A 576,716-nucleotide genomic window follows, 5' to 3' on the forward strand; every position below is an offset into this window, starting at 1 on the left:
CAGGTGAATGCAATGCCACCTTTAACACTACTAGCAAAATAAATGTTTAAAAAGCAACCCACCTGAGAAGTCAGGAAAACACAATAGTGATCCTCTATGACATCCACATAAATAAGTAGAACAAATCCCTGGATCTAGCTGCAGGCTACTTCTTAGCTGAAGAACCTTTCCAAACAGAAAGGGATTCAGTTACCACTTGGGTTCTGCTCTGAAACACCCATCTGAATCTACAAATGGTCAGAGGCAGCAAACTTCAATCTCAGAAAACATCCTGACGTTTTGGTTGATGCCAGCACTTCAGCTAAACCAGCATGTAAATAGCAAGGATCTATGAAAGGAGAAAGGAAAATGTGTATCTACTGTAGGAATCAAACTGGCTGACATCCCAAAGCAGACCAGTGTTTCTGAGGAGTTGCACCTCGGCCCCAGACCTTGGAGGGCATTTGTTTAAGTTTATAACAGTTCCGAAGAAGGTTGTCAAAGGTTTTAAAACTGTTTATGGCAAAGCTTTATAACCCTCATTTCCCATTGGTTGCCTCTGTTCCCAGTTATGTCATCCCTTTTCTCCTCCCAATTCTGGAAAGTTCTTGTATCCTTGTACCCCCATTGGTTTATGTTCACGGCATTGTTCCACCCATCCCACCTTACTGGTTACTGCCCCATATTACTCCTCCCTTGCACCACTTTTCCCTTTACCCATTGGATTCTCACCCTGGACCCACCTCTCACCATCCCTTATAAATACCCTGGATTTTCCCTCAGCCTTGTCTTCTACCCTTAACTCTTACAGTATATGCAAGTGTTTTGGGCCTCGTCCCGCATTTTCTTTTATGGTTATTAAAGTATTTAGTTCCAGAGTTGTGGTGTGGACCCGTTCCTCATTTCGCCACCTTAGCCCTGATATCAGGGGACCTTTAGAGGTTGGTCGGGGAGACTGCCCTTGAGTCTTGCGCCTTGAGTATTAAAAACCCCGACAATCTACAATCAACATGTGAGCCTAGGGCCCGCAAGTCAGTCAGGACAGCACCTCCACTGAAGCCTACACACACTGAATGTTACACATGGACTACCATTGCTCTGTGGTAGAGGAATGGATTTAAGCACGTGCATTAAACATTTTGTTAAGCTTCAGCCTGACCTGCTGAGATGTATAAACATACAGCTTCCACTCTGTTTAATCCCTTTAAAATATGTCTGACACCTTCAATGCTGTTAACTCTGCTCTTCAGTTGCATCACTCAGGTCCAGTGGCTGAGCCAGCATTCAAGGCCCATATATATATAATTATATACACTTATATAGTTATCTCTGCTAAGAAGGAGTAAGCACAGGAAAGTCCTGCTGGCCTTGAGAGTGGAGCTGGGGGGAAGTCTGGGGCCCAGAAACCAACTTTTTCCTGTTGCTGTGTGCACAACTCCACCACTACCCATCTGATTACTACACAAAAAAAACCCCTTCTATAATGGGTTTACTTTATATCCTTCTCTTTTCCCGAGTATTCTTGTTAAAGAATCTCCATGCTCTTGTAAAACCAGAGCACAATCTGCTTTTTGTCACAGAAATCACAGTGCAGAGATGGATTTGTTTTCTATTTTGTCTGTGTTACCTCTTAGACTATGCTTGGTATTCCTTTAGATACTTTTATTTTGGCTTATAATTAGACTCTGCCTCTCTACCTTTGTGCACCTTTTGCCAGCTTCCTTTTCTAAGTGTGAGATCCTAACAATATTAACATTCTCCTCTGGAACCTCTGGAGATCTTAGCAGTAATTTCATGCACCAATAGTCTTTTACTGAAAATAAACAGACCTAAAACATTGGTAACCTGGGAATAATCAAGAAGTCACACATGTCCTGGTGTAGAGCCAGGCTGCCTGGTGACCTCTGTAATTACGTCACTCATTACCATATCCCCAGCCAGCCACTTTCCCTCTGGGTGATGGAGTGAATACCTGTCCAGCTAAGCAGACTGAAAAGGTGTGACTGACAAATCAATGAAACCTAATGGATAGAAGAACCTAGGTGCCACAAAGGTTTAGGCTCACAGGAGTGGTTTCGTTGTAGGAACAGATGATCAGATTCCAGCAGGAAATTGATTTTTACTCTGGCACAGCTCTAACACTGTATGTTTTGATGGATTCAAGGCATTTCTTGCATTCCTACTAATCACAGGACAACCTCCACAGTACCATTCTGGACACAGGCATGTGAGTTGCCACTACTGCCTAAATAAGGCAACTATTCCCCTTTAGAGCACTGATACTTCCATATCCAAATATCTGTCCACAGGCAGCAAAGAAACCTGGGTCATGTGCCAAGGAATGTGCAAATGTCAAAATAATATATTTAAGACACAACCAAAATGCAATACCATACATACAGATACAACAACACACCACACACCTGAATTTCAATACTCTGATCAATGAGACACATAAAGAATGACACAGTAAATTTCTTTGCAACAGCAAAACACTTCCAGGAATCCCTTACAGCATAGATGCCTGATGGTTCTTCCACAAATTACAAAACCTGGAACAAGTGCACATAAAAAGCACAAGTTATCTCCTTTGTTTCAAGACCATCTTCTTAATTGCAACTGGAACTTCAAGGGGCCAGAGACCATTGAAACAGAGAAATGAATTATTCTGTGGTATTTGGAATCTTGGCTGCTGGAAGGTTTTCAAGAAATTTTCAAACAGATGTGCAGCAAAAAAACAAAAACAAAAAACAAACAAACAAAAAACCCCACACAAATATATCCTCCTTCAGATAGGAGGAAAGTAGTAATTGGCCATTGAGATTCAACTCTGAACCATTTTCTTCTGTGATTCTATGCAATTTCCAGGGGGAAAAAAAAGAAAAGTTTAAAACCTGAACGTGCAGTAATTATTTTCCCATAAATTATTCCTTGTTTTCCTAAAACTCAGATACAAGACATTTCAAATATAAGCATTCATGTCCTGAGAATTAACTTTCTACTCTAAGGTGGTCTAATAGAGAAAAAAAAGCTACACCAAAGTTCAGTTCATTCATGGTTGTGTAAGACACAGTGGTTGAATCATCCTCTGGGACTGATCTCTCCTGTTCACTGGCTTACACCAAAATCCAACTGCAAGCAAAAAGGATCTCTGTTGGTCTAAGCCAACTGGAAACTGGAAAAGGTTTGTAATGCTAAAAGGCAGAGAACAATACAATATTCTACATATTCAAGCAAATTACCTTATTCATATACTATTTCAATTAAATTCTGTTTCTTTGGTCTTAAACACAACCAAATCCCTTGTCTCGATTTCAGTGAGCAGCTGTATTCCTGAATTTGCTATTAAACTAAAACAGAGAGAGTGAGTTTGTGGTTTTCAAAGGGTTTTTTTTTCTCCTTGTTTTTAATGGCTTGTTGAAATCCACGGAAGAACAATCATTTGCTCTCATTATGTTTCAGTCTTCAATTATAGCAAGACAGACAGAGGAGCAATCTTATTTCAAAATTACTTTTTTAATGGGAATGAGTCAATCTCATAATTTATTGAATTTTCAAACTTCAGCTACAATGGCAAACATTGCACATAAGTCAGATCAAGATAACAAAATACAGTAAGCAATCTAAAACCTCAGAAATGTAATTAGACAGTTCCAACAGTTTTTCTTGTCAGGGCAATGTAAGGCATGAGGATGAAACCTGAAATTTATACTGAATTTTGTTGAGTTCAGCATAAGAACCACCCCATGTGATAGAGTCAGAGATCTCTGATCCATGCCTTGGGGTCAAGCCGTGACAGACAACAAGCACTTCAGGAAAAACTGTTAAAATAGTTCTCACATCCAAGCCTTCATGGATTCATTCACATTGGCACAAAATTGATTTTATTATTCCTTCTCGACTTCTCAGTTCTATTAAATACCACCATCTTGGATATTAAAGGAAAACCTCCAGTGCATCATTTTGGCATTAAGAATTCCGCAAAGATGACAACTCAGCTTTGCCAGAGACTTTGCTATAACCCTGAGAAAACTGTTTTATCTTCTTTCTTCTCTCTCTATCACAGCAACTTAGCTTGCAGCTTCTTTAGGAAAGGATTCCATCTTAGCAGACAGAGTAAGAGACCCTCAACTTAATTTGATCCTCTAGGCACCACTGTAATTACAAAACAACAATAATCAGGGGAAATTATCAAATAATTAATGTGAAAAAAAACCCAGAGATGCATCATATAAACTATTCAAGTAGCTGCAGTTATTAATAACTTCCTAGATTATTGAAACTAAGCCAACAATAAAAATCGAATTTATTTTTGCTACTACTTCCTTCTGTTACCGTCACCCTGTAAGACTGAAAACTACAATGGCACATCTAACCTTAGTGAGGAAACCACCACTGCCAAGTGCTGCCTTTGGACAGAAAACAGTGCAGGGGAGCTTTTCCATTGCAATGATTTGCAAAGTCATAATAATATTTATACGTCCATAATAAATTTTACAGAAGCCATTTTTTTTTATTACCAAATGCAAATTTGGGGGCTCTATTACCTGACACGCTGTCTTAAAATAGTTCCAAGGTTATGCTGTCATCACATAACTCTAAAAATTTGTAACCCTAATTCAAGCATTAGGAATATAACACAGAATGTACAGCAAAAGAAACAATGTAGCACTGAGCACAATTTTCTACTGCAATAAGCTGGGGAGTGTCTGAGCAGAAAATTCATCTTTCATATTGTAAGCATCAGTGGCCCATAAGTGAAGATCACACTTCTATCAAATGCTCAAATGGTGATGGCTCTTGTGGAGCCACTTCTGAAGCGTTAGAAGACAACAGCAATAGATTTCTGAAGTCCTGAAGCTAATTGTCTGGCTATCTGGAAATGAATGTAACAGAAATTTGCTTCTGCTCCCTTTCATTTTATTCTTAGTGTACCCAATCTTGGCTCCAGGTACTCTACCCTCAGCTTTATTTGTGAGATTAAAGACAAAGCAGCACTCCTAGAAGGTGCAACTTACAACCCAGTACAGAATAGTAGGAGAAAGCAGCAACAAAGCTATAAAGTTCCTTAGGTGCCAGATATTAAGATAGCAGGGAACTTTTTTGTACTTTGCGTACCAAGGTCAGGGACTTTGCTAAAAGGTCAGGAACCCCACGGAAAATACTCCACAGACACATTGTCTGGCAAGCTGTTAGAGCTCAAGCTTTGCCAGAGCAGGACAGACTTTATACTAAGCATTTCACAGCCCCACAATTCAGGTTGCTGTATAACAGAGCAAGCACTCAAGACTTCTCTTGTAGAGCAGCCTACCCCACACAAGGTGAAAAGCACCATTCATGAAGCATCCTCACCATTGTGTCACACAGAAAAATAGCTTCCCTTAGTGGGGAGACAGCAGGACACAGCAGAGAGCCTGCTGGCAAGCACAAGGCTCAGCCAGTAGCTCATGAGCAGGATAGCAGTGGACTGCAAAGGTCTAAATAGACTCCTATAAAGCAATAGCTTAACTGAATACCCTCGCCTATGGATGCTCCACATTTTTCCACAGGGAAACAGCATGATCTGTGTCATGTTAAGAGCTCTGTCTGTGCACAAGTCTGAAAGGGATGGCCCATATGCACACATTTCTCCAAGATTGAAACAATTTTAAAATACTAAAAAGAAAACCGAGCAAAAATGTCTGATAACTCTCTGTTTTACAGAAATTACTGAGTCAAGATCATTGGCTGCTACACTGGGGATGGCTCTGCTCTTCTTAGCGGACTAGGTTTCACAACTGTACATAAAACATGCACGAAATGGACCTCAGAACAGCCTCTCTGCCTCCATCCCAAGGCAGTAAAACTGTTATTAAATCGTTTTTCATTATCGTGCAGGAACTCTAACTGCAGGAGTAGAAGGGCCAAACACTGACCACCCACAAAAATACAGAGAAATCTCAATAATCAGAACATAGGAAATGAAGCAAGGGAAAAAAACTCTGCTCAACGAGACAGCTGAGCAGAACCTAGTCATAATAGTAAGAGAACCTGCAGTCTTACAATCAGAAAGGCCACGCTTTCATGAGTTACTCATGAGGACAAGGCTCTGTACTAACACCACTGTTATCTACAGCATCAAACACCTAACAGAAGGTAGCTAACAATGAAAAAAAAACCCTGCAGTGAACTCTGGGCAGAGACTTGTTAGCAAGTCTAACATTAGATGTACTGAAAAATAGCAGCACAATTGTATTCCCCATGTTTTGCTTCAGTGTGTTGGCTGTGAACATCCACCCAAGAAATGGCACACATGGTGATATCACCCTTTTCCCTGAGCTGCTTTTCAGTACTATGAAGAAAATAAAACACACTAGCATCCATGTCATGGGTCTTTCATTTTTGTCCAGTTGGACCTTAGTGGCATGAAAAAGAGAGCATGAAGGCCATAACTTGGGACACTACATTTTTAATATTTATAATGTTTGGCAACCATAAAATTTTGCATGATCTTTAACAGTGTGAACCTCCTTTTCTGTACACTCAGGTTGAACCACCTTATCAAAGAGCAGCAAGTAATTCAAACCTTTGTATTGCCTAGAGACTGCTGTTTGACACCACAGAAGAGAACAAGAATTTGCACAATTAATATACATTTTTATTGATTTTAGCTTTTCTGTCTCTCTGACTGTGTCAGGTGCAGGGTGAAGATGATAACAGTGAGGTGCACTCACTGATAATTCACTTAACTCACTATTCAGCATTACTACAGGAAAGAACATTGGAAGCATATTTTGGAAAATAAAGACGCCTTGCTTTTAGAGCAAGATGCTCTAAAAAGTAGAGCATGAAGTAGAGAATGTACAAGGACTGATTTTGAGCATGAAGAACAGTCAACAGTAAGCTGCTACCAGTTCTGCAAGCACAGCTCAGGCTGAGAGAGGTATTCTATGGCAAAAAATCTACAGCTAGATCATTCAGCTAAAGCCCCACACACAGAAAATATACATAGAGAAAGATAAAAGAGCAACATTAACCCATACAGAAACAGAGAGGTTTATAATTAATTAGCATTTTATTTGCAAATTTATCCACTTTTCCCTTTTTTTCCCTCTTAAATAGGTCCCCAGTTTATTAAGCATATAGTTTACTCTCTAAGGGGAGACAAAAATCTCAGATATCCAAGGAGAAGCAACAGCTGTCAGGAAGATAAGTCCATAAGTGCAGGGACCTATCATAAACCCACAGGGATGGAAGGGACCTCTAGAAGTTTCAGGGCAAATTTCCACCTCAAGGCAAGTTCAGTTTTGCCTGTGTCATCCCTGATCAATGTCTCTGCCTGACTGGCAATTAAAGAACAGCCAGAGAGACTGCAGATCATAAGCAGAAAGTCTAATCCCCTGTCCTTTTCTGTTGGAATGCTCTTACTTAATCTTTTCTTCCAGAAATGTAAACAAATTCCCATGTTATCGACTACAAACCTGGGGTATAGTCGATGAGTTTCCTCCTTTCTTTAAAAGGAAAATTATTTCAACTATGCTGATATTCTGATAATCGTCACTACCCTTAAAGTGGAGTAATATACCTGGAAATTATAATACAGCTCCCTAGAATCTCAGTGTAAGATTAAGCAGGCAACAAAATAATATCTGGGGAATGTCTACCCTATTTAAAGCTACAATATATTCACTATTGTTAAAAAAAAACATTGTAAATCAGAGTTTTTCCTCTTATGATTAATGCCACTTATTTTCTAGTCAGCAGAATATTAGTTATGAAGTCTATTTCCATAAGACAAAGATATATTTATACTCAGAACAAAACAGAGACATTTATTTCATGTTACAAACATAATGAAGCCAGAAGTTTTTGCTCTGCTTTTTAGCAACAAATGTCCCAAAAAGACTAAACATCTTTAGCTATTTGAAGAGATCTTTAAATCTCAGAAGACAAATTTTCATCGGAAACGAGCAGGACTAGCCAGCTTTCTCATTTGAAGGAATAAAAAAGCAATAATGAAAAGACCTGAAAAGAAGCATATCATAAATAATCCCCCTGCTTTCTTTGCTTTTACTTCACATCTTCAGGGGTTTCAACCAAACCTCCAAGGTTCTCTGCAAATGCTGCTTGAGCCTTGGGGTCCCTACAATGTGTCCACCTGTCACAACAGAGGCCAAATTGTGCATTTCCTCCCTGCACTCTGCTGACCCTGTGGTGATCTTCCCCCTTCTCAACAGCCTGAAGCCTTCTAGCTTTCTCTTTCTTTCCAAGGAAGATGAGTGTCAACTCTTTTTAAGGGACTAATTCATGCATGCAAGAAAAGGTAAATTTCTGTATACATTTGTATAAGCAAGCTCTGGTTAAGGGGAACGAAGAGAGGGATTTTCTGGGAGGCTTACTGCAGATCTGAATAGAAATAGAGTTAAGCCAGTGATCTCCACATCACAAAACCCACCAGTGTTAATTGTAAAACATAGCACCAGCAAAGCCAAGAAAGCTTAGTGAAAGATTAAAGGAAACAATTTTTTAAGAAAAGCTATCCACGCTGTCAATTCTCCAAAGGATCTAATAAACCTTAAGGCAAACAAGCAGTCCAAAATCTATCCCTCTGGAAAAGTCAGAGCAGCAGATTCTGGGAATTTTGTCACATATGTTGTAAAAAGGCTAGCAGCATGTCTCAGACTTGACTTATGTCTACACAGAAATGGCAACAGGCCTTGTTAGGCAGAGCTTTTGCTCTTGAATCATCACCAAAACTCTCCAGGTCCAACTGAGTGGTCTAGAGCCAGGAGCATTCATTGCCTAGATGAGGTCTTTTCACTCAAAAGCATATGCCTGGCATATTTTGCTAGACCCCATTCCTCTGGGGGATGGAACAAAAGTATCCTTGTCCAAAAGCAAGAAAGACAGACAAGCATTTCCATCTTGAAGTAACTCTGCTCAGAAATGTATTTGCACACACACACAGCACATACATAATTATCCTCAATAAGCAAGAATTCAAGAAGCCTGCTTTTACAAAACCAACGTGGAATGGCACAATCCAGCATCAAGGACAGCTGTGGTACTGCTGGCCCACAGCCACAAGGGACAGACAGACACCCAGCTCTCCACTTTCACTGCCTCAATGGTCTAAGTCCAGGCACACACTGTATCCACTGCACCTACAGTAAACCTCACTGGGACAAGAGTGCTTATCACTGAGACAATACAGGCCTTTAACAGCTTTAGTAACAATATTTCAGCATTTCAAACAACAAAGCAACGTTCCAACAGTGCTCAACATGAAAACTGTGAGCTCTTGTAAAATTCTGCATTGGAAGCAATGCTGATATCAACAGGTCTCCAAAGAGTCGGACTCAGGCAGCCATTAGGGAAGGGAACATTCACACAAGAAAGTGCACTGCCTTCTGAATGGAAGTGCTTCAACAATTTACTGGCACAAGAAATGCAATACTTAAGGGTATTTATTTACAGCCTATTGGATTTAGACATCATAGGAAACACAAACTTCTATTTCTTTCCTAATATGACCCTTGACCAGTTTCCCGACTGCATTTTAGATTTGATAGAGCCCTTCTTTCAATCAGACACCAAAATGAGGCTGTGGTGGTTCAAGATTATTTTACATTAAGTGGAAATTCCAGATTAACTTTCATTCAAAAATACCGTGGGACTGTGGTTCACAGTTCTCCACTCAGCTTGCAAACATACTCTGGAAATTTAAGACCCTAAACAACAGATGATATGGCAAAGTTAGTGGATGCCACATGGCAAGATGCAAAGCCGTCAAGAAGATGTCTCATAAAAAAAAAAAAAATGTAGTACCAAAAACTGACTATATTTATTTCATACTCCATAGGATTTGGTTCCATTCCCAAATGTTGTTATACCAATAAAATCCTCCTTCCCTAGGAAGCTGCAGCAACACAAAGGATAGAGGAAATGACACATAAACAATCTGTGTGTTGACAAGAAGGCAGTTTTGTAATATGTTGTTATTTATGGCCAACTTTTAAGCAGATGGAAGATGCATCAAAATGAGGGATTCATTTAGAACATGAGGCCAGAGAGAAGTCTCTGCAGGAGATGTGCACCATGGGAAAGAATGAGGCACTTCACAGCTAGATCTGCATTACAGTGTGTGTGGTAACATGCTGCAGACCAGGCAAGGATGCAACAGAGAGTCTCTCAAATAGGTGGCAAAAGGAGAAGAAGGAAGTGAAACCTTGTTCAGAAGTGCACACACCCTGAGCAGCCCTCTTGCTTCCTGAAGGAAGTGGCATATCCCATGAGCTGTCCTGCTGGAAGTCTGCCCTTTTGCTATTCCTTCCCCCAGGGCTGGTGACATCCCTCATTTGTATGGGCTCAGGTGCTGAACCACAGTCACGGTGGCAAAAACAGATCCGCAACTTGGCCCTTGCTCTGTGTGCTGACCAGATTTGCATTTGTCACCCCATCATATTCATTACACTTCCCAGGGGCCTTCTGCCTCGGGCACTGCTGAGAGGACATGGTGATACAGTGCAGTGAAAGGAATGGACTAGCCAGTGAGAGATTTCCAGCCGTAACACACAGCACAGCATGCAGCTCCCAACAAACCCGCTTATTTTAGCTGCATCACTTTCCATCGCATTAGATCATGCACAAAAGGGGAAAATAAGTTAAAAGGGGAAAAATATGTATGCCGCCTCCTCCTCCTCTCTCTCCCCACTATTTCATTTCACTCTAAGTCAGTTTGGAAGCCCTGCTGGCATCAGGGCCCTGGAGCACTGACCGCTTCAGGGAGCTTTCACCATCTGAGAGTCCAACTCTCTGATTTCCTCTTGACTGGCAAGGCCCCTTAGTCATACACACGGGACACAAGACCTATCAAAGCAATTTTAGAATAGCAGTCTCTTCCTAATAACTTCCCAGTCAAAGCTGAAGTTTAGGAGTTTCCCACCCACTGAGCATCCCCATGCATGCTACGGTAATGACCCTCTCACCTCCCTCCCACACCCGCTGGCAATACAAATCCTCAAGTCACATGACTATGTTCTCCAAGGATTAAGTTTGTGGTTTGGCTTCCAAACCAGTTAAATGCTCTGTATGCGCTTTTTTGCCTCCCTCTGCTGCCTCTGAGCTCATTAGCCAATTTTCCTTGCCTTTGGTAGGGAGGAAGCGCCCTCAGAAACATTCATGGTTTTTGCAGGAATTAGCAGGAGAGCAAGTGAAAAAACTGTTTAAGACCCTGGCTCAGAGAAGACTGTACCATGAACACTCCCTCTGACCAAACCCCAGCAAACCTACGTGGAGTTGCTCCTCAAAATACAAACAACAGGAAAATATAGGGAAAAAAATAGGAAAATAGGCAAGTACAATAAGAAATTAGGGTTCGTTAGCTCTGCTTCTCTCTGACCTATTAAATTCTTGTTTTTTAGACTTCCTACAGATTCATCCAAACTCCATGAGGCTCACCACAAATCCTGCCTGCAACATTTCTCAATATTCTCTCTGCCTGGCAAAGCACTGTGGTATCCTGCCTTCCCAGCACCTTGTTCCTGAAGCATGTGGATATGAGCACAGTGTTCCTGAAAAGATGCACATAACAGGGAAAAGATCAGCACAAGGGTCACAGGGACAAAACAAGAGGCAACAGGTAGAGGTTGCACCAAGAGAGGTTCCATCTTGATGCAAGACATTTCTTACAGTGAAACCATCAGCCAGTCACCGGAACAACCTCCCCAGGGACACGGTAGTGTGTCCATCACTGGAGGTTTTCAAGGTGCAGTTGGACAGCATGCTAGATAGTCTCATCTAGGCTCCTCTTCCCACAAAGGGGTGGGCCAGACGACATCCCAAGGTCCTTTCCAAACTTTTGTCATTCTCTAATGCTAAAAGAAAGGGTCTGTCTATTGCATCAATACCTGACTCCTCACACACCCCCAAACACAACACATGCTGGGGCAGAAGCACCATAAAGAGGTTGGGGGAAAAGCCCAGACTAGGGAGGGATTTACTTTCTTTTGGTGATGCAGGTGGCTCAAATGCGTAGAAAATTTAAGTTCCAGAGGTTATTTCTGAAGGTCATACCTCAGCTCTGTTATGCTAATAGTTGCTAGACAACAGTCTTCATATGAATATAAAATCATCTTACTGAGAAAAAGTCTAAAATATTGTTATGGCTTATTTAGGAATATCCAAAAATTCAAATTAAATTTAGCTAACAGGTATATCCAGGTAAAAGTAGAAATGAAAGTGTTCAAACAAACCACTTTCAAAATTAAGCATTTAGATATTTCTTTCCAAAAGGAAAGGAGAGAGTTTCTCTCTCCTTTGAGAAGTATTTTCTTTTTGGCTTTGGTGAAGCGCCTAATTTTCCCTTTTCTTCCACTGACTGAAACAATATTTCACCTAATACTTTTTCCAGGTTTTGATAGGCAAAAAGGTTGCACTTACTTCTTTAAAAAAAATGCAAGAATAAAATTTTTTCCATTTAGATCAATGAATGGCTTAGGCTTTTCTTTAGCAGAAAAGAAATCTTCAATTCTGTGTGAGTTTCTGTTTCTTTCCACAGAGCTCTTCACAACTTTGCATAGTTAAACTGCAAATTAGGCTTGGAAAAGTTATGACTTCTGCTTTGTAAAAATGCAAGCAGGACATTTTTAGGTTTGAAGCCTCAGCAGGCTTAGCTTCACTTTAACTGGAGTTAAGTCACTGTCAGTATTGAGACTGCAAGGATACAGATGCAGCCAAATGTATGAGTTACAGTAATCAAGCCGAAATGAAAAACTTGCAATATTATGTTAACAGCTAGAGTGGAAAACACAGACATCACAGCTTGTTAAAAAGATTAGTTAAAAAGGTTAGTTAGAAAGCTTGCTAGAGTTGTTTTGGCAGTGAACACAGTGATAAGCACCCTCCAGGAGAATTACAGCAGTGTCAGAGGGACATTTTTGCAGAGAGCACTGGCTGATGGCTGAGCAGGGCACCTCACCTGGGCTGCTTGGAAGAGACAACAGTAAAATGTACCCAAGAGGTTAGCCTAGAATAGATGGAGCAAAACTGAGGTCGTTTTTTATTGTTATTTTTTTTTAGAAGCCCCCTTTTCCCTGGGGATGATTATTAAAAGCTTTATTTTGCTAATTATAAAGGTTAACCTATTTTTAAACCCATGGAAATTAATAGGGATTAAATTTTGTAAGCTACCTTGTCTTATTGTGCCCTTACACATTTTGATAGCGCTGACTGCTTTGGTTTATGCAAGGATCAGGAACCCAATCACCACCATGCCAGCACCCTGGTTTCAGCCAGCCCACACAACCCACTTTTTCCTTGGTTTTCCTGCAACAGCTCCAGAGGCACCTGCTTGGAGGAAAGAGGGCAAGCCCACATGGTACCTGTCCCTCTTTTGAGGAGGGGTGTCACCCTCAATCTGTGCCTCTGCAGGAACAGGGGCAGCTGGTGGCCCACTCAGCCAGGGTCCCCCAGGTAAGTGCACAGAGCACAGCATCCATGGGGGTCTCAGGAAGTTTTCCAAAGTGAAACGAGTCAGAAAGCCTCATTCCCACCCCCTCAAAACAAAATAAATCAATAACTAAATCCTTGCGTACCCTAAGAACAAATCTTTTCACACAACTACTCACCAACTCTCTACAACCACCTCTATTATTTTTCACAGCTGCACTTCCTACCCTGGGAAATCTTAAGCATTGAGATGTGGACGGGGAAAACCACAACCACCAAAAAAAAAAAGGCTCTAAACCATGGCTGAACCCAAACCAGTGGGTGAATTACTCACATTGAACCTCCAGGCACTACAGCATGTTTCATGTGTGTAAAGCAACACAAGGGGATACTCATCTACATGCTTAAAAGAAATAAAAATACTTCTTCCAGCCAAACAGCCTGAGAATCAGACAAACCAACCTATTTTAATGCAAACAGGAATTTAGCTGTTTTAGCTATTTTCACCTCAAGGATTTATAACATGCCCTGCCTCCCAAGTACATTTCCTTCTCCAATATAACTATATTAGTCAGAATACTATGAAAAGGTTTACCAAAGCTTTTCAGATGAAAAATCAGAGAGGGGAGGAGGTCATGCTCTGCCCATGCACCCAGCATCTCACATCAGGCAGCAAGCTGGGTTGCTTCCTCCCCATCCCCTCTCTTTCATTCATCATGCCTGCTGTCCCAATTTTTCACATTTAAAATGCACGAAGCAATTCTTTGGAGGCTGAAAGCAAGGGCCAGGATGAAGAAAAAGCAAGCTGGTGTAAATCCAGAGGTGTCATGGAGCCGTGGAGATTTACACGAGCTGCGCCGAAGGCTTGCTTTGTCTCCTCCAAAGCGCGGCACTGCTCGTGTGACCATAAAACAATAAATAACAATAATAAAAATGCTCTGCACGCATTCTAACTTGAGTAATTCCTTTCTGTCTCCTTCCATTCCCCTCAAAATGGCAGCAGGACACAGCTACTTCCATTACTTAGTTTGCTAAACCAAAGAAAACCAAGCTCTGAACTCATACATCCTGAGAAACATTAGGAACGTGTTTACACAACAAAGCAGAGGCACCTTGGCAGCAAATGCCAACATCTTTGTGCTGTCTTGAAAGATCCAACGGGGACACAATAACAGCAAAGTAACTTTTGGCTCACAGCAAGCATGAATTTCTGAGAGAAACCAGCTGGCTTTTCAGCACTTGCTCTAAATCTCCACCTCTTTCTCCTCCACTTCCAGTGCAGAACCAGTTTGTCTCAGACACCAGTAAGTGCCTTGCTGGCCTCCTTAGTCACCAAAACCTATCCAGCTCACTGGAAGCATTTGTACCTTGGCTGTGGGCATCTTGCTGGTGCATCTGCAGTGGCTGCCTTACCTAAGTCAATGCAGTGAACTATAAACTTATTGATCATACTCATTCTGTTACAAAGAGCCAAAACAAAATTGCCTAAAGTGTCCAGACAGAGAAATTGTTGTCAGCCCTGTCACACAACAAGTGCCTCATTACACAATGACAAATGGTGACAGAGGACCCTGCTGGTTCACTGACCTCCAGCTGTTGCTCAAGCCTATCCAGGACCAGGAGGACAGAATTGGTATCTACAGCTCTAGAGGTCTAAATTTGGCCTAGGACATTCACAGTTGCTCTAATCCTTTCCCTTCTTCTGACACAGCCTGTGCTTCCGGACCCAAACTCTCCTGTAAGTGCAGACATGAACACAAAGAAAGAAAGAAATCAGTAAAGAAACAGAAGAGGAAAGGCAGTCTAAGGGCCAGAAATTCATGGATGTAAACATTGCAGAGAAAAAGGAGATTGGTAAGAAATGGTGCAAGGAGGGAAAAAAAAAAACTTGAAATCCACACAGATTTTTACTGAAATGCAGCTAGGAGATGCAAGGTGGACTGTCAGAAGCTCTGTGCATTGGTCTGACCCTTCTGTTTATCTCTGGGATAGTGCTCTTACTAATATCAACCCTTAGGTGAGTGGTAAAGAGCTTAGGAGCATCTTGCAGGGAATGCTCTACACAGATTAAAATGAGAGTGCAGAACTGGAAGAAGAGGGGTTGGAGAGCAGATAAGAGGAAGAACAGAATCCTGCTGCTTCAACAGGCATGTGTCCCTGTGTGATTTTACCTGCTCAGTGGCATGCTGTTAGATTTCCTCTCTGTCTTCCAGAATGAGAAAGTCCATACCTATGCAACCATGACAACAGCACACAAATACAATTATCTGCACAGTAAAGCATTAAGAAACTGATGAAGGCATAAAATCCTCTACAAGGTTTGCAGAATGAATCTCTTCAGCCACTGGATGGATCACCAATATGAAATCAACCACCACTGTATGTCTGGAAAAATTTTAAAGGCTCATTCAAGATAGTTAGGAACAGCTGAACCTTTTTTTGGTTTGTCTAAAAGAAACAAACAGAAAAAAAAAAACATGCAGTAATACTAAGTTATCACTTCTCTCTAAACTTGGAAATATATTGACATTTTTGTTATTGTCATTATAGCTTCAGACTGGTATAAGTCTTAACATCTGGAATAACTGCATTTATCCATTCACCATCACCTGTTGCCAGAAAAAGTTACAAAAAAATATGGCACTTAGCTTGATTTGAATACTGCAGGAAAAATAAAAGCCACCTTCCCCAAGGTAGGAAACACCACAACTCAGAGAGTTCAGTTCTCCTTTGGCTACAGGAGGACATCTGGCAGTCATGGTATTAAGGACCTGATGTGATTTACTGATTGCTGAAGACTGCCAGAAACTGGTGTGAAAGTATAGCTCTGCATTAGGCAGAGGTATGTGGAGCCTGTCAAATGCACCTCAGAGACAACCCTTCTAGGACTCTTTGTGGGAATAACTTTGTTAGGCTCTCTGTAAATGAGTTATTCTTGCTAACCTTTATATTGCTTTAGCAATCTAGAAGCTCTGAGCAAGATCAGGGCCTCAGTAAATTTTTGCAGAATATTCTCAGGCAGAATCCCTGCAGCAAGCCTCTCCACATTTCAGTGGAGGCTAGATACAACTCTGACCCAAGCAGAGAGCAGAAAGCCACACAACACTGTAAGCCTCTAGAGGAGCTTGACATAGAACACAGGACTCCAGATTCTGCAGCCTGATGCACTGCCCAGCAGATCACCTTCCTTCACAAAACCCACACGGTGGGACAATAGAGGGACCCCTGTAATAGCAGCTTTGCAGAAGGGGAGCACCAGGCAATACAGCTAATTGTCATGAGCAGAGACGTGCCCATGAGAGCACAGAGACACCAAATACCCTCTGCCCCTGACAACTTTCACATCATAAGTGCTCCCATGCCAACACACACCTTTTGCATTATCTCACCACAGGGTGCTTTACATTCTAGTGTCTCTTTACAGTAAGAGTTACCATGGCTTCCAAGATCCTATATTGCTGTTTTTAAATATCACCATGTCAACTAAAACTCTAGAAGGGGTTGCTGTGTTCCTCAAGGGGATTTGGAGTCCATGCTTTATGGCACTAATTATGGTTTTTTTCCTGCCATTTGTACACAGTGAAATGCAAATCAGAAATGGCACCATGCGCAAAATTGCACTTTTGGGTTTTCAAGTCACAATCATTATTTTTCATGCCTCGTCATCATTCCAGGTAACCATATCACATCCTCCTCTGTAAAACTTACCTAGCACGTACTGGTAATTTTTTAGGAAAGGTTGTTATTCCTATGACAATAGAGTGAAAAAACGAAAGGGTGACTTTCAGATCCACGTAAAACCTTCTCATTCACCCCCCATATCACTTCACATTTAAGGCACAAGCTCACTAAGAAGGTGCACTTTTTTAAAGCCAGAAAGGGCTTGAAGGAATGCACGGGCTTTACTTGCAAGACCAGGAGCTTAAAGCTTGGGAACTCAAGGAGGGATTTTCAAAACAGCTCAGCTCAGCTTTGGAATTACCCTGATTTTAACACAGCAGTGATAAGATTCCCATTGTCTACAAAGTGGGAAGTGCCATTATTTCACTTGGAGAAAGAGGATCAGGGGCATGTGATTTAAAAATGCCCAGCAGTTTAGAAGTCCTTGGTACCAGGAAAACATGCTTTACCACTTCTTACACAGCCAGCAGGTTGGGAAATGCGGATTTGGGAGGGCTGCCTTGTTTTTAATACGAAAGCTCAGATCCTCACTGAAACACCTGCCTTAAGAAGAGATAGAATACTGAGCTGACCTTCAACTACTGAGACACCATAAAATCCAGAAAGTCAGAAACTATAACAGAGGATTGTGACAGTTCACAGCAACTTGTACTCTTCATTATTTTCTCAGACTTCTTTAAGCTAATTCCTATTGCTGTGCTCCAGGAATTAAAAAAAAAAAAACAAAAACAAAAACACAAAAAAACTTCTATATGAGAACTTTGTGATATTATATTTTGTCCTTTACCTTATCTTGGGTAGAGACAAACTAAATGGAAAGAGTGGAAACAAATGTCTTTAACCTCTGTGTCTTTATGGGTTAGTCTTTGCTCTACTTTTCTAGACCAACAATTTCTTGGGCTGAACAAACTCTATCCCTTGCTGAGTGCCAACAGGAAAGGAAAATAAAAACAAAAATCCCACCAAACTTTGCCAAAAAAAAAAAAAGAAAAAAAGAGAAAGAGCAGCGGAGCACTACTAGCAGCAAGTGATTTCATGATTTTATACTGTAGCCAACTGCAAGGGTGGGGAAAATCTTTTAATGGCAGTGTGGTGAAGAGAAGATCAAACAGAAACTGGTAGGAATAATCTTCTATTCCCAGCTCTGTGTCCTATTACACAAAGATAGCAAACCTTGATCAGCATAAAAAATTTAATAAATGGAGGAGCTTCTGCTCCTGGAAAAGCTTCAGGTTAGATGACTTGGGGAAAGGCAACAAAAGAAGCCTATTTGTTTTGATATGTTAATTAATCTATCCAGTTTCTGTCCAAAGACAAAATTCTGGTCAAGAAAGACTAGTGGACAAGAAGGTTTATCAAAGCACAGGAACTGTAAGACAGAAACAATTCTTTTAAACCACAAACTGGGGAAGTGTGGTGGAGGAGCAGATCAGAACACTAGACCAATTTGCATCTGGTGAAGGTGCACTTTTTGCTCACTACCACAAGCCACCCAACTGTACCTTCTGCATTTACTGATGACAAGCATGTGGGTAGAGGAAGCACAGGTAGAAGGCAAGGGATCTCAGAGGTCCCCCAAGGGGTGCACCAGATGCACGTGCTTCCATCTGAGCTCAGAAATGCCCGAGAGACTGAATCCACTGCTTCAGCCTCAGTGGTGGGAGATCAGTTCACAGTGACAATTAGGGATGTGCTGGCAAATGAGCTTTATTTATCCTTCCTTCTCCAGAATGGATGAACACAGGCACGCAGTGAAACCACATCTGCAAACAGCCCTAACAGATGCAACAGAGATTCTTTATGGGAAACCAAATCTACCCATACCAATCACCTTGAAAGAGCAGGGGCTGAGCAGACAGCTCTGGATACCCCGTTCTGCATTCTCAGAAACACAGAAGCCACCACAGAGCATGATCCATAACTCATACCAGATAATCTCCACATCCTGTTGTGACCACAGAAGTGACTTCAGGGTACCTCAAATTCCTGAATGAAACATTTGCTTTCTTCCCTGTGTTGTGTTCCCCTGCCATATCCTTACAGTTTTTATTTGTTTTTTTTTTTTTTTTTAAAGGAAATGAGCCTAAGGCTGTGTTTGGTTTCTGCATATTTTATTTGATCATGCTGTACTTCAAGTATTATATCCCTTCAGTGACATCAGGCCTCAGCAGCTCTGCTGGAGCTCTCTCAGGCAGAGAGGACAGATTCACTGCCTCTAGTATTTTCAAAGGAATTTTTCCTCTCCGTTCACTAAGAATTATGCAGGAAGCACAGCAGAACCTTTGTATATTCTGCAGAGACCTTTAATTATAAGTTTCTAGCAGGTTTCCAGCTAGTATATTGTATCACCCAATGACAAAGTAAGAACTTGGTGTCCCTTTGCCCTCCCACTTATACAAAATCACTTTGAGTACTTAAATTAACACTGTATGTCTGCCCTTAAAGGAGTGTTCCATCTTTAGCTTTGAGGTATGTGCATTCCCAGTCTCGTCTGTGCAAGCCTCTTATTCTCACCCCAGCTGCAGCCCTGCTTAGCTTTCCCCATTAATTAATTAAGCATTTTTCACATGTGATATGGGATTCTTTTAGCTTTTCCCCAATACCAAGAAAGAGACGCTTACTGTACCTCATGTTATATGGATTTAGAGACCAAATTCTTGCCTTCATCCATTACCATTGGAGATCAAGACCATTCCAGAACAAGGTCAGTGTGAATTCATTGCTAAGGTTAAATCTTGATCTTTCCTTCCCTCCCTGCTTTTTTTTTTTTTTTTCCTGTGAGACTAGGTTCTTCTAGATATTCCACACATAGCAGATGAAATATTTCATTTCAAATTTACTTGTCTGAATATAATTGGTGCCACATGGGATTTCTGATTTAGTGGAGTAACAGAAAATGTACTGAAAGTATAATATAAATGTATGTTACACTTAGTAAATTACAGCAATTGCAATACACAGTTCAGTCACAGTTCCAACATGATTCCCACTGCTGATCTCCGTAATATGCCTGCTGGCATTACAACAGGCATCCCTGATCACCAAGAAAGAGAAGGTGGGTTGAAGACACCTCAAATCCATTGCATTCCTCAAAATTATTTTTCTGGTTGTCTAGTTTTTTTACTGTAGGTTGGGCTGAACTAGAGATTCACTCCTCCCCCACCCCTGGAGGGAGAAAAATCTCTTTTAATGAGGTCAGGGAGAAATTCTGGATAAACAGACACACAATACCTGCAGCTTTCAAGCAAGCTGATAGGGAGGTCAAAATGCAGTGAAAAATAAGCAAGGACATGAAAAATAACTTTGGAGAAGACAGAGGTCTAGGGACAAAGGAAAACAAACACAAAACCTGTCTCTTATCTTTTCCAATTTCCAGCTACAGCAAGAAGTTGCCTGGAAGGCAGAAACAGTCACTTTAACAGCAAACGGCAAAGCAGCTAATACTAAGAACTCCAACTTAAAGCAAACTTCAGGAGCACTTCACAGGAGCATGTGGCTACAACTGCACTGTAGCAAGCACACATTAATTTGAGAACTTCAACTAATTTATGTAGGCCAAAGAGACCAAAGAACAAGAGTATAGTAGAGACCGAAAAATTTACACTGTAGGATGCAGAAGATATGTGAAAATCCAGAGTATTCCTATCAGCAATCAAAACTAGCAGCTAAGAGCACAGATACCCATCTTTTAAAGCAAGCTCAACTCATATGCTAGATTTAGATTTATTGAGCCAATTCAGATATATCCTCCTTTGCATCAAATAGAAATCTATACGTGCACTTTGCCTTACCTGGTGGTGCCAGACAAGAAACAAAGACTAGTCCAGGCCTCTGAAAGTCCACAGGAAACACAAAGCTGGTTCAGAAGCAGAGCTACATGTTGCAGAGACTGAAGAACTTTTGCTTTACAAGACCTCTGTTCTCAGCATCAGCACTGACCTCACACCCTATTATGCACTTGAGTGAGAGCTGTTCAGGGTTTTCTTCTGCCTTTGGGACCACCAGCTGATCACCATCAAGTTCAGGTGAAAGCAATGTGCAGGGGCAATGCCCTTGCTGAATCCTAACACTTGAGAGGTCTGGAAGGAACCTAGTTTAAAATGTTTATAATTCAGGCAGCCTGAGAAGAGGTAAAAAAGTCATAGGAAATAAGGTTTCATCAGTTTTGCTTCTCACAAGTTACACATCCACAAATAAGAATTTCACTGGAAGATCTGATGAGCCTTGTTATCTGGATAAGTGTAGGCAAAAGAGCTCTGCTAGAAGTAACCAGATCCTTAAGGGCTCCCCTTGTCTGTTTTTGAGTTGAAACGACCTGAAATTAATTTCCTTATGTTATTGAAAAACTTAATTTGGTATTCAAAGAGGAAATACTGCTGGCTTGGGGATATCTTCCAGGCATAACAACAGGATGAGCTGTAGCCTTTGGGAACTGAGTGCACCTGGAAAAGCAGCATTCCCAGCCTCCATGACCATCCCACCCCCTTTTGCTTACAACTCCATTTTCAGAGCTGGGGAACTTCATGGGAAAGTTTCAGACATGCTCAAAAATTCAGATAAGAGGTGGTTTACTCCCACCTTCCACTTTTAACAGATTAAGTTAATTTGGCTACTTTTGTTTCATGTTGCTTAGACATTTTATTCCTGCTACTCTTTATTGGGTGAATTTCTTCCTAAGGTTATGCATTAGCAGTGTTTCTTCAGGAAAAGGAAATTTGATCTGCAATCCACAGACTCTACTGCTCAAAACCAGGTAGCAGTACCTTTACTAACAAAAACACTGTTCAATTTAAAAATTGGCCATGCCATTAAGAAAAATTAAAATGTGATTTTAGTATAACTAGAACAGTGCTGTAGCTAAAAACCTTATCTGTATAAAGAATGGTAATATTATGGGATTATATTGTTGCCATCACAGAGTTGAATTTCACACTATGTTGGCTGCTGCATCCAGAGATTAACTATTTTCTCATTTCATGTATTTTGCAAGCTACACCTCTTAGGGGTTTTACAAGGAAGCAGAAAAAACTTTTATTTCCAGTTTATTAGGAAACATGACTAAGTCTAGTTTTAACAATAAATGCTACTAGAAATAATATCAGTTGCTGAGAGCAACTAAAATTGAACTAAAGTTCTTCATCAAGAACTAGAACTGAAATTCTTCTTGATGCCTGAGCTAGGCCTAAATTTCAGAATGTGAAAAGAGCAGGTAAAATCATATGGAAGACAGAAAAGTGAGAACGACCGTGAGATGAAAGGGAGGATAAAAATGGCATCTTAGCAGCAGATGACAATCACATACAATACATCACCCTCTTTTATCCTTCAAGCTGTCCCAATAATACACACGAAAATGACCACAACAGAAAATCAGGATTAGAAACATATCTACCATTGTCTTTGTCACTTTGAACACTGCAGTATGCAGAGAGCTCAGCATCAGTGTTTTCTCCTTCCCTCTTGTTACAGAGCCTCCACTGAAGTGTTTTCTGTGAGCTCGGCACATGGTGCTGCTGCATCAATCAGCGTGCCACCCTGTGGGTTAATGCACAGAAACTCCCAGGTTAAGCCCTCCCTGTCTCATTTCCTGATGTCAATATACAACAGAGCCATCTCATTGCATCTAAACTTGAGTTGCTGCACGGGTGGATAAACAGAATAAAGCCCTGTGCCAGATCCGAGCTCAGCCTCACACTTTTGAAATTCTTTGGGGGCTTCCAAAACTCTCTGATGGATTTAGATCTCCAGCTTTCCTGAATGGTTTCAATAATAGTCATCCAGAGACTGAAATCCAATTCTAAGTCAGCCTATGTTATGTAAGGGCAAATGTTTTGGGTAGATAGTAGATTTTAACACCAAAAATTTGCATCACACCTACATGCATTTGCCAGTTCTACTTAAATGTACATGGCTCAGAGACGATGTGTTAAAACATCATGGGGGGTGGTGTGTGAATAATTATTACTTATCTTTTAAGATTGATTAATTTAGACTTCAGGGAGAAAAATACAACCATAATAGAAAATCTTCCTCCAAATGCTGCACTGTGACTACAGTCTGTCAGATCAAGTTGGCCCGTCCCACAATAATTAACTTCCACTCTAATCATGAGGGAAAAGTAATTGATCTGTGGCACAAGATAAAGAGGGCTCTAGCATATATGCTATTCTGTATTGTGAGCACTTAGCAAACCTATATGGCAACTTTGTGCTTAGCAGTGTAACTATCTCTGTACACCCATGCAAAATAACACAATTATCTTCGGAGGTAAAGGTGAACTGTCAGCTAAGCCAAGGGAGTTGCTATTAATTTTTGTGATAAAAAAAGCACTTCATCGACATATTTGATTTTTCAATTCAAATTGGAAATTCCTCTTTGGAAACTGCTGCTGTCAGTAATCCTTTTAATTAATAGTCTCCAGAATAAAATAATTTCTATATTCTGTACCTTAAATCAACTGAATCCTTACATATTGCATTTCTTTCACAATATATTAACTTTCTGGTCAGGTGCTCCAAAAGAATTAAAAGATGAGGAGCACTACCCTAAGAAAAGCAAGAGAGAATGCTTTAAGGTCAATCTTCAAGCCACAGTGTGGAATGAATTTGGCATCTACTTGATGTCAATGGAGGTCTGTATTTTATCTGTATGCAGGAGATGGATGTGTGTTAGTTTAAAACTAGATCGCATTACTGATTTTATTAGGATAATTTTGCCATTTTTTAGAGGGGATGGCTCTTTTCCCAGTATTATTATTCAGTGCCTTCTGGTAGCTGATAGAGGGAGCTGTTATCACAAAATGTCAAATGCCAGTAATGCAGAGACAATGTCCATTATCTCTCTCACTTGCACTACAGGACAGAGGTGGATTCAACAAGTTTGGCGCTCAGTCAGATGGGGAAGTGCAGGAAATACTGAAGGTAGTTGCAGGGATGGCAGCAGTGAGACTGGCACGATGAGAGAGGTTTTGCAGTGAGAGTGGAACATGCTGAACTGATGCTTGGAAACCATGAGAAGTATCATGTTTAATTAGTATGGCTGTGCAAATGATGTAATGAGCTATTTGAGAATGAATTTGAATAGCAGTTGGATAAAAGATTAGTAATCAGGACGTCTGGCATCCATCAGAGGCCCAAGAGAGGGCTGCACAAGACACGTTCTCATATGCATCAGAAATGTCCAGAAATAGAAATACACATTGACACAGGATGCTGCAAAGAGATGGCGGAGTAGCCAGTGGTAAGGAAAATCTGGGCAGCTGCAAAGTGAAAATCTGAGGAAGGGGCAGGACCCCATAGCACCTAGAAATCCAGTAGTCCCTAATACAGCAGTAGTTACCACTTGTGATGGTAAAATTCAAGATTTCACAGTGTCTTATAGCAAATGCAGAGTTTAAGGAAGTGAGAGATAAAGAATGAGACTTGCAAAGAGGTAGCTCAATGAGGAAATTGCAAATTGCTGCTCTGTAGAAATTTCAAAGTGGTAAAAGTGTCATTATTCATACACCAGCCAAAAGCAATGGCCAAAAGCTGGCAGACAGAAGCATCCCATGGCTCTGCAAGGTCTGCAAGTCAAAACAGATAGTGAGTTATTTGGTGAGGGAGGGAATGTCTTTATTAATATTAAATAAACCACACCACACCTCTGTTAGAACTTGGCCTATGGGCAATGACCAGATCTAGCTACAGTGATTAAAAGACCTCATTCATATCTAATGATCACACAGAGTAATAATCTCATTGTAAAAGGCAATCAGACACTTGTTCACTCTTCTTATCTCTGCTCCACATTTGTAGCTACAAAGAAAGGATCTGCCTTTGATCATCTTTTCCTGTGCTGCTCCTTAAGCCATTTCATTAAAGGACCAGAGTTTCCTGGATTAATGGCCATTTGTCATTTCCCCAAATCAATCTTGTCTTGAGTCTGCTGAGACCTTACAAACATTTCCTCAAATGTTTTTTTTTTTAGAATTACAGTAGCTACTAATGCTGTGCTTGGATGAAAAGGTTATATTTTAAAAGACAACAAGAAACAAAAAACAAATCAACAAAAATAAAACAAAAAACATGACAGAGCAGCTTTTATTTTTTATTTAAGGCGTGGAAATCTTAACCAAATTTTTATTTTAGAAAACAAATAAACATATTGATTGACTCCAGTTTTGTCTGTATATCTAAAAAGTCTTAATTCTTTAAACTTTTCAATCTGATTATCTTTCTGAGTTGCCTCCAGAGCCTGGGCTCAGCCCATCTGTCACTGTTGAGCTCTTTAACTATTGCTATTTCATTTATATCTACCACATCTGCTTTTAAGGCTCAAGCCTGACCAGTAAACATTTTTAAAGAGCCAAATATTTTAATAAAACCAGTGCCATGCTAAAAGCTCTTTTTTTGGAGAGGGGAAGCCTACCACCTCCTCTGTCTCAGGGAAGAATAGCCACTCTGATTGTTCATAAAGAAAATTTAGGCCTTCATAGCAGTGGAGGGCTAAAGTTCAGTGGTAGAGCTTTTCTTCAGCATTCAGATTTACCTGGGAGCTGGTACTACTGCCATCCTACAGATGAGGGGGAATTTTAGTATTTATCAGGGATATGAATTTTGATTGTGGGGTTTGTGGCTTTTTCCTCTACAGACAGAAACAACTTTCCAGTTCTTCAGTGGCACAAGACCATGAAGTACCATTGGTGATCCCCATCCTATGCCAAGATTGCTTCCCATACAGTACTAGCATGCTTGCTAAGAGGCATAACAAATTTAATACAAACCAGACAGACATCTCTTACCCTTTTTAATCAATCCATGCATTCTTATCCAGAAGGTGTAATTTACTCCACTTTTGCAGTGGTGGTATAGAGATGACAAGACACTAAACATTCAGTAATTGTGACTCAGTTCTTGGATACTAACAGAAGACACATGTCACTAGATTTTTCACAGTGCTCTTTAGGCAGGTAATTGCATTGCATATGGATTTTCAGAGTTGCTAACGTGTTAGTCATTAGGGTGACACCAGAGACCTAACTGAGGCTCTCCAAATGTTAATTCCAGAGCTGCTAGGCTATGACTGGTATCAGCTAAGACTGTGAGCAGGCCTTCTTCCTAAGCAATGAGAACCAGGCAAAAACATGCTGGGCCATTCACCATGCAGTTGAAGCTCCTGCAAGCGATAGGTATTTCTCACCTCTCCAGATCTTGCTGTGCAGTTTGGACAGGGGGGTGACAAAGGTGTAGCCTTGGTTTGAGGCTTCAGGTCATTTCACATTATTCCTGTCCCTAACAGGGGTAAAAGCACACATGCTGCTGCTACCAAGCAGTAGTGGGACATCACAATTTGACTTGCTCCTGGTAGCCCTCTTTGGTGAGCTTGTTCCACAGAGGAACCCACACTCTCATCACATTCAGTGTCAATTGGTCCTGTTGAACAGTGGGCTGGTTGGAGTTTGCTCCTGCTCAGCCTCAGAACTGTGCAAGCCACAGCACTACATTCGGGTTGTCTAATTAGATACCTCCATCAAATACAGCTACAATTTGTAAATGCGATTGCATTGCTTGAATTTTTTACTGTTTTAGCAGTAATTCACCTAAGTGACTCCCATTCAATGTAGAGGTGTACACAGGTCACGCTTCATTCAGCTGGGGCTGTTCAGGTCGATCTGCATTCCATTCTTGCAATGGAAACTTCCACAGTTAGGCTGGCCAGAACCTGCAAGATGAAATTGTGATAACAAATGACATTCTTTTCGAAGGAGGCCTGAAATGCCTGACTGGCAAGATAGAAAGCACCAGAGAGCTGAGGAATCAAACCTCACAACATCCCTTGTTAAACCCACAGTGATGTAGCTACCATGCATCTTATTGAAACAATTAAAGCTGTTTTATATGGATCAAAAGAAAACAAAAAACAAGGGATTCAAGGAAATGTTTCTCACAGCTGAGTGGGTATTTCCCAGGACTTGTTGGTTTTATTACCTCATCTGTGTCCTTAGCTATGAACAAAGTAGTGCTGAAAGCTCCTCATTTAAAGCAGGCCATAACAAACAGAGATTTATCATCTCTCTAAAGTTTGTATAAGTTTACTGTGGGCACAAGCTCAACAAAAGCTTATAAAAGAGGTACCTGTGGCTTCCAAATTAAGCCCATTTTCTCTAATTAGCCTCCTTCTTCACAATTTTCCTTTTTCCTCTACTCTTAAAACGGAAAAAAAAAAAGCAATGGCAATACTGCGAAGGCCATAAAATCCACGTGCTTTTACTGAGCAGGGACTTGAGATGTTGGAATTTTGCTGGAAGAGAAGTACAAACTTCAGCTGCAAAATGGACAAGGGAAATTAGGCATTCTGGTAGATTTTGACATGGTTGTGAGAATTCTTATCTATTTGCCTAACATTAATTTCTGCCTGGTTATATTCTGAAGGAGTTTGTCCTCTCCTTGGGAGTTAATTCCCAGCATAACTGTTTATTGTTTACAAGCCAGTTTCTTTTAACTCTTCCTTCTGACAGAGCAAAACCCCATTTCATCCTTTAATCTGATGAAAATCTTACTGAAAGCAACCAGCACAGAAGAAGTTTATGGCAAATGCTGCCCTTGCTGTTAGGTTACCATTGCAAAGAGCAGGGACAGGTAATTTGTTTGTTAATGTTAAGCAGGTGCAAATAAAAGACCTGTTCTAGGACCATGCTGTAACAGAGGAGCTCTAAGATAATAATTTTAATAACTAGATTAAGAGAGGTGACTGGTTCTAGTAATTAGAAGTGGTTACAGAGCAAAGAACTTGGTTCACGTACCCTTTGCTGGGCTCAGAATTAAATCTTGACTCTCCCCAAGTCCAGTCCACCTAGCACTGTTTTAAACTCTTTCCACAGAATTGGGAGAGATTGTACAGAGAGTGCAAGATGAAAATCCTCAGTTACCTTTGGCTCCCTGTTTGGATTCTTTAGGACTAAGAGCATCTCATCTTACCCAGCTCTGTCACACAGGCAAAGAATACCTGCTGCCACTTCCCTAGGGAGCATGAAGCATAAATTGGGCAACCCACAGCCTGTGCCAAGCAGAAGGACTGTCCCATTCTTTATTTTCAGCAACTTAAAATTTCAACCAGTTTTCCTAGAAGACAGTTATATTCAGGGATCAGAGAGACAGTGGGGGGCCGGGGGGAGCAATTCCCTTCAAGACGTGGACATTCAAAGCCAAGGAGTTTGTAGTTTCTAAATCCAGATTAAAGGGTGTAATAAAAGGTGCCTCAGTTCTGAACAATGGCCCAAGCACTGCGCTAGGAATTATTCCTGTGTTTTATTTAGCTGAGCAAGAAGCATGCTTCTCTGGAGAAGCAGCCAATGCTTTAGACAGATCCTGCTCCTAGGTGAGGATCTCAGACAGAAAGTTTCTCTTCATCCATTTGCCTGGCATATTTGTGTATGCTTATATGAACAATTCCTTTGTGTTGGGAGTGCACTGTTGTTTTCCTCAAAAGAAGGGTGAGCATGGCCATGGCACCTGGACCTATTAGCACATCTGTTCTTGGCAGCAGTTCTGCTGTCTGGAGAAGTTAGAGCCCTTCCCCTACCCCCCTTCTCCCCACTGGGACAATACTGCAGCTAAGCACAGTGTGAGTAGCCACCTTTGCTGACCATATTGCTCTTGGCTGAAGCAGGGTGGAAGGTACAGTGATGTCCAGGTGGGAGAGGCATTAAACAGGGCAGACTGGCATCTCTGTGTGCAGCACCTGCAGTCCTAGGGGCTGACCCAAACACACTCTCAGTCAGCCAACAGGCATTTGTCTCCACAAAGCAGTGAAAAAGCATCGTGTTTTCAAACAGTCCTCTGTCCCAACTTAATGGTAGGAGGGGAAGAATAAGTTCTACCAGAAGGACAGGTAGCTGAATCACTCACAACTTACAGCCTGCAGGGATGAGCCTGAATAACCAGGAAGGCTCTTTCTGCTTCTAAGTACACATTGATCTATTCACTGCATGCTGAAAAACTTCAGGCTTTTATTCTGCACCAACAAACCAAACAAATGCTGTAATTTAGGTTGTAGCAGATATTTACCCCCTTCCAGCCTCTCCTCAGAGACATGAATAGTATTATGAACTCAAAGAAAATATCTGTGGAAAATAAAAGGTCTTGCAATCAGTGGATCCCAAGCTGAGCTAAACTTAAAAGAGCAGGCCTGGAAAAATCTTCAGTTCTCAATAAAGACATCAAAAAAGGTAGGATGCATATAACACAATACTTGTTGAACTGTTTGTTTGTTTTAGCAAAAAAAAAATATTATCAAATTACTTTGAAATGTTTACACTGCATGTGAAGTTTTTTCTCTATTTACTTGTTGTTTGCAAAATATTGTCATCTTTTATCTTCGCACAGAGATCTTGATTTTTACCTTTATCCAATGTTAACAATTAATTTAGTGAAGGTGCTTAACAGGACAATTGCAATAAATTCCTTCAAAATAGCTGGAGAAATTAAAGACTATTAAGACATGGAAATGATGGATCAGATAGGGTTTAAGTGATCCTCTAGGAGTTGCTTAGCCTAATTTAAATACAGGAAGAATATCACGTTTCATCAGCTTCCATCTCCAGATTTAAGAGCTTCTCAAGTCCTCATTTATACCTGAAGTGTCACTGGCACATACATTAAAGCTGACAAAATCCATTTACAGCAGCAAGCTGTTCAAGTTCATCTCCTTATTTTCTCCAATCATGTTAATTTTCCTTTAGTGTTCTTTGTTTATTAAAAAAGAAACAAACAAGCACTTTGTGTTTATTAGTCTGAAGTTCTTCCACAAACATTTACGTGCATTTAGGAGCTTCACTTGTGAGCATTGCTGGCATTCAGCCCAATTGCTCTTTAAAATTCCCAGCATTTCTGATCCTCTGGACACTGCTCCTCCCTATCTCACAAAGAACCCAAACAAACTACCAGCCTTATAAAACAATTTGTCCCCAATAAACACCTTTCCTTAAAGGATGCTCAAAGTCTTATGAAACCTGAAACCATCTGATGCATAAACAGAAAATTAAATGAGAGCTTTATCTGAGGCTCCTAGGCATTATTGTTCAAAGAAAGTCAAGCATCCTTTCTCACCCTCCCTCAGCCATGGGAAGAAACTCTGGAAAAGACAACCCACACATTTTCCAGCATCATCACTATAATTCTTATTTTTTTCCCTAAGAAAAGTGGAATTTTTCTGTCCCTGTCTGGGAAGCAGAGACAGCAGTAACTTTATGACTTGATTCTTTGGTACCTAGCAAAGCACATGCTCCAGAGAAAGCTCAGCACTGTTTTCCTGCCCCTGCTTGGGCCCCAGGTCCCATGGAACCAATACCCTAACACATCTGCCACCTCACTTACATGTGTGAATCCAAGCAATTTAGAGGTATGTTCTTGGGAAGGACAAGGAAAGAGGGAGTCAGACATAGAAAGAAATGTCATAGCAGCCTCATATCCTCAACATACAGAAGGAAAAAAAAAAAAGGAAAGAAAAAGGGGGCAGAAAAAGGGGGGGAGAAAAGGGGGGAAGGAGAAAAATAAAAACAGAAAAAGAGAAAAAGAAAAGAAAAAAAGTCTTTTTCAATGTCTTTCTCATTAGGCAAAGATTATTTTCCCCCAACATAAGCAGAGCCCTCCAAATCCATTTACTTTTCAGAAAATCACTCAGACCAGCCCATCCCAACAGACATATGAAGAAAAACAAGGAAACTATTTAAATGGTGTCAATTCATCACTGCATCTTAACCCCCTTGTTAAAAAATCACAGCATCTTACAACAGCCGAAATACTGGGCTGTGTCCCTCACTATTGTTAATTATCTGCCCTCTGTTGATTTATTCTGGCTGTCATCTGCTCCATCCAGCCATATTTTCAGTGCTGTTAAGAACATCCTCCTGGTAAAAAGCTTCAGAAATTCCCTGTGGTAACAGGGCCATTTCTCATGCAGGTATCCTGTCTGCAGGTATAAACCCCACTGTCTCTGAACCAGCACCTCACAGCCATCCCTGGCATCCCAGTATGCCCCCCCACCAGTCCCTTTGCAAGAGTCTGTTTTCTTTCTTTTGTTCCTTTGCCCCTGTAGTCTCTCCTTTGCCCAAACTCACCTGCCTCTTGAAGGGAGCCTGCTCATCTCTCCTCTGTCTTTCTTTGCCTCTTCTTCTTTGGGAAGTCAGCAGTCAGGTGACCTTGAAAATGGTCCATTGCTGGAATTTTTCACCCTCAAAGATCTGTAAAATATATTAAATATTTTCTTTTAATTTACCCCTGGTGGTTGTACTTCTTTGTGAATGAAAGCCTACAAGGGATCTGAACAATGGGCATCTCTACCAGCCATACCTCAAACCATGCTTTCAGCAGAGACCTAACTCCAAAGCCTCATACTGCATCCTATGTCATATTATTAGTGCCTGTGGCTATGGCTTAAAGCAGTGGTGCATTCCCACCTTCTCTATCATCTCTCTGCTGTGCAGCCTCCATAAAAATCTTGGCTCTCCAAAACATTCATTTCCATCTCAAGCCCGAGCTTGCCCCTTCCTCTCACACCACAAGACTTGCTGGGATCTCTCTCATTGTCAGACCACATGTGTGAGAACGTAGTGTGCTTGCAAAACCAGCGCTACTAGGGGATAGTTCATCTCACTCACAAGGGGAAAGAAAAATAAAACAAAATCTAAACAAAACCTACCAAACAAAGGGATCTTTTGCCCCTTAACTCTTTTTTTTTCCCCCAACACTTTCCTCTTTACTTTTTTTTTTTTTGTCTTTGTTGCCGTCTTCATTTATTCAGGGCTCTTCTCTTCCTGCTGTCTCCAAAACCTCTTATGCTCAGATCACATGTAGATCTATCTACATGTCTGAAGATAAGCACCAGTAGAAGTTCTCATAAAATCAGCACTCTGACGAGATGAGATCATTTCACACATGCTCTTTGTTTCCTGTTATACTGGGGAATTTGCAGTGGCTGCTGGCCACTATAAATACTGAACCATCAAGACAGCTTTTTCATATATTTCACTGCAATAGTCATTGCTGCATTTTTGTCCTAAGAGTAATTTGATTTGTTGTAATCGATTTGAGTGGGTTTTCATTCTTAATTAACTGCTGTTATGATGCAATGATGCAATCCTTGCTCAGAAACCAGAGGCCAGAAACAAAATTCAGAACAGGGTAATAGCAAGAGGATGTAGAAGAGCCTTACCTGAAGCAGTGGGCTGAGGAGCAAATTAGCCAGTGTTGATTGGTGTGCTCTCATTAGTGGTGTGAGGGGACAAGCTCAGTCTCATGCTCATGGCCAGCACCCTGCAAAATTCATTTTTTTTTAAGTCTTAGTAAAAAGGACATGTATCAATAAGGGTTCCCTAGTGCTGTTGTGGCAGACCCTCCCTTTTGCTGGTGGCTGGGCAAGCCTGCCCATCACTAGGTCATGTAGTGGAAAGCTGAGGCCATGGAACTTCACAAACATTTAGTGGAACATTCACTGCCACCTCTGCAAAATCCTCACTTGCAGTCAGAGCCCCCAACTGCTCATGGACACATGCAGGGCAGGAGCATCTCCCACCATCAGTCTGTCAGTCAGGCCAAGGCACTTACCTTTGTTACCTGCAATTTATGCTGTTATACCTCCACTTTATTTTGTTGTTGTTGTTTGCTTGCTTTCATAAGACTATTAAGACTGCTTAAAATTTATTCGCTGAAACCTTTTTCAGTTGCTAACCCTGATTTTGGGAGTGGACTGAAACCAGGAGTCATGGAAATTCTTCCAGAATACATTAATCGTGAGAGTTATTTCAGAGAAGTCTTTTGAAAGGATTGTTGTACAAGTCAGAAGGTTCTGTAAGCTCAGACTTGAGATGAAAAGACTTTATTGGCAGTACTCTAAAATTTTCCTCTGCTTTTGCAATGCTGCTGCAGCTGCTACTGTATTGATACCAGGCATGTTCTCTTAGTCTTTGCCTGCTATTTCTACTTCAATCAGATAACAGCAAATGCAAAATCACCTGTGTATACCACTTTAACTGAACTAGGTATTATTGATCACAAACAGCACCTAGTTATTTTTTTTTTTTATTTCCCCCATGGAGGAACCAGTCAGTGAAAACTAGGTGTTTTAATCAAACCAGAAAAAGTGTGCATTTGGCAATGATTTCTGCATGGTTTTTGACACCCTGTGGGTCAAATGCTGTGGGTTGTCATTCTTCTCTGCAGAAAAAGCTCCAAGGTAGTTTTTATTATGCACGATGGTCAGGATGTTCATAATGCCACTGACCTCCCTCCCTGCTCAGGAGTCAAGAGAGGCTACAGAGATCAATCCAGGTAATTGGTGTAGCTGATCTTTCCTGTTTAGCCCAGAATTGCAGTTTCCATAAAAGAGAAGTATTTATAAAGTAATTTCTTCGTGGATTTAAGCCACAATATTTCTGTTTCACACTAGAACATTCTAATACACCATTTTCCACAGGGGAAAAAATAATCTTGTTGAAAAAAACCCCACAATATTTTTATAATCAGTCCTAATTACTAGCTCTGGGAACAATCTTCCTTCACCTAGACTGAACAATAATATGGAAGTTCTTTTCCTGCTAGTTCAAACAGATAAGCTAAACTGAGCTGAGCTAAGATAATGGCAAGTTTTCCACAAATCACAGCCTCCAGGACATTAACCATTTTTTTATCTACCATGGGGTTGTCCAGGTGACAAGTAGACAGTTGTCCTCATCTGAAACACCAGTTGACTTACAAGGAAGAAGTAGCAACATTAACAAACTATTCAAACTATGTGTTGTAAGGTGCATAAATTATGCTTTCATCTTGGAAAAATATCTCTTCTGATCTTGGGTTTCAAAATGTGGCATTTTTGTGAAGGAGTCACAGAATAAATAAATAAATGCAGACACTCTTGCTCTGTTTCCGACCTGAAAAAATTCCAACCTGCTGCTAAATTAAGAGGAAACCCTTGATCTCCAATGAGAATCTGCTTCTTTCTTCTTATTTCCTTTTGCCCCTACAATTCCTTATAAATAGATGGCCACACAGGTGTTAATAATATTCCCAGCATGCCCAATGGCATTATTTAGGAGACCTATATGCAGCTACTTACATTAATTGGCAACATTGCCCCAGTGGACAAGCTATTATCTTCCTAAGCTTTAGTTGTCTCTGTCTGAATACTTATCTTTATCCAAGCAGTAAAGTCAAGGTCCCACTCTATTGTTTTCTCCAACAGAGGGTGATTTATTTGATAATGTGGTTTCAAACACAATCTCTTCCTAAATTATCCTATCCATTCCATTATTTCTCTTCTATTATCCTGAAAGTCCAAAAGACTAGGTAGAAAAATTAGGTGCCAGATTCACTGTAAGTTTAGGAACTCAGACTGACATCTCTAAATCCTTTTGATGAGATTTTGTGATGTCATTCTGTCTTTCCAATTAACTTGGAGTGGTGTACTGGTGATAAAAAAATTTGGTCAGTATTTGTCTTCCAGATATTGAGTAAATACAAGTCTCTCTACTTCATCTACACTTTGTTGCAGAGGCAATGAATATCTTTTATTTGATAAAGGTCATGGTTACGTTTTTCCATGCTACAAAGACACATTCTGTATGTGTGGAAGGTGTCGTAACTGAAGAAAAAATAAAATAGTCTGGAACAAGGACTAGTCAAAAATGCTCTTGGGGAAAGCAGTTACATTTATATTATCAGGACAGGCAAGTCTTTTAATGCTGTGATACTGTCATAGCAATTCAAAGCTAAGCCACTTTATAAATATTAAATTCCTAGGGAAATGGAAATTCATGGTGTACTAGTTTCAGAATGTTACTTCCACCTGTCACTTAGATCCTGAACGCACAGTCTCTGAACAGCAAAGGACTTTTCCAATATTAAGATGTAGGTGTCAGGTATTTCCTTGTAACAATGTTTAAGAAGATCATTTTTTGTTGCTCTGCTTTTCTCTTGAAGAATATGTAAACTGCTTTCCTCTCAGCATCATCCTCTGCTCACAAGAAGTGATCTGTGGCGCTGTTCTGCTTGTGTATCTCACTTAACATCTAACACCCAAGTATTAGCAGAAATGAGTAAAATTACCTCTCCTGGTTATTCAAGGAACACCTGTTTTTGACCAATATTCTTTGTTGACCAGTGCTCAAGGCCAAAAAGCAAACACATTTTGTCTGGCTAACAGAATAGTGAGCGGGCTGGAGTGTGGATCCTGAGACACTGCACCTTTGGCCCTGTTCACTACACTTTGCTCAAGACAAGCCATTACAGAACAGTCAGAAAGGCTGGCAAAATTGCAGCTGGAGACCTCTGCAAAAACAACTACAGCACCATCCCAGAAACAGAGTCGTATAGAAACGTCCTTTAGTTGTCATATGTGTAGAGTTACACATAAGGGTACAGACCTCGGACTTGCCTGACCAGCACATGAGCACCTGCCTGAAGAACAGCTCTTAAAAGCCTCATATAACTCCTGTCTTTCACTAGTGCAGCTCCCAGGTGCACTTGTTTGTCCCTTTCACATATTCACCCTCCAGGACTTACTCTATTTGTCTATGTAGCACTGAGTGAAACTTTGTTCCTGCCTTAAAAGCTGTGAAGTAATGCCTTACTGCTTCTTGTCTGGGGTGAGGACATTTCTCAACTTCCAGGCAACATCTTGCAGACAGCCAAGGAGAGGTCTGTGTGCTCAACATCTTGTAATAACTTGAAATCTTTGCCTTGAACCCACAGCTTTCTCAAGAGCAGGGTCACTGTACTGAAACAGAAGAGAGCAAAGCCCCAAGCTATCAAGCAGAGTACAAGCAGATTAGGAAGAAATGAAATTCATCAATACAATGCCCTCTTGGTCAAAAGTTCACTAAGAGAGAAGGGAGCTGTACAATGCACCCATCTCCTTTTAATTGGCTTGAAGCTGCTTCCTACCACGCTCAAGCAGATGTGGTGTCAATGGAAGCCATGCTAAAGCAGAAACTTTTAATTACTTTAAAATAGCCTGCTTCATCTTGAGGAGCTGTGGTTAGGACTTGACAGGGAGAGAGAGAAAACAAAACAAAAAAAAAAGTGAGAGCAGACTATTATTTTCTGGAGTAAATCTCTGAATTTACTTCCAAAACTCTTGTGTCCAGAGTTTATTAGTGCAAAGGTAAGTTGTTCAGCAGCACACAGAAGAAATAAAAAGGCTGTGAACATTTTTGAAACCACACATATTTGTGGCTGAATCATTGTGTGATTAAATGGGATTTATTTATGTCCTTAACTCAAAAAATTGTGCTTGTGAAGAGGAAAGAAAACAGGCAACATATCGCTTATAGCAAACCACAAAACTCTGTTTTGGCTGTGAATTGGATATTTGAACCATTAGTTTTAAGGCAGAAGTTAGAGTGAAATACTGTCACATATATATGACAACTATTATCCTTGAGCAGACATAATCTCTCCTGGATAACTGATAGAAAAACAGTTATGGAAAAACAAACAGTAGCTAAAGAAATTAAACCTGTTGCTCACCATGAGTGGGTCTGCAGTGGATAACATAGGTTAAAATAATTTTCATTGCCTTCAATCTTCCAAAATATTATGTGGGGGAGCAGAGAGGGACAGGCACTTTTGCTGAGGTGCATTGCCCTACCACAGGGAAAAGATGTATTGGCACTCTGAGTCCTGGCTGGTCAGGAAGAGTCCAGAAGACACTAAAGACACTATATATATATTTTTATATATATATATATATATGTTTGAAGACACAGAAAATAATTTTGTGGTTCTTTTTGCAACCAGGAGACAACAAAAAGCTGCTGGTCAGAAAGAAAACCCTCTGCAACAATATCCTATACAGGGCAGAAATGTTTTTTATAAATTTTGTTGAAAACTTCCTATTTCAAAGTGCAACAGTAGATGCACATCTAACAAAGCCTAATAGCTGAAAATAAAAGTCCCAGGATGTTCCTGGGATCCTTTCCTTTAAACCTACAGTTCTGGAAGATCCATCTTAGTGATGAGACCACTGTGGAATGGATCACAGGCCCATGATATGTTCATGTGACAAGTATGAAACTTTGTTATGGATAATGTAATGGTGCATATCTATAGGTCTATCTGTCATGTAATGGTGAATATCTGTAGGTCTTAGTGTGGACTATAATGTGTGACAAATGCAGAGTTAATAAGCATTGAAATGCAAAAACAACTTTCACTCTACTATGCTGTTAAAAGTCCTGCCACATGCTGATTTGGCATTTCTCTCAAATATTTTATTGACCCAACCTTCTTGGCACTGTGAAATTAAGCTACAACTCATACCCTCTGGTAAACATAGCTCCAAGTCCTATGTTGTTGTGGTACCTATAAGCAACAGACTGTAAAAAAAGTGTTTACTGTTGGCAAAACTTAACTCCCACTGGTGCTACAGGGCTTTATATCCCTGAGTTCATGAAGAGATTGAGACTAGCTCAGTGAACTTTTGACAGATCCCAACCTACCTTTGTTTTCAGCCTCATGAAGCAAGAGTGAGATCAGAGGAAATACTTATTGCTAATCAAATATTGATGTACTACCATAAAAAAAAAAATCTGGCCAATTATGACAGCCTGTTTGTCATGTTTTGCAGGGCTCCTCTTGGAACCTGTGCCCGCTGGGATTTAGTTTAGCACATCAAAGTGTCTGTCAGGATCAGCATTTCTTCATAGTGCTAACGGGATCAGTTGAACACTAACTCCCCTTCTGAGCACATGTGTGGAGCATACTAGTAAAAAAATTCTCATGAGATAAAAAAAAAATAAAAAAAGACAAATTTGTGCTGGAAGGGGAAATAAGAAGAAAGAATAGGAAAAATTCCTCATGGTTAGAGCCCAACTAACCAGACAGAATTAATAAGCACTTGCTACAAAGTCTCCATAGATTCTTTCACATGACAAATATCCTCTTTTTTAAGATCAAAAGTTACCTGTAACGTTCTGCTTTTTAGCAGCATTATGTAGCCCTGTACCCTCTCAGACAAGTCTCATATCTGCAAACACCCCCACAACAGACACCTTCAGGCAAGCCCTTCTGCACTCTGCAGACCATCCTGTCTATCCAGATGGAGGAGAAGGTGCTCTCCTCCCCACGGGCTCGCCATCCTGACACCACATGAAGTTGCCAGCTGTGCTGAGACACCCAGATGGGTTTTGGATGGTCTCAAGGTACATCCAGTGATGCTCAAGCCCAGACTCATAGCTCACACATCTGTTCCGAGCACAAACGTCCTTCCAAAGACAAACCTGGTGGCATGGGGGAGACGGGGCCAAGAGCAGCCCTTGCCTGAAGCGTCAAGTGCAGGACATCCTTAAGCACTTACAGAATTAGGGCACTGCTTGCCTCTAAACATGCTCATAACCATCCTGAAAGCTTAACTCTTCAATGCTATAAATACCTGGTTTCCTTTTCCCCCTGTGACAGTTATAGACTGTTATTTCTTTAAGCTTCTCGATTTAGAATAAGCACAGACAAAAACAGAGAGCTCAGAGATGCCAAACTGTGTATAAGGGAAAGGCATGTGCAAGAGTGCAAGCTATTCCTGAAAGTCTGACAGACTCATGCAATGCTTCCCTTAGTTTAATAATAAATAATCCTAACACTCAAAGCACGCACATTACATTAACAAGCACTGGATGACAAAAAAAAAAGATGTTCATTTTTTCTGGCTGCTGAGACTTAGTTACACAAACTACTTGCCAGAACTGACAGCTAGAAAGAAGATGGGATGCATCTTCCTGGATCTTGTGGGCCTTTCATCTAATTTCTAACTACTGCAGGTGCCTCTTCTTTCTCTGCTCTCTTCTTTTGACCCAATTAAGTTGATAGGGCTTCTGGAACTTTGTGATAAGGATCACGAGAGTAGATGGAGAGATTTCAGCTGACTGAGGACCAAGGTGCAGCTGAGGTCAGAAGTCAGAGCGATAAGGATGGCCTGAAGTTGTCCAGTGGTCAGGAATGGTCAGGAACCTTCAAAGATCATCAAGCAAGGAGCAAGGCAAAAACACACTCTTGGTAAAGGGAAACCATGGAGAATACAATATAACACAGAAAAAACAGGTATGAGGAAGAACAAGCCTTCAGCAGCAGAAAGCAAGAATAAAGACAGATCCGCAGAAATGCAGCTACAACCAAGTAGCAGATTGAACGGGCCAGAGAAACTGCTCTTACCAGGGGAAGTTTTGTCAGACTTTTAATGGACAAGAGAGGCAACATTTGAGGCTCTCATGTTCTTTGTTCTCTGCAGTTGTGGAGCTTTGTAGATCAGGACATCAGCAGACGGCTTCCTGGCCCCTTCAGACAGAACATCTGTTATCCATGACAGCAAAATTATTGACCCGTCTGTGACTAGGCTGTGTCACTAGTTGAATTTCAATCCACAGAATTGTGTTGCTGTTACTCTGATATTCACTGAAGGCAAACAAATCACAATGCACTCGCATTCTTGTCCCACATCTTCTCACATTCTTTATGGTCTCAGAGATCCTGGCAGCATCCAGTAGTTGCTGTTCCCAACTCACCTTCCTTTCCTTTTCCCTCTGGCTTTTCTTCCAGCTCTGGAAATCAGTGCCACCATTTTCTTTTGTTTCACATATATGGCTTTGCATTTTGTTAGGCAGAAAACCATGCTGGCATTAATGCTGAGTTTGTTATAGTCAGCTGTTTTCCACTCCCATATGTACAAAAGCTGTTTTTAATTCTCACCTCTTATTCTGATGCTTATATATACCTCTGCTTTCCTGAGTTATACTTGCTTTATGACCTTCTTCTCAGTCAGAAAGTTGGCAGATATTTGCAGCATTCCTATGAGGAATATTTCTCTTATCTTCAGCAAAACTGCCCTGGAGATTTTTATCTGGATTGCAGGAGATTTTTGTCTGGATTATACCTATGTACATGTTGTCCCTGTGAAAGAAATGTGAGAATTTTCACTAGTTCTGGACTGCCTTCTTCATCTGGATTTCTCAGCCAGTTTCAGAAGTTAATGAATAATGAAGGCTTGCCTCAAACAACAGAGACCATCAGGTGGGGAGGACAACACTTCAGAGAGGGAGTGAGGGAAGCAGGAATAGTTTTGCCTTCAGAAATGAATGCTGAGAGTAATATCATACTCTGACACTTCACTGGCCACAGCTAGAAAACATTCTGCTGCTTTTTAAATATGAAAGTCATTGTATAGTTATATTTCATAATCATGCACACCTTACATTTTTAACATTGCCGGGAAGATTGTTTAAATGTCTTAGTACAGAGGGAGTATTTGCCATAATAATTCTCCCAAAGAGACATAGCCCACAAAGCTCAGGATGGTCTTTGCTGCCAACTGTCCTTTTAGCAAATGAATTCCCATCTGTGTGGGGTGAGGGCTGTGCTGGAAGAATTTCATAGAAGTATCAGAACATATTTCTCCACCAGAATTACAGTTAAATAAAATTTGGAGTAAACTCAGTCTGTCTGACTTAAACACAGCTCCTCAGTTTTGCTAACTAGTTTGTCATAGTTATCATAGTTACACACACATGGTGCTTTGTAAATCTTTTAAAAACCTTTTAAATTACTGAGAACAAAAATAGCACATTGAAGCACTCTGAATTCGAAATCAGAGCCTCTAACAGTAATGCTTCCCTACTGATTTCATACCATTTATGCTCACTTGTACCTTCCATGCTTTTATATAAGAAAGCATGAGCACTATTGTACACTAGATTTAGATAATGCTTTGAATATAAACCTGACCAGACAGGAAGGTTGTACACATTCCATGGTAGGTCTGAAGGTCTTGAACCATAGTGTGGAGCATGACCAGACCCCACTGGGTAATTTTTTTGTAAAAATGGAATCCCATCGTTTTGGGTTCCCTCACCTTCATACTACACAAAATGTAAGTTTTTCCTGCATAGAGCCTTATGGCTACAGCATTCATCTAAGTCTTCTTTCTATTCTTTAGTCTGAATCAGGGCAATTTTTCTCTTTGGATGACTGCAATTCAGAGGGCAAGGGTCTGAACCTGCTTCTTTTTTTTCATCCAAAGTTGGTGTGCTAAACCCCATGAGTTTAAGAAAACAGAAATATGTGGAAACATCACCCAAATCAATATATAGCTCAAAAAAATTACGATGAAAGAATATGATTATCATGTTCTCACAGCAACTAACTCAATCAGAAACATTCCTACTGGTCCCTATATGGTTTGGCTGAGGGTGCTTCCTGTAAGCATAAAAGCTGGTTATTGAATTGCAAACCATGAAATCATTTCTTTGGTACAGCACAGGTGCCACTGCAGTAAATCAGGATACACAACTGGTAAAACTGCATGGAGGTATCTAACCCAAGGTGTCTCCCTGTTTCTGTTACTTCAGCCAGAGGGTGAAATGCAGATGTTTTGAGGACAGGGTGTATACTATATTGAGTAGCCCACTTAAGATGATTACTTGCATCCCTCCTTGGGTATTCACCCAGTGACAGATTTGTAGTTTCCATTCGGAGCTGACCCAACTCTGAGAAATTTCCCTGGCCATGACTCTCAGCTGGGTTCCCCATTTCAGTCAAAAGCAGCTACACTCTAAAAGCCATCCAAGTTTGTCAGGAAAAAGACTCCACATTTTGCCTTAAAATAAGTTACACAGATGGAAAAATACAGCCCAGGTCTTTCATCATTTGTTCACGTTGTACAGACAGGAGTCCTTAGCATGCTGGAGCAGAGCTTGGAGTACCACTGTTTTACAAAGTCAGAGTAAATTAGAAAGAAAATGGATAAAATCCCCTCATAGTTCACTGTTCAAGAATAATCATACAGCATCTGCCTTCATGTCTATAACTGCATTACAATGAAGGACACAATCAGTCTCTCAAACATACATTGCTAGCTTGGCTTATCATCTCCTACCTCTCAAGCTGATCCTTCTGCCTCTATTAAGTAGTTTTCCATTGACATTTTCTGTTCTTTTTCAATATGCCAGGAGCTTTTGATGACATTGGCTGTTACAGGACTTTCAAAACTCCATCTTTTTAATATGAGGACAATCTGACTTTCTGATATCTTTTCTTCTGCATTTATCCTTACATGGTGCAGGTTTTTTGAAAGGACTGGATCTCTCTTAATGGATTTCTCTGGAGTTCCAGTCTGCTTCTGTAAAGCCCAGAAAGCATAGGTTTGGGGGAAGAGGAAGGTATTGCTGAATAGGAGCCTTTTTTAAAATTTGCCTACTCCTAGGTTAGGGAAGTGAGGTGAGCTGATACTGCTGAAACATTTTTAAAACCTCAGGGATACAAGACTTTGCATTTAATGACATTTTTAAATGGGACCTTTTGCCATAACCTCTCCTAATTTAACCCTCATTTTACCTCATGTATTTATTTATTTTATCAAGTTGGTTTCTCTTTAACATCACCTATTATGAGGAAGGTTGTTAACCTGTTATTTATCAGTTGAGTCATTGTACCCACACTCACCTGCTCTTAATAATATTGCAACTCTGAAACTGGTAGTAAGTCATTCTAGACTTCTTTTCCCAGATATTTTCTTCTGTCATGATGCTGTTACAAAACTGCCTGGCTGCTTTCAAGCAGCCAGGATTTACATGTTGGATCACAAAAAAGGAAAGGCAGACTTTCCATAAAAATGCCACCCCATTCCTCTTCAGGTCTACAATAGCAGTAAAAGAAAAATACACAGGGATTTTCCAGTGCTGTAGCTCTTCATCCCCATGTGCTCTGCTCCCAGGAACAGCCCCTTACTCTCGTAAGCTGAGGTGCTGTTAGCAGCAAGGGTCAGCTGGCACTCGGGAAGGACGAGTGTGGCCTGCAGCTTGTGCACCGTGCTCCTCTGAAGGGCTGGGCCACTAAAACACCCAGCTCATGGCATTTGCTGCAACCTGAAACGCAGACCCCACATGATGCTTTAATGTCACAGTCAGCAGAGAACAAGAATCACAGCTCCTTTAGCCAGAGCAAGAATCACAGCTCCTTTAGCCAGTGATGATTCCCTCTCCATGCTGTGGCTAGCTCAGTAATAAGCCTCTGTCCTGGATTGTGATGAGTATCTGTGATGTAAGGCTGCTCTTTACTTCTTTGCTAATTGTCAGCACTTCGCATAGGCCTTGTGCTTGTGCAGCATTACCAACATCTCTTTGAATGGCATTATAGAATAAGGTACAGCATGGTCAGTAGCAGTTCAAAACCCTTTTTCTCTTAGCCATCACAAAAACACTGGTAGATGGAGAGCTGCCTGAACAGCAGTGAGCAGTGGCACAGGGTCCACTTGAAGGTCTATCACTAGTGGTGTCCCACAGAGGGCAATACTGGAACCAGTTTTGTTTAACTTGTTCACCCATGACTTGGATGAAGGGGCAGATTCCTCCTCAGCGAGTTCACAAATGACACAAAGCTGGGAGGAGTGGCTGGTTCCCCAGAGAGGTGTGCAGCCCTTCAGCAGGATCTCGACAGGATGGAGAGATGGGCAGAGAGGAACGGTCTGAAACTCTGCAAAGGTAAGTGCAGGGTCCTGTTCCTGGTAAAGAATAACCCCAGGCACCAGCTCAGGCTGGGGCTGACCTGCTGGATGGCAACTCTGGAGAAGGATCTGATGGACAACAAGTTGTCCATCTGCCCTGGTGGCCAAGAAGGCTGATGGTATCCTGGGGTGAATTGGGAAGGACACTGTCAGCAGGTCAAGGGAGGTGATCCTGCCCCTCTGCTCATCCCTGGTGAGGAGGATCTGCAGTGCTGTGTCCAGTTCTGGGCTCCTCAGGACAGGAGAGATATGGAGCTCCTGGAGTGAGTCCAGTGGAGGGTAACAAGGATGATGAGGGGACTGGGGAACCTCTCTTAGGAGAAAAGACTGATGGAGCTGAGCCAGTTTAACCTGGATCAGAGAAGATTGGGAGGGATCTTATCAATGTATGTGATTAACTGAAGGGACCACATGAAAAGGATGAAACCTGACTCTTCTCAGTGGTGCCAAGCAATAGGACAAGATGCAGTGAGCAGAAACTGATGCACAGGAAGTTTCACCTGAACAAGGGTGGGTTACAGAGCACTGAAGCAGGCTGCCCAGAGATCTTCTGGAGTCTCCCTCACTGGAGATGTTCAAGAGCAATCTGGACACAATTCAGAGCACAGTGCCCTAGGGAAATGTGTTTGAGCAGGGAGGTTGGACCAGATGATCTCCAGTGGCCCCTTTCAACCTTAAATCAATCTCAGAAATCAGTAAAGTATTGACAAGTAGGAATCAAAAGACTCTGATTCACAAATGTGGGACAACCAATAAGGACATGCCTAAATATAGGTATACATTTAAATACCCTCCTGAAGCTGAGCCCAAACATTTGCAGATAGTATCTGAGCTGATTAGTACCCATAACCACGTTAGATTTTCACTGAGCCCATAATAAGATGCTCCTTAATGCTGTGGCAAGGGACTAGCATACACTCACTTCTTATTCAAACACTTAGGAAATTATTTTGATTCCAGAACTAATTAACTGGACTATATCTTAATCATTCCTACTAGTATCATACAAACCTAAGCAAACTATCATGTGATTCCCTACCAGCCTGATATATTTTCAATTTCAACATAACTAAATAATTGCAGTACCAATTAGTTAAAATGTAAGTAGGAAAAAACATTGGATGGAGACATCTTAATTTAAATATAATCCATTAAGTAAAAACTGCTATTCTAATTAGTGATAATGTAGCACAATTAGGAAATAAAATTTGATTGGTACATTGGAATTTAAACTTAATTAGTAACTGCTATCCTAATTAGTAAATGCAATACGGTTTGAGCAGCGTTTTGTTGGGGGAGAAGCGCATGTACAGTAGAGATGGTGGAGAGGAAAGAGGCAACAGAAGAGCTGAGGTGGGGACTGTGGAGCACAGGAACTGAGCCAATGTCAAGCCTGAAGTCCTGTTTCTGAACCACCACTGACCTCAGAGCAGAGGAGTTCGATCTCACTCAAAGAATTTGATGTGAAGGATGGTTTGCTGTCACCTTTGGGCAATCTCTCCCTGCAGTTAATTACTTCCACTGCCCAGATGGAGTGTTTCACTTTGACATCTATAGTTTCCTTTTTCCAGATCTGGACTGGCAAATTTTGATAAACTAGGGGAAAAAATATGTGGTAGTTAACTAAATTGAAGAGCTCAGCATTTTGAGTTAGGAAAATGCAAAGTTGTCCTAGACATAAAGGCCCTACAATACCATGGGTCTGCACTCTTATAACAGGGAGGATACTGGAGGAAGGAGCTTGAGACACAGCAGGATCTACAGCATTCTTAGAAAGATATTATAACATTTCTTTCAATGGGAGAGGGGAGGTGGAAAAAAAAATGTTTTGGCTCTTATTTCCATTGAACCCACCATAATTTCAACTTCTTTTTCCTGGAAAATATTTCACCTAAGCCCCTTATTATATACACATACATAGCACCATTCTCCATTGTACTACTTTGCATTTATTGACACTAAAGTCTGTCTGCTGTTTTGTCAGCCAGTCACTTAATGTCTTCAACATTTCAATGGCAAGTTTAGATTTGTGTTTCTGGACTAGCATGAAAACACCAGGGAATTTTATTGCTTCCTCATCACTCCTTTTGCAATCACCTGTGACTATGCAGAGCATACCAGGTCCTAGAAGCATTGTGTAGACTGCCATTGACTCTTCACTTCATTACTTATCTTCCAAGAGAGAAAAAAAAATGCATTTGAAATAAATTAATTACAATTAATCCATAGGAACAAGGTATACATATTAACTAACCTTTTCTCTCATCCCTGATATCTTTAAAAGACTGGCTAGAGAATCTCTGTCAAGAGATTTTAAAAATCTGGTACTTTTTATTTATTGGATTCAGTTATTAATACATACATTCAACAGATTTGTATGGTAATGGTTTCTTTTTATAAAAACTGCATAGTTGTTTTTTTCCTTCCTGGATCAATTTATCCAACTGCCTACTCATTCCATTCTTAATTGCAGTTTACACCAGATGCTCCAAGAAGTTACTTCAAAAATATTTGTTCTATTTACCACTTTCCATCCCTGTGGTACCAAGAGCTAATTGAAGAGTACATGAAAAGAAAAGAGCTGGTAGGTCAACACTTTCATACTTGCATTTCTTGACACCTCTTGTATGAATATTAGTTAGCTTTTACAATTGGCTACTATTCTTCCTCCTAATTTACTTGGAAACCTTTTCTATCAGTAATTTGAGATAGATGGTCAGAAAACACTCCAGAAAGAGATGTTGCAATATGGGAAATCTTCCTCACTTTATTCAAAATTAATTTTTTAATGTCTTTTTATTACCTAGTCTGATCCCCTTTGGGTGCACCAACTGTGCCTCAATCATTTATTATCCCTACAGTACTGACAGCAACATCCCTTTTTCTGACGTATGTAGGAGGTGGAAAGTGCATTTAGCAGGCTCAGCTCCACACCCACTCCTCTCTCCCCCTTTTTTCCCCCCAAGGCTCTTCTTAGGGCTTAGCATTTAACTTTGCAGAATTTGGGCATGTCTATTTGTGTGCGTACATCCGTGTTGAAACACCATTTCTAGCATTCCTTGACAGCTTTTTTTACTGCAATGTTTGACTGTAATTCTTTTTTTTTTCCTCATGGGTAACACACAGTTACTCTGAGCTTCGACTTAAAGCATTTATGCTATAATCCAAGAATTTGACCCTTTTGACTGTTCCTTCTATGTATTTGTTCCTATCTGGTTTCCTAGATGGCTAAAGAGTAAGCTGTTTCATTCTCCCACATTCTCTTTTAATTCTCCCCTTTGAAGTTAAAAATGAAGCAGTACATTTTCTGTTCCTGAATGTGAAGGTGGAGAAGCAAAACACCAGCATGCACCTGCCAGGTACAGTGTGGATGTTTTCTCTGCTCAATGTCTTCATAAATGGGTTACACAAATATCAACCAGGAATTTTATCAGGATGACAGGATTGGCTTTGAAGTGAGGGTAAGGACTACTTAACCATGATTTTTTTCCCTGCAACACTGTTTTTCTGCAATTGTACAAAATATACGAGGGCAATAAACACCTGGGGAGAAAGAAAAGCTTCTCGTGGTAGGGTTAAGGCTGGTACAAGAACAAATACATTCACCTGAGTCACAAATAAATTAAGACTGTCAGTTTAGATGTTTCACATCTGTCAGTAACAGATTTCCACCCAGAAGAGTAAATTAGGAAAATGCTAACTAGTTTTAATATGGGGATCCCTAAGTCTTTGGGTAGGATCACAACACTCCCTTTCTGTGACAGCAAAGGCTTAATTTGCTAACTGGAAAAGATCTTTCCTTGGTGGTTCAGGACATATTTGTGCCCTTTTCTGTTAGAAGATCCTCCCCTTTGAAAACTTTAGTTCTTGGTCCCCAGCCTGAAAGACAATTCAAGATCGGATTCCATTTTTTTTTATTCCATCTTTTGTTTGTACCAAGTCTGCTACTCTATAATCTCATTTGATGTTTTGAACTTCTGAGCTGTGAGACCAAACAACTTCCCCCACTCCACCAAACTCCTACTTCTGTAATTTGCCCAAATTTTCCCATGTATCTTCCCCCCAGACATGCCCCCCCACCCACATTGGATTATTTAATCACCCCTCAGAGAAAGCTGTTGCATACTATTGACAATCCTTCTTGCCTTGCTTTGGAGGTTGCCCAGATCTGCTACCTCATTTTTGAGCTAGACAAACAAATTTCATGCAGCACTCTAGATGTAAAAACACCATGTACTTAAACAGCAGCCTGGGGGGATTTTCTATTCACTTTTCCTAATAATTTTTAACATAACTACTAACAAGGATAAAGCAGATGTTGAAGCACTAAAACCCCTTTTCTTACTGGCAGCAGTCACTTTAGAGCCCACAACTACACGTGTAAAATTTTGAAGGGTTTTTTACCCCATGCTGTTGTTTCCAATGTGTTTTTCACATCCTGCAGAAAATAAAGGCTCTGAGTCACCCCAACTGGCAAATTGTCATCTGCAGCATATCAGTCCCTCCCTAACACAGACCAGAAGCCATTCACAGACAAACAGCTGCACACACCCAGTGCTCCAGACAGCTTATCAAGCCAGATTTGGGATATTTTCCTGTTGCAGTACCCTCTCAGATTTCCATTCAAGAAAGTCACGCAAGCATCTGTTTAATACCACTCTAGTTAGCTAAATATTTAAGCACAAAGCTACCATTACAAACCTAACAAATCCTTTTCAGCAGGATTTCTGCATTTGTTTGAATTTTAGTATAAACTTTGGCATTCTGCTGAGGGGAGATGCCTTCTTGAACAAAGCTATTATAGAATTAATTAACCAAACAAACCAAGGATATTTCCTAAATCCTAGGCTTTCACCTGCTGGAAATGGGTTGAGTGTGTGCATAGCTTAAGAAATAAACAGACCTGGAAGTTGTCCATCAGAATTATTTTCTGAAAGCCAACACAAACACTTCCTTATTTGTCCTGTGTGTGAATTGAATTGCATTATTTGTGCCTCACCTGAGTCAAGCTTCACTGAGCAAGAGATGCAGACCAAGGGGAGGTCTGGAAGAGAAAGGCAGGAGCAGCAGCCCACCAGGCACAAACATTGCCATTACCAAATTTGAATGGAGTTAAAACATCAGCAGTTCTCTTGAGATGCCTCTCTGACCTTGGATTACTGCCACAGGAGTCTCTTGAGGTGCGTGCACATCCCATGAATTGCACTTAGGATTTTTTTAAAATGTAATTATTGAGCTTTAGATTTCCTCTGATAAGTCAGTAATAAAGCCTGAATACTGCCCTGCAGTTCTGCCTGCCCTTTGGTTGGGAGAAGCAAGAGCTATTTAATCTTCCAGTTTGTGTTTTAACAGGGAAGGGTTTCCTTTTGGATTTATTGTATTGCCCAGGACACAGAAAACTGCACTTTGCTTTGGGATCTACTGTAGTTTGGAGCAGGGAGAGAGGGTCTTCCTGCAGGATTTCTGAGTGCTGGCACCATAGTACAATGGCAGCAGGCACAGAAAACACAAAAATCTTAGCAAAGGGGGAGGTGTTGCTTCGACTGGCACCTGGAAGCCTGCACTGAGTTACATATATGTATATTTGAACAAGCGTCAATAGTTTTACCAGTTTAGCACAGTACTGTTATTTCCAAAAGCCTCTCCAAATTCCTTTTTTACTGTGCATTTCTATAGCCTCTAGTACAACAGGGTTTGAGCCCCTGACCTCAGCTCTTAGGTAAAAGATAAGTCCATTCAAAGGCTGAATGGGCAGCCAACAGGTCCCTGCCAAACTGGTAATGCTTTTCTGCAGACTGCCTGGGAGAGCAGGTAAGTGGGAGTAGGGGGCTCACTTAGAGTCACATCATGAACTAATGCTCGAGGAAAGAACATTACCTGCCTACTCTTGGCTGTACAAATTGCATTTCTGCTCCATCTGCATGAGCAGAAATTAGAGCTCGCCTGATACGATGGACCTGAAATAAGCAGAGTGCTCACAGGGAAGGGCTTTTCACATTAGTCCCTAGTGGATAAGTAGTATTTGTTCCTAGAAAATGATGGTCATGCCCTCTAAATGCCCTTTACTGTAATACATTTTGATTAAGCATTCTGATGCATCCCCCGGTGAAAAGTCAGCCTGCCCTCATGCCACACTAAACACTGCGGAACAGCTCAGCTAATTTCAGCTGTCAAAAAATTAACTACCTAGACACAGCAGTCACTGGGGTACGCTGTGCTCAGGAGAGATTCAGGGCTCAGGCAGGATACATTTCCCTCAGAGCTACCTGCCTCACCACAGGAGAGGGTGATTCATCCCATCCTAAAATAGGTATGTAAACCAGGGATTTGCATCACGCTCTGGTAATGCTCCTCTCTCCTCCTCAGCTCCTGATGACTCTCTTGGAAGCCCAGATATTCAGCACTGACCAGCCCTGGGGCCAGTTGGCTGAAATAATTTAAGTGCCAAGCAATAAGCTTTTTCCCATCCCAAGTAGGCAACTGTCTAAATTAACAAATAGATTTTCAGAAGAGAGGTTTGTGGCTGTCAGGTCTGCTCCTCTGTGCAAGACAAGTGCCATCCTTCCTTACAGGCCGGGTTTGCAAGCAATTGCATTTCAGACAAGACTTCCTATCCTCATCCCCACTGAGCCACAGGGGGATGTTCTCATTTCAACATACAATGGAGTGTGGCTTTGGCATGTTCTGTGCAGAGTGTATTTGACATTTTAATTGACGCCATTTGTTAATTAAGAAGGATAAATGATGACAGGGAGAGAGGAGGAGATCTTATAAAGAATGAATAATAACCTTGCTCAAAAGCAGATAATGAGACACTGGGTTAAAATTATGTAAGCACTTGCAAAAATGTCTAAATGTTTTTCAGAAATCAGGTGGCTGCCCATCTTTTCCTTATCACAGAAATGTCAGGGAGTGGAATTCATCAGCTACTTACAACATGTGCTCTTTACTGAAGGATTTTCTAGCAGAAAAAGCTGTGCATGCTAGAGTTAAGAAATAGCTGGTCTCCTGCCACAGCGTAGACCAGAGCTCACCATTCCCTTTGTCTCTGCTTGCCATTACCACAGCTACTGCCAAGGCAGAGGACAAGGACACACCACTGCCAGGCTCAGTCTGTCCAGACTGGGCTGCTGGGCCCCAGTTTTGCACAGAAAGATTCCAGGCAGCAGCAACTTCCCTCAGCAGTGAGGAAGAAAAAGTGGAGTTGGTAGCACGATGCTCAGCACTGATCCCCTTTTCAGATGTAGCAGCAGCTGTGCTTGGGTCTTGTTTTCCCTAAATGCTGTCTGTGTGTTATGCAAAGCCCTTTAATAGAGGAGAATAGAGTCTGTTAGCCAGGAGAGCGGTTCTGCAGAAAAGCAGATCCAAAAAAGCCTTGGGTCTAGCTCCTTTCTGTGCACATGAACAGTTAAGCAGAGACAAAACAAAAGGAAAGACCAAGCAGAGGCTGGAGACGCAGAAAAGCAATTTTCATCAGCTGATGCAGGGAGTAGAAAGAAAGGTTGTCACATCCAAATTTCCAGTGTCAATCCCTGGAAACTAAAAGCTCCCGAGCTTGGTGTTTTGGACTGAGAAGGGCTTTTTGACATCTAGCAAGAGACAGGTTTCATCTAGACTTTCCTGTCCAGTTTGAAGTGTCATTTCCATCTCCTGCTCCTCTGCCCACCCCATCAGAAGCACTGATACCAATGTCAACATCTGTGCAGAGTATACCATATATCTGACAGACACCAGGAAAGCTGTACAGTTATGGGAGCTATTTATGACAGTCTGCAAGAAGTACATTGTGCGTGACTCCTAGGATGAAAGGTGGGAGAGTTTTTGTCCAGCAGCTCAGCAGCCAAGCTGCAGTTTTGGAGGAGCTATCAGAGCACCCAAAAGAGGCTGAGCCCCTATTCTGACTCCCCTACAGAATGTGGGTTACACCCTGAGCATGTCTCCTGCCTTCTCCAGCTCTCAATCTGCTACGGAGAGGGGAGAGAAGGCAGCAGTGAGCATTACAGCAACCTTGTCTGGATCCTGACATGAGCACCAGCACTGGGGCAGTGGCAGGGATTTCCACACAAAGGTGTACTGCAAAACTGCTAGAAAAGTTAATTTTCAACTTCCATTATTAAAAAATCTTTGAAAAGCTTGGGGAGCTGATTAATACCAGCTCCAGACTGGTGAAGGCTGATTGTCTGTGGGTTTTTTCCTATTTGTTTTACGTTGTTTACTCAAAGTACTCATTTGTTTACCTTGTTGTTTTCCACTCCTTGCATCTGTTCATTTGTTTAAGTATGAGCCTCTGTGTTTTCCACTTCTGTTTCCTCTCATTACAGTGGAGCATCTGCTTAGCACTTAAAAATAAATCAAAAATAATCTTATACCATGGAGAAAAAAGTTTTTGTAAACTATGAGTGAAGAATAATTATTGTCTGCATAATCCCTTTTATTATGACTATTCATTTAGACTTCAGTCTGACAATACTCTGGATGACCTTGACAAATGGATTTTTGAGGCGGGGCAGGGGGGAAGGTAGGAATCACAACCTAAAAGAATAGCTGAGAAAATCAGCCCTCCCTGAAAATCAAGGAAACCAGACCATTGTCTTTCCCTCCCTCTGCCAGTCATTTTAAATCCAGTCTTAAGATGGGGATAGCCTGCAAAAGTTTATGTTGTTCCCTGCTAGCCAGAAATCCCAAGAGAAGATGAACCTGACTAGATGTGACCTGGCTTTAAAACCTCTGCAGAAAGCTCAGACGGGCACGTTTGTGCAGTGTATCACAAGAAATGTAGCATCGTTGTCACCTTCACCAGCCCCCCAAACCTGGCCAAAACTCTCCCCTCTTCCTTTGCCAGCAGCTGCTGAGGGCTCTGAGAGTGCTGTGTACTCTTCCCTCCCTACAGGAGGGGAGCTGGGGAAAGCATTCCCCTTTGCCTCCCTGCCTGTACAGGCAACCTAAGACCTCCCTGTCTCTTCATCATGAGGAATGGCATTTGACCAAGTGACATTTAGAGGAAATTGTCTTGCTGATTAAAGGAAACATGCAGTGTCTTTGGAAAAGTTATCAAGAGCACATAAGGGTGTGACGCGAGGCTGAGTGTCCTCTTGCTGACTAACAGCTGCAGGCAAGAGTTATTCATTAATGTAATCAAGTCACACAAAACTCCATGACAACATTGGGGAGTTTTGCACTAGTGATTAAAACATACAGCAGGTAGATGAGCCTCTGTCAGGTTTTCCAGCCACTGCCTGGATTGCCTCTGGGTTCAATTTTAGGTCTAAGAGGTGATCTTGTTACCAGCAATCTGTCACAAGTGACTGTGAGCTCCCTTTCCCCATCTCTCCCTGGTGTTACTGGCATCCAGTAAATCTTTTAAGAAGCAAGCAAACTAACTAAAAACAACCCCCCCCCCCAAAAAAAAAAAAAAAAACAAACCAAAAAAACCTTCCACACAGCAACACTATTTGGACATCATCACATTAGGAAAACCCAGTGTCTATTATGAAATATTCAGATAAAAAGCATCTGGGTTGAATTGAGGGTGGACCAAAACCTTGTGAATCAAAATAAATTCTCTGTGAGTTCCTGCCTGTTTACGCAAACATTTCTTTCTCCCTTCACCAGACACAAGAAAAAGAAGTTTCTACAAAACAAGATAATACTTACTGCATAAAAGTACTGTTCTTCTAATTAGTGAGGTATTCATGGCTGTGAGTAGAAGAAAGCTTTTTCCCTTGCCCTATTCTGCTGTAAAAATGTGCTATCATTTAGAACATCACTTAATTAAATACTAGAAACGAGGACACTTTGGAATTGAATAACTCTTTTCTCCAACAATTTTTTCTAGCGTTCAAATATTGGTCAGAAAAAAAGAAATCTAGCCTTGTCACAGTCATCTGGTACTTAATTGTTTTTTTTTATTTAGTTCAGTATTAAAGCATGAACTTTGAGGAAAAAATTAATTCATTGGTCTCTAGTGTGGACAGCTGCAATGAGTGTTTGTGTGGAAAGAAAGAAAACAACTCCAAGACTTTTTAAAGCCCAAGATCTGATCTTGGTATCACCTCTCATCTTTTACAAAACTCCAGCTGACACAGGAAGTACTTCTTTTCTCTGTTAGCATTAAAAAATAAACTAAAGGTAGGATTTTTTCAAAGGCACTTACTTCTTGCTGCTCTCTTGATTGCCATTGAAACCACTGGCAAAATTCCTCACTCCCTGCCCAGAGACCAGGGCATGCCAAGCACATCTGAGCACCCCACATACACAAAAATCAATAAATGCCTGTTTTATATCATCTAGATTGTGTCAGGTCAATGACGTGGAGACCTGAAGGTCATTTTGACCAGCCAGATCCACTGGGGGGGACTCCTCCCTTCGAGTTGCCTCTTTAGCCCCACAGCAGAGGTCTTCTCATGGTGCAGGTTTTTTGGGAAGCAGGAGAGATCCTGCTGGTGCTGCCTTTTCCTTCCAGCTTTGCTCCAGTTTAGACAGTTACGGGAGAAGATAGCCAGGACTTCCTGTGCAGGAGAAGGGAGTGGTGGGATTACTTTGGTCTGTCACAATGCACAGGGCAACACCAACCTCCATGCCAGGGCTGGGCAGAGCTGCTTGGGGCCAAACAGGGAATCAATTGCAGGAGTTGGCAGAGCCATTTGGGGGCTGGCCCGAGGGGCCATCACTGCACTTCTTTTAGACAGCAGGCACAAGCCAGATCAGTTGGAAAGTGATAACAAGACTTGTATTGACACCCGGAACAGAGAGCTTAATACAGTGGATAAAGGACAAATAGCATCTCAGGCATCCAGGGGAGCTCTATTTTATAGAGCAGCTGCTGTCCCCATCCTCCCCTTACAACTGTCTTACATAGATCTGTCACAGACATGCTGGTCCCCATCCCTGCTCCTGCATCACTGTCCTGCCAGGCATGGGTGACTGAAGGGAAGTCCCATGTGTGAGGCTATTAACTGGAAAAAACCCTGACAGCACATTCCTCTGCTAATGTGCTCTTAGGAGAAAGGCAGCTTGATAGGGATTTTGGCCCAGTGCTAAAACCAGGCTAGCAAAGACAAGGCAAGTCACAATTTCTGTACACCTGTGGATCACTGTGATCAATAAAAACTACAGACTACCTTGTTTTATTTGGCTGGTTATCATACAGTCATTAGCATGGACTGGAGACAGTACTCTTCCCTGTGAGAGGGAGTAAGGGAGAGAACAGGGATCAAAAAGATGCTGCAGAATCCATGGAGAGTTAACACACAAGGAGACTGCACTCTCTTCATTAGCACCAAATAAGAGCAGTTTTGAAACACTTTGCTGCACCATCTGTTTTGTCCAGCTAAATTCTCACATTAATCATCTTGATTCCTTGTGAGTAATTCCCTTATGGGAAATCTACTGAGCATGTTTAAATTTATTAAAACCATCACACTTTATTAAGAGTCCATACCCAGTGTCTTCTGCCTTACACACCTGATGAAGGGGAGAGAAGAGCAGCTGTAATCACAAAATGGTTTCTCTCACCTCTGTACCTCCCAGTGTTATTCATGGCAGTAGTGGGTATTGGTTGCAATGACATTTCTTGCATGCCCAATGCAATGCACCAAGCACCATGTTTCTCCAGAAACCATGTGCCAAAACTTTTAGAAGAGATGCAGATGTGGTTACATCTAGTTTAAAGAGGAAAGCTCTCACCTGCTCTCCTCTAAGCCAAAATACATAAGCCTGTTCCTAATTTTTAACACAGACAGATTTACCAGCCAGCCTAGGTAAGCATCAATCACTTAATCAACTCTCTCCCAAGACATCAAAAAAGACTTTTTGCCTTCATTACTCTGTGCAGGTAACCAAAGCAAGGAAAAGAACAAGGCTGGCATCATGAGGAACCAGGGAACATTTTATATCTGGCAGGACTTTTTATTCCAGAAGTCTTCAAGATGCTCATCTCTGATAGGACAAGGAAATACTGAAATGGTTTCCATTAAGTTTGTGTTGCAGCTGCATCAAAAGACAGGGATATTTTAACAACAGAAGAGTGACTCATTTTTCTGGTGTGAATCATCACGCTATCTCAGTTCCCTCATTTATATTAGGAATACCAAAACATTTTTTTTCTTACCAGTAACAGAAATTCTCTAATGTGTATAAAGGGCTGTTGAGACACAGCCCAAGACTGAGCAAGACTGCAAAACCCAAGCCCAGGGCCCCTCCTCTTAAGCCTGTCAAACCCCCAAGTGCTGTCAGAAGAGGAGCTGTGCTATCCCATCAGTCACACTGGCAGCACAAATCCACCTCACAGGGACAATAACTATTTCTCCACACCCTTGGCTGGAGCAAGGGAACTGCAGGGGTACGGCTCTTTCTGCCCACTTTGCACCAAGACCAGTATGTAAACTGCCATGTCCCAAGTCCCCAGCTTTTGTCCTCCCTAGACCACAGCCCAGAGCTGCTTTGCTTCATGCACACTTCAGTAAAGCTATCTCAGCTTGGTTTGCATGGCACAGAGAAATAAGAAACTTGAGCACAGCCAGTTTTATTCCAGCCAAAAGCAAACACAGAGGCAATTATCCCTGCAAAACTCCCTTTGCAAGTTCAACACACTCCATTCAGGCAAACTCTTTAATCTGTACTTGGCTAGGGACTCCCTGCTGAATAAGCTTACTTCCCCCTGAGGGGGTTGCCAGCCTAACTCAACTCATGTGCCTAAACTGGCAAAACCCACTGAAGTGTAAACAGTCTGTCCAGGGTGTTCAGAGACCCATTCCTGGGTAATTGGCTTCCATAATGATGGATACACACAAACACAAAACACAGGAAAACTTCCCTTCAGGTTTGTTCAGAGTGCATACAGCTATTCACCTGTGATGAATAATAAAGAGCTTGTCCTTTTATTCCCATGCCCGTGAATTAATCAGGTAAGGAAAAAAAGAGGGATCTGGATGAGTGCTATGGGGTAAAGAATAAAAATCCCATGCACACACACACACAGCAGGGACATGCAGAAGTGCCATATGGAGAGTAAGCAAGCTGTAGTGACCTTCTTGGGTTTTATCAAGTATTCGTGGGAAGCAGGCTCATGGAGGTACAAAACTAATAATAATGAACCCACCAGCATCCTGGCATGTTCTGGTTCCCCCTTCTGGCAGCCTTGCCTCCATGTTTGTGTGCCAGATGCCTGTCAGCCCAGCAGCCTGGTGGCCTTCAGGCCTTTGCTATTACTGGGAGCTAAAGCAAAGGAGGGCGCAGTCATGTAGAAGATTTCTTTGTATCCAAGCCTTTTTAAATAAAAAAGAGCAGACAATGTCAAATCTTCAGGGAGACCTGGTAATCCATGGACTCCACTAATTTAAAAGGTGAAGACTAGTACCTTACAACACTGGTGTCAAATTTTATACTCCTGTGCCTTCAACACAGATCCTGGGTTTTTTTTCCAGCCTCTGAGGAGCAGTAGTCATTAGTGTCTTTAGGTACTTTCTGGAGATCAGGGATGGCACATGTTAACCAAATTTGTGACCTCAGACATGAAAGGAGTCAACTTATTAGAAGCTGGCTGTTCAACCATAGCAAATTACATTTTTTGAAGGATTTCAGCTTTGAATTTTCATTTCACAGTATATTTCAAAGGAAAAATGGGACCTCCTAAACAGATAGCTGGAAAACTTAACTATGCAAGATAGGATGATTTTTCTAAAGGACAATGATCTACTTAAAAGCAACACAAATACACTGAATGGAAGCAGTCCAAATTATGTTGATGTGACTACTTAAGAAAGTTAAATGCAGGCAAGCCTTTGCATCATCAGTGCTTTCAGTTTCAATCTCTCAGAAGTAAAGAGAAAAAAATGGCAATGTTGTCATTTCTTCAAAGACAGTGGCAGTATCTTGATTTTGGTATTCTTTGCTTCTCTTTGAACTGTTTTTTTTTTTTTCTCTCCAAAATGCTCCAACTCTCAAAAAAGTTATTTTAAAATAACAGATGTAATTGCCCAGAGGTGAAAGAGAAAGGAGACAAAGAAGACCTGTATAAAGACTGAGGGCAAAAATGGCTGAACAGCCTCTATAAAAATGACCCGGTCACCGATAAAAACAGAATTGGAAGCTTTTGAGGGCTTATATGTTGCAGAAAGCAACTTAGGGCAATTGCAGTAACTACCTGAAGGTGAACATTACAGCCATTTCAAAGAATTTTGGTGTGCTCAGAAAATATTTACAGCTATGTAGAGGTAGAGCTAAAGCCTTCTGGAGCTGCCAACCCCCCAGCCTTGCCCCAATGGGCAGCAGGGTTTCTCCAGGATGAACAAACCACTCTGCCACAAAGCTGCTGCTGTGATTTCTCCCCTATACTCTCCAATGACTCTCATATCTCTCACTTTCTCAGGCTATAAAGTGTCCCTGTGATAACTTAAACAGTTTTGCACTGAGATCTATACCTCGTGCTTGGGTGGCTGGGGGTAAGGTGAATGTGTGTCATGGGATAAGCTGCATTTCTCCTGTACTTTTAACCACCACCCTCATGCTTAGCACATTAATCCAATATAGATGGGCAGAACTTTTTCTATTCCAGGCACCTGAACAGGTCCTGCTGCTAATTAAAAAAAAAAAAAAAAAAAAAAGGGATAAAAGCAGATTTTTTTTTCCTTTGCCTTCATGTGAAATTGCTTCAAGAAAACCACATTCATTTGTGTTTTACTGCTGAATAAATTGGTATTACTGCTCTGGGAAAGGCTGAGTGAAGAAGGCCAAAGAAGATGCAAAACAATACTCAGCCCTTCAACTATCTGGAGGGGGAAAGCTTGAGGAGAGAGGCAAGAGAAGATGGTAGGAATGGATGGAGATCTGTGAGGTTCCAGGGATGAATGGGAAGAGGAGGACAAAGAGGCAGCTGTAGAAAAGAGGCAAATGCAATAACACAGTATTGATTATGACACAAACTTAACCCTCAAGGTGTTTTTCGCTCACTCATCACACACAAGAATTTTTCCTCATGAGCAGGCACAGGCACACATCCTAACTCAAGACCAGCATCCACCACCTTACCAGCAGCAGTCTCTGCCTTTGACTGGCACACCAGCACTCATGTTATAACAACATCACACTACAATTCCTTATTTTGTCCAAACCAGAATCCCTTTCCCTGCACCAGTAGCTCCTAAGCACAGAGTTGTGTCCCATCTGACCCATGGGAACACGACACACATTGGTTTTAATTCAATCCAACATTTCTGCTTGCTTTGGTGTTCTTTGCTCAATGTCACAGCAAGAGCAGTTTCCTGATTGCTTTGCTACATGTTTATAATTAATTTCTCTCAGGAGGATTACAGCCAATATTATTACCAAATGCATTTCCTAAGTATTGAGGCAGGATTGGTTCCAAAAAATACATGTGATTTATTTTCTCCCTAGGGAGCAGACATTTGTAAGTAGCAGATTACTGACATGCCACAACCAGAAAGCAAAACATAACAGCAATTAATACAGCATTGTGAAGGAAAGCCTGCCTGCTGCAGAGACCTCTCAACTGTAGCAAACTGAAAGCACCCGTGTCACAAAATCTGTTGCAGGACTCAAAATACCAAGAAAGATTAGGAATAATAGTGTGGGATTCAAACTCCTTGCAGCAGAGACTATCCTTTTATTCTGTTTTTGAACAGCATGGGGCAGGCAGAGGTCCTGCCCTACAACGGGTGCTATGAGCATCAGCACTAGGGATGAGGGGTAACACACTCATATTAAAGCACCATGGGTGTTTCAGAGGAACCAAGGCCTTCTGATGAGATAGCTTTCAGAATAAATTTCCATTTTTTTCAGACAGAAAAATAAGAGGGCGTTTTGGTTTTCTTTCTTAATAATTCATTAAGTTCCTCCTCTTCCTCTGCTTTCCATACTCTTTTGCTTAAAATTCCCTCAAATGTGTGACACAGTAACTTTGGCTGAGATTATCCTTAGGCAAAAGTAGCTTTTCCTAGGAAAAATGGCTTCTGGAGAATATACCTTTGACTGGCCCTGAAGGAATAAAACAAGTGGCCATGACATGATTTTAAATCACTACTCTTAAATCATAGGAAAACGCGTCACAGTCCCACTCAGTTCAATGGCCATTTAGCCCTATGCTTCCCTGATGAGCCACTCCGGGAAAGGAATAGAGGGGTCTTGCTTAATCAAAAAAACACTGCCTTGCCGACCCAAGCCACAGGAGCTTGCCAGAGGCAGCTCTGCACAAACAGAGAGAACCACAGCACTACAGCAAAGCTTCAACTCACAGCCAGGTGTCCCCTTCAGCACAGCCCCAGGTCACATGCCAGGCTCTTCAGTGAGGGTCCTCCAGGAACCAGTTTGTGCACAGCTCATCTTGTCCCCCAGGGCTGCCCTTCTGCACAGGCACTGCAGGCTGAAAAGGGCACTGCAAGGTGCCTGTGGCTGCTGACCTGGTGAACCTGATCCCTCTAACTCTGGAGCCTCTCTCCCTCATTAGCTCCAAAGACAGCACACGGTGGATCGTGACAGAGCATGGGGGCCAGCCACCCTGAAACCCAGAGCTGTAAAAAGCCATCTTAACCAGGGCTGGCAAGCCCCTGCTTGTGTATGATTTCAAAATCAATTTCTAATTGCCCCTGCAGGTATGACCTTAATTGCTTCCTAGACAAAGATCTTGAGATCTTGTGCAAGAAAACTGCTTTCACTGAAAAATTACCGGTGGAGATTTTCAACTCTTCCCAGCAACAATTGTCCAGCAGGGTTGAAAAGAAATAAGGAGGATCTGCCATAGAATGGGAAAATCCCTCCATCCCTCTCTAATTTATTCATCCACCTGTCAAAACAGCACTTAAAACTTTACTATGTGAAGAGGGAAGTTTGCAAATGTTGGTAAAACATTCTGCAAGCCACAGAAAAGAGAGAGAATTAATTTTTTAAAAGTGTGATTTTTCCCTATTCCATTGTATCTTTTACAATTGCTCCTATGGGCAAGCATGGGGCTGATGATAATTAGAGCTGTGCTTGTAGAAATTCTGGACATTGTTGAGATCTTTTCACAGATATCCCAGTTACTGCAGCATGAAAACTTTCACTTAAAGAAAATGTTTCTGCCTGTGAAAATAACTTTCTGAATCTTCAAATAACCATGATAATAGATATAGAAACTTTCCATCTATGCTTTCCAGCATAATGACCTACAAGATTTTTAGAACCTAATTAATAATGTTAAAGTGTCAACAGCCTTAACCTTTTCAGTACCTGACACAGAATATCCCACCCGTGCTGGCAGCCTGTGGTTGCCACAGTTGCCTTTGATGAGCCATGAATTTGAAAAGATGGCATGCTACAATTAAATCTGTGGATCTGGAGTATGAAAAAAATGCTGGGATGGCAGGAAAAAGTGAACTCTTCCCCTCCCAATTATACTAGAGGGACTGATTATGGTAATGCCAATTTAAAAACACAATGGCAAGCTTGTTCTTCCCCTTTCCTGACTCAAAAGTCCACTTCGCTTCGCAGTGTCTTTATTTTGATAGCAATAAACTTGGAGCCTGGCTCTCAGCCAGATTGTGAGCTTTTCCTATTTTTCCTTTTTTTTTTAAAGCAAACTTCACTCAGTAATGAAGGTATATCCTTGATATACCCATGACAACAACCCAGCTTTTTTATAAAGCACTGACTACCATCAAATTATGGCTACTTAGCCTGAAGACCTGGCTTTAGGTCTTAACTCCTATAGTACTAGCTGAGAAGACCCCACTGTATTGCAGTCTCGTTCTTCATCTTCCCTATTTCCTTATAAATTGGGATAGTGGGTCAGGTGGACCTGTTGTCTCACCCTGTAGGACCATTCTTCCACTTTTCAAGACAGGACACAGGTTGCTGGACTTTTGATTTGAATTAAAACATTTTTCCAAATGCCTCAAAGTTTGCCTTATCTTTTCCTCAGTTTAAATAACTGATAAAATTTTCCAGTTTTTGATGTCTTGGGTTATGGCATGGGTGTGTATTCATTTTGTACTACACCTCAGTGGCTGCAGCCTATCAGAAGTATAAAAATGTAAATTCTTCCCTGTGTAATCTGTAAAGTACGGGCAACTTGAAATCCTTAAGGACAATTTAAAAAGAAACAGATTTGTTAATAACTCGACTACTTGCCAGAATGCCTTAGGAAGATGACTTTCTATGTTGCTTGTGAAGGCAGAGCAAGAGGGTTTTGCTTGCTTCCTCAGCACTGTAACCCTGAATGTCCCCCAGCAGCAACAGCACAGTTTTATATTGAAATTTGAATTCATGAATAGCTCATGTTTAAAACAGCGAGTTGGTCCTCCTGGAATCAGAAAAACAGGGCAAGGTTTCAAAAATAACACATTTTGGGTTGTCTGAATTATCAGTCTTTGACATCAACATTTGGAATCATATATTTGAGTTTCCTTCCTACAATGTAAAAGCAGCCCCCCCCCCTTGGCTAGCAGGACCCCTAAGCTTTGGGTCTTCCTACCTCCTGTCTACACATTTTTTAAAAGACTGCAGAAACATGTGGGAATCCTTTAGGAGGAGGTAGGTTTTTAAAGGTTGCCTCTAGTGGGTATGAGTGTAGTTCTCCACCCTCTGAGTGGTAAAGCTATTTTTGCACTGTGCTCCTCTGACTTAGGTTCATAATTCCTGTGGTTTGTTTTTGTTTGTGGGTTTTTTGGGTTTTCTTTCACCCTCTGGCAAATAGTTACAAGGCCAGGAGAGTGGTGCATGATCTGTGAGTATGTCTGAGAGACACCTGCATTCTCTCTGTCATAGGCTGACCTCATTAATGCTTGTAACACCCAGTTTATTCCCTCATTTATAACTGAAGGCCCACTTCCCTATGTATTCTCTAGAGATAAATATTTTATGAATTTCTAGTCAATTTTATGCACTGATACCTAAAAGTTTCTAAAACTATTCTAATTAGTCTCAGCTTTAATAAGGAAATGAATGAAAATTCAGCACGTTAAGACAAATGAACAGGTTCAGTTGCAATCTATACCAAGCATGTACATTACCCCACATAGACCCATGTCATAATCATAATTGGCTAATCTGATTGCTTGAGTCCAATTATTTTTAATACTTCTGGCAATCAATAGAGATTCATCCCTATAAACCTATTTGACCCCTTTCCTCAGCGAGGCATGATTACACACATCGGAGTCCTCTATTAACCTTTGACAGAGGCAGGAATTAGTGATCAAGTCTGACATACAAGTGGTGGAAAGTTGCCAAGCAGTCTCAACAGCATCCATCTTCAGAATGAACCCAACACTGTTGCCTTCTAAGAGAATAGAAATTCACCTCACAAGGTGTGTACTAAAAGATAAGAGAGGCTTCATTGATCTTTCGTTTCTCCCTACTGCACCATCATTAATTGCAAATGATAAGAGGAAGAGCATCCAACGTAAGCAAAGCTTTTCAATATTAACCTCAATAAGTGAATTAAGCAGCAATACTTCGCATAAAATTAGAGATCACTAATGGGTCAAGAAATGCAATTCATTCTTGCTCTGGGCAATCAGGACTCTCTGATGATAGACCTCTGCAATTTACTGTGAGCCTGGTAATTGCTGCCCATTACTGCAATAATCAGAGTCTGACCTCAGGGAAGAGCCATACCCAAATCTTGGGAGGAGCAACACCAAAATCCTACTGGATTTCAGTGGCATTAGGGCAGCAACCTTCACCAGCAGTCCCATCCTTTGAAACATCCCAGTCAAAAATTCATCATATGCTCTTGAATATTACTAAGTCATTTAAACTGCTTCCAGAAGAGCAAGGGGTTAAATCCATCCTGAGGCTATCCTGTTGAAATAATGATAAATCTGGAGCAGTGTTAATTAACAACTGTGAGAGATTCTTTTCCTATTAGCAGTAAAAAACCCATGACTATTCACAGGCAGCTGTATTTCAGCAGTAAAGGTGTAATTGATATTGAAAATTTCCAGTTAGCTTCTGAATCTCTTAGGCATTGTAAAGCTCAGGGGAAAGAGTAATTCTCATTCTACAGAGGAAGGTATCAAGAGCAGCGGTGCAGAGGTCAATCAAATAAAACTAGTGGAGAAAGAGATGCAAAGTCTAGAGTAGTAAATACAATCTTATTCCCTATCCCAGTGCAACTTGGTTTTGCACCACGGGGAATTTGTCATACCTGATTCAAAGGTCCAGTGATGCCAACAAAAAGCCTTAACAGAAGCCAATGTATCATGCTTTGAAAAAAGAAAACCAGAAACACCCAGAACCTGTGAATATACTAAAAAAAACACCCCTCACCACCCTCTAATTCCCAAGAAAAAAGAACATACCTGCAAAAATATATTACAACGTAGGAAAATTCCATCATAGTCTCTCCCACACTCACTGTGCTGAGCCCTGACTCAGCCAGGTTCTCTGAGGGCTGTTGCAAAGCCCAGGCCTGGGTGCAATGTGAAGAAACAGGTATGTGCCTGGCCTCAGCAGAAGGGAAGCTCTAATCAATGGGTATTGAAAACAACTGGTGCTGCCAAAGCATTCTTTTAACAGCTGAAGGCTTCTGCTGGTGCCTCTTCTCTTCACCGCCATGAGGGAGGCAAAAGAAGACAGAAAGTTTTTCTAATTAGATTGGTGGTGACACCTGTAGAAGGATGTCAGTGACATACATGGGGCAAGTCTGCACTGATTTTGTCCTTAGTTTGGCTCTCAGAGGTGAAAAGCAGCTGCAATGTACATTTTCATGAGTTTTACATTTTGATGGTATCTGCAAACTGGCATGTTATGGCACTGATCCAGTAAGGTCAGTTCTGTGAGGAGAAACCATAGGAGAAATATTAACCTCTAAGGAAAAAAAAAAAAAAAAAATTAACAGCATCTACCTCACATGTAGTCTGAACTCATATTTGAGTTCATACTTAATATTTGGGTTGAGCTGTGAACAGCAGATAAACAGTAACTTTATACAAATTATTTTCCTCATCTTGCACACAGATTAGATACTTACAGTTCTGTCCTAAAGCCAGCTTGATAGCTCATATACTTGTTGATGTGCAGTGAGCTTCCTCTGTCCTTTCCAGTGCCCTAACCAAGCCTGACAGCTTTTGATACTTATCCTCACATCACCCTGTAAAGGAAAGGAAAGCTATTACTCCTTCCTTGTGCAGCTGAGAAATTCGTGCAAAAAAAGACTAAACCCAAAAAAAGAGATCAAAGGGTAGGCCATCAAGTACTTTTAAATTGATGGGAGTTAGACACCTAAATAACTGGGTGAATTTGGACATTAAAGAGCCATCTACTGTCAGGCAGTAATTCCTATTAATTTACAGATTTGAAGGCCTACCTCCCCACTCGCTCTACTATTTTTTTTGTTTGTTTTTTATCCTGCAGTCCTGGATTTGGTTTGTGCCTTGTGTCCTAAGGGCCATACTATGGGTTCTTCAGCCCACAGCCAACACCCCCACTTCCCTCTGCTGCTTGCAGCAATGAACCTACAAAGAGTGCACTGCTGTGTTTCAATGATGTTGAACTCCTGGAGCAATTGTCTGGGACCATGGGAGTTCTGGGATACCCTGGAACAGTTCCTGCTGCCATTTCCAAGCCATCCAGGAAAAGGAACCATAATAAATCTCTGTAGACTAGGGAAATGCTAGACTTTTATTCTGTGCAAACACAGGGGATTTAGAGGTGCTCCATTCCACTTTTTAATTCTGCAAGATATTTTGCTTCCTTATTGCTGTTGTTTAAAACATGCAACTCTGTGCTTTAAGTATGCTTACTCTTATGCTTGCAGACACTTGTAATAAAACTGATGGTGCCCTCAAAAACATAATCCAAAAGTTTATTTCCAGCAGTACTTTAAAAAAGAAGACAGCAGGGTAACAATTCTAGAATTCTGCTGTGAAATAATTACACGTTTTATATATTTTATCTTCCTCTGAAACTGATCTTGTGGGCTTCAACATGGTGAGGTTCTCTACAGTTGTGTGGCATGAATATACAAGCATCATTTCTCTCCAGCTCCAGCTATCTATAACCCACAAGACATTGGCTACTTACATTTGAGGTGGTCACAGAGGTATACTCGCTGACGTTCAGAGAACGTGTTGTTCACTACAGCAAGCTCTGCAGGAAATCAAAGAGCTATTTTACATCTACCTGTCTAGTGCTGTTTTGTGTATATGACTAAACCCCCTATTAACTTCTTATCTCCAGTGTCCCAGTTTCATCTCTCCCTATTAAATTGTCTCCCTGCCAGTCAGTTATGATTTCAGAAAAGTCTTTCAAAATGGCATTTTTTTCTTTGGAAATCAATTCTCTCACAACAGATCAAGTGGGGAAAGCAGGCACAGGATGGTGGGAAGTCTCAAGGGAAAAAGAACTGAAAGAACATGTTAAAAAGAAGTTGCTTATGAAATTCATTCATTTCATACCTGACTGCTTCTCTTCCAATAAATAATTGCACTATGCCAGAGACAGGGAAAGTTCTCGTTAGATCTCTTGGCTCTTCAAAACATAAAACCTGCATAGCACAGACAGGATTCATAAAGGCTTTAAGACTACATAAACACCTTGGCACAATGGGATGCTCAACAACATGGTTGGAAGCACATGTAGAAATCATGACAAAAGCTTCCCAGAACTGTGTCCCCACCTCCAAAGCAGATAATAAATCCTTTCTGCAAGATCTGTGTTCCTCCCTCTCTGTTTGCACTCTCTTCCCCACTGACTCTCTTGGAAAGGATAGCAATTCACTGTGTGTGGCCAAGACCAATGGTGCCTCAGGAAACTGTTCTTTCACACATACTTGTGGCTTTTTATCTCTCCCAGTCCTGCATATTTGGTTGCATTTTGCAGCTTCCAAGAACTTCAGAGAGAAAGGCCCAGTACCTCATCCCTCTAAATAATGCAGGAACTTTTTTAAGGTATTTTGCTTTCAAACTGCTTTGCTTTTTCCTCGTGTTGTGTCCCTCATCTTATCACCAAACTGGTAAACTCTTTTCCAGCTCACGTGTGTAGTCAGGTTCAAGGACTGGCCAGCAACGTCCCTGGAAGTCCCAGGATGTACACTCATTATTCCATGTCTTTTGCAGCCTGGGGCACTGTGCAACTGCAAATAGGGTGACCCAAATTGTCTAGGGAATTTTACATACAATTAATCTCCCCCTCCATCTTTAAGGACTTTCCTCCTCCTCTTAGCCTTTATGTGTTTGCCTATACATGAGCAATGACTGATAGGGGTCATTTCTGATTTGCAGTGGTGTAAGGGAAAAGAAAATCAGGCTCAAAATCCAGCAGGTGCTTTGGGCTCTTCTGACAGGTACTAAGTGTACAGTAATTTTATTAGTGAGTCAGCCACACACCTCTAACCAGCTTTCCACTAAGTGGTTGTTTTAGAAGGTTTTGACCCATGAAAAAATGTCATATAATTAGGAAAATTATCAAGTGAAATGCAGGCACAGGTGTGCCTGCTTGTTATTTACCCACGCTGCATTATATTTAGATGGGAAACAGCAGATATGTGTGTGGTGCAGCCTGCAGCAGCCCCAGCATCAGCATGCAGGAAAATGCTCTTCTCAGAAACAACACACAGAGGTGGGCTGGTCCCACCCTCCACAGAGCCTTTTCTTCTTTCTTAGGGATCCAAAGCCCCAAGGAAAGCACCTTCACTTCTCTTCTTGTATTTTGTATTGGAGATAAATCAGACCAGACTAATCTTTCCTGCACATTAAAAAAACTGCGTCTTGGGTCCTTTCTAGCATGTGCTCATGACATTTCAGGGATTGCACCAGGGCAATAGGCATATGGCATGCCTACATAATCCTGCCCATGATGAAATCCATCCTGCAGTTACTCTGTGACTGCTGGCCTGGCCCATCTCGCTTGGGAATAACTGATCACTCTGCTCATGGGACTGGAGAAATGCTTCTGGAGTTCCTCCTGCACCCAGAAAGATGGGTTCTCAGAGCTGTGAGCAATCCTCTATGATTCCTCTAGTGCAACAAAAAAAACAAACTAATTTTAATCAAACGGTATTAACTACACTAGGGAGCTGCTTAGAGCATATGACTTCTGGCCCACACAGTCTTAGCAGTCCCTTCCTGCTTCCTTCTCAATTTCTTACACCACAAAATTAATTCCTTCGGAAAGAGGAGAGAATTGCCCTTTATATTGTCTTTTAAAGATGATCCTGCGATTAAAAAGCAGATCTTATTTATTTTCAGATCCCAGCAGGATAGAAAGCTATACAATTTCCTGTGCCTTGTCCCTGTTTAAGTACCCAAAGAGATTCTATGTAATCTTGTGAAAAAATGGCCTCGGACATAAGAATGTAAGGTGATGTCACTTTTCAAACCTGCTAAGAAGGGGAATGAAGGTACAAAAGCAAGATTCAGCAGCAACTCCAGGATGTCCCTGACATGGCCAGTCCAACTTCTCCCCGTTCAAGGATTCTCCGTTCACTTCAGGATGAGAGCAGCACTCCCAAGTAGCTCTTCTCTGAGGAGATGGCACTTAATTCAGAGCTGCTTTTGTCTCCTGCCTGCACAGAGTAGAGAGGCAGTGCTCTGTTAGAGGCCACTAAATACAAAGAGGAGGGATGGCTGCAGCTTGAACAAAAGACGAAAACCAGGAGGTGGCAGATGCACCAGCTTCCATTTCTGGACTGTGCTCTTCTAATTGTGGCACCTGTTGTCAGCGGGCATCATCAGAAACTGAGAGAAGTAACATGGAAGAGACTTCATTTCTACTCACTATCACATATTTGAAAGGAAAATTGGGTCTGTTTCTCTCATCTCCACTACCAGCAGGAACTCTGTTGAGTTGGCTATGAATTTCAGACTGCTTGTTTGACGTGCTCCTTGCCAGCATCTAAGAGTCCCTTGGTCTCTCCTTTAGCTTCATCTTCTACTTAGTTTTTTAAAAGAGAAAAAAAAAATTCAGATGCAGCAGTTCCTACTTTGGACCTATCCTACCTGGTTGATGTCCTGGGGCCATAAAGGGTTACAAAGTGATCAAACAACAAAGCTGAGGATCAGGTCTGAGATCCATCTTTAGCCACACAAATCACCTTTGATGTCCCACAAATGTTCTCCCCAGAGGCATCTTTTTTCTCCAGAGCACTTCCAAGATGCTTCACTAACTTCCTTAGAGCCTGCAGTGTTCAGCCCCTTTGGGGAATCACTCCCTGTCAATGACACTCCTCTTCCCTTATTCATATTCAGAAGCTTGTTAAAAGGGCAGAAAGACTGAGTTGGAGAACAGGGAGCTGGAAGATCTGGGTTCCTAATCTCTTTCCTCAAAACCTGCAGTGAATGGACATCAAAGGACAAGGGGAAGAAGGGCAGGCCAAGATTTGTTCTTGTCTAGTGGGCAGCAGCAGCTCCCATGTTCTCTCCCCCATTTCACAACACTCACCACCAGCCTTGATTTCTCCATGACTTCTTTCCAAATCTGTCTTCATATCAGTGTGTTACTCACTGAGCCACTTTAAAAGAGCAATTCAGCAGCTTATATCTGCAGAAATCTCTTAAGAAAACTTTGATCCAAATTTAAAGGTCACTTTATTTGTATAAATGCAGGAAAACTTTTAAAGTAGCACCTGGAATGGTCAGTAATGGTGTATAACATTTCTAGTGAGAGCTACATTGAATCCACACAGCTTACACTTCACTACAGTTCAAAACACGTCTGTGGAAAAGAAGACAATCTCAGAAACAAGCTGTTGAGTGGACTTCAGGGAGAACATTTGTTCAGGAAAGAATAGACCAAACCTGTAAAACCCGGACCCTGATGCTTCCTGTTGGAGTTGCAAATGTAATTGGAAGCTGTCAGCTCCCAGGTAACAGTGGCAAATTAGGGTGATGAACCAAGGTAAGAAAGTGAGGTTATAAATGGAGACACACTTTGCTGTCGGCAGGCTGACACAGTCATATGTGAAGGCTGCATTGCAGAGACCTATTTATAACAACACTCATTCGGAATAGTGCTTAACACTATGCCAGGTAGATTTAAGTTTAAGAAAAAAAGGAAAAGAAAATGGGAGAGGGTATATTTTTTGAGTTTCATTCAAGTGTCTTTTGCTCCCTTCTGCCCCCACTGTGCGATTTTCCCTGCATCTCTGCTGTGTCTTATTCCATGGGGTTGGACAGGTGCCTTCATACCCGATTTCACTCTTTGCCCTCCATCCCTTGTTTGTGCAGTGCATAACACAGGTCCCACATTTTTTCTTCCCAGTGGCAACAAGAATTGAAAATGGAATAATGGCTCATTTTCCTCCAAAAATCTGTTTTAAATACATATTCACACACTTTAGAGGCTTGTGGTTTAAGGTAGAGTATATCTTACCAAGATCCTGGTTTTCTGAAGGAGGATTGGGGGCTTACCATGAGGCAGAGATCTGTAGGAAAAAAATATAAATACCTTCTCATGCTGCTTCAAACATTTTTTTTCTCAGTACTTGGCCCAAAATGAGTCTGTCCATTGTATGATAACTGCTATGGATAGATGACCTGAGAATACAGTTAAAGATAAAGAATACGTCAGCAAACAAGGAAAGAGGGGCTTGAATGAGGCAATGACAGCAACACTGTGGGTAAGGCAGTTTTGGTGGTGTTACCACCCAAACAAAGCCATCTATGTCCAAGCCCAAATGGTGCCCCTGTGGATGCACACCATACCTCTGGCTGTACACCAATTGCTCTTAGAGGTGCCTTGAACTGTACATCAATCCTGTGGGGAGCCTAAAGGCCCATGGTGTAGAGTACTATTAGATGGCTGATATTAGGTTAGATGGATCCCACTGTTTTGGCCAGGTCCAAGGGCTCCTGAATTTAAATGAAGAATTTTCTCTGGCAGTTTGGGCTCACGCACCATGTGGTGCAGTCCTGCTAGTCTAGTACCAACTTGGCATGGCAGCAAGTGTTTATGTCCAGTAATGAAGCACTGGAGATGGGCTTTAATAGGGGAACTCATTGTGGGGAACAGAACACTCCTCCTTCTAAGGTGGGACCACTGTTGTGTTCAGCCTCCTTGTTTACGGCTGGAAAACATGGTAAGGCTATAATGTTTACAGAGAAAGGCTACTCAAAAATTTATTAACACAGTAAAGCACCAATTTCAGGGTGCATTTTATAAGCAGCAATAATTACTTATGAGTTAACTTTCTATTTCATGCTACAAGGCCTGCATTTACCATCCCCTGTCATCTGCTCCCTAAGGCTGGCATAGGTCAAAGATGCAACTCTCATTTTACATGATGGTGCACACTTCTCCCAATTTCCATTGATTATAACTAATTAAAAGTGTATATCATAGAAAGACCAGATAAAATACACTTAAAAGCCATTCTAAAGCTTATGCCAGCAGTAAAATATTTTAAATTAAAACTGAAGAGTATTTCCTGCAATCTATTACTATAATGGTTATGTTTTTGGTCTTCCCTGCTTTAAAGAAATTTATTAAGCTGGAAAATGTCCATTTTTGAGTCAGTTTTACCCCAGCTTAGTTATATGTAGATGATTATGTAGCCAGAAGGGCCTGCAGATGCACCTCCCCATGGAGTGACTAAATCTTTTTGCAGGGTGACACAGCAGTAGAAAACGGGAGAAAAATCTCAAAAAAGAAGAGGGAAGTTTTTGTCTTGCCGTGCAAGCATGTGCAACTTTTACACCCTGACTGGCCACAGTAAACTCGTCAACACTGGGATTTCACCTTAAGAGACCCAGTGTGTATTTCTGTGTCCTGCACACTTTACTTCATCACTCTCCTGCTCTGTGTTAATACCTCAGCCAAAGATTTAAATGAGCTGGAGCTGAGAATGTCCCACCAATCTCTGTGAAAGGAACAACAGCTGTGGTTTCAGGGGATTTAGCAGGCAGGTGCTTTGGGGAGCTCACTATGTGTGGCATTGAGTGTCAGCCCATGGAGAGGAGCATGTTGCACTGCTGCTTGGATTTTAGCACTGCTTTTACTGGTAGAGGTGATGGCCCTGGGGCTGTGACTTTGGCTCTGTGTGCACTTCTACATCTCAGCCTCAGGCTATCTTTCTCTTCAGGTGGGACCCAAGCTACTTAAATCCTTCAATGATTTCTAAGAACCAAAAGATGTACTCAACACCAAGGTCTCCACAAGCTCTGCTAGGTTGAGGATCAGACTATGGATGGGGTGTGGGAGTCTCCTGGAGCCTGAAATACTCCTCTTGTGCTTATATTTTTCTCTTACTTAAAGATAATGGCAGAGTAGATATCAGGTCCAGAGTGTTCTTCCTTGCCTCTTTTCTAATTTGGTGATTTCATGTCTTTCTCTCTGGGCTAAGCACATGACATGAATGTTTCAACAAGAAATTTTGCTAATATGCTGCATGTACACTGTCCCACAGGCTGAAGATATCTCGTCACAAACATCTTCACTTTACTGTTTGTTATCACTATATGCCAATTTCCTGTTTAATTTAAAATATCTCTTCCTTCTATATTGCATAAAAACTTCAATAACTTCTACCATTACAGTTTTGTTACATCAATTTCTGACAGCTTTCCTTGGTTTACTTATAGTATTTAAATAGTGTATATATTCTATAGGACCTGCTGTTACTGAGCTGAGTTTCAAGGTCTTCAGCCCCCCCACCCAAACACATTAACCTTCTTGAACACAGTGCTAGAGGAGAGCACAGCATACAGGATCTTGGGTTGTGGTGGCATTTTCCACCACAGCTCTCAGCAAGTTCATGATCCATCATACAGCCAAGGGTAAGCACCTTGGCTTACCTTGGTTAAAAAATAAGTCAACCTATCTCTGACCAGGGTAACTCAGAGTGGTTCCACTTTTTTTTGTTGGGCTGACACAAAGCAGGAGGATGTACTTACTCTTTTTATACTACTGCACTAGGTGTCCCAGGCAAAAAAGCAAAGTATGGGATCTTCCTATAGCTCTTACCCCATGAATGTTCTGCACTCAGGAGTTCTGTTGTGAAGGTTTTGTGAATGGCTATAACCTATGTTATTTTTCCTTTAGAATTTTTGTTTGTTTGTATTTCTGCTGAGGAGACTATTCTAAGCATCCTTCTCTTAGAAGCCTAAAAAATGTTCAGGCTATATATATTGGTGTACATATGTGGATAGACTGGGAATGCTGCCATAGTACTATCCAGAAAACACCTCATCATCATATTCTTTCCAGTTCCCCCAAATGTCCAGTCCATAACATCAGAAAATGCATCACCAGAAGCTTCCACAAAAGAGGCATTTTATGCCTTGCACTACCATTGTGAGACAGAAAACTATGGCCCTACAGTACAGTGCTGAAGGATATTTATCTAACAGACTCCATAAAATTACTAATTACAATTGCTAATTGTTATCATATGGAAGACACTCAGAAGCCATGGATGGCAGTATAATACCAAAAAAATTAAAATTAAAATTCAAACTCTAAATGGGGGGAGCAGCAGAGCTCAAACCTATCCATTTTCTGATGCATTGGCAAACAACTCATTCTCCTTCAGAAAGGATTCCTCCCCAGGAGACTCCTGCCACCAATACTACAGCGGAGGAGGACAGACTGGTAGGAGCAGCAACAGGCAGGCAGGAAAAGGTGCAAGAATCCATGCCTGTGTCTATTCACAAAGAAAAGGAAACAGATTTTTCTGAACATAATTACAACACGTGCTGGAGCCTGCGCATCCTGATGTGGGTGAATGTCCCTCTGCAAAAGCAGCTGAGAGCCTTGCCAGCTATCGGGCCTTTCTCACAGCAAAAAATTATTGCTCTGGCCCTCCTGTATCACCTCTTGGAGCATCCTGCTGGGAAATATCATTAATGCAGCAGCCCCACTGAGAGAAAAACCACTGTGGATTCACCACACAGGGCCCATGCCTCGGTGCCAGGCACTTCTATCGTTGACTGCAAACACCTCCTTCCAGTATGATTTTTCCCTGAAAGGAATCATTAGGGGATCTCACTGTGCATACCCTTGCCTGTCCACCCAAGGGTCACTTTTTAACCTCTGTGGCAATTTTTAGCCACACACAGCAGATGGATCTCACACATACACTTAGCTCCTACATGTGTGTGACAGAGTTGGATTGTAGGTAGGGGAAAATTCCTCTCTCCTCAGCCCCTGGGGAAATGTCTAATGAGGTTATTAAGCATCAGAATATCTGCACAGGAAAAAGGCAGTGGAAACTAGGCTTCATAACTTTCAGCATGTGCAAAGAAATCTGGCTTAACATATACCTATTTCAATGGTCTGTCTGGGCAGCCCAGTCCTGGAGGGACTGCAATGAGAGTGGATTAACTGTGCACTGGATTATAAAGATGCTCAGCCTCAGTGGTTGGAGATCCTTACTTCTGTACACCTCCTGTGGCTTTCTCAGCACACAGCTGTGAGGCTGGGGTTTGCAGTATGATCACAACTAAGATGTTTCTAAGAAATCCCTAAAGTAACACACAACTTGGGTTTATTTTGCCTGATCTAGCAAAGGGCTTTACCTGGATAAAAGGCTGATTGGTTCTGATTAACTGTCTGCACACATCTAAATAGAAGCAGGGGTCCAAGGCTGTTGTTTTGGACACAAGAAGTTTCTGTACACTTTAGAAACCTCATGTTGCTTGTGACTCTGGAAAAAAAAACAGCTAGTCATACACAATATATCCAAATACTGGTATATGAAGATGATTGGAATGTAAGACAGGGTTTATCAAAAGGCTATTGCAGACAGATGCCGTGCAGTTTTCAGCAAATACTTTGCATTTTGCTTCTTTTCAAATGCAGCTCTGTAAACAGTGAATAGTCCCACTGTTAATAATGGGCTTGCTGTATTTATAGAAAGCCAGATGTTATTTAGCCATGGTGGGATTTAACAAGCAGTCTAATAACTGGGGACTTTTTTTTTTTTTTCATTTCCAGCAACTAAATCAGTAAAGCTTTGTTGCACTAGCAACCTCAAATGAGAGGGCGTCTACTTAAGGTTCAGCAATACCAGCATGACACAAGACAGGGAGGTGGTGCTTTTTTCTAGAATAAGTTATGCAATTTGGAGAATGGAGACCCAAGTGTAAATAGAAACAAATCTTCTAATCCTGCAATGATTCACTGTAAGATAATTCATCCCCTCTCTGACATTTTCCTGCTTTCTCTGAATGGAGGCAGTGTTGCCACACCATACAGACGGGAGCATCAGGCACATTGGGGTTCTACTATTGATAATATCATTTGAAATTTCTAAAATACTGATAATAGAAATTTTTCTCTTTACACCAATCCCGCTGGGTGTGGTTGCTCCCCATTTATTTGCTGAGAAAAGGATTATAGGCCCCAGCATCTCTGGGCAGCCTATTTCTTACACTGTCTATTTCTTACACGCTTTTTCGAAGCAGAGAGTGCCAAGATTCACAACAGAGGCAAGGAACAGACAGGGGGGTAGGAAAGAGTAAACAGATGAACAGCAAAGAATAAGAGGTACTCCTGTTGAATTTAGCCCACACTGCAAGAGAAAAAGAGCAAACAAAAGCAAAGGTTTGCTGGCTCTGGTCCAGACTGGTCAGATACGACTTTGATAAATGTTGATGGTAGACTAATGAATATCAGCTTTTAATGCTCTAAATCTTAATCCTACAGGACCCTTCACCTTTGCCATCCTTAGGAGAGGTGGCAGCCCCTGTGCTGCAGGAGCTTAAGCTGCCCATGGCACCCAAGCAGCATTTTCCTTATGATATTCCTGTCTTCATAACACAGCACCATTGAACCAGCTCTCCTGAGGCCAGGGCTAACTCAGGCAGCTTTCTAAAACACCCCTTCAGCCTGCTACACTCTTCTGGGAGGCAGCATCACTTCCTTTGATAGTGGGAAGGACTCTACCTCTTGCCATCCTTCTCCCACCCACAGGCAGCAATAGGCTGGGGTCTCATCACTTTTACTTTTGAGAACGCACTGGGCATTCCTCTTCCCTCTTCCTCTACCCTCTTCAAGACCACAGTAAATTTGCCTTTTTGGGTGCACACCTCAGCCTTTTGTTCATCTCCATGAAGAGTCCTGATGGGTGGGGAAGGGGTTTTTATTTTCAAAGAGCTAAACTTTTTAAGGCAAAGTTCTATTGCCATTTACTGGCATTTGCAAGGCCCTTTATACCAGCTTGAGCTCTTTCATTTGGTGGGTTTTCTTTTGTCTCCTCTAGAAAGTCCTGCACAAATATATTCATAGTATTTTGTCCCTGCCCTGAGCATTACACACTGGAAATATTGCTGCTTTTTCTCAGTATGGGTATGTGCAGAAATGGAGCTCCCTCTTTCACAACCTGAAGCTGATTCCTTTCCTTCACACAAGAAATATCCCAGCAGATATTAACACAAGGCTGACAAGGCTGCCTTTCTTTCTGGGTTTCCTTTGAACAAAGCAGAAATCCATACCTCAAATCTGTGATATATATGGCTCACACCATCAGTGTGTGAGCCTGGATTTAAAGAAAATACTTGATCACAACTCTCAGGGGATCTTGAAGTGCAAGGTAGGAATGATAGGCCATCTGTCCCCAGATCAGCGAGAAACCTGATGACAGGAGCTGTATTTGCCCTGCTGCCTTCAATGTCTCATTTTGCACCCAGCCTTTCATTACACTCTTTTCCTGTGTTTCTTCAAAATCCAGCACTCAGGCTTTTTGTTCACTCCTGTGGCAGGTAGGGTACATTGGTGGCCTTTAGCACACTACCTCTACCCCATGGGAGAAAGCTGTCAAACAACAGCCAGTCTCTCTGGGTTCAGAAGGTTCTGTACTCCATTAAATATATTAAATAAATTATGTGCTCAGTCTGCAGGGCAAGACATTGAAAACCAGTTCAGAAACTAAAAGGAAGCCAAGCAAGGAAACGTAAATGTGGAGCTGAAGAGCCTGCTGCCCTGTTCCACAGAACAGTACTCTCCTTGTCAGGCAGCAAGTCATCTTCTGACAGTTTCATAACAGCAGCTATTAGCTGGATTGTGCTCCTCATTCTCAGCCTTCTACCCCTTTAAGCTCAGCTGATTTTGCTGCTCAGTGCAGAGGAGTCACAGGCAGATGAACCTGTTGTTGTTAAGAGCCTGGTTTCCAATCTTGAAACCTTCTGCTCATGCACCTACATCTGCACTTAGACCTAAAATTGGCACTTGACACCCACCGTAAGAGGTACGCGCTGACAGGCTTTCTGAATAATCAGTGTGCAGGTGTTTAATTGCTGAATTAAAAACCTGATTTTGAAAATTGAGCTCTAAGTATCTGTATTTCTGTAACTAACTCTACTATCAACTTCAGACATTCATCATGGGAAAATAGTCTAGTTATGAGAGCCAATTCCAACATTTTTTGAGTGCTCAGCCTCGTTTTTGTGCCTCTCCCATCCCATTTTCCTCAGGTAGCCTCCACTTTCTGCCTTCTCAGACCCAGGGTTGGAAATGGGAAAGGGAATAACCAAAAGCAACTTAAAACTATCATGAGTTGTGTTTTTGAAAGGCTTCTCATGGATTTCCATCCTATCCAGCCTATGTGAAAACTTGGGGGAAGCAGGTAGAACTGGGGTTCATACCTCAGTTACCACTTCAGTGTTGCTTTCCAGCTGCTCTGAACGGCCTCTTTTTGTTGAAAGACTGCAAATGCCATTTGAGCAACCAAATTAGTTTTCTCTTATTTCAAAGACAAAGCATTAAGAACGCTCACAGTTAAAAATCAAAGCTGGAGGAGGTAAACTAAGATTGAAGTACAAGATTTCTAATGGCAAGAACCAGTAAGCAGCAGACATGCCAGAAAACATGGTGACATTTCTCCTTTTGAATTCACATAATAAAGACTGTTGATCTTCATGGAAATTACGTTTTAGGTGAAGATGCTTTGCCAGGTTCACTGACAGGAATAGCAGAGTGTTTTCTGCCCTGTGTTCTCAAAGGGGGTCAGCAGATTATACTGGCTCATTTTAGCACTCCACTGTAAAGAAAAAACTGTTCTGGCCCAAAAAATATGTGAAAAGAAACAAAGCCCATTTCACCATTAAACAACACAAGATTTCTAACACTTCTCTGGAAGAAAACTTTATGATCTGCTGATAAATGTTGGCTTGTCCAAAGATAAACTGTCTGGAGACACCTATTATTAAGAGAAAATTTTGAGATTCATGCTACCCAAGAGCTAATATAAATAAAGAAGGGAAAAGGAAGGAAGATTTTAGAAAAGAAGATAGTGATGTAGGTAAGAGTGTGCTACAACAAAACCAAAGCCATCTGTACAGCTCTACATGATCTCAGTACAGAGAAAAAGCTTTTTGTTTCAATATCTTTTCCAATGAAAGGAACCAAAACAGTTTTTCTGGCATTGAGTAGGCACATTTGGGAAAAACTAAACTCCAAGTGCTAGAGATGTGAGTACATAAGTTCCTGTGCAGTTTTGCAGAACATTCCTACATCAGACTTATATTTTGGATGCTGATAGGTATGATAAGTCTGTTTTTGAAGTTGTGTAGTTGTGAGTGTTTTGCAATTTTTTTTAAACAAGTACTGGCATAATATTGGTCATTGCTGGCCCATAATGCCAATCAGCTGCTGAAAAGCAATATTCTGTTTCAGCATTTGCCCTTCTACCCACATACACGCACCTAATTCTAACAGCAACTATGTCAGCATATGCCAAGACTTCAAAGGCTGTAGAAAATAAACATTTTAGATTCATTACACACTGAAAATAAATGGCTTAATTTACACACCTAGCTTTATACATGCACTTAAACATACCTGAGTGAAGCAAGATCTTGCATTTCATATTCCAAGGCCCCTGCAGATGGCTTAAGTTCAGGGCAGTACTAGCCAGCTGCCAGGAATTATTTCCTCTTGTTGCCATATAAAACTGTCTCTCCTGTCCCATCCACCATAGAGAGCAGCTCATCTCCTGCCTCTTCACAACAGCCTTCATACCTGGCCACACAGCACATCTTAAAAACAAGGCTTGAGAACAAAACGTGGGTCCCAACTCTGACCTCAGTCACCTCCTTAAGCAGCATAACTATTATTTAACACAAGCACTACTTCCTACAGTGGAGAGTCTTCCTCTGTCAGACCATTATGTGAGAGGGACCACATTTGACACTGTATTTTATATTATTCTCTTCTGGCTTTCGTCTTTCTTTTCAAACAAGGAATTTTTTTTTTGTTTTTAAGAAATGTTCTTAAGAAGTGCCACTGTATCCTGTTTTACTATTTTACACAATTGCCTTTTAAGGAATGGTCAATAAAACCCACACTGCTGCTACAGATATTTCTTCCCATCCTGCATAGCTCCTACTCAAGGTCCCAAAGGATTTCCTCACCCCCATATCTTGACTTGTCCTTTTAGCAAACCACAGCTCCCTCCTTTACTCCTTTCTTCTCTTTTGAGCCTGAGCTTCATCTCAGAAATGTCTCTCCACAGTCTCCCAAATGGAAAAAAATTGAATTGACTCACCAGAAAGTGGCAGATGTGTTTAAAGGAGAAAGCAAAAAATGCATGCCACAGGTCCAAAGATTTGTACTGGTCTTCCTTTACTTTCTGAACAATCCTTGGAACAGAATCCTATTAGGCCCAAGATTTTGCACCTTCTCCTACAAAATAGACTAGATGTAATTATACAGACATCATGGCATCTGATACTACCTGTGCCTTCACAGAGGATGTGCAGAGAGTTGCCCCAGAAAGTGACAGCAAAGCCCTGCCTAACCTACTGGCCATCGTCACTGTTGGAATGCCAATGGCATGGGACCAAATCCAGCTCATTTAACTATGATTTAGACTGCTCACTGGGGTGTGAAGACACATGCAGCCTCCTAAAAATAAATAACTCTCATCTTTGGGGGTGAGGTACAGCTCTCCTACCTGGACAATGAAGTCAAGTCAGTCTTGTACACAAATCCTTTGATTTTGAGCCCTAAAGGTCAAATTCATGGGGTTTTTTTTCTCTTCCTTTGTAAACAAACTCTTACCCTCTTTCTCCCAAGTATCACCTTCATGTTTCCTCACTGCTGCATGCTCCTGGCAGTATCCTAGGTCTCTGAGACAGACCTAAAGTGTTAGTCCCTTAGCCCTGAGAAGGTAACTAATGATTGCAATAAGCAGTGACTGTACAGTGTGGTTTTTACAGTGCCTCATTGCTCTTCCCTCCATTTCTAGAGTTATTTTAATGCAAATAGCAAACATATTTCCTTTAGTAACAAAATGCATCCCATTTTGATGAAATATGTACTAAAATTATTCCAATTTATTCAAGATCTTCATTGCTGCTTATTTTCTAGTATTTTTTTCTTCAAGGAATAGAAGCCTGTTTTGTTTTATACAGCTCACTCTGTATAGTACTTCTTGTTTAAATTTAGCTTAGTCTTACCTTATAACCACTTCACTTTTCTGAAAGTTTCAGAGCAGAGATATCACTTATTCCCTTTGTTCCTCACACAGATACATGTCTCTAAGAGCAGCTCAATGAAGACTCAGACAGTGGCTAATTCAATCTTCTGGGTCCTCTGGAGCTTTGATGTGCTGTCAGAGCAATGGGAAAGCCATGGCTAATCTGAATTTGGTAAGGGATTTAATATCAAGCTTAGATGAAATAAATCAGATGGAAAAAATATGGCATCAAATGCACATGGTGGGGAGATCATGGGGGTTAACTGGCAACCTTTCCCTTTGATCATGATCCAAGCATCACTGTGTCTCAAAAAACAGATGTTTGGTTTGGTTTGCTACCTTAGGAAGAGGCATGGGGTATGTGTAGTCATAAAAAAAAAAAGTCATGTTTTTTTAAATACTAACTACAATGCAAAAACTTTTAAAGCTTTCTTTGTATGAGTCTTGTCAAAGACCTTTGAAATCAAGCAGGCCACAGATGAGGTGAATTTAATTGATGGTTTGGGTTGCGTGCAACTTTTCTACATCAAAGTTCTCTTTGGATAATAAAACATTGACTACTTCCATTCCCTTTGGTTCATATTTTTTTAATTTTAAAACTTTGCTATTCTTGTAAGTAAGAAACTTTTTCAGGCGCACATGTGGAATCACACACCTAATTATATTCTGAGGACAGAAATGCAGGAAGATATGCTGCCTTGTGGCCCACCAGCAGCTCTTCTATGCCACACTCCACACACTGTGGTGGGATTTCCTTTCAATAACTCTCATGCTGATCAGTTCTGTTTTCTATGCCTTCCTACAGCTGACAGTTCAGTCATTAACACAGTGACTTGCATTGCTCTATAGGACGACTAGACATTTATGGTTGTAGGATGGGACCAAAAACACTGCTGTACATATCAAAAATTGGTAGAATAGTTTGATTTGAAAGGGATCTTAAAGATAATCTAGTTTCAACATAGGAAAACTACTAGCAGCTTTTAGAGAAGCCACCCCTGTAGCCATTTTGCTACCAAAACCTTGTCATACAAACTTAATCCATCTTGTTACACAAACTTAATCAAGTGGATTTCTCTGATCCATCCAACAAAGGCAAGATCAGTAACGAGAGTTCCAAAAAATACATAGACTAATTCTGTCTCCAGAAACAGGGGAATCAAAATGCTGCCTTAGATGGCAAATTCTACCTATAGCCTCACTGTCAACCTCCTCTCCTTCATTTATGCCTGTCCCGGAGACCATGCTTATAAGAATTCATTCATTGTCTTAAAATTTCACAGGATGATACTAGTAGTCTATTGTAAGAAGACCCATGTGGTGTGACTCTAAAAGAGAAGAATTGTAAGACTTTATAATCTATTTACAAAACAGATCTCAATAAATACAAGAGAAATGCTCAGTCTCCATAAAAATGTCTCCTAGGGCATTTTGGAGGTCTGAACACATGACATACAGGGTGGAAGCCACAGCCTTTTTCTGGCATGCAGCAAAACACTGGTTATAAGATCCTCTCAGACAACTCCTAGACAATCTGATAACAATCTGAGCTTCTGGTGCTCATCTGAACTGAAGCACCCCAACCCTTTGATGTTTTCTCATCATTAATTAATTCAGCATCAATGTTAATTGCCTACACAACACACAGAATTGACAGTACATCGAGGACTCAGCCTGCCTGTTTTGTAGCTGGCTAACTGGGGATGCAAGTGCTTTGCTGCTCTCATTACTATTCTTGTCAGGCCAGACATGAAATAAAAGCAGTAACACTTCCCCCCCCCCCAACACAGTCTGTTGTGGGTGCAAGTCAGATCTGATAGCTACCAAAAAGAGAAAATGGACTCAACTAGCATCACAACAAAAATCCACAGACAGTATTTTTTCTCTTTTAATTAGCTTCAAAAGAGAAACACTGACATTAAGGCAGGCTTAGAAGATGCAGCACAAAACCTTTGTACAAACTCTCACTGTGGGGAGCAATTTGCAAAAATTAATACAAACTGGAGACAAAATAATAATATTCGACAGATGTAAAGCAAAACCATCCTAAAATAAAGAAGAAAGGACAAAAGGCTTCTTCCTACACTGCAAAGGAAGTGCATCATTAGCACCATGAATCACACCAAAGTTAGTCCAGGCTCACGCAGCTCCAGCAGCTCAGCAGCCAGCACAGTGACCCAGTGTGCCATACACCTGTAATTGCAGCCTCCACAGCTCCCACCCATTCCAGATGTGCAGCTTTCCGTGCTCTGCTCAGCGAGCTGATGGCATTCTAACTCACAAAGTGCATATCTCACGAGACACAGCCCCTCTGTGTCTTCTCCATGCTGAACATTTTGGAGTACATGACTGCACAGTAGCTGCCCATTCCAACTCCTCTTTGGCAGCTCAGGCTGAAGGGAGGCTCTGCTCCTGTCCAGACCTGACTGATGTTGGGTAACCCCACAGGCAGATTGGACTTGACCTCCTTTGCTTTTTCCAGCAGTCTCAAATCATCATCCCCCAAACCAGTTCAGGTCTGGGCCATCAGAGACTGACCAGGTAAACAGGTTTATCTTGATCTGTATGTTTTACTAAGCCTGACTGGGTGCAATTACACCGGGGTTTGTGGTTGCCTTGGTTGCATGAAAAGAATGAATGCCTGGCAGCAAGAGGTGAAGAGAGGGGAGGGAGCCCAGGATGGGGGAGTGAATGGCTTCATCCATAAAGCTGCAGCTGGAGCAGGATGTGTGAGCACAGCCTGGATCCTGTTTTGCAAGCCCTGTGCTCAGCCGTTTCTAACTCAGCATGGCAGATGAATAAAGAAAGCAATACTGAAGCTATTTCCTTCTGCAGAGATTGCAAAAGGTTGGCAGTCTGCTTCTCTTCAAATAACCAAGTCAATCTTTTGCACTGGGAAGCAAGGTTTCAATCTTTCTGGAATTTAGGAATCTAAAATCCCGCTAATGTTTGTGTGCCCAGTGGCAGGGCAATGCAAGCTTCAGAGGAGATTTTGACATCTTTTATATTCTTTTTAGACTCAAAGGAGAATGGCAGAGGTGCCACTGCTGTGTGAAGGGCATGGAGGGACAGGTCCAAGACGCCCAGAGACCATCAGAAAAACAGGTTTCAACAGCTAGACAAGCCAGCAAACTGTACTTCTGGACTCTGAGTGTGCTCTAAATGCCACAGCAGCTAGCATAGGAATCACTCAAAGGCCTCGTTCTCCTGCAGAAAGGCAGTGTTTCACACAATCACCTGGTGAGCCAGCAACATGCCAGAGAACTTGAAGACAGGTTTTCTGCCTTCACTCACAGAACAGAGCAGATCTACAGAACCACCTCTGTACCAGTCTTGTCCCTGTTTGACTTTGTGTTTTTCTAGTGCTTCATTACAGAATCTCCCTGATTCTGCCCTCATGTCTTCCTTAATGCACAGCAAAGAAGCGAACACCCACTCATTGCCACCCTACCTTCTTCCAACCCCACATTTGTGTGAGCCAGATGTGGGCCTGTGCAGAACCGTCCCTCTTACCATGCCGAATGCATGGGGAAGGATCTGAGAGGCCACAGGAATCTAACTAGGCATGGCTCAAACACCTTGACATGATTTTGTTACAGATTAAATCCCTGTAACACTGGGCTGACTGCTGTAAACTTTGGGTTTGTGACACTGCTCTCTACACCTTCCCTGCTGTTACTAAATCAAGTTTCCAGATCATTGTATCAGCTTCCGTTTAGATGCTTAGAAGGCCTTGAAGTTCTATATCTCTTAATCTATCCCAAAATTTGGGGAATTAATCCCATCTGCTGTGGCTCAGCAGCAACCTGGCAAAACCTTGTGGCCCTGGAGTTACTTTGATGTCCCACTTACAGTGTCTGTGGGTGTTCAGCAAGTAGCCAATAACTAACTGCATTCATTTCCCCCAGCCTAGGAGAAATCCCAGCTTCATCTTGTCAGTGACTATTAGCAGAGGTTTTAGGCATATGCTTTGTCTTGCTTTGGTTTCAGCCTTTTATCACCTCACTACCGCCACTTTGGTCAACTGGCCTGTACCTTGTGCCCTGCAAAGAAGGTGATAATTTGCAATGTTTGCACTTAATTCGTGACCTGTAATTGTTTGTCTCACCTGAAACCTGTGGCACAGAACAGTATCAGTTTCTCCCCTCTTGGCAAATATGAACCACATATATACTGGAAGAAATACCTGTGAGCATTTTATTTGGTGGCACAGTGTACTTTCCTAAGTGCACTCCAAACAGGAGATAGGTGGTCCTTAATCTTTTTTTGCAGTAGCTGCAAAGCCAAGATGTGCCAAAGCAGATGAGAGAACTCTGCCCCAAAAAAACACAACAGCCCAGACAAGTATTGAGTGTTGAGACAGAAACTTTGTATGAGTGCTATCTTCCTCTCTGTCCAGCAAATGAGCATCCAGTGAGGAGTCACTTCATCCTCCTAACTCTGTCGTCTCCCACTCCTACACATCTAAACCAGCCTTGGACAGATCAGCACTCCAGCTTCCTGTGCAAGGAATAAACAATTAGAGCTACAGTACTCGGCTGCAAGCCCTCAGATTTTCAGGTCTAGAAATGAAGTGGCATCCATAGGCAGGATGGACCACCTGCACATTTGGACATAGAGTCCCTGGCTTGAGGACCAGGGGACAGAAAGCCATTCTGGCAGGCAGACTGAAGGGACTCTGGAAACTTGCCTCCAGGCAGAGTGGGTACAAAAAGGGAGGACTTGAGTAAGGTCAGAGTAAAGTCACATATAAAATAATTTTTGAGTCTTAGCAAACAGACATCCTGTTCACCAACTTAACTCTGTTTAGGAGCAGGAAATCTGTATCAGCATCTGTTCTGGGAAAAAAGTGTGTGTTCAGACCTGTAGCTCCACAAAAGGAAAAGCTTACTTTACAACTCAGTCAAAAATGGTACTAAGCCCAAAGTCATTAACTGCCTACTTACTGGTCCATTCTCACAGAACCAAAACACCCTTCCCCCCAAAATGCCTACAAATGCACAGTGGGTAGCTTCAACCCAAGTGACTATTTGCTAGATCAGGTGCTGTCTGTCCTCCTAAAATGAACATCAACATAAGAGTGAGATCATGCTCCCCAGCTGATTTAAGGGAACTCTAACCTTATGTATGGCAAGGCGATCCTACAGCACAGGCTGTATATAAGCTTGGTAAAAATGAATGAAGTCACCACCATACTTACTTGCCAAGGCTTGCTGTAGTCACAGAAATGGATGATTTGGATTTCCATGAGGATGCACCTGCTTTCCTTTTGTGATTAAATACCCCATATATCACATACCTAAATTCTGTGTGTCATGATTATCCCTTTTTGGGTGGTACAGTCCCTGACAAATAGGTATCACCATTTGAAAAAAAGCTTGACAAGCAAGTGTTGTTAAGTGGCACAGAAAGGTAAAACACCCTCTCCAAGAGCATCCAAGAAACCCATAACTGTGCCAAGTTATTGCCTGTCTTCTCTTCTGCCTCATGCTGCCTTTCAGCATGAATTAGCCATCTGGCCTTCCCTCTCCTTGTGCTTTGCTATGCCAGCAGAGCTTGGCTCCACCATGTGCGCAGAGCTATATTTAGAGAGAAATTACTTCAGCCCTGTCCAGCCAAACAGGCAGGAACAGTGGTGTTTGATGCCTTGCTCCTACACAATGAGACAGGGACAGCGGAGCTGGCCCCAACGCTGGGCATGCTCTGCTTCTGTGATTTCCAGCCCTGCCAGTGCAGTCATGAGATGGAAAACAGTGTGCTACCTGATGTAAAAGTAAATTAAAAAGGGGGAGGAAATGGCAAGAAAGGGCACTGGCTGTCATGTACTTTTCCAGAGAGCTCCAGGGAAGAGGCATCTGGTCAGCCACTTGTTGCAGCCCTCAGTGTCCAACAAGCAGGTCATCCCACCCACTCTCTGCAGCTCCACACATTCAAAGTCTCTCTTAACAGTAGTTACCTGCTGGGACTGTCTCATGGTGTCACTACACATCCTCCTCTGCCCTGGGAGGGTTTTTCCTTTCCCCTAAATCCTGCTCTTGGGCCCTCTTCATTTCCTTCTTTTAATGGTTTGAAAGCAAAACCAGTGAGAGACTCCAAGTTGGAAATACAATTTAACAGACAAAAAGAGAAAAATAAAATACATGCAATAGTATAAAAAAAACCCAAACTGCTAACAGAGTCAGAATGCAACCTGACACCCCGGTTGCTAGGGTGGTGGTAGCAAGTTCAGAGGAAGTGCTCTTGTTGAAGTAGTGATCCTGTAGAGGGGTCTGGTAGCTCTTGCCATCTGGAAAGCAGTGGGTAAGGGCTACCTTGGTGTTCCAAATCTCAGTTTTTATCTAGGTAGGGAAGGCTTGGCTCCTCCCCCTGGCTGGAGCACCTCCCAATAGGATGATGTAATTTTATCAGTCATGCACTGGGACTCAATGGCCCATTAACAGAATATGTCTCCCTGGAGGAAGGATGGGTCCTGGAAAAGATAACACTGCCCCACCTGTTTTTTAACAGATGGTCCAGTAGCAGGGGATATCTTTCACAGAGATAAGAATTACTGCCCCACCTGGCTTCAGCAGATGGTGATAGGATACATACTTTTGGTCACATCTTCACATTGTTAACATATGCAATATGAGCATTTATGCCTGCAGCCTGTCTCAGCTTGTTTTCCTTCCCCTGTCCAAAGCTCTGCACCCCTTGCACTTCACTCTTAATGGGGTTTACAGCTTTGCTTTGGAACAGGAGGGATGGGGAAGGATAACAGAGCAGGTTCCTGCCAAAACAAGCACAATCTACACAAAAGAGAGCATAGAGGTGGCAGAGTGCATTTGCAAGCCTGAGAGACTTTCACAATAAAATGCCCTTTCTTCTTTCTTGTTTTGTCTTGTTACAGGGAAATAGCAACTGGAGAGGATTCTCCTGCAAGTTTAGTGTGCTGTGTTTGGTGACAGATGGATGATGTCTTGATTTTGAAACCCAAAGACTCAGACAGCATCTGAAAGGCCTTTTTGTCTCATTATATGCAGCAATCTCTTGACTTTGAAAAACACATGCAATCAGAGAGGCAGTTGTCAACAAGCACCAGCTCAGGTGCTGAATTACAGCCAGCATTTCCATGTCCTTGCAGGCACCTGCCCTTCCTGCTGGTGGAGGGAACATACAGGGCATGATCTTGGCATGCCCCTGGTACCCTGCCAGGGCCTTCCGTGTGTGTGCAGAGGGTGAATTGCTACTTTAAGGGTGCTAGACTTGCAGCAAGGGGAATTGCATGCCCATTTAAGGACCAGTGTGATACTAAAGGCATGGTGACAATTATCCCTGCTTGGGATGCACAAAACTCCCTCGTTTGTTTACGGGGCCAGTAGTGACTTACACTGGGACCCTGCTCCCCAGATGCTGCCTCTTCTTTCCTTTTCCTCCTGTCTCTGAAGTGGATTGTGAATGTTCTGGGGCTGGGTATTCCCTGCATCCTCTGCCCAGAGATGCTGATGGAGAGTAATTTAAATGCAAGATGTGCACCTCAGTGCAAGCAGCCCCTGGCCCCTTCCTGGCAGGAAGCAGGAAATGCCATGCTTCAACATAAGAAACAAGGAAATTTTAAAAATTATCCCTGGTCCTAACTTTTTGTGCATTCTGACCATCACACCATACTAATATAAAGTGTGTTAACTCTGAAATTCACAGCAGCCCAGGCTATGCAGATGGGTCTCACTACACTAATTCAGGCTCATCGTGTATCTGCCAAAGATTTGTCAAGTTCCCTTTCCGTTAATGCTTTGAAAACCTCCAAAATGAAGGAAGTAAAATGCAAAACCACAGCAAAGTAATGAGCACAAAGGAGGATTTATCCTTTTCCTAAGCATATGCACCATCCTTTTCTCTTTCCTTTTAATCTTTCAAGCTCATCTGACTGTAAAACTCAAAAGACTACATTAGCCAAACTTGTTCTCTTGTTTCCCTTCCTCTCCTCAATCAGCAGACATAACTTTCCTCTGGAGCAGTGAACCTTTACAAGCTTTTGAAAAGTAATTCCTAATAAGGATAAATGAGCAGGCTGCTTTCTCTCTCTCCTCAGGCAGCTCCCAGGCTATCTCCAGAGGAGCTTTTGTGGGTCTGAACTCAACACAACACCACACCCTCTGCAATAACCCCTCTCAGGAGCCTGACAAAGCCCAAGTGTGAGCAGACACCACTTGAAATCCCAAGGCCTCAGATCTCATCACTAACCCATGAGGAGCCACAGCCATCAGTCCCCCCAAACCTTGGTTCATTAGTTTATCTCCTATAAACAGGGCATTTGGCTCCTGGGGACTTCTCTCCCAAAATTCTTGCCTGAGAACAGACAATATCTTTTTTTTTTTTCCAAATCTCTTGGTCCAAAGCTGATGCTTTTGTTCTAAAAGCTCAGAGAACCTCCCTAATTAATTAAAGTATATCCACCAACATTCAGGACTTAAAAGACACCATGTAACTCATTTGGGTTTTTTTCCTTTGAGTGTGTCTGGCAACATAAAAATACATTTATCTTGAAAACCCTGGTGAAGATTTATTCAATGGGAATGCACCCCTGAAGGCACTAATGCCTTTGCCTACTAAACACTGGGCTGAGTCTAAAGCCTCTTCTCCACCATCCCTTGGAGTTTCTGCTAGGGGCTGATGCTCACACACCGTTCTTCAAGATGTGTTACTCGCTCTCAAATGAGAGTATGAGGATCATCACGTAACTAATATTAACCAGATGCTCAAAACATGATGCAGGTAACTTGGCTTACACCCCCTCTGCTTCCTCAGAGACCACCACAGCTCACTTGAGGAGATGGGCAGCAGATCCTGAGTAACCAACAGGCAAGGCAGCTGTCATGAAACACCATTTCTGAAGATGCCTGAGACTGAAAGGTGTTGGAGCATTAATTTACCTTTTTAATCTAAATGAAAGCAGTTTATAGGATTTTTCCCCCTACTCAATTATGCAAGCAAGGTAATTTTTTAAAAAGCATATTAGGTTACTAATGGGTTTTTGTTTTAAAAAAACGTATCTACCTGGTATCACAGAACATCATTGCAGAAAGCATATCTGCAGGGTCAAATGGCATTTGAAAACTAAATAACAAAAGCCCACTTTGACAGTTGTTTTCACTGAGCTGCAAATTGATTGACAAATTATTCATTGCACACTCAGACATGTCTATCTTTCAGAATAGAGGAGCAAGTGTAAAGTAGTCTCTGCTGAGTTTTATCCCCAAATCATTTTCCTCCCCAAAAGTGCATTGCATTCAAAGAACTCCACAAAAAGAAAAGTACTAAAATACCACTTCTGCTGACTTATATTAAAAAAACCTTTTTAAAAAGGTTCAAATTGTGATTATAGAACTGAAATATTGCTAGCCCACAAGCAGTTGGGAAAAATACATATAAATTGCAGTTCGGTATTTTACAACAATTATATTTTAGCTCTTAAATTGACTTGCAATCCCGACAGATTTACTGCACACTCAAATTAACATACCATAGCTGAATCTTACTATTGCCATAACTTTTATTCAAGCAGTCATATTTCTAATGGCAGCAACTATGCTTTTACTGTTGGATAATTTTTGCTAAGTAAAATAAATACCCTGTTAGACGCATGCTTTTCCCCATAACTCAGCAGGTAACAGTGCCACTCACCACCAAAAGCTAAATTACTCTTACAAAGAAGTTGTGGCATCATGTATTTTTGCTCTTTGGGGGCAGCAGGTAGTAGTAATTTTAGAGTGGAAAGAGGTCTGGGAGTTAAAACCAATGCACTGTTCTGGCCTGGGGGTCATTGTCTACTAACATAAAAATGACTGATGCTTCTGGATCACCTCAGTGGGATCCCACAGGTTTTTGAGAAGCTCAGCATAGTGCCATGAATTTTCCTTTTGTGGTCAAATTTTGGGTGTAGGCACAATGTTGAATGCACCTGGGTTACAGCAATACATCATGTTACCTTTGGTCAGATCAAACCGAATAACCAGCCAAGCCCACAGCTGCACTTAAGCCCAGTGGTAAAGGGAAAATGCAGGATATTTTGCCTGGGGAGGGGCAAAAGCGCAAGTGTGAAGAGTGACTTCTATCATAGACCATGCAGAGTTTATCACATTTAAACATGTGCTTAGTTTTCCTCTGAGCTTTTACATAGCTGATGTAAGCTCTGATCCCTGTTAATCTTTTGCTCTGTCCCTGCTCTGGACAAGCAAATTTGGCTTAAGGATTTGGCTGCTCTCGGTCTACAAACCAATACTTGTAGTTTGAGATAATTCCCACTCTTTAAAAGGTATTGAGATGCAGTTTCATGGTAATGCAAATTTATTTCTAAAACACAAAAAAAACCCCACAAAACTTTGAAAAGTATTTCATATCCATGGCAAGTAAAACCTTCTAAGGATCCAACTGCAGGGCTAAAAACTAATATTTACAGTTCACCTGGCCAGAGCTATAATACAGTGATACACATCACACAAAGATTAGTGGTTTGACATTTCACACTGAAGTCATAGCTCAGAAGGCAAAATCTGCTCTCCTCTCCATGAACCAGCTCAGCCACACCTTGTAGCACTTACACTTCAACAAAGAGAACTCAAGAACAGTATCTGAAAGGATATATAAACATCTCATTTGTCTCTACATAACACACAGACTTGAAGTAAGCAAATCTAAAATGCAGGTGACTTTCAAATCTTACTGTTTAGGCACTCAAGAACTAAAATACTCGGAATCATTGGTTGTTTAACATGATTGATATGTTCTAAATGAAAAGAGATAGCTTTGGTGTTTTAGGTCAGGTACAAATGCATCCAGTGTCTCTATAAAAATAAAATAGTACTACCATGATTTGACAGACACTATTTCCAGACCTGCAATCAAAATGGGCACTTCTCAGCTACAAAGTCTTCCTTTGTCTTCACTGCTAAGAAGCATCATTTTATTACCTTGGACCAATGCTGAGAAAGGGAAAATTATTATTAAATTCAAAAGATGACTTCATTATAACCTTGCTGGTGTGTTGATAGTTCATACATAAGCTACCATACACATATATCAGCCAATCTTTACCATTTATCAATTTGGATGTCCCATATATCAGTACAGATGGGAAAAAAAAAGTTATTATGTCCAATGTCCCTTGCTTACACAAAAGTTCATACTGAATGTGATGTTTCAAATCACACACTTGACAATTTTATTGTTGTCAGTGATAAAGGAAAAAGTTCAAATGAAACCAGTGTCCTTTGCTGTCAAACACAAGGGTATCTCATGTCTTAAATGCCATCACAGGCAGGAAATTGCCTGCCCAGGTTTCAAAGAGAGATTTCTGGAAGAAGAAGGGAATGACTTCTTGACAAACAGCACTCTTTTTGAAAATTGTCTGTCAATCAAGGAAACCAAATCTCTGATTAGATGTTAACTCTTTCAAATTGTCCTAATGTTGTCCACATAGCATATTTAGATGCTTTCTTTAGGACAATGATATTTGTCAGACAGTAGCTTAGACTCCAAAAACTTCGTTACCAAAGTTTTTCAGCCAATGCCTTCAATTTACCAAAACATTCCTTATCTGTCCTAGTCACCATTTATTTATCATCTCTTGTGCCAAATGTGTTCATTCCCTCAATGCTCAAATAATCCTCTGATTTGATTCAGAAGCCTGTGAAGAGACCACAACAGCAGTCACAGCTCACACCAGACTTACGGAAACATGGGGTGCAGGAGCCAACTAGCAAAGGCAAAACTCGATAGCTCAAGCCTGGACAACAGGATTCTCAGCAGGGAGGCTGTGCAATAGCATCTTGTGTTAAAAAAACCCTAACGCATACAAAGAAAGAGTATCCCAGCACAGAAAAAACAGATGATGCATTTTTGCTTTGTGATTGCAAGAGCATGCATCTCCCATAGGCAGCAGCCAGATAAGTTTTAGCAAAGTTAGTCTCTGAAAATCTGCCCCTTCTGTTTAGGAGCCCCACAGCTCTTGTTCCCAAAGACATGGCATTTATTATATGTATTTGTACAGTATACCTAAAGGAACAACATTAAGACTTTCACCAGGAACATCTCTGGGCATGACTTCAAAATAAATTTAAGCACTGAAGATAGAAATTGTGGAGCTACAGAAGAGAAAACAGCGAAGTTCACAGCAGCCCTTCCTTCACCTCTCTAGTATATCAACTAGGACTGATCAAACTGTGCGCCAGGGAAGGTAGAAGGGAGATTTTTTTCCAAGATCGCACAAGATATTATTGAGAAATTGTAAACTCGAAGGCAGTGCTAAAAGGAGCAGCATGTCATAGAGCAAAAAGAGCTAGGATGTTGCCTACAGTAAGATGCTAAAAAAGTCAAAACAAAATCAGGGATCAGACACTTGTGCTGCACTTCAAAGCTGCAACAACAAATACTAACAGGGTTATATAACCCTCTGCTTCAGGATTTAAAGTAATCTCAATGATAAAATTAATATAAAGGTCAGATTAACCAGTTTCTGCCCACTCCACTCTCTCCCAAGGCAACTGGGTAAACTGTTCAGAAGACTTTCAAACTGCTGGGAGGTAACTCACTAAATCTTTTCACAGCATACTCTGGGTCTGATTGGAAGCGGGATTTCAGCCCATGCATCATTTAGCAGCTTCTGCAATTTTTATCTGAGTTGCTCTCCACTCTGAGACCACATCTGGCAATATCTACAAACTCTCCCAACTCATGAAAATGTGATGAATACCAGGGTTTGCCAAGGAGATTCATATTAAATCTAACAGCTTTATAATAGTCAATAACCTACCTGTCAGGTCCAAGTATTTTATTAAAGACCATACTAATGGCTTTTCTCTAATATTACAGTGTTGAATTCTGTAGTTTGACTGCACCGTGAAAAAAGAGAATGACACCTTTTTTATTTTTGGAGCTAAATAAATATATGTATATGCAGGGGAAATCTGCATTAGTTCTCTTCACCCTTTTGAAACATCATGTCTCTCCTGACACACTCAGTGGCATTTATTCTCCCCCATGCACTTTGATTTCTGGGATGCCTCTCTATATTTCCCTCCCTGCTGAACCTGAAGTTGCTCTGTTTCATTCACTGTCAAACATATTTTCCCCCACCCTTTCCTTTCCAATAGGTTAGGATTACTCTTGACTAACACTAGCTGCTGACTGCATGCTCCTGTGAAGCATCCTGAAATGGTGATAGTCAGTGAGACAAGCATGGGATGGGCACAGCTGGAATGTGATTCAGTTGGACTACTTGTTATAGGGACAAAAAAGTCAAATGCCATAATTTAGGCAGCAACACCTCGCTCTACCTCCTAACCTAGTGATGGTTATCACATCACAGCACCTAATCTCACACCACTGCCCAACACAGTTAATTCCTCACATCTCTGACCCTTCCTGGTAAAAAACATCTTGTTCTCCCTTAAGATAGCATTTCAGACTTCAGCTTCCCCAAAGGGCTCAGATTTCTCCTCAATAAGCATCCCAGAGAAGTAGCAACCACTTGTAAATGATTCTTGCCTCACAAACACCACAATATATCACATCATGCTCATAAACGAAATAACTGCTCCCTATAAACCCAGGACAAAGAAGTTAATACCTCAATCTCTGCTTGTTTTGCAGGCAGCAGACCAAAGGCTGAGCCACTGAACTGTCAGTATTGACCTGCCTGCTCTCACACCACCAGAAACAAGAAGAAATGCAGCTGCTCTTAAACTCCCCTCACTGCAATTAAAGGCTCACTCCCCCTGCATAATTCCTGGAGGAGACAAGCATGTACTCTCACAGACTCATCCTGCTCTGTAAATTATTCCCCAGCACATGCTGCTTCCCAGCACCCTCAACCATGGCTAGGGCCAGGGCTTAAGTGGGTGATAGGGGTGGACACCACAGGTGGAGACCCAAGTGAAGCTGGAATAGGCAATTAGGGTTTATTAATGCCACGGTGCCATGATAATTTTCTACCCATGGTGTGCAAGCTTGGTACAGCTTGGATATTTTATTTTAAAGCCTAAATATGGTGGGAGATGCTGCAGAAGCCAAAGTTTCAGGCTGGAGCAGAAAAATAGTGGCCGAGGTCCAGGAGACCACCTTTGCTGTGGTGGTGGGTGGGTCCTGCCACTGTCCCAAAGCAAATTCCTTGCTACAGACTGACACCCAGGGCAATATGTTTGACTCCTCCTGTCAAAACCTTACTTTTTCCATATAATACAATCACTACATCTGGGTTTTTTTGCTGATGACTAGAGAGTTCTTGCCCATTTCCACCAGACACAAAGAACATGTAAGGATGAGCAACAGCAGCTAGAGAAATTAGTCATACATGGAATGTGAATAATAAAAAGAAAAACAATAAATGCCAAGGGCATTTTTGATGCTCTAAAGGTGAGTCCTACCAGCCCTTTCTTTGCTCCCTATGGAGTTGAATTCTTCCCCATGCTTTGCAGAAACAGTGTGTTTTGAGGGGAATAAGATGGATAAAAGAGATACCTTCCATTGCAAGTTGCAGCTGAGTCCTGCTAAATGCTGCAGGCGATGGTCCCAAATTGTCTCCCTGACTGACCCCAATGTGGACTGCTTGCCTGACATAGGGCTTATTTGGAAATGCAAGTGTTGAAACCAGGCAGAAACACTAAAGATTATGGCTTCCAGACCAACAACAGAAAGAGAAAGTGCCACCTCACACAGCCCCTTAGGATACTACCCAAAAACTGACAGAAGGAAGCCTCCATGTTTTTCTGTAGGCATGACACGTGTGTGCATGTAGGTGAGTGTATGGAAATATGTGAGTGTGTGCATGCATGATCCTCTTGTGCTACTGAGAAACACCGAGCCTTTGAGCCACCAGGCCCAAGGAAGGGAGCTGTTCACCCTGCGAGTGCTTAGGGAGGGACACAGGGGACAGATCCCCGTCCAACTCCTAAGGTGCCCTCTCCAGTCAACAGCAAAATGGAGACCCCTCCACAGGGAGGCTTCAAACAGAAGCAGAGAATACATGGACTAAATACAGGCAAATTCTCCTTTTCCACTCATCCCCCTAAATGCAGCAACATAAGGTTTAACTGAGGGCAAGCCTCCCCCTCCTGATGCAGTCCTGACCCCAGAAGCAGCTGTGTCTGGATGGAGGGCAGATGTTTGCTCCAGCCAGCTGGGGTCGGTGATTCAAAACAGCTGCCCACTGCCAGCAGAGCCCATGGGAGTGAGCAGAGAAAACCTCCACAGCAAGAAACTAGCAAAAATGTCCAATGAGGAGCCTTCCTAAGGCTCCCAGCAAGCCTTGTTGCTGTGCTGGGTCTGCCCTGCTTTTGATGGAGAAGCATACTGGGTCCAGCTTCCGTCTTTAAGAGGGGGAAGTGGTTGGAGTTGATTTTCTCATTTGTATTTGTACACTCAGAAGCAAAAAGCAGATCTGTTCTTCTGCATTCACATCAGGTATCCAGCCAAACCACTGTGGGCCCTTTAGATGGATTAATCTACCTGCTCCCAGCATTGCTCTCCAATTCCCTCTCTGCTTGAGCTACGTGGTATTCCTCATCATGTCACAGGAGTTGTGTTCCCACTTCTTCTCTTGTCTGAACACTCTCATTGGACTGCAGGACACAAGACAACAAAAGCAAAGAGCTGTGCTGGTGCTGGAGGCCTTTTTCCCGATGTAGCCAGCAAGATTTGTTGTCGGCATGCTCCCAGGCCCCCCAGCCCTGAGCGGGTCACAGCGTGCTCCTTCCTTCTCCGCTTCCAAAAGCTAATGCTAAATGAGCCATCAAAACTTACAGGTAAATTTTGAATTCACTTTGCAGCAACTAAATTTTTTCCTTGTTACAACACTACATAGAGAGAGAATAATTATTTCTGAAAGGCCTTTTCATACTCCATGGAGTATTAAATAGGCAACACTGTATTTCCCTTAGCTGAGATTGCTTCCTCTGTCAAAGTAAACCCTATGCTCAGCCCTCCTCCATCTCATCTTCATTTTGCTGGCTTTAGCAGACTGCTTCTCCTTAAATGACTGAACGTGACCACTGTAACTAAATCAATCATCCATCTAGAGATTGATACCTGCATTTATTTATCTGGATTGGGAATGCTGTAGATAATTGGTCATTAAAAATTACAATTTTCAAGGCACAGGTTTCGTGAGCCTGACTGGCAAAGAATGAGGTTTAGATAAGAAAGAAGGCTTAGGAGGGTCAATTAGGTTAAATTGGCTTGAATCATCATCCTCTGATACACAGGTTTTATTAAAGCCTGTAGTTGGAGACAATAGCTTATCTTCACTTCAGCACAATTATTTTTAAAATGTGGCTGCACAATTTGGGGATTGCCAGCACATGATATCCCCTACCAACAAATCTGAGATTATCAAATATTTGAACCCATCAGATTGCAAAGGTCATTTTCTAGAAAAGATAGGGAGGACAAAACCTCTGTTCTTCTGTCAAGCTACACTCAAGCCTCTGCAGAGCATGACAGGCTTGTGAAATAAAACACTGCAGGTATGAAATGAGCCAGTCAGCTGTGAGTTACCTGAGCCCTGCAGCTGAGCCCTTCCTCTTGGCACTCAGATGGAGTTTCCCTAGCCTGAAAATGTTTCGGTGGCTACAGCAATATCACAATGCAATCTCCTGTTATAAGCATTTGCTCTGGGGAAGAAGAGAGAAACCCTCTTAAGTCTTTCACAAACAGATTTTCTCATCTGTCTTTCTAGACATCTGTCTCTAAGTAAAAGAGAAAAATATGCTTGCAGTGAAACTGGCCATTGAGCCCCAAGCCAGTGAGCTGCTCATATGGTTCTCTGTCCCCCAGTGCAGTCCCACAGCCCTTTCTTTGACAAGACCTGCAGGAGAGGAGTTCCTCCTTGTTTTCCTACTGTCCATCATCTGGTTTTGCTGGAGGTTTTTGCCTCACTGCCCCTCCTCTTCCCTGGTGAGCCACGCATCCTTGCTCTAAGGGAGCTGGCAAGTGCATTGCTGATGATTTGCTGTACCTCTTTGTTTCCAGACACCTGAGGCCAATCCTTAGGTATTTCAGACCAGAGGAAAGCCAGATTGCTTGAAGGGAAGCATCCAGAATACCATCAGAATGAGTACACAGCACCTGGTGATCATCAGCAGCATTTTTCTTGTTGTGCTGTTGCTCTCACACCTCATCTTTGTGTGACAGGATTTGTAAGAAATGCGTGGGAACTGGGAGCTCTTGAATCCCGGCCTCATTTCTGCTCCCTGCTTGCCATTTGGCTTGGAGCAAGATATTCATAACCTTACACATCCGCTTCTGAAGGTATCCTGAGGACTCATCAGACATCTATGTTGATAAATAATGGCTTCTACACACAGTATTGTGTGGTTTGCAGTCAGCACAACAGTGAACTTGGAAAAGGCAACACAGCCCTTCTGATACATCCAAGAAATCCTGAGGACCACTGCAAAGATCCCTTCCAAATAAATCGTGTCCTTGGAAAGATACTCTAGGATGGATTTGGAGAGCTTCCTGTGTTTTTGTTTTATTCGTGACATTCCTTCCTCTGCCCCATTTCTTACGTGCTCTTTTAATACTGGGGAACAAAAAGACTGCAAAAAAAAATCTATCTTTTTTGTCACTAGAAAGTGCAAAAATTTGTTGAGGTCCTCTCCCTATTTAATTCATCCCAAATACATACACATGATATAAAGATCAGAGCATGAGAAAAAAAAATCCCTTCTTAATAGAGGAACCATGCATTCATAGAACAAATGCTCTGCAATAAATATCTGCCTTTTTATCATATATTTTACAATCTGTCAGATACATCTTACATGTATGTGCAATAGGCACATATTTTAAAAGAGAGAAAATGCACGCATTTTTTACCTAGATTTAGCCTGAAGTGGCTTCTGATGTGATTAAGAGCTGGAAAAAGGGAAGCCTCCAAGCAGGGATCACGGAAATATAACAGGAATTGGCACTCACAAGTTGCTGAGAAAGTCTTGGGCTTGTGGCCTCATTTTGACTCCTATCAATGCCAAGTGTAAAATAATAGTCTGATTCAGAGCTAAATACCATCTAGATTTCCCACTGAGTCCATTAATTCTCTTCTTTTATTGTGGCAGAAAGCATTAAATACCTCAGATTAGAATCAGGGTTTCATGCAGGATCTGTATTCCAATTACACAGCATCCTTTCCCAATTCAAGACATTGTATTGATTTGTTTGGGGGTAGGGGGGATTCTTTTATTTTCTGCCAACTTAAAAGAGCAACTTATTCTTTCTTTTTTAGATCAAATTGCAGATGTTTCTGTCAAGCTGCTTCCTATCAGAACTCATGCATGAGCAAGGAGAGTGGTTGCTCATGAAGGAATATGTGAGTAGTGGACCTGTTTTCTCCGATCAAATCGCCTCTCTGCAATCTTTGAGGATTATCATCACCAAAGAGTTCCAAAGTGACACCTACTAGGCATCGTCTAGCTAATTATTTGAAACTCTTCTGTTTCTGCTGAAGTTTTTGCAGCCAGACAGTAAAGTATGACTCTGAGCTGTATTTCTACACTATAACACTTCTAGGAATAAGACAAACTACTTTTCCTAGCCAGTGCAAGAGACTTTTGCCTCTCTATCACCACAAAAACAATATTAAGCAGCTTCTCAGCACTGCTTTCTGAAGGCATTTCTGTCACTGATCAGCAGAATTTAATAACATCCAGATTTAATCCCTCAGATTCGAGCTGGGCTCCCAGCAGAGGCACAGGGTGTATCAAGGGGGTATTTTGAAATTCAAGTTCTCCCACAGGCAAGTAAGCAGCTGGAGCTATTCTGGGTTGAAATATTTAGCCAGGGCAAGATAAACAGATTTGACAGGACAGTGTCAAATTCTGCTTTAGAGTTTACTTTTTTTCACTTGGTGCTTCACTCTTGTAAGAAGCCCAGAAAAGAGTTCCCTCATCAATCCTTTTACTTTCTCCTTTCCTTTGGCAAACCCAGAGTCTCATTTGAGAAATGCAAGGAAAAGGACTAGTTTGGCTGGAAGGATGAGGAGTCTAGACAGTGTTTAGAATGTCAAAAAAAAGCATCTTTGGGCTGCACATCACCAGTTTCTGTGAGGGTGCATCCTTCTCTAGCATCAATGAATTTCCAACAGATATGAAGTTTCTCTGAGTTGTGTAAAACAGCAGACTCACCCTTCCAGGCTCTGTGGTCCTTGCTAGGAGGGGAACAACTCTGAGGACGGTCAATGCACTCAGTGTTATCCCAGGCTCCTAAGATGGGTGCTTCCAGTGATGGTGAGAACCCTCCATGTCTCCTGTTCCACCTCATCCTTCTCTTTCCAGCTACAATATAAATGAATTTAAAATGTCATACTGACACCAAAGTAATTCAAAAAGACAAATGACCATTAGCTACTCTTCATAAAATTGTTTCTGACTTGTGATGGAGGATGCTCTCTAAGGCAGGTGGGAAGAAATATATGGTTATACTGAATTATTCATAGAGATTTGCATAAAGCCCAATATATACGTTATTAAAAGTTGATCCTATAGGACAGATGGTGTCCCTGCTCCTGCTTTAGTTTTTACCCTATCACTTTGACCCACAGCATCCCCTCTCCAGCCTTTATTTTGCAATCTGTGCTCTACTCACTGCTTCCACAGTTATGTTTGCTCTCTTCTCTGTTTCCTTCAGTCCTTCCAAACACTGACCACTCCTCAGCATTTTATGTCAGCTCCCAGCTGAACCTCTTCACCCAAATCTCTGTTTCTCCAGCCTTTCAGGTGACCCGTTTTGGGTCATAGTTTTGTTCTTACAGCCATCTTATTGCTCAGTACACCTCATCTACTCCCACCCAAACCAGGAGTGCTTGCCAGGTTGGACGGACTTCACCTCGCCTGCAGCACACTGTGAAGAGAACTCTGGAGAAACGTCCCTCTTCACCTCAGTGAATATATAAATAAATTCCAGAGTGGTGCTTTTTAAAAGTTTATTTGAACAGTGAAATAGTCTGCAAAACTGACACTCTCAGCCAAGCAATGGTTGTTCTTTTTCACTCCTTACCTTGTAATGAATGCCTTGCTGGAAGGAACCCTCAGTCTCAGGTACAATGCAGAGTTTTTTACCCTTTTCCCCCATGGCTGAAACTCCTTGGCAGAGCAGAATAGAGCCAGATGTCCTTTTTGGCTTGAAAACAGGCTGCCTGGGGGAGGTAGTCCAGTCCATGGGTTATTTTTATGGGAAGGAGATGTGTAACGAGAGAAGAATAAGACATAAACACCTCCAAGGTACCACCTGAGGCAGATGTATTTTTACCTGAAAAAAATTATCTGATTATTTTTTTAAACCAGTATTTTGGTATTTCTTCCTTATTTTTGGGAACCTTAAAGCCTTCCTTAGACATCTCTTCCCTTGATAGCAGTGTTTGGTAAAGTCATGTCAGAACCTTTACATTCTTTGGACTTAAACTAGAGATGCCAAGAACCTACCTCAGCTGTCCTTCACTAGCCATATTACTTAATAATTATTCTTAAAAGAGTGAAGTGTCTTCTCATCACTCAGAAATAGGCAAGGCTGTAGGTTGGGTTGGCAGAAGTAATTTATCCTTGTTTCCAAAACAAATAAGCAAATCTGCATACCCTTTTCTTAACAGTTCTGAGCCAGAAGTTCAGCTGATAGCAGCTGGTATAACTCCATGGTTTTCACTGGAGCTGAGACAATTCCCACTGGCTGAATAATGAATTGTCATGAGTGAATGAGGAGTGATCAAAGAAACATTTGGTTTCAGCAACCTAAGTTTACAAAGGACAGATCCTAGTTTGGGTTGTTTTTTTTTTTGTCCTTTCGGTCTCAGCCACATATGGGTAGAGAGATTTTATTCGGAGATTGCTGGGCTTTTACAACCATTTATTTTTTTCCCCTATGAGCCTGTGTTCCACCTGCAGATAATGGTCCCTTAAAATTCTCCCCCAAAGAAATAATAGATTCAGTATTCAAACTTATCTCAGCAGTAGATGGCACTGCGGGGACTGAAACCTGAAAGGGAAAAACCAAGACTCAAATTTTGCTCCCAGAAAGGACTGTCAGGATTATAATTGCTATAAAATATCCCATACATGCAGGCTACCCTAATAAGCACATATTGATTATAAATTGTTTCCATAATTGCAATTTTAATGCATGGAGTTTCTAAGGGCTTTGCACATACTCTGTTGTGGAAGAAAAAGTTTGCATGACTGTGAGCAAATGGGAAGCCTACTAGCAATTAAAATTTTGATTTGTGCATTATTTATCACAACACATACCTTATAGTTTAGCTTTTTTGGAGCCTTTATCTGGTTTAAAAGGTAATGAAAGACCTTTCTATTGTTGGAAGCATTTGATTTATAGCCTGAAAAATATTCTTGCTCTTATATAACAGGATTACACTGAGTTCTTTTCTAGGCCTAATCTCTATTAGGTATTGTTATAAAATGCTGTTATACTTTCTTAAGGCATGAACATGTGTAAAAGTCAGACGGACAGAAGCTGTTAATTGAATGTGCTGTATCTCTTTGAGAAAAGCTGAGAGAAGGATTGGTTCCCATGATTTAATCCCATAAAAAACAAGGTGGCTTCCCATTATAAAGATGGGCTTGTCCCCACCCCCACAGGAGACCTCAATTTGATTTCAGATTCAAGTGATTCACCATCACCCAGTCTTTAAAGCAAGCCTTTCTCTCAGCTCAGCTCCAAACTTGCAAGGTCCATTTCCATCAGGGTGGGTAATTTTGGGGTGATCCAAATCATAATGATGTGCTTGCTGGTGCACTATCAAACCAGCTTCTCTATCCCATGAGATCATTTCCTGCTTGGATACTTCAGCATTTCATCTAGAAACCAGGGGTCAGAATGTACATCAGGTAGGGGATGTGCTTGCTGCCAGCAAGCCTCTGAAGGGCAAGAGCCAGATTTGGAGCCTGGTGGTGGAGTTACTGCAGCTCCTCTGTCAGAAGCAAATCTCATCAACATCCCAGATCAGCATCTTTGTCTCCTGCATCTTCCGCCTCAGTACAGAAGACAAAGGCTTTTCAGGGGGAGATTTCAAACCAGAGTGACCAAACCTGTGAAGTCCCAGGGCTGAACTGACCGATGTTTACAGCTGAGAAAGCTTGGAACGTGCAGCTGCCATTAAGGAAATTGCTCTAGCATATCTCACTTCAAGGATGCTCTTCCATTCTTTTGATTTCCCTGTGATTTTAGGCTTTGTGGCAGGCAACCAACACCTCTATTTGGACCTAAAACCCTCAAGTCCAAAGAGGAGCATATGCCTCCTTTGCAAAACCACCCACAAAAGCAGAAGAAAGGATAAATGTACTCTGTGTCACAATTGTCTACATAAGTATCAGGCTGTGCTAGTTCTTAGTAAGTAGGCATTTGCTCAGAAGAGGTGGGGTAAAAGATTAAAAAGCTGGGGAAAAGTGCTTCCTCATATATAAAAATAATAAAAAAATGAGCAACACATTTCTTCTGTGGCACAACTCTGCCTGCATTTGCAGCTGCAACATGTGTGAAAACAAAAAGCACCGCTTAGGGCAAACTTTTCCAAAATAAGATAATCTTATAAAATATGCACTGAAACAAAAGGAAATTAAACCAGTGTGCTTGCTAATGATGTGTGTGCCAGCAGCTTGTTTTCTTAGGTGCTGCTTGCACCTAGAAAATACACAGAAGAATCACTTAAAATACACAGAAAGCATGTTTCAGGGATTAATCCTGCACTGATCAGGGGTTTATCTGGGCATCCCACATGCACTCACCAGCACCACTAGGCTGAACACAAATTTTGAGGTTGCTCAGCTGATGCCTGTACCAACATTATCCATCCCTTTGCTGCTCCTCCTCGTTTCTGAGGAATGAAGGGCTGCTAAAGAAGGTAGGACATTTTCTACCACCTAGGACATCCAAAGTGGACTTCTGAATTTTCTTCTATTTTTCTTTGCTTTTCAGTCTGTGAGCTCCTGAAATTGGAAAAGAGGCATTTTTGTATTACAAACATTGCTGTTATTTAACTAGGAAAAAAAAAAAAGGCAGAACAAATCGCCAAACATCATTCTCAGCACACACTGGTAACTTTTGTCACCATGCCAGCACACGATTAAAAAAGAAAAAACCTTACAGAAATTACCTTTGAAAATAACAAAATAACTTACCATTTCCTCTTCAATCTTTTCATCTCCTTTCACTTTGTTTTGGTTGAAAAGCAACAATAGAATGTCAGAGGTGGGAGGAAAGACGTTTTTGTGACAGAATTGTGGGATATGCAATGGCTTGGGAAAAAACACTTCTTGCCAGTCTCATTTCTATTCATTAACTCAGTAGGCTTTCCTATTTTTATGTACACCTATACATGTACAAATGTGCAGGTGGTGCCAAGATAATTTTATCTGCATTTACAGAGCATTTCCTACTTTGCCTTTGTCATCCTTGTTGTTTATAAATAATAATAATTATCCCAAATTTTTATCTGAGAAGCAGATCATGCCAGGAATGTAAAGATGATGGTAACTCATTTACCTGTGATCTTAAAATAAAAATTGAAATGTTCTGCCCTTGAATTGTGTTGTGTTTCAAGAGCAAAAGGAGTGTAGTGCTGTTGCCTTGCTTTGATTTTGGATTTCCCCTGCTTCCAAAGGAATAAAGAGGCTGAAGCATTAAAGGCAGCTGGGTAGCACGCATTACTGTTGTTCTCAGAGAACAAAGCCTTTCTTTTAAAAGATTTTAATGTGTTTTACCTGCTTCCATCCAACTCCCACTCTCTTGTTCCTCAGTCTGCCCTAAAATTTCACTGCAATATCTTAGGCAGAGTGAGCTTTCACTAAATGCCATTTCAGACTGGATAAACTCAGCCAAGATCTGGAGCAACACATGGGTTTTCCAGGTGTGGAGATTCAATCTTTTGCACCCATTTATCAGACCAAAACCAAGCCAGGGCACTCAACTGGCTGCCAAAACATGAACTTGGAAGTCTCCATATATATGTATATGATAGATATCTTTATCTATTTTATGTAATATATTACAATAGTTGTAATACATAGTATACATTTGATTTTAATTTTTAATACTGAACAGTTTTAAGGCTAGCAGCAATATGAACCCAAAAATTTTAATTTCATGGTGCCCTGGACAGAAGAAAATAAGTGTGAAACCTTTCCTTTTTTCATTTACAGAATTCTACCCTAGATAATTCTTCTTTTATTTTAGTGGGGTTAGGTTATTCCTGATTTACAGAATGAGAGGGAGGCAGCAGAATGTCCAGGGTGGGTGTCTTGGTGGGGTCTTCCTTACAGTCCTTGGCACATCCTCCCTATGGAACAATGGGGAGATGGAAGGGAACTATAGACTGGATGGGGGAACACATGTACTGAATGACTTTGAATTTGCTGGCAGATATTTTGGTGATGTCTTTCACTTCTGGTGATCTCCTTTACACAATTTTATCCTTGACTGTTCACATGCATCCACTTCTTCCTATTGGCAATTATGATTGAAAGTGACCTCACCACAAATCAAATCCACTTCCAGCAGCACTGTTTGGCCAGTTTAGCAGTGATGGGCCAGATGTTGGTGTAGGTACGACACTAACAGCTGTGGGACCCTGTAATCTACCAGAACACCTGGAAAAGTATTGCAATCTCAGCATGAGTGCTGGCAAACACAGACCAAGAGATATTCTCATAACCCACCACTACTCTGTCCCCATAACTCATCTTGTTACTCCTTTGATGGAAACTGTTCTAGAGGAACCAAGACAAATGAAGACGATCTAATTCCTCGAAACAAAACTAGAGTAACGTGCTAAGCAGTGCTTAAACACTTAAAAATACTTTTCCAGATCCATACATGCCCAGCTATGGAACAAGGGAGAGTTCAGCCCAGCCATAGGAGCAGTACTGAAAAAGCCCAAACTCTGGGACTGGCAGACTCAAAAGTAATTACATATGGCACCTGAGCCCACAGCTTCACACATGCTGGGCATCCCTGCACTGCCAAGTCCAGTTCTGGTGCAGACAGAGTGTAGTCCTCACACTCATAAGGAGCTAGATACCAGCTGAAACACTTCACCCCAGACCTGGAAACCTTTCTGAAGCATCCAGATCATTTTGCCTGAAAGGCAACATCTTTAATATATTTTATCCACATAAATATATTGATAATAATAATAATAAAGATGATAAATGTATCAGTTTAGGAATTAGCAGCAATTCCAGGTGAAGGCACAAGTAAAGCAGGTAGTAAGATTTTGCAGTGCTCAACTAATGGTCCTGTCCCACAGACTCACTCACAAGAGCAGATGAGACTCTTCTGCCTTAAATGAATTCAGCTTTTGCTGACAGCAAGTGAGGATTTTTTCACTGATAGCAAACAGGAATAGAGCTACATCAGTGTACATCAGCTTTTACTAATCTTGTTCATGCTGGACTCAAGTGCAAGTCCTCTCCATCTTAATTTCACAAGCATTGAAAGGTACTCAGTAGAGCCTGAAGGTCAGGGCTCTTTTAGCACTGACCAGCTATTACAGGACCTAGCCACCCTACTCACAGATGACTGCGGATCCAATTTTACATAAGATGAATAGCAAAATGCTGAGCCTTTGGCTTATCAATTTGCCTCATTTCCTCATGTCCCTGCATCTGTAACAAAGCAGGGGATAATACACCTTTCCTGCATCCATCACCTGCTGGCTCTCATGGCTCTTGCCCAACCTATGTAACAATCCTGGCACCCAGCCTCCCCTTCGCCACAGTGGCCTCTTTTGTCACTTGTCAACTAATTAGACCACACAGGCAAATTACCAGCGTGGGCAGACAACAGGGCCTAGAACAATTACAGTTTTTATTTTTTTAAAAAAAGCTACCAGATGTTTACTGAGTCTTATCCAAAGGGATTTAATGGCAGACTCAGCATGCTCCCAACAGAACAGCATCTGCAAGTCTCCAAACAGTGTGATTTCATTAATGCCTCAACAGGCTCAGGTTTCAACCTGGGGCCCAGATTTTTCTTGTTTTCCTCCAAACATTGTGACAGATATAAATAGAGGGGGATTGCCACTCATGCCACACTGCAGCACTCCTTAACACCTAAAACATATTGCAAAGATTTAACACGTCACTGCTCCCCAGCATCAGAACCCTAGTGATGGCTGCCATTGAATTTTGGGACTGGCAGGATATCAAGTTTTTTATGAGTGTTGAATTGTACCTGCAGGATGAGAGACTAATTAGAATTATCCATAAAAAGAAAAAAAAAAAAAAAAGCCTAGAAACTAATGTTAGAATCACTAAAGGATGTGGTGGTGAAGGAGGGAAAGGGCACAAGGCATATGGCAAGGTTGTGGTCCTTCAGACTGGTTCATTAGCAAGGCAGTTCTTCTACAGTAATGGTGCATTATTACTCATTAGTGTGGAGTAAGATTAATCAAGAAGTGATCAAAAAAGAAAGAAGAATAATGGCACCTGTCTGCAAAGTATTACTGCTGCACACCCAAAATATGCCAGAGCTGTGATCCTGCGTCTCCTGACCATTCCCAGTCCCCAGGAGTTTTACATCCTCCATGCTTGAGCTGTGACTTGGTCAGCTTGGACTGCCCAGTGTTGGCCACTGCAACACAGCACAGATGATTTATGAACTTAAACTGGCTCAGGAAGCCCCTGTTTGTCCACAACAATATTGACACCTCTGCTTCAGGCCAGGGGAGGCTGAGACCAGACTCCTCCCAGCAATATTGACGGCAGCAGAGCCCAGAGAGCTGGTACTGCTCATAAATCACTGCATCAAGGGAGAGGCCTTTATCAAGGCAACCCTTTTGTCTCTTCTCTATCTGATAGCCATGATTCTGCAATAAAGGCAGAAATACTGTTGACTTCCACAGTAATTTACTACAGGGAAAAATCAGGTAGTAGGTTCGATACAAACGTGACAGTTCTAACTAGCACTTAGCTGTGTGCTGAGGAAGCTTGACCTTCTTACCCCACAGGAAAGGAAGACAGGGCTGCTTATGGTGTTTTCCTCCCTCTTATTCCTCATCTGTCACTGCCCTCCTCATTGCCTCCCAAGTTCTCTTAGATTTTACATATATAGCTTTTGGCACTTCTCTCTTCTCCAGACTTTTGTCCAAGAGAAGGAAGGAAAAAAACCACCTCCCAAAGGAAGGATTGCCAGACAGCTTGCCAGAGACAGATCTGTGATTTCTGAGACTGGCACGAGACAGAAAAAGAGTGGTGGCATCCTTAATGTGAAATGTGCATGCAGAACAGGTATTCAGGGGGGCAAGAAGACACAGCTAAGTTCAGGCATACCTTCCCAGTGGAGGACTGCTGAATACTTTACTGAGATTTTTAATTAACTTATTACAAGTTCATGGTAATTAAAAAAAATACTATTCAGCAGCTGAAACTAAATTAAAGCTTACCTGCATACATCTTTTACCTGATGCAGTCTGATAACTGGTGGGATACCTAGAGTAGAGATAAATGCTTTCCTCTCCTTTGATAGTCCCCCATAATTTCCTTCATCTCAGCACCTTCTCTCTGCTTGCCTCTGCTCCCTTAGAGCTTTTTCCATGCAGAGCCTCTGGCAGCGCGGAAAAACTAGAAAAGCAATATCTATAGCCAGAATGCATTTAATACCCTGCTGGCTACTGCAAAGAGTATTTTTCCAACACATCTGTAAGACACAGTTAGCAGTATTAAAGAGAGGGAGGTCCTCTACAGTTCAGAACATTGTGAGGGAAATCACACGTTTTCATCCACAGGTGCTCTACAGACTTATGTGTCTCCATGCAGATTTTCTTGGAAAAAAAGACAGGCAGGCAAAAGCTAATACATGGGCCACTTTCAGGCAGTCTGTAGGCATGCTAAATAAATCACTTGTTTTACAAGATGATTCAGCCGTCAATATGAATGGACAACCTCCTTGGATGGGGGAGGGTCAGCAGAGTGACTGGATCTTGACAGGGTTGGATCGTGACATCTGATGCTTTGTATGCCAGAGCAGGAGACAGATGACCCTGTGGGCTCCTGGAGCGCTGTGCTACCCAATCTAAAACAGACCCACACTGTGAAAAAGACAAAACTGTGCCCACCCCAACCTTGGCACACCAGGAAAAGCCACGACCCAGCTGTGCTTGGCTTCCAGCACAGGACCCTGGACAGCCTTTGGCCTGGCAAAAGGCATTACAGGAGACTTGAGCAGTACCAGGTTTTTTCTCCTGTAAATGCTTAGCTGCTGTTTGGGGACCAGCTTCTGGTATCCCATTTCACTTAGAAGACACACTGAAACACTGCAGGCTAGAGCTCTCTTCTGAAGAGGCCGTGATGGGAGCAGTAGCTTTCAGTGTCTGAAAATGTCTAGGACAGGAAATACAAAGTCATACTTTTCCTCATTCTGTGGTTTGACATCTTTCCTATTCCTTTCTTTTCTTCAGAGGCTGAGCCCTGGGCTCACTTACCACACTTGAAAAGAAAGGATCTTCAGAAGATCATCACAACCCCTACAACTCTCTCCTCAGCTCCCAATGTGATTTCTTCAGCTGATGAATTCAAGGCACATTGCAAACAATATTGCAATGACTGGTAACTCTACACCTACCTCCTTGAAGATGTTGAGGTGCTTAAGGAACCCCTCTTCATCTCTTCCACTGCTAAAAAGAGCTTGTGTAACAGCTTGCAAGGAGAGCAGAGTGCAAGAAACCAGCAGGTTGGCACTAACAGTTCATCACAGAAGCTTTACAATGAGAAGTTAACTGGTGAGGAAGCAGAGAACTGAAAATACTCTTTGAGAGCTAAATCTCTCTCAGCTCAATGCTGGCAAATATATATCTCTGATTTATGACAAAGACCCATCTATCCCCCTCTTCCACATGCACACCAGAACAACAGAGGGGTGGAGGCATTTGAGATGACCTGGTTTCAGACATCTAAGGGCACAGGTGTCCAAGAATCTACAATCAGTGGGGACAAGGGGCACTTCTAAGGGAAATTGAGCCCAGATGGCTTTGGACCCATCTCAGGACAGCATTGTAACCCTCAGGAGGGACTGGACTCACCATTGCGTATCAGAGTTGGGACATGGTAGTCCCTTCTCATGCTCCCTACCTCAGTAGGAGCTGTGAGGTTCTGCAGCCCTTGTAAGGTCTTGACACTTCATTCACCTGCCAAAACAAACAGGCTGAAAACCTTGCTCTTCAGGGTAAATCAAGAAAAAATGAATGTAAAATTGACAGCAATAGCAATTTCAGTGGAATAGTGTATTACTAGCAGTGTTATTGCTTCCACTGCCTTTATTGGAGTGTATACACAGTGTGCAATAATGTAATTAGATTTCACAATGTGTAATAATGATTTTTATGCAATGCAACAACTGTGCATTAGAGAGGGGAATTGGTTCCCATTACAGAGCCAACACGAATCTTGGGCCAATACTTCATACCTGACAGTGCATCTGTTGGGTCTTAGGTCTGGGCTATAATCCAGTAAAAGCTGGAGAACAGCCTAGTGTGGGGATTTTTTCCACTGTGACTCCAGAAATGCTTCTGCGCTTCCTCCTACCCCATACCTCTCTGTATGGACAGCATCACCAGAATCCAAGAGAGCCCAGTGCACAGCTCCTTTCATGACTGGAATGCTCACAGGGGAAGACAATCCCTTTTTGTAAAGTAGGGAACATCTTAATCTACCTTGGAGAAAACTATTTAGGAGCTAAGGGGTACCCACAAGACATGAGCCTACCCAGGTGGGAAGAAAATTAGCAGCACAGCCTGAGATGAATGGGGGAAGATGAACAACCACAGGATGGGGGACTACATAGGGCCCATTACAGGGATAATAAGGAGACAAAAGGTAGAGGGATATTAAAAGTGCTCCTGATCCATGGATATTCATTACACCCAAGTGTGGCTGCTGACATGTGAGTGGGCTGACAGAGAGCCTGGCACAACTTACCCCTTAGCACAGATGCAGCCAAGTAATTTCCAGCATCATGTCTCCCACTTTAGCCCCTGATGACTGGGCTGGAACACTTGTGGCATGTGCTAGAAAGAGCACAGCAGTGGCCACCCAGCACGTCCTGCAATGCAGTGGAGAGTAGCACCAGAAATGCAGACCTCAGCTCCAGCACATCCAGAGCTCGGCTTAACCCTGCCTGGACAACAGCACCCCAAAGCATTGTGACCTGCTCTTGAAATCCAATTGTGACAACAAACATTTGATGCCTTCAGAATAAATAATTTTCACTTTCCCTCTGAGTGGACTTGTTTTAAATGCCACTTACTCTGTCTCTGCCATTAATGAGCACAAGTTGACCCACTTATTCGCTGCTGCATTTTCCACAGCAAGCCATGACTTTACTGCAAAGGTACAGAATATTAGAGACACAATTTCATTGGCAAGATTTTTTTCGCTTGTGAACACATTAGTATTTCCCTGAATAATTTTTTCTCCCTCATCTTGCTAGAATAGAGGACTGCTCTTTTGCAGGTCTAGTCTCACTGTTATTCCCTTGGCTTGAGTGAAATATATATGAGATGACTCAGAGTTTGAACTCTCAGTATATGTTTCTAATACAAAGTCTCTGTGTGTCTGGGGACTTAAGACAGATATTTAATTTTAGATAAGAAATACTGGTGACATCATGCCTTTGATTTCTTTGCTGGATATGTGTGCAGCCTGCATATGGTGAAGCTGTCCAGCCATAACAGCCTCCTTGCTCTAAGGAAGCTGCCTAATATTCAACAGAAGTGCAGAGCAGCACCAGCCACTGGTCCTCACAGGTGGGGCTTAGCAGGAGTGCACCATACAGTAATACATATATTAGGGTAAATAAAGGATATTGCAAAGAAAACTGGAGTCTCTAAGTCTCATTTTCGTGCAGCTGCTGCGTCCCCAGGACAACAAAACTCTAAGCAGGGTACATCAGCTTGAGGGTCAGCTACCCTTATCCCAAAGCCACCTTGCAGATGTTGGTTTATGCCCCCTCAACACACAGACTGGGGAGGTTTAATTTAGCCTTGCCATCAGTGACTTCAGCTTCCCACAGCAGCAGATGCTGGCAAGTGCATCCAAGCAGAAGAAAGCATGCACAAAACAGCTTCCCTTTTAGCTTTACAGATTGGGAAAAAAAAAAAAAAAAAAAAAAAAAGGAAAAGCATGTCTTCATTTTATTTTGAAACATGACTAAAAGCTCATATGCATGGAGGGGAGCTTGAGAAAAAAAAAATCAGACTCCTACAGCAATACCTTTTAGTTGAGACCATTTTGATGACATTACAGTGACAAATATTCAGCCCTTCCTACAATTTTATACCATCCTACACAGCAGGTGTTATCCAAGAAGATCTAGGAGAGCTATTAGCATGAATAAATAGGGCATAAGACAGGAAATAAAAGTTAATTGCTGAGACACAAGTCAAACTGCCATACTTGCACATCAACAGAAACACTTAGCATGTGGGGTGTCCTACCAAGGGGTCCAACAGAGCCATCATTCTTCAGCCACTCTTGAAACATTCTTCCTAAAGTTCATAAAATTGCCTCTAACCGTGTCAGCCTCATCACTTTGGCCTCCATGAAGGAAACCCTCCTCAGCACACCCCCTTGAGCTTGTTAAGGGGTCTCTAAGCAACATCCACAGGTGTTGCTGTTACTTTTCCAATTAGGGACCAGAGTTACATCCAGGTGGGCACAGAGCTGATTAATGCAGCTCCTAGCCTTCATACAACATACTTGTGTTTACTTTTTTCCCCCCCTAGCCTTTATCATGTGCTTCTCCTAATTGCTCTGAAAGAATAATGAACGAACCTGTAGATAGAGAGAATTTGGTTGGTTTGGCCTCTAAAAGGGAAAGCTTAGGAGTGATGCAATTGCAGCCTTCTTGTACCTGAGGGAGTCAAAAAGGAACATGGAGAGGGACTGTTTGCTGATGCCAGTTCTGCAGTGATGGGTTCAGTGGTTGTGAGGTACAGTTACCCTTCAGCATCACTCTTGTGACCCCATGCTCTTGAAGGTACAGCCCAGGGTGCTGACATGCAAAGTTTACTCCCCTTTTCATACTGCCAGCTGGCAATTAATTTTCCAGGCCAACCTAATACTATGGTAATTTTTTATGTTAATAAAATATGGTTGAGAAAAAAAAACAAACACAAGTGTGAAGTATGGCTGAAGACTCAGCAGGGGTGTTTCTGCAGTTCCTCAGGGAGCCAGCAATTCCTTCTGACCTTAAAATGAGATTGTAGGTGACAGGCTTTTCTTGGTTTTACTTTTTTTTTTTTAAATTGTAAAACAGCATAGTATCTTACTAAAGCTGATTGTACATCACCTTACTGGTGTATTGAGTCAGGGAGTCCGTGGGTTAATCCCGTGATGGGTAATGAAACATTACTTATAACTGTATTTAAGACTTCACCTCTTCATTGCCCCATATAGTGCCACTTGCTGTATTACCTATGGTGAACTGCAGCACTCAATTCACCTTCTCTGGACACTACTTATTATTTTATAGGTCTCTAACATGTCACCTCTTCTCTGCTTTTGCACTTAAAATATTTCTAAATGGCTCCTAACAGGAAAGTCTCTGCTTTCATTTAATAAATCCTTTATGTCTCCTTATTCCTTGGTCCCTGGGAGAAGCAGCGTGGTCCAAAGAAAACATGTGCCATCAACTGGGAACTTGGGATTAAGCCTCCTTGGAACGTTACACCCTTAGACACTCATTGTAGCCCAGGCACTTTCCCAGCTGCAATACACAGTGAGCAGATGTTTTCATTGCCCCCTTTGACCAGGCTTTCCTCAAGCTGTTGCAAGGGATATGGCCCATGTGATTGAGACACAGTTTACCTGAAACTGGGATTTTCTTGTAGGATAAGGCAGCAGAAATCACCACACATGTCCAGGAGCTCCTGCCTTTGCACTGGCAGGTAGCTCCTTGTTGCTTTGTTAAACCTCCAGCAATGTTTGTAAGCATTTGGGATATTTATGTTGACTTTGACACACTACCACTCAGATCTCCCCTATTAGGGTTGCATTGTTTTTTATGTGAAATATTGCAGCAGCTAATTGCAATTACCAGAAAGCATATACAAGAGAGCTTGTTGATTGCCAGTAGACAAAGACACTTTGGAAATCTTGGATCTTGCTATAGACGAAAGCCTATAAATTTTAAAATAGCAACCACGTTATCGTTTACAATTTCCGTTTGTGAACAAATTCCGCTAAACAAAATTGGCGACTGATTAAGTAAACATTTATACATAAATAAAACAGTGAAGATCTCTTCAGTTGTTGAGATGCAGCCAGTTCAGTTTCTCGTAAATAATACAGTGATGAACTCTGGTGTTACAGTGCATGATAAAGCTACCTAGCCTCAAAGTCTTAGGCAAACTAATCTATACGCATGAATCAATCAGTTCATTTTAGTCATACCAGCGTTATATAAATGTCACCAAAATCAATGCCTGAAAGATATAACAGATTAATAAGTCCTCATGCGGTACATCTAACTGGGATGCAAACCTACAGCAGATAACTTCACGCTGAACACAGCTATACAAGTAGTTTGAATAAGTCATTTTAATAGAAAACTCAAGGGCAGGCCTGTAATGAGCAGGCGTGGATGAGAAAAATCTGGTGCATTATTAATTTCAGACAATGCCGAGTTCTTTTTCATAATGTACATTTTATTAATGCTTTCTGTGATAGCTTTTCATACCGGTTCACCACCAGGAGTACAGTAATTACAATGTATTAAGATTCATTCCATGCCTGAGGAGTAAGGAAGTCCAGTTACGATATGAAACGCAAATGAAATGTCAATCAGTATTGACTCAGGGCTGGATTAAATCAAAACTCTGCTGGGTGGGTTTGATAACAGCACCTCCCATACACGATTTTCGGTGATTATCTGCTTCCCACTTCTCACTGCTCATCTCCACGTGTGACGTGTGCCATCAATATGGATGCAGTGAATGGGATTCATCGTTTTTATTAGGACTTGGGGTTGGTCTGGATCATCTTTACAACTGTCAGTTGTGGGGTGTCAGCCTCTTTAGGGTTGGAGAGAGAGAGAAACTTTGAAGGTTGTTGTAAACGGCTCCAAGAATAACTCTTCTAGACATAAAGGCAAGGGTTTAAGGTATGGGATGATGGGATTGTCTGGGGAGAAGAACTAATAGTGAGCGCTCCAATGAAAAAAAAATCCACCACCCAACCCAACCCAACCCAACCCAACCCAACCCAACCCAACCGAGTTCTGCTTTCCTGCAATCTAGTAAAACCAAGTAATATCTTCTTTCCCGTAATTGCTGCCCCTACATTTTCCCTATGCTGCACCTCTAACTTCCCCAGGGTCAGGAGGTATTGAGTTCAGGATTTAGCATTGCCCTTTGGGGCCCTAGAAACTGTAAGAATGGTTCCCTCATGTCTGTGAAATATTGTGAACTTTCAAACAGTTTGGAGTTATTTATTTTGGCTAATACTGGCTGATTTCCAGCACATTTCCAGCACACAGTTGCTCGTATCTTTCACTATTTTTCTCCCTGGATAAAACAGGCCAACAACCTTCACTGGGGAGGAAGCCACAGTCCCCCCAAGATGATGGTCACCTTGCCTGGGGACACTATACAAGGCTGGAGAAGTGAGCAAAGGAAGAGGTGTCCACATGTGGCAGATGAAAGCACAGTGCCTCCCGTGCACTGGTTTGATAAATAAATAAATGGCCTGATAAATAGATAAATCACTTGGCACTGGCAGTTGTTAGGTCTTAATGGTAACACACACAGCTGGATGACAAGAGGTATTCAAGTATTCAAGTGGAAAAGACTATCCCTGCAGCTCACCTTGGACCACTGCAAGCAAATTACCACTCTGGATGCCCACACCCCTTAGGAATTTGAGGCAGCTTCCAATTTCTGTTGATTGCCCATTGCCCATTCCTTGCAAAGGTAAAGGGGCTTTGGCCCCAGTGCTGTGCTAAATAGTGCAACAGTTGTTTCATGCTATCTGGCTTCTTCATGGGGAAGACACTTCAAGACACTTCACCTTGGCACTGCTTTCCTGCAAAATGCTAAGCTGAAGAGAGACTTCTATGTCCAGAGAAAGTTATTGGGTGAAATTTTCAAAAATATCTGTTTTCTTCTCATGTATGGGCTTTTTTCTGATTTCAGTTTCTAATTTCATTATCTTTTCCTAATTTCCCTGCACTGCATGAATCCAGACAGTTGGACTCAGAGTAAATAAGGCATAAGTAAGCGTTGGGTGGTGAATGATGAAAGGGAAACCCCAAAGCTCCTGTCCAACTTCCAGGAGGTACCATTCTGCCAGCACCCATGCTGAAACGCAGCCCTGCTCTGCTGGCAGTGTTTGCAGATGAGTACTGTTGTGCCACGGCAGGGAACAGTGGATGACAACTCAATGCAGAGCAGAGATGTATCAGCTCTCACTCAGCTAACACCATTCCCCTGCCTGCCAAGCCTCATTCCCTGGAGAGGTGTGGACACTACCCTGTGCTCATGCTACTAAAGCTGGACCTAGCAGCGTTACTTATGACTCCTAAAACATGTTTGGGCGTATAAAGGGCAGTACAACACACACATCCATTTTCTCTCGTCTCTCATGGACACAGCTACACAGACACAGGGACCTGCACGGGCTGGCAGCTCCCTGAACCAGACACAGCCTTGCACACACGTTCACACAGACACAGAACTGCACAGACAGGCGCTGGCTGACATGAACACAGAACATGTCTAGGCATGCCTCCATTTACCCAGCCCAAAACTTGGCCCAACACCATTAATAAGCCTTCAGGGTTTGTTTTTTTTCCCTCTTTTTTTTTTTTTTCTTTCTTATATATAATGCCTAAAGCCTTGGGATCACCACGCTGATGAGATTTACATCCCTCTGATGATTTCTGCCCATCCCACCTCCTCCCTCCCACAACTGCACCAAGCAGTCCAAGTCCTCTGTGGGCTGTAGCTGAGTATTTACACCAGTAGAGACCATGGGACCAGTGAGTTCACCCTGTTTACAGGGACTGGGGAGAAATGTCTGCCAAGTCCTCTGCTGGACAGGTCCATCCTCCTTCAGGTGCCTCCTGCACCCACGGCAATGGCACACCTTGGCTGTGACAGCCCGCGCCAGCCTCCAGCAGGCAGATCCTGTGGGATCCCATATATCCATCCCCAGCTGAGCTGATTGAGAAACGCTATCTTCAAGATACTAAGGCTCATTATTTTTTCTCAAAAAAATATTTCTATTTACACAAGACAATAAAATCTGAGCAGCTTTTCCTCGAGAAGCTTTGGCCAAGTGGAGCTGCTGCTGCACACACATGATGGTCCCTATTTACAAGCAACAGCTTCACTTGACAGTACTCTGCTGGCATGTTCAGCTTCTTCTGGTGTAAGGACTACTTCTCTGTCCCTCTGGTCCATCACTTTTTGGCTCTTTGCACTGACAGGTCTGTATTTACAACAGCAACCTGGATCCGGCAGGTTCCCCTTTATGCAGCCCAATTTGAGAGCGTGGAGAGAGGCTCAGGATGGTGGATTGAGCATACTCAGCCATATTTAAGTGTTATTAAGTTGCAAAGTCAATGTTTGGAGCAGGTGAAACTAATTTCTTATTACAGAAGACAATTTTCACCTGTTCTGCTCATCTTAAAAAAAAAAAAAAAAAAAAAAAAAAAAAAAAAAAGACACGAGCGACCAGAGGGCAAGGGCGCTTCCCAGGGTGCTGCCATGCACAGGGCAGTGGGAATCTCAGCCAGGCTGTTCTCTCCTTGGGGATACGAGGGTTTGCTGAGGGTTTGGTCGAGGCCAGCTCCTCTGGCCTCTCCTGCGGCGTGATCCCAAGTGAGGGACGGGTGAGCTGAGGCACAGAGGAGCTGAGGCAGTGCATTGGCATGGGGCAGGCTCTGTGGTCCCCAGGTAGACGACACTGCTAGATGACACTGTCCTCCATGGTGACTCGCCTGAACACCGGCTCCTGCTTGGGCGTCCTTCCGCCTTCTGTGAAAAACAAGGGGAAAGTGGGTAAATCCCTGGAGCAGGATCCTGCAACCAACAGCAGCTATTTTCAAGATCATTTCCATCCCCAAACAAATCAAGGGATTCCTGGACTTGCCTTGAAAAGGAAGGCTTGCTTAGGGAAGGTGAATGTATTTATGGGCGAGCATCCCATTGAAAATCTCCTCCCAGCCTTTCTGCTGAATTTGGTGCTACAGTTTTACCTGGCTTTGGTCCCCACACGAGCCAGTAGTTTGTTGTACAGCATTGGCCACTGCTGCTCACTGCTCTGCAGAAGAAGAGTGACACTGAGGTGCCTCTTTGCTCCTCTGTGTTTAGCACATCACTGAGCTGCAGCCACCAGTTTGTATCAACACAACAGGGCTTGTTTGAGCAAACTGTTTTCTGTTGTGTCTCCCCCAACCCCTTAATAATAAATATTCAGTATAAATTACTTCAGAGTAAACATATTTGTTTTGATATCAGACATTATCTGAAGGGCACTTTACATCCTGAGTGCTCTGCTTTACAGCCGCCTTTAATCACTGCAGCCCAAAGGAGGAAGTGCCTCCTTTCACAAGCTTGTGTTGGGAGGACACAACCACATGCACTTTGGGGTGACCACATACAGGATTTTTTATAAATAGTATTTCAGGGAGATCTTAAGATAGGCTAATCACATTCAAGAAGAATCAAGAGTTATTCTGGAGCCATTTTCTAAGCATAAATCATTTCACTCTGTTTCTCACCCTCCCAAAACTGTTCTCTGTGGCGTCAACGGGAAAGTAGTGGGGGCAGAACTGGCAACTTTTCAGGCATCTCCCAGCTTGGCCATTTTGGCTGTTCTTTTGGGGTTTTTCTGAGGAGGAGGAACTTTCATCCTTTCCTTGTTGCTCATCTCTCTTTTTTTCCTTTTTTTTTTTTTCCTAAGTAGTGGGATGCATTTTCTCCTTTCATTTCCACTGCTGTTAGCTCAGTGAGCTGCTTTGCATTGCAGCACAAACTGCCAGCAGTGGAAAATGCCTGGGTGCACAGTGTGGAAAGAATAAAGAAAATCAAAAATTTCACCAATTTAATATGTAGCACTCTTCCTGCCTGATATCAACAGCAGCTTAAGCAATGAGGCCTTTTATCTCTAAGTTTGAATAAGCAAGCAAGAAGTGGGTGAGGGGAAGGTGACCAAAGGGCAGAGCTGAGGTGCTTGCATTGAAAAAACCCTCCTATTTATCATCAAGGCACCCTCTCAGAAAAAAAAAACAACACCCAAACCAAAAGGCTGTTTTGTGGCAAACCATTAAAACTTATCTTTTTTGTTTGTTTGTTTTTTTCTTTTTTAGGTGAGGAAACCAGGGGCTGGCCAGAGCAGGCACCCAATAGTCACAGCAAAGCTTTAGCTTGCCTCCAATATGCCTCCTATCACACATGGCTCTAACCTCCCATGACCTTGCATTTCTCTCCAACTGCCCACAGAAAACACCTGAGAAACTCTTCTTGGATATTCCATATGCCAGAAATTAGGGGCTTTCTCTTTCATTTCCCCCCACCAGAAGTCCATTTTCCTACACCCCCTTAGCAGCTTTTGTGCAACCAAGTCCTCAGAGGTGCTTGGGACACAGTTGGGGATGCTGTCTGGGAATACCCAGACATCCTCCACCCAGTTTGCTGACCACTTGTTTTTCAACATTCATCCTCCAAAGCCATTTTTCAGTCAGTATTGCCACGGACTCTTGCCCACTGAAAGGCAAAGCCTTTGCTGCTGGTGGGACACAAAGGCTGCAGGGCTCATGTCTGGAGTGAGGTTTTCTGGCACAAGGACCCAAATTTACCTGACCCATCTCTACCTGAGATGCCTCAAAGAGAACTGGGAGAAGCCAGGCTGAAAACAGTGCTGTAATTTACCCACCAAGCACCCTTCTGCTGGAAATAACTTTTCCAAAGCTGTAACACAAGATGCAGTCCATTGTAAGAGGCAGTCTGAGATATTTGATAATCTGTAAAAATATTGCCATCACACCAGCTGAGGAGGTTGTGCAGCAGCTATGTTTGTGTCTTCAAAGTTGCTGTTTGGGGTTTCAAGCAGCACTGCTAAAATACCAAGCATTTGCTTCCAACACCTAATAATTGCTCTGTGTACCAATATTTTTAGCTTATTTATTGAGGTTTTCGCTTGGGTTTTTACATGTGTACAGTGTATTTAAGGAGTAGAAATATGAGAAAAGAAAATAAGTGGAGGGTAAAGAAATGAAAAGACAGAAAACACTTAGGATTATTTTTTTGTTGTTGTTCTTGGCATTTTCCTGAAGAAGACTATCACCATGTGTCTGGCGTACTGAATACAATAAACAGTAAGCACCTGTAAAAAGCTATTTTGATGTGAAAAAGGAAGATTTCCAAGCTATCCTGGCTAGTCTCAATATTAAATCTTTAAACGGGCTGCCTCTTTATGAACTGGGATGATAAATGATCTGGTGTACGATCCATGCATTCCCGGGGCTTGCCAAAGCCTTTGGAAGAGCAAAACCAGCCCTGAGCCAGCTACCTATGCTGAGCAAAATGCCCGTCGGGCCAGGAAGGGGAGTGCTGCTGCCTCCAGGGGTACTGCAGTGCCCTCGCCTGACTGCACTGCTAATGCCCCCACCCAGGACAGTCACTGAACCACCAGGGCTGCCTTTCCTGGGAGCACTAATCACAGATTTTATCTGGCTTCAGCTTTACACTGAAGGATGTCCTCCACGCTGTTACTAGAGAGCCTGCAACAACATGACATTTATACAATGTTCATGAGCCCAGACTATTTAAACCCTAAAATATTCATTAAATAAAATTTGCATAGAGGGTAGCTGAATGCAGCAGATCGCTAAAGTACTTTTCTTTCTAAAGCTAAGGAGGAGATCAGGGTGTGACAGATGACCAAGCCTGTGCTCTTAGGCTTTCCTCAGACAGGTTTTCAATAAGATAAGCTAGCTTTCTATCCCTGTTGACTAGGCAATTCTGCAGGGAATTACATACTTCATAACCTAGTGAGATCAAGGGCATATGGGGGTGTGACAGAGAAGCCAGCTGGTCAGGGAAGGGGGATGCAGGCAACAGGGACACACAGAGACACACAGAAGGACCTCCAGGACCTCAGTGCCTTCCCCCATCACCATTGTTCCCCCTGGCTGTCTGAGGTATCTCACTGTTTATTACCTGGGGCAAGGGAGGAAGGAAAAAAGATCAGTAAACAACTACAGAATGTAGTTGAAATTAAAAGCAATCAACAGGAGAAATTAACAGGACCATGGTAAGCAATTTTGCCTACACAGTGCCTCCAAAGCTGTCATGAATACCCCCCATGCCCAGCAACACTCCAGCCTACATGGTCTTTCTTGGCATGTCTTTTGCCTTGTATTTCTCCTTCACGTTTCAGGGAGACCTTACAGTCTCTTCTGGTTCTTGCAGAAAATAGGTGGGAATTGCCTGCTGTAGTCAGTGTCCTTAAGCAGCAAGATAATGCGTCAACTCTTTGTGGAGTGGTCTGCAATGGGTTACACAGGAAAAACAACCCAGTCCTGCACAAATTAGGAGTGAAAAAAGGTATTCGTAACTTTTAAAGCATCCTAAGATGATTTTCAGGAAAATGCAAAGCATGGAGCCTTGCGCTTCTCCATCTCCCTCTTCCCACCTGCAAGAAAGGCTTTCAGAAGGGGCAACTCAGTCAATGGATCAACATTAACAATCCTCACTCGAACATGCCTGGCAACTCATGCTTCCCAAAGGTGGCCCTGTGTTTCAGATAATGGTCTGTGTATCAACTGATGTTCTCATCAGATCACGCACTACCTGTTTGCCTCTATTTTGTCTGTTTTCAGCTGAAAGTGGGATGCTTGTTGCAGTTGAATGATGAAGCTTTGATCATCTCCCTATGTTTGGTTTTCTTTGTTTTGTTTTGTTAAATGGAGCTCTAGAAAAGATCCCTTGAGTACAGTGCTGATTATCCCCTTCAAAACAGCCTACACAGTTATGTGCCCCAAGCATGAGTATGGATTTAACACCATAATCACTACTGCATTTTCATCAAGTTTCGTTCTCACATTCCTGCCTTGGCTCAGCATTGAGAAATGCCTTAGAAGTTTTGAAGCTCCCCCTCATACCCCAGGAGCATTGTAGGCACCGGGGACTTAACAGTGAGTTGATTTTCACATGCTGTAGTCTGCACAGAAGACACTGTTTCCAGTCACATAAGAATTGTATATATACAATTGTTGTATACTTATCAACAAGCACCGACCTTCATCATGCCCATAATCAACTGACACAACAAAATCTGTTCTCAGGGGGAAGGAAATGCCAAAAATAATCTGCATCCTGCTCCCCTTCATAAAACACCCCCACTATATTACAGTCTTAAATAATTTTTGGCTTAATAAAATTATGAATTTATATTTTCCCTCTATTTTGTGATTCAGCTGTTTCCTAAGCCATAAGAAGCACCAACAGTGAATCCTGTGATGTCAGAACAGCCTGGGGACAGAAATAATTAGCTTGAAAATAAACAGCAAATTTTTGCAATCAAATTGCTAATAGGCATGGGTAGGCTGTCAAAGAGAAGGAATGGAGGGGGAAAACAGCTAGCACACTGATAAACCTGAAATACATAAAAGGGCTGGGGAAGAATGACCATTTGTAGTAAAAGAAGCTAAAGATTTTTCAGTAGGACGAAACCATCCCATAGCAAAATCCACCACTGGTTTGTTCTTGCAGATTTTCAGAAACATTGGTAAATGCCACGTTGATCACCTGCCTCCCACTTTACCATAATGGTATTTGCTAGGGTGTACGTCACCCTCTGCATGAACTCAATTCCACCATACCCCTAAAAAATTATTTGTTAGTCTAATACAATAAAAGAGCTTTTACATTCCCCAAAATAAGAGGTACCTGAGCTATTTAAAGCCTCAGCAGCCTCTCTTGGGCTGCTACATGGATTGCTGTGACCACACGGGCCACCTGGTGTACCTGCAAGACTGGATCCACCATGCAATACCCACTTCCAAAGCTGCTACTATGGAAAATAAAATGAAACGGAGGCAGCATCAAGAGCAAGAGCACAACCTGGCTGGTCAGGGGCTGCTCTGCTATGAAGTCAGGTGATTCCCCAATATTCCAATAGGAAATGCTCCCTTGCTGAAACCTAGACCCAGCAAGAGGCACTGCTGTGATCAGAGCTTGGTCTCACTTGGAGTTTCTTCCTCAAGGTGTTTTTTCCAGAGTGGCTGCAGGAAGGACTCAAATGACTTGAACCCAACTGTTTTGTAGGCCATGAATACCACCAAATATGACCACCCCTGGTTCTCTTGCCCAAGAAGACTCTGCTGAGAAGCACTGAGCAGCACTGCCCCAACTTGAGGACAACCCCGGGATGGAGTGGAACTGCTCCACTGATCTGCTGCTGCTGCATTTATCCTCCAGCACTGGGACTATCTTGTTTAACATGTGCCTTACCCACCTGCTCCAAGTCTTTTGGCTTTTACCCAGCATGACAGGACTTGGATAGGCATGGTTTAGATGGAGGCAGCACCAAGTCCCTAAGCCCAGGCAATGGGAGGGCTTTGCGAAAAATCAGCTTTTGCTGAAAATTCATTACCAGTCATATCCAGAGGTGGTTATTTTCCCTGTCAACCTTTCCAGTCTATTCTGTGGCTTTCTGCATTCCTGACTGCACTCAAGGGATTTGAAGGGGTAGCCTGGAGGAGAGCAGCAAAGTGCCAGTGGGCCATTGGCAGAGGTGGGAAGGACGATGTGGCCAAGGATGGTGAGGGCGCTTGGCATATGCCCGGAGCATGAAAATAAAGAGACAGCAAACAACGACCAAGAAGGCCTAACTGGGACTTGTTTTACTCTTTGACATGCTACCAGCAGTTTTTAATCTCAGAAAACCCAAATTAAAAAAAAAAAAAGAATAAAGAAAAGAAAAAAATTACAATGATTAAAAGATATGACACGTGAAACACTATACTCAAATAATCCACGCGTCATTGGCTACTTTATACAGTAGGCACAAAACAGACCTAGAACCACCTGCAACAAATGTCAACCAGTGTTGTTCTTGCCCCTAAACAAGTACCACCAGCCTGATATTTCTAGTCAGCCACAGCTGCATAACCTTTGTGCTTAAATTTCTCATTTTAGTCCTCCTTTCTTCAGCATTGCTTGCCCATGCTTTAAAGGAGTGGAGACTCATACTGAAGACATTAATGGAGAGAGGAACAACAACGACAAAAAAAGAGAGATTAATTGTACAGTACATACATACAGTATCTTCTAAATCGTGATCAGTTGTTTATTGGTTGGCAAACAAGCTTCACTTTTACAACAAATATTAGTAATGAGGTCATTCAACTGTTGAGACCGTACAAAATGGATCATAAATAAAAAAAAAAATGAAAAAAAAAAGAGAAAAAGAAGAATTCATACTCCGTGCTGCTAATTTACCTCCAGAAAGCCTATGTTACTTAAAAACCTGGTGAAATAAATAAATTTCCTGTTAGGAAAAATAATGAACAGAGGACTTTTTTTTTTTTTTAATTAAAAATCACCGCAAAGTACTTTTTAGCTCACTACGCGTCAATCTATGTTCTTCTTAACCACTGCAGTACAAGTGCCTAAACCGGGGACCAGACTGAGCCGAGAAGGCTCTTTGCTCCTCCAGGGAAATGGCCATCTCCTGTAGAATCCCCACTACAACTACAAAACCCCCTCCCGGTCCCTGGATGTGTCCTGAGGGCCTGGCTGAGGGGCTGTTCACCAGAGATGCTTCACAGGATTATCGTCACGACTGGCTGTGCACTGACAATGAGGAAGTTTGCCCTGCTCTAGTCTGCCAAAAGGTCTGCTGGCAACATGCCGGCTGAAAAAGGTTATACAGCGAGGAAATGAAAAGACTGCCTTGGCTGAAAAGAAATGGTGATGGTGTTACTAAAAATGGTCCTTAGGAAGTGATGTTTGGGGTTTTCTTTTTGCCCAGTGAGATTTTTTCTTTTACTGGGATGGGAAGGGCACAGAGGGGTGGAGCAGTGGAAGAAGGAAAACGAAATTATATTAAAAAAAAAAAGTTATGAAAAACCCTGCTCCTACTGGTAGACAAACTTACAAGACCAGCACAACAGAAAAAAGTTCTTATTTTTTTTTCCACTACATTAACAGGGACGCATGTTCTGGAGGAACAGAAAGCAGACTATATGTGCAATGCTAGTATCTGTACATTACATAGAAATTGTTCGCTTCTCTTTTTCTGCCATTAGTTTTTATCATCCGTTAATACAGCAAAATGTAAAATATGCCTTTAGCACAGGATTCTAGGATTCCCTTCCGTCTCATTAAATTTGTTTACATTTTGTTTGCTCCTGCAGCAAAGGATGCTGCAGTGAAACCAAGTTGTGAGTGACCATAACCCATGATGTGATCTGGATTGGTAAGAAAGAGTTTTGCTAGCTTGTTTTACGCAGCACTCCCACCTAGATGCGTCATTGCTACTAGTTTCAAATGCACATTTTTGGCCTTTTGTTATTTTTTTTCCCTCTTAAATCAGGTCCTCAGTATTAAGAGCAACACAGCATCAAGGATTGTTTAAACAAACACGGCATAACTTGAGAAGGCCACGAAGTGTGCCGTTATCTATCTCTTTCATTAACATAATGAAGTCTGTCTGGAGGGAAGAAGGATGGGAAGATAAGGGGGGCACAGCAGTTACTGTCCTCTCCGGGTCGGCCTAAAAATTCCAGTAAAAAAAGTCTGAGAATTTCCTTTTGAACAGCATGAAGATTTAGGAGTACACACAATATTACCACTGTTTGGATTAACTCAGAACAGTAAACCGAGCGTTACGGAGAGGCTTTTAGATGTCTCTTTGCTTAATTTTTGCTGAATCCTCTATAGACTAGTGACCAAGTGAGCGGGTCCTTTTGCATTGCCGTCCGGGGAGGTTCCCTCTTTGTTTGGCGGGACTATAAAACCGTCGCTGCTGCCTCGACCTAGCTGGTAGTAAGTGTGTAGCTGATGGACGTGGTTCCTGGAGCCAAGATTGGGCATGCTTTTGTAGTAAACATCGTCGGCATCGCCACCGCCGCTTTTCGCTGGTGGAGGATCGGTCTGGGTGCTGGCGGTGACGCTTTCCGTCATGGGCATGCCAGCCAGTGCGGGCATACTGGTGTAGAGAGAATCCCTGTTGGGCGACTGCAGGTCGTCCGTGTGCTCGTTGGTCAGCAAAGGGAAAAAGCTCTCGCTGTTGTCTTGCGGGATGCGACGCCGACTGTAGAGGTGGGGCTGGTGGTTGTCTGCTGAGTACACCCGGGGAGGCAGCAGTGGGGCGTCCGACTCCTCGTGGATGAGCTCCAGGCCCAGGCTCTCCTCATGGGTGAAGGAGGTGGCGTCATCCAGCACGATGGCATCGTCCTCGCTCCCGCCGCCCACGCTGTTGACGAGTTTGTTCATCAAGTTGCGGCTCTGCTCGCTGGAACGCTCGTGGTTGTTCAGGTAGGAAGGGATGTAGTTGGAGGTGAGTTCCTTCAGGATCTTTTTCTCAAGGGCGTTCTCCGTGTGGTTGTACCCGCGGTCAAGGATTTGCACGCAGTTGCTGAGGTACTCGCCGCTGGCGATGCTGTAGCTGTTGCCGTGATTACCATTCAGTGGTAGAGTATCCGTGACACTTGTATCCCTGGCATTGTTCAGAAGCCCCTCTGAAAAACATTACACAAGAGAGGGTGACTTGTACAAACAGGACACTCATGCAGGATGTGCACACTCAAACCCCTTTCCTAGGCTGCCACAGCTGCTGGGGCTGGGCAGCAAGGAGAGCGTTGCGGCCAAAATGGGAGGGCGCAGCTCCATCTGACCAGCTGGTGGTCAAGGGCTTCCCACAAAAAAAAAAATAAAAAAAAAATGGAAAGCACTGTCAAGTGTGTGACTTGATGTGACAACATCCAGCCAGGAAGGATAACCTCTCCTGGCCAGCATTTTCCTACAGCTCTTGCACTCTATGTATTCCTGGGGGAGCTGAAAAATTCATCACTGGGCTGATCCCAACTACCCCTGCTCTAGGAGCTTTGGAGGAAGGGGGCAATTCCTTTCAGCTGAGGGAGAAGTATTTGCAGCCCAGGATAATTGCTACCAAAATTTAGTTTGGGAGTGTATCCTTCCTGGAGGAAAGAAGTCTGCTCTCCCCTTTGGCTGGGCAGGCTGTCAGGATAAATAAAGACATAAGGACTGAATGGCAGGATACAGGGAGTAACAAAGGAGCACAAAGTGCTTCCTGGCCCAGAATTTTCTGGAACAAGGCTAAATGCCCTACCTCTTCTGGCTTAAGGGCACAATGAAAATTATTTACTTCACACTGGCCAGGTGGGGATTTTCTAATGCAATTGATGTTGGAGGTACCTGTTCTGGGGTCTTGTGAAGCCTCTAAAAAAAGCTCCTATTCTACCTGCAAAGTTAAAGCAGTGGGTTCAGCAGTGGTTACAGCAAGTACCATCACTGCCATGGTATGGTGGGGTCATGGGAACCTGAGAGAAGTAGCAGGGTCTTGGGGTGTCCCTGTTCTAACTGCCTATTGCATCTCCATAGGTGCCTCAATGCTGACAACATAAGGCTGGAGCTCAGCTCTTTCCCAAAGCACTACAGGAGATGGCAGGGAAGTGCTTTGAGAGCAATGCCAGTATGAGTGGTCAAGGGAGAAGAAAATCAGGCCCAGCCACTGTTAAGCCACCATGCTTTTAATTTTGGGATCACTGGTCTCCTTGGAAGGAGAGCAGGCGTGGGGATGCATGAAATAACTTATTGACCTCTCAGCTAAGGGCTTCTGGCATTGCCAAAAACTGGCAAGCAACTCCCAGCAAGGCACAGTGGATCAGAGAAGTTGTTAAACTGACAATTTCATATGAACAGTTGTTCACACCATGCTTAGTACATGGCATGTGTACCTTCTGAAAATACAGGATTCAGTCTATATCTGCGATGGAGTAGTTGCTGTATGTCAAGGGCTGGAAAGTGCTACTGAAGGCTTCTTCTTGCTTCTGAGTGAAATGCCCCAAATGTGTCAGTCACCTTTTAGGTTTCTGAACCTTAGAGGGGTGCTGCCGTATCCTGGGTTCCCCAGCAAATGAGGGAGCTATGCCAAAAAATCAACTAGCCATCACAGACATAGAGCAAAGCCATTGATTTTCATGGTGAAAGTTCTCCAACCGAGTCATGATGCTTGGGGAGAAATGAAAAGTGAGCGTTTTTGGGGGAGGGCCGTATGCAATGGGTGACAGGTACAACAGCATCTGTTTGATGGTTACGTTGAGTAACGCATGCATTGAGGCACCGAGCACTGTGCTCTGGCTGCCAATGCATAGATCTGGGGTTTGGTGCAGAAATAAAATGGGAGGCATTGCAGGTGAGAACAGAGTGGGGACTGCAATGAAACGCGCTGTATAAAAATGCCATGACCTCGCAAATAAAAACATGAAATCGAAAAAAAAAAAAAAAAGAAGCATACACAACTAAAAGAGAAACTATGTTGAGTAAACGATACCACAAAAATGAGAAATAAACAAATAAAGCATCATCTAATCTCATCTATATATATGTACACATACATATATATATACATACATACACACGCATACACATATATATACACATATGTCTATTCATAGTCTTTCGATTTCAAAACTGTGAGAATAATTTCCTTTATTAACTACATCATCTATATGTGATGCAATAAAAGTGAACTAAAAAAAATTACATTTGATATGCAATGTTTAGCTTTACTCCCATACTTGTCTCTCTGTAGGGCTCTAAACGACAGCATGAAGAAAAGGAAAGAAAAAACAACAAGTAAGCTTACAGCGACAGTAGGAGAAACATGAGTAAAAAGCAAATTGATGATATGCAGAAAAGAGAGTTAACGGAAATAATTTCCACTGCCCAGAATACATGAATTTGTTACAAGGTTTATTTCAGGTTAAAAATATTGACATTTTAGACAGAAAAAAAAATATTTTACGCGCAATATTCAATAGTCTACATTTTTATTTAAAAAATTATCACAATTAAACTGTTTTCCAATGCCATTATAAAATTTTCAGCGTGCAACACAAACGAAGAAATAATGCCAGGAAATTTAAGAAAAGTCTAAAGCTGGTAACGGTCATGCTTGAAAAGACAGGCACTGTCATTGTCACTTCCAAAATCTTAAAATGAATAGCTTTACTTACTGTTAGGTATAATAACCCCTGGCAGTTGAAATGGAAATCTGTTTCCTTGCTAAAAATGTTTTGCCATCCATCTTTTGCAACAATGCTTTGTAAGAGTATGACTTTGCTCATCATGGGGCTGCTGGCATTTTACAAACTTTGGTAAGTCTGATTTTTACTTAACCAAACATATGGCAAACTACATGGACTTGGCAAAAAAAGGAACAACAACAAAATAAGAGGAATTATAGTTTGAATAATGGCATTGCTAAATGAAACTATTAAGAAAGGCTTAAAACAAGAAAAGTGAGAGAATAAGATGAAGAGGCAGTGTTAACGCTCAGCTTCCCGTTCTTCATTGGTCTGTGGCATGTTGGATTTTAAGTAGAGCTTGTTAATGGTCATTTATGCTTGTTAATGTCAAAATTAGTTTGTTTGTCAAAATTAGTTCTGACAAAAGGTGCTGGGATGTTTTTCTTCTTTAGAGAGACTGAGCCTGTGTATGTTCCTCAGCTTCCAATGACAGTGAGCACTCGGCCCCTCACCTACCACCTCCTCCTTCCTCTACACTCTGTGTCCTATTGAGGAATCACTTATGCCACTGGAACATGGGATTGTGGCCTTTTAGGGTCAGATTCCCCACCTCTTTCCAAGGGCAATTTTTAAGACTTCCTGCCCCAGGTGACTGTCAACCACAGTTGTGGCAGCTTTGGATTAAGCAGAGATGGTATTTTAAAAGACATAACTGGGGAGGAGAAAAGAAAGAGGTGAACCAGATCAGTCCCTTGTTCCTTAAGGTGTCCTGCCCCATCCACAGCCAGAACCAGCAGTGGTACGTGAAGGAGCAAAAAAAATCACAGCCTTAGTGATGTGGAATGAGTTAGTTGGATGGTGTTAGTTAACAGTGCCTCACTGCATGCCAACCACAGCCAAGGAACACCCAGAGATGATGACAGCATCTACTTTTACAATGCACTCTCCTGGCTTTAGCATTCCTGCTGGTGCAGCATCCATAAACCCCAAAGGGCTACACAGACCACTAGGCCTGGTTGGTTATGCTGCCCTTCATTTCTGCCATCTCCTAATATTCACAGTTTGTAATTTCCCAGGGACCTAAGCAGTACGAAAACTAATAGCTATACCACTTCTGTGGTCATTAATTAACTCGCAGACTCTTGAAAAGAATGGGTTGGGTTCTGCTCCCTTTGAAGTCAATGGCAAAGCTCCAGGAGCTTAAATGGGACAAGGCTGATCCCGTTCTCTTTCTTCACCTCCCATGGATGAAGCCTGGATAGGTTTCTCTGTTACTTATATGTGTTGAACAGAATAGCACTTGCAAAAAAATATGCTATTTTTGTAGAATAATATTCTGTTAGCTCAGGTAACTGTATCGCATTCTAAAAATTTGAAGAACACAAAATCGTTAAAATACATGTAATGCACGTTTCTGCCCAAATTGCCTGGATTCAGTTGAAGCACCCAGCCCTGAACATCAGGACTTCTCTAAAGGCAAATGCTGCCCCAGCATTACCTGTTGCCATTTGATTTAAAAGACTTCCACACCTCAAGGTTATCGTGCAAGAAACTAGTCAGAACATCAAAGCTCATTTCAACATTTGCAGTACACTGAAATTCTTAAAATTCAGAACATTTCATGTTGAACAGTAGCCCCTTTTAAAAAAAGCATTATTAGAAGTAAATTTATCTCACAAAGTTAACATAGATTAGGAAATTAATAAACATCAAAAAGGTCAAACAGGTTTGCTTTCCTTGTGCTTTGAATGCAAATACCCTACTGATACAGTTCAACATCTATTTCTGTCTAAAGAACATGCTGCCATAGAGTACAAAGGGGGCTATCCTGTTTGCATTATAACCACCACTATTTTCCCTCTCTTGGATATCCTTTACTGGGAAGTGATGCCTTCATCGAGAGCGGAGAGCTGACAGAGTGCTGGCACACTTGCACTGGAATGCAGTGCTACTCTGCAGTGATTCAGCCACTTTACAAGTAAGACCAAAAAACCCACAAACCCATTGAAGGGGCAGAGGAGGATGGAGCCACCAGGAGACAGGAGCTGTCAGAGCTCCACACTCCCCATCTCCTTCTTAGGCCCTACTTAAACACATCTGCCTCTCCCTCATGGAAGCACCAGGACATCATCTTACAAACATTGTCCCTTCCCACAGAAGCCAGAGCAGAGACAAACATGTAGGTGATAAGAGAGATTTCCATAGCAGAAACATCTATTAGGTACAATTGACTCTGCCTCTTTCCTGTTGCCAAAAGGAGGATATAAAAGATTATCTAGATTCACTACACCTTTATTTCAATTATTTTTTTCCCGTAGTAGCACAGATAAAATGTGTAAATGCAAATGGCAAAACATTTCTTATCTCAGCTCTGCTCTTTGGAGTCAGCCTACAATTCTTGCTTCAACTGTCTTTTTCCTTAGACATCAAGGGCAATTTTGTTTTATTTTGCATTTTACTCCCTGTGCAAACCAGTGCACTGCTGACCACATTTCTCCAGGCCATTTCAAATGAGAGCAGCTTTGGTGGCCAAGGCCAGTTTAGCTTCACTTACCTTCAGCGGTGTTCCTGTTTTTGAAATGAATGGTTTAACAAGGAAATGCACTGACAACAGAGAGGAATGCATGTGTCTGACAAAACACACACACACACAAATCCAAAACAACACAAAAGCAAGGACACTAAATAAAAAAAAAATCAAAATCAAAACTCTGTGAATGCTTTGAGTAAAACTGACAAGAGTCTTTCAAAGTGAATTGGATCACTCATGGAAAAATAGCATCTGGAAGATGGAAAGATGCATTGAAATGAAAGGAAGGGGAGGGGATCTTCTTTTTGTGCCCAGTTTAAAAAAAAAAAAGTGTGTGTGTATGCGGGGAGAGAAAAAGAAATAGGAAGAAAAAAAGAAAGAAATGGGCCAAAATAAGCCACAGAAAATGGAATTCTCACTAGAAAAATTAGAGAGAAACTCCAGCACACCTTGTGCGTTGTACATGCTGACAGAAGGGTTGTTATAGACCGCCGATTCCCCGAGCAATGTATTATAAGGGTTGTTAGTGCCATGAGGACGAAGCAGAGCATTGGTTATAAGATGATTAGCCATGGCTCCTGGAGCAGCCCGATAGAAAGACAGAGAAAAAAAAAAACAACAAAAAAGGTCAATCAGGCAAATGTGGTATTAAAAAAAAGGGAAAAAGAACATTTAGAATGACAACAGTTGAAATAGTCCTGATTACAAGCAGCCAGCTAATTAGACTCGGAAAACTGTATGCCACTAAAGCAGAACAGATGTTACTGACGATGCACAAATCCAAACCAACGCAAAAAAAAAAGGATCAGAAAGCAGATAAGCTACATTTATGGTGGTTCCCCAGTTGCTCAGAGTGTAAGCAAGGCTGCGCCCACATGCTTGCTACAAAGAAAGAAAGAAAAGATGGCAGCCTACACAATGTGGGGGGGAAAACTCTCCAGAAAGTGCCAAATGAATAATAATAATTAAAAAAAAAATATATATATATAATGACTAACAGACAACAGCACATTCAACTCCCACTATGTGCTAGGATCTCTTTTACCAGTCCTTCACAACACATCTAAATAAAAAAAGCAGAATTAAAGAGAAAGGTTGGAGAATGCAGCCTCTCCAAATCCTCTCAGCATTTCTCAGACAGCAGCTGTTTCTCAGGTCTAAGAGGGCAAGTTTCACTTCTGCTACTTCTCTTGATACCACCGTCAACAACATCCACAAACCACCTGAATCCATCCTGGAAGGTGAGAGCACTACAGCTTCGTAAGGCATTTCTATCAGGAATGAGAGTGGCCACAAGGTGTCTGTATCAAGGCTCTCTGTGTGCCCCACAAACACCTTGTTTCCCCACTCCGGCACCTCTCTGCTGCTGTTTCCAAGCACTCAGCCAGCAGTTGTCCTTTGATCTTTGTTTTATCCCTTGGAGATTCAGCAGCCTCTGGACCTGTGCTTTTCGGGATCATCATGGCTTGGCAGGTGGCTGCCAAGACCTACCTGAATTCTTATTGCAGGCATCAACCCAGGAAGCAAAGTCTCCCCCTACCTTTTAGCTGACCTACAGGATGAAAACCCCTTAAGCCCTTGCTCTGAACCTCTTCTGATCTCCAGAGATGTGACCAGATAAAAAAATTTGCCCTTCAGGGCCATTCCTACTGAGTTCTAGAAAAGGAAGGATGACCATGGTTTTTGACCTCTAGGACTGAACTGTAAAGACAAAACCTTTCCACCAGAAGGTAAGTCATTGGCGAAGCAACTAGAGCTAGTAAGGACAGGGCTGTCAGAGGGCTCAGGTGGCCTGCTGTCACCAACATCTGATAGCCTCAACCCAAAGAAGCAAGTGAAAAGCCAACCCTCCAAACCAGTGACCCTTTCAGGAATGCTTTTACCAGTGTCTGAGGCATGGAGACCTCATTTGCCTCTTTTAGGTGTGAAGGTGGCCCCCTGCCGAGGTGAAGGCTGTCTTTGTAAGGTATGTAGGGCACTGCTATCATCTCAATGGATGCAGCTGCTGAGGATATATAAGCCTGAGGGCCTCTGGATAATACAAATCCCCTTAGCAGGCAGTTCTCTGAAAGCAAACACCTACTAATTATTTACAGAAAGGCAAAAGCTGGCCAAACCTCAGGCTAGGAGGAGGCTGCCTCCTGCCATGCTTGTGTGCATGGCATTTCCCCATGTCTCTGCAGGTAGAGGAGAGAGCAGGCTGTTTCTTGCCTCTCCCCCATCAGCCCCCAGCACTTCCCAGCCCCAGGCGTATGGCATTAGCGGATCACTTAATTGTCTTTTGAGCACAGGACAAAGTAGAAGGCAGCGTTGTATGGGGGCTGCATGCCAGGGAGGCTCCTCAACACATGCAGCTGGGAAAAAAAAGACTTGTTTTCTCTCACCTGATATTTTTGTCTATGCTGATGGAAAGCAAGATGAGCTGCTGTGTTTGAAAATAAGGAAACAAAGCTGTCTCCTGTAAGAAAACATTATATGAACGCTTAACTAAGTAACCTTGAATGTAACTAATAGGTAAACGAGTAAATTCTTTCTTTCCGGTAATGTGTTTTCTCTCAATCTCACACACATCTGGGATGAGGGACTGTAAGAACCATTTCTCTTTTTGCGCTACTTTTATACCAGTGAGCACTAAGGCCATTAAAACTGTTTCTGCTTTCATCCCACTTTTAATCAAGCCAGGCCATAAAAGATTCAAAAAGAGGCTCACTTTTATACAAGTAATGAGAATGTCCAGAGTTAATGCCAGCCACAAACTCAGAAGTGATATAATTCTCCCATTTGAGATTTAACCCAATCTCCAACTCAGTCCCTATGAGAAATGGTATGAAAAATACACCCATGGTGGGCTTTTGAGAACTTTAGCTTGAGGCATCTTTAAATGCTAGCTGCCAGAAAGAGCATCTCACTCAATAATATATCCACAGCCTTATCTTGTCTAGTGAGCCCCAGCAGGTAGGAACAAGCTGATCCCACCATGGCTGGGCAGGAGAACCTGTTTTGCATGAGGGATGCTCTCAGACTGTGACAAGAAAGAAGGGATCAACCTGTGCAAACACTTAAATGTAGGTTTTGCTTGCCTACCTTTGCCAGTGTGGTAGGCTCTGGAATGAGCTGAATTCACACAAATATGGCTCTTCCAGCCAACTTTTAACACAGATCCGCAATTCTGATGACAAATTCGGCAAAAAAAGTTGAAAATAGAGAGTAAGTAATTTTTGCTCCCAGGCATGTAAAAGACAGGGCTTGGTTCTACAACCACCCATTCCTGTATGAAGCAACTGAGTAAAAATATTCCATGTTCTGCTTTCCTCTCCCTTGATCTCATTAGGATTTATTAATGTACTGCTCAAAATGCCACTTTCAATGGCAGTGCTGACTAAGTCTCCTGGTGCAAATCCAAAACAAATTCTGTGCTAACATGTTCAGATATCTTTCAATACTTTCAGAGATCCAACTGGGCCCTATGAAGCAGTTTTCCATCATGGTGAACTGGCAAACTTCATACCCTCTGCACAACACAATAAATGTAACTTTAGCATATTAAATACAAAATGAAACATACCCTGTTTCTTACTAACTGCTCTTAAGTTGCAAAATTCCCAGCCTAAAAGGGTTCTGAGAGAGGATTACATGTTTTATCTTTTTTATAAGACTATTACACCAAAAAAAACCCCAAAACAAAAACACACAAACAAACAAAAAACCCCCAGCACCAAACCCCTCATTATTTGTATCTCTTTCTCAGAAGAAAGAAAGAAAGAAAGAAAGAAAGAAAGAAAGAAAGAAAGAAAGAAAAATATAATACCAGCCATACATTTAAGTACCATCCTGGCTTTTTTGTACCACTTTATCATTGCTATAGCAACCAACAGGACTATTAGGAAGCGTGGATTAGGTCTGCAGATGAGGCAGGAGGAGAAGGAGCAGGTAGACTATGGAGCTATGACCTTGTTTTCATGAAAATGGCCTTGGCAACAGAAAGCCAAGAAAACCCCAATAAAGTAAGCATGGGATCATAGCAGCATGCTCTCCCAAAACACCATGGGGGATGGCAAAGAGGGTTATTGTGCAGTCCTTTGGGTGTGCATCACTGGGGCTGCAATTACAAAGGTTAGTGCATGTCCAGGGGCCCAAAACCCAGAAAGATCAGGGCTCCATGTGCCTGTTGACCACCTGGAATCTCTTCGCTGCCAGAGCACTCTTGGGATGAGACCCTTGGCAGCTCTCTGGCCTGATGTTGGCTATGTGCCTAATATCCTCAGCAGGCAGCAGTTATCACCACTTACTTTTATTTATTCACTTACTGCTGAATCCTCAGCTCTCGGCATCTGTGGTACAACACAGATCTCACCCAGCAAACCCCCCAGCTCTGTGTCATTCTTGCCTTCCTACATTCCAGCAATAGCAGCCCCTATACAAATCCCTCCTCTGCCATCTGCTGAACCACCTAAGCCCATCACACAGCCATCATTCTTTATTTATTTAGGGGAAACTGCCTTCTATCCAGCTGTGCTGAATCACCTTCAGTTCTGCTAGTCAAAGGCACCCTACTGAAAGCAAATGCATTCTGTTTCCAAACCCCTATCATGCTGTGTACGTATGGGAGCATGAACTTGGGCTTGGAAAAAAGATGGGTTCAAAGCCACAGGTTCACCTTATACACCACGATGATATCACCACAACCATACACATTTAACAGCAGAACTCACACCACTACAAAAATGTCCCCTGCAGCCTCACTGGTACAACTACTGTCCCAAGTCTCATTGTTTCCACTGGTATTCAACCAAGGTTTAGAGCAAAACACAGCTTGCAGGTCAGCTCTATATATCCAAAAATACATTCAAATTCGGGTTTCTAGAAAAGCCAGTGCTCAGTTCAAGGCTTCCTGATGCTAGATTTCCTCAAGTGAAGGATTTGCAGGCTGTGATCACAAGGAGAAAGAAATTATGGTCTTTCAGGAGGCAAGTATTCGCTGGGTAACATGCTCCTGCCCCTCTCACAGCATCGGTGATCCTCATGATACAAGCACCACAGATCCAGCCACACTGGATTTAAAAGGCCAGGAGAAGTCATGGCCTGTGCTCAGGGTGCAGGGGGAGAGCTGGAGGGTCGCACTTTTGACTTGCAAACTGAGAAAAATTGTTAGGAAAACCAACTAGGTCAAAGAAGACAAAAATCCCACAATTTTTAACATCACTGTAACTAGACACAGAGGATTCAGATAGCTACAGTTAGCTGCTTTCTGTGGCTATGAAAGCAGGCATTATTTTAATGACACTATGCAACCAAATGGAACCTTTTTCTTTCCTTTCCAAGGTAGATATTGATGTTCTTGATGCAGGACAACACTGAATACAGTGATCATTTTTTGGAAGAGATTTGTGTAATGACTGCATGGGAAAACTGCACCTTGTTAAACACAAGTATGGTTTATTCACTCACTGAAAGCAAAGGATGAAAATTATGATGACAAGCACATGTTGCCAGACTCTAGACTGCAACACTCAGGAATAAAATTCAAAAGAATTTCTTGTGGGCAGCTGGCTGACAAAGCCACACAGGTTACTTTGAATCACCTGCATGGTTTGCCCAGCTGGAAGGGAAATGGATTCAACTGCTCCCCTAGATTTTCTGAATAATACTGTCCCTATAACCACGGCTCTGCCTGGCTGAAAGGGTCTGAGCAGCACTGCTTTAACTGGGATCATGTGTCTGCACAGGCAACACCACCACCACGTATCTTCTTTGACTTCTGGTCTTTTCAATTGCACACCAAAATATTTTTAGTATGTGTACTTTAGCAGGGGATTGGAGAGGTACCCCCACTGCCCAGCAGATGTGACAGAAGAACAGTTTTGCTGAGAAAGGATAATGGACCAGCTTACAAATTTAATTGGATGAACTATTCAGTGCTTAAAAAATGTCCGTACAAAATCAGTATTTTCCAAACTAAGTGTTTTTGCTTTTCGTTCCAGAAGAATGGCTGGTATGAAAGCTGACTTTGACTTTTTCATATTACTTCAACTTTTTGTTAGAGTAGAAGCAGAAGTAGTTTTAAAAAAGCACATCTTTAACAAAATGTTTCATTGGCCCTGACCCAGCAATTCCAAAATGTAGATTTTCTTGGGCTTTTTTTTTTTTTTTTTGTTTGTTGCAGAAGAAAATATATGTACTGCTGTGTTTTCAATCAGTCTCAATCCCGTTTCCTCCCCTATTTTGCCAGCAATGCAGCTCCCTCTCGACAAGGTAAGGGCAGAGTGTTGTACTCCTGCCTGCCCTGACTCCTGAAGCACCCAACCTATCTTGTGGCTCACATCCACCATGAGCCAGATCCCTCAGCTTCTTGCACGTCATGTCCTTGACTTCAGAGTACCCTGCAGAGACAAGTGGCAGCCAGGAAGAACATGGACCATTCCCTGAAGGTAGAACAGTTCCTGAGCTATCAGGGGACATGGTTTAGCTTGGACACAAATGATGTGGTAAGAGCTGAGTCTTCCTCTAAGTGTCCATTAAAACAACCCCATAACACACGCTGCCTTACCCTAAGTGTAGTACATAGCTCAGACTGGAATGTCACTGGAATAGCCTCTCTGCACTGATTTCAGTTTGTAAATTCTGGCTGGTTTTATACTTGGCTCAGTATTAACTTATTCCATTTTTCTCCCAGGGAAACAAAAGTAGGTTTGTAGGAGTCAAGTCAAAGCTCTAGTTTTCTTTGAGACTTTCCTTACCAGCATTCTGCAGTGTCCTTTTATACAGGTTAAAGCTTTCAAGTATTTAATGAATCCTAGTCTTCCATGTGTTCACAATTTGTTCTAACAATAAATGCAATTATGACAAGCAAAATCACACGTATTTGCTGGAGGACAACAGGTATTTTCAACGTTTTTCCAAGTTCCTTTCAATGAATGCTCTGACACTTAGATTTATCGAGCTCTGTTCTTGTAATAGCCAACAGGATTCAGTTAATAAACTTCAATAAACTTCCCTATTAAATTTCTCTCAAATAGGTTTGTTGTCACTTGCAGCATCTAATCTATTCATCGTGAAGCTATTAATACTGACTGCAGTGAAATGGAGTTTCAGCAAATGAGGTTGTTAAGCTCTGGGCCATCTTCTGCCACATGAAACATCCTGTGCTTTTATGCAGAGACAGGGGAGTGAAAGTATTTCTTTGCCCCATTTTTCCCTCCTTCCTTTCTTCAGCAATGATTTCAGATGACAAACCTCTGCTGGATTATAATCTGCAGGCCATGTTCAAAACTCACAGCTAGTCCACATTGATCTATAAGTATTTGCTCATCTCGCTAATTACTTTTTCACAACCTGGAGCAGAAACACTGTCCCAGGATGGGACATTTCTTTATACCACCACTACCCCTTACAAGGGTTTATACCACATTGTATCTCAACTATACAAACATACATTATCCCTAATTGTTCCTCTTTATGACTAAATCTGAGGCCTTACCCAAGATGGGCAGAGAGCCCCGCCTGTGGTGAAAATTGGACCATGCCTCTAGGAATCTATAAAAGCAGCTAAGCTTCCTTCCTTCCTTCCTCCTTCACAGTCATCATATTAAGACTGCTCTGCAGCAATACTCTGCCAGATCTAATACCCCCCAAAGCCTGCTCTGATTTCAGAAATTGCCTTGCCCTTACTTTTCCTCTTTAAAGCTGATCCACCTAATGACTGAACTTCCAATTATATGGCTGTCAATCCTAAAATCAAAGCCAGTTTATAATATCTCCCAAAGGAAGAATGTCATGTCACTCACTGAAATCACTGCAACAAATTTCAGCTAACTCAGTCCCAGGCAGCAGAGAGGTAAAATAAACCAGGAGAATATCAACAATGGGATTAATTTTACATAGGCAGAAATACGAGTTAAACTCCCTAAGTTTTGATCCGTGATGCAGAAAATCATAATTTTTCTAGCATAAAATCTTCAGCTGATTGAAAAAGAGGAGAGAAAAAAAAAAAGATAAAAAACACCAGAAGCAATTTGCTAGTCCAAAAGGCTGATGACTTTCCCTTACAAAGAGAAAATATTCCTCTGCTGTCACCTACCTGGAACTTCTCTTTTCTTCATATGTGATTATCAGGATGGGTCATTTTGAGGCCAGTTGCTGACATTTAGCCAGACCAACAGCTGCTTAACAGGGTTGCAGGGATTTTTTGGCTTACAAACAACAATCTCTTGTGACAGAACTGGTGCAATGTGGATTACTCCCTCCAAATACACCCTTCATCTGGGCAACGGGCCCCAGGAAGGGGTATCCATAGGGTTAGGGGAAGGTAAATGTGTCTGTAAGAGTTGCAAGAGGGAACAGAAGAAGAAGAAGAGCAGGGGGGATGAAACCAAAGAGCTTCATTAGGAAAATGCCAGTGGTGGTGAGATGGGGAGGTAAAGAACAGCCTCCTGCAGTGGGTAAAACTGAAGTTTTGAAGTCTTGATATAAATTGACTATGCTATTTCTTTTGCAGGCTGTCCCTGGAGTTGTGAGCACTAATACAAGCACCCAGAGTGCTGGGACAGTGAGCACCCTTGAACACCAATCTGCCCAGAGAAGAGCAGGAGCTGCATCATTTGTGCACCTGTGGCTGGATGAGATACTAGAAAACACCACAGGCTGCCTCTGGATTAGCAGTGAAGTGCTGTCAGGCATTCTGCCCTGCTTCTTACCCCTTGATGTCCACCAAACAACCAGGGGACACTTAAGCACCTCCCAAAACCTCCCTTCTCAAGTAGCAGCCTTGACTAAAAAATAATAGAAACTGAACATCTAATCATATTCCAGTGGGGGAAGAGACAGGCACTGCTGCCACTGTTAGTGGCTAAACCAGAGCCTCCAGGCTCCAGGACTGATGGACCTCTTGGAACACAGAATACATTTCCCAGGACTAAGGGCTTTGCAATGTAAAGGATGATGCTCAAGGGCTAGGACTGCTGCATCCCTCAGGTTCATGCAGCACCTTGCCCCTGCCAACTCAGCAATGCCAGCACAGACAACGTAGGCACTGCCACCCCTCAGCACTCTGCATAAAGGGACAGCTTTCAGGGGAGAGGGCAGTGTTTTAGATTTGAAGCAATGACAATGAACAAGTGAGATTTGCACGTTGACAGGTGATGGTTTCTGAATGGTCACCGAGGCTGCTGTCCCTGCTAAGGTCCATCCCAGGTTCAGCTTTGAAAATTCCTCTGCATTTACATCCATCAAACCCTGAGCATGAGTGAGAACAGAGCTCAAAGCTTTTAAAGCATCTCCAGGGGGTGCTCAGTTTTAAACAGACATGGCTCTTGCTTCACACCATATACCCAGCTGTGCAGTGATGGCACTCACAAGACCGAAGTGTCTGCAGAAGACTGACACTTTTCGTTAGTCCAATTGTCTTTGAGCTGTTAAGTGTTCAGAAACCAAGAATAATGTGTATTTTATATTCGTGACTATTTTGGTGACATCTATAGATGCATTCATGAACAAGGAGAGAAACTGCAGGCACCTTGGACATCCTGTGAGTCCTCTGCACTGAACCTACTTACCCCAGAACCACAACAGGAACAAGAAATAATGGGAAAAAAAGGTGACCATTAATAATGTTGCCAACATGCATGTTCATATAGCCACAATTCACTAATTTGAAATAAGTCCCCACACTCTAAAATGATCTCTCTGAATGACATGACATGAAAGCTGACTGACTTAACAGGATAAACTGGGGCACTGTTTGCTGCCAACTATAAAAATACAACAAGTGGAAAGAAAACAGAGGAAGTATTTGTTTTCTAAAATCTTCAAGCCACAAGAAAAGCCATAGGTATTACTCAGAGTAGGTAAGAAGTGTGTAGACAGACTGTGATGAATCATTTAGTGGTGTCCTCTGAGTATCCTATCAAGATAAGCACAGGCACTTCCACCTCTCCTAGAACTTGGCTGCTTGCTATTTGTTTTATATGCATCATAAATTTAGCAAAAATCTCTCTGTCAGGCAGGTCACATTAGTCCATCAAGGAGCAAACAAGCATCTTGAGAAAGGCTGATGAATGACAACAGTAGCATTTCCACTGTCCAAATTTCCACCTTCTCTCTGCTTTATCTAAGCAGTGAAGGGTCAGCATTGGCAAATGGGTTATAATGAGCAGCAACTGCACTTTGAAGTGTACCAGGGATGGGGTTTGAGATCCCCGGAGAATCCAAATCTGCTCCTTTATTTTTTTTTTTCTCTTTTCCCTCTTCCCCTGCTTGCCTGTGCTTTTTACCACACCAAATTCCACCCTGCTTTCACTGCTGTATCGGCCAGTTATGTCCACACCATGGCACCCACCACCCCTGCAGACAGCTAAACTGAAACTTCTTGATCTTGCAGCACTGAGACACATCCAGCAGCCCTCATCTCTCAGCATAAAGGGCAGATTTGGTGACCAGAACCTGACTCATTGCACTCTCTTAGTGCTAACCTATACCTCCTGTCTTCCAAAGTGACAGTCTCCTACCAAAGGAAGAATTTAACCTTCTACTGGTGTTTTCTAAATAACTGCTTCCAAAAAATGTCAGAATATATATCCACCTGAAAATAATTCTGCAACACACAGAGTTGTCCCTGCTGAATTCACAGTGCAGATACGATTTCAGCCTGGAAATCACAGCTTAATTATATTTTTGGGTGGGTGGAAGGAATTTGATGGGAGATTTCATTTAGGAAACAATCAGGTCTCGGTTGGGTTAGAAATCAGGATATTAATGTTCTTCATTTTAATTTTCCTCTCTGACTCAGATTCCCACTGTTTGAATTTGAGCTCAATTTGTTCTGTTCATTATGAAGAAATCCACATGAATTTGACATTAAACTGATTACCTCTGAAAACAGTAGCAATAATTTCCCTTTTTCCTGTGTGTGTTTCAGATTAAGTCTTTGTGGTTGATATAAAAACACAGAGGAGAAATAATAAAGCAAAGGGAGAACGAAAACCAAGTATTTATTCTGGAATGCTACCCAGAAGAGGAAACGTGCAATGGCACTTACACATTTGGGAAGAAAAAGCAAGGGGGAGGGACAAACAGTACCCTCATTTTCATTTCCCATTTGTATGGGAGCAAGCAGGGAACGAACACAACTTTCCTAGTCAGGGATACTATCTGTTGTGCCAATACTGGGGATCTGAGGGCTGAGATGACTCTGATGGGCTTTGCTGGCAAGGGCCTGCTTCCTCCTGAATGGACCCTTAGGGCCACATTGATGAATTTGTATTTAAGACTTACCATCCTTCAGTGAGAGCTGCCAGGGGTCCCAGGCTCCAATGTGCAACAGCTTTTGAGGTCCTTGTGACCCCCGCAAACCTCAGTGATCTCAAAAAAGACCCGTCAGGAAGCCACAGCCCTGCTTGGCTCTGGCCACCCAGTCCTTGCCTTGTGTCTGTCTCCTGCCTGGATTCTGGACCTGGACTCTAGCTCAGTTTCCAGCCCTGTCTCTGCCAGTATCTCCTGGTGGTCTAGGCTGGACCCTGGACCAGACTCATTCCCTCACCTTGTCCAGGGCTCTGCCTCCTGGCTTAATCCCCTGTGGCACAATGAACCATCATTGAGCGTTTGGATGCTGCTTGACTTCCCCTCAGCTCCCAGGTGTTCTCCCTCATGAAACAGCTCTGCTCTTACCTGCTGTTCCTTTTCTTTTAGACAAGTAGAGCAGCAATGCAGACCACCAAGAAGCCCCTCCAGGAGACCTCCATGGACGAGGGTGGTGGGGATGATGAGCAGTACTTTGGGGGTAGATGGACATAAAGTGTATGCATATATATATATATATAGCCAAAAGACAAGAGGTATACATACTCTGGTTTCTATAGCAGGATTGCTATTGGGATAAACTATTAAATTTGCTGTCTAGCTTGTAAGATAAGAGTCAGAACATTACAGCAGAAGAACAGCACTTGACCTAACACACAACACACTTCTGGAGCAGTTTCTATTCTCTATGAAATCTGGTGGCTTTCCCCCTAGCCCAGTTATTTCCCTGAAGGAGGAAAAACTACTATGTGCTAACTGGAATTGATATACACAACTCCATCTGAGCTTCTTCCTTTAACAAAGCACTGCCTTGTACCAGTCCTTTGTTTCTGCTGCTCTTGAGCCTCACCAAAACATTGAACAGTCCTTTCTTTAACAGATAATTTCCACTTTTCGTCTGAGAAAAACAGAAATCACACACATTATACCACCACCTCCCTTTCCCCAGCTTGAAAACCTGAAGAGTAACAAAGTACCACATAGTTCATGAGGATTTTTTTCTCTCCCAGTTTTCTCATATCCAGAGAGAGACAGTAATTACTGTATTGCTTCTCACCTAAGACATGGATAAAAATAGGCAGGCGTCAGTCACATTGCTGTTTCATGCTACGACTGCTTGTTTGCAAGGCTGGCTGAGCTATCCCAGAGCTTTTTGACATTGACTCTCCAAAGGTGCAAACAGACCCATCCCTCACAATCCTGAGGTGGCCAACTGGATGTACCCAAAGCTCAGGCAGGCTCTGTGGGTTTTCCTTCATACATTGAATTTTTCAGCCATCAGAATACTGAAGTCCAGCAAACAATCCATCCTACATGCATTCCTTTTGTACTGTTTTATCAGCACTGCATCCAAGTGCCTGCATTAAGATCACACACCAAACATGCTGCAGGCAAAAGGGAAATTTCTTTTCCTACTTATGAGGTAATCAGCTGGGTTCAGCTTTTACACCGCTGAAGTTTTCAGCACTAGGGACATAAATGAAGAGCACAGGCTGGATGTGAAATACATGGCAGAAGCATGCAGCCAGACCCAGGGTGTGAAAAACTGGACAGAGCTGCAGAGTGGGAATGCAAGGAGCAGGAATCCCCCTGGATCCTGAAACTGGGACCATGGTCATGGGGTGGATAGGCATGCTCTTCATTTGACAGTAAAAAAGGAAATCCACAGCCAGTTTCTCTTCCCTTCCTCCTGATTTCAGTGGTATAACAACCCCAAATCCACGTCACTACTAAGCCATAATGAGCAGCAAGGGGAAACAAAGCCAGACATACTTTTTATTAATCAATAATTACACACTACCTTCAGGAAATATCTGAAATAGTCTTGCATGCCTTATGACAGAATAAACTTTTCATTACAGAACACATTACATCAGGCAAGTTTGGGGTTATACCTGAAATTCCTGGCGTGATAAATGAGAATAAGAAAAGTAACATTATGGTCAACTACTCTGGCAGGGAGAGAGGGGAATAGAAGATAAAAGAGAATATGAAGCTGAAAAGAGCCATAAGCAGTGTATTGTTTGCTAAATCAGAAAAAGACATAGCTGTATGTCTAAAGGAGGGATGCACTAACACACATGTCATATTCCAGACTGATGCCCAGGAAGTTCATGAAGGAAGAAGAGATGAGATGTCATACAGAAATGGCTGTCATCATACAGGAAATATGGATAACTAGAGCAGTCTTGCCTGGGATGTTATCATGTGGCAGGAGGTGTGAATATGATGAATGGTTTCAGGGAAAAAACAGGTTTCAAGGAGATAGCACCCCAGTTAGAGGATGTCTTGCTGCTTTCTGCTCCCCCAGTAAAAACATGAAAGCTCAGTGCTGGCCCAGGACATGGAGAAATGGAGTTAAGCTCCAAGACCTGGAGGCTAGGGCAATTCTGGGAACAAAGGATCATTTTCTTCCTGTTTTAGACCACAGACTCTTCTCTGAAGGCTTTGGGGGAAATGCCAGCGCACATAGAAGGTGAGATAATGCAGATAATTTTGTGCAAAAGGTGTCTAGGCTGGGAGAGATGGAGTGGGAGTTTTGAACAGGAACAGGATCCTGTTGTATCAGCCTCAGGCAGGGAAAATTACTGACTATACAGTTCAAGGCTCACATTTGAATGCTCTGAGCCTTAGCAGCATGCTTGTAAATAAAACATTAAAGAAACAGATCCTTTAAAGATAAATGTATATGTAAATACTAAGAGTAAGACAAGAACTGTGAAAAATATATTTCCCCACTGCTCTGTTGAGGCTGCAGTTCTCTGGAGAGTTTTCTCTGTGGAAAGCCCTAAGACCACAAATGTTGCTTTTCAGCTGAAATAAACAGGATAAAGGTTGAAATATCTGGAATACCCATGCAGCTGTGATTACTGTTGATATCAGGTGTACTTTCATACAGAAATGACCACCTTCTGCTTTGCAGATGCCATCTCCCATAGAAATGTTTTCAACCTCCACTTTGCAAATACTTCTGTTTACCAGAAAAAAACCCCCGAAACCCAACAACAACAAATATTGTGCCTGCCTGTGTGAAAAAGAGGGAGGATGACTGTGGAATTGTAAAACTTACTCAAGTCACTTCAATGTTCCACCTAAAAGGCTTCCTTTCTAAGACACTTATCAGGCTACTTCTGTAGTCAGTGGAGAGATTCAGGCCCTTCATGTGATTCACCTCATCCAGTGTTACACAAGGAAAATAGCTGGATGAAACCTGCTTTGAAGATGCTTCCCCTGGCAGCTCATTTCCCAGCTGACCTTTAAATAACAGGCACATCTAGTAACAGGCTCTCACCACACTGGGATGAAGATTGTCCACTTGAAACCTCTTCACTTGTCCCAGCTGACAGTCATACTTCCCTATTTGCACAGAAAAAAATGCACAACCAAAAAAGGAGAGACCTTTCTTTTGCTAACAAGCCTAGAAGATCCTGCTTGCTAAAGCATCCCTTGGTAACCTCAGCTGCATCAGAGGGCAAGTTCAACTTGTGTGCTAACTAAAGGAGAAAACATTTCATGCATGACACATTTTGGTTTGCCACTGAGATAGAGCAGTGAGATGGCTGAGGGAAACAGTGGATCTTGCTGGAACCTTTGTGTGACAACCAATTCCCCCCTACATTAGACCCAGAGAAGCCTGGCTGCTGCTCTGCAGTCTTTAATGCAGAGACAGAGAGAGATGTGAGGGCAATGTATGTGGATAAATCAGGCATTTACAGTAATGGAATCTCAGAGTCAACTTTATTAATGAATCTTCAGTGCAAAGGGAAAATATCCTGGCACAAAAAAGACCAGTGAGTTGAAGAACAGTGCAGCTCTGTGTTACACTGCCTTCTCCCTTTGCACTGATTTGGGCAGTGTGTTTAATGTTCACAGAACAGACTCATATACCACTAGTTCCCCCAGCACTCAGCAGTCAATATTACTCAGCACAGTCAAAATCCTTCAAGCCTGCCCTCAGGCAAAACTCACCCTAAAATCAGTGGGAATTCTGTGAGAATAAAGACTGAACAGGAACCAAAGTCCCAACTCAACTCACAGTTGAGCTTTGCAGACCAGCCATCAGGACTGGAAATATGATCGATTTTCATCATAATAAGAGAACAGCTAGGCCCAGTAATCCCAATTCTACCCTCTCTCAGTTTCAGCATCAACAGGACAGATAACACAAAACAGAGTTTGGCATCTGCTTGCTCAAGGTTAATTCATAAAGTAGCTGTACTGGAAGAGAAAGGAAACAACCTCTAAGGCTCTTTTTCTGGTATTCTGTTACCGCCACTTTCCTACAACTCCCTGAAAAACACTTGGTTTAAAAAATCTGTTCTTATTTCCTCTTGTGCCAGACACCACATTTTGTTTGGCATATACATTTCTGATAGCCTTTCCTTCACAGATGTCTATAAAGTTCACATCAGTCAGTTCTTTAAACTAGGTATATTAACACCAACACACACAATTTTGTTCCAAGGACAGTTTTTCCTTACGTCTATGTTCTGCTGTTCACTTTTGCTCCTGTAAAGATGACAGTATTGCTACATATGCAGGACAATCAGGACTCCTGTGATGCCTAACACAGGCTGTACAGTGCTGTAATGGCTCATTTTCACTGTCAGACACGAGGCCTGACACATCAGCAGCTTCTGGCACTAGCAGCTTTCTGAGGGAAAGGGGAGATTTCAACTTAATTTCATTTCTCTCTTTCACTTTTCCTAACTTCCTTCCAGAAATGACAATTATTGAAAGTGCATGTGTAGAATTAAAGAAAGCAAAGAAAAAGAAGGCAACAACCACCATAAAACCTCCTCCAATTTATCACTGTAACATTTTTTGGGTGGTACAGCAGGGTCCAGTGACATCTGGGGTGAAGAGGAAAAGGCAGGGGGCAAAGAGGCAACACATTTCAGACTCTTTAAAGTCATCAGAGGAGTTAGAGATAGAAAAATAGTTTATAATTACCTCTGTTGAGTGAAGCTGAACTGTTTATATCTCCAGTAATAAAGGAAGACTCAGACTGCTTTCGAACTGTGTCATTCCACATCCTACGAATCCGGCTCTGAAGAGGGATTGAAGCACAGCAGGCAATGAATTTTTAGCAGCTGTAGAGAGGTTTCTTTCTGCCTCACTAAAGATGGCTATGGGCATGTCTAGCTCAGGATGAGACTTGCTTCTAGCCAGCTGTAAGCGAGCAGTTGCTGCTTTGTTGTAACCTGTCTCATGCATGCCAGACCCTGCCAGACTTACTTTGTAACACAAATGCCTAGCTCAAAGAAAATTATAATAAATATAATAAAAACATAATAGAATTGCTTACATCTTAATTTAAAAAAATCATGAATGATTGAAACCCAGACCCCATGCCAGCTACAGGTTTACCAATATAGTGCCAAATAATGGAAAAATAACCTACACACAGAAGCATATGTGCTTCTCATACTCAGACAACTTGTTTCTTATTTTTTGTGAAGTGTAACAGAAGACTTGATTTGTATCTTGGTGTCCCTGAATGAACAGAAGTTTTCTATAGCTATTTTCCATCCTGGGGATTTTAGGGGGTAAAAAATTCCCCACAAATGAATGACTTCTGTTCCCATAGTGAAAAATCTGTGATGGTTTTGCCATCTGTGGTATAGCTTCTGCTACTGGCAAAAGGGTCCTGAATATGTTGGCCTTCTGTTTTGCTCCTCAAATATGCTGTGAAGTATCTGCCTCTGTGGCATTTACATCACTGTCTCACTCCTCCCCAACTAGACCTTGCAAAATATCAAAAAATCAGATAAAATGTATCTCGTAAGCAGTTCAATCTCAATCCCTGCACGAAGATGACTGGAGAACCCAGGTGTCCCAGGGAAACTCTTCCTAACCTCACATCTGTGACTCTAACGGATATTTTCTCTGGCTTTGTGAAAGTGATGTTAGGTGGTCTGGGAGACTGGGAAACCTTTTTCCCCACTGTGACAGACCACGTTTTTCTTAAGTGCCAAAAATCCAGCGGTTTCCATAGTGAGATTTCAGCTATGAGAGATATATCGAAGCTTAATCATATTGTTCCAGGCTGAATAGTCCTAGATTACTCATCAACCATGGAATAACAGCATCTCCTAATCATGCATTAGCCCTCTATAAACGGAATTACCATGTGACATGAGCCCATGTCCTTTTACAGTAATTATTTTTCACCTGGACATTTAATTTATTGTATTTCTCTGACATGATCCATTGTAGATTAATTTTTCTGTTTTCTATGCGCTTCTCAGAGAATAAAGGTATATCAGAAGCTTTCCTCCTCATGGTCTTCTCTATTTAAAGTTAGGAGCCAGATCTTTTCAATGATTCAGACTGATCTCCACCTATTCTCCATCACCTGTATGAGGATTCTCCTGGCTACAGTGGGCCTTAGGAACTTCCACCCACCCAAGGACATGCTTCTGTAGGCAAAATAATTTCTCTTGGTGCCTCAAACCTCACCCACCACCAGGGGACTGCTGCCAGAAGACTTAGTTCATCCTCAAAAAGGCTTGTTCTCTTGTGCTGGGACTGGTGAAGAGGTGGGGACCATTAAAGTCCACTCTTCCTGGAGAGGAGGCCACCAGTGCAGCAGCTAAGTTATGTAACACCAGAGGCTTTCAAATCAGCCACCTAAATGCTGCTGGATATTGTGAGTTTTGGACATTACCAGGACTTGATGGCTTACTGGAGAGAGGTTCTATTGCTTTTGTTAGCTCTGCATGGCTACCAGACCTATGAAAACACCAAGGCAGAACTTTTGGATGACATCTTGGAAACCACTGCAAATAAATAATGATTTGCTTGCTCCAAGACATAAATTGCAAACTAGGTTTTCCTGGAAAGTTATAAGCTGTTACTCGCTGCATGTCTTTTATAATTTAATAGTGGAACTGTCATGTATAATTACTTCCATTACTAATACTGAATAAATTTGTGTTTGGTTTCTATTGATTAAGAAATAAGCTTCTTCATTTTATATGAACTCTTCATCCATAAATCTGCATCTCTACACACAAGTTAGCTTCAAAACTGCTAAGTGCGCAAACTACACAAACCCTGAATTTTCAGGTGTAGCTTAGTGAGATAGTCTGACCCCAATGGCTTGCCCTAAGAGGTCTATAGGCTAAGACAAATTGTATGAGGCATGGAACAGACCAAACCACTGAATGTCAGAAAGCCAGCTCTTTCACTGGCAAGTGCTTACAAGACACTTGCAGACTTTCATTTTTTTAAAAAGAAAAACACTTGGTGTTTATAGTATAATTCTTGTACATGTTAATAGTTAATAGTAATGACCTCCATCTCATGATTAAAGGATGTAGTAGAATGTAGCACAGCTGACAAAATGCTCCCACCTCCTTCTTCCCATGGAGAGCAGGCAGGACACCTCAGGTATACACCTCAGATAATGACCCACCTGCCTCTGGAAGGCAGGTTTGGATGTTTTATTCCCAACAGAACTATTTAGAAGGTTCTTGGAGAGGCATTTAATTGCCATCACACCTCAGGGGAAGCCACTGTGTTGAGTTCAGCTCTGGAAGTGAGGGAAATCTCTGCAAGTGTACTGTGGAGAAGCCTAAGGCAGGTCCTTCGGTGTCGAGAGGAGTTTTTCTTCCAGAATGGCTGAGAAGGGTCTTGGCATGCCATTGGGACACAAACAGAAAGCGTGGGGGGGTTACCTGTGAGCCTGTGGAGTATCTTCCAGGTGTCCTTGACCCCGAGGTTTTTCCTGAGCCAATAGAACTCTCTGTACTTTTCCCACTACAGCAATGTGTGCGCAGGCATTTTCCGTACTCTTTACGTACCTAGCCAAGGAAAGAGCAGTGGTGGTTAGCAGCAGCTCCTCCTCCAGCCCACTGCCTTCTGATTTTCAACACAGCCCCTGGTTTCTCCTCGGTGTTTCATTAAAACAAAATCTGCTGCAGCGTGTGGGAAAGCAGTCTAGTACCCCTTGCAGCTGAGCTCAAGGTTTAGGATGTCACAAGAGACTGCTCCCATGCAGCAAAGCTGCTCACTGGCACCAGTCAGTTACAGCATCCTCTGAGGCACATCAAAAAAGCATGGGAGAAAGTGCAGGTACACTGTTTATGACTGAAAATTAATATCCTTGTAGATTTAATATAAACTAGCATATTGGCTCATCAACGTCCTAAAAGTTATTGCTTCTGGCAGGAGACTAAGAAAAAAGAATTCCAAGAGAAACATATGAAAGCTATTGATTTTTTACAAAAAAAAAAAAAAAAAGTTGAAGTCAAATTGGAATTTGAGGAAACTGTAGAACCAGCGGCATTAGAGGTTATATTCCCAATGCTCAGGGATGGCTGGAACCTTTTCCACAGCACTGTGCAAGCCAGTTATGTTTTAAATGGGCATTGCAGTCTAACCCCTGCCACCTCCTTTGCTTCAGAGGAACTACACTGACTTGTGCCAGGACAGGATCTAACCTTCCACCAAGCTTCAGGTATGACTTTTTATGGGCAGCAACACCCAGAAACCAGACAGGACAGGGCTGAAGGTGAGCAGACTGTACTGAAGAGCCGAAAGAGGGCCATGTTACCCATTGACACAGAAAAGCCCCCAAACCATCATGCATGTCCAAAACACCAGTTGAAATTCCTTGAAGCACACAGTTAGCCATAAAACTTTGCCAGACTCTCCATAAGCATTTCACAACTCTGTGAAACAACTGTTTAAATAGCAAATTACAGCTTTTTCATTAGGCTCTTCCTTAAGCGCTTGAGACAAACACATACCACAAGTGCCCAATATGCTCGAGTGCCTAATCAATCCTTTGCTGAGAGAAAATAATTCAATTGCTTTAATTAGCCACCCACTGCTTGCCTCTCTGCAGCGTTTTGCCGATTTTCTAGGCCATGACAGATAGGAAAGGATTTTTTTTTTCTCCTTTTAAATAATACCTCCCTCAGCTCTTAGGTCAGAGAGATGCATCCACCCCACAGCAAGGTACCAGCTGCATTCTCCTTCCCCCTGTGCAGCCATAAATCAGGAACAATTCCACAGTCATCAGTGGTGGTTTAAGGGTGTAAATTGGCTTAAGACAAAAAAGAGAATGGTTCTGTCATGCTGACTGAGAACCCCAGGAGCCAGGGAGGCTGTGGAGTGATACAGGGATGCTGGGTTAGGGACTGACCCTTTGCAGGGTGTATTGGAGGTGGGAGGATGTACCAGTCATAATGGTGCAGAAATTCAAACTCCTCACAGAGAGGCACCTGCACATTTAATTTAGCAATGGTGATGCTTCCTACACTCTTACTATCATCTTGCCTGGAAACTCTCTTGCTGAAAGATTTGGGATCATCAGCAGGAAGTTGAATATAGATAAAGCTTTTAAGCTTCTTAAGACAGACAAATTTGAGATGCAACGACAAAACTCTTAACCCCAGAAGTATTCCTTTGGTTTCAAAAATGACATTTACACACAGCTCTGCAGAACCTTCCAGAGGCATCACTTGCAGAGCTCACTTTTTATGATGAATTTTGATTATGTTTTCATGGGTCAGATCTCCCCTGGCTGTAATAGCAAAATAAGAGTAACACAGGAACAAGCCTGTGGCTCTCAGATGGAGGATAGATCTCAACATGGACCTGGCTTTACTCAATAAGCCATTTCACCAAAAGATACTGGTGACCCTGGGAAACTGAGACCAGTGTATCCACATAAACTCCTATGTTTACACTGGTTCAGTAAACTGCCCTTTGAAACTAAGATGTACATAGCAAATTATCAGCAGACATGCACAGAACTTGAGAGCTCTGTACAACTGAATTTAAGTAGAGAACCAAAAGGTTCTTAAAAATACTTATTACTGATTGTCAGAGGCTGTAAATTTGATCTACATAAACACAGAATTTTTATTTGTTGGGGTCCCCCACCCCCTGAGTTTATCTAAGTTACTCCACTGTTATCTTGCAAATGTTAATTGGGGCATACTTCAGTTTCCAACAAGAAGCACTTGCCATCCTTGCTTTGAGGAAGGTTTTGAAAACACTGTATCAGACCTAAGCAATACAAAGGCTAATGAACTGCTGCAGAGCACAGGTTCTTCAGTTCTTAGAAAAGCAGGGGAAGCAGCCCCTATTACATCCCATCAACCCACGTATGCTGCCAGGGAAAGGGGCAGTTTCCTGCAGGGACTGCAAATGAGGATGTAAAGCTCCACTTTGCTGTGAGCACTCAGCCAGGAGCACTTTCTGGATGCTCGTGGATTCTCTCCCCTCTCACACTGACATACAAAGAAGGAGAATCTGGCTGACAGCAGGCAAAGCCCTGTTACAGGGCCCTGCAAACTGACAGCTGCCTTTTCCCTTGCCTCTGACACATCTGCCAGGGCTCTGGCTGCTGAAATGCCACACGTCCTTGTTAGAACCTCATTTCCCAGCATCCTGCTGGTTTCCAGTCTAAATACCACCCTTATTAGGTGCACAGAGATAGATCTGTGTGAGAGGAATTCAGGGCACACAGACGATGCTATGCTGTGGTTGTTAGGCAACAAAACACCTCGTTACCACCTCTCTTGCTGCTGGGAACGTTGTCTTACCTTTTTCTGGAGGACACAATGGAAAATGAATATAAACATTCCCTGCAGAGAATTGAATATGGTGAAGAGATACGCCATGATGACTGTGCTTTCATTAATATACATGAGTCCGAATGCCCAGGTCAGTCCTAATAGGCAGAGTAGGGCTATTGCACCTATAACCCAGGACCTGTTAGGAGAAAGAAAAAAAAAAAAAAAAAAAGAAAAAAAGAATGGGATTGGTTTTTCATCTACACAAAAGAAGGCATGTGTCTGCAGGCAGGAAGATTTTGTTCCTGGTTTTAGCAAAACGAAAATAGCACATCAAAATAAATCATAGGGAGCTTTTGTCTTCAAGCTGAATGCAGTTTACAAATCTTCAAGCTTGAGGAAATACAAGGAAATGGAAGTGTTATGAGCATAGGAATTTATCATAACCAAAGCACATTTGTAACCACAATGTCTCTATTTTTTTTTAAATATGTAAAAGCAGTGTGCATGTAAATGACATGTAGATGTTATTTCTGCAAATGGAGGAAAATAAAATAAACCAAATGAAATGACAACTCTGATTGTCACTTTTTAAAGTGTCCACTGGTTTCACAGGAGTGCCAGCTGGATAAGCTTCTTTATTTACATTTAACACCAAGACACATGTATTGCTGCATTTTAGCTAGACTCCCATATGCCTGTAAGCCAGATAAACAGCTACAGGCAGGTGGGCAAGCCTTCCCTGCTTGCCAGATCCACTCCACACAAGGATGTTCTTTGCAATGCTGCTCCACACTTCTTCCACCCTGTGATGAGGGGAAATGTGTACACTCGTACCCGGCACTCACACACTACATTCACTGACGTGGTAGCTGCTGCCACATTTCTGCCCAGAGAAAAGGAGGGGCAATCCCTCTTCACATGGGCTGCAAAACTAAGATTATCACTTGCTCCATCTCAGGAGGGCAGTAGGAGTAGAGGTGCAACCAATGCTTGGCCCCAAATGTTGTTCCAACAAAGAAGGGGAGCAGGAGTTTTTTGCCTGGACAACAGAGCTGGGGACATGGGATGACTGCTGCATGTTAGGCTTTTTGGGTGTTTTCAGGAAAGCTGGAAGCTCTGCTGGGATGGCAGGAGGAGTATTCCATATTACCTTACTAAATAACATTTAGTCATCTCCTAAATTACCTTCTCAAAGACTGATCTTCAAATACCAGGACAAGAGACAAAGCATGAGAAGAAGTATAGGAACTCTGTCCTGCTCCTAGCTTAGTTTTCACGTGATGTATTACCTACAACTTCAAAGGAATTGCTGCTGCACAGGGGAGGGAGTCAACTTCTAGCTGAGAAGCAAGCAGCACCTTTAATATCTGGTTGTCCTCTACCTGAAGGCTTCAGTTTTCTTCTGCCATCCTGTTATCATTAGGTGTAACATCACAAAAATGAACGCATTGATATCCAATCTTTGCACCCCTTTCTCACTGTTTAGCCCTTCTATATCCCAAATCAGACAAGACTGCAGTGAGCCAGCACCTCTGCTTTCTTGTCTGCCCCAAGGCCCCCTGAGGTGCTGCAGAAGGGCTCACAGGGACAAAGACCTGCCTATATTTCCAAGTCCCTTCACCTTTGTGGGAAAATGGCCTGGGTTTGGGTATGTTTGGGCTTCCATTTGGTAAACAGAGTATGGGGCAAGGGGGAGAAAGATGAAGCAGCAGCAACTTGGGGGGACAAAGCACTCCTGCAGAGGTCAGACAATCTCTGCTATAGAAATGCCATGGCAGCTACAGCCTTGAATCCTTTTCCTTTTACCAGGGCTTGTCACAAACAAAATCATATCAGTGTTGTATTCAAGTATTTTGTTGTTTTTTTTTTCTTTAGGTATTAGAATGAAAATTCAGCATTCAGTCTTCCACTGAAGTTTATAAAATATGTATTATTTAATCACATGACCAGACCAGAAGAGTTCTCTAAGGTAACTGCTTATTAAGACAGCTCTTTAAAAATCACTATTATGTACCTAGAAGACTGGAACAGCTCCTTTCAAGCATTTCCAGTCAATCCCACTAATAAATATTTAGCGTGATCCAAATTGAAAATACACTCTCACAGTCCTTCAGAAAGCTAGCCACTAGATAAAGTTTACAGCTTTAGTCGCTTGGGACATTTTTCTCCCCAAGATTCCAAAGATTCCACCATCAGTGACAGCCTGCTATTGTCCTAGTTGCATACCAATTAATGAGATACAAATAGTTTTCTTTTGCATGAAAAAAAAAAAAGAACAAATTAAGTGGAAACACACACCCCTCTTTTTTTTCCCCCCCTCTTTCCTCTCTTCTCATCCCCAGATAACACTTCCTGCACTTCCAGAGTCTTTCAAAAATTATTTCCTGGATATCAGAAAAGTATTCTGCTCTGAAGCACAGCCCATTCTTGAATCTGATTAAAAATCCTTTGGCTGCCAAGGTGTGCAGGAACGAAATGGTTATTTAGTGAAGATATGCTACCAGTGATGGAAAGGAATCTGTGGGTTAGAAGACCCCCAACAGTGCAAACTGCACACATTAACATTGTTATGCCTCAGAAAACAAGAAAACCTGGCAATAAAGAGGACGTGGAGATTACTATGAATAGCTCCATCCTGCATCCGCAGAAAAAAACAGAACCAAGCAATGAAAGAGAACATGGGAATGGCACTGAAAGAACAAACACAAAGGACTCTTCACCAGAAGAACAAACTGAAAGTCTATTGCAAAATTGATTTGCTTCTATTTTGTGCTACTGCACATTACTTTTTTTTGGTTGCAGGAGAAAGTGTGGATGGCCTAAGGTATGTAATTTCTAGGCATTTTTGGTTTTCTTCACAGGTTTGGGTTTTGTTTTGGTTTTTGGTACAGCTTGAGGTTTTTATCTTGCTCTTTGTACAGACTTGCTGCTGCTTTTCCATGGCTTTTCTTTTCTGTAGTGGAATTTTATTGCAATAAAGAAACAAAAATATTCAATTTTGGTGCATTTGAAAATCAGTGGATTTACAATTAGGGACAATTAGGAGGTACTCCAATGAGTAAGGCATCTTCAATTCACCCAAAGCAGGCAGATATGCTTGCATTACTCCCATTAACTAGAAAGGGAATGATGGGGAATAGCAGCCATGCACCTTTTTGAAAATTTGCTTCTGTATTTATATTACCATAAAGCAATCCCAGTGACAGAGCATAGTGGACCAGAGGCTGCAGTTGGCAAAACAAGTCTGTACTACACAGGATTAACTTGGGAACTTTCACCTTGAATTCAAGTAACATCCAATTAAAGAATATAAAGCAAATAAGGTGACAATTGGTTGGCAATACACATGCAGCACATGTACTCTGCAGCTTAGCTGTAAGCCTGACCACTTTCCTGCACAGTTTGCTCTTCTGCCTCAAAAGCGAATGACAGAAGCTTTAATGATTTTTCAATATTGATCTGACAGCTGGTTCATGAGACCACACTGATAAATGAAATTTATCAGCCATTCAGGTCATTCTTACTTGATGAAGGGTCTGTTATCCTCATAGCTAAAGAATGCATAGACATAAAGACAAGAACACCAACATTAGAAATATAATGACATAGAGAATAGAGTTCACTGCTAGTTCCCCTCCCTTCTCCCACCAGCCATCACAAACACCAAAGCTGGACTTGCATCAGGTGTGCCTGGAACACATGAGTCAGCCTGGCTTGCTGCCCCAGGGAATTGAAACATGGCTGGAATGCTGGCTTAATGCACAGAAGCAGGCATTGCTAGCTGTGTGCTGCAGCCACCCCTCCTGGCTGCAGCCACCCCTCCCACAGCTGTCAATAGACTTTGAAATAACTTTCAAATCTCATGGCTGTCCCTGGAGAAGACAAGTTTTGAAAACCCGGGACAGCCACCACAGGTGGCTTTCATGGGTTTGAGTGGCCAAACTTCACCACACCTCCAGCACTCTGTCTCTGGGGCTGGAGTGTGTTACAGGAGTATCTTTATTGCCATTTACTTTTCCAAAGTGGAACTTCCAAATCACCACATTATGAGCCAGACTGCATAATTCTTGAGGTAATGGCTTCAGGATCTCCTAAAGCCCTGGCTGACAAGGCATAGACCTACTTACTACCACTTCATGGGGAAGGGTAAAGAAAGGCAGGGGTGCAAAGCAGCTCACTGCAGTCATGAAGAAACCAAGCTGGATCACTCAGCTCCTGTTGCTGTGGGCACACAAGATTAGGCACAGCCATTTTCCCGGGGGAGTCTCCTGCCCTTCTGGGACAGGCTGTGTGCCTAACCCTGCCTGTGTGGCTGTGATGTGGAACAACTGCCAGAACTCCTCTCCCCACTGACACAGAGCTTTAGAGCCTGCCATTCCTTGCAGAATCCCCCATGGGTGCCAGAGATGGAGGATGGCTCAGTATGTTCATCTCATTACCCCTGTCAACACAGCCAGGGCCAGTCCACCCTGCTGAGACCTCCTTTGGTCAATACTGGCAACCTGCAGCTCCCCTACAATGTAATTAAATGAAATGAAGATATGAGACAATCTGGAGCTGTCAGCCCAGCAACATGGGCAGGAGCAGGGCCTGGATTTCTACTACTGTGTTCACAAGGATGCAGGTTTTATGGTAAAGACTTTCTATTGAAAAGCAACCAGCACTAGATTATAAACGTACAGAATTGGAAATTTTTTTAATGTTGCTGTTACTATCCAGACCCTCAGAAAATTTTTCAGCAACCCGTAATAGCGTTTCTTCAAGGCAGCTGAAGGTTCCATTTCAACTTTCTACAGACAAAATGCAGAACTGGTAAACTTGGATTCCCTTTGAGCTTGAGGCTAACACTTCAAAGCAGCTCAGGAGAAAACCACCAAAAAGACCTTAGCAGTTTTTACCCTATTTCCAACACGGATGTGTCTAGGACCCACTGCTCAAAGCAAACAGTTGCCTAAAGAAGTGAGATTTCCAAAGATGCCTAACTCCCAGTATACTTCTATATACACAGGGGCCATAGAATTTAGTCTCTTATATCTTTCATGAAATACAAACCTTTTCATTTTAGCAACTCAACTGTTGTAAGAAGCTTAACTCTTGTGTTAGCAACAATTTCTGACAAAAATTACTTCAGAATGCTTTGGGTTTTTTTTACCCCGGTGACGTGTGTGAAACCTATCAGTGCTGCACTAAAACTGTGTCATTATCTGCAATACATAAAACCCACCACTTAGACAAGAGAAAAGCCTTGGAAGGCCCTCAGTTCCCAGAAAAATGGAGGTCCTGACTGGAAAACTGAGATTATATTCACTACTAGTAAAAGCAAGTAATAATTTAAGCAGAAATTATTGGAAAAATCTAGCCTAGCAGAGCCTGAGATGTGGCATCTGAAGTGCTATCTCCAGATTTGGTTAAATTTAATTTAAATTAATAAATTGGAAGGATTGGTTAAATTCATCCAATACTTGGCAGTAAGGGATACAGTCCATTGCATTTAAATTATGTGACTCTACTCCCCCCACAGTTAATGTCAGACTGGCACCCCCAAAGAGGAATTTATCCCTTAAAAAAACAGGTATCTAAAGGTAGGTGGGGCTTCAACATTCCCTGAAGATATACATTTCTCTACTGACTGCAGAGGAAACCTGAATGATGGCTAAGGTGGAGGCTTCACTTTCAAATACCTGAAGGTAAAAAGCTGATCTTTAGTGGCTGCATTATTCATTGAACCTGTGAAATCTTACCTCACCTCCCTTGTGTTTCTTTGCAGCCCAGATGATGGATAGCGGATGGTCTACCAATCTGTATAAATACCTAATTCATTTTCTAATCTTAAAAAAGCCCTGACTTTACCTTGGGGCAAAGACTTCTTAAGGTTAATTACACATCATGTAAAACTCTTGCAAAATCTTATTTAAGTTAGATGTCTTTCAATTTCCCAGAGTACCTTCTCCTTCAGTGATGGGAAAGGATTGTTCACATTACTTTCTGTATTCCTGTGGTATTTCCAGACCAATACTTTTTAAAAAAAGGTGCTAAAATTCACTACTTATATCCTTGTTTAGATGCTTAAGGATTTTCAAAACAAATTCATCCTAAGCTCAGGAACCCCTTTCACACTGACAATCCTTTTAAAACCCAAGAAATACCTTTTTGTCACAAGGAGACTGAATTGCTGGGATACACATGGTCAGCCCAAAACTGTTACAGACAATCTGCAGCTTATACTACACGAAGTAAGTGACTTTCACGTACCTAGATTAGCAATATAGTGAAATGTTAAAGCTTTCACTTTTTTTGCACCAGGAAAAGTAAACCGAGAATTTACCTTCACATGAAGATTGATTTTAAAATGCTGCTGAACAGAGGAAGTCTGATATCAGAAAGCAGCTATTCAGCTCTCATTTAGAAAGAATAATGGCTGTTCTTCTTATACTTTGAAAAGAGCTACTTTTTAAAAAAAAATATAATTTAATAAAGTGTAGTTTTGAACCACATTTATAGCAAACCTAGGCCTTTAATAAAAACCTACATAACTAACTGACTTTACATATTATAATTTTATACAACTCTTTATGGTTTAACTTAACTTAGATTAATCGCTCTTTTGACAATTCCAAATATTTCCCCATCTCTATGATAGGAGGAAAAGGCTCAGTAAGCACATGGACAGATGCCTTGGGCCCCAAAATAACGGTTTGGCTAGCAAGGAAAAACGCCAAAGTGAATATACAGGACCTTTAGTAGCTGCTAGGGGTGATGAAACCCAAATAAAAACAGATGGATGATGTGCCCCCTCAAAAGCATTCAGAAAGACCCATGGAATTAATTTTTACATGGTGCAAATAAAGCAGAGAGGCAGATGTTTCCTGCAGGCAAGCAGGAGGGAAACACAAAATAAAGTGTGCTATTGTGTCTACCCACTGCCAGCTGATATGAAGTAGTAGGGATGTTTTGCTTTCTTTCTTTTTTTTTTTTTAATTTCAAGGATTGGAAAAGATTGATTTATTGAAGGAGCTAGAAAGTCCAGCACTCCCCTCATAAAGCAAACGGGTTCATCGTTAATTAGTGAAGGAGCATCTTCATGGCAAGAAAAATCAATAGCAAGCAATAAAAGAGTGCTTAAAGGATTTTGCCTTCGCATTTCGTGACAAAGTTACCACCTTGATGGCGTGAAGCCAAATGGCTTCCTAATCTCCTTCCTTAGGCTGCTGGTGTTCATCACACAGCCTTCCAAGTCATCATTTACCAGCCTCATCTTCTGGCTCCTGCACTGTCTGACAGTAGGTGGCCAGTCCCCTCAAGACATCTGTAACCATCTTGGGGGTCAGCGAGTGTGCCACAGCTTCATTTGCAGGAGAAACTCCTGCCTCTACATGCTCTGGAGATCTGTAAAGGCTGGGGATTTACCAGCTGGCATAAGGGTCATTATACATATGTTGAAAGTCACAGCCACTTTTGATTTCCACCAGTAGATCTACAAATATTACCCAGACAAATGAGGCCAAACCTTCCTTTGCCCTATGTGATGCCTAAGCCTATGATTTGGAGCAACCAGTGGCTGGGCTTTTCTGCCAAAGGCAAAGCATCATCCCTTTCTGCTCAACTCACCCAGGGAAGTCATGTCCTGCTTTCTCAGACTTGTCCTTAATTATTGCAATTGGAAAGAGCAATTCTGTTAAGTTCATCTCATTTTCCGTAAGTAATTAAATACCCTCAGAACTGCTTACCCTGTTTATTTCCTTCCTCCTCACTTTGCAAAGCCATGGCACAATTATTCAAGCCACACTGATGTGTAACCACATACCTAATTGTTTCCACACTATATGGATTCAGCAAAGCCTTTAGACACATTTGTATTATCCAAATAGCACCAGCAGGGCTTGCTGACAAAGTGCTTAAAATATATGGCCTTTTAAAACAATAATCATGATTTATGGGTTCACAGAAAGACTGTAGGTATTTAATATCTTCCAGGAGACTCTCTCAAATCAATAACCACTGATTGATTTTTTTTTTTTTTTAGATTCAGAAAGGATGACACCTGTCAGTGGGAAGATTAGTGCTTTACAATCACCATTCAACATTAAGACAACCATCACAAAAACATAGGTAAACAACCAAAACCCCAAATGAAAACAATCAGATATCAACCAAACCCTCCTGTGAAAAACTCAAACAGCAGCAGATTGCAACAAATGAAATCAGATGCTGCCATCAACATCTCTGTGGGGAAAAGGCATGCAGACAAAAGTGCACTCTCAGATGTTTTTCCAGCACTGGCAGGGCTTCTGCCTCTGAGGTGCTCATAAACTTGACCCTCGGGCAAAATATAAATGTGCCATACCTCTTCTTGGTAGGAAGCTTGTACATAATTCATTTTGTGCCAACTCCGAGTGCTTTTTCTGGGTTTTCTTTAGGCTGCCTGTTCAAGTTTGCTCATGCAGAGATGCAGATGAAGGAGTAGCACTGACCTAACCACGCGACTAAAAAGCATGGTGCTTTCTTACTCAGGATCCAGGAAGAACCAAGAGAACTCTTGACTTGTTCAGCATGATAAAGAGGAAGCTGAGGGAAGAACTCACAACTGCAGTTGCAGCTTCCTCGTGAGGGGAAGAGGAGAGACAGACACTGATCTCTTCTCTGGTGTGACCAGTGACAGGACCCAGGAGAATAGCCAGAAGTTGCATCAGGGGAGGTTTAGCTTGGATATCAGAAAAAAGGTGCTTTACCCAGAGAGGGGCTTGGCACTGGAACAGGCTACCCAAGGGAAGCTGTCACAGCACCAACCCTGACAGAGCTCGAGAAGCATTTGGAAAATACCTTTTGAGTGTTCTCCTGTGTAGAACCAGGAGCTGGACTTCAATGATATTCAAGATATTCTATAAATCTGTAAGTCTCTTCAGGCTGTGAAGACACGGTACTCTCTCTAAAGGCCATATGAAGCATACAGATCATGGCCTGAGTTCTTGGACAATGAAAATGAGGGAAGAAGTTTCTAATGCTAATATTAGAAGTTTCTAATATCTAAACTTTGTGCGGGGGAGGCTTTACAAAGCAGAGAAAACTACTCCTCATTTTCCAAAGTGCCCAGATAATTTGGTTATCCATTGCAAAACACACCTATTAAGAATTTTGGTGACAGAGAATGTGCTGTCTGCATGTCCCAAGCACTGTTTAAATACACTTACTTCTCATCCAAGTTTATACAGTCCCAAACACTGGGTCTCTTGGGTCCCTAGGATCAAATTATCTCTCCTGGAACAGGAATCCATGGATGATCCCTTTCCAGAAGTCATCCCTGGAGCTGCTGTGCTCTGAGCCTGCTGTCCCCAAAAGTTAGAAAAGTCCAAAAATGCATATGGCACAGCTGGGTGGGAAGAAGAGATTTTTCAATGCCCTCTTCCTGAGCAGCCCACTCAGTTCATCTTTCTATCTTTTTATTAGAGCTGTATGAAAATCTTTAAAGGGAGCTCACTCTATGCAGGCAGAGTTGTTTTATTTAAGGTACAGGTAATGTCCAGTCAGGACATGGGTGCATGAAAACTTCCTCTCTGCACCTGCTGCTCCTAATAGGGAGTGTTCATCTTGCCAGAGCCTCAGCCCTTATTCCACAGATCTGAGCACTCTGAAGATAAAGGAATAGACCTTTTTCATCTGGACACTGTGCTGGGCAAGCTCCCAAGAGCTGGACCTCCTCATTGTATCATGTCCTCCCTCTGCACTCCCAAACAACCACAAACCCAGAGGTAATGAAGGATTAAAGCGTTGCTGTTCTGCAAGTCCAGGCCCCCAGGTGAACCCAACGCAATATTCAGTTCCAGATCCCTTGTAATCACAAACTACTTCCAAGTTGTATCATTTTATGATTAAAGAAAGAAGATCTGGAAACCAATAGAGAATCTTACATCTCCACAGGAAAAGCTGGAATAATCCTTATTGTCTCCTTTTGTTTCTAAAATGGCTAGAACAAAGCACAAATTAATCTTCCATTAGTAAAAGCATACCTGCTACAAATTATTGCTCTCTGTTGGTAATGCAAGATCTTCATATCAAAGGAGAAAAAAATCTTGCATTTTCAGAAGTCTAACTCATTCCCCACTGCACCAAACGCAGGATGTTTACTCTTTTCTGCATTTCAATCAGCTGAGTAAATAAAACTAGACTGGTAAACCTCTGTTCCCGCCAGCACAATACCGCTGTGTTGAATCAAGGATTTAATTTAAACATTTCTGCAGATGATTTTTGGAAGTTCTATTTAACTTTTGATTTCAATTTTCTACCTAACTCAGGATTTTTTTTATGACTTAAGCAAACCCACAGGACTGAAACAACAAGCTAATCTGGGAGCTGGGATTAGTCATGTCTCTTTAAATAAAATACATATGCTGAAGCACAAAAATGAACAGATAATCACTAACACCCATACAACATATGGGGAGAGCGGGCTACAGCAACGGTTTCAAAAGAGGCATATCTTCAAAAGGGGCTTCTCAGTTTTGTGCCTGGTGCTCCCCATCCTTCACCTCCCACAATCTGGGCCAGGCTCCCTCAAAGGGCCCAGACTGGGCTTTGCAAGGTTTTATATAGTAATAATCAAGGTTAAATCTTTACATTTGGCTCCTACTTTTGGCTGTTAAGTTGTGCATTCTTAGATTAATTTCTTGCAAGCCTTTGAGCAAGAGACTTCTATGGAAAAAAAATATAAAATAGAGGAGTATGGTGTGAGTTTTGCTTTCACTCAGAAACTTGAGGGAACACATAGATTTTTGTTTAGTCATTACATCAGGGCTGTGTGCCCTTAACCGTGGACCCTTTGAAACCTCCATGGCAGCCAGCAAGCTGAGGAGGGCTCATTTTGGTCATCTGAGGATTGATTTCTGAAGGCTGTAATGCAAGACATGTCTGCTTCATCCCCGTTAATGGGATTTCAGCATGTGTCCTTGTGAATCCGGTCACAATGCCTAAAAACATTATCTCCTGTGTGCTCAGAGTAAATACATGTTTTTCTAGGGAATTTCATGTTTTTGATATAGTGCTCATTCTTCCATCGTGGAAGATGGGAAGGGAGCAGGTTTCTACAAGAGAAAGAAAACTGCAGCAGAACTACAGTGATAAATGCCAGGATTAAACTATCCCAAGGTCCCTAATTAACAGTGCCTCTTCAGCAACAAAAGGTGCTCCCAGCTAAGACCCCAGGCCTCCCAGTCTGAAGGAAAGAAAATTAAATTTCCAGGATGACTTTCAGGTGAGTTTCTACTGCACAAAATGAGTTTTTCCAACAAATCCAGGACAACAGCCTCACACTCTTTGAAGGGGTCTCCACATGTTGTGCTTTCTAAAGAGCATCCAGGTGGTCTGTGGCACAACCCAAGCTAAACCCTGACTAAAACAATACCACAGTAAAACTGGACAAAAAGTGAAACAAACTGGCAAAGCCCTTTGCCTCTTGCCTTCTTTCTCATGGGTCTGCAACTGTGCTTGGCAGCTACAGCTGACGTGTGGCTCTTCCAAAGTAAACAAAATAAAATCTTGTTGCCACATACTACAGCACAGAAGAATGTCAGGAAGTCTGGTCTGGCCTGGGGAGACACTAACAGACTCAACCACAACCAGGCAGCACCAGGGAGAGAAGGGATGGATGCCTATGGGAACTTCAAAGGAAAGGTTTTGTCTGTAAAGAAGAGAAAGTAATGGCTTCTGGTCTCTGCTGAGAGAGATCGCCTCCCCTCCAGCCATTTGGAAAAGTCCACTGTAACTTCAGGTGTAGCAGCTGCTCTCTTAATCTTCTTGTAGGACTAGCTGTTTGCTAGCTAAGTGACTGCTCTCCCCTCCCAATTTTCCAGCAGTTTTTCACGTTTTTAACTAATGAGCCCCACACAATTCAAATGAGAGTTTGCAGCAAAGACAAGAGCTCAGATTTCACTATCCTCAAGAGCACATCTGGATTACCATCAGTGTAGCTTCTCCTTTTTTCCCTTCACTATAACCCTGATGATTTGAATGTGCATTATTTAAATAACTTAAGAACAAGCAGAACTGCACTGTCACACAATGCAAAAGGCACTCGAGGAGGGGCTTCATCTGAAACCCTGTTTTGCACAGAGAATGGTGGTTAAGCATCTGGAAATGTGGATTGTTTGTTGTGCTGCAGCATCTGGCATGGGTTGGATGGAAACCTGGTGTGCAAGCTGCCACAGTACATGGCTGACCACCTGGAAAGGAGTTGATGGATGGATGGAACCCTGCTGGACTATTCACACATAATGTATTTTCCATTGTCACATAAGGCTTCCTACAGGAAATGTGAATATGAAAAAGATTCAGGGTAGTCTTGTCTGTGACAGTCTGAGGCATTTTGCACATCTAACATCTTCCTGGCACAATGGAAAAGAACGAAGGAGAGACTCTGAGCCGCTCAGCTCCAGAAATCACTCCACACAGCAGCAACCTCCGGTAAAACAGCCTCACAGCTGCTCTAAAGAATTCCAGCTGGTAACATATCCTCATGAGGAGCCATCTGCTATCAAGAGTGCATCAATACTGTGCTGATATGCCTACAGTCTCCACCTCATAAGGCTACAGGTGCAAGCAGCACAGCAGGCTTTTGCCATCCAAAAAGCTTACGTAGTCCCTGGCTTGGAAGACGTGCCTTCCCTGCAAGCCCGTAAGGGCTGGGGGAATCAATCTTCCAAAACAACACTTTTCTGGGTACATTTGTTGACAGTAAATTAGTTTGTGCTCAAAAGCCTTTTTGTGCACCCTTTGCATCCTACTTTTAGCCTCAGATGGGCCAGGAGTGAGATACGTGCGATGTGGACAGAGCTGCCGAGGACTAAACAATGCTCCTCTCTGTCCATCCCTGCTCACCTGTCTTTGCCAACAAGCCACACACACATGAAAGAGCAATGGCCACAACGGACTTCAAGCACCCAGAAAAAGCCATTGTAAAAGGCTGGGAAGGAAAAACCCTTCCAGCTTGCATTTGGGGAGGCATGGTGAGAAGTTACACATACCAGGCAGCTGTTCGGGTATTCTTGTCTGTGTCACTTTATATTAAAGAGATCTTTAAAGGGAAGAAGAGATCCCCACTCTGGATGAATCCTTAAAATTTCTGTGCAAATATACTGAAGGAAGACACCAAACAGAATTCTTTCATAAGGGCCTAGGTAAAAGCATGCTACTTTTGGGGATGGTACCTCTTATGAAATGGAAGCCAATGCCTTCTTGGCATTAGTGGCAGGCACAGAAACTTGCAGCTCTGAACAACATATCCCACATACACAGACTCACATCTTTTCCTGGCTACATGCCTCAAAAGCAGGACTACAGCATGAATTGTGCTGTCTCAGTGGGCACAACCCACTGAATCAGCTTCAGCACCAACCTGTCATCCAGGGAGGATGCCACTGGCACAGGGGGAAGGACCCACATATGTGGTTACCCTACTTCCCTCTTGAAAGTGCTGGGCTAAGCCAGAAAAGTTAACAAGGACAAAAATAAACCTGCTCTGTATTCATCAAATCTCTTGCTGGGCAACCCCTGGGTAACCAGTGCCCCACTGCAGGAATGTCAGAATCTCCCATGCTGGCACAATAATCCAGGGACTGTTCCTGAAGGTTAGGGAAGTTTATTTTTACAACTTTGCACAGTGCCTACAAATCTATCAGCCACACAACATCTGGTTCAGGCACTGCCCTTTGAATGGCTTTTCTGTTGGTGCAGTAATTAAAGGTATCCCAGGTGACACCTGATCCCTTATCAAGTTCATTAATTTAAGTGGAGTTATTTGGCTCTCTATTTTCTATACTTCATAATGTATTTCTAACCTTTAAAGTGACATAGGCAAGGACCAGATTGCAGGGGCGCTTATTAACAGCCTATTAAAATATTTTATGGCCTTTATTTTTACGTTGCCATAGGGAATCAAGTATTTTGCTGTTGTTAAACAGGCTCAGGATTTATGTTGCGAGAGCTTCAGCACAGAGTAATGCTAGGAAATGAGCTGGGAGAATAAACTCTCATTCAGCTCTCCATGTGCTGTAAAGCTGTCACATGCAGATGGCAGCAAGGGGCCCTCCAATGCAGGCCCTTGGTTAGGTTTGTTTCATTAAATTTAAACTGATACAACAAGACACAAGGCTCTGGGAACCTGGGTGCCTTTTTAACTAACCCTGTAGACCCAGGGAGGGCAGCTCAGAAAGGATCTTTGTGGTCCCCTGTGAAATAACATGTTCTGTGGCTTTTTATTCCAGAGCTGCTATAACATATCCACATTTTGCAACTGATTTAGAACCAATGACTATGCAGGAAGACCACAGTCTTACCTGCAACAAGACTATGATCGCATCTAGAAGACAACTATGACCTTAACAAAAAGTTTTCTAGAGATTGCAAGCCCCTTGCTTCCCTAGGAAACCTCCCTCCAAGGTGAATTCCCCTCACTGTTACAAATCTGCACTTCCTCCTAACTCAAGCACATCCAACACTGAGACAACACATGTCTTGGATTTACAGACGTAATGATGTCCTGCTTAGGTATTCAGAAATTACAATCAAGTCTGTTCTGAAATGCTTGGTTTGATAAACTTCCTAGAGTGAGCCTGGGGTCTTCCTGAGCTTATGTTATGTTGCTCTTATTTTCTCAAGCATAAAAAGTAATTTGTAATGAAGCAACACATTTGGAAGAGTATCAGCAACATACTTAAAAGTATTTTAATTGCCTGTGTTTTCAAAACGTTTTAATGAAGTCAAATCAGGAATAAACACTCATCTGCCAAAGAACCTATAAAATATTTTACAATGACATTGTAACTGATGCAACTGGTTGTATAAATTCCTGGCATTTTAAACAAAGATACTAGAGATTAGCTCAAGAAGATTATTCAGTAGGCATTTATTATTTCTGCTTTAACTATAAGGGTTTTGTTGTTTTCTTCTTCCCAGTTTTTAATTTAAATGCCATACTGTAAGATGATTTTGTGTGGGTAACCTTAGAGAGACTGTTCTTAGCAAGCAGTGTCATAGCACTAACACATGACAAGTAGCCATATTAATAAATGTTATTAAATGTACCACGACTTTAATGCCTCATCCAAGACCTAATGACAGAATACCTTTCTGGGATCAATCCTGGACATCTAGGAGGGATTGCTCTTCTAATTTCATTTCATAGCAGAGCAATGACAGGAGAAATTGAGGCTCCCTGCAAAGCAGACTCTCCACAACCTCGGTGAACGAGGGCTCTGAGGGTTTTTGATTTCACTGGGGTCTCCTGCATTGGTGCAGACTCCAGTTCCCTTTCCTCCCAACCCTCGAGGGAGAAGCTGCACATAAGAAACTAAAACTTCACCCAAAGGACCATGCCAGGTCATAGCACACCAATGGTGCTGCAAACCTTGCCTGCTGAGAAAGTTTTTGGGAGGGGCATGACCTGGTTTAAATGAAAGCTGTATGACACGAGCAGCTCAGCAGTAAGAACAACAGCCTTGCTGAGAGCTGCCTTGCAACTGTGCAATTCAGACATCCTCTAACGAGCTCCCCTTATGCCTCTTCTCCCTCTCCTACCATGAAAAAGAACAGAACCCACTTCTGGGCACATTGCACCACACTCTCCCTTCCTGGGTGAGCAGTAAAGCCCTGACTCCCAACAATTTCCTCCTCCTGAAGCTCATTAGATGGTTTTATTAATTAGCAGGCTCCAAGTCTTATAATGCACTGCACCTGAAATCTCGCTTGTGTTTTTGAAGAGAGTAATTAAAGCCAGAGGTAGTTGAATAAACAGGCACTGACAGAGACTAATACTCCATCAATATAATGAAGCAGCTTGCTAGACAGTAAGATGCCCAGGCTCAGATGTTAACCCAGTACAAGGACAAAACATGCTTTGGCTGGCAAGCACATCCACCCGCTGATGTGGGCACCTCCAGGCAAATCCTCCATAACTTTGCTGAAAGCAATCAGACTCTGGGGGAGAATTTGGGTCATGGAATCTGTCAGGGGCCAAAACAAACAGAAAACAAGTAAGGCAGCCGCCCTCAGAGCACACAGAAGTAGTAATAATCAACAGTTTCAACACCTTCCCTGTAGAGACTGCAATAATTAGCTGGTAATTATTGGGCACAATTTCCTTTACATAGACTAGAAGGTTACCTGCTTCAAGGACAGAAAATGTAGCTTTGCAAAAATTGAATGGAAAATGCCAACAATGGCAGCCAAATTCCAGTATAGTGCTTCATCATTAGCCACTTGGCATCTTTTAGAAATCACTCTGCAGTGCCACAGCCCAAGGTATTATCCCTGGTTTGCACTGCTGCTGGCAGAGTTGGCTCCCCTGTTTCGCTCCTCAGAGGAATGAGGGAATAAACAGCAAAAGACAGAAACAGGCAGAGAAAAACCACTTACTTGATATTGTCAAGACATCCAGATTCAGGTTTCAGTATGGCAGTATGATGAAACATTTTATAGAGAGCAATCCCAAGGAAGATGACATTAAGCTGCAATGGAGGGGGAAGAAAAAAAAAAAAAGGATTATGTGACACAGCACATGATGGGGAGAAAGTCAGCTCCTTCTCTGTAACAGATGGGTTACTGTAGGAAATTAGCTCACAGTACAGCTTAATAGTGACTGAATCAACAGAAAATTTCTAAGCATTTTATAAGGTGACCTGGCCTGTAGATTACAGGACTGGTGATGCCACAGCCTTACCAGAGCTGTGGCACTGCTGATACAAGGCTGGTGCTAGCCTCAACTGTAGTGCTTCAAACAGGATTATGGAAAATTAAAATACTTGCTGTAAGGGTGTTTTCCTGTGTTTGAGAGGTGCACAGTCATGAAAAGTCACTCCTAGCATCTTACTTAGCCACCCCTACTGTAATGAAGCATAAAAGCACCTTTTGCTGTGAATACACCTTTTAAACACATTGTAATGGGGCAGATGGCTGGGGAAATCACAACTGATGCTTAGCACAATGCAAAGCTGAAAAACAAAAAGGAAAATGGGTTTGATTTGTTCTGTAAAAGATAGTATGGTGTTTCAATGCCTCAGTGTTCACAAGGCGGTCAATTCCTGGAAAGGAGTTTCCCAAAATCCCAGCCTAGGATTTGAGACATAATTAAAAAGGGAAGATATCTTTTTATGAATTAATTGCTTAAGGGAAAAAAAACCCCAAGAGTTTTAGTTGGTGGCATGGCCCCTTTCCTGATGTGGAAGGCTGCTGAAATGGCTCCCAAGTTGCAGGAGAAGCAGAAGCAGAGACAATGTCTGCATTGAGGTGAGAGTGCCTGTTTTTCTGTGCTAGCCAAACTGTAGTCTAGTCAAAACAAAGGATGGTTTATTTAAGCCATATTGTAGCGATTAAAGTATAAGAAAACTCCAGCTGTCTCTAAAGTTGGGTTCTCTACCTTGTTGCTGTGTTAGCTGATATACTGGCAATGTGTTAAACATGAAGTCACACAAATTTCAACTTCTGCTGGTTAGGAAAAACCCTCAAACTTATTTTTCAGTTTGGACTTTTCTTCATTCTCCCCCCCTCCCCTGCTTCCAGATTTCCTTTCTTTTGTTTGTTTGTTTGTTTTTTGTTTTTGCAATACCATTGCAAAACTTCACTCTGGAATTCAAAAAGGGTGGAAGCAGTGAATAGCTTCAGAACAGTTTTGCACTTCTAAATGTCCAGTGGTAGAAACCAAACCCTGCAAGTACTCATTCTGAAGCTCCCTGGTCCATTTTGATCAAGTATTTTGCAATGCCAAGAGCCTCTCATAATGAGGGTCTAATTGCTATGCCAGGTGGGGTCAAAGAAGAACATGCCTTCCTCAAATTAATCTGTGTAAATTAAAGATACAGAGAAAAGGGACAGCAAAAGTTTTATTTCTTGACCTGAGAGATGGAGTAGTTAATTAGGAGTTCTTACCATAATTATCAAGGTCGCCGGTCCTATAAAGCTCCAAATGAAGTAGGTGTCAAGCCGGAGCCAACATCTGTAATGAAACACAGGGGAAAGAAGGCATTCAAGGACTGCACCCAGGACATACATCAAGAGTGAGCGAGTGACAGAGAAGAATGTGAGCTGCAAAACACGCCGGTGGGAGACAGGAAATATTACATTGCTTGTTCATTTAAATGCTGAATTATGTGCCCAATTTCTGACAGCGCTATTGATGGAGTAAGATAATTACCTCTAGAGGAAGCAGGAGGAAAATGGCACAAGGCCTATTTGCTAAGGCTTTCTGCATCTGTTGGAAAAAGTCCTTAAACCATGGGGTTTTTTAAGGAAGGGGTCTGATGAACATCCACAGAGCTTCTTCTTTGCTTTGTGCTCCTCTTTGCTCTCCAGCTCTGATGCAATGCAAGCTGTCTGTCAGCTGTCAAGCGAGATGACATTTCTCCAGCAAGTACATCAGAGAAACTTTGGTGCTAATAGGAAGTATGATTTGGATAACAGAAGGCTGGGGTTTAATTAGGTTCAGAAACCTCCCCTTTAAAATGTTTTATTTCCCTGAACCTCCTGAGTGTTTTGTTTCCACTAATGTTTCCAGGGTTGCATATGGTCTGTGCTATCACAAGAAGTTGATTCATGGCCTAAAACTAAATTATTAATCGCTTAATTTCAACCGCATTTAATACTCCCCACATTTTTTAAGGCCCCTGGGAAATTACATTTCCATTCCTAGTTCATTCCAGGCGACAGGAAGATAAAATGGAAGTGACTTGTTACAAGACAGACGAATGTAAATTCCAAGAAAGTTTCACGTGATGTTTAAAATAATAATATCTTGACATCTTTGCAATGCTGCAAATCACAGTTCGACTTATACACAAAGGACTGAGAAACCATAAAACCACTCTTATACTAAACATCCGATGAAATTTCATGATTAGGCAAGTGACAGGAACTGTATATATGAATTTATCATGGTGATGGAGACAGCAGTTCTCACAAATGACAGCTCTAGTGTAAGTGCCTAATGTTTTTTCCCTTCCAATGGACTTTGCAATGGGCAGAAAGGTCTGTGCCAGCAGCCCCACTGGAGATGATCACCAGGAGATGCCTGACAAGAGAATAAAACATGCCCTGAACCTCTGTGACTGGGAGAAGCCAAGATATGAATAAATACGCAGAGAAAACTTCTCACTTCCCTCCCTGACCATATAAATTTCAGGTCTCATCAGTGTTGGAGATGTATTGATATACATATATATATATACACACACTCATAATGCTGTTTGTCACAAATTAAAATACTGTCACTTCCGTGACTGTCATTCCTGAACTGCCTCTGCAGCTGCTCATCCAGAATCTTCATGTGATAGCATCAAAATCTTAATGTGAGAGGCAAACAGAGGCTTCCAGAGTGATTGCTGGGAAATCTTGTTTCCTCTGTGGCTGCTGAAGTTCAAGGTGATTTAGATGCAGCTGGTAATGGAACAACATGAGTGACTTGAAACTACTTGAGTCTGATTCCCTATAGGAAAAGGTTTATGTGATCATGACATCTGTGTATCACCCATAATAACATCTGAAATGTCGCCCAATTGCAACTAGATTTGACAAAGGAACAGAGGTTTCAAGGATAATGAAGTCCCTGTAAAAAGTGCCTCCCCCATTCCTAAACTAGGACGTCCGCATAGCAGCAACTCACATATTTACACGGCATTTCAGACTTTATACCTACCCCTTCCCCCTCAGGAAAAATGAGTAACTAGTGTTTATGCCTCAGCTGCTGCATATAAATCACAGAATACGCAGCCCTATCACTTTTTTCTACTGATAATGAGTGCTGGTGTGTGGGAGAGGACTCAGAGGGTTGTGGGAGTTTTACTTTTTTTTTTAATGAAAATATTTTGAACCTTTTTTTTTTTTGTGACAGTTTAACACTCAAAACAACCCCCAGCCCCTGCTGCTCAGGTGTTGGAAACCTTGTATTTTAGTCACCATCAACTTGGTTTTCCTTCAGCATAGAGAGTGACCAACCGGCTCTTGGAAAGTCTGGGGAAGAAGAAATGCATAAACCCTCTCTTTACTTCTTGAAGCATGGTGACCACCCTACAGTAACATCTGGTGCAGCTGGTTTTGAATGCATATAGATTGGGATGTGGGGAAAACCAGGGAAAGCTGAAATACAATGAATGAGCAAAAAGCTGTGCCAGGCTCAGCAAAGAAGAGCAAAGCAACTGGTTCCTTTTCCAGACAGCAAAAAGAATGAAATTTTCCACTCCACTCCCGTAAAATATCTGTCTCTTCAGCTGTAGAAAACAACTGAGTGACAAGAGATGGATGCTGTGGATGAGAAACAGCAGAGGAACCAGGTCCTGCCACCAGGGTAAGTGGAGGCTAGGCATGGAGCAAAAGGAGCCCTAGGAGAGATGGCTTCACCTAAGCTGGAGCACAGCTTGTGAAAAACACAGAAGGCTTTTTTTATGTCTCTCTGCACACTTCAAAGAATGCAATGTCATTTTTTATTTGTTTGAATAGAAAATTTGCCTTTCTATGAAACCGTGTATGATATTCAGTCTTGGGGGGGGGGGGGGGGGGTCTTAAAAAAATGCTGGGGTATTTGGTGGTCATCAGGAAGAGATGAAACTTTGAACCTGTTTAAGTCATACCTCATTAAAAATGCAAATTAAGACCAAAACATAAAAACACAGGCATCCCGCCAACTGCGTTGTGGAACTGTAAATTGCTAATCAGACAAGTACCACACTGAGTTTTTCTTGCCTTAGAAGACAAAAACCCACACGCACAATGAGCTGCATAAACGAGCTCCTCAAAACAAGGAAGCAATCAGGCAACTCACTTCCCAGAGCTGCTAATCTTGGGCTGCCGAGTTACTTGTGACCCTCCACGCGCAGCTGTGCTGTGAGCACGGACTTGCCACGTTACAAGTTTAGGCTGAGCTGCCATTAAGCAAACAAGCTCCTTCAGGGCTCAGTGAGAGCCAAAGGATTATCAGGAAATGTGTCTATGCAGGGAATACTGCTCAAAACCCCACTGTTTCTTCTAGGAGTCACCCCAATGCATTCAGTTCTTGTGACAAGCTCCATGGCGCTGCTCTCCTTTACTTTTTAATTTCCTCCTTTTCCACAGTGGCAACTCACAATATTCACCTAAAGCTTTGCCCAAGTAATAAAGACTACAAAGAGTTTACTCTATTTTCTGCATGAAGAGAAATCAAATACTAAACTATCCCTGGTGCGCATTAAATATAACCAATAAACAATCATTAGCTGCCATTAGACCATAAAATTTGAAGAGCCCTAAACATATCATGTTGTTCATGGGAGCTCAGCAGTCTGTTTCATGTGGCTGTACAGCCTCCCTGTCAGGGTGCAGTAATGGGATATGTATGCACCAGACATGCCTTTCAAGGGTGCAATATAGGTTCTGCTTAATGGAGTTCAGCATCCACACAGCTCACGCTTCCTCCTCCAAACACTGGCAGCAGCACTGCAAATAAAACAAGTTCAGTGGAGCCACCCAAGACAGACCACATTGTTAGAAGCTATTTTCTGAGCAGCATTTACATGCATGAAATGTCGGCGCCTGGCTGATGGACTCGGAGGCTGTGTACATACACAGGGCTTTCATTTTGCTTTCTGACAGCTGGATTGCTTACTGTGTATACCCTGCTTTATAGCATTCCAAAAGGGGGGAAGAAGGGGGGAGAAACAAAAGAGAGATCCCTGCCATGATGGATTTGATCACCAGTGGATGAATATACCTACAAGTGCGTTTTCTAAAATATATTGAACCACTTAAAGGGTAGCTGCTTTCCTCTGTAATTTGTAAGAGGCTTTGATATGAAACCCAGGAAAGTATGGAAATATGGAATAGCTTCTTGCTGCTGATTTGGGATGGCCTGCTTCTAGCATGAGTTCTCTCAAAGGCTGCTAAAGCCATAATTGAGCTTTTACTGAATTTTAGATGCAAATTATTTTCAAACACTAAATACAAATGGAAAATACTATTTTCTATACTATTTTCTTTGCGTTCTGCAGCATTGCCCACCATGACCCTTGACATCATATCCACTGAGGAGACAAATGGATTTGATCAACACACAGTATAAGGCAAATGATGTATCTTTAATTAATTTTTTTAAGTACAATCCCAGTATCTTCTTTCTTTGCAGCAAAACTTATGATGTGGCCATTTAAGACCCAGAAGTTGAAGATATGGCCTGTAAGAAATGGTCACTTGGAAGTTCATGAGAGCATTGCCAAAATCTCTTTGGCAATGTGGGGGAACCACAGTGGGGCTTCCTGCTTTTCATCTTTACTTTAGAGATTACAACCAGAATAAGGTGAGATGCAACGTTTCTGATTTATCTGGGGAAAAAGAGCAGATAAGGACCAGCTCAAACACAGTTGAGCTAGCCTGAATGGGATGGTCTTTTAAGGGAATCACTGTGCTGCTTAGTCATAAAAGCAAATTAATCTCCTAATAGAAGGGTTTTAAACTGCCCTAAAACAAACAAACAAAAAAAGGCAGTAAAAGGATCAATCCCTATCCCTAAAATAATTAAGTGTATAAGAGTATCTTAATGGAGCAGCTACTCTAAAATGCCAATATGAATACTAGGACACAGGACACTTCAGAAAATCACAAGCACCAAGTGATGAGTAAAGCAACAGAGGTTGGAACAACTGCCTGTTCCTGGCTATGTAATCTGGGTGTGTGTTACAGGAGGGTTGGATTTAGAAAGGAAAATGAAATCAAGAAAACCCTGCACTGAGTGCTTAAGCAAGTCATTCTGAGATGTATGAATGGTGGCACCAAATGCCAGGCAAAAAACAAATAACACTAACAGCTCCATGAGTCCTGCTTAAACAAATGCAGTAAATAATGGAGGGAGGCAAGTAATATATTCCAGAGAATGTTTTACAAAACCTGGCAAAACCAAGTAACTTCTTGCAATCAAATTATGTATGCCTGGCATATAGTTCACTACAAATTCTAATCAGTTCTACCCTTCTAATAATATTATACTGAAAAATACATCATCATCCATCAACCAGATGGAGCATGATAGTTATACAAAACATATTGTATGGTTTTTATTTTCCTCTATGAGAACGTGATAAAATTGTGCATTCTGGAATTAAAAGCTATAAATAAATATTTTAGATTTGCAAATATCTGTAAATATTTATTTGCAAAATATTATATATACATGTTTAATCATTAAAAATACCACTTTGTGCTGTGGGGAGGGAGACATATTTTACTGGCACACACACAGGACTGCTGCCTCTTCAATGCCAAGATAGCAAAGTGCTCGCCTTCAGTGAATTTCAGCCAAACATTCTGCCTGTACCTTCCATGCCATGGAAACATTTGCACACCCAAGAACTGTTTGCAAAAGCCAAAGGGTGAACAGTGTGGAAAGTAGCCACAAACACTACACTGCAAACTGGACAGGTTAGGACAGTGCTCCAGCAATGGCAGATATGCAGGAACTGACTTTCCAGACAGCTGGAATATGTTTGAATGCCCGATGCAGGCCACTGTGAGGAGCTTTGTCCGCCACAGAAACACCACAGTTAAGAATAAATTTGTCTAAAGGGACAAGGCAAACTGTTTCCATACCTGATTCAATAGGTGCTTACATAAAGCTTAAGAGGGGAGAGTGAGTAGAAGAGCTTGTTGGGGCAGAAAGCAGGTGGCAACTGATGGAAAATCTTCAAAAATGGAAATCGGCTGTTGTGTTGCTTATTCTTTGCCCTCTAGGCCAGTAAAAATCAGTCAAAACTATTTTGGAGAAATTAGTAGAGATCCTTAAAAACTTATACCCTCCTACCCTTATCTGTGTGGGCCCTTTCCCCTTTCCCCTTTCTCCTTTCCTTTCCTTTCCTTTCCTTTCCTTTCCTTTCCTTTCCTTTCCTTTCCTTTCCCTTCCTTTCCTTTCCTTTCCTTTCCTTTCCTTTCCTTTCCTTTCCTTTCCTTTCCTTTCCTTTCCTTTCCTTTCCTTTCCTTTCCTTTCCTTTCCTTTCCTTTCCTTTCCTTTCCTTTCCTTTCCTTTCCTTTCCTTTCCTTTCCTTTCCTTTCCTTTCCTTTCCTTTCCTTTCCTTTCCTTTCCTTTCCTTTCCTTTCCTTTCCCTGACATTTATACAAATTCAGATCACTGCTATCTTACTCATTGGAAGAACACAACACAAATATCCATCTGGGGATCCAAGCCTGCCTGCTGGCATGGTAATGGATCATGAGCAACTCCAATGCTCTACAGATCTGCTTTTTCAAGTAATAAAGGTTCATATATACTAAGGTTTCAGGCAAAAAAATCTGCAGTTAAACCTAACAGAAGATCAAATGCTGCCATGGATTGACCCAATCTATGCTAAAAAAGAGTTTCAGAACCACCACTGGCTCATTGCTACATATGCCTCATACTGAGCCCTTAACTCAGTTAAAGTGAGACTGGAAAGGCAGACTGACAAGGGAAGAAAAAAAAAAGGTCAATAAAAACACATTGTTAATCCTATTGTAGCAAAAATGGCAAAGAGAATCAAAGGCTCAATCTTCCCCTTGATTTCCATTAGAAGGTGCTGCATGAAAACCTAACTTGTGCTTTCATACCAGCTTCAGCAATGTTGAAAACACTCACGAATATTCATAATGATAAATGATATAGCTGTTCTGATTTGCAAAGAGCCTAATGCACTCCACAGTCACCACCTATCTTGCCTGTGGGCTCTGTTGATTTGACAGAACAGTTTAAAAAAAGAGGAAGAAAGCAGCATCTTCATCCAAATAAGAAATACTCTTCGGTTTGAGAAGGAGGACCTTGATGATAGAGTACCCAACTGAGACTCAGGACAGTCACCTCTGCTGATGTTATGCAAAGATGTGACAAATTTTCCCTCAAGTGACTTCCCTAGAAAATACCTTTGCAAATCATTTCATAGTGGGGAATTTGCCCTGCAAGAAACGCAGAGATAAGGCAAAGGCATGCCTTCTGCCTGAGCTCTGCCTGAACAAATCCTCCGGGCTCCTCACATCCATTTGTTGCCCCCGTTCCCATCTCTACTGAGCAGCTCCAAGCAATGCCAAGGTCACTCACACTTTGTCTGTGCCGTAGCTCCGGTAGTCCACCGCTGCTGACACAGCCACTATCAGTGCAGGCATGCCGTACCCCACCAAATAGAAATACTTCCTCCGCGAGTGCTCGCTCTCAAAAACCTCCACCAGCATGATGTAGAGCTGCACCCCCTCCAGGAACATCCAGGTGAAAGCTGCCAGGAAGAAGAAGTGCAGGAGGGCAGCAAAGACGGCACAGGCAATCTGTGTGAGGATTGAAAAGAGCAAGGGAAGGTGTTTGTACCATGATTAATTAATGCAACAGTCAGGAGTACTCTTACTTGGAGGCTTAATAAAAATGAGAGTGTTCCTCCCTCTCCAAAGGAAAACTTTTTTCCACTTGGAAAACATGTGTGAATGGTTTTAAAATAGACACATGTTTGCATATATAAATGATATTAAAATATACAAAGGTAGGCACATAAACAATCAGGCAAATAAACACATGAAGATGTACATAGTATAAGTTCCTTTTTACAACCTGCTTATTAAACATACACACACATTACTGACAAGCAACACGCGTACAGCCCCTGAAATCACAGCAGGCATCAGCATGTGGGTCACAGATATCAGCTGGGGGTCCAGCCCTGCAAGGACTCGTGCATGGAATGAAGATAGTGCTGGAATGTTTCTCACTGGTCAGACACGGCAGATGCACTGAGACAAGAGCCCGTGACAGAAGCAGAAAGGGATTTGCCTCCTACCGGCTGGTCAGTCCGGTTGATACCGATGAGGAAGAGGAGCTCTGCCACGAAGAGGCTGATGCACAAATTCTTGTGAATCGTGTTGCGGTCGCTCTGCAGCCCACGGAAGAAGCAGAAGGTGAAGATGCAGATCAGGAGGCAGACTAGTGAAAGCAGGATGCCAACCCATGTGATGAAGTCCAGGAGAAGGTCGTGGACTGCATCACTATGCTGAAGGTAAAACAAAAAAATCTCATCAGCTGCATGATGCATGACTTCAAATGCATCCCAGACAAAGAGTAAGGTTGTTTATGACACAAGGCATCAGTACCAAAAAGATTAAATGGACCTAAACTTGAACCCTGCAGCAAGAAAGCTGCAACCTGAAACACAGACTCCAAAGCATCTTGCAAGCTGCAGGGGGCCCTGAACAGACTCAAACCCCAAACCCTTGCAAAAACATAGTGCTGTTGATGAAAATACTGAGATATCAGGGCTGGTCTTGTGTGCAGCTCAATCTTGCACAAGCATGGCAGAGGAGTGCCTGGACACACTGTATAAAGAACCATTGAACAGAGTGATTCGAGTGTAAAAAAACATTTCATGCTAACAACATCATGTCCAACAACTACAAGCCTATTACAACCATTTGCCAACAGTGAAAAAAGACTCTCTTTAAATGTTCAGAGATGTATGAGCTTGGAGGCTTTAGAAAGAAAGAGGTTGCTTAATTTTTTTTTTCTTTTTCCACAAGGGAAGGAGAAAGGAAGTTTGATTTTTCTTTTTCAAACCCTGGAGTTATATTTTAGAACTCCTGGGAAGTCAGATTGATCCCAAGAACATTACCCAGAAAAAAAAAAAAAAAAAAAAAGCTTTTTAACACGAATTTGCTTTTAAACTGTAACAGAACAGTGATTTTAAGTCACTGATTCCCTGTGATGAACTTTCAACATGGATATACTTCAAAGCCATGCAAATAAAGCCAGTGCAAAGCTAGGCAACAAAGTTTTGTGAGAAGCAGGATAGGTGAGCCTTGGCTCTGCTGACAAAACACTGCTGCATTGCTCCTGAGCTTACACTGCATGTCCCTCACAGAAAGAGGAGGCATGTGATGAGACCCTCCTGGTGAGATTATCCCCACCACCTGCTTCCTTATTCAGGCTGTAAAATTTGCCTGTAACCACCGAGCTTCCACCAGATGTGGTGAAATTATAGATATCATTACTTAGTGAAATGCAAATAAAACATGAGAAATACATGGTGAATCACGAGATGACTGCTTGGGTGTAAGCGGTTAGAATCAATGAGCTGGGAAAAAGACTGACTGGAAATCTCTGAGGACATTTCACAAAGACCAGAGCAGCTCAAAGCCCAGCTTTGTGGTCCACCAGGTTGTGTTATAAATGGTTATCACATTCTCCACCATTTCTGGCATTTCAATGACTTGGGTGTTATGTAGGCTGGCAGATACAATAGTATCACACTTGAGAAAGCCAGGGCAAAGTGGAAACATTCTTCTCTCCATGGGATAAAAGCTTATGACAGATGGAGGGAAAAGGTGGTTAATTTATCCATTTTGTTTGTCTTGCTTGCCAGTGATAAAGCCGTATCAAATGTCAGGCCTTTCCCGATATACACTCTATGGTGGCACCCACAAGAAACATCTCAAACCTTCCAGCTCTTTGGCTTTACCAGCATGAGTGATGGGCATCAAATGATAATGAAAGATGGGGAGTGATTCCCTGCTCCATCCCTTCCATGCTGAAAGTTTTGTTTCCAGGAAGACTTGGAGGTGGAGAGATGGAGGGCTCCTTGTATCTCTTTCCGACTATTTCCAATACCTAAAGAACTAGAGGTCACAAGTCCAACAGGGAGACAAGAAATCATTTTGTGCTTTCTGTGGCTCATGACAGAAATGCCTATTCCAGCCAGCTCATCCAGCAGCGCCCAGAAACCTGACAAGATGAAGCACATAATTTCCCTGGCAGCTGCACATTGCTTTATCTCAGCGTCCTTCCAGCCCATCCATCCCTCTTAACTCTGCGGAAAAATGTTAATGCAAACCTTGCACCTTGCAAATCATTCTTTCTTTTGACTGAGGCTGCAGGGGAACGGCAGGAGAACATCTCCCTGAACAAACCTTCATCTGATTAGACTGGCCTGCCAGGCTGAATGGACTAAGAGCTCTTGGGCTGGGCAACAGGACGAGGCAGCTAATGAAGGTGGATGCAGGGAGAAAGAAACTAGGCAGACTTTGAACAGATGTATGCACCCTACCCAGATGTGGCCAGATTCATCCATCTGAAGACAAATTTACCATGGCGCAGGGAAAATTCTCCAAGGGTTTCTCCCCGTAGCTAAGGTAAGTCTCGCAGGTCCCAGCTGCTGCACCTCTTATCACAATAGCACGATTCTGCTGAATTTTAGACATGATGCAGGAATTACAGGTGGTTTTGCTCTTGTAGAGGGATCCTACCATCTAGGTTCTTTGTCTTCTTCAGGGAAGGCCTACCTGCCCAAGAAGCTCACCACGCTTAGCAATAAACATGCTTCATTGCTGTATTATTATTATTACTATTAGTATTATTATTATCATCACTCTTACTGCTTTTCTTTTTAATATTAATGGTAAAGATGATAATGATTTTATGTACATAACACTTATCCCTGGAGTGCTGGGAAACAACCATAAAAACAACTTCTCCATATAATTACAAACTCCCTCCTCAAACTCAACAAGCTTACAGAAGAACAAACAGAAAGGAATAATAACAATAAACTGGGAACAAGAGCAGTTTAAAAACACCCCGGGGGAAAAAATATGAATTTGTAGCTTTTCTAGTAAAGTCCACAAGAAGAAGTGAGCTGAATTTTAAAGGCTGGGTACACTCCAGCCTATTTGGGATGCCCAATTTCAGGTGCTACTGCAGAGCCAAAGGATCAGGGAAGATTTGATAAACACTGGCATCCTTCCCATGGCAGTACCAACTGCTCCCTCAGGGCAGGCACATCCAGAGCTTGTACACCAGCAAGTACAACAAAAGGCAACTTGCTTTTTGCTGGAGACTGAAACTGGTAAATTACTTACTCTGGTACAGCAATCAGAATAATATGGGGAAAGGAACAATAGTGGCAACCTCTCCCAATGCCAAGAGCTTGTCCTTGCCATCACCTGATCGCTGTGTGACAAACAAGGAGCAGCACAACCTGGCTTACACAGTTGGTACATGGAGTTCCAGGGTTAAATATGATACAGTGCACACCAGGATTTTGTATGTAGGTCTCAGCCTTCAAGCCTGGTCTCTTAACCACAGAAAACTGCAAGAAGAGAAAATCTTCTCTTTACACTGTCCAGCACTGTTCAAAACTCCTTGACTGAGGACAAAACAGCTTTGATGTGCCTGCCAACTGCTGAATCACAGCATGGTGAAGGTTGGAAAGGACCACCAGTGGAGTTGTCTGGTCTGATCTTCCTGCTCAGGTCCAACTGGACTCTGTGCCACTGATCATGACCCTCTGGGATCTGCCATTCCCAGAAGATCCCTGAGATACCTTTCCAGCACAATGAAAGCCCTAGAGTCTCTAAAGCATGCAACATACATCTGAGACCACCAGTGTACGGACTACAGTCACCTCTTGCTTCTCAATGATCTTCCCAAATACTTGGGCAACCAGAAGAGCCCATGAAAAATACCAGATGTAAGTCCAAGAGACAATTTCCCAACAGCATCAACCAAAAACTCCTTTCCCAATGCACCATGGCTCTCCAGACTGGTGCTACATGGCACAGCATGCAAGACACTGAGGTTTGTTACCACTAAGGTACACTCAGTTCACAGAATAAGCTGACACACAGATTATTTTCAGCACAGGAACAACTAATTGAGTAATAGAAAAAAAATGAAACAACACACTTCAGTGACAGGGCTTCTATACTAAGTATGTTTTACATTTATGATTTAGGTATGAACCCAACCTAAAGCCCAGCAAAAGGAGATGCCTATGGCTTTGGAATAAAGACTTAGTTTTGTTCCAGTGGGGCCAAGAGCAGTAAGAGGAGATTGCTGATAGGGATTTTGTGCAGGAGTTACAGGAGCACTGGTAGCAACCACAGCAGGGTGAGCAGTCCTGATATTATCCAGGCTGGGAAAATCAATGAGCAGCTCTGGCAGTGCCTGTACACCAGGGCTGAGCTAATAAAAACAAATCCCAGGGAACGTCAGTGTATGACAGAATGGCTCTCCCTGAGATGAACAGCCATTTCCTCCCTTATTAAAAACATCAGTAGAAGAAAACAGCAGCCAAACCAAGCTGCCAGCAGCAAAGGACACATTCTTTTGCCTAATCTGTCCCTCCAGGAATGGCAGAAGTAATATCTTTGGGGGTGGAAGAATAAGCAAGCAGTAAATAAAAGCAGAATGTCATCAACTAGCTCAAATATGACCACTCGGTGCCTGGTGGGAGCTGGCAGAGCGCTGGGCTGGGCAGAGACCCAAGTGGGACAGGTTTGAACTTCTGCGCATTGCTGATGCTGCTTGGATTTGTAGCTCGTTGGGGCCATGCAAGGTCTCTCTACCCTTTTTCCCCCATCTCTGGCAGTGAGAGAGGATTTACTGCTATGACCTGGCTGTAATGCTTTGTGACTATGTGCAAAGGGCTACTGAAGACGCAGATGGTTTTGTAGATGTGTCAAAAGCACCAGCAGGGGTACATGGACTGGGAGGAAACCCCAAGGATTCCTGAAGTGCATCCGAGCTGGCAAAAGGCATCACCTGCTGTGGCTATGAAAGCATGAGAGGTTTTAAGAGAGCTTTTCCCCTTCTGTGGCCAAGAGGAATATGAGCTGGGGGATCCCTTTGCTTTAGCACCCATCCTCTCAATCTTCCCTAAGGATGCACCAAGGGAGATAGGCAGCTGTGCTCCACTGTGAATACAGCACCTATGGGCCTGGAATGCATCTACTCTGGACTCTGCAAAGGTGATGTCATCACTGGCACCATCAGGTCCTAACCCAGGAATAATGAGAGCAAAATTCCCACCTGAAGCCCCTGTGCAACATTACTGTCTTCTAACTTTGGCCATTCACAATAAAACTGAGATCCCTGAGCATTCCTGCAAGGTGGTTTAGTCAACTTTTCTCTCTTGCTTTAGTCCACAAAGCTGCCTTCATATTCTGCATGGGTAATACAGATAAGCTTCCTCCTCTTCTGCCTTTCTCAGCAAGATAAAGGCCTCCCAGGAGAACTCTCTCCCACAAGCTTCTCCCCAGAAATGCAGTGGCCTTCCAGCAACTGCCAGAAGCAGCAGCCATTCTAAGTCCTAGAAGCACCCATGGCCAGAACAAAGCTGTATGGGGGCAGGTGTACACAGAGAAATGGGTACAGACCTCACCTCACCATGTGTCACAGACACTACTGCACATACAGTGTGTGGAAAGAGCCCACTATTGCCACTGTGCTCACCAACCCCATTGCAACTGAGAGGCAGCTGAGGTGACATCTGGTCGTGGAGAGGAGGTGAGTCTTAGGAATAATAATGGCATCCATCACCCTGCTGTCCCATGATGGCTGGATTTAGGCAGCTCTTATTGCTCACGTGGCATCTCCAACCCAAGAAACAAAGTACAGCAGTTGTGCAAAACTCAGTGTAGCCATCCACCCAGCCAAGCTGCCAGAAATGTGAGTTTCTGGATAAAGTTTTTTGCCGGTGTGAGCTATGTGACTTGCACATGAAACTTAAAACACACAAGATCAGCCTGCAATAACTCCAAGTTGCTCCTGTACTGCTTTAGGCAATGGACTGCTGCATTCTGCTTATACTTCATATATTTTATCCCTTTCTCTTCTTAGCTGGCCTTATGCTTCCACTCCCCAAATAATTAGCACAGTGTAACATGTTTTGTGGCAAAGAAAAACACCTGAAACTGTCCTATGAGTTTCAACAGTCAAAACACCTTTCCTTTTTTTCCTCCTTTCTATTTGTATTTAAAAAGGAAGACTAAGATCTGGCACTGACTACATACTGATAAGCAACATTTATCTACCCGGGGGGTATCTTTGCTTATTCTGGTTTGGGTGTTTTTTTTAATTGCATTTTCCCACCAGCTCTGAACTTGTTTTCTGGCTGCATAATTTTCCCATGATACATTTAAGATGCATCTGCTATAATTAGTATGATGCAAAGCACAAGCTTATAAAAAACAACTTGTAAATTCTGAATAATTCTACAGCAATTACATAGGTAGGATGGCTTATTTAACAATGGGCTTTGTTCCACAGCATGAGAACCACCACATTTTTATAGACAGTGGCTGGAGGGGGACCTACAGGTGAGGGTCCACTGCTCTTCCCAGTAGTTATGCATCCTGCTTGTGTGGATGGCCAGCTCTTGGTCTTGGACACTGTTATTTTAGCCCAGCAGGTGAGTAAGAAACTCTGAGCCCAACTTACTTTAACAGGCAGAAAGCATCTTCAAATTAAATTCTCCTCTTAATCAGGTACTGTCCTAGTCAGACCAGAATTGATCCCAGCAACTTCTACTCTTCAAGCACACAAATAAATCCCTGCTGGTCAGCTGGTGGCATTTTCTGTCCCTTTGGACAAAGACATATTGCTTTTTCATGCTGGAGAGCCAGATGGCCATCAATCACCTCTCCTCAGCGGTGCTACCTTCCAGCTCCACCTTGCTACACATACTCTGCTAATAATTAAACCTTAGCCTAGAACTTTTCACAGAGCAGCCACCGAGGTCCCCTCTGGAGAAAACGCCCTCATACCATGTTACCAGGCAGGGAGATCATTCATGAGCAGATGTGACACTTATCAAATTGGCGCTGGCTTTGATTAAGGAGCAGAACTATGATGTCTGCTTCCCATGATGCTCAGTGCTCAGTCTCATAAGGCAGGGTGCTGTGGATACGGATACTCCTTACACCAAAGGATGTTCCCTATGGATCCAAAAATTCAAACAACTGAAGTCAGGAAACTACAAATCTCAATCACGGGAGGAAATTGCTTCTGTTGCAAAACTCCCAGAATATTAAAGTACAACAGTCCTTTTTAGAGATCCTGGTCATTGCCAGAACACTGGTCTAAGAGGTCTTGCAGAAGCACACAGCATCATTTCCCCAAGGATCAATCCACCTCCAAGAACACTTGGAATAACCAAGGAATGCCTTTTTGAACCAGACACAAGAGAAAATAATGGCTCAAAAGCATATCTATGGGCAGTTAGCATAAATCAATGAATGACAACAACCCCCATTTGTTGTTAAACCTCCACTTTTTCAAACCAGCAGGTATTGTGCTGCCAAGATTTTAAAATCAACTGATTACAGTAGCATAAGGAATGTCATACAAGCCACCTTCTATGCCAAGAGCCACACGGTCAGGTCCACCATGGAGCGAGACAGTGTCACCAGGAAGAGCAAGGTGACAAACAGCTGGTGGCATGCATTGTGAATGTTTGCATATTTATATCTGAAATATGTGTCTGTATTATGTGGGAGGAAGCCCTGCCCTGCCTTTGCCCTCAGGCCAGGATGATCACTGAAGTGGACATGCCAGGAAGCTGTCTGGTTGTATCAGAGTCAACAAAGTGGAGCCAATTTGGCTCTTACAGCAATGGTACTTTGATTGCAGCCAAATGATAAAACATGACCTGAAAGTCTTGAGGGCACTTGTTAACACCCAGAAACAGCCACTAGCTAATAGCACACTGGCTTGGTACTCAGGAAGCTTCCAGATGCAGCTCTTTCCAGCCTGCTGGGTGAACATGGAGGAAGGGTCCTACATACTCTTCCTGCAAGATGAGGTAACAGCAGCTCTGCTTGTCTCACAAGGTTTGGATGGCAAGTGCAGACAAGGCTGACCTATTTGCAATTTGAGAAGAGGCTTGCTGAGCACTGGGCTGTATCTGCACCATGTGGTAGGGATCATCCCGTTCACACCAGTGGAGTGGATCACTACCTGTATTTCCCAGCTGCAGCCTCTGACTTCAGCAACTCAGGCATATCTGTTAATTCCAGGTGCGTGATAATGAGCCAAACACCCATCTCTTATGAAAATTCAAGCAGTTGTAGGAAACTGGCAAAACCAGACCTGGACTGCAGAATGCCATTAACCTGTAAATATGTGGTCTGAATAGGTTCTTTCTTCAGGCATCTCCCAGGACAAAGCCACATACATTTAATGACAAGTTTCCTGGACTAGAAATGACTTCTGCAGAATAAAGTCATTACCACAACTTGCAGGAGCAACAGGTATATCCTGCTCCACTCAGCTGGACGCAGCTGTTGTGGGAAATGTGCTCCTAGACTCCCATTTCTTTTTTTGCAGAGCTTTTGTCATGCATGATGCTTATTTAATATATATTTTATTGTAGCTCTTCACATTCCTCTTCAGATTAAATGGAACAAAGATACACAAAGCAGTGACACTGGAAGACTACTTGAGAAGAAACAGTTTAAAAACCATAATAGCTTTGGTGGTTACGCTGGCCATGGAAGTGATTCTGAAAAGTTCTGCCTGCATGGAAGATGCCAGTTCCAAATCTAGCTAAGAGCTCTGTATTTTGCTGCTGTACCAGACACATTAAATGGACATACCACAATGAAGAAAATGACTAGGCCAAAATCTTTTGGGCATCAAGACCTTCTCTTCTTTCTCCAGCAGTTTAGACTGTTCTCAACCAAAGACAGCCAAGGCAGTTCAGGAAATGGAGGACCATCTCAACCATTCTCCTGTTCTTGAGTAAAATCCCAAATGTGTGCTTCACTCCCAAAATCACTGCTACCATGAGGAACATCTACTTTCAGTATTAACTTCTTTTGTTCGAGTGGCGTTAGTCATGTGGAAAGCCAGATTTACACCATGGATATAAATGCAGCAAGGGAACCAGCTGGTCATGTACTGGCCTCAGTACAAGTGGATGCCCAGTCTACAGGATGGTATCAGAAGCTTCCCTCTCATGTGTCACACTCTGACAATATATTTTCCCCCTAGCTGGAAGGAGGAAAACACTGTTGACTCCACACACGCCCCTCACACCAACACATGTGGCAGTGTATCTGCAGCTGCTGCCAGCAGGGCACCCAACCTGCACCCCATGAGGCAGACTGCACACTTCTGTCCCCCCAGCTCACTACTCCCTAGTGGCACAGGGAGGACCTGATGAGAAAGAACCCAGCCAGGAGATGTCCTGCACCAGTCAGAAAAGGATATGGCAACAGCTAAACCTTACCAACCCCAGCTCAGAACTGCCCACGCTATGAGCCTAAGACAGCCTTTGTGTTGGTGTGACTACTTCCTGTTTCACCACAGAGCAGAAGGAAGACTGACACCAGATGGTTTCTACTTTCAGAATTACTGTCACACAGCAACGTCCCTACTCGGCTCCATTAGTGGTAACAAAATGGTGTCACACACTGACCACTTTTCCTGCCCAGTGCATTGGCAGCCTGAGAATCTGCAATGCCTACCTTAACTTCCACATGTGCCATCAGGACTGCAAAATTGGTGAGATGGTTGCAGGAGCACGTGGTGTGTGTCTTGTTAGTTGTCAGCAGGCGACAGCCCTGGGTGGACCAATACCCTGTCATTGTACGCTTCGTGTAGCTCCAGAATGAACAGTTTGGGTTAAAATTTTCTTCTGACTGCTGCAGGGAAGAAATTAATAAATGCAGTAACAACAATAGGCTCTCAGAGATTACTAAATGCTATTGAGGCTCTTTGTAACTCTCACCCTTTAATTTTAGATAAATAATCAGCAGTGGTTTATACATCAAGTATTACTTGCCAATACCAGAGAAAGTTAGATTGTTGCTGCACTCTTTGCTAATGCAAACTTAGTTCTTTGTTCTTGATTAATTTCAGACATTGACTAAATCCAGCTCTTCAAAACCAGACTGCTTCATTTGCATTGCAGAGCAGAGAAATTAATTGCTTTAAGCAATCAACTTTTGCAACAACTGAGCTTGGCTAATAGGAGGACTAGGTATCCTCCTTCACTGTAATTCCACTTTCCTCTAACATCCCCTGCCACCATGATAAAATAATATTATGGTTTATTCTAATTTATTGGTAGTTTTTAATTACAGAATGATGCGTGTCAGCAACCAAGCAATGGACATCAGCTCAAAGGAAACACTTTCTTTACTTCTATTAATGCAATGTAAAAGAGACCTTCTCCATAAATAACACAAAGTGCAAAGGAACAAAAGTATAATTCAAAATCTAATCAGGGATTGCTGGGGGCCTCACAGCAGCCAACTTTTGCATCATTTCATTTCAGAAACAAAAAAAAAAAAAAAAGAGAAGTGGTTTTTGAACTCACATACCTTGATGTGCTTGACAGTAAACACCACAGGATCAGCCAGGTAAACCTTATTGCTGAACTCTTTATTTATTGCTGCCGTGATGACAGGGGAGTTGACAATGACGGAGTGATTGGTTGACATCGCCTCTGTTCCCAACTTCATGCTGGCATTCTCCGTGGAGAGATAGGTGCCCAGGTTGTTGTACAGCACAAAAGCCACCCTGATCTCACCTACAAGAGAGGTAAGAGATTAGACAGGCAGGTCGAATCACTGGGGTGGCTTTTTATTGTTCAGATTGCAAATCTTTTCTCTTAACCAACTTCAAAACTGGTCTGAGAAAATGTGAAAGGACCAACATGTGGCATATGAAAACCCACCTCTTGCCAATTCCAATGAGCACCAAGAAGTGCAACAACCAGTCCTATGATAAGAAGGGCAGAGTTGCTTTTCCAAAAGAAACTTTTATAAGCAAACACATGAGCAGAAGACAGACAGGGAAGGTGGGCTTAGTTTTGGCATCAGTAAATGTAACTAGCTTCAGAAAGAAAGAGGCCAGGTGGTCCGTTTCCCACCTGACATCACTTTATTCTCCTGGATATACCTGGGAAACATGTTTCAAGCTGACATGTTGCACAGATGCAGTATAAAACTGTAATTTAGCCTGGTAACAAATTAAGACTATCTCAGAAAAGTGTAAGGACAAATCTGGGAAAAGAAATCAAAATCTTTTCAACACAAGTCCAATCACACATGAGAGGTAAAACAAAATTTCAGAAATTTTATTTAAAAATACATTTATTCTCTTCATTTGCCAATCAGATAATCAGAAAAACACCAATAGAGAGCCTGCAGAAAACCAAGTCTACCAGCAACTGCTTTTAACTGAAACCATCCAGCTTGCCTTCTGTTTTGCACATTATTTCACAGCCTATAAATAAGTATGGAATGTGATTAGTTCACCTTTATATGTATTAGCTGTGGAGAGGTATGTTATTGTTTCTATATGAATCACCACAGCATCTGAGGAAGGTGAGGCACTGATGACTCCAAAGGTTCCTCCCAACCTAAATCCTTCCATAATACTTTTATTTGTAGCTCTTTGATGACCTCTGGGCATGTGTCAAGCTGGTGCAAATTGATGGAGTTCTGCTTTGAAGAGAATTCCAGTGATACCATGTTTAGAAATACAAAACTTCCTTTTCATTGCTGCCAACAGATAGCAGAGTAAAGTCCTGCTCTGTTGGAGTTTTAAACTGTCTCTAAAATAAATACTTCTCCTCAAATTCTATCTGCAAGCAAGTCAAAAGCAAGACTTTCTTTCTGAACCACCAGACAAAACTTTGTCGAAAACTTTTGGAAATTTTAACACATCTGGTCTGGTTGTAATGTTGCCCTATGACTCCATGTTCTTTATTCTTTACACAGAGGAGGGTGAATGGCACAGATTGCCCAGAGAAGCTGGGGATGCCCTATCTCTGGAAGTGTTCAAGGTTGGATTGGGCTTGAGAAACTTAATTTAGTAGGGAGTGTCCCTGCTCATGGCAAGGGGCTTGGAACCAGATGATCTTAAAGGTATTTTCCAACCCAAGCCAGTAATTCTGTGTTTTGCCTGCAGTGACCAAAGCCTGTATATGAATGTTAGCCCCTGTACACAGATTAAATTTTAAAGGAACTCAGAAATAGGAGCATGTTGGGCCCACCAGTAGAAGCCTGAGTTTGAAGTTGGTTTACAGTGATGATGTAGAGATCAACAAATGTGTCTGCTCAAACTCCTGATCTGGAATTAAATGGCTTGGCAGGATGAAGACCATTCACATATAACATCATCTAAAATTTACGCTGTATCAGGAGGGTCATAAGTTACAGAAAGGCACTAAAGATTTAGACTTATAACAGTTAATCAACTTTTTCTGCCATGTTGGCTCATTAGTAATATTTGCTGCCATTGTTTCTTCCCTCTGCTTTTTCAGATATTTGTACAGTGCCCTGCTGTGAAGCAGTTTACTAAAATGAGCCTCTTATCCCATCTGAAGCCTCCTACTGCAAAACTCAGCAGTTAAAAGCACTTCTCTAGATTCAGCACTGTGCCCCAGAAGCCCCATAATTTAAGGATCCGATGCATTTTTACCATCATAAAATACTTTTGAAGGCTGCAAATCACTTAGCAATATAATACATTCCCAGTCAGCCAACATAGCTCGCAGTCAAGGGCATGAGCAAATGACGCTACCCATTAATTTAAATATTAACATAGCCATTAATACTTTACTTATAATGGTTAAACACCAAACAATGCCTAAGGCATGACCTGAAGTGCCAGACCTACCATTTCGACCATTTTGCTTCAAGGTATTTGCTGACAGCTGAATGGCACTCCCATGGCCCATGCTCTGGGGAAACTTCAGATCTTCCAGATTCCCATCTGTGCTTAGTCTCGCAACTTCCAGCTCTGTGTGCAAAAGAGACAGACACTAAGAAAAAAATCCCTGCTGAAATAATCACCAACATGGTATTTCCAAGCTACAAAATGGTGTTCCAGACCAGCTGAGAGGAGGGGAATCAACTTACAGTGCTGCATGCTAGAATGTGTTTGGGCTCCTGTTTCTTTTTAAATCTTTGCCCTGAAGAAGTTTTAAATTTAATTTTTAAAAAAGTGCAAATAAATTCTACTCTCTGTGGAAGACAAAAGACAACCAGTTCTTGTAAACAAGAACCTCAGGATATTAAGGACAATGGTTAAAATGAAAATCTGAGAATACTAGCTCTTTGCCACTGGCGATTGGTACTTTCTGTAAATGTTATCAGTGCTCAGGATCTGTATTCATAGAAATAGAAAGAAGAGTTGTTCTCATTTTACATATGCGCAGTGGGAGTGCTGGTGCTTTCCATCATGCTTGTTTTTTAATTAAAATCAACAATCAGCTGAATAAAGACACAAATTTGTATGAAATGAAACACAACTGCTTTACGATGAACAATTCCCCTGTGAAGCAGTGCTCTCATTGCTCTAGCCCAGATTATACCCTCAAAGCCGGGAGTAATAAAGGCAGGTCAGGTGCTCACTTTCCATGGGATTTCAAGGGCAGAGAGCTGCCTTATTCCTTTAGGCTCTTTTGGAAAGACTTTGAAGTCCTTCAGACAGAGGCCCAAGACCTATCTAACAAATTGGTCTCCAATTAATCTAGGGAGACCAGGACCAAAGCTGGGCTTTGCAGCCTTTACTCTTCCACTGGCTGCTCCCGCTATGCTGGGATTTGCCCCTTACGGATGTTGTCAGTGTTCTCCCGGACGATGTCTGTCTTCAGCAGGTTGTCAGCCAGCACGAAGGCACTGTCCTCCACCGTGTCCAGCAGCTTGGTGGCTGCACGCTGCTGCTCGCTGGCATTCAGGTCCCTCCAGGCGTTCAGAGCCTGAGGCTGCAGCAGGTTGTTCACTGTCTCCACCATGGCCTGCAAGGCAGAGGGATGGAGTGAGGAAAAGCTCCAACAAACCTAAAGCACCAGAGACCTCTGTCATATGATTAGTCCCCTCCTCCACACGCAACAGTTTACAGGGGGACGACAGCATCTCCTTCCTCCACCCATTGGGGCAGCCCACAATGGAGCAGGACAATTTTTATACCACCAGATGGGACAGGGAGGAGATACTGATTTTATTATAAATGCAACTGGGGAACGGCGCTTTTCTGCTTCCATAATCACCAGCTCTGGGCTTGGAAGAAGAAGGAATGAGGGCAGGTGGGGAAGGAGAGGTAGGAGGAAGATGACAGTTAAGGAAACATGCAGGGAAAACCCATCTGCAACACCAGAACTCAAAAGTAGGGCTGGGGCACTCAAGGAAGGTATTTAGTATCTGCAAAGGCTATGCTCCCTAAAACATTTCCCACCACATAACCTCTGGCAGGCAGCCATGAAGACGCAGAGATAGCTGAATTACACCATTTCATCCAGAGCAGCAGCAGGTGCCCATCGAGATTTAGATAAGACACTACATTTCAAATCACTGCATTCAGGACGGAGTTAGCCCTGCAGAAATTGCTTCAGCCCCCTCCTACAGTGCACCTTCTGCACTGGGCTGCCACACACAAAGAGCTCTCCCATGGATAACTTCCCACAGGTTAATCTGGATGCGCACATAGGATCACACAAAACTGTACTGGTCTCATGAACTGCAAAATTACTGCAGTAGAATTTACCCAAACTGAAGGCTTTTCCCAGCCTAAACCCTCCACTTCATTACTAGCCACAGCTGACTCAAACACTTTTCAGCTAACATTTTTAAATGAGACCAGCTGTACCAGTTGATAGAACTGACTGTGCTGAGGAATAGGATAAAAAATAAGCTACTTTGATCATGCTTTCTTCAACTAGTTAGGGTCTAGTCACCAGGCAGGTCTACCCCACAGAGACACACACCTCCACTGCCAGCTATATGCTGACTGCAGAAACCAACCTGCCCTTCAAGATGGAATTGCTGTTTGTAATAATTTTCTGTATGCTGAGCACATATTTACTCCTGAAACCATTGCTAAAGCCATGGGTGGAAAGAAGCTGTGGCATAGCCCACTCTCCAGCAGAGCCTTCAGGAGGAGTGTTCCAATGGCAAAGTGTGGCACAGAGCATCCTGACTCACTCACCAGTCATGGTCAGGTGCAAATGAGCAGTAAGAGATATGATCACATCAAACTAGAATTTATTGGTACATCCACATGACCTTAACAAGCATTTCAATTACAGCAAGGTTGGAGGAGAAGCAAAGACAGCTAGAACTGCCAGTGCTAGTGCTTTTAATCCCAGCGAAGACACCTTCCTTGAGTTTGGAAGGTTTCTCACACCACCAGGTTTCCTGTTGGGAGACTGCACCATAATTGGGCTGCTCTGACAGCACAAAGCTCCTACTCTCACAGTTACATTTATTCATGGTCAATTAACTCATTTGTTCCTACGCCAAACCTCCTATCCCATAAGCAGAATGACTCACTCATTTGGTTTTAAGTGGAACTTGATAACCATGAAGCAATTTTTTAAACTGATTCTTAAACTTATTTTCCTGAAGAGTCTAAAGCTTATCTTAACACATTTGATATGTACATACAACAAAATGGTTGAAATTAGTAGTTTAGAAGAAACTGGAAAATCCATAGCATTTAAATCTGGCATTTTTTCTGTGTTTTAGAATTTGGAGGCCTGATCTCTGCAGCTCTTAATAAAATTCTGTAGTATAATTCAGTAGCTTATCTCTTCATAGGCAAAAAAATAGGTGGTATTCTTTTCCAGTGACAAAAAAGATTGATTGTTTTGTGGTGCAGCTTCTACACAACATGGTCTTTTCTTGTAAAGACCTTTTATGTCTAGAAAGCAGAAAAATGAGGATTTTTCTCCCCTTTCAATGTTATCACACAATTTGCCTTACCTCCATTTAACTCAGCTCCTGGTGTCTTAAATTCTCTGCTAAACAACATCCTGCATACTTTTATCAATATCTGAATGGTGGAAAATGTCTTTGCAGCAGATCCAGCTCCTGGCTCTGGACAGAAAGGTAATGTCTATTCATCAGAACATGAAACAGATGCTGAAATATTTGTATTACACTGAAACATCTGCTACAAAGACTTTCCCCCAGAAAAAGTATTTTATCTAATGCATTCATTCTTTTGTGTGAAATATGCACAAATGTGTGTGTGCCAGTTTGAGAGAGAACACCAGTTATGCCTAATGCACTGCTTCCTGCACCATGTGCACTCCCCACCCAATGCTGAGCATCCATCCTCTTGAAGTGACTAACCTGAAACCAGCCACTTCACATCACTTTGGGTTTGGGGTCAAACACAAAAGCTCTGGGAAGATTTCCAAGGACTTTGGGTCACGTCCTTATCATGTATCTGAACAAAGCTGGTAGACTGTCTTTGTTGGCATTACATCCGAGATTAATTTAGTCCCCTGCTTTTCCCAGAGGGTCATTCCCCTCACCTGTCTCAGTGCATTAATCAAGTGTTCCCCACATTATATTTCTGAGTGCAGCACTTCATTATGGCCGAGTGCTGTGGGCTGAAGCCAAGGAGATGAGGTGCTAATGAAATGTTTGCATTTTGGACAGGAGCTGAGGTAGGTGTTTAAATGAAACAAAACAGCTGTTATAGCAACAGTGCCTAGTGAGACAGAGATGCCAACTGGGGAAAGTTGGGCAAGGGAATTGGGAGCTGTGGGAAAGCAGGCACACATAACAAGGATAGGCCTCTGTCTTTATATTTAAGCAGAGCCTTTGTGATTTACGGGGCTTTGGCACCTGGTCCAATGACTTTGTGGTCTGATGAAGCTCCAGCATAGAAGAAACAGCTGTGCCAAACCTCCAGGGAAGTCTCTCAGTGACCAGCTGGAGGAGGGTTAGCCCTGAGAGAGAACCTTCAAAATGCAGAAGGCATGGGACAGGTGTGCTTGGGAGCTGATGGACTGGTAGGCTTCACCTGAGATCCCGGGGATCCTGATAAGGGTCAGGACTTGCAAAGGGAAATAGGAAAGTTTTGATGTAGTTTCATCCCATCCCATTCCACTTCTACCTTTAACATGCAGCCAAGTAGGGAGCCCAGATACTCTCTAGTTTCTCTCCCCACTTAAAGTAGAAGAAACTACCCCAAGGATTATTCCCATTTTGCCCAAAATCACATGAGATTATCCATAGAGATATCACCTATCCATAAAGAACTGAACATCTATTAAATAATGACCTCGCTTGAAGACCCTGTCCTTGCTTCCCAAGCTAAATAACTACCTCTCCTGGGACTACCTTCCAAATGCAGCTCAGCTGAGCTTCTTGCAAAATAAAACTGCCGGGCTTGGAGCCCAAACATACCTCAAAACCATGCACAGCATGGCACCAAAACAATGCTGTGGTTGCTTAGACCTAACGACTGGACAGCACAAGCACACAGATGCACCAGGAGAAGGACAAAAGTAACTCAAATTAGATGAAGAGAAAGGTTTCATAAAGCACAGCTTGCTTGTTTGTAGGCTAAGATCAAATGAGGGAGGAAGAACGTGGCAGAAGGAAGGCAAGAAGGCAGACTGTGCTGAGATGCACAGCTTCATGCTCTCTGTGATGTCAGGGTATCTGTACTTGCAAAGCCAAACCCTCTAATTACCAGCCTGTAAACAGCAACCATCCTGGGTCACAGAATATTAGACACAGTGGACCTTTAATGTCCCCAGCAGTGACTACAATTGGACATTAAGAGAAGAGCAAGACCCTGCTGAGCACAAAAGACAAATCCTATGATGGTGGTGCCTTTCATTATGTAGTTATATGGAACCACAGACTGTATGTTCAATGCAAATAAATGTTAATAAACTGCAGAGGGAGATTTTACCCAAATAAGGGTATGTGCTCACGGCTTCTTAGTTCTATCCTGAGGTTACAAAAAAGAAACAAAATGCAAACCTTCCTTCTTAGACACTTACAAATTGGTATTAAAAGATGCACTGTAAAAAGGAAACTAATTAGAAGCCTTACAGTAATTATGCATTACTAAAAGGCCAGTTGTACATATCCCATTGATTTCCTTTGTGACAGCTGCTACATTTCATTAAGCTGAATTTTGTTTGTTCATTCTCCCCCTCTAGAAATGTCTGATGAGAATACCTGGCTATGTGGCACACAGTTTAAACCTAGGAGGTTTGAACTCTGTATATATCCAGCGATACCGTATCTATTTATTTTTCTCCCACTGTATCAACATCCAATACACCACTCTTTGATAAAAACAGATTTTGCAATGTAAAATCTCTCTTTAACTGGGACTTAACACTGAAAATCACTAGGAGATGTTAGAGGTACTCAGCTCATTGCCAAATCTGGCACCAGACTGCAATGTGCAACGGTGCTTGAGTACAGCAACCCTAACCTTAGAAAACCAGCAGCTCTCCTAGAGTTAGAACCTCTTTAAACCCTTATTGTTTGTTTTGGCCTCTTGCTGAGCAACTGATGGAAGATCAAAAATCTCAACAAACCTACAACTGGAGAAAATAATGCTTTATGGCAAGTGAATACCAGCTGGTCCTACAGGGAATATTGGTTGAATCCTTCTGTTGAGTTATCTTCAAATATGCAGTTTGTCCTTCCTTACAAAGGAAGATCTCCTTAGGAAGAAACTGAACACACAGTACACTTTATTTAGCATGAAACTTCTATCAAGGACCTACCTCATAATAGCAGCTTTGGGAGAATGAGGAGAGTGGCACAGGGCAATAAAGCACCACTTTTGCAATGGCATCTCTAATTAAAACATCAGAATTTTATAACTTCTAAAGCCCTGTCTCATACTGCTAACACTTCCTTGATCTCACAGGAAATCTCATGCAGTGCACTTTCAAAAATTAGTATATAAGGAGCTATAGCCATGAGGCTTTTCATAGCTAGGCCAAAATCATGGCTGGTGCATGAAGCAAGCAGTGCTTTGGTACCCCTGTGCCAGAGGTGTTTGCCAGCACAGACTCATCCTTAGAGATTTGCTCACCCTTCCTGAGAACAGCAGTGCTCAACCTGCAGAGTGCAACCATGCAGGCACAGCCTCAGGCTGTTCTTATGGCCTGAGCTTCTGGTCCTCCCTGAGGTCTGCCCACACTGCTCCCAAACAAATGCCTTGTCTTTATTGGAAAAATACAAACACGTAACTAGCCCACTTTTTATAACAGCTTGAGGTTTTATGGCAAATCAGAAGAGGAAAAAAAGCACAAAACCCTTTCAGCTCCACACTTCACAGTGCAAGTGGAAAACCCATCAGAGAGCAGATGCACTGAAATGTTGATACAGTACAATGACCACAATGTAATGCTCTTTTTTCCCTTTTTCCACCTGGAAAGCAGTGGTACTTGGAAAAAGCTTACATGTATCCTTGCTCAAGAATGGCTGGTTTTGGTCTGTGTTCATATTAAACACCTAGTGCTAAAACAAAACCCGTTCCTCAAGCTATCAATATTTGCAAGCCTCCAAACTAATTAAGTTAAAGGCACAATCAATGCCATTGATGACAAGTTGTGCTGGAAGTTGCTTGATTCTTGCCTCTGGCCAGAAAAAGCACCAGTGCAAGAGAAACTCCCATTAACTCTGAATGTACCTGTGACAGTAGGAGGAGAGGACCACTATGAACGTATGGAAGTAGGAACACAAATACTTCTGGAAAGGTTACTGCATTGAAAGAGACCAGCTCAGGAAATGATATGTCTTTTTAAAGTGGCAAATGAACAGCACCTCAATCCCACTACACAGGGGTCATCAATCAAATGATTACACTCATCTGCTGTGTGGGACTTCTGGAAAAAAGAGATGCATGTGTCATTCTTCAGCTTCCTAAACAAGGAAAATGTCATTTGACTACATGATGGCACTAAATTCTACTTCTTAGCTGAAAAGTGCCTTCAAATCTGTCTGACAAGGCACTTCACTCTTGGATGATTTTTTTTCCTTGCCATTTATTCTTTTAATTCAACATCAAAATCTGTCTCTGGCCAAAGCATCAGTAAGCACAATGGAGAGAATTTCTTACAGGGAAGCTCAGTCATTGTCGAATTTTTTTTTTTTAAAAAAGCAACATGGTCATCACAAGACTGTTGTAGCATTCAATGGAATGGACAAACATATTTAGACTGAAAGGAGCTCAGCCACAGTGAGTGCTTGAAAATAAGTAAATAGTTCAAATATCTACTGCTAATATTTGTCTCTGCCTTCACAAGTAAGCCAGAAGCACTATCTTACATCTGGTACCAGAATGGTGATTGGTAAGAGATGGTATCAGTTTTGGTGAACTGAGACAAAGCCTACTACTCATGGCAAAGGCAAGAAGAGTACTTCTCATGACCAAGCATAGGAATTCCTAAAATTGCTCCAAAGATTGAGAGGAAAGGCTCCCAAGAGAGAGTGTACAACCCTCTCTCTTCAACTATACAGCAGATGTTTATGCTGTGGCTACAGGAACTGTACTGACTCAGAAATGGCCTGAATTCCAGCAGTGCTGAGAACTCGCTGTAGTGAGAAGAAAGGCACTGACCTTTATTAAAATTAGCTATCTACAAAATGCTTAACTATGGAGTTAATGGTCTTTTACTAGGTATGCAAGGTTCGCAATCTTGGCCTTGATCTACCAATAATCTCCTAATGGGAGCATGCAAAAATTAATAGGCGATATGAGGAACAGAACAAGGTTACAAATTACAGGTTATGGTTTTGCTTTACTTACTATACGAGGAAGAATATTTTAAGGTCAGAAGACATCCGCAGGACTGAAATAAAAGGAATTGATTGGGAAGAAGGAAAGAACATACGATCTATTTCATCTAATGAGATCTTCCCCGCAGAATAAGCTGAGAGCTGCATTTATGAATCATCTGTATTTGCTGCCCTACTGTTTGGGATTTGAAACCATACAAGCAACTGCTACAGTAATTACACTGGGGAAGTGAGCAAGGCTGTAGCAAGACAGGAAAATGGGCCACACATCAGCAATGCCTCTCTGACAGAATATCCACAGCCTCCAAGGAAACTCCTGGGGAGTCTGTGAGACTCATCCTTTACTCCAGCAGCTCAAATCAAAGGGACATCTCCCGCTGTCCCCATGACAATTTATATTCAGACTTTTTACCAGTGACACCAGATACCAGGACTGACTCAGACTCAAGCAGAGAGTAAGCACAGAGCAACACAGAAACTACTAAATATTTTTTTCTCAGTTTTGCCACATGAGAACCTAATCATAGGCATAGCTGAGTTGTAGGTGGATGAACATGGGGTCACCTTCCTTTTTAACATTTATGCAATGGATTTTGGAGACTGGTCACAAACCTAAGGCTGCTGCTTTGATCCTCCTCTCCCCTAACAACAGGTTCACTGCAGCAGAAACATGCAGGGTAAGGATTTCTAGCTTCAATCTTGCTGACACAAATCAAGTGCAGGTTTCTCAAGCTGTGAAGTATATTAAGTTCATTGAGTTTTAACAAAGGACTACCAAACCACAGAACCTCACTGCAAGTCACACTTCTTTCAGATGTCCTTTTAATTATATTAAATGAAAGTTTTAGGCACTTTGATGCTGATGGGCAAACATCTTGATCTCTTGAAAAAGCAGCTAAAAGTACTCCCTGTAGCTATAGTTAATATACAACATTGTATGCTCACTGCTAGCCAGTTTATTCCAGCCACTTTAACAATGATACCTCTCCTGACAGGCTGTGCAGAATAGCATCAGGAGTCAAGCAATGCACAAATAATCAGAGAACTCTCAGAGTTGTTTGACATACATTGCAGAGCTCTTTGTCATACAGCCAATTAAGCCACCAAACAAGGAACTTGAAAACCTTCATTAATTTGCCTCTTTTTTTGTATAAATGGAGGTTAGAGTCTTTCTTGTCACAGGGACAACAAGGACACAAGCAAACACAGCATAATTCAATTTGTGCTCCCTCTCAGAGCCGCAAGTTTCTTCCGTTTAGTCTTTGTGGAAGTTGGGACCAATCATGCAAGCAAGAGAGAAGTAGGACAAACAGAATTAATCCACTTTAAATAGTACTGGCTAAGTCCCACATGCACCTTTTATCTGATGAGAACTACTAGGTTAGCAAAGGAAGAAAAAAAAAAATTCTGCTCAGGTCTAAACTTAATGCCTTGAATTCTCTAAGGAAAGCCTTTCGTTTTTTGCTTAGTGCAGCAATTCAAACAGCCCATGTTTCAAACAAGTGTTCAGAAAACTTCCAGGAGAATCAGAAGGACAACTCTGCAACCACTTGCCACTGTCTGCTACCAGGAGCCTGCCATCATTTATCTCAGCACTGGTTTCATGCATGGCTCTGATGACACCTGCACCCAGAAGCTCTTGTAATTACCAAGGAGCAGGTGGCACCTCCATAATCTTTGTCATTTGCTATCCAGACCAGTGCAGAATTACAAAACCGGGCAAACTGACTTACAGGGCAGCTCAGAGGATGCAGGAACCAAGAGCAGCAAACTCCATTAGATGAGTAAGATGCTGCAAAAGCAACCCTCTGCTGCCTCCTTCCACCCTTTCCCCAAAGCTGCCATTCACACTATCTGTTGGATACACCAGTCTCTGGCTTTAAAACCACTCATATTCACTTTATAAAATAAACTAAAAGAATGGGAAATGGGAACCCTGTTAAGTTTTTGTCTTCCAAGATCCTCATCCCAACACAGCCTGCAATTTCACATGGGAAGAGGCTTCTGGTTTGGCACTGCAGGAAAATTCATTGGCCTCCTGATGCCCCAGAGCTGCAGTCCACAAATCCAAGTGAAGCAAGCAGGTGAGCTCAGACTTTGCAATCAGATGCATGTACATCATAAAAAGACTGCAGGCATGGGTGTGGTATGAACCTTTAATAAAACCTGTGTTTCCAGCTACTAAATCAGCAAAATTCTCTAATTTTTTTCCCATGTTTAAGTTTTCTGTTTTAATACAGCCTCAGTTACTACATTATGTGAGTACTTAGCCTCTTTTTTTTTTTCCTTTACTACCCCACCTCTGTTTCTGGAGGACAGGAGAATTGCATCCATGGTATTTTAAGCTGGGGAGCTGAGGCACATCGAGCACATGACACTTTGCTAAGGAGCATGGAAGAAATCTGTGGCACTAAACCAAGTTTCACAATCCCCAAAAGGCAAATGATTTGTGTTTTCTACAACTCCAGTGCTTCAGTTTAAGGACAACAACTTTTGGAAAATCAACAAACATAAATTCTGAACAAAATAAAGAAAATTCATACCAGCTTACATCACAGACCAGCCAACAAACCAAGCTATGCTAATCAAATGCGTCACCCATTGTGACTCATTCTCCCATATGATGACTTTTCCATCCCTTTCCCAAGACAGAGAGCAAGAACTTCAGAAAGGCAGGCACAGGAGATGTAGATCTCTGCTCTCTAAAAGGCCACCCTCTTTGCTGACAGAGCATCTTGCTGAGGCCACTCTGCCACCTTTATATACACCTTGGTCAGCTCAGTCTCAGCTGACTATTAATTAGTCTCACAAATTAAAACCCACTTAGCAGTTTCTTAATTATCACCATGACTGAAAAATCTTCCAGCAACTGTCCAGTCACTATATTAATATGTATTCATCATGCCACCTGCCGGGGTGGTTCTTGCTGGATTTTCGAGACAAAAAAAGATCATTTACCACATCTGAAACCAAAGAAGCAGCATTTGTAACCTCTATCTCGAGTAAATAAAATCTCTGAGCTTCTAACTCAACAAATACTGTGAAAGTGAACAAATTAAATCCATGTTGGTTTTAAAGGTACCTAAAGAGATGAGGTGATAATCTGATAATACATCCTCAGTTTTATGTTTGAATATCTTGAAAAATTTCTCCATTCACTTTGTATATTTATTCATAGTAATTTATTTTGGGCTTAAGAGGACTTTATACACCAATCACTACAGGAGTTCTGTCATGGCTACTTAAATTGGTTAGCCCAAAGGAAACAGTGAGACTGATTTTAGCAATCGTTATCTTCTCAGGTCACCCTCCTCCTTCCAAAAAAATACATCTTTCCTCAGCACTTTTGATAGTGCCCTTTTCTAGCACCTTTGATATTCACAATTCCTGGACATCTCTCGCACAAACTTCAAACTGCACCTTCCTTTGTCTAGGGAGCACAGAATTGAAGGTACACTTCCAGACCTCTGAGCCAAATTCAGCCAGAGATGCTCTTCACAATAATGGGATCAGCATGAGGAGATAATGTCAGTAAAGTTGAACACAGTTTCTCTGCCATTAACACCATATCTGCCAGTGACTTCCCATGTTCCACTGACTTTACAAAGCCTAAGGTGTCACCGCTTAAGATGTTGAAAAATCTCTGCTAAATTCCCTGGCCAGCCCAGACATTTCACCTCCTGTTAAAGGATGAGTAGCCTGTAACAGGAGTATCTGCAGTCACATCTAGTAGCTATTACAGACAACCTCTCCCTCACTAGATTTTTTGATGACTTTAGCCACGCAATTTTCCAAATGGAAGCATACTGTATGAAAATAAGTCGACATACATTACTTTACCTCCATATAGTACAAAGCAGAGCTGGAAAGGTTCAATTAAGTAATCTAATTCATTCTTCAAGCCCTCTTTTACAGGACTGTCCTCTTCAATATATGTACCAGATTTGTCCATATCCATACTTAACAGCTCAAGCAATGAGCTTTCATGAGTTTTCATCTACTGAAGAAGCAGGTGTATGATTAATCTTTTAAACATGCAAGCAACCTTTCCAAGTGAAAGGAAAGGAGTCCTTGAAATTAAGGGTAAGCTGAAATTTTTTGCAGAGTACTCAGGCTTCATTCTACCAAGGCCAAGCTTTCTATAGGGCATATTAAACTCACCAATTCAAACTACTGTTTGAAAAGACAGAAGAGCAGGAGCGTGCATTGACTCTGTGGAGAATGCCTGTGCAGCCAGTGGAAAGGATAGCTATGGATCAGGCAGCACCCAATGTCCCCAACAGGATTCTGCAGCCCAGAGTCAAAGCAGGTTCACCACATTTCCAGTGGTAGCAGTACACAAGGTACCCATCTTGGGAGTGAGCACTGCACTGCAAACTTCCCTAAAGTCCTTCAGATGCCTGCCAGTTGCTTTCTCTGGGACCCCAGAGAAGGAATAACTCATCTTTATCCATTAATGTATATGGAAGGGAAAAGGTGACTTTCTCTAGTGACATTTTCCAAAGGGAAGACAGCCTATCAGCACAGGGGGGTACTGTTTTATTTCTAATGCTCTAGAAATCCAGACCATCTGATCCCATTTACTAAATGAAATATGTGCTCACAAAATAAAGTCAGTATTGACTGTAGGAAGTGGAATTTTGCAGGAAAATGCAGGTACACACAGCCCCCTCCAGAAATATAGAGTTCATTTATGTGTGTTACACATACACATATACATAATGATCAACCACCCATAAGGACAGCACTAACATTCGCAAGCACAAGACAGAGATTAGAAGGTAAAACATTCACATTTCTTAAAGCAGCATTAACTCACCTACAGTATACAAACAAGTTTATATAAATAAAACACTGGAGCAAATGCTATAAGGCAAGGTGACAGGATTAATAAAATAACCTGAGGTCTCACTCCTGAAAAGCCCGCAAGTGTGATCCTTCCAGGATGCTGGGGCTTGACTTTGCTCACATCAAACATCATGTAAGCCTATGAAAGTCAGGCCAGACCCAGGCGAACTTCTTGGGATGTTATATTCATTACCCTATGCATTGTTTGCAGCACTCTCTTCAACATCTCTCCGTGAGAGACTGCATTTCATTACAATCCTACCTCCTCCCTCATGCTGAGTGTTGCCATTTTGAATTGTTTCTAAATTTAAAAGTGTAAAACGGGAAGAAGGAAAACTAAGTAAATGCAGGTGGTAGCAACATGAGTATGCATCATGCTGTAAGCAAAATCCAGTTGTTCTGGAAAGAGCTCTGTGAGCAGCAGTTTTGCATTTTTTACTTGCACATCTCCATACTGTCCTTCTCATTCAGATGGCCAGATGAATCTTGTCAGATCTCTCTTGTGTTTATTTCCACTTTATGGTTCAGAGATTTTGTCCCAAATTTTTGTCAAGTCTGAGAGAAATCGGGCAGGTCGGTGAGGTAAAAAAAAAATAACATTATTATCCTGTAACCTTAACCTTAGAACTTGCTGCCACACAGGTGGTAATAATCAGATTATTCACAGAGACAAGACCCACTTCACAGTCATTCAGTCAAACAACTGGACACACATACTAAAAACACAAGAAATACCTGGACATAGGCCCTGCAAGAGCGCTCCCTTTTCTGAAGCTGAGTCCATAAAGAGAGCAGATTAAAGACGGAATAGAAAAAACAAGTTAGTGACAGAACAAAGGAAAAAATGAAGAAAATGCCTCTGAAAAAACCCTCATTTCTCTCTTAAACAGCTCTTGAAAAATCAACCAAACTAAAGGAGTAACTGTGAGTTAGGCAGCCGTGGAAAACTAGAAGGACTGGTTCCAGAAATGTGGGTTAGTCCTTTTTCAGTGAAGTAAAGCACAGACTGGCAACTTTGCAAGAGCAGCTGTTAGATGGTAGAAGACACTGAAGTCTAATAGAGATACTCAAGAGATGATGTTTTTCTTACAGCTTGGAGATCCCACATGACATTTCCATGTCAAACAAGGCTGAAAAGGATGAGGGTGATGGTTATTTGCATAAGAGGAGCGTGGGCTCTGCAGTCAAGACAGTGCTGATGCCACAGTGAAATATAACCAAGCTTCAGATGAGCAGGACCAACCCCAGGGAGCAAGACTCATGCAGGACTGCATCCTGATACAGCCTGGACCTGTATGGACCCATCCCAATATCCCTGGGGCTTGGCAGGCAGTCTGCAGCAGCGAGCTGGAATTGGGGAGCTCTGCATCTCTGCAATGAAAGCTCACAAAACCAGGCTGCTCAGAGCCACTGGCTTGGCTGGGTTTGGTTTTGCTGATGTGCTTGGTTGGAAATTGCACATCAACAAAGATTCAGGGCAAGTTGTTCTCTCAACACACAGCAGTGCAATCCCATTAGTACAGCTGAGAGCCAAATTTGTCCTCGAGAGTTTTGAGGCTCTGAAATAAGCAAAATACACCCAGGTATCATGCAATGCCTAATTTTAATTTCTAATTCATCAATTTGTTATAGTAGAAATCTTCCTCTGGGTAAATCTGGCCAGTACGAAGACTTTACAGAAACAAATGGAGATCAAAGAAAGCCTTGCTGAAAATTACAGAGCTATCCACTTGGGGGTTCTTCCCAGTCTGAAATGGAACAATTATCACCTTAATTAAGCCTGATCCAGTGGAAAGCATAAAGCTTTTAGTGACAGAAAAGTGGTTCCTGAAAGATGATGGCTTTTAAAAATTCTGATTATGCCAGTTTATTTCAATTCACTGTACATCAGCTTGTAAAAAAACCCCACCAATACAAAACGGCACAGGTGATTACTTCTGGATCCCTAGCACATTTCCTTTAATGATTAAAAGAATATTTAATGGCTAGTGCTTACTTTATTTCTCCTTTCTGACTAAACAGCACTAAACAAAACTCTTTGCAAATTACTTTTTTCCTTTTTTGTTTTTTTTTTAAATACTCTTGATCGGTGAAGGGGAAAATGGAGCAGTAACTCTGCTGCCTTTTGTTTGCCCAATACTACTTCCAAGTTGAATTCATGCATTCTTAAATGAACACAGAGTAGTTGCTCTTCTAAAGAATTAAGTGGGGAATGAGAGCAAGTAAATTACTGAGCCTGTCATTTGGATCACTGACTCGCATCGCTGTTTTGCAGGACTTCATGTGGTCCAGAATTTTAATGTGGAATGCAATTGATTTGTATGAGTTGTGTGTGCAAAGCTGATGGCAGGGGGAAGAAACCTGCAGTGGGGGATCCCAGGAGTGACAGCTGAGTTGAGGATCTCTGCATTGTCCAGTCTTCCCTTCCCCTCAGTAACTCATTCCTGCCCCCATGATACAACCCCATTTCACGTAATTGAAACAAATATCATGTGGTGAGGTTAAAAAAAAGATGAAAAATATGTGCTTGCAAAGCTGAATTGACAAAATGTTGGGTGTGGCTGGGGCACATCCAGAAGAGCAAGCAGATTACAACCATGAAACCCGTTAGTAGGTGACATTGATTGCTGGCTTTACCTAATATTGTCAGACATCACCATCATGGAAACAAAGAACCATGGTATGATTATAACAAATAATGTTATGCTGATGTAACAGTTAATACTCTTATTACCTAAACTGTTATAAAATGGCTGGAAGCAGCACTAATTAAAAGCATCAGGATAACCCAATTCACAGCACATGCAAAGCACATGAGATGCAGGAGTTCAGCTTCCAAGTGACTGAAATCTCAAACAACCCCAAAGCCCTTTGCATTTAAAACAGCATCAGTCTACAATAACACCTTACAAGAAAAAAGGCCGTGTTACCTCTCTGAAAAGCATTTCTCTTCACAAAACACCAAAGAAAATTCAGGTTTAGCTGGGATTACTTAGTCCTCATATAGTCTTGGGACCAAGTTCTGTTCATGCTTACATGACTGCCAGAACGGTCTGAGCCTGATATGCAGCTGAGAACAAAATCCTGCGTCTTATATATTGGTCTGGGTGGCCAATATTACCATGTGCTTATATCACCAGGGTCCAGCTGGGCTTTGTCCTGACAACCAGGCCCACACAACTCACCATTAGAATCCTAAGTAAGTACTATCCCATGTGTTCACATGGGATTCAGTCATGAAGAGGGCCTTTCACTAAGGAAAACTTCAGCTTTAAATGCATTCTTACAGAGCCCACAGCTCATATTTCCTCCCATAACTGGCAACTCCTGGCACCTTTAGCGCTGTGTACCAATTCCTCTCACTACTGGAAATGACAAAAGGACTAGTAATTCTTCTTAAACTGTGGGCAGGGAAGCCACGGTGCTGTAATGCAGCTAAGGCGCTTCTGGGCTAAGTGACAGGATATCACCGAAAAGGCCCCGCTGCTCTCACCTTATTCAAGCTGCGTGCGGCGCTGTCCTTCCCGCCGGGAGTCAGGTTCCGGAGCTGCACGTCCAGCAGGTTGACAAGCTGGACCATGGCGGACACGGAATAGGCGATGTCGCCGGCGTACAGGTGGTTCCTGGTGTGCTCCGCCAGCTCCCGCGCGATGTTGGCAGCCATCTCCCCCGACTTCATCTGTGGGTCAGAAAGCAGAGGGAAAGGTTGTCGCCGGCTGCCAGTGAGATGTCACTCCAGTGCCTTCCAACCCCACAGTGTTAACCTGGTCAACTCCCCTCAAGAAGAAGAAAAAAGATGCAGAAGAAGAGAAGGAGGAATAGAAGCATTTCCCAAGAAGTCAGCTATGACAAGAGTTCGTGGTTTGATCAGGAATAGTTTTCTGAATATGGCTTTTCCAATCAACCATGGTGGCTTCAACAATTTCTTCTCACTGGGCACTGTTTTCCATGGGATTTCCATGCTAAGGACAACTTTAATTAGCTGGTGCCATTAGCTTACTGTGCCACTTGAAAAAAACAAACCATGTAAATAGCCTCTCCTGTCAGGAGAAAGCAGTTTCTGATTCCAGAAGTTTATGTGATAGTGAGGAGATGATTTTTGTTACAACTTCTCCACAGAAGAATTCATTGTAAAAGGAGCAAAAATAGATTATATTTTCCAGAATAACCCAGAAAAACCAGAGCAAAAAGTTCACAATTTCCATCTTATTGATTTAATAATCAGGTGCTAATCTACCACTTACCATCACATGTCACACTAGCCACTGATAATGAGGCCAGTGACTCTCATCACATGTAAAACCATCCTAACTCTAGAGCAAAAGGCTCAAGCAGAGGCCCACTAGAAGGGAAAAAGCAACAGGTTGGCTGGCTGAATCTTCTACTAAAAGACTTGCATCATCTAGCCGAGTCACAAAACTCACAAATAACCTGCAGGGAATTTCCCTGTAGGGAAATTCACTGTGTAATTATTTGGGAAACTCTCACTGTTTCCCTGTGGCTTTTTCCCCTTTCTTGCTCTATTTTGGTCTCCTTAGTTGGTACTCCTTTCCTCTTCTGTGCCATGGGGATTTGGGACAGGGCATCTGGCCCCATCTCCTTTTCATGAGCAGCCCACTACTAAAATGTCACTGCAGGTTGCTGGTCTTTTATTCATTATCTACCAGTCTGTGATCTGGAATGCAAATCCATGTGGAATATGCCTGGGATAAGGAGAAATTACATACAACGACACATAAATGAAGTCCCCACTTCTCTGTCAGGCTCAATGGCAAACTCTGCTGTGTTCTTCATATGAATTTTCAATTGTCTTATCTACCAACAGCTAGAAATCAGATATTTCTCTTGTTCTCTCACTTTCTGGTGCTTATTATAAAAGCGAGATTCTAGGGAAAGATTATAGGCTGAGCTTCTAACTCTCTGTAAATCAATTAGCCGAGTTATAAATGAATAACTTACTTCCATCAATTTGACAGCAAAAGCCAATCTGATTTAATGAAATCTAACTCAAGATGTTCAGATGCTAGTCTTCAGAGAATTAACGCATATGATGATACAGAGAAGATAAATAAAGGAGATAATGTGTTGTTCTTCCCATTAGAGCAATGATAAGATGTATTCAAAAATTATTTCTTTCTTGTTACACAGAAGACTAATGCCATAGAAACCAGATCCCACTCTTACAGCTGCCTGCTCTCCTAAGCAGCTGAAGGAAGCCACACATCAGCACAGAGGCTGAATTTTGACCTTTGCTGTTGGCTTCAGAACTTGAAACAATGATTTTATATCATCAAATCCCTTTACATAAATTTCAACAGTTTCCTGCAGCTCATTGCTGGAGCTTAGTATGTATCATGACACATCGTGTTTGTGCAAGCTCTGTAGAAAACTGCAGGAATTCAATAGATTTTTTACAGACACATCAGAGAATAACCAAAACCCCTAGTACCTGATATTTGATTCCCGCATTTTCCCTTGGACCACAAACCTATGCAAACTGGCACACTCAGAGAAAACACAAAAAGCAAACACAAGAGTTTTCTTTCCCTGCAGGCTGCTGCTGTTCCTATCTATCTGCAAAAGTGATGCAGGCTGGTCACTAATTAACTCTTTTCCTTTTCTCTTGGGACTGACCCTAGAATCTGCAAATCTGAGGAATTATACTGTGGCCAAATAAACAAGACAAAAAATAGGCAGCAATGGAAGAAATGCCCAAGGAAAAAGGCAGACTAAAGCTCAGATTCTGTGAACTTCTGGGACATAGAAGTATTTACCCAAAATTATCTCACACACCCAGGTTTCCTGAAAACACAGATGGGCCATTCTTCTGGGAAAATGTTTTTTAGTTGGCAGGTAATGAAACTACATCCTAGCACTGACAATTCCACACCTACATACAGTCACACAGAATGTGCAGCTATAGGTCACTACAGCTGTGCTGAGATACTCTTTCCACTCTGGCTGTGTGCATGAGAGGGGTGTCCAGAATGATGGCTGTGTGACACGTTAATGCTGATTTCCCCAATTCTTTTGAGCTTCTCACACTGAAACTGAAGTGTCTCCTATGCAATGCTGTCAAACCAAACTTCTGTGAGTCCCAAATACTGGATGAATATTCCACAGATAAGATGAGTATCTGCTCTCTTACAACAACAGCACTGAGCCCCCTTTTTTATTTTTTTGTTAATTCTACGTAATGCTCAGCAAAGCTTACTGCTACCCAAGAGGATGCATTACTAATGTACTTCCTTTCTATAAATTACTTCTCCACATCTTTCTCTTCATTATTGCTGCATGAAAGATGAGCTCTTTATGCTATTTCTTCCAAAAGATGTAATACTCTTTAACCCAAATACTGACACAGTTACATAGGAATACAGGAACAACCCCTGGAGGCTCTCCATAACTCAAGCTGATACTGAGAGGCAAGTAAGAAGCAGGGGAAACAATGTGTAATTAACTGACCTTTCTACTGGTAGGCTTGAGAAAAATAAAGGCAATTGAAAATAATATATCTCCCTGATATGAGACTACTTATTTACATTTTCTACCTTGATTATGAAAAAATTAGATTTAAAAACTAAATAGGATTCTGGGAAAAAAGAAAACATTCTGTTCAAACCAAATTTGAAAACAAATTTTTGGTTTCTGTGGTTACCTTTTACAAACTGATTAAAACCAGTCTCGGAATGCTAATTTGATAGAGTGAAAACATGTTTCTGGCCAACAATGCCAACAGAAAAACATCGTTTTACAGGTCTGCCAAAAAAATTGCACCCCTCTTCCATTTGGGAAGACAGGATTCAGGCCAGATTTACAAATGATCATTGGCACCTGAAATCCAGTGTAACACTCTGCTACCACTTTTCAAGTTTGTGCCACTATCTTGCACCTTCTTATGAGTGAAAAGACTGTGAAAATACAGTTTTAGGAGAGGATGTATTCTCCCACCTATTTTATATATACCAACAAACAGAAGTGGGGAGCTTTGTCTGGAAAGATGAAGAAAGACCCTCCCGCAGCAGTGCTCGATGTTTCAGCCCTACCTTTCTCAGAGGAAAACCAACTGCAGAAGAGAACAGTAAAATAAAAATGAGAGAAATTGGAAAAAAAAAATTAGGGAGGAAAATTTATTAGAAATAAGAAATATGCTGAGAAGGGAGCAAATGAACTAAAACACCAATAGTCATAAAGACAAAAGTATTTTCCTGCAGCCTTCTGAAGAGGCAAACTCATATAAAAAAATTAAAAGATGGCATGAAAGACTGAACTAGGATTTTTAAAAACAGTAATGTACAGGTGGACTGGTCAACTGAAAATATCATGAAGTTGATGCTGTTTTTTGGAGGAACAAACATCTGATAGGTTTCACCAGGCAACATCAGCTGCCAGAAGTCAGGTAGCAAGGCTGTAAGAGGGGCTGTGGGCTAACTTCTGATACTGCAAAGCCTTCAAGACATTTTTCCTTCCCTGGCAGGAATTTCAATGTGTGCACACTCACAGAAAAGAGTCGGAACATCTCTACCATCCTTTCCTTTTTTTTTTTTTTCTCCTGAATCACATTGGAAAAAACCTCTAAGATTACCAAGTCCAACCTATGAACAAACACCAAAATGTCAGATAGACCACAGCTCTGAGTACATCCAGCCTTTGCTTAAACTCTTGCAGATACAGTGACTCCACCACCTCCCTGGGCAGCCCAATCCAGTGCACAATCACCCTTTCTGTGAAGAAATGCCTCCTGATGCAAAAACCTAAACGTCCTCTTGTCCTTTTGCCAGCTGCCTGGGAGAAAAGATAGCGCTCTCCACAGAGTACAGCAGACCTAGAGAACACTGAAAAAGTGGCTTCAAAACTACGGTATTCAACCAACTTAAACTGCATTTAAGGACCATTTAATAAGACACCCTCTGTGGCATCTGCTCCATCCAATCCATGATGGTGCTCTGAAAACAGCCTGCCAAAAGCAGCTTGGATGGAGGATTTCGTCGTGCTGTCATCAGGACTACAACTGCACCCTCAGTTGTGGGGATGTCCTCCACAAAACATCACTCTCCCTGTAACACACACCCAAGCATCTCTACAAAACCTCAGGAAGGTGCTATGAATCCTAAGGTTCACCTGCTCTTTGGGAGTACATGATCCAGGCCATTCAGGAGGGCATGGGTACTTTAGATTTACGGATTGAGGCTTTTTGTGCATTTGTGAAGGGCACACGTTTTCTTGTTGTGCTACAAAAGAGGCCTCCCCTCTTCCAGGGGCTTGAAGCTGAGCGTGGCAGTGCCAGGCACCACCCACAGCTGAAAGCTGCAGCAAGGAAGAGATGTCCTCAGGCAAGTCACACACTGCACTAAGGATGGCACGTAAAAGCAAACAGGCTAAGACTGAACGAGTGGCCTCATGATCAGGATGATGCAATGTATCCAAAGCTGACCTTTTTGCTTCCTGTTACTACTTGAACTCTAGAAATAACCCAGGTAGCAGTGCATAATTCAATCTCACTGGCAAGTTTATTCTCCCACTCCGTTACGAGGGCATGGTAGGCACCAACAATAAAGTTAAAGTAAATGTCAGGAGGCCAATGAATTGCTGAGGAGAACATTTGTCTGATCTTCCATCAAGCACAATAACTCTAATGGAAGCTAGGAAACGGCTGTAAAACCTAATACCATGATGCAAGCAAGCAAACACCCAATCTACAGTCTGAGCACAGCAGGAGAAAAGAGAAGGAGTAAGTTATCATTCTTACTTCACTACACAGATATGAAAGTAAGCACAGCATTTCCCTACCATCCTTTCTGGCTTGGCTGAAATCCCTCCAGGGGACCCATCACTGTTCTTCCTGAGCAGTTTGGATCCAGCAGATGACAGATTTTTGGGAGGCAAAGCAGATTAGAAATGAAGACACTAAGCAGGTATGAACCCTGGCTGACAAAGAAGTATTTTTAGCCATTTTGTCAGGTGTGTTGCAGCTGCAGTGGGCTGAGTGACCTGGGGATGCAGGAGAGCTGAGCTGCAGGGTGTAACTAGCCCTGTCCTGGTAGCACAGCTGGCTTACTGCTCCCTCTAGCTGTCCCCACAGCTAGACTTAGAGGAGGAAGGCTCCTTTTCATCTTCAGAGAGGTGCTGGAGCCAATCTGCAAGCTTCGGGAAGCATCCCATCCACAGCTGGGATGTTAGAAACCAGTGCTTGATTTATGGATGAATCAGTCTCCATGTTTAAATGCAGTGATGATTTTCAAGCCTCTTGCTTGGACAGGGAAACCAAACAGCCATTGGTCATTTATTAAGTAATTTAAAAGTGTATTTACTGTAAGGATCCTACTGAATCTTAAAGGAAGGCCATACCCATGTGCCAAAAGATGAGCTGGTGGGGAATAAAACAGACCTGGACAGTTTATGCCCTCTGGAAAAAGGGCAGGTAAATAAGGAGGATTACAAGCACGCTGTGAAGCTATACAGGGAGAAAATCAGCTGGGATAAGGCTCACCTAGAACTTTACCTGTCTGCTACCATAAGAGACAATAAAAAATGTTTCTCTAAATACACTTACAACAAAAGGAGAGCCACAGAGAATCTCCATTGGATATGGGGGAAATATAGTGACAAAGAATGAGGAATGACTTGAGGAGGTAGTTAATGCCTTCTTTGGCCCAGTCTTTAACAGCAAGACCAGTTGTCCTCAGGGTACCCAGCATCCTGAGCTGGAAGACAGGGATGGGGAGTAGAAGAAAACCCCCACAATCCAGAAAAAAAAACAGTCAGTGACCTGATACACCATTTACACATCTACAGGTCTGTGGAGCTGGATGAGATCCACTCAAGGGTACTGAGGGAGCTGGCAGAAGAGCTTAGTGAGCCACTTTCCATCATTTATCAGCAGGCCTGGCTAACCAGGGGTTTCCAAGTGGACTTGAAGTTGAAAATGTGATGCAGTATCATGAAGCAGATCATCTCAAGTGCCCTCATGTGGCACGTGCAGAATCTGGACAGGCTGGATCATTGGGCCAAGGTTCAATAAGGCCAAGTGCAGGTCCTGCCCTTGGGTCACAACAATCCTATGTAGCCCTACACGCTGGGGAAGGGTAACTGGAAAGCTGTCCAGCATAAACCATGAACCACCTGTGCCCAGGTGGCCAAGAAGGGCAGTGGCATCCTGGCCTGGAACAGCAACAGTGTGGCCAGCAGGATCAGGGCAGTGATTGTCCCCCTGTACTGGGCACTGGTGAGGCTGCACCTCGAGTGCTGTGTCCATTTCTGGACTCCTGACTACAAGAAGAGGTGCTGGAGCAAGTCTAGAGAAGGGCAATAGAGCTGGGGAAGGGTCTGGAGCACAAGGCTTCCAGGGAGCTGCTCAGGTAGCTGAGGGTGTTAAGCCTGGAGCAAAGGAAGCTTGGGGGGACCTCATCCCTCTGTACAACTACTTGAAAGGAGGCTGTAGCAAGGTGGGTGTCAGTCGCTTCTCTTGGTAAGAAATGATGGGACAAGAAGAAACCACCTGAGGCTACACCAGGGAAGGTGTATATTGGATGCTAGGAAAAGTTTCTTCACAAAGAGGGGTCAAGCATTGGAACAGACTACCCAGGGAATTGGCTGAGTCACTACTCCTGGAAGGATTTAAAAGACATGTAGACATAGCACTTAGGGACATGAGTTAGTGGTGGACATGGCAGTGCTGGGTGAATGGTTGGACCCAGTGATCTTAGAGGTCTTTTTCAATATAAATGTTTTGATGATTGCAACCCCAACACAAACCCCTAGGCGAGCCTTGAAAGGCTTTCCCCTCAAAAGTCACTCCTGAAAAGTCTCGATGTTTTGCAACAGCTGTCGTTGAGGTTGGGTCACATATCTCAAGATCCCAACGAATTCCAACTCAGGCAAAAAGCTTTAGATCCAGGGTCATCTCATAGACTCCCCAATGCTGAACATAACTAAATTCCAGAACAGAACAAAAATTAAATCTAGTCCCAGTTGTAACCTGCTGGGCATTTCTGAAAACTTGCCTGTTCCATTTTAGCCTGCTTTGAAAGCATGTAACAAATTAAATAGGGCTCATTTGTTACGCAAATGATAGCTAGGGTTTCAAATAAAATAAGCCTAACCTTGATGGAGATTTCATCAGTGCAGGCTATTATTTCCCTCTGCTAATGGCTAACGGCCTAGTCATCTTCACTGAGCAGCATGAGGTCTCCCAGCTGCCTGGGTGAATTATGGCTGGAGTAAGTAATATTAACCCCTCCAGGGTAAGTATGTAGGTCATAAAACAAGAACTGCACACAGCTGCTAATGCCAGCAACAGCAGCCTGTATTCATCAGCTCGCTGGATGCTTGGCAGGAGAGGGACAGAAGGACCACGGGCTTTGTAGTGGCTGTGCCATATCACAGCAGCCCCATATTAACTGATGTTTTCCTTCTAAGCACAGATGAAGCAAGGCAGGGATGACCAATGCTAGCAATTCACAGATCATTAGGTCTCAGTTTAGATGGGGGGCAGAGAGGAGAATGTCCAAGAGTCTTGTCTATGGGGTGACCCCCTCCTGCTGACCAGTGAGCAGAGGCTCTTTGGGAGTTCTGTGCCACTACTGTGCAGCAGCACAGCTCACTTGCAACACCAGGACCCACTCACTTTGGCTAAAGGAGTGAAAAAATTCCCACAAATTGCTATAATAAAGACTCAGCCCACAGACTCCACGGTGTAAACACACATCTGGTCTCTGTTTGTAATGAAATCAGCTGAAAGCACCATTGTGCATTAATAACAAAAATGCTCAACATATTGCTACCAAATAAGCTTTGCTTGTCTTGAACTTCTATTGTCACGTTAATGCACTTTTAACACTGATAAATGATGAAGTGCTAGAAAACATTCATCAAGGGATTTAGGAGTCAAAAGATAAGCATTACTGCAGCATTGTTTTCTATTCCACCAGTTCTTTTATAATTTGGGCAGAAGTGAAAAACAGAAAGTCAGAGGCACAAACCAAACATTTCACATTGAGCCTGCCTTCCTTTGGTAAAGTTTTCTTAACTATGGGGTTTATCCTGCGCTTGTGTGACATGAAAATGATCCTTGAGGATGCATGAAAGGGTGTTTCCTTTTTCAACAACTCAGTACTTTCCATATGTCCACCCACCTCCTCCTCCCTCTTTCTCCTTTTCTTGCCACGAACAAGAAATGTCATTCACTCTAAGTTTAATTCCAATCTCCACTCCCTCTCCTTTGCCTTCCCTTACCCTCTTTGCCTTAATTTCCATGATACACTTGCTTTTTCCTTGCAATTCCTGGCTACTATACACAGCTCATACTTTATGTATGACTGTTGGTCCATTTGGGCTCCTTGTGGGAGAAAACCAGGGAGCTGATCAAGGTCCCTGTGCAGACTCAGAGTGGTCAACACACGGGAAAAGTTTTACCTTTTGAGTGATGTGGTTGATCCAGGGTGAAGAGCAGTTGCTAAGATCAGGTCCTTGGGGCTCCCAGATACCATCAGGTGCCAGACATCGGAAAGTTGCAACACCTGTAATAGGAAAGTTGCTGTGTTCAATGTGGCTGGTTGCATTTTGCCCCTAGCACTCTGTGTCAAAGGCTTCTGGGAGCTTATGAGGCACTCAGGTCTTGAGTAGGACACTTCTGAGTCATCTCAGCATCCTAGTTTCCCATCATCTTGGTCCTTTAAGGGTCCTAAGACATAAAAGACCTGTGACGTTGTGCAGGAATACTGTTTCCAACTTGGCAAACAGCAATTACAGACAGAGGACTTGCAGGAAAGCTGCCAGGCACCGAGAAATCAGAAGTAGATCTCAAACACTGAGCCAGCATCTTGAGTGCTCTGCCCCACCACTGGTGATTTGGGATAATACCCTATGCCTCATCTGCTTTGCTGCTTTATGAAGATTTTATGGCTCTGAATCATCATTACAACATTTGGGTGGAAACACACAAAAGTTTGAATGTTGCAAATGCCAAGATATAATGCTGAAGTTTACTGTCAGCCCCCAGCTGTCAAGAGGGACTTTAGAGGAGAGTTTTGTTTGGGAAGAGCTGCCCAACCCCTGCTGGAAAAGACAGCAAAATGCCTAAGACAGACAAAGAGAATACCTTTCAGAATACCTTTCAGACAAAGAGAAATGCATCACTGCTAATGTATCACATCTTTAGCAAGTTGCATGAATCACTGAAATCAGAGATGGGAAAGGCTTATGGCCTTTCCCTATCCATAACTTGGGCTATTATCTTTTCCTTAGTTATTTTCATCCTGTCCTTAGCTCCTGTGCTCAAGAAAGGACTCTCTGCATCTAGCCTTCATTTTCCATTTTCTTTTCCTTTTTACAGCTTTGGTTCAGAATGTCCTTTCCTCTCTCTGGGAATCACATCATACTTTTTGCATTAATTTTACCAAGTAGGGCTGGGAAAGACAGCAAAAATGTTCTTTACCTGTTCTCAGCCCTGATGCCTTTCCATCCTCCTCTTACTTTAACATATATTTTATCAGTCTGTCCTCACCAAATCCCAGAGTGAGTCAGTTCTCATATACACAGGTGTGAACGGCTCTCCAGAAGTGGAGAATTAACAGTCTCTCTCTCCTGCAAATCAGATCCCTTCAGCCCTCATGTTCAGGCAATTTCCTCCACTTTTAAGATTTCTTCTTTGAAAGCTAATGTTTGGGGCTGGACACCAAGACTAGCATGAAAAATAACTATTTTTAGAAAACTGCATTTGTTAAAACACAGCAAGCTGAACCATATGCCAAAACCCATTTTTAATGTGATTATGCTTCAAATCGAACAGAAAATTTCCGAAAGCAACATTTTTCAAGAAAACAATTGCGGGAAGAGCAGAAGAAAAGGAGCAAAATCCAATAAGCCATAAACCATTTTGAAAGATTTGGCTTTGCTTCTCCCCCCCGACACCCCTCCTTTTCCAGATGATCACCATGGATGCTGGCCGCAGTTTAAAAGATCACTCACACTGGTTCAGGAACTTCGAAGTACAAGTTTTATTGAGTTCCTTCCTTGTCCCCTCTCTTAGCAAAACAAGAAAAGAATTTGCCACCAACACATCAGTGACTGAGCCCAGGGTTTGCTTTCGCCAAACCAGGGTTTGGTTTTGCCAAAGACAGGCAAAACCAGGAAAGGCGCATCGTACACAATTTCTGGAGGCAGAGGCTCTCCCAGCACATCAAGCACAGCCCCACAAGGTTTTTAGTACTGGGTGCACACTGACAAGGTGTCATAGGAAGTGAAGACAGCCTGCTGTGTCCTCCCAGCCCTTGACTCACCTATGGAGCCCAAGGGACAGGGCTGCTTTGCCACCTGGCCCTGCCGGGTCCGGGACCACATGATGTCGCGGGCTTCCATGGGGTCGCAGCTCTCGGCTCCGGCGGGCGGCAGCTGGGAGGAGGCGGGCGGCAGGTGAGTGGTCATTTCATCAGGGACATCGGCCATGGGGGACGGGGTGCTGGTGCTCCTGTTCCTCCTGCCCGAGGCCGACGTGGTGGTGGTACGGCCGGTGGTGCTGGTGGCCACCCGTGGCGTGGTGCTGGCAGTGGTGCTCCCCGGGCCCAGAGCCCCCGATGTGGATACTCCTGCAACAAAGGCAGAGCTGGTTAGAAAGAGGAAGGGAACAGGACTGGAGCTTAGGTCCTAAGAATATCCCCTCTGATGACTCCAGTGCCCTGCAGGGTGTAACTGGAGCTCCGACTCAGGCAAGGCTTTCTGCACAGCCACCTTTCAGAGAGAAGCTGCAGCAAACTGTGAGAGAAGCACACACAAGGGTAATGACCACTGGAACACAACTGATTTTCCAAAAGCACTAGCATCTGATGGAAATAAAGCAGCACTTTATGCCCTCACCATTTTTCTTCCTGGCATTTTAATGTAAAAATCTTATTTTCCATCTTTTAGGGAACACCTAGCACAGAAGTGCTTTTAATTGTTAAGTGTTGCTGAAGACCCAGCTCGTTTAGAAAGAAAGGCATTTTCCACGGGGTAATAAAAAACACCCAAAACAACAAAACCCTAAACCGAATCACAAATTCATTCCCAAAATCAAAAGTGCACAGAGGGATGAACACAAGGCTGCACTCTGGAGCAAGCCATCAATTTTCTCTGAGGTTCTTGCTTTGCTGCTCCATCCCAAGAACAATGCTGGGCTCCTTGATCTACAGGCCATGTGACACAAGCAAAAGCGCACATCAGCTCAGCCAGATCCTCAAGACTAATGCTCAGTGGGCTAATTCATCCAGATACTCAAGACTTTAATTCTCAGTGGGCTAATTCATTAAAAACCTGCAACGAGCAGTCAAGCAGCAAGAGGTGGGGAACATGCTTTAGAAGTCCATTAATCCACTGTCCATCCTGCAACAGCTGCACCAAGTATTGAATGTATGGGGAATGTTGAGGGATGGCCACCTTACAATTACCTTATTTAACCTCCTATTTAGACCAAGGTGCTTGCACAGACTGGAGCTTCACAGTGATTTGTCTATGGCTTGACCTGAAATATCAGGTGGGGAAACTGAAGCAGGCTGCCCTCAGCTGCTCCCCGCATCACCCCTGTCATGCCATGTCACACACACAGCTCATGGAAAAAGCTTACTTCTCCCATCTCCTTTACCACTCTCAAAGATAAGCACCCCCCAGCTTCTCTCAGCATAAGACTCTTACCCCAGTTAAATACCAGATATTCACAACTGCCCTCTCAATCTCTGCCTTAGAAAATCTTGGGGTTGACTGTGAAATGCAGGTAAGGAAGCAATATGAAAAGGCTTGTCTGATCCATTCTCACTTTAATTTTCATACCTTAACACCTAGCTACCATCCCACCTCTTCCAGCATCCAAAAATCCTTCAGTCACTGTTGCTCCATGTCCAGCAACAGGAAATGGAGTTTCTACATGAACTCACCTGAAAACCTGAGTGTTTTCAGACACTAATCTGAAAATAGGACTACAACACTCAGTGATCAGATTTTCCAGCCTTCTCCTGCCACCTCCCTCTCATCATGAGCCCTGAGTTTAAATGAACTCTGAAAAATACAATGCAAAAACATGCAGACCCTGACAGATTTCTTCCAGTTTCTGCTCAAAGCTGCACTAAGTCACCAAGCAATGATTTCCCCCGATGGTACAGGGATGACTAAAATCAGAAAATACTGCATTTTTACTGCAGAAGGACTTGCCACAAGTATGCTTTATTTCTTCATAACATAGATTAGCCTGGTAGATAGCAACCTGCAAATTTTTTCCCGTTTACTCTTGCAACAACAAGTTATTTTCCCTCTGCAAAATTACCTATGCCACGTACAAAGGAAGCGAGTAGATACAGTGGATGCAGTTTCAAAGTCAAAGCCAGCAAACCCTGTTTGAAATAATTCTTACAGTCATGTGTGAGCATACAGAAACATATACTGAGCACCCTGGAGCTACCCTTGATCCACACGCAGGAGATCTGCATTTTTAAGCCTAGTTTTCACTGAAAATCATTGAATATCCCACGGCATGCTGTTTTTGGAACAGCTCTGGCAAGTTTACTGTAGTAGTTAGGCACAAGGGATTTAATGGCATTTTCCTTTAGCCATAAAAAAATGAGCTGCTTTATCTTTCATAAACCCCTTGGCAGCAATGTCAAAATCTCTTTGAGGGCTTGTTCTTCCAACTTTTTTCTTGTTCCACTGGGCTTTCTTGCTGCTTTTGAAAATAAACACATTCGCCATTTACATAGGACAAGTTGTAAGGTGACATGAAAGAGCTGCCTCGAAGTCACCTAATGGAGTGAGACGGATGGGACACCACTGAACTGAGTTCCAAGGTTTGATTATTCAAAGAGTCAATTTGGTAATGAGCTCCAGCAATCATGATCACCATGCTAACACCACTCAGTTTTGCACCAGGAAGCAGCACTTGCCGGTTTTGCTCACACAACTGTGTGCTTCAAAAACCAAGTTAATTGGGAAGGAGGAAAAGAACAGGGGATCAGGATCATTTACATATAAATGATTCTCAAATCCAAGCAAAACCACGAAGAGACTGCAACCTGTGCAAAAACACCTAAATTCTACAGCACAGAACAGAGATCAAACCTCCAGATTAACTCAGGCTGTCAATAAACTGTGAATTTTTAACTTGGGGGAAAGCAGCACTGCTTCAACAGTGGGATTCTTCAGATAATGTTTCACAAGACAATCTTTGCTCCAAGACAAACACCTTTAAAAACACCATAACTACTACAACTAGAAATGTATAAAGTTAATTATTTTATTTTTACTGTTTGTTTTTACCATGCATTGCCATATCAAGACCTTAAAGTTTTTGGGTAAGACTCAGTTTCTACTCCTTTTGAACTTTCAAATCCAAGATTTTGCTGACTTTGATTCCATGAAACACAGCACTGGGATAGGAATTTTCAGGGCTTCCAAGAAAGCAATTTATGGCTGTGGAAACATTTCTTCCCCAGAAACACCCCAAAGTGATACTTCACTTTTTTCTTCCCTGGTCTATCTAGAGAGCTGGCAGTAATAGCAGAAGACTAAGTTTTGCCATCATTCAGATTAGAGCTGCAGTCATGAAAAAAGCAAACCCCAAAACATTTCCAGCGTCCACAAGGGAGCAATTGCAACTCACAGAGGAGCCTCTCTCTACTCAGGGCACATTTGACTAGCAAGAAAATAGAAATTTTTAGTTTTTTTCCTTCTCTCTTTTATTTCCCGACCGCCATATGGAACTCAGGCTTGTGGAGGCAGATTTTTGCTTGGTGGAAGGAAAATCATGGTAGGGAATTGCTCATAGGGAAAAAATCTCACATAAATAATGGACTGTCTTTTCCCCCATTTCTCTCTGTTCCCCTTTCCTGAAATAGTGACATGACGAGTGACCAGTAGTTTGTATTTGCCATGAGGAAAATCCACCACATGTCATACAACCACAATGTGTTTAGATGCTCTGCTCACCTCTCTTCCAGGTGCTCCCAGACATAGCAGACTGCTTTCCCAAATGACTCTGACTAGTGTTTTCCTATCACAAAATCAACTTTGATTGCAAGAAAGGCTGTTTGCTATCTTTTTTTATCTTTTTTTTTTTTTTTTCTTTTAATTTTGGCACTTGAATCTCCAGCCAATGACCCGGTGTACTCAATAATACTTTGTAACAGACATCATGCACTTTCCATCCCATGAATGGAGATAACTAGGTGCCCCTCCAGAAGAAATTGCAGAGAGGATTTCCTGGGTGAGGCTCACAGGTGAGGTGAGGGATGACAGGAGACATCCATCAAGCAGCCCCCCGGGGGTCACAATCCAAAGGTTCAGCCTGCTGGCTGCGTGCTACAAGCCAGCATTTGCTCACGTAATTGGAAGGAGAGGCTGCACTCCAAGTTCCACGCTCAAGGTCCAAGCAAACCCTGATGACTTCACTCTCTGGCGAGTTCTGCATTCCTGAGCCTGACACTCAAGGAGATGGGATGGGGTGCTGGCAGCCAGGAGGCCCTGCCTGCTCCCTGTGCTGCACCTAAAGCAGGGCTGGACCAAGTGAGGTACAACTAATCCAGCAGCTCAACAGCAGCAGTCCCAGCGTTCACTTGAGCACGTCCAGACTCCATGCACAATTATTAACACATGTTGAAGCTGCACGAAGGCAAACGGAGCACTGCAGGAGTCGGGAAGGCTGTGAGAAGCACAAAACCTGGAGGTCCCTCCTTTTCCTCCCTCCCTGTAGTTTAGCCCTTTTCATATTTGGCAACCATATCCTTTGCTTACAGCATCCCTTTTATCATTTCTTCTTCTACTGAAAGATGGTGCAAGTTGTATTTACATAGCAAATAAGAAGGTTTAGGCAAGCCTTGAACGAAGCAGCACAAAACCCCACAAAACTAATACAATTGGAGGATTATATCACAGCTGTTTTTCTCTTCCCTGTCACATAAAAGCATCTCATGGGAATTAATTTTCTACAGGCATTTTCAAATGCATTTCAGAACATCTTCTGAAACGCCCTAGAAAAACAGTAATATTTGAAAGCAAAAATATTCCTTTCTTTTGTCTTTTTTTCTTGTTTTCGTGTACTTTTTCTTGAAGAACTCCATGTGAAAAGGATGATGAAAAAGGATGATGAAAAGAAATATCTACACGGACAGCACTAACTCATTAACACACTGTTGGATTGCAAAGTTACACTGAGTCTATGTTAAAGACATCACCCTGCAAAACCTTCTCATGGTAAATGTCTGCTGGAAGACCAAAAGCCACATGTTGGTTGCCACTCAAGAGCTGCAGGCCAGGGAATTGACAAGGTGAGATTAGCCCCTAAATTATGTACAGCTCCTTCCACGTGTTTGAGAGCAACCATGATTTATTTTTACTGCAGGCGAAGGCCAAGTCGGCCTCACATCAAACAGCTGAACAGTTCTCCCCTCTGCTCACACATGCCATTATTTTGGGAAGCTGTGCCAGAATCCTGTATGTGAACATAAGTTCACACACTGCTTTTGGCGTGGTTGGGATTGTGGAGCTTTATTTACTGATGCTGACAAAAGGCTTGAAAAATCCATTGATGGAAAGATTACATATGCAGTGGCCCCACAGTGCTCAACATTGTGGCAGATTGTCTTCAACAATACCACTGCACACAGCCCTGTGTCCTAAAAAAGGCACATCAAGTATTGTACACAGCTCTTCCTTTTCCTCCCTCTTAACTAACACAAGGTAACAAGGAAAAGCAGAGGAGGAGGATGCTGCATCTGAGAGAAGGAAGATCCATTCCTTTGTGTACAGCTGACAAATGGGAAAAAAAAACTTCCTCGATTTTCTTTCTTCCTACCTCTTCTAGTAGGGGAGCAGTTTTTTGTGCCCAAGGCTACTCTGCCCCCACATCTGACTGCTCTGCTGGGCTTGGGCAGATGCTGCAATGGGCCATATGTTGAGTTCCTGTAGCAAGAGGAAACCTACAACAGTGGTCCAAGATATGGCACAGACTCAGCTCTTTCAAGGCACTTCAAGCTGGAATCACTTAACATGCTGGGACTTTCCTCTGAGTCTCAGCCTCAGCATTTAACATTAAACAACAAAGAATGAGGGCCAAAGTGGGCAAAATCATCACAACAGTCTCTAGTTCACTCCAACTGCCCCAGCTTGTCCTTTTCACTGCAGCACCACTGTCAGCAAGACAGTTAATACATTCGAAGAGCCACTGAAAGCACTGATTTTCAACAGGCAAAAAAGCCTACCAGAGCCCTTTTGACTCAAAACTTTGCATTTCTGACAATGATCTACAGTTAATTCCATGTGCTGGATTGTTACAGAAAGGTTCTTCTGTCAAAAACATTCTCGCTGTTATTGCAAATTTCTAGGTTTTGGCTGAAAAAATAAGAATCCAAACAGCAGCCTGACTGCATATTCATGAAATATCAACTTCTATGCTTCTGTGGGACTTTTGTGGGGGTGTGCATGTATCAGCACTTAATACTTTTTCTGTCTCCAAACAGCTCTTAATGTCAGGTCCCAAATTTAGTTGTCATTTGAATAAAAGCAGATACTTCTTTATTTTGTTCTTTTTTTTTTTTTCTCTCTGACCCATTCTTCTCCAAGAAACTACTGGATCCTGCTAAAAATATGTCACTTCAGAGGCATCAAACTAAATTTTAGCTGTTATTTTACAGCACATACCTAGCAACATGAGGAAACAAATGGGTACAGCACAGGAGAATCACCTGTTGTCTTCACCATGGTACTCTTCTAGCAGAAGACAGTTCCTAATGTCTTATCTCGTTTCCTGCCCAAGACCTCTGCCAAATCCACCTTTGTGAACCTCTTGTACCCTTTGGCAATCATCCACTGAGGGTATTAATGTCCTATTGCTTGTTCCAGACTTGGCAACTGATTCTGAATACAGAATGCAGAAATTTGACTGGATCATCATGCATGAGACACAAAAAAAATGAGCATTTCTTTCAACATCATGCTGTAATGCTTTTAGAAATGCAGATGAACTATGCCCATAGGAAAAGATTACAGAAGAGATGATCTAATAAACAGTAGATCAGGATTTATTATATATGGACAAATCTAATAGTTTAAAGTTCAGTTCAAGGGTTATTTTTAGGCATTCTAGCTAAAATTCACTCTAGTTCTCAAAAATACTGTCAGATGTGGTTGTAGTTACTTTGAATTTCTGGATTTGAATGTATAAAATTTTTTTTTCTTTCTTTTTTTTTTTTTCCCAATCCACATGTGGTTTCACACCGGAGAATAAAGAAGCACACAATCTCTTTTTTAAAGGACATATCAGCTGTGTATTATTACTGAATGTATGGAGTGAACTTCTAACCTCCTAAACAATCACTGTCCCTTGGCATGATTCACATCCATCAGAGCCAGTGGTGCAGATCTTATGCACAGTCTTCCAACCCGAATCCTTCAAACTCTATTAAAGAGAAGCCTGGAAGGAATTCCCCAGTATCCCATTGTTAGAGAAATCACTTCTGATTTCAGTAACAGGTGCTGTCAGTTTTTCATTCAGACCACATTAGAGTGCAGACATGTAAGCACTACACACTTACAGCTTTAAGAGATTTACTGGAGGCTGGGATTGCCAGCTTTTGGGGGTTTTGGGTTTTTTTCTATCTTTAAATTAAACTATGTATGTTCTATCCACACAAGCTGAAACATGCCTTTTAGTTTCTATGCAGAACAAGGATGTGTAGCTGGAAAGAGGAAAATCCAATTTTTTTCCATCTATACGGCAACGGGTGTAGCTTCATCTAATGTGTGTTCCCCACTTTTTGCCTGCACTCGTGCATCTTTAATTGAACAACTCGTGTGCACTGTGCAGAGGCAGTGCCAGATGGAGCCAGGCACTCTCCAGCAGTTCTCCACCTCTGCATTTGCGAAGAATGGAATTGAGTGCAGGAATCATAAAGTGACTGTTCACGCCCCAGCATTTTCTCATCTACCCAATCAATGTGATGAGTCCTTTGCAGAGCCACAAGCAGTCAGCTTGCACCACTATCCAAATCTCCAGTTGCAAGCTGCAAACACAACTTAATAAGAGAAAACCATCATCTTCAAATAGTCTCTGTTCAACTGTGTGTGTAATATCTCCAATCTAGATGTTAGTCAGCAAGATGGCCAATTGCATTCAGATAAATGCCTTGGACTTTCTTAAACATATCATAATCTGCCTGTGAAATGGCTGGTTAGTTGCTTTCCAATTTGTGAAGTGGTTCAAATGCTGTAAATAAAAAAGAAATTGGACAGCTTTCAAAAAGGACAGGTTAGACTTTTCAGTTCTCAGTATTCTGTGATTCCAAGCTACATTCCTGTGAACTCCACATTAATATTTAAAACCTGCTTGTGTTATGCTCTTATCTTGAGGAAGAGGGCACAGTACAATCAAGCCCAAGGAGACAATCCACTGGAACTACAAGAAATCAGCTCCCTGGCCCCACAGCACACGTGTGGATGGATGAAAATTTGCCTGGTCCCACTTCTTCCTGTCCAGCTTGGCAGAATGAAATCACAAAGGCTGCTTTTTGCATTGCAATTCACCTCCCTCTGCACCACTGTCCCTTGATCCCAACTTCTCTGAGGTTTGAGATTTGAGGTGCCTCCCACATTCATAAACTAGACTTCCAAATCAGCCCTGATGCCCAGTGTTTTAGGTGTAAACACACTCTGAGGGTGGGCTGAAATCAAAGAGAGGAAAAGGAATAAACCATAAAATATCCAAGGTGGAGCTACAGTTGCTCACACCCTTCTTCCTTTAACCCATGTTAGGATTGACTTCATTAGCATGCAGATCATATTGCATTGCCAGACATGAACTGGAAACCTGACAGCAGGCCCTGCTGTCTGTACAGTACATGTTACATCTATAGTCTTGAGCAACAGGAATTACAAACCTGCCAGCAAAACCTCACCTTTTGTCTTTCACCAAACCCATTTATTTTCAACTCTTGCTACCCACTAGCTATTTCAAACCTGTTTTAAAATCCAAACTCCTTCTCCAAAGCCACCAAAGGTGCTTCTTCTCTCTACAGAGCACTTGTTCCATTCAGTCTCTGACTGCACTGTTTTTTATTTTACTTATTTCTTCCATTTACTCATGTTCCTATGAGGAAACCAGCCTGAACTGTGGAGAAAACCAACCACTGAAACCACCAGAAACACAGAGATGGTGAGAAAGGCTGCCTTTTCTCATCCTTTGAGCATGTCCTGGTGCACCTTGGTATGGATGGATGTGCTGTCAAGACACTCCTGAAAATCACCCAGCAGGCACAGCTTCAGCCCCTTGGTCATATCTTGGTTTGGAGCTCAGGTTAGTTCAGTCCTCTCCCAAAACTTACCAGCAGTTTGCTTCCTACCCCTGGAGACACAGATGGAAAGGAGGGAGAGAAGAAACAAGCCTATGCTAAAAAAAATAAAAATATATTTCACGTAAATCAACCCTAGGAAGCTGACAAAACTCCCTTGTATGAATTTCAATATTCAGCTACTTTCAGAAATAAAGCAGTTTCCCTGAAAAAACATAAAATGCTGCTCAGCCCCCTTTTTAAACTCTTTATTACTTATGTAGAAATATTAATATACTGTAAAGCTCAGTTCTAATAGATGTATTCATGTTGGCTCAGGGATCTGCCTAAACAATGCTTAACTACAGCACTGGCATCTCAATTTGTTTTATAGATATCTGACTTCTGCAGAGGCTCCAACAATGAGAATACCATTAATATTATGAAAAACACATATACTGCAGTAAAGCAGATTTCTAACAAACAAACTGTACAATATACAGGGTACTTTAAGGTGAAATGAACTGGGTAGCACTTTCAGGGATCTCCAGTTTTCCTAACAGACCTGAGTACTGGACACAAGCACCATGGTGCACTATCAAGTCCATGCTGATATCCTAAAAAGTCTGGGATGCAAGCAGCTCTCACCTATGTCCCAGAGGCTAATTTTTCATTTGAGGGAGGCCACTGGGGGGCTGGTAGCAATGGTGAATATTCATTCATATACTCAGCATCTCAAATGCCCACCCTGAAGGATCCAGGTCTGGAGGCATTGCCATGACCAGTCATGTCAGTAGAAAAGTCACAGCAGAAACATGAGAGGCAGGAAGGAACTGCCTCTGAAACATCAGAAAAGGAGGATTTACCTAATATTTTCTCTGAACCATTAAGGGCTACCAGCTCTCATGAAGTCAGCTTTGGCCAAGATGTAGTTTCAGACTCTGAAAAACCCAAGGGGTTGATGACAATACATAATCCCAGGGTGGAAAAAACTTTCAACATTGATTTGTAGCTTTACATCTGTCAGCTTTCAGATTATTCTTGTTAATGGATAGCTCAGAGCAGAACATTGCAAGGTGAGATTGTTTTCTAGCGTGAAGCCAATGAAAATACCCATTGACCTTTTAAGACTCAAAACCAGGCCCATAAAAAAGAAAAGACATTAAAAACTTACGAGAAAGTGAATAGGAATACTGAAAAGAAACTATTTTAGGTCAAAGTTGTATGCCTGCTTCCCCAGGTTTGGCATGTGGTTTTACATGAAGTTAGATGCTGAAGTTTACATGCCCAGGGGAATTACTGGTACAGACCAGAGGCACCAAATGCACAACAGAATGTCCAGATGCTGCTGCGCCAGACTTGGGATTTTCCATAATGCACCCTTGACCTGGAAGCCTGAAGTGCACCTGATCCACTTGGGCTACCAAAAAAAAGCACTGCAGATCCTCACAAATGACAGCAGACTCTCAGGAAGGTAGGAACTGGTAGGAAAAAAAGAACAAATAGGATGACACAGAAATGAAAAAAGGAAAATGTATCCTTTTGAGATTTTGAAGATGTGTTATCTCCTTGCCTTTTTGTAATATATCATCCATAAAGTGAAGTACCTGATGTCACTGCAAAGCATAAATTTGATACTTTGAACAAAAGAATCATGTCTCATAAGGAGAAAAAAATTACACATATTCAACATGTGAAAAAACAGGAGAGAGAGGAGAGATGAAGAAAATCTGACCTGGTCCAATGTACATGTCCTAAAACCGTAACTGCTAAACAGCGACATTTGTCTTATAGACAAATAGAAACATAAAAACTTAACTAAATGTGAATGCATCTCCACAGGACAGCATGATTCAAAAGCAAAACAGAAATACAGGAGGAAAAAAAATAGTCAAACAGTATATATCCAACTCTGAAATACAGCAGAAATGCATATATACTTACAGATGTTTTTTTACTTTCAAGTTACGATAAAACTACTGCTATAGTGCATGGCTGAAGAGCTGCTATATGCTTCTAGCACACAGCCTAAACCTCATTTTACAGCTCTCACAGGTAACATAAAATAAATGCACCAGTCTACAGTGATTATTAGTTTTACCTCTCTTCAGTATCAAGTATGGTCAAATGCTTTTGTTTTGTAAATTTTTTACCGCAGACCACTTAGTACACGTGTTGAGACCTGTAATGTTATTAGCCCTGAGCCTTCCACACTCCATGCATACATCAAGAAATTTCATCAATTTGCAGGGAAGAGATATATTAGTTTTTTCTGGTCATTGCAGTGCTTCACAGGTACTAAAAAACTCAAAAGCCCTACAGTTTTACATTATCCACCCAGAACTCTCATTTTGTAATAATACCAACCAAAAATCTAGCTCGCTTATATCATCAAAAGCAACTCTTCTTCCATTATCTTAAATATAAATGAGAAAAAGCAAGCAGCTGAAGAAGACAGAATCATTTATAATGAGAGGAGACTTGTCATGACAGTAATACTAAAAAAAATGAACACATTTGGAATTGAAGGAAAAAACAGACTTTCTAGTGTGGTAGTCAGGCTCAAGATGAAAAGGGAGGAAGAAGGTCACCTGTGATGGACCTTCATGGTCAGCACTAAGCAAGTCAAGAAATGCTTAAACCTTCAAATTAATATTTGACACATTTTGTTGCTTTTTGTTTAGAGGCTAGAGCCTAGCTGACCACAGATCAGAGGCATGGCATTCATTAGCTCTTCAACCCAGAGACGGCTCAGCAAAACACAAATTCCAAGTGTAGGCACTGCAGCGGCAGGCAGCTCATCCACTATGTTTAGCTGCCACAAAGATTGTTCCAAGGCAGAGAGAAATGTGGTTTTGCTTGAGAAAAAAGGGAGAGATTTGATTAAGGAATCTGAGTGAGCCAGTTTATATAGACAATAAAAGGTAGCATCAAAAGCCATTCAATTTGACCAAGACCACACACAGTCTTTGGAGGTGGAGGAGCCTACAGGTTGGTGCAATGCCATTGCCTTCACTCTATCAACATCTCCATGCCTGAGCCTTGGCTGAAAACTGTGCCATCCATCAGCGAGCAGCTCCTGACTTTGTGCCCTGAAAAGCTCAGTGTCTGTTACAGCAAATTTCTGGGCTACAAAAGAAACTGTGAGCATCTCAACTGTTTGCTCGCCTGTCCTTGAGGTGTTTAGTTGCTGCTGAGGAAGGCTTAAGCCTTTCCACGGATAACCAGAAAATCTGGAATTACGGCACAGATGCTAAGAACAGCATAGTGGGGAGAGGCAGGGGAAAACTCCACCTCAAGCAGCCAACCTGATGTCCTTACTGCCTTCTCCTCCTGCAGAGGTCATCATTCATCACAGTCCACAAGACACTCCAGGGAAGTGTCAAGGCGTGCCAAGGATTACAGTAAAACAAGAGGTGGATGGGGGACACTTTGATCCTCCTATGCTATTGTATGAGGAAATTATTCACTAATGCAAAAGAATGAGCCCTTCTTTCGATCCAGGTTATTCCATGAGGAATTCCTTTCTGCAAAGCCTGAAGCTCAGACAAGGTACTGGGCTTGAGGGACCCCTCTTCAAATCTTCTGCGCCAAGCTCAGCATGTCCACTGCACATTTCAGAGCACAACGTGCAACTCCCTAATTCTCTTGGCAGCAGTCACTCCAACAAGGTCAGTTCCCCCAGCCTACAAGATGCCTTTCCAAATTAAGCTGCTATTTTCCCTTATTAAACATCATATTTGAGCTAAACCAGCATCACTGATTCAGTTAAACCCTCTCTGTCTGCAGCTCTTGTTCAGAGCAGAGTGCACAGAAGTCTCATAGAGACCGAGATGCCTGGTCAAACAGACTCCAGTGAGTTGTAACTAAGAGAGATGCAACTTTATTTTAGCAGCATGAATCATATCACATCCTGGGACAGCAATGTGAATTGTGCTTCCTGGCTGAGCTTTTGTCTTCAGTAATAGCAATGTGCATCCTGCACTGAAGACTCAAGAGCATCTCCAAGAGCGACCAATAGACACTGCTACCTACCAGGGCACCCTGACCTGACACTTGTTTGCCACAGATGGCTTTCATCCACTGGCAGCTGCTGATTTATGTGAGGACAGGGATGTTTAGCTCCAAGAGGAGGTACTATCCACTGCTACTTACCACCTCTGAGGGAAATGGGTAGAAATAAGAACAGTCAGCTCTAGAGTCGGACAGCTTTTAAACACGAGCAAGCAGTCATTGCATTTCAAATCTTACTAAGCAACACAGGGTGAGTATGTTCGAATAGAAAGGAAATTTGAAGTGTGTGCAAAGAAAACCAAATAAAACACATAAGGAAGGGACTGAATCTAAAAGCAGATATTAGCTTTCATTTCTCGCTTGCACGCAAAGCAAACATTGTACAAGGATGTTTAACAATCTGTTTGGCAGCAGAGGTGTGTAGGACTCCACTAGCAATATAACAGAATATTATCTGTCCATTTCTGTCAAGCTAAGGCAAGTTCACATTGTGGTGTCTGCCTAAATGAAAAACAAAACCGTGACAGAACTGATTCAAGCCAGCCTGAAAGTATGATGGCTGAGATGGGACAGTGATGAGGAAAAAGGGAAAGCAGATGCAAAGGGTATAAAATGAGAAAGAAGCCAGATGCAGGGACCAAGCTGACTTAAAAATTCCTTCTCCCTACAATACACTGTTGGACCTTTCTAGGTTGCTTTTTCCTTTTTGATAGCATCTAAATCTTCAAACCAGCCCGACTGGATGAAAGCAGTGCAAGTTAAGTCAGTGTTACAGAATATTTTTCCTTTGGAGACAATTTCTTTGCAGGGATCCTCCAAGTGGTGAATGCAGTGTTATATTTCCTTCATCAGCCAACAGAAACATTGCACTGGTGAGGCCAAGCCCTTGCAGGTGATAGGATCCCTGCTAGAAATTCAGGCTAATGTTCAGGAAACCTCCAATCTCCCTCTTATCCAGATTTCTCTCCCCGCACATCAAATAAAATTTCATTCATGTGGAACCTGCATTATAGCTCTCTGGGCACAGTGCTGGCTCACGTCTACTAAAGGGGATCTTAAATCTCTAATTTTAGCTATTTTCCTCACCCCAGGTCAGTTCCAAAACTAACCCTTGCCTGTCTCACTTGTCATTGCCTACAAACCACTTCTACATCTGCCCCTTTGGGCAATGAGCTGCTCCTTCCAGTTTTATTTCCCCATTGTCTACCATTTGCTTTCCTTTCCCAGAAAAGGAAAGGGAAAACATCCTCACATGGAGCTTTCCTCAGCCTCATGCCTGCTTCTCAGCTCTCTGTTCCCTTAACTCCAAAACGAAGTATTCTCTCACGGTAAACAATTTTGGATATCTCCTTTATTTAACATCTGATCCTACCCCACCAACCCCTCTCAAAGTCCAGAGGGCATGACTTGCAGCATGGGGTGGTGTCTTCCTGGCTCATGTGCTATATCCCAGTGGTAATATTTGCTGAATTACCCCTTTCTCCACCTTTGGAGAACCATAACCAGCAGGGAAGTATTAAAGTCTGATTGCAGGGTGGAAACTTCATGCATTTCCTCACACCCAAAACTGCCAGATGAACTACTTGTGTTTGTGTGGATGTGTTTGTATATACTCTTCTTCCTCCTCCACAAAACAAATTACAATTAGAGTTAGCTGCATGTGGTCAAACAGTATATGAAAAAGGATGTGATAGTAGATTTGCACACAAAACTCCTATCTCATTATAACTAGCATTCTTTTACAGTTTTTGTTTTTTTAATAGACAAATTGAACCAAAATTGATACCCATAACAACATTAGTGAATTGACCTTCTACAAGTTATCTGTGCTCAATCAGAACTGCAGGCAAAGACCTGTTTTTTCCAATGATAAGCAAGCATACTAGAAAAAAAAGGATATTATGAGACACTCAGTTCTCTAATAACCCAACTTGAAGTCAAGGGCATCCTTCCTAGGCCAAAATACATTTTATTGAACAAAACTTTCTAATTAATTGCCGACAATATAAGAGCTGTGTCAGCAAAATTTTCCACACTGCCTGTCTCTCCTTGCCACCTTGCCATGCAGCAAAATGGGAGCACAACAAAGCACTGATTAAGCCTTCCTTGTTGCAGGGCATCCTCAGTTTTCTCAGTGAAATATGTGTTCAGTCCTCACTGTCCTTGGTGGCTGAGGTTAGGTCATCTGCAGCAGGCGTGCAGCTGGCACATGGAAATAGCATGAACGATGATAGGTAATAATTTAGCCAATATGACCCATCATTTGGGCAGCCAGTCAGAGACACAGATAATGATTAGTCTTATTGCATTCACGCACAGAAGCTTTAGGATGCAGCAGGAATAGCTGCATATTTATTCCAGGCCTGCAGTGCTGGAGGTAGCATGAGGTGTTGGGGAAGAAAACATCACCACACACCTGGCAATAATCCTCAGGTAAAAAGAGCTCTCAGGTAAAGAAACATTTATTACCAGGCTTGTACGCCAACCATGGAGAGCTGAAAAAGTATTTGACCTTTGAAAAGTGAGACAGCTACCCAAATGCTGTCTTGAGAACATCAATACGTTGAGACAGAGATGTGTCCCAGGAGAGAAAGTCAAGCACGTGCTCCCTGTGGAGCTCCTGCTCCATGGGTCAGTGAAGGAGCTTGTGCAGCAAATAACAAGTTTAGTTGATTTTGTTGTTTGCAATTAGTCTCTTTGAAGTGTTACAGTCCTAACCAAATAAAGAAAATTGCTTGGGCACTGAATATTTACAAAACCACTGTTCCACTGAGAGCAAAGGATGGACGGGAGGGATGCAAGGGGAATGGGCTGTGCTCAGTACAGACTGAGTCCTGTGCAGCCTGTGCCATTATGAGTGGGTCAGTCAGGACTTCGCAGACTTCCTTTTCTCTTAATTTTTGCACTTCATTATTTTCCTCATAGGAAAACACAATGCACAGTGGGTAAGACATTTAGGTCAAGACTTTAATAAGCAGGATCCCAATGTTAGTCTCTAGACAAATGACCTGATTTTTAAAAACACTAAGAAAGCAGTATCTCCCACTGCCTTAAACAAACACTGGCCTTTTCAGCATCAGGTTATTTAGGGGTCTCAGCCTTACTTTCTGAAAATCAAGTTTTATCTTCGTATACCACAGGCTCAGTACTGATGCAAGAGTCCAATCTAATGAAGCTGCACGTGGGAGATCAGACCTAAGATGAACCCTAACAAATTAAGGCTCCCAGTTCACTCAAGCCCGCTGGGAAATCCTGAGTGCACATTAGCAAGCAGTGACAGATGTATTTACATCACACCTCAAATACGTATGATTTCCAGTAAAACCACAAATACCCTCTTCACACACTTACAGGAATGCTCAATTTTGCAAGGTGCTTTTCCTAATCTCTGTCTGAAGGTGCTACCCTTCCATGGTGGCAGAGGGAGTGCAGTGGATGGTTTAGCCCATCAAATTTTAAATAGCTCAAGATGGCTTAAATCCCTCCCATGGCTTGCTACCTCTGTATACATCTCTTTGCATTTGCTGGACAGAATTAGAAGCAGGGATAGCCTTTATTACGGTCAGGTTAGATCAGTGCTTATTGTTAGAACACTGTTTCAGGGCTAAAGAACATCTGCTCCAGATTTGCTTTGAAACACCCAAAGAGAGCCTGTGCTGCCCTATTTCTCCCCACTCACTCTGGCAGAGAGCCCTGCACCAGCCTACGTGTACCTTCTGCCTCCCACGTCAATGTCTGAGTTCCAAATTGACTGTCTTTGGTGCTCAGAAAAAAAAAAAATCACCTCTCTTCTTATCAGCTTTTGAACAAGTTTTACTGCTGGAAAAAGAATTTCTACCCATGTATTTCTGAATACAGAGGATGTATTCTATAAATCTTTGAAAAATACTATGTGAAAAGGAGCATTGATGGGTTTTGTATCTGAACTGAGACTGACACTCTGAAGCATTTTGCTTTGCCTTTTTACAATAAAAACTGTATTAACTATTAGCAAGAATACAACACATAACTTGGGGACATGGACTACCTACCATATGCTAAACTTGTTAACCTTGTAGTGTAGAGCACGTACACAGTCCCCAGTTCAGTACAGCTTTTGTATCTAGACTTACACTTAAGAGCCTAGCATGGATTTAACTCATTTCACAGCCAGAGACACAAACTTTTAAATCCTCATTAAAAAATATATAAATCAGCTCCCTAGGAGCCAAGAAGAAAAAGAAAAAAGCCACATAGACACCAAAAGATGAGGCAGGACTAACAGAGGGATCCAGCATCTCTCCCAAGCAGGGCTTACCTAACAGAGATCTGTCACCCCCAAGCCACATTTCAGAGGATGAGAGCATGCAAAATGCATTTTGCTATATGCTGGAGAAGAAATGAAATAGTGTATTAGGGATCAAATGCTGCAATAGCACAAGACTGATCCTGGTCTATCTCTGTGCCCCATCAGTTCAACCCCAACAAGGGCTGAATCTGACTTAATCTTTCACACAAACACCACCAAACATTGTTTCAATTGAAAAAGCCTTAAGGTGAGATTTATTTTTTTTCATACAAGTTCCTGCCACAACCACTGTCAAGACTCCTGCATGCACTAAAGCATGACAGATACTAAATTATGAAGTGTGTTCAAACACAACCAACTAGTTTCTTTGAAAAAGGCTTGCATCATTCTAAATTTTAATTCAGCTCCTGTTTGTCTAAAAAAGGCATCTTGCTTCTCTGCCACCTCACTCAGCTGTAGTTGCTGAGGTTTTCCTAATACTACACACGGACAAGCTGGTATTTTTATATACTGCCAAAAAATAGATCAAGCTTTCTCAAACCTTGTTAGTGTTTGTCCCCTCCTTGCACCAGGAGCACATCCTGGTGACAAAATGCTAAACAGAGCTGAAGGCACAATGCTACAGACAAAAAACAATAGGAAGGAAATATGTAACAGAAATAAATTAGCCTCTTAATGAACAAGGACCCTGTTTCTGCATAAATGTCCTCGAGAGGAAGGAAAATCTGCAATGAAAACATAAGTTTCATAAAACATAGCTAATTTGCTAAATTGCCTTAGAACAGACTTGGCTTTTTTCATGAAGATTTCCATGGTGATACCAATGCTCCTCACATAAAGCTCTCCAAAAGACAATAACATAATACCTGCTGCTTTTACACCTCACTGAGACACCTGGCAGACAGCACTTCATGACCTATACTTGTCTTCCAGGTGCTGGAGGTGATGATCCAACTTTTTGGCTGTTTGATGAGAAAAGATCCTTGTCCAGTTCTTGCTATTTCTAGTTTTGTGATTTTTCTTTCAGCTGCCAACAAATTTTCAAACATATGATATGCCACAGATCTTGTGGTTTGGACTTCCTCCAGCACTTCACTAACATCTGCCAAATTCCTGTTAAATCCAACACTGGTTGATGAGCACTTTCCAATGGTGTGAAACTTAATGCAAGTAACTAGTGGAAGCTTGGGAGCAATTAAATTTTAATCAGAGGTAAGTTCAGTTTTCAGCGCTGTGAGTTTCTCTAGTGTCTAAATAGCTAATATCTATAATAACCCTCTTCTCCTCTTGTGATCAGCAGCATGGAGCCACAGAAAGGGAGAAAAATAACAACTTAAGAAGTGCCCTCCCCAAGAAAGCCACTCGCCATATTAATTACCTATGCAGTCTCTCTCTCTGACATGCCATCTGCATCCCAAATTACTCAGTCGTTCCAAGCGTCTGCCCCTCTCCTGGCTGCCCCTTCTCAGCCTCCTGACCAAGATGGGCTCTCATGTCTGGCTCTGCTAGCAGGGCTTTTGTCTCTCTGCTCTTCAGTGTGTGTCAGGCCAAAGGAGCAGGGCTAATAATCCTTTGGAAATCCCAGACAGCTTCCTTTCACCCTCCTTCCAGCATGCACCAGGTCCTTGATTGCAAGCTGGCTTTTGCCTAGTCTCTTCACCTCTCCCTCCAGCTGTGCCTGGAGCAGTGGGGCATCCCCAACACTGCTCCAAATCCCTTCTCCCTGCGGGCTGTGAATTTACAGATCTCCTGCCAAAGTGTTCCTAATCCACAGCCTTCCCCATCGTTGTAAACATGCAGGATAGCGCAATGGTTTCTCAAAACATAAATCAAGCCTTTCTACTGCTTGGTAAGTGACACATGCAAGTTACAGTCCTTTTACTACGCTGCCACAGTAGGCTCAAAGCTTTCCCACTGCTCTTCCAAGTTCAAAAATCCCCTGTTGCCAACCTAAGCTATTTCTTTATGCATTCCAGCAGGACCAACACAGGAAGCAGAACTCAGTACCTCCCAGGCTGTTCTTAATGGAAAATGTAAGACCCAAAACAGAGGTTGGTGCTGAGGTCTGGGAAGCATTCAGAGAAATAGAAGCATCCCTGTAGAAGCCATTCTTTGGTATGAAATCTTTGTTATAAGGTGGCCACACCATCAGAGCCGAGCTTAAGGGAAGCACAAAGCACAGCAGTGGGCTCCCTGCCCTCAGAAGACTCCATAGAAAGCAGAAGAGATAACAGAAGCTGGTGAATTTTTTTTTATTTCTTTGTAAGTGAAAATATCCTAAACACCCTCAGCATGTGCAGCCTGGGGAAGTTAGATGAACAGCTGCCTGGAACTGAACACTAATTCATCCATTTTTCTCTCTGTTAATGAATACAGACAATGGAAAATCAGTAGATGCAAAAACCCCACAATTTTTATGGATTTACAAACTGATTTTCTGTACCTCATCTAGTGATTTCTATGCCTGTGCAAATGATGGCACAGTTGGTGTAAAGTACTACCAAATTATCATAGGGATATTTTTACCCTCCATTTCCACTGGTACGGCAAACAGCTACAGGTGTCAAAGGCAAAAGATAATGTGCCTTTTAGCAGAGAAAAGGAACATTCAGAAGAACAAAAAATGAAATGAATTTGCTATCCCTACTGCTATCTCCAGATAACATGTGTGGATATGTATTGCTTTTTCTACAGAAAACCGTATTTACTTCTCCACCTCTGCCTCAAATTTTTCACATTTAAAGTGGTGTGTGACCACCAGGACCTATTTAGAGAAAGGCAGGAGGAGCATCAGTCCCAGCTGCAATCCTGTGCTGGGAACAGCCTCTTTCACGTTTCTCACCTGGTAGGACATGCATCCTGCTGTGCATTTCTCTTCCTACATTATAACCTGCAGCTCAAATCCAGCTGGATTAGTGATGAACTGCACTGGGCTCAAGGGGGGATTGAGCAGAGAGTGAACAAACCATGTTCTGAATTGCACAGCCTCTCCTGGATTCCAGTTATAAATTTTTTAACAAAAAAAAAAACAAAAAAAACCCAAAACAAAACAAAACAAAAACCACTGCATAGGGCAAGAGAAATATCTTCATAAAGCATGTGTGCAGCTATGAGACAATCTTCTTTTTTCAGTTAGCAGCAAATTTTGAGGCCACGGTTATTATGACAAGACAAATATTCCCATGTGCAAGTGCAAAATCCTTTTGAAGCTGAATATACACACCAAATCCCAAGTACTGCTAGGAAGAGGAAAGGGGAAATGTCATTTCCCACCAAGCCAGGGAGTATAACGCAGCCCAGCATAAAGCCATTAGAGTATGCACAGTTGAATAAACTATCCCTCTTCAAAAAATATACACAGAAACTCCTTGTAGCGGCTCGCAGACTTCTAAAGCAACAAGGCATCGGGAATCATCTGCTCTGACCTCTGTGGGAACCAACTGGTACTGTTTCAGCCCCTCTGCCAAAAACTCGGGCTCTGGGGCTTGCATCACTGTCAGATCAGTCCAACAGCTGAATCTGCCTGCTGAGAAAGCAGTGACTCTCAGCCAAAAATTGGCTTGCCACCCTTTCTCTTTGATACAGGCACTCAGTGCTGAGTTACTACACACCTATGCCAGCTAAGCCTCAGCATTATTAAGCAGAGCCCAACAGACTCGCTATTGATCTTATTTGGTGACATTTCTGCACGCACACACGCTAAATCCATAGACAAACAAGCAGCCCCACAGAAACTGTAGGTCAAGAACAAAAAGACAAAATCTTCCCTTTAAAGAGAAGAGAAAATCCCACCACTCCTCCAGGTGAAATTAGCTATGTCTATATTCAATATCTAGAATGCAGTTGAGTACCACTGTCTCCAAAAACCATGGCAACCTGAAAATGTGAGCAATTCTTCTTTTATTCCTTTTTTTTTTTTTTTTTTTTTAAATAGCTCTTCACACCACTGAAATTCCTGCGTTGTTTTTTTAAGGTAACAGTGTGGTGCCTTGGAGGCTTCAACCTGGAATGTGGCTGCTGGATGAGCCATTAATAATTTCAGGGCTTTGGGAGATTTTGCACCATGTTTCTTTGTTTTTTTTTTTTTTTCATTCAACTGCATTTAATCAAAGACTGCAGCTATTCCTCACTCACAGCCAGTATATCCATCTGTGTGCATTCACCTTTGGAAGTTTTTTCTATCTAAGAAATAGTCACATCCAGCACTATGAGATGTTTGGACAGCCCTTTTTTTCCTGTTTTTTTTTCTTCCCTCTAGTGCTATATAACTTTCTTTTCCCAAATTTTTTTTTTTTTTACTTTTTTCCACTTAAAGGTGAAATACCATCAAACAAAAGCCAAGCAACAACCTGCATTAGGGCAAGAGCCAAGAGAAAATAGCAATTTACAGCTCCCTGCCTGAAGCAAAGGTAGAGATTACTGCCATTTAAACCCACTTCCACCTTGCAATTTCCACCATTTCCTGCTACTTTGCAGCCTGGTGTATTAAAAACCAAGACACCAGAGCCGAGGCCTGACTTGAAGAGAAGCCCATCTCGTTCTGCTTGGGAATTACATCATATTTCAAGGCAATGTATATCTTACTGTGGACAAAATTAAGTCCAATAAAACCAATTTCCGCTCTGATATTATTTAAACATGGCCACAATCAAATAGAGTGGAAAGCCAAATGAAAAACCCAAACACTAAAGTGATTTCATAAAAGAAGGCTGAAAAGCTCCACTGATCTGAACCCCTTGTGCTAAAGACGGATGTCCTGCAGTATATTATGGTCTGTGCACTGGAAAATTCTGTGACTTTTTAGCTACGCTCTTCATCTTAAGTGGATCATGTCCTCTACACTCCCTTCTGCAACAGCTTAAATCCCACCATGCGATTATCTTTTCCTGTAATACCACACTTTTTAGAATAGCAGCACACCAGCATTGTGAATAAACCCCAACAAAAGAAATTTAAGAACAAAGAAGCATTGAGGTGCACCCTCAACAACTACGCCGTGGTTCATTCTTGCTTGGGGCTGTTGCTGTAACTGTGTGAAGTACCTTAGCTTTTTGAAAAGTGCTGCATGCAACACTCTCAGTTTTCCAGTCAGTAATAGCAGCTTCTGTAAAGATTTCTGATAAACTGCACTTGGTCTTTAATAGGACACTGAGGAAAAAAAAATAAAATAATTAGTATCTTTGGACCTAGTAAAAGTTCCCTATGTATTTGTTTCTTTATTCTTCGCCCACTTAGCTCCCCACAAAAGTCCCACCCCACCCACTGAGGTTGCAATAGAGTGGCAGAAGAAATTTTTGCTAAATCCTTGCTGATCTGACAGCGACTTGCTCCAACTCCAAACCCTCTCATCTAGTACGGTATCAAACCCACCCCCTTTGCTACTCATTCCAGCAGCCCTGACAGAGCTTAAGGAAACAAAGCTCACGAGCAGATGCATCCGTGTCATTTAAATACAGGGATGTAGGTACAACAAATCTCTAAACAGCAAATTAAATGTTAGGATGCACTTCCTCCTCCCTGCCAGCCGGGCAAAGCAGTGCACGGGGAAGCAGTAGCTGCACTACCACCCTGAGGACACAAAGAGCAGAGCCAAGGCTGCATCTCAGCCCTGCCTGCAGATTGCAGGGAGTGGGTCCAATCCTATTCCTTTTTTTTTTTAATTGTTTTTTTTTTTTTTTTTTTGAGGGTGAGCTGGTGGTGTGAACAAATGATAGCTCTGTGAAAATCAGAGAACAAAGGGAAGATCAAAGAAGCAGGTAGCTAGATCATTATGTATCCCAGCTGGGACAAGAGTTTAAGCCTCCAGAGCTTACTTGCCAAGTTATTTTAGAGTTATGCCAAGAGAGCTGTGCCCTCTGAAGCTTTCTGGCATAGGAAGTGTTGTGAGGCAAAGCAATGAGGTTTCCAGTGCTGCAGGAGGGATGTCAAGCTGCAGGAGCCATCAACTACACAGGCATCTAGTTAATTCAAGTGCAATTACGGCCAATAAAAGTTGTTCATTACTTACATTTCTTTGGCATCCGAGTTCAAGAGATGCAGGTTTATGGACTGAGAACCTCTGGGGCATGTGGGGTGACTGTGTGTGTGTGTGTGTGTGTGTGTGTGCATTTTGGGGCAGAAACTGAATTTGCTAAAGATCCAGCTAACAGCTCTGAGGTGCTCATAGAGCATTCTGTCCGTATGCTGCACCGCTCCAGGGACAGTCAGTGCCTCTGGGAAGAGGCTGTACATGGACAATATGTTGGAGATTAGGCTGGAAATGTGGGTCAAGAAAACACCCTAGAAATAATACCACCCTCCCTGATGGGATCTGGCTATGGAAAAACCCCAGGACTATAAGTGTAGCTTGGATTCTTCACTAGGAGCCCCTTCTGCTCCTGCTTTTTCTACCTCTGTGTTTGGAAATGCTCAAAGGCACAATTTTGGTGGATGGCAGAGCCTGCTTTGTTCAGTATGCACCTCTATTCCTCCATCCTCACTGCTCATATACTGTGCTCTGTAGTTTCCCAGCACCTCTTGCACAACTGAATACAATCTGTACTAATTAAGCTGTTCACACAGCCCCTTGTTTTGTCCTGTATTGCTTTTCCACCCACATTTTTCTTCTTTTCCTCTTCTATTAGGGTTTTTTTGGTTTTTTTTGGTTTTTTTTTTTTTTTTTTAAGGCTTGTAGCTTTGAGCCACCTACAAATGGGGATAAAGTGCTTTGTGCTAAGATGTTTTCCCTCCTTCCCATGCCAGTATTCTCTTAAAACCCAAACCCACACCTCTGGGAACATGTTTTCTGGATCTAATTTGCAATTGTCTGCACAAAGAGAACAGAAAGAAGATGTTAATTTCACTAGCTACTGATTGCAAAAGTCAATACTCCTTTACTCATCTGTGCCATTTCTCATCTTGACAATTCTTCTGGAAAAATAAAATTGTCAAAAAGTGCAAAATATTTTACCCACGTGTGCAGATTTTCAACAATGGTGCCTAGAGAGCACAACAAACAAAAAGCATTTTAAAGTATAAACCCATTTCTTTTCTGTATGAAAAGGACAGGACATGTATTTCTGTCATTAGCTGCTGATTTTGGAAATACTTGTATATTAATTACACTGTGCCAGCAATAATTGAACAGCTCTACAATTGCTTTATCTCTTTTCCTTCAAACCTAGAGGTTCTACAGAACCAGAAAAAGACCATTTCCCATTACTCAGAATAGTACATGAAATAAACAGCTACAAGGTTAGAGAGTGCCACAGTTAAAAAAAAAAAAAAACAACACTTTTTACAGAAACTAGATATATGTATGAGTGCATGAAGTGACTAATCACACAACCAACACAAGGAAATGTAAAAAATACAATCTCGTCTCCCAACAGCAAGCAATGGCTCCTAGGCCATGCCCAGCTTTCCCCACTGTTTGGAAGGAGCAACCCTTTATTAAAACCATGCCACAGGAAAGTGAAGGACTCTGTGCAGAGCAATGCCTGGAGATGGGGCTGGCCACATTGCTCCTAACAGGACTATCCAAATAAGAGGGATCCTGCTTTAACTACTGGGGCATTCTGTCATTCCTTTAGGAATGACATACTTTATTCCTCTAAAAGCCTTTTTAGCTCTTGCTCATGTTCACTTCCATTTTCCTGGGCAAGCATGACAAGCAAGAGAGACAGACTGACAGCCCTGTGGTGGGCTGGTCCCTACTCCATCACTGTTGCCTGCTCCCCAGCACTCCAGCTCAGCAGCAAAATTCAGCATCACTCCCCCAGTTTCTTGCAATATAAACACTTTTATATGATTAATGTGTGCTCTGCATGTTCTACAAACACTACAGCAAAACCAGTGACTTCAGGTACTCCGAGCACTGCGATGCCGGCAAGCAGGAGAGCCCATCCTGAGCAAGGAGGAGAGGCTGTGACTGCGTGTGCAGGAACTCACTGCCCCAGGGGGACTCAAGAAGATGGCATCGGATCTCATGAAATGCTTAGGATCTTAATCTTTTAGTGATTTCAATGGGCAGGTGAGCATCAAAAAGAAAGCAGTGTTCATTAAATGTAAGTCAAGTAAGAGTTTGAGGGTCTGCCTCAGCACAAATATCTCTTAATTAAGTGCATTAAGTGAGCAGACAGGACAGCACAGCCCTGGTGATGCAGCAGAAGCTTCAGCTCCCCCCAGGAACCATTTCACTGGAAGAAGCAAGCAGAGGAGAATTGACACAGAAGCCCTGCATCTGAAAGCAGGGCCTCGAGATTTCGCTGTGAGCAGAAAAAATCTTCCCACTGAACGAGACTCAACACCTGCCACTCTCCTGTCTCCAGCCTTTGTTCGCTCCAGTAATGAACACCTCTGTACAAATAGCTGTAGATTAGAAAAGGAATTAACCTCCAAACAAAGGAGAAGCTTAATTAAGCATTGCACTAAAAGAAAACAGAGAGGAAGTACAGGTTAAAAAAAAAAGAGAAAAAAAGATAAGCTGCGCAGGCTTAATTCCATTTTTTCCTCTTATAGGTCATTTTACTCAATGTAATTTCTTTTCTGTATTTGCACAATTTTGTTGCTGAGACACTGCCCATTAACAGAACGGGGGTTTTTGCTTTCCATTCACTTGTACCTTTTTTAATGTTTTGCATTACAAGCCCTCCATTGAAAAAAAAAATCATAAAAAAAAGCAAAACAGATTTAAATTAGACTTTGGGAGTATGCCATTTCATGTACTTCTCCCCAGAGAGCTTCAGCTAATTAAACAAATGATTGCAAAATACTCACAATGTCAACCCTGTCAGCTTATATGCAAAATATCTACACCAAGCCATGGTTATTTATCCAAACACAATGCAAGGAGCAGTGTCCTGTGAAGATAAGCACAAACCTTGGGCTGTGAGGGGACACTTTTTAAAATCATAGGTTATTACGGGGAGACCATGGACATTGAATATCCAACCATATGGCCTCAGGAGCCAGCAGGCATAGCCACACCAACCTGAAAGGGACAGGAGCTAAAGGTTTGGGTGGCCAGGATGAGGAAACTTCAACACATTCCAAAAATGGATGAGCACACTGAGCTGCTCTTGACATTTAGGCTGAGTTCTATATTACTGCTGGGAGGACAGGGTAGGAGTAGTTAATGATGATGAAGGAAATATCTGGATTCTTGCTATTAAATTGCAGCAGCTCAGAGCAAAAGCTGAAAAGAAGCAAGCAGATAGAAATAGGTGCCTGGGGTAGGGAAAGCAGGAATATAAATGTTATGTGATTAGTCTGTGCATAGTTGCTGGAGGCAGTGAAACTCTCAATTGTCTAAAGCGAAAGGATTTAAAATTTCTCTATACATTACATAAAAACCTTCTTAACCCCCCCCCCCCACATTTTTTTCCATCCCAGTTTGCCTTCCTCCACTCTAAGCCATGCAGCTTGCCCAACAAGCTCTCTCTGTCCATCCTCTCTGCACAGACCCTGCTGCTGCTTTGTAGCCTCTGGTACTCTTTATTCCTCCCATTTCCTTCTTTACAACACACACCTCCAGCATGGAGCATGCACTGACTCTCAGGACTGAGCACTCTTTTCCCTCTCACCCCTCCACCCTGCTCTTGTCTCAGACTATGTTTAATTTTCCCAAGAAAGAGACATTTCCCAGGCCAGGCACCTTAGCTCCCAGAAGGGTTTTATGATCAGGTGCATCCAACAACGTCTAACATAAATTATTACAGCCTTAGCTAGGAAAAGGCAATATTAACTTTCCTAAAGCCTTGTTAAGGGTCACAAGAACCCACTGCACAAGGTTTGAGCAAAAAAGGACAGTGAGGAGGGAAGGCAGAGGGTAAGGGAGGAAGGTTTCTGTGCTCATCATGGCAGGGTCAGAGGCTGAAGCTGATGTTAAAAAGCTCTAGGAGTTAGGATGCTGGCAAACCTCTGATGGGTTTCCCAGCCCTATTTGAGGACTGCTGCTTGCTGTAGCTCTGGCAAACAGGACTGATCTCAGCTGGGTGGACCTGCTTGCTCAGCACCCCTGGATTTAGGAGATGAGATTAACAGGGGATAAGCCTCACCCACCTGATCCAGGGACAAACCCAGCTCTGCTGCACTGAATGTTTTGAAGTGTGAGACAGTAGAACAAGGCAAATACTATCTATTGTCAGGTGCCATGATAACCCTGAGAATACCTCCTGAGGACACTGTCTCCTGGCTGAATCAGTGAGGTGCAAGGCACAGCAGAGCAGAGGGGAGCCCCTACCCATCCAGTCCTCCTCTGTGGTTGCTTCATGTCTTGGCAGCAGTATTAATGAGAAAACAGTTTCGAAAGGGGAAACTCAGTTCAAAACGTTCCTTCAGGAGAAATGCCAAGATCCTTCCTTGTTTATTTTACTTGTTGTGTAAACATTTTCATAATGCTTATCAATACAGTCTGTAGAGTGCACTTGTTAAAATAACCAGCATGGACATCAGTATCTTGCTCAGGACTCCAGCCTTTTCTCTGACTCCATACACTGGAGCTAATGCATAATTTGCCATTTTACTTTGTGTATGGTGCTGGCTACTCTGCAGGCTCTTAGTGAATCAAGCTAAATGAATGAGAAAGTAGCAAACTCACATAATAGACACCAGCACTGGAAATGGTCAGGAAATAGGAATTAAAGATGAATGCTCTGTTTACATGATCCAAACACATTAAGGCGTGAGGAAGCTGTGAAATTCTTCTCTGCGCCTGTTTCCTAAAAGCATTCAGCTTGCTTCTGCCAGATTCCCTCTTAGCAGTACTGGTTCCAGATTCTAACTGCTGAGCAATTTTGAAGTTCAGTGAACAAATTGTTTCAATTGTTTGGTTTTCTCCCATTTTCTGTGTGAATTATTCTCAAATTCAAGCCTAGTTTTTGCTTCTAAATGTGAACAGCAATCTGAGGAGGCTCTAATAAAGATGGTGCATTAACTTCTCCCCCCACCCCATCTTCTTCAATGTACATAACCCACCCTGCATAGTTATGGTCACAAAATAACATAATGTACCTCTTCCTTAGCAACAGCTATAGTGTCAGGGGAATGCAGCCCATAATAATACAGCTTGATCTAGAAGCACAATAAAATATAAATAAGCTTGTTACACTTCAGTGGCACACAGGATTCCACTGTGAAGGGCCCACATGAATTTAGAAACCTCATCTTCTTTTTACTCTCCAACACAGATCATTTAGAAGAAGATTTATGGGCACACATTCCCTTTTATTCCTGAAAATGAAATGTAATTGTTTACTCAGTAACAGTGTTATTTTGCTGCATGTCTACTAGTAAATCTGTGGGCATAATACAGTCACACACACACTCATTTTTGGAAAGCAGAGCTCATAATGAGGTAAACACAAAACCAGGACTTTGAGAAAATCTAAAGGGGAGACTGCCATGAGAACATCCATAGTTGTGGTCATTTTCTAAGGAAGAAAGCCCAAGCAATTTTCTGAAGCAAAAACAACAACCAAAAAACAAACAAACAAACAAAAAACACCAGGTGCAGTGAATTACTACTAATTAGCATGATTAATCTATTAGCCTTTCCCTGTACCTATCTGCAAAAATCCCAGCATCCCTGGCCGGGTATGGGCAAAGTCTTCTTCTTGCCCCAAGTCCAGCTGTTTCTCTCCATCCCTCTAAGCTCCTTGGCCAACAGCCCCATACGTGCTGCCCCCTCATGCATGCTGGCCCTCTAACCCTTATAATTACAGCTAATCAACCTAAGTATCTGCTCTTACAGGCAGTAAGATCTTGCAAATACTGCTTGTTTTGAGATTTCAAGGAGAAAAAACTACTTCAAGCCAATATGAAGGCAGCAACAAACCATTTGGAGCTAGAGGACAGCAGTCCTTCTCTTCTGAGCAAACACTGTGGTTTTCAAGCCAAATTTACTTGGCTGAAAGACATAAAATATGAGGACTTTTATGAGGGAGCCAAGTTACAATCTTAGAATGATGTTCCGTAATCAGTAAATCAGTATTTAGTATGCATTTATTAAGGCTGGGATTTCCAAAAGCACTTTTTAAGAGTGAGGTACACAATTCACAGCCATAACTTTCCCTCTGAATGGATTATATCACATCACTAGGATTCTCTGCAACAAACCAGACACACAGAAAATAATCAATATTCAACCATCCACTTTGAGGAAATTCAGGGGCCAAAACAGATTCAAAATCCAGACATTTTATAAAGCATCAGATCACTGTATCTGGTGGAAATCTCTCATTTCCAACAATATCTGATTCACCCAAAGAGGATTCCAAGTGCAAAGTGCTGTTAAAAAAAACCCAAAAAAACTGCTTACCTACAGAAAATCCCACTGCACAGCTCAAAAGCCATCAAATAAGCACAAAACTCTTTGACTCAGTGCTGTCAAGAGCAGTATATCTGAGCCTAACATGATTTGCTTGTATGGGAAATCATCTGCCGGCCTTTCTACACCACTTCTGATAAACTTCTACAGGAATGTGGTAAACTATATTTTTACATTTTACAGACTACACCACTGGATAGGCCAGGTCTTTAGAAGTTGCTGTTCCTAACTTGTCATTAACTAGAACATTTTTTACATTTTTAATGTTTCTTTTCATAAGGGTGATTTGCTTTCTGAGAATACATAATACATATAGCGAAAAATAACAGCAAGAGAAAACAACAGACTCAAAGAATAGTTTGGGTCAGAAGGGACCTTAAAGACCATCTGGTTCCACCCCCCCTGCTATAGGCAGGGACACCTTCCACTAGACCAGGGTGCTTTAAACCCCCTCCAACCTGGCCTTGAACCAGGGATGATACATCCACAACTTCTCTGGGCAACCTGTGCCAGTGCTTCCCCACACTCTCAAGTAATTTTTTTTTTCTAATGTCTCTTTCAGTTTAAAGCCATTATCCCTTGTACTATTGCAATAAGCCCCGCTAAAATGCTTGTCCCCATCTTTCTAGTAGGACCCCTGAAGGTGCTGGAAGTTCTCCAAGGGACCTTCTCTTCTCCATGCTGAACAATGCCAACTCCCAGCCTGGCTTCATAGGAGAGGGGCTTCATCTGATCATTACACACTACAACACATTTTAACAGTATTATATATTGTAACATTAGTAATAAAAATGTGTGAAAGGCAATTTTGTCAACCTGATCCTTTGAATATGATTTTTTTGGGATCCTATGTCCCACCTCCAACACAGCCATATGTTTCCAGAGGAATCCTCTAGAAAAACAGGTTTTCATACCCTCCATCCTTCCAGATGATGATGACACACTTCAGTTATATTATGAAGCCCTTCTCTAGATATGCCCCACATGACACAGTACAGGAGATGGACACAAGACACACCAAAGGATGCCAGCAGCACGGCTGCAGTGGCAAATCCTGGCTTTCCAGGGGCTAAGCTCCTTGTGGCAGAGGGCTCCCACAGGAAGTGCTACCTCACATTATGTGCCTTTTTAACATCTCTGGATGTGTAAAATGCAGGCTAGTTATGCATCCCAATCAAAGCACTGCAGACCAATTCTAGTCTCTTTCACACAGGCATATGGCTTAAGAAATCAGTGAACCCAAAATTTGATCTCTCATATAATTTATTTGCCATCTTCTCCCATTACACAAATATAAATATAACAGGCATTTTTCTGCAGCACTGAAATGACTCAGAATTAATACCAGATGACAAAATGGACCATGTACCAGGAGGGGAAAAGTTACAGTAAAAGCTCCTTCCCATTAATGGGGCCATTCATTCATATGCCCACTATTCCACAGGGGAGCTGGACATAAATTATGCATTTGACATCTAGTTATAGACGATTATATCTGACATAATGAAGTTATAATGGAAGGAGTTTGCACATTGTTTGGTTATTAAGTGCCCATTTCTTGTCCCTGCACCAGGTGCAATGGTGATAGGCCATACAAATCATCCAGAAGAAATGCCAAAATGGGCTCCCTTACTGATAAAGCACCACACATGTTTATTAATTTAACAGCTTGTCTTATGTCTCCCCCATCTGCTCATTTAAAGCAGTTATTTGCCCTATAAATATTTCAGGAAGAGAAGTGTAGCCAAAAATTAGTCTGGCAGAAAAAGAAAAAAACGAAGTTTGAGAAGGGTCTGATGCTGTATGCAGTACTACACTTTTTTTTCACATTGAACTGGTTCAACAGCTTTGTTTCAAGCTGGTAATAGGACATTCACTTTAAATTAGTAATGCTTGAGGGTGCTCCACTACAGCTGACTCTACTTTCCAGCTGTTGCCACTGTCAGGTGGGTGAAAACTTCCACCACTGATGGCGAGTGGCAAAACTCAGTGCAGCGGAAAACGAAAGCCACTGTCAAAAGAATCTCCTGGGTGCACATCCACATCCATTTTGAGCTTATCAGGCCATACAGTGGCTTGAAACAGCCTACAAAGAGTAACAGTTCAAGGCATCTTTAAATCACAGCTCAGGCTGATCTCCATAGCAAATCTCCTTTACAAGGCAGTAGCTGGCTGTTTAAAAAAAGCTTCTTACAAAGTGCCCTTTTAAACTTTTTTTTTCCAGATAACTAAGAATAATGGAAAAGGTGCTAAATATCACTCAGACTGTTCTTTCCCCCATTCCCCAAAATCCTTAAATATTTTCAAGTGTAAATATTAACAGTTTCCACCAGCACACAGGAGTTAGCACTCCTCCTTGAGAGACTCTGTTAGCTCCAGCTTTCAGCTACAGCAAATGCTCTTATCTTATAAATAAACAGCAATGCCCCAAGGTGGTCCTCTGCAGTGAAAACACACATTCTGGAGAAATGAGAGCAACAGTTCAGCACCACAATGCAAACCAAAACGGTGAGTGGCATGCAATTTCTAACTGTGGAGAGCTACAGGATGCAAGGCAGGACCTCACTGATGGCAACAAGCAAACAGGAGAACTACAGGCTGGCTGCAAGAATTCCAGGAGCTCTGACTGCTCTGGTTGTGATACCAGTTAGCCCCACCCATGATACCTTATGAGAAATTAATAAATGTGGAGCATGGTCCATGTTCCAAGCAGCTGCCTGCCCCAGGAACATCAGTGTAGTCCAGAAAGGTGGACATTTCAGTACAGACCTGAGCCACAACAGGAGATTTTCTGAGAGCTCTGCATAAAACTGAGAAATGCACTGTATCAGAGCTCATCCATCCCTCCACCATTTTCAGGACCCAAGCAAGTTCCATATCTGGCAACAGATTCCTGCATCCACACCTACCAGCCTGCCCAAAACCCACCCCATTGCAATGTCAACCTGGTTGAAGATGGATATCCAGCCTCGAATGAGGCTGCCTACTACAAGGGAAAAAGACAAACAAACAAACAAACAAAAATAAAAGAACAAAACCAAAAGCAGAACTCAAATGAAAAGCAAACAAACAGCAAAGGAACACAACAAACAAATCTCTGTAGACAGATTCAAGAACAGATTTTGAAACAAGGCAGCTGAAAACTCCCACTAAAACCATTCCACTGATAGTGCAGGTGTGGTGACAGCCACCTTCCTTCCACCCAACTGGTGCAATACCAGTTACCTACGTGCTACTTACACACTGCTTTCCTAAAAGCCACATGGGATAACAGAATGGCACTGGCTTGCTGCAATGAGCACTCATACCCAGAATGAGGGGGATGCTCTAGTGGGCTCAGGGCAGACACAAAGGAGAAGCCCTGAGAGATGTCATCCTTGAATAAAAGGCTGAGCAAAACCAAAGTACATGACAAAGAAAGAGCAGGACAAAATACGGCATCCCAGAATTGCATAGGGAAAAGGGAATGAGGGTGATGAGCACAGGAGACCTCAAATAGCATTCACTGCATGATCCTTTCTCGGCTCAAAGGCATCAAATTAGTCTTTCCCCTGGACTCTTCCACCTGAATGATGTGAGGAAAATAATATTGCCTTAAGGAGCTGGAAACATATAGCCAACTCAGAAGGAGCAGGATGAGCAAAAGCAGGACCTCTGAGAGCAGCAGAGGGACGCTGTAAAGGACTCCTGAGCAGAGAGAATGCCTTCCCCAGGGAGACTCCAGCAGAAAATGAAAAAGCCTGGAAACAGAAGGTGCCTGGCCACTGTTGGCTCACAGCAGAGTCCTGAACAGCACTTCTCTCATAGTGCTGGACCTGGGGAGGGAGGGGCAGGCAAGCTGGTGTCTCAGAGCCTGGTGAGCATGAGATACATGACCCCATGTGTCAGCTTGAATCAAAGCAAGGAATGCCACTGGGCCTCGCTGCCCAGCACTCCCCTTTCTCTGGACCTGGGAAGGAGGACTGGGGCTGTGCAATAAGCCCAGCTGTCAGATCCCCCTACATCATCTGCAAAGCCATCGACGCTCTTGGGACCTCTGAGAGGGAAAAAATAAGTAAGACCCAGAATGCACACTTACAAAAAGCCTACTCTATTTTTGGTTCTAAGATTTCACTGTGCTTCTGCTGTTCAGGAAAGGTTCTCTTTCTGAGACTGCAAATGCAAAGGAGGGGAAAAACGGCAGAATAGATCCAGGTTTTGAAGAAGGAAAGCACAAAGGGACATCTTCCACTAAGATGAAAAAGGTGCAAACTCAGCAAAACCTCTGGCTCCCTGACGTGCTAAGGACTAAGGCCAGATTCTGCATTTATGGAATATGAACCTGATAACTGAGGTTTACAGGAAGACCTCCCACAGTGCCTTAAGATGGTGCCATAACAATCTCCCTAGTTAGAGAAATCTGCACAGAAGGGCAAGAATTTCCCGTGCCTCCTTTATTTGCTATTTATTTATGGAATTGGGGACCAGTACAGAGTTTTGCTTATCAGTTCATGCTTAGGAAGTGTACTGACTTCAAGTATATCAATCTCCAAGATAACTACTCTCTGGACTCCAATTGAGAAGTAAACCTTTAGAAAACATCAGCTCAACAGGGCAGGAGAGTTTCTCAGGCTGCCTAGCTTTAAATGCCAGGCATACATTTCAAGTTTAATGTAATTCCACATATACGTTAAGATCTGTTTCTACACAGCTTTATAATTAGTTTCAGTGCAAATATTTGGTGTGCTTAATTCACTTCTTTGTTGTGTTTTAGTACCTGGCAGAATTTGAGCATAAATGTTTTATTTAATTTATTGCTATATATGATAATTCTATAAAATCCCTTTCTAAGCCAGAGTATCAGTGTCACTCTCATCTATGAAACTCCTTGCTATTGTTAGTAACCATTTTTAAACACAGGCTTAATCTTCAGTCTAAGATACCACAAGCTGAGGTCTCAGCTATGCCTGGAATTACTCTGTACAAAGAAGGTGTAAACACTTGCATAAAAATCACGTAGTGACATCCAAATTGTTGGACTGAAAGGAGGTGTAAAAACAGCAGTTAACAGCACTGCATATATGGAACTAATTTTACAACAGCCTCGAATTAAAAAGCGGGTGGGGACTAAGGAGTGTCTTGATGAAAAATGCTGATTCAAGGCTTCATTTCTATTCAGTGATGTGCAGTGTCATTACTGGGTGGCTGCACAGAGCAGTGGCTCAGAGTAATTACCCTGTAATGCACAGTGACACTAATGTACTAGTAAACTACTGCAGTTTATACTCTATTCACCACCAGCATCAAGACTCTGAAAGGCAGGTAAAAGTCCCCTGCATGCATAAACAATGTGTGTAAATGTCACCAGTGATAACATTTTTAAAAAGGAGAAGGAAGAGGCAGTTACAAATAAATCTGTCAGCTGAGAATTGCAACTGCATAGACCCACAGGGGCACTAAAAGCTGTATCTTTTTTTGATATTTCAGGAAGGAAATAAATATGCTTCTCTTAAAGCATACTACCCAGGTTCTATTTCTATTTATTACAATTAAAACTGCATGGTGGCTGCTTCTTTTTGCCACTCTAAGTGCAAGGTTGGCCTGCACCCGGTGTTCAGCTTAGTGCAAGGGGAAGCATGGAGGGGAAATAAAGAGCATTGAAGGAGTAGCCAGAAGCATTAGTGGTTTATGCTGTCATAATGCTGCTCTGATTCTAGAGATCCAGCTACAGGAAATGTGGAGGAACACAAGCTTAAGGACAGGTGCTTTTGACTCCTTTGTTTAAAACAGCTCTTTTGGTTACGGGATGAAGCTTGGAACATGACCAAAGCATGTCCTAAGGTCTCCAAAAAGGTAGACAAACAAAAAGGAATCATAAGCCTAATATACTTGGGGGGGGGGTGGGGGTGGGAACGGGACTTCTTAAAATACCCTAATGGATTTTGGATGCTGAGGCTAGAAATGAGGCAGCAGAGCTACACATGCCACAACCCAGGGCCAGAGGAAAGCCTTGCTCTTCCCCCAAGAGACAGTACCAATTGCTATGTTTTTAACAGACCCTAATCACCAGCTAACAGATTGGTGCCTCCAGACCTGACTTTCTCTCCGGCCCTCTCCTATTAAGTTACACAAGAGTCTTTAAGTCCTTTTACAAACACACAGCAGCAGCAATACCAATCCTTGCACCATGAACAGCTTCTTCAAGATCTCTCAACTAGGGGGGTGGAGGCCCTGGTGAAAGACATCAGTGCAGCAGTTCATGTTGAATAAACTCTATTTTATCCTTGCTGCAAGCACTGCAACTGTTCTGCCTGACCCACTTTGCCCTGCTCCTGGTGGCACTGCCATTTATCTTGCTGAGGTAGCTCTGCCCTCACGAAGGGCAGATCACTGAACTTTTGTTAGTCTTTAGCTCTTTCAGCTTGGAGAAAGCAAGACACAGGTTCTCTTTCTGCTGCTGTTCTGGCATCCTTCAATCTTCCATAGTCCGTTTAGATGCCAAGGCAAGAATTTACATTGACCTATTCTAAGTAAGCTCTGATTCATCACCTCAGTGACAGACTAGAGCAAGAAGGTCCTGCAAGTCATAACTGTCTCTGCCTCACTAGAGCGCTGTGCTATAAAAGAAAGGTAGTAAATTTTACCACAGAACTGGAGGTTTTCAAATGACTTAGAAGAAGCTGACGATCTAAAATGCACATGTTGAATCCCAGGGTACTTCACTTAAAGCTGAATGGAGGTTGTGGACTGCCAGGAGACTGCACACAACCAGCCTGACTAATGGGAAGACCAGATTTGGATAGAGGACTGTGAATCTGACATCCTCACACCACCCAGCACATGGCTCCACCTCACATTTTTCAATTAAGAGCAGTTAGAGAAACATGTGCAGGCACAAACACACACCAACAGCCTTACAGGGCTATGGCAGAATGGTGACAATCAGCACAGGTCAATTTGGTACTCTTTCTGCCACTGTAGCACCTTTTGAAAAGTGGGAAAAGGGGAAAAAACACAAACCTAAGGTACAGAATATCTCCATGCTATTACACTTTGTCCTCTTCCTCCCCTTCTCTTCTTCCACAACATTCCCCGGGTTTGATGTTCATATAAACTTGCAGAATTGACCAAGAAATCCCTTCATATTTCTGTATGATTTTTGCTTTGCTATTATCTATTCCAACAAGAATAGATATTTACTTCGATATCATACCTGAATATTGACTAGCCTAACCAAAAGGAGCAAAGGGAGGTGTAAGAAGTTTGCACCACCAATATGCTTGCTTTGGGGACAAGCTTATTTCCCCAGGCCTTAGGGGCAAACACTGGGGGCTCACTAGGGAAGGATCCTCTAAACGAGGCAGAGAAAGCAGGGGCTTGCATTCATATTGCTCTGTTTGCACCATTCAAGACAGGAACCTGTCTTAGCAGGGCTATTCTGGACTTACTCTGTACATATTAGCTACTAGCATCGCTCCCAAAGATAATTAGCCCACCTAAAATCTGAGTCATCCTCTCTAATGAACATCTCCTCACCAAGTCTAGAACAAAACCCCTCAAGCCACAGCAATGAGGACTGAATCCAGGCTTGAACCATAAAACATTCTGTATCCTTTACTCACCTGAGGGGCAGCTGAAATCTCCCTTTTGCGTTCTGCCATCAGCTCCCTGTGCCTTTGCACTGCCATTAGGAAGGAAAGGTGCAAGACACAGGACAGGACCTAAGGTGTACCTGTCCCTGCTGGAGTCAACTAATGGGGAGAGCAAACCACCCTGTGAAGTGATGGGATCTTCAAAGCTATGTAATGGGACACATGGGACACGGTCACCTCCCCTGCAGGGATTAATTTTCTCCCCAGAGTGTCCTCGGATGGAGGGTGACAGCTTGGCCACGGAGGCTCAGTGATCAAGTGAGTGATATCCACCCAGGCCTGTGGCTGGTTTGGAATGCAAGTGAATGGAGACTGTCCCACTGACTCACCCTTGGATGGCGGTCTCTCCAGATCCGAATCCAGGTGGATCGGTGGGGCAATGTAGGAAACCTGCCCATGGTGAGCCTGCCCTGTGGACAAATAAGTGGTTTAGTTCTGCTGTTGCCTACAGAGATCTGTCAGGGCTATAGTCAAATACACAGCATTTGGATCAAAAAAAGGTTTGCATATATTTTGTTCTGTGTGTTTTTCACAATGAACTTCCATTTTGTGGAGGCACCTGGTGACAAGCTGAAACCATTTCCATCTCTCACTTTTTCCTTGCAGACACAGGTATTCTGGTGAACTTTAGCTGCACCTGCTTTACCAATACTCCATATATTTTACACTATGTTCTCTTGAAACTTGTTCTCTCTCGTTCTCTCACTATATATATAGGCTATGGAAGAGAACTCAATTTCACACCAGCCCATTCAATCTGTTAATCTCACTTTCAGAGGAAAACAAGCATTCCTATGCCACAGCCATTTTTGAAGAAGGAAGCATGGTAGGAAGCACAATCCCACCTGTTTGTCCCACCTGCAGGAGATACACATATCATTTTTGAGAGCTCAGTACTGCTTTCACATGAGTGGAAGATTTTTTGGCTCCCAACACCATCATGCATTTCTCAGTTGCTAAAGACTCAATCTTTCTCCAGCGCTTTGGAGGTAGCTATATCGAGAAACTTCTATTTATAATAAAAACAGTTTTTTATAATTCATCTATTTACTGTACCAATTTACAGGGTTGTTAATCTCTTCGTCTAAACATGGAAAGTTAATGACACATAGATTATGATAACAGTTAGAGTAACCTTCCCATTTCAAGTAATATTCGTTCTGCAATAAAAGCAGTTGATTCCTCTTAAGAGACACATTCCAAATAATTAATACAGCTCCCTGTTGACACTTGCTGTTGTTGCTCCAAGCAATTTCCAAGCTAGCGTCACAGGCAGAGGAGCAGCGGTACACTCTTCAGGCTTCTTTGTAATGACATCCAGGAATACCACAAGCACAGTATGCTGGTGCACATAATATCTTGAAAACATCTCTTCAGGGAGATAAAATATTAATGAGAGAGGGGAGAGGAAAAAAAAAAAAGAAGTGTGTCTGAATGTGCAGGTTATATTTACTGCTTTGCACTGAGGATGACTCAGATAATTTGCATTATTAGCCATTACAACAACTGGACGTAATTCAGGTTTAAAACCTACTGACACATCATAAATTCTGTATTTGCTTTTAAGTGCTTTAACATGGGAAATCTGCTCCAGGCAAACCCACAGCAAAAAACAAGTTACTCTGCTTTCCTCTTCTCGTTTACATGTTAAAAACCCATTTGAAGTCATTAGTGAGCAAAAGTCATCATTTAATAGCTGCTCGGTTCTGCAGCAGAAACAGACAGTCTGCTCTCACTCCAAGCTGCTCAATGTGCAGGATGATCAGTGCCCTTATAACCACAGAACAGTCTCCCCATTTGCTGCATCAAAGATACCACTGAAATGTAAAATAGCTGAGCTTGGCAGGAGACTCTGGAAATCACCTAGCCCAGCTCAAGGGCAGCAAAAGCCCATAGCGAGTGTCCAATCTCATTTTCAATATCTCTAAGGATGGAGACTCCACAATCTCTTTGGGCAATCTGTACCAGTGCTTAGTCACCCTCATAGGAAAAAAAAAAAAAAATAGAAAAGCATTTCTACTACCTGCCTGTAAGAAAAGCCTGGTTCCATCTTCTTTATTCCCTGTCATCATGTACTTATACACATCAGTGAGATCACTTGGATGATCTGATCCAGGCTGGATACTCACAGCTTTTCAGCCCATCCCCACAAAGAGATGCTTCAATCCCTTTATCATCATTATGGTCCTTTGCTGGACTTGCTATGGGCACACTGCTGACACATGATTGTTGTGTGTGTGTTTTTTTGTTGTTTTTTTTTTTTTTTTTTTTTTTTTTTTAAATCACGTGGTCTTCCTGGGAGCAAACCAATAAGAGAATGATTCGGGAAGCTCAAAGAGCTAGGCTGGAGTAAAGAAGATACATCCACATTATGTAAAAGACTAAAAAACATCTGTTTGTTTAGACATTCATTGCAATTCAGTAATAACTATGGAAGCTTATTATTGCTTTATTAAGGCTTTTACTTTATATGGAGGAAGCAGTATCAAGTGCTCTCTAGTGATAAATGAAACAAGTTGCAGAAAGCTTTTATCTATTTGCTGCTGATGCAAAACACAGTACTTAAAAAAAAAATCAAACTTCTGCTACTACTACTACAACATACTACTACTAAAAAAACAGACTTCTGTTAGACTGCACTCTTCTTCCAATGCTAATAAATCAAACTCTGGGTTTTATTCCTTCTCCAAAAAAAGCAATGCAAACAATTGTTGTGATTCATTTTCTGGGCATGGATGCCAGCTCACTTGTTCTTCAGAATCATCAGTGCGTTCACACTGGAGAAACAAAGGGTGTCCAATGTTATCTTATAAATCTTTATAATCAATAGAATCACATTTTTGCTTTGGTTCTATTATCAATGCCTGTACATTTTTGGTTTGGTTTTACTATTGCTGACCTTTGAGACAAGTCAAGGCAAGGGAGGCAATGGGACTGGCACACAACCACATGGTCTTCTTGGCTATAATGGCATTAAAAGTGCTGCCACTCACTCAGTTAAACACCAAAATTTTACCCAATGGACCTATGAAAGATTTTGAGACTGATATCACTGGTACAGCTGAAGTAGATCCCAGAGACTGACAGAATGAGCTTTCCCAAGCGAGGAAGATTCCCAATCCTTGTGGAGTGAGTTTTGCAGTGTCAGATGCTTACTGCAAGCCCTAGGAATGAGGGACTCCTGTCTTCCTCTCTTCAGTTCCAGCTGCTGTAGAAAAGCACTTTAAAAGATGGATGTGAGTGCCTTAGACAAAAAATAAAATAAAAGGCAGAAACACTCCAACACTCCACACCTGTCTCGCCAATCCTTCAGCTGTTTTCTCTGCACATTGAGTCTGAGCTGACAGTAGTGCAGGAAAAAGAAAGAAGACTTCTGACAAAATACCAAAGGTCAAGATGTCTCTGTTGCTGATGGGAAGTTGAGCGTGCCTGGCATCAGAACAGCTTGCATGGCCTTCTCCCAATCCCACCCTGCCTATAACCATCTGCTCTTTCTGCAGCCAGCTCTCAGGTAAAAAAGTAAGCAGCAATCAAGTGTAATCATCAAAGTAATGTTTGATGAAGTTGGCAATTTTCTACCTACTAGCTCAGGTTGTGTTCCATTTCCTTTATCCCTCCTTCCTGGAGAGGCTCTGTGCCCATGGCTCCCTTTGAGGGCTAATGCTGGAGGACAGCTGTGAAACATCCCTGACCTGCTTTTCTGGCATCACAACACAGCGATGCAGGTCTGGCCAACACTGCCTAAATATCAACGCCATCTCAGGTGAGACAGGGCAAACAGCAGGTGTGGCACAGGTAGCCACAAACCAGCAGTCTTCACAGCAGCCAGGCCACCTGCATGTGCTGTGACAACATGGAGAAAAAAAAACAAACAACAAAACATGTTTGGTAGAACAATATGGATATGACCTTGGAAGTCTATATGGTGACATGCCTTCCTCAGGTAGAGGAAATGAGAAAGATATTTGTGAATTAGAAAAAGTGCTTGACTGGCCATTATTTTCAGGTCTGACACATGAGAGATGCAACATATTTTATAAAGCCAATAACTCAGAAGAACAAAGATAATGTTTTGTGAAGACTGAAGGAAACACAATAGCTTGGCCTAAGGGATGCTCATAGACAGAAAATAAACATCCACACATCTTCAAAAATCTGCCCCTAAGTGATTTAGTAATCTACAGATGCAATGATATAAAACTACAGAAAAAATCTGCAAATGCATGGACTAACCAAGGAAAGGAGCAATAAAAAAAACTCTCATCTGTTTATCTATTAAAACCACTTCCTCCTGATCCTTTCTGGAAGCATGCCCACTGTTTGCAGCACCTGAGAGGGCAGGCTTCCCTCCTTATCATGGCCAAATTTTCAGTGCTGGTGTCATTAGATTTTTCTAGAGTACAATGCCTGTTGTCATGCGTGCACATGGAAGACTTTTCTGCCTGGCCCTGCTCATATTCTACCTGAGATTTTACAGTGCAATACCAAAGAGAAAACCTGAAGAGAAAAGACCAAATGATTCAAACCCCAAAAAGCAAAGAAAGAAAATAAAAAACCAACCAAACAAACAAAAAAAACCCCACCCACCAACATTTACCAGGCTAAAAATAAGACTTTTTGAAACATTTGATGACTTTTCTCCTAATGCTCTGGTGATGCCATGAAGATAAATATCCACATTCGCCTGAATGGATGGCTCTCCCTTTTCTCTGCTGCTCCTTTGCTCAGTGCCCATGGTGGGTATGGACAGTCGTACACCTGAATTGCAGTTCTGCCCCACACCTGACTCAGATCCAGCAGCAGCAGTGAGAAGCCACCAGAACACATATTTTTTTAAACAAACATGCTTCAGACTCTTTGTTCTCAAGGGATGAGAGTCCCCTTTCTTTGCTGTCCTTATCCAGAGGAGATCACTGCAACACATTTTTTTCCTGTCATGTCAGATTACTCAGATTTCCACCCATTTTCCAGCCTCTTTTAGCATTCTTTTGTCTTCCACAGGTTCACCAGTTCCCAAGATCCTTTTTAGACAACCTAGTCAGCATTTCAAGCAGAGGATTTAATTTAATTTCGTGCTGGTATCTCTGATGACCCATGTTCCCAGGTACTGCCTCTCCTACACCCTTTCTTGTCTGCAGCTCTGAATGCAGGCACCTCCATGGATTTAATCCCTCATCCATTAGTCCATTTTCTTGGCTTATCAATTAGTTAATACCCACGAAACCACACATACATTCCTGAGCCTTTGATTTCAGCTCTTCACACACTTTTACCTTTTTTTTTTTTTTTTTTTCTAATAACAATAGGATGGACACATACTATGCATGCAAAATAAATATTCTGAGAAAAAGTCTTGGAAAGCATAATGACAATTTTACTAATATCTCTACAGTCAAAATATTCTTTACATAACATGGCTTTTTTTTTTTCCATGTAACCGGGAAAAAAATTTAAAAGCACTCCAGTTTGTCTGTGATAATATGATCTATACAATACAACATTACTTTTAGGGCACATTTATGCAATTCTGTAAATGTTATCAGAATTTTTAAAAAAATCAATTTATTATCTAGCAAAAGACTGCATTCACTTTGTTGGATTGCAGCTTCTAGGATCATCACTCTCATTCTCTTTAATTTTCAAAGCTAGTTAATTTTTTTTCTGGTCCTTTTTGCTCCCCTCATGAGTCTTTTTGAATTCCATAATATGTAGGCACATATGAAAACATATGAAAAGAGAAATTATAAAGCTGGTGGGCTTGTTAACAAACTCTTTTGACATGCCATTAAACAAATTTAATTCAGACCTATTACTCTGCATATATTCAGACTTCTCCTGGCAGCCTTTTTTTCTGCCTTTCATTTACAAAACACCATTCCCTCACTGCCCACCCATTTCCATTTTGCATTAAAAGCTTTCTTTTTAAATAAAGCTTTTATAAAGCCATTCTCTTCATCAGACATGTCAGAGTTAGCACGGATTCTGTCCACTGCTTCATTTATTCATGGCCTTTTATGGAATGTCTCTCTTTCATCTGTACATCTCTCTTTCATCTCTCAATGCCCTTTTAACTCCTTATGGTAGCAGCAACTCACGTGCTCCCTCTTCTTCCCTCACTCCCACGGTCATTTCCCTGTCCTTCCCTCAAAGCTGTGGATGCTTCTGAACACAAGAAAACCCTCTTTTCCAATAGGAACTCTGACTACATTATCTCTACTCTTGTCATTTTGCCTCTTGTATTGCATACTGGGAACTAACTACAGCCAGCTTAAAGCCACTGCAGCAGGAGAAAGTAGGGTACCTGCAGTGTGGTTTCCATGAGGGACAGCTGGCTCCTGGTCACATCTGCCTGCTGAAAACAGAGGGTACCAACACCAGCAGCCTCAACTGGATACAGCTGAATTTCTCAGTACTAAAGCAGACTTCATGCTCGGTCAAGGCAGATGCCAAATGCAAAGACCTTGGATGTGAGGAAGGAATTTCAGTGAAGAATGCAGGGAAAAGGGTAGACTGGGAAGATGTTTGGCTAAGTCCCTGTCACACATGTATCTCATGTTTTAGAGTAAATGCAAATCCAAAAGCAGCATCTGGCAGCGTGCCTGCGTGAGCAGAGGTTGGCCCAGACTTTTCTGAGGTAGTACTATTCCTGTTTTTAATTTGTCACAACAAACAGCCCTAGCCACAAGAGGAAGGAAATCTAAACAACCCTTTCTGACGACCAAGCTGTCCCTCATGTGACAGCCATTACCTGAGAGGACCAAGGCTAGGTTTGAGCTGCAGGAGAAAATAAGGATCAAAAATATCGCCAAAGGAATGGGTTAAAACCTGAGTATTTTACCAGGCAAAACAACTGGAAGCTTTTCACTAATGGCAGATATATATTTTCCAAGGAGTATTTATGACTCAGAAACTCATGCTCCAGCTGAAGTCAGAAGTGAATGAGCTTCTTCAAGTCACACCAAGATTCCTCGATTTGATGTTCGATCATCATAATTTGTGTATTCAGATGAACCTCATCCTTCTGCTAAACACTCAAAACATTTGATTTAACAGCACCTTGGCTCCAGTGATGCTCTGCAACCTGCAGTGCACATCCCAAAATCTACGCTGTGGTACAAGAGCCTGGTATAAAGGCTGGGAAGGAAGAACAACTAAAAAACCTGAGAAATATTTCATATGTGCCATGATAATTAAACTGTTAAAGATCTCCTATCGTCCCTGCCTTCCCCCTCCTGCCATATGGCAGCACATGCAGGAAGGCTGTATCCAGGTCTGTCTTTCTCCAGTGCCCAAAGCAGGAACCTGACCTCCAGGACTGCACATTTTTTGAGCTTGTCTCCCCAAAGTCTTGCCCAGCAGGCTAAAGAAACACGACACGTTGGATTTTTCCTCCCTTCCCAGATGTGCTCGCTGTGCTATGAAACACGATTTATCAGTCACCTGTACTGAAAACCACGGGAGAGGAGGAGAAGGATTTTGGTGTAGAGGAAGCAGAGGGATTTGGAGCAATGCAGTCCTTAGAGCCGTGGAGCAGATGACAAATACTGGTCACAAACCACCTAGAGAGGGTTTAGCAATAGAAAATACAGCAAAACCCAGTGAGATTTTTTTAGCCACCCCTTGGAGATTGAATCTGGTATGAGGAGATCTTTGCTAGTTCCTGCTGTCTTTACTCTGCTCTTGTCCTGAAAGTCCAACAGGATGTTTCCAACCTCCTTATTGGGTCAAACCCAGACTGTTTTGCCTCAGGTGTGCCTGAAAAGACTTGGGATGGAGAAGTTTAGGGAAAATCCAGCCAAAGCCACCCAGCCTATCTTCTGCAGAGGCAAAATCATTCATTATACTGCTTTGAAAGGTATCTCCTTGGGGCTGTCCACCTCACACTATGGTGAGCAGCAGACCTCATCATCAGAAGATTTTGTTTTAGTTTTCCCTTTCTCTGGGGGGAAGGAATATTGCTGACTATTTAGTTTCTCCCCCATTTCTTTTAGCTGGGTGTAGCCCTTAACAAAGCTTGCAGCCTCATGCTAGCTGAACCATTTCAGAGCAGTCTCCTCTCCCCTGCGACATAGCCAGGCATTTCCATCCCCTCTCTTGGAGCAGATCTGGGAATTAATGCAAGCACAGAGCGAGGGAGAGCTGATCTGATGGAAAATGCCCCACTGAAAACAATAATTACTAGTTTTCCACTGGCTCAATGAGCAGAACCAGTTCAGGCTGCTGTGGCAGCAGTGCCAGATCTGAAGCATAGGAAAGGGCAAAAGTAAAAGAGCTGGGGTGGGATGGGGACAGCTCTCAGTATAACCGTAACATAAAGCCACACCTGGGAACAGTAGTGGCATTGTATCTGGACAACCCCTCCACCCCCACAGCGGACTCTCTCCTTGCCCCAGGGAGACCCCCACCAATTGTAACCTTCCTCCACTGCCTTTCAGACAGCTTTAAATTCACCTGCCAGCATAATTTAGAGAGCAACTCCAGGCCGAGGGGTTTAATGAAAGCCAAATGCGTTACAGCACACAACTCCTCACAGGCAGAGCTCAGGACACAGCCCTGTCATTCTCTTGTTTATACTACTCTTCATGCAGAAAGGGGAGCAGTGGGAGAGAAGAAGAAATCAGTAGCTCTTGCCATGCTGAGCTTAAATTTCAGTGGCAGAGCATCCAGGGGGGTTGTCAGAGAAATCAACTGAGATGCTGGATTATGAGGTAGGAGACACGTCCAGAGCAGACATGTAGATCTGTGAGTCACCAGCCTGGAGAGGGTAATTGAAGCATCTCGTGGTTTCAGATACTATGTGATGTGGTCCAAGAATTTGTCACTCTCACCTGCTTCCATTTGTGATAGCCTATAGCAGATGTCCCCTCCAATTTTGTCTTTATTTTCCAACCTTCATATCTCTGCACATGCAGCACGATCTCCATTCCCGCACTGTACCTTCCCGGTGCTGCCTGTACTTCTGCTGTGAGCCCCCATTTCATCACAGGCCTGATTCCCTGCCTCTCAACCTGCATCCTCTTGTCCAGCTTAATCAGCTACATCTTCCATTGCTATGTGGCCAGTACACCATGCAAACCTTAAATCTTATCTCCCATGGGTTTCTGTGACTATTCCTGACTGTGACTGCAGCCCAGAAAGGGCTGTCAGACAGAAAAGTATTAGAGCATCTTCTTCATTAAGGGTATTTTTAATCAACTGCTCTCATTAAGAAAGCACAAAGAGATGAGTAATCTGTTTTCCGAGTGGGTCAGTGCACCCTAACTGCATTTAATCACTTCTTTTGATCTGCATCAGGAGCCCTGAGACATGCAGTGCTGCCTGCCTGGCTCTGCATTCCTGCTTGCTGCCAAGTCTCAGCAGTGGTGCAGCAGGACACTGCAAGAGGGGACAGACTCCATCTCAAAGTGAGTGATCAATCAGCAAATGAGATTAACACAACATGATTTGATGAGGAAATGAAACAAGAGTGGGTATTTTCTCCGTGACCTAAAATAACAGGAATCTAAGCCATCTTGTCTTTTCTTTTTTCTTATCTTTCAAGATAATATAAGGTATTTCTCAGCATGAAGGACATGACTGCCTGTAGAGAGATTTTGACAACTCCCCTCTGAGTGCTAAAATGCTGTCAGCTGAAAAACTGAGCTGTTTGGGCAAATTGATCCAACTCTGACAGACTTCCTCTCTGTTTTCATGTTTTCTCTCTCAATCAAAAGCCTCCTAAAGAATCCATGTTTTCAGTTCAATGTCAGAGAAAGGGGGAGAAGAGGGGAGATTGTCTACTTTTGCTGCACTGCTCATCATTAACCTAGCTGGATGGAGAAAACTCTGAGAGGAAGAGGAAGGTCTTAGAAATCTCTTGCATCTCCCCATTGCACACAGATACAGGATCTGAACACAACAGTTTCCCTAATTCACATATAGCAACTGCATATGGACTTTCTGACTGCCACTGAGGACAGAGTCAATACAGTTTGGGTGCATGAACAGCACAGGAAGATGAGCTTATAGGCCTGAGTTTATCTCCGATGCCAATAACAGGCAAACTGCTGGATAAGCCATCTGAAGAAAGCCTTACTGTATTTTTTTTTTTTAAATAATCATTAGGAATCATATTCCCCTTCCTCAGCCCAAAGAAAATTAATTCAAAGCATTTTTAGACCTTGTCCCTAGTTGTGACTATATCTGTAACCTTTCTGCATCAGTGACAATTCTGAATACAATTTTTGATGGCCAAATCCTGGGAGCACTGTTACCACTTCACAGCAAAGATTAAGCATGCTCCTGTCACAGTCAGTAAAAGAGCATCTTTTTCTACCACCTCAGTTGGGAACTACAGAAATCTCCAGTCCTCTAAAGTAATGCAATGCCAAGCAGCCAAAAAGTGTTTTGCAAAGACAATCTGGTGCTTTGTTGGTTTTTGCACTCTTTTCACCTTTGCATATAACATAGTTTCATAACTTGGTGACTACTGCTGTGCTTATAGGATCTTTATCCAGTTTTTTGAGCTAAGTATCAAAACATTGTGATGTTTCTTTTTCCTCTTTACCCACCTGAGGAAACCCATGCTCAATGTAGCCAATTTCATTTTTTTTTAAAGACCTGTGAAGCAGAATAGATTCAAAGATATTTTAAGTCTATAGCTTATGATTTTTACTTCTGGTGAAGTCAACTATGGACTTTATAGGCTTCACTGTGTCCCTTTTCATTGTTTCACAAAGTCAGGAATGACATAGAAGATTTTGCTGTCTGTTCCCTTCATGCTGTCATCCTTCACTTATTTATTTCCTTGTGGTCAGGGAATGAGAAGTTTGCAATGGGTCAGAAACTGCACCAGTTCACAGACTTCTAAATAACTGTGCACAGAACAGAGGTTCATACAGCAAACATCTACAGACCAGATGTTTCATACAAGGTCAAATATAATTTTTTAGCATCAGATAGTCTGTATTTGGGACCTACATTCCTTAAGGCCCTTCAAGCATGTCTTAGGATTATTCTTATCTTAGTTCCCATGATGTTACTGTAGGCCTTTGGATGACAGTTTTGATTATAAGTTTGCACACTGCCTAGAACAATAAGATCCTGATTGGTACTCCTTGAATAATACAAATTAATTCTCGCCTGAGCCTCCTTGACCCTGTATGAATCATGCTGGATGTCTGCCCTCTGCAAGGGCAGCAGATAGGTGTGCTGGAGCACTGCTCTGTCGGCCAGCAGTGGGGCAAGGGTCCCAAGGCACTGCCAAATTTCCTGATCCCAAGGATCTAGCTGCACATGTGCAGGGGGAAGAGGCTGTTACACTACATTGCTTCTGATGTGCCTGTCAGACCATCCAAAAGAATACAGGAAATATACAGCATGACTGAAAATGAGACCCCAGAGTCTGAAAAGTACACCCAAAAGGTTGTGTGTTTCAGCTCAGCTGAAAACTCTTTCAGCTTGTTTTGCTTCAGGCTGCTGCTCTTTGCAGTAAAATATGCTGCTGTAAACTTAATAGACAGCTTCAGTTTAGAGTATTTTCCTTTACAACGGACAACATTCAAATTGTCCTCAGTCATACATTCCATCATCTCTGAAACACAATCACCCAGTATCTCAATGCAAGAGAAATATTTTCTTCCCTTTAGACTACAACCCTTTAGTTGCTTTCATGAATGTACAGATTTACATATTCATACGTACTAGCCATGACCACCACTTCAAGCTAAGCTTCCTCTAACAGGCTAACCCTTAACTTTGCATTTAGGTTTTTTAAATGATCCCTTGACTGAAGAACTGACAAATTCATGCTTTAATTATCTGGACAACCTGGCCTGTATCAGAGACATGAAGCTCTTTCTTCACCCTCTTGTGACGTAAGGAGGAAAGGAAGAACATCTGCATTTCTGATTAGGTATCTGACTCGTGTGGGATTCTAACTTCTACAGAATTAGCTTCACACTGATCCCCAGTAATGACCACCTCATTGTTTAGGAGCCCAGGATGGATACATGCTTTTCTTACCTGGATCAGAGAAAGGATAGAGCAACCCTGTTTAATCATTCTTTTGAAGGGTTATATCTAATAGCATTCAGTGGCTCTGGGGACACTCAGAGGGAGCTATGATTTCTAGGTTGGCGTCTTGGAATGGAATGCAGTCTCAGCAATATCAGCCATTCCAGCTCTGATTGACATGATAGTTTCAAGTAACAGTGGTTGAATAGTTCAGTGACCACTACAGCAAAAATTGTGTGCACACAAGCAGATGATAAAATCATATTTTGCTTTCAGTAACTTGCATTACAAAGAAGCCCACTTGCTGCAAAGGCATTCTTATGCAGCATAATCTGCTTAAAGAACAGAAATAGAAGAAATAAAGGCAGAAAATTTCCAGTGTGGAAGTACTCGTGACCCCACCATGACTGCGACACCTTCAGTATAAATTCAGCTAAATCTAGCCATAAGTCCTCAAGCAGGCCATCTGAATACTGGGCAAGCCTCAGCCAAACCTCCCTTCCACAGCCCCTGTGGATGAAGGGGAATGCCATGGAAGAAAGTGGCCGTGCTGCACCCTATGCCAGTCTGCCATTTCAAAGTGTGTTAAAGCTCCTTAGCACAGGCAACTTCTTTGTGCAGGAGTTCAAGCTTTCATTGTGCTTTCCCTCCAGGGACGTCCTAATTAGACATGGGGTTTCCTTCTCAAATTACTGGATTTCAGGAATCCTGCTGTTGTTATTTCCAGGCAAATCAAACAGGAGCAAAGACAGACAGAAGAAGGGGGAAAAGGTCCTTGGGGAGGTGGGGAAGGGAGCCATACCCTGATACATCCACAAAAAGGACAAGAACATCTTCAGAGCAGGTTGGAGACCTTGGCATCCAATTCTGTATCCCTATGGTCAGGGCGCAAAGTCCTCTGAAAGCTTTTCCTTTGGAAAATGCTAGAAAAAAATCTCCAATTAGTTTCATAAAGATGAGAAGCCAGATTGGAAGCTGCCTGTTACTTGACAAAAAGGTGGATTTCTGCTCAGGATAAGCAGAGGTTTGGAAAAAAACTGAAAGATTTTGATTAAGGCATGGGAACAAAAGAAGAAAGAAAAAGTGGAGGGCAACAAAGTATCTGTGCTGCGGATTGAGGGCAAATACCTGCACTTTCTGCTTATAAGATGGATGAGCAGGGCTGCAGGCTGTCCCCAGGTACTGCAGTCAAGCTGATTACAAAGGTTACAAATGACTGGAACAAGCTTAGTGCACCCAGGACAGCTAAGAAAAAAACCCACATGTGAAAAAGCCTCATTTTTCAGGTGTTTGGAATGACATTTCTCAAAAGTCTGTGCTGGGAAGACATTTCATGTTCAATCTCAAGCATGTACAAGTCAGGAGCGGCACCCCTAAACTCTGCAATTACATCCTAGGACTTTTAAACCAAAGGAAAATAAAACCCAGAAGAAATAATAAATATTACAGATTTAGGCTTTTCTTTGCTGTGCCTCAAAGTCTTCGGGACCTACACTTTAAAGCTTCTCTTTCCACTTAAAAATGCAAGAAGACTTTTATGCTTTTCAATGGAACTGAAAATCCTGTGATCACACAGACTCTGGATAATCCATCCCTGAGCTCAACAACGCAGTCACTAGCACTGACAGCCCTGAAGTTATACATTAGAGTTGCCTTTGTGAAAATTTGTATATTCTGGAGGGAATTTAGAAAATGAAAGCAGAACACAATCCCAGAAACCCAAACTCCCGGTGATCTGGTAACAAAGTCAGGCTGTTGGATTTGGCACCGGAGATGAGTGCTCATGTGCTCTGTCCTATCAGCTATGCTGGGATAACCTCTCATGGAGGTTTAGTGATGAGCTGGGCATGGGAACAGCACTGCACAGCCAGAGCACCAGGGCAGCTGCAGTGTGCTCAGATTCAGGGCACCCTGAACCAGAGCCACACATTTTAGCTGCTCGTGGTGTGCAGAGAACAGACACACAGAGCTGCTGAGACAGCTGCTGAGCTTGAGGTGTTCAGCAGGAGAAATCCCATTCGAAACAGAGAGTCAGGTTTTGATTAAACTGGCAATTAAGCAAGCATGGAGCAGCATGCCCTGTGGCTGCAGAGATGACAAGACACAGACCAATTCCTCTGGTGGTGCAAATGGCTGCAACTTTGCTGCCTTCAGTAGGGCTGCACTTCTCCATGTGAGCAGTGGAGCCAGCCCTCTCCAGCCTCAGACAGGACTGTGATATAAATAGTAGTGAACCGTATTCAGCTGGGAAGAAGCCATGGTGCAGGGAGGAGAAAACTGACACTTCACAGGAATTTGCGACACGGCCACGGGCCACCAGCAGCAGCCATCTTCTACGTTGGGTTCCTCTCTCAAGGTGTTGGTGGACTCTTTTACTAGGGGCAGCTGGGCAAAAAGGTAGCCAAGCAGATACCTGGTGCTACCCTCTGCCCACCAGAAGCTGTCAGGGGTCTTCAAGCCTGTTGATAAAGCTTAGCCTATTTGTGATCAGAAGCTTTTCTGAACTAACATAACACTGTTCAGTGAACTGATGCATCTCACATTTTCAATGGGCACAGGACAAAGAACTTAGCAATTCTGTTATAATCTCTCCAAGATGAAGAACTTATGGTTATTTTCGGTCATCAGTCCTGCTGCTCAAATTTTAGCTAAGAAAATTGTCAGAGACAAATTATTGCATTGGAAACATCAGAATCGATCAGTATGTTTAACCAAAGGATAGGCTGCTGACAGTGATTGTGTAGACAAACTTTCCTATCAGCAAAATCTCTGTGCTCTGGTCCATATCTAGTCTCAGACCAAAGGTCCAGAATTCAATTTAAAACACTATGAATGCACCACTAACATGCACAGAGAAAAGCAGGAGATAATCTTGCTGTGGGGTGCAATGAAATGAGAAAATATCGTGACTGCCCAAAGATGACTTAGATGACTAGGTAACAGCAAGCATCCAAGCACTCAGGTGAGACTGCAGTTGGAGGAGGAGGACCACATGAAATAAAGTGGAAAGGCAAGCTCTTAGAATGGCAGAAAATTCAGAAGGAAATTCAGTGCAGCTCAAGAAGATGGAGGGCCAGGATCCATTTCTGTCTCGTATTCAGAGAGATACCCTGGAAAGGCACCAAGGGTGATTTTTAACCAAAGTCCTCTGTGCTTAGCTCTCACAAGAAAGACCATACTGACAATTAACTCCACTGGCCATCTCTCTGTCATCCCTCTGCTCCTGGCATGTGATATTTTCCTGCTTTTCCCATGTGTTTCAGCTCCCTTCGCTTGGTTTGTTCTTAGCACGATGCACCCGACCATCAGAAAACCTGGCACATGATGCACTCCCTGCTAAATGCCAACCCCTCCATTCCAGCCAGGAGCTGAATCTCAGCCCGTGCATCTAGCAACACAGATGAAACACAGAGCTTCATCTCAGCAGATAAACACTGGGCAATCCTAGTTAACTCTGGAATATCAAAAGCAGACAGGGTGAAGCACAGAGGTGTGCTCCCTATGCACAGCTAAGGCACTGATTTTTTTATAGACAAATGTATCACCACTGGGCACAGTTACAAAACATATCCTAACATGAGATTTATGAAGATAAAGACTCCCTCCCAGAATTGCAGATAAGTAAATCACCCAGTAATTTGCCTGGCATGCTTGCTCCTTTTTCTCCCAAGGCAAAATGCATGATGTGCAATTCATCTTATTACCCAGTGGTCAGCAAACCTAAGACTCCTTGGTCAGCTCAGCAATCACTGCTCAGTCTTTCCAAAATTTCCCACTTGTAGATGAAAAGTTATGAGCTATGGGAAAGGGCAAAGTGTGAAACATATGATATAGCAAAAGGGGAAGCTAGAAAAGGAGGGAATATTCCTCGTGACATCCCCTCTAGGTAGATAGTCCACAGTTTCCCTGCTCTATCTAAAAATGCAGTGAGTTGACGACACAAGGCTCAAATCAAAAATCAACAGCACATTCTTCTGGAAAGGCTGAGGGGCCACAATGTCAAACCATACAAAAAAAAAAAAAAAGAAAAACTAACCAACCAAACAAAAAAAAGCAGGTCAGAAGAACCTGGAACCCTTCACCAAAGGAAATTATGATGTGTAAGATCTATTTTTAATATGACCTGGAAGAAAAGATTGAAATTTATAAAGGATTGTGACTTCCAAACAATATTGACTCAAGGGTAATCAAATCTTTCATTTCCATAGAACTGCCTTTTTTTTTTTTCCTTTCTTTTTTTCCCTTGGGTAATACTAAAATATTGTGTGTTTGAATGTACAGTTTTCTACATCTAATCCCCAGAGTGTTATACAAAACCTTCAACCTTAATAGACAAGGATGAAGCTGAGAGCAACAATGCCCCAACTATTTGCCATCGGGCCCACTCCTCTCCAGCCTGCAAAAATGTGTCTGAATTTCCATTGGGCTGATGCTCTTTCCTCTTCAAAGCCATGTCTGCACTTGGAAACATCAGAGGCTGCAAACTACTGCCTAACAAATCCAGACAGTCTAACTGTGTCTAACAGTGTCAGAGTTAGAACTGAGTCTTTGCTTCACTAAAAACTACAGGAATTTCGCCTAATTATGGAACCTCTCCATTCCCTCACAATCTTGTTGTCCCACTTTGGTCGGGTCTAGACCACCTTCCTCTCCTCCTAAACCTGGTATTGGCCAGCTGATGTGTCTGACAGAGCCAAGGACCCTCACTGCTCTGCCAAAGCCCAAGAAGTCTTGTCTAGAAAAGAGGATTCTATCAGACAGAAAACAGATAAAGGGATAGAAATATATTTCTATATAAGTACTTATATATATTTTGCTATATTATTACTTATATACTTACACTTACCAATTCCAGATACTGCATTTGGAGTGATGTGCAAAATCAAATTAATTAGGCCTGCATAATATCTTGATGTCTTGAGTCAGGGGAGCCTATCAAATGTTTGCATCTATCAGAACATGTGAATTGCTTGGGACAGCTTCATCCAAGGAGAAAAACATTCCTCTGTCCCTGTCTTCAGTGAGAACAAATGTGTATTTAGCGTGAAAATCCTACTTTTTCAAATACATCTCCTCAACACACAAGTATCTACCTATCTATACATCTAAAGTGTGCACAGCTCCACTGTCAATAGTGCTCCCTGCAGCAGTAGCTTCAGATAAATCTGCACTCAATGCTTGATTTCAGGTATAGGAAGATGAACAGCAAATAGGCCTAAATAAACATCTCAGAGATGCAGGCATGGCTTTTACCAAGTCAGCAGATACCTCACAGGCCCTCCAGATGAGAATCTCCCCGTAAAAGTGAGGCAAGGCTTTTCTGGGGAAGAGTTGCTTGCTGAGGACATGGCCACTGCCTTCAAGCTGGGCTTTTAATCTGCTAAAATTCAGGAACAGGGCTAACCTTGACCTTGAAGCCCATGCAAAAAGCACCAGTCTTTTTCAAAACATAATGAAAATAGGTATATAAAAATCCAAGTAGACAAGATAGGTGTTTTTTTTTCTTTAGTGCTCTGGAATTGCCTAAAATATTTTCTTTTTAAACAATGGGATCCAGTCTTGAGGCATTCAGTACAACAATTTTTTTATGTTGTTAACAAACATATTTGTCTAATGAATATCTCTTGGTAAGCTTGCCTGTAATTCAGGAGACCTAAGTGTAGCCAAGATAAAAATATGTACATAGTAAAAGCTCAAATTGAAGAGAAAAAAAAATCAATTCAAAGTTAAATTACCCATCTTAAATTTCAGGATAAAGGCTACTAGAAATACTGAGCTCTTGAACTTCAATTAATCTCTAGCAATTAAGCCAGAAGGGAAAAAGATTCTTCAGAGTCTCAGGAAGAGAAAAAAAAAAAAAAAAAAGAAAAAAAAGCTGCAAAGAGCTCATATCAGCTTTCGTCACCATTGCTTAAACTTCCATTCAAGGCTCTGTTGGGCTGATTAACTCATGCTTGTCTTAGACTCCTCTGGGTTTCTTTTTTCTAGGCATCCGTGTGTGACTGCCTGATTGTGTGTGGCATACATTTTCCAGCTTCACTTCTCAGGGATTAATTGGCAGAAGTGCTTGTCATGGTTAAATAATTTTATTTAATTTGCACTGTGTGAAGATATTTGGGCAAAAGGGAAAAATAATCAAAATTTAATTACTTTTCTCCCCCTTTATAATGAGAAACAGTTGCATTCCTTGGAGACTCAGCTGGGACTAGAATATTATTTAATTTTATTATTACATATACAATAATAGGAAAAAAATAGTAATTTTAGAAAATCAATAATCAATCTCTTGCAGTAGGAGACTGACAAGCCCAGCACAGGTAAAACAGATTTCTATAATCAACAACTAAAGTTTACAAAGATACAAAGAGGGGACAGGATAACATTGAGGCCACATCAAGAAACATCCAAAGGACTTCGATGCAGGTTACTAAACAAACAAAAACTTCTTATTAAATGCTTCAAATACGTCACTTCAATCAGTCATGCCAGCTATGGGAAATACCACCTTTAGTGACTGGCCAGAGTCTCTGCCTCGCAAGTTAATGGATTTCCCAAAACTTGACCACTTCTCCTTTCTTCTAGTTTCAGGCAAAAATTTTAGTTTGTTTTCTGTGGATTCCAAGTGGAAAGAAAGGTTGCCTTAGCCTTCCTCTTCCCTCAATGCCATCTTTCCTTACATGTTACCTATCAGAAAAGGGTTCAAAGGTTCCCAGGGAAGATGAATTAGGGAAATGCACTGATGCATGTGATTGTTTTTTATGATTATTCCTTTGGGATATTAAAATCATCTTTCAAATTGAAGTAGGAAGAGGACAGCCAGGTCACTGTAACAGAGCTTCATCTGGAGAGGACCTGCTTTTACAGCTCTGGCTTTACTCACTAAAGAAAAGACATTCCTCATGCTAAGTGTTAACCAACTGTAGAAGGAAACTTTTCACATGACTTCCCCCCACCCTAGAAGACATCACAAGGAGGAGATTTAATGAAACACATAAGGGCCATGGTTCAGCAAGGTGATGTTTGCCACACTCAATGTACAAATCAGCTTGCCTGGAAACCCTCAGCCCAAAACTCCTGCTGGCACTGCCTTATACCAGCTAGCCCCAAAAAAGGCCTGGAGTAATTTTGGCTAATTCCAGTCATTTTTCTTTGCTTACAGCTGATGTTTACTCTGTCAAGAACATTGTGTAATGACTTCCAAACATGCACAGGATGACTTTGTTTGCAAATTCTGCTGTAAAGGGGAAGAGAGGACTTCCCTAGCCTTACTTGATACATGCCCATTTCAAGGATTCCTCTCTCCAAAGAAAAAAACGGGGGATACATGCCTAAACTCACACCACTCAATTAATGAAGCCACAGCCTCGATAAAGCCTCTCTCACTAACCATAAAGAAATACCTGAAGATGAAGTCTATTCAAAGTATTGCAAAACATGGTATTTGAAGGAAAAAACATTTCAATTTGAATTAAGATACTTACGAGTGCAGGAAATTTATGCCTGCATATCAAGAAAATCATAACCTCTTTCTAGCAGAATTTGCCAGTATATTTTTCCCATGAAAATACTAGTGCTAACAAGACACTTAACACAATTAATTAATTACCCAATTACTCCTTGTATCCTCTACAGTTCATTTCCTTGCATCATAAACATAATCTTTTTCTACCCGGTATACTCCTTTAAAAAGAGTATGGGAAAAGCCAACAATCAGGACACCCATTCTGAATAAAATCATCCAATACCTTATGTAAAAACTGCTGGAATGAGTTTTTTGCCCTTTCCCATTGACAGATGTTCTCATCAAGAAGAAAAAAAAGAACTTGATGACAAACTCCAAGCTTTAAATGCCACTCCCTAGCACTCTGGTTCAAATCAAAATGGAAGTGGCATTAAGAGAGCAGTATGCAAGCTCTGCAGACTGGTAATTTATTTTACATAAAAACAGAGTTTACGCACACATTTAGTTGTACTCATCATAAAGTACACATCTGAAAGTAAAGCCTTTCTTGATTTTAGTGCCCAGAAAGCTTTTTTCTCATTGCTAGTGAATTATTTGCTTTCTTGGTCTGTTCAGGAATTTCTCACTGCAGTAACAAGTTTCTAAGATCTTAAAAAAAATTAAAATAAAAAAATCAAACCTACCATTAATTCCCACAGAAGGTAACCTCCAGAGCAGTGTCTGAGCAAGGTCCAAAGAGTACAACCCAAGAAACTCATTTTTACCTTTTGTGTATGGTGCAAATAGGCACAGTCAAAACATTTATAATGCGAATGTTATTTTACCTCTTAACTGAGGGAGAGAATATCCAACCAAGAAAAGCACTCAGTGAAGTGAGGCACTGATTGTCTGGGTGCCTTTCTGGAGGGTACACTTCAGTTAAAGTCAAGTCATTAGGCTCAGCAGAAGAGGAAGCGGATGAAATCCAATCGAATGCATTACAGAGGTCAGGCTAAATGAGCTAATGGTCCCTTCTGGTCTTAAAAAAATCTATTAATCTAATTTAATTCTCTGTTCTACTCCTCATACCAGAGTCAATTTGAACTCATTTATATGAAAAAAACACATTACAGCAGCCTTACACAACACTGTGTTCTGACCATGCAGTTTTTGGCTACCCAAAAGCTTCATTTACTCCCCACCAAGCTCAGGAGGAGGCTTGATTTACCCCTAAAGAAAGCTTACATTTACAAGCAAGGCACCAGCCACAGGCACTTCTCCCAACAGAATGATGGGAGTTGGATGAATGTTCACCTTGAACTGTACAAATCAACCAGGAACTTGCCAGAGGACTGTCTACCTTGGCTTGTTTTTTTGGGTGACGGAATCCTTCACTCAGCCTGATGCTTGCCATGGAGAAGAGCACAACACTTTCATCAAGAAAATCTGTTCCAGTCATTCCAAGGATATTTCTCATGAACAACTTGTAACACACTCAATATTGCACCAAGAAAATACTTGGCAGGTCCTGTCCAGTGAGAAAAACAAGCGCTTAGGAGGAGAAGGCCAGAAATATTCACTGCTGTTAATGCCACCAAGGTACTCAATATGCTCCTATCAAGCAAATATATTTTATTATCCCTCCTTCTAAAAAAGAAAAACAAGAGAAAGAAAAAAAAATAAAAGGAAAGAGTTGTACTTTTTTTTCTGCCTCATGCAGTTTTCCCTCAGTACTTCCCTCCTTCTGGAGCCTTGGTGTTCACATTAACATCACCAGTCATTTGCTTAATTTGGCAGTACAAGATTGCAAAACATCACATGCATCCAGGCTGATCAACCTTAGTGAGCCACAGCATCCTCCAAGCACGCCTTGGATAGAAGGAATAATTTAAAAAAGAGGAGCAACTGAAGGCCGGTACATGGGGCTTACAAAAGCTTTTCTTCACATGGTAGGTTGGAAAGATCTTAGGAGTGGGGTAGGGACTTTATCTCTGCTGCATGTCTATACTTGATGTTGCCTTTACTTTTTCTCTCTACCTGCAGTTTAGACAGCCCTTCCCCTGTCTCTGTCCCAAACATCAACAGATGAAAAAGAACTGCAGAGCTGCCTAATGTCTCCTGTCTCCAGTGGTTGTGTTAATTTATTCCAGCTATTTGAGGGAAGCATGAATGGCACCCCAGTAACCCAGCTCAAACTGGTATAAAGGCAGCTGATTTTCCCATCTTCTGTCGGTGACCAGTGTATAACTTCTATACTTTTCAGCTCTGATGTTTCTTTGCTTTTCTTCCCCTCTCCCTTTTGATTCTCAAGCAGGTGGTACTTTGTGAAAACAGACCCGAGGAGCTACGTAACATGAAGCAGCCAGTTTGCCTCTTCACTGCCAGTCTTTTCAATCCTCTATTTCAGTGAAACTTGCCTTAAGTCCTGTTTCCTCTCAGCACATTTTAATCAAGCAAAAATCCTATTTACAGTGAAGAAATCCCTTTATAACGAACAATCATGACATTGTTTTCTTGGACACATCTTTTTCACCTAAGCCTTTATTGTCTGCTTTGCCCTCCAATCACAAGCACACCCTTAAAAAACAACCTTTCCAATGTTAAAATGTAAGGCAGATAATGCAACTCAAATTCATATGGATATTCACCTTTTGTTCTAGCTTACAATTTATATATTCTCTTTGGATGCTTCAGACACAAACCAGGAGGTCAAAAAGCCTCTCACTGGCAAAATGCAATTCCTTCCAGGGCAAACAGCAATCCACTGCAGACTCACTCCTGAAGCCTCTAGCCCAAACTCCCACCAACTTCAGAGGATTTATTTGAATACAAGCTGAGCTGAAACTCTTCTGGGATTTTGTCCCAGAAAGTTTTTCATTTTATCAGTCATTACTTTTGCACACCTGGTGGACTCACCTGAAAGAAATCAACACTTCTATTCTTGATTTTTTCACAACTCAACTCTCTTGATTTAGTACAGTTACTAATAACAAAATGCACTTTGAGAAGGACTGCTTTAAAGTCCTTACTACTTCCTTCTTTCTGGAATCTGTATTCCTCTTTCAGGAGCACTTCACAGTCCTTCATGGCTGTGTCCCGTTTCTCCCTGAACATGGAGATCTTCAAACTAGCTACCAAGATTATTTTTGCCCCTTCAACCTAAATTCCCCCCCATCAGTTATCAATCCAATCCAAACTTACCATGAGAGCTCAGCTGGGGTTATGAGGATAATGCTGACTCCTTCATTCCTCATACATGCCTTGGGTTACTTTTTATCAGCATTGATATACCTCTGGAAAGTTGACTTCCTGCCAGATCTGAAGGATGGGGACCTGCTAAGGACAGCAACACACCTGCCTGAAGTCATGGGTGGCTCTTTGAAGCCTCCCTTAATATTATTTTGTAGCTGATTCTGAAAGAGCTCCTTACTCTTCTTTAACCTGAGTATGAAGGTAGAAAAAAAGGCATCCAATGCCTCCCCTGCTTGCTTTGACTCTAAAGCAGAATATGGCAGGGCATCCATATCTGCTTTCTCAGTTTAAAAAAAAAAAAAAAAAGAGAGAGAAAGAGAAAGAGAAAGAGAAAGAGAAAGAGAAAGAGAAAGAGAAAGAGAAAGAGAAAGAGAAAGAGAAAGAGAAAGAGAAAGAGAAAGAGAAAGAGAAAGAGACCTTACATAGCAGCACTGCAGAATGCTGGCAGCATTGAAGAAGTTAATTAACAACATTAAACTAGACTTTAGGAGACAAGTCTTAATAAGTGTTGCTAAAAATATTACACTAGTCATTTCCAGAACAAACACAATCAGTGGCAGACAAGGGAGGAGAGCAATCCACACCTGTGAGCTACTGTGGTTGGAGGTATTTTCAGTGGGGAACAGGAATAAAGGCTGCTCATTTCAGAAATGGGAGTAGCAACAAAACAAATCCAGGGTAACCATGTCCCAAGCCAGGCTAGTGGCTCTGCAGCCAGGCCACAGCAGAACCACAAGGAGCAGAAGGTGTTTGCACTCCACACAGGGCCTTGAGGTGCACAAATGTAACTTACATTGAGAGGGTAATGCCTTGAGAAAAAGCCTGGGAGATTACAATTTTGGTTTGGGCTGGGAGGAAAGGAGCTGGTAGAAGCAACAGCTCAAAAATGGAACATCCAGGAGTCTCTTCTTGGGCTAAACCCCCAATCCTATGCAGAACCCCATCACTGCACATAAACCAGCTAAATCTGCTGGCCAAGAGACAAATGATGGACTAATCACTAAAATCATGTTTAAAAATCCAGCACTCAAAGGCTTTCTCTAGTACTCAATGCAGTTCCTTTCTCCTGCAAAAAGCAGCCTTGGACATTTGCTGTGTGTCACCTCTTGCTCCCTGCTGTTGGCAAACAGCTCGAACCCAAGGTGCTGGCACGTTCACAGCTGGGTTTGGTGCAAAGCACTTGCACCGGACTGATAAGGCATGGTTGATGTCAGCATGACTCAGTGGTCTCCAGCTCAATGAAAGAACAATTAATCAGGCTGATTCCTCACATTGAGGAGCTCACTGCAGAAGAGGGAAAAGCCACTATCCTTCACTGGCAGTTAATGCTTTTTTTCCCTATGCAATCACCCCCCTATCTGCATCCCATGTTTGCTGCCAGAAACAGCTGTCTCAGCTTTTCAGACACTTCTTGGCAAGGTCCTTTCCCCCTCACGGTGTTTGACAGGATTATGAAGTGCCAAAGCCTCAGGCCTGCTTTTGTTTTGAAGCTTGAAAGTGAAGTCTTAGTTTAATCATTTTGTCTCTTCCTGCCCCTCCCCTACTTCAACCATCCTGGCTGCACACCAGCCCAGTCCCCAGGCACTCCCATGGGAACAGGACTCCAGCCCATGGATATATAGACATGGCCTCCTCCGAGGATACTGAAGGCATCCCAGTTTAGCTCATGGATGGGTTAAGTCTGCTGGGCCATTTTCTCACGGTGGTTTAAATAGGTGTCTCAGAGCAGGAGCAGTGAACTGAGGAAGAGGAAGGCTGCTCCAACTCTGGTAAAATTATCTGCTGTTCCATGACAGTTTTATTAAGGAAAAAGGAACAACCACACGGTTATTCGTACCGGAGAGATACTGAAGTTCCTCCCACTGTGCTAACCAAACAGTATTAATATTTATGACATGTTCTGCAAAGGAATAATCTTGAAGCTGACAAATAATTGCACTTTTTAAGGGTTTTTTTGTGAGAAGGTAGACAAAAGAGGTCAAACTCCAGCTTTCCAGACAGAAAGTAAATACTCCCAATTTCAGAAATTTAGTATGGCATGATGCTTTCTGATGATTTTTTACTCAAACAGCACAAAGAGGGCAAATTTAAAACAGCATAAAAATTAAGAGACGGACCAGGCCTCAAAATGAAGTTATGAATGCAATACTGTCCTCCTGTCTCTTTGAGCTTAAGGTATAGTCTGCCCAACAAATGTAAGCTGAAATGCTTGCTTTGTTGTAGAAGATGTTCTGCTTTTTCACCTCCAAACTTAGACATCCCTGTTTGTCTTAGATAGTAAAAATGGACTGAAATATTCATTGGCTAAATGTAACATGAATATGTGGGAAAATATTGGTGGATAAAAGCCAGAGCTCCAGTCACTCTGCATGTTTAGCAGAAGGTCCTGAAAGCAAGAGCTTATCTCTTCTGAAAGCCTCCAGCAACACTGTGCAACCAGCAGCTGTCACTGTAAGCAATGAGGAAGTGAGAGTCAGGGATGCTCCTAGGTGGGAGGAAAGCAACTGGAAAGTAAAAACACAGGAGAAGCAGCAATTCAACACTCAGCAGCTCCCCTAATAAATGGCCTTTGTCCACCAGGAGAAGCTGCTCATCAGAAAGGCTCGGCCAGCCTTTTGAAGCACACCCTGGATTCAAGTTCAGAGATAGCAAACACGGCTTATCACAACGGGTTCTGAGGTGATAGCAACTCATATCCTGTGCACAAGTGGGATTTCAGATTCCGTAGCCCTTTGGATGCATTCCTGGTCAAGGAAGTCGGGCGTCGGAGGCAAGCGGCGCAGGAAGCGGCTCCCAGCTACATGTGAGCACATGACAGCTTTGAGATGTTCAGGCTCCTCTGCCCACTGCCCACATTACTCAGCTGTCAAAGGAAAGGCCTCAGATTTATGATGTGAAAATTACATTTTAACGAGGTGTCATATGTGTTTAAAGTCCTTATTCATCACCATACTGCCACATCTTTTACCCAAGACACAAACACACTTAATTAGCATATTATAAGGACAGACTGTTCACCTTACCACCTTAAGATTGTGAATTAATTGTGAAACTGCTTCAGGAACAAAAAAAACACAAACCAACCCAAACATTCTGACTGACTAATATACTTGCAGTCACACGTCAAGAGAGCGTCCCACAATACTTGACAAAATGTGGAAAAGTTTGACATGCACCCTCTGAAGTTTTTAAAATATCACAGATACCCATGTAATTTCTGTATCACATTTGTATCTGTATCACATTCTGTATCACCAGAATGGCTGTCCACAGTGTTAATATGAAATGTGTGGAAGCCACTTAAGCACATTTGGACTGTACTGGAAGTCCTACATATCATATCAGCATCTTCCTTACACTGGGCATCTTTATTTATTAACTTCACACATCCATGGAACAGCCCATATGGTAATGTTTCGGTCTCCTGGACATAATTTAAAACACCTTCTTGAAAACAGGTCTGTGTTTTCCATGTCACTGTCAACAGCTGCTGGGACATCCAAGGCCAAAATCTGTCCAAAGGGATCCTTAACTTGGTACAATTTCTTCTCTACACTTCTCTACTATGGGATGGGCTCTAGTCCCCACCTAAGCACCCAAATGCTCAGTCAGCAAATTCTGAGCCCTGGCAAGATCTGCCAGCACTGGGGTGCCTCATACATTTAAAAGAGAACACTCGTGGTCTCTGTGATGCCCAGGAACCCCTGGCTGGTGTGCGGGCAGGAGCTGTGCCTGCTCAGGGAGGTGCTGAGGCACAGAACCTGGAGATGTGTGTTTGTATGCAGCACGGCACTGGGAAGCAGGATAGGAGCACTTCACATTTTTTGGAGAGGAAGGTTTGTTGATATTTGCTTGAGTTTATTTGCACGGAACATATCATAAGTGACTGATGATTAAAACGGTAACTCTGGTGAATATAAACTGATTAGGTTGCAGAAAATGTTCATGCTGTCACTACAGCCTTCTGTTTCCTTCTCTGCATGTGTCTAGTAGGATACATTAAAAAAAAATAACCTGAATACTGTTCTGGGTTTAACTTGTTGAAGAGTGAGAAGAGATGCAGAGCTATCTTTACTAACACTTCAAATTCAAAAACTCAATAGAAGCTACAAAGCAATAACCTAAAAATTCAAGAGCATTTATGAAGAAGCACCCTCCAAAAAGCTAATTTTAAGGCCAAACAGCTCAAAGAAAATACACTTCAAAGGCTTTTGGTATCTTCAAGTTTACTTCTTGAGGGCAGACATTAATTATAAGTTTCTTGGGATTTGCAGGCACTAAGAGTGTTTACTTTCAAAACCACTTTTGGGATAAATTAAAAACAATCCCAGACAAAAGGGGGAAAAAAAAAAAAGGTGGGGTAAAACCTTAAAATGCAGCTTTTCGTATTTCTGAGAAAAATGAAAGGTTAGTTTTTATTCCATCAAGAGCCTTGAATTGCTTCTAGATCAGCTAAACTCAGCTTTTAGCACTTCAACCTATTTGGTCTTCCCTGGTAACTACAACTGCAGAAGCTGAGCACAGAAACTCCAGGATTTGACACTCACTCTCTCCAAGGAGTAAAAGCCCATTCGTTTAAACAGTAGGTGAGAGATGCTCTGTAACAGCAAAGATCTCAAATATGTTCCAAACCTACATTCATATATCTTTAATTAAAAATCACAGAAAATGCTTAGACACTGTGAACAGCAAGAGGATGTGAGCCCTGCCTTTCCTATAAATTAAGCAACTGCTGCCAACTCCCAGTTTCTCTGGATAGTTTGGGAAAAGACTGAAAATGCTTGATTCTAGGTAAACTGTAATCACCAGAACCTGTATTTTATTTTAGATATCCCTAAAATGTATGATGCAAGTGATTTCAAACATGTTACTGGCTATTTAAGCAGTTAAATGTTACACTTTTCCTGTTATGATCAATTTTTGGTTTTAAGAGCTCTTCTAAAACCTCACCCTTAATTGTTTTTTAACAACCCATATGTTCAACCCATCAATTTTACAATCCTTCTTTTATTTTCTAATTAAGCTGATACTGTTTACAAATTCTGCCACTCAAATTGTAACACCATGGAAAATGCCTGCATTGAATATGCCTCTAATACAGAGAAACACTGGTGATTTTTGAAGAGAAACACATACCCACAATCCACTCTGCAAAAAAAAAAAAAAAAAACCAAAAAAAACCCCTCTAAAAATATAAAAAAAAACCCAAATAAGAACACCCTGGTTCTTCACTGCTTTCCCAGGGTTGTATTAGCTTCTGTTCCTGCTCTTTGGTGGAGGAGCTGGGTTTAAGCCAACCAGACATTTAGTGTTACATGTAAAGCAACGCAGCATGAAATCTGGTGCTAACCTAAAAATGGGTTGCACTGAACTTGGAAGAGGAAACCTCATGCAGATGTCTCCTAGCTCCTCTCTGCAAAAAAGCCTGACATCAAGCAACTATTTGCTCACCTGTTCAACTTAAAATCAGTGTTCCTGTTTCACTGATTCATCAAAAATTGTTCCCACTAATCAGGCTATGTGGGTAATGGAGCAGTAAACTCCTCCAGCAAAGTGTTTTTTCTTCTCTTTGTAATGTCTTGGCCCATTCAAGTTTTCTCATCAAAAAATTCAGTTTGTCAGAGCAGACCGCTCAAAAGTCCTCTAAACTTTTAAAATAGTGATGTAATGGGATCATTATGCAGTTTTGCCAGAAAGGAAATCCCGACAATTTTCAGAGAAGAAAACCACTTGTAAAATTCAGCCTTTTGTCCATATGACAAAGCTTTGTACAAAATTTGCACACCGGGAATGTCAGGGAAGGCTCACCAGATTCCCGGACACCAGATTAACTCTCTCATGCCCACCACTCAAAGCTAAGAACTGCTTCAGCTTCCTATCTGGGGATTCTAAATTCTCATCCAAACCAGAGTAAAACTAAAGAGGCTTCAAACCAGAGTGACACAAGGATAAATCAAATCCTTGCACCTCACTGACTTTTAGCCCTCTGCAAGGTTTTCACGTACTCTCCCATTTCACCATCTCACACTGTGAAAAAAGGGAGAGCAACCTCTTTTTTTAATAGGGTTTTATTTCCATTTTTTAGGTTTTTCACTGATTAAAGCTGCTTTTTTTTTTTTTTTATTAAAGCTGCTATTACTGACAATGGTCACCACATGAAAAAGCGTCAGCAAAGAGTCCAATATAATACCTGGAAATAATTCACTAAAAAGGAGAGAAACTCTGTGGAATGGAAGGGATACAATTGATTTCCATTCCTTGGGGATAGCCAATACCTCACAAATTGCTCTGCTTCACTCCACCACCTAGAAAGTACATGGCTGTCATTAAGTTTGGAGAATGAGAAGTATTACTTCATTTTTTACTCATCTAAGATCTTGCAGAGGTCAACATCATTGAAAATATCTCTACTCCTTAACAGTCACTCAGTTCTTGTTCATCAGCTTCTTCAAGATTTTTCTTCTGCCCTTCCTTACATTTTTTGTCAAAAAATGACAATTTCACTGCCAGTTCACTACTTTTATTCCAGCCCTCCCCAGATTTTCATACCTATAATTTCTTTCAGCATCTCTTGATCAATTTTCATTTTATATGGGTAAAAGGCTGCACACAGGAAAAGATCTCCTCATCAGAAACCTTTCTACTTCTCTTTTACAATCTAAAGCCCCAGATCCACTCGCTCACTTTCAAGTTTCTTAGTTACAAAAAAGAAATGTTTCAGAAAAAGCCATGTTATGAGTTGAATACTTTGCTGTCCAAATTATATTAATTCTATCTTTTTTCCTACTTTTTCAGCCTTTCAAAGTACACAGTCCACCACAAGAACTACCTGATACTATGACATCAGTGAAGTACCAGCCATTTAAAATCACAGAGCAGATCCTGTTTGGAAATTCTGGCAACATCATACAAGCTTGCCCACAGTGTAGGCTATGTCTTGTTACTAGTAAAGTGTCAATTTTATAATTGCAAAGTAATGATGGAGTTGATAAAGGGAAGGGAATACATCTAAGCAACTACCAGCACAATTTCTAACAGTAAAAAAGATGGAAAAGCTGGGGAATCTCTGGGGACCAGATGATCCTCTAAGATAAAGTATAGTAGGTCACAGTAGGTCATGAAATACTTTAAAAAGACAGAGAAACTTTACAGAAAATAAAGCAAGAATTTAGAGGATTTTGTTGATTCCCTTCCTGACTCCAGACACACACTTGTGGGTGAATGATCACATATTCAATTAGTCTCAGCTTCTCTAAAGAGACAAAACTCCCCCAGCTTAATGAAACAAAGTAATTTAAACTAGAAGGCAGTTTTCCTCCAGCTGTTTGCAACAACATCTTCCATCTTCCATGCTTTGTTTTGTCAAAATTCCTGTAGAACGGAAAATGGTCTGATGATGTATGAAAGAAATTTGATTCAGGAGAAAAGACTGCTACCCCTGTGAATAAAAGCATGGGCATTTGGAAATTGTTTCAGGCTACTTATGCGTAGATACTCCTTTGTCCACTTCATTTCAACTAAGATTTAAAAAAAACCCAAAAAAACTCTGCATATATTAACATCTTAATAACCATTGTAAGTCTGTGATGGGGCTTTATTTGCAGAAACTCAGCTAGATCAGTAAGACAGGAGTGTACTTCAGTTTTGCAAAAAAAAAAAATAAAAAAATTGTTTGGTATTAAACCCCTTACCTGCTCTGCTGTCCAGTGGGCCAAAATCCAAGGAGTATTTTACAACGTGATAGTTGTTCCATACATACAGGAGGTTGTCCCGGGGATTATAATCCACAGCAGCAATGTACTGGTAGGAGTTTGGAAAGGGCACATCCACCATGCTATCCTTACTTTGGTCAGTGTTATATATGTAGTCTATTTTATTCCCTGTGGCTTCATTGTCGTCATCTTCGTACACAGACTTCACCACATATAAAATCCCACAGATCATGAAGGCATTAGAAGCTGACCTCTTGTCATAGGCAGTATCCCACGTCCCTTCGATCCTTAACGTGTAAGGGTTCAACTGGCTAATGACAATTTTGCCATTGTTTTGTTCTGTTGCATAGATTACCCAGAGCCCGTTCTCATCCACGGCCAGGTCTATGTCAGACTTGCCTCCCCAGCGGTAGGGAGAGGTGTCGTGGTAGTTGGCGTTAGCTATGATTGCCTCCCCGCTCTTTATCCTCGTCCGCAAGTCAAACTTGACGATGTTCCTGGTCCGCTCCTTGTTGAAGAACAAGGCCCCGTCGTACACCACGAACCCAGTGCCGTCCACCCGGTGCGGGAGCTTGTAGGTCGTGGTCGGCCTCCCGGCGATGAAGTCGTCCTTGGAGGAGTATTCCGTCAGTGTGTCTGTCCGGTACGGCGTCCAGGGCATGTAGTAGATCTTGTCAGAAGCCTGCAGAGGGTCCTTGCACCAGGCGCCCGACTGGTGGTCAGACTCGAATAAGTGTTCGCTCTGGTAAACTCCTTTCAGCAGTCCAGGGCAAAGAAAAACTGTTGCAGGGGAAAAGAATTTAAAAGAAAAACAAAAGTTAGTGATAGCTCGGGGGCGGCTGGCCCAAGCATCTCAACACGTTCTAGTCCCGGAGCAGAGGACACTTGAGATGAGAGGAAACCCAGGAGCAAAGCCTTGTAGCTGGAGACTATCCTTCCTGCCCACCGTATCTCTGGAAAAAGATCTGCTCCACCAAATTGGGTTTCTTCCCCCCCTGCTTTTTCTATCAGCTGTGGCTCATTTTCTTATTGCTTTTCAAATCTATTTTTACATGTATACTTACTTGGACCACTCGCTTTTGTAAACTCTGAAATGAATATGTGCCCCCAAAGGATTTCTGGGTTTGCATTTCCAAATTATATTCTGCAGTGAATCTGTACCTACTAGGTGAAGGGCTAAACTCCGAGGGAATTGATCCACATATTTATTTGAACAGCCCACAGAAGAGTGGCCTAGAAATGGAAATAAGAGAAAGAAATTCCCATCCTTACAGCCCAAGTGATATTAAATATTTAAAGGATACCAATAGCAAAGCAGAGGCAAATCCCTTAGCAACTCAGAGGAACGTTTAAAGCAAAGGGTGGGAGGGCAGGGAACACCCATCTGGAGTATAACTAGAAATGAGACTTTCCAAGCTGCTACAGGACACATGAAACATGCAGTCCACACAATTAAAAACAAATGACATATGGATGCTGAAAGGAAAAGACAAGGAAGAAAGGAAGAAAGGAAAGAAGGAAGGAAAAGAATAAAGTTTGCTGGAGAGGAACCCAGTGTCTAGATTTTAATCAGTTAAAAAATGTCCTGTTAAATATAGTAGTAATTCAAACTTAAAAACATACACCTTCTATTGTTACATGAGAGGAGCACAGAGGAGCAGTTGGACTAACTGGGATGCTTTGCTGCTCAGACTTCAGGGGGGCTGACAGGGGCCAGGGCACGCCCAAGACCTGGGAAGAGGCTCAGCCACTGCCCGGCTGACCTGAGCCCCACTGGAACACCACCATCAAGCAGGCCAGCTGGATGGATGGACAGATGGATGGATGGGGAGGCAAGAGGAGGGATGCTGTGGAGCGGATCTGGCCCTCGCCATCCCCGTCAGCACCCTCCTGGCCTGGAGGTGCTGCACATGCTTCAGGGGGGAGAATATTGGCTGGTTATTTGGAACGCTGATCTCCATGAGAGGCACAGTAACGGTGACGATGGGATGGGCGGCAGGGAGGCATGAAGAAGTATCCCACCGCACGCTTCTGGCAGATGGGATTCCACATTCACACTTCCTGCTCGGAGCGTAATTGATTGTTTTTTGTAAATGCAGAAATTGGTAATGTTGTCTGGAGAGCAAGACAGGAGGAAAATCAGATTTAATAACCAGTATAAAATTATATAGATCCATTGGAGTCTAAGTAACCACAGAGTTGCTGAAAAAGGGGTGCCATTTCCAAGAGGCTTTTATGACATAATTAGATATACTTATGCACATACACATGTATGCACACCTTCCAAATTCTTTGGGGCAGGAAAAATATCTAAGCCTTTGAATAGAAATTTAATGGGAAAAAAAAAAAAAAAGGTGGCACTGGTAAAAACTTTTCAGCAAATATGAGTTATCTGGTGAAGTTGAGCAGCAGAGATACTAAATAAACTTTAACAAAAAGGTAGTGAGAATTAATGACAAAGTATTTCAACTAAAACGTTAAACTGTTAAATAACTTAGCCTATACATAAGTAATATATATATATATAATTTGAAAGGTATTTAATTACCTTTTTGTTCCACTTCTATTGTAGAGAGAGAGGTAAAGAGAGAAAGGAGAAAAGAGAATAGATTAATGGTACTGTATTGGCCAGGTACTTTTCTTTACCTCTTTCACAAGAAAAGGAAGATTTATTAATTTACTTTGGTATGTGAACATTTATATATAAATATATATAAACTTTTCCTCTGATATATACACTGGATAATATGCAGACAAGCTGAACAAAATACAGATAAATTTTAACTTTAGAAAAATCTGGCAGAAGAAAAAAAAGGCCCAACACTTGGGATGTAATGAGCCCACTGGACTCTACCATGTCAACAGCAACCTTGGACTAGTTTCATAGAGCAAAATTAAATACCCATTAAGTGAAATATGACTGATACACCTTTATGTATAGAATAAAAAATCCAGATATACATCTTCATATATTTTGCCAAAATCCTGTAAAACAGAGATCCCTACCTAAAACAGGAGAATATTAACTTATGATGTGAAAAGAAAACTCAGGAGAGTCAAATGAAGCATGTCCGCGGATGTTCGTAGAGTCCTGTCCTTGGTCTTGGAGAAACACACTTTAGTAAGAGTTGGAAAAAATTACTGCAAACATTGTAGCACTTATAAATAAGATCCCAAAGATTCACAGTCTTAACGAGACAAAAATATAAAAGCACTATTTTAAAAACCCAACACCAGAACTTGTCAGATATTTTAATGTGAATTATTTGAATTATATGCATCATAATGCCACTGAAGAGGCTGTGTCCCTTTGGACGAAGCCCTTTTCAGGTGGAATAAATAAACTAAGTGCACTTATTAATCCCTAAATACTCAGTACTAGTTTCTATACCTAACAACCTCCTGCAAGAAGATTTGGGGGTCCTCATCCAAAAGCCTCCTGCAGTTGGGGCACAGGCCCTGACTTCTTCCAGCATGGTGGGGACAGCACCCCCAGCCCTGCTGTTTGCTGGTTCCATGGGACCTCTTCCCTGAAGGTGTAAGAGAAGACAGGCTCCATGAAACATCAGAGGGACAAGTGAGAACTTGACAAAAAACCAAGATGGCTTTGACAGCTGAGAGATCTGTCTGTAGAAGCAAGACAGGAATGCAAAGGTGCGCACACGCTTTGCTGCCCAGAGTTCACTCCAGCACCCTCCAGACTGAGACACTTGCCAAGTGTCCTCTGGTGCTGGCACTGCAAAACTCTTTGCTTTCAAAAGTCTCGTTTATTTGGACGGGAGATTGCAGGCTCAGAGGAAGAACAGTTTCAGGGTAGGGCTGCAAATGCTCTGGCTAGACATGTGGATCTACACGTCCCTGTCCAGAGAGGCATACAGCTGGAGCCAAGGGCAGCTCCCACAACGAGTGTTTCTAAACTCCAACAGCCTTTTTTACCTGGGCTTTGTTTCAGGCGCCTTTCTACCTCATAACAGGTTAAGGTTAAAGGCAAATGTTTTCAACATGTGGCTGTCAGGGCTCTAGGGACCAGAGACAATGTATTTGAGTGCAATCTGGTTTTGCAAGGGAAGGAGCCAGCAAGATTAAAAGGCTCCAGACTCGACAACTGGAGAAACCCACACACCACTTGTTCTCCCCATCCTGGGCTCTGGCTGGTCACAGTTAAGTAAGGTATTCAGAAAAGCATTAAATGTCCCTGGCAAAAGCAGGAAGGCAACATGACAGATCTCCAAATATATGGCTTCATACTGATTCCCCTGGCTGATGGTATACAGCACCTCTGGCAGTACAGAAAGTAGTAATTTACATTTCCAAATGCACAAAAGCTTTTGCAATGCATTCAAACAACAGTGTGATATTGTAAACCACGGAGAGAAAAGCTTCCAGAGGACATAATATATTTGTGACCAGCTGAGCTGTGGGATCTGAACTGTTGATTACCCTTATCCTGAATAGCTCATATGTGTTATTAACACTCACTGCCATAACCAGCTCTCTCATTCCAAACATGGATGTGTTTTGCTGGCCCTCTGAATGGTGTTTCCATTGTATGTATCACAAATACATATTTTCCCTCTATTAATTTAAGACTTAATGCTTTTGAATTTCAGTAATTACTTGGTTTATATATTGGGGCACCATATTATTTAGACAGATTCCATGAGAAGCTTGGATTTAGCTCACTGAACAACATTAAAAGAAAGGGTCTAATTAGAGCCTGATTACCCCTTCAGTTACATGACATATCACTGCAAAATTGTCTTCAAAAAGTACTGGCAGATTATTATATTTTTTAATTTTGCAGTTACAGACAATTTTTCATCTCTGTAATGCCTGTGCCAGTCTACAGAATTTAAGTACTGATGACAGCACAGCATGCACCTTAGTTTCCTACACAGATCTAAGGAAAAAAGCCCAGGCATACACAGCTTTTACTCTTATAGTGTGGTCTTCCATTCCTGCTGTCACTGCATGGGTGGAGAACAAGGGTATTTCACCTTGATTCCCTACAGTGGTTGCCAGTGCCATTGACTTCAACAGTGCCAGAAGCCAAAAGGAAATCAAGGACCACGTCCTATGTCTGAGGGGAGTTACTAAGAAGAGTTTCCATACACACTGTTTTTCTCATGATTCTTCAGATGGAAGGAAAATTGAGAACAACGTGCAATCATGAGCCACTACAGCCTGTCCCCAAGCAGGCTCCTGCCACCCGTTCAGAGAAATCACACAAAAGCATTAATTAAATGTTCTTAGTATTGCTGTGTTAAGGTTCTGAAAACACACTCTGGCACAATTAACACTTGAACAACATTAACTGCTCATTTTCTTACCACCACATTGAATTGCACTCAACTATTTAAGGCACAGGCACAGAGTGGCAGAGCCATATAGAGAGCTGTCTCACTGGCACTGCTTCAAACCCACACAACAGCAGCATAAAATGCCTGGAAAAAAAAAACATGTGAGTAGGGGAATGTCAAAAGGCAATTGTAAAAGTAGTGAAAATTTTTTACCCTGTACTTTGCTGGTAGTTTGTTTCTTTTTCTTTTTCTATTTTTTTTTTTTTTTAGGGCAGATGTTTAATAGTGGAATAAGTGACATCCACTCCCTGCTCCTGTCCTTCCCAGATCTGACTGATTTAATATACTCAGACTAAGAATTAGTACACTCAGTGCTAAACACATAGTTAATGAAAAAAACACAAGGACTAAAAACCCCAGGTTTTTGAAGCTGACCTTAGCAGCACAAGCTGCAGCTTCTCAGCCATGCTGAGAGCGTTCTACATGACAGATGTGGCTGCTGCATCTCACATCCACAACTAACTTGACTACATGCATAGGCAGGTGAAGCGGAAAAGCAATGTATGTATTTCTCTCTAACACACAGCCCCATCTGAGAATGCTAGGTTGAACAGGGCTATGTTTGAGAAGCTACAAATCTACCAAGGCACCCCAAACCATGCCCATGTAGAACCTGCTCACAGGTGAAGGTACTCTTCTTTTTTGAAGGCATGGTTGAGTCCTGGAGTCACAGTAAAAACAAACAAACAAACAAACAAACAAAAAAAAAAAACAATAAACACGTTCAAAATTCAGGGCAGCAGCAGATCTGAAAGAAATATTATACCTATACCCATGGAAGGAAAATCACAGAATCACAAAATGGTTTTGGTTGGAAGGGACCTCCAGGATCACCCAGTTTCAACCACCTAGCGATGGGCAGAGACACATTCCGCTATGCGAGGTTGCTCAAAGCCTCATTAAAATATGAAATTACTTAAAAAAAAAATAACGTGCATTTCAAACCCACTCAACCCACCATGTATGGTTTACCAGAAGAAAAGCTATGAGAGCGAGCTCGGCATTTATATGACATGTTCTGGCAACCTGAAGTTCAACATGCTACAGAAGTACCAATCTCTGCTTCTTTTTCTTCTCCCCACACATAATTAAAGTGACAGAAGAGACCACACAGCCAAATTCAGCACTCACTCTGTGCAGCACAGACACAAAACAAAGTACATGGCACCATTTCTCTCATCCACCCACTCCTAGGAAAGCCTGGGGTCCCACTGCAGTGCAGGTGGGCGGTCACCAGACCCCAAATGCTTCAATAATGGGAACACAGCCATATCCACTGCAGCAAGCTGTAGCCAGCAGAAAGCCAGATGATATTTTGCCTCTTGGCAAAATAAACCAAACAGCAATGCAATGGTCTTTGGGTTCACTCCTTCCATTGCAACTATCCTCTCTACAGAAGTGACCAGCCTTTGTCCCCAACTCCACATCAAGCTGTCCCCAAGTCACAACTAAGCTCCAGTCCTGTCAGTCCCAGTGAAACACTCATTTTCTGAGTTATTAATGTAAAAAGTTTGAACTTGCAACAGGGGAAAACCTCTTGAGTCTTGGCTCAGGAGCAAGCACAAAGAATGGAAGAATCAGGTTTTCTATGACTATTTTACAAATACCTACTACTATTGTCATTTTTCCATTTTTTTTTTTGCCGCCAAGTCTTCCTTTACTTTGATTTTTCTTTTTTTTTTCTCCTCAACATGACGGGTTTTCTAGAATGCATTTAAATGAAGAACAGACCCCATTAACATTACCGGAATTTTCAGTCAAAGAGCAACCTGACACTTGAATGCAAAGCACTCAGACTTTCATTCTCCAGCCAGAGGAATGAAGAAATTATTTTTATCAAGTATATCACCATGAATTATCTTTCCTGTGGCTGACAATTACTCTTATGAAAGAACATTCAACCTCGAGCCTCCCCACTGGATTTCTCCACCAGACAAAAATTATTCTACAAGCTAAGTTGTGAAGTTTGTTTAGGTTTAAACTATTACAGTGGTGGGAGTAAGTTAGTTTGTAACATCATTATAAGGTCTCAGTAAACAGAGTACTTCCTTCTTCTTGGCTGTATAACTATGTGTGAACATTAGACTCTCTCCTATAATGCTGGGAAAAAATTGTCTGGTTTTATTGCACAGGAACCATGCCTGCCTTTCACAGCAAATGAAAAGTTAATCCTTTATTTAATAAAAGGGAGGAATAATCTCACTTAACTTCCAGATTACGTTTTTCATCTATTACCCAAGGATCAGCAAAGATGCTCTATGAGTATTTTGTGCTACAATGGCTTCATGTAACACATTCTCAAAATTATCACCTCCTAATTAATTCTGCTGTGAAGTACAAAGATTGGAAACGTCAATAATCTATGCTTTCATGAACCACAACCTAAATTAGATCCTTAAATATGGTATCTATAGATCTGCAGAAATCAAAGCTGTCGTTTCTCATAAGTGGATTTTTTTCCTCCTTAGACTTCCATTCATCTGATAAATTTGTGAAACCTTTCAAACCATTAATTTGGGCTTCCTTAAAATGTCAGTGCTTTCAGTCTGTGTTTTAATACATAATAACTAAATTTAATAGATGTTCACTAAAATAAAACTAAGGATTATTAATGTTAAAACACCTGTCAATGTAACTTAAAGTCATCAGGACCCAGGAAACCACTAATATACATTAAGTCTTGTCCACTGGAGGTTTCTGTGAGATGAAAAAAGTTATGGCTTCCTACAAAATTGCCTTGTGTATTATAGATCAAACTTCAGGCTATTTTGGGAGAAAGCCATCGTTTTGTTAAGACATTAATATTATGCATGTCAGGCATCAGAGGCCCAAGCTCTTACATGGACTCTCCCACAAAACCCAAGTAATAACAAATGCTTTTCCATGGCACTGTCCCTTGAGGCAAATTTTCTAGGAGCTTAAATGTTATTACCTCATTTCCTAATTTTAGGTGCTAAAGCACACACACACAAACGCCTTTAAGTATTTTCCAAAGGGAGAACCAAAAATCTCTCCTACAGAAAGCAAATGAAACTCGAGGATTCTGAGTTTTGGGATTAAACAGATCCATGCTATGTGCCTGGCCCTGCAAGAAGAGCAAACAGTCAGCTAGTTCTCAATGATTTTGCAAACATTTGGATTTCCTGGAAGTCCGTGAATAATTTCTATTCTTTTTTTGCCTCTCTCCTCTCTTTATTATTCCAGGTGGCAGTCACAGTGACTGGCTTCTCTGAAGAAGCAGACATTTAATCAGCTTCAGCAGATACTGAATGTGATTGTGCTGCACTTCTAAATGCATTATTCCAAGAGATAAATATTTTTTTCTTGAGTTAAGATAATTCACTTAAGATATAATGAGTCCTGTAATATACTGCACTGGAAAGAAAAGAAGCAGCAGGAATTGTTATATTCAACGTTCATCTTCAGAAGGAGTATCTGATTTTTAATGTGCATAAATCTCTTCTGTAGATGAGATTTTATGTTTATAGCACCATTTCAAAGATAAAGTGACCTGGAAACCAAATGAATCCCTGAATTTCGGAAACAAAAAAGTTGTTCATGCTATTCCAAGTGTTCGTCAGAGCACTGGCCAGCACTCACTACTCTCACAAATAGAAAAGTTGTTCTCAACTTGTTGTGCACCAGAATTTTCCTTTTAAATTTGCCAATTAAAAAAGAAGCAGCAAGATGAGTGAGCATGAGAAAGAGGAGGAAAAAAAGGACTGTATAAGTACTGCGCAAAATTCAATTCAGGCTACAGGTCATTCAGCCAAACTTTCCCTGGCAGTTGGCCTCATATTGTTTCCAACGCACAGCAGATGAGTGAGCTGCCATTAAATTACAGCAGAATCAGCCACCTGGACATCATTCTCTCATAACAAAAAAAGAAAAGAAAAAGTAAAAGAAGTGAAAGCACAGCTCCAGAAAGGGAGGTAAGCACTGCAGGGCTGTCCCTCTGCAGCACTTGCTCTGTGGCTGGCTCCTGCTGCCAATGAAGAGCCTGATGCTGAGCACCCATCAGCCTCTTGCAACACAGACCTGCAGCGAAGGACAAATGATATGTGGAGATCTAGTCTCCCCAACAGAGACATGAATTAAACCTCATTTGGGCTGTAAGCTTCTTTAAAAAGGGGAGAGAGGCATTACTGTGCAGCTGTGCGTTACTTACAGCTTCAAGCCTAAACAAGCTCAAAAAAAGAAAAAAAAAACAACAAAAAAAACCCAAAAACAAACAAACAAAAAAAATACACACACACACAAAAAAAAAAAAAAAAAAAAAAAAAGAAAAAGAAAAAGAAAAAAAGCTGAACTTTCCCCCAGAAAATGTATTTAATACTGCCCTTCTAAAAAGGGTCTGGGTGCAAACTTAGTACCTACCAAAAGGCTGCTCCTCTCCATCAAGAAAGGCTTCTGTGAACATAGAGGTGGACTAAGATCTGCTCACAGCAGGGTTTGGTGATCCAGGGTAGCTAAGTGTGGTTTTTGAGGGCAGGAACATACATCCAACTCCCAGTGCTGCCAAGCTCAGCCCAGGAGTGCTCAGAGACGAGGTATAGAGGGACAAACTGACAGAGTGCTTAAAGACCCACAAGAAAACAGCTGTTTGGGAAAAGAATAACCTTGTCTGATAAAAACAAATCGCAGAGAGCTCTTGTAATCAAGTTTGAGTCCAGGTCTTACTCCCTTTGCTTGTTCATTGTAACTGGGTCAGATAAATAGACCTGGATAAGCACCCCATTTGTTCCTCCTTTTGGGATTTCATATGCACAGGAATATGGCCATATCTAGGGAAATGTAGCTAACTAGGAATAATTATTATTTGCATGGGTTTTTAAAATATATTTCTTGCCTCCTTACTTGATGCTACAATGAAAGAAATCCTGAAGTCTCTTAAAGATTTGTCCTCATCCAGGAAAGAGCAAAATCTGGGATGTCAAAAGCCTGACATAGCCATCGAGGCAAACATTAGATGTCTTGCCTTAAGCAATAGGTGGGAAAGGAAAAATATCTTAGGTGGGGGAGCACTGAATTAAAGCTCCGTGCCTTTCAGTCCGATCTCTCTCCAAAGAGGAATAAACTGTTTGTCACCCTGCCAGCTATGAGACTAGCTATAAAATAATAGATTCCACAGGCCCAAATGAGGCTAATCATGATTGCCAAGGCATGTCTGAGCTGTGAGAAGTGAGTGAAATCTGATGCTCTTCAGAGAAAACATTTATTGAAAAGCTCTTTGCTCTGCAATAAGCCTTGGCAGTTCCCTCATGTCTTGGAGTATCTACCATATTTCTCATTTGATTGCAAGGCATATTGCTGACAGCAGCTGCTATGGCTGAGTTTCCTTTAATAACACTTTGGTAGGTAAAACACCGCTTCTTTTTAGCTATTGAGAGAACGGGTCAGGAAGGATTTTGTATCAATTGCCTCTGTCAATAGTACTTATTCTTAAGTGTCTCCAACTGGATGTGTAGTAAAATGCCCATCAACATCAGAAAACGATTTCCACAAAGACAAACAAAGTGACATGTTTTGTTTTCCCCTCTACGAATTGGTGAAACACCTACACAGTAACTGGAGAGGTGGGATTTTACTGCAACCACTTTGGAGAGCAAGTGAACAGCAAGGGAAGGAGATGTTAAGACTTCAGACTGGTCCTTTGGAATAGATTTTACAATCTGGTGTAAATTTTAACAACATCTGCTATTTAAAAAGAGAAGATGAAAAAAGGAAGCAAGGCGTGTCTTCTAGCATTTTTAGGCTAAAGTAATTAACACCAGTGTGCTGTGTGTGTGCACATATGTGCACATATGCAGAGGAGTGGCTTCCAACATTTTAAGATTTAAATAATTAGCCCAAGCATGTGTTACACGCACGTATGCTCACATGTGCAATGCAAAGATACTGGCACAGCTCACACTTCAAGGCACGTTCCTAAAACACTCTATAAGAAATGATTCTGCCACATCCCATCTACAGACTGCTAAAGCAAGTATTGCAGAAGCCTTTTTGGGAGCCTTCACTTCATCTTCTGTTTTGCTTCAGCCCTCCATACTCAGAGCCAACCAAGCCTCAGCTGAGAGGCAGATGTTTCAGAGGAGATCATGTGCTGAAGAATTGTGAAAGGCTCCTGTGCCTCTTCCCCATCCCATGCTCCAGCTGTGCTGGGGGATGGCAGGGATTGTGTGCACGCCTTTGCAGTGTAAGACAGACGGGCACGACCACTTCCTTGAGAGGCAGGGAGCAGAAGGTAACAACGAACGCCAGGGTGTCCCCCCACAACACCCCTCTGTGCTGTGCACAAGCATCCTCTTCCTCCTCACCTGCCTCCCTCATCTCCCTGCTGCACCGAGCACTCAGTAATCCCTGCCTACCCTCACCTGTCTGGGGAGCTGACCGAGGAGCATGAGACCATGCTGGGAGTGCCTGCAGTGCTCTGGGGACAGCTGTGACAAGCCAGACTGGCACCAGCTGTGGCTGCCTGGCGCTGGGAAGTGTTTACCTAAGGAAGCACACAGGTAAACCCATCAAGGGAGCACCATGCAGCTGGATTTGTGCTCTGAGCCCCAGGGCGAATAGAGAACCCTTTATGGGTTCCAGCATTTGGATCCTTACTGCTTGAATAGAGAACTAAGAAGGATGATATTGTATTTTATGCTTATTTTTAATGAATAAAGTACTGATATAAAGCAGGAATGTAGCTGGAATGAACTGCCACTTTAAAGGAATACATCTGAGACCTTTAACTTCCACAGGTATATTCAGTGAAGTAAAAATATTATTCTGCTTGGTAGAACCACAAATTACAGCAATAAAATATATGCAGTGAATATGGAGAAATTTCGTACTTTTTGCAATGAACTGAATATTAGGCACTGCCAAGACCTACCATTTCACAAAATAAGAGACTACTTTATTTCTAATTTAAAGCATAAGAATTTATGAAGGTTGAGGGAAGTCTTTTGTGTGCTTTTGCAATAGCTTAACTTCTAATGTATAATATATTCAAAAATTAGGATCCTTGAGGCCCTTGTACATTATTTACTATGCACATCATTGGAGCGGTCAATGTGTGGTGCCCTCTCTATTTCATAGACAAAGCAGCTATTTCCCCATGGCGTCAAAAGATACAAAAAAGTTAAAAAAAAAAAATCATCTTGCAAAATGAAAAAAAAAAAAGTGACAATGAAGTACACTCAGTATGAGATAATTCAATAAATCTGTCTACTTTGCTAAGGCTTATGTAAAGCTAAGGCTTTATGTAAAACAACACTTACTTATCTTGCTAGATTTGAAATAGTAAAAGAATTAAGGGTGAGGTTCAGTTTTCCATCTAGCTTTTAGCAATTTGAAAATAGGAAACAGTGTTAAAAGGGATCCTTAAGAGATCTAGGGGACAGAGCCAGATGCCAAGGCTTTGCCTGCTTCACATAAAAATGACCTCTTTTGAAATCTCTTTTAGATAATTTAGATGACGCAAAACCTCAAAAACCAAGTTATCACATTGCCAGAAGTTCCCAGAGGGGCATCAGTGGGGCCATGCTGACATGGTGACTCAGAGGACTTGGCCCTTTCCTTTCACTGCATCCTGTTCTCTTCTGCATTCAGGAGGACTCATCTAACAGGTTTGATGGGATTGTGCCATGGCCTGAACCCACAAACAGCACAAGCACAGTTTACAGCACCTCCTGGAAGAGGAGACTCAGCTTCCCACCAAATTCCTAGATAACTTTCGGGGTAGGAGGGAAGGCCTTTTGAGAAGAGTTGGACCATACAGACATACAATAAGAAAGGTTGGTGAAAAGGGGCTAAAATTGTGAAACAGCTTAAGGAGCATCACCATTAAGACCAGTATGGAAACGCAACGTAGAGGGCATCTGTCGACACCCATCTCAACCATCAGCCACCACAGTTCATTGCTGACTTGCTCTGCTTCTTCCATGTTCACCTCCCATTCAGAGGACACCAGCATGATAACAAACCATGTGTTCCTGGCAGTGACAGCACATCACAAATTCAGATCATACTCAGGCACAACCCAACAAAGATTTAATCAACTGTGTGGCCTCAGCAGGCTTGTGAAAGCCTGGATGTTGTGCATCTCCCTCACAACCTGAGGGCAAGAGCAGTGCCTTGGGTGAGGAGCTCTGGGTAGCCTACGCCATTTCCAGGAGCTTGTGTGGAATCTTTCAAAAATGCGTATTTCTATTAAAATTTAAACAACTTTCAGTGCATTACTATGTTCTCTTTGAGCTAATGCACAAAATAGACAAAATAAGAAGAAAGTCCCCATGATGGCTCTACCTGGGTTTTCTGAGGTAGAAGACCTCTTTTTAGCTCCACAGATCTTAGTCTAAATTAGCAAAGACCAACCCATCTTTTAAAAAGGTCTCTGATTTAAAGAGCCAGGTACTCAAACAGCAGTGTCACAAAAATTGCAGCCCATATCTTGGTTCAACACCAATGTTTGTGATAACAGCAGGTTGTGTGTGACCCGAGGCACAGAGACAGGACAGAAGTGTACGTATCACTTTGTCTGAGAGACTGCCCTTCTCTGAAAGCTAAAGGGGGAGTTGCTGGGAGCTCATGGCAGCTGGTGCTGTCTCTTCTGGTGCCACACTCAGAGAAAGGAAAAAAAGATGGATAGGACAGCTCTGGTGCTGCATGTGTTTTCAAGCCATGGGGAACCTTCTGGGCAAGGCTGTCATTGGTCTTGTCGTGGCCAACAGGCAAGAAATGCAAGCAGGAAGCAGTCAGCTTTGCTGGCCCCTGGATCTTTTAGTGGACCTGACAGTTTGAAAAACACATCTTTGACTGATGGTTTCTGGATTCCCTATTCAATGCAAAGAGTAGCTACACAGCTCGTCCCTTCAAACCACACTCGAGCAAGTGTGGTTTCCATTTTACAAGTAAGGAAGCCAACACAAATATCCTGAAATCTGACAGAGCAAGGAACAATGGCCTGGGACAGCTGGCCAGGAGTTTAACTCACTGTCCATTAGCTCAGAGCAATTCTTAGTTCACAAGCTTTCTAGGAATATTATCACTCCAGTATTCAGCATGACAAAAGGGGAAAAACCAGGGATTTTAGCTATTTGCTTCTAGTCATGCAATGAAGCCAGAGGAAAACTGGACCAGGTGCTCATGGCACAATTTGTAGTGAATTAAGCAAAAAGAAACTGTGTTTGACATATGCACAGCTGTGCTGATCACAAGGACAGGAGAAAGATGTTCAATGAAAAACTAAGATGACAAGTCTGGTACAACAGAGCTCTTCAGAGATCTGCATGTCCCACAATAAACCTCCATTTACTAACCATGTCTTTTCTTCCTGAAGCAAAAGTGGAGCCAGAAGAAAACATCCAGAGTATGAACAGCAAGAGTACATTAAAATCCCTTTCTATTATCTGTTTTTGGGGAGGAAGACAGGGGTGGCGGTAAGAAAACTAAATGTAAATTAAAAAAAAAAAGAAAAAAAAACAAACAAAAATACAAACAAACAACCAAAAAAACCCATAAAACATTACCTAAATAGGTGTTTTAAAATTATCCATGATCTCCATCCAAAGCCACATGCCCCTTTGGATCAGAACTGTAATTCTGTCTCAGAAAACTTATCTCACTGCTCACAATTCTGGTAATCTCTGAATGCATCACAACCAAATATAGAGGGAAAATAACAGCCAAAAGGAACAGGCCTCATTTTCCTAAAGAAAGGCATGAAACAATCACTTTATTACTTACTCATTTACAGGAAACAAAATGCTAATTTAAAAACTCCATACATATTCTCAACTTGTCATGCTAATTCCCTTATGCGAAGGCCTTGTGAAATCAAAAGCATTTTGCTCATACTTGGCTAAAGTTAGAAAACTAAGGAAAAAGACTAGATGTAATGTAAGAAATTCCTAAAACACTGGGGAAGAAAGGTGGCTTTTTCATGGATATACCTTGTGTTTTGTTCCTCTTAATCCTATTTAAAAAGAACATAAGCAACACAGATGTTGCCAAACTGCTTATCTGACTGCCCCTGTTTTGCATGCTGGAATTCATAATTTATTCAAAACTGTGGATCAACAAGCCAGTGATAATATTTTCACTGTGGGTGATACTACTACAATGGCAAATGTCCTGTTATTTTTGATGGTGCTTATCCTGTAGCAATATCCCAGGGCCAGAGCAGAAATAGGCAGCAGTCCACTACTAAGTGAGAAAAGACTGTTCTCCCAATAGCTTGCAAGCTAAACAAACAACAAAGTCAAGGTTAATTAAAGATTGATTAATATTTCCATTTGGGAACAGTGGCAGGAAAATATTACTCACTTTGTCCAAGGAAGCTGTGGCAGAGCTGGGAAATGGTGCCAAAACTGGCTTCCTGTGCTTTAACCACAGCCCAAAATCAAGTGGGAAAACCTGCAAGCACAAGGAGCAAGCACAGTTGCTTTCCTCAAGGGATGGTCACTGCAAATGCAGCTGTCAGCATCCTTCCAATGTGCTGTGGCAAGGTCACCTTGCCCAGGTCTTCTTAAGGATGGTTGGCAGAATACAGCATGGTGGCCTCCCTTTAGACAGACAGTAAACAGGTATGAGAGAATTTTTCCTTCCCTCTAGTCCCACAGGTTCAATGTTGTGAACTCCTCTGGATGACATTTGCTCAGGAGAGAGGATGCAGGCTTTGAACACTGATGCCTTGTCAATGAACTCTGAGCTATCTTCCCAGCTGTGCTACCTGTCTGGGTGCCTGTGTGCCATCAGCAGAGTCTGCTGGAGAATGTATGGTCACAGGGAGATCTTCTCTAAGGAACTGAGAAGGTTTATTACTTTACAGCATTGTTTTCAGGTGTTGGCTTGCAAACTGGCCAAACCCTTCCTGGTGACAGTCTCCCCATGGATCTGACTCAATGCCTGAATTAATAAGCAGCAGGAGGGAGAAGAGCATGTAAGAATTGCTCTTCTGAATCTCTCAGAGGAAGCAACATCAAAAGCTGTTTCTCTTCCTTTGAGAGCTGTGCCTGGCCTCAGTCTTCCTAGGGTTAAACTACCAGAACAGGCTGCACTTCGGAAAGCCATTTTTTTAAAGCTGCTGCACAACACAGCTGCTCCTCTTTTACACAGGTCAGGTCCCAAGAGGAATGTCTACAGCACAGACCATGGTCTAAAGGCCCCTGGCCTTCTGCTCACACTTCAACCCCCCATGATGCTGGCAAAGGCTCAGAAGCTGCTCACCCCAGCACCCTGTGGACACTGCAGCTGTCTTTGCATGAACCTGCTGGTGGTGCCCATCCCACAAGCAGGGACAGCCAAGGAGGTGACAGCTTCATCTCCACCAGCATTGTTACCACCAGTGAACCATTGTCAATGAAGTCTGAGGCAGCTGGTGATGGGAACAGGGATGATACTCAATGGCCATCAATTACAGGGAAACAGCAGGGGATTGGAGCCACAGCCCCCCTACAAATGGTCCACAGCTGTCACCATCCTCTGTGTCTCAGACAACAGAGCACCAGGGCATTTGGTGCTCTTACTGATGATCTTTCTCCCCCATTTCTGATGTCTGCACAGAAGGTGGCTCTTAAGTTGCAAGGTAAAACAAAACTGGAAGTGGATTTGCATGTACACACTTGCTGTAGAGCTACACCCGACTGGCAGATGCCACACTGGGAAAGGAAACATGCCTCATAGCCACCACCAGAGCTACACCAGCTCTGAATAAAGGCCTTACTGTTTCCTTTCCTAGCAATGCCAGCAGATGCCAAGGATCTCAAAGATGCGACCTTTAAAAACTCACAGACCAGAACCACAAGAAAGTGGAAAACACAACAGCAAGAGCTGGAATTCAGGATCACTGAGAGACCACACTGGGGTGGCATTCACTGCGGAGAAGAGCAAAATGAGATATTTAGGTGCTTAAGGAAAATAATTGCCAGGATAGACAGGCACCAGTGGGACACAGCCACTGAGGCCCTTTGTTATGTTTCCAGCTTTCCCTGGCCACGACTGCAAGGGTAGCCTAATGTGATGAGGCGTGTGACACGCACACAATGGCTACAGAGTCACACGACACTCCACTCCAAATTTTCCTACTTATAACAGCAGGGATCTACCCATTAGATTATACAAAAAGTCATGTAGGGTAAGCATGCTGTCAGGACTGAGATAAGAATAAATACCAAACTGCCTCCCCATCCTCCTTGCTCCCCCCCTTCTCCCAAGAGACAGTGAGATGCAGTTCCTTCCAGGAAAGGGTTAAGCAGCTCTGCAGCGCACACCTTGGCTCCCCTGTCTGTACCTGGTGTGCAGAGAGGACTCCAGCTCTCAGCAGTTCAGTCCCTGGGGAGGAGCCCCAGGAGTGGCTCAGCACGCCTGTTTTTTGTTGCTTTCTTTGTTAATAAATCTAAAGAGCACTTAGGGCTTTGTGTGCAACAAGGGCTTCATAGAGCAGGTCAGGGAGAGCTCCTGCTCACAAAGTTGATAGTGGGAAATGGCACTGCCACACACAATATCATCACACCTGGGACCTGAGTGTGGAGAATGCTGAGCTTGTTGACTGCAATCCAAATTCCTGCTTTGTTTTTCAACCTTTAGCCACAAAACAGCTATGTTTCACAAAAGGAAAACTGAGACGGAAAAGAGAGGCCATCAGGTTAGGGCATAACTGGATCTCCTCTTGGACCATCAGGATTCATCCAGGTCACACCCAGTCAATACAGAGTTTGCAATCATGACCTTCTCTGGAAATTACAGCTTTGCTTCTCCGTTAAAATGTTTTCTCCAGAAATGATTTTGCTCCATGAAGCATTCCTGATTAGATTTTCAACACTGTTACACATGAGGTCTCTTGTACAGAGCAGTATTCACACAGAAAATGTGAGGATTGCCATTCAGCAGTTTTCACTACACATTTCAAGGGAAAATAGAAAGAAAAAAAAATTGTATTTATATATCAAAAATAATTTTGAGGTGCCTGGAAACTCTTTAGGAACAAAGCATTTGTGTTTTTTTTTTTTTCACAAGTGCATTTAAGCAAACACATGTACAAATGAAGCTTTTTTAAGAAGTATCTCCTAATACCACACACACTCAGGAACTGTAAGCCAAAATTAAAATAATTTTAATTAAAATAACATATAGCACCATCATAGGGTATTGCCCTGCAGTTTTAGGGCAGACAAAGAAGGAAAAGGAAGTTTTCAATGGGCCCAATATTAGAATTGGAGATGGGAAAGATGCAAAACAAAAATTAGTTCATGTCAGGGAAAGTCCTCTACTGGACATTTTAAAGAGAGCAGGGGAAGCTAGGAGGAAAGAGATACACTATGACCAAACTAATCTAAACAGGCATCATGTGAAGTCTATTTATTAGTTTTTTCTAGTAGTAATATCCAGCAGATAGAGGAATGTAGAGTGAGACCTCATACCTGGGTAATAGAAATGCAGACTAGAGCACCAGCATCACACTGTAAAGCCAAGACAATGTTTCCTTCCAAAATCCAACACAAGGGAGTCAGGTCATCAGCCAGAGGAAAACAGGACTGATTAACAACCCTTGTTGGTCTTGCCCTCCCCTCCCCACACCTTATATTATATTGCAACAATCCCAAACTAAGAGTGAAACATCTACATGTAGCTGGTCAATATGACCCACAGAATCGTGGAAAGCTTGCCTTTCCTTAGAATGATACATGGCAAGTTACAACACCCTTTGAGTGTTCCTCATCAGTATCAATGAGCTCCATTTTCTGCAGGGAGGAGGATTAGGATCAAGGATTAGCTCTTCTGGATAAAAGTGTGAAGTGTGCTCTAATATTCTAAATAATTACAACTGAACCCCAAACTGAAGATTTTTTTTCTTTTTTATTTTTAGTCTATTAGCTCCCTTGCAAGGCTTACATGCCAAGCCTGCTGTTCTTCTCACTCATCCTTTTGCAACTATGCAGTTGCCCCAGCATCCAGGAAAAGTGCAGGCAGTATGCAATGTCCACTGCAAAGCACCTCTAGCAGGATAAGCACCAAACACAGCTACATTAATCAACTCCTGCAGACTAAGCCTTGCAGAGACATGACCGTGTTTTTATAAACATCCAACTCCTTCTGTGTGCCTAGCCCCAGGCATTCCCAGCTTTTAGATCAAATGCAGGTTGCAGGGACGCACAACAGAGTATGAGCATTTCCAGCAATCCCTTGGTATCCATTTTCAAGTCCAGTCAGTTGGGGTCTGGCAGACTATGATTTTGGAAAAGCTCTGCCATTAGGTACTGGCAGAGTACAGTCAGAAAAACTTTGTCTCTGAACAATAAACCAAATTTTGCTTGGATTTAAGCTAAATGTATGGATACAAGCAGTACTGAAATTTTCTGCTCCACCCCCATGTCAAACACCTGCCCAAATGGCCCAACGGGACCATCCACTGGTCCAAAATTCAGGCCCACATAATGGATTATTTCTCAACTACAAAGACAAGTGAGTGAAGCCAGAGGTTTCTCTATGTGATGTCCAGAGCATCACCCGGTTTGCCATGCTTTTTCAGAGCTGCCACACACCACCACAGAACTGTCTCCACTGCAGCACTGGGTGAAGAGAGACATCAGGAATCAGGCTGCTGCTATATTTTAATTAATTCATGAAATAATTTGGGGTTTTTTTTCAAATTAACAATATTTTAGAGCAAGAGATATTTGCATTTTTCATTTCTTTAAATGGAACTAACAAGGCACATACATAATAAAACCTAAAATCAAAGGAAAAAAAAAACAGCCTGTAACATTCATTTTCTCTCAGACACCTTCAATTCAACATTATTGTAGCACATTGTCTTTGGAGCTTTAATGCCTACACTTCCATAGACCAAACCCAATCACTGCTATTTTGCTTGAAAGAAAACCTGCAGGCTGTGAAAAGAAGGCTCTAATTGACTTATTTTATTTCATGAAAAACTATGCCCCCAAATTCTTTATGCAGTAAATTGAATTTTCAAACTGATGTTTATCATATGTGCAATTGTTTCCACAAATGAATTTCTTAAACAATGATACTGGACAGACCACTCAGGCAGAGAGCTTGCCTGATGTTTTCAAAACTAATGGTTGCAGTAAAAATGTCAGTCTGAAGAGGAAGTAACAATTTTGTCTTCTCCTGCTAATCACATCAGTTTCAAAATCGTGTTAGGACATTCATTTATGGCCAGCGTTAATCAGGAGTCATACAGCTGTAGGTCAGAGCAATTATGTGCATTTAGAAGCAAGTCCATCATTTCTGCATACGATTTTTCTTTGTTAGTTAAACACAGTTTTGCAGTGAATATATACTGTTAGTATCCAATAAAAAGCATATTTCTCCATATTTTTAGATCCATTACAAACACACAATTCATTCTGGGAATGTCTGAAATTCAGCGCGGCAGGCTGTATTTAGAAACAGAAGCTGTTCTCAGTTTGATGCTTTCTTACTGATCATTAACTACCACACAGCTGGCAATGAAATCAAGCCCCCAGTTGTCTTTTAAACACAATAAACACATAACTGGGTCAAATTATTGCTGTGAATCATCTTTAGCCACTTTTGCATCATGGAATTTAACATGCATTTGTAGAAGAGCTGATACTACCACTCTCTTCTCATTCAATATTGGAAAAGGTAATTGGCTACCCATTTGACTTCAAGCAAACACTGACATAAACCAGACAAACTCTCACCTCTTGACCCTATTGATTGACCAAAGACAAACACCTGAAAAAAATATGTGAGCACAAAGTTAGGCTAATTCTGCTTTCCCAAGAGGGGGTCACATTTTGGTACCCTCTACTGGCTTGATAAGAAAAAGGTATAAAGTAAAATAAATAAATACATGAAAATAATTAATTAATTAATTTAAAAGTTCAAGTTTGACTGATTATTAATGAATCCTAAATCCCATGCAATGCTCTACAAGCAATATCCTCCTGCATGTCCCAGGAGAGCCTCTGCTCCTGAAAGGTGAGGTTGCCTGCAAAGAACAGCATTTGGGTTTAAGAGGCTGAAGCTTGTAAAGCTGCAGTCACAGCTGTGCAGGTAAATTTATGATAGAGTAAGCGGGAATGCGAGAAATGAAGTGGAAAGAATAAAAGGGGAGATGAGAGGTGAATTTTCAATAAAAACTCCCTGAATTCAGGCATAGGGAAAAGAAAGTGATAAATAATCTCTCTGGAGGCAGCACTCATCTTGACACTACTTAATGGTATCCATATACCTAATTTCCATGGACTGTGACATCATGAGGAAGACTGCAAACCTTGAGTAACTGGGGCTCCTTCCCACACATCCTGAGTTCCAATGAGACTGTCATCCTGCTCAGATTTATGCAGCCCACAAACTGTATGGCAAAGAGATCCAATGCCACATTAAATGCACTAACTCAGCACTGGGCCAAAAGGATAACAGGAAAGATGATCACAAGTTGGAGCAAAGAAGGAGAAGAGGGCATCTCTTGTGCATCTTCAAGCAGCACAATTTGGGTATCAGGAGGTGCAACTCTTGCCAAGGTGGCCATCAGTACCTAAGTCTGCCTTTTCTTATCCTGAGTTCCAGAGCAAAAGAAAAAAAAAAAAAAAAAAAAGAAGAAGAAAAAAATCCCTTACAGCCACCACACTCCCACACAGCAGGACCTGAAAGGCATAAAATTCTAGCTAAAAAAAAAAAAAATAAAAAAAAAATAGGTGTTTACATTTTTATATACAGATCTGGGCACAGTACAAGGAGTTTGTCCCATTATCAGCAAAGAACACTGCAGAATTCCTCCAGTTTAGTCTGATAAAAGTGACATAAAGTTGATTTCTTCCCATTAAAATAAATATCAAGAGTACTGCTTAAAATAAAAAAAAACCTTCTCAGTTAACTTCAGAGCTTTGTTTTGATTTATTTATTTTCTTTGCCTGAAGAGAGGGTTGTGCAAATGCTGCACTGTTAAGGGAAAGAAGTTCAAACTTTACATAAGGGCTTTTTGCCCAGTGTCTCTTGGCATGCTTCCTTGAGTTTGAGATTGCTTTGTATGGTGAAGTATTACAGAATAAGATAACACTGTGTTATCAAGGCACTAAGGAAGGGCTTTGCACTAAAGAAATTGAGCCAAAATTCCTTTTCAAGGAGAGCAGAGAGTGCATTTGAATAAGCACTAAATTCAGCAGGGGAATAACTCATATGATTGGTTTTAAAGACACAGAAATGAGTATTTTGCTGTTATGAATGTTAAGTGAGAATTTTAAAACACCAGAGGAAGAAAATACATGCTTTCTAGCCGCAGTCCCAGCCAAGATGCTGTAGCAGTTTTATAAATCAGAAAATAAACAAATTATTGTAATTCTATTTTTGAATGGCTACTATCACAAAATACCTTTGGCTCATTTGTTCTGGCAATTCATCTAGATGTATTCTGCATCATAAACAGCAAATGTTTTTGTAGCAAATTTTGTAAGAGCAAAGAAGATTTTTAAATGGACTTTTCTCCACCAAATTAGGCAACAATCCTGCAGGTGCTTACACAGTTTATTTGTTTCCCGATAAGGCGGGTACATAGAATTTCAGATCTACATCAAAAATAGGCACAAGCTTAAGGAAAGTCTCCAAGACTTCTAGTCTAGTTTCTGAGGACTGCTACAGTTAATCTGGATTGCTCTTCCAAGAGCCAGGCTTTTAGCCCCAAAAATCTTTCACCTACTATATTTACAGCATTTGTTTCAGTTTTTAAAAGAAAGCAATGCAACAAATAGGGATTGAAAGAAAAACTGAAGGAATACACAGTAACTGGAAGCCAGGTATCAGACAAAGCACTCATCAACATCATCATGATATACCTTGATCTCAGGTTACAGCCAGTTCCCCACAGCAACATTGCACAAACTTCTTGAAATTTCAAGCAAGAAGTTTTGCAGAAATTTCTGAGGACCCTTGGGAAAGGCTGATCGATAGCTGTGCTGTAAACACAAATTTCACCCTTGCCCAGACAGGTGCAGCTCCCAGCAAGCTGAGAAAGAGCAGGATCCTCTTACACTGGAATTGATGTTTGCACAGTTTTCCATCGTGGAGTACTTCATGGTCTTCACTTTTTGGATATTAAAATAGGATGTTATCCAACAAGTGGAGGGGAAGACAAGGTCAGGGATTTGGTTCCCATCTCAGAAGTGGCAGCTAAAGCTGCTGAGCAGCATGTGTTTCTTGTTTGAAATGTATCACTTATTCTTAAAAACAATAATATATACCATCTGTTGGAGCCATTCATAATTGATAAGATTTGTGCTGTTTGACTGCAAAAACCCATTCCAACATGAGCGTAGATGTTCAGATAAAGAAGTGTTGCAAAGCAATTTGTTTGAGCTTTCTTACCACACATTACACCAACAATGTCCAACCGTCTCTGGGCACTCACATGGGCTCTGGAAACCCCATTTGCCATTTCACTGAGAAACATCAGCATCTTCCCAGGCAAAAATGGTTTATTTTCAGTTGGAACAACCATCCAGAGTCCAACTGTTCAACCACTTCAGGGCTGACCAAAAACCAAAGCATAATATTAAGCGCATTGTAAAAATGCTTCTTAAAGATTGACAGGCTTGGGGAATCAAGCACCCCTCCAGGAAGTTTCCTCCAGTGGTGGACCTTCTCAGGAAAGAAATGCTTCCTGATTTCAAGACTAAGCTTCCTCAAGGCACAGTTTGAACCATTCCAATGTGTCCTATCACTGGATTCCAGGGAGCAGAGCTCAGCACCTCCCTCTAACACATCATTTCCTCAGGAATCTGTAGAGAGAAATGAGGCTGTCCCTTGAACTCTTTTTCTACAAACCTGACAAATCCAAAGTTCTCAGCTGCCCCTCGCAGGATGTTCCTTCCATCCCTTTCACTGGTTTTGTTGGATCCCTTCACTGTTTTTGCCTCCTTTGGATGCATTAGAGCATCCTTTTTATATGGTGGGGTCCAGAACTGCACACAGGACTCAAGGTGGAGGCTGCACCAACACTTAGTACAGCAGGATAATCACCCTTTTTGTTTATGCTGTGTTTGATGCGCCCCAGGATGGGAATTGTCCTCTGGGCTGCCAGGGCACTCTCTGTTGTCTCACACTGAACTGCTGTCAACCATCATCCCCAGATCCCCTTCAGCAGGGCTGCCACTCCCCCACACCAGGTAAAGAATCCAGGAATTGTTCTTGTTAAATTTGGTCCCATTAATCATTGTCTGATGCTCCAATATATCTGAACCCCCTTTGCAATGCCTCTCAACCCTCAAGAGAATTAAAAGCAACTCCTAGTCTGGGATCATCAGCAAACTTGCTAATAGTGTATTCACATCCTGTATCCAGATTTTTGATCCACTAGGCAAATGACCTTGTATTGAAGAATACCAAATTATTTAAACAGGGATCTGCATATGTGAACCCAGGCTGACTGTGCCTGACAACTGGACTATTCTTTAAATGCCTGTCAATAGTACCCCACTATGATCTTCATAATTTTCCAGGAACTGAGGTTAGAATAACAGCCCTTCCTACAAACTGGAACAACATTGGCTACCTTCAAGTCAGCAGGGACCTCCCCAGACTCCAGAGATATTTGGTGGATGATCAAGAGGGCTCTTGCCATTAATATCTGCTAGTTCCATCAGTACTCTGGGATGAATTTCACCAGGGACTGTGGACTTGTCAACATTTGGCTGATGCAGCTGGTCCCTTACAATTTCACAAAAGGAAAGCCACTGCTCCCACACACTTACGGTCCTCCAAGTGAAAGGATCAGGAAGCCCCAGGCCCTACCAGGATTATTAAAGACTTAAGAAACAAAAAACAAATAACATTGAATCCTCCACTTCTTCTTTATCTCCATTCACAAGATCACCTTCACAAGTATCACTCCCAGTGTTTGCTTTAGACCTCGTCTTGCTATTAAAGTACTTCTTAAAAAGCTTTGTTATTTGCCCCAATACTGGCCAGTTTCAACTCTAATTGATATTTGGCCTTTTCTGTCTTCTCCCTGCATAGTCAAATCCCAGCTCTGTGACCTTCCTTTGACCAAAGCAAAATGTGAATGATTATTTTTGTGTACTCTAGAACTGATTTGAGACATTGTTAGCCACTTAATTTCATCTCTGAGACAAGATGGCAGAATGGACCAGTCCTCTTTGAGAAAGAAATGCTTTTCCTTTTCACTGGAAATCTCTCTATATTATCATCACTGCACCACACAATTCACCCAAAATGTGAAGGCTCAGACTCACGCTGTTTAATAAGCAAGGCTGCACTGATTTAAATACTGTCCAATTTCATTCTCTGCATCCAAATTCACTCCAACTCAACAAGAGAACTCCCAAGTGTTTCAGTGGGCTCTCATCAAAGGCATGTGCTGAAAGACAACTACTATACCTCTATTAAGACTGTTAAAAAAAAAATCAGAAAAAAAGTCCAAAACTTAAGAAATTATTTTAACTTAAACATGACAATTGAATTAGGTCATATTTTTAATAGACTCTATTAGGAACACTGACTTTTTGTTTTCAAAGTACCAGCCACAGAATGTAGATTTGTCACTTCATGGGAATTACTAATATCCTCCCCCATCAGAGTCATCTGGAACATATTTAATTATTGACTTCATTGGAAATGTACATGGCACATGCTCACTCTCCTTAGTAAGTCTTTAAATGGACAAAGGGCTATTTGTTCCTTCTCTGAAACCCTAGCCTGAGCACAAAAAGGATCCCCCAAATTAGGCCTCTGTTAGGTGCATACACCACATATAAGATGCAAACACACAGGCTGACATCCATCAAACCTTTAAGCACGTGCCTGGCTGGGAGTGTCCCAGCGGTGCCAGTGGGAAAGGCCCGAGTGAAACCAGGGGTACAGCTGTGCCTTGTGCAGACACCCGCGTGGTAAATTCATCCCTGCTGTACAGCTTGTGCCTCTGCATCTCATGCCCTGCTCTGCATCAGAGCTGGCTCAGGTGCACCTGTGGGATAGGAACATCTCTTGCCTGCTACATTTTAGTAGCTGCTGCCTCCATTCCTTCAGCTCTCTATTCATTACTGGATGAAAAGTCTTTCCTGTTTCAGGCACTGCCAAACCTGAATGTAAATACCCAAAGCAGCAGCAGGATACAAATGTGATTATATCGAAGCAGGACTAATTTCAGCCTGTGATAAGGAAAAGACCACCAGTAGAGATACAGTGCAATTTCACACCAGAGAGAGTCACTAGCCACTCCATTCTGCTCTCCCACACGAGGCTGGACTATGAAAACTCATTTATCTTACAATTTCAACGTTTTTAGCCACGTCTTGCTAATAAAAAAAAATATCTCCAACACCATCTATACATTGTTTCTTGATTTTTCTTCTCCTTAAAAGTCAAATATTCAAACTCAAGCCTGTATTTCGTCCATGGAATTTACATTCCTTCTACCCCTACAGTTTTGCTGCAGAAACCATCTTTCAGGGCTGCATTCAGAGTAGCACTTAAATGGACAATTTGGTGCTTTAAATAGTAACATAGGTGGAATGACGCCAGAGTGTTTCCTATACAGACATTAAAGGTAGATTTCCAGGGAAGCTCAGCTTTCATTAGGGCACCTAAATATAACAGACTCATTTTCAAAATCCCAAGAGCACAGTAGTTCCTGTTCTGTTTAGTAGAACCATTATTTTGTAGATCTGAACATCTGAAGTTTTGGAAGCTTTCAGGTACATGAGTGTGCATCTGTGTGGTCCTTCAAGCCATTGTAAAGGATGAAATGGAAAAATGTGAGATTATTAATTTTTAAAGGAAAAAAAAAAAAAAGAGAAAAAGACAAGGCCCCGCCGCTGCCTCTCCTGGGATAAAAAGAAAGGACTCAGCTGGATTACATGGTGACATGCCAAACCCAGCCCCTGCTGCACCAGCATGTGCACTCCAGCAAAGGACAAGACAATAGTTTCACTCACAGACACTGTTCAACACACACAAGAGAGAAGAAGGAAAAAAAAAACAACAAAAACAACAAACCAGATTAATGAGGTGCAGCTGAATAATACCTTCATAAAAGCAGAGAGTGAAACCAGGTAGACGTCATCTGCAAGGTAAATTAAAATTATACATCTCTGAGGATTATCAGTGAAAATTGAGATCTGGAAGGGAATTTGCTTTTGATATTGGAAAGGATAAATACCCACTGTAAATCTTTTTATGCGGGCTTGTAGAGCGGAACAGAGAAATTAAAGATAAATGAGATTAAGGCATATTTTAAAACTACATTAGACATTTTTAAGTTACCCACAGAGTGAAAAAGGACTTTGGAGGAGGAGATTAGTTTAGACCCTCAGCAATACATTCATCTGTGAAATCAACTGGAATAAATCTTTTCTAATCTGAATTGGTCGTCATTCCACTCCCACCCCCTCACCTTGCCACCCCCACCCCCAATAAAAAAGAAAAAAAGGCAGACACACCTCAAAAAAACCTTAAGAGCATTTCTGCATAGTCTGGCAATCAGCCCAGGTAAATGACATGCCATGACTATTTTTAGATAAGAAACCTCTAAAGAGAAGTTGCAGGATTTTTTGGTGTTTTGCTTATTTTTCAAAAGGATACCCTGGGAAAGGCCCCTTTGCCTTAGTCTTCCACAATTTCTCCCATTTTACTCCTCCTGGAAACAGAAGCTAACAAAAATCAAATACTATGAAGTCTATGTTTGTCTCCTTTTCCAGAACTTGAGGTGCATACAACTACTGTGGTTTCATGCAGGCCTATATTGTTAAAAGTTGACTGGAAATATTGTTAGGAAGAAAAGCAGAGGAAATGAGGGAAAGAAGTAATACATTCAGATGTATTTGGCTCTCTTCCTGGGAGCTCTTTTAATATAAAGAAACTCAACAACGTTGTATTTTTAGATCTGGAAAGATGCGTTTTCGTATTTCACACACTAAAGGGATTTGCCTTAATATACTCAAATTTCCCCCCTCCCTCCTCCTCCCTCATGTGCTAGAAGAAATGAACTTCAATCCTCAACTTAGCCACTGGATACACATATTCTGTTCTCCCTATTGGCCAGAATAAAACCCAATAAATGTATTTCATTTCTTTTGTGGATTTATAATAGCACCTGGCAAGGATGGCCTTAATCTCCTTAGACTGCTTGCACCAATGAAAGAAACCTTTGCAATACTTCTCTTGTAAGAGAAATTAAAATAAATAGGAATAAAACCTGGAAATAGAAATACTATTTCCAGGAAGATCTGTTATAAAACATATGAAATTCATATCAATGTCTCCAGAGGGTGCTTGGCATAATAGCACAATTTAGGCAATAGGTTATTAAAGATGGGAAGAAATATATATTTCCCTTAACGATGACAGAATTGTTCAGAGACAATTGGGAAGTGTGGGGTCTTGTTTAGACAGCAAATTGGTGGCAAATATCTGGAAGTGTCATGTCAGAAAGAGTTGGTAAACACAGCTTGGTACAGTGACCTAAAGCCAGTGGGGTTCTTCCCACTGGTGCTCCAGAAAAGCATTTGCAAGGGTCAGGCTGCTAAGCTTTGTCAGCACCTTTATTAAGGTAGCACAAATCTATTTCAGATACCACAGAGATGTCTCAGTATTTAGATGTGGAATCATCAGCTGCCAAGATGGGAGGACTGCAGCCTATTACTTTATTGAAGAATATCCCATATTTTCATTCTTCTTTCTATGCAGTATTGGCTACAATTCCCTTTTTGGCTGAAACAATATCAGTTATTTACTATGCTATAAATGGTGTACAAAGATGAGTTTCTTGAAAAAAGCTAACAAATTCAGATAGCCTCAGGTTATCAGGAACCTGACCCAAAGTTTGCTGACACTGAAATAAAGTTTCCCTGCAATTTAATGACCTTTGATTCAGACTCAAAGGCCAAAGGCAGTCAGGCAACAGATTGAAAGATTTTAAGCCCCTTTTATTGTAAATGAGTAGATTCAAACCAAACCCATACACTTTCTCACTAAAATTTCAGCTGCTGTGGGTCAGGACTGGAAGGGAATAAATAGTGCATAGAAGTCACACAAGGAATTAAGTTACCCCCTTATATTAATAATCTTCATAAAATAACTTACACTACACATCACAGTTTTCCACCTCCAACTTCCATAATAAACCAATTATAGAGGCCCTCAGGAAAACTGACAGGGCTCTATATCAAGAAAAACAGCCTATGTGAGAAACACATAAAAGATCTACACTAAACTCTTTGCCTTATTTAAAGTGGGTCTCCACACTGCAAATTTTCTGAGTGAAGTGATGGTGGGGAGAAATGTGAACTTTGCCTCTTGTACCATACCACAGAAACCTTTTTATATTCTTAAATAAAACCCAAAACAATTTCTCCCAGCTGTACAAGTTTAAAAATACAATAAAAAATATAAAAAAATGTGCAATCAAGCATCCCCTGCTCATCTGAGAAGTTCATAGGCTGCCCAGGCTGTCAAACACTCCAACTCCCATACACTGCAGCATCTCAGTCCTAATGGAGTTGAGCACAGCACTGTGGTAACTTTTCTGATAAAGACAGCTTGTGCAACTCCAAGACATATGGGAGCAAAACCTGTTATTCATGGAGATTTCCAGAAGCAATGCATGTTTTAAAGACACAATGCATCAGTGCATGGGGGCTTTCGATACTTCAAGCCTGGGACAAGGAAGTGGTGAGCTGGTTCAGGAGGTAATCAGCTAAACACTCAGAAGAGAGCAAGAGAAACAAATTACTTTTCACACAAAGGCTCATACTGGCATGGCTGGAAGACACGAAGTGTCCCACTACCTTGAGGAAAAGAACAGAGCTGACAGGAGCCAGCAGGAGCTGGCTTTTCATAGAAGCATGCTGGAACTTAGTGATGCAGCAGGTGGTGATGGCCTTCCTGCTATGGTGATTGCCTAGCATGTATCTAACTTCACCCCACAAGAAAATTCATGCTGTTCCTGCTGACAGCAGACCTTCAAACCAGTATGCATTACAGACACACTGGAAACCACCTAAATTCCTTATTTTGAGCCAAACTCATCTGATATTCAAATACTAACCGTGTTGCCATTTATTTCACTGTGCCTCACAAAAATATTCATTTCCCTTTGTATCAGGCTACTTCAAGTTTTCCAATAGCTTTCTTTTCCTAGCTCTTAGCTTTTCTCCCCTTCTTGAACATGATGCACGCACCTATGCAGATAGGTCAGCCCACAGGTTTGCAAAGGTTAAGGTTAACCGTAATATCAGGTTAATTTAACTCAAGAGACTGATAAGGGAAGCAATACAGTCTTTATTTCTGCCTCTGTGGATTAAAAAATAAAACAATAAAAAAAAATAAAAACAAAAACCAAACAAACTAGTAAGCACAGCTGTGAATTTCACTGAATACAAAAAAGAGGCTTTTCTGACTGCAATGCCCACGAAATTGTATGCATTGGAAGAAAGGCAATTTGTCAGCAGGAGACAAAGATTCTTTGCTCAGAAATAATCATAATGGATAGTTAGGTCTGCTGTTGGGTTTTTGGTTTGGGTTTTTTCTTTTTGGTTGGTTTCACTTATTCTTCCCAGCCCATGCACAAAAATAATCGATTTAACAAATAAAACAAAGGAGGCCTGGCTCCAGGAGGAAATTCGCTCATTACTGACCAAAATGCCAACAGTCAGGCTTAATCCCTTAGGAACGTTTGCCATTTTCCCTGCTGGGCCTTGAGGGAACAAATTCTCTTGGGAGAAAATAAAAACAAAGCAAACATAAAAACCCATGGCAAAAGAAAAGCAGAGAAGCTGCAAGTCCATTTGTTTAACAAAACACAGCACTGCTCTCAGTGGGCAAACACTGCTTCTCCACCGATGGAGAAGGCGGCAAGAAAACGCAGAGGGAAAGCCTAGAGGCCACATAATGGCCTTAGAGCACTCCAGAATTAATTAAGAACTGCATTCTTGAGAAAAGTGGTCTCATTAAACTGTTTTCAGATTGCAATTTTGTCCTGTCTCCCCCCCTCTCTTTCCCTTTCTACCAGCAATCTTAGAGCAATGAAAATATCGGTTTGCTTTCTAGTGCTTGCATTCTCTTTAAAATGTCATTATTCAATTATCTGTCTATTCACTGGCCCTAAGGTCCAGCAGAGCAGATATTGTGCACCTTCATTTAATGTTTTTAAATGCACTTCAGTCCACTTGTGATACAATAAAACTTTATTGAATTCTGTTCCCACATCACACTTACTATCCCTCACTTTTATTGATATGTGAGCCCATCTACTCTTCTATCAGCAATAAAAGGAATATTTCTAGCAAGGTTATGACCTTTTCTTCCATCACTACAGCAACTGGGAAATCTGATTTCAGGTTCCATGGTTAAAAAGATAACAAGTCCTAAGAAAGAAAGGATAAAATATGCTCATGTGTTCGGTTGTTTTTTTTTCCCTTCCTCTTGTTAGTGTTAAAGAAGGAAATTTTCTGTTAGCACCAGAGAGGTGTGGTCCCTTCACATTAGCACATTTAAGCAGAACAGAAAGTAGGAACAATTCATCCTTCCCTGGAAGCCATGAACATTTTTCCTTTGCAAGAAACATCCCCTTGAACAGATCTCCCCAATATTAAAAGCTGTTGGAAGACTTGTGGCCTGGCTATGAGGCAGGTTATCATCACAGCAGGATATGCCATGCCCAAGGCACCCTCCTGCTGCTGCCATCCTCTCCATCAGTGCAGAAATGGGCTTGTCCTCGTTGAGTCACCACCTTTTTGCCACTTCGCCCTATACCATAGCTTAAATTTTCCAATTCGCTGTTTAAAAAACAGATGGCTTCTGAAGGACAACAGTACACAAGTTACTCTACGACCTTCAAAACCTAGAATCTAAGGGTACTGGGAGCTCAGGAAAAACTGAAGGTAAATCTGACTCATGACACCTAAATCCCCTTTTCAACACTGTGCTGGATCCTTGGAAGCCTGTAAAGTTGTCTCTACAGGGAAATGAACAGAAGAAAGCACTCCAAAATACCTCTGGTGCTTTCAACTCATACCATTTTCAAAACCCAAATAAAAACTAAACTCAGACGATCCATAAACTTCAGTCTGAGCCAGTGGGCGATAGCCGCTTGCACATTGGAATTTCCCCCTTTTCTGATCTGGAGTGCCACCCATGAAGGGCAGCGCCACTGCCATGTCCCACGGAACACATGTGCTTGAGAGAGAAAAGGGATCCTCAACTGGGTCAATCCCTTCTTCTCAGAAATACCTACTAAAACATGGATGGTTTACGCTGTGAAGTGTCACATACTTACAGAGGCAGTATTAGCAAAACCAAAAGGTGGGTTTGAGTTTATCCTGTTATTGACAGAAAATCTGTCTGGTTACAATGACAACTAGCTGGGCAGCTCTCCCAACACCACTGCTCCTGCAAAACTGGGCTCTCTTGCTGGCCACTGGTCTCATGTCCAGCTCTAAATAAATCACTCGTCTGCTTTCTGCACTGGCTCATGAGCAAAACTGGAAGGCCCTTAGCACATTACAAAGGTAAAGTAAGAAAAATTACACTCCTAGATGTACTGGCACCATGACAACAGGACTGTACAAACACCAGAAGATGATAGTGAAGTGTTTCTGCAATGAGAGTGTTGACCTAGCTTTACAAAACCATCTCCACCACTGATGTTCCCATTACCCATTTAACTCTGCTCTGTAAAGGGAGAAGGGGAGAGGGAAGGAATTTAGTAGGAAACAACAGGGTACTGGATCAAGGGGACCCTCACCACGTCAGGTTTCTCATACTCACAGCACAAAACAGCTTAAATGCAGTTTCAATCACCTCTCCGCAATGAAACATTTCCAGAGGTCTGGCAATGGCAGACTACAAGTTTGCAGCAGTACATATTCAGTTGAAAACCATGGAAAATCTCTCTTGGTAAGTAATTATTAAAAGCAAGTTCAATTTAAGAAAACTAGAGTAGTAATTTAAGTTTCAGAAGAAAAGGGGCAGTACCTAAAGTAAATTTTAGAGAAATACATGCCACATGCTAAGGCCTGCTTTGAGAAAGACAAAATTATCTGGATGATTTTTTCTGATACCAGAAAAGTAGGACAACTGATACCACTGAAGCCTGACAAATTAGGTCTGTTATCTTTTTACCTGCTGATATCACCTACTTTTCATTTGCTTTTCATTGTCAGAGGGCAACCTAAGAAGCCCAGATGTCCTGGAATGACTGTCCATTCTAGTAGAAGGCTGCTGCTACCAGATAAAGCAACTAAAGGATCAGGAATATGAGGAAAGGACTGGACTATCTGCATAATCATCTCTCATCTTGTCCACATGTTGAGAGTAACTACAGTCTCATAAAACTCTCCTTGTCAGGGGTATCTCTGGTGAACACACAGGAATGTGGTGTGTGGGGTAATGTAAAGGACATTTTACAATATATGAGCTACTTAAGTTAGAGGACATTTGGATTTCCCTCATCTGAGAGGAAAGGGGGGATGCTTTCCTCTAGAAAGCAATATGAGATAGTGGTGGAAGAGTTAATAAATAAATAATAAAATCTCAAGAGAAGCAGACTAACAAATGGAGTTTTAAATCTTCCATGTTTTTTTCTTTGGGGGAGCAGATACACTAGCACTATAACTGAGAACAAGTGCCTAAGGTCAGTTCTAACAACATCTGTTAAAGATGACTCCCAAACCCTGTCCTCTTGAGATGCACACTCCCTCCCTCCCTCCTGCTGCTCAGCCAACACTTGGGTAAGCCCACACTCTGTCCATAAAGAATAATTTCAAACTGTGAGGAGTAATCCATCTAACCAGGCAAAGGCAAGCTGGAATTGCACACAAGTACAACTGCCTGCTGAAATATTAAACAGAGGTGTTCCTTTAGGAGATGGCCATATGGCACACCCGACCCCCCAACCCACTAAAGGTTGGCTGCACAGGGGCTCAGGCATGTGGGTTCAGTGACAAGAACTGACCTCTGACAATAACAGGGCATAAAGGGAAGAACAGATTTCACCCACCAGGCGTGGCTTTGGTCCAGCCATGCCTTTGCTGACCTATTTGCCCAGACCTGACACCTTCCCCATGACTTGGATGGCTTTCACTTATGGGACACTCATGGGGCCCAGGCAAGGAACACCTACAGAGTTAATCTGACCATTCTTAGGGAAGAAATAGAGGCAGCAATGAAGCCAGGAAGAGACTGAGGCAGGAGAAGAATATGATGGAGCTTTAGGTTTCCAACTCCATGTCATCACATGAAGGGACACAGTTTGCCTAAACACAACCCACTTCACTAGTACTACACTGACTAACAACACATGAAGACTTGACCCAAAATTTCCTAGGTAACACACAACCACAACCTCAGAAGACTGGATCCTATTTCGTCATGTGCTTGCCCTTTGTCTTCCCCCCCCTCCAGCTCTATTTGCTGAGGTACTATATATTTGATTCATAAAGAAACGGAGGAAAGAGCTATCCAAGCTCCTACCTTAATTGCAAAGGCAGCGTGTCAGTTGTCATCCTTCTCCTCCCTACATTCAGATCATTAAAAAATATTCAATCCTTACTGTACATTTGCTACGGAGCAACATCTCACAAGAGCTATTCTACCTCTTGTACACAGGACCAATTAACACCTTGGGGTGTAATACTGACATATTGCCTTTCTCACAAGGCACCACTATTCCTCTTTGTTTTATGTGCAACAAAGGCTGTGGAGAGGTACCAGGTAATGACTGTTGCTTTACCAGCCCAGTCTCTGGAGGGAACAGCATACCCTCATTCTAATCATAAATCACAAGGAAATACAACCTGCTGTGATAAGTTGAAACCAATCTTTCCTAACCCCTTCCATGCACAGTGCTGCTTCTGAAATGAAAAGCCTCATTTAGAATGGAATAACTCCAAACTATGATTTGGAATATATTCTGCTTGATAGGGCAGACCCTAAGCCCTGATGTCAATCTTTCCATTGGTTTATTAGCTCACCCCATAAAAAGTATTCCATAGCTGCATTTAGAAGTTTCACATTTTTGTTCAGAAAAATCAAATACGGACACACTGAGACGGCTGCCAGCAGAGTATCCAAGTCCCGCAACAGAGAGGCGCCCTCTACTCAGAGGGGGGGTCTTGGAATTTCACAGAAGCCAAACACTACAAAGTCTTTCCAGGCTGTGGCAGCAGGCACATGGCCACCTTCTGCCTGAGGGCTGGTGACCACCCCAGGGGCTGTATGCTCTTGATTCCCCTCTGGACAGGGTGCCTGTCATTGCTCAGCCACATCTGCTCCCCCGCAGCCCATGCTTGAGGCAGCAAAGATGGTCTTAGTCCTCCAGCCAAACTCTGGGTTTCAGCTAACTGATGCCTCCTATTGCTCTCTCAATACAACACCGTGGGTTAAAGCATACATTCCCATACCTGCTTTATTATTTTGAGTGTGCTATAAGCAGCTTTGGCCTGCTCAAACAGAAAACCTGGAAGTGGCAGTGTTACTCACCATTCAGCTCTCTACAACTGCTAATAAAAAGTGCACTTCTGATATTATCATTGCTATTTCCTTTTCCAGGTATGCACTTTCTGGCAGTAGGGCCTTAACTGCATGTAACAAATTCGGTTTCTATAGAAAGCAAATTCTGAGGTACGCAACTTCTTGTAACTGAATTTCCCACTTGGCACATATTGCTGAGATCTCAGGTGACTGGTTTTCTACCTCCAAAATTTGAGTCTAAATGGCTTGCCTGTGATTTGCCTTCATAATCTTGGAAGCTTATAAATTAGTATTTTTCTACCATTAAACATCAAATTACCCAAAGCAATAGCTGCCTACCTCCTGGGTGATACGATACTGTATTTAAGGCACTTATCAAATGCCACCAATTCCATGGACATAGGTCAGTCAAAGCACAGTGCTGTATGATTACAAGCATAGACCTCTAAAGAGAAGTTGTAAGCTAGCAATAGTGCTTCACTCCTCTGGTGTGCTTTCTCTAATGGTGTTTCCCAAGTGTTTTCCAAGAGATGATATGTCACTGTTATGCTGTACAACATGGACATTATCAGGATATTTTAAACCTAAGCACAAACCTGACACAGAGAACCATTTTTCATATCTTATCAGCTCAGTCTCATACGATGCACGTGGCCTGCTTTACTTGCCCTTGAGCAACAAGAGACAAGCTCAAGGCTGGCCAAGTCTCCACAATAAATCTCTACTGAGAAAAACAAGTGCAAATAAATCAAGATACATACTGTAAGGAACACACTCGTACTGCACTTCCAGGTACTTGTATGTCCCAGGGCATGGGTCTGGAAACACATCGGGGCCGGCAACAACTGCACACTGGGTCCGATTACTGCATCTGGAAAACAGCAAAGATGAGAGTCAGGAAACAGACCAGACAGAAGGACAGGGCAAGAAGCTGAGCAACCCCTCCAGTGTCAAAAAGATGCAGGAGCCAGGACTTCAGCATCAGCTGGGGAAGCTCAGCAGTGAGCACACAGAGGCTGATGGCAAACACCAACATCTTCATCAGCTCATTACAAAAAGAGAAGAGGCATGGTGGCACAACCCTTCCCCTCCAGGAGGTATTTCTTTAATACCAGCATCCTCACTGAACACAATGAAGGACTTAACCAACAATGGCGACAAAAAATAATCATTGCATGTTTTATAGCAGACATGACAATATGTTTTGCAATGTTTTTATAAAGTGTTCCCACAAAACCAGTTATCATGCATAATACTGCTGAAGCCAAAGAAAGACTAGAAACAGCAACACTTGCGTGGGATGAAAAAAAATACCAAATAAGCTGTCAAAAACCAAAAATAATGTTGTAACAAGGCATGTTAGGTAAACTTCCAAGTCTGACCATTCACAAGACAACACCATTGCATTAGGCACAAATGGCTAAGTTTTGTTCCATTATTCTGCCCAGCACAGATGCATCTCCTGAAATTAGGTACTTTTTCTAAAAAGCTTGTTCTCCATGAAGAAGACACACAGAAGGAATGACCCTGCCTGCTGCAGTGAGCATCTTTCAGTTTAAGAGCACACACACAGAGGTTGGGCTCTGCAAGATGCTCTTCCTGAGACATATACAGGTCCATGGGTGACTGACTTGTGCATATGTAGAAACCCACATTTCCCTCTGATTTCATGGGATGAGCACATCTAATGTACAATTGTTGATGCAAAAATATTCAGCAAATAGTGATTCTATAGAGAAAAATCTTTTGCTTCATTGTTTGTTTAAAGAAAATGAAATATTATTAGTCTTTGATTTTTCTGCTTTTGCCAGAAAAAGACCTCCTAAGGGCTAGACCAGTGAATTTATTTTCTTTAGGATTCTGCCTCCTCTGATATGAAAGGGGACCCCTGACTCTCCTGCTCTTCTGACAGAAGCTGTGACATCCAGCACAGAATTCATTTAGGTCTGCAGTGGAAATGCTTTGTGCTTACCTGAGGCTACAGTTTGTCAGCCTTAATGCAGATTTTTATTTGAGCCTATAAATTAAAATTGATTCATTAGCGACTGCCTTAAGCTGCATAGTTTCTTTAATTTTATGGAAAGAATAAGAAGAGCTGATTCGCTTGCTCATCAGGCTGTTTTGCTGGATACCAGATAATCCAGAGGGTTGGGACATTCTTGTGTTTTCTAGCTGAAAGACAACAGTTATCATAGCAAGTGACTAGCTATGTTATATAGACAGGAAAATAATTTTCTTAACAAAAAAGATAACTGTCCATGCTAGGATATGACATGTAGCTTGGACCATGCAAGTGGGCAGTTTTCCAGGAGAAGCTTTGAACATCATCCAAAATTTCACTTTCAACAAAAATCCTCTACTTGCCTCAATGTGCCTTTCAAAAAGCAATTTCACTGGTCTAATCAATAGTCTTCCTGGCTGAAGGGACAGCACTGGCCACATTACACAGAATAACAGCAATGGAGCAAAGATACCTTTCAAAATCATGAGTAAAGATCCAGAATTATGAGGAATTGGAGGTGGGGGGGAGGAACAAGCACATTTAGGGTTCATCTGCGTTGTGTTTTCTTTCTGTTTGCCAGGAAGCATTTGCCTTGAATGATCAAGCATTTCCTTATGGCCCTTTTTTGATGCAAGAACTTGGGCACATAAAACAAAAGTGAAAACACACAACCTAGAAAGCTGTCTGTGAAGACCACAGTTTTAACCTCCTGAAATGCACACAACCTCCTGCAATATCACCAAAGAGACTAAAAGCTTCATGATACAACGGGTTGAATGGGGAATGCAGGATGCACAGAAATGCAAAAGCTTCCCCCCCCCCCCCCCCCCCCAACCCCAGGACATCCTGAAGCCCCCCTACACATTCCTGGAATGGGGGATGGCAAAGCCTACCAAGCACAGGAACTTTCAAAGAAGGTGAGATCATATTATCAGTGCCACCTTGGGGAGGAAACAGAAAACCAAATGGAAAAACTCCCCAATAGTCTCAAATACTATGTGGTGTCAGTAGCTCACAAAAGTAACTAAAAAAGGGTTCATATTGAAAAAAAAAAAACCAAACTAAAAAAACAAACAAAAAAAAAACAGACCACCAAAAAACCCAAAAAAACCCCAAAAAACAAACAACAACAACAACAAAAACACCAAAACCAAACAACAACAACAACAAAAAAACAACACCACAAAAACCAGAAGAACTCAATCTCCTGTCTGTTTCACACTCCTTTCCTATGGGCAGCAAAAGTGCATTTGGCACTTGGAATTTTGAGCTTCCTTTTATCATCCCAGGCTGAAACACACAGGTTTCTCATGCCAGCACACTTAAGGGATGATGGCAATTTACACTAAAAATGTAGGAATAAACCTAATGCCTGTTCAAACTACTCCTGTCAGACATCAGGCTACAGAAATTGTAAGAGGAGAAAGAGGTAAAAAACACTCATCATTAAGGCTCTGGTTGCTCTGCTTTTGCTCATGGATTTTATCCCTTTTCCAACAGCTTCTTGGTCCCTTCAGCTTTGTCATATTTCTCTCCAGACAGATTAAAGGCCCAGGTGACACTAAGTGACATGCAAGAAGTGACACAGGAAAGGAGATGTGTAAAAGATGATGAATCTGTAGCCTTGAAAATGACAGGGAGAAAAACCATAATGTATTCATGCTGTACTCGGTTTCCAGCAAACCAGGCCATGAGCTCTTTCTTGTAAATCACAGGATTTTACATGGAATCTTGGGATTTCTTGGCACCTGGGTCTTGGCAATACTTGCTCCAAACTCCTGCAAGTTTTGAGGGCTCAGTGCTGGGTACTGACCTTTCCAGTAAATGCAGCAAGGATTTTTTTTTTTTTTTAAATTCTTGTTTTTCTTCTGTTATGTCCTGTCTGCCACTGCCCACCGCACTCCACTCCCCCTCCCTTCTTTTTGCTTTTAATTTTTCTCTCTTTTCTTGAAAGAAGATCTTTGTCTTTTTGCTTTTTTTCTCTCTTTCCTTGAAGGAAGATCTTTGCCAGCTACTGGAGGTACAGTTTGTAGTGAGAACCAGCACTGCACCAGGTGGTATGAAGCTGCTAAGTATAAACCTGTCTCCTCTGCTGGGCAATCATGGAAACACCACCCAGTTCCCCTAGCTATACAGTAGGAGCAGCAGCTCTGCATCACCCTGGATTCCTCTCCAATAGTGCAGGAACTGCTTGCATTGCTGGCTTTAGCATAACTGTAACCCAGAGAACTGCAGTCACCTTTTTCACACTCATCTATATCTCTTATTACTGCCTTTACACAAGCAGCTCTTATTTCTAACACTGATTCATTAACTCCTTCAAAGGAAACCACTCTTCCTTCCCCATCACTGCCCTCATGCTACAACTTTTCCAAGCAATCCCTGGCCTCTTGGGGGTATTTCCTCATTCTCCATATGTTCTGATGCCAACCAAACAAGAGAACTATGAGAGAGACTCTGGGAATTTAGGGGACCAGATAGACAACCTTATGGTATTAAAAGAAGAGCTTCCATTTTATTAGTCTCTCCAGCATTTTAAAGGGAAATGTTCTGGAGACACAAGAGAATTAAACCAGCCCCTCAAGTGGTATTAGTTCACCTTGTTGTTGACTATTATGAAATCTGATAAGAAATTTACAACCATCTTTGTGTGTTTGTGTTGGTTTGTTTTGCATTCCTTATTTCTATCTGCCATCATTCCCCTTTCCCTGTTATGCCCTGAAATGCAAGGTGGGCACATGAGTAAAGACACTGCTTCTCAAAGACCCTCTCCATGTCTTGGGCCACCTCCATAATTGCTGCTGGGATTTGTGGACACTTTCCCTGAACCAACAGTGTCCACACAGCTCAGCAGGACCAACCAAGAGACCAGAAACCAAAGCGAAATCCAAGATCAGTATTTTCAGCCTGACTTGAGACATTGATTGCTGTCTGTTCCTCTATGTTCAGGAAAAGAGAATACTCCAAACCCTCCTAAAAGTCAGTCCAAGGTACTTGGCAGCCTTTAAGCATCCATCATCTCATAAACATAAGTTCATGTTATTCACATCTATGTTTTGGAGAGGAAAAAATCACTCTACTGGGAAAAGTGTAAATTGTTGCACTTGCAAGATTATGAAAACAAAAAGGACAAAAACACATAAAGAAAAAAAAAACGGGGGGGTGGGTTCCCTATGCATTCTTTCCAGATGCATTTATTCCTTCTTGTTAAGACCCCCATTTTGTCTTTCCACCTGGATATGTGGAAAAGTATTTAACTAGAAGCAAAGGTGTCAATCCAGTGTAATTAATACACTGTATCAGAAAACATGGATTATTTTTGCAGAACTTCTCCCAGTTCCAGTGGAAAACTGCTTTCAGGAGTTTTAATGTGAAACAGGAATAGTATTTCATTTGTCATTTGCTTTGCATTTTTAGCAGTAGGACTGAAGGAAACATTTGAGTTCAGGACCAGCTGCAGGGCTCAACTCTGCTTACAACTCTCTGTTCAGAATTTAACTAAAAACAACACCAAAACTTCATTCCCCTTCAGCAAACTTCCATTTTTTCTCCCTGGAAATACTTTCATGATTTTTAAGTGACAAGGTCATCTTGCGATACAGCAAAGCAGAAACACTTTAGACATAAACAGCTGCTTATTCCGGCTGTGATATCTTTTTTTTTTTTTTTTTTTTTTTCCAATGCTGACATGGTTAATATATTTAGCAAGAGACAAAGAAAGGGAAGAAAATAATAGTTTGGCAGTTTATTTTTGGGCTTTCCAGAAACTTTTAAAGCAGAGACATGTCAACAACATCTGGCTAGATATGTCTGGGGCAATATGTTTGCCAGAACGAAAATGCAAAGGCAGCATAAAATAAAAGATCAGTCCCAAACAAAAGCCTTTCAGCACTAATCATCACAGCTGGAATACCAGCAAGTCCTCCAACTCCCCATCTATGAGGGGACCAGACAATAAAAACAGGTGCCTCAACCACAGAAGCAGGCACCTGTCAGGCTAGGGACATCAGGAGAAGAGCAACCAGAATCCATGCACAGCTCCACAACAAGCCTAGAGGCTCAAACACTGATTTCATCCCAACACACACCCTCCTTCTCCTTGTCCTCCAAAAACAAGCCCTTCAGGGATGAAGCAACAATTTCTGGAACATCAGAAGCTCCTGTGAACATGACACAGTAGGCTTCCCTACAAATGGGGAAGCCACCTGCCCTCCTCTGAACCTACAGATTGCAAGATTCCAGACTAGGTTAAACACTCTGAAGACTGGAATACTTCACATCCATGAACTTAGATTGGTACAGCATGTACTGAGCTGCCATATCCAGCCCATGCTCTGCTAACACACCCTGCTCAGAGCTGGTGCTACCCTCCACCTACAGCAGCTTCCAACAAGAGATCCTTAATGCCAACGTGTGCCAACCAAACCACCTGCCAGTGGCTGCCAAAAACAACAAGGGACTCTTTCTCTCTGCCCTCAGCTGAAACACCTACTTGACACAGACTTCATTTTTATTTTCTGCAAAGACAAGGCAGCCATCATGTGCCCAAGCACGTTAATATAGCCAAGACATCAATATCTAAACCTCTTTCTCAAGGTCTATTATGCTTTTCTAATGGTTTTACAGTAACAGACAGACTTAATTCATTATCCTTCATGGCAATGCTGCAAGACATCCTTTTCCTTCCCTGGAACACAAAAATCTCCTCTCTGGATGAATGCTTTAAGAAAGAGGCTGTCACAGCTAATAAGTCAGCTAGGGGTGTGTTCTCCCCTGTCAATATATGATATTTCCAAATCAGCCCTTTAGGAAGACCCAAGAGAGGAAAATAATGCCCTGGAGAAAGTAAACAGGAAGCAAAGAGAAATACCACTAAAATGTGGAGCTCATGTGATGGGTTGGAAATAAGGGGGGAAAAAACCAAACCAAAACAAAATGAAACAAAAAAATACCCAGAAGCAGAGAAGGGAGGCAGTGGAGAGTGGAGAGGGGAGAACAGTAAGCCCTGAGAAAAGACTTGGTTTCAACACATTTGCTTTCAGTAATGTGCTGCACAAAAAGAAAGCTACATCCTCCACCTGTTTAGCTTCCAGAAACAAAGAATTCCTCAACAGAATCTTTTTCTGCCTCTGCAAAACCTTAAAATCAAAGCATCTAATGACAGGGAGATGAAAATCCAGTTTCTCTAGCATTTTTTTCATTATGAATGGGCCTTTTTATTGATCTTTCAGAGCACTGAGAGGCTGGCTTTCCAACCTCTGCTGCGATATAATTATCTGCGGTGTTTAATGCTAGCACAGACGAGTCCCACTACACAGTGCATTTTGTTGTTTTATTGACGGGTTTTAATTATCCAGGTGCTAGAGCTGTCAGATAGGCTGCTTCTTATGTGATCAAACTAATACAAGATGAGGCAGAGCACTCTAATTGCAGCCTCAACGAGTGCCTCTGTGCAGATATGCCAACAAGATACATTTAAACTGCTGTGATTATTGTAAAATCTTACACAGTCTGATGGGAAAGGACTCCTCTTTCTATAGCTCCAGCCTATTTAATTCCCCTTGTTATTATTTTATATTGAACTAAGGAAAATTGAAGGAAAACAAGCCTCCAAAACCACCCCAAAACCCTGGCCAGCAAAACCAGAAAAATCTTGCTGAGCCAAACCGAATATGGGCTGCAAAGGTCACTAAAGGGACTACCTTTATATGCTATAGAGTCTGGGAGGAAGAAGGAAAACAGGTCCTGGAAATAAATTAAATACCAGTTTTACACAGTAAAAAACAAACAAAAAAAATTCGCACTGTTTCAACTCATTGATAAGGCCTTTAAAATTTAACAAGAGGCATTTAATAGCAAATTCACAGGATTTAAGAGTCTTCAGTAAAAATTTGGGGCACCCCTGAACATGGTGTATCTGCTCAGCTGCCAGGGACTCCCCAGGCCAGTAATCTGAGGTCTACTGCAGGACCTGCCAGCAAGGATGATGTGATTCATCATCAACCTCCAACTGAGAGCTCCCCCAAGCAACAAAAGTTTTTTTCCTCTGTGCTTCGTCACAGTGTAACGTCGCTTACATTTTATAGCTTCCTTGGATTTCTTTTGTCCCATCTCCTCACAGTTAGCACAGTGAGGAGGTGGAATCCCCAAAGGCAATGAATGTGGTGAGCCTGCCACGTGCCCTGTGCCAATGTGCCAGGGCAGCAACCCTGCAGCCGCAAGGAAACCTGAACGCAAGCCTGGTGAAAGAGACTCTCATCCTTAAAGCAAGAACAACAAAACAACAATCTGCCACAGCCATTGGGTGCATTTGGACAAAAAAGTTTGGGTCAGCATGGAAAACACATCTGCATTGAGCACATCTCAAGCAGTCATGGTGCTGCTCCAGCTGCAGGGAGATGAGGACACAAGCAAGGCCAGGTTAGCAATGGAGGCTAACATTACTGGATGGTCCTCAGGGCTAAACATCACCACAACCAGGCCTTAAGACTGTAAAGCTCATCTTTTAATGAATTACATCTGCCCTTTTACAGGTACTCCAGTTTTTCCAACTCCATAAACTTCTGTAGCAGCCTAATAAAAAAACACTTTACAGAACACTGTCGGGGTATCTGGAGAGGAGAGCAAATATCTAAAACAAACCAACCAATAAAAGGTTCATCATTTTAGCCAGACTTAACACTAGTTAAAATAACTGTGAACAGAAAACAATCTGGTTTTTAATTTGGGCTAGGAGGTCAAATTAAAGGCTAAGGGAGATCTGGGCTGAATTTCAGCTGGCACTCCACATTACTTTGACATTACTTTGTCTTCATTGCCATTTTAACACAAGCCAGTGTGAATTAAAGCCCATTTTTTCTTCTTTAATGCAGCTACGCAGAGCTGGGCTAGCCAGAGTAAGGTGAAATGGGCTATTTTCTCTACAACAGCTCTGAAGTGTGTTCAGACCCTCAGCCTACCATTACCTACCTGCCTGTCCACTGAGCCTGCAGCACACGGAGCGATGCTCTGCCTGACACCAAGGTGCTGCAGCCCTGTAGCACTGTGAGGTACAAACCTGCTGCTCAGCACTTGCTGAGCAGAAAGTGAATTTGAACATAAACACTTGGAAACATTTTAAATATATTAACAAAAAAAATCATAAATAAATATTCTGCCCAAATTTCAAAGGAAAATCTAGTATTACTTTCAGTGCATCCCTCTTTGCTAATTGTCACGTGACTGCTGCCATTTACTGTCACCACTCAGTGCTCCCATCCATCCCAGCCACTCAACTGCTCCTGCAAAAGATAAAACTGAAATCAGATAATATTGTCTCTAAAGGGGCTGAAGCAATCTGTATGCAAGGGATGGTAGGTTTAACGTATTAGCCTTTCACCTCTGCAAATAGGGTTAAAGAAAGGTTTGGGGCCAAAATAATTTGTACTGCTCTCCATCTCAAATTTGACATAATAACTGAACGACACAAAAATGAACACGTCCAAACAGCACAGAAGGTCAAAGCTGGGCAACTCCCTGATGAACTGAAGAGTGAACCAAAGGCACACAGGCAGTTCTGCTTCTATAACCCAGGGCAACATCTCCAGTCATTGCTCTTGCCAATATCAGGATACTGAGGTGATTTTTAAGAAAATGTCCATACACTGTAGTTAAGGTGGCAACTGGCCCTCAGCCTCTTGGGGGTGGGAAGGAGGCAGCAAGGTACCATAAGCTTCCTGACTAAACAAAACACAGGATCAACATGTGACAGGTTGTGACTTTAACACCATGGCTAAGGCAGTTCAGACAAAAATATATCATTGAGTAAAGAAACAGCCTCCAACAGCCTGCCCCATCGTGTTCTATGAATACCTTCATGGTCCCTGATTTTGTACAGCACCTCATGCAAAAGAGACTTGGCCCTCTCTGTGCCTCAAGCATTAAAGCAAGGCAAATAATAATCAGAAACAAAATGAATTTTCTCAAAAAAAAAAAAAAACCCTGAAATGAATTAAGTATGTTATCCAATATTCAAAAGTGATTTTTTTTTATTTTATTCCAACACAACCAATGCTGCCTCTTTGATCTTCAGCCCAAAGCTTGAATAAAGGCAGTCTGCACTTTGATTCTAAGCTCCAGAGAAATCACAATGTCACAAAACCTTCATACGCTTCCCAGCTTTGCATTGCTCAACCAAAGCATATTCAGAACCAAATGGTAAGGCGGGAAAAAAAAAAAAAAAGCCAAAAATCAAATGTATTGAAACCACCATTGTGAAGCTGCTCAAAATGTCTAAACATAGCACTGAACATTTTGCGGCTGCATACAGAAACATAGGAAGGGATGGAAGGAAGCATTTTTAAAAACATATGTCCAGCAGCTCCAGAGAGGGTTTCTTACACTGTGCTCTGCACTAGGCTGGGCAAAGTCTGATCACACATCTCTACCCTCTCACCCCCCCATTCCTTCCACACTTGTCCTTCCCCAGGGCAGTTTTCAGCATATCCATGCATTCATCCATGTATCCCACCAGCTCCTCTCCTTCCTCACACTTTGGTCACCTTCCTGACAGGGACACTACCTGTTTATTACATACCTTATCTGACTTTAAAACACATGTTTAAAAAAACAGAGATTTGGCTAAAAAAAAAAAAAACTAATTTGAGAAAAAGTCTTACAGGAAAAGGGCCTCTGAACATCTGCAGGACAACAGCTGGTAGGAACAAGGCTTCTGCAAAACCCCAAGTCTTCTTTGTGTCAACGTGGAAAATACTTTGTTAGCAGAGAGATTTGCTATTTCATAATACAGAGCCTGCCTGAGAATTAAAGAATTAAACTCCCTGTACGTAAGACAGCTTCCTTTGAGGAAGCTAAACTCAAAGGCCAAGTTTTCCAGAAAGCCTCTGCCTCCCACCAGGGCTGGATTCTTCCAAAAGAGCTCAGTTCTTCCTAGTGGAGCTACAAAAAGGCACAGCTGTTCAAGTATGGCCTGGGACTCCTCAATTCTCATGGGGAGCAGATGAAGTTGACAGCTATTAAGCATTTTTCAGGCAGCAGGCTGTGTCACACTGCCTACTTTGGTGACACAACTCAGAGAGTTCCATAGGAGGAAAAAAAAAATATATATATTAAGCCCTTACAGGATTGTATGGGAGCCTTAGGTGGGGCAAAAACTGGGAAATCCACATTCCAGAGCATGGAGCATGTCTCTGGCAAGTCAGCTTTAAAATATGTGACTGATGTTGCTCAGACATACTAGCTGAAGTCCAGGGAGATGGATGAAAGGGTAAAGATGCAGGATAAATTCATCAGATGTCTCCATAAATCATTTCTATAGTTAACATTTGTTCTCTGCTTTTCATTACTTACATTTCTAATGCCACTGGGTGCCTTGCTGCAGTGGATCTAATAAAAAGGAAGATAAATTTTAACATCCCTTTTTGAAACATGTTAAAATGATCTAGCTTTCTTTTGAATGTTAATGACAAGCATTACAAGAAACACAATGTCTCAAAACAATTCACTGGGGCTAGAAGAGAAAGCAGTCCCTCACTGTAGCCTGGATATTCACAGCCCTGATCACCACCCCAGCTGGTTTAAAAGATTTTATTTCTGGCCCTAATGTTTTGGGCAGCTTTGTCACCGAAACCTGCCATTGCTTTGCTCAGACTCTCTGACTCAAGGGCGAAATTCCATACTTGAGAAGAGAAGGAAATATTTTTGGAGACTGGCAGTTTGGAAAAGAAACTGAGATGCCTGACAGCTGTTTGGAGACATGGGATGCCAGAGGGATCCCAGCAGAGCATACAGGATTACACACACACACACACACACACACAAAAAAAAAAAAAAAAAATCATTAAAGTTTCTGTCTCTAAAGTTTCACATTTAATGAAAGGAAACAAAGGAGATATCTGGAGAATTCCTGAGTTATATTAATAGCTAATGATCCTCCCTCCCTTTGCCAAGAGCACACCCTGGGAAACTCACAGGCAGTGATGGGGGGACCCACAGAAGTGCCAGGGTGTCCAGGCAGTGAGAAGAGGGGGGAGCAGGGAGTGATATCCCTCCAGTTCTCCGGCTCCATCCCCAAGGGGTTGGGAATCCAGTGGAGAGCCTGCTGTTACATGGCTGGAGCTGTTCTACAACAGAAGCAAGGACCTTTGTAACTGAGTTTAATCCGTTGCAGGTTAAACAAAACAAATGACTGCACAAGTGAGCAATTAAAGAGCATTCCACAGCCAGCTCTGGAAGAACCTCACCATTGATTAATTAGGTTCAAAGGGCCAAGGCTAACCTCACAGTCCCCCTGAGAAAGAGACCACTTAGCCCCTTCTAAAACAGAAACAAACGAAAAAAAAAATAAAATATCAACATTCCTATTTAACACTGGAGCATTAGTTAAACAGCTGCTAAAGCAGTGAAACAATTACTTGGGACTGATCTACATTCAGCTGTATTGTTTTATTACATTCAGGAGAAACTTAATTAAGCTTCTGTTACTTAATAAAAGCACTGTTTCTGCCATGCAAAGCCCTCAAATTTGTCACTGGGGTTTCCCAAGAGAGCATAGCTTCCACTATCACATTCCTCCTTCCTGCATTTGAAGGGTAAGAAGATGGAGGATATTTTCATGCATTAATGTTCCTTGGGGTGCTCTAGCTCTCTCTGCCAGCTGTCACCAGGGTGGAGAGGACTACAACCTCTGCTACCTGCCCTGTTATGTTCGGAGACCTACTGGACACCTGAGAAACATGGTCTATTCCCAACCACATCATTGGCTAGGTCATGAGTGCTTCAGCATTGCCAGGAGGAAGGCATCAACTATTCACTTGACTGCAACAAGTGAAAAAGCAAGCTGTTCCTGGAAAAAAACAAGCAAACAAACCCAAACATGCTGCTGGCCTTATAGTTGCTCACACAGGCATGATCCACGTCCTAGGAAATTCAGAGGGTGATTAGTCCTTTTGGAGGCACCACATACCATTAACAGGGTCTGAGCTGGGTAGCAGGAGTTCACAATCAAGAGTACTCCTGTACTAAGAAAATATGTGAAGAGTTTCACCAAGTCATGCCACCAGAAAGACTCCCTCAAACCATCCACCCAAAGGCTGTCTGGAATATTAAGGTTTTAAAAGATTGCAAAAAATTTGTAAAAAGGACCATGCCATACATATGACTCACACTCATGGACCGTAACTCTGCCCAACTTCTCTGCAGGATTATCCTAACCACTCTCCCTAAAATGCTTGTCTTGCCCTCCTCCTGCCCTCACACAAACAGCTTCTCTGCTCCAACTTACCAGAAGATCCTGTTTTGAGGAGAAAAATCTGTCCCCAGCTTTGTGCAAGTAGTGAAAGCAAGCACTTGAACTGTAAATAGACAGACAAAAACACTTACCAGCTACCCAGACTCTGGACTTTCACTGAACTGACTGTGGATGCTCAGACGACCTTTGGTGAGGTAATGGGAAAATTTCTCCCTAGTGAAGGAGAAAACCCAAAAAGTGTCCCTTGCTGAGCAGAGGCCATGGCTCGAGTAGCTTTTCAACACTGGCACCATGACCAGAAAATTACTTCTGAACACACAGCCTCACGCTGTGTTTCCAAGCCAAGGGTAACTTGCCAACTGGCTTTTGGCCCTACTGAACTCTCTGCTGGGTGCTTGTGACCCCAAAGTTGCTACTGGATGTTCTGACACATCCAATTCCACATGTGCCCTATTGACATTTATATTTATAAAGCTCCCTTTTCTTTCCAGGAGACAAAGGCATGGATACAGAGGTGACAGCCACGCACCAAGAAGCAATTCCCCCAGCCACGTGACACTGGGGCCCCTGCATCAGCTCAGCAACTCACAGCAAGTAGCTCTTAATAATGCCATGACACCTCCCAGACTTTAAAATCACAAGAAGCTCTGAAGTCTGCACGCTCTCAGGATCATTAGAGCCAAGTACACGGGTCTGATGATGCTTGCAGCTGCTTCGTCTCTGCTCTCTGAAGAAATTCACTGCCACAGGTTATGTTCTGTGGATCTGGAAGAACTGGATTTAATTCAAAGGATGGCTATAAAGACTTAGTTCCCAGCCTGTAGCAGAGCATCCTTATGGCGGTGAAGTTCCAAACCTCTTCTTGCAAGAGGCTCTGCTTTTTCTGAAGGGTGACTTAAAATCCTGCAGTACTTAGGTAGTCCATATTGCAGCCTCTAACAAGGGGTAGTGGGGAACAGGTATCAGGTGCTGGAGAGCATACAGAGGTGAGAACATCTCAACTCACCTTTGGGATCAACAGAACTCTCCATATATTCACCACTACTAACCCTGACTGCAGTAAAATAATAGGTGAGTGACCACATTTTATTCTCTTTGTTAGTGCAAACAACAATTTCTTGTTAAGACACAGCTGGTATCCAAATGCTTCCTTCTTTTTCTCAGTGCCTCTATAAGAAGTTACTTCTCTTCCAAATGTTGAAAATATGAGGTTTTTCCTTATCTACGCTTTTGGCAGACTTCATCTTACTCCAGGCTTTTTGAAGCCTCATGTATAAATAGCTAATGCCCCTTATTGCACTGAATGAGCCAGTGCAGACATATGTGCAGGGCTGAGAAAAGTCCAGTGTGAACAGACTAGCAGAAAAACCCTAAAATATTGACCAGCTAGGAAATGTCCTCTGTCCCAGTCTCATCCTGTGTGTCACTCCCTGCAACTATGCAGCTTGGGGGAAAAAAGAGCTTTGGTTTTCCACCTAATTGCTACCACCCACCTGCTATGGCCAGGGGCTGGGGCTTGATCCGGCAAGCCTCTGCCTTTACAAATGCTCTGACAACTCTCAAAACACCAGCAAGCCCCATCTCACTCACTCCGCCACGACTGAGCAAATAAATAATGCTATTTATGCACTGCACACCATTTGTCAACCCATTTGTCATTTCTGATCTTTCATTGCTCATGCAGTAAAACTATGTGGGATTTTATTCAAACCTCCCTTGCAGGTGTGATGAATGCTTTATTTATACAGCAGCATTTCATCTCGTGGAACCGTTACTATGCATATACAAGCCTTTAAGCCCCTGTGTGGTGTAAGCAGAAGGTGTAAAAACAGATGACAGCTAGAGGCAGCACCATAATTAAAGCCACAGGGGGAATCATGGATGGCTCAGCTAAAACTGGGACATGCATGCCAGAGAAAACATACCACTCCAGACGGAGCATTCACTCTCCATCATCAGGTAAGGGGAAAAACGTGGAGCAGTTCCCAGAGACCTTCTTAAAGGTCAGCGTGACAATGTCTATCCATGCCCAGCTTATCAGAGCACCCTCAGCATCAGCAACTACTCTGCCTAGGGAGCACATTATTTCCAAGCAAATCATCTCCCATTAACTCCCCCTGCCAGAATTCCAGTCCAGGACCGAAAAACCTGGAAGGAGGCACTCCTACAAATAACCACTTATCAGCCATGAATAAATTCCCTTGGGTGGTGTCTTCTAGTGGCCAAAAGCCCAGACAGCAAGTGGAAAAGGAGCCCCCACTGAGATTTCTGTTGTGAGGCACAGTGACCTTATGGGGGACATCTCTGCTTTTCCACACCACTGGAAGCACGACACTGACCTCCCTGCAAACTCTTTTTAAGAGCCACAGAAGAAAAACATTTATATATATATATATATATATATATATACATACTACTTTTATAACTACTTACTGGCCTGAGAAATCTGCTGCCCAAACCTGCTGAGATCTACAGGGTCTCTTCTGGAAGTAAAACTCTGTTACAATGAAGGGCATCAGAACCTCAGCCTGGTTTCCACTTTGCATTGCAGCCACCACAATAAGGCTTGACTCGTGCCATGGAGCACACCAAGTGTTTCCCCGGCTTACAGGAGGCCCTTCATAACCATTTTACACAAGTAGGACTGCAGTAAAAAGGGTAAAGGATCAACCCTGAACTGATCCCTTTGTTGTCTGGGAGGAACTTCCTTGGCAGTTTTTACTGTGTGAGCACAATCTAATGAGCTCCAGTATGATCTTCCTGGCAGCTCCTGGTTGCTTCAGATAAACCTGCAACATCTGTCATCAATTCTCATATTTTTGTGGGTGTGGGTTAAAGAAAAGGTGAAAGAAACAGCTATGGACCAATTCCAGGTACCTTGATATCAAACCATTCCTTCTTCCACTTTCTTTTTAAATTTCAAGGGGCGGGTGGGATTCATACAAAACTGTGTAAATAGGCATCAGACTCATGTTTATTGCCTAAGCAATAGAAGATTAGAATTGACAAATGGAGAGGTTTTTGGAGACACAGATGCTACAATCATTTTAATATAATTTGGATTTCCAAATCAGTAATTACTCTATCACATATTTATAATTTTGTAGATGCTACTAGAAATGCTGATGTCTTTTTCTATGCATAGTAATGAGCAACAACAAGGGCTGTTAATATAAAGCCTGTAATGTTTGTATTCATATGTAAATAGGTTATGTAAACGTTTTAGACATTTCTCACTAAAACACTGAGTTCTAATCTAAGCGGCTCCATTCCTAAACTAGAAAATCACACTCTGCATAGAAATTGTTTACTAGTCTGTCAGCAAAGCCGCCAAAGCCGTGAGCTGAATTTATAGGGGGATTTTCATCTCCCCATTAGACACAACATCAGACTAATTGACAACCTATAAATGTCCAGACAGATATGCAGGTTGTTACTCAGAAATTTGCTTGCATGTGATGTCAGACACATTCAGCACATGTGCACCTTTGGTGTTACACATGCATAAGCACAGACACTGTTTTTGAGCACTGAGGAATGCAGTAGTGTTTGATTTAATTAAACTAATTTAGTTAAGCTGATACAAACCCTGGTTAAGAGCAACAGAATCAGTTTAGTTTCTACCTGCTCCTAATTGACTTATGATCAAACTGAGTAAGGTACATTAAAACACCAATGTATGTCTCCAAGCAAGACTAAACTACACAAATTTAAACCCACAACTTCAGTTAATTCCAAGTGATGCTAGGGATAGAAGAGAAAAAGGGGAAAAAGGGAAAAAAAAAAAAAAAAAAGGAAGACAGTTCAGAGATTCCCAAGGCTCCAGTACAGCATATGAGTAACTCCTATTTGTAGAAGAGACAGTAGATGTCTTCTCTTCATCAGCAAAAATATAATGGAAATGACAACAAGAATGCAAACATCCTGCTGTTGCTGCAGCAATTCCCAGCATTTTCTACCATCTAGGGATAGTATTGTCAAGGTCGGTTTAGTCCTTTGCTTTTGATGAGGCTCCCAAAACTGCCAGGGGCAGCTACTGGTGTTTTGACCTCGCCCTCTTCTGCCTTCTCTGCTCCTCCTTCATCCCCACTTTCCCTTTGTTCCACTTTGAAGCACTCTTACAACACTTGTGGAATGGTATTAACAATGAGCCAGCCCAAGCATGTTTACATCTCATGCAATCACAGCTTTGCTCATCCTACCCTCTTAACCACTACCTTCAAGCAAGGCCAAGTAATATCAGTCATACCACGAAACAACACAGGGAGAGAAAAGCTCGACATCCATACCCAAGCACTTGAATTATTGTCATTTCCCTGGTGAGCCCCAGTGATGTGGGATGACCTGTGACAAACAAGGCAGTTTCCAATGGAAATTGGGGACAGAAGAAGGCAGACAGCTCTACAGGAAAAGCATATTTTTTTTCAGGCCACAAGCATAGACTCTATTATGCCCCTGCCAAGAACAGTTACTCACATGAGTAAAATTAAGAGGACTACAGACTAGGTGAGTAAATCCCTGCCCACTTTGTTTCAAAGGACAGAATTTCATCCTGGTAAGGCTCTGTTTGTACACTAGAATAGCAATATTGATTTCAGCAATTATTACATTCCCCCAGTGCAGGAACACTGAAGTGAATCAAATCTCCTGTGGTTTTGTCCCTGTGATCACCTTTGTGCTAAGGGGTATTGGGATGCCCAGTGTTAAAAAAATGGGTCAGAGGCTGCTTTAGATTTTTATTCCTATTCCTCTTGGAGGTGACAAATGGTCAGCACTTTCTAGTGATGATATAAGTGCTAAAACATGGTTGCACCGAAGGAAAACATGGGAGTGAAAGTCATTTTGCCTGTTCACCTGGAACTTGTTAGATCAAGTAAAATAGCAGACAAACACTCAGAGCAAAATGAAAGCTCTTTGTTCCTGTTGGGGAACCTTAATCTATAAATTTTAGGAGGAAAAAGTAAAGAACAGACCACATGGCACATAAGATCAGCTGCACTGGTGGTCTGACATCACTATGTCACTTAAATATAGCTGTACACTGATCAAATCTGATCAGATTTCTCATTACACAGCCTTTTCCAACAAGGATGATTATTTTTACTAAATCAGTCCAGTGATCCCACCGGGGGACCAAACTTCCCTCTTGTTTTTCAAACACCATCCCTGACCTGATGAGTTTGCTGTCTACCTTGCAGATTCTGCCATAGACTTGACACTCAAAATGATGCACTGAAATCAAGGAAGCATCCAGGACCTTTGTGCCACCTGAGAGTGAGGACCTTGTCTGAAGGAGTCAGCCTTTGTCCAAGGTCTGCACAGGGAGCAAAGACAGCAAATCACTTTAACTGTATGTTAGGAGTATCACAGATTATCATCAATCTGGTTGAGTATTTGTGTTTGATAAAAAAACAACTCTCACTTCATCAAAACCTCTTTTTGGCATAGCCATATTCAGACTAAACTTACACAACAAGCTCATGAAGTAAATGAGGCTGGTAGGAGAGGGCTTGTTGCTGGCAGAGCTTTCTTCATTCTCTCTGTAAAGCCAGTTACCCAGGCATAACAAATTATTTACTGACAGGTCTGTGCTGAAATTAGGAGTCCTAGTGGTACAGCACAACTTTAACCAACTGCACTGGCAAAACATCTAGTGCAGACCAGCCTGCAGATCTGTGTCCACTGGCATTTTCAAAAGATTCTGCCTCATGTCAGGAAAATCCTGTTCAGACTTAGGATTCCTGTGGTGCCAATATATCCTTAAACATCTGCTCCCTAAGACTATCCCTCCACATTACTTCACAGCATAATTATAAAGGCACAAAGCTGGAGTATCCCTCACCACCCACTCCAAATCCTCTCACACTGCCTGCCTCTTCCCATATTTCCCTCCATTTCAGGCAAATCCTGATTATAGCAACACAAAGGGAATTGGACAACTTTGTTCAGATGCAGTCTGAACAGACTAAGCATTTGTATTTGCCAAGGCCTCTGCTTGACTTTTGAATTTATTTTTTTTATGCTAAACTAGGAACTAGGAAGTTTGAAACTATTTCATCTATTAAAAAAAAACCAAAAAAATTACAGCGCACAAGACACTAAGAAACTCCATTCTCTCCCTTTTACATATATTGCTTCTATGCTTTCTTGCATAAGTGATTCTGTTCCAATTTATGTTTGCATCTCTACCGAGTGAGCCTAAATCCACCTGGGTGTGGGTAGAAGGGAAAACATGAACAAAAGCTGAACAAGGGAAAGGTTCCTAATTTCACAGCATGATTCAGAGGGCAGAAACAAACATTTGTCTTGTCAACTCGTCTGCTTAATCAAAGAATTTTAATCAAACTGTAGCTCCAGAAGCCACAGGTTAATGTGGACAAATGATAAGAATAATTAAAGCACTCAAATAATCTGTAGCTCGTCTGTCATCAGCTCCTATGTGTGCTGGAGCTTTGAGATACTTTTATCTTGCATATTTAGTGAGCCAGATCTTTAGCAGGACTCAGTAAATAAAGATCCCATGGAACTACTGCTGATCCCTGATGAATGCAGAGCTATTACCTCCAAAGGCTGAGCTGTTCCAGTCTCCATGTTTCTTCAGACACACACGCATCCACAGGAACAACCACTGTATTGTTTCTTATCAATGCAGTTAAATACAAAGAGTTGTCACAGCCAAATATTTTTGAGGCACTGTTTTCCCTTGGAAAATGAGGAACTGTTGAATCAAAACGCTGTGTGGGAATATGTTGATTCACATTGCCATTTAGGAAAAAAAATCCAGTTTAAAATGTGTTTTATGTGCTCTTATTAAAATTAATTATGCAGCTTTGAAAAGCAAAACATTCAAACATTTTTTTTCAGCAAAAATTCCGTCTTCTGGACAATTTATAAATGTTTGATCTTGTGTTGATTCAGAATTGTTTTACCCTGTCACTGCTGTGGCAGAAATTCCTGTAGTAGTTGAGAGGGGATGTAGCCCTCTTTCACCATCTTCCAGGCTCTCTCAAATTGATGTGAGATCACTGTATGGCTCTTCAGAGTGTGTGTCTGCATTTTTGGAGCTACTACACAGCCACTGATCTTCACCAACTCACTGGCCAGGCAGACCCCTCCCTTGATCCTCAGTTCTGGACACTTACAGAATTTCAAAACACTGGCTGAGTAGATTTGTGGGCATTCAAATCCAAAAACAAACACACATGAGACACTGATTGAACTGCAGACGAGGAGGAAAACAGCCAGAGACTATCCAAGCCTTTTGCAGGCAGCAGGCTCATGAGAAAAGAACATTATTTCAGGCTGGTGCAACTGCACTGCAATGCTTTCTAGGATCAGCAGTTTGCACACCGTTTCTGAGGCACAGCCTGCTCCTGCCTGTTGGCATCGCTGACCTCTATTTGGCTGCTTTTTGAGGGAAGCCCCATGATTAGGACATAGCGCTTGAATTCCACAGGGCTGAGGGGAATTAAATATTTGTCTGACAGTGGAGGGGGAAGGAAAAAAAAAACAACAAAAAAACCCACAAACAAACAAACAAACAAAAAAAAAAAAACAACGAACAGTGAGCCAAAGGAGCTTCTTCCTACTCTGCAAAGAAGTTGAACTCATATGTGCTTAGCAGGATGAGGGAGGATAGAGAGGTTCAAGTTTCAGGGCATTGTTTATGGTGTAATAAAGGCCCCTTGTGAAGGAACACACAAGAAAATCTTCGAGGAAGGGTAAAACACATTTGCTGAGCACGAAACCCTGGATGATATTACTACTAAAGATATGAAAGTCTAAAAGTTGTTTCCCAAGAAGAATTTCCCAAGACTGTCAAAGAAGGTTTGGAAAATGGAGAAGTGGCCACTGGAAAGGCGAGAAAATTATCAAGGCCATTTCACCTACACTGTTAATAGCAAGATTTTTAGTGGCAGGAGATTAAAGTCTACATCTCCCAGTAACTCAGGAGGGTCCAGAGAGACCAAAAAACCAAACCAATGAGGTGCCCCCTTAGTGATGTTGGAGGGCTGCAGCAGGCACAAGAAGACAAAGAAATCTTTATTAACTTGCCCAAAACTGTACTGAGTAGGACAGACCTTTTAACTTATACCTCCAAACATCAAGGCTATTAATTGGTGGTGAAACCAAAGCCTAAGTATAGACAGACTGTAAACTTTTTAAGAATTAAAGGTTACAACTGTTTGGTTACAAAGGTAGTCATTTTACATTTTTTTGTCTCAAGTTTATCCTTCAGTCACTCTTGTGAAATGGAAATGTGCTGCCAGGACCAATTTATTATCTAACATGTTGCAACAGTTACTGCTATTCATTAGGAGATGCTACAGCAGCGTTTATTCAAACATTCAATAAGAGCAATTTCACTTCCCACCTTAGATTGTTTGTTCAGGTACACACTGATATTGATGCTAGCAGGTATCAAGTTAAATATCACACATTAGAAACATAAGCTTCCACCTGTTTTACCCTTGTGTTTTATCACTGCAGATCAGATAAATCAAAGCAGTGATTTTTTTTTTTTCCAACCCCTTTCTTCTGCTTTTAAGCATATTCTACTGTATGTTGTTTTTACTTGGGTCAGGAGATGGCTATATAATACATTAGACATTTGCTTTTGCAGACTTGGGAAGGAATTTAATCAGTACATGAATGAGGCTTAAAGAAACAGAAAGCTTCCTAATGCAAATGCAGCTGTGACTGATAAGAAGGACAATGGACAGAAATCCTTGACTCGATTAACTTAGTGACCTAGAAAGAGGGATGTGTCTCATTCCAGCAGAGCAGAACAGAGAAACACTCATTAACTGTTCCTTTTGGCTGAAAGGATCTGCAGCACTCACTTCCGCACCCAAAGGAGCCATTCACCAGAAACTTGGACACACTAGGGAAGCCTTTCTTTCAGTTTCTGGCTGTACTAAGTCGAACAGAGGTACAGACTTCACATAAATAAATGTCTTTCTCTCTCCCCCTCTCCCTCTCTCGCTCCCTGCTTTGGCTTTTCAGATGGTTCAGCTGGTCCTAAACTGCATACAGTAAGGAAGATTATTTAAAAAGGATTTTATTCACTTTGATGTGTTGTTTTGTTTTAATGGGATGACTTCTCTAAAGGCACGCAAAAATTCCTAACTATTTCATATCTGCACACACACTGTGTACATCTGCCCGGTAATTGTATGGGAAAGAGCAGAACTCAGTGAGGCTAATCTTAGTAAGACCTTTAATAATACTCCAGATATATCTTACACCTTTCAAAACCCTGTGGACAGCAGCTAATTAAATTTCAACACTGCTCTGGTACAGATGGTTAAGAGTAGCTATCTCTGTTTTGCAGGTGGAAAGAGAGAAACAACATGACACGCTGCAGAATTTAGAAGCTACAGTCATTTCCTTCTCCAGCTCGTGGCTCTAAGTGCACACCCCAAAACCCCACAGAGCAGCCCAGTTGCGTGAGAAAAAGGGGTCACAGACTGCCCTGGGGGAGTTTAGGCACTGAGAGAGAGAAAGGACATAAACCCAGAACCTGCCTCCTGACCCCAAGGACTCCTGCCACAGAGCAACAATGCTGACATTTTTACACAGAAAAGAAATGGAGCACAGAGGTCTCATAAAGAATCAATTAGGTATTGCAAGAGAATGCAAAATAAAGGTGGGGGGACACATACAGAATATCAAACGGAGAGGAGAAAGGCAGGAGCATGTTCTCCTAGGGCTGGCTCATGTCTCCACTCCAGCTATCACTGGCCTGATTGGCATGCAGGAGGATGGGAATCTAGAAGTGTAACAGAGCTGGAAAGGAAGCCAGGTCTTTCTTATCTTGCCGCGGTGGTCCCATTCCTCCAAATAACAGAGGTTTAGAAAATTAATTAACATGCTGAAAGAAAGTCTGACCACAGGAGCAGATTTCTAATTAGCTACTGATAGTGCTGGCAGGCTGCTTCAGAGCCAAGGCTGACTCTGCTGGCCCTGTCAGGGTGTGGGCCCTGACTGAGTAAAAAAACAAACAAACCTGGACACTACTCACTCCAGTGATTCATGGATAAGAGGCAAAAAGAGCACATTAACACTGGCTTATGACATGGTGGACTTGCAGCATATCACCAAGGATCCAAACAGCGCTTCCTAATTCACATATTTATGTCTTACTGCCTGTATCAGCCTACACATCTTTCCTTCACTCATATCCAAACGACAATTCCCAAAAGAGCACACAGAATCACAAGAGCCCACCTTAGCCTCAGCCCTGCTTGGACAATATCACTAAGCAGAGCTCACATCTGCCTAAGGGCTGAAAGGCAGGTGTATTGGGGAAGGCAGTGGCAATGCCAGGACTCTTCAATGGATGAAGCTCTTCCACAACCCTGGACTGGCAGTATGAGAGTTAAATATTTCTGAAGGTCAAAAGGGCAACAGAGCTCTTCAGGAGTGTCACCGCTATATTTGATCCCAGAGAGCTAGCTTAGATTTCCAGGAAAACTTTAACCTTGCCACTCCCACCAGCATTACCACCCTCTCCCCTCTAAATGTTCCTCCTCACAATAGAAGCCTTCTCCTTTTGAGGAGTCCAAATGCAGGCATGTGCCCTGAAGCTTAAGTGTATTTTCCCAACCATATCTGAATCAGAACAAAATTCATGAGAAGTGAGGGCACAGCAGCAATTTAATGGAGAATTCGAGCAGGAAACAACAGGAGTCAGGCGACAAGAAGCGGCAGGCACTGAGCAGCAGAGAAGCTGAGGAGCACCTCAGCAGAGCTCAGTGCAGTCTGCAGGGCAGGAACATCTCAGCTGAACAAGGTGTGCGAGCGAGGGAACGGGGTCCAGCTCTGCAGGGCGCAAAGCACACGGAAAAGAGCCGTGAGTCCTTCCGGCAGGGATGAAGGAATGGGCCAAACGTGGGATCCCCGGCTGCAGGGGGGAAGCAGGAGGTGCCAGCTGCTCCTGCCAGACTCTGAGGCTGGCACACGGTGATTGATGGGGCACATGAGAGATGCATAAAGGAAAGGAACTGTGAGGAGAAGGAAGAAACAGCTAATTTAGCCACAAGCAACTAACACAGCCAAAATCGTACTAGGATCAGAAGTCAGACAAAAATTAGGAGCTTTGCCTTGACAGGAAGATGCTCAGCAAAGAGAAAAGACAACCCAGTTTCTTCACAAAAAGTCCATGGAAATAGAGGCTGCTAGAAAGAACAAAAGGGGCAATTTTTTTTTTGAAAAAAGAAAAAAAAAAAATTAAATCCCCCACAAGGTGTAAGAAGAAAGGAGGCAATAAAGGAAACCTGATCTAGAAAACAAGCAGGGAGTAGAGTGCCTGACACGAAGCTGGAAGGATGAGTTAGTTAGTGGCAAAAGAAAGAGCCAGGAGAGATTTATGAGTTTGGAACAAATCACTTAATTACAGATAAAACAAATAAAGCTTTCACCTAAAATCTACTTCTTAATGCATCTCCCAGATAGTTCGGTGTGTGCCCTGCTGATAAGGAGGTAGCTTAAAATAAAAGAAAAGCACAAATCCCTGAGTACCTAAAACCAGCAGTCCGTGGGTCTTACCCTGCTGGGAAGAGGCAGGAGAGGCAGATCAGACCCTGTGAGGAGCAAAGCTCGAATTCCAGGGAAGCAGCTGGCAAGGGCATATGGAGGCAAACACCCAGACACACTACCACAAATAGAACCTACAAGAAGTAGCCTCTACATAGTCACAATTAGGGGCACATGCCAGGCCTGACTGGGGGAGGGGAATAAAAAGCCTACAAATATAGTCTGAAACTAAGGGCAGGGGAAGCATTAGTGCCCCCAAAGAACACTCAAATTATGTTTAATTCCAAGCAAATGACTGCAAAATTGCAGGATCCTCTCTAATCCCATCACTGACACCTTATTTTTCAGCTACTTTAGCTATTATTTTTTAAATTTATTTTTTTAGCAGGAAGAGAAAAAAAGATTCTATTAATTGAATTAATAAAATCCCTTGCTGACTCCAGTCTATCTTGGGTGATAACAAATCCTTTCCAGATGGATTGTAATTTCCATTTAGTCTTTTATTCTTCTGCTGACCAGAAACCCACAGGGCATGAGAACTCATTTCTAGACATCCCTGACTTGGTGCTATATCACCAAGGGTGACTGTATCAGCCCTTTAAGTGGCTCTTTGTGCCCCAGCCTGCAGTCCCATTAGTTAACCTCTCTTCCTAACACTTATCCAAAGATGTGAAGAATCTGCTTGCATTAAGTCTGATTTAAGGTTGCAAGCTTAGATTTGAAGAAGCACTGTGTGTTGTACTGTGTCGTATTTACCAACAAAAATCATGCTTCTGGTGACACTCAATGTAGACATAAACGTATGTCTGCATGGCTAAACCACTGACTGTGGTTGCTTTCTCACATATTTTATAAAACTGTATTAATATAATGATCAAAACTTGCAGAAATTGAGTGAGAAGTAACATCTTTTTAATAATAATAATAATAATTTAAAAAAAGACTGGACAATCAAGAGCAGAAAATCCCATTTCAGTGCTTCAGCTCTTTGAGTGCAGATCATTAATTAACCTCTTTGTACATCACAGGATCCCCAACCTCCAAATGAGCCATTAACCAGGCTCCATAAAGGATGTTAGCAGCCCTCTTCCCTTTTTTCTTTCTCTCTTCCCCTGCCCCACACAAGGCAGCCACAATGAAGACCTCCATGGTCTAAGAGTGAGTGAAGGCTCCTCCTAAGCCCATCATGCATGAGGAAAGCTGGAAAGAGCAATAAAGAGAGCAGCTTCTCTCAGCTGTTTTAAACAATATATCCTTTTATCACCACAAAGCTTTCCTGCATCAACTTGAAAGAACAAAGTCCTTCCCTGAGCAATGATAGTTAAGGGATTAGAACAGAATTCCGTCACTGTAAGGGACAGCCATACACAATACAAATTCCTCAACCTGAAGTAAACCCAAAGAAAACATTTTCCTAAAAAGAAAGGATGGATGGGAGGCGGAGACACTGAAAATCTCTATCAAAAAGGAATGTTAAAGCCATTCAGCTGTTGAAAACAAAGTAATAACAGTTTATTAATTTAGAGGAGAGAACTTGCCATTTAAACTTCCGCCTAATTTTCCAAGAGTTGCAAAGGGTCTCGGGAGTCCTAATGGCACAGTCCAGAGAGACGACCCCACATCAGTACAAGGGCTTGCTCAGGCAGCCCATTTTGGGCTCCCCAACACCCCTGAAGGGGAACATTCAGCAAAATGACATTGAGGGAGGTCTCAAAGGCTGGTGCAAATAGCTAGGAAAGAGGCATGAAGGCTGTCTTAACCTTTCCTTTTGCACAAGCTGGCACTTGATCAGTACCTTCTGCAGTCAGGTCAGTGCATCTCAGGGGGCTGCAAAATGGAAAGGAATGCCCTGAACCACAAGCCTACATTAAGACACGCTTCATCAGGTCTAGGTTTCCACACAAAAAGAGAAAATAACTTCTGTTTATACAAGTGTAGAAAAGAAACCATCTCTTTCCACTTGGCATCACCATTCCAGAACAACTACAGTTCCATTAATTTGCCTATGTTTAACTGTTGTGTACATGTAAAAGCAAGTAACAGCAGCACTGAAAGCCACAATGAACTGCTATGTTAAATGACTTTTGACTCCTCTCTTTAGTGGTCAGGCAACCCTGCAATGAGCCAATTAAAATGTGTTTATTTTAAGGACTAATAAAGAATAGCTTTGATAAAATAAATCAGGTTTACGTTCTCTAATTATTTTTCACCTTTCCTCAGATGGCTTACCTGTGCTTATTAAAATACCATTCTTAAGTACCTACAGGTAGACAGCTAATGATTTTAATGGAGAAAAAGGTTTCAACTACTATTGTTCAAATGCTGATCACATCTGTATAAAATCACATTCCTAATAATAGAATTCAATTTTTCTGAGCAATGCGTACAGGGATATACTAACAATTAAGTTGCTAGTTTCAAGAATAACTTTACTTATCATATAGGCATATGTATATAAATGCAGACATCTTTTCCAAAAAACTCTCAAAAAATACACAGACATGAACATATAGATAATACAGAAACACACAGGTGGAATTGCAAAGTACAGATCCAAAGGATCCAGTAATTTACACAAATGTTGGGTTTAAGGTGCAGGCAGCAAGGCAACTCCCTTCAATAGAGCATCCAGTTGATTTTCTGAGTAGGAAGGAAATGAGCAGACAGCCATGGACATGCAGCAGGAAGCTCCCTACACTCTCATTGAAATTGCTGCATCAAAGATGTCTTGGACAGAGGTACCTTGGTGTTCAAGGCAAGGAAATTGTCAGTGCTACATAGACTGACACTTGTCTTCTTTTTCACTCAATCACAAAAAAATGGCTCTTTTGTTAAAAAGTGAAAACAAAACTCAATACACCATCCACTTAAACAACAACAACAACAACAAAAACAAACAAAAGAAAAAAACACAATAGCTACATTAAGTTAAATTAGAATCAAACACAATACTAGGACATTTCTGATGCTAGGCATCTGAAGAGAGTGTACCCCAACCAAAACCTACGACGGATTTCTTAACTGTGGAAAAAGTCAGCTAAAAAAACTTTGACACACTCCTCATACTGTACATTCTTTGCAAAGTAACTCTCAATTCCCTCTTCTCTTTTGGCTGTCAAAATGAAGAACTGGGAAGCATTTACCCAAAGATTGGCAGAATCTGTCAAAGATTTAGTGGTGTAATTGATAGGAAATCTAGTGTGTTTAGACAGCAGTGACTGACATCAGCCTCTACAACATAGCCTGCCAAAATACTTATGCCATTACAAAACATGTTCAACAAAAAAAGGAGTCCAAGTTCTGGCAGCTTATAATGGCAGCTTGCTTGGATATGACCAAAAGTGGCTTCATCCAAAAGATACAGAACATGGATCTCCTCTGTGAAATATTAAAAATCAGTGTGCAGCCAGTAATATGTAAAAGACACTGAAACAGAGACTGGTAAACAGTGGAGCTATAATAGGACAGTGGCATCACTGCCACAAAAAGGAGTGGAGAATATCATGTTCTTCAGATGGAAAAAAACCCAGAGGAGCTGGATTTAATAACAGTATAACTACCTACAAAGCTTTCCAAGTCCAGTGAGTGCCAGATCATTAGTATTCTTGACTCAGACTGATAGTGAAGAGAAAACTGGAAGCTGTGAGCAGAGCAATAAGAAATAGAATGAGATCAGGCTCAAACCACAAGGTGTATTTTAATATGCAGTTCTCGCCCAATGGGAGCTTAGTCAAGAAACACAAAATACAGCTGAAATATTGAACAAAGTATAGCTCTCCACAAAGGCACCTGCACACTGCTGTCTTGCACAATATATTGACAACTGGAATCACTCAAATTCTGGTTACCAACTCTACTGACAACCCCTCAGTATTCAGCAGCTCAAACTAACTAGATAAAGCAGTTTTCTAACAAACATGCATTAGTATCATCAATAAATGGTTGGAAGGTTTCAAAATAAAGACAGTATTCACTAACACTGGTATGGGAAATATATCAAATGTAGTACCAAAAAATGCCTGCAATTTAACTGTCAAAAAATTTTAGATTCAATTTCCTTCAAGACTTATTTCCTGTGATATATATACACAGGTGTAGCATGAATGTTCATGCAAAGCTATGTTGCATTTTTGCTGGTTATTTGCTTTATGACTTTTTAAAGACAACCCTAGGCGGACAAAAGGTTTACAACTGCAAGCTCCCCAGAAGGCATCAGAGAATATCTATTGGGAGACAGGTTTTCAAAGATCAAAGAAAAGAATCTTCCTATCACACAAACAAAAAATATTAATGTTCAACTCAATTCTCTCTCTCATTTTTTTGGCTGGCATACTTAAAAAGTGCAGTTGTAACCAAACTCCTCTCTCTCTCCATCAACTTTTCATCCAGAAATGTGGTAACATCAATTCAAGTTTGTAGTAGTAAAAATAGAACAAATTTTAATGGTGTAAAGGCCAATTCAGACAAAGTCTTTTACTACATTTCTTGAGCAACTTTTTGATGTAACTTCTCAAAAGGCTGAGAGAGCTGGGGCTGGAGAAGGCTCCAGGGAGACCACCTAGCAACTGTTAGTACCTAAAGGGGGCTGCAAGAGACCTGAAGAGGGACTTTTTACAATGGCATGTAAGGATAGGAAAAGGGTGAAAGGCTTTAAAGATGAAGATTATTAGACTTTTATTAGATATAAGGAAAGAATTCTTTAGTATGAAAGTGCTGAGGCACTGGCACAGTTTGCTCAGAGAAGCTGTGGATGCCCCATCCCTGGATGTATCTTATACATAAGAGCATACACCTAAGATGATAAAGAAACTCAAATTAATTCTCAGTGAAAATTAGGTATAATTTTTCCCAATATCTGTCTTGCCTAAAGGAGGGTTGAAAAAACCCCAAACCTTTGCATTAAAATCCAAGCTTCTTAAAACACTCAGTGCAAAAATATTATCGTAAAAATCAAAATTGTCAAATACTACAAGACTTCATCAGCTAGAGATTACGGGGAAGAAAATGGCTACTTTAATAAAGGTGGAAACAAAACCACCAATCTGAAGATTCAGAAGGCTGCTCCAGGGTTCCTCTCCTCTCTGCAGAACTAGGATATCATTAAAGCTGGTGTTGACCAGGTGCCCTTACAGAAGCAAATGATGGCCCTGATCCTGCCAATATCTTGCAAGTGCTTCCGGGACTAGAGTGGATGAATTGAAATAACTTACTTTTTTTCTGGCTTGTGAGTGCAGGATCATCTATATTCTGCACAAAAGACAATTCATTGCAGGCAGGCAAACAAATTAGATATTCTTGTGGTTTGCAAGCTGAGGCTGTTATTTATCAGTAACAACTGCAGTAAATAAGCTGCAAATGGCCACCTGTTTAAATTACTCAGGTCTTTGTGTTCCAGGCAGACTACTGAGAAATCTGGACACACGGAGTTTTAAGGAAGGAGGTCCACAGTAGTTAAATAATTGAGTTTGATCTTATTAAATAGAGAGGAATCCTTGGGAAGAAAACAAACACATGCCACAGATTGAGGGGGAACCAAACGTGAACTGCTTACAAAGAGTGGACATATCCTATGCACCCCTCTGTGGATCAACCACTTGACTAAGTGGGTTAACTGCTGGTCTTCCTTCTGCCTTTGATTCCTCTTTGCTCCCCCCTGTGCCCAGCACATCTGCCTTAACTCAGAGCTGCTCCTTGATGTGTTCTGGCTTCCTGGCCTAAATTTAAGTTATACCATTTTGTTCCACATTTCCTTGTCACAATGCATTCAGGATTTACCGTCCTGCTACCGCTCCCAAAAAGACACTGTCAGATTTTGTGCACAAGAAATCTGCACACAAGTTATTTAGACTATGCCTCAGATCTACCCTGAGAGCAGCCTTTTGGGAAGAGATTCTACGAAGAATTTCTAGGAAGCATTTCTAGGAAGCAATTCAAAAGGATTTCAATGCATGCTTGTTGAATAGCTACTTCAGAAACTTCAACAAAAGCCACTGGTTACACAAATTAGGTTAGTAATTTATGCTACAGGGTGCATTTACCATTTTAGGAGTGCACACATTCTTCCAAAGGGTGAAGCAGGGGGATTCCCAGCACACTGACAGGTGATAATGGAAACATGTTGTATTTTCGCTTGGGTTTGAGGATTAGTGGATTTTTTAGGAACAGTGTAGACTGATGATTATACTTGATACGTTATCATCAGAATACGATGGAGATTTCAAAGGCCTCCTGTGCTAGTCCATTTGACAGTGTTGGCAGTCTGCAATGTTGTGGTTGTTGAAAGAACTACATTACGTCCGCTACACAGCTCAGGGAAACGGGGAAACAAACTGACTTACAAAAAGAGGGACACAGATATTTGCTCAAATGGCAACCTGACAGAATATCAGCTGAGGATGGAGTCTTAAATAAATAGTTAAGAATTCCAAATAAGATGTGATGACTTCTTTACTGCCTTAAGAACTTCCACTTTCTTAAGACAATGCTGTGATGTCCCTGAGAAGTTCTTGGATATGCAAGTGCTAAGCCATTGCTCTTACTATTACTAGTCACTTTTCTTAGTGACAAAAGCTTAGACAAAAGCTTCAGGGTAAACTACTTTCCACTGCTTGAGCATACCCACACTTTACTCAAAGGGTTAGTGATCATGTATTTGTTGCCAACTCTCTGTCAATTTACTTTCCAACTAATTTAATACCTCTTGACTCTGAGGTGTTTTTTATTTTCTCCCCTGCTGATATCACAATGTCAGAGATCAAAAGCTCATTCCCATCTTCCAGCTCGTGTTACATTCAAGTAAATTACTAGATATATTACAAAAGTGTGCAGCACTCATCCAAATGCCGCCACAAGCAACCCAACAAAGCTCTGAACACTTTGCAGAGTCGGGGGCATTGACAAGCCAGGGCTGGAAAGCCAAACTAACAAACCATGAAAATGTGTCTCCTGTACCTAGAAGGCACTTACAGATGTGTGGGCTGTAAAGAAAAACCAAAATCCTATGGGGCAAGGGGGAGGAGGGCTGGGGGATGGAGGGTGGTGTTAAGGGAATAAAAGGGGAAAAAAAAAGATACAGAGGCTTTCTTTTAGCTTGGTTTAATAAAGCTAGTGAAGAGATTTGTAAAGCTTTGGCAGGTCTACATGGTTTTTAACCTGTTCTTGCCCACACGTGTGAAGGCAGCCTTTCAGAATGCTCAAAAGAAAATAATGAGCAAATGTCTAGTAAAGACTAGGTCAAGCATTTCTGGCTCACCTCTCTAACCCTTTCAGCACAAGCTAATCCTCCTTTGGCACTGAAATAAAGAAATACAAACAGAAATCCCTTCTGCGTTGGCTGCCTGCCTAAACTATAGTGTCTGTAAACTTTCACTGAAAACCCTTTTGGAGTGAAAATTAATTCAGTGAAGACAATGCATTGCTCCAATAAGTGACTTTCTCATAACAAGACATACCTGACAGCTCAGCCTGATGACCCATGTCAGAGGAAAAGACACATGTATATACAACACGTGGAAACACACACAGAAAATGGGGCATACTGTGGTCCTGACTTGAAGTTTGCAAGAATACTTCAAAGTAAGAGACCTATGATCAGGGTGATATTGTCCAGGTACAATGATACAAGAGAGTTTATTTAAATTCCATCTTAAGTGCTCTGTAGTGCACACCAAAACCACTCCTCTTCTCCAGTGTTCTAGCACAATTATGTCCATGCCTCTGGGTAATTAATTCTGATAACTTGAAAACAGTGAGAGAGAAATTAGCTGTGTAAAGGGATTAAAACCTAAAAAACCTACCTAAAACCTCTGACACAAACAAAGAAACTGTAATGCAGAACGTACATGCTGCCTGTTATGACCATCAGAAAAAAAAACAGGGTGAAAGCACTAACTGAAAAAGTGTCAATATCTGTTTATTTTAACTTAAAACATTACAGAAATGAAAAGGTTGCTGGTTTAAGACTGCTGTCATATTAAGTCATCTGGAAGACTATTCAAGATATCTAGGCTTCCCTGACCCCCAGCTTGAATTCAATTGGTACCTCAAAACAATTTCAGAAATACTTTTGATTAAACCAAAAGTGCCTAACAAGAAGGAAATCAAACGCTACAAAATCACCACAGCAAACCCAAATGGACTGAAACAAAAAAATCTCAGCTGGCAAACCACCAAATGCAATTTCTGACCATTTCCCAATAATTTTGATGCCATACATCTTTAAGCTATTCAACTGTACTACCTATCAGATGAAATGTCTGTGGATGGGAAGTGGTTAGTGTCAGAGGAGTTCCTCTTTAGGGGCTGAACTACTCTGTGCATTTAAGAAAATAAAAAATAAAAAAAAAATAAAAAAAAAACACATTAAAAATAGCCTCCTGCTTTTCTGGGAGGGCTGCAGTGTCAGGCAAGCAGGATGAGAGAAACAGCTCGAGAGACAGATCTTGAGTATTACTGAGATTACAAAGACAACACCTTCCACAGAGTGAAAGCTGTCAGGATACATTAGGCAAGCAAGGGATAACCAAAGGTATTTAAATTAGATGGTGAAAAACATTTTATATTTTGATTTTTTTTTCTTTTAGCCTTCTTACTTCTCCCCTCTTTTACTACCATAACTGTGTTGACACAAGTTACCATCTCACCCTTTCCCACTGTGCACTACAGTGGCCATACAGCAGGCAGACCTGCCAGCTACACTGAAACTGAAATGGTGACCAGCAGACAGAGGCTTTCCATTAAATTTATATGCTTTTTCCCCCAGTCCTCTTCCCAATAAACAGCAATCGCACGCATATTGCTTGTGTAAATATGAAATATCTAGCACCAGGTTATAATGACTGTTGTGTTTCCTGGGCCAAATTTTCCAAAGGGCTCAGCTCCTGTTCAGAGGTGTTAGGTGAACCAGCCCATCTTTAAAGGGTCTGGCAAACTAATCAAGCCTCACTGCTATTCCCCAACAAAGATACTCTTGAAAATGACACAATTCCTTCTCTACAGTTGTCAGAACTCAAACCAATGCTATCATTCTTCATCTTGAGTGGAGGTTGGACAAACTCTAATTGCCAAAATTGCCAAATCCCTCAAAACACTAGTCAAATGTTTTATCATTATAAGCACACGGGGGGGGGGGGGAAGTTGGGTTTATTCATCTATCAGCCTCATTTAAGAAAAAACAACAACAAAAAAGCCCTAGAGACACTTCTATGAACACACAGTAAAATTATGCGTGGGTCCATTTCCACAGCTAACTGCATCCTTAGCTGCTCCTGTGTTTTCCTAAATCTGCTTAACCCATTTCTGAATCTCCATAAACAAGGGACTAATTCCGGGTGTATTATGCAGTAGAATTAGTGTTAATCTTAAAAGCATGAAGAAAATATTGCAAGTGGTAATGGTGAGAGCAGCCTGACCACAAAGAACCAGAAAACTCAGGCTACAAAATCCACCTGAGATTCTGCCCTCTGTAAAGCAGGAGGTTATTTGAACTCGTGCTGATGCTGCCTGACCAGTTTTAATTGCCTGTTTTCTTTCATCTATCAACTCCCTTGATATTCCTTATTCTTTTAAATGCACACACAGTCCTTCTACATGTCCCAGGTCAGGTATTTCAAAGCCTGCTCCCCAAGCAGTTTACCACATGCCAGAGCTGAGGCTGTGCGTTTCGGCAGTGAACGCCGATGCAATGAGAAAGGTTATTTTACCCACGGCTCCTTGAGCATGTGAGGGAGCTTTCTTTTACTGGGAATGCTCTGTTGTCACCTTGGCTGCAATCCTCTGTTAACGTGACACAGGAGACAGTGATAAGCTACAGCTCCCACTTCTTTAGCTTTTCTTCAGTGAATTAGGAGCTCCGCATCTTGATAAAATGACACAGAATATGTTGCTTGAGAATGAAAGCGATTTTCTAGCCTTTGATTGCTGAAAGCACACTTGATAAATTGAATGTGAAGGCATAAAGAAAAAAATGGGGAGGTGGCTGAGAACAAGAGATGTTAACAATGAAGCTCTTATGTGAGGAGGATTCAGGTCATCAATTTTCCTTCAGTATGAATCAAATACCGTTAGCAACATGGAATCGGCTCCACGATAAGACGCACAGACACGCTTGAGAAATTTAATGCTTTGCCCCTCGTTGCAGAATTTACAGCATTTAATCGACCAAATGGAAAGGCAGAGGCTCTTATCAACTGGAGAGCGAGAGGTGTGACAGGAGAGCAGGCTGGGATAACAAATGCACAGTGAAGTCATGGGGACACTTGCGAAGCCACTCCAGTGTCTCAGTGAGGCTGAGGCTCTCGGAGTTAATTAAATTACAGCTCCCTCATGGGTACAATCTAATTTGGGATGTGATGGAAGTAAGGGATGGCCTCCATTTTCTTCCATGCCCCAGACGACACAGAGTATCACTGAGTTAGATGCCTGATGATCCACATCAAGGCGTGCATCCTTAACAGTGAGTGCTTCTGCCTTCACCCACAAGATTTCCTCCTCTTCTTCCTCACATCACCTCTCCATGCTCCTTTCTAAAATATTTTCCTAGAAATCTCTCTCAGCCACGCTGTGGCCTTCCATCCTTGCTATCCCCCCACTTTTATAATGACCTAACCTGTCTGCTTCCAGTCTGTGCCTGCTATATGCCTTGGCTTTCTCATCATTCTCTGAATTCAGTTTGCTGGTACACAACACATAGCAAGTAGCACCTGCAGCAAATACCTCACCTCCAAAAAAACCTTCCAAAACAACCTAACCAAATCCTGCATCACTGTATGATGCAGATGATCCAGTTGTTCATCAGGCTTTCACTCACATTTCTTCTCTTTCAAAGGTGCTTACAGTATCTTCTTTGAATCAAAATTTCTCTAAGAGGCAAAAAATTCTCAACAGACTAAAGAGCTATGCAACACAGATGCAAACCTTTATGCGCAGAAAAAAAATCACAATTAATTAAAACCAAGACTCTGCTAAGACAGCTACCATCATTTTTCCCCATTACCTTCTAAATAGTGGTAAAAAGGATACCATGTCAACTTCACAGATTATCCGATATGTTTCTTTGGCATCTATTGATATAACTATGCATAATAATACACAAGAATGTCACAAAGATCCAATTTTCTAGTATTTGTTTGGAAACAGAATTTTATTTACTGTTCAAAAGTAACCTCTCCCACATAAATTAATGTTAAAATAAAACTATAGCACCCATTTCCACATCAAGCAACATCTAAGCAGAAAACAGAGCAGAAAAAGAGAGGTCATTGGCAGTAATTGTTTCAAACAGCCAACCAGGGGACTTCTCCCTGCTCACCACACAGATCTAAACACTAATTCAGCACACAAAAGGCATTTTCAGTAAACTGAACGGAACCTGCCAGTACTTTTTTTTTTTTTTAAATAATGTTTATTGAGTCACAGTATCTTTCAAAAGGCAAATTTATTCCTCTAGTATCTATGGTGTCAGTCCTCCTGACACATTCTTCCCAGAACTTCTCCACTGACATTCTTTTATTGATCCAAAGTACACATTAAAATGGATTGCAAAGTCCTTACTTTATTCAATACTTGCCATATCATAAGGGCAAAAGCTTTGTGTCTGGAAATGACAAAGAAAAGGGACGAGTTACAACTTCACACACAATGCAGCAGATTCCTGTCACACCCAGATTTCCTGTCCCGTTTGGTCTCAGAAGCCTTCCTTCCATGAGGATGCCCAAACCCTCCTGCTGCCTTGATTAAGCCACTGGGCTCAGCCAAGGGTCTCCAGGGCAAGGGAGAGGTTCTCCTTGCACTGTGCTACCTGTGAACAGCTGCTGTCAATGCCACTGATGCCCCACATTGTCATCACTTAGTACAAAGTCATCTCTAGCATGGGAAGGATCCAAGATTCTCCCAAATGAACTCATTGACTTGTGAAAAAAGGGCACTGGGAGTCAAAATCTCTGCACTTCATGACTAGAAACTCAGCCTTCCCTTGAGCCCTGACAAGCTGAAAGAACAGTTTTCACTGAAGAATAACAATCAGGAAAACAAGGATTAAGAAATAATTCTCACACTGCATTTGCACATCAATCAATCCTTTAAAACAAGGTATAGATCCAGACACACAAAGAGGTAACCAACTTTTTAATCATAGGAACTACTTTTTTGAATGGCATTGCTTCTTGTTTCAGGAAAACAGCTTCTACTGCACACCTCAACTGAGAGAAAATCTGATTTCTTCAGATTGTTTCTGAGAAAGCATACAAGAAAAAATTGTAGGAACATAAAAAATGCCAGAGGCTTTGACCATACAACTCTGTTCCTGCTGCCCTGCTGAAATTCTCATTTGTTCTGTCACCCAGAGCAGGCAACCGAGGTACACAAGTGCATTACAATGATTACCCTTACTGCAACTTAATTCTTGACCTGAATAGGTCTCTAGTTTTCATTTTAGGGCAACAAAGAGTGAGAATTATTCAATGACCCACATACAGAATGTTTCTGGGTGGAATTGGGATGAGGAGTGCAGGGTGTGGGAAGCTGCCCTTCCTCCTCTTGAATCTCCAAGTGGTGTGTTTGCATGGGAGAGGGAATCAGAGCTTTTTGGCCATGCCACTGTCCCCTCAGAACTGCTGCCTGTGTGCTTCCCAAACTTCAAACTAGCTCCACTTCACCATGCAAGAGCGACTTCAGAGGCAATTTTGGGAGTCTATACAAAAAGTAGAAATGAAAGAGGCTCAATTTTGAGTTGTCTGTAAGTGCCAAAAAAACACATGAGCAAACTGCACATTGTATGATTTTCAAGACCAAAGTGACAAATTCTTGACCATATTACTGGGGGTGTCATAGAGGCAATTAAGCAATCATCCAGAGATACAAGTTATCAGAGAATCCGGCTGTCAGCAGCAATCAAAGGCATCAAATACATCTGCAACAGATGGGAGCAGCAGAAATAGAAAGATCAGTGACATCAATTGATTCCAAACAACCTACAGAAAAAGCAAATGCCATGGACAAGCACAAAGAGATCTCTTTCTACACTTAGCAGATACATAAACCTTAAAAACACCAGGTGGTGTTCACACTAAGAAAAGCAAACACACAGAGCTGGAAAGGCTGCTGGTTAGGAGAAAAGAAACCTCCTCTGCTACCTTCTCCAAGGGTGACCAAAAACTCTAAGACAATATCAGGATTTAAAAACTAAAAAAAAAAAAAAACAAAACAAGGCAAAACAAAACAAAACAAAACAACAACAACAAAAAAAAGAACAAACAGAAAAACCAACTATTTTATATATGATGGAGCAGGACAGCAAGAATCAGAGAAGAGGAGGCAAGAATTTCCTCTGAAGGCAAGTTTTACTATAATTGCCTGCTTCAGGACTACCGAGTCCTAAGCACTCCTTCAGTTTAATCTCCCTATACTAAGTATGGCCTGCTAAACACTCTGAATTTTGAAAAAAAGGGTTTTGAAAAATATTAAAAATTATAGTAGCAGCATCTATTTGCATATAGCAAAAGCGGAAAAGTCATGAGCAAATAGCAAATGAGTTCCTATGTGATCTGGTCTAAACAAATCCAGAAGAAATAATTCCTCCCATCCCTCAATAAATCCGTCGTCAGCAGTGCTGCTGGACATATCAATAAAACATTATACCATTCTAACCAGACAATCAGTTCAACCCCGGCCAACCATCTGAAAGCTTTTTTTTTTTTTTTTTTTTTTTTTGAGGGAAACATCCCTTTTACCCTACACACCCCCAATTATAACACAATTAAGTACTTCTTTGCAGGTGTTTCAACTTCACAGGTAAAGTTCCTGCAGCTTGGAGCAGAAAGCCTTCCCACACCTACAGCTTTGGCCTTCTCAGAGATATAAAACAGTCTGAGATACAACCACTCAGGATAAATTTTCTTTTGGAAAAGATGAAAAATTCATTCTCTCCCCAGAGCCAAGCTGAAGCAGTCAGGAGTATTCATGTCTTTTTGCTATCAACTCAATTAAGCACGCAGTAAGGATTGCTGGGTAAAATGCAGCATGTATTTGCATGCATGTAAAATGCAGACTCAAGGAGTCTTAAAATGCCCTTATAAATACAGCAAAAGTAGACCAATAAAATATTTTGTAATGACTATTTATGTTTGTATAACAACTCATTATTTCAATTCTCCGCATCAGGGATTTCTTGTTTCTTTCCTCTACCCTTTAAATAAATCTAAATAAATTATACATTTAAAACCAGGCTATGCATCTATAACAACAGAAACAAATTTCATATAACATCCAGCTGTCAAAGCCAGCCCTTCTGTCACTCTTTATTCAAGTCTGTTCTACATAATTCATGTCATCTTAATTATTTCCTTCTCTTTCTGGGTAGGATAGCACTTAAGGACAAGCCACTTAGAGCAGTCATTTCCTATGGAGATGATATGACTGCGTGCCACGATCACTCGCAAAAAAAAAAAATAAATAAAAAAAAGGTACACTGATATTTTAAGGTCTCCAGGTGGGGAATGATGTCTATGCAGATGCTATCATGATGGGCCCTCACCTGATGCTGTATAGTACAGCAATAAAAATAGCAGTATATAAGCATAACACTGTGTTTTAACACAGACATACTGTGCTATAAATAGCCTCCCTTTTTACTCCTTTAACTCTTGTATGAACAGATGCTGACAGTTCATGCGAAGCAGAAGACAGAAGAAGAGAATATTAGTTCAAACCAGACTGATATCTTTTTTCTCTCCTTTTTTTTTTTTCCATTAAATCCCCAAAATTATTTTTTTTTTAAGTTTCAGCCAAGGCCCTTAGTTTTCTCCACCACTCTGTGCCAACAGTCAATTAGCAGGATTTACAAACAGACCTTTAATCACAAGTACACTAAAATATGTCTAAAGCAGTACAGGCATCACTCTAGAAATAGCCTATCCCATTTGCACAGGATAAATAATTAAATTGCCTCAAGCAGTCTAATCTGTTAATGCCTGAGAGCCCTTAATTTTGGCTACTAAATTTCAAGAAGCTACTTTTGTCAATTCAATACAGTTCATAGCCATAAATCAACTTCCTCACTCTACATGACTAATGAATTTACTACATGACAGAGAAAGCCAGTTCCTCGAACTAAGATTTCGGTACAAAACGCTCCTCATCCTCCCTACACTCCAACACATTCCTTTTTCTTCTCTGCCCTTTCTGTGGCCTCCTGAAAGCTGTAGCAGGAGACTCGCAAAAGTGATAGCCAGGATCCTGCTAACATTTGCTTGCAAAGATGACCACCGTGATTCAGGAAATGTCCTCAGCTGAACTGAGCTACTATATCTCAACAGTGCTTTGCATTACCCCAGACCCTCCAGAACCAGGTTCTTCATGCTACAAAACACTGTTAGAAACATCACTGATCACACCCAGGCTCCAAACAAATCTGGAGTCGCTTCCTGAGCACACAGTTCTGTACTTTTCAGCCTGCTCTGCTGCTCACGTTGCCTTGCACACCATCTCAGGTTACTCAGAGCCTCAGCAAAGTGAGATCACTTACTCAAAGCTGAGCTGAAATGGCAGCAGAAGTCTCCACACTCAGGGACGTCATCATCTCAGAGCAAAGCTCAAGGCCAGGAATACAAACATGGATTGATCTACTCGTGCTGGCAGAGCCACATGCACAGACCAGTAAGAGTCAGGGGACTCTTCTTATTAGGAGCTGGGAAGATTGAAGGGGCTGGACACAGTCACAGAGTAACAGCACTGTGAAATATTAACTTAATTCCGTACTGGCTGACTGTGCAAAATCAAAGAAATCCCAGCTATACAACGCTCCCCAGCAAAACACAGATTGCCTCTTTGGTGCCAAAAGAGGGACAAGCAAAGAGCTTGTTGCCTACCCACCTGCTTCTCCACATAATGGTGGCAGTAGGAAGACACGGCAAATAGGAACTGCCCTCCCCTGGGAATGCTATCCCCATGGGAGACACTTGCTGGTGCAGCCAACAAAGGCTGTTTGAAACACAGCAGATCCTGAGCACCTCCAAATCAGGACACTCCAACTTCATTCTAGGGCAGTACAGGACCTGCACCTCCACACAGCCTAATAAGAGTCCCTGTAACCACATTTGAAAAAAAAGACATAAGGATTACATGGAAATAAGCAACAATGGCATAGTTTTCACAGAGAAGACACAGCGATCACCTGGGAGCAAAAGGACACTGAAGTGCCTAGGACAAAAGAAAAAGTCCAGCAGAAAGTAAAGCCAGGAGAAAATGAAAAGTATTAAAGCAGGAGTTACAACCATCTCTGCTGCCCAATAATGAGATAAGCAAATGAAAAGCTTGGGTAAGAAGGAAAAAAATTAAGCAGCTGGAAGTCAAAAGCTAAATTCTTGGGCATGTTATGAAGCCAGCTCCCTTGGACCCCATTTGCCTACTATGGCCTTACACACAGTGGGCAAAAGTGGGATATACACTCACAGTGTGAGTTCATTAATTAGCAGTCATAAAAGTTTGGAGGTGCAAGCTGAAAGTCGTGGCATCTGTGTGGGAAATGAGCACCACAATTCTTCAGCATAATACGTGGAACAGAACCATGGGCTTAACAGATATCCAGGGCAGCACAACCTTCTTGCTCTCTTGACAGTTTTGAAGAAACCCAAATACATTGTAATACAATTTAGATTTACAAGTCTCCTGCAATACCTTTGGGGTCTTGTGGATGCTGCTACTGGTAACAGCTCTGAAGAGACTGCTGCTTCTGCTTCCTTCTTAATATTAAATCAGTTCTGTTCTTAGTGCATGTGCAAGGCAAGAACTGTGCAGTTTTCTCTTTCAAAAAGGCTGTCATTTGCTATTTTTCTGTGCACATGTTGCTGTACTTTCTCATATGCACATCCCCCTCTACATATATGCAGTCACTCTAAATGTATATACAAACATGCCAAGTGTTGCACATTAAAGAAATGCATATACTTAAAACATCATACTGTATGTATCCTGTCTATTTTGCCAATAGCCATCTGGGAGAGGGGAGGAAGCACAGAGAAATACTTCATATAACCAAACTGGATTTTGTACACTTCTCCAGAAAGAAAGTGTTCTGGCTACTCTTTCTTTTGCAAGCTGACCATTACTGCAACAATTTACCCAGGTAAAGACCACCACACTGTGCCATGTGGCAACCAACTCCAGCAAGCCATCACCTTTATTTTCAGTGTATTTTTAAATGCCACAGAAGACAGGATGGGCACATTTTCATCACCCTTACAAAAACACCCTTGCAAATATCAGTGTCTCAATTGTTTTTATTTTCCTGTGTGTTCAACACATTTTTGTATAATTTTGTTCTAGTTAAGCCCTCCCACGGAACACCAACAACTGATGATGGCTCCTCTCACAGCACAGGGATTTCAAAATTACCCAGTGTTTACTTCAGGGCCTCATACTCACAGCTAAGCCCTTCAGCCATTCCTGTAGCCAATGCTAAACACAACTTTAAATTACCACCACAGGCACTGCAGCTTTGTTTTTCTTCTTGCTGAGCAACACTGGACTGTGACCAATCTGTCCTATAGAGTTCCTCCTTCCTGTAAGGCCGCTAATAAAATTTGTGATATTCAAAAAGTGATACGCTCTTGATTTCACATTCCTCTTTCACAGCTGCATTATTCCTGTTGAAACAGTGGAATAAAATTATGCATGGAAACTCTGCTGAGTTTTCTTCTTCATGGAAGAAGAAAAAAATGCTCAACATGCTCAGAATTCAAATCAGAACCAGAAGGGTCCTGATTCCATATACATGTTATCAATATGGTGCACATTTGGAAATCACACAGTATTTGCCAATCCTGAGGGTGTCCCCCTGGGAGGAAGGGGATTAATATATAACCTTAGGTTAAAAAGAGGTTACACAATCAGGATTTCCCGTACCAACGCTGAGGAAATTAAATTCATGGTGGAGATACTCTGCTGCTGAAATGCAAGGAAACACTGGAAGAAACTAACATGATTAAAATACATGAATTAATTACTTTATGCAGAAGAGCCCCAAAACACACACTTGGCAGGTATACTCTTCAAACTCACTTATTTATTCATTCATTTTAGTGGCCCTGCTGTACTCTGTGAATTATTCTCCATAATTCAAGCAGACGTGTAAGAGTTCCCACATATTTTAATACATATTCTGGTATCTCAAAAACAACAACAAAAAATTGAACCATATATCCATTTCTATGGGTGCATATTTGTGCACATCTCCAAAGATGACAGCTGAAGAAGGGAATATTAGGTTTTAATCTCTTAATTACACCTTTTTTTTTTCCCCCTCCCCTCTTAGTGCATTAATTTGGAAGTAAAGGTTTCTGCTCTCAGCAAAGGCTGAGACAACAAAGCCTCTTGGAGCCCTGATTTTTGGCACCACCTCACTCCTACTTTATGCTTGAGGCTACTTCCCCTCTGACTGATTCTTAATTTGAATAAGCTTTCACTGAAGACTGTATCAGAACTACAGCAAGTTAATCTTATTAAACCATACAAGTTTAAAAACTCATAGCTTCATGTCAGGCAGACTGCTTCCAAATTGATATACTTAAGATCCAAATTAGATCATGAGCAAAATATTAAAAGGTACTAGAGCCATTTAAGAGTAAACTTCCATTTTGAAAAGAAATTTCTGGACACTGAGACCTCAGGACTCTTGCCAGTTCAGTGGGAGTCAGGCTGCTAGCTGAAATGGGTGCTTTTAAGTGTTTTTAAGCCTCTAAAATTTAAGCTATAGAGAAAGGAATAAAGGAATTTTTCATCTATTGTCAGTACTAGCACAAATACATGGGTCAATCTGAAGGATACTTTTTATGTATAGGAGGTTTCTACTCCAAACGAAAGTTTCCTGATAAAAAAAAAAAAGTATCTTTGGGGCACACTGTGTCAACTGGCATTGAATCTGTCAACTGATGCAACAAAGTGCCTTTTAAGCACTATACAACAAAACCTTCGTCTTCTTTCCCTCCCTTTACGGTGTACTTTTGTTTTTTTAAATAATTGTCAAGTGTTTACAACTTTGTAGTTTCCCTTCAGCCACCTCTGGGCATAGAAGACTTCCCCAAAAATCAGCAGACATGGGGGAAGTAGTGACTATGATGCTTGGCTCCCCATCCCAGGTGGTTTGCAGCAAAGTAGGTGGTGGGTGAGTTGCCCTTAGGTCCCCTTGACTTCCAGTGATTCAGTGAGGTGAACCACTGGGTGCTTTTACCACCTGGATGCCATCCAAGTCACAAAATGGAGGGGAGACCTTTCTCCCCCTGCACAGATTTCCTGGAAGGCTTCTACCTCCATGCTGGCTTCAGACAGCTCTTGTCACATGCACGGCTACTCAGGCACCAAAATGTTCTCTGGATTGCAGCCCACCACAACAGGCATTACCCTGCATTGTTTGGTGCCTGGCTTTAACTCTTTCCATCTAGCTACAAGTGCAGCTAATCAAACAAAATTGATTTTCCAGAGCTCCGACTAATCCACTGCATTGAAGGTGACCTATATTCTTTGTGGGTATGCATCATTAAGGGGTTCGGGGTGTTTTTTTTACATGTCTTGGATATTAGATGCCTGTCTTCAGCTGTCAGCAACCTTGCCAATAATTAAAAAGGGTGTCAAGGTGCTCTTCTGACACTGGCAGGCTTGAGTATTTTTTAATATGTCTTCTTTGCTCCCTGAAATATCAATGATGATGACGACTGATCTGCATTTGTACGTGAAATTTTCCATGACCCATGGGAAAATCACTTCAGATACCAATGTGAGCGCACTTCTAGTCCACCAACACCTGTGACAAGGTTATAGTGCTCCACTGTGTGTGACTAAGACCCTGGATATCTGTAACAAGTACTATACTTTTCCCAGAACTAATCTTGCTCTCTCCACCCTAATGGACACTGGTATTTTACTGCACACATTCACTAGTATCAAGGACCCAGACTTTCCTTTCCATTGGCACTAGCTGGCACCACTGTAATCATTTAAGTGGAACAATCTGTTCCAAGCAACCAAGAGAACTAATAATTTATCAGGAGCAGAGCAGGCCTTTTGGGGAAGGATGCAATTGTATTTGTGTGGGTGTAATACTCTTGAGTCAAAAGGGACATTCTGTGTATTTCAAAGCCACTTGGGAAAAGGAAGAGTAGAAGCAGGCTTTACAGAGATTACCTCAAGCACTCAGATTTATCACAATTTTTTTTCTCCCTCTTCTGTCCTTTTGGGTTTGCTTAAAAATGAAGGGTATTCAGGGAGAAAAACAAGAACCTTCACACACTTAGAACAAAAATCCATACCAACTCCTATAAGAAGAAATATTTGAAAGATCATCACTTTCTCCCTTGGGGAGCAGAAAGGTTAGAAGTCATATGACAAATGAATACAAGCTAAGGAACAGAAATGGCAAAGGTAGCTTGGATGCCTCTGTCTCCACAATGAGGTAAGATGGAAATGAAGTTAAGACCTAACATTAGTTTCTGATACTGTAAGCTATTATCCTGCTGGACTTAGAGCTCCTAGAAGTCACCATGACCAGGGATTTAATGAGACTCCGGAAGGATTTGACCATTTATACAGACAGCAAAAATATACAATTACAATTATGACTGAAAATCTAGAAAGGATATTAAAAATCTTGACCATTGGGGTGAAATGCCATGTCTTTCTATGAAGAATCAAGAACAAAAAAAGGTATGGGAATGGCAGAGATAGCCCCTGCTCACTATGGGATGCCACACCCTGCCCTGAGGGAGGCACGACTGGGCACAGGGGCAAACTAGTGACCCTGTGGGGAAGCTCTATTCCCATTCTGGTATCTTTCCTTCTGGCCAGCACAAAATCCTCCCTTCTTCTCTTGCATTAGTTTTATAGTTCTCTATTGCTGTCTTGCCCATAACTCAGTCCTCCATTTCTCACAGTGTCTCTGTGATAAAGTTTTTCCCTTCCTTGTCACCAGTCCTACTCTGGGTAAAAGCATGTAATATACTGCCTGCTACCAACTGCAACTCTCAGTAACAGACTGAATGCTGAGGCCATAACTCAGTCTGGAGACTCCACTACTGCCCATAAACCACTCCTTGTCTCCCAGTTTACGATGTCAGCAGGACTCAAGCTGAATTAAGGCTTCTACTCAATATAACTGACACCAATGTATTATCTTATACATAATGCATAGAAGATGGCTCTAATCAAATTCCATATCCTGCCCTTTCTTTACATCACAAATGTGGCTGGGCATTTCTTATGCACTCCACTTACTGATACATAAAATCCTTCTGCTGAATTACAATGGACAGCAAAACCTGTTCTTGGGTCACCGCTTCCAGTAACTGCCATTCCTAACCACTAGTTCCCAAAGAGGTTGAAATAAACTTCAGTTTATCCTTCTAACAAAATGCACACCTAAATTTAAGGACTGATCATCCAGGAACACTGCCTGTGTCAGTCCATATTTTCGATGCTGGCAAGCAAATGGTTTGTGTCTAATGGACATTTTTTTTACCTGTTTGCATTTGGTATCAGCAGAGTGATCACACAAAATGCAGAGCCGGATTGTGAATGCCAAACTGCAAACATACAAAGGTGAGGGAGGTCTGCAGGGAGCACTTCCAGCCCTGCAGAGAGGCAAAGAAATCCCAGGCATACACATGCAGAGGGTGTGGTATAAGCCAGTGATGGTTTTACACATCTTGGAACAGAATACAGAGTTCAAGCTCCAAAGATTCTACAAACGATGCAGTCAAAAATGTGCTGAATGAAAGCTTTGAAATGTCCTAGAGAATAGACAATCCCCTGTGTATAAACCCAGTTTCGACCTCAGGCACAGACTAACTGAGCTCTTTTGTACATGAAGAAAGAAAGAAGCAAAAGAAAGCGATATAGATGCATTACTTCAAAGCCATCTTACCTCACAGCCCTTCAGACATTATTCCTAACCACAAAACCAACCAGAGAAAGAGTGTGCACACTTCTTTCTAATCAAAAGAAATTTTTGCTTTGTTATCTTAAGATAGTGTAAGTCACTTAGCCTGAACAAACCTTACAGACTATGTTATAAACTGTTTTGCAATGCTCTGCATAGATTTTATCCTAGTGACAAGAAGACCAAGCATCTGAAGGCCAATTCCTGCAACAGCCTCATATGACTGCCACATTCAGATGGATGGAAGATGCAGGAAGATTGAGCAAAAGCATCTTTGATGTTTATCACTTCAGCTATTTAGGTAATGGACAGGAGGTGCCACGGGAAGCATGCAGATGCCTGGCTTTAAACTTTGCTCTTTGGGCACTTTGGATAATGTTTGCAAGGTACAGAATCTGTTTCAGCAAAAGCAGAAAACAACACCCAAGAGCCTGAAGCTGGATCTTCCCTGAGCACCCTTCTTGTGGTTCCAGGACTCTGCTGCCAGCAACACATCCATCCTTGCTCAACCCTTCCTTCCACATTAACAATTGAGCTGCTGGTCTCAACAAGCCTCAAACACTCAGAAGAAAAACAGAGGACAGGAGTATGCTTCATACAGGTCTTCCCCCACTGGCAAAAGGTACATGTGAAAGGCTGCCAAGGACTGGCTAGTTCCTTCCCTCTGACAGGCTGGAGGTGGCCACTTTCACACGAGTGAAGTAATGGATGCAGTAATAAACCTGGATTTTTCCTGCATGGTTCTCAGCTCATCATGTGTTGAAAGATTCTGAGGCCACTTCAAGATATGATTTACCCAAGACATTGTCCTGTGTCTTCTCTTTGTTGGCTAAGGCCAGGGTTGGCAGGAGGACTAGAAAGAAATAAAGCAAAATACCTGGAAAAACTGAAACTTAGAGGACAGCAAAGATAAATTCCTCCAGCATGCCCTTTCCCTTTGGCCACAGGGGCTGACTAGTTGCATGCTGCTTTCTCAGCTCATGTCTGGATTTTCCCAAATGGCAATGCACTGAAGTCACAGGCTGACAGCAACCAAAACCCAACAGCCACAGCACAATACAACCATCTATTAATTTATTTATTTAAAGTGTGGTGTTTTATAGCTGGCCACAGCTACCAATTGGTACCCAGGGAGGCCTAAAGCACTATTTTTGATCTACAGAGCCTTCCATGGTTTGGAACCTAATTACCTTCAGAAGCTACTGCCTCCCCCTCATGTGTTACCATGGCAGCTGCAATCATCTGAGATGTTTGAGCCTGCAAACCATGATCTCCTAGGGTACCAGGGCAATTCCAAGGGGCTGTCACTTTAAGAATTTTCTCCGACATCATTTTCAGGAAAGGAAGAGATAGGATAAATTAAGACTGTGTAGGCTGGGAAGTAGCAACCTATTTTAGAGTGATTCAACAGCCCAGTGCACAAAACCCCACTAGGACTAACTGTTGTTTTTTAGCTATTTTTGATTTTTTTTTTTCCCCTGTTTTAGTAATCTAGCATATGTGCCCTTGTCCCAGGGTCAAGGCTCAGGTGAGATTAACAGAATTCCCTTCATTTTAAAATCTTTCTATATGGTGAGAAAATAGATCGTTTAACCAAGTGGTGAGGCTTGTTTTCTAACCTTTAAAATCAAAATCCAGGGAATGTGAGTATTCAGTATTCATTGATTTCTATTGGTACAAAATCTGCTTAACTGAAACATTGGTATCTTTCCATATTGATGCTTTTCACGTGGAGATCTCCAAGCGCCAGACTGAGGCTTCCCAGAAAGCCTAGCTTCCCATTGCAGTATCTCAGTCCTTCAGAAATGTACTTCTCAAGCCATCTGTGTGGTAACAAATTTAGAAAAATGAGTAGTATCTTGGCAGTCTTAGCAAAATGTGCTCAGGATGCAGAGGAGGATGGTGGGGGGTTCCTACCAAATAGGGCATTCAGTATCTGAGTCAGAGGTGATGACAGCATCTAAGCAGGGGGCTGTTTTCTAAGAAATATACCATTAATTTTGTAGAGCCTGACACAACTGCACTGCAGTTCGGCTGAAGCCATCCCCCCCTTCAGTCCTGCTGATGGCTTTGCCAGTACAGAGCCCCCAGGTCTGCAGCTCTCCTTGTCCTTTGCACCTTCCCCACTGCAACCAACTACTTAATATAAAAGACTCTACAAAAATATCCTGAAACTAGTCTCCAAAATCAGTGGCTATTTTATGAATGACCAACATGAATGATCCTATCTGTAAAATACAGGTAATCCTGCCTCTTTATTTCCCAACACAAGTGCAGATCACTGACATTTGAGAAACGTCTTGTAAATTGCAGGAGACGATAACATCAATAACAGCATGCCATGAGATGCAATATTATTACAATAATAATGGCCTTCATTTCAGACTCCCGCATTTTTCAGGTCATCAACCAAAAACATTAGCAAAACACAGCCCTTCAGGAGATGAAAAATCTTTGCAGTGTAATGCAAGCTGCTTTTTTCAAGTTATTTATTCTCCCCTATGCTGTGCAAAGTGACTGCTACCATCCCTCCAAGTACCAAGAGACTTGAGTGTGCCCCTTCTCACATATAAAGATTAGGCCCTCTGATGAAACTAAAGGGAAATCTGAGAGCAGCTGACCACAGTCTTACATTCCTGCAGTCTTGCACTTTTTCTATTTTTTTTCCCTTTATGTCTTGACCTGCAATCTTCATCAATGATGTCAACACTGAAGCCACAAGGACAAGCCATGCAGATCCGACTCAAACTGTAAGGAAATTAGCTCAGCTAAGCTACTGCAGGCCCGGCAGCACATTTAGTACCTCCTAGCTGTGCCTTCTTTAAGGGGAGAAGGGAGGAGAGCAGCATTCAGCAGCCCTCATCCCCAAGCCAGAAGTGGTAAGCACAGCATACAAGAGCTCTGCATGGCTCTGCTCTGGCAAAAAGGCAAACCCTGCCTACTTTGCAAACTGGGCTCTCTGTGTTGTTCAGAAAGATGAGAGTTCCCCAGCAAGAGCCTTCCACATCTTCTAGGGCAGAAAGAATTTTACTTTGATCTTGAGAACAACTGCTGAGACCTGTGAACATTTCTCCTGTCTCTTCTGCTCTGCCTGCTGTTTTTGTCACTTTGCCTCATTATTCCATCCCTCCTTTCCTTCCTCCAGATTAAGAGCAGCAGATGATGGTTGGGGTAGACAAGGATCCAAAAAGCAAAAGGAAAGCCTTGCTCTCACCTTTAGGACAAAAAAATAGAAGTGCTCTCTGTATGTGTACCTACATGTCAGGTTCTTCCTACTGTTCCTACTTGGACTTTCCCTCTCCCCCTGCTTCTTTTTAATATTTGAGGTCAAAGTCTGTGGAAAAGAATGTTCCAAACGTCAAAGTGAAAAGCACAAGTGCTGTTGACAGCATAAAGTTCTGTGAACATACATGCAAAAACCTGATGTTCTCTTCTTCCTTCCCTTGACTTCAACCTAGGATGATTTCTTGGTGGGAAGTATCAACAGAAAATTCAAGACAGCACACCAAAAGCTATTTTTTCCCCTTTTTTCTTTAGGGTGTTTTTAATACACTGAACTGTGTTAACACTATAAAAACAAAGGCAATTGCTACGGGAATAGGAGGCCACTTTTCCTATTGTTCACAGAGAACCCTGGCTGTTGAAATGGATGATATGTTAATTCTGTGGCACACAGTCGCTCAAGGGAGGACATAGCACAGTCTCCCAGGGTACAGTGCACACAATTTACAATAGGCATGGCTAGAATTCAATTAGTTGTTGCAGGCCTTGCAAAGATGCTTCTCCAAAGCTAACATGCTACAAAACATTTTTTTTTTCCCTAATCTCATCAGAAAAACTTCAGTTCATAAAGCACACTTTCTGAGCTGTTATGGACAACAGCTGGTCAGATGTTTGAAGGAGGAGCTGGCAAAATAAGAAAACAAACAAACAAAAAGTAGACCTCATATTTAGTGTCCTATAAACTAGCTCCCTACAATCTTTTCTTACTTCAAGCACTCCTAAGATTATAGACAGTATCAGGGCAACACAAGCAGCAAGAGCTCCTTGTGTTCCCTCTGCTTAGGGGGTTCCACAAACACAACTTAAGATTTATGCCTTTCCCTTTCAAAATAACCTACACAGTCATCTGCAAAAATTAATTTATATACATGTACAGAAGTAAGGAACATGTCAGCTCCAGCTGTTGGTTTTGTTTTTTTTTTTTTTTTTTTCAGTTTGTTTTTTTTTTTTTTTTTGGTGGCGGTAGCTGGGGGAGCAATCACTAATCTCTACCATAAATCTGCTCACTCACAGCCTCAGCTCACACACCAACACCACCTCTGCTCACGCACATTTTCCTTCCCATCTTTCTCTCTCCCCCTCACATTCCCGCCGGAATGTGTCCGAGTTGGCTGTGCAGTGTCGCTGATTAAAATCTGCCAGTAGTGAGACAACTTACTATACAGTCCACAAGGGGACTGTGTATTTATGAATGCAATAATTACTCAATACCTAATAAGCACACACTGTGCATACCACTTCTCTTTCCACACACGGACAGCTTCAATTACCATGCAGGTTTCACTGTCACGACAATCTTCAGTTCCCAGTAGCTGCTCCCCCACCCTGCAGCATTAGCAAAGACAAGCTTACTATGTTAGAGCCTGCATTAATCTGCAAACCCACCCAAATACTACTAAATTGATTAATTTTGCAGGTCGAGGTTTTCAGAAGAAAATGCCATGGTTAGTGCCACAACTTCTATGCCACAATTTTCCTTTTAAACTACTTTTTTCAGAGGCTCAGCTGTAAAGTGTACCCAGAGCTGTGAGCTGACAGACTGGTTTGCATCTTAGGAACATATTCCATTTTAATGGCTTTATTTTTAAATTGTTTCAAGTCTTTGAATTAATGGAGAGAAAAAAAGAAATGAGACTGACAAAAATGCAAAGTAGAATATTTTTTCCCTTTTCTACCTGTCTTTTTACATCAGGCTATCTTTATTTTCAAGAAACTCAACAGTACCCAGTAACAGGACTGCACACCTTTTCCTCCCTTCAGTGTCCATCCTCTCCAGCACCACTTTCTGCCCAAATGGAAGAACAGAGATACTTTGCCCCAGAAATGAGCTTCCCTGCTAAGCCGTTTGAGCCTGCACTGATGATACCTGGAGGTGAGTAATCACCACAAGTTTTCATTGCAGTGCCACAGGCACAAAGGACGATTATGTGCCCTCCCTGACCCAAGGGCCAATGTTTATTGCAGACTTCGTACATGTAGGGATTGACCAGAAGGTTGCAGAGCTCTGCATCTGGCTCAGGAGCTGCTACCTGGAGGACACTAATGCATATCTATCTGAAAATAATAATACTTTGTACTCTGTAGCAGGCCACAGAGGAGATGACATGGCTTTATTCTGCCAGTATGCAGAGGATTAAGGGTTTCTGCTTGAAGCCACTAACAACCTGAACGGGGAGAATTACAGTAATTCCACTAAAACCACACCAAATCCAAGGGACTGGCTGATGGCATGTTGTTACCCATCCCACTTCTCTTGAAAATGTCAGCTGGCACAACCCTATGAACAAGACTCCAACCAGCTAGGCAAGGAAGTCCAACTTAAAGAATGGTCTTAGAGGAGCCACATGCAGCAGTGGGGACGTTTCTTAAGAAAAACGAGACTTCTCAACATTTTGAGACCTAAATATTAAACATTAGCACTTAGCACTTGCTAAAGGAAAGTCAAAAATAGCAGTTAGCATGTGAAACACAGCCAAAACTCATGTTGGTCACACCAGTCCATTTTAGTGCAAAGCATTTCACAGTAAACAACAGCAAGATGCTCCATTAAAACCCTGCACTGCTTTAAGCCATGAGGTCACTGTTGGGATGCAAACACTGTTGTCATGACATCAATTAGCAACATTTTGCCTATGCCAATGCCATTAATACCTTGAAATACTAATCTCTATTACTAATTAACAGTCAAATGCACTAAATAATTATTCATGTATTAGGGATGTATTACTGAATTCAATTACACATTGAGAGCTGTGACTTACGAATCCTTCCCACAACAGCACTTGTGCCAGAAAATATTCTTAAAAATTCGGCAACATTTAAGAGGCTTTTCATAACCAAGATATCTCTAGGTTGGAATAAACTGTTAGGCCCTGGCTCTGCAAGCCAGACAGGAGTCTGTCTACATGTCTGACTGTATTCTCAGTTACCATCTCCAAATGCAGCAGCTACATTTAACACCTACAGTTATTATACAGGAATTTAGCAATTCATCAATGAGAATACCAATGCTTGACTGGAAACTCGGATGCTCTCTAAAACTAAGCCTGGCAACACAAGGAAAGATGCAGACGCCTCTTTATGTTTTGAAAACTGTAACTGCTATTCTGAACACAAAATATTGATTCTTTCAAGGAGATTACTGGCCTTCTGTTTGAGCACAGCACAAAAACTAGTGAATATGCATTTTGAGAAAGATTTCACCTCCACGTTCATTAAGAGCCTTGATATTTAGGTATTTCAGAGGTAAAACTGGGATGTGGTGAGAATCAAGATGACTGATGAGCAGTACTTACAGGAAATGTTAGTTATATTGCGTGATGCTAAACCAACTCTGTTAAACCCACAGTTTAGCAATGATAGCTGCAATTCTGTGCACATACACCCAGACTAAATACCTACATTTTCTCATGCAAACACACGAACTGGTGCACACACTCCAGATTAAAAAAAAAAAAAAAAAACCAACAGTCAGCAAACAAAGAATATTAAATACTATACCTTTGAGTCATAATCTTATAGGCATCTGGCAGATAACAGCGGATATTCTCCATCTGAGCAGGATCAGAGTCACAGATTTTATCATCAGTCCTGCCGTAGTTGGCACTTTCAATCATGATAACATCTGTTCCCGGGCAGCGCAGCTCGATGGGGTAACTCTCACAGGACAGCTCCCTTCGGACCACAGCCATGGGCACTGGGGCACGGCTGAAAGCTGCAAGGATTAACACAGAAACACAGTCAACGCTGACTTTCCACGCTGAGGCTAAAATTAAAAGCAGGATCACATTCAGCAGCAGCTTTTAGCCGTATGCTGTGCTGAGATAGTTTTGGTACCATTCAGATAAGATCTGCAGAAATGGGGTCCAGTCGCTGGCTTGCTGGCTGCCCAGAGAAATCACTTCTCCACTCAGTGACTCGATTTTCTCATTTTAAAAACAAGCTGTAGATCCCTTCTATACAAGGCTTTAGAAATCCCTCACTGAAACAGGCAAATAGCAACTATGGCACTGTTGTTATTTCTACTTACCAGGTGAAAAATTAGTTGGCTTCGATATATAAAATTACAGTCCTGCATTGTACTTGAACAAGCGAAGAAAATTATACAACAACAAGCAATCCAAGCACCAGGATCCCCCCTGCTCAGCAAGATTGCACCTGTCCTACAGCAGATGCAATAACATCTGTATTGATCCTGGTCCTTTCCTTAGCCCTTAGAAAAAGGGATCTTAATGGCTTTTGCTGTAGCCTGCAGCATGCCAGGGGATGGCCTGCAGGTTCTGGCAAGCATCCCAAAGTTTGGGCCCTGCAGCGATACTTTCCATGGAAAGACCGATTTATGGGACACCAGAGGATTTAAGTTCAGTCTTAGCTTTGCACTGGATCTGCCTAGACAGTCAAATAGCTGGCAAATACTTGTGTAATTAAAGAGCTCTTGGAAATCTTACCTGTTTTAAAAGAAATCCAGGCTACAGTTTGCAAAAGAAAAAAAAGAAACACACTTTGAGATGCCTTGAAAACAAAGCCCTAAAGTATTAGTAAAAAACGTCACTTGACAACAAGCAATTGTATTTCCCATCTTTACAGCCTCTTTGATCCAAAGATCTTAAACAGCTTGACGAACGTGAATATATTAATCCCCAAATATCCACATGAAGTAGCTACACATTGTCTTTTTCAAGTCAGCCACAGAAGGGTTTTCCAGCCTCCAGAAGATCTCATGGGAAATCCATGGTGATGCTAGGAACCAAATACTTGTTTCCCAGACTAGCACACCAGTCACAAGCTGAAATAAAAGTCAACTCCTTTCCTCCTTTATTCCACAAGAATGAAAACACACCCACACCAAAAAGGTTTCCAGGTATAGGGATGACATACTCTCCCAGCTACATTTGTACACTTCCAACCACAAAACTCAACACACACACCAAGCCTGCATGTGTATGTGATGGTGACAGAGGTTAAAGCCTCCAGTAGATCCATAGCCCACATGATACCAGGCATCTTTCAACAACCCCCTTTTCTCCTGGCCCCATTATAAGAACACCCTCCCCCTAAACCAAAAATCCCATCCAATGTTCTGCTGGTTTGTTCCATAAAACATCCCCACAGTACATGCACACCAAGTTTGTTTATGGAAAATAAGAGCATATTATGATAAGAGTATATTATGTTTCTCAGAATACCATTTTGACCATACCAAGGCTGCCCTGCCTGTCAGGCACCAACACACTAACTTCCATGAATCCTTCTATTATTGTCAGCTGTCTCATTTATGTATCACCAGATACAATCTCAGATTCCAATTTCTGTACATCTGCAGGGATTACTTTGATAACAGACCCTCCCTGGACTAATTGCCAAACTCCCAGGACAGACATGTGCTCATTCTTGAATAATAGCTTGCATAATTACCACAGCTTTAGGGTTTGGATCACTTGAAATGTCCTCCTTCCCTGAGATTGGAGAAATGGTTTTGCCCTGGGCTCACATTGCACCATACATTTGTGTAATGCAATACATTCTCAATGCCACCAACTTCTCCTGTTACAAGAGGAGGAAAATGAGGAGGACAAGCATGAACCTCTAAGGAACACTGCCTCATTCTTACCCTTGGCTTGATACCACCAGTCAAGGTGAGTAGAGGACAGATGGGACAATGTTAGAGACTACATTTGACAGAAGACATAAGCCAGCCAGAAAGGCAGAGTCAGCAGAGCCCAGCAATTTTAGCCTGCTCTACAAACAGCTTCAAGAGGTGTTAAGTTTGCTGACAGGGATCTGTCCACAGAAGCCTGCAGCAGGTCCTGCTCTGTCAAACACTGGACTCCATGGCAGAAGGCCAGCGCTGACCAAAAATCTTCTGATGCCAGGATTCTGATTTTGGAGAAGAGCTGTGGCGAGCTCTCCTCTCAAGCCTGTTCTGCGCTAAACCTGAGCAGATTGGTGACATGGGAGGCAGAAGGTTTCTAGCAGCTTTAGGCAGAATGCTGAGGCCAAGAGCCCTCCCTCCTCCTGCCATGTGCTTAGATGACTCCTGTTAACTGCCAAAAAAATGACAAAATGAGGTTTACAGGCAATATTAGCTATTTGGAGCTACGGATTGGCCCAGTCCTTGGGCAATTTGGATCTTTTTCCCTGGAAGATTAACATAGGCTATACAAAGGGCAAAAACAGTTGTTAATACTACTTTACTTTTTTCAGTTCCCACTACAGAATACAAAACTCCTGAGCCACACGATTCAGAAAGTATATTTTTGCTCTGAATTCATATGTTTTAGGTTTTTTTTTTTTTCAGTTTAGTATTCTATATCAAAGAAAGACAATAAACACGTGAAGACTGAGGAAAACCCTGCTTAAAATCACAAAAATTAAATGCCTGAGAACTCACTCATACAAACCTAGTGTATTTTTCAAAGAGCAATACTGTACAAATGCAGCTAACCTTAACTCTTGTGTTATGCTGGAAATAACACATTAAGAATTACTCACAGCAAGTTACAAAACCATTGAAGATCTTTACTTCAAATGAGAACACATTTCTAGAATCATGTGTGTGTCTCCTGTCCATGAGACTTTACAGCACTGATCTACTAAAACTGCATGCATATCAGTTCCAAGGATGCCCTCAAAACACCCCAACCCAAAAATAACATCTTACATTCTACTCTCCAGTACAGAATCTCTGGACAGATGCAAACATTTCTAGATTCAGCTTTAAAGTTCCTGGAATTCACCTTTTTGCTTTTCACATAATCATTTGACTACTTGGTGTAAGAAGGACAGCTTCCACTTACAGTTACCTCCCTGAGCTACCATGAAGTCAACATTTACATTTATTTTCTGGATAAAAAGCATAAAAAATGTAACACCCTGGAAAAACTAGAAGCAGCTGAATACTGTAATATAGCACGATGTCTTGTCGTGCTTTCTCCTAAAGCAATAGGCACATGTTTTCCATCCTGCCATTGTCCACCAAATCACTTGCTCTGCACAGATTTTTTTTTGTTGTTGTTGTTGTGTCCCTATATGATAATCTTACTTAATAATTTTTACTGCTTTTCCTGTAAGGAGCAAAGACGTTTTGCTTTTTACTGTGAAACAAGATACATCAAAGCCCATCTGCGAAATACACAGAACAACTGTATTAATTCATTAATGCACTTCTCTCTTCTTTGAGCAGCTCCCTATCTTCCCAGACTCTCATTGAGCTCCTTATTTAATCTCCTAAATAAGTGACCTAATTGTTGGCTTGAAGTCAAGAGGAGCTGATGGCTGCTCACTACTTTGAAAAACAGGTGCCTTTTTCCAGGATCCTCTGTGCAGACAGCCATCTAAATACAGAACTTAAAAAGAGTGCTTTTCAAATTCTTTAACGTTTAAATGTGTGCCAACTTGAGGTTTTTTTTAAGTGCAGCCATTTGGTGGAAAATAATCCTCCTGAGCTTCTGCAGGGCAAAGTGAGAGCAGAGGGTGAAAAGGCAACAGATAATGACAGGATTTTATCTGGGCGATTTAGAACTCCTTTGTCTCTGTTAATTTCAGGAGCTGGAAAATTAAGTAAGTCATCAAAATCTTGTGCTTTTTCTCCCCCTCGCTTTTGACCTCAGAACATAATTGCCTCTTGTCATGCCTGCAGGGCACGGGCTTGTAGTTATCACTGTGTGCTTAATCAAATGCCGAAATAGCCTTTAAATTACGTGTCTCCTTGGCTGCTAGAGACTTGTTGAGCTCTGTTACATTTAGAGTCATGATGGTAGTAGATGTACTTTTAAAAGAAAAGTGTGGGTTGATGCTTTTAATTAGGTTTTATATGCAATTTTCCCAGCAAAATCATGTTCTGGCTCAGAATATTCAGAGTGAAATTTCAGTGCATATTTAAGGGCCATGAAACAAAAGCTGGAATTGTAGAGATAATTATTTTCACAAGCTCTGTGTATGATTTGGTCTGCCTAGCTAAGTATCTGACTTAACTGTTCCCAAGTGCAAACAGAGCATACTGGGGGAAGAGGCTTCCTAGTAATTTGGAAGAATGCTTCTGTGTTTGTAATTTTGCAGTATTTAATACTCCCACAGTTCACCTTGGCTCTGTGGGGGGGAAAAAAACAAAGTAATAAAAAAGTCCCCCTTCCCTTATACTCAAGCCTATTCAGGTATGGGTAGGAATGGAAATCCCTTTCAGTCAATGGGCTCTGTAGGGCTCACTCCACATTCTGAAGTGCTTTTTGAAACCAGGGCCCTACTTTTCCCTATTAGGGTATAAAGTCTCCTTAGTGCATTTGTTTGCAGCATGCAGATGTTGCTCAGTATTTCTTCTCTCTTTTCCTTAATCCAAATTATGTCTGGCCTCTGATCTCAAGAGTAATATTAGCAGCAAGCAAAAGTTTGAATTAACAATGGTGACAACAAACATTTCTCAAGCATCCAATACTCCCATTTCCCAGTATTTTCACAAATATCAACAAAGTTCTGACAAGATTAAAATAGCTTGGTTGGTCCAAAGTTCTCTGAAATCTTATTATTAATATACAATGAAACCATCAGCAGTGCAAAGCTGGACAGTCCTGGTCCCAACTCCCGGCTCTCCCCCATATTCCTCATTTGATTGCTTCTCATCTAACAAAATGGGAATATTGTCTTATCTCCCCCATCAAGAACTCTAAAATCTGCCACAGAACGGAAGAAGATAATTGGATGCATCCTTAGAAAGTGAAGCATGTTGCTTCAGCTCTGGTTTCCCCACATGAATTAAATACCCACATCCTCCTAGATCATCTTAGGCTTTCTTATTTTATAGACAGCATCAAAAGCAATTTGCAACTTTCCTTTGGTCACCTTCACCTTGATCCCCCTTACCCCGCAAACAGCCAGCTATGAACAGACTGAAAGAGCATCTTTTTACATGGTGGGATGGAGCATACAAAAAAAGAAAAAAAAGACAGAAGAGAAGCAGAAGGCTGGGCAACACCCCAACCAAAGCAAAGCTAAAAACCAGAAAATCCTCATATACTTCCCCATGCTGTTTATGTGGAGGTTGAGGTCAACTATCTTATGGTTCCATAAATTGTTTACTCTGTCTCCATTATAACACACAAGAGGCATCTGCAAGGGATTTGCTTCCAGCTTCTATGAGTGAAAATAGTAGATGTTCATCTATAAGTTTATAACTGATGCCCTCCCCCACAATTAAAAGGATACACAGAAGGCTGTAGCAAGCACAGAGGGGATTTCCTGTAGGGACTGCCAAAATTCACACACAATCAGTGAATTTTCCAAGGTGACACAACTATGGATACTAACAGGGGCACAAAAATCTCCAAAACCTAGCCAAGTCCTAAACGGAACATCTCTGAAGCAAGCCTCTGTCTCCATGCATATGCTTCATGGAAAGCATGTTTTAGTTCCATGGCAGATCTCCTTCCACATTTCTAGGCAGCCAAGATCTCAAAACAGTGATGGACAAACAACTGGCCCTTTCCACCACCCTCTGGATTCCCAGAAAGTCCAGGGACAGCAGCCACAGCATTAGGCACCAGACAGCTACATCCTGGGGTAATTCTACTGCTCACTCTTCACACCACCAATGCTCCTCATCTCTTTGCCATGCTCAGCTGATGAATACTCTCTCCCCTTACATTCCCAAACCCTTACTCAAAGTATGGTGAAGCTTTCCTTATGAGGAAGAAGCATTAGATTCTCTTAGAATCTCTCAGTAGCTTCCTAGAGAAGAGAAAAAGCTCAGAGACAGCGGGCAAAGCGTACTGTGGAAGATCACCAGAAAAAGACACCAACAGTGAAGTGGATGCATTTACACCCAGGGGTGAGCGTTCACAAGGGAAATCCATCACTGCATGGCCCTGGGAGTGAACGAAATTAAGTGCTAAAAGAACAAAACCACAGAATCAAGATGGTAGCTCTTAGTGGAGGAGTTTGAGATGAGGTGACTGAGGCACTGTGTGAAGACAGACTTGAGCCAGGGAGACCCAAATCAGGGGCAGGTCAGTTCAATAATTCACCAAGAAACTAAACCAGCGGGGGGAGAAGAGAAAGGGGGGATTTCTGCTGGGCTGATAGAGTTGAATCAGCTCAGAAAAGGTTAGCCCGGGTCATAGGAAGACAGCAAAAGATTTTTAAAAGGAAGGGAGGCTGAATTTAGAGTGCTTTTCAAAAATACATGACAACCTACCTTCAAATCAGAGGTCAGAGGCACAGTCCCAGCCTGAGCTAAATGTCACTTTAATGAACTCAATTAAAGCAGAAGCAAGAAGTTGAGAACAACAGGCAAACAAAATGTGGCCTCCAAGGGGATGTTGAATGCAAGTACATTAATATTTAGGCCCCATCATAGGAAAACAGCTATTCCCAAGTATCTTTTCCTTTGCAGTGGATCATCTATTCCTTTGCAGTGGATCATCTAATTTGCAATGAAAGGCACATGAGATACAAATGTTCTCTAAATTTACAGGCTTCCTTCATGTGAATTACCTTTCAAGTGTAGGAAAGCTGTGCACAGACAGGGAAAGTGCCTGAGTTTAAAGCCCTGCACTGTGGTGCTTAATTTCTATAACCAACCCTTATGATAAACTTGCCCTCCAGCCTAACAGTGACATTATTAAAATATCTGGCTTTTATTAAAATATCTGGTCCATAACATTGAGACATTTGTATTCTTAATAAAGCAAGCATTAGGTTCTGAGCCACAGGGACCAGTCCTTTTTACCAATGCATACAACTCAAATTTCACTGGAGACCTTAGTGAGGAAAAACATGCCACTCATTTCTTAGCCAACTCAAAGTTACTGTTGTTACAATAGGCATTTAACTATCTCCAAAAAAAACCTCCCAAAAACCTCAAAATCAGAGAAGCTTTGACTCTGACATTGCTGAACAACCTTGGTATCTCAAATTTAATACAGCACAAATTAATGTGGTGAAGCAAGTAGGATTTGAGTAATGACAGAATTTGCCCAATTTCAAATTACTCCAGTGTAGATTTTAATTGTAGCCATTAGTAAGGTTAATTTTTTTAATCTTGTATAAAAACTTTTATAAGCCACCATAACAGGTATGATCACAGAAGCAGTCAGATAAATGAGCATCAAGGGTTTAACCTACGAACATGAATTTAAAAGAATCTGTTCATAATTTTCAGGTTTGATATTATATCATAAGCTCATTTAAAATTATAATTTGCTTTTGTTCCCATTTATAACATTATCTTAAATTCCTACCCTTTCTAAAATAGTGCAAAGCTAGAATAGCTTTCCTGTTACCAGCAGAGCTGGTTTAGGTTTGCCATTAGAATAGACTTCAGTAGGATGTAGTGGTGGCCTAGATGGTTATTTTCCAAGTGCTCTTCTGCATCTTGTACCACTGTGAACTGGTAGCCCTGGGCTACAGGAAGCAAGGCAAGGATAACTGGAGGAGGCCAAGACACAAATGCATTCTCACAGCCCTAATTTGACTTTCATCTCACCACAGAAGAAAAAAATAGGGGGGGAAAGGAGGGAAACCCCAAACATAAAACCACACCAAAGTAACTAAAGCAACTAAGTGACCCCAGAATACAAAGGAAAAAAAAAATAAAAATCAGAAGACACCCAGTGAACTCAGCAGGTTCAGCAATTCTTTTAAGGCTGTCGAAAATTATACAGGTTGGATGTATTTGGAGCTTTGCTGAAGAGTTGCAAATAATAGATTCCTACCAAGTAATACCTTCACAAAGTTAAAGTTTAATTTTGATTTACAGTTCCCTGAAAAGCCTCTGAAGGGGAACATTAAAGCTCCTGTAGAAATATCTGCATTATTACAGAAATGATGAACAGCAGAGTGAGGATTATTTTGTGCTGTTTACAGACTTGTTTATCAGAGCAGTAAATCTATTTTTAAGTTCATACTGCCTGGAAAGAACTATGCGAAATGTGGAGAACTGTCCAGAGAAAAAGACAGGCAGGCAAAAGAGAATTTCAACCCAAGTATTAGAGCTTGTCACTCAAGTATCTGCAGAAAAGTCTGGGCCCCCAAATATTTACCATTTAAACCAACTGCTTTATATCAAAGGCCAAAACTGTCACCTTTAGCATTAATTTTACAAGAAGTTACACAGACGTCAAAGACTAGGCACCTCAAGGAAGCAATATGGCTAAATCATAGATCATTAATAACTGATTTTTCTTTGTTTTTTAGCCATCACAGCTCCTTTGAGTCTCTGCCATAAATAGCAACAGGGAATTTGTTCTTTCCACTGGCTGTAACTGTGAAAGTTTTATAAAGAAGCCTGAGACTGCCTTAAGATCTCGACTTCTCAGAACTGCATTCCACTATATATTTTTATGTATATGCACTTCTTAAACTTCTAGAAAGCACAATACATATGAAACAGGGAAAATGGCAAGCATTGTTTTCTACATGGCATAATGATATTTGGGATCCTCTACTGAACGCACCTTAAAGGTCACTGACTTGTCGAAACCAATGGGTGCTTCTTGCTGTAGATTATCTGTGAGTACTCTACAAAGATAACATGGTCTCCAGCTGCTGGATTAGGTTTTCCATAGCATGCCATATATGAACTCCATGCCAGGAATACTAGGGCATGAGATCCAAGACCCTTTTTTTGCTGATTTACTAACAAGAATTACAAGCAGGCTGTGCGAAGCCATTCTTTTCAGTCCTGTCAATCATGACTACCCAAACTCTATCACATTTACTCCCCCTCCTCCTTTGACCTCAAAATATCAAGATTTTCACCTTGAAGTTACTAGAAGCTTCAAAGAGCTTTTCAGAAGCATTTACATTCATCTGAACAGTGGCCAACTTTATTTACTTCCCCTCAATCTTAAAAATAAAGAACAGTAGGAGAATTAAATTTGGGGAATGAACTGAAACATGAACACTTGCTCCAGGTGGAAATACACAAGAAATAAAAGATTTTCAAGGAATTCACTTCTTTTTTCCTTGCAGTACCCCTTTCTCCTCAGTAGAAAACAACAAAACATTAAAACTAATGAATTACCTCCAGAAAATGGATCATCTTACAGGAAACACAACTATAATATTGAGTGATAAAGTTTCCTATTGTGCCTGCCTGCTCACAGCAAGCATTGTGCTTAATTATTAAGCACACCTAACATAACCTGTGCAAATATTGTTGCAGAAACATTATATAGGTAGATATGCATGTGTGTCGATATAATACTTAACAATGTCTGCAATACTGCCCCCATCTCAAGGAGAGTCACAAAAAATAAATTTAAAAAAAAATTTCTGAAATAATGCTCAGTTGTACGTTCCCAGAAATTCCCTGGACATACCAGCTGCTCCCAGAAAAGACATGTGAAAGCTGAGAGCTTCTTGGCTTTGTAGTAGGGAGGTGATGCTACCCCAGGGTACCACCTGGACTACCTTTGCAGATCCAGAGCAGCCAGGGCACAACAGTGTGGCCAAAGTTGCTTACTACATTTTTATCTGCAATAAAACACTCTGAATCCCACCAGCTGTGGAGGTGTCCCAGGATACAAGTTTCTATTAATTTTCCACTCTAGCCCTCAAAGTGGTTAACAATGGCCTAAAAAGCATTTTAAAAATCAGCAATAACAAGTGTGAGTAGTGACAGAGACATTGTGTTCTGTATTTAAAAAAAAAAAGGCAACCACACCCAAATGTACACAAAAACACCCAAAAAACCCCCACCAACCTCATACTGGTTAAAAGGCAGCCCTGATTTATGAAAGTCCCTGCAGTACTGGATATCATGATCCATTACTTGTTCTATGGGAAACCATAAGGCTCCTTTGAAGACACCCATGTGCACAACTGAACAAAACGAGGGTTTGTGCCCCAAAGGACACTTTAAAAAGAAGAAGAAATTTGTGCGGATTGAGAACAGGAGCTACAGTGGCACACAAAAGGATAGTCATGCAGGATGAGTAACAAACAGGTGCAGATGCTACACTTGAGGGCACAATGCTCACCGGTTCAATGAAAATATGGCTGAAAAAAGTTATCTAAGTTGCTTCAGGAGAAAACCACTGCAAACAACTGTGATAGATGGAAGACACTTTTTTTTTATTTTAACACAATCACTGGACTTGTTTCAAATCATCCTCCTTCAAGAGGTAGATGAAAGAAATAAATCTCTTGCAGATCTCTGTGGCAGCAAAAACCAGGATCTATTTGCCCAGCATAATCAGAGAGAGATAGTGGGCCCAAAGGCAAAGAAATATTTTCAACAAAATGACCTGATGAAGGAGTACATTCCTCCTTCCCCTATAAATAAAGGGTCAGAGAGAGCAGAACTTTTTTCATGCCCCAGCCCTGCTGTGACAACACAGGATGATGCTCAGGCAGAAGGGCACAGAAAGGACTCTTGGAAAACCAAACACTTGCTGGGCACTTGGTAAATCCCATGGGCTGTTTGCCCTTAAAAGAATCCTTCAAAACCCTTTGAAAGAAAGAAAGAAAAAAATTATATATATATATATATATATATAAATATATATATAATATATATATAATATATAATATATATAATATATATAGTATATATATATATAAAAATATATATATTTTATATATATATATATAAAATATATATATATAATTCCAGGGAAATGTTTCCAGAAAACTTTCTGGGAGATTATTAACTAAATTTCTAATGCAATTATGGTGCAGTACATTAAAGTGCACTTTCTAAATAGAAACTGACTTTTATCTAAGAAAGGAACCATTTCAAGCACTTTTCCTTCCCTCTATAATATCCATTTCCTTTTGTACCTGTTTCAAGCATTGTTCTTTTAGAGTTATTTATACTTCACACTTAGAATTTTCTGCTTTTTCTAATAATAAAATTGTTCCATATTTCCACCATATTGTGCTTCCTTTTCATATTTGAGGAAAGAATTCTGCTGCCACTTCCTTCCAAGGGAATTTTTTGGAGCACAAGGAAAAACTTTCATAAAATAAAACATACTTTTCTACTTACAGTTCTTCTAATGCCACCTATTTGTCTATAATAAACCTCCTCAAACTGTCTAAAGCAAAAAAAACCAAAAAAAAAACAACAAGCAAACAAACAAAAAACAAACAAAAAGAAGTTCTTCAAAGGGTAACAACCTGGGCAAAATACAAAAGGTCACTGAGTAAGTTTATTGTTGAGACAATCTTTTTGATTTGCCCTTATTGATGCCTTGTGTTGATCACAGACAAAAAAAAAAAAAAAAAAAACACCAAACAAAAGCCCAAACCAAGTCCACATACAAACAACAAAAAAAATTACTCCCCCCTAAAAAAAAAAAAAAAAAAAAAAAAAACAAAACACAAAAACAATCCACAAACAAAATCATCACCATCAACAAACACACAAAGCAAATAACCACAAACCAGTTTTACTTGGTAAGTAAAAAAAGATCACAGTGTTGACAGGTAACACAAATATTTGAGGGTTCTACCCAGGATAGGCCCTCAAAGGTTAAAATATTTAACATAAAATTAAACAGAAATTAAGATTTAATATTTAAAATGCAGACTCAGTAAACTGAGAAGTCTGTTTCCAGATGACAAAATGCTCAAATCTGCAATCGTGAGAAATGTCTTCTTTTGGTAAATAATCTACTCTCACTTAAAAATTAAGTTTAAAATAAAATGCAGCAGTGGAGTTAGCAAGTACAAATTACAGTTTAGAAACGCAAACATGCAGTGCTAAAAGCTCAAAATACAAATGAAATAAATGAAGACCATTAAACTAAGAAAAAATACACTTGCAGAATTTTTAAAGTAGCATCAGTATTTTTAAACCAGTAAGGTTTGTGGGTCAAAGATATCCAGCTATCAAGCACAAACTGAACTGCCTACAAATATTCAGTAACTCTCTCCAATCTGTGTTTAGAAAGAGTCAAACAGAATTTTTCATCATTCATAGTGATGAAGAGATGCCTTCTGTTCTAGCATATATTTGGAAAGACATTAATAGCAAAATACTCAGCATCTTACAATCTGAAGAATGGGAGTTTGTAAGAAACCCCCCACCCTCTTAGGAACCCCCTTGCTGTTTTTTAGTTTGATTTCAGGCACTGGCACACTGCTACTAACAAGCTAAGATAATAAAATAAAATAAAATAAAATAAAATAAAATAAAATAAAATAAAATAAAATAAAATAAAATAAAAAATTAAAAAATAAAAAAATAAAATAAAATAAAATAAAAAACAAAACAAAACAAAAAAAATACCAGAAGTCCACTTTCACACAGGAAAAATGCATTAGATGTTGCTTCTCAAAAACTAATGTAAATGTGGAACTGTCATCTCAACCAAAGCATTTCTGGAAGTTCAGCAAGAACCTCATCAGTCCAAAATCATTCAACACACTTCTCGATGATCTGAGAGAAAATAAACTCAGAGCTTGCCAAATTTGCAGTCAGAGCAAAAACTGATGAAATGTTAGGTAATGACACGGACCTTGCTGTTTTTGCAGACTGATCTACACACTGTCTGAGCAGACCACGCTTGAGCACAAATACAAATCCATGTAAGAACACAAGAAGTGCTCATTATGTGAGACCACAGCCTTGCAAGCAGTCACTCTGAAACAAGATTGTTTCCATAACTGATAACAATTGGAACCACACACAGCAGCTCAAAGGGCAAGCGTGATCTCTGCAAGGATGAGGAGGTGAATAGCAAGTAGAAGTGGGAAGATGAAATTGCCCTACATATGGTGTTAATGAGACCATTCCAGGAATATGTACACACTGTGGTGCCTACACTTCAGAGGGTTTGTCAGAAACTTTGAAAAGGTTTGCAAAAAAACCTTAAAGAATAAAGAAAAAAAAAAAAATCAATTAAAGCCTGGAAAGCCAGTTTCACAAGTGAGCCATCAAAATCACTTTGTTTGTTTAACTAGTCTAAAAGACTATTTTAGTCTGCAGGTAACTACCAAGGGATGGTATTTCTCTTTAATCTAGTAGAAAAAGGCAAGCAAGATTCAAGATCTGGAAGCTGAAGTCTGATACATGGAGAAAGAAATAAGGTAAAAAATTGCTCACATGGTTAGAAATAACCATGGGACAGTTTACACACACACACACACATATATATATTTATATATATATGATTTGTTCCTTATCAGCTGAAGTCCCTAAACAATGACTGAGCACTTTTCTGGAATGCACCAATGCCTGATGCACAAATTACCGGGTGAGATCTCTAATGTGCAAACAGTCTGGCTTGTTGATCATAGGAGTTTCTTTGTATTTTAAGGATCTATGCAGATCTGGGAGAAAGACAACAGGAAGAAGAAGGGGACATTTAGCTGCATGCCCCCAGTGGAACCCACTGAATTTATTAGAATATGGTAAAAAAACAAAACAAAACAAAACAAAAACCAAAAAAGACCCCACACTAAAAACTTCAACAACAACAAACCCCAAAACAAAAAACCCAAACAAACAACACAAAACCTCCAATAAGTTTTTATGCAGAGCTGCTAAGCTTATCCACAAAAAGAAGGTCTGCACACTGCCTTTAGTGGTTGCAAATAGGAAATAAAAAATATTTTGGGACAGCTTCTTTGAATGCCCAGGAATAAAAAATGGCAAAGAAGAGGAAGGGAATTGCTTAATGCAAACCAACAGATGGGATTTTCAGTCAGAGACTTGCTTTGTTTTCATAATGAACCATAATCTGTGTAATCTAAAACAGTTTTTATTTGCTGCAGTGAGACAAAGACTGCAGCTATGGCATGTGAATCGTTTTCTCCACCCTGTGTCATTACACAAGGTAACAATGCAGATGCACTGGGCCTGGACTAATCAGCCAGAGTAAGTTTAGAAGGATGGATGAAAGTGTAGGTATGGCACCACGTGTTTAGTAGGTTTGTCTGCCTTGGTTTTGTTTTGTTTTCTTCAATTCAGCCTTCTACAGTGACTATCTAATATATTAGTGCAATTCTGTAAAGGATGTTAACTGGTCTCTCGGTGTTATTAGCTAACCCACAACACCACATCAGCATCAGACACACCTAGGGGCCTGGTGTGATGTTACTGGGGTGGGTCAGGGGCATTATTCCCTAAATCCTACTCCCAGTCACGGCTCTGCAGGTGCTCCCAGCCCCGGCATTGTCCCGTGAGTCACCTCTGGCACTGCAGCCCCCCGTGCCAGCTGTGGGAGCTGCAGCTCTGCAGAGAAGCAAGGTCTGTGCTCTGCTGGCGGTACCCCAGACCTGTCCCTGCCAGTCAGGCAAAGCAGGGCCTACACACACTATCCCTATATTACACCAGGTTACATTAAACACTCTACCACAAAATGGACAGGTAAGCAATTCAATGTTAAGGCACAAAGCCAAGAAAAACTTAAGCTACCTGGAAACCTGGAGCTGCAAACAGTGGCTGCCACATACATTGCTCATTACTTTGCTGAAGTCCAAGATTTAGGTTTCATAAACATCAGACATCTACTTGTGGGTTCTCAGCACACCTATATTCCCATAACATTTTGCAATATAAAACACTGACTTCTATTCATACATACTTCCCCATGTTATCAAGTCCATCTTCGTATTAAAAATAAATGAATTTAAAATGTAGACAGCTACATATATAAGCACTCTGCTTCAAAGACATACTTCATCTTTAAATAGCAGCAATCAATACATACACTATATAACCCAAACAAATTTCTATTATGAATTCCTAATGGATGCATGCTTTGGTCATTTTTATTACTAATATATTATTGATTTACAGAATACATTACCACCTTAGGCATTGGAATTTGCTGAAGTCCTTGCATTGTGTTTGTAGTTTTAGTCAAAATACGAGCCAAAAGTCAATACCCCATTTGCCACCAGCATAGCCCCACTACAGAGTTAGATATTTAATTATGGTCTGACTCTTACAGTGAAATCATAGGTCTTACACAGGCACATATAAGTCACAGTTATTAATTTAAAATTATCCATGAGGCCTGCCTGCTTGTCTTTCACTATACTGCCAAAACACTTTGGGAGTCACAATTTGGACAAAATTTGCAAAAATGCTGGCAGTCCAACCTTGAAGATCCATTGCAGGGCAGAGTTTCTCTGAAATCAAAGCACCCACTTGGGCTCTTTTGCTCTGAATCAATGAACAGTTTCTCTTTGTTGCCATTCACATCAGGGAGCAGAGATTGACTCCTGCAGTTGCCCAGGAGAAAGGGAACCAAACAGCTTTCTTTGATATGAATACTAATACCAGCAGACAGGGAGAAGACAGCATGCCAATCAGCCCCCCCTCCCTCCGTACACAGGCTGCGGGTAACATGTCAAACGCTACTCCGTGAGGCTTCAGAAGAAGCCTGTAATAAGATGGGCACATCATAATATTGTTACACAAATCAAATCCAAAGTATTTTGTTTACTGCTACAGCCAGAAATGAGGAGGCAAAAAGGATTTTGGGTTACGGTTACTTTGGGGAAACAACACCGCGTTGTTGGCTTGCAGATCTACGTCACACAGGTGCAACAACGTGTGCCTTGCCAGAATATTGTCACACCTTGGGCAAGTCAGGCTTCTGTCAAAAGCCAAGCACAGAAATGGCAGAGATGCAGTATCACGAGCACCACTGGTTTTTCAGCTGCTCAAGGGACACAATTCTCCTGTAATCTCTAAATAAGTTATTTCCAGGGAAAATCCAAAGTAACATATTGCTTTTCAGCTTTTAATATCTTTTAGGAGATGGATGAGAATCCATCCCTTGAGGAGAACAGTCTACAAGGAAGGAACCCTGCTTCTCTTCATTTCCTCTTGGTCTTTGTTTTGTTTTCAAACTGATGCAGGTGATGACAAAGGAATAAAGTACATACAGAGTATGAGTGCTTTGCACCTTTTCTGCAGAAGAACAAACAACTGCAACAGAGACAACAGTAATCAAAAACACGCCTGAGAAAATAACAGTTGCAAAAAGCAAAAGTCATATCAATTGCTTAGGCTTCTCTGCACACAGAAGTTAAGTGAGGTGAAGCGAAAAAGTTTAATTCACTGAGCTGACTAGAATTAAACAAATAAACCATGCAAAAAGTGGAAGATCAGCTCCTAAAAAGCTGCCTGTAATGCACCCTGCCACACCAACTTTAAACTGCTTTTTCATGCACAGTCCCATTCCTTACCTGAAGGCAAGGTGCTCACCCCCCTGTTCTTTGATTTCATTCTCACGCAGGGATTCTAGGACATGCCTTGCACAAGACACCCAACACGAGCCAAATTTAGGAACCAGCTCAGTCTTGGTCTTTGCTCTGACACCAAAGGGGACAGGAAAACTTGAGCAGCGTGTTGAGAGGTCCCTGAACACAACACATCCGTGAGGGGAAAACATCGCATCAGTCTTGCCCAACCAGATCTCTCTCTGCAGTGCTAACTTTGAAGAGCAGCCACGGAACTACACAAGAGGCTGTCCTAGCAGAGACAAGGCCTGACTGATTTGGAACACACCCAGCAGAGGTACTTCTAGACTACAGCAGGACTCCTGGAGAGACAAGACGTTTTGTAAGAAAAGCACCACCTTTAGAGTAGCACAGGAAACTTCTTCCAAAGGCTCAGCTGACAGACAAGAGCCATTTTATGAGCAACCTTTTCTGCTTCCATCCTTATTCACCAGCGGCAACAAGAAAACACGATCAAATATAAAATTATTCTGACTGATGCCTGTTTATGAATCTGTCACACATGGAAACAGTCCTGGAAATTATTCTTGCTTCATCTCCCTCTAGCATGGCTTGTGTCCAGGACCCCTAGGTTATAGAGTAATTCCCACATGTGTGAATGTTTACTGCATCACCATCCCTGTTCAACACATGCACACAAAGCATGGTGAAGCTGGTAAATACTGAGAATTCGTTTTATTTCTGTGTATCTATGTGCCAGGCAAGGACATGACAAAAGCATCACGCTTCTAAAATTAAACCATATTTATTAGCAGAGTTAAACAAAGAGGTGCTGCAATTTTACTGAGCTTCAAAGCCATGGGCAGGAGTTTGTAGCAGTTGTTTCAATCAAATGTGTTATTCATCCAGATTCACACTGAACAAAGCAATATGTAAGGCACACCAGAACTGGGAAGCAACATTCAAACAATATTCTCCCTTTCTCCTTTTTAAACACACAGCCAACACTGTCCCTTGAAATACCTTCCAAACAAAACAAATTCTTTACTAATATTTCTTTTTCTTTATATTTATTTAAATGCAATTTAAAACAGCTATGCAAAATAAATAAACAAAGAGAACCTCCAGGAAACCTTTCATTCCAGCCCAGAAAAAAAGCTTAGTTGAATCCCACACAGTGGTCTGGGTGGACTTTTGGGTTTTGTTTCCTCCCCCCCCCCCCCCCCCCCCCCGGAATTGTTTAAGGAAGGGTACCAGAGCAGAGAGACAGCAGCCAGGAAATGTGGAGGCTGGAGGCTATCAGTGATGGAGAGCTTGGCTCTGTTGGGTAAGCCTATCCATACTCTCCATCATCCCACCTCTAGGAATGCACAGACCTTAGTATTGCCCTTCCTCCGTGATCATTTTCAACAGCATCTTTGTGCTCCTGCTGTATAAATGCCATCATCTGAAAGCCCTTCCACCACCATATGTGAGGACATTCTGACACACCCCAATACTTCCCTGAAGTCAGGAAGCTGAGGGACTCATCCAGATCAGCTTGGCATAACCCAGAGCCATGGCACTTTTTGTCACAAGTTAAGCAGCTTTATTTTCTCCTTGGCAACAATAACAGCTCCTTTTCTGCATCCTCCTTAATGGCCTTGGACTGGATCAACTCCTCAGTTTGTTAATAGGCTCTCTTGATGCTGTCAGCCACACATCAAGAACGGGGCAGTTTTAAGGAATGTGATGGTTTCTCCACCAGCAGTACTTCACCTTCAGAAGCCACACAGCCATTGCATGGATGGAGGGACCAGGAGACAAGGGATTTCTTTTTATTTTTATCCTTACATTGCCCTGTAGACACTCATGTCCTTCAGTTGCATTCTCACACTGCATTCAAATACTGGACAGGGCCCAGATATCTGCTCTGCTTCCCTGCTCCAGGGTTGTCCTAGGATTAGACCCATGCCCTGCCACAAGTGGTATTGCTGTGTGTCAGCTGCATGAACCTCCAGGCACAAACCTCTCCACTTGCATGGGCTCAGTATCATAACACACTTGCATTTGCCTGCAAGGCACAGAATGATTGCACTGTATCTCACCAAGTCTTGGTCATATGCCTCTAGGCTTGCATTTTCCACTTATCAGCATGGCTGGGATTATACAGCAGCTGGCCTGGCAATCCAGAGCAAACTGAACAGGCTGTTGACTCACAGCATAGCTGTAAAATAAAGCAGTGAAATGTTTGGCAACCTCCTCTACTGCTGTACACACAGGGAAAGTAGGTTCCTAGCTCCTGTGCTCTGGGTTCCTGCAGCCCAGGTCTGTGCTTCTGCGTGAGGTTTTCAGCTCTTCACTGGCTGGGTGCTTCAGTCAGCTCTCTTTCCACCCTCCCTCCTGCTAACCAGCATGCATAATGTTGATTCAGTGCAAGGGAGCCTTTAATGTCCCCAGAAAATATGTGCTGGAGTCAGAATTGTCACCTCTCTAAAGGAATCACAAACTTTGGCTCTAGACAAGAGGAGCAGCACTGTCCTGCCCTGGGCAAGGACGCTCCCAACCCCAGGCAGCCTTGGGCACTGTTTCCAGCAACAGATTCCCAGTCCTACCCCCAGTATCACTGTTCTCCCAGAAGCTGGGAAGTAAATTTTACAGTTCTTTTCTTATTTTTATTCCCCCAGGTTGGTCTGTGCACCAACTTACATCGTCCTTTCTCTATCACCCTGGTCCTTCAAGGGAACCGTGTTCAAAATTGAGGGTTTTATGTGCTTTTGAAATTTTGCATACAGCTCTTTAGTTTAGCTTGATGGTGAGAGTGGAGTTCTTTTTCTTCTCCTTTTTATCATGCTCTTGCCTGACATACAACAGTTCTGCTTTGAGCAGGAAGTTGGACTAGACATTCCAGAGGTCTCCTCAAACCTGCATGGATGCAATTCTTGTCCCTTTGGGAATCTCCCTGGCACCACCACACCTGATGCTTCCTTTTCTCAATAACAGGCCAAATCAACAGTTACTTAAGGAACAGAATTAGTATAGGTAAAGCTACAACTCCATCACACACCCAGGCCATTTTCACAGGCTGCCTCTCTCTTGCTTCTCTTAGTCTGGCTCCTTCCCCCCTCCTAGCAGGGAGGTTGCTATGGAGATTTCTTCAGAAACAAAGAGAAAAAGGGATACAAGAAATGCAAAGCATGGAGAAGGGCATGGAAGTATGTATCTTTTGTGTCAACAAATCCATTTCCCCCAAATCTTTACCTGGAAAGTCACTGATGAATAGACCAGACCCTTAAACACTCCTGCTCTGCAGCACATCCCCCATCACATGGCACTGGGACTCGCCAGTGGTGGCAGCCCCTTTGAATGGTACCCCAGCAACACAGGATGCTGAAGCAGAGTTATACTCATGTGTGTCACAAAACAAAACAGTTAAAATAGCCAGTCAAAAAGGGCCCTAAGACCTTCTTCCTCCCTCTTAGAGTTGTTGAGAATTCCTTAAGTGATCAGTACAGGCTTTCAACACTTTCTCCAAGATGCCCCTGTGGCTCTCAATCCAAGAGAGATGGGTAGGCAAGACAGAGGGAAGCAGACAAGTCAAGGAAAGAAAAGAAATAATAAAGAAAAAAATTCAGAAAATACAGTGGTAAATTACATCAGTTCCATTACATAGTTCCATTCATACTCAGGGTTGTCAATGATCCTGCTGTCAATTTATCACCAACACACTAACAGGATGAAGAGAATCAAGGTCTAAAAGAGATTAGAAAAGAGATATTTGTAACTATACCAATTGCTTCAGTTTTTCCAGATTATACCTTGTTTTAGTTTCCTCAAAACAAATGCCAGAGTGTGGTTGTTGCTTGGTGTTTTCAATTTCTCTGGTTACTGACCTTGTTATCTTGACTTATTTCCATCACGTATGCCGATAGGGCTATGTAAGGATCTTAACTAGTCTGAAGATAAATGCAGTCCCCAGTCAAGGCTATTTTATACACTTATATAGGCTCAGTTCCCACAGTGTTAGGGGACATCTCAGGTTGTTCTCCCTGACATGCAATGAAAGACAGATCAGTGCTCTTGTCCTCACTCCATAAAACAACAGGCTGAAAGGATTGTGGGCCAGGTCCACAAGGACCTGGTCAGAAGAACCAGCATGACCTTTGGTTCAAGGACTGACATGGAACTTCAGCCACAACCCAAAGGTCACTCTGCTGCTGCATCTTTCCTACAAGCCCCAGTTTGGCAATGCTGTCAGCACCTCTGGTTGTTTCACTGCTGTTATATCAGCATGGAAGAACCTTGTCCTCACTCATCTGCCATCTCAGGGGGCTTCTTGACACATGGAAATAAACCCAAGCATTATATCAGTGGTCATATGGCAAGTCAGAGCAAAAGCAGGATTCCCAGTTTAGCTGTTTTCATCAGCTGAGAGAGCTAGAAATACTGGGGGAAGAAAAGGAACTGTTCTGTCTGCCCCCCCTGCCTCCATGACAGCCCTCAGGACTGGTCAGAGTGCACAGATGCAGAATCCTGCTGCAAAGCATGCAGGTAAAGGAGCCCACAGACACAAAGCCCCATTATTAAGCAGCAAGTTCAACCTGAAAAAGACATCAGAGAGAGAGGTTTGATGTGCCTAGCATTGGTAATAGTATGAGGAGGGTAAGAAGGTAACAGGAAATAATTATTCAGTGCTCCTCCTAATACCACAAATGAGGGAAGTCCATAAACTACTTGCAGACAGAAGGTTCAAAAATGAGCACAGTGATATATTTTTGCACACAACTTATGGTGTCTTTGGGAACTCACTCTAGCAGGATGGTGTAGAATACAGACATTCAAAAAGAACTAGAAAAATTCCCATAGCACAAGGTTCATCAGTAGCTTTAACCTGACAGTCCAGGTGTTCTCTCCAGATTTGAAAGCCTTTACATCAGAAGATCACAGATGTGCCATTGTTCTCATACTGCTCTTCCCTTCACCCCATCTGTTGGTAATTACTGCTGGAGACAAGACATTGGGTCAGCAAGTTTTCAGCTTCACCCAGTAATAATTTCCCTAGGGATATTCTCCCTGCTTGGAACAGAAAAAAGAGTGAGGTGTCTCCTATCATCCCATGAACAAAAATGAATGATTGTGAGAAAGAAGGGGAAATTAGAGCTAATTAACCTAAGCTGACTTTTTTCCCTGTTTATTCTGCAGGAAAAAAATGGAGAAGTACATGTGCTGTTGTTTTCTCCCCTGCACCCTATTGCTCTATTAAGATATGATTACATCCATGTAAAAAGTTATATCCTAAAAAATAGATTTGCAAAGATTCCACTGGCCTACCACACTTTCCCTTAACTCGGTGTTAAACTCCTGATGAGTTTAATGACAGCCCTGAAGGGAGGTTGTAATGACAGTAGAGGAGAACACATCTCACATGCCAATCCTCCAACTAAAGCTAAAAATCACTACGGAAAACATTCAGTGGGAACCCTACACACATCATCTGTCTCCATCACTAATACCCAATGATTCAACCAGAACAAACAGCTCTTCAACACCAACACACCAAAGGCAAGTATGATCACAGGAGCACAGCCTGGCTTGTCATCCACCCAAAATCACTGGGAACAGGGGCAGGCTGAAGACCTGAGATCCAGGATATGCTTAAACTCTGCTGTGGCACAGCTAGTCTTGCTACATACAAGAATGTGATTTATATAGTATTTTTATGTACAAGTCTGTATTTCTGCATCCCACCATGTCACCACCCCTCAAGGAAAAGAGATTTTGTTAATGATTAACTTTCTGTTTGGTAAGAATAATCACAGGGCAAAAGAGAGAAACCCTATCAGCACAGAAGAAGCTGCAGCTTCAGCTCAGCCCCGACTAGACACCACAGGAATCCAGTACACTCAGTGTATTATACTTTGCTAAGCTACCATCTTCCAGCTCCCATAGGTGGGTGCAATGAGCAATGCCCAGTTAATCCAAAGTCTGTATTCAGATCTCAAAATACCCCACTGCAACAGAAGAGCCAATCCCCATGAAAGTGACCTTTTGCTCTGCTTGCTAGTCATCAAAATATCCTTCCCAGTCCACACCCTGCAGTAACCAGCAACCTCTAAATCCATTCCTCCTGTATGTGGACCAGCACTGTAGGGGTTAATTATAAAATAAATATTGATAAAATCCCATCAAACCCACACCCAGTCAGATGGTGCAGCAGTCAAGCAGCTCTGTCACTGTGTAAGAAGAATTAATTGTGCTACAGGCCCTCCTGTAAGTTCCTAGCAAAGTTACACTGTAACAGTCAAATTAATTTCCAGACTTCATTCTGTTCTTGCCATTTCAAATTGCCATTAAAAAAAAAAGAGAGATACAATATTTCTGGAATATAATAAAACACTTTCTCATGATCTTTAGCACAGTTCTATTAATGTACGTCACTTAACTTTTACAGCTTCTTCCAACAATCCTCACGTGAGATCCACACAGTGATTCAGGAAAGGTTTGCCTTCACATCCTAATATGTACTACATGCACTTTTCCACCACATTATAATCAAACCTGTAGGTTGCATAAAACTAACAAGATGTTGCATTACATTGCCATTCAAGATCTGCCTACCAGAGAGAGGAAAGAAGGTTACAAAGTGGCAGAGATGTGCAATGCCATTTTATAAATGTTCTAAATATTTATAAAAATATATATACATATTGAAAATAAAGACCTGTAATCAAATACAAGGGCAGCCTAGACAGTCACAATAACAATCAATTTCAGAAAGTAGCTAAAAGAGTCCTCAAATAATAAAGTCAATTCAGAACCATCAGAGGGAGAAAAATCACTGTAACAATTATTTTCACTCATAAACAAGTAAGTCAGAGAAACCTCAGAAGAGTCGCTTTGCTTAGCAGAAGTTCCTGAAATCAAGTGATGTACATCAGCATCCAGCTGAAAATAATATCTAGGCCTAAATAACTGGTTACTTCACTACTTTTTCTTTCTATATCCTCTCAGAAAGAAAATGGGAATTCCAGGTTTCAGGCTACTTGAAGTTTCTATCTAATTGTATTTTAGGGCACTGAAAAATACATGCTTTCTAAAAATAACAAATATCATCTCTGAAATGTAGTGAAGGGAGTGGAAACACAGATATAAAAAAAAATCACAAAAGATAAAACAAAAAGCAAGAGAAATGCTACCTTCCACCTTGGTCCAGGACAGCATTTCCTAGTCAAGGCATTCCAAATTACCAGACCACTTCTGCCCCTATCTCCATCCAGGCAATGAAGTTTAGATGAACACCTCACTGCTTGTCTGCAGGACAAGCACTCAGAAGCTGTGAGGGTGAGGACAAATCGACTCAGGGGCTACAACTGTATCCAAGAAGAACAGTATCCAAGAAGAAACCAACCAAAGCTTTAACAGCTATCCCACAGATGTTTCAGGCCAGTGAACCGCTGATTCACTGCTGGGACCAACAAGATTTGGAGGGTGCACAGGACCTTGTGGAACAAAGCTGTGCAAATTTAAAGAACAGGGTTATTGTGTGCTGAGGCAGAGAAGTAACAAGTGCTGGAAGAAAACAGAGGTTTCTTCCTTCTGTTACCGCATGCCCGCCGTTTTACAGCGAGATTTCAAGGATGCAGAAATGGTGATAAAAGCCTGTCACATTTCTGCTGAAGTGAGAAGTGAACATGTGTACGTGTGCTGCTGCTCCCCTGGCCCGGTGGCACACAGGGGTAGCCCCAAGGCTGACAAGAAGTCACAGGCAGCTGTCAGAGACCACCTTGAACATCTGGAGAGCCCAGCAGGAGCTGAAAGCACCGCCAGCTGCAGGAGCACTGCTTTTCCTGGGACAGCCACTGCTGCCTGCCTTTGAAGTCCCCATCCAGAAGTGGACCCAGGACTGGAGGTAACCAGTATTCCATTGCATTTTTACCTGCAAATGACAGACCACGGCTGACGCCAAGCCCTGGCTCCAGCAGCCAACCAGAGACCTATGGATTACGGCACGTGGATGCGTTTCTGCTGTCCTCACCTGTAAGAGCTCTAGATCCTCCTAACAAGCTGTGTCTTCTTTGTAACGTGTTCTAGTTCTTTCTGAATGGGGGGGAGAAAAGGGCAGGGGAAAAAAAAAAAAAAAAACAGGTTTTCTGAAAGAAGCATGAGCGTGCACCCTCCAAGGCCTGCCATGTGCACAAATGCTTGCCCCCAAAATAATTTGTTAATTATGCATAGAGCCTTCCATGCCACACTACACAACACACTAACCAAAAAAAGTCTGCTACTATTTAACCAGATTGCATAATTTGTCTTGCTCCTAAAAAAGCATAAAAAACTACTTGTCTTTACATTTTGTTTCAATCCAGAACTCTGTGGTTTAAATCATGCCGTAACTTAGTAATACCAAAAAACTATAAAACCCCCATGAAATCTACAATTTTATTCCAGCATAACATGTACCTATTTTAATGCTTTACTTGACACACACGTGGATTAAGAAATTATGCTTTTCAGGTTGATGTTGTTCACTACGTACAGCACCCAGAAGCACTGGCTGAGAATGTTCTGAAAAAAACTTGTTCTTTCATCAGAAAATGGTGATCTGTCAAAACTAAATCTGTTCATGAGAAGAAGGGAAATTCTGAGAATTCTTTTTGGAAAAAGAAAATGCATGCAAAACTAAAACTTTGAATTGTCAGAATACCTGATTTAAACACATTTTAAATAAAGAAATTAAACTAATCCTGAGTGCATTTTCATTTTCAAGTGTTTATTTTTTTTTTTATCAGCTTTGAAAAAAAAGCTCAAATTAAAATACAGCGCTTACAAATACTGGAAATCCAGTTTTTTCACTGTGGAGCTCTCATGCCCTTTTCCCCACTCCCAAATTATACACTGATTATTTTGGAGACACTAATGTTCCAGTCAGGATGGGGAAATTTTCCTCTGTTTTCCCCTCAAAATTATTTTGGCATGATCAAAAAAGCCTCTGGCTTTCCTTAGCAGAGAGGGAATCTGCACTGTCACTGTGATGCACACAGCCACACTCTACTGGGTTCCTTTAGCATTAGGATTTTATGGAACAAACCATCTCTAATGAATGTTAAAGATAAGAAATAAGAGATGGTGTAAGAAAAACAGCCATGTTTGTCATAAATTTCATTTTTTTTTTTTTTAGAGAACATCAAGGGAAAAAAAATCCCACTGCCTACAGCAAAATCTTGCCACAAATCATATATTTTAGATCTCAGCTGAAGCACAGGAAGACAGAACCCAATTTCTGTTTCTGGTGAGTGTAACCTCTGACAACAACTGCAACAAAACAAAAATCTGGTCTCAGGTGAAGCCATTACAGCTACGAAATCATCAAAACCATTTTCCTCTGAGCTAAAATTACCACTGCCATTTTTACCCCATGTTCCTGACGTTCAAGACATCTGAAAAAAAAAAAAAACTTCCTTTCCCGCGCCTGTCAAACACTGACTCAACAGGGAAAATCTGAAAACCTGGTTTTTCTCCATCAGAACCAGATGGAGAAAAGACAGCATCACCAGGAGGTATTGAAAAATGTTATTCTCTTACCTGATTTCTTTTTCCATGTTAAATAGTTTAATATTATTTTGGGGCCTCGCCTAGTTGCAGAGTTGTGGGATAGGTAGGGTACACCATAAAAATCACCATCCAAAAGGCTGCAATTTGGGGAGCATGAGTTATCAGAACCATGGTGACCATCACATCCATTATAGCCTGGCAACAGCTGGATTTATGACAGCCCCAGTAACAACTTGCTGTCATTTTTAAAATAAGAAGGTGAGACCTGGCAAAAGCCGAGCTGATGGAAGCACCTGAAGACCAGTTTGTGCAGGTGACCCGTGGGGCCACAGTGGGCTGTGACATGGGAGCTGGCCCCTGACAGTGACAGCAGTGGATGACTCCAGCAGGTCACAACTGCTGAGCACCCAATTGTGCCTGGGAAACTCGAGTCCTGGGTTACTATTGTTACTGCTGATAAACTGCCCCCACAGCCATTATTGCTTTTATCACGGTCTCGAAGATACAGGCAGTGCTGTTCATGTGAAGAGCGTCATGTTAAAGATGTTTTTAATAAATGCATGGCCTGATATTCCTGCTGGTTACCTCCCTTTTGGCTCAGCCACATCCCCTCCAGCTCTGAGACTACTGTGCATCTCCAACACCAGCTGTGCTGAAAAATTCAGTTTGAGCTGACTCCCCCACAGAGTCTCCCACCTTCCATGGGGAGAAAGTTTCAATCTCATCTGGGAAATGAGATCACCCACTACTGCAAGCTTGGCCTCATACTTTTGCAATGCCCTCACTGCTTTGCACTTGGCCTGAGGCTAAGTCCAGACTGTCAGCTGAGCACAGGGCAGAACAACCAAAAACTCCTGTTTTTATTAACAGCAACCTGTTAACTAACCAGTACCATGAAATTAAAAAGAAAAGAAAAAAAAACAAAAAAAACCAAAAAAACAACCTCAAACTTTAATCAAGAGCTACTTGGTATGTAAAATTACCTGAAGCACAAACATTAGTTAAAATGAGTATATCCTGGCTACCACTTGTGGAAAGGTAGATAAGCCATAAAGGTTCCCTTAATGTCATTATCTCCAAAACCTGCATGTCTCCAGAGCCAGCTGCAATTTCAATTCTTTAACCAATTTCATGCAATGGCCGCAGCAGAGGCAGTGTGATTCAACTCTGACAAGCAGCTTGGGTTTGTTTGTTTAAAAAAATGAAGAAAAAGAAAAGGCATGTCAGGGCTCCAATTTTATTGTCTCTGTAATTTGCTTATTAAATGTGCATGGCATATATACACAAAGACCACAGGCTTCCAGGGTTCTTTCACAAAATCAATGCCTCACTGCCAGTTCCCACCCCCCCCCAGAATGAGCCTGTAATGTGAAAATCTGAAAATCAGCCCAGGATACATATTTTTGGGTTTTGTTGTTTTTTTTCTTTTTGCTTGTTATTGTAAGTAATAGTTCCTTGGCCAAATAAAGCACAGTTGTTGCTGTGCAATTTGATGGCATTTACTTGAGCTGCACAAGTGTAACTAATTATCCATGTACAAAAGAATTTACTAAGCCATGTTTACTCCAGTACAGAAGACAAATAACCACCTTTCTTAATTCTCATTTACTAAGTGGAATTTTTGAGGTACAAATACAGCAATATTTTTGTCACCAGAAAGGTAATGTTACATCAGGTAAACCACCACAAAGAGCCTGTTTCACAGATTCCTGAGCAACAAAATTCTGCAGTCTATTTAAAGCTGGGCAATGGACGCAAAGGCTGCATTTTCTTCCTTGCCACCTCTGGAGGCAGAGCCCACCACCTCTGTCAGTGATTGACTACTGAGCTTGAAGAAAACATCTGCATGTACCTCTGCTACAACACTGCATCACAGCAAAACCCAAAGCCATGCACAGTGTAGAGACAGCATTTTTTTAAAGTTTGCGTTCTGGTGAACACCAAACAGCCACAAAGCTCCCGAAGCTTTTATTCCCCATCTTCCCACGGATTTCAACGTCAGCTGAAGTGCCTAATTACTTTTCTGGCTCTATCTGGAGCTCCCTAAAAACACCCGTCTGGGCAGGAATAGTGTGCCTGATCAGTAGGCAGTGTGTATTGCCTGTGTACAGCCCCTCTTGTGCTAAGGGACTGCAGCTGAAAAAACCTGATCTATGCAGAGAGCCTACCTCCTTCCAGCCGATGTGCCCAGCATCCCTAAACTCCCTTTCCAGCAGTGCAAGCTCCACGGACAGAGCGATGCTGGCACTCACATTAACATAGCCAGCAGTAAATATCTGAGCCCAGTAACTTTTCAACACACTACCCCTTCCTTTGCCCCAAGCACACCTGTAAAATATGTTACGTTCCCAAGTTGAGCCCAAATGCCTACCCAATTAATGGAGCTGTCATTTATCTCAATGCTTTTGACATTAGTATGGCACTCCAGCATCCTGCCGATGATATAATGCCAATAGGATCAGATCTTGTCAGGCAGGGATGCAAGGCACACCATTTCATGAATTTTTTTAATGACCTTTGGTATTCCCCCCCCCAATCCCGGTTGTTTCATCAAAACTATAAAAAAGACAAAGTTTCAGCAAAGGCAGAGCTGCTCTTTTCACATTACTATCACTACAGCTGCATTGCCATAAACATCCACAGCTCCTTCCCAAGCAAATAAAAGTGACACAGATGAATGTCCCAGAGAAGTTTTTTCCTGACATATCATCTTGAGACAAAAGAGTCACAGTTCAAGCATTCGAGGGCAAGGGGTCACCCTGGAAACAAGGAAAGAAACTGAGAGAAAAGGTAGAGAGGAAAACAAAACAAAACAAAAAAAAGCTACCCAGGGATTTTTGCACAAAAAGGAAGCTGGAAAGAGATGGGGAGTAGGTAACAAGGAAGAAAGAAATGTTTCAGTGACATATATAAAGCAGGAGGAAATAAGAATTTCTACCAAAATGCAGGAAGAAAGAGAAAACCAGTAAAGAGACTGATGAGAGGCAGCAACTGTTGTGAACGTGGAGAGCATCCTCATGTGTCTCACTCAAAATGTCAAGACAATCTCAGTGCATCCACGGCACATTTAACTCCTGGCACAGAGGGCTTGTGCTGACCTTGAGTAGGGAGATCTACTTAAAGGACCGTGAGCTTCTAACATTTAGAAAAGTCTTTTAGAAACAATACAGCCCAAGTCCACTGTGTTCCCCTTTTGGTTGTTAACGCCAAGCCATATACCTGCAGCTCCTTCTTTACCAAATTATTTACTAAGTGCATTAACATAAATGGAACCAGAAGATTTATTTTTAATTAAAAAAAGAGAGAAAGAGACCTAAGCACACTGTTAATATTGCCAATGCTTTTCATGACTCCATTAAAAAAATAAATTTTAAGACTCACCTTTAGTAGCTATTGTAATAGAGCTATTCTTCATTGACCCAGTGAAATTCCTTTCACATTCCTTTTACTAGGAAAATTAAATGTAAAAGTGCATTTAATTTTTTCTAAAGCAGATACTTCCCCCAGTAAGGAAGCAAAACAACTAAATTATTTATCTGCCATATATAGGAAGAGTGAAAAGAAAATTAAATCATTAGCTTTCTTCAAAACAGGAAAGGAAAAATCTCTCTTGCAATAATTGCCTCTTCAGTTATGAACACCACACTGATTGTAGTCCAAAGTACACAGCAAGTTTTTAGGAGAATAGGAGGCATTTTCTGCACTTTCAGAATTGAACTTTTCTGTCTCCCAGGTCATCTTGCACCACCCAAGATCTCCCAACAACTAACATATCTCCAACTCTTGGAGAGCATCAAATCCCCAGGATGCCTAGTCCTGAGGGATGAGGTCAGAGCCAACCCACTGGCTGAGCTGCCTCCAAAGATCTCACCCAGGTATTAAAGTCAATAGCTCCACACAGCATGTTAAGGAAGCTAAGCCAGAGAGTACCAAAAAGATGCATTTTAACTCTCCTTCCATTATCTCCTATCATTCCTATGACAGTCAAGAGAGGAGCAGCCAAGGTAGATGGAAAACAACTAAGATAAACTGCAAGTTTCTGTAGCTGCTTCCCTGGAATCCAGGCTTCCCAACATACACTGTGCATATAAACCCCTATTTACACCTATTCAGAGTGCCTCCATGTCCCAAAGTGCCAAACAATGAAGCTCAGTGCTTTGAGCTAATCCAGCACTTGCTATACAAAGGAATACTAAACTGTGAACAACTGCAAAAACCTAGGCAGAATAAACACCTATTCCCCCCCACAAGGAAATCTTGAGTAGCAGAAACAAAAGGCTATTACATTTTCAGATAAATGTACAAGGGATTACATTATTATTATAAATATAAAGCAGAGTAAAAACAATTTTTTTCAAGGACAATGATTCAAATAAGCAAATTTAGAAATTCTGTTTCATTTGATACCCAAGTCTACATTTCACTGCAACCTATTAAGCACAGAAGGCTAAAATCTTCTATTTTTCAAGGAAGTGAAGTGTGAAAACATTCAGGTTACATTCTTAAAAAAAAAAAAGCAAACACCACACTCTCACATTAATGACTTAATTGTTCTGTGGTATCACCTACTCTGTCCTCCTCACAGAACAGCACCAGCAATTCAAACAATGACCCAAGACCTTTAAAGAGCCCATTAGCAGGTGTGCCAACACAGAGGGCAGCAGGAGCTGCGCCCCAAAAAGAGAGAGGGGATTTTGCTGGCAAACCCAAAGGGGGACAGGTTCCCCCCTAGTCAGAGAGAGTCCCTTGGCTGGAGGGCTGCCAGCCGAGCCCAAGAGACACGACCCAGGCGACCAGTTGCTCTCCAGATCATCTTTCCCAATGTCCTTTGGGCATTCCGGTTCAGTGCCACTCGATGTAGTGTCAATTGTCACAGCGAGGTCTCAGAACAGCTGTCAATCAACAGCTGCAGGGCACAGCTCAGCTCGGCCGGGCACGGCTCGGCTCGGCCAGGCACGGCCCGGCCAGGCACGGCACGGCCCGGCCAGGCACGGCACGGCACGGCCCGGCCAGGCACGGCCCGGCCAGGCACGGCACGGCCAGGCACGGCACGGCTCAGCCAGGCACGGCACGGCCCGGCCCGGCCAGGCACGGCACGGCCCGGCCAGGCACGGCACGGCCCGGCCAGGCACGGCACGGCTCAGCCAGGCACGGCACGGCCAGGCACGGCACGGCTCAGCCAGGCACGGCACGGCCAGGCACGGCACGGCCAGGCACGGCACGGCTCGGCCAGGCACGGCACGGCTCGGTTTGGCCAGGCACGGCACGGCTCGGCCAGGCACGGCTCGGTTTGGCCAGGCATGGCTCGGCCAGGCACGGCTCGGCCAGGCACGGCTGCTCCTGACACCGCTGCTCATGCACCAGGTTGGAGTAAAACCCAAGCATCTCCAGCCCTGAAACTGCAGCTCTGATAGCAAATTGAACAAGGCCAGGACACTGCCACAAAGACTAGCATGTGATCATCTGCATACAAACTCATCCTCACCTGGGTTTCAGCAACAGCTGCCTGTCAACATCTAGGTAAGGCAAAGGGCTTAGGACAAACCAGTGTCCTGTAAGTTAAATGGAGAAAGCCAGCCTGTTTTGGAGGGTTACCTTCCTTAGAACAGCCCGGCCACACCATCCATCTGAGAGCTAGAGACAGTACTAGGACAATCAAACAGCAGTAAGGGCTCCTCTCATCACAAGCTCCTTTCCTGAGCAAAGTGTGCATCTGACTCCCACTGCAGTCCCTGAAACACTGCCAAGCGTTTGGACACTACCGTGGCAAAGGCAACCTAAGACACACACAACCTGAAGTACACACAATTTCGCTGTTCTCAAAATAGGGGTGATCTGATCACTCCTGCCCAAGAATGAAAAAGTAAGCAATTTCTACAAATAAAGGATGTAAAAAGCTGAAGACAGCTCTCAGAGCAGGCAGACAAGCTAAAACAGCCTTAAAGACTAGGCCAGTCATGCACTCAGAGAATTTATACTGTGTTTATAAAAGGGAACTATTTTCAGCAGGACTCATTATTTAAAATCCTTCACACACCCCCATGCAATGCAGCAAGAAAGGTTAAGGTTTCATTGCCCTGGTGAATTCCCAACGTAATTTGACAAGGGTAAAGCACTGTTCTTGTTCATCAGGTTAAATACAGACCCTGTCACATCACTGGAGGTGCTGCGGACACCCAGCTCTCCTGCAGTCCACCACACGTTTTGACACTATCTGTGTGCTCATGTTTCCTGCAAGTGATGGTTTGCAACAGCTTGTATAAAATGGCAACAGAGCTAATATTTGTCTCTGCTTCCCCAAGCACAAACTATACCCACTTCCCTCATCACATGTAGATAATGCAACCAGAGCAATACCTCGAAAATTTGGAATAATGGCTGTAATCCTCAGAGTTTGAGGAGGACTCTGAGACTTGAGCTGCCCAGAGCTCCCATAAAAGTAATCTAGCAATGAGACTACTCTGCTTCTGGCAAAGGATGCTTTACAGCACGTCAAACGACTGAGGTGTACAAGGTTTTTGGTATCCACAAGTCATGTGATCCGTCTTGGCTAAATCAGTAAGCAAAATCAAATCATGCACTCTAAGTGTAACAGCCAAGCAGAGCCCTTCATCTCACATGATACAACAGCAGTGCATAAAAAGCAGGAGTGCTAGTCCAGCATTTTAAAATACATTTTCACCCTGCACAAAAGCCACAGGCTGGGAACACATCACCAAGGGCTCATTTGTGCAGATTTCTGCAGTATGCCTTGATACCAACAAGGAGGAAAGTGTATGATGGTCTGCTTGCTTCCTGCCACCCTAAGCATGTATCTTCATGGATGCCTCCTGTGCAGCCCCAAGAAGTGCTGCAAAAAATGCCATCAAGGAGATCAAAGATCAGCACACACTCAGATCCCTTCATCCCAAGATTTCAGCTTCTCCTGAGTGTCTTTTGCTCTTCTGAGTAGCCTGGTTACACAGCAAAGCCCTTGTGAGTGTGCAGAAGAAAATGGATTGAGCCCTGCTCAGGCAGGGTAAACCCCTCTGTAATTGAAGTCGGAGCAGCAAAAACAATAAACGCAGAAAGACATAAGCAAGGTTGCATTTTCATACTGCAGCAGCAAATTTGAGATTTCCAAAATGAGAAGTAGAAAATAACTCCTATCAAGAAAACATCAAGACCCAAATCAGCGTGTAAGGGCAGCTTCAGTCTGGCAATTACCCTGGAAAAGCACAATGTCCAGTCACCCAAGCCACAAGATGTCACATCAGATGTCTGCTGTCACAGTTCCTTTGTTCCCATCACTAGCTAACCCAACAGAGATAAAGCTCAGTTGGGCCCTTCTACACACACAGTGACTGCTTTCCCCAAAATTGTAGGCACACCGTCAGGCCTGATGAGGTCCTGGGAAAACACAGACAGTGAGACATGGACTGCCACCCTGTTACTTGGTATTGGGAGATGCAAGCCATGTGTGCTTCTGAGCAGTCATCCGTATGTGATTTTTGTAACTGTGTATGACCTTCCACAATAATAACCACAATCAGTGGTGGTGTTGATGTTAATTACTTAAGTTTAAATACAAAACATAATGAGATGCTGTAATTCTATTTTTAGACAGTTTTACCCTGAACATTAAACATCACTCAGATTATTAAAAAAAAATCAGTTTAGCACAGTCATCTTAAGGGACTTGCGTGTTTTAATCATCAGTTTTAATTAGGCTAAAAAGTAAAGTATAAGTCAAGGTCCTTTTGGAGGCACTCTCAAAAGGCACCAAAAAGGATCCATTCTTTATTTGACTGAAGTGCACATTATATTAAAGTGTAAATGAGAACAAACAAGAGTAACTGAAATCAGTCTCCTGCTAATTTTCATAATTAGTAGTAGAACACTTTCCTAATTAATAACAGACTTCTGGAGACATCTATGTTGACAAATGCACACAGGCTGCACTCCTTTACCTTTCTGACATGTTTCCTTTGATGCTGATGTACAAGGTGCTTCCATGCCTTTTTGTCCTACAAGCCGGCTAGCACAAAAAAAACCCCTACATTTTTCCATGAGCCTTCTGGTAGCATCTGACTGTCCCACTGTTTTTGAGCTACAACAAATACTGACATTTCAAGACAGAGGAATTCAGTAACACGAACACAGTTCTACATTCAGATGCATACTGAAACAAATATACTTTGCAGCCATCTGTACAACAGAATTTGGGGGAAATAATACATTAAAAGAAAAAGGATATTATTACCAGATTTGGGGGTTTTTTTCTGCCTCTTAAATCTACAGCTTACATGTGCTGCTTACATGCCAGAGGCTGTCACTTGACACAACAGCCTAAGTCACCCAAAGCTACATCTGGTGTATCATGTGGAAGAATGCAGAATTTGGTGCTCAGAGGCAGTGGAGAATATTGATCATACCCTGCGGACCATGAAAGCCTTCAGGACCTCTCCTGCAGTCCATCCATTCTTCTGGCTAAGTCACTCTGGCCAAGTCTGTCTTACAGTAGGCCTAGAAGAACATTTAGAAGTGAAGTCTGGGCAAATCACCTCATAAAATGCAAAACCCACAAAGATGAGGGGTCTGCATGCCTGCTGTCTCTTTACAAGATACAAGCTGTTCTTGCGCTTGCAAAACCTGTCTTCCTGCACAAACCAGCCTAAGCAATAAAGACTGAAAATTAAACTGCCCAGTAAGCAAAGAAAAACAACAACAAAACCCCAAATATTACCATCTGCCCTCAGTTATATTTGATTCTATCTACTGCCCAGTTACAATCTATTTATCTTCTAGTGTGTAACTAGAGCTGATGAAAAAGTTGCCCCACAACCACTACATTCATATGTTCTGCTTGCCTTTGCTCTAGCTCCCCCAAAACCTGCTATACACTGAAAACAACAAATGGCACCAAGCACTAGTAGGTGGGGGTGTCCATTTACTAAACTAGCCCATGATGTCAAATCAAATGAATGCATTCCTTGAGTGCTGCCCACAACAGCATAGGCCAAAATCTGAAAGCAGTTGCCTCACCCTCCTAAGACAGACAATTTCATGTCATTTTAATGTCTTTCAAAAATCTTGTAATCTCCTTCGAAGCTCATCACTTTCCCTGGTTGTTTCAGATTCTTGACCCCACCCATGCTTCTGCCAGCAGCCCCTCAAGGAGCAGCAAGAGTGATAAGCCAGCAAGAGGGAAAAGAGCTCACTGAAGAAGAACAAGAAGACAGAAATGCAGGAAAAGACAAGGAGCATGAAAAATTACTGAAGGCTTAAGGATTTTTCACACAACAGCCCAGTCAAACCAGCTCTGTGAGGAGTACTTTTGCTACTACTTAACTGCATTCATTATCAACCTCACTCATCCTTTATGGCCTAAATCATTACCCAGCATAACTCAGGTTAAAAATGATGCAGGCAGTGCCTCCAAGGAAGTGTATCTCCAGGGACCACAACCCTTCCCATGAAACCTTCATTGTTATTCTTAATGAGTAGTGTGAACCTCACAAGAAGCAAATAGGAAACCAAAAACAACTGTGACAGAGAACTTCATAGAACACACATTTGCAGTCAAAGTCAAATTCTTATTTGTCTTAGAGAGGCAGTAACTTTAAATCACATCATCAAAAGGCTCCCTGCACAAAATTTGAGGGCAATACAGATTTTCTGTGTTTTTAAACACAAGCTGACAGTCTAAGGTAATCACTTATTTCTATACTGTGGGTCTTTGAAGAAAACCACTACATATCACAAGGCAAGCCACAAAATATCTCAAGATATAACTCAACGATGCCAAATTCAGTGATGCAGCAGATGATTTTTTTTTTCTGCCTAACACAGAAATGCATTGGATTTTGTTTGTTTTTGTTTTTTTTTTTTTTCCATTAAAATACTCTAGTCACGCAAAAGCAGTCCTGAAGTAATTTAGTACCTTCTGGAAGCTTATTTTGAAATAATCCAGAAGAAAATTAGGCTAAAACATTATTAAAAAAAAAAAAAGAACAAAACAAAACCTAAAAGCCAAAAAATTTCATTAATTTCATTTGGACTCACAATGAAATACAATTTAATCCAAGCTGGTTTGAGTTGAGAGTTTTCCTCTCGTTAGAAGTGCCCCATTAGCTAGAAAATTGAACTCCCATCCCAAAATGGCTGAAAAATAAATAAATCACATTTTCTTCTTATATTGCTCAAAATCTGGCCTGGCAATCAAACACTAAAACTCAATTTTTCATGTGCATTTGTTTGTTTGTTTTCCATACACTGAGGGCTAATGAAAGGTAAGAGGCTTCCAGGAGCCCTCACTATGACAAAGTTTTCTTAATAAGCACATATTGAATGTGCTCCACCAAAACTCAGACAACAGCTGGCAAATAGGAAAAATGTCAAACCTCAAAACAGAGGGGATTTTTAAGTAACTTTTTTTTATTATTATTAAAATCATGAGTAAAGTGCATTATTCCTTGGGTGGAAGGTTCCAGTGTTTTCACAGTGTCTTTAACATGAAGAGTTGCAGTAACTATTTGCATCTTAACAGGGATCTGTAAGCATACACTTTGCTCACAGCAACCCTGCCTACTATTAAATTAGCTGATCCAAAGCTAGGGAAATAATAAAATCCTTTAAGAGAAGTATTTACTGAAATATTTCTCCTGGATCATTTTCTTGGATATACCCAAAGAACATTCTCTACAGAGGTGGAAAAAAGAGTAAGGAATAGCTAAGACCTTAGCAAGCACTAGGATGCTGTGAACAAGGTCAGGTTTAGCAGATTTTATCTCAGTTCCTTGGGAAAGGGTATCTTCTGTACCATATGCCTCTCCCATCTCTAGTGATGCACACAGAGACCAGCTGTTGCTCCTATTTAGACACCACTCAATTCACCAGGCAAAAAGTATCACCTAGAGCAAGGAATGACGCCAGTAGAATGTTATTGTGAAAATGACTGCCTCCTCAATTTATCATCATACAACACCAGCCAGAACAAGTAGGCAGTCCATTTTGAAAATAAATGGATTAATCAACAATAAAATAAATCCTCTGATGCCAGGTGAAAAGGGAAAGAAATTGGCAGAAAAAGGCAGAAGAGTTTTGCAGTTGCTCTTCTTTGCCTTCTCCACTACCTGGAGATTGACCCAGGAGAAAGCACCTGGTGACCAGGAAGGGTCCCACCTGAAGCACACCCTGACATGTTCAGAAATCAATCCTCATCCACTGGACAGGGCAGTGCCCATTCCTGCTGATGTTGTGCAGCATCCCCAGGGGTAGATTTACAGCAGTGCTGTGACAATTCTTTGTTTCCCTCCAGCAGCTAAGTAATCACAATTCTGAAAGTTGATCATACCACCACCACCAAGCAAATGGAATAGCAACACCTGACTGATAGGAATAGACATTGGCACTAGGAAGATTAAATGAAATTAAAAATGAAACATACTAGAAAGGACCCAACCTGCCAAGATGTTGTGCAAGATATTCCACAATTATCCAGCAATCTGTCTCTGGCTCTTAAGGCTTTAGAGTACAACTGTGATAAAGTTAGAGCACCTCAGCACTGTGGGATATCTAATCAGATTCCCCATGCCAAGGACACTTGGATACTAATATTCCCCATTTTTTTTCTTTATAGACTTTGCAGATATAACTTTGTACTAGAAGCAGAATTAAAGGTGGAAGGAAATAAAAATAGCACAGGATACAGATGCTAATAGTACCTAGCATACCCATAAGGTACACAGCAGACCACGTGTCTGCATTGCAAATCAGCATTGATACATTCTACATATGTGAAATTTAAGGCACTCAAGTTATGATCCAAAAGAATACAAAGGCAGTCTCAAGGAAAACACAAGAACTGAAGTATCGGCTTACTGCTAATTCACTGTGCTGCAAACTCCTGCCTGGATGCAAATAAACACTGTGTCCTTTAGGTCAGGTAGATTAAAAGTCTTCTACCAATAAAAGGCATCTGTCAAATTTGCAGTATAGAGATTAAAAGCATTTGAAAGGTAAATCTGAAACCCCAGACTGAAAAAACACCCTGCTTTCATTTAAACATGTTACTCTTCATGGTTACTATAAAGCTCTTCACTCACAGTGTAATTTAAGGACCATTTGGATATTCTGTTTGGAAGAAAGGTGTCAAATTAAAGGAAAGTGATGTCGAATCCAGAAACTTTGTGAAAATGAAGCCCCATCTGTAATAGCACCCTACAGGGTTTTATTTCAACAGCATTATTATATAATTGTAATGGTGCCGCAGCATTTGCCTCAGAAACCCCCACCTCTATGAAAAGACTCCCACAGCACTCCCGTTCCTCTCAGCCACAAACCCTGATGGCAGATTACATGGAATCAGCGGCTAAAACTGTGACACAGCCCAGGCTGTGATGGTCACATGAAGCACACGGCTGTACGAGACGGAACCGGAGAGAGACGGAACCGGAGAGAGACGGAACCTGCCTGGCTGCACTGACAGCCCACATTTTCCTCACTGCTGACTTCTGCCATTCAAGGCCACAGAGGGCTGTGGCCCCTAGAGACCTCCACAACCTGGCCAATGCAGACAAAGTTGGGCCAGCAGATGCCATCCACATAAGAAAACAGCAGGCAGTGACAAACCAACCACATACCAGAAGGGATGATTTTTGTTTGTTTTGTTCTCCAAGGGTATTGGAGCTAATATGAGATCACATAGATCAGTCTTGTAGATCATGTCTGCTGCACAAAACCCAAACCACTTTTAGGCTCTTATTCCATTTGGAATCCCATCTGACAACAAGGACAGAGAGCATAAATAATTCAATTTCCGCAAGTCTCATGAAAGTGAAGAGCCTTCCATTGGAGACACCCCACACTACCTTCTACAACGAAGGGAAGAACCCAAAATACAAATCTGTCTCCCTTACTTCTTTTGCCCATGAAAGAAGCCATCTTTACAGAAAGATAATGTTTATTTAACTAGTAACTTACTCAAAGACCACAAGAGAAGTATCTACTGCTTTCTGCAAGTACAGGGACTGATAAATATTTTGATTTATGTCTTTCTGCACTGGACACAGGTATGTCAGGCAAAGAGTATCCTGATGTAGATGTGTGATGTGCACTGAAGTTGCAGGAAAATAGCTAAGATTCTTTATTATGTTCCTTTCTTGCTGCTAAACAGATAGATTGCAAGTGCCACACCAACAATCCCAGCCATCACATAACTTTTAAGTCAAGTAATAAATTATTTACTACAGTTCCCTATTTGAAAGGGAGTCAATTAGTTAACAGGCTAATAGTTTATACTCAGCAAGGAACAATAGGAAGAGAGGAACTGGTCTGAACAGCACAGCTCTTGAAACAAAGAGTGCTTTTAAACCAGATACCTCTGTGCTCAAGCCAGCATCTTGCTTCACTGAGCATCTACTTCAACACATAAGCGGCAACATTTGCTAGCAAGACATCCTGTTGACACCTATTCAGTCCTGCCCTACTTTGGCATGACAGTCCTGTCGTTCTGCAGGGCTCAAGTGAGTACTCAGATACATTCAAAGGATTATAATGCCATGTATTTGAGGGCACGAGGCAAAAGCTTTGTCTCCCAGAAGAACATCTGAAGAGCAGCATCCCCTCGAGGACAAGGACGTTGCAAACAAAGTTACCCTGGAGACAGTCTCTGAGGAACAGTGACAATTTTCCCCAGACAAGATGATGTGTTGGGTTGGTATTTTAAGCAGGAGGATGGGATGGTGAGCTCTTCACTCCTTGTTTGGGAAGCAGGAAGGGAAACAAAGGTGAGGGAAGGAAAAATATGCTTATTAACTTATTCCAGGATCTTTATAGTATGAAAAGCCCATTACTCCCTCTACTATGCAATAGCATCATTTTACTGTCAGGAAGTAAAGAGCTTTCTCAGTTTCTTGGCTGATTTGCTCTTAGACTTCGCTTTCAGCTCCGCAATCCAATAAAAGTGGAGCCCAATCAACCTCTCTATTCAAGAACTGAGCACCCTACATTTATGGTCTTCATTTTGCCAAGCCTGGCACCTCTGCTCTTCAGACAAGGAGCCCAACCAGGAGAAAATACCACACACACACAAAGCCATAAGAACTCACCAGAGGCATTACAGCAAACTGTGTCAAAATAGATTTATTTATTTTTTTTTTACTATTGTCAAAGCCAGGTATTCTGCTTTATGAACAAACATTCACCCAGGCTTCCCCAGAAAAAAAAAAACCTTTCATTACTATTATTTTTCAGCTCTACTTAGCTCTTTCCTACAGCTTCAGCTGTTATTTCTATTGCTTTCTAGGTAGTACATCTGGTTACTAACCATTTCATATTTCTGTGTATTTGGCTTCACACATAATGCTCTAGAGGTGTAAGCATTATTACTACATAGCCACCAATGAAGGGATCTATAAAACTATGTAACATTTGACAGCTCTGCAGCTACCACTTCCACAAGATACTCAGATGGCCATATCCCAGAGCAAACTACTAAAAAGAAAAATTATAAATAAATAAAACAAAAATAAAAATCACACACTGCACTGAACATATTAAAATGGACTTAGCCCCTAAACTGGTTGTGAGTCTAACTCTCACAGAGGTTCATAACCCACAGCTCCCTTTGACTTCTCGTTTTATACATTTTTATTCACTGCATTTTTGTGAGTGTTAGAGAGACTGATCTCATCTTCTTGTATCAACTTTTCTGTGCCCTAAGCTTCTCACCATAATAGCGTTACAAAGTGATATCGGATACACCAGACCTCCTCAAAAGTTATTCTTGATTGCATTTTGCCAACTGGCCAACAAGGGATAATGAAATTCAACATGTAAGCACTCCCCCAAGAGCTGGAGAATTTCACATCTGTCATATATTTACTATCCAAAAAAGAAAGGCACTGTACTTGTGCAAGGGCTAGGGCTCTGAGAAACAGGGCTGTCACCAGATGTTCTACAGCTGAGAGTCTGCATAGCCTCAAGATGTGAGGCTAATCAGTGCAGGCCCTAAATAATTAAGTTACTATGCTTTGCAAGAACTGCTGGCTGTTTAGAGGAGAAAGACCACAATTCAACATCCTAGTGAGAGAAAGGCAGAAAGAGCTCATATATGATATAGGTGAATGAGGAACAGCCAGCATTACCAGGGCAGAATGCACAGGACAAAGTGGGAATCCACATCAAGCCAGACAGCAAAATAGAGCAGTCCCACCTTCTGGGACCCACTAGGAAGATTTTTGGCACCAGTGCCACAACACAGCAGAGAGCAAATAGCCTGAGCCATTTGGGTTTCTACTAAATAGCATTCCTGATCCTGTTTTTAATTAAGATCCCCAAGGACAGTGCACAGAGACTATAGGTTCATCCATTTTGTGCCTCATCTCCTCCATCTTATTGTCTTCCAGCTCTTTAATCTTAGGCTCCTGTGAATTCAGGTATGCAATCTGAAACAAGGACTGTAGCTGTCAGGATGCAAGGACGTGCTTGCAGTGCCTCTCAACAACTGCTCTGTGTCTAGAGAGGTGGCAGTGCTGAAGACACACCAAATCAGCTTCTTACAGATAAGACCTCTTAAAATTTAGGTCCAGGCTGGCTTTGTTATGAAGGTAAGCAAGTCAGTATTTTTGAAATTATTTTTTATGGCTCTCTGGTACTCTAACACATGACTTCCAGGCACTTTTGTAACCAGGGCTCACAAACTCTAAGGTGTCTGCTGGTGATAGGAATTCATTATGTATTTGGCATTTGGCCAAGAGGCCATTTTTTTTTCCCCAATTGAATTAAGGAAAACAACTAAACATTATTAGATTTTTTTTTTTTTCAGTCCTCAGAATTCCCCCAGAGCAATACCTAATGGTAAGATTTCTAACTGCACATGCCTATAAGATTACAATTGTGATGACAGGTTGGATTTCAAGTCACCACAAAGACATGAAGGCATATCAAACGTTCCTTGCATTATTCCAAGTTTAGATAGACTACCTCTCTGTGGGCTTATTCATATATACAGTACAAAAATCTACATTTAAAGCACATATACATCCTCACATGTATATAAACACACACAGAAAAATAAAATCAAGTGATCTGGATTTCCCCACAACTCTTATAAGTAAGCATTCTTCCTTGAAAACATACTACAAATCACACGCACACAGAATTGAGCAGCGAAGCTGGGAAAATACAGTTTGAGGTGATAAACAGGACTTGGTCATGAGTCTGTCTTTCAGAGTGGAGGAATAAAGGGGATAGCTGTTCCCAGGAACACCTGGCAGCCCCTGCTGACTGCCCTGCTCCAGCAGAGGAGCAGACACAGAGGGAGGAAGAGGATGCCTCTGGAGAAATGCAGAGCAAGCACCACTTGGCAGGGTTAGTACCAGCCCCTGGCCTTGTGCAGCACTATGGCTCTTCCCTGCCTGCAGAGACACTTCCACATGGGTTTGCTCATTCCACCCTTGGCTGGAAGGGCGCTGAGCTCCCAGCTGGGCTCCAACCTGACACTGGTAGCACAGCCAGCCACACTGCCCTGCTCACAAGCCAACAGGCTCATCTGCCCCTCCACCCCACTGCAGAGAGAAGCGATGCAGAGACTGACATACCAAAGCCAGTTGGCTTTTTGTCATCTGCTTCCCTGATACTGAATCAGCCCTTACTGCAGCCTCCAGCATTTCAGTAACAGAAACAAGACACTGAATTAAAAGTTGGAGACAGATCTTCAGCAACAAGAGCTGCACAGGGGGATAAAAACTAAAATTCTTACTTCAGTCAGCAGCACTGATGGACTTCTAATTGTTCCTAGAAGAGCTTGAAGGGGATCTACCAAGAGAACAAGGACAAAGCACATTGCTGTAACTCTCAGGACAGGGGAGCTGCCCACAGTCTAGTGAACTCACTGCAAGCACTAAGATTTGGGAGATTAGCCCAGGGCACCTTCTCCTCCATGTTACACTCCAGCTTTCCCCAAAGTAACCCCTCCAGGCTGAGCAAACCAGATTCAAAGCGCATTTAATTGGAATCACCAACTTGCCACGGGATTTGGATCAGACCCCAAAAACATTTAGGGCATGGGTTAGACTCAACGATCTTGAAAGTCTCTTTGAACCTGGAGACCCAGATTCTGTGATTAAATTAACTCGGTATTAAAATGCTATATTTATTTATGACTCCACATTCTGGAGACTTAAGAACAGGTGACAATTTGACTGAGCTTCTAAAACATATCAGGCATCTCAGTTTCCACAGATTATGGTATAGGAGGGAGTGAGAGTAACAAAATCATGTATTTCTATTCCTCACCTCTTCCTATGCCCATTCTAATGCACAGACTGTCTTGAGAAGGATTTTTAGCATCTGTGAGTCTTACAGGAAGCAAACTTACACCTCAGGATGTGTAACAAGGCACCCACCACTACCAAGTACTGCAGAAAGCAGCGCAACACAGCAAAGCACAAGGGAATATATAGAAGTATATCGTGCTGTGACCATGATTCCTTGAGTTTATGGGATGCATTCATTACTGCACTATAACTAAAAACCCACCAGCCAAGGCCCACACTTGCTACAATGGGCAGACTGCAGCAGCTGTATGGTGTTGGCTGAAAACCCATTGCACATCCCACAGCTTGGAGGAGAACCATGACAGAACAGGGATTATCCTGCCAAGCATTGGGAAGGATATTCCAGGGAGGCTGCCCAGCACAAAACTGATGAAATAGGGGAAATTCTAAGTGAGGAAAATCTACTGAAGTCTGACATGCTTTTAATCTTTTCCCATACCACAGCATCTTTCCCAGATAAGTTGCTCATTGAGCAGCAGGAAATGTCTTCCAAATTCACATAAAACCACATCACCAAACATATCCAATTCAAAAAAATCATGATCAATAAAGGAAACAACTGAACAACAGGGAATATGCCATGGCGTAATAAACATCAGATGGCTCTAAGATTCATTTAACATGAGTGGAGCTGATAAAATGCATGTTAGAGATAGCTTCTGGGGAATCAGCAGTTTCATCTCCAATAAAGAGCTGCTTCTTGGCGGTTTTGCTGGGCAAAGGGTGCTTTCTCTAACAAGAAAACAGCAATTCTGCTCAGATCTCATGGGAGCAGGTTAGCAGCAACTGAGGAGGAGGTGCAAGAATGCAGGTGGCCATAATTAATTCCCTCACTATCATTCTTTCCTCATTTTAGCATAGAGTACTTCAACATGGCCAGCTTAAATGTATGAGAGAACTAGGGTCAGAAAACTCTCAGAAGTAATTTCTTTTTTTCTATGCAACTACAATGGTTTAAGCTTAGCTGAAGTTACTGGAAAAAGAAAAGAGAAATGACAACCCATTTGTGGGCAAATTTTCACACCCAGAGAAGAGGTGTTCCAGATGCATGGAAAGGATGAGCACAGCAAGCTTTTGCACTTACAGAACCTGGCCATGGCTTCCACCTGCACTGCTGGAACAGATGTCTCTGCTCTAGCATTATGCAGCTGCTTTGTCTGTAAAGATGTCCTTTGGTCCTGCACTTCTCCATTCATTGGAAAAATGGGGAAGCATGCATGGCCTCACCCACCAAACACCTTTAACCAGCTCAGAATGTCAGAATCTCTCCAGTTCCTGGCAGTTTCCCATCCTTTTTCACAAAAAGTGAGCTTTATCTGGAAGCTTAGCATTAACAAAGTAAACAGGAATCAGCAATTAGCCAAATTAAGGTAATGATGCAATAGGTAAAAAGAAATAGGGAATGGGTGGGCAGTTACCTCCCCTATTCAAGAGGATAAAGAAAGGGAAGATACTCACTTCTGCTGCTACTTTTTTACTGCACCAGCCTCATTTGACCTCAACTTATCCCAAAAGCCAGTCCTTTTGCATGTCCAGGAAGACCCAGGACAAGATGTTTTCTCATGTGTAGAAAGCTGCAGATGTGAAAATACTCCTGGTGCTCCACGGTACCTGTGGGTATTGGCTAGGGGATGCCTGTACCCATATTAGTCAGCTTTGACACACTACATTTTTCAGACCTGGTTGCTTAGGACTACTAACTCCAAAAGGATGTATAGAGAGATCATTCTCATGTTTAATTGAAAAAGCCAGGCAAGCTTTTTTGCTTTTTTTTTTGTTTGTTTTTCTCAATTATTTGCCTCTAATGCCAAACCACAGTAATTGCATCACTAAGAGAGAAAACTACTGTGGTTTTTCATTGGGATGCTATTCTTAATACCCATATAAACATAAGAAGTGAAATGGTTTTTGTCCCATCAATAACCTGATAAGCTCTGAGTTGCTGAGAACATGAGTAAAATTTATTTAGAGAGTAACTGCCTTGAAAGTACCCATTTTTAATGGCAATCCCATGTTTATTCTGTGCTCAGGTATGACAAGGACTAGTGAGGAATGGAGCTATCTAACAGTACTTACTAGCCAGGAACTACTACAAAAGAGACACCTGGATCAGCATGGTTGGATAATTGGAACATCCTCCTGAATCCCAAGAGAAAGCCAGGCAATACCCTAGAGATCCTGTCATTTCAAGCACACGGCTACTCTCAATTCTTTAAAAACAATTCATTGGGTAGAAGGTTTTAGCCTGGTAACCTTTAAGCCCCCTTAACTGCATGAGCTTTGACTTTTCAATTAAAAAAAAAAAAAAAAAAAAAAAAAAAAGGTTTGTAGAAAGACAAAGGAAAAGGAAAATTAATAAAGACTTTTAAGGCATTCATAGTCTTTTTGTTTTTCCTCCTCAGTACCACCCAAGCTGTTTTCAGGTTGGCTTATTTTTTTCCCCAGCACATCAGCCTGATCCCTTTCTGATGCTCCTCCAAACTGCTGCCACCAAACCTCCTTGTCTGTTTGCTCAGCACTTGCTCAGACCAAGCCCAAATGCACCAGACATTATATTTGTATAGCCTGAACTGGGAGAAGATTGGAAGGCCCAAGAGACTGGCTGCAAGCTAAGGTTTCCAGATCAAATCAAGACTGGGTCAGAAACAAAGAAACCTAATCATCCCACTTAGCAACTGCCCAGCAGCTGATACAAAATGAATACTTAGAGCTCGGTCAGCTCTTTAGACAGCAGACGCCTGGACCATGACACCTATTCATTACCTAGGGTTATTAACTACACAAACACAATTTTTCAGGATTTAACAGAATTCCTTATTGCATAAAGCTATTTACACTTATTTATTACATAAAGCTCTTCGTGAGAGGCTCAGCGTTGCACTTTTCAATTCTGTTTTTTTAAAAAGTGACTTTTCTTAAAGAAGTTCACTAATAAAAACGTTTTTACAATCACAGTAAAATATAATAGGAATTAAATTATGGCACAATAATTCACACTTGACTGCACAGAGGCCATTTGGCCTTCATCTTTGTGTCTGAATGTGCTGGGTGGGAATTACTACACTGTAATTCACATGCTGTCACATCTTATGGCTTGGCTAACACTCGAAAAAAATCAGAGCTCAGAGTTGGTCACTAGAGAACAGAAATCAGTCTTGTCAAGAAACTGTTACAAATGACAGAAGCATCAGATATTGCAGGCCTGAAAGGTAACACAGCTTACCCACTCCTGCTGCTGCGAGAGCAAGGACATTTTCTGTTGCTGCAGATCAGAAAGAAACCCCCATGTCCTGCTGCTGTACACCACACATGCTAAAAACCATCAAACGTTTCGGATGGGAAGGGACTAAAGATCATCCAGTTCCAACCCCCCTGCCATGGACAGCTCCCACTCGACCAGGTTACTCAGAGCTCCATCCAGCCTGGCCTTGAACACTTCTAGGGATGGGATATCCACAGCTTTTCTGGGCAGCCTGTTCCAGTGCCTCACCACGCTCACACTAAACACTGTCTTTGGTTTTGTGGAACATCACAACCTCCCTGCGGCCCCTTCTCCTGGCTTTGTTCGGATCCCTCCGGATGGCATTCCATCCTTCAGGCACGTCAATGCATCTCACAGCTTGGTGTCAGCAAAAAACTTGCCGAGGATGCACTTGATCCCTTAGTCTGTCCCACTGATGAAGACATTAAGCAGCCCTAGTCCTAATACGGACCCCTGGGGACAAAAGGTCTTGTTTCCTCCCTACAGCAGGATGATTCTATAAGCAGACACACTTGGCAAAAACTGAAGAAAAAACCCCACATTATGAGAAAACCCACTTAAAATCTCCCTCCTCATTTATTGTGAAATTTAGATATGAAACAAGTGGGTCCGCACAAAGACCTTTGCACTGCGTAATGGCTTAAACAAGAATTAAACAGTGGATAGTCTTAAAAAGGTTGAATTTCACCCTCTATCAGCTTATAGATTGATCTGTCATCAGATGGGGAACTTAATACTCTCAATTTTAGTTCAATGCTGCTAACGAAAGCACTGTAGTTTATACAGAGAACAGCCACCCCCTTTTATCAGGAAAAGCCTTCCTCAATCACTTGTTCCACTATGGAAAAGGTGGTACGGCTGCAGGTAATACAAATTGCCAAGAATAGCAAACATTATAAATATTTCAAGGATGATTAATCTTTAAAAGACTGAAGTTAGGCAGAAGCCTGGAAGTCAACTTAGCTATTTCACAACTAATAAAACATGTATCTTGTATTTCATTGTGACTGTATAAAGAGTATTGTAGTAAAAGGCAATTATCCGCCATTCACTAGCTAACATAACACTTGTACAAGTATAAAAGAAACACAGTATGTATTTTAAGCAGTGACAGTATTTTCACTGTATTAAAATAGTAGTGAGGCAAATGTTCAGCTCACATTAAACAGCACTCTGTCACTGAAGACCAGCCTGCTAGCATCATATATTCCCCCAAGACAGATAACGCTGCTGGCTTTAACAGAATCATTGTCACCAGGCAACTACCAGTGCTGTTCAGTAATAAATATTTCCACTGTTCCCACAGAAACTGGCTCGGCATCTGGACCTGCTAATGCCTAGAGAGATCAGCCTGACCTTGGAGTGCCATCTTTTCACAAGGATGCAGCCCTCACCACGGCTGTCTCCCAGAAGCATTGCAAAGATGGAGCAGAAGCTCGGAGGGCAGGAACAGGACAGCAGACCAGGCTCTCTTCCTTGCAGCTGCAATGACTTGAAAGGACTTCAAATTTCATTTCCCACTCTGCGAATGATAAATTAGTTCAGCCCCATCTCGAACTAATTCTCATATGGAGAGACAAAAATGGCATCTGTCCCTAAATGCAGAAAGGTCACTTTACAGCTATGCCACAAGACTGCATAAATAAATTCTTGGAGGCAACCAGGTTTTTTTAAGTTTAGAAGAGGGCCAGCAGCATCTGTAGCCCTACCAGTTTAGTGCTGTCAAGTATCAGTATTAAACCTTAAGCTTCATGACAATACCAGGCTCCAAGACTTGACAGGCTTTGTCTGAACTACAACCTATTTTAGCTTAAACTTAGCTCTAATCCCCAAAGTTATTTGAGAAACTTTGCTGCACTTGCAACTTCCCCTAGAATCAGATAACTTTTGCCTAGTCTGTCCTAGCTGCCCTGTGAGATTGTCCTGGTTTTGGCTGGGATAGAGTTAATTTATTTCTCAGTAGTTGTTGGTACAGCACTGTGTTTTGGATTCAGTATGAAAATACAGAGTCACTTTCATATATGAGGTTGAAGGGAAGTAAGCAAGCATCTGCTTGGTGCTTAGTTGCTAGCTGGGATTAAACCATGACACAGATAGCTACTGTTTGTCCTGTAATTTCAGCCAGGTTTTGGTTACATTATTGTTTAACTTGTTCCGATTTTAGTTTTGCTTAGTTTTCACCAAGTGTGCGGTTCTAACACAAAAAAACACATTGCATATCAAGGAAAATATTAAGGAGTTTAAGCCATCACAATGACTAACCCACCCCATGGATCATCAGGAGAGAACAGTGTGCAACCCATTAGTAAATACAGGGTTAGAATATACACAAAACAACCCCAAGCACCTGCAAGACCTGGAGGAACCAAACCCCAGAACTTTGCCCAAGCAGGATCCGGGATGCTGACAGCTCACTCTCATGTCACAAGCGCAAGGCAAGAGCTTAGCAGCAGAAGAAACAGGAAAATAACCACACCTGTTGATTCTATTGCATTTGTAACAATCTCCAATAGAAAGTGGGCAATTCGGATTATTACCTAATTGGAAAAATAAGTGGTCATCCCTTTTTGGATTATTGAAAGAAGCAGAGTAACAACAATTTACTCATTCTTTGTTGCCTGTCATGCATAACTGGACACGCAGTACAACCCTTAAAAAATAATTTGCAAATAAATAATAATAAACCGATTTGATGGGATGATAAAGATCTTTGCATACAACAGGCCTTCATATCTCTTCCAGAGCCTAAAATAAGTTACTTGCTTGGAGACATGCAAAATTTCACCCCACAGTGATCACTGCAGTATCCTTCCTGTCCTGTTCCTAGCAGCATGCAGCTCTGAATCCCTTTATTTCTATTATTATTTTTGTCCAGCAATCTGGAAGTCTTAAATCTCAGCTCTGAGCCACACATGAGCATGACAACAATGTGACAGAGCAGGTGTACATCTCTCCAGGCTTGCAAACTGAGCTGCTGCCTGTCATGTCTATCTCATTTCAAGTGAACTTTCGACTGTGTTCGTTTCAGGGTGAAGAGAAATCTGCTTTGTTTGGGGTCAAGGGGAAGAAGGCCAAGGAAGAGAACAGCTGCTCATTCCAGAAAACGCCTCTTGGAAATCCACCTGCTACCAGGAAAGAGGATCAGTTTGCTCAGGTGTACATGAGGGGGAAATACAAACCAGAGAGCACTTCCCAGGGTCCAGACCTTCAGATGCTTTAGGAAAATGTTCTGAAGAGGGGCAAAAAGAAGACAGGGGTGCAAGAGTCCTGTCCCCTTAGCAGAGCCCTGGAGAAGGATAAAAAAGGCTTTGCTTTTATTGTTTTGTTTTATGCCTTGGTATTATTTCAGTCTATCTTGTGTAATTCTCTGATTTTGTATAACAGGTTTTTGTATAACATTGTAGGCAACAAATGGATTTACAGGCTTTGCTGTAGCGTAGGAGAAGGAATAGCTTTTGGGGGATTCTATACTGCTCTAGGTGGTGCCACAAGTTGTCAGCCATCTTCCATTTAAGTCAAGAGTAACAGTAAAGAAAGCAGCCACTACACAAGTCTATTATTATCTTAAGTATTTCACATGGCTTAATTTTTTGGTGAGCTGTGATTCAAAGCAGTCTGAGCAAAACTAGACAGTGCTGTGCCTGTGCATTTTGGATACAGCAGATGAAGATCATCACTGAGGAAATGCAAGAATTCATGACCTTTTCCCCTTTTATGATTTCTACAGCTTATCAACACGATGACATTGTATCAGGGCAGTACTATGGAAGACTGCTTTTCATTTTGCAGATCACTGAAGTATACACCCTTTGACTCCATACCTGTCATCACAGCCCAAGACGTACAATCTACTCCAAGATAAGAAATAGCTCAAACAAAAACAAAAAAACACACAACAAAACAAAAACAAACAAAAAAAGGGGGGGATAAAAAAACCTCCCAAACCCCCTCAAAAAAATCCCAAAACATCAAACACTACCACCACTTCTCCAATTTATGAGATCACTGGTCTAAGAAATCTGTCTGTAATGCTGCTACCACTACAGATGAAGAGGCTGTGTGTCAGAGAACTCAAAAAGGGAATGAGATGTAGTAAGGTCTGCCTGAAAAAGTAGTTCATCTCTCCAGCAATCACTACAGGACAGGAGCCATGCCAGATTACAAGAGAATTCAAATGCCTGGTTCCTGTTAAGTATAAATTTTGCATGCCTTCTGCATTCAGTGAAAAGGGATTACTAAAAGGGAAAATAAAAAAATAATAATAAAAAGCAGGCTTGAAAATTAGGCTATTTTTTTTAGGAATGTGAGGTTGTGGCACATGTTTAAACAGCATACCACGGTTTTGAGATGGAAGCCAAATCCTGGCCACTCAGAGATCAGAACAAGGAAAACCAAACAAAGGTCTTTGGCTCAGACCAAGGGTGTTCTCTCTCCCTTGTTCAAAATGGCTATCACACTTCCACTAGCCACTGATCAGATAATGTGGGTGTTCAGCAGATGCAGGATGGTCACCTTTACCACCACTGACTGCCACAACCACCACAGCAAACACCCTCTACGTTCAGTCTGGAAAGCAGCATAAAGGATATAAATATTTCCAGACACAGTTCCTGCACCTCTGGCATTTATTCATCTGTAGTATAATACAACTCCTAGGATACTTGTGACACTTGCATTTACTGAGACTATCAGGCAGGACTTCTCAGCTACAGTGGCATTGAGAATCTTAAACAAGACTGCCAGAGGCACATTTAAACTATTAATTGCTTTCACTGTTAATACCACTTAATTTTAAAGATTTACAAAACATTTAGCATTTAACTTCCCTGAAGAGAATTGGAGAGCACCTTTCTGAATAGCTCTTTCATTGCACCCTAATTGGCCAACTCAGTTTTAAAACTCATTCTAATTTTCATGTCCATGAGGAGGAGTCTTGCTTAAAGAACAACTGTACACATAGCCTTTGTCCCCAAAGGTGTTATATAAGAACACAGGTTGTGCTTTGTAGGTGTGCTCAGCCAATTATTTTTTTTTCATCACCTTCTTTTCTGTAAAATTTTGCTCCAGTGTCTTAGCACATACACAGAGCATCAGTTGGTAAACCTCAAAAAGCCTGATGAATATTTTAAAAGCAGGGTCTATGGGTTACGTGTCATTTACAGACATGCTTCCACTGGTCTTTAATTAAAAGAGATCTTTGGTAGAGTTCACCTTCCACTTAAGCATCAGAAAAATCAGGCAGCCAAGTTGTCCAAAGCCCTGCCCTGAGCACTTAGTAACCATCACTGCTAATAGGAGCTCCTGAACCCTCCAGCACTTGTGAAACCTGGCAGCTGACTTCTAGAGCATACGCTTGGATTTCTCAAATCAAAAGAGCCCAACAGGCCTCAAAAATCTTACTTCAAAGAATTATATGTGCCACATTTCACTTAAAGAGTTTCCTGGCTAATAAAAGAGATCATTTTTTTTCTGCTACAGCTCTGTACTGGGTTTGTATGGCCAGGTTTTGGGGAGGGGAGGGCTGGTTACAGGGGTGGCTTCTGTGAGAGGCTGCTTGAAGCTTTCCCTATGTCTGACAGAGCCAATGCCAGCTGGCTCCAGGACAGACCCATCACTGGCCAAGGCTGAGTCCAGAGACTGTGCTAGTGCCTCTGGAATAGCATATCCAAGAAAGGGGACAAAGCTGCTGCTCTGTGAGAGAAGCAGCTCTGGAGACAAGGTCAGTGAAGGAAGATGGGCAGGAGGCACTCCACATGCCAGAACTGAGAATTCCCTGCAGCCCTGCTGTGGAGGTGAAGCAGCTGTGCACCTGCAGCCTTGGTGGGGCTCTGTGGAGAGAGAAGCCCACGCTGGAGCACATTTGCTGACAGGACCCCATGGGAGGAACCCACGCTGGAGCAGGGAGAATGTGAGTGCTCCGAGGAGGAGGAAGGAGCAGTAGAAACAAGATGGGATGAACTAAACACAACCCCCATCCCCTGTGCCCCCGTACTGCTGCAGGGGAGAAGGTAGAGACAACTGGGGGTAAGTTCACTTCAGGAAGAAGGGAGGTGGCGTGGGAAGGTGTTTTATTTTTTTGGGTTTTTTTTTTTTTTGCCTTTCTCATTACCCTACTCTGTTTTGACTGGTAATAAATCTATTTTTCCCCAAGAAAAAAAGGAAGAAAAACTCTGTCTAACGTAGCAGCTAAAGTAAGAAAAAGAAACCTTTATGTGTCACCAGAGTTCTTTGTTTCAGTAGTTAAGTCATAACGTAACCTGGGAATTTCAAAGACCTGAGGTGCAAGCAGGGAGAGACATCAACATCCTGTAAAACAAACCCACGCCATTAGGAAAAGACAGACAAAATCCTTGCTATTCTCTCTTCTCTTCCCTTCCCACAGGCACATTTACACCATCTCTCACTCACCATGGGAAAACGGTGTTAAGAGCATTGTGAAGAACAGCAGCTGTGATGACCACATGACTGTGAAGGAGAGCTTGAAAGTATCCCAGCAAACAAGGGTTCAAATAAAAAGGTGAGCGTCCTCCTGCACTTGCTTCCAACACTTCAACTGTTGTTGGCCTTCAATTCACATCCAAAAAGGGGGGGAAAAACCATCAAAAATAATAATAATAATAATAATAAAAAAAAAATCCCACAGCCAGCATCCAGAGTCTGAGACCTACAAATGAGAAAGGAAAGAAAAAAACTGCAGTTAGTAAAACAGTAAGATAGGTGTTTTCAGTCAAGTCTTGCTGTGTTTCTTTGCTGCCAGCAGCTGTAAAGGCAAATGTGTCTTCCCCACTCCCCGGCCCTTCACATGCATGCACATTCTTACATAAAACGGGAATTCAAACTTATGCCTGTGCAGAGAACCAGTTACCAGTTGGTGGATAACCAGTGCTCTGCTTCCTCTCTCAAAAGAGGGCCCCAGACAGAAGTTTTGAACAAAAAAGCTAGGACATTTCCCTCCCTTTTGCATTTCTGTCATGCCTCCGATGTGGATGCTAACGGCAAGATACCAGGCCAGGCAGTGGGATTAGTAACACAGCTCGGGAGTATTTCCACTGATGATATGCCAAAAAGCCTCTCTTTGTCTGAGGCGACCTGTATGGCTCTTAATCACTGAATCTGGACCAGGCTTTGAACCCAAGCAGAGCCCAAAGTCACTCTTATCCTATAACCAGCTACTTTCTAGTCACTGCCAGCTACTCACTGCTAGTCAAGCCCTGCAGTTATTTATTGGGGAATTAAAAATAATGGTCTCGTCCATCCCACGCGCTTGCAGGGAAGCGCGGGGAAATCTGAACCCATGCTTGAATAGAAACATTCGCTCATTTAGCCGGAGAACGTATTCCAGCTTTCCATCATTTTAATCTCTCCAGAAGGGGCTAGATGGCCACGGTGACTCAGACTTGGCAGGAAAAAAACAACTATACAGAGTTAAACCACGGCAGCAGTTTGAAACTTAGCTCCCCACTGACTTTGAAATTATGAGGAAATACGAGGAATTGAAAAGTACTTTACATATCTGTTTTGAACTCCTTAGACTCTGCAGTCTTCACAGTACTGGTCTAATTAAAAAATCTCTCCAAAAATCTCTGATCAACAGAAGTTATTCTTCTCTGAGCACAGAAGCTGTTTTTGCCAACTTTTGTTCTTACCCAAAACCAAGTCTGAGCCAAAAATCTGTATGAAAAAACTGTGCTGCATGCCATTGTGATGTGGGTATATTTCTCAAAGTCTGGCATGACAAAGTGCCCTTTGTTTTGCTTTCTATCTTTACTGATCAACTAAATAAAGCCCCATATTGTTCAGAACCGAAGTCTACAAAGAAGCTTCATTTTTTTAATAAATATATCTTGCACTGCCAAGATTTTATTCTCTCACTCGACTCTCCTCCCCAGTCTGTCCCTGCAATTTGTTCAATTTGTTCACTCAAATGTAGCATTTAGTTTCCATATATTTTTTTTTTCCTCATCTCTGTATGTGGGGTTACTAAAAAATCCAAGGTCAAGCTAGAGTCAAGTGGCTTCTTTACAGACATCCTTGATATTAAAACTTTGCTTGAGCTGGGACTAATCAAAATGGTCCTTGATAATTTTAAAAGTTGTTGTTTTGTTTTTTTTTAATAGAGAAGAGCCTCGTGAATATTCTAAATTGTACATTCGAAACAGTGATCAAATTTTTCATTTATATTTTAGTAGGCTACCAGTACACATCAAACTACAGCACTGCCATTATTTATGCATGGTTTTTTTCTATAGCATCCTCTGTAAAGTTTCAAAAGTGAGAAGCTTTTGGTGCTACAAGATTTTAAAAGGTATACAGAGATGGGTGAAAGCTATCCAAGCACAGGTACACTTCCCTGAAGCAAAAGCTCAGGGAAGCACAGTGAAGGAACAGAGGTTTGTTTTCGATTTTTATTTGTTTTAACTGAATCACTTCTGAATAATCTAAGCCTGTCAGAAAGAGATAGCATTATGTTGCAGTAAAAGGGTTTTGGGTATAACCAATGAAGCCACAAATTAATTAGGCTCCCTAGCCTAGAGAAGGGATAATTGTCAGTGAAACACTTACAGAACCCTTTAATTTTTTTATCTGTCTATACATTCTTGCATGATAGGATTCTAGGATAATTTTCTCCTATCATCTCATAGGCTGAGGCTGAATGTGCAAAGCATTCACACACCCTCTGCAAAGTCCAAACACTAATTTTTGAGAACTAATGTCTTGGAACCACCAGAGCCACAAATAAACATTTTATCCTCCTGGAAAGTACATTGAGTCACAAAGCTCCTGTGCAAGAGAGACAACAGGACTAGCTCATCTTTATGCACCATTTACTCCAGTTGTAAATCTGACCCAATATTCTCTTCCCTACTGTCCTTCCTGCCAGAGGAGAACACACCAGAGCCGTGGCCTGTCAGGTGGTGTCTGCACACCTTGGCTGGCACAACCTCACCCTTACACTCACTTCTGCAAAGCCTTCAACTCCTCCAGCTTCAGCTCACACACGAGTATTACCAAACACACAATGTGTCTGGAGACACGCCAGCTGTGTTTAACAACACAGGGCACCACTAGATTAACCAAATACATTGGAATGCTGCAAAATTCTGGGTGGGTTTGTATTTCACGTAATCAAATAATCACAGTGTGTTTGTGAACTGCATATCTGCAGGGAAACAGCTACATGGGAAATGAGCAGAACAACCCTTCTTCTTAATGGTCACTCAACCCCCACAAGCAGTATTGTAAGACACAGAAAGAGGCCTGCAAAATAAAATTCACTTCATCATTGGATTACCTCCAGCTAAAGTACAGCCAAAGAAAAACTACAGAAAACTGTTCACTATCTGTGAACTCTTTGGTACAGAGTGTTACATTTATTGATACAAGAAACGGATATACTATCAGTGAAAAATTTATGGGCCTTACTTAAGGGGTTTGGATTTTAACCACAAAGATGATGCAGCCTGCATTGATTTAAGACAAAGTTCTTCTGCTCACTGACCTTTATGCCCAAAGGGCTGCCCCTGACACCTTCACAGTTTGATCTGCTGCATCACCCAAACCAGAACTGCATGCTGGCAGTTCCCAAAAATCCAGCTCAAAGTGCTACTGACAGAATAGGAGAAAGCTAAATAAAGGAAACTAAGGCCTCCTAGTGAAGAGATGAGCAGTGAAGTATTCATCAAGGCGTTGCTCATAAAAGAGCATTATAGATACACTGACAAACTCAACATCTATCCAAGTCTGTTCTTCAGCAGCTGATGTCAAGCAGCACATGGAGCATTTTCTGAGCTCATCTGTCAGCAGTCTACAGGGAGGGCGAAAAAGAAAAGAAAACCAGTTCATGTGGTGAGTGAACAGATAGGCTGAATTCAAAGCAGAATTCAGAGCAGCGCAAGCCAAACCTGCCAGAACTCTGTTTAATTACTGCCTTCTTCCAAACACAAGCATCTGCACCTTCATAAAGCTGTACACTACCCTTCTCACACGGCAAAAGCTGCTTCAGGTATCCAGCATTTTCTAGACAGCCAGGGGAAGGAGGAGAGTCTTACAAAGGGGCCCATTAGCAAGAGCCAGATAGAAATGCTGGAGTTTTCTTATCCAGTTTTACTTGCAGCAATTTCCTCCCCACCCCTGAAAATGTGCGTAGCAAAACTAGCTTAAACAAATCAAGGATGCAAGGATTGATTTGTATTTCTTGATAGAAAAAAAATTCCAGCACATATTCTTTTGGCAGAAGTCAAGCAATAAATAGGAAATAAGTGAGATGTTTCGAACAAATATTGATGAAATTCACTATTTACAAGAGGAAAAGTTTGGAAGTAATTAAACTGCTTGAAGCTGATGGTCCAAGCTGGAACCATGGGTGTAATTCCCCATTCTCAGCATCTGCTACTTGAGATAATTTATTTCAGGCAACATATTCATAATTTTACTAAGAGAGGGAAGAGAAATAACCCAGTAAGAAAAAATAAAACATGCAACCTCTGCAAAATTAAATTAACTGCAATTTAATGTTAGAAAATTTCTTTAAGTAAGAGACTGAGCTGCATTTCCACTACCACGGCTAAACAAAAGAATTTCTGCAATACATTTGGCCATAAGCTGTTTGCTTAAAACACTTTTGTTTTTGTTTACTTTTTTGCAGCATTACTAAAAATGAAAGGTTTTGCTCCTCCAGTCTCTTTCCAGCTTTATCCTATTTCAATTCATTTTCCCTGGCAGGTACTCAGGATGTGGCTCCCTGGTCACTTTGTGGTGGCAGCAGCAACACAACCTGCCATGTAAAAGGTCACACAAGCATTACCAACTGCATAACCCAGGGGAAGCAGGGCAGGAGCAACCTGCACTCCAGGCATTTCCACACACACTTTCACTCACAGCCACTCACTGAAGTTACTGCTATATGGTCACTGATGGACAGATTTTTTCCATGTGCATTTCTAAGAAGTCAGAAACGTGTTTCTGAGACAAACAGAATTGTCTGCAAACTTTTATCTCTGCATTCGGCCCAGGAGAATGTACATCCTGTACCACAAACACATATGAAGTCAGAGTTCTCACTGAGTTCAGAAAAAAAACACTTTTGTTTGTCAAATAGCAAGAGCTGTACACAGCTTTTAGCTCTTCATTTCAAGTTTGAAGTTTTACCAGATGTGAGGAACCACTGTGAGAGCCAGTGAGCCTTCTGAGGGTGACAGGACTCACCAACTTATGGCTCAAACTGTTCACACCTACATCCTTTTTCTGTACTGAAGACCCTGCTTCTGCTGCCACACCTCTGCTGAGGCTGTGAACTCTGAAGGAAATGCCTCAACCCTCTCACACAGTACGTGCAAAATGACACGGTATTTCTAAGTCACTTCTTCCAAAAAAGATTCAAAATGAGCACTTGCACCTCTATTACGCTTAATTGCCATTCCTGTGCATTAATATTAATTTCACCCACATTGTTTGAGAACCCAAGGCTGCTCTGCTTGTTATTTCCACCCTTATACCCGATGCAGCATTCTGGAAAGTAATTTTAAAACCTTCAAAACATGCAACAATGATAACAAGGTTTAATAAGATTGTATTTATCCTGGATTCTTGGGTATCACTGCAGTGCCACTTACACTTCCCTGAGGGGAGCGGCCAGGGCAGCAAGGAGCCACTCTCAGCTCAAACCAGGCTCATCAACCACCTGTTCAGGCTATAATTCAAAGTGACAAAGAGCTCTTGAGATGTTCTGCAGGATTTGCTGCAAAATAACTCTCAAGTGTTAACTGAGTTAATTCATTTCACATTAATCAAGCCTTTGATGAAAGCACACCCAAATACAGATCAGCTGAATATAGTAGCTTTTGAGGGTTTTTTTTTTTCCAGTGTAGGTGAAATAGGGGCTTTTGTGCTGATCCAGAGGTCAAAAGGGGGACTTGAGCTATCAGCTCCTTTTTGGTTTTCCCATTCAATCCAGAATCAAAGCAATTTCAGAAGAAGATTATAATTATACTAATAGCGAAGCCATTCACACATCTTGGGACTACACATGGAAGGATAGGGGAAAGCAACAGAGAGAGAAAAGTTAAGAGTCTTGAAAAAACTGTCCAGAAGCTTAGAAAGAATGTACTGAATTGTACATCTGAATATCACAGCTACTGAACGTTCCAGACTTCCTTTAAGTGCCTGCTGGTTACCCTTGGCAATATACTTCATCACAGATTTAAGAGAAAAGTACACCATTCACAAGGTCCCTGCGTGTGTGCAAATATATGGTAACACATGCAAAATTTCAAAAGGTGCAGAGTATCATGTGAGGATGTGGTAAAATATGCAAATGTTTGTATTGCATTACCATCCCAGATCAACGGGCTTTCTGAAAACTGATTACAAAAAACTTGGTACTCTCGCTGGTTAAGCACCACCTGCTAGAGCAGATCACAGCTGGCAAGAAGCATGTCAGTCCCTCCACTCCAAACCCAGCCGGGCAAAAAAAATCCCTGCACATATTGCTCTTCACAGGAGCTGCACAGCACCATGAACTTCTGACCACCTGGAACAGTCCCTATGTCATCACCCTATACAGTAATCATTGCAACAACGTTCTGAGAAATTTCAGGGAGGTGTTAAGATCTTTCTCAAAAATTCATTATACCTACATAATGCACCCATCTTTCTCAAATGTTTGAGTTGATAGCACATCATCTTTATAGGCAGAAAATAATGCATAGGCAAGCTCTCTTCACAGTATTGCCAACAGTTATGATTGCACTGCAAAACTCAATATGTGGCAGCTCCTTTCAATAATAAAAATTTCAGCTTTCTTTTCAAGTAAATTTCTCCTTGCAGAGAGAAACTTAAAAATAGGACCCAAATACAGCTCAGAGGCTTTGTAAACCAACATAATTCAACATTTTATTTGAAATTCACATGACTTTCAATCAAATCTCGTTTTTTTTTGTTCCCCCCCCCCCCCCCCTTTCCTGTGAATGATTCAGGATGTTGAAAGTCTGCGTTTGACAATACTCTCTCAGTGCTTATTTGCATTCCACAGAGCCTTCGGCAATTCTGTGACAAATAAAACGTGTGGTGTGTGCACTGAAAATGCAGACAAGCTTATCACCAGGGTCAGTGTAACTTTAATTTCCCTTTGCTACCATAAACTCAGCTTATATTTTGAGGCATCACCTCTCCCACACATCCTGGCCCCATTTCTTCAGGAGCCTTACCATGGCTGTAATTGTGATGGCACAGATCCTGCACTGGATCTTGCTTTAAGGTGAGGAACTGACAGCCTCCAAGGAGAAAATTACCCAAAGGATGTGACAGAAAATTCCATGAGAGTTCAACTAGGGAAAGCAAAGTCTGATACTGGGACCTGAGGAAGACTACTCCTAAATGCCTCTGGATGCAGGCTTTAAAATACTTTTCAATATCCATTTATCCTCCCTATCTCTCCCTTCCTGCTCTATATCCTTCATACCACCTTTAATTTTCTTCCTTTCCTCTTCTTGCCAGGAAAGGACCTCTTTAACTTGCACTGCTCCAGACTGACCAGCAGCTGCAGATTATATATAGAGGAAGAGTTTAGTGACATGTACCTTCCCTACAAGGATGGGATTTCTGGCTGAGGTGTGCAGGGGAGTGAGGAGGAGTCATTTCTCTTTTGCCTGAATCCATCAGGAGGCAGCCCAAAGCTCATGTTAGTGGCATCCTTCCTTCTATGCATCAGCCAGGAACAGCTGTTTGCTCCCCCAAAAGCAGCATTATGTCAGAGAAGTTTCTTACTTACAAAGATGGCAATGGACCACTTTTTTTGAGCCCTGCAAATCAGACAAGGAGGAAAGGACTGACTCTTGTCCACCCTGGGGCACTCTCCTTCACAGCCCAGCTGGCCCCACAGTTCTTTGGCTATGAAGGTTAAAGAGCACAGTTAAAAGACATCAGCAGCTACAGAGAATTGAGCGCTGAAGAGCTGAAGCACAAAGCCTGCCCCTCCTTTGATGGCTTTTCTCAAGGAACCTGACAGATAGCAATGCATGAACCAAAAATACCAGGATTATGACTGCATTTCCCCTAGGAAGCAGTACTTTTGACAGTGCCGGGTTTCCTCAGCCTTTGACTTGCTCCAGCTCCAGTCACTACTTGCAAATGTGACTATATACAGTAATACAGCAGGGAAAAGGAACCGCAATGAAAACATCAAGAAAACTGAAATCTATTTCCTATGTGTAAAATGTTCATCCAGTGCATTTTTTATCCTGCTCCCAATCAGTATTCTCTTCTCAAATCAATGGTAGCAAATATTACTTTTTATACTCTAAGGAAGTGTAAATTTCCTTCACTTTTTGTGCTGATTAGGAAGTTAACAGGCAATACAAGGAGGAATAGCTTTTCCCTGTGAAAATGTACTGCTCTTGAAAGACTTAGAGTAACAACAAGAAACCACCTTACACACAACTCTAAGCATACATGCACAGTATCAAGTGGAACAAAAATCGCTAGTAAATGAGATTTATGGCAAAAGCCAGGTGAATAACACATTTTAAAGGAGAGTTATCTAGGAAAAAAAGTAAGTTTAACTGTCTTTCAGATCTGTTATGATGTAATAAATGTCTATTAATGTTTAGCAGCAAATTGGCTTTTAATGATCATTGCTATTTTTAGCTGGTGGGTGACAGAGTTTAAATATAAACCAGATTTATGTTTTGCACACCAGGATGACTTTCTCAGATGACTCTCCTTGATTTAACCTCTTCACACCCCACAAGACATTTAATGTAATTTTATTTCTAATAGAGTGTGAGCCAATAGGATTGTATTTGCTACTACTGATGTTTTCAATGAGAAATAAAATCAATTAGGTTTATGCTGAAGATAAGTGTAAGTGATTAGTTTAGTGTAAGTGGCTTGGAAAATATTAGGAGGGCTACATTATTCAAGCAAATTATGCAAATTAAAAGACTCTGGATTGAAGTAAAATCTATGAAAACTTCTGACCTTGCTGTGTTGAAAAAAATCTTAGCTAGAATTTGTCCTTTTGGACTACCGCAAAAAATGAGCATTAATAGGTGAGAAACATTGACTGCTTCTGTTGAAAAATGTGACAATCTTAAACATTCATACCTACAAGGAAAAGAAAAAAAAAAATGAAAGTTCTTCTTTTTAGACCTAGAGACAAAGAGCAGCCCAGTAGGTTGCTAGGAGGAAAATAAACAACACTTGATGGGGTATAAAAAGAGTGGGCAAGCAAAGCAAAGCCCTGCATACACTGCCTGGGAAAGCAAGACAGGAACACAGATGCAGCATTCTGCATCATAAAAAAAAAGAAAAAAAGAAAAAAAACGCATACAGAAGAATAAAGGTTACATCTAAATTTCTAGGTGTGGTATTCTCAAGTGAGTTTCATACACAGAAACAATAGCAAAAGCAATAGGCCAAATTACTGAACAAAAAGTATTTATAGCTCCCTAAAGCAAATGTCTGCGTAGTAATAACCAATACAGTGCTTTTCCACATTTTACCATGTTAATGAATTCTGTTGTGCATTAATCAAGAGTCAAGCCTCTTTGATCTTTGGAGTGGAATATAAAGAGATTTAATTATTGCACTCATCTTCCGCACAGATACTTCTGTTACTACTTACAGTCTACTAACAGGTCACCATCTCACCCAAAGCCTAATTATAAAAGGTCTTGGGCATTCTCACAGTAAAACACAGCTTTCTTGCTCCTTACCCATTCCTTCGTCATATTATCCAATCAATTAAAAAATGGCATGAAAACACTCTTTTGCAGAGAACAGAGCTGGAGAGAGAGAGGAGCTGGGGAATACTCTGTGTGCCCTTCAACTCTGAAATCAAGCTTCAGCCAGTAAGTGGACCATTTCCAGCTGACTGTGGTAACCAGTCATAAATACTCACAATCTCCTTAACCTCTACAGAAGCAGCCCTTCAGAACTGCACCCAGTCCAATCCCTAAGGAAAATACCCCTCTAACACAAACTGAAAGACTGCAACTTTTTTTTGATCTTCTTCCTAATGAGGAGCATCGCATCACTACACACAACAGCGACTTCAAATCTGAAAGGGCCACTGCACTACAGCTGAGAGGCAACACTTCTCTTGGTATTACAAAGAAAACATTTCATATGAGAAGCTCTGCATGGATAAAATATTTATATTATACAGAACACACACACTCTCTTCCCTTCTGAAGTGAAACAAAGGCCAGATACTTCCAGCTGAAACTACAAGAGGGATCTTAACTAAACAGAAATTTAAAGCTGGGTGGAATTTCATCAGGAGCTTCCAGCTGAAGCCCCCACTCTCACATCCCAACCTGGCATCATCACAATATATATGGTAACCCACTCTTCTCCAAAGTAACTAGCACCTTAACTCTTGCAAAAGGTATTTGTTAAAAGCCAAATACTTGCTTTTTTTGCAAAAGAACAGCAAGTTTTGCAGAAGAAAGCCTTAGTCCAGTAAGCATGTGTGCTTTCTTAATGAGTACTCTCAAGTCTTCAAACAGTAAAATCTTGGATGAGTGAAAGGCTAAAATTAATTAATTCCTTGAGTGCTTTCTAGCAGAAATTAATTGTGAGGACAATCAGGACAAACGTGCTTTTTAAGCGAATTGTGTTGGGCGCTGAGTAAGGACTACCAGACACTTGTCCTCTTTTCATGCCTCATAGCTGAGGATCAGTAGCAACCACCTAAAGAGAAAATGCACCTGTTGCAAAATTTGCCAGTATAACACATGCCTGCATCTGTAAGCCTCAGACACATTTCTTAATGACCTATTATATAGTAACAGCCACTGAGAGGTCCACCAGAAAACTCAAAGCAGGCTTTACCACAGAAGGTTACCTGATACCAGGATACGATGCAGTGCCATGTAAAGAATAGGAAGGGGGAATCCCCAAATTAAACCCAGAAAATTCTTCAACACCTTTTCACACCCCCCCCCCCCCTCCCGGTTAAACTAGGGGGGAAAACTTAGCAGTCTTACTTGACTCCCTCTGAAATCATTGGAAAGCAACTTCTCTCTTAGCTAAACTACTGCAGGACAAGAGTGACTGCATTCAGTAACAATGCTTTCATTTGTAATTCGTCCAACTGAAGCAACAAACTTCTATAACATTTTACATTTTAAAGTATGCATTGAATTGAGAATAATCAAGAAAGGAGCGTAAACATTTAACTCAGTCACAGCTATCTGGCAAAATCAAATACCATCTAATACAGTCAGACAGGCTATACCACTAGAAACTCCACAATGAACTTAATTATTCAGCTTGCATTATTTATAAGAAAACAGCAAATAACCTCATTTCCATATACTGAGGATAACAGCCGTAAAATTTGTGGTATGCAAGTCCACTTCTGATTTTGCTCTTAATGCCTTGCTTCCACCTAGATAAAAATTGAGATGTCTCAGTCATCGAGGAGTAACATGTAATTGCAGGAGTCGCATTCAATACCAAAGAAGAAATTAAGCACCTCTGGCAACTAGAAGGCAAGATAATTAATCTGATGTATGGGCCTGTCTCTTGTGATATTTTGCAGGAGACTCTGTAAATACCAATATGTAGCTATGTTTGATAGGCAACATGAATTTAGGGGATAGAGGGAGAATTTTGGTAACTCCTGAAACGTTCCCTGTGAAAGACAAACTCCATTCCTCATTCCTCTGCAGGAGAAGGTTTCAGAAGCACTGCTGCTTGAACACTAGCTCATCTGAGGTCACTGGCAAAATCCTGCTGATTGCTGAAGGAAGATGTACAATCAAGAGAGAGCTTTTGAAAACATCACCCTAAGCCTAGTAAGCAGCAAGTAAAACCTTTGTTATTTAAGGTCATAGCTGGAAGTGAAACTGCAATAAAGTACTTCATTTGATTATCTGAAAGGCAATTCACTGTAAACAACAAGCAACAACTCTTTACTACATCTTTACTTCGACTTGTTTTACTGTAAGGAAGCACTAAGCACTGTAGTTTGTAAAACAAGGGGATAAATGACAGAGAGACATCAACCCTAAATATTTTGCTAAAGAAATCACTCTTCTGTTCATTTTGTTCTCCCTATAAGGGAGATTCACAAGGCTAAAGCAGAAACACTGGGCTTCAAAAGTAACCAAAATTGGCAAATTGTGCAGAAAGATAGATAGTGTCATTGTTTAGCACTTGGCACCAGTGTGGATCTGAGCAACCAAGAACACAGATTGCCTGTGATGGGAAAATCTATCAAATGTAAGAGAGCCAACTGATGGCTATAAATCTAACGTGTAAGATTCTTTCATTCATTGTTTACCTTACATTTACTTACATTAGTTTCATTTCCAAAGCAAAAGGGCCTCAAAGAGGCAGTGCCTGAACTGAAAGAGAACTGTATTTCAGCTGAGAGAGAGATCAAGACCTTTTGTTGATCCGAAGTCACCATCAAGGAAAAAGCTCAATATCTGAAATTAACTTTCCCCAAAGTAACATATTTCCATTTGAGCTTTGCCTATAACTGTTAGAGAAATTAAGAGGGAAGACTCAAGTGTGTTTTCCGAGCACAGGAAGGGGTAGGCTGCTCCCTGGCATCGGTATCCCTTCTGACCACACAATCCAACAGTGCCTTTGCCCAAAGCTCACTTGCAGTGCAAACACAGCCAGTACAGTTCAGCAGTGCATCATACACAAGCCCACAGACTGAGGTCCCAGCCAGGGCTGTCTCATTATGGAAGAAAACAGAAATAGCACTCCTAAATTGGATGTGATCACCAGGAACAATTTAGCATCAAATGCTTCAGAATCTGCATGTAAAAAGCCAAAGCACTGCATGCCAGTAGATTTCAGGCTATAGAAATAGATTGCTTTAGGGGGAGAGAACAGGCAAGTCCAAACAGGACAGTTTACTACCAGCAATTTATCAGAGTTCATGCATTATTTCTTCCTCCTCCATTAACAATTAAACCCACTGATGTGGGGCTCAGATTGGCAGCGTGAAGGGAAGGGGAACAAATGACCCAAACAAGCACTTTACCACAGCTTCAGTCACAGCTAGAGGGAGAAAGCAATGCTTGGCAAAGACCTCCACTAATGTCAGAGGTTGAGTCCTCACCCTTGAGCATCTTGTTGAGTGTCACAGTCACATACTGACTGCAGGAAACAAAAATGGCTTTTTTTTCCATGTTCATCAGGTTGGGGAAACTTCCAGGAGTTGCCCCCTCCCCCTCCTACAACTGCCCTTGTTTTTAAAGAAAACTCCAATACTGGAGACTAACACAGTCCACTCCGAACAAAAGAAAAATCAGGTGATTTTACAAGCCTGAGGTATTTGCAAGTCCCATCACCTGAAGATGAAGGAGTTAAAGCAGAGACAAGGAAATCATGCTGGGTTACCCAGGGGCAGAACTGAATTTCACTCTGAGGCACCAGAGGTCCCCGGCCCACATTACTTGGTATGTCAGGACTTCTCAACCAACCTGCACATCTCAGGGAAATTCTGACAAAGTTACCTTTATCTCCACCTTGAGAATTAAAATTGTGTAAGATGCCCCTTCAGAACACAAAAGATAGAGATTTGCTTTTACCTGAGCATTTCTGATCCAAATTACTTTCTCTGAATTTTACATTTTCCTGAAAATAATCATCAATTTTAGTATTTTTAATAGGTTTTCCTATTAGAAATTAGCAATTTCTAGTTAGAAATTACTTCTTCTGATAATGTTTCAATCCATGTCACTTCATTTTAAGAAACTAAGGTGCTCTTAACAGAAGATTTCAGTTGTGTTGAAACATTCTGACTGATACATGATTTTGATTAAGAAAGTCAATTTGCTGGAGAAAATAGTATTCCTGGATTTCTTTTCCCCCTCCTCAAAACTGCCAATAACTGAAAGCAATTTTCCCCTCTACTCAGAGGAGAGGATATGTGCAATGTGATGACTCAGATCACTGTTGCATAAAATGGTCAGACCACTGGGAAGCCTCCTTTGAGCTGAGAGAAGAACAGGAGGAACCACTACACTGCTGAAATGAAGGCTGCTGCTGGAAAGCTCTCCATGTCCCTGACTGCCCCACCATTTCTGCTGTGCTTCCCTCAGCAAAAGGCCAAGCCCCTTCTCCCCCATCCTCCTCCAGCACAAAATCCACACATATTTTCAGATCGAATTTTCTTGCTACCAAATGTACTTCAGCCTGCACATGGCCCAACTTTTAAATACTTAGAACCTCCACCCCACAGGGCTCAGCCCCAAACCCACTGACTTTCCCCTCTGAAGCACTGCTGAGAGTTCAAGCCTTCCATTACTGCAAGGCAAGACTGAGAGGTGGAAACTAATAGGTGGAAAACAGCTGAGGACAGAGACCTCCCTACAATTCTCTTTATAATTAATTAGAAGTTAGCCACAATTAAACCAGAACAGCTAGTCAGACAGTGGGGCTGCTCCCTGGTGGTAAACTCACAGGTACCAGCAGTAAGGATGAATGCAACATCCTTTTTGGTCTTCCCCACCAACTTCAGCATTCCTCATGCAGAAAGGCACCAGGGAAGAGAATCAAGGGAATGGAGCATGTTCCAGAATTGCCATCCTCCAGTGCCACACAATTAGCTCGAGCACTTTTCTCTGCAAGACTCTCTTGCGTTTCAGCTCCCTCTACATACTTTAGTTTCCTACCTGCCTTGAAATACACCCACCAGCATTTAGCTTTCAGACAAGTGAGGTGCCAGACTGGAGTGTTCTTTCACTGATCTTTCTCTAACCTAATCTGGGCCTTGCTATTCTCATCCACAAATGACTGGTACTAGAGAGGCAGCATCAGAGTCTTCCCTACCATGCGTGGCACCACTGGCCAAGAAAACACTATAGCTACAAAGCTCGTGTCAGGAATAATTGGGAGTAAAACTCAGGGCTGTCTTTCAAAAAAAGAAAAATATGTAGAAAAAAGAGTGAATCCTGAAATGGTTAGCATAGTACTTTTTGATCCACAGGACTTCCTCGTGCCTCCCTCTCCCACTGCATTATGCTACCTTTCCTTGCAAAAACAGTCAGCACCTTTGATTCATTTTTGAATACTAATCTTCCAGTCAGCAGCAGGGTTTTATCCAGTTTAAGTGAAAATGTCAGTTAGGCTGGTTCACCCTACCTAATGAAATCACTGTCATGCACATAGTTTCAGAGAATGCCTGCAGACCACACTTAAGACTAAACCAGGACTTAGCAGTCCTCATAGCCCGTCAGTGGCTCTACATTTTCTCACTATAATTTAAATCAGCCAAGTTCTTGTGAAATGGAGCAAGCTCCAACCCTTAAAATCCATTCCTTTATCTTCTTAACCACTGAGTGACTGAAAAGGTTGTCTTATATTAAGGGACAAAGAGGAATGCTCAGGAACACCACCACATGGTTATCTGAGGCAGAACAGAAACAATTGCAGGGATAAGCAGCAAAGCCAGAGCTCATCTTCACAAAGCCAATAATTGTGTCCGTAAGGCCAGCAATTTCAAAGGCAGCCTGCATGAAAATCACTATGAAATGAAAACACAAAACTCGTGTCTCTGTGGTGAACAGCAAAGCTATGCTGTATCCACAGTGAGAAAATTAAATCAATACTATTCAGGGGAAATATTGGAAAGCCACTAACCAAACGAGCAGCAATGTGAACCTATTGATTCTGTACAGCTATACTTCCATGCTTCTTCCTTCACCTTCTGAAACATTTCCATCACCTTGTAAAATGTAAAACCGAAGACTAACTCTTAATTAATACTCCCCAAAAACCTGAAGTCAAAAATCAGACAACTACAAGGACCTTTGGTAGCATCAAAAGTTTTCAAAACACTTTTTTTTTTTTTTAATTAGCAGAGTGAAGATTCAGCTAGGACAAACTCAGATGACTCAGTAAGGCTACCTGGATGGGTTTGTGACAAGACTGCCTGGCAGGAAGCTGCTCCTGCTGAGCACACAGCAGTGCAGACAAAGCACACCGCTAAGTGGGGACAAAACCAGGCAAAATTAATGCCTGGGCTTATTTTATTGTGCATCAGAGATGGATAAACTTGTCAGTCACTGGAGACTAGCATGTCCCTATCTTCCTTCCCAGCCAGGTTAAAGGCTTCTGGGGACACACTTACCTTCCTCTCCCAGCCCCCACTGCTACCCTGGTCTTAGGGTGAAAAACAGGGCAGGATTAGAAAAGAAACTATGGGATAAACATATCAGTAAAACAATAAATACCACAGAGACAGCTTGGAGGGTCAGGAGATGTTTAGGAAGATTACAAGTTCAAAGACCACAGCAGCAGCAAGTACTGACAGATAAAATGGACTGCTCCTTCTGAAAAAATACATGCAAGCTGCACACACATATGTTGTACGTAGATACGGTTTTTCATATAAAACTTTAAATTTAAACCTTTTAATTTTTTTTTCAGAAGTCCTGGAACATGAAAGCACCTTACTACTGCTTTCCTACAGCAGAGTGCATCCCCACAGAGCGCTGACAAGGAGACCTGGTGTCAGAGGTCTCCAAAGGGATTTCCTTAGCAAGTCAGATTCAGGGCTTTGGGCAGAAGCACCAGGGGTAGCAAGGGGCTGCACAGGAACCACCCCCCCAGCTTCCCAGCAGCATCTCAGGGGAAGCCCTGGGTGATCACTGTGGCCACCACCTGGCTTTGCTCCCTCTTCTCCTGATGGAGAGCAGCAGCACCTCTGCACACCAGGACCTTCTCTCTGGGGCTGCACACCATCCCCAGGTGGGGTGGGTCCTACCCCACAGCCTCCACCACCAGGGTCTCTTGCCCCTGCAGCTAGTCCTGACCCCAAGGCTTTCCTCTGAGGACCCTCCAGGAATTCTCCTTGGGTCCCCAAGAAGCCATTTTCCTCCCCCCACATCTTGTTGCTCAGTCCCCATGGTGTGATCTGAGGCTCTCACAGACCCAGCAGAGGGGACACAGGTCCCTGATGTTGCTTTCAGTCCGGGGCCTGTTACCTTGACCAAGAGACCATTAAATTGCTAACACAGATTTTAGGCCAGGTAGGCAGGAATAATGGTTTGCAGAAGATTCTACATCTGAGACTAAATGCCTTGAAGCCATCACAGAGCCCCAAAATGCCCCAGCAGGCCAAAAAGTGTGGGGAGAACATGGCTGCTGACTTTCGGCAAGTGAAGAGGGCAGATCACACTTAAAGAGTCAAGCAGCACCTACAGAGGTAGTCTAAAAACAACACTGCTTTAGCAAAAGCTGGCCTGAAGTCTACGTTTCCCTCTCTCCTCCAGAATAATCAGATTTTAAACATACCCTTCAGAGAAATGGTCCAGTCATTAACAGTAACTGTTTCTTATATGCATCAGTAAAAGATGTAGTGCTACAGAGACTAAATGGGACTTACAGAAAAGAAGCCATAAATCTTTGTCAGCCTCTCAGAAATGAACACTTAATACAACTATCTTGGAGTACTTCTCACTCAGCCAAGGTACCAATTATGGCACCACTATGATATATTTTAATCACTGTTGTGTTAATGGCTCCCACGATTTATTTTGTTCCCTCTCTGCACTAATGACCTGTGCTCAAAGTTCCATGATTCAAATACGTCCCCCTTCCAGCTGAATAAAGCAATCTTTTGGATTTTGACCTATGATACCGCTGACCTATTCAAAGATGTACGAAAGGACTTCAGACACTCGGACCTACAGAAAGTTTGGGTCAGCAGTCATTTGTTTCACTATTCTTGCCCCTAATTCAAATCCTGTGTTTCCTTGCTTTTCCTCCACCCCACCCCATTGAGCTTTAACTTCCTCAACAGCATTTCAATCCTTTATTTTCACATTGTGGAAGTCAGTGTAAAACCAACACGCTGCTTAGGGCCACAAATAGAGAGCTGGCCACTGAGTCTCTCCCAGCAGCTCTTGAGTTACTAGTTGGGATTAATTTAACAAGCACTTTTACAATCTCAAAAGGGGGGACACATTCCGTGGCAGCAAGCAGCCTCCTTGTTTCTACAAAACGTGGCTCACCAAAACCAAACCAACTAGAGATATCCTGCATCCCTACATCCTGCATGTGACAAACACCATCACTTGGATAACTCTCCTAAGGCAAGGCCATCAGTCACAGCACGCAAAGTGATTTGGGTAGCCTGGGTTCCCCCAGATGGGATCATGGGTCACCCAGCAGCGTTAAAAAGCAGCAAATCCAAACATCTTGAAGGAACGTCCCCTGTCCTACCAAAGCCATGGAACTTGCTGCCACAAGAGGGTGATGAAGCCAATTCACAAAAGCAGCAGATGTTTATATCCCAGACACTAATCCTCAGGAGCTCACAAAATTCCTCTGAGCAGGTTCTCCTGGAACTCCTCATCAGACAATCCGGCAATCTCTTTGCTGCTCAGGAACTAAGGAGAGAACAAAGTCACACACACAAGAACTCTCACGTTTGTTGCAACAGCAAGTTAGCAACATGGAAGCAAATTGAGTCTAACTAGCTTTTGCAATCATTCCCTGAGAAACTTATGATAGAAGTCATCCAAGCAAGAGTACATCAGAGACTACTTCGATGTTAACAACTAAAAATAAACAGGCTTTCATTTATGTCTTCTCCCTCAATTTCCATACTATCACCTACCTACATTCTTTCTTCATTAGTTCTAGATTTTTTTTAATATCCTTCCTGCTATCCAAAGCAAAACTGACTTTCAAAACCTTTTTTCTTCACGAAGATACAGTGGGTTCAAGACACAGCACATCCCATATCAGTCTTTAGCACACCTGGCTAAACACAAAAGCTCCACGGAAAATTCCTTAATAAACATCCCCAGTACCCCCTCTGCATGAGAGAAGGTGTCTTCTAGTGTCATGGTTTAATCCCAGACAAAACCCCACATAGCTGCTCCTTCACTTTTTCCCAAGTGGGAAGGGGGAGAGAATTGGAAGGGTAAAAGTGAGAAAACTCAAGACGCTTTAATAGGCAAAACAAAAGCTGTACACATAAGCAAAGCAAAACAAGGAATTCATTCCCTGCTTCCCATGGGCACACAACTGCCCAGCCACATCCAGGTAAGCAGGACACCATCATGCACAATGGTTACCTGGAAAGACAAACACTCCCAGTCTAAAAGTGTCTCCCCCTTCCTTCTCCCCCCAGCTCTATATGCTGGGCAAGAGGCCATATGGGATGAAATATCCCTTGGGTCACTTGGGGTCAGCTGTGCTGGCTGTGTCCCCTCTCAGCTCTTCATGCACCCTCAGCCTCCTCACTGGCAGGGTGAGGTGAGAGGCAGAAGAGGACTCGGTGCTACACAAGAGCTGCTCAACAGTGACCAAAATACCCCTGAATTGTCCACACTGTCTCCAGCACAAATCCATACCAGCTACTGTGAAGAAAACTAACTCTACTCCAGTCAAAAACAGCACACATACCCAAAAGACCCTAACTGTCCTCCAGGAGTGCCATAATCTCCATCAGAAATGGTTTCATCTTTCACAGAGCATTTGACACTGCTGTGACAGCAGGTACCTCCTGGACTGCGAAGCCCTGCAGAGCTCTGTTCATGAAGCATCACTGTACTCTATGTGAACAGGGGCCAGTTTCAGGGCTGGATTGTGGCAGTGGCTGACTAGGGAGGGAATGGTCCCATGAAACAGAGCAACACATTTCATGGGGGATTGCCTTTTTACTCTCTGCCTGCAAACTCTCTGCCATATGGAGAGCTGGCAAAAGGGAGAGGACAGATGTCTGGAGACATTATAGTTACTATGTTAACTGCCTGAGAGTTTATTCATCAGAAGATGATCACCCTTTGTTCTGGTAAGAATTTAACTTTGCAGCTTTGACTAGTTGACAGCAAATCCCTATTACACAGTTCTCAAAAATACCAGGTGATTTGCAGCCTGGATTAAAAGGCACAGTTCTTGACCTGAAATACCAAACATGAGGCAAAACCTATAAAAGCAGAAGAACTAAAAGGTTACAGCAGCTGAAAGAGATGAATTGAAGGCCGTCTCAGCAGCCATGCAGGCTCTGTGAATGTTTGCACACTCAGGCAGAACACTGGACCAAGCTGGATGTTCCAGTGGTGCACAGCTGTATGAGAAAGAAAGTGCTGCTACACCAAGAGAAGCTTCTTTTTCTGCATTCAAACAAAGGGGAAGTTTGGAGCACTAGAAGAGACACCACAAAAACATTCCTTTTTTAAAACAGGGATTTAGACGTGCATTCTATAATAACAAAAAAAAAAAAAAAAAAAAAAAAAAAACAACCTCACCAGAGAAACTATTTACTTTTCATCAATGTTTCACAGAGACTAAGCTTCCATTGAGAAGTCCTGTGGGTCAACCTGGAGTTCATTTCCTGTGAACTAGGAAGAGCATTAAATGCCCATGTGGTTCTTGGAAGTAAGAAGAAAATAATTTAGAAAATCCTTTCCAACATTACATCTGCTTCTGGAGTTTGCATCCTGTAAGCAACACTTCCTGTGAAGGAATAGCCATTGATAGTACAAATCTCCAGTCTCACAAGCTGAAGATGGAAGTTCAAGTGAGAATTCAGCTCACAGACAGGCACAAAGCCCAAAACTTATCAGACTATTTGTAGGGAAGAAAAAAAAAATAAATCACCCTCACCCAACACAAAGCTGAAGGGAAGCTACCCAGACATCAACTTCACCTGATCATTGGATGGACTTCAATACTGAAATCATAGATATTTGGTCTTTGTGAGGAGGGAGAAGTCAACTAATCCTTTTCCCTGGAAGGCAGGTTCCAGACAGAATTTCAACACAGCACTGAACAACAGAGAAATCTCAGATGATAGCATAGGCTGGCAAAGAGGAGGGAGCTGGTAGCATTTCCCTCAGATTGTCTACCAACATACCCACCATCTAGACAAGATGAATTGATGGGACAAGGCCAGCTGCATGGTGTTCAACAAGAGCAAGTGCCAGGTACTGCACTTGAGTCTCAACAACCCATTGCAGCACTACCGGCTGGGGGAGAGAGGCTGGAAAGCTGCCCAGGGGGAAAGGACCCACGGGGTACTGGTCAACAGCAGCTGAACGTGAGCCAGCTGTGCCTAGGTGGCCAAGAAGGCCAGTGGCATCCTGGCCTGGACCAGCAATAGTGCAGCCTTCAGGACAGGGGAGGGATTGTCCTTCAGTCCTGGGCACTGGTGGGGCCACACCTCAAATCCTGGGTTCAGCTCCTGGTTCCTCACTACAACAAAGACATTGAGGTGCTGGAGCATTGTCCAGAGAAGGGAAACAGAGCTAATGAAGGGTCTAGAGAGCAAGTCTTGGAGAAGCAGCTGAGGGAGTTGGGGATGTTTAGCCTGGGGAAAAGGAAGCTGAGGGACCCTAGTGCTCTCTACAACTCCCTTAAAGGAGGCTGTAGCAAGGTGGGGGTTGGTCTCTCCTCCCAGGTAAGAAATTATAGGAAATGGCTTCAAGCTGCATCAGGGGAGTTTCAGACTGGACATTTGGAAAAACAACTTCACTGAAATGGTTGTCAAGCATTAGAACAGATTGCCCAGGGAAGTGAAGGAGCCACCATTCCTTGAGGTGTTTAAAAAGATGTGTAGGTGTGGCTCTTTGGGACATGGTTTAGTGGTGGACTTGGAAATGCTAGGCTTATGGCTGAACTCCATCTTTTTATGTATTTTCCAACCTTATCCCATGACTCTATGCAAAGAGGCTTCTCTTCAGCACAGGACACCCACCCACCACTTTTCCCCAGCTGCTGTTGAAGAGTTATCAACTTTTACCCAGTCCATGGCTGTAGAAGACAGTGCAACAAAAGACTGCCTCCGTAGAAACAGCCTTCATTAAGTCAGACAGGTAGGAGGATGCTAAAAAAAGATATGTCAGACAGGTAGGAAGACACACACACACATACAAAAAAAGAAAAACGATTAAAGTCATTCTTTACGTAAGTACCAATGCATCCTGGCACTTAGTACAACACAGAAATGACTGCTCCCCTCCATGGAAGAGTTTTTAATTTACAGTGGAAGGGGAAAACAACTTAAACCACATTCAGGGAAATGAGAGCTGTACAGTTTTAAAGACAAAAAAATACATCATTTGCCAGTCTATCATCTATTTCTTCTGGCACTTGATGAAATCTCACCTGCCTGCCTGTTTTGTTTAGGCTTTTTAACCAAAATTCAGGTCAGTCACTGTCCCTTATTCATAGTCCCACAGCCACTCTGAATATACATGTGGAAACATCAGCTGAAAAAGTGAGCTGCCAGACAGCCCTGCAGTGGTCAGGCACACAAACATTCTAAGAATTCTTTCCCCCCCCCCCAGCCTGTGTAAAAGGCCATGCTTACTCCCCCCGGCACACAAATCCCATCCACCTGCAAGGTGGCAGAGAGCAGGCAGCCAAAAGGTGCCATCCCATGGTGTCACCAGCGCTGCTCCTGACACAGAGGTGGGGAACAGCAGGTCACCTGCCACAGGAGCTCCCTGCAGGCTGGCAAGGATGGCACACACCCTGCTCCCCCCTCCTGGCTGCCAGCCCACGCAGCCCAAAACATGCCCCATCTTCCCCAGGCCCTTCACAAGAGGTTCATTAAATAGGTGATTCTCTGAAGGAAAGAACTTGGGAGCAAAACAGAGACTATGATAATGAAGTAACTGTTCACAAGGGCTTTATCTCCGCAGGGGAGGGATTTGTTGGTGTTAAATTCCCAGCCAGCAGATGATGAAACACCTCTCCCTAGGGTTTGCTGACTGACAGTAAACAACGTGCATGTACTCCTGCATCTTTTTTTTCCTTTTTTTTTTTTTAAAGTGCCTCTTACTTTAATACAGGTTTAAAGGAAGCCAACACAGACTGCCTTTAATGGAGAAACACCAGAGTAACAAATGAAAGGTCAAACTTCATGGCTTTTCTTGCCTGCTGCAATGCCTCCTCTCATCTGCTTATAACATATGCACAGGGAACCGTGAACATTGGACAGGAACACCAAAAAAAAATATCCAGTATCAGAAAGCAGGTTCCAAGAGGTGGAACCTCCATGTTTGACACTAGGCCAAAAAAAAAAAAAAAAAAAAAAAAAAAAAAAAAAAAAAAAAAAAAAAAAAAAAAAGTAGGGCAAATGCTGCCTATGTTACCTTGATTCTCTGTATTTCTTCCATAGTGCTGTCATCCCCTAATGCACTTTGAATTTCTTGCTTAGCAGACCATTGCTCTCTAATATTACTGTCTTGGACTGAAAAATTGGGATTTGTGATTGTTTTTTGTTGTTGTTGTTTTCTGTTTTTTTTTAATTGAGAAAAAATTTCACACACAGCCCCCTTAAGGACTGACTGGATTATTATTTTTTTTTTATCCTTCAGGTTTTTATGTGTGGAGAAGGGGAGATGCCTCCTCTTACCAGAATGCTGCCTTTTTTTCCCCTCATTAAACTGTGCTTAAGGCCAAAACAGTCAGTACACCCAAGTACCACAAAACTGCCTTAGACAGACAATAATTTAGCCTTAGTAGACATTCCTTCATCATTTTCAAGTGCTATGTTATGGTTTTATCCAAACTGCACTCAGCCACAACAGAGAAGTACTCATGGATACTAAGAAATGAGGAACTGATCTACAAACACAAAACAGTATCTTGGACATCATTGGTTTCCTTAATTAGAATAATACATTTTAACATAAAAAGCCCTATTTCCAGAGACCAAATCGCTTCTACTGTGACTGAAGGAAAACTCTGGCAATCAGGCCGAAACAGAAATGGCCTGCAAGCAGAAGAGCAATGCTGCCTGTGACAGCAATAATAAACCCAGCATTAGAACTTCATTGCCCCAAATGCCCTGTTCTGAAACAAGACCTCATTCCTTGGTGAACCTGTACACACACCTAATTCCATGGAAAGCAGGACCTCATTTTTTCCCTTCTGAGATCCGTCTCAACCTGCTCCTGCAGGAAAACAGCAAATGTGTGCCACAAACTACAGTGTACCAGGACAGGTTCTCACAGTAATGTGCCCATGAATGAGACATCTCTCTAGCTGCAGGCACAGCCTTTGTGAGAAAACCCACTTGACATTTTAGAATCGAGAACTACAATCAGCAAGCGTGATGCAAAACCCTAAGTCAGCCCCCGTCCCTGCAATTCTTGTTTCCTTCCCTAGCTTGTTTTAGTTACCTAAAAGAGAATCAGACAGCTCTTTTTTATCTGGCCATCAGTCAGTTTCAGTCTATGTATATCACTACTAACGAAAGTGTTTTGTAAAAATATTATCATTTCACAAGCATAAAAAGTCCCACAGATCTAAATAACAACCATACAACTTCATTCTTTGTAAAAAGGAAAAGAAAAAAATCCACTAAAACAAACAGTATAATATCATATTTCAACATTATTTGGGAGAGAAGACGAGCATTTGAAGCAGGCATACACTGCTGCCCTACATCCTGTGCATCCAAAAGGTTTGCATTTTGCTTCAAGTAACCCCAGGAGCAAAAGCAGCCCTGGGCAACCAGTGGAAAAAGCCCATTCATTACAGCACTGAAGTTCCAACACTAGAGATGAGGGGAGAAAAAACAAACCCAAAGAAACAAGGAGACAACCAACAAACCTCTAGAAAATACAAGACTATCTGTAGGAAGCACAGGAATAAGAGCCAGAGAAGCAAGACCCCAGCAATGCCCATCCTCAGACATGCTCCTGGCACAGCAACTGTTCTAAGTCTAACAATAATGAGAGAAGAAAAGGATTCCTTGTCAGGACTCTATCCAAATATATGTAAGAGTTATGACAACATATCCTTGAGTACAAGGAAGGGTAGGAATAATAGCAATGCTTACAGACTGCCTAAAACCCAGGCTACAGAGATCCAGAGAGTAGCAGCTTGGAAAAATAAAAGAATTGTCATGTGCCAGAGGCTATAACAAAACAAAAGAAAACACACTAGTCTCTCCCAGCTGTAAAAACCAGTAACAGCCAAATCCAAAGTGCCAGGAAAGTAATTCTCCATTAATTATATATTATAAAACAAGGCACCAAGGCACACAATGGTTTTGAAGGTGGAAACAGAAAAAGTTAAGGGACTGGTGGCAGACAACAAAGGAAATCACTGGCTATCAAGTAATCCACTAGATTACAGCTCCTCTTACTCCACAGACATCTCACTTGGAGTTTACTCCTTGTCCAGATTACTTTCCAATATATCTGTTCCATTTTTAAGCCCCACACAACACACACACTTGCCAAGAGCGTATCGATTTCAGCAAAATGGCATGTAGAGCAAAAGAGGAAGGTCAGTACTGCCAGAGCCTCAGCTTTGGGAACCTTCCAGGTAGAAGCACAGCTGTACCAAATTTCTTTCTGCTTGTGCTGGTCAGGTTGTTAAAAGCACTGTGTTTGAGCCATGTTATAAGGTCCCTCTGAAAGAGGGAAACACAGGTCAACAGGATTGTTTAATGTGGACTCAATAGCTACAGAAGAGAGCAGCCCTGCTGGAAATGGGCCATTGTTGGGAGCTGAGTTAAAGTCACCATTATTTCAGTCCCCAGAGAGCTCGACAGGCCAGAATACAAATTAAAAGATTATAAATAGCACCAAGCAAGGGGTTTTGTTACCATGTCTGAGGCAGCTCTGTGCTGACCTGCATTTAGATTTCACCACAAATCTGAAATTCGGCTCAAGCCCCCACGAAAAGTTCAGGGAAGTGTCAGCACCACCCTAAGAATGGTCATGGCTTGGGATAATCTGCTTGTTTTTTTCTCACGGTGCCAGCGGAGTATTTATAACTTCAACTTGAAGCCAAATGTAAATGGATGATTTTGAACAGTCTTAACTGAAGTCCTGATGTTCACAGAAAACATTCAGTGCATCAAATCAGAGTTTTCCAAGGAAAGAGAGGGCTCAAAATTCCAAATCCATAAGCACGTTCAAGCGCTCTACATTAAGCTTCACATCCAATTGAAGTGCTTGACATATCCCACCAGAAGTAGAGTTTTTTTCCTACTCTGCTTGGTGATAAGAAGTTGCATGGAACGGGAGGGGCAAGGCAAGGAGCAGCGATTTGGGAGACTCTATAACTCATCTGTGACACATCCTTGTCCAGCCTCCCTGATGTGCCTAAGCCTGTATTTTGTTTAATGCCACTTTTCCAAAGAAAAGTATGTTCTAGTTTACTTATAAGCCTCAAATTGACTTCCTGATCCTTCAGAAAAGTACTTGGGACCATCAAGAGAGACCTTGTTGACTGTGACTGAAAGAATTTACTTTGATTTTTGGGTTTTCCAGTTGCAAACCAAAATGTTTACCCTGTAATAATTCTAGCTGAATGGATTTCAATCCTGGCTCTGGGCCCCACTGCCCTAGGTGGTATAACATCAAGTAGCCAGAATCTTCAACCTCAAAGAGCTCCTGATTTCCATATAAACCAGCTGATGGTAGGACACCGAATAAACTCCAGAAACTAATCCTGCCTTCATGCAAGCACAGGTCATCAGAATAATGGATCATTCTCATGACTGGGCTCTTCACAAGTATGGACTCATTTCAAGTATGACAAGCATCAATACAGCAGCTTTGAATTCATGGTCATGAACCCATCCGTTTCCAGCAAGAGCCTTATCAGTTTTAAGGTAAGACAAATGCTAAAAACAGACCTCTTAATGTCGTGCTTTCCAGATCAGAGTGGAAAGTTTCTGCTTTTGATATTCGCCTCCGGAGTTTGTTCAGAGGATCTGTAAAAAGTGACTGGTCTGAACAAAAGAATCCTTCACAATTATCGAGAAGCCTTTAGAAAAGGCTGATGTTAAATGTCACATTTTATGCTGCTATCTCACAGGCCTCAAGGAAGAACAGAGTTTATGTCAGAATCAGTATTTGTTTTTCCTTCTGCAGAGAGGCACACTTCAATGGGAAAGCTTCTCCCAGAAATACATTTCTCAGGCAAGATAACAACATGAAAAGCAGGATGCTTTGAAGGTCCCCCTCTCCCTTTTAATTACAGAATTTCAATATATCACTTGGGGTAATAAAACTAGATTATTCCACCAATATTCAAGCTGATCTGGGTTTAGCACTCAATAGCCCTCCCCAAAACCCACATGATTCAGAAAATCAAGCTGCTGAATGCAAGCAAAGGCTGCAGAATCTGGCTCAAAGTTAATCTTCAGAAATAGCAGCCTCTCACCTCTACAGAAATTGTTTGGTGGTAACACCACCATCACTGTCCTGTTAAAAAAAGACTAATCTCTGCTTAATGACACTGATGCTCTTGGAGACACCCCTACTAAGCAAGGAATTGAAACTTCCCAGTTCTCTGGTGCTGCCACCTCTCTTCCTCCACCACCTCCAAGGAATCTGCGTTACTCCACACACCTGGCTCCGTACCTGCCCTCTCTGACTGCTGCCTTTCCACTCAGGCTGCTGACATCTGTCTAACCTTGCCCACAGGACGTGTGACTAATCCATTGGTTTGCAAACACAACCAGACTTGCAGCTCTTCCCACAGGCATTTACCAGCGTATTTTAGGAAACGGTTTGCACAGATGGCAGCAGGTTGCTGGAAAACCATTTAATCCTCCTCCATGTGCTTTGGAGACAGCATTATTCTTAGAGCTGGCAGCACTGCCTTGATCTGTTGTACCAAGCTACAGATGTATCAGCCTCGGAATTATTAGACAGTGGCAGTTTGCTCCAACAGGGGGGGGAAAAAAAAAAAAAAAAAGAAAAAAGAAAAAAACCCTTCAACAAACCACAGAAAGGCACTTTTACTAAGCATTGATCAGTATGAGCATGCACCTCTGAACAAGAATGCCAACAAAGCCCTGGGATGAGCAGAACTTGGATTACACCACAGTGGCAAGGGTTGGTCTGCAGCGATTCCTTCCAGACACACTTCCACAGCCAGCAAGGAACAGAAATGATGCTCAAGGAACTGTGGCCATTTGGCTACAGCCCGTGACTGCTCCTGCAGCAGACTGTTACTGCTCATCAAGGGACAAACCCCTTCTGCCACCACCCCAGTTGGCCTGGGGACAAGGTAAGCCTCCTCTGCTCCCGAAACCACCCAAAAATCACATGAAGGCTGTCAGCTGGACAGCTGTGAGTCATTGAACACCACCCTGCAGCAGGAGCATGCACCGATTTCCAAAACCCAATTATTTCCTTTGGCTCAGACAACATGCCACAACATAGCTGGTGATATTTTTTCCTCCCTAGGGATGTGTCTCAGCACTCCAAACCAGCAGGAGCTAATAGCAAAGTACTGATGCTCATTCAAAACTCTACTGCAGCTCTTTTTCCCCTGGGGATTCACTACCATTATCCAAATCCACGAAATGTCCCATAACCAAACCAAAAAACCAATAAATATCCTTCAAGGAGGACATTCACCTGCAAAACCTCTTTCAACATCCTGAATTCAGAGACACAGAGTAAGTGTTGCACATATTTCAAATTCACTTAACCCACTTTTATGAAGTACAGCCTGTTCAAGACTGCAAAAAAACATTTCATTTCTTTCAAGAGGATCCTTAAGTCATCTGTCTGAGATGCTACACCTGGGCCAAGCCACCTGCAACAGTGTGCCATGAAAAGATGGGAGGATCAAAAAGCAACAGCATAAGGAAGCAGTTATGACAGAACAAAATATCACGGCACAAACCCTGGACATGTCTTAATTGCCACCTGGAAAAAGCAATTATTTTGTATCCTTTTTTTTTTTTTTTTTGGACCTAACCAAACAGCCTTCCTGCCCTAGAAGCTGGAGGACTCAGCCTAGACAACAAAATGCACTGGGCACTCAGATACACCCTCTAGCTAGAGAAGTACCTGTGTATGAGAGCACATCTGGCTGAGCTTCTTTCTTACAGATTGCAGCCAAAAAATTTCTGCAAATTGCAATAAAATTAGACCAAAAAAAAAAAACACCTTCCAACTAAGAGAAGAGAGGGGAAAACAGAGCAAAGCTGCATTAAAAGCGTCATATCAGAAGACAGGCCTTTTGTCTCCAATCAGACCTGTCTTATTTACTACTCATATCTGGCAGAGTATCCAGCGATGGCAGAGGATTTAGAATAGGGCCTCTATATTGGAGTGATTTTGTCAGCTTTCAAAGTAAAAAAAAATACTCATAACTTGTTTCAATTTCTAGGTTTAAAATAAGATAAACACCATACTTCCAAAAATGCAAGAGCCTCAAGGCACAGACATATTTCTGTCAGAGGTGCAACTAACACATGTCTGCATACCTGCAGGATGCTTAATCAGCTTGACTCAAGTGCCAGAAATTGTGACAAGGGAGTCTTGTCCCGCCACAGCTTCACTGCTATTGCTGCCATGATAGACTTGATGAAAAGTAGGTCTCACACTACAATTACAATTACAATTCACAGTACTAGCATCTTTGTACTTCACAGACTTTCAATATGTTTTAAACTGATACAGAATAAATCTCCCTAACTAATCCCACCTTTAAAGACATTTAAGTGATGGAGAAACCTCATTTTCAACTAATTTTAGTGGAGCTATCAGTCCTGACAGGCATGCAGCCACAAACTGAAGGTGTGAGGGGCTTTGTCTGCTCTAAAGGCAGACATCAGATTCTCTCCTGAAGTGTCTGCAGCCACTGCCATTTTCTGCTCAGAGCTCACCTTCCAGTGTTGGTCCAAGAGCTACAATGCTCCTTGGCACTAGCTTGCAGGCAGAGCTGGCAACTCAGCCAGTGCCACCAAAGAGATAAAAAGAGAAGAGATCTTCTTTACAACCCATATGACACAAACCCACAAAAAAAAAAAAATCATGTTAAATAAAAGAAGAAATAAAAATCATCAGGCTGGTTTCCTAGATTACCTAGGCAGCATCCAGCAAGCTACTTCAGGTACCTTAGTGATACATCATTGGAAGCTAATTATCTTCTGCAATTTCCTGACTTCTCAGCATCAAAAAGCATTCCACTTTGGGCTAAAAATGTGACATTGTACTGTAGATGTCAATCTCCTTGCTGTATAGTTAGTGGTGACAAATCTTACCATTCTACCTTGTACCCCTGCTCTCACACAGTACCTCACTCATTTCTTCTGCTGTGCCACCTATTTTTTAATGGAAAGTTCCTGCATTTTTCTCTTGTCAATATTTGATACACAGCCAGGTCACAAAGATTAATATGATCATTTGATTTTCATGATTAATTATGTCTCAGTAAGCAGCTTTTTCCTCCACCTTCCATGAGAGTAGTTATTGCCCAGCCCTGCCTTTAATTCATCACATCAAATTTGATCTCTTTTGTCAAACCCTGACAAGTTGAGAGTAAAGTCAGAAATGAGCACTGCCTTGCTGCTCATCAGCTAAGCTTAGGGACAGCAGAGATAGACAACTGACAGTCTGCCCTGAAATTAGCTCTAGAGTCAGCCCATGACCACAGGAAGACGTCTCGTGCTACAAGGAGAGAAGCTCACATGAGCTTGTTCTCCTGAGTCCATTCTGTGACACTGGTGAAAGGGTGATGAGAAGAAACAAATGCAACCACCTGCTCTCTAAAAAGAGAAAGTCCTTCTTTCTCCTCCCACGTTCCTGCCTCAGAACCTAAAGGGATGCTGCTTCCAATACCATCTCACTGTGCCATGCCTTCCAAGTGCCACTGAACCCTCACTCCGGTGACAAAAGAAGAAATTGCCAGCAGGGATTACAGCGCAGACAGCAGTGGCCACAAACAACCTAATTTTCCCCAGAGGCAGGCTGTGTATGCTTTTTGTTGTTCAGAGCCATCTGCAAGAAACTGGATATTTGCAAATAAAAGGAGATTAGGACAAGACATTAATCCAGCATCTGCTGCTCATTCATGCTGTCCCCTGAAAGGGAGCCCAGATACAACATTTAAATCATAACACTCAGTTCTGAGCTGCTGGCAAATAAAAAAATAATAATGAAAAAAATGAATAGGCAAACAAAGTTGTAGTATTGAGCTTTTGTATCAACCGAGCCCTAGGAGGGCAGAAACATGTGGAGCTGTTAAGAGAAAGTGAGATTCCCTTGGGGAAAGGACAGCTTTCCCTTGGCTGTGCCCATCCATGACCAAGCCCAAGTAGAGAAGACACAATTGTCCAGGAACAGGGTGGAAGCAGAAACGGCAACAGCTTGTCTCTACTCTTAGAAAGGCCTCATTTCTCAAAGCCTACTAAAACAGCACAACAGGGCTATTGTTCCCAGAGTTGGATGGCAAAGACTCCTGCTACCCTTGGGAATTGTTTCTGTTGTTGGATGGAAGGGTGCAGCAGAAAATTATCTACAACCTTTACAAAAAGCTCTGCTCTGTGCAACACTACACAAGAGAGCAAGGGCATCAACCCAGCAAGCTCACTTCTACTTTTTATTTGTTTTCTTCATATTCACAGTAACTACGCAGCTGTCAGTGCTGCTTTTCTGAGAGAAAAATACCAAAAAAAAAAAAATAAAGCATGGGGGAAAACATCCAGTTCAGAAACACAGATGAAAAACATTTCATCTCTGCATATTGTCTGTTTTTTCTACCAGCAGCCACTTTTCACAGAGGATTTTGCCTGACAGAGCTGATAACCGCTCACCGCTGCTCAGATTTGGGGGTTGATACCTTTCAGATGTAGCTGGCACATTTGGCGTTCAAAGGCATCGCACACGTGGCACCACCTGCATCCTATGCCTTGGGAATCGAGAGCACATTTCACATTACAAACACTGACTGTCTACCACTGCCATCTGATGCTTTCTAGTCAGCTGTTTGTTTTTTGGTTTTTTTTTCCCAGCTTAATTTCATTTACTTTAAGATGGAAAAGAGATGGTTCATTAGAGGCACTTCCCACAGCCTACTTATAAGCACTGATGAGCTGACACACATTTTCATAGGTTCAGGTTTCATTGCTTCACCTCAAGTTGCAGCTTTTTAGCAGATAGCAACAAGCCAGCCCAGTAAAAGCTGTCTTACAATGCCTATCCCCATCAGGCTATCCCCATCCACGGCACCTCTGCAACCTGGAGTATTCCTACCTTACTAGCTCAAGAGCATCCTGTGCTTGAAAAGCTAAACCTTCCTGCCACCTGCATTAATTTCAGTTACATATGGGGAAGAAAATCTAATTTGTTTTCAAGAGAAAAATTTGGGTCACATTTCAGACAAGAAACCTGGACAGTTAGGAAAGACACTCAGGCATTACCCTCAGAGGAAACGTCCCTTAGTAATTTCCAGAAGAGACTTGAAGGGGTTTTATGATCATGAGTTGCAAATACATGGAAGAGCAGATAGCTGGTGTTAGTCCCACCACTGTACACCAGTTGGGGAAGGGCACAGGGACACAGCTTAATGAGGTGGCCAGCTGGTGACAAACATGGAGAGACATGCAGGATTGACATGGGAGCAGCTTGGGAGCAGGAGACAGCTTACTCCAGCCTCACATGGCTGCCTCCTCTGAGATGACCACTAAGTGTGTTGCCTGAAATTGCTGGAAAAACTGCCCTCCATGACACATAATCATTTCCCACCTCTCTCTTCCAGCTCTGAGAAACCAGCCTAAGCATCACTCCCCACCCAAACAACCTTTAACATCCAAACTAAAGCCACCATTGCATTGTCATGCTATTAGTTTAAATCAGTGTTACAGCCAGTTCCCTGATCAATGAAATGCAGAAACATGACTGCAGGAAGGAATTAGCAGCTGTAATCCCCTGATTACATAAATCCTTTTGGTCAATCAGTTATTAATGGCTGTTATATTTATTGGGGTTTATAGCAGACCTACAAACCTGAGCCATTAGAAGCAGACACCAAAAAGGACACTGTAAAAAAGCTGTTTGATTACTGACTCCTCACAGCAAGTGCTGACAGAATACAAATTTGGCTTGCTCTCCCCCTCCTGTTAGTGAGCCTGCTAATAAGCTTGCCAATTAAGAGCCAATCTCAAGACCTTGGAGGGGAAGCTGTCAAGAACATGAACCCCCATGCCCCTGAAGAGCAGCTGCAGGACTTGTGTGGAGGGCCACCTTCAGTGTTTCTTGCTGATGCCTTTATCTCCCACAACTCATCCCCCTCACCCAGGAAATAGAAACACTTGTCACACACACACATGGCTTCTAAGGCATGGACATTGAAAACAAACACGTGGTAAAGAGTGAAAAAAAACCAAAAAAAAAAAATCCTCCCTTGTTCCTGATCATTGCAGAGGTTTTGCTAGGTCAAATGCCAGAACTACTGTGAAAGTACAAAAGCTTTAAAATAACAATAATAGAGTGTCACTAATTACACATCATAATGTCTATCTAATTATATTGGGATGCATTTTGTATTTTTGCACATGTGTACTTCTATTTAAGGAATCAAGGACAGCTTGAGCAAGAGAATTTGGGCTCTTAGCTCCCTTTGGATATTTTTGTGCATATTCCTCCCTCATAAGCAATTAACTTAATACAGTTAATGAAAGGAAAGGCAAAAGCATAAATCCTACACCAGTCCAAAATCTCTGGAAACAAAACCTTATGACTTTCAGTGGCAGGGACACATATGATCCTCTTCAGTCACAGCAACGCAACAGGACAGGGTGCAAACATGCGAGGGCTGCAACTCTCACACATCAGTCTAATCTTTATTTCCAGTACACTCATTTGACTACCCTGGCCTGCCATTTACACAGACCAACTCATTTCAGAACCACTCAATGCTGCACTTCTTTGTACTTTTCTTCCTGGCCAGTCCTTGTCTGGGTAACTAACAGTGGCATTTTCAACAGAGAGCTTCATCCAACAAACCTTTCCCCCCTTGAAGCTGAGCACCACTCCTGGCCCAGGCTTTCTTCTGGACTTTTCCATCCCCCATTTAATTTATCACACCACACGATGAATAACCCTCTGGAAATAACCTTTAGCAGAAAGCTCTGTTACCTAAATAAGGAAATGCCATAGTTTCTCTGAAACTGTATCATTCTGCTGAAACTAATTATGAGAAAGCTGGTGCTTAATGAAAGTTTGCTTTAATATGACTTATACTATTCATAAGTTTGCTTTGGACAGCATCCAGGTTTTTAAAATTAAATATTAGCAGTCTTTTAGCCTATCAAACAAACCGAAGCATGTCAAGTTAGTGTTTTAATAGTGTTTTTTCTTCTCCCAGCCTAGGTTTGGCTTCCTAATTGACTTGCTGCTTTAAAGTCAGTAAACTCAAAAGTCTGAGAAGACGTCACACTTTAATGGTTTAGGAGGGCAGGCTTTGTCTGGATGATTGACGGATCAAGTGTGTGCTGAGGAATGCCACAACGTTTCTTCCCTCATTTCTGCTTCTCACAAGGTTGAGAACTGGACTATCAATAAACTTCTTCGCTGCTAGAAACAACAATAAAATTCTTATTCATTTACATGTAAAATCTACCTTGGCATCTTGAAGGGCTGTTATTGAGCTGACATTACTGTGTGAGCACCGATCAAGGTGTATTTGAGAATTTATCACCTGGGATGCATCTGAAACTACTCACCGGGCATGCTGGGCTCTCTCTGGCTCATTACACTCCTCTCCTGGTTATTGCCAGCCCCAACCTGTTTGGTGAATGAGATATAGAAGAGCTGCACAGACACTGCAGCGAAAGGTCCTTCAGAAACAGAGGCGATAAATGGGGCAATGTTCACAGGTGACTGGTAAAGAAAGACTGAGGCATTAATCGAGGGTTGCACATCTGACAAAAGGCACAAATGTAGATGGAGAACCCTTATTAAAGCAATATTAAGCAATTTTCAGAGTGCTTTTCAACTGCAATCATTTACTTTCAGCCCTGCCTAATCAAGTAAAGGACTGCAACATCTCTGATCTCAAGATGAGGGCTGAAAGGCAGAAAAGGCTTCCAAATAACGCGTGTGCTCTCCGAAGTGACTAATACAAACTGCACACACATTCGCACACCTCCATCAAATTTTCTAGTGCAATAAGTAGTACTCCTGACTGCAGGCCCTGCCAGTGGGATGTGAAAGTCAGGCAGGTTCCCTAAAGCGCTGACATCACACTTACTAAACGTTTTACATATAAAGCTTAGTTAACAAATCCGCTGACTACGCACAAGCCAGAATAAAAGCCTGCTCCCTCTCCAGAGCAGGGCTTCTCTCCCACATTAAAGGAGAGCAGAAAGGTATTCAAACTCACTGAGGTCAGGTAAGTGGGCTGGCACAAATGTAGGTACCATTAGACCAAATCTGCCCAGTGTGCCCCAGAAAGAGAGGACTGCAAGAAATCTCTCAGGATGCAGAGTCCAATGCGGTCAAGCATAAGCAGTCAGAGAAAGAATGGGGCAGGAGAGATCAAGAGCACTGCCAATACCCTCAAGCCCTGAAATAGTAGAGGATTTGTTAAATCCCAGGGAGCAGCTCTGGCTGCATTTGGCAAAGGAGGATAAAGCCAAGCCCTGGCAGTGCTGGCAAGCCTGGAGAGGGTCGTAGTCCCCTTCCTCTCCCTGCATCTGGGCAGCACAACTCAAGGTGACAAGCAGGGCTGAGCAGTCAGGTACCCCAACATTTTTGTGCTCTATCGAGGAGCCATAGGCTTACCCACAGCTGAGGCACCAGGGGTTTCAGCACAACCCAACCTGCACTTCAGTCCCTGCACTCTTTCTCATGTTGGTCAGGCATTTGTCTTCACTTCTCATCCCCACAGCTCCTTCAAAGTCCCTTGCAAACTTAAATGGGGTAGCTGGGTATTTTATCCAACAAAATCCTTCTTGCTCTGCCTCAAATGAACCTGGTTTCATTGCAGTAGCTGTATTTTTTTCCTTTTATTTTCTCCCCATGGTATCCATTAAAAAAGCAAACGTGCTGTGCTTTATCCAGTCTTGTGCTGACTGCATTACACACAAGCAGTGAGGTGGACTCAACAGGCACCAGCTGTGTTTTCTCCTCTGCTCTCCACACTTTTAACCTCAACCAACACTCTTGTGTATCTCTGCATTTTAGGCATACCTCTGAGACTGCTCATTTATCTAGAAATCATCCTCACCATAATGACAAGCCAGGAATGCCATTTTCCCTCTCTTGCTCTGTAGAGAGGCAGAGGTAAGACTGAATAGGCAGGGACATGCCTCAACTTGGCCTTAGGAAGAGTCAAGCCTGAGGCCACCCAAAAGCATAGTCCCCCCTCTCATCTGGGGGTTGGGGAGATCAATCCCACCTGTGTCCACACTGCAGTACTGATGACATTTCACTCAGCCACCTGCAAGTACAGCAGGGATTCAGCTACATCCAGGGGGAACCTTTCCTGCCTGGCCACACTCAGGGCCATTGGCAGGATAGCTGCACTTGCCTTTGTTCCCAGTCTCTTGTCTTAAAACCTTCCTGGCTTTGCCTTCCTTCCCCCTCCCATGCTCTGGCAGGGATGCTGAATGCTGATGAGACAATACTTGATACATCTTCAAGCACTTATTTTCGGGCAATTAACTTGGCATCATGGAAGCACTTAAGAAACCTGGCTTTCCGGAGTGGGAGACAACTGACTAAAAACCTAAGCAAAGTAGTAAATTATTGTCAAATGACTAAAAAAGAACAGGGAAGGGGGGGAGTGGGGAAGAAACCACTTCTCTGATAGAAAACGCTTGCTGCTGTCAGGCCAAATCTAAGATCTGACAAAAAAAGCCAATCTAACAGTTTCAACAACCATTAGTGTGAGTCCAATACTGGCCACTATCAATTGTGCCTAAAACAACTGAGTTTTGCCATTCAAGGCAAGATGCTTTCTCTTCTGACACCTCCTGATTGCATGTCATCAATTCATCCTTGGAAAAATTAGCCAAGGCAAAGTATCTATCTATTCAGATAGAGCACATTACTCTAATGTTCCAAAGGCTTACCAATCACCATGTGGTCTTTCATCACTAAACTGTGCCTGCTATAATAATTCTTTTCTAAATTCAGAAGCAATAACTTACCCATTATCAACGTTTTACTTATTTACCTTGTCTTCAATTCGGGGGGGGGGACTGAGCCACAAACTATTAATTTAATTTTTCATAAACCAGAAATCCCCAAGTTTTCCTTTGTGGTCTTATTTTCCTGTCCCCAAAATGACACTTCAAAGATACATTTGCCTTTCAGCCCTTAGATGCCAACATCAGGAAAGAGGCATGAAAAAAGCCAGTCTGGCACTGCCTGAGCAGTCCCTCTGCTGGGCACTTAAACATTCCCTCACATTCTCTACTTGGGTTTGGAGACAGTGGGTATTTTTTGTAGATCAGAAGCATGTTGATTTTGCAGACACAGCTTCAGGTTTAAAGTGAATAATAAGTATCAGTCTTCCCATGCATAGTTTACAGCTACCTTCTACATTTTAAATATATTTTCCACTTAGTAGTTTATCCTACTGGCCATTCCAGCTACCTCCCCAGCCTGTATGTGTACTGCTGCTGCCAGTGAGCAATATCCTGGAGCTGGAACTCCAGTGGAACACACTGCTCCACAGGCACAGGGGCTGCTTTCAGGAACTAATGGGAAGAACATAGGGACAGGCAAATAGGGCAGTAAATTTCCCTAATCCCCATGCTTTCAAAACCCAAAATAAAAATGCTTCCTTTTGCCTCACTAAATTGACAAAATTATGTAAAACACCAGCATATGAAAATCCACAAGGTGCGTACAGAAAAACCTGACCTGCCACGCTTCTATCTGCCAACTCACACAAAGAAACAGAGCTCTCAGACACCCAGACTTATTCCCATTAAATATTCAGTGTTATAAATCAAGCCCTCCCACCTTATATAAACACATCACAGCTCTTGCACAATAACATCCTGCTTGCATACATTTACATTATTCCCTCAAATGAAAAAAAAAATATTCCATTTAACATTATCTGTGCAATCCTCTTAGAAGAGTTTAAAGGAAACAGAACCTAAAATAAAGGCAGACAATACCCTCAAGACAAAATACCTTTAAGGCAGATAGTTCAGGTGGGATATACAGCACTGCCAGGGCTCAGGGGCAAACTTGAAGTCACAACCCTCTATGTAACATACAACAAACTGGAGTCAGGACATGCAAGAGATGGAGACCAAGCAAAACCGCTCTTCTTTCCCAACCTGGTTGTTTCTTTTGACAAATAAAGACTCTACTACCACCTGGTATGAGATGGTGTCACTGCAGAGACACAACAGGGAAAAAAAAAAAGTAAAAGCAAAGTACCTGGCTTGCTGTTTTCACCAATAAATTAATTTTATAGGTAAACATGAACACTTTGATCAAGGCTGAATTATCAGCTACACACTAAGCAGATGAACAACACTCAGGAGGCACTATTATATCCCTTCACCTTCCTCTTGCAGCTCCAGACCTATCATATACACCTGGGTGCACCAGGCTTCAAGAGCACCAAACCATGACCTGGACCACTGCTGTCCTGCTTCCCAGGGTATCCAACACACCAATTCTGCTGCTGTGAAACAAATACTTTGTAACTACAAGAGGTTGGTTAGTTTTTATCCCTCAGTTGTAAATGCTGCAAAATAAAAATTACTTCCCCTTCTAGACTTCCCTCACACTTGTGGGCATGTTCTCATCTTTTTGTTTAACTGGGAACCACACATTTCAGCCCCAAAAGCATCAATGAGAAACCACAAGGCTACTTTTAGGCATGTTATCTCTTGATTCACATAGCCATCCTAGGCTTCCATTCTCTTCAAACACCACCTACAGTGGATGCCTAGCCCAGAGCACCAGGATGGGACAAACATTTAGCCATAGTCCTCCACACGTGCTTTCCCACACTCGAGCAATCCAGGGACTTAAAGTTAAGCAACACAGTTCTGGCATGGAGGTCTTTCCAAAACTAACTGTCTTCATTAGCACCAACCCAGCTGCAAAAACATTAGTCAAGGCTGCCTTAATGCCAAATGGACCCTGCAAGCACAGAGGTTTTGTTAAGAGAACCAGAGATACTTGAAAGGTAGGGTGGGCTTTTCCCTCTGCTGTTCTGGTTTGCTTTTTTCCATCCTCCCCTCTAAGTTCAAAAGCTGGCAGCAATTTACAGCAAATTACTGTGTAGAAGGTAAGCACATACATATGTGTGCATGCAGGCACATAAGCCAGACAACCCAGTAAGTTTCTCTTAGGGAAAGAATCCCACTGCAAGGAACTGGACTCAGTCCTTGATGGTCAAAATGGGGCATTTGCTAATTACAGTCTTTGGCAAAAGATTACAATCAGGCAGATGTTTCTCCAGAAAGAATACAGGAACCATTAAATCCCAAAAGAGAATCAAGTTTGGTGAGGCTTTAATCTCCTGGTCCTGGGAGCCCAGGGAGCACCAGCCTGTAGACTGGAGTCCTTCTGTTTAAAAACACTACCTTGTCATTGCCCCAGGCAGGGGAACAGGGACTTTAGGCCTGGTCTTCAGGACTTTGCAACAAGCACCCTTCAGGAAAGGCTGAAAGACAGCTTCCTTTTCGGTATTTACAGCACTCAGGTATGTAATCACCCTACAAACTGTCCTGCCTACACGTGCCATACAGGACAACAGCTCTCAACTCTCATCATGGGTTTGCCACAGGACTAAGCAAGTAAATATTTCTTCACTGCCTTTCTTCAAGTCCAACAGACAATACTAAGCCACACATTTCTCTCTTCTCTGCTGACATGTATGCCATGAAGCTAGATGAACCAGCAGCACGGTCTGTGCTGACACATGTGACTCTCAAACCTGTTACACAGAGAAGAGACACGCTCCATCTCGTTAATTCAGGGTTTCTACCTGCTCAGAGAGATGCATTTTGTCAAAGCCCAAGCTTAAGTCACTCAATCTGCAGTACAAAAGACTACTGAGAATAAAAAATTCTTTGCTGGCAAAACCAAATGAATTGGAGCAGGGAAGGACATAAATCCACAGTGCCTCAGACCAGGATTAAAAACACCATTTGCCATACCCAGAGGCTTTGTAACCCTCACGAACCTGAGAGGGATGGCGTTTCAGCATGTTAAGATCCTAAGAGAATACTGCATGAAATGGCATGCTGTGGGTGGTTATATGATCTTCTGGTTTACCAGAGAATTTTGCAAACTCCACCAAGCCTTTCATGGCAGATCAGTGAAGATTATTATGCACATCCACACTTTGCTGAGGATTTTCAAGTCTCTCAACCAGCAAAGACAAGCTCATGTTTTTTACAAGTACAGCTGACTGGCCTGTCCACCTGTTGTATTTCATGAACCCTGAAATGAACAAATAACTCAAGGAGAACATAAAACAATTTTGTTAGAGCAGTTTGTCAGCTCAGAAAACTCAGAGCATAAAGGGATCAAGGTGTATTTTAACTTCCACTGGAGGTGAACCTTGTAAACTCCATGGGTGACATCAGCCAACCCACAAGTTGATTTTGTAGTATCAAATTTGTTCAGGTTAGGAAGACACCACCATAATGAGAGCAGAGTTTTTCCAATCTGCAAAAATTTACATCAGCAACACACAAAAAAAAGGAAAACCATTACATATATTCCTTCTGTAGTGCCAGGGAACCTCAAGCTCACTGAAGTAGATACTGACAGAATCCAGAGCCAACAGACAAGGCCTTTGACTTCTCCTTAGATGCTGATGCAATAAAAGGGAAAAAATTGCAACCCAGCACTTTGCAAACTGGCACTCAACCCTGAAAGAAGTCTTCATGTACTTCTGCTCAATGAGAACACCAGCAGCAGATTGATGTACACTTAAACGGGGCCTTTGTGAATATTAAAAGACCTTTAACATAACCAAGAGCCTTTTCTGACAATGCTTCAAGCCCTTCATCAGCACAGCATTCTCCTTTTCCCAACCTATTTCTTGGTCAAGAAAGAAACATGTCATACCTCCAAAGGGAAAAAAGCCCTCTAATCCTCACCTTCTTCCTGCAGGAATTGGTCTGGAGAGGAAAAACAATGCAAAAAATTAAAAAGAATTTATATTCCAACTGCTCCATGGTTTTCCTGCAAAGTTTTAATAACTTCCTGCTGCTTGTCCACTCAGTACATCATATTCAGAGCATCCAAATGAAACTCCCAGAAGTTCAGCAGGACTTCTAATTGCATCGCTTAAAATGGCTCCCTGTAAAGGGCCCATGCCAAAAGCAGGTCAGAGGCTTTCAGATCAAGGACATTTCATGGGTAGATAGAGATTTAGACACAAAAAGTCAAAGCAAGAGAGCACACAGAACTTTTATATACTGTGGCTGCTCTGTGTCTATTAAGTAAACATTTGGTGCAATGCAGGGCACAGTTTTTAATATCCTCCCTGCCTTGCTCCTCCAAAGTGTTCAAAACATGGCTCATTATACATCTTTGTGGATCAGGCAGACTGGGGTTCTTTCACATCTCTGTGAACACGCACATTTCAACAGACCATGAGTCTGCACAGCACAGAGGTGTCAAACGAAGAAAGAGAGACTGCCTCCCAACGAAGTTCAAATAAGGAAAGCATTTAATTATGCATACTTCTCCAATGCTTTGGAAACTGCTTTTAAAGGGGGGAAAGTGTCATAACTCAAAGGTATTTACTCTAATGAAAAACTATGATTGCTCAGGCTGTTTCCAATATATTCAAATAAAAGAAGATGGGTTGAGATTTTTTTTTTTCCTCTTCAAGAAAAACACTCAGGAAATTACATCTCATCCAACCCTTCCCCCTCATCTTTTTGTCAGCAAATCCTATAAACCCACAAAATGCCCGGAATTAAATGCTAAGGTTGGCAATCTGTCATTGACATATGTTCCTGCCTTTCCCCCCCCCCCCCCCCCAACAAGTCATGAGATAAAGCTGTAGTTTCAGCCTTAGCATGGAATTTCTTAGCACCAATTGCATTTGGTGGCTTCAGTTCTCCCCCTACCTTCTTCCCCTTTTCCTCTTCTCATCAGTGGGATTTGCTTTGCTATCCCACAAGCCAATTGTTCAGGAGTCACAACCCAACTTCCAGATACTTGGAGGCACTCTGCACAAGAAACAGCCTGCTCCAAAGCAACACCATCAGTTTCCAAGCATGATACCAGACAGCCCCACGATACACGGCCACGACAAAGTAACTCCTTCCCTTTGGGAAGCCCTCAGCACAAGCTGTCCAAACATTATTTACGAGTTCAAGTGTTGCCTTATTTATGGCTGAAATTCTCCCTGTTCAGAAGAGAGACTGAGTAACTTATTAGGAATGTTCCTAGGGAATGGGGGAAAGGGGGAAATGAGATCAGTCGTAACTCCAAAAATATTTACAGCTTTTATGCAAAATTTAAAATTGGAGCATTATCAAAAAAAGAAAGAAAAAAAATGACCCAACCCAAACAACCTTAATCTGGTAGTTTGCCAAGCTGCAGGTGGGTTTTGTAAGGAGGGAGAGGATTCCAGCTTTCTTGTTTGGAGAAGAAAGGCAAGCAAAACTTCTGGAAAGATTAAATACTTGAAGTGGATATATTTACACAATATGTGGGAAGTGTGAACAGATGCTACATAGGAGGCCTTTCTCATGACAGCATCTCCAGAACACAAGACAGTTTCTCATTTGGATTCTGTTTGTGTGGTATGGTGGTTTCTTTGCAAGACACAAAAATAATTTCTTAGAGAGTGTTTTGCAATTGGAAATACTGGCTTCTAAGGCTTTTCAAATGAATCTATTAATAGTTTTTTTTGGTAGTCAATAGAAAAATTATTGTTGTCTTCCTACCTGTAGATTTTATTACAGACTGACTGTGTGAATATTAAACTTGAACCAATACTGTCATTTTTAGGAGTGGCAAATGTAACTGTTCCTACTGACACCTCTCATGGTTACAGATGCTCCACAAAGCTGCAAACTCAGCCCAGACCCTCACCTTCCCAAAACTCTGGCCTGCAATTTTGCTGGCAGCAGAGGTTTTCAAATCAACGGCAGGGAGATCTGCTTCTGGCAAAGATGACTTGGAATAGGAAAGATATAACAAAGCTCACCTGGGACCAGATGGGGAAAGAAATCAATGGGCAAATTAGGAAGAGTAAACTGGACACACACCACCAGAACTTTCTGAGTTTAGTTGGCGTTTATAAAGCAGGACCCGCATCAGTAACGACAAAAGAATGATATCATTATTTGTTTGGGTACAGCTACAGACAGCAAGACTTTGTGAAGAGCTGGCAGCTCCCGGATAGCTGACTATGAGAGAGTTCAGTTAAATATAACCCGACTGTACAAGCCACAAATAAAATCTATTCCATTTAATGTGATTTCAGCTAAATCTGAAGAGTTAACAGCCAGAGAGCTATATATTGATTATGCCACTTCCATTCTGATGAGAACTACTTTGAAACAGCACCCAGAATCCAATATTTTCTTTAATTCCATTAAGTTCTGCTACCACAGGCTTTCTATTTATTTTTATTTTAAAGTACCCTATTCACAGGTATTCCTTCAGGTTCCAGGTCAACCCAGGCATCCAGGCATACAACAAATACACGCATACAAACACGTCCCCATGAACACAAACACTCTTCCCCTTTCAATATCTTTAGGGTTGAAAAAACATAAAGACTGAATTTGCTTCAGTGGCTAAAATCCTCAAAGAAATTGTACCTGCTATATTGTTTTCAGGCTGTCAGCTAGACAAGAGTTAATCAAGGCTGCTGATGGGAGCACAGTCATTCACCCTGCTTTATAAGAAAATAGAAAAATTAAAAATAAAGAAGTGATAGGTGCATGTGTGAATACCATTTGCACCACAGAAAATGCCTAATTAGATAACCTCTTCTACTGCTAATGCTTCACAGCGATTTAGCTCTCTACCCTCAGGGTCTGTAGGTAGATAGGCAGCTTCAACACTCTTCCCTAGCTCATTAAAAATATCAGTCAGGGGGGTCCCTCTGAAGCTGACTGGAACACAATCCACACTTAAGAACTCAAAACTACTTCCCACTGTGGTCCACGTGGTGCCTGTCCTTGTGCACAGTTGTAACTAACTCTTAAAATTGGAAAGATATTTTCTTCCATCTGTCACTGCAGAAAAGCTGAGAAGGGGAGGGGATATCCCAAGATGGTCATAAATGAGACTGTTATTTGCTGTACTTATATCTTCAACTAATCTTATTTAAAAAAAAAAAAAAAACAAACCTCTCAAGTAACATGCTGTTCTTCTGGATACCATAAACTAACTATGGGTATCTTAGTCATATGCATACAAGGTTGAACTATGGAAAGGGTAAAAGAGAAACACTAAAGAAAACCACACAGCAAATTGACAACTGAGGTCCATGGTTTAACTTATCAGCTGTAGTAGCAGATTTTGATAAGTGATTTTTTTCTTATACTTGATCAGGCTCCTTAGCTTAACAAGCAGCAAAGGCAAACATGAAAAAAATCAAAGAAACCTTTTATTATGCTCATGGAAATAGCTAAGGGGTAATGGCTCATAAACACAGTCCTGCCCACTTCTTTAATCAAACTGTCAGCCAGGAGATGCCCTAAATGTTTGCTCACTGTTTGCCCTGTCAGTGGATTTCAGCTCCACCAAATTCAGACCGAGAACCAGTCATGATACAATAATGCAACTACAAGAAAAAACAATCCAGCAGCTCCCCTGAGGTATGAGACAGTACCTAGACAGCTGCAGATGAAAAAGCCAATGATCCCACCTCCATAAAAAGACAGACAACCTTCTCCCTGAAGAAGGCTTGAGCCTAAGAGACAGCTGAAACCTCCATTAGTTCTGATGCTGTCCTCTGCACTGCCTTCCAAAGACAAAAGGAGAAAAGTGTGGTAACATTTATTACCTTTTTAATCCAGTTTCAGTATCATGAGAAATCCAACTGCAACATAGCTCTTGACAATCGCCTTTGCCAAGAGAGCACCACTTCTTGTAAGGAGATACAGAGCTTCTCATGCAAACTTCAGTAGCATATTCTAAATTTTTCAGATTTGCTCCTATAGAAAGCTACTTGCTCCAGTAAGAACATGAAGCCAATTTGCATTTTCTGTTCACTTGGCTGTGTTTTCCAGTCCTCCTACCACATTTGGAGAATGGGCATATGTGGAAAGGAGAAGCTATGCAGTGCCATCATTTCTCACTGGTTCATCAGCCTGACTGCAAGTTGCACAAGTAGAGTTGCCCAAAATGGTGGCATCTAGTTAAAAAAATAAGCCATGTTTTAATGCCAAATTAGTATGCAAGCAGCTAAGCATGACTAATGCCGGGCTCAAGCATAATACTCCTGTCTTCATGAGCCCACGAGCTGCCTTAACCTTTCCATACAAATAACTGTCAGGAGAGACACCATCAACAGAAACCAAGTGTGTAAATCCTGCAAATCACACAAGAGGGTAAAAATGAGCTACAAGAAAAACAACGTATAGACATATCATATGCTAACCATTCAAAGTAGGAACAAAACCCCAGTAATTACATGTTGGCTACAGAGGCTGATCTCAAGATGGACCTAATCACCAGCAAGAGCTTCACTGGAGCCAGATGTCCCAGAATTATGCCTGCCCCCACCATCCTCTCTCTTTCTTTGCATAGAAAGTAAATTGGGGTCTCGGAAATATAATAATCAAACCACAGCCCTCTTCCACACCCAGCAGCTTCCTTCCCTGCTCCCCATGGAAAGCCTTCCCCTTCCGCGCTCTACCACCTATCAGGTTTAAAAAAAAAAAAAAAAAACAAAAAAACCCTTTTTTTTTTTTTCTATACAAGCTACAGACATGGAACAGCACCTACCTGCAGCTGAGAACTAAAATGGTTAATGCAACATTCAAAGCTACCCCAGACAGAATCCCAAGCAAAACTTTGAAAAAGCCAGGGGGAAGAAATGCTATGAGTAAAATCCCTCCTACCTTTTAGTCTAATCCAGCAAAGCACAGCAGCAATACTTCCTCCAGAAATATCCCTCAATTCAGCACTTCAAGAATATTTTGGCCAAATTTTCCACTCTCTGCTGTGCATACTGCGCTCCCTATAATGCAAGGCCTCAGGTGTATGACATAAGTCAAAGCTGGGAGTACGAATAGCTGGGCAAGAGCAACAAGCAATCAATCATTGAATGCAGCTTATTCTTTAACAAGTGTTTTCTTAAAAAAAAAAAAAAAAAAGAAAGTTCTGAAACCCACATGGCTTATAGCTTTGGTTTGGCACACAAACAGCAGCTTAGTTTCTGGTCACTTAAGCAATGTGTTCCTAAGATCCAGGCTGGCTCCCAACATCACGTTGTCTCCGTTTCTCAGTTCACACGATTTCAGCTTAATAAGCAGCTCCAAGCCTCAGCAAACAGATGCCACAGCCTGGGGATTGATCTCAGCTTGCATCCAGCCCCAGGGTCCTCCTTAGGGAAACGCCGCAAGGAAAGCTGAATGGGTGTAAGAGAATGGCATACCTGAGTTACCAGGATCAACATCTGGCTCATAATTCTGCACCACACTTTTGCTTCTTAATGCTTTGATTTACAAAGTGTCTGTTTAGGGATCCTTAAAGATTTTAAAGCATGGGAGGAGGGGAGGGACAGGATGAAACACTACTTGCAGCATTTTAAGCATCTCAGCTTCAGGGGGACCAGGCTTTAAAGACAAACACAGGTCCTGTATAATTCACTGGGAAAGCCCCTAAGAGAAGCAATATTAAAGATACACATTAACTCAGAAATAAAACGTTAACCTGTTCTGTGTCGGTGAATGAGACAGGAACTGCAGGAGAGGGTCCAGCAAGAAGGTAGCACCTTCAGTGGTCACTGTTCAGTGAAGATAAATGAAGATAAGGCAAGGAACAAGCTATAGAGAACTGTACACAGCACCACCGAAAGGACAAGAGTGTCTGTGATGTGCTGCATTAAGCTCCCCCTGGCCTTTAAAACAACTGATCATTCATTTTGTGAATTAACATTACCAGTGTTAGACCTCCTGCCCACTGCCATAAACCAGATTCTGTCTGACCTCAAAAACTGAGCTGACCTAGGCTGGCCTCTGCTTGGGATCCTGAAAGGCAGAAACTGTTGTTGGTCAACTGATGTGTGTTCAACTGTGAAAAGGGTGAGTAGAATCAGACAGGGAGCTTTTAGCAGCAGACAAAGACTGGAAGAGAAATGGTACTGCAAACACCATTAGTCTCCAGGTCTTTATTACAGCAGTGTCACTCCTTAAGTGCTTGATGTCATTAGAGTTATGCCAGCACCAAACTACCACAAAAAGAAAAGACATAGGCTCATAAACCTTGAGTTACATCTGTGAATTTCTGAGCTTTAGAACTTCTGAGTTTGCCTTACCATGAAGCTGCCATTTGAAAGAGATAAGGCCACAGTGTGTGAATGCTGGGCACCAGCTCAACTCCAAGCATGATTTCCGAGTCCCTAAGGTAGTCTCTTATTAAATAAATCACACACAGCCTCATGCTGAGTTGCCTCCCTGCTTCAGAGTCTAAAACAAGACACCAATTTGCTTAATGTGCAAAAATTAAGCCACTCTGAAATTAATTATAAACATTTGCCTCGCTTAGCTGAAATTTATTTGACACAGCAGTCAGGAGTCAGATTAAAACTCCAGCCTGTCCAGCTAAATTTCTCTGACTTAAGAAGTTAATACCTTGTCATATTACAGGTGACATGTTTCTCTTATTCCACTTTGCATATAGCATTAACTACTGATTTTCTTCAGTGCTTTGGCTGGAAACAAAATGACCTACATACATGTTTGATATGAACAGTACCATACAGAAACCAAACCGAAACATCCTCATATAGAAGAGATGTCGTTAGACTTTTCTTATTTTATATAGACATATATATGTATGTGTGTATGTATGTTTATGTATTAATATATATACACATACAGAGTAGTTTGCTGGCAGAAGGTTTTATTTCATTTTTGGAAAAACTTGGTCTGGCCTCTCATGTACCAGGAACAAAAGCTAAAAAACATTATTGGAGCTTTCCCTTAAAGAAATAAGTTAAGTTTCACTCCTGTATTCCACTGTGTTTCTCCAAATGGGATTACAGTGTAGACTTGCAGATCTATAAAAGCAGAGATTCTTTGTCTTCCCTTTCTTCCTCAATAGACCTGTCAAATAAGGATAATTCCTTTCTCCCACCTTTTGTCCATCCTGCCTACCTACAGCTGTACATTTTTGTTAAATTTTTGTTTTTACATTTTTTGATGCAAACTCTTTACAACCAAGAGGTTCCCACCTTCAGCCTCACAGATAAATAAGCACTAGGAACTCTGCTTACATTTTGACCTACAAAAAAGAACTTTTTATGAAAATGTACAAATAATTAAAATATTCCACTAAAGGCAGTATATTACATTATAGGTTTTGGGGAAAAGAAAGGGAGCGTTCATTAAGGGCTTACCTACACTGGAAAATAATACTGTGTTAGAACATGATGCTTAATGAGTGCCATTAACAGCTGGTGTCATCTGGCACCATTCCTGTATTTTTTTCCAATATTATTTGCGCATATTTACACCAGGCACAGGCCTCCTTCTCAGTCTATGAGGGAACAGCTGGCTGCAATCACAAATGCCCTCCAAGGGTAAAATATTTTAGGACAGTGCAAATAGAACTGACCTAAACATGTTCCCTCAGAAAAAGTACCCATTAAATGGGTTTCAAAATGCTTTTCCAGACAAAGTCCAGCCAAGCCAAAGCAACACCAAGCTGGAAGAACCTATCCTATGCTGCAGAAGCACTGGATGTTCAAAAGAAAAGCACTACAGAGAAAAGCCATCAAGCCAACACAGGGTTTACAGTCAGTGGCTTATATATACAGAGTATGCAGGGTGGCAGCACCTGAAGAGTGACCCATTCTGCCACGTGTTTGCTTTGGGTATAGGATTTCTGTCTGTCTGTCTGCAACCCATAACCACGTATAACTCACCCTGTCTCCGTCCCAACACCACTTCAAAATAGAGTAAGCGCGGAGAGAGGGGCAAAGCACAGTCACCACCTTTGCAAATCTTGTAACATTAAACAAAATGTTGTTCCCCTGCTGTTCTGCAAGAAGCTGTTGAAGACAAATAAAACTAGCATAATGTTTCTTTGTTTAGTGCTCCCCTTGCCAATTTTGTCTTTAATAAATTGGATAAGGAGCTTCAAGTAGCTCTGTTGGAGAAAAAAAAAAATTGCCACTATTCTTATTTTCACAAACATGTTTATCCACTCCTAGCAAGAGGTACAGACAGGTCATGACATAAAACTTCAGCTTGGGGACCCAAAAAAATAGGTCAGGGAAGGTCTGATACATGTTCGAAAGCACAAGAGCTGCAGGATTTCCCTCCTCCTCCACTGAAGCCCTGCCTACATTTTCCCATACCTTGTGAGTCAAAATCACTTTCTCCACATAACAGAAAAAAAATTCTCCCTGAGCAAGGAAAGCCTTGCTACGTGCAGAAAAACAACCACCATGGATGTTTAGGTTACTTAAGACGGGCATGTGTTTCTTTTCCCTGTGGCAAAATTGTTTTAAATGCGTATGAAACAGTAGATTGATTGTTGTAAGAAAAAAATGACTGCTCCTTTTTCTTTCCTTGCACTAACTTACAAGTCATAAAAAATAATAAATTCAGACTTATGTCCTGATAAACAAAACCGCAGCGGAGCATGGCATAATTTCTCCTCTTTTGCTGCTGCCTAACTCAGCTTTCTTAATTCAGGCCATATTTAATCTACATGTAGGAAATCCACATTTGTTTCTAATAAGAGAAGGAAAGTAATGAGATGTCAATGAACAGTTTCCTTAGGCCAGAGAGACTTCAAAGGTGAGTCTGGCAGCTTGTCCTGCATTTATTGTTTGCGTCAAGCTTAAGATTTTCTAAAGAGCAACTGCCCATTTAAAATAATTATAAACTGCAACTTAAACCCAAACAGCACATGATTGTATGATAAAACACTTACACCATCATCCAAATTTCTACATCGGCCCTATATCAGAGAACACATAGCTCCAGATGCTGGATTAAAACAATAAATGCAATCTGAAAATGAGCATATAATTCTTTCAGTTAATGCAGAAGGGTCATGCTGCTTAAATGCAAAAGCAACATTAAATGAAACTATGGACTACATTGCCTCAACAAATGAGCTGCAACCACAGACACTTCTGGCATGCCTATCAGCTGTGTCTGTCCTGGAGCAAGAAGCAGAGCCCCCAGTAAAAAAGTATTTCCACTGAGGGATTTCTTTTCCCCCCTCCTATTATTTTTACCCTGCTTCTGAGTTATGCTAGAGCTGAGAAAAACCAGGAATGTGGAGGAAAAAAAAAAAAAAAAAAAAAAAAAAAAAAAAAAAAAAAAAAAAAAAAAAGACACCCAGACACCCTGCTTATTGCTTATGCCACAGATCTGTAATGCTCATTCACGCTGAGTCTTGCTGCTCCCAAAACCAGGACAGAGGCTTGTCCAAGAAGAAACCCTTAAAACGAGAGCCACAGCAGCACAGAAAAAGCATTAGGACACAAGTTCAATAATAAAAATCAAAATTAAAAAGGCTTACCTTTGCATCAATAAACTCAAAACAAAAACATCTTGCAAGTTCCACATTACACAGGCAGAATCATAAAATAGGAAGCCAAACTGTGTATCTCTGGCAGCACTGCTAAACACAAAGCATACCTTCTAATTGATTCCATTTTCTAATGTGTGTCTGTGTGCATGTATTTACGAACACATACACACTTTATTGTTTATCATCTCTCAGCACACACTCTGAGTCAGCAGATAGAAGGAAATATGTTTGAGCAGTGTTTAAAATGACACCCCTTACAAATGAAACCATCTAAATCCGGTGTTAGAGAATTAATGAGCTTCTCATGTAAATCACACATAATTTACAGTAGAATTTGTTCTTGTGCCAACAGCCACTTGCGCTGCATAATAATTGAGGCAGGGCTTCAGAGACACATGGAGCTCCCCACTGCCTATTTGTGTCCTGCCTCTGCTTTTCCCTGAGCAACCAGAACACCATAAACCCTTCCAAAGTGCAATAAGATGAGGCTTCAAATAACACAGTCTTCATCTTTCACTGCTGGCTGAGAAATATTGCCACCACCAGGAATACTCATTTTAAGAACTATTAATTCACATTTAAAAGCATTTTAAGTTTGAACATAGCCTCATTTTGGGTTGAAGACCTGAGACAAACATTAAGCCTTTGTAACACTGTGCAAGACATTACACCTGTGTTTTATGGAAAAGAAGGAAGAGTAACAGCAGCAAGGAGTGGAGAGGATCAGAGAGAACCACTGCACACCACTCAAGAGATGCAGCTTGTGGACACGGACTCAGGGCCTTATTTAAAACACATCAGTATAATTTGACCTAAACCCCATTTCTGTTGATCGAGAAAGCCTCCAAGACCTCCCAAAAGCAGCCCTAAAAAAGCCCATTCCTCTTTTTTGCTGATAAGAATTATCAATCCCTAAACCCCTGACTCACTTACCAACACCTCCTGCAGCCTCCTCTGGACGTGACCAAGCAGGAGCACTCCAACAAGCTATGGCAAAACAGAATCCCCCCAGCAAACGTGTGAGGCACCTCCGAGGAGAAGAGCTAAACACCTTCTCCCCAGGCACAGCTGAGGCCACAGCTGAGAGCCATAATGCCTCATTCCTGACTAACAAGGCAGGGCTGGGAGCCCAAATCATTCCAACTGAGGAGTAGTGAAAATTGCCCACTGTTTCCCTGAAGCTATGGCACCAAAGCAAAACAACTTCTTGGTCAGTGTTGTTTTCCTTCTTTTTTTGAAGACCTTTGTGCTGTGTGGGTTCGAGGGGTGCTTGGAGGTGCTAGGATGTAGGAATGAAAGCAGCAGTGAGGGGCATGCATGGAAAAACCTAACTGTCCTCCCCCCCCAAAGCCACAGATACAAACCTGCATTTGTACACCTACACCGCCTCTTCTAAATGTATTTACAAGGGCTCCCCTGTCTGTTCCTTTCTGTTATTACAAAGCACTCGTATTTGATGCCTGGGCAATACAAAAGGACATTCTCCTATTCTCTCCTACCCCTCTGCCCAGCAGCCACACAGAAGAGCTCATTAATAACACCACTCTCCCCCTAAGCCCTGGCAAGGGGAGCCCATATTATAAAACCTTGAGGGATCACACTGTCAGATTGTGTGAGGCTGTGCAGGATGAAGCAATAAAAGCAGGATTTTTTTTATTTTTTTTTTCCAAAACAAAGGACACATTCTGCTTGAGGATGCTGAAGGCTCCCAGTGGCAGCAACCATTGCTGTCAACAGAAGTAAAATAGCAGCAGGTCGGGAAATATGCCTGGCAGTACAACTTCTGTATCTGGGCTGTCAACAGTTCACTCCCAGCAGCCAGAAGAGCATTCTCAGGTACTGCATATTCCCCCTCACTTATGTTTTTGCTACTGAAGGTCCTACCCACAAGTGCTGGTTGGGGCATTTCTTACTATTGGCCAAGGCAGCTGGTTTTAGGGACATCATATGTGGAGTTCTCCACCCTTCTGCCCTCACTGCTAGTAGCGTTGCCTGTCCAATCCCACCCAGCTGTCTTCACTCTTTTGAGATTTCTCTGCCTCCTTTGTTCATTCCAAGCCTTCTCTGCCATCCTGATTTGTCAATAATTTTTATTTGTGCCAGTCATTAAACATCCAACTTTGAGGCAAGACCAGGTGCCCAGTGAAACCAATAAAACTCAACGTAAGGAGTACAACGTATGTATGTCTTAGAGACACATAAATTATGAAGTACCCCCACCTTCAAGTGAAGCCAAGATTTTAAGTCCCTGTTTCTCAGCTTAATTATTGAAATAAATGAGCATTTCTTATTTACTACTGTTTTGAAAATCTGATGTCCAACAGACAAGAGGGTTCACCTCTTTTTGTCACTACCTTGTCTATTTCTTTGTTTTTATGACTGAGTTGGCCCAGCAAAACCCCTGGAGGTTTACAGTGGTGAACTCCACTCTGTGACAGCGCATACATGATGTTCTGTGGCTCATTTTGTACAACAAATTTGGCACAAGAAGTAAACCTGAAATTTCACTTCCTTTGACCTGAAGTGCATCAACATCAAAGCTTGTGCTAAGTCCTCCTCGGAAATCCTACCAGCCTATCCCAGCTGAGCAGCAACTGAACAAACTTCTTCCAGCCACCACACAGACCTGGGATTTTCTTCCAGTTAGGTGATTTCATAAAGGCATCCCACAGGCTGGAAGCAAAATGTCCACACAGCCCCCCTGCCAGACCATGAAGTGAGTCCCACACTCATCTGAAATACTCATTAAATAAAACTATACTAATATCAGCCTTTTGTCCATGGGTGGTCAGGAAATAATGAGTTAAAGCTCTAAGAAGCCCTGACTTCTCATTTGCTTATCTCAGTGGTCATTAATTGGTCATTACTGGTGGAGAAAGAGAGCCATAATGCATCCCTGTAATGCAACACTGGCTGCACATTTCCACATTGTCCTACCCTTAGGAGGGATTCATGGCAGACAATAAAAGTGTAATCTTACGCCATATATTCACAGATATCCCCCCTGTAAAAAAAAAAAAAACAAACAGGAAGCTAATCCCTGTGAAATGGCACTTCGTGAACAGAGCTGGTAAAGGGGGAACAAGCATCCCTTTCCCTCCTTCTTTTTCCTCAGGACCCATCCGCTGCTCATTACACATAAGTAAAATTAATTCCTGCTCTTGTATTCCTACTAATGAAGCTTCTCCGAGCAGCTCAGAATTACAAACATTTACATAATGGCTTAATTTTTTGAATCAATTAGGAATTTTTAAGGAGTCTTTCCACAGCCAAAGCTCTGCACCAAGCCAGGTGCTTCACACGCCTCGCTTGCAACTGCAAGTGATCTTCCTTTGACTTGCAGAGGACAGGCAGCCCTCACACCTTTGATGGCTTTAAAATCCATCAAATTACAAATACAATGACTGCATAAGCAAATCCATTGCCTGGAAGGCTCAGCAGAAGTTTCACCAGATTTAAATCAAATTTGAGGGGAAAATAAGCAACCAATCCCAAAAGAAAACACACAAAAACAAACCCACCCCACCACAACAGTTTGTGTTGAAGTTTGTTTAAAATAGAAAGCACTTTTTCGTTAGCTCCCCCAGATTTTGGAGTGTAACTTTTTTTTTTTTTTTTGCATGTTTCCTAAGGAAGCAAGAGCAATGCAACCACTCTTTCTTTGGGTCTCTTTTAATTGCCTTCACTCCCTCTCCTGTACCTCTGAATCCAGGGGCTCTTTTCAATCATATTTGAAGGAAGGGAAGAAAGATAAAAAAGATAAATTGGGGTTTTTTTATGATTTGTGGACATTGGCAGCTGGACAGAAGAAGAGGTGCCAATCAAACTGCTGCCTAGGGAAAGCCAGGTAAAATTCAGCTGTTGGACACAACATGAAAGTGGATGGGTAACTAATTAGTAGAATCAAATAAAAAAAAATTATAAGCTGGTTTCCCAGAAAATGAAAACAATAGGATTAAACCCAACACCAACTACAACACACTGCACACAAACTCTCATGTTAAAATCAGCTTGACTGCCATAACCCAACTCAGAAAACCAGGCTCCCTGCAGCTCCAAGTGATGCTGTTCTGTGCTGGGAAGTCTGGCTATGCAGCTCTCCTTCCTTCCAGGAAGGTTTTATTACAAACAGATTTATAAGTATGCAAGAAGCAGCCAAGATGACATTTTCTTCCCCTCCCTGCTTCTTCCTGCTCCCATTTTATCTTCCCCCTTCTACTCCCCAGGGACACTGCTGGCCTCCTCAACTGTGGTCCTGCTCACGCTCTGTTGTGATTCTTTAACTGTGGTTCCAGCAGGTTATTTAAGTTCACCAAAAACCAGGTGTACCTGGATTCCTCAGGCTGTGCTTTACACACAGACGTTTTCCTTGCTGTACCCAAGAAGGAGTTTGTTATGGAGCTCACAGCTCCACAGAAGATTTTATCCCTTCCTTTCCAAGGATTCACGTTTTGGTTACTGCAAAATCCTCTCCTGTGGCCTTGCAGAAAATCATCCTGACACATCTGTTTTCTTTCAAAACACTGCCATGAAGATCCTTTCTGCACCTTGCTGCTTTGACCACATCCCACTTCCATGTTTTTCTTTTGTGGTTACCTCTGTTTCACACATCCAGAATAAATGCTGTGCTTTTAGCTCCAGGCTTTTTCATGGCTTACCTCCAACCTGAACATCACGTCTACTGTTACCAAGATGTACTTCAACTCTGCCATGGTACCTTTTCCCCTGATGAAAACCAAACAAACATGTTTTCTCTTACACCAACATGCAGAGAAGAGACACACTCATTGCTGGAAAACTCTCTCTGGTCCTTCCCTAAACCCTTCCCCTTGCTGCAATGCCAACCCCCACACCTCTTTTTAGAGGGTCAAAAAAAAAAACCCTCCTGGCCTTGTGAGTGTCACTAAAATAAATACATGCAACTCCACTTGTATTTATTTGGTGGATTTTCAAACAGACTGCTTTCTGGCATGCTGAGGCTGGCAGGTAGATCACTGATGTAGATCCGTGGCCCACAGCCTCCCTACACCCCATCTATGACACCTTACAGTGAGGGGGCTCTGGGACAGGTGTCCCTCTCTGCTCTGCAGTCATAAAGCACAGAGCACATCTGGTTCCGATCCATGTCTGTGCTTCCCAGATGTTACAGGAACCGGATAATATTTGAATAATAACAACAACATGCCCTACAGTTTGTTTTACGGCACCTTTGTGGTCGTCAGCATATGCCTTATGTGTTACTTCAATTTGCTCTTGGCTATCTCTACATAGCAGTCTTAAAAGAGTCCTAGAAAGCCTGATTTCCCTTGAAATCATTGACAATCCAGGGGAAAAACTTGAAAAGAGCTGTTGGCATTCCTAGCAACTCTCCTCCAGTACAGTTCTATATCCTTGCTCTCTCCCAGCTGGCTCACCTCCTGCCCTTTTTATTTCCCGCAGAAGGCAGGAGGAGCCCAAATTAATAGAAAACAGGGAGGTTTCTGGCTTTCATCAAAATCAACGGAGCTCTGACCAGCATGGACAGAAGAAACCACTTGACAAGGAGTTTGCAGGACAGCAACGTCACAGGGATGTTTGCAGGAGTGAGCCCAGGAGACGAAAGTGCTGCCTCAGCAAGGACAGCATCCCCACATGCTCAGGGAGCAAGCATCCCAGGGAGAGGAAAACTGGTTTTATGTACTTCCTCAGGCTCCTTTGAAAGAAATGTAAGGAAGAAATTTTGGGAAAGGAAAAAAAATAAGCAAAAAAACCCCAGAGACAGACATTAAGATTATTTTCTCTCTGCACACTGTATATCTTGATGAGCTATTTGGCATTCCAAGCCTTGTGTCTGCAAAGAGAATAAAGGAAGACAAAATGTTCTGCAAATGCAAATATACAACTCTACATTAAGCTGAGTATCTCCTGATATCTCTATATAAAACGAAAGCAGTGCTTAAATTCTAGTTCTGGAGTACCTGAACTACACAGAGGAAAAGCAGTTTTAAAAAAGATCTATTATTGAGCAGTCTGCCAGGATGACACATCTGCTTATTAATATACAGTAGGCTGAGAAGGCTGTGGCTGTGAGTGATGGATTCTGAAGTACTGCCTATGTACATCAAATCAGATCACTTTTTGTCAAAGGAAAAACACAGGTCTAGGAAACTGAGAGAGGGAGAGAGAAGTTTTCACAACAAAAATATAAGAGTAATAATTATTAGCTTCCACTGTTTCTGCAGACAAAAGGGCAATCACTTTAATTCTTCTGCATCTTGGCAAGCCTCTTATTTCTTAACTCTAACAATTAGCATGCCGAATTAATGTGAACCAGGATGCAATTACTGAAGAGCCAGGGAGGGGAGGGGTAGACAGGGACAGAATGACTGCATGCTCAAATTATTTCACTTTAAGGAATATCTCAGTGAAACCAGCTCAGGCACACTATTAACAGAAGTAAAACACCATGGAAGAAGAGGTGGGAAACTAGGTCCTCCACTCCCTCTCCTATATGTGCTGTGTGTGAAAGAGAACTATTCCTATCATGGATTTTATGTTTGCCACTGCACTGCTGACAGGAACAAATAAAAAACAAATGTTTCTTCTTTGTTTCCAGCTGACGTCCATTTAAGACATACATACATCTCATGTCACCAGCATCCTCCAATCTTAACAATAGGTTTCTGCAGCTTTTCTTTTTTAAATCAAAAATTAGACATGTGTGAGTTCTACATTATCCTGCATTTCTGTAAGCTTCAAGCCATGAGAAAACTACCATATTCACTGAAATAAGTAAGTTCTGCTAGCAGGTTAATATTCCTATAATTTTAAAACTGTTTCACATGAGGGAAAATAAAATCTAAAATCAATTTTCAGAAATTAAGATGAAATACATGTATTTAGTGGTTTTGTTTCCAACTACCTTTTCCCCATATTAATGTTTCCCATGCAAACTCTTACAAATGGACCCTGTTAGCCTCTGAAGAGGAGGAATGGTGGAGGGACATTGACAGCAGCACAAAAGCAGTCAGATACAGAGGACAACATGGAAGGAGGGAGGACTTCAGGATTATACATTTGGTACTATATACACATGGGTCACATGGTGATTTTTTAACCTCTTCAGCCTGCAAAAATTTTTTTTAAAAAATGTTCCAGTCAAGCTCTCTATATATTTTGCTGTTACTGCAGAGGCCCTCAACATCCTTATGGCCAGAGGGATGACCCAGGTCAGAGTGGTGGGGGTATGCAAATTTGCATTTGGGTCAGGTTTGCTCACAGACAGGGCAGAGGCTTGTTGGCAGCTGCTCAGGGTGGACAAACCTTTGGCCTGGGGTGTCAGGGTGATTTTGCACGCACTTCCCATTTCTAGCAGAGTGCATACATATACATTACCCCCATAAGCATGTGCACGGTTATGTAAACCTTCACAACCAAAACACACGACTCCACAGTCGTCTTTCCCTGGGGAGCAGATGAAAGAGCATGTACAGATGTGCACCGCTGAAAGCTATTTGGAAACCGCAGCAATAAGGGTGATACCAAGAAACAACTGAGGAGAGAAAAACAAAACCACACGAAACCAAGGCCAAGTGGTGCATCCACCTGAACCAGTCAGACTGATCAAACAGATCAGGTTTTAGTTAAAAACCACCTTAACTGGGGTGCTATCAGACCATACATGGGGACACATAATAGACATTTTTATAGTGAAAACACGGTAAGGAACAAATGCCATGAGAGAGTTCCTCCAGAAACCCTAACTGTGAACTTCCCGGCACAGCAGCAGCTAAGCCCCTGCCTAAATCATGCATGTGTTTTGCATTATTTTTTATTGACTTTTCAAACTCATAAAATGAGAAAATAAAAGAAAATCTCAGCGACTAGCCACACAACCAATCTTTCTGGTCCTATAATCCCACAGACCTCTACAACACAGTTTTATTTTAAACACCTGGGTAATCCTGCTGAAGTCAGAGAGATTACTCATGGATGTGGAGTCAAAGACGTGACTCACCGGGTGTCCCTACTGATGGACAATGCACCGTTCCCACGGAGACCCTCTTGAAACACTCAGCCATAATGACCATTTTCTTTTTTCCACACTTTTTTTAAGGGAAAAGCTAAAATAAGAAGCAGTGCAAGCATGAGACACATCGGCTGCTCATCTCAAGTCTGTGGAAAATCAGAAATATCTCAAAGGCGACTGGGGAGCCAGCCAGAGATGGATGAAATGTTAATGCAACCCTTGCCTGACCCACAGTCACAGTGTAGCAGCTAAAGCCATAGTGGATTCCAGCAAAAATGAATATAACCTGCAGCATCTTTACAGAGACTCTGCAAAATACAGGAAGGTCACTGACTAAACATCAAATGAGGGATTGTCTTAATTTATAAAGAAGCAGGACCAGGAGGAAACCGGGCCAGGCAATTTCCATTTCCACTGAGGTAGGATCATATCTACCTGTTTGAGCTGAAGGGAATCAACTCCTTCAATAATAATTCCACTAATTAAGTAAATATCAGTCTGATGCCCTGGAAGAGACAAATATTTCACAGATACCTTTTTTCTTTTTCCTATTGCTGATCTACAATTCAAGTGTAGACTTCTTCCAGCTGTGATTATTGTTTAAAGTCACACGAACCCAAGTTTAATATTTCAAGCATCAAGGTTTGGGTTCTTTAATTGCAACATTCTGTGACTTCATGATTTATTTATCTCAGGATGCACTCAAAAGTCTAGCATATCGCTGACATCCCCACGCAGCATACTGTTAGCTTTAAAATTTCATAAACCACCATGTACTTGACAAGTTGAAAAGTTAACAAGGGTTATAAGGCAAGGGGGAAGAAAAGCATGCCGAGCTCTGATCAGCTCAGCCCCCGGAACTCCAGGCTTTTCGGAAGTGCAGCACACAGTTTGGCAATAAAAAGGGAGACTCTATTACAATATTGTCTTTATGACCCACATTTCCCCATTCCTCAGTTGAGCTAAAATACATGTCTCCCCTTTAATGAAAGCCATACTTACTTTATACACACTGGCTGTAAACTATCAAACAGAGTCTCTGTCTATTGCATAAATTAAGTCTTGATTGCAGAATTTTTTAAAAGACCTTTGAAAAGAAAATGGCTTGTGAGGCCACTAACTTTTGGAGACACCAAAAGCTGCCATTCACCCCCACACAAATCAGTGACCACCTACACACTGGGTTCAGAGTGCTCAGGGGAAAGTGAGGAGAATCCCTGCACATTTAGAAATGAGTGGTCTCTTAGTCCAAATGACTATGCAAGATTCCTTGTTCAGAAGAAACCCCTTTGCAGAAAAGAAGTGCCAGCAAGTTCTTCCTGAGAAGATTTCTGTGAGGATACATTAAACTTCTCAGACTACAATCAGCAGGAAATTATTACAGGCAGACACAGACAGCATCAGGTAGAATAAAGGCATAAATATGACTTATACTTTAATATATAATACCTTACCAATACCATAGGCATCAAGTTGTGCCCTGTATGGTCCCACAGACTTTTTTTCAAGTCTACTGAATTATCACACCAGTTTTTGTATGTTCCCCCTGATGCATGGAACCTTTGTTATTCACGAAGCAGGTCTGCTCTGACAAGCAGGCAGTAAAATGACAAATACAGAGTAAATGTCTTTTCTTGTCACCAGTGACAGTGCAGCTCTCTCACACTTGGCTGGGCTCAGCATCAGCTACCACAGGTCTCCCTCGGAGATGAAGGGGCTTTGGCCATACACATGAACCACCATGTGAAGGTTTAGAGGATGACAAGACTGCCTTTCAACCAGTTTTCAGGTCTATAAACAGCACTTTCAGAGCCGCTTACATTTGTGTTGTCCTGTGAATGGATTTCTTCAATGGGAAAGCAACAACAGCCATTCACTTTCATCCCAAACAAAACAGAAGGACCACAGCTAAACCAGAAACCATGTGTGTACAGCACCAGAATATTTGATTACCACTTCTGAAAATATACCTGCACGGCATGAAAAATCTCTCAGCGGACCATGCTGCGCTGTGTTTTTATTTTACAAATGCAAATTGAATTTAAGCAGCTTTTGCAAAGCCTATTTTGTTAAGAAAATCAGCCAGCAATGTGATGTAGCCCTGCCTCTGTTTTGCCTACATTAGCAAGGACAGGCTCCAATCTGCAGGATGGGGCAGGGGGCAACAAACAGGCAGGCAGTGATTTGGTTTCTGCACCAAACTGAGAGACTGGGCAGGCCAGGGAGAAATTTCAAGCTCACTTAGGGAATACCAAGCTTATAAGAAAACACATATTATTACAAAATGGGCTGCAGTGGGCTCTCCTTGAAAAGCAATGCTGCAAACTCAAACAGAAGTATAATTTAATAAAATGCAGCAAGATTCAAGCAAATAATAAAACCTGCTGTGATGAGAGGACTAAATGAAATTGCTTCTTCTTGTCCTTTATACCTTTATTTTTGATTAGGGAAACAAAAGCTGGGAATCAAAATGTCAGGCTTTTTCATCCCCAAAGGGTTCCTATGGATACTGAAAAGGGAGAAAGTGTCTTGATTCTTGCAAAGACAATTAGCATAACTTCAGAGTGAAAAACAGGTAGCAGCAGTCTCACAGCTCACACATGGATGCAGACTTCTGCAAGGACCCTTTAACAAAAAGGCAAATATTATCCCTAACTTGATTTCTAAAATGAGCACATAAAAACACACTCATTTCATGCACTTTCCATGACACTTCATTACTTCACAGATAATTATATGCACTGGCTGTCTAAAATGCTAAAATATACACCGCACCCCACGCTGGCTCTTGTTTCTGACACGCTGCATTTTGAAATATGGAGTAGAAACCTCCTCGGGCAGAGAGGGTAAAGCAAATGTATGACTCAATAAAGCTAACTGGCATTGCATGCAAAACTCTCCTTGTGCTACACTCCCCAAACTCTTACCCTCTTTCTGATGAGACTATTAAAGCTGCTAAGTTTGGTTCCTTGTCATTTGCGTCCCCATGCTTCTCAACCAAGAAAGAAAAGGCTGACTGAAAATCTCTGATCCTTCCTGAAACAATACTCACTTGCATGTGCCCAAGTGTTTTAGCAGAAAGCCTCCTGTCATGAGCACTCTTCTCTCCATAAATCTGTCATCCCTGGTCCACTCCCTCCAAGCACCATTTGCATGGAGAAATAAAGCCATGTCACTGGATTGCTCTTTTAATTACTCTTATTTGGATGTCAGTGACACCCAGAAGGCCAAAACCCCAGCTTTGTCAAGTATTTCTTCAGTCATCCTCATGTGAAGTTCACTAAAGTGGGATAGCCTGTTTTCTCCTCTTTCACACCAAAAGGTGACTGCGCTGGTGGTGTTGTTTAAGGACAAAACACGCCATTAGACCACTCTCTAAAGTGTCACTACAACTGTCTTTCACTAGGGCTACCACAGCCTATATGGATGATTAATCACTTCAATTCTACCAGCTATTATTTCTAATTAAAAACCAACCCATAAATACCTATTTTATCGCTAGGTCTGTGTGGTAAATAAATTCAAGTGGTCAGTAAAACACTCACAAAGGAAATTACATTTAAAAAATTACTTTTCATTTCCAAGTGTATCTTCCTAATTAAAATGGCTGTTTCCCATACATATCCCAGCAGCATGGTCTGCAATAATTTAAAGAGTCTTTGAAAACATAATTCTCAACAAACCCATTAAAATAACTTCTTACCATCATCTGTTCAAAGGAAACTAGAGCATTTTAATATTATACAACACTTCTCAATGTTGAGACTTGACTGCTTCTCTGTGTCCCAGCCAGGCAGTGACAAATTAAAGTACGACCAAAAGGAAAAACATGCAAAATGTGCAACTTCCTAAACAGGCAACTTCATACATACAGATTAATTACCCTCCAGTGCTGATGACAGACACAAATCTGTAAGGGTAATTATTTTAAACCTTCTGTCCAGGAACATCTCAAACCTAACAGGTTCTTGGGACACCTTGGAGCTTTCCTGGTAAGGAAGAAAGTCCCTTTTTGTAACAGGGCAAAGAAGCTGCTTAGAAGGATGCCCCCCAAGATGGGACTTCCAGGCCAAGACACCATGTGTGGTCAGCATGAAAATGCAGATGCTAATACCTTTCTAATCATTGCTTCACATCTAGCACAGTCAGAACTTCCTCTGTACACGGAGCTGTTACACAAACTCCTCTGCCTTTGGAGCCCCAAAAGGACCCAGTCCACAGAAAGCAGAGAAAAGTCCTCCATTCCTTATGGAGCACGTAGCAAAGAAATGGAGCCCTGCTCCTTGGTACAGCTCCTGTGACCAGGGCAGAAAATAGGACCCAGAATCCAAGGGATGTTTTATCACATTTGAGTTTCCAGAGGAAGAAGCAGAAGGACTGTGCTGGGCACGGGCAATGTTTACATTGCAAAGGAAGGAAGGAAGAACGGTTCAACTGAGACATTAAAAAAGGCAAATGCTGCAAGCAAAGCACAAGCTGAACTACCATCTATAAATATTTGAATTATTCTATGCAATATTTCAGAACATAACAAACAGCACTGGGATTTATATTAAAATGATCCCTCTGTGTTGTTCCTGTATGTGTATATGAATCATACATATTCTTCTTTAGATGCACTGCATATAAAATTATTGATCATATAAAAAGCTAAGGACCAGGGTTTCAAAAGCGTACAGAACACATTTAGATACTCACTGTCAGCAGAGACTGCTGGAGAAATCAGCTGACTTTTTTTTGAGGACAGCAAGGATGGCAGAAACCACCACTACACTCTTGAATTTTGCTGATACACAGCCTGGATGCGAAGACTTTTCCAAAACAAGGCCACGGTACTTATGCTCTAAAGTGTGTGCTAAATGCACTTGAGAAAACCTGACCCTAAATGGCCAATTTTACCTATGCTGATTCTGCTAAAAACTACAACAAAGCCATAACTTAACATCTAGACCAACTACAGAGCACTTGAACACACTTATAATGTGCCATATGTATTACTAGTTATTTATTCTTTCATATAAACACTTAAAAAATTAATTACACGCTCTGTCAGAGCTGTCTAATAGATAGGCAATCTCAACTATAAAACACTGTCATGCTCTTTTCTTTAATCACCCCCACCTTTTGAAATTACCTTCAGATGTTTGTTAAGGGACATTAATGTCTCTGAAATCTAGCAAGAGGTAAAATGTTGCACTCAGCTCAGTGCCATGTATATAATTCCTGCATCATTAACTGGTAGCCACTAATTTTATCCTTAAATGACAACACAGTTTTATGGGACTTTTCCAGAGACCAATTACTGTAACTCTTACTACTTTGGGAGGACACAAAAAACCCTCAACTGTATCAAACCAGTCTATCCTGAACTGCAATTCTTCAGCTCACATGGTTTTATAAGGCTTTAAGTGTGCTGCTGGGGGAGTTTACAGTGTGATTCTCCAACTGCCTGGTCGGACACACAGCCAGAACAGCTCTGGAAAACTTGCCTTCAGCACCAGTTCCACTGAGATGCAAAGATCTCCTTGGGACTAACAAGCAGCCAAATGCTGAAGTGCATTGTACAGAGCTGCACTGGACAACAGGGCATGGAAAAGCTAGCTTGGATATAGAGTTATGTGCCCTGAAAAAAGAAGATATAAATGTGATTTTAAGTAAAACTTAACAGATGACCTTTCTAGCTTGAGATCTGTCGAAAATTATCTCTATACCTCGGAAATCATGCAGGAGGAAATGAAGACAATGAATTTAGCAAGAGGTGTTTTCCCTGTTTCATTAACTGCAGGGTGATTACCTATCAGTTGTGAAAGTTATTAAAGCAATTTGTAACTTTAGGCATCTAATGGCATTTATGCAGGAGGGAACTGGCAATCAACTCTACCTAATTCAGCTCAAGGTGTTTCTGTTTTTTAATATATCATAAGCAAATTATGGCTGTGCCTCTAACAATATGCCACATTTGAATCTGGCTCTTTGTTTGCACTGTTAATTTCCACATTTTAATTTGAACTGACAACCAAGGATGGCTTAAGACTGTTTCCCACCCTCCTTCCCCCCCCCCCCCCGCCCCAACATACACCCAAGAAACTGATCAACACCCTGTTTTTCTCTAGAATAAATAAAATGCCTCCTGAATACGCAAAGCTACTTCTAAAGAAACAGAGAACCTGTTAACTAAAATAATTTGCTCCTATTCAAGTGGGACTCCTTAAATCCCTCACTAGGAACAAGATGCAATAGAAACAAACCTGGATCAAAGCCAGGTTAGGGGCTCCTGTAACAAACACATGTGCTTTATTCCACAACCAAGTGAATGAGATTTCATGACCCAGATCTTCCTCTACCTATTTTTCACCCTGTCCAGACAGACTTTTCCTCATCACCAACCTGAAGAGTTTACTAAAGTTCATAGAAAATTAAAGCACAACCAGACAAACAGTCACCTTTTACAAAATCCCAACAAATTAATGTACCAAACACAAAATGCTTATAGCGATCAGTTGCCCATTAATGGGTTTTCTTGTTGTTCTTTTTGAAATGTGGAATGGACACCACATAGCTCTGCCTATTTGGCTCATAACTGTCCATTACAGGTTATTTCCACCTATAAGACCATGTGCTGCTATGCTCTCAGTTGGAGCCCTTTTCCTAAGAAATAACTGAAATCTCAACTGTCTGACATTTGAATATAATATTGACTTTTGAATTGCTATTTTAATGGTGTGTCTAAGCAGCATGAATACAAATGTGCTGTGAAGAAATATATCTATTTCCACCACTGAAAAAAACCGAAAGAATTCAACAAAAAAACCCACTCCATAGGACTATTTTGACTGTAGTAATACTATAATTGTCTTCTCTGCTTTCTAATATATATATTTTTTTTCTTTTTCTTCAAGGTGTGACAGTAAATCTGCCTTTCTCTCTTCATTTTTACAAACTCCAGCCTACAGGCATTTGCTGAGGTATGTGTCTTAATTTCTGACACCAAGAACTGTTGCATTTTTGAGGAAGGTTTTGGGAAAGAGTCAAGCTGTTCTTCATGCTTCTGCATCCTCACAGACATGACACAGGTACTCAAATCAAAATGAAAACATAAAATTTTTTGTTTGTTTTATTGACTTGCCATCAAGTAGCTCTTGGTACAAATGGGGAGATCTACTGGCTCCTGATACCTCTGCAAAAAGGTATGATGGATAGTGGTTTCTATTACTTAAAACCTGAGACCTTCAACTCTTCCCACTTTATAGTCAGCAGGTTTAGGTGTCCAATCTAAAAGCAAGGTTCAATTAGTGCCTGCAAGATGTTGGTAAGGGGTGCAGTTAACAGGAGAGTTTTCCTCATAGGAGAGACTGAAAAATTATCCTTGTGTTCTGGCATTTTCCAAGCTCTGCCACCTCTCCATGCTGAGGAAGGATGAGCGTGACTTTTCCCTTTAAGGGTTTTCATTCTACATTCACCAAAAATATGCAGTTTTACTGTAGGAGCAGGAAAGGAAAATATGGTGGGGTAGATAGTAAGTTGATTTGAAAACGACTGAGAAAGGCTTTTTCTCCCTACTTATAACTCAAGACTTATTGAAGTTTAAAATTTGAAATGCTCAGGTTTGCTAATCCCCTCTAGGGCTTTGCATTACTGGTTAAAGTTATGACAGCAAAAAGACCTGGATTAGAAGTGGTTACAAACTTCAGCTTTCTGGGAGATAAAATGGATGGGACAGCACACAGGGGAAAGAAGTTTCAGAAAAATTCCAGTTTTAATACCGTGACACAGGTAATACTTCAAATCCACTATGCTGTTTTGACTTATTGGGGGGGGGGGGGGGGGGAGGGGGGTTATACCTATCTGCACTTTAATGCACACCTTAAACAGTGAACGAGTATCTGCATAGGTAAAAAATACCCACAGGGTAGCTCAGTCCTGTGGGTGGGCATAGAAAGGAGTTATATTGGGATTTTTAAGAAAATTGGTGTCTGTCCCTGTTACAGGCATGAGGCAACACTGCACTGCAGGAGGGAAAAGGGAAGCATCCTTCCAACTGTCCAATGAATCAGGACATGACTGAAGCGGGGGAAAAAATGTTTAGGGATTTATCAGCTGTTGTGACATGCAGCAATCATGATCTCTAACTCAGAAATCCACACAGCTTCTCTCCTCCCTGCAACTGCATCGCATCATGAAAACCACTGCACCAAGCTCACAACCTAACATGGATAGTTCTAGTTATCCAGGAAAAAGGAGGAGAAAAAACCCAAGAAATAATTAGTCTGTTTTCAAATGTATGTATGCATGTAGCATTTACGTATGTATTCCAGAGGGGAAAAAAATAAAGTGGCACAAGTTGTAGAACATTCATTCTGAGCATTTTCTAAAGTGCCTCTTACTGCCTTATACAGAAGTAGTTTTATTTGTACATTGTGTTGATTTACAACCCTCCCTTCTAAAAATGGAAAAAAAAGCAACCCTGCCTATTCTCTGCAAGAAGGTTTAAGTGTTTAAACCTGTCACTTCTTCAGAAAAATTATAAATTGTTCTATGAAGCCAGAAAGAAATAAAAAGAGAGGGGGGAAAAAAGAAGTCTTAAATGGATAAGTATTCCCAGCAAGCTCTCTACTATCTCTTTTTTACATTACATGAGAAATCTAATTAAATGCTTCAAGGGGGAAAGGCAAAGTAGTTCTCAGGCTGACTATATTTGACCTTTCTTCCTTCAAGGTGAGAAACAAACAAACACGATGCTAATTATTGTCTCAGCTTGAATTTGCACTTGGGAAAAAAAAAAAGTTTTGCTTAGCTAAGATATAGGGAAAGCTGTAAACTCTCAGGAACTTTATAGCTCATCTTGACTTTGTTATGGTTTTTGATGTCCAAAAAAGCATTCACTCGGGACACCTTCCCCAAGCTTATAGCTGGAGCAGAGCTGTGAGCACAAGCATCCAACTCCTGCCAGCTCTACTCTGACCTGCACAACTGGAATGCACTTGGTACAGAACTCAGTATGATCAGCACTGGGTATATATTGAAGAGCAGCACTGCCAAACATGCCTTGATGATCAGAGGGGAAAACACTGGACTTGTCTCATCACCAAGGGAATGGACTAGTTCAGTCTGGGTTTTGGAAGAGCCCATCAGAAGACATGCCTTCTGGTTTGGCAGTGCTCCCACCACAACAGCCCTTGATGCAAACCACAGACTGTGGTCAGCCAAATGACTGCTTACACCACTCTCTCTGGTTAGGAATCCCCTCTGAGGCTGCCCCAGCCATGTCTCCTGCACCTTTCCACACAGCCATGTGGGCAGCAGAAATTAGAGTTAAGGTTGCTTTTGTGTAAGGAAAAGGTCTTTTTCTTTCTCTCTCTGACCTTGAACACTATCAGGGCACACATCTTCTTTAATCCTCTTCAGGGAAATAATCAGCCTGTTGAAGATGATGGCAAACCTCCCATCATGTGCTTGAGAGTGGGCCAAGACAGTACCCTTAAAACTTTCAAAAAATTAAAGCCACTTGAAAACCTGCAGGAATATGAAGCCCAGGTCCCAGGCTCTTCCCTTGTATAGGTGTACTTCAACATGTCAGGTAGTCAATCCAATACATACAGTAATCAATTACATGCTATTAAGCCTTGGGAATTGCTAAAACATTCTACTTGCAAAGCCCTTGGATTGTGACTATCCTGATTTCCACACAAAAGCCAGCTCCCTACCACACAGACAGGTGAGGTATTTTTGGTGCAAAGTAGCATAAATACTTGCTGTGATAGGAAAGTCAAAGCAAAGAAAGTAAAATGTCCCCTTAACAGCTCTTGCTGTCTACACAGTAGAGGTATTTGGTCACTGTCATAAAAATTTTCTAATTCAAACTGCAGCACCAGGAGGAGAATTGTTTAGTACAAACACCATGGATGTATCCACCTCTTTACCCTTCAGCTGAGATGGATATGCAGCTTCTAGGAGCCATGTCATGGGTTTTAAAGAAGGACACCTCACTGGAAAGAGTGAAGAAGTCCTGCTCAGGAAAGCACTTGCACAACATGACCCAAGACTGGGCTACTTGAGTATTGAGTGAAGAATTAATAAAAACCAACAGGTCAAGGCGGAGGAAGAAACATGTGGAAGAAATACAAATAAAAAGCCTTTAAAAGAAATCAATGCCACAAACAGAGGTGAAATTACCAATGCTTCTCCCAGTGCCACTGGTTGGTTGCTCACCTTACAAAAGCTCATGAGCCGTATTTTGCTCAGGAAGGCAGGGTTCAGCAGTGAGTTTAAAAAAAGTCAAGTTGAGGGTCAGGAAATAGCTCCTCAAAATATAATCTGTTAGATGCAGCAAAGAAAGTGCTTTTAGAGACATAGAGTTATGAAGCAGGTTCTTTACAACATGTTGGGAAAGACCTTTTGTTCGGTGAGACTGCACCAAGTACTTCCTTTCTTTCTTGTTCTGTGTACTGGCACTTAAGCTACAATGAAACACAATCAATCCCATGCACCCTTAAATATTTCATTGTTTGAATCAAAATGGCTCTACTATGCCTAAAATGGACAGAGGTTTGTTTTTATCAGGAGACACTGCAGCAAATCTTTTGGAAATCTTTTATCAGTGTTCCACTTTGCAACATCCCTGCTGTAAATTTTACCGTGAGGTATTCATTACATAATTGGATGTGGCTCTACCCAATTTATTTTTGCTTCCTGAGAATCCAAACATAATTCATGATTCATGTATAAATTATAGCAGGAGCCAGTGATCTGAGTGCAAACTGCACATTGCACTAAAGAAGACTGAGCTGCTCAACTTCAGGGTGTAATATTTTCATTTTAAAATGGAGAACAAGTATGGGAAAGACTTTTGAGCTTCCCTCAATATGTCAGAGAGTGAAACACAGCAAGCCCAGAGGGTGAAGCCTCTGTCAAGCCAAGACAATGGGAAATAAAAATGTACATTAGTAAGCATGCAATTTAAATGTAAACTTCAGTTATACCAATCCAGAAAATGTTAATCATGACAACCAGCCAGCAGGAGCTGGCACTGCAGAGAGTTATATATTCTAGTGTACTGATGAAGTATTTTCTGATTTTTTTTTCCCTTCTCTCTCAGCAGGTTAGTGTATTACTCAAGATAGAAAGAGTAACAGAAATTTCTGAATGCTAAACTCTTATGAAAAGGTTTTACACCCTTAAATCTCACTACAAATCATGCTTCCCATCTTCAAAAAAGCAAGATGAAGCTTCTGCCTTTGCCTTTCACTCTACCTGGTTGTTTTTTTACAGAAGTGCAAAATTGAGCAGGCTGGAAAAGATCCACACATTTTGACATTTTATCAAAACTCCAAGAAGATAAAGCATTACGCAAAAACAGAATTCCCCCCCAGGAAACCTACATTATTTCAAAGACAGTGAAAACAAGTCAAAGCTATCTTGGAAACAGTTTTCCATCAGTTGGTCCACTACAGTCCTTCTGAAAGGATTGAAATGTTCCATTTTCTCCTCTAGTCCATTTTCCCCGGATAAAAAAACCTCTTTGCTCATCTACTGGTGGAAGTCACACAGCTGGAAAGCACCCAGAGGAAGCAGTCAGGCAGGGAGCTCAGCTGGCTGTGGAAAAGTCATGCAGCACTTGGGAAGGACCACCCAGCTCAGGGTGAGTGAGCCAAACTTGCAGGTTTTAACTATGTTAGATTATTCTGCATGATCTGCACTAGAAGTGACCTTTCTTTTTGATTTTTTCCATTCTCCTCTGGAAAAAAAATTGACATTTTCTGCAGCAGACAAATCCTCTTCCCTTTCTACCTTTCCACTACTGCAAAACAGGTTCAGCTCACATGCCTTAGAGCAGCCCCAACAGGACAGGGCTGGAGCTGTGGCAGAAATGGGCATCTCCCACCAGCGATATCTCACCCCATCACCAGTAAGCACCTCCCTTACAGGGGTCAGGGAATCCTCCCATTGGAACATGGAGCCTACAGGCTCCCGGGATCGCACAGTGCCCCCAGACATGGCTGAAATGGACTCAGACTAGAAAGACAGAGAAGGAGAAAGCCAGAAGGTTATAATGACCATATATATTTGCTAAAGCACTGAAAATCATCTAAGAGGGCTTTAAAGGAGGCAAGAAATAATCAGCAACACTTTTACTCAAACAGAACCTTCATTTTTATCACAGAGCTGCCATCACTTAACACCTGGGACCAAGAAGCAGACTGATTTAAGAGAAGGAAGCTATGGATGAGAGATGAGAAGAGAGGAGATAGTGACCCAAATATCCATGCTGATGGAAAACAAGAGACTGGGAATACAGGCAAGTCTCACTACAGGGAAGCCCACGGAGGATACAAAGAATTAATACTCTATCCATCTGTTGCTGATGAAAAATAGGTTAAAGTATTTTAGGAATTTACTCCTAAGAATTCTTTGAGGGCCTGATTCAGCATCCACTGCACTTCATTTAGCCATGTAAGTGCAAAACCACACACTAGAAAAGAAGTTACTTACGGCTTTCTAAGGCTGAAAAAAAACATCAGGCTTCTTTTACCTACAGGAAGTTCAATCTAGCCTTACTAGATGAACAATAAAAATACTGACCAATCTTTCCAGAAGAAGAAAAGACATTTTATCCATTTACAATCCTGGCCTATTCAGCTCCCAGCATTCAGCACTGAAATACACCAAGGTTTCGACAATCAGAAAACCACATAATGCTGGTACCTCTTCATAGCAAATTACTTCCAACATGGATGTGAAAAGATCTTCATCATGTTGTTCTCCAGATTCATCTGGAGCAGAACCGAGACTGCAGAGTCATCAAAATGCCAGTGACCTGCCATTAAAATGCCAAAATGCCACCATATTTAACAGGGGCATAACTTAATTTTTAAGTGAATACACAAGTGCTTTGAGAAAAGGCTACTGAAAAACCAAAATGCAGTAATGGGAAGAAAACATCCACAGCATTATGGCCATGGGCCGACTGTGAGGTACTCTGCTTGCTGCAAACCAAATCAGAAATGTGCTGCAATAAAGGAGAAGAATGGAGCTCACATCTCATGTTTCAGAGTGACTTTTGGAAAGCAATGGCTGTTGCTATGAGCCATGCCTTCCTGCATCATGAGTGGAAAATTATCCACTTAAAAACACACACACACACACACACACACACACACACACACACACACAAAAACATAAGAAATATTCTAGTTTCTTGTTTACAAACAGTGGGAAGAATTTCTATTCTAAATTAGACCTTTGTAAAAAACTGTAGAATTACAGAGGCCTGCTTGGAACACCAGCAAACAGCTTGACTCACAGTGTTTCAAATAAACCAAATCACGGCACTCAGATCATATGAAAGCAATTTTTCTGTGGAAAATTGGTTTTGCAATTCTCAAGCTCTGCTGTAATAAAACTCTCTATAGTGTATTTGTGTGTCCACTGATTCCAGGGACTGATTTGTGCTATATGTTTGCAATTATTTGGTAAGGATATACCAATGACATAACTTCTATGACTACACAGGCTAAGCTCACCTCTTAAAGAACAATGCTTGGAAGTGGTCTTCTCCCCCTATATTAATCCTCCACGTACTTTAAGTAAGTTATTCTTACTTAAAGTTTTAAAATTCTAAAAATTCTTTGTAGACTAAACCAGATGCAAATCTTCATTTCTAAAAATCGTTCTTGAACCCAACAGAGATACAGCAGCATTGATTAATAACCAAATTTTCTGTCATCTTTGATGGATTGTTAAGGAAAACTCCCTTGTGAAATGTACTTTTGAAACACTACTGATGTCCATATTTCTTTGATTTTCCTTGCTCTCCTTTCACTCCTTCCACTCCATAAAAGCTTCTTTACATCCTTCAGAAACTGTCTTATTAAAAAAAAAAAATTAAATTAAGTTCCTAAATAAGTCTGGCCCTTTGACTAAAATTACAATTAACAAGCTATGGGACTGAAATCTGTCCCCAAGGCAGATGCACAAACTCAACAAAGTAAACTGGAATAGCTACTGTTGACCTCAAAAGCACCAGAGTCTGGCCCACTGCAAACTTTATAAGAATTATTTAAGAAGTCACTAGACACCCATCCAGAAATCAAGCAAGCTATTCCAGGTTTACTCTTGCTATGTCTTTTAGATAATATGAGAACCACCCTTAGCTATCATTGCATTTGGAATTTTTATGGCCTCAGTAGTATCACTTAATATAAAGCAAAATATGTGATGGCCAGCTATTAACAAAAGAGCGTTAAACATTTAGATAGCTTTGCTGGCTTGTAAAATAAGCCAAAATTAGGGCCTCACAGCATTCTACTCCAGCAGGATATTATTTTAAAGGTGGCTATAAGCAGCAGAAACTCCTACAGCTGGGACACAGACAAGTTTTGTATTCTGTTTGGTGGAAGACCTAGGAGTGTTGGCCACTGACAAACAGATTTACATTCTGGAATCTGACACCCCCTCTCAAGGCACTCAACTGTTTACCCTCCTCTTTGTCATCTTCCCTAAATCCTGTCAGACACAAAGCATCTGCCAGGAGGTCATGCTGAAATCAGCAGCAGGCAGGTACCACGGAGAAGCTGCCCTGAACTGCGATGGCTCCAACCAGACAATGGAACTGGCACCTTCCTCGGCTTGCTTGGTGCTCATCAGCCAAACGGGAAAATGCAGTCTGATTAGAGGCTGCTTTTTCAGCGAGTGCCAAAATAAAACTTTCGCCTTCCAGAGGGACACAGATTATTTATTAGCAATTATTTCTCTCGAAAACCCTCTTTTCCAGGAAATCGTATTTTCTCTCTTCACTTCAGAAAGTTTACACACAGCTTTCCAGGATGTCACTAAAGTGCGAGCAAACTGTTTACATTCCTGCCATATGTCTATTGATACCCTGCAGCTGTCTATCTAATTTACAATTAGATACCAAACTCCTGCTTGCGTAATCATTTGCATGCTTCCCCATTACATGTTTTTAACACAGTTAAGTAGATATCATCTTTTTATTCTTTGAATCTGGCTATTTTTGCTTACCTTAAATTTGTTCATGTCTACACATTTCTCCTAGTAAAAGATGAGAAGGATTAAAAAATAAGCATTCAATGTCCTGGGTATTGGTAGGTCATAAGAGAGACAGCACTACCTCCAGCCTTGGAGGTTTTTAAGGCAGCAGATGTACAAAGTCACCATCAAGCTGGTCTCATCTAGACAATTGTCCTGCCCTGAATGGGAGACTGGACCAGTAACTCCACAGATCCCCTCCCATGAGCTCTCCTATAACTTCCAGATCCTGCCCTCCCAGCACAGGGAAGGAGACAGCATACCCTACTTCTTTCTGAGCAAAGAGGGAAGACCCAAGCCACACACCAAGAAACACAGCCTTCCTCCCTAGGTGACTAAGCCTAGTTGCTCTTTCAGAGCTCTACAGACATTATACTCTATAGGCATTAAAACTCGAATTCTGTGTGCATCCATATGCCTGCTTTTAAATTCAAGAACCGTGACTGACTTCATGAGCCGAGCAACTAAATGCAACAGCAACACTCCTTAGAGCCAAGCTGCAGTACCATGCGTGAAGCGACCCACCCCAGGGTAACACTGTACTTCCCCTGCCTCCATAGTATTTTTGGAGTCTAGATTCAATATTCAACCTCCAAATGCCACCCAAAACCACCTTTTGCAGCTCAAAGGGAAGATGCAACTGAGACAATACGTAAACTCCGTGTGCAGGCTGAAACCTGGAGCATAGAAAAACCTCTTGGGAAACCGTGGATGAGCACTGTTCTTGTGTGCCTGTGTGTGCACATGGCTCGTGAAGGATTAGCAAGTTTGGTATCCTCACTCATTTGGTATTCCCCAGCATCCCTTCATAATTGTCATGCAAAGGAGGATGCAACCTCAGCAAGGCCTGGGGAAAACCTCAGCATATTTGTCTCTGCAATGAAAGGCTGACAGATATTTTTCCAGGGCTCCAGGGGGAAGCAAGGAAAAAAATTAATTTCCTAATCCAAATAAAAGAAGACTTGGAGATTTTAATTCTTTGTTCCACACCTGAGCTAGTATTAAAATTATATACACATATCAGAAAAAACCTAATCAAGTTTTCCTTTTCTGGTGAAACAGCATTCTAGACAGAAAGTTATTTTAGATTAATTAAAATACAAGCATCATAAAGTCACCCCAAGACAGTTACATTTGATGCAAAAAAGTCTAACTTTCCTCTTTTCCTATTAAAACAGAGTTAGAGCAACTCTGAATGCAAGACATTGAACACAAAAAACTATTACCAATTCTGCAACTATCAAGAAGACATTCTGACATATTCCAAATTATTTTTGTCTTACTTGCACTCAAAAGAAAACCCCATTAAAATTAACGAGCTTTAACAAGCAATTTTGTTTTGAAGAAACAGCTTTTTCTAAGAGAAGATTGTTTCAATGGATTTTTTTTTTCTGTTTTGATCACTAACTAATTATTCGAAGACACTGGAGTTCTCTGATCCTGGACATATGACATGGATTATAGTGAAACCAGCTGGAGATTAAATTTCTAACTCACATATGGAGCTCATGACCCTCTTTATGAATCATCACACCGTTTGTTTAATATTTAATGCAACTCTTAGTTACTCTGAAGAAAACGTTGAACAACAGGGGCCCATAAAATTAAAATCACACAGCAAAATCACAGCTACTTGCAAGCCCTCTGTCTTCTTTGGGACTTCATCACAAATCTGTCTGTTCTAGGTTCATTAAGTTTATTTTTACACTCCCAAGACAGTAAGATATGACAGAACACTAAAATTCCATATAAACATCTTTGATTATAGCTTTCAAGCTTCAAGACATCCAGCCTTACTTTTCATGCAAACCTAGGCACGATAATATCTCGAGATTAAAAAGAAATATTTCTGAGCATGCTAATCTATTGAAATCTTAGGAAAAGCGGGAAATTAAAACTGCGCAGTTCTAGATATAATTTTACTATCTTAAATGCATAGACCATGCACACTGGAAAAGCAACTGTCTCAGTCATGGTGATCTCTCTTTCCTTGGCTCCTTGACTCACCAACATGAACAATAAATTCAGAAAACTCTCGGTAGGATCTCAGAGAATGCAAACCTGCCATCAGGAACATTTTATCTGCCTATTTTGGCAAGGCTAAAAGAAATACACATTTTCTAAATATATTTCCACAGCTTCCAAAAATTGCCCTGGTGATAAGTGCTATTAAATGGGTCATGAAAGAAGTTTACAGCTTCACCACCACCTGTTCATCTGAGCAAGGTCAGCAAAACCAAACCCAAACCCAGCTCCTCAACTGTCAACCTGAATCTGTCTTCTGCTCAAAGACCTGTTTCCACTCAATATGAAGACACCTCTTGCCTTCAGCTTTCAGACCAAAGCCCAGATTCACATCCAATCCCTGACATCCAAGGAGGAAAATCTATTTCCAGCCATGATATTTTCTGGCATCAAGCATCTCTCTGCCTTCCCTTTCTTTCCATGAGTGCTCCCCCTCTGACTTACCCCCATCACACCAAAAAATTACACATCTTCTCACACTTAGATGCCTACTGGATTGAATCCAGCAGGAATCAATTCATATAAGGCTCATGTGGTTTTCTGCTATTAATTCGGCATCAGTAGGCACAATCTTTTAAAAGCTCCTTTTAATATAATGCCTGGTTGAGTCGACTTTGGTGTCTGGAGTTGTGTTTTCACTCAGAAGAGGTGCTTCAGGCAAGTCTCAAGGCATAGGCAGTGTTGGTTGCCTCGTGCCAGAGCGTGTTAGGTGTGCAGCTGGGAGATGCTGGTGATTGTGCCAGCTTTAAATGCTGCTGCTGCTCCGTAGCTGCTGCTGCCCTGCCCATGCAGAACCAGTGGCAGGCGATGGGTGAGCACCCCTCCTCTCCAGGGCAGGTTACTGCAGCCCACACCAAAGGCTGCTGACACTGCCCTTAAGAGAAGATGGAAGGCTTTCCCACAGTCATTTCTGCAGCTCTGCTGAGCTTCTTCACTCCTGCTCAAGACAACACCCACATGGGCAAAATGGTTTTCCACATGCTAAGAGCCACCAGTGTAAAGCAAAGCACTGTGCACCTCCAACTCTGCATGTGCTGCAAGTGGTTTATACATTCTTGAAATGAAAAGCATAGAAACTGCAGCCCCGACTTCTGCACAGCCTCCATGTCTCAGCACTGAGCATCCACAAAATATCTGCCTGGCTGCTCATTTACTGTCTCTGCAAGCTTGAACCCATCTGCAGGGGTAGATGTGCAAACAGAAATCCCAGGCTGCCCATCTACCCAAGCAGAGCAGCAGCAACATTCCTCCACTGAAAACATCAAGCACAGGTACCTAAAAGCACTTTTTTCTGCCATGAAAGCACCTGTTTTGCTGTGTGGTCTGCTGAATTATGTATGTAAGCATAGACCTCCCAAGCCCAGCAACACTGTCCTTGCCATCTCTTGTGGCTCTGCAGTTAGCATAACTATTCCAGCAGCACCTTCTTGTACGCTCCCCAGCAGAATTAATTAATGTTTGCACAGTACTTTGAAGATGAAAGTACTAAGTGATGGCTAAATATCAGGCCAGATTCTCAGCTGGTTTAAAAAATAGCGTTTGCAGTGCAGCATCTGGGCCAACAACCACCCCGGCTCATTAGAGACTCTGTAGCAAATGTGGAGGAAAAAAAACAGAAGCAAAAAAAAAGAGGAAAAAAATGTACAAAAAGAATATATGCAGAAAAGCAGCACTGAAGTAATAACCTTCATGCCTTTCACAGAGTCCCTCTTTCTGCAGAAGAGTACAAATCTGCAGAGCCACAACACTGTTCTCCTTCAAACCTCCTTAAAACTCACCTCTGCTGAGATGCCTACAAATCATTCAGCACTGATTAGCCAGCTGATGTACTGTGACTTCTGCACATTACAGTTACCATAACTATCCTGCTTTTAATGTTGGCCCACCCCATCTGTTTACTCAACCTGCTGCTTTTTTCCTATCCTCTGCCTTGAGCATTTGCAGTTTTTTTCTTTCTTTTATTTGGTGTCAGGCCCAGCCCAGGGATACACTGACACTGAGAAAATGTCTTTCCAGTCTTTTGCAGGCTCCATGTAATAAGGACATGCAAAAGTCATTCTCAAAGGGTTAGTTTAGACCCACTTACTCAGTGTGTTCTGTATAAAATGGTTGATCATGGAAAGCAGCCCTTGAGGTTTAAGTCACACACGTGTTATACATAAAGCAGCTGTGTGCTTTTACAAAAGGCACTGTGTTGCTGCAGTTATTATGCTATGTTATTGTTTTTTTTGATAGCAGAAATTGCTCTTAAAATTGTAGACATTTGGTCCAAGACAAAAGAGAAAGAGAGGAGAGGAGGCACCTGCAGACTGCACCATCTGAGGTCTGGCTGATGGGAGAAGCACCTGCATCAGCTGGACATGTGCAGGATGAAGCACCAGCAGTGAGTAATATCTGAGGATGAGGTATCACAGTGAGCCATCTCCTTGACCACACAGGGACCGATACTGAGTGACTTGGATCTGGTCAAACCTCCCACCATATCCACGTGATCTGGGGGCCAAACTCAGGCTCACTTCAAAAAACACAACTCCACTTATTTCAGTGGGAAGTCACGCACACAGTGGGTGTACAAACTCCTTGCAAGGCCTCAGTACACCGTGCATTTTTGACTCATTCACTAAATCAGTCACATGCACCATTCACAGAGATATAAGAGGAGAGTCCTCAAGCTTTTTCCCACATGCAACAGCAAGACTCTATTCACTCGGATGCCTAAAAGAGCATTTAACTTTTAGGTATTTAAATTAAAATATTACACCAAAATAAGCTTCAATGCTGTGAGATTACAACGAGCGCTACAAATCCCAAGGACACTACCTTTGTGAGAATGTAGGGGTTTTTTTTTTAAAAAAAAAGGTACAACCAAAGAGAAGACTGGGACCAGCAGCCTCAAGTTTTTCATCTGTACTCCCTTGGTGCACAGCAGTACTGATCAAAACATGAGAGGAGAGAATGCCCCTATCCACCCAGAAAACAGGGAGGCTGCCCATATGCACAGTTTGCCAGCAGCAGAGATTCACAGATGCATCCACGTGGGTTAACTTCCAAGCCTTGTGCCTTGGGCAAAGCTGGATATTATTCCATCTGGTTGCAGATCTTTCTTACCCGAGTCTGCTTCATGCTTCTGCTGTCCAAATGAAGCCTCTCTTCATTGAGAAACATTCCTTCTGCCTCTTCAGCACGACTTAGGCTGAGGCTCTGCACTCACAGCTCTAATCTCTAGAGAGCTGGGATGAGATTTTCAAAAGCACTCAGTGTTGACCTACCTTTGCTCCAAATCAGTCTGATCATATTAGGTTAACTGTATTTAAGTTTGGCCATGTATATTTTGTAATAATCAACTTACCCCAAAGAAATGCTCCTGCTTTAATACAAGATTACAAGACTTGCAACTCTATTTATTAATCTCAATAAGGAATCTGATTTTCCAGTTTCTGGTCTGTAGAATTATTTTGGAGCACGTCGAATATTTAGTACTGGCAGAAGAGAGGTCAACGTAATTATGTCCCCTCTAAATTGAGTGCTAAAGAAGCACTGCATTGGAGACCTTAAGGCTCAAAACTCCAAAACTAATGCTTAAAATTAATAAAGATCTCAAGCCAGCCAGAATGCACTTTTTTTTTTGCAGCATACATGAGTGGCTCTGCACAATGAAGACCTAAATACCAATATAGGACTTTATCTTTCACCTCTTTTTTTTTTCTTTTTTTCCCAAAGAATTGCCAGGCAGTGAGTACAGGTAGTGACTGTCAGCTGTCACCAGCTTTTTTCCAACACACAAAGGCTAGAGAGCCACTTCTCAACTTAGTCCATATGGCACCTTCAGAAAGACCAGAGTAAAAGTTGAGGAGTTTTGGCCATGAAGCTCATACAATGTAGGACCTAATGTACTCTTACTGATGAGGGTTTTTTGGGGTGTTGTTAAAATTAGAATGTTGAACCTTCTTCTGCTGCATTTTCTCTTTTGATATAAATATATTTTAACCGAATCCATAATTGTTCTATCTAAATGATTGACAGCAAAGGTGAAGGAACAGTCTGTTGGTCTTGACTGCTAGAGAAATGAATAGAGAAACTGACATGTCAAATTTCTTCACCTCCAATTGGAATTATAAATTATAGACTTCTTTTACAGTACCGTAATACCAAGTTCATCTTAAAAATAGAATGATTCCTTGGGGGTATATTTATAGTGAAAAAAATACATATCTAATGCTGTGCTTAGCATATCTTCATATTTTAATGAAATTGAATTGATTGTTTCAATTTTCTTATTTTTGAAAATTAAAAAGCAGAATCAGATAATCTTACATTTTTTTACAAGGTCCATCATTTTGCTCCTGCAGGGCATTCTAAAATTTTCAAAAGCTCTCTGTAATTTAACATATCCTCCTGCTCTCCCCACAGCTACTTGGCACACTGCATCTTCCCAGTTTGGCCAAGGGCCACTTTATCTCAGTCTGTACAAGCTTTGCAGGGAGTGGAACTGAGATCTGAAGAAGTTTGTGGAAATAAAAGTTTCTACCCCATAAACCCCCCTTAATTCAGCCTTCATCCCTAAGCAAACAACTTCTGCGAAACAAATCATTGTGTCCAAATGAATCAGTTTGTGTGAAAGCAAACACAGCCCATCAATAAAAGCAAAGCAGTAAACCACAGGAAAATGTCTCCAAGCCAAATACAGTGCATTTACACTCTACAGTGTGCTTTGAGTGAGAGGGAGGGGAGAGAGCTCTTTAAACTTCTGTCGAAATTAGACTTAAGTTCAAATCATGCTGGCACAAAATCTCAATGCCCAGCTCCTAACACTTTAACTGCCTGTGCTGTGGAATGCAGAGAAGAAAAAGATGACCTGCACTATGGAATGACAAGAGGAGGGGGTTTCTGGGGAGGGGGTAGAGGCAGTCACCCAGGCCCCAAGTCTTGTCCTCCACCCCAAAGCAGGCCCAGGCAATAAAACTCCATCTGCCCCATATTCTTGACAGCATCTGTGGTAGAGCTAAAGTCACATCACAGCAGGGGCAAAGGGAGACACCTTGGCCACAGTTCTTTCTGCTCACCTGAGTTTTCTGTGCCTTTAATGTATACAGCCCTGTTGGCAATGCTGCTTTCTACCGACTTTTTTCCTTCCACAGGGAAAAAAATCAGCCTCAAGTCATCTGCATGATGAATTCCCCTTCAGCTCTCATAAGTGCTGCCTGTCTTCAATTACATTGGTGTGCCTTGAACTTATAAAATATTTTCAATTTCCAGAACAGTTTTGACATGGGGAAAGAAGAAGGGACAGTGAAGAACAATACACTTCAAATAAAATTTGGCACCATTCAGGATTTCTTCCATCTCAGAAAAAAAAGTCCTCAAAGACACAAATAAATCTATCTTATTAAGTTAGCAGGATATCTTCTCCTAATAGTGCAATTAGCTTTCATAGGAGATAGGCCTATGTACTGTCTTGAGAATAGACTTGCAGGCATATATAAGCATGTAATATCAGGCACACTTCTCTCAAGGTAAGGGAAGGATTTGTCATTTCCAGTGCTGACACTGAAAAAAACAGTGTTTTAAATGCTGTACTAGCACAGACTCCCAAGGGATCTCGTGAGCAGTGCCTTTTAAGGAGCAAACCCCAGCACTGACTCCCACAATGCCCTTTTCGCTGCCCAAAGGAGAAGCACTGCTGGAGAGCATCCTTAGTACAGGAGGAGGCAACAAGACCCACAACACAGCAATGAGCTGGTTAACAGGTCACAGCTAAGACATCCGAAAGACTTTGAAACTTTACCTCTTGCAGCCAAGTAAGGAGCCTCTGCAGCACTCCCATCCCATCGTGGGATGATGAGTCCAGGGCTCACCTCCTCACTGTTGCTGTCCTCAGTACAACATACACACACATCACAGTGCATCACCTTGCACTCTGCACATTAAGCAAAAGCAACTTTGTTTTACTTCAGTTACTGCAGGCCTGGTAAATTGTAGCCTTTACCCATCAACAGGAGGGCCTTCATTAGTCTGTTCCCCATCATTTAACATGACTATGTAAGCCATCACCAAACACATTACTCCGACTATTTTTTTAACATCCTGTATTCAGCAAAGGGGGAAGAAAAGGTATTATTCTGGTAACTGTTTCATGTTTGCCACCAGATACATGATGGAAATGTGTCCCAGAAATGTTTAATTGCCCAGTAACACCCATGGGTAAGTGCAGACACTCTTCAGTTGCAAGGAAACCTCTAGAAAAAACTGCAGGGAAAGCAAAGCCACCACATAGATTAAAAAACCCCAAAAAACCTCACAAACACTGCCACACCATATCCAAACATAGAGTGCAATTTTCTATTGCATACTTAAAATTAGCATGAAGCCGTTTTGTGGCTATCAGCACAGGCTCAAAATGCCTGATCCTTCCCTTCCCACTCCACGAACCCTACACAGTGACAAAATCTGCTCTAATATCTGGACAGCAGCAGTTATGTTTCCCATTGGCCATTTCTGTAACCCAAACAGAAGCAGCATTTCCAGAGCACGGTTTGCAATGTGGATGGGCAAAATGACCTTCTGAGGTTGTTCACGTTTGTCAACCAACTAGGACAAGGCTCTTCACGCAGTTACCGTGGCAGAGATGCATCCTCACCCAGCTGGAATCCATCGGTGATTCCCCTGGGCTAGGCTCCAGGTGGGGGACAGGAGGACAGCAGTAAGCACTCAGCACTGCACAATTTCCAGCTTCTTTTCAGCCTACACTGTTTAATATCTGTAACATCTAATAATTATTATTAATTGCACTTAACTGCAAACTGTAAAGTAAATGTGAGGAATGCACAAATAAACTCTGGCACACCTGCAGCTTAGCCCCTGCTCTTCACCTGGATTCAGCTTTACCATGCAAAGTTTGAAACATCTGTTATATACATACAACAACCAAGCCTTGCAAAATCCGTCAACCTGCAAGCCTTGGCAACAAAACCAACCCAAGAGATGTAAGTGGCAATCTGAGAAGATACTCCCCAGGAATTAGATTTTGTAAACAAACATTTCAGCTAATTGCATTCTTGTTCTCAGTGCAATGAAGGCCCCATTTAGCCAAAGCATTTGTCTACAGAGTTTCGTTTCTTCCATCTAATGAACACTGATCCTGTCTTAGCCTTGGCTGGTATATCATCAGGATCAACATGAAATGCTAATGGAGAGAGATGCTTAATATAATTTCAAGTGTTTAAGTTACAACTGCAGCTATTAAGACAAATCCATTTTACCTGTTCCTCCTCAGGCTCCCCAGTGAGACAGACTTAAAAGTTTCCATGGGGAGAAGTGATTCATAATGGCTACACAGATGAGAGAATAAGCCTTTCACCATTAATTACAGCCAGTGTCTTCCAAACCCAAGCTGGTCATTTTGCTGGCACAACACATAATTAGCAAAGCTCATTGTATTTTGTTGCCTTCACAAGTTAGTTCACTTTTTAAAAAGCAAGGTGGCTGCCTCCAGCAGCAGGGACAACCATAACGATGATAACAAAAAATAAGGCTTTGTCATCCACTTGTAGTCCATGGCAGAAAAATCCAACATGTCCCCCAGTTTCCACTCCCCTTACTGGTTCATTGCAGTAATCAGTGCTGCTCCCTGTGGCATTCTGAATATGAGATTATGAGGTGCACCCATTTAAGACAATCACAGCCAGTCATGTGAATGTAGCTCCTGGCAGTGAGAGAAGCTTCCCCTATTTCAAACTTTCCAACTGCTCAGTCAAAGTGCAGGACCTCAATAGCCAGAGCAGTGAGGAGGAGAAGGATGCTTCCTGCTCTTCCACCTGTAGAGGAGCTGCACTGGGTCCAGCCCCAGCAGCATGCAAGGCATCTTCACGGAGTGTGCTTTGGGGACACTACAGTAACAGAAGCAGGGGATGATGCATTGTAAGAGATGCTGGACTCACTCGCCCAGGGAGAACACTCTCAGACACCACCTGCGTTTTAAAGCAGGACTGCTTCTTTCCTTGCATGTCTCAGGCTACCCCTCAACCTTTTTGAGGAGCAACTTCTCCACAACAGAGGTTTCTGGGGAATGCAACTACCAAAATCTCAGGTTTCAACAAGGCACCCAAAACAGTGGTTAGAACCCCTGGTGCCCACTAGACAGAGCGTGCTGCTGGAAGCTATTGTTGAAAATACTGAAATTATCCTCATGCAGATTTTAAAAGGCCACTATTTATGCATGTAAATTCTGAAGGGCATTAGCAGCATCACTGACACACGCTGACAGCCAGCCCAGCTTTGGGAAGGGAATAAGCAGCAGCAACTGCCTGAATAATTGATGTGCTTTTACTCTGCCCCATGGCCCAGTTATTACATTGCTCACTCTCTTCAACTGCCTGTGGTTTCTAAATTAATTAGAAATCTTAATGTCATGGCCAGCCAGTTTAAAAAAAAAAGGAAAAAAAAAGACACCAAGAACAAAAGAAGAGAGCGTTTCTCATGCCCTTGAGCCTTGGGATTTCTTCCTTCAGTCTGGCCACGCAGGAAGTAAAAGCACAGTCTCAATTTCTGCAGCTTTGGACCCCGCTCACTCATGCTAACAGCAGCACAGCATGAAATCCACTCCATCTGCAAAAAAAGCACCCATTGCATGGGAGCGAACATCCCCATCAAGGTCACTGGCTCCTAACAAAGATGGGGCAAAGCCTTTTCTAGGGGCTGGCTCATGTGCAGAGCAGCTACTATGTCTTCTGCACTGAAATACATCTGATACGTCCCTAGCCCAGCCACTGCCACCAAGTGCCATGCAGCACCAAACAAAAAGACATTGCTGCAGTCTGGAGGAATAAAAGAGCTCATGGTTGTTCTACTCACACAGCTGCCAGAGCTAAATGACTCTGTGGGATCCCATTCATGGGATGAAAAAAAATTGTGTGCAACTACCTGACCTGACAGAAGAGGAGATCAAATATAACAACATGAATGGCCATATTTTTGCTGTATATATAGCCTTACCTACTTGCAATATTGCTTCGGTGAAACTTTAAAACAACACCTATAGCTTTCAAGAAACCCAGTGGGAATAATTCCCATGTTTGAGCCACATAGCAATAGTGCAGGTAGTTGCGTTTCAAAGCCTTGAAAAGCACGTAGCCATGATGAACAAGGGCATGGTTTTAATCTCTTACTTGCAAAAAAGAAATACTGCTTTTTCCAAAAACCTCTTTACAACTGTCCCAAAAGCATAAATAAACAAAAACTGAACTTGTAGAGATAATTTCAAATTTTGCGGATAATTTAGACTAATATTTCACCTTCTTATAAAAGAGCAATGAAATACCAGTGAAACTTAACAGCAAGGCACAGTCTTCCTATTTGCCAACACATCATGGCATACTGTAATATGCACCATTTATTCCCCTTGGAAAACTCATTATTTTAAAGAAATCCCATTTTTCAACCCTGCTTTTTGACATGGATAAACAGACTTAGAGCATTGAACTGTCTGACTCCAAGTAAAGCTACCCTGTATCTCCCATACACATCAAGTGCCCAAACAGAACAGATCCACAGCAGAGTAATGAGCTGGTGATGGTGACAGAAAGCATTACAGTGTTTTAAACGACACCATAAATCCAAATGGAAGTATTCAACAAAATTAATCCCATTTGTTAGCACGTGGAAGGATTTGACCCCAAATACAGGACAATGTGCTTCTCCAGAAGTTTAATGCACTTTGACCAAGCATTTATTTGCTCCAAGAGCTGCTTCTTCTGTCTGTTCTTCGTTCTCTGCTGTCATAATTTTGCACTAAACTGATGCATGTATAGACCACCACAAGAAAAATACACAAGGTTCCATGCAAGTTGCAAATTTAGGCCCTTGAAGTGTTTTTCAACATGCTTCTTGAGATGACACTTCCATTTTTATGATGCCTTAAATTTAGGCATAAACTTCCATATTTTTCAGATTCTCTACTGCCTTAGTGTGTAACTCTGAACTTCATATAAAGTGTTAGCAAGTTCTCTTCACAGTCTAGTTAGGCAAAACAATCCTTTTCCAGCCTGAGAACCGAGGACATTGTTGCAGTTTCGGGCCCAAAAGTGTAAACAATGGTGAAGCAATCTAGGAGGATGGGATTTTATAACCTGAAGCTGTGATTGGACAATTAATACCAATATGTAAATGGATCAAAACTTAGAAAAGTGTGAAAACTCATGACTGGTCGTCCATCTTGGGTCCATCTTGGGTGGAGCCATGGCCAGGCTCTTGTACTTCCCAAGCTGTATCCTTTGAATCCTTTTAATAAATACCTACTTTACCCCTTTAACTCTGTCTAGTCTCTGTTCCAGGTAGCCTCTCACAGGCATCAAGTAGGGTAGAAAGATGGACATTCAGAAAATGGTAATGCTGATACATGCAGAAAGCAGAATTTTTCCACCCTATGATTTGTCTGTGTTTGTAATCTTGGCCTCATACTGCCTCTAAAATGTACATGCTAATTATCAGCAGTATGGCACTGCAGATGTAGTGAACACAAGATGTCACTCACATGCATTTTTCAAACGCAAGCAATGAAAGGAAGTGTCTGATAAAAACATGTCACATGTTCATACAGAAAGTTTCCTGACCCCAGCAACATCTGCTGTGTCTCTCTCTTCATATCCATGTTTTTAAGTCTCACTAGGCTTGGTTTGCTATACTCAGATTTACAGACCTTCGCATTATATATTCATTTTGTCCTTCACACTGGTATCTACCGACACATTTTCTAACTTTAAAGTCCTTCCATTAATTACTACAAAAACTTACTGAAAGGCTCAGCTCATGTGGGATCCTCAGCTTAATCCCAGTAATAATCATGCCTGACACAGACTTTAAGACAGAGGTGATTTCCTGGTACCTTTTCTGGATCACCATACAGCTGAAGGGATGTACCAGCTGAAGCAGGACCACCACTCTTCAACATGGCCATGCCTGCCTTGTCCAGTTTTTCCTCCAGGGAGGAAAGAGTGCAAAACCACTCGAGGCCTTGTAGGGGTGCTCACCTCTCAGCCTTGGGAAGAAGGTAGAAGAAAATACAGGAGATGGCAGCAGTACAGAGCAGCACAGCTCTGCTCACTGCTTTTTGGAGCCTACTCTTTCAAGATGCAGCTCCTGGCAAAGTGTCTCATGAAAGTTTGATGAACAGCATTTTGTTTAACAACAGCAACTGAGCCACAGCCCTGCCGAGCTGCGTTGCACCAACAAAATGTCACGACCCAGGAGGATCAAGAAACTCGATTGCAAGAGGCAGGCTTGCAGGCAACAGAGGAGCTCACAACCTCTGGAGCAGGGTGCACCGCCCCACGAGCACTGGGTCACTGAGACATGAGGAGGCAGCTGTAAGGCTGATGACCACTGAGCCTCCTCCGACACTTGCCCAGCAGGCTGCCAGGCTCCACCAGGCAGTCTTGCAAACACAGCGAAGTCTGCAGCCCTTTTCCCATTGGCACGTATAAGCCTTTTTTTTTTTTTTTGTTTACCCTCTTTTACCCTTTTCACTTCTACATGTACTGAAAATATTCACGGTATGCTCTTCCCTACCATTTGCTTCAGCATTTTCATGCTCTGCTGCTTTTGTTCCCCTGTTCCCTTTACATAAAGGAATATTCTCAAGAAACAACTGCACCTGCAGAACTGAAAATACACAAAACCCATATGCAGACACAGTGCTGGAAGCTCATGCAACGTGATCAGGTCTAAGTATTTTAGCACAGCAAACAAATGAGGCTCAACTGTATGGTCCAGTAATTACCTTTTCTTGCTCTTCGGGTGCGAGAAATCCACGCGCTATTTTTTGCAGAGTACTGTATTCAACATTTCTGGAAACAAAGAGAAAAAGAAAACAATTTTTAAAAGTTTATACTTGCCACTGAGGACCTATTAAACACTCATTAACTTTCTGCTATGCATTTACCAGAGGACAGAGCAATGAACAACTGACTTTGGTCAACAAAACTGATTTTTGAAAAGTAAGAATTTTTAATGTCAATGAAGTAGATCTCCGCATGGGAAGACAGTAATAACACATACAAAACAACAGTCGGAGGAAAAACCAGTGGACAATATCACTGTCAACAATTTAAAAAACCTTACAGATATAAGTAGATATCAAACACACATGCAGGTAGTTGAGTATCTCTTCCTACAACAGCATCCAATGCAGAGAAACTACTGTTAAACCAGTCAATTTATCAGAGGATTTTAGAGGTCACCGCACCATAATTAAAAAAAACACCTAGTTTGAAAAGAAGTTAAAACAAATTACAGTTGCAAGGATAGTAATTCCTTTTCCTCGGCAGCTACAACTTAAAATTTCTCTGTCTCTTTGCATGTTCAGGATTTTCTTCTAATTACAGTGTTAGATGCTAAATATAACATTAATTGACAAAACAATGAAATGGATGGATCCAGGTCAGCCTCCTGGAAGTGTTGGTTTTATCACGATTAATTACACATGAAAAATTGCTCTTCACAGTTGGGATTGCTACAGATGAAACTTCAGTGAGAATCAGTCTTGTCAGAGTCAAGCTGGATGGCACATGACCCCAGGACCTCATCCCATCCCAGTGAAACAATTAGAAAATGTAATTAAAAACCCATGCAAGGGAAACAGCAATGAGTTCTCCTGCCTGAATTTTGTTTCCAACATCAACTACAAATCCAGCTCATTTTCTGCAACCTGTAGGGGAGAACACAGGTCATGTTACTTGAAAGAAGTGTATTGAAATGAAAAAAAACTTTAAAGGCTAATTAAAAAAGTGTTATACTGGGGCCAACTGTTCCAGTTACAGCAGTGAGTGCCCAAGCCTTTCCCAACCAGGTCTGTAAGCACAGCTTTCACTCTGCTGCCATGGTCCCACATCCTGGACCACGCTACACCTTCGAAAATTTCAGACCAAAAAAAAATGGTCCTGGGGCTCTGGTTTCACATCTGAGCTAATCCAGTACAGTCTAATTTTCAGTGGCAAAAAAAGAGGAAGCTGCACCCCAGCTCTAAGCACTCCTCAGCAGATCCTCCCCTGAGAGAAAGAGAAGAACGAGGCGAGGCATTGGTCCCTAACGTATAATTCGTCTTATTTATGTACTGAAGAAGCAGTTGCTTGCATTCAGTAACCTTGGAAGTCAGACAAGTAAATTAAAACTTAAAACAAGGCTTGAAAGTCCACCATACATGCTGCTTTTTGAGTGATTTCTCTTTAATAGGCAAGTATGGATGCTCTTGAAGAGAGAGAGACCTATTCCAGCTTGCCTGTCAGCAAAATTGCCTCTGTAAGCAATAAACAGGCTTTGGACGATCTAAGAAATTTACAGGCAAACTCGGGGTAAGGCCAGTCATTATTCCTCACTGTACAAATGAAAAAGTCCCTAGATGTACAGACTATACCCATTTTCAGCCTTGGATTTTGACCAAATATATATAGTTTCAGTAGGAAAAAACACTTTTACAAGCACAGAGCAGACCAAGCAACACCTCATAAGGGCATCCATATACTTCTGTGCTGGTTTTACCAACTTTATTTCTAGGAAAAATGCCATTTGTTTAGACTACTCTACTTGTGCTTTATAGCAAAACCTTTACCTGGTTCCAAGAAGCTTTTGGAGAATAATTCCCATTTGATGGGAGCAGTACAGAGCAAAGAAAATGTAGTTTGTCTGGTTTTAAGAAGTTAACGTTTGCTACCCCATTGCCTTGCAATGGCTTTTAAAATAAAATTAAAACAAGATCTCTGTTACATTTATGATATCCCACATTTTACTTCTGCTTGAAGCATAAAGAACTAGAGACAGCACAACATACTGTGGTTTATGGCTCTTCTGTGTCACTTTAGGATTCAGCACATGCTCTTCTCCCAGCTCACCTTTATTTTATCATAATGTGAGTGTACTGACTGGTAAATTTTTCTTGCCTTCCCATCCCAAATGCCAAATGTATAACCTTGAGTTGGCCTCTGCCATATGCTATTTCTATGCAGATTTCAAATGCAGATTGGGGAATTCTTGTTCCTATTAAAATAGGAAGGAAACCATACAGGCTTTCCTGCAAGACAAAAAAATCTTGCAGAATACTTGTTAGAGAGTTGATGCTCACTGGCAGTGGTGCACTGCAGGAACTACAGGGATTTGGCATTAGCCCTAAAACAGAGAATAAACACATTAAAGAGTCATTGCTTTATCTCTGACACCTACTAATACTCAGAGCAGTAGCACTCCTGCCCTTCATGCTAGGGAACCTTGTTTTGATCCTCTTTTACTGCTCTCCACATCAACTGACTAACCTGCTTGCACTCAAACCTACCGTGCTCCTCAGAAAGCATTTGCTGCTTCTTCCCCAGTTCTCCTCTGGTCATATTCTGCCTGAGCAATTTTGAAAGTGGTCTCACTCAGGATGCTAAGGAAAGGGGAATTCACTTCTCTCCCTTGCTACATCCCATATTACCCTGCCAAGTTTACTGCTATATGAATAATGGAGGTATTTCAACATAGCCCACTTTTACTAACATGGCTGCTGGTGTTCATGTGGCTAAATTCTAAATCCTCTGCTATGGTGAGTAATGCATCCACCCAAAGAGGACAAGGGCACTTTGCTCTGCATCACAGAATGCCACAAGAAGGGTAATTAATCTGCAAATTGGCATGCACCTCCATCCCAACCCAAAAGCTGCTAATAAGGAGAGCAACAATAACCCCTTTATTTGGCAATAGCAAAGGCAAGGAGGAGAATCCATCAAGATGGGATGGCTCAACCTCAAGGATCTGTCTTCACTGCAAAAAGCCTAGCAGCCCAATTTCTGTTGCAAAGCTCAACAGAGGGACCCACAAAAAAGCACATGAAGTTTTAGACAACCAGTAGGAGGCTTCTGAAAAAGCCTTGTTTGCTAAAATGTACCAAGCACCTCGCTTCTGGCTCTTCAGAAGCAGAGGAGTGAGCACCCAGAATCAGAGTCATGCTTTTGGGATGAAAACCCATATGGAGCAGTGCTGCCTTGCTCCTGGGCATCAGCATCTTTGCATCAGCCCAAGGAAACCCAATCAGCAACTTTCATCCACGGTGACTTAATTAACAGGCACCCTACAGATTTCTCCAAATCCTCCACCCCGACACCCTCCATTACCAAGCTCTTTTGATGAAAGTGATTAAAGCTAACAATTATAATTTCTTTTAGAGATGCCCCTAGAGGCTTCTGCGAGGCTCAGACTTCATTGTTCACAGAACACAATGCAAAGAATTCTCTCTCCTGAAGCGCTCATCCTCCACAAAGACAAGGCAATCAAGGCATAGCAGAAAGAAAGGCAAGGAGACAAAAATTTTTTGCTCAAGGTCAAAAAGCAGGACCCTGACAGAGCTAGAACAAAACCCACCTCCTCTGGAGTACTCATGAAGACATGCTGACTCTCCAATACTAAGCTGTTCAACTAAAACTCTTTATTTATCATGTGTCAAGAGCAGGTGAAGTAGTTCAGTGTTACTTGCTGTTCTGGTTTTGATCATGTCTTTTTGTGGTGGCTCTCCAAGCAAAGCTCACCATGACAGTGAAAGGGTTACCACCCCTACACGTTTCAAAGAAATGCTTCCCATACTTTTTCATGCAGATTACTGACAAATCAATCCCCCTCAAAATTTTTATTCTTCCGTCAATGCTCTCAACAAAGAGTGATTGCTCAAGCACCCTTCTCAACCTTGCACTTCCAATTTTTTAAAGAATGGTCAATCTCGATATGCATAATTATAATTGCAAATGAATCACTTCATCTTGCACTCTTCTGTTTTAATGGGATTATGTACCATCAAATCTCTACAGTAACATTTAAAATAAAAATGTCCTACGTCATTCATGTGTGGTTTAGATATTTAAAACATTAATATGTAACCTGTGATATTACGAAAGGTTAGATTTCTAACTATCTGGCTCAGTTATGACACCATAAATCTGATGTAGTCTTCACTGATTACTAGAAAAATCTTTCCAATGCAGTATAACTGTCATTTGATAGAACTTCTTGACATAAAATTCATCAGCAAGAGAGTGGTTCTGTTGTGCTTTGTATAGGGGCAGAACAAAGCACAAGTGTGCAAAATTAGTGAAGCTTTTAGTCTTTGCAAACAACTTCAGTGCATAAAATATTAAAAGCAATGCTAAACTAATATCTGGCAAGAAGTGCAGGCAATTCACTACAACTCATATTACAAATGCCTTTGGTTTACCATTTAAAAAACATTAGAGTCTACCATTATGGTTGTGTATCATAGAGCTGTACATTAACCTCTGTAATTTTCCAACATGGTATATTGCAGTAACACAAATTAGGCTATCTGACAAAAAAAAAAAAAAAAAAAGCTTAAAAAGACGCAATATTTAAAGAGAGCAGACAGGAAAGTTCCTTGCTCCTTCCTGCCAAAGACAGCAGGAGAAAGTCCAGTCCTCTTTTCCTCAAAGCAAATGGTAAAATCCCATTAATTTCCCCTGGAACCGACAGATCCGCAGCATCTGGGAAAGGATTCAGTCTAAATACATTGCAGACATAACAGATGAATGATTTGGGGGAAAGGGGTCGCCTGCTCTCATTTTAACACTTCTGTGTAACAGGAATGGAGCAGGTCATTTCTGTAAGCTAGAAAATGCTTTGTGAGCTTTCAGTAGGATTTTCCCTTCAGCGTTTTTTGCCTTCTGTCTCCATTTTCTTCTTGTTCATATACTTAATGGCTTTCAAATCTGTTGAGTGCACAAGATGCTTAAAGCCTACACTTGATATTTACTGCTGTAGGACCCAAATGGACTAATTATTGCTCTCCTACGATTAACAGGAAAACATTTACATATCATGTATTTTGGAACAACTAAGTCTTGTCCACTAAGGAAATAAACTGGAAGCTAAATTTTCATTTGCAAATAATATGGAAGTTTTCGTAGCAAGACACCTATTTCAGGTACTGAAAAACAACCATAATAAAATGTTCCTCATGTTTGCAAATTATTCTAATTTCCATGATAAAATTTATCCACTCAGAAATACATCTAATAACTAAACCAAAAATATTTCATTTGGTTTGTAACCGTTTTCAAAGATTCTTCTTTTTTTTTTCTTGGTGGGATATGAGACTTCTAAAAATATGAAAAAGCTAAGAAAGAAGAAAAAAAAAGAGAGCACAGCCCAACACCAGACAGCAACACTCACCTAGGACATGTTGGAGTCGTGCTTCTTCTGTGCAGGATGCAGAACACACACTCAAACCTTGCTGCTTCCCCTATGAGGCTACTGACTTACTGTTCTCCTTCCTGTAGAACTACCTGGCTCCTTTCCCTCACTCTCCACTTCTAACATATCTGAAGCTCCATCCAAACTCAAATGCTTCTGTTAAATATATTGAGTTTGAGGAAAAAAAAGGTCAGCTTAATTTTGTCTCTGCTGGCTCTAGCTCCCAGCTGTCAGGACCAATGGGTGCTGGGGTTAAGCAAGACTTTTTGAGCCTGTCTTTGAAGCAGTGAGCAGCCATTATTTCAAGCTGGCATCCTAGAGATATTTTTTTCTAAGCAATATACTGGTTCCAAGTGGTTTTTGAAGCAAGCAACCAGACAGCTATGTGAAACCCAGGATCTGCTATTGGAAGATCCAGAGAGCTTCCTGCAACAGCAAGGCATTTAATGAGAGAGGAGAGGGGAGCCTGGAGCCCTGCCAAATCTAATCCTGGTTATACATGCCACAGCTGGATTTCTTCAAGTAGGGGCTATTACACTGGCACACTGCTGACCAAAATCTTCTGTTTCGTGTAAATTCTCTGCAAAGACCTTAGGAGATAAAACTGATTAATCCTAATTAAAATGAAAATCAAGGAAATGACACAGTCTGTTGAATCTACTTGATGAATCAAAAGCTTCCCTCATTTCTATGTTAATTGTCTTTTTACAAATGTGCAGCACTCTCATATGCACAGAATAATGTTTTCATATTTTTCTTCACTTGGAACATTCCAGGACAGATGTTACAAAGCAACCAGAGAGCCCTTCTGCATTATCAGGCCCCTGTGGAAGTGCCTAGCTGGGTGCTGACTCCTTTCTCAGACTTCTCATGGCTTTAATTAGAACACAAAAAAATCCCAGCCTGCAGCAGTGCAGCAGCCCAGGCACTGAAGGTAGGAAAGGACTGGCACCAGGCAGGACACAGCACCTTCCACGATGCTGAAAGGTGTGCAAGATGCCCCATTAGCACTGAGCAGGGAATGTTCCATAAGGTAAATTCAACCAACACAAGCACACAAAATCCCTGCTCTCTATTTGTATGAGTCCAATAACACTTCCATTAAACACTGCCACTCACCACTCATGTTTTTATCAAAAGTCTACTTGCACCACGTTACAGAGAGGGCATTTGGGAAAGGGATCAACCTGCAAAGACATTCTTAAAGTGCAGAAATGCAGAACAGACCCTTTCAAGGACAGTTCAACTTAGGATAGGAGTGATTTAAAGAGAAATACACTGTTAACAGCAGGCAGTTAGGAGCTGGAATGCATAGAAAGGTCTCTATAGATACGAATGTAACACATTAAAGAGATCCACATTCCATTTGTATCCAGTCAAAATTGCATCTTGCCTAAACTTGTAGCGGGGGCAAAACTAACCTAAGTGGTAAAGGCACACTGGACAAAATCCAGAATCTGCTGCATTACTTGCTGAGACACCATTTATTGTGGTTACATTTTATTATACAGTAGTAAAAAATTACAAGGCAACATCCTGTGTTATTTCCCGCTGGGATAAATGATACAGATGTACTATTAAACCTCAAAACCAGCACCAGTCTTCCAGGCCACATTCCATTTGTGTCTTTATAATGTGTCAATAGGCTGACATTTATGCCTTCTGATGGTAAAGCAAATTATGTTATAGACATTGAAATATGCCATAAAATGCCTAGCACTGTGCAAACTCAGAACTCTTCCAATCTACCAAAACACATACAAATCAACCTCAGCAGACACCAGCATCCAAACTTAGGACATACTGGTTTCCTTTTTTCCATGCTAAATTAATTTTTTGTATTGCTGTCAGCCCCAGCAGACACTGGGAAGGCACTCATGAAGGTCTGCCACAATTTGCAGCCCAAGGGCATCCTAGACCATGGAAATGCACCAGAAAGGGATGGTCCTATAGGAATCTCACTGCAGGTCACACATATATGTGAACTAAGATATGACCTAAGCACGGTCACTGGTGCTGAGGGTTTGAGGGACATCAAGTTCAATAATTCCAATTTTAAATGAGCTCTCTCTGCTTAGCCACCACCAGCTCCTTCGAAAAAGTCAGTCTGGTGAGAAATCAAGGCAAAACACTCATAGATTGGCTATTAAATGTCCTGCTTGTAAGAAGTGCCAAAATAAAAACTTGTACACTAGCATACAAAGGATATTTTAAACCCATCATAATCTTGCATTAATGCCATTCACCAAAGTTTGTTAACTTGAAATGAGGCTCTAAGATATGCAGGTGGCAAAACCAGACTGGGGAAAAGGAAATTAATCCTCGGGGCTAGATGGTCAAAATTAAAAAGTCCATCCATGTCCAAATTACAGGGACTGTCTGGGCTAGAACGAGATTGGAATAACTGGAAGTGTTGAATGGGGATGCATAAACAGCAAAATATGATGGGTTTGGTCTAAAACCAAAGAAGCCCCAAGGCTGTGGTTGAAGCTTTTTTTGCACACATCAAATTCCTAAATGATATAAAAGATAAGCAGGCAAAAGCAAAAGCGGAGTTCAGAAATATGCAGCCTGGAAAGGCATACTGGAAGGAGGGCTGCATGCTCCAGATATTATCCCTCTAGCACCTGGCAGGTGAGGATAAGGAAAAGCTGCAAACATACCAACTCCATAGTATTCCACAGGGATCACATCTTGAAATGATTGTAATTGGAATAAGAGGCACTGATGCTTAAGGGACTTGCTTAAAAAAAAAGTCCTTAAAAGAAAATTATCACAGAAAATAAGTCGGGGTACTTTGCCTCTGAGGACATTTAGAGCTTAATGCATTAGAAATGCAGCTGCATCAGTTCCTGCACTGGGATTGTCCATGATCAACCTGCAGGCAGGAAAATGCCAAGTTGAGGCACTTCATTACAGCGCTTACCATCAAAATGAGACAGAAAGTGGCTGCTTCTCCACTCTGACAAGTTTTTAATTGCATTTAGAAATTACCTTCTACTTTGAATTTCATTCCGAAATTGTGTCTAATAGAGGCTGCTCAAGATGAGTTTGTCACACTTCTAAATAATTATTATTAATGTGACACTAACATCTTTCCCTGGAGCTTACACCACCTAAAGTGTCTTTGAAAAAATGTCCTTATCATTAAACTTAGCACTGAATGTGACTAAAATGCAGAATTATCCTGACCTTTTTTAATTCCAAGTGGCTTAGCAGTCACAGTCCTCCTCCAAAAGGAGGGTCATCACCTTTTCTGTTTTGGGGACATTAGTGAACCTCTTTTAAAGGACAGAAGAATACCTTCCCATGTCAGAGCATGATGAACACACAGGCACAAGTTTAGATGATACTTATAACCAAGACTAAAGATTATTAACAGGCTGCATTGTCTCAAGACAACATAGTCCAATCTAAAAGTCCCAAAATGACCAAATTTTCAAGAGCACCTTCTACAAGCTCATTCTGTGAGCTTTGTATCATGTCATGGAAAATTTCACACATGAACAAAACAGTGAAAATCACCAACTTTGCAGCATTGGCCAAGCATGGGCCTTGGAAATTCTGCACCACCAGGACCTGAAGCCATCAGAAAAGCAGAGGGTGCTTATGCAGACACCCTCACGAAATCATCTATCCAACCATATGCTACACAAATTCAACAAGAAACCTTTCAGCCCATGATGAAGATTTTTAAAAAGGAAGGAAAGAAAGGCTCCTGCTCCTTCTAAAGCAGAAAATAAAATTTTCTCAAAAAGAGAGGCTTCCAAGGAAACTATGCAGTCATGCCCTGAAAAAGTTTTGCTTTGATTTTCTACAGGGCAGACCATCCCACAGGTTTTAAAGACCTGTAAATGCAGCTAATCTGGACATTAAAGAATTTCTGTAAATGTAAAATAAATAAAAGTAGCTTAAAGAAATCCATGAGGGGAAAAATCTTAACCAGTGTCTCCTCACATAGCTATTATGTAATATTAGGATTCAATCACCTTTTTCCTGAGACAAGAAAGATATATAAAGACTGGCATATAAAGACATCTCTGGCTACAGTTTCTTTGGACCTGACTTCAACCATCTTTGTTTTATTACCTAAGATAGCATGATGTCATCAGAAACCTTTTAATGTCTTTTTAGACCTTTTCCAGTTTTCATAAATTATTAGGTGTGAATATGTGCATGTGTGTGGCATTTCTTTATTCCATCAACCATGTGATAAACTGCAGTGCCACAAGATAAATTGCATTCAGTTTACAAATCTGACCTCCTCACTTGAACTCTGCCTGCTAATCCATTTCAGCTGGGACTTTTTCTAATATGCCATACTTCCGAACAGCTTTCAAACAGCTGTAGGGGCTTTTTTTTTTAATGTGTGTTTTAAAATGGATTTCACATTAGAAGTATTTTCTTCTTTGCACCAGAAAGTGGAACAGATTACAAGCAGACAGACTCTGGCTCCTGGCAGCTCCAGGATCGAGTGTCAGATATATCCCAAGCCAAAGGGGAATAAGAGCTGCTCTAGGTGTACAGCAAACTCTTCTGGTATGGGGTGCTCATATCCTCAATGGTGTGCCTTCAACAATACCTGCAATCCCATTAAAATCCTCAGGAGTTATCCTCCTGTATCACCCTGCAACAGTTTTAATGAAGGTTTAGACACTCAGGCCTGGCTTTCACACGTCACCCCATGTCATGCAGGTGAAGCATTGCCTGACCATACAGGGGTCTCAATTAAACCAGGTGCTGTGCTCAACCTGCTCAACTCCAGCCAAACAATTTGGGTAATCCTCCATTTCCACAAAAACTCCTGCAATTCAGAACAAACACCTCAAGTTATGTGCTCTGATACAGAAGGGGTAACTAATAATCAAACCAATTTTGGATTTCCCTTTGGAACAGATGAGTGCATTTTAATTGTTAGTTTTCCATAAGTAGCTCAGAACCAGCTCTCACTAACACATGTTTTCTCTGTACGTTTGAGAAGTTCACTGCTTTTCAACAGCTTAGTTTATTTATTTATTTATTTTACTTTCTACATTTCCTTGCTTGGTTCCCATCCTAATTTTTTTCAATAGGCAAACGATAAAGTTTTGTTTGCAGTTAGCCAGCATAAACAAATCATCTCTCAACTACTCACCATAATTTTTCACAGAAAGGACAAGAGTAGTTTTTTTTAATAACTTGCTTAAATACCCGTGACAGAAGAGTCCTTCTGCTGCCAAGCTGCCACTTGCGTTTGCCACACCTGACCAAACAGCAAAACTGCCACTTTCCTGGCCTCTCCCTGAATCTCAGACAAGATGGATACTCGGAGTAGCACTTCTCATTCAGCTGATGGGTGCATTTGACTAAGCAAAGCAATCAGCTGCACCAGTTTCAGTATGAGCCTAACTCTACGTATGCTCTGAGATACCATGACCCACCAGCTTGTGCTGCCACACCATCCCTAACACAGGGTGTAAACCTCAGCATTACTCTTGCCCAGGGAAAACAAGCCAAGCCCACTTCTCAGCTTCAAATAACTGATAAGTCCTAGCAGCCTCCATAAAAGTAGTGTGGATGAAAATTAAGGATGTGGTTAAGGGTCCTTGCTAGACTGGGGTCTTGCTGTACTTTTCCAAAAGAAATCTGACGGCATCAGATATATAAACATGACTGGCTTCAGCAATTAGACCTGTGTTTGCTATAAACTCTGCAATCAAATATTCATTTCATTTTGCAATGTCATCAGTAGTCTGACATGAGTTAAAGCAAATTAAAAATGCAAGAAAGTATTCCAGGTAATCATATGCTTTTTTAAGGAGCTAAATTACTTATTTAAATTACAGAGCCATACTGAATGGGGTGTCTGTGAAAAAAAAAAAAACTGTTGCAGGAACTGGCAAAGGCACTGGTTTCGAGTAAATCAAAACTTCTGTGTGACGATACTTGATAACAAAAGCACCAATTAACAGGGTGGAGGTTTTTCACCCATTCCAAGCCCACATTATAGATAACTTCTACTTCTAGAAAACGGCACTCAGTTGAAGCCAATGGTAAAAACTTGACTACCTTCTAGGCATGCTGGTTTTTGGCTGACATATTTCCCATAAGCCACATAAATTAATAATCCTTTCTGAAATTAAAAATAAATAAAACCATTAAGAAAAAGTGAACTTTTCTTGGGTGATCTCTTAAGGGCGTTCTGCACATGGAAATCTCAAAGGTACCACAGTTTTATTCACAGTTGGCTTCTGTTTAGATACAAGAAATTAATAATGAACTCTTAATATTATGAGCCCTGCTCAGGATTTCCATTACATGGAAGAGAAGATCTTACCTCTGAAATGAAGAAGGCAGACCTCCAGTAATTAGAAAAAAGAAGTGCTTTAAATTTCCCTTCTTTTTGTATAAACCATTACAGAGGTAATTTTGTCAAAAAGCCTTAGCAGCTGAACATCACACAGAAATGTGCTGTCTGAATTTTCTCTCTCCTGAAACTCACAGAGAAACCCCATTCCTGCTGGTGCTTCTTCATTGATATGGACAAGTATAAACAGAGACACAGTATCCAAAACATTTTACCAGACCAAGAATATTGGTTGAAAAAGCATCAAGTGAATGACAACAGGAGACTAGAATTTTTTAAACAGTATGAAGAACAAAAGAAGTGCTAGTCAGTTAGCAGAATGTTGAGAGGCAGTATGCTTTCATCCAGTATTAGATTTACCAGTAAAAACCCTGGACAGAAAAATTAAAAAACATTTGGCAGAATAGGACTGAATACCACTCTCTTGGGTAGAATAGGACTGAATACCACTCTCTTGATTGACTGGAAGTGCTGGTGAGACACTAATGACCTAAAAGGAAAGAAGAATGGACAAACCCATGGCAGCTCCCAGATGTCAATGGCTGCTTCACACCAGATGGCTGGGGGGGAACCAAGACAGCGGAGGTGAGAACCACACTGAAAGGCAGCCTGTACACACACCTGACCAGCATCACAACTCATGTTCAACATCCTCAAATTGCAATTTATTAGCAGGCTGGGATCTCCTTGAACACTTATCAGAGACATTCACACCTATTCCTACATCTGAAGGAGACTCCATTAAAGCACATCCCACCAGGGTGATAAATATGATAGCAACTGGTCTGAACTGGGATACCAGCAGCCCCTGATGGCTGATGTACATTTTTCATGTTCATTCTCAACTGCTCTAAGATGTCCCAGTGCAAAGCAAACCCTAGGCAGTTGATGGTCCCTCTGGATAAATGTGAGAAGCTGCTTGAAGAAGCCCCTTGCTTAGTGCCAGCAGCACCAAGGACTTCTTTGTAAGACCTATATTCACAACTTCTGGACTGTACTTCAATCATTCACATGGCACCAGCAGATAAACCATAGCAAAAAATTCTGGCATGCAGCATTGAACAAAATGTAGTATATAAAGGAAGCTGACAGGAAGGTGCATTTTTGCTGAGCAGTGTCCCATAAATAAATTATAAAGAACTGTAACTGCTAACTATTAAGAGACAGATTTATATGATAGCTAAAGCTTTCATAGTTGAGGAAGGAATGTCTAATAAAACAGCATAGCTGTGATTTAGTGCAGTGTTTAAATTCATCATTACATATATTTTGTATTTCCGACTGGTCTTTGCTACCAAGTCATACATTGGCTTTGCCTGATATACATATCCTTTTTTTGCATACAGAATGAGCTTATCAGATTCCAGTAGAAAAGACAATTTTAGAGCTATCTCCTCCCAGGGTTTGCACTTAAATATGCTGGATGACTCATCTGCTGTACTAATAGACACAGTGAATCCAACAAGGTGAAAAATGTTAAAGGCTGAGATTCTGCACAGCACAGTAGGAGGATGAAGAGCACAAAGACATTAAACTGAGAGGGACTGTCTTACCCAGCAAGCCTTACTGGGAGTGGGGAAAAAAAGCCCAACAAACTTCCTTATGTATTTTTATTACTCGTTAAGAACCTTATAGATCCTTGCATGTCAGGTTTTGATCATCCCAGAAACACAGGCTGAGGTTCCCCAAATTGGACCTAAAGCTTCAGTCACCTGGAAAAAGTGGCCGAGACCCCAAGACAGTTTTGAGCATCCACAGGAGCCACTGGAGTTTTAGCACATCTGCAATTTGCACGGTTGTGTTTTAAAGCCTAATTTTGGGCAGCATTCCCCAGAATCCTGGTCCAGCTTCTCCCGTTTCCAGGCTGGAATGGACTGATGGCTCAGCTGCTCTGGATTTCTGTGTAACACCAGCCAAAGGATTTCAGCTCCCTGCTCCAGCCAGCGAGCACAGTCACTGCAGGTCACTCTGTGCCTCGCTCCAGAAAGAGGGAAATTGGTGGTAACTCCTGTAGAAAATCTGAAGGGTCAGGGGAGAGCTACATTTAACTCTGACTGCCCTTCTCAGTGTCATCATACATGTTTTACTGTAGCCACAAAAGCAAAGGAATCTGCAGGATTTGGTGCTGCAGTTACACCACAGAACTACATATGAAGATGTCTCAGTTGAATACTGCAAGATTTCTTTCTTAATGAAATCTTTTACCCATACTTTTCATAAATACATAAATTAACAAGACCAGAAAACCACTACGAAAACTCTTTGCCCAGAGTTCAAAACATTTGCACTGTTTTGAAAATAATACCCTAACCATGTTTCTATTGGATTTAATTCATGCCGAAGCCCAAGTGAACATTTAGGCAGCATTTATCATCTTCAGAGCACTGTGCAAATGCAAGTTAATGCATGATTTGTGGTCCTGCTCAGCAGGTCTGCAGCCCTCTAATTCCTGAGTATCTCCATTCTTCAGCCTGATTTGAGTCCCGCACCCTGGTGAGCCAACAGCCACCCACCACCTGAGCACTGGCAAGGTGCAAGTGTTTCAGATCAGCAGCAGCTCTGGACACCATGCAATAAAATCCTGGTGTGGTTCAACTCTGTTTCATAGCAGTCCCTACCTTGGAGTCATATCTCAGCTAAGATTTAGCTAACACAGCTCATAAAATACTATTCTATACATCTAAATAGTGAAGAAAAGGGGGAATAAAGGAAAATAAATAAAACATTTTACAAAGAGGACCTTTTGGAGCATTTTAGCAGCTCCTCTTTTTTTCCCCAAATAATAGAGGACTTATCCTCGAAGATGTTTACAAGCCAGCTTTCTCTTTTAATCACAGCACTTTGGAGAGTAAACAACTGTAATTGTCTTGAACATTTCTGACTACACCGAGAGGAATACAGCAAGGGATATGGCCCAGAAAGGAGCTGGTACATCTCACATCATCAGGAATGAGTAAAACAGAAATTACATTAAAAGGAAAGGTAGAGAATTTAGTATCACTGCAACATGCAAAACAGTCTCTGACATTTGCCAAATATTTGTCTTTTGTATATTGTAGCATACAAACCTACGTCCAACTGGGTTCCAATCCACAGGGTTAAGATAGGAGGTTGGATCACAAAATCAACCACTAGTTATCATAGAAAAGACAACTGTATTCCCTTGAGCTCTGACAAGCCAAAGGACACTCCTGATTTTCTGAAAGCTCTAATGCTGCTGGTATTTCCTGTGGGACTTGAACTAGTGACTGGATGGAGGGCAGGGGAGGCACAGGACCCTGTTTCCATAGAAAGGGCAAAATTAATCAAAAGGTTAGAGAAACCATCTGATAGTCTTGTACTGCAATCAGAGCCATACTGCTCTGAAGTTGTCTTTGTGGTATTTGCTACACAGAATTTCCTTCAACAGAAGGAAAGTCTGAAAGTGCTTCAAGGCTTCCAGGTCTTTGAGGACAGCCAAGAGGTTGGGCAATTTCGATAGCAGGCAGGAAACCTCCCAAGTAATGCCCTGTGTTCATTACAGTTGTCACAGTAGGATTTTGCATGCTTCCTGCAAGTATCAGCCCTTCGCAAGAAGTAGCAGTGCAGACAGCTTTCCAGGAACTCCAAAGATCAGCAGGCAGCTGTGAGGCACAAGGGACAATGCTGCTGCGTGTGCCTGGTGCTCCTCCCACAGCTACGTTCCTTCTGGCTAGCACAGTGGCTTCATCTTTAGATTCTGCTGCCAACAGAAGCTGAAGGCAGGCAATTTGACTGAGCCCTCAAAAGGGAAAACAGAATTGATTTGCAGATATTACATAGCAATGCTCCTTTTTCTCCTATTTCCTCTTCTGACCAGTGCCATACCTAAGCACTCTCACCTAGCAATGTTGCTCAGGACCCTCTGCAGTCAAGAGCAGAAGTCCTCACATGAAAGCCAAGTCTAGGATGAGGATCTGTATCTATCAGTCAGCACTTCTCCTGCTATGAAAACTAAAGAAAACCCAGAAACTATGTACACACAAGCAGTGAGGAGAAAAATGCCATCTCTCACCACTACGAGAAACGGGCATTTAACACTTTGCTTCACGAGGACATGCGGAGGCAAGACTCTACATTGATCATTTTCCCTGCAGAGTAACTTCCTAGGATGTTGCAGTGCCTTGGAAAGAAGCAGCTTGGCACAGGGCATGGAATAATGGCAGGTGAGGTGTCTGCAGAAGGTCCATGCCCACAGAGCAGGGACTGCTGGCCCCACTCTGGCACTTTCAACGCAAGGATAACTAGCTTCAGCTTATCATCTGTTTCCCTTGCTTAAGGCCAAAAATATGCTACACTGCATGGTGAGCCCAAGGGGGGAGCTTTGATAGCTACATTTGTGCCTTAGCCTGGAAATGAGACAACACTGGGAACACATATTTAAGAGGGAGGACTGAGCAGACTTTCCAATTCCTTCACAACGAAAAAATCTCCATAAATACCAGTGAGGCATAAAGGAGAAAAAGCAATGGGACCCCAAAACACAGGCTTGCTTCCAGAGTCCACATGACCTTTTTATGCCTTTTAGCCATTTCATTTCCCAGGGAGGAAGAACTGGCACAGGGAGGCAGCAGCACTGCACTCCTCTGCAGGGAAATTGGACTCACGTAACTTCTCAACTCGACTGGGAGTCAGCAACAGAGCCCCAGCAAGCTGTGTGGAGCCGGCTCACATCTGGAACCAAAGATGCCTTCCTTCTCCAGGAGAGTCACCGTGGCAAGGTCAGCAGGCACTGCTCAGCCAGGATTCCCTTCCTTCCTCAGCTGGATGGAAGTCAGCCAAAGGCAGCTTAAGGCTTTGGATAAATCAAGAATCCCAAGTGCCAGTTACTTTTTTTTCACAGGTAAATAAGAGCAAAGTGCCCAGAGGAGATGCTTGGCCACTGAAGTGTGTGGAGTCATAGCACAGGGCTGCTCTGTCTACTCCAGCCAGGGAGTCCCTGCAGAAGGTTGGATGCTATTTTTGAATCCTGCAGGCTGACGAACTAATTCCTGAGGCAGGGAGCCTCACAAGGGACTCCACTACAGGAAAATGAACGCAGCTGTGCAAGGAAAAAGCATATTCAGCAGAATATGGCAGGGCTCGGAGGTACTCAGAGCCCAGCAGGCAGAGCTGGCAGCACCCAGCAAGATGAGAGCAGGCAAGTGCTGGGAGGCACTGGGCACTCAGCAGCACTTCAAAGAATCACAGTATCATGGAATATCCTGAGTAGGAAGGGACCCACAAGGACCATCACAGTCCAACTCCTGGCCCTGAACAGGACTACTTAAGTGGAAACCTACCAACTTCTCTGCTGCAACCCCTGGCAAAGGGAACTGATTCATGACTCTGGCTTTCCTGAACTGGATGCTCCCATATGAATGATGCTGGCTATTTCTCATGCTGCCAGATGCCTTTTTTCCTTCCTCCTGAATGGCCCTCTGCATTGCTCCTTTCTACTCGGTGTACACACCTCCAAGAGCTTTCTGTGAAGACCTGAGTTGTCTTGAGGCAGAAGGTGGTCAAAGCATTCATATGCCTTCCCAGTCATCAGCACCATCCTTTTCTCTTTTAGGCACCCCCATCCAACAGGAGTAAATCTGACAACGTAAAGTAAGAGTTGAACTTCCAGAAAGATAAAGGAAAGTTGAAGTGAGAACCGAGGATTTCCACTGCAAAAGTCTAGTGCACATAAACCCTCGACTGAAGTCAGGAGAGCTTGTGCTTCAGATAAACAGAGCACAACACACACACTCTATGAGGGCAAGTCTGACCCCAAACCTGAAGCCAGCAGGCAGAGATCTCCAACCTTGACTTCCCCATCTGCAGCCACCCAAGTAAATACAAAGAGAGAGAGAGAGAGAGAGAGAGAGAGAGAGAGAGGGATATTTTGCAACAGTCAGGAGAAAAAAAGTCATCACTGCTTCTGGAGTACAGTGATACATCTGAAACAAACAGCACAAAGGAGTCAAAATTATGTTAACAACTGTGTCTTCAGCATTTCAACACTTTGCAGGTAATAAAATATGAGGCCAACAGCCAAGGGAATATAAAATACTGTGAAGATGCTCACTATATATTCATTGTCCCTTCTAACACCGGTGGGATGGCGTTCAGAATATGAAGTTACACAGCAATGTGGAATTACTAAAGGACAGGGTTGAGGTGCCCACAGCCCACTGATTCCTGGTTTTCTTCAAGTGCTTGAGCACTTGGTTCTCAGGAAGTGTTACAGAAAGGATTTACCCTCCTACAGAGCAGGCTAGCCTTGCTGAGAGGGGATGGTTTCAAGGAAAAGGAGACACGATTACTTCCCCAATTTACTTAAACTTCCTAATGAATATATAGATATATATATAGATATATACACACACATAGATGCATACAGATATGTGTATATATATATATATGTGCGTATGCATGTATATACAGAACAAATGACATGCAATGATCTTAGGACTAGGAAAAATAATGCTTTCTTAATTAAAAGGATGCATTGCTGACTTGACAGGTACCATTCCACAAAATTAAATTGGAAAATATTTTAGATATTCTACTGCCAAGTCTGCAGTTTGACCCTGAGATTTTCATACCACTGATAAAATTATTTGGTTTGGGGGTTTTTCTTTGCTTGCAGCAGGGAAAACACAAAGCCACAAACAACAAATCTTTGAAGCACAGAGGAGAAACACGAAGTGAGCAATGTAAAAACAGATACCAACCCTTCCAGTCCATATTTAGGTGGTATTTACAACTACAGCTGGCTGGTGAAAAAATAATAATTAGGCAATCAGGTCATTTTTAGGATAAAGCATAGACCTTTTGACTACACACAAATTCACCTTCCGCCAGACACTTAACCTATCTTTGAAGGCTGCAGAGAGCTGACTAAAGAGAAACACAGTATTTCACTATTCACTCCAAATTATGCTTGTTTGCTTGTTTACTGGATTATTTTCAAGGGCTGCAATAAAGGCATAGACTGCCTAAAGGTTTACACTGGATTTCTTTGCCATCTTGCTGCATTTAAGGACAGAATAAAATGAAGAGTTTTTTTTTTCCCTTTCTTTTTCATGTTTGGTACAACTCCACTCCAACACTGTGACAGCATGTCGTATTGCCTTGGGCAAGGATACACTCTAGTAGGTTAGGAGAAATAAACTGCACAGTAACATCTTTCCACCATCTAAGTTGGTTTTTGTATTCAGATCTTAATAAAGAACTTAATAAAGAGAAGTGAGAATTGAGATCAGAAAAACTATGTTCATCTGCTACAGCAGACAATCCCACACAATTTTCCACCAAGGGTGGAAATTACACCTTTTTTCCTACAGGATTTTTAACAGATCTGGAAGGGATCTGGCTACCTCATGTGCTTGCCCAAGAAGGGACACTATGAAATGATAAGCACCTTGTTAGAAGAATCCTCGATGCAGTGGTGGGATGCACTGGAACAAGGAAGTGCTTCAGCCAGCACTCAGGAGTGCGAGGGAGCAGAGGCACAGCACAGAACATGCGGGCTCTTCATGCTCCAGGAATAACAGGACAGCCAAAATGAGAAGCATCATCTAGGATGCACCAAGAATGCTGTTTTTTGGTGTGGAGCTACATCCAGTGCCTTTGCCTGTCACAGCACATGCTCTGCACACTGAACACACAGAGAGCATCCTGGCTGATTTGTCCTGTGCTTACAGACCCCTCTCTGCTCCTGCCCTTTTGAAGGCTACAGTTGCGTCCTATAGCCAGAAAATAAAGTGACATTAGGATCAGTAAATTTGAGCCTCCGAAATTCTGACAAGTGGGTATTAGAGCAAGATTCAGAACATTAAAATCATTGTTAAATTACAATTTGACCTGCATAACCATACATTTTCTCATACATTTATAATCGTTTCCACAGGGCAGGGTGAAAAGAAGAAGAAAGCAAGCATGAATTGGAACCATTTTAAAAATTCATGTGATTTTTTATTTTATTGGAATTACCTTGATCATTAATGACAAAGACATTGTTAATTCCAGGAGAAGGTGGAATAGGAATATCTACTTTAAAAATAAAATTAAGGAAGATATGTGGTAAAGTACCATTCAGAGTATGAAACATGAAGATTTTAAGCTTAAGCTCACAGGATTTTACAGTTACACTTATCCTTCACAGGCATACAACATGGATTTTCAAATTATTTACAAGGGGTTAAAGAAAAACTTGTGATTCAAAACAGGGAGTGGGGGGAGACACCGAATTTGCTTGATGTCTGGAGAGGATCATGTGTTTACTATCCTGCTTTCCACCCACAACAAACACACGTTTTAGCAACCAACAGTTGGAGAAGCAGAAGCTGCCAGTGAAAGTAAAACATTACATGCAGAAGGCATCTTTTTTTTTTATGCTAATTCAGAAAAGAAAAGATTCATCCTTTAGACCCTGGGATTAAAGAGATACCTCTGTGTCCCTTGTTACCATATAAGATGCTACCCAGGGAAACCACAAAACATAAGGATACAATTTTTGGCTTTCTCTTGAAAGGGACCATGACCCCTCCCTCCTGTCCCGAATGAAGGTGCCTGATGCACCAGGCACTCCCCAGCCACACCCTGCTCTTGCCTCACCACCAAAGTCATGAAGAGCTGAGGAATCTGCTAAAGCAGCAAGAAAGGGCAACGTGCTGCCGCCACAATGCACAGAAGCACCTCTGGCCACCAGAAACATGTACACCCCTTTTATTGCCAACTTCCCACAAAGCAAGCATGTATTTTAGCTATTCCACTACATGATGAAACTGTTTAATTAATCTCCAATCACTTTTATAAATGATACATTCCTGAGAGTCACTGGAACCCTGTTGGTCATGGCAACTAGCAATTTTAGAGAAAGCAATTCTGAGAACCAGATGAATTTGCTTTTAAGAAGATTATTTAAGAGCCACTCTGTCTAATATGTTCTATAACCCCATTCCCCAGCAAGTCTAATTGCAGACTTTCAAGTAAACATTTTGACATTTTGTTCCAGCATATCTGTTCAAGCCAGGATGCAACAAAATTTGTAGAAGCTTCAACAATGGCTCTCAGTGGTGGAATATCACCTTGAACTTCTCTAGAGCATGCCAGGTTAGGTTTTTTGCTACTCCATGAAACTTTTAACATAGCTTCAGCAAATAACGAGCTTACGGACTGGGACTGTTCCCAAATCAAGGTACCTGCAGCCAGTAATGAAGTAAAAATGCAAAATGCCCATTGGTGGAGTAAATTACACATCACCCATCAATCGTTGCAGAGACTGGCAGCCACAGGAGACCATTTCAAAGCCAATATGGGAACTTTATAGGCAGGAAAGGGTCAGGATGGCAATAGTGATGAAGTAGGAGGAAAGCAGCACGCGAGCTATCATTCACTATTTTACTACTACCAGAGTACCCAAAAATCCCAGTGGAGTCCTAAGCTCCAGCCCGCTAAGTACTGCGCACACGTAAAGTAAAACCCCTTCTGCCCTGAACAATATATATCCAATAAGTCTGAGGACAAAGACCATGAAAGAGGCAGTGGCACTGTCCCTGCGGTGCAGATGGCCAACCAGGGCAGGAAGAGGTTACACCCCTTGTGCAAGGTCAGATGAAAAATCAATGGCGTGCAAGCACAGGTCACCTGAATTGCAGTCTGGAGTCCACTGCAAGGCCAGCCCTCCCCACTCTGATGTCTGGGCCAGCCCTGCTAAATGCCGTACTTAGGTTCTTTGTGCATCCTCCTGGAATGCCACTCCCTGCTACCACAAGTTGGGAATTCAGCAGGGAAATCCCTCTGAACACTCTGAAAAACTGACTGTTTCAGAGCTGAGCCTCTCTCAGGATCTGCAGACCCAACTGGTACAAGACATAGTGAAACAGATAGCAAGTGTAGAGGAATACATGTCCCTTGAGGGATGCAAAATCATCTGACAACCTCACTAATCAAGATCTCTCCAGTTACAAAACTCTGTGCCACACTTGGGACTCACTCATTTATAGCAAAATTACCTGAAAACAGGAAGGGCCCAATTTCCAGAGAAAACTGTAGCACAAGCCACTAAAAGCACAGTGATCCACAACAGAAGGAAAAAGACTCAACATTGCAGTGCTCCCTGGAAAAGCTCATCCTGGCTGAGCAGGATGGCTCACTAGGGGAGAAGCAGAATTAAGCCCAGCAGCATTGTTACCCCTGGCCCCTAAATGCAAGAGGATGTTATGCTCTCTATTCCCATTAAGTTACACAACTATTAATATCCCATTCCTCTCTGGAACAGTGGAAGATGGTGAGACCTTTTATTTCAGGGACTTGAAAACAGACCAAAAATCAGTTAAGTTAAAGCCTTACCTGCTGCAAACATGCTTTACTGTAAATAGCAGGATTTGAGTGGGACCTCTGTAGCAGTTCCCTGCACTAACTGTAGATCAACTGGGAGTTTAATACACTCCGGTGAAAGGATTTTTCCTTGTTTCTTACGATCATCATAGCAAAGAGAATATACCTCATAATTTTCCTTCTCTGTCAATCCCAGCTATTTATCACAGAGGCTAAGAGTTGACCCATTAATGGGATAAGGATTTCTAATCTATCAAGAATATATGCCAACAGCTAAACATTAGATCTTCTGTAAGCCTATACATTATTTACTTTTGACATAACACATCATACAGCTTTTTCTTTTACTCAAAATCATTTCTAGACCCACACTGCTCTTGAATGGAAGAAGATGGCTACAGAGGGAAAGCTGTTTAACACCAGAAGAACCAGAGAGCCTGTATCTCTGCCTGAGCTCCTCAGACAACTTAAATCAACAAAGGCAGTGACCTGATTTTGGTGGCACTAAGCTAATTTGCATCAGCTGAATCACTGAGCCCATTATCAATAGATTTGGAAATGAGCAAGCAGATGCAAAAAACTCATTTGGCATTGAAAGAGTGGCTGTTAGAGGCTCTTACAAAGGTTTCTTACTGAAGATTTGCATTTTATGGCCCCACTAGTGAGTACCTAGCTTCCCCACAGATTCTGTGTATCAAGTGCTTGTGGATACTATGGCACAGGGCTCTTCTTCTTGGTTAGCAGTATGGAAAGGGTTTGTCACATAGATGATTTTCTTGCACACCCCAAGGAACCAACCCAGAATGGGGTTAAAGCAATGATGTTCTTTTCCCCCTTCACTCATGTTACCCATTCTCCACCCCAACACCCATCCTGCAGAGTTTCAGCTCAAAAAGGAGCTTGGTCATCCAGACATGTTTGTTTTTATAGTTCTGGAGGAGATGATAATCCAGTCTCAATAAGAAGATAACTTCCATATTTAAACAGCTACACATTCTCAGACTATTTCAGCAGTTCAGGGAAGATAACACAGAGCTCCACTTTCCAGGCTTACCATGCTAAGAGGATAAAAAAAGAACTCTTGTTAATACTTGTGCCTAGACAGTAGAGCATTATGGCTTGGATTCACAAAGGGATTTAGAACTCTAAGTCCTACTGAAATCAGGAAATGAATGGGACTTAGGGTCCTAAGGGTCTTTGAGAGTCCCAGTCTAAGTGCCTCCTCCTTTTGAAGCCAATGGGAACAATGCCATGGCATTAAACAAGGGTAGAGCCTGCTCACGAAGCTTTAACTCTATTAAAAGACACAGGGTTATCTGGTGACAAACAGGCACAACGCCCCTGGTGAAGAGACTTTGGCCTGAATGCTTTTAAAGCTTCCACTGTGCTCCATCAAATGGAGCTGAAGCAAAGTCCATACATGTCAATGAGAGCTTTGCAGTGAGATTAAGATTTCAGTCCAGGTCCTCAAATCAGAGGCAGAGGAGCTGTCACTGGGAAGACAAACAGTGCTATTAGCAAGCCTGGACCATGCACTGCTACTGCATAAAGCTCTTTGAGTAGGCAGGCAACAGTGCACAGTGGTATAGCTTCACCCTTTGGTTTTCCATGATTAAAGCTTGGCATGCCCTAATCCATACTAGCTTTAAAAACATTCTGTGAAGCAAATGCAGTCATGGTATTTGCACTTCATTCACTACTTCTATTTTGAATACATTTTCAATAAAGATCAGTGGCATGTGGTCCTGTAGGTCACACCAGCACTACTGAAATTTTCTACTCTAGTAAGAGGAGAAGAAAGTCCAACCCACCTTCTGTACTCCTGCACACAGCATAGGAGAAGCAAACAGCATTATCTAAGCAAGTATCAAGTGTTTAAATATTATTAGCTGCTATTAAGCTCTTCATTGTGCTGGTACAGTATGTCCCTTTTGCTTATACAGCCTCAGAAATCTTCATCATGTAAGACAAGGGCATACCAAGAAATAACCTAATGGAAATCGCTTTGCATGGTGAATCCCTTTAACCAGGCACTTACTTGAAGGCTATGGCTCCTCTTTCCTGTTCCAGCAGATCAAGAACTTCTGTACTGAGGCTGATAGACAAACTGGCTGAGCCAAGAGGACCACAGGGCTGTTTTACATGACACAGCATTTTTGACTAAAGGTCTTTCCTTGAAAAGCATTCCTGAAATCTTTCCATGTGTGCTGAAGACAATTTGACATGGAGTCAAAAAAAATGCATCATCACTGCAGCAATGCTATCTCAACACCTAGAACATGTAGCTAAAGCTGCCTCTGCTCTACCTAGTCAGGAGCAGTAAAAGACAAAAAGAAAAAAGTTGGTTTTTTTTAGAAAAAGGAAATCAATAAACACCAGCACTTCATCTCTCCTCAATTTAGTCCCTTCTGGAAGCACAGATAACTCCTGATGGCAGTTGTCCAAAGTGTCCAAATTCAGACAGTCTGATAGCCCTTTCAGTAGGGTTAGTCTTGGTGGAGACAATAATCAGGCCTCCCTCGACGAATTTCATTCAACAAGCGGTGCTGATTACGGGAGTGGTTCGAATCATCACACAGTATTGACCAGAGATCAATTTTCAGCTTGAGGTATTGTGGAGAACATACAGTACACAGCCAAGCTAAAGGCAGGGAGTAAGAATTCAATAGCCTACCCAACCATGTCAAATAAAAGCCTGAACAGGCAGATGCTACAATCTGCCCTCTGAAGCCCATGGTTTTAAAGGTACAGCTATGATGAAATGGAGCCCAGGGAACTACACTTCATCATTAACATTTTGCTGCGTCACTAAAATTGCTATTTGGTGCCTCCATCCCAAATTTACTTCGGTCAATGTGATTTCACATTAAAAAAAAAAAAAAACAACAAAAGTCAACCTGCTCAAACAATTCTTCGTTTGATTCCTTCTTTCCTAATCAAAATTCTCTGAGCCAGGTAATGACAGCCCTTCGTGCTGCAGGTGCATCAGCCCCCAGCAGTACAATGTTTTCAACCTCTACCCATGCCAGGAACCACAACCTACAGCTCTGACCCCACACCACCACCATCTTTGTCAACAGGGAACAACTAGTGATGCTATGTTCCCTGAAAACCCCATGCTGCCAAGCATTGCTGGACTCTTACTGCCCTTGACACCTTTAAGGAAAAAAACAAAACAAAACAGAAAAAAGGAGGTAGGGAAATACAACATATCCTAAAAATAGTCAAAGAAAGTAAAAGGTGCTTGAGAAGGGATTCCTTCCCCAGTTGTGCTCACTGTCATGTATATTACAGGACCATCAGGACCATCAGTTCTGTAGAGAATTCGAAGAGGAACCAGGGCTTGATCCAGCTCTGTGGCAAAGAAAAGAAGCTCAGGGCCCATTTTAGGACGCACAGTTGCACGCGTGCAACTCTGCCAAGTACCAGCTCCCAGGAAAACAGCCTTCACTTAGGGAAAACCTGCACCTAAAGTAGTTTTCTCCCTTGCTTTTCCAGCTCCCAGAGCCTAGTTGCATTCCTCAGCACACAGGAGAATGCTGGGTTTCTGCATCACTGGCACTGGGAAGGGAAAGAGGGAGTGGGGCAAAAACAGATGTGGAGCTCCCAGATCTCCACAGGCACCTTCTGGATGGGAGAATTTGCAATGTCTGGGCAAATGCAGAATTTAACAAGCCAGTTTGGAAGCAGGAGGCTTTGAGGTGGACAAAAAATGTGTTTTACTTGCAGGGGGAGAAATTGAGAATCAGCAACAATTGTGGGACTTGGTCTGCTTGCACTGAAAAGTTACCGTACCTTATGGTGGGGGTTTTTTTAAGTGTACAAGGATAGAGAGCTTAATCTTGTAGAGATCAGGAATTCTTGACTTTTTTCAAAAAACAATTTTTTTTTTACTCATCTATTATTTATGGAACCTATTTTACAATTTCCACAGGGCTCAAAGACTCAAAGAACAGTAATACAGTGTGTCTTTTAAAAAGGAAGAGAAATTTGAAAATGGGTAATCTAAAAATCACATCGAATCACAGGAAAAGTGAATTTAGCAACCACGAAATTGCTTACAAAGTCATCAAATACCACTGTGTTGTAACAAGCTGTGGTGTAGCAAGGAAGGACAAATTTCCAAACTTCTCCACCAGTCTACACTCAAGCCTAACACAGAAAATAAAAAGCCAAGAGAAACTCACATCTAGAGCAGGTTAAATTCCAATCCTTCACAAGTCAGCAGCTCTACTGAGCTGACTTCCCACATCCACACACAAAAAGCAGGAGCTTATGCACAGGGAGCATTTCAGTATTCTGCATAAAATCCTACTGTTTCTCTTCACTATCTCATTTTATGTTTTCTACTTATATTTTTTAAGCCAATTAAATCCTCCTATTTGCAAAACTTTTTTTTTTTTGTTTCACCTTTAACAGTTCTGGAGTCCTTTTTGTGTTTTCTACAGCCTTTTTCCCCTTAGTCTTAATAAGTTAAACATAAAATCAAACCTAACTTGGTCATGAATGAGTAAAGAAATACAACAGTGGTCTCTGGAAAACTATATTAAATGATCCCATGCAAACCCAGCAATGAGACAAGAACTACTACCAGGAATTTAAAATAAGGAGGTGTCAGAGGATGGTTTTGAGTGTTTTTTCCTTTTGCCTATTCTTCAATCTGCCAAAAAGCAAATATAAGATAAGGACCAAAATGAAGTAACTATAGTAAAAAATAGTGCTGAATGTTTGAAACAAGACATTGAGTTCAGTTTTAAGAGACTCAGCTTACAGATCCCTCATCTACATAAGCCCTCAAACAATGATGTGTTCTAACAGGGTGAAGTGCTAAAATGCATCTGAGTTGCAAACAGGGGATTGGTATCCTGCAGTGACAGAAAATTACTGCTGGATGACAGGGCCTGCAAAGTTAAATTGTATTGCTTTAAAGGAGAAGATAACAGTACTGCTAGGAAATGCAGGCTGCTATACTGTAAAGTATAATGTGCACACACCAGTACCAGAGGTCTCTTATTCTTCTGCTGCTGTAGTGGCCAAGGCATGCCAAATGAATTAAGGAATTTCACAGTGACTTAGGAGAAAAAATAATTTCAATTTAACAAATATATATATATATATAAACATGGCTTTACAAATCACAGAATTCATTAAAATATTAAATGAGAAATTCACCTGCTATTTTTACAAGTTACCCTCTGCCCTCACAAATAATAGAGAATGCGTTCATACTTTTTTAACCTCAGCCAACTACACCAGGTTTTCCTGAAGATATTCCTTTGCCTTTATTTTTCAGCTCCTCCATTCTGCAGTGTTTTGTGTTATGGTGTAGCACTTTTCCCAGGGCTTCCCCCTTGTATCGTAATGGACCAAGTATTTGGATTTTTCTACTTCTCTTTACTGTAACAAGCATCTTTAGTCATCTACTTGCTTGTTTCAAAAACAACTACTTTCAGTGAGCATAACAATTTGCAATCAGAATATTTTTAAATGCCACACACTTGCTCTTTAAAAATAAAATCTTATATTAAAAAAAAAAGCTAAGTTGGACATCTAACAAGTGTGACCCATAAGATCTCCAGTCTGCTGGAAAATCACAGCCATGACACTCAACTTTAATTGTTTCTTATATTCTGAATAGTTCACCCACAGTTGGCCATTTCAGCTATCCGGCAATAATTTTTTTAAATTAGAATTTTTGTTTCTGTAACATGAAAGTCCCTGTTAATTGAACAAATTCAATCAGCAATCCTACAGAATGGCCAAATGTTGCATGAAAACAAAAAGGACTGAGATAAGACAAACAATCCAACACAACTCCTGTTTCTACATGAAAAATTCACTGCCAGTCAAAATGTCAGCACTCGGGGGCACATAGAGATTGCGAAAAAGCTGTGATTGCTCCACACACACAATTTAAGCAGATTCTTCTTCTTGCTGTTACCTCTGCACCTTCCCCATGACATGATTTACAGCTAGCCTGACGAAGCTCAACCAGCTATGGCTGAGATACAGAAACAATCTGGTCCATCGCTGAAAAGCACTGAGCACCTCCAAAGCCTGTTCTGCATTAACCTCTGTGTCTACTGATGGATTTCAGTGCCCCGGGCTTCAACTGATCAAGGGTCTGTCAATACTTCCCTGGAAACAGCCTCCCATCCTGCAGCACAAGGGCTCATTTGAAAGACCTTCTGTTGATTGCTAACATGTGTCCTCACTTACAATATTTTATTTCATGGTGAAATTCAGATGCAGTTATGATTTTAAAACACTGTAGCGGTGGATTTGAATGGATAAGCAGACTAAGCATAGTTAAAAGTCCCACTGGGAAGTCTCAGAAAGACTAATTTTTGAATATGCAAACACTTTCATGTCACTCAATCCTGATAAACTCCAGTTGCAGGAGCCCACAAGATGAAGGCAATCTGATATGAAACAAAGCCACAAACTCCAAGTATAGTAACTTAGAAAGGATTTATACTGAGGAATTTATCCTGTGCCGGTTTCCTTTCAAACACACTCCTTTTCCAAAGACCTCATATATTGTTCTTTTGTGACCACTTTACTCCTCTATAGTAGTTTTTGACATCTGCATTAAAAACCTATGTATTCCCATCTTTTCTGCACTAAGTGACATAAGAAAAGGAAACTCTATTTCTCCTGACATACACAAAGTCACAATACACATACACAAATAAAAATACTGTTGCAGCTGAAAGGAAGAATTTGCTGCTTGCTTTGTTTGCATTTAGAAAGCTTATCACAACTAAAAATACACCTTGCCTGGTAATACTAAAGACGTGTTAGTGGCAATGCACAGGATTTTCAAAATTATTTCATTCTAGCTTAATGCTGCAATCAGAAGTAAAAGGACCATCATCAGCTTGAAAAGGTAGGGGGTGATTGCAGACATAGCCTTCACTAGGAATGCAGACCAACAGGGAGCATTTGGAGCAACCACTCCTCAGAGAGATGTATTATTAAAGTCAGGACACAGAACCAGTTTGGTTATTGATAGCCAGGGTGTGTGTCCTACATACTGCTGTGCACGGTGGGGGTCACATCCTGACCCAGCTGCACACTTGGATTGAGCCACTCTTTCAGTGCAGGTCTCATCCTTGCCCTTGCTGTCATATAATTCTAAGTATTATGGATGATAAACCAGGGACTGCTAAGCTCTGACTGAGCCTTCCACTATCATCAATCTGACTTCACTGAGACTGGGGGAGGAAAAAATCAGACCTACACCATCAGGCAATGTGGCAAGAGGCAGGGGACAGTGCAGACATGGTAAAACATGGCAGGTTCTCCTTGGTGTGAGAGATGCCAGAAAGCCCCACAGGCCAAGCAGTCACCAGGAGAGGGGATGTGACTCCAGCACCTCTTCAGGGCAGCAGACAGGACTGATTGCAAAGCTTAAGATCAGAGTCCCTGTCAGTTCATCTCTCCCTGGATGTCATGAGATTAAATAAATATGGCTACACAGGTCTGAATATTAAATGGAAAGATGTTAAGTGCTCCAGACTGCAAGAGTGGGGTGGCTTTGCTCCTTTGAAATCTAGATGTTTAAATTTTACTTCCTCTCTCATTAGCCTGATTTGAGACCACCACTGCAGTGCTATTTTCTCATTTGGCCAAATGCATATAGACCATTTTCAGAAATGGTTTTTGCCCTTGAGAACAGACACATAGCATCTTTTCATGGTACCTGCAGCTCAGAGAGATCACACACAACTTTGGTAACAACTCAAACCAACAGGTTAAGAGCAGTCCAAGGAGCCAGGTCTCAGCAAAGTGTCATCCAGCATTGATTCTGAGGACATTCTCACTAGTGACCATCAACAAATCAGCAGGGATGTGGTCAAACCAAGAGTACTGACAAAACTAAAATCTCAGTCATTGTGTTCTGTTGAGGAAAACTGAGACAGAAAGTTGAACTAAAATGCCTTCCTGGTGATTTATGGCCAAAGCTTATACACTCTGGTCAAAGAAAAGAAGTCTGCTCAAGGTTTTAGTTCAGTTTTGTCCTTTGGTTAAAAAAATAAACAAGTGCTTCAGTGCAAATAGTTGGCAGTGAAAGAAGAAGGTTGAACTCTTCAGCCTCAAACTTGCACAGGTGACCAACAGAGCTACAGGTTGCAAAAAGGCAAACTTGTATTCTTAGTGTTTAAAATACATTAACACAAATAATGATTCATTTTCTCCTTGATTACTGAAATATAATTATGCACATTAAAGTATTTTTGTGAATCTAACAACAATAAAAGACCCTGATGACATTTTAGAGAATGTGAACTAATTATCATTCCCCCAGACATCTTATTTTAAAAATTAAGAACTTCTTCTCCAGAAAAAAAAAAAACCAAAAAAAACAACAACAACTTCCACCTGGCAAGACAACCTTATGGTCAGCAGAAGGATGTGTGAGTGATACTGGAGCAAGGACCAGTACCCATAAAAACACCGATAAAAAGGAGTGAACTCAGGTACTTAAATGTGAACATAGCAAAGGTGCAGGCCCCTTTGCTAAGTAGGGAGTTGCCACTTGAAAGCACAACTGGTGCCAGGCAGTTTCCAGATCATGGTACAGCAGGTGGTATCTCAAAACAGTGCTCAGTCAAAAGAAAATTATAGTCAAGATGCCTGATTAGTGAAGACAGTAACAGAGGTGTGCCTTTCCTTCCTGAATGAAACAAGTTAGCAAAGACCACCAGTTGTGCTAAGAAAAAGGATTTCCTAAGAGCAAAGAGGCAGAAATATGGGAAAGCTCAATCCACACCTACACTACGGTGAAGTTTCTCAGCCGTGGGTGAGGCATGAAAGGCACATATAAATCCAGTGTAAAAGCAGATGCAGGAAAGCAAAAAGAGGATCAAAGTTCATATGAACAAATTGCAAAAGTCAAAAAAGTCAAACTGATACTTTTAAACTCTGCTGGTATCCGGACGCAAGGCAGGTAACAGAGAAAACAAGTATTGATTTGGGCAAGTAAAGTGCAAAACACAAGAGTGAAAGGAATTTTCCCGAATAACATGAAAACTCACAGCTTGAAATAATCAAAATGTATCAGATACAGGAGATCTGGAGATCTCAGAGTTTGAGTTTGGAGGGGCTGTTCAGGGGAAGAGAGCAGGATACCAGGTTTCACAGGTCAACCAGCACACTACAGACAAATTAATCTGGATACACTGCAGAGAGGCTTCCAAAAATAAGAGCAAGGCCTTTAGCTCTTACCCCTACAAAAAGAGAAGAAGAAATGCCTCCCTGACATGGAGGAAGAGACAGGCAGCATATGAAGAGACATCAGTGAGACTCAGAGCTGGGGGAAATCATAGAGGAAAATAACCATTTAAGAGCAGCTGCTCCTAAGACAGAGTGGCAGCTCTTCCCCTCCTGAAGGACTTTTCCACATCTGTGTACAGCAGCAACAGCTGCTGCCTTCCGTCAGGGAAAAGGGATGCTGGAGTGCAGAAACCCAGAGAATGTGCTACCAAAAGCTTCTTGCCACCCTGCCCCATGTTCAACCATTTCTCCAGCAGCTCTCGGCTTGCTGGTATTGAAAGCATAGATATTCCATCACACTGGAAACAAACAGATAGGGATTTTTACACAGTTTTCTTGATACATCTTTAAAGAGTATATTTCTGGAATGCTTATGGCATATCCATTCTAGTAATGAGACTGGAAGATGAGCTATTTGCTCCTGCACTCATAGTAAAGTTAATTAATGGGAAAGTTTTTGCAACTGAACGCATCGCCAGTCTTACACAACATGTCTTTGTATCCCCAGAACCCCTCAAGGACCAATAGCTGCTCACACAGCCACATCAGGAAGCCTTACAGGGTAAATGGAGAATCCTACTTAGCTGATGTGCAGGCACAGCCCTGATGGACAGGTAGGTTTGCCCAAGGGAAACCAAATTTTGGGGTACAGGCTTCAGGAGGAGCTTCCCACTGGGCACAGTTAAATGCTGGAGGGGTGGGAGAGGCTGCAGCCCCCATGCCTACCTGCCTCTCCCCGTCCTGGGGTGCCACAGCTGCAGGGGTTCCTGGCATTCAGACCATCATTTCCCAGCAGTTTCCAAGCTAATGAGTCTTAAACAAAAGATTCAGCCACCCAAAGGCTGGTGGCTAAAATCGAGCTATAGACAGCCTAAATACTCACCAGGCTCCTTTTATAGTCAGCAGAAATTGAGTAAATATAGTCAGGGGAATTCAGAGAGTGATTCATCTTGACCCAGACAGAAGTGTCCAATAGCATGTACAAAAAGCAAACTGCTTGCCAAGAGGGCAGGCCAGCAGAAATGATGCTTGTCCTCACAGCCTCTGCATAACTTGTGTAGCTATTGCACAAAGATGTAATTATGTTTCTTCTCAGACTTGTGTTTAATTTTGCAAAGAGGGCCCCAGCAGCTCAACTGAGTAAAACAGATGAAGGGGATCAGACCTCACCCTTCATGTCCAGGCTGCATTCCCGACTTTGAAAAGGGAGATGGAACACACCTCAGCATGCAGACTCTGCAGACTGTGTACACGCAAGGCTCTGCCCTGCTGACAGAGCTCTGAAACTGCACCAGCGTGCTGGGTAAGGTCTAGGAAGCTATGGCACAGAAAGGCATCACTTCAGTTTTTTAGGAAGCTCATAATAATCAAGGGGGGATAAAAAAAAAAAAGGAGTGGGAAATCATAGAATCGTTAAGGATGGAAAAGCTCTCTAAAATGCATTGAGTCCAACCCATTAACCCAGAACTACCACAGTCACCCCTAAACCATGTCCCTAAGTGTCACATAGACACAGTTTTTTAAACCCTTTACAGTGACTTAGATTCCACTGCTTCCCTGGGCAGCTCATTCCAATGACTGACTACCCTCGCAGCAAACAAAGTTTTCCTAATGTGCAATCTAAAACTCCTCTGGCAAATTCCTTTTGTCCTGTCAGGTGCTATCTGTGAGACAAGACAGACCCCTACCTTTATACAAGCTCCTTTCAGGTAATTTTAGAGAGGAGTAAGATTCCCCTTGGTCTCCTCCAGAATAAACACTCCCAGCTCCCTCAGCTGCTCCTCATTAGACTCATGCTCCCGACTTTCCCAGTTCCACCTCCCTTCTCTGGACATGCTCCAGCACTTCAGTGTCTTTCTTGTAGGGAAGAGCCCAAAACTGGACACAGCACTCGAGGTGCAGCCTCACCAGTGCCCAGTACAGGGGGACAATCCCTGCCCTGCTCCTGCTGGCCACACTGTTGCTGTTCCAGCCCAGGGTGCCACTGCCCTTCTTGGCCACCTGGGCACTGCTGGCTCATGTTCAGCTGCTGTCTCCCAGCATCCCATGTTCTTTTCTCCCAGGCAGCCTTCCAGCCACTCAAATTCCGCAAAGGAACTATTCCCATCAGAATCTATCACTTTTGGGGTTGTTTTTTTTTTTTTTGTTTGTTTGTTTTTTGGGGGTTTTTTTTAATGTCTTTCTGTATCGAATTTATCTAGCTCTAGTGCAAGACACATTTAGATTTGGCAGTGAAGACTGTAGCTCATCTCACTTTACAATGTACCTTGAGTATTCTGGGGAGGATAAGAGGGGATTTTTTTATGTAGGTTCACAAATGCTGCCTGAAAGACCTGCCAGAAGAGCCCTTTGCCTCTCTCCATGGTGAAGCCCAGCAATGACTTCCCCCAAGAAGAGCCATCACTCACTCACACCACCTCTCCAACTCTCCTCCAGGAAAAGCATCAGCGTAAAAACGGAGCTTTTTTCAACCCCACTGTATGAGCACAAGGAGAGTAGAAAAACACTCCAAAAGTTAATATTGGGCAGAGAAATGAGTAAGAGGTGGAGCAGCCAGGGAGTGACTAAGAGCTGCTTTACAAATAATCAGGCTGAAGCTGCTGGACATGGAGGCTGGGGCGCAGGCCACCTGAAATCCACCAGAACCATGCCCTTTTGGGAGGCGTCAGGTATGCGAAGGCATAGGCTGGGCATCCTCCGCAGAGACTGAAGCAGGAAGGTGGAGAAACAGAAGGAATAGGGCTGGGAGCCAAACTGGGGCGTAGGGGGTGTGGAAGGAGGGAGGATAAGGCACCTTGCTGCATGTCAAGTTAGGAATGTGGCTCACAAGGCCTGTTGTTTGGGTTTAGAGTTGCACAAGAGGTTAGGAAGCTCAGATCAACACCACCTCCACAAAAAGGCCAACAAAACATGGAATATGTAAATAACTGCCAGTTGTGCTGCCACAGAATGCCCAGCTACGACGGGGTTCACTTGAGCTAGCAGCTCTTCAAGGAGAGGAGAAAACGCAGCTCTTCACCAAAGGTGCAACAGTTGAGGACATTTTCCATTATTCAAAAGAAATAAAAAACCCCAAACCAAAAACCAATAAAGGAAAAAAATAAAAGAAATAGACGAAAAAAGTGCTTGACCATAGATATGGAGTGGTCACAGCATGGCTGAGGTGAGCAACAGTGGAAACTGTGCAAATCAAAGCTCAGCTTCAAGTTGGAAAAGCAATGCCCCCATCTCCAAGGCACAGAGGATATGGCAGGGTACAAGGAGCTCCTGTTGCTGGATTAATATTTGAAAACAAATTATGTCATTTGAAAATACAAGCTCTGCATACTTCAACAAGAAGAGCAACAGCTACAAATACAATTTAAATGCTTTTCTTCTCCCTTTCTATTTTTTGTTGCCCACTGTATGTAGGAAAAGGAGTGAGGCCAGCTGGGCAGGACAAGAAACCTGTGTCCAGACAGTGAATTCATGCTCACAGAGAAAATCTTCATCAACCCTTTCCAGAGCCTGTCTTAATATTGACTAACGTGAGTCTTTGGGAACGTTTGTTCACTTCCATATAGTTCTCATGCTCACCTAAAAAAAAGAAAAAAAAAAGTAATAAAAATGAACTAGCTTATTTTCTTTTTCTACCCATCTCCTATAAACATCCAAATTACTTCCTCTAACAGACAGAAAGAACTGCTTCCACACAATCAATAGTGGGTTTCAGTTGCATGTGGTACTATCTATGTAGGCGGGAAGAGTTCAGCAAAAGGTGGCAACGTCATGCACAGCCTGTCTGAAGTATGGAATGCTATAGATCCCTGAAAAGCCATAAGGCGGCTTCCCTTTGTTCAGCTGAATCAGCATGCAAATTTCACTTATAGATGAATGAGGCAATGGCACAGGCAGGGTGTATCACTTCAGATTTCAGGACAGAATGACATCTGGATAAAGCCATCCTGGATTAGTCTGCTACCAGACAGACTGCAGCACAGATACCTCGCACGATGGGACCCTGATATTTGCATTTTGCATGGGAAGCCAGCTAGAGCCCTGTTTGCACAGGAGATGGAATGAATAATCCTGCCTCACTCTGAAAATTACATTGCTTATCCTAACTGAAGAGAAAGAATGAATTCTCACACTAATATTATTGTTAGGTTCTTGGATGCACTCACTTGAGAAAAAAAAACAGTTGCACTAAAAGATACACATTCACTGTGCTGGTCACTCATTTGCAATCCTGTTTCCATACCACAAATAACCACTTTGCGCTTGCTGGGCTGCGTTATCTCCACAGCTATACACGTATACGCTAATACACCTGCAAAGGCATGGCAGGTGAGCATCCCAAATCCACCTGTCAAATGAATGGAAGACAGAAGAGGTATCTGAGAAACAAAACATATTTTAAAAGCACCAAAAATTGGGCAGAACTTAAGTGTTTGGTCGTATCAAAAACATCATTTCCCAAATGGCCAGGTTCATTCCAAAACAGATGCTGAGCAAAACTAATCACTGACTTCGACACAGGGATGTGTCAAAGAGCAGAAGATAATCACACTGTCCTTCATGTGCAAGAACTTCTATTTATTATTTTATTATTATTTTAATGCAGAAGCAGTCGTCCCAATGCTTATTATTTGGCTGAATGAGCTGAAGTGAAACTCCCCGGGCAGCTGCTGACATAATGAATGATTGTGTGGTGAAGCCCAGAATGTAAACGATGAAGAATTTTTAAAGGCTCTGGAATTCGTGAATAACAAAAGTAGCTACAGTCCCCAAAATCTCACCATTTGTTCTCTGCAACAAAGGAGGACTCAAAGGCCTTTGTTTAACAAAATGATTCAAAAACAGGATACAAAGGAATTAGGGGTTATCTCTACTGGCATAATACAGCAAGCAAATTGTGTCCCCAAGTAGGAAGAGTTATGAATGCGTTTTGTCGAACATATTGTTAACTGAATTACTACAGTTCTGTTTCTTTTATCCTTTTTCCAGTACTGTTACCCTGTTTCCTGTGTCAGTAATTCTCAAGGTCTTAGGGCCTTTCAACCCAGACTCTGTGAAAGCGGAGCTGCTTATCCCACAGGAGACTTTGGTCCTCCAATTTGCAAAGGGGAAGCAGCTGACCACACAATCCTGTTCCTCTCGGGGTCTCCATCATGATGCCTTGGCATGTCATTTCACCAGTATTAGAAATACTGTACTTCTTCACCAGTATTAAAAATAAGCACAATTACAATTATCTTAAATAACTATTTAATTTTAATTTAAAAAAACAACAACAAAACAAAACAAACAAAAAAAAAACCACCAAGCATCACAACCTTATTAATGGTCTCTAGTATGGGACAAGAGCTTGATGGTGCAAGGCACGGGATGGGCATTGGAAAAAAAAAGACAACCATGCTCCAAAGCAGCTTCCTTTCCCCTCAAGGGGGAACAAGCATTCCAGTTTCGGAGCACTTACTGTGGGGATTATGTACAAGCTCAGTGAAAGACAATTGAACCTGATGAAGATTCATGCCACACTGACAAGGGCTATCCAAACAAATATAAATTCAATTAAAAGACTCTGTTGGGTGAGCAATAAACTGAGAAGTGTTCTGGATCAAGGAGTGGAAAGCCAGCTCACCCGTGAAGGTTGTCAGGCATGAGAAATTAAGACAGCAGAAACGAGCAATGCTGATGCTGAAACCAAAGGCGGGCACCATAAATCAGAAGGATGGCACTCCTAGGCAAGGAGAGGAGGGACCAACACCCACTGAGGGACAGATTCAGCTCTGTTTCCCCCTCCTCATGTTTGGGACCATCAGCTGAGGGGCTGGACAAGGGTTTAACCTCCTGCAGGCTCCACAGCCTGCTGGATGAGCTCTACCAAAACACTGGACATGACACACATCGGGGTAACATCAAGGACTCCTGCACAGGATGATTACACTGGTTATCTTTCCTTCCATTTAGGCACTCATTTTATTAAACCATGTACTTCCTACTGCAGCAGCCAAAGTCAATAGTACCTGTGGGGTCTCTTTTGCCAATTGCTATAATGCTGTAGCTGCAAGCAGTGCAATAAAACCTACTTGTGCTACCCTGACTGCCTCCAGTCAATGCGAATTTGGCAACCCTTTCAAAGGAACCAGGCTTTCACCTTGGGATACTACTCAGACCTGGAAGAAAAATTCGCCAAGACATTAATTTTTACAGGTGCCTCATCAGCTCGTCCTGTCTCTCCAAGGAAACACTGCTTAGACAACAATAAAAATGCAGCAACAACCTAAAAGGCTAAAGAGCATCTTCAGTTCCTGGCCTCCCTCAGTCTCCTGGGCAGTACTCAGAGAACAAGAGGGATTCCTCAGCATATCTTTCTAAAGACTTCAGTGCACCTTTCCTGATACTGGGTGCTAAGTAAAATTGCTGAAAGTTTTTTTTTTAATGAATGGCAAAACCAGCACTAAATATTCCAATTCCAGGAGCTTCACCAGAATTTTAAAAAAAATTAAACCATGGGGTTCATGGTAAAAAAGATAACAAGATATGACAGCCACATTGAGAAGTTGCCCAGAGAACATAAGGTGAAGAAAATCTGCTATAAAATTGTCATGCCCAACATGAAATAAAGGCCCCACAAAACAATGCATGGCTGAAGAGGCTGGAGATGTATGTTTTCTGAGTAGTGACATCTCCTGAAATATGGTTTAACACCTGTTATTAATCCTGCTGTCTTGGCACATTTACACCATTACTTCTTCCGTCTCAGCTACAAATTCAAAGCATCACACCTGAGCCAGACATTAACCCATGGAAGCAACACAGTCAGAGTTAACCTATCCTGCATGCTCAAAGGGAAACCTGTTACCTAATTTCATTCTGCTTAAGAAAACTCCTAAATCCAATCCATTCCTTCTTGACCCCCCATTTAGCCTTTTGCCTTCACCAATGGTAATTTATGGACAAAGATATATGGTGTGGCAGTGATTGTATTTTAGTTGCTCATTTCTGTTCTCTTAATGTATTAAGCCTCCAAAAAGGCAGTGAAGAAACAAAGTTTGTTTCCTAAAATTGCCAGAATGGCAAATAAGCACACCACAAATACTGAAAATACAAGAACCTGACAGAAAGCAAACCACTAAAACATGGGAGAAGATGGCCCTAAGAAGATGCTGGTCCTGTCAGCTCAAAATTCTCCATTTATTACTGATTTTTTGCACAGGGCATTACTTGCTCCACACACTCTTTTAAGCTCTTGCCATCTACCACAATTCAGCAGAGATTTCAACATGCTGAAGCAAAGAATCTCTCCGCTTGGTTCTGCGACACCAAAAACAGAGACCCTAACAGGTCATCCAACAAGAGTGCCACAACATTCAAACCATGACTGCCTTCAAAGCCCTGACATCCTCCCAAGAAATGTTGTATAGGAAGAAAGCAGTGGAGCCAAACGCTCTTGGGAAGTGGCTCTGCTCTTACCATGTCAGTACGTTCAGCATCCCATCTGCACAGTGACACCAACAAGAGGCTGGAGTGCCTGTCCCAAAGAGCATCCCACCAATGAGACACAGAGGAAGGTAACTGAGCCAGCAGCAGCTTGGGGAAAAATCAAGCAGAACTGGGTGCTGGTGACAGCTGTGCATCCTTGGGCAGGAATGCTCATGTCTCTCTTTTCCCAGCATCACCCTGCCTGCATACAAAAACTGGGTTTAGCCCCTGAATTTTTCAGCTGCTTCTGATCTCAGTGAACATTAATGTGTGGACAATAGGCTTAGCCCCTATGTCCCCACTGCTGTGCCCTCTGAATGACCTTTAATTGGCAAAGGACACAATAGGAGACAAGGGCCAATTCAGAGCTGCTCCTGCCAACCATGTCACTTCTTATTTACTCTTGGCAAAGCACAAGCACCACTTGTCTGGGGACAAAAAAAAAAAAAAAAAAAAAAAAAGGGGAAAAAAAATCCCCTCAAAAATCTTATGAATTTACTTTATTGGAGCTCCATAGGAAAATGTGAAAGATTTGGGTAAAATGAAGTTCCAGTTGATCTTGGTACTGCAGTGCATAAGCATTACCCACAGGGCAAAGGGGGAAAGAGATGCTCAGCATGAAGGAATACCCTGGCATATGATTTTATTTCTACAACATATCTAAGGATGGTATTTTTACCTTATGCAATAGGAGTCTATTAAATTTTGTGTTGCAAATTTGAACTCCCCCAGAAGCCTTCAGGAATACTAAAAAAGGAAAACCCCACTGGTTTTCCACTCTCTCTTCTCAAATTTTACTGCAAAATAAAAAACAACAACAAAATGAGCTCTGCTCCCTGATGAAAACAGTAGACTCTACTGCACTTCTTTGTGTTAGATGTCCTATTCCCCAAGCCCCCTGCTTCTTTTTCTAGCTCTATTCCCCCTGGCATCTCTAGACACTTTCTTTCCTCCGTATTTCATGTATAAGATACTCTACTCAATTTAAAAAAGATGGAGAGTCACCTAAGTGAGGGCTGTGCATAATTCAACTTCAGTACTCTGTGACTACATCTCCTTTAGAACAGCTATAGGCTAAATGAGTAAGAAGGAGCAATTTTCCCTCTGGGAGACACAACACCGTTGCCATGGCCCAATCACCATTTTATTACACTGGTTGCACAACACACTTTGAGGTTTCGAGCACGCTCTGAAAAACTGCAACATTTGTTCACACATAAAACTTTCCCAGAAGTAATACAATACTAAACAAGCTTTCATTTCTTCAAGTGGGTTGTTTTTCTTTTCTGCTGATGATTTTTATGCTCGTGGTGCACATTAAAGGTAGCCTCACCAGACAGGTATACTGCATTAGAATGGAAATGTCAATATGGTGAAACAGTATGTGTCACGTTAAACAACATTATTACGTGTATTTATACTCCAGGAGGCAATGACCACAAGGTGCAATGCAACAGCAACTTTATCTGCCCATTAATAAGAACTTGCACTTCTAGCAAGTCAGGTGTCAAGGCAATGCACTACATAAGACCTATTACTGGCAACAGGAATGCTCATTTACAAAAATGTTATATTTAGAACTATGTGTTATAGTTATACAGCAGGTCAAGAAGATAAATTCTAGGAATAATTTTGCCTTAAAAAGTGAATGTTTAAAGTCGCTCATCTAGTACAAATGCATTGCTTAGTGCTTCTTAAATTTTCAAGATTCTTATCATACTGACGCCTCAGTTATGCACACTTGGGACTCTAAAACTTCAGAATGATCAAGTGAACATTCCTACCCTGCATGTCATCTCAAGCACCCACCAAAGAAGTCAGCCTGGAGCCCACAGGGGTGTTCATGCACAGCTCCAAGGTAAAAAGCATTTAGATAAATTGCCCAGCACAGCACAATCATTATTTCACTTGTATCTCACCTAAATACCTGCATTTCTAGACTATTTCCTTTCTGGATACAAATTATTCCTACTTAAGATATTAAAAAGCAGACGTCTGTAACTCAGTTATCTGATCTTAAAATTTAGGGAATTACAATTATGTTCAACAGACAAAAACTCCCTTCAAACCATTTGGAGTAATGGAGTTAAATGAGAAATTCCACAAACCCTTCTGATGTCCAAAGCAGGAAAGGGATTCTCTAAGCCACTACCAGTACCCTCTAGCTCTGCCACACTAGGATGGGAAAACAACACAGTGCTATTTCCCAGGTGGCCCTGAAAACAGAAGTCCTTGCACAGTGCCAAGGCTGTTTCTTGGAGCTGGTACAGCAGCAATGACCTTAAAATCTTGTTCCTTTGATCCTCCTTTACCAAGATTGCTCACCCACACAGCACCATGAGGCAGCTATTAAGCTGACTGGCCCAGGGAACAAGCTTTATCTGCCCCTCACCTCCTCCCTATCCTCCTGGATCATGGGACAGAGTTTTGTGCATACCCTAAATATCAGCAAAGCTGTTTTCCCAGCAAAGGGAGGAGGTTATCAACAAGCTTCTCTGGGAAGTTCTGAATCAGATCATAGTGTTTCCTTCCAGTATCTCCATAATTTGCTCCTTTTCTCAGGGACTGTGAGGGCTGCTGAAATCTTAATGACTTACTCATCTTGTCCACATGTAGGGAAAAAAAAATATCTAAAGGAAAACATAAAATTATTTTTCTGCAAGGCTGTGTGAAGGGATGCAAATAGGACCTCTATTCTATAAGGAGACTTAAGTCCTGCTTAAGCGGCTTCTCACTTATTTTCATGAGAAATACAAACAAAAAAACATCATTCTACTAGGAAACCCCCATCTTACTTTTTTTTTTGTATTAGTAAATTAATGGAATTTAAAAAAAAAATATTAAAAATCATCAGATCCACCAGGTAGAACATTTAACTGGGAGATAAAATTCTCCAAGAACTTTTCTACACACAGACAACTATGACCAGTTGTCTTGAAGGGGAGAGGCTCATGGATATGAGCATCACTTTCTCCCACCAGCAAAAAGCTTCCTAGAAATCCCAGGGGACTGAGCCATTGACAAGAAGGTGACAGCATTTTTAAGTCTTTTATTAGCCATTGAGGAAGGGTAGACCAAGAGACTCTTTTACCTTCATGTTTTTTCTCATGATACCCCAAGCCTTGGGAGGGGAATGAGACCCCAGTTTCTGCTCACCCAACCCAAGTAATTATCCTATAAACTGTCGAGGGCTCTTGTATCACTTTCCACCACCAGCACCACCTTACACTCATGTTACAGCCACAGACAACATTTCCATGGCTCAGAAGGAACACAGCCAAATGGGAAGGGAGCCAGGGCACCCACATGACTTGAGGTATCACCTTGCCCCAGCTCCACACCTCTAAGACAATAGAATGGAAAGAATTCCATGTCAAAAATTTGTGAGGTCATCAGCTGTGACAGCAAAGAGGATCAAAACATACAAGCAGACAATAAAAGGCTCCTGCTGTATCCAGGGATGCTCAAATTTTTATTCCAGAGTAACAGTACTTCCTCATCAGTTGTAAGTTATTCTGCTGACACTTCATGAGCAACGTCAGGACATTTAGAAACATGACTTAAACACTGAAGTAAAATTAATAAATAATTATTATTATAAATTTTAAATAATCAGACATTTTGACAGCTATCATAAAACTGCTACTAATTGAGAACAAACCCATCCCTAAAAATTAGCCAAGACATAGGCAAGCAAAGAGCAGCTGTTCATGTTTCCATTTTGAGCAATGAACAAGTTTTAACAGGGTTTGTCTGACAGCACCATTATCATCTACTATGTGAAAGTAAAGCAGCTTCAAACCTGATACATGCCAAAATTCAGATGTCCAGATCTCTTCACAGTAAACTAGACAGCAATAAGAACAGGACCAACTGATCCTCAAATTACTCACAAAAGAGGACTGTATTTAAAATGAAGAGCTGTATTTAAAATGAAGAGCTGTATTACTTCTTAGTAAGGAAAACTAAGAGTTGCATTGCATCACTTAAGCACCAAGATAGCTGGATAAATGCAAAATGCATTAAAATATTGCATTTCATTTGATAGTGGAGACAAATAAGAAATGCTTTATCTGCACAGCAAGCATCTTTTTACAGATTGCTTTAGCACCATCCTGATGATGCATCACACCTAAGTTTAGAAAACTACAGACCTAAGCAAAGATTTACTGTATCAGCACTTGGGGAGTAGAGTGCCATGACAGTTGAACAGCAAAATGAAAAGCCACTTTGGTGCACCCATCTCTGTCTCCAAATGGAGCAGGAAGCACAGCTGGGGATCTGCCAAGGCCACCAACTCCTCCGTTCACCCAGACAGACTAATGACAACCAGAACAATCTTTGGAAAGGTCAAAAGCAACCTCACTCAGGAAAGATCTTGCTGCTACAGGCAAGGAACCAGTACATCAAAACTAACAGATTGATTCAGAATTCTCCTTGCTGTAGAAAGCTGGCTTCATACTTTCTGAGACAAGATACTGAACTCAGCTAAAACCACACCTATCCCAACTCAGGAAAGGTCCATGCTGAGAGGGAGAGCTTTACAGTAACAAAGCAAGACTTGAAGCCAGCTCCCAAGGAACACGTTATCCCTGGCTCCCAGGGCAAAAGAGATGACATGAACTCATCACTCACCTTAGCAATAAATGCAATAACCACCCTCAGGAATTCACACCAGACTGGAATCAATTCGCACTGGAACAGGGATCCACTCTTGTTTTCTAAATCCAGCATGTAATTTAGCCTCTGCCAATATGGCTTTATTTTCATATTAAACTCAACATCATTCTGCTACTTAAAAGCGCTTTTATACTATCAATTGATACATCATAGAAAATCAAAATTGATACCACCAGACACTCTGGAATATAAACCAGAAGTGTTATAAAAATCGCTCATCAAACAATTACTTGAGACTTAGGAAGAGTTAGGAGAGAAATCAGGAACCTCAGTGCAGCAGCAAACAGCCTCTTTGCAGAGATACTTGCAGCATCACACAGTGAAACACCAAGCCAGCAAATCCTTCCTAAACTAATTGTGGTCGTTTCCAACTTCAGAGCCCCGTTCTTTGGAGCTGGCAAGACTCCTTCCCCAAACTTCAAAGCTGCAAGACCTCAAAGATGCTTTATTGGGTTTACACTGGCCTGCAGACCTGATGTATGGCGTTGATTCTGGCCAGCAGCCCACAGATTCTCACACCTGGCCAACAGACTCCTGCAAAAGCTAGGCTTTGCTCCAGAAGCTGCAATCTTTACAACTGTTTCAAAGTAAGTATTTAAGTCTCTGAAAGTTTTCCCCTTTGAAGAAACCTCGTGCAGAGGCTTGGAGAGGTCTGGAGGATCTCTGTAAATAAAGCTGGTGAGAGGGGGGGATAAGTGTGTATGTTTGTTGAGGAGGGTTATGTTACATCTTCTACACCACTCTGTATTTTAAGGCAGAAAAATCTGCTCAGAAATGCTTTCAGAAAGAAGCAAAAAAAAAAGATTTTTGAGTGGAGAAGAGCTAAATTTTGCAGGTGAATCCCTCAGCTTTTCTACAGCATCCCAAAGCACACTAGCTGGCAGCAGTTTTCAGAAAACAAACCTTAATTCCAATATTTAAGGTCCAGTGATTGTTTAAATACTCCTAGAACCAAAACAGGCTCCCTAGGTTGAATTTTTTTCACTTTTTGTTTCAGCTTGTTCCAGCATTTATTATTATAGATTACTTTTAATCGCAAACCACCAGGAAATTTCAGACCCCCTCTGGATACACCACATGAAGCCAAGGGCAGTATCTCATCTATACACTTCTATCCCAGGAAAGCAATGCTTCAGAAATATTTTTACAGGCACTCAGAACCTTCTACTAACTTTAAAATTGTTGCCACACTGAGGCTGTGATTCCAAGTAAGAATCCAGGGTAAGAACGTGCCTAGCTTTAACCCTGGCTTAAGCTAGCCCAATGAACTCCAATGGAAGATTAATGGAAATTGAAAAATGGTAGTCAGGCTCTGTACCACTATTTACCTACAGCATGTACTCTGCCATGTTTTTTTGACTGCTCTAACATCAAGGCAGATTTTCAAAAGACCTGTCTCCCATCCAGCCTATCTTTAATGGTTTTTCTGGCTGGACCCCATCAGCAGCAATGGAAGCTGGCAGAAAGCAGACAGCAAAGGATAGATGAGGATTGCTGTAGGGAAGTTATTTCCACCCAATGTAACTCTTCAGCAGAAAACATTCCTGTTATGAGGCACCATCCCGCCTTTTGAAAATTCATCCATCCAGCGTTTCTCCAAGGAAACCCCTCTTAAACCCACTGCTATGAGATTTACAGCTGCTCCTGCCCCAAATGTATGGGTTTGTGCAAACAAAAAAAAAAAGAAAAAAGAAAAAAACAAAACACACAAACAAACAAGCAAAACCCAAACAAAAATCCACAGCACAAACCAAAAAATATTTTTTTAAAAGGGATGGAAAAAAGACATGTCAAGATCACAGCTTTACCTGAAACTGAAATCAACGATTTTTCTGCATTCAAGGCTTTACAGACATGTACCTTGATGTGGACAGTCAGAAGCAGACAGGCTGGAGGCAGGTTTAGCCCTTCCCAGCAAGCAGGATGCAACCAGCTCTGCAGAAGAGCCTTGGATCCTTCTGAGTGTGAGGTTTTTTTGAAAGTCAGATAAGAATTGATCTGCCTGCTTGCCTACAGAGTGATAATACATGCTGTATTAACTGAAGAATACTTTTCTTCTCCTCAGTCTTTGTAATTAAGATTTCTGCATCACTTTAGAGAAACACAGCTTATTGTGCATTGCCTTACTTTCAGAAACATGAAGGGCCTTGATGGTTTCTACTGTGAAACAGAAAAGGCAGTGAAAAACGATCTTGGGCCAAAGGAAGTGGATTGAAGTTGTACGTAGGAAATCTGCAATCATTTCAGATTATCAGCAGCACATAAGCAACTCAGAAAAACAAATTCCCACAGCTTCCACTGGTGGGTCTGCCTCTCAAACTGCTAAATATGATTTTCCTAAGTCCTTCCTTCATATAAGCACACGAATCCCACTGACTTAATGAAGTGCCCTAAGTGCTACCAGAAAGAATTTTAAAAGGTGTTTAGGCTCCTATTCATCCTGGAATCAACAAGCATTAGCCACAGACCTTGAAAAATACTCCCCAAGGGCAATGAACAATTAAACTTTCATATTTTTTAAAGGAGATTTTATCAAACTTCATGAATTACTGGTCATTTCAGTTCCTATCCTGGAATGGATGAGAAAGGGAAAAAAATAGAAAAATAATAATTATAACAAAAAAAACAAAACAAAACAAAAAACAAAACAGGAAAAACCCACACTCTCTTTTTCTAGCAATTCTTTTCTTTGAATTACTGATTTTGAGAAACGTAATGGAAGTGCAAAACTCAGAAGGAGAAAGTAAAACTAAATCAGTAGAAAGGTTTAAAAAGCTCACTAAGACACTGAGCAAAATATCTAAATTTATAATTTCTGCTGATTTTTTCACTGGCATGTTCCGGGGGTTTTTTCACTTGGTCTCCTCAATACAGAAACCAGCAACTCAAGTACTCCAACTGAAACATCTTTCATAGAAGGAAAGGAAACACTGATTTCAGAAGAGGTTGGGTTTTTTTTAGAGATTAAGAAGAAAGATACCTATGCAAGAATTCGCCATAACAGGTAGTGTTTAAATGGGGGATGTTGTTTTTGACTAAGAGGATTTAAATACCTGGCTGGGCAGCACAACCTAAATGGTTCAGCCTGTGATTCCACAGGCAGGAAATCAGCATAGGGCATCTACTGAGTGTTTCCCAACTTTCAGGACTGTCTGCAAACCCTGCTTAGCAAGGGGCTGTAGGGACAAATGAATATCTCAATAACTCCTAAGATAAAGTCTCTGGGCTCCTGGAGAACTGGTTGGGCGATTGTGATGCAAACCATCAGGGATTGCTGCAGTAAATACCCAGGAGAAGGGGTAGGTGCTGGAGGGCTTTGTCCACCCCTAAAATGGGACACATTCCTGCTTAAATGCTTGCCCTGTGGATATTAGGGGAGATGAATGCAGGGAGATGAATAAAACCAACAGCCCAGAAAAGCTCAGCTGGCTCAGACCAGCACCCAGGAGCATCATCCTTGAGTAAACCTGGGAATGGCATAGCCTGGATTTGTTTGTGCCTGTCCTCCTGAGGCTTAGTGCAAGGGGGGAGATGGAAAACTACCTCCTCCAAGGAATGACTATGGATTTTCAAGTCCAACATTTAAAAAAGCAGTGATATCAGTAGCAAAAGCATTAAATGGTTTACTGAACCAGATACAAACTTATCTCCCCAGAAAACATAAAATAGGAAGATTTTCCATAAATATTCTGTGTAAAAAACAACAACCGAAGCTATTTTGGAGAAAATGAAAACGGTGTTTTACTGCCAACATTTCTGATTAAACAATTTACTCAAAAAGCCTATTTTATGATAAAACAAAACTTAAAAACACTGACATTATTGCAAAACATATGTCTTCTGCAAAGATATTAAAAGCTAGGTAGTAAACTTGTGCTCCATTTTATTCCTTTTAAGGTTAAACATCCTTTTTTCTTTTAGAAGTAAATTGAGACTTGAAGTCCAGAATTACTGCTTTTAGAATGCAAGACTACAGCAGTTTCAGATCACAGTCCTTGTACCAATTTGTTCAGAATATTCTTTTTATTCTAAACACACTGTTTTCAAAACTACCAACACAGAATATCTTTAGGTATTTATGCTCCGTACTCCACAAGATCAGTGCTCATGCAGGAGGACCAATTTGGGAAGAGAGAAAAGGCTGCGTGTCTTGCTGTGTTAAAGAAAAAAGGAGGAGGAGAATTTGCCTCAGACAGGTTTTTTTGCAAGAGCCCTGCTCCCAGTTAGCAAGGGATATTGCTTTATTTCTTGTTTCCCTTCCACTAGGTGAAGCTGACTTTTAAAAGGGTACCTACTGATAGGCTGAGGGGGAATGGCTTCAAGCTGAAAGAAGGTAGATTTAGATTAGATAACAGAAAAAAATTCTTTACTCTGAGGGTAGTGAGGCACTGGCACAGGTTGCCCAGAGAAGTGGTAGATAGATGCCCCATCCCTGGAAGTGTTCAAGGCCAGGCTGGATGGGGCTCTGACTAACCTGGTCTCCTGGAAGGTGTCCCTGCCCATGGCAGGGGAGCGGAACTAGATGATCTTTATTGTCCCTTCTAAACCAAACCATTCTGCGATCCTGTGATATTCAACTTCACTTGCTTCTTGTGTGCACACACTCTTGGTACATTTTTTTCTTTATAAAGACAAGTGACTTTCTCCCTATTTCTTCTCTGCTTTAAGAGATTCTTCTGAAGGAAACAGTGAACTTCAAACAGCCAGACCACCACCCAAGAACACATAAATGCAACTCAGAGCAAGACCCTGTGGATTAATTACAAGATGACAACCAAGCCATGCATTTGCCAAAATTGATATGCAAAACACCTAACTGGGAAGTGTACAAAACTTTTGGGCCAAGAGCTCTACATCAGCTTCTCCGCTGGCCCATGGAAAGCACTGCTGGCATACAGAATGCAATGACTTTCCACCATGCAACAGGAGAGCCTCTGGGCCACTAAATATGGCTAGCCCCAGTGGCTAAATGGTCAATGCCTGACTTTCACCCAGGGGCATTTAAATACAGGGAAAGCACTGTGCTGTGCTTGCCAGCTGGAACAGGAAGGATGAGTAAATTTTTGTCAGGGCAAGCAGGGATCAGCCCCACAATTACTAGAGAGGTCTCTGAGGCATTGCCCAGACTGCAGGACAGTGAAAGCACATTTAGAGAGCCAAGGCCCTCCTAAAGCCACCTGCAGTGCCAGCCTGGGTAGAGGACACCGGGTATTCCTCCCTCTGGAGGAACTCTCCCCCTGTGCATCCCTGCTCCTGGGCGTGCTCTCTGGAAAGGCAACCCCAGCTCCTGGCCACACCAGCAAGCAGGCAACTCAGCAGCATTCACCTCTCACAAACAAAGAAATCTGATCATCCTCAGTAATTTCCTTAGGATAGATTGCAGCAGAAGTCTAGAGCAAAATTAACTGGATGTTCTGTCAAAGCCATTAGACCAGGACTGAACTCAAAGAAAATTATGTTCACTGATGCCTTCATATTTACTTTAGAATGCAGTCATTTTGACGGGTTCATGAGGTAGAAGATCTCATTTTATGAAGGTCTTAAGGGACAAAAAGGAGCAGAAATATAAAATGCTGCTGTCTCAGTCAGCAAAATGATCACAAAATTACTTTACAACTGACTTTCAAAACTACAAATCCAGTTATTCTGAGTAATTTCTGCCTTTTAAAAAAGATACATGGTGCTTCAGGTTGACCAAAAAAGCAACAAACTCAGTAAGTATGATTTGGACAATTTTCCTTCCTTGTAAAACAATGTTACTGCACATAACCACCTTCATCTCCTTCAGTTCAAGAGCAACTTAAGGAGCACAGCCTACCAACCAGAGAAAAGAACACAGACTTCATTTGCAAACAAGACAGCAATTATTCCAAAACCTTGTAAAGATTCACTGGGTACCCACCTAGGGTCTCCTTCACCTCTTTGTTAATAGTTTCTATCCAAAATGAGCAAAACACCTTAATTTCCAAAACCTAATCCCTCAGGTGTAATTATTACTTGACTGCTTGGAATCAAACAGCCTTTCTTTCTGGGAAACATCAGCCGAGTGAGCAGCGTAAGTCATTTTCTGTGCTCTTTTGTCAAAGAACCTTGCCAGTAATGCCAGGAGGGAGCTTTGGAAAGGCTCCTCCTCCCTGTGGCACCAATGCTACCCCAAAAGGTGGCCAAACACACAAACAGGAGTTTACAGAAAGCTCATAGGATGAACTGCCTTGGATATAATCTCCCCTCTGCAAGTTCAGTACAATTAGAAAATAATTTCCTGGCTTCAATTACTTCATTCCCCAGCCCTGAAATTACCACAGAGTTCCCAAGTCTTGTTTGTATGCAGGAGGTGTGCTGGGGAACAACAAAAACAGTAGTGCCCCATGTTGAGACTTTCCAAGCTGACTTTACTCTTGCAGAAAAAGTTGCTGTGAGCACAGCTGGGTGCATCCAGCTGCAATGGTAAAAAGGAGAGAGTTGGAGGGGTTTTAATACTTTTTTTGCCTATTTCCACTTGCAACACTTAAAAGGTGATGTCCTTATAATAGTAATTTTAAAACTATAGAAGTCCACTTTTTCCTTCATTTAAATGGATCAATTTCTTAATTTCTGCCTCCATCACAGTTTAATTTCATTTTCTACTCTTTGCTTTTTGTGCAGCCATTTTAAATAAATCCTTTGCTCTAATTTAAAATACAAATAAAAAATGCTAAATAAATAAATAAAACAACAACAAAGCCCCAGGAATTTAAGGAAACTGAAGTTGAGGAATTTCGTTAATTTTAACCACACTGTGCTTGCTAGAATAAGAAAAACACAACTAATGCAGCAAAAGCAACGTGGCCCAACTGCTGGCTGCAGTTAATGCATTACATCTCTAACAAGAGCCACTTTTTTGGTCTGTCCACAGTATTTTCCCGTTGTCAAGCCCTTCCAAGGGAAATCCTCCACCAGCATTACAAGCTGAAGATTCACCTCAGTGGTGTAGGGAGGGGGCTGGAGCAGCATTGCCTGGGGTCACCCATGGCTTTCAGGGAAAGCCAGAGCCACCACCCAACCAAGGCCAGGAAGAGCTGAGCTGGAGCAGAAGCCAAGGACCCCTGACCTGGCTGGGCACAGACAGCAGAGATGCTGCTGGTTGATGTCTGAGGCAAGAGGGAGCTACTTCTGCAAGCCCCAGCAAGCCCAGGAATTTAAATCCCTTCCTGGGAATCCATGTCACATGTGCCTGGTGCTGTCCTGACATCAAGGACAACCTGAATTAAACAGGGATGAAATAATTAGGCAAAACACATCTTGTAAAATTATCAAAGTACATCTGATATCTGAAGCACACAACGTTACAATAACTGCAACATCTGCATAGCCTGTCAGAAGCAATAGAAATAAATGAATATTGCTGTTATTAATGCTGAAGTTGTCTTTAAACTCATTAAAAGCACCATAGCCTCAGACCCAGGGTGGAGAAAGGTGGTGTATGACATCTGTGCTGATAACATAAGGAATCTAGTCAAGCTGGTAGACACAGCCTTTCAAAGCAGGCAGAGAGATCTGAAAGAGCTATTATTTCTGGACAAAAAGAAGGGGAAGGAGAAGACTGCAGCAAGAAGCTAAAAACAAAGAAAGAAAGAGGGAAGGAGAGAAGAAAGAAGGAGAGGAAAAAGAAAGGGAGGAGAAAGAGAGAAGAAGGAGTGAAGGAAAGAATTATTAATTCTGCATTTCTGCTTTGAGCAAAACTAAATCCCTCGAGCTCACAAAAAAAATAAAATCAGAAATATTTTTTTAAAAAAAAAAGTAAGTAAGTATGAATGTGGCTCACTAGTAAGATATGAACTGGCAAAAAATAAATAATAAAAAGGAAATTCAAAGTGAATCTTGTGGTCAGATCAGAATACTTAGCTCTGTTATAATTAAGATTGATTTTAATGGATAAATGTTGGTTTTGGCATTCTGTCTCCCGCCCAGAAGCATACACTTCAAATTTCTGACTGATATTTGCATTTCAAATTGCCCAGAAAGTGATACCATCTTAAGTTAGCACCCTGGGACCTGCAAAGCAAATAGGTAAACTTGGGGTTCCTACAGGGAGGACCGTGCCCCTGGAAAAGAGAAATGGGTCCTGCTTCTTGCTGTTTTTGCAAACATGTATAGGCAATGCACATACCCAGGTATATAAAGAGTTACTTTATCATTCTATGATGAGGAAGTTGAAGGTATATATACTGTCAGTGTATATATATATATATATATATATGTGTGTGTGTGTGTGTGTGTGTGTATATATGTGTACATGAGTACAGGACTATACACATGAATACATAATACTCATATACATAAAATATATATTTAATCTACATCAAGTATAGGCACTAAGGTGTCAAGTAAAGCTCCACCCTCACACCCAGACAGATTCAGCCCAAGCATCCTCCTCCTATGCTGAGCCAGAGTGGGACACTGCTGCTCTTCCCCATTGAAGTGAGCACTGCAAGAGGCTCCTGAAGAGCACAGCAAATCCCTTCTCCAAGCACTGTGTTTTGATGAATGCCAAACAACAGGGGGGAAATCGTGGCCAGCCAGAAGCACAGGGATGCTTCTGGCAGAAGGATGATTTTAATAGCCCCCCTCTCCTGTCTTGAAGCCAAACACCAGCTCAAATGCCCCACACTGGATCTGAGCTGACTCTCCAGTGCAGGAAAACATTAAAAGTTGGTGATCACGAAACTTTACCCCCCATCAGAGGAGTCAAACACAGGTAATTTGTCTCACCAGTACAAGCACCCAAAAATAAATTAGGACTGGCTGCAGCCCATGAGACTGACAGAGCTGCACCTGTCTGTAAAGCAGAGACGCCCAAAGCTCTATATAGGATACACCTAAAGATGAGCTTCTGCATGGCTGTTTATAAAACTGTGAAGGGGAAAAAAAAAAAAAAAAAAAGCCCAGCAGACCGACCAGGTGTGAACCAAGAGGTGTCCTTTCATTACTGCAAATTTTCTCTCCTCCATAGGCAGGAGTCTTATTTGATAAAAAATAAAATAGGGAAGGAGAGGATGGGGCAAAAGAAGCTTTGTAGTGCCAGAAGCAACCCAAGTAATACATGTAACCCAGGTAACACAGGTAACCCAGCTTTGACTTGCAAAAATGTAATTTTTTTAAGGGTTCTACTCTTTTCAGTGATTCACAGCACTGCTCCTTTCGCAGCCAGCAGCAGGCAGCTTGCTCACCAGTTCTGTAAAGTAAATTGGTTTGCTCCTAGGAGCAAAAGCAAGTTCTCTTCAGAAGAAATCCCCAGGACTCAGCTTTTAAAGATTATTTTTCTGTACTGGAACTGTTTATTATCTAAATAAATTTCAGGTGGCTACACAACAATCCTCCCTCTGATGACCTAACTATATTTCCACCTGCAGCTGGGATGGTTTGGGGGGCACGTGTGGCAAACAAGCTTGACAAAAACAAGACATCAGCCAGCATTCTGCAGTTAGCACTCCTGAATGTAGCTCCTGCCATTGCCAAGCTCTTCTTTTTAATAATGTATCTACCGTTTGCTGCTGAAAAGATATTCCAGCATGCAATTAAGTCCAGGGAAGTCCTGCAGGCAGCAGCAGGATGAAACTGATACAGTGCTATGTAAAGTCTAGTATGTAGGTTATACAGTTGGTGGGTACATATAAATATATATATATATATATATATATATATATATATATGCATATAACATCTTCTTTCCTTTCCACACCCATGTCTTCTCAACATATTATTAATAGCAGCAGAGCTTGGAGCGCTGCATACATAGCAACTCTGTTGATGTAACATTTTGCATGTTTATTCTCAATGGTTATTTGTGATTAACTCTGCAGGGCATTTCTTTTGTATCTCTGTTGAGAAAATATTATTAAATGGCAATCGACCCCCTTCTTGCAGGTGGCCTGCAGATTTTGTGTGCTGTTAAAAGATTAGTTAAAAATCAATCTGGAAAACGGGGTGAGAAGGACAAGGTTTACTAATTTAATGAGAGCTCTGATACAGCACAGTCCTCCTTTTGAAGTTCTCCTCACTTCTAAGGAGCCTGGTGACAGCAGAGGCCAGAGACTGCAAAATCACTCATAAAAATCTCACTCAATTCTGTGAGGTCAGTCACTCACCTATAACCTGGGTGGCAAAAGTATTTGATTCCAGTCAATTGCAGCCATGATCCTGGACATATGCAAATGTTCCTCTGTATAACTCTTGGTAAGAATTCTTGAGAAATTAGTTTACTGCATCAAAATTTAATGTTCAAAATCTCATGCTACAAATAATAAAATCACAATCCTCATTACCACTCAATGAGAGCAGTGAAGTTGATTTACCAGTGTTTATATAAAGTTAAGCACTAGCTTCTGATTAAAACTAAAATGATAAGAAATGAGCTGAAATGTCAGACACCATCCCACAGCTCATCTACAGCATCGAAGATTAGCATTTTAAAATGGGTTATAAAGAAATATCTGCCTGCACACAGCATGACTATGGAAGGCATTCAGATACCAAATCAGCCCCTCCTCCAAAATTCTTTTTCATTAGCAAGTAAATAAATATGTGCAAGACTCACACCGTGCTCCAGCAATGAATAAATGACCCACAGCAACCCAGATAAACAAATCTACATGCATGTCTTTTCCTCCCTCCCCGAGACAGTTATTACACCCTCTTTCACTGACTCCATGAGAATGAAGTCAAACTCCTATGACTTATTGAAGGTAAACCATCACAGGGCTAGAGATGCCAGTGTTTGGCTGGGTGCCATGACCTAGAGTGCCCAGCCCTGCTCACTGAAGCACCTGCACCTAGCACAGCAGCCCCTGCTTTTCTTCCCCAAAGCTTAGCCAGGACAAGACAAAGCCATGTTCCTTCCAAAGACAGCAAACCAGTCTCAGAGGTTCTAAAAAGCACTTGTAATGAAGGTTAGAATTTTTCAGCCAAAATATTTTCTTTTTTTTTTTTTTTTTTTTTTGGTGTTCACCATTTCCTGGAAGTTTAATGGTCCCAGTACTGGGCTGCATTTGCTTCCCCTCTAAAGCCAATGGCAGCTTATTTAATGATTTACTGCAATTTGAACTAAGCATGGCTCACAAACCATGCTGTAAATTTAAACCCTATTTCACCTAAGAGACAAAATAAAGTTTGAAAGAAACAAGGCAGACCTTTAAGCAGCTCTGCAGTTCACTGAATTTGGTTACTAAAAGAAGATTAAAGTGAGAAGGAAGGGGATAAATAACTAAGTTAATCCCTGTGAGCTTTCTGTGCAGTCAGTCCTGACTTCCTGCCACCCCAGTGGCATTTCAGGTGTTCAGTGCTTGAAAGTCACAAAGCAGCCCCCAGAAAGACCAGGTGAGTGATTCACAAAGTAATAAATGCCTAAAGACAAGACGTTTGAGAGTCTTTCCACTTGTATTTGGATGCCATCATTTTCAAGATCCACTTTTAAGATTAACCTTTAAGTTAAAAGTTTCCCAGGCAGTTGCAAGGTGTAGTAGCCAATGTGCTGAGATTCCCCTGGGACAACACAAATATAAGTGATAGGGCCGATGAAAAAGAGTGTACACTGGAAGACACATATAAAAATGATGACAAATTAGTAACAAGAGGATTTTCATCTGGTGCAACAGCGTAGTATGGAATTTGCAATTTCCTTCATTCAAACTCTATCCCAGAACAGCACATAATCAAAGAATAAAGAGAGGGTATAAAACAAGCTGCCTCAGTATTGCAGACATCTCCTTTCTTACGGTGGGTGTGTAAAGAATCAACATTAATAGGGTCCCAATTGGAGTTCAGATTCTGGGAATTAACACACTACCAATAAATAATAAAAGACAGCATGAGAGAAGGAGAAATTTATGGCTTTGTCACTGCAAGGAAGGAAGCAAAAAAACCCAATAATTAAAAGAAAATTGAACGCTGTTTGCAGTACTATCTTTGAGAACAAAAGCATTCCTGCTGATAGAGCTGAGATCTGCTGTCAGACAATGATGGGAATATTCACTCTTTTATTTGTATCACTGCTTCTTGCACCAAGATACTCAGAGCACTGGGCAGCATTGGGTTTTTGGTCAGCATTGTAACACATTCTAAATAAATACAGAGTGCAATAAATCTCCACCCACGGCACTCTGGCACTATCAGCAGCTGGGCTGGATGGCCAGACCTCAGCTATGCTGCACCACACATTGGCAAACCCTGGCTGCTCAGAAAGGAAGTGCCCAATACTCACTGCTGTCTTCAACCAGCTCTGCTCTCAGTGAAGCAAGTGTGAGTCAGAGCCCAGTGTTGCCAAACTGGGACACCTCCTGTGAAACTGCTGCTTTCCGTACATTATTTTTAGCTTTCTAATTATACAGTTACCAAACATACCAGGAAGGCTGAGTGGGTCCCTCCTTAAGCAGGGGGGAGAAAAAAAAAATGTGGTAACAATATGAAGTAATTGAGATGGTTTCAATAAAGCAAAAGAAAAAAAAAACACAACAACAACAAAAAAAAAGTGACTACCAGCATAGGAGGTGAAAACACACCAAAACCCACAAGTCTGACAGAACAAAGAGATCTGCAAGAGCATTGTTCAGGTAACAGGCTTAACAAGACTAAAAACACAAGCTGGATGCAAGACTCCTGGGGCCATGCTACTCTCCACCCACAAAAAGCATGGACGACCTGGAAATTAAACCATAACCTCCCCATATATCCTGGGGCAGGGGATGACATTTCCAAGCACCTGGTGAGCTGTCAGCAGCCAGAAGGAATTGGTATAATAGACTGTCTATCCGCAGTTAAGTTGTATCATAAGCTAGTAATAATATCCTACGATGGTGCCTTTTAATTTATTTTTAGTGCTGTAACACCCAACAGCCCAGGAAGAATACATTTCCAAATGGGTCTGCTGGCTCACAACCTCATCGCATTTCTTCTCTAAAAGGGTTATAGGCTGCTGGCTTCAGGGAAAGGAGGACTGAATATTTACAGCAAGGCAATTGCTGGGGATAGCCTGAGCCTCTCATCACTCTGACAATGGATCCACCCTTTGTCAGCACAACATGAAGCCTGATTGCTCTTTTCTTGCAAAGTTTAGCCACAAATTTTTAAAATATAGATATAATGCAGTTCAGACACCTCATGCGAAGTCAAATCTAAGAGAAGGTTGCTGTCTGATTTTAACATTTCCACTGCAGTGACTTATTCCAAACTTGTACATGGCAAGGCATGCCTCCACAAAGCCTAACAAACAAACTGCTAGGATTAATCGCTGCATTTTGCCACATATTCCCTTCTCCACTGCTGCATGAGTTCACAGACCATAACAGCCTCGAGTTCACACTACATAAAGTTATATTTATATCATTCAAAATCACAAAAAATCATTAAGTGCCATCCATCCAGTTTTGTTTTTTTTCCTCAAAGCTCTATCATACGAGTGAATTTGAAACTCACACAAAATGCTGCTATCCTCCCTCTCTCAGGAGGCTCCTTTCAAAAAAACGTGATTTTTATTGAAAACAAAAACGAATTTTAAAAAGGCAGCACAGGCTGCCTCTGCTCTGAGCTCCCTCCTCTCCCCACCAAAGCCCCATAGCCTCTCTTCTCGCCTGGCTGTGATGTCCAAGCAACCTCCTTCTAACAGCTTTAAGACAGCTGGATTCACATATACCTATTTCCTCCCCAAGATTTTGTCAACATGAAAGAATTTAAAAAAAAAAAAAAAAGTTGCAGAAGGACTAGTCTTTGGAACACGCAGCTGAAATGCACAGCACATCACAGCATCCAGACAACACCAGCAGCTCCTCCACATGCGCTCTCACCTTGCTCACCTGAAGCTCTTATTTCTTTTCTTTATTTTTTTCCCCTCACCACTTGAAGGTTACTATTTCTGCAGGCCATTGATGTGCAGTCAGAGAAAAGGACTTTACAACACCAAAAGAGAAAACCAGGGCTGGAAAAAGGTCACACCGTTACGTGTCGGGAAGCTTGTTTGGTCCAGTTAGATCCTTCTCTGACTGCAGGTGGTAATTTTACCTTTCCAGGCAGCAGTTTACCTTAAAATAAAATAAAATGTAGCAGATGTCATCAGAAATTGTAAACTGTTGGAGTTCCCATTCACACAGCCTCTGAAAGTAAAGGCTTATTGCACCACATGGCCACCTGAATTTCTTGATGCACTGACATCACTGGCAGCATCCCTAACTAAAATGCTGTCTGGCATCCCACTGTCACACTGAAGTTATGGGCCATCTATTTCCAATGTACAAATCAATGAAAAAAGAGCAATGTATAGAGTAAACAAGCATTTTATTTCCAAATCTAACCACATTTACTACTAGCTGGCTTCAAATGGGATGAAAAAGACACGGTTGCCATTCCTAAAAGCCATAAACCAGTTGGACTGGGGCCACTGGGAAGCTGGCAGAATTTCATCCTTCTACCTACTTTGCTGAACCAACTTTGAAAGCACTGGGTACACACTAACAACCAAGTGTTTTGTGCCAGCTCTGCTCTGGCAGGATCAGCACAGCTATTAGAACTGCAATAGGAATCAAAGAATCACCAGACTGCATCTCCATCCACATCTTCCATAGACCCATGTATTCTCCCAAGGAGTCAATACTCGGCCAAAGACACCACCAGTCAGTGCTTGGCCCCCATCACCACAATCTGGGCAAAGGAGGCCAAAACACTATTAACAGGTTAGCAGAGGTGAGCAGGATAGGAAAGCTGGCAAGAACTCTCAGGGAAAATACAGAAATACTGAATGCACTTTAAAGGCAGTAAGAAGCATCTCAAGAGGACTGGCACAGGAAATCTGCTAAGCTTCTCTGTAGAGAGATTTCATCTTATTTCTTGAGCAGTCTATTTTAAGACAATTTCAGTGACCTTACTTAACAGAGATTATGCTGTGTTTCAATTAATTTTTACAGCATTATAATTAATATGTTGGTGTCTGCAGGAAAGCACGCTGAGCTGTGTAAAATCCACGTGTGGCGAGATGACAAGTGCTGTTATTGAGGTGGAAGGAAGGAGATAAGAGCCCTCCAGCCTTGCCTGGCAGGGCAGAGCAGAGCAGCATCCCTCCAGCTGACGGCTCCTGCCGGAGCCCAGCGCACGGAAATGCGGGAAAGGTCAGAGTTCCTCCTCAAACAACCCAGCCAGCACCGCTAGGGTGGGGATAATTTCTCAAGCTAATGAATTTCCACATGCACCCACACCACGAGCAGAGCTTTTCCTCGCCACCTGCTCAAATAACTGAGCCCCAGAAGGTGAAAGCAGCCAAGTCAGCACAGCTTATACTCATGAAGTTTATATAAAGTGCAGGTTTTTTTTTCTACTCAGAGCCAAACCTTAGCTCATCTGGACAGATACACTAATTCCTCTGTATGCTGACCACCTCTCAAGCAAGCAGTTCTCACAACACTACACAGGCTTCTTTTTACAGGGCTCATTTCTGCTTTTGTTTCATGCCTGGGTTTTCAGGATGACAGAAGACATCACATGGTACCACTGCTCCAGATCTCTGCTTCTGGCACATTGCACCTCCAAACCAACAGCTTCACCACCCTCATTCACTCAAGGAAGATCGACTTCTATACACCCACATTACTAAACAAGACTAAATTGACGGGACACTTAAATAACTCAAAGTTTCTGGGTGTGCTGTTACTTCAGGAGCAGCATTTCCCCTCAATGCAAACTCAAATGCTCCATTTTGATTTCTGCTGTTACTCTTTCAATGAGTCCCAGCTGTTGATGCTTTTACCAAGCAGGATCACACTGCACAACAAGCACATTAGCTAAAAAAAAAATCTCAAACTCAAAACAAAAAAATCTTCCTAAAAACTCAGAACAATGTGACTGCAACTGAACTGTGCTTCATGAAATTCAGCAACTGTGCAACATTTGAGCACAGCCATGAACATACATTCAATTCATCTAAATCTTCCAAGAGATTTTGGTAGGATACTGCATGGGTGCAGTACCACCAGCAGCACTGCTGGAGGCTGTTTGAAACGTTCTTCCTGAATTTGCTACAAATCAGGAGTGAGGGGAAGACACACAGTGAAAAATTCTAATTGTGACAACTCAGCAGTAGTGATTTGTGACTGAGAAACGATCTGGCACAGCGGGTGAGAAGTCCAACTACAAGAAGGGGTTAAACCCTCTGGAAGCAGGAATGCCAGGGACAGAAGGACTTCTTATAAGGGAGAAAAGGTTCCCTGGATGGTAAGGGACAGTCTCAGCACTGTTTTGTAGCCATCCTGGAACTGAAGCCTCGGGGGCTGAGCTAAGGGGCACCTTTGGGCAGCAGAGCTGGGCTGGTCTATGCAAATACTCTTGGGACTGGTGCTGGAGCCAGTTTTGGCATTTGCTTGTGATCCATCTTTGAAGACTCCCTGTAGAGCCAGGTATTTCACCAGGACTCTGCACATTGTATTTAAACACAAATGTGCGCTTAATTTGCCAATTTGCCTCAACAGGTATCACCAAAGTCTGCTATTTTTTTTTAACAGTTCTTGAGTGGGAAAAAAAAAAGCAACCATTTCTAATACCATGTAATAAATTGGAAATTCTGACCTTACCAAAAATATTATTTAAAAAAACCCTCAAGGTTACTCTCCTAACTGCAGGTTTACCTGTATTTCTGGCCAAATGACTTATGAATATTGATTCTGGGCTTGAATCCCTTCAAATTACCAGCAAAGATCTGTTTCCAGGACAACACTTTATCTCACTTGTTGGGAGCTCTTCTCTCCCAAACCACTTCCAGTACTACCTGACCTATGCAGAGCAAAGCAGGTGACACAGCAGCGATGTGGGTACAGGTGGGGAACCATCAACCCAAGCAATGACAGGTAAAAGAAAATTAGGTGTAGCCTAATGAACAACACGAGCAAGGACAGACACTGTCCATTTCTTTGTTTACACACACAGCCTTCCTTTTCATTGGAATGGTGTAACAAATTGAAGTATTCAGGACACTGCAAACAGGAATAATGTTCACTGTGAGCTCCAGCTTTACTTTTTTCCTCACTCTCAGATCAATTAAATGTGCTGCTGATAGAAGAAACTGGTTTGCATCTCTACGAACATGCCAAACAGGAAAAGTTTAGAGAAATGCAAGGACTCTAACTACAACGTAAAGTTTTTGTCACATGCCTTCAGCTATCAATGATTTCTTTGCCATCACATTTAGAAGCAACATGGAATATGTCTTACACCTCAGGTTCAGAGTGACAAAGCAGTGTCAGACAAAGCAAGGATCCGAGGTCAGCTCAGCAGGTTGCACACAGCTGGCTTGCTCCTACCACACGAGCTTTTGTAAAACACTCACCACAAAGCAGGGAGATGTGTGTACGCACAGAACAAGTACTGTGGTTTAGGCAAGGATGAACAAAAGGAGAGTATACAACTTGATATTTCTTGGCAAAAGTTACATATAAAATGGAAAGAGTTGAACACAGCACTTGAAAGTGAGGGGGAAAGAAAGAAACAGACTTTTTCTAAGATTCTCTCGCTGCCATAGGAAAATAAGTGATAGTATACAGTTGATAGCTATTCTGACTGTAAAGCCAGAGACCAGTAACAAACTAGTACACTTCCTGCAAGATCCAAATTCTCAATGTATTAACCATTGTGAGGCCTTCTTAAAAGTGGATTTAAAACAGGCAGGAACAGAAGAAGAGAACAGGAAAGAAAAAGAAGGGTAATGCTGGCCTCAGGATTGAAGTATTGATCCAGTCACAAGCAAGAAGCAAATGCCAATCCTATACATTTTCATCTCCTCTCCCATGAAATCATCTGTGGTCTTGCATCCTTATGTTTCAGTGACCTCTTCAAACCACAGAATTATTTATGTTGGAAAAGATCTCTGAGACCAAATTCAAGCCAGCTCTGCTAAATCCACTACCAAACCCATGTTCCCAAGCACAACCGCCCATCTCTTAAATACTTCCAGGGATGGTGACTCCACTACTTCTCAGTGCAGCATATTCCAGTGCTTGATAATCCTTTTGATGAAGATTTTTTCCTTAATATCCAATCTAAACCTCCACTGCTGCAACTTGAGGCCATTTCCTCTTGTCCTGTCACTTGTAACTTGTGACAAAAGACCTGAACCCCACCTGGCTACACTCCCCTGTCAGGTAGTTGCAGAGAGTGATAAGCTCTCCTCTGAGCCTCCTTTTGTCCATATTGAACAACCCCAGCTCACTCAGACACTCCTGTGAAGATTTGT

At 41.9% G+C, this 576,716-nt stretch overlaps 1 protein-coding gene across 17 annotated transcripts; it reads right to left on the reverse strand.

The window, feature by feature from the left end:
• Positions 1-124,871: 124,871 nt before the first annotated feature.
• Positions 124,872-375,344, reverse strand: ADGRL3 (adhesion G protein-coupled receptor L3). 17 transcript variants are annotated; one of them, XM_062493022.1, is made up of 23 exons: positions 374,950-375,223; positions 322,218-322,327; positions 288,177-288,191; positions 285,608-286,408; positions 255,559-255,639; positions 217,990-218,292; positions 216,125-216,228; positions 207,204-207,389; positions 204,446-204,484; positions 191,910-192,093; positions 190,971-191,093; positions 188,666-188,874; positions 187,808-187,984; positions 178,351-178,560; positions 177,627-177,847; positions 170,477-170,543; positions 168,968-169,059; positions 152,594-152,762; positions 149,714-149,839; positions 146,985-147,081; positions 131,189-131,317; positions 127,760-127,777; positions 124,872-125,677 (listed from the first exon to the last, which is right to left on the reverse strand). In XM_062493022.1, the coding sequence occupies exons 1-23, from the start codon at positions 375,138-375,140 to the stop codon at positions 124,872-124,874; spliced, it is 4,458 nt and encodes a 1,485-aa protein (XP_062349006.1). In that variant the 5' UTR covers positions 375,141-375,223. The 17 variants fall into 17 exon arrangements, with proteins under 17 accessions (XP_062349006.1, XP_062349005.1, XP_062349007.1 ...); XM_062493021.1 differs by lacking the exon at positions 127,760-127,777 and adding an exon at positions 156,091-156,117; XM_062493023.1 differs by lacking the exon at positions 131,189-131,317 and adding an exon at positions 156,091-156,117 and having other exon boundaries at positions 217,990-218,295.
• Between the last annotated feature and the right edge of the window lie 201,372 nt (positions 375,345-576,716).

This window comes from Cinclus cinclus, chromosome 5, assembly GCF_963662255.1.
Source record: "Cinclus cinclus chromosome 5, bCinCin1.1, whole genome shotgun sequence".
NCBI lineage: Eukaryota > Metazoa > Chordata > Aves > Passeriformes > Cinclidae > Cinclus > Cinclus cinclus.

What these genes read in the sequence shown, in the direction of transcription:
- ADGRL3 (XM_062493021.1), bottom strand. Translation starts at nt 375,140, where the DNA reads ATGGCTGTGGTCCGAAGGGAGCTGTCCTGTGAGAGTTACCCCATCGAG. An exon ending in GAAGCAAAATGGTCGAAATG is followed by an intron (nt 188,875 to 190,970) that starts GTAGGTCTGGCA and finishes CCTCTCTTGTAG; the next exon opens with GTGAGATCAGGGTGGCTTTT. An exon ending in AGCTACGGCACAGACAAAGT is followed by an intron (nt 170,544 to 177,626) that starts GTGAGTGACCTT and finishes GTTTCATTACAG; the next exon opens with ATGTTGGCTCCGGCTTGACA.